Source organism: Myotis daubentonii, chromosome 1 (genome assembly GCF_963259705.1).
Source record: "Myotis daubentonii chromosome 1, mMyoDau2.1, whole genome shotgun sequence".
NCBI classification, from domain to species: domain Eukaryota; kingdom Metazoa; phylum Chordata; class Mammalia; order Chiroptera; family Vespertilionidae; genus Myotis; species Myotis daubentonii.
In genome coordinates this window covers 184,078,458-184,655,173 of record NC_081840.1, presented here as the reverse complement: position 1 = coordinate 184,655,173, position 576,716 = coordinate 184,078,458, and the positions used below count along the sequence as shown (strand labels likewise).

At 43.1% G+C, this 576,716-nt stretch overlaps 7 protein-coding genes, 1 long non-coding RNA gene and 3 pseudogenes across 34 annotated transcripts in view; 6 read left to right on the top strand and 5 right to left on the bottom strand.

Annotated features, from left to right (window-relative positions):
* Window positions 1–1,158, top strand: part of ART3 (ADP-ribosyltransferase 3 (inactive)) — a 121,690-nt gene extending 120,532 nt beyond the window's left edge. For all 11 annotated transcript variants that reach the window (XM_059668212.1, XM_059668211.1, XM_059668190.1 and 8 more), the window contains one exon: window positions 768–1,158. In XM_059668212.1, coding sequence (XP_059524195.1) covers window positions 768–904 — 137 coding nt within the window. In that variant the 3' untranslated portion in view covers window positions 905–1,158. The remainder of the gene's footprint in view (window positions 1–767) is intronic.
* Window positions 1,159–3,060: 1,902 nt separating this feature from the next.
* Window positions 3,061–25,197, bottom strand: NUP54 (nucleoporin 54). 3 transcript variants are annotated; one of them, XM_059668145.1, is made up of 13 exons: window positions 25,045–25,173; window positions 24,243–24,404; window positions 21,203–21,286; window positions 20,970–21,116; window positions 16,089–16,315; window positions 14,567–14,754; window positions 13,415–13,611; window positions 12,700–12,754; window positions 11,754–11,847; window positions 9,208–9,315; window positions 7,400–7,519; window positions 6,359–6,469; window positions 3,061–3,890 (listed from the first exon to the last, which is right to left on the bottom strand). In XM_059668145.1, the coding sequence occupies exons 1-13, from the start codon at window positions 25,109–25,111 to the stop codon at window positions 3,762–3,764; spliced, it is 1,689 nt and encodes a 562-aa protein (XP_059524128.1). In that variant the 5' UTR covers window positions 25,112–25,173; the 3' UTR covers window positions 3,061–3,761. The 3 variants fall into 3 exon arrangements, with proteins under 3 accessions (XP_059524128.1, XP_059524111.1, XP_059524119.1); XM_059668128.1 differs by lacking the exon at window positions 24,243–24,404 and having other exon boundaries at window positions 25,045–25,197; XM_059668136.1 differs by lacking the exon at window positions 24,243–24,404 and having other exon boundaries at window positions 16,089–16,309; window positions 25,045–25,197.
* A 2,341-nt stretch (window positions 25,198–27,538) lies between these two features.
* Window positions 27,539–91,603, bottom strand: SCARB2 (scavenger receptor class B member 2). The gene is made up of 12 exons (XM_059668102.1): window positions 91,282–91,603; window positions 70,149–70,306; window positions 55,569–55,716; window positions 54,142–54,330; window positions 47,877–47,968; window positions 44,659–44,778; window positions 40,565–40,734; window positions 37,639–37,757; window positions 35,581–35,654; window positions 34,171–34,222; window positions 31,866–32,024; window positions 27,539–30,207 (listed from the first exon to the last, which is right to left on the bottom strand). The coding sequence occupies exons 1-12, from the start codon at window positions 91,396–91,398 to the stop codon at window positions 30,169–30,171; spliced, it is 1,437 nt and encodes a 478-aa protein (XP_059524085.1). The 5' UTR covers window positions 91,399–91,603; the 3' UTR covers window positions 27,539–30,168.
* A 37,259-nt stretch (window positions 91,604–128,862) lies between these two features.
* FAM47E (family with sequence similarity 47 member E) lies at window positions 128,863–153,827 on the top strand. Of its 2 annotated transcripts, none has more exons than XM_059668093.1 (8): window positions 128,863–129,022; window positions 131,072–131,441; window positions 134,323–134,462; window positions 136,613–136,763; window positions 138,921–139,106; window positions 145,040–145,189; window positions 151,269–151,343; window positions 153,608–153,827. In XM_059668093.1, exons 1-8 carry the CDS (start codon window positions 128,955–128,957, stop codon window positions 153,665–153,667), a joined length of 1,200 nt encoding a protein of 399 aa, XP_059524076.1. In that variant the 5' UTR covers window positions 128,863–128,954; the 3' UTR covers window positions 153,668–153,827. The 2 variants fall into 2 exon arrangements, with proteins under 2 accessions (XP_059524076.1, XP_059524069.1); XM_059668086.1 differs by having other exon boundaries at window positions 151,266–151,343.
* A 14,547-nt stretch (window positions 153,828–168,374) lies between these two features.
* Window positions 168,375–173,284, top strand: STBD1 (starch binding domain 1). Its single transcript, XM_059668073.1, has 2 exons — window positions 168,375–168,733; window positions 170,938–173,284. The coding sequence occupies exons 1-2, from the start codon at window positions 168,526–168,528 to the stop codon at window positions 171,777–171,779; spliced, it is 1,050 nt and encodes a 349-aa protein (XP_059524056.1). The 5' UTR covers window positions 168,375–168,525; the 3' UTR covers window positions 171,780–173,284.
* A 3,958-nt stretch (window positions 173,285–177,242) lies between these two features.
* Window positions 177,243–255,483, bottom strand: CCDC158 (coiled-coil domain containing 158). Of its 5 annotated transcripts, XM_059668025.1 has the most exons (25): window positions 255,354–255,483; window positions 248,575–248,617; window positions 241,725–241,864; window positions 238,274–238,491; window positions 236,654–236,763; window positions 236,213–236,540; window positions 235,782–235,858; window positions 234,147–234,257; window positions 231,037–231,151; window positions 224,583–224,702; window positions 222,936–223,133; window positions 221,284–221,766; window positions 218,505–218,694; window positions 216,079–216,231; window positions 213,891–214,003; window positions 211,302–211,460; window positions 205,710–205,802; window positions 204,535–204,654; window positions 197,624–197,784; window positions 193,924–193,983; window positions 192,785–192,844; window positions 183,878–183,945; window positions 181,372–181,530; window positions 179,789–179,896; window positions 177,244–177,656 (listed from the first exon to the last, which is right to left on the bottom strand). In XM_059668025.1, the coding sequence occupies exons 3-25, from the start codon at window positions 241,789–241,791 to the stop codon at window positions 177,580–177,582; spliced, it is 3,348 nt and encodes a 1,115-aa protein (XP_059524008.1). In that variant the 5' UTR covers window positions 241,792–241,864; window positions 248,575–248,617; window positions 255,354–255,483; the 3' UTR covers window positions 177,244–177,579. The 5 variants fall into 5 exon arrangements, with proteins under 5 accessions (XP_059524028.1, XP_059524039.1, XP_059524008.1 ...); XM_059668045.1 differs by lacking the exon at window positions 179,789–179,896 and having other exon boundaries at window positions 177,243–177,656; XM_059668056.1 differs by lacking the exon at window positions 238,274–238,491 and having other exon boundaries at window positions 177,243–177,656.
* On the bottom strand, window positions 215,343–215,441 carry LOC132224314 (U6 spliceosomal RNA; annotated as a pseudogene).
* Window positions 255,484–272,458: 16,975 nt separating the features above from the next.
* Window positions 272,459–555,989, top strand: SHROOM3 (shroom family member 3). Of its 10 annotated transcripts, none has more exons than XM_059667934.1 (11): window positions 272,459–272,641; window positions 360,654–360,808; window positions 492,829–492,960; window positions 512,262–512,393; window positions 517,290–520,392; window positions 526,879–526,952; window positions 532,223–533,116; window positions 534,314–534,820; window positions 538,474–538,624; window positions 550,017–550,289; window positions 554,966–555,989. In XM_059667934.1, the coding sequence occupies exons 1-11, from the start codon at window positions 272,474–272,476 to the stop codon at window positions 555,332–555,334; spliced, it is 5,958 nt and encodes a 1,985-aa protein (XP_059523917.1). In that variant the 5' UTR covers window positions 272,459–272,473; the 3' UTR covers window positions 555,335–555,989. The 10 variants fall into 10 exon arrangements, with proteins under 10 accessions (XP_059523917.1, XP_059523906.1, XP_059523961.1 ...); XM_059667923.1 differs by having other exon boundaries at window positions 534,311–534,820; XM_059667978.1 differs by lacking the exons at window positions 272,459–272,641; window positions 360,654–360,808 and adding exons at window positions 390,235–390,474; window positions 468,592–468,716 and having other exon boundaries at window positions 534,311–534,820.
* Window positions 280,793–281,260, top strand: LOC132243155 (small ribosomal subunit protein uS8-like; annotated as a pseudogene).
* Window positions 345,122–345,242, bottom strand: LOC132224690 (small nucleolar RNA SNORA3/SNORA45 family; annotated as a pseudogene).
* LOC132217572 (uncharacterized) lies at window positions 423,886–432,348 on the top strand. Its single transcript, XR_009448911.1, has 2 exons — window positions 423,886–427,447; window positions 432,115–432,348. It is a non-coding gene; the product is annotated as an uncharacterized LOC132217572 (long non-coding RNA).
* Window positions 555,990–576,716: the final 20,727 nt, after the last annotated feature.

The following is a 576,716-nucleotide window of genomic DNA, read 5'->3' as shown; positions in this document are numbered from 1 at the left end:
CCCATCTGTGTACATATAACTGCATATCTGTAATTATGGCAATTGACAAAATGAGTTGAAAGCTTTTATAAAATTTACTGTTTCTTGCCTCACTTACAAAACCTGAGTGGTGATTCCATTTGGATACTTCTAGTCAATCCTCACTTGTACAGTCTAAGCCAAAACACAGCCAGAAGTCAGGTATCTGAGCTAAGGGTAGTATCAAACAGATCCTGAGATGGGTGGACTCCACTGTTCCTCTCCACTAGAGTAGATGAACGGGAAGCAGTTTTCTCCAAAGCAGAAAACTGTACTGGTATGTATGAGGGGGACATTTTTAATTTTTTAATGAGCTTGCAGGGCTTAGTATTTTAAAATGCAACTTTATTCAATTTTATATTGGTAGCTGTCAGTATATGCGTATATACTTTACTTGAAATAGAAAAGACACAAAATTAACCTAACCTTACCTATGTATGCAAAAAAATGAAAATAGAAAATTGCTAATTCTAGAGAACTTGAATAAAAATTATCTTGTCTATATAAATATATTTATTATGGTATTATTCTATATGTACAACTGTAAACCTACTTTTGCCCCACCCTTTATATGAAAATATAGCCTGAAATCTGTAACGAGTGATATTTTTTTGAAAATTGTTCCTGGTTGGAAGTATTTCAACTTAGTTTCTAACTCAACTTGAATGTCTGTTTACATATTCAGGATTTATGAAATAGGTGGATGAACTTGATGGCACGTGTCAATGACTATGTGTTCTCGTTAACAGCTCCAGCTCCAGCTCCAGCTCCAGTTCCAGGTCCCAAAACCCATCCCTCTGCATCCTCTGGCAAAATGCTCCTTCCATCGTTTGGGGCATTCATCATTTTAATCAGTGCTTCTATATATCTCTTTGTTAGTCTTTAGTCAGCTATATTCTTTATTATGTTAAGTACACTACAGGGATCCCACAGGAAATGATCAAAAGGAATGTTATATTTTTCACTTGTTGGCCAAAGTCAGTTGATAAAATGAGAACTGTATATGTTATTCACTTTTCAAATTCAGAAAGTTTGTCCAGTTATGTTGTAGAATCATTTTCACTTATTTGTATATTAATCTATTGCAAAAACCTTATTTCTGGTTGAATTCAATAAAAGACTTAAGATTATTAGATATAATTTCAGAATTGCCAATACTAAAATATCCAATGTTAGTGGTTAACATGAATTTAATCCATTAATAAGAATTTTTTCGGGGGCGTGGGGTGGATTTTTCCTTATTTTCAATTATAGTTTATATTCAATATTCTGTATATTCGTTTCAGGTGTACAGCATAGTGGTTAGACAATAGTATACTTTAAAAAGTGGTCCCCTCCATATTCAAGTATCCACCTGGCCCCTTACATAAAATCAGATGGTATGCCTTTCTCGGACTTATTTCACTTAGCATAATGCACTGTAGGTCATCATGCTGTTGCAAAACTGAATTTTAAAGATGTTCTACTCATCCTTGAAGGATTAGACTTTTGACTTCAAATAGTATGATCCCTCAAAATATGAACTTTATATTTCTGTAAACACAAGCTTACCAAGTATTTCACATACATAGTGCCTAATTTGAATCTCATTAAAACAGGAAGGTAGACAGTACTTCTTATGTATGCTAAATAAGCAAAGGAAAATGAGGTTGTACAGTACACTACCATTTTCCTCAGGGTATTGTGGTGGTTTACTAGAGCCTGATTTAGGCCAGGGGCTTAGGTAACTGACAGTTACTTACATGTTGCCAATGTTTCAAAAAGGATTTCAAAGATACAAAAGAAAAAAACACTACATAAAATTTAAACTGTCAGGGGTTCAATGTGCTTTAATCCCACCATGTAACTCTCTTCCTGTTCAGAATTTTTTGGTCTACCCACAAGAACCATTAGCCAGTTGCAGACTGAACACAGAACTTCAAGCAGAGGCCAAAGTGGGCCTTGTCTCCTCCTACTCTCCTAAATCTAGAACTTGGTTATGTACAGATCAAGTCATATCTAACCAGCTACATGAACAAGGACCACAGGTCAGCCTTACACATGCATGTAACCAGTAAGTCAATTGCCTTTGAGTGTGTGTGTGTGTGTGTGTCTGTCTGTCTGTCTGTAAAAGGCAGGCTCTAGGCCCCATCTAGGGGTACTGATCTTGCAAAATTAGGAACCCAACTATCAGAACACGAAAAAAATGAAAGACTAGAGAAGTGAGCTTGGTGTGTGTGAGTAGTGATTTGTTCTTCATGGAATGTGGCTCAGTGAGGAACAAGTCTCATCAGATCAACAACTCTTCCTACAGTACGAGGGTGTGCAAAGGGACAGATACCTTCTAATGAGGAAGTGGCTACGTGGACGAGAAGGATGGAAGTACCTATCTTCTGGTCCAAGGAGAAAAAAATTTATTTCCTAACATTGCTGGATTGTAACAAGTTAGGAAAGTGTGATGAAAGAGGGTGGTATAGAGTGTAACAAGTTTGCATGCCATAATCTTGGCAAAGTGGCTGCAGACTACTAGTGACTAACTTGGAAATAAAACAATCAGTTTTAAAGTTCTCAGTCTCCTATACAATTGTTACCCTAATCTGCAGCTGGACTGAAATTCCTATAATGGGATTTCAGAGGATGGCTTCTTGGTATACATTCCTCACTATCCCTGTAACAAACACAATGGCAAGATTCATACCAAAGGATCACACAGAAATGAAAGTTAAAGTATTTCCAAGAGGGGGCCAACATGATGCAGCCAGGTATGCAATTTGTAATAAAAAAAAATTGTTTAAAGTTAGTTACCTGGTTATGAAAGATTCACTGTTTCACATTATGATGTTTAATTCAGATTTTCTAGGATTTTTAGATACTAATATGTTAGGTAATTCTGTATCCTAAATGATATCTGAAGTTTTTTTGCCAAGTCAAATAAGCAGCAGTGATATATTTTTCTTAGGAGGGAAAAATCAGACTTTAAAACAAGCAAAGACTAAAATTCTTGAATTGTGATAGACATGAATGGTCATTCTCCCAGAGCTAAATAAAGCACCAAACAGAATAATAGAAAAGTAATTACAATCAAGAATTTATTTGTTTTCATCATTTTTAGAAATAAAAATGTTTAAAGAAACAAAAGTTGCAAAAATGATAAAATGTAATTTTGTTATATCCTAATTGCGTAGGTGTTCTGTAAATTTCAAATAAGCAAAATAATATAAAAATATATTTTCAAATCTTTATAGAATGAAATGAAAACCACATTAATCATTAAATACTCTTGGATTTTCTTTACTCCTTCTACAGATGAATTCACAAATATAAAAACTGATGTACATTTATTTTCTGAAGTACTAATCTCCAACAGCCAGGTAGTCATACATTTTATGTGCAAAGTAGATATTGCATATTTACTTGCTATGGAAAGTAGAGTACAGGCTGGATGGAGAATAATCATTAAACACTGATTATTTTTAAGAAAATGCTGTTGTAAAAATGTACAATCGTACGTTTTTGGTAATTATGTACTTCTTAAAGTAAGTAACAGCTTTTAGATATAAATCTTCCGAAGGCTGTCTTTGAAGAGCTGTGAAGTGACTTATTTCAAATCTGAAGAATAATAATTTGTCAGTAACCTTCTCAAAAACCAAGCCAGCAGAGAATTTTCTTTCCTTTTCCTCCATGTGGTCAGTTTCATTCTTAGGGAAGGCCTGATGTAGCAAGAAGATATAGTTCATGAACCTTTAACACAAGTTTGTGATCTGTCAACTAAATACACCACCTCTGATGTGGATGGTTTCATTCAATCCATGTTCTACTAACTTTATATCTTCTAGATCATCTTTTATGATGCTAATCAAGTGGCTAAGGCCTTCTTGTTGTTGTTTCAAATGCTAGAAGAAATTAAGGAAAATATTAATACATTACTTTATTCAACTGCAAGCTACTCACAGGAAAAAGGATGATTTTACTAGCAATACAGCACTCTGTAGATGCTCTAAATATAGTGGGCATGCACATTTATCTTCTGCTAATATTTTTTATATGACCTACAATAAAATACATACTGTAAACAATAAAGTCAAACATGTAATGAACAATATCTTCAACAGAAACATTACAGAAGCAGATTTTTTTGATTCTTTTTATCAACCTTTGATAAACATGTATTAAAACAATGCAAGGTACTCAAATATAGATGACTAATAAAGTAATCATTCTGAAAATTGACAATTTTCACATTTTTTTAGTACAAAGTATATAGTGATGATAATGGTGATAACTACAATTGCTAACGTTTTTAAGAGTCTTTCCTAAGTGGTTAAGGCAATTTGAAGAGTTTCATAAGTATTAAGTCATTTAAAATCTTTCTGAGCATTTTTTCGGGTACAATTATTACTCTTCTCTACAAATAAAGAAAATGAGGTGCAGGGAAGTAACCTGCTCAAGGTCATAAAGTAGTGATGAATCATAATTCAATCCCAAAACAATATACTGCTTTCATCATTTTAGGTAGGTGGTTGTATTATTCCCCGTTTTATTGCATACATAAACTCTTTAATATAGTTCTTTATTCGAATATGCTGGAAATCTTTCAGTTAATTTTATTGCAAATATTTACAATGGAATAACTAAAATGTATGCACACTGTCCAGGAACCTAGGAATCAAACTAGTTTTTAATTGCATAAAATGGAAATATCCAACCAATGGACATAAGACATTGGGGGGTAGGGGAGGCCAGGGGATTGTCAAGGGCGGGGGGGGGGGGGGGGAAGGACACATATGTAATACCCTTTGTAATACTTTAAGCAATAAAACAATAAAAAAAAAAAGGAAATATCCATTCTAAAGCACATAATAAAATCAGAATTGTTGATGACATTTAAAAACATCTAAAATCCTCTGGGCCATGCTAACAGTCTTACATAGTGTTTCACAAAGTTTACCGCCTGAATACATTTTCTTTAGACAGTCAATGGTTGGACAGTTTTCATTAAGTCAATCTGTATTTATACTGAAAATAAGCTAGAACAGTACTTTTCAACTTGTTCATACAATGTATGCCTGAGGTAAACGGAGGTCCTGGCCACCCCAACCTTCACTGAGGATCCTTGAGGGCTGAGGGGATCAATAACTCTACACATTTATATTTTCTATGTGGCATACAGTTGGGAAGGTATGATACAGAGCAGTTATTTCTTAAACTTTAATGTACATACAAATACATTGAATGTATTAAGTAGTTCTGGCGTTAAGGACTGATTCTGTATTTTTAATAACCTCCCAGGTGCTGCTGCTGCCAACACACTGAGTAGCAGGGTCTAGGGAACTTTGGTGCCTCTATTACCTCTTGTTCATTTTTTGGGGGGTTGGGGAAGTGAATGATTTACTTAATTTTTATTATGGTAAAATATACATAACAAAAATATGCCCGTTTTAACCATTTTTAAGTAACAATTCAGTAGCATTCACATTATGAAACAATCACTACCATCTACCTCTAGAACTTTTTCTGGAATTCTGTACCTATTAATAAACACTAATTCCCCATTTCCCCTCTCTAAGCCCCTGTCAACCAACATTCTACTCTAATGAATTGGATGGAGTACTCTAGGTACTTCACTGAAGTAGAATCATAAAATATTTGTCCTTTTAAACTGGCTTATTTCACTTGGCATAATATCTTCAAGGTTGATCTATCTGTAGTGTCCTTTTTTAAAGGTTGAATATTCCACTGTATGTATATACCACATTTTAACTATTCATCCATCTATGGACACTTGGGCTGCTTTCACATTTTGGCTGCTGTGACTAATGCTACTATGAACATGAGTATACATATATTGGAGTTTCTGGTTTCAATTCTTTAAGGTTTACACCCAAAAGTAGAATTGCTGGATCATATGGTAATTCCATGTTTAAATTTTTAAGGAACTGTTTTTTTACAGTGGTTGTATCATTTTACATTGCCACCAGCAATGCACAAGTTTTCCACTTACTTTACATCCTTATCAACACTAATTTCTGTGTTGTTTTTATTTTGTTTTTTAATAATAGCCACCTCAATGGATATGAAGTAGTGACTGATCACCTTTTTAAAAAGTACACACTAGCCCTGGTTGGTGTGGCTCAGTTGTTTGGAGCATCGTCCCATGAACTGCACAGGAAGGTCTCAGGTTTGATTCCCAGTCAGGGCACATACCTAGGTTGCAGGTTTAATCCTGTCAGGCGCATACAGAAGACAACCACAACCAATCAATGTTCTCTCTCACACTCTCCCTTACCCTCTTTCTAAAACCAATAAGCATATCCTTAGGTGAGGATTAAAAAAGAAAAGTGCACACTAATGTGACACTTACCTGCTTGATTTCTCGTAACAGATCTGCATCTATGTAATATCTTTCCTCAGATTTGACTGCTCCAAAATGATTCTGCATCCTGATTTGGGACATCAGTTCATTTAGTCGGCCCTAAAAATAAGACAAGTCAAATTAAACTGCTAACAACAGCAGCTGCTTTTAAAAGAGAATGTTTCCTTTTAAAAGGATGGTTACTAATCTATTAAAGGTGACTAATTTTCCTCTGTACACTATTTGAAATGTTAGCACAAGCCAAAAACACCATGATTAAGAGTCTACTCTAGAAAGAAAATTTTGATTAAAGAGATCAAATACTTTTAAAAAAACAAGTATACAAAAGTCCTATTTTTGAAGACCAATAGTATTTTTCTGTAGATCCACCTAAAACAAATTCTACCTTTATTAATAGTGGCCCGGTTCCCGAAATTTGTGCACATTAAAAGGGAATTAGAGGAAATATTTTAATATTGCTATTTGCCCTTTCTTTATAATAGAAGTGTCAGAGATGAAAGAAAATTAGTAAAATATATATGAAAATCTCCCTCCTGTCAGAGTCTGGGGTGTGCTGCGGGACCCAGAGTCAAGTCCCCACCCACCCGCATGCACCTCGAAATCACATCAGACCCAGACCCAGCCAGCCCCACCCCCGTCGAGCCCCGCAGGGCGGGGGGGCGCAGCCTCAGGACCCCCAGCGCCAGGGGAGGGGGTGCGGCCTCAGGTCCCCCAGCCCTGGCATGAGGCATGACGACCATTTGCATATTAGCTCTTTATAGGGTAATAAAAGCATAATATGCTCATTAGACTGGACAGCCAAATGACCTTCCAACCTTCCAATGGATGAAGCCTTGGCAGCAGGGGCCAAGGCAGAGGCGGTTAGGGGCGATCAGGCAGGCGAGTGGTTAGGAGCCAGGGATCCTGGATTGCGAGAGGGGACCCGGATTGGGAGAGGGTGCAGGCCGGGCTGATGGAATCCCCCCATTCCCGCCCACCCCATGCACAAATTTCGTGCATCGGGACTCTAGTAGTTGTATAAGTGCTTACCTTAAACTGAGTAGGTGCATTTAGTTCACACTGAATTGTATCTAGCTGAACTCGCAACTGCTCTTCATCAGCTTGGATGGCATATCCACTCTTCCTCTGAATTTCCTGTTTGATTAGGACCTATACAAAGAAAACCCACTAATACCAATAGAATCATCTCTTTTCAGTTATGCAAGTAATTTTATTACAATCAGTTGTTGGAAGAAATCAGCCAAATAATATATTAACAATATAGTGTAAATCTTAGTTCAAGATTTGAATCATGTTTGTCCATATACATTAGTCAAGTTACATTAGTACACTGTTTTCAATGGCCATAATTTTTCATGCATTAACCAATAATTAAATTCCCCTATTGAGGAGCATATATTTTGTTTCTAGATTTGACACTGTTAACAATGCTATAATAAACACTTATGTATGTATATATCTTTATTTACTGATATAGACCCCAAGAATGTGTAGGATTTAAATATGTATTTTCAGCCCTGGCTGGTTTGGCAGTGGATAGGGGGGGGAGGGGGTGGGGGTCCCCAGGTTCAATTCCAGTCAAGGGCACATGCCTGGGTTGCAGGCTCGATCCCCAGTGGGGAGCATGCAGGAGGCAGCTGATCAAAGATTCTCCCTTATCATTGATGTTTCTCTCTCTCTCTCTCTCTCCCTTCCTCTCTGAAATCAGTAAAAATATATTTAGAAATAAATAAAAGTTTATGTTTTCTGTCTAAAAGAAGCTGCTACATTGCTTTCTCAAAAGATCCTACGAATTTAAATTCACAAGGCACATGAGAGTATGCTTTTCCCCACATTCCTGTCAGCTATTGGTTGTAATGATTAAATTTTTCCCAACCTGATGAGTTTAAAGGGAACTCACATCTTTTCTTTAATCATTTCCACATTATGAAGTGCTTTTTCACATATTTTGCCTATATTTCAATTGTTTTTTTTCTTCTTGTCAATTTATATGATCTCTTTGTATAATATGGATATTTATACTATAGCTAAAATCTATACTATTTCCAAATTCAAGTTTGTTTTTTTCTGAAATCACTAAATTATTGACAAATAGCTTCTTTCTGGTATCTTTTGCTATACAAAATTTTCTAATTCTTATGTAGCAAATTTTGTTTTATAGTTTCTGGCTTTCTGGCCAAAAGTCTCTAATCCCTAGCTTCATAAATTTCTTAAGAGTTAAGTCTTTAATCTACCTTATTTTTGTGTATGGTGTGATACAGTGGTCTAATTTTAATTTTTTCCAGATGGATAGCCAGTTATTCCATTATTTAAGTTAAATATACCTACTAAATTAAAACCCCACTGTCATACTTTCTATTTGTAAACATTAATTCAGATTTTATATTTTCCTCATGAATTTATTCCTAAGTATTTTATAGTTTTTTCATCAGTGAAAAGAATATTTTCCTGTTTCCATTAATAGTATTTATCTTATATATATCCATCTTTCCACATTCCGTAATTTATTCTATAATTTATTTGACTCCTGCATGCACCCATACCAGGGATCTTGGTGTGTATGGGACAATGCTCCAACCAACCAAGCCACACTAGCTAGGGCAAGATGATTTCTTTCTTTACTGCTTCCCCTGAACCTCTCAGTAAGATGTGAATTTTAGACTATTTTTAACTTTCTTCACCCAATCTTGTGATGCCACTCCTCCAACTGACAGGTTTTGCTACTTTTAGTTTCAGACTATTATTATTACCTTTTTTCTATTGCAAAAAAATTCATGTTTAGCACTTCTGTTACATATATAGTCTTATAAATGTTGAAAAAATATCCAGATTACTACCTGTAAGGTTCTATGGGAAAGGTCCATGAGTTTCCTCTTGTATTGTGCAATTTTGGCCATAGTTGTAGTTTGATTCTTCTGTAATTCACCAATATCTTCAGATATAATCTGTATTTTTTAAAAATTTAAGGTAAATCAAGTATATATATCACAACTATTTATCAGGTTCACCTATATACAAAGTGTAATTTCTGAGATTCATCTCTCAAAATATAAACTCCTTCTTTTAAATTTTTCTTTATATTTCTAACCCTTTGTACATCTAAAATTTGTTTTTTACCCTCACCCGAGAATATGTTTATTGATTTTAGAGAGAGAGGGAAGGAGGGGGAAAGAGAGAGAGAAAGATAGAGAAACATAGACTGGTTGCCTCCCAACAGAGGACTGAATCCACAACCTAGGTCATAGCTCATGCATTACTTGTGCTTGTGGTGATGCTGGTGTAAACAAACCTATTGTGCTGCCAGTAACATAAAAGTTTCGCTTATGTACAGTACATGATACTTGATAATAAACAACTATGCTACTGGTTTATGAATTTACCACATTATACTTTTTATCACTATTTACAGTATTCTCTTTCTACTTATAAAAGTTTGCTGTAAAACAATATGCTATTCCAGGAAAGACCACATGTTAGATGGCAAAATAAGTCTCAGTAAATTTAAGAAGATTAAAATCCTATCAGGTTTCTTCAACTCCAATGGTAGAACAAAAAAGAGAAAAAAGATAAAACAATTGTAGCTGGGAACTTCAACTCTCCTCTCATTGCAGAAATACTTAAACGGCAAAACCAACAAGATTATATAAGAACTGAACTATCTACTAACTGGATTTCACTCATGATAACAGAAAACTACACCCAAGAACACCAGAATACGATTTGTTAAAAACGATAACAAATTTAAAAGAACTTAAGTCATACAAAGTTATCTGACCATATCAAGAATCAGACTAGAAATCAACAAGAGAATAACAGGAAAATCTCCAAACACTTGGAAATGAAAACACTTCTAAATAATCCAGGCTTGGATAAAGAATATGTGGTACATATATACAATAGAATACTATTTAGCCATAAGAAAATATGAAATACTGCCATTTGAGACACTGTGGATAGACCTTGAGAATATTGTGCTAAGTGAAATAAGTCAGTCAGAAAAAGCTAAGAACCATATGATTTCACTCATATGTGGGATATAAAAGTGAAACTCATAGACACAGACAATAGTATGGTGGTTACCAGAGGGAAGGTGATGGCGTGGAGAGGGGGAGTAAAGAGAGCCAAATATCTGGTGATGAAGGTGATTTGACTTTGGTAGTGGGCACAATGCAGTATACAGATCATGTATCATAGAAATGTACACCTGAAACTCATATATATGATCCTATTAACCAATGTCACCCAAAAAAATGTAATAAAAAGTTTAATTTAAAAAATAATAAATAATCCATTAGTAAAAAAAAAAAATCCAATAAATAGAACCCTCAAGGGAAATTAGAGATTATTCTGACTGGGTCAAATATGAAAATAGGACATTATCAAAATTTGTGGGCCTTAGGTAAAAAAGTGCTTAGAAGGAAATTAATAGCACTAAATGCTCATATTAGAAAAGATAAAGGTCTCAAATAAATAACTTAAGCTGCTACCTTAAGAAACTAGAAAAAGAGAAAAAATAAATCCAAAGCAAGCAGAATAAAGAAAATGGTTAAGAGTAGAAATTAATGAAATCATAAACAAAACCAGAAAAAAGTCAATGAAAAATCAATAAAATCAAGGTAATGAAAAGTCCAGAAATCATGCCACGTGCAAAACTATGCTGAATTTTCATCCAGAGAAGCTAATACTAGAAAGGATGAATGATTATGATGTTCAAATATGTGTAGAGCTGTCACAGGAAGCACAGTAAGTACCTACAAAGCAATGCCAGAGAAAATGGGTGTAAATCATAACAAGGCAGATACTGGATCAATGTAAAAAGAGAATTTGTATCAATTAGAGCTGGCTGACAGTAAAATGGGTTGCTTCATAAAACAGCAGGTTTTCATTACTCAAACAGAATCTGAATGAACAGCTCATCAAAAATTCCATTTAGAGAATTTGAAGGCGACCTTTAGGTATTTGATTACAAAAGTCAACTTTATAAAACAAAATATTATGTAGATTTAAGCATTCAGTAACTTAAATTTGCTTCATTAACCAACAATTATAAAATACTGATAACATCATCATAATTATAACCTTCATTTTTATAAGGCCCCATAAATGTTTATAATAGAGCAAATTATATGCATTTTTTGGCTGGAATTGAAAATGAAAGTCTAATTTGCTAGGCCAACAATTTTAAATTCATCGTTGAAATATACCAAATCAGATTGGCATGATTTTGGAGACTATAATAAAGAAAGTTGTATAACACTATAATTGCTAATTTGCAGTATACATGATATTGTTCCCTATAAGATAAAATTAGTTAATAACTAACACACATGGTGAAAAGAAATTTCTATGATCCCAAGACCAGAGAATGAAGGTAAATGCTTACATCTAATCTGGTCTGATGCTGCTTAGTCATCTGATCTTGAACCTTCAGTCTTCGAAGAAGTTCTTTGAAACCCACCATTGGTACAGGAATTAACCTAAAGAAATCAAGTGGTCAATTTTCAAACCTTAAGTCTACTATTACAAAATTCAAAAAGGGTTTTCATAATAACACCCATATAATTTCACATTAAATTTCTAGAGTTTAAAGGCAGATCTACAACTATGAAATCAATAATGTCACACCACAGAAACTTAATTCAATCTCCCTATTTTACAAATGAGGAAATATAGTTCAGGAAAAAGTTACATTATTAAATACAAACATTACTAGGGTAATGGTACTCAGATTTCAATGTTTTCACCACAAAATGCTGCCTTACCATAGTCAACACTCTTTAAAAAGCAAGAGAAATTGCCCTGGCTGGGTAGCTCAGTTGATTAGAGCTACCTATACGCCAAGGTTGCGGGTTCGATCTCCAGTTAGAACACATATAAGAATCAACCAATGGCCCTGGCCAGTTTGGCTCAGTGGATAGAGTGTTGGCCTGCGGACTGAAGGGTCCCGGGTTCAATTCTGGTCAAGGGCACATGCCTGGGTTGCGGGCTCGATCCCCAGTAGGGGTCGTGCAGGAGGCAGCCGATCAATGATTCTCTCTCATCATTGATGTTTCTATCTCTCTCTCCCTCTTCCTTCCTCTCTGAAATCAATAAAAATATATTTAAAAAAAAAATCAACCAATGAATGCATAAATAAGTGGAACAAATTGATGTTTCTCTCTGTCTCCCTTCCTCTTTCTCTAAAATCAATCAGTAAAACATTTTTAGAAAAGCAATAGAAATAAAAGTAAGCTCACCTAAAATATAAGGATTATAATTACAATAGTTTGCATTTGTTTGCTTCCCTAGTAGCAAATATTAGTTCTTATATGAAAACAAGATACACTTACTTTTCAGAATCAGGGTTATCCACCTTGGCTTGTTCCCAGATAATAGGATCAACACCTACCACAAAGAAAAAACATTTTTTCTAAAAGAACTGTTTTCCATTTTTCTGGTATTTTTTTCTAAAAGAACTATTTTCCATTTTTCTGGTATTTGTATGAAAGGCATTCCCAATGTAAAACACAAAACCCATAAACTGTAATGAGAAATGACTGTTAAATATGACCACTACAAAAATAAAAATTTTGTAAGATAAAGCTAAACAAAAGGTATAAATGGACAGGAAACACCTACAAACTATAAGATAATATATTACAGAGCTCTTATAAATCACAAAGGAAGACAAAAAAATCTAATAGAAAATGGGGAAAGAACATGAAAGGACCTTTTACGATAAGAACACATTCAGGTTTTACTTGACGACTCAGTTAAAACAAGAGATAAACTATAAAAAAATAAAATAGTAAATTATCTTTGGGTAGATGGATTATAGACGATTTTTCTTTAGTTCGCTATTTCTAACAAACATATTAGCTATATAATAAAAATAAAAAACTAGGCAAATGAAATAAAAAATTCCAATCTATGTGAATAAGTAGCCATGTGATAAGCTGACAATGGCTTCATTAACATTAATAATCAACCAACACCTCCCAAAACAGAGGAAGCATATATCTCGAAGTCTTTCATTTCCTCAACTCTATGAGTATAGAAACATACCAGCAGGGGGGTTCTGTAAAAGCTGTTTGACCTGTGCAGGAGAAAGTTCTGTTCTAGTCATAGAGAGGGTTACACCAAGTTGCTGCAGCTGTGTTTTTATGTTGGTTTGTTCAAAATGGGCATATAGTGTTGTAGCTGGGACTCTTCTTGAAGTACCATTTGGAGAACGCTCAATAACATAAATGACAACTTCTGTCCTAGGAAAAAAAACAACCAAGTTATAAAATATGGAACATATAACTCACAGCCACAAATATCAATGCAGCATGTGATTTTTAAAAGGGCACTAGTCTAATTAAGGAATGACTATTTTAGAAGGGAATTAAACTATTTTTTTCTTAAATCTTTAAAAAAGATTATTGATTTTAAAGAGAGTGAGGGAGGGAGTAGGGGGATAGGAGAAAGAGAAACGTCATTTGTTGTTCCACTTATTCATGTACTCAGTGGCTGCTTCTTATGTGCCCTGACCGGAGACTGAACGCACAGCCTTGGCATATCGGGATGACGCTCTAACCAACTGAGCTAAGGCCAGGGCTTAAATCTTGAAAATAAGATACTCTTACTTAATGTTCTGTTCACTTATAAATTAACTTAAGTGATAAAGTTAAAATGAGACAGGCAAATAAGACATTTGTCAAAGGTTTGCTTAGCTGCAAAGTTCTATTATTTTTTTTCTAGATTTGAGAAGTACTTTGGAGATTCTGTTGAAGCTTATAGATTGTTTTACTGCAAGTAAGACCAGGAAGCAAAATCTGATTTCAGTTATATTCTAAAGTAATGTTTTGCCACTAAGTATGAAAATTATCAGACAAGGGAAGTTAATCAATCATATTTATCCATAAATGAACATGAACAGTAATCAGTCAAAACTTTCCATTAACATCTTTGTGGCCCTTGATATGCACAGTCAAGATTAATGTTTACTCCTGTTTCTAAGTGAAAAATATAAAAAAATTATTAGCATCCAGTAAGTTACAAAATCCAAGATTAAGAAAAAAGCTTTTAAATGTTTTTGTATAAATACTGAAAAATCACTATCTGAGAAATAACATTCCGCTCTGAGATTTAACTGGGGTTTTAGCAACAAAATCACTTGATCACTCCCTGGACCAAGGCATGCAGATATAAAGAGAATACCTATTGTATACTTACTGATCATCTGGCAATGTTTTAATACCCTCTACATTTACTGTAAGGGTCTGGTTTCCTCCCAAAACTTTATGCAATGATTCTACCAATTGCTGTTGTTGGCTTCGAATATCTGTTTCTTTTTTGTTGAAAACTAAAACGACAAGCCCATCTTCATCTTTATTATTGGGCATACAACTATAACCTACTGCCTGTGGAATGACAAAATAAACAATATCAGAAATATGTACAAATCTTAAATCCAGTATTTAATATTAATAGCTTCATATCTGCTAAAATGGGGAAACAGTTTAATGTCTGGTAGTGAAGGAAATGATTCTTACCTCCTTGTGCCCTAGGACGTTACACATTTTAAAGAAATTATTTTAACCCAGAATAACAAACTTGTAGAATGAAATTAAAAATTCCTTTTCAAAAGAGTAACTAAGTAGCTTTTGCCTCTGAAAAACGTTGATATCATTGTTGTTGGGTGCTTCTACACAGTTGATACAACTCTGAATGTCATAAAAATGACTGCAAAAGTCATGGACCAAAATGTAAGTCATTTTACTATATATTAGAAGCACAGAATCTTAGGTTTTAGATATGATAAACTCTATCTTTCTAAAGAATTACTCTTTTAGATAGAAGCCTTTTCTTGTTTGTCACAAATTATAATGCAAGTTTTTGAAAAATTTAAATTCACTCTAGTTCATTATGTATTCTACCATATGTATGTTATTTATCAACTTAAAAAAAAAGAAAAAGTCAAATTGTTATATTCAATCTATGTATATCTACTGCATAAACCTTAGTCATTAAAAAAGGTATTAAAATTTCAACATACTAAAAGAAACTACTTCCTTTTTGTTGTCCAAGGGTCTGATTCTAAGCTTTGTAGCTCTAAACACTAGGCTTATGTACACATTGATTGGGTTTAAGAGATTGATATACGCCAACAAAACTCAAAAGAGGCTAAAGTAAACTGGATTGTAATTTATTAATTTGTTATAAAAAATACACTACAAATTGACCTATATACTCTAACTGGCTGATGAACAGAATCTGAGAAGTCAAATTCATATGAGCATGTTGCTTGATAGGCAAGGAATCAACAATGAAAATGGACTACATTGTTTTAATGGCCTTGACATCGAGCAATTAATAGTGACAATAGGATACTCTTGTATGGTTAGGGTATACTTTCCAGGACAAATGTTAGATAAATACCTCTAAATTCTACTTTTACATCTCCCTTTAACAGATGCCAAGCAGATCATTCCCTTTTTGTTAACATTTTTTTCCTCGGTTATAAATTACATTCTAGTCACACCTTTCAATCATATTCTGGGCACCTTCAAACACACATGTATGAAATCACCTCTATCTTATAATTTTTACATTTTTAAAACAAAAATATAATTGTACCATGTTCAAGGACTACTGAAAAAAACAAGCAACTGTTTCCTTGGTATTATTTTAACCCAAATATCATAATCTGTCTTATACACACCCTTGAAGTGAAGATCAAAAGCATTATTAATACCTTAAATCGGCAAAAGGGATTTTCTTGTGTGAATTCCACTGGTGGTATGTTATTGTTGAAATAACCTTTTCCGGTTCCCCAAAAGGCCTGCAGTTGATTCCATTTTGCCAAAATAGCATCTCTCTCATCTCCTAACAGCGTTGGAGCAGAAAGAGCACTTGCAGTATTTATCAGTTGGTTGGACTGGGCAGGAGCCTGTGTAGGCTGACCAAAGAGACCACCTAATGCTAAAAATATATCCCAAAATTAGTATTAAAAAAAAAAAAATTAAGAGCCTAAGTATGGTAGGCAGCATAGTGACCCCTATACACAAAGATGTCCATATCCTAATCCCCATAATTTGTAAATATGTTACCTTACACAGCAAATGGGCTTTGAAGATGTGATTATGAGATTAAGCTGGGATTATCCTGTATTACCAGAAGGAACTCAACATAAATCATAAAGGGAAGAGGGAAGTCAGCATCAAAGTAAAATCTGAATATAAAGGAGCTATAAGCCACGAAATCCAGAGAGACTCTAGAGCAGCCGTGGGCAAACTACGGCCTACGGGCCGGATCCGGCCCGTTTGAAATGAATAAAACTAAAAAAAAAAAAGAAAAAGACCGTACCCTTTTATGTAATGACGTTTACTTTGAATTTATATTAGTTCACACAAACACTCCATCCATGCTTTTGTTCCGGCCCTCCGGTCCAGTTTAAGAACCCATTGTGGCCCTCGAGTCAAAAAGTTTGCCCACCCCTGCTCTAGAAGCTGGACAAGGCAAAGGACTTGATTCTCTCCTAGAATCTCCAGAAGTAACACAGCCCTGCTGACAAACCCAGTGAAACTCATTTCTGAATTTCTAATTCACAGAACTATAAGATAATAAATTTTTGGGGTTTTTTTTTTAAGCCACTAAATTTGTGACACTTTTGTTATGGCAACAATAAAAAATTAATATAGCCAGGCTGGCAGTTACATAGCTCAGTGGTTGAGCATCTACCTATGAACCAGGAGATTACAGTTTGATTCCTGGTCAGGGTACATGCCCAAGTTGCAGGCTTGATCCCCAGTAGGGGGCATGTAGGAAGCAGCCAATCGATGATGTTTCTCTCTCATCGATGTTTCTATTTCTCTATCCCTCTTTCTTCCTCTCTGAAATTAATAAAAAATTATTTTTTAAAAAAGAAAAGATAATAGCTTAATCAATAAAGGAAAAATATATATTGAAAAAAAGAAAAGAAACTAATATACTAGCACAATCCTTATAATGTTAAACTTGTTCAATTAACTCTATTACTAGCACACAAACTTGGATCCATATTAGACCCACACCAAAAAAATAAAAAAGGACATAGATATGGAAAAGTTAATTTTGTGAAGTTGCAAAATTATCTTTTAAACAACCTTTATTGTTGTTATATTTGTATAATAAATACAAATTGGAAGATTAAAAAAATAAGCAATAAGAATCATTATATCAATGTTTATCAATAACAGCTTAATAAACACTTTTCCTTCTCTTGTTAACAAGAAAAATATAGTGAAAAGAACAAATGGACTAACCATCAATATTGTAGGATTAAAGCTTTAGCTGGCTGTGTAGCTTTGGGAGTTACTTAACCTCTATGTGCTACAACTTTCCAATAGTAAGAAGGGCAAAGATGTTAGATCAGATCAGTATTTTCAAAGTGCAAAATAAATAAGTACCCCTGGTATGATATAGCTGTCAAGCAACAGCTGAGTTACTAAATGGACTCATTCCTATAAGAAAACGTCTCATCCGGGCCCATTTGGCTCAGTGGATAGAGTGTTGGCCTGAGGACCGAAGGGTCCTGGGTTCGATTCCAGTTAAGGGCACATACCTTGGTTGTAAGCTCCTCCCTAGCCCGGGCCCTTGTCAGGGCACATGCAGGAGGCAACCAATCAATGTTTCTCTCACATCGATATTTCTCTGTCTTTCCCTCTCTCTTCCACTCTCACTGAAGATCAATGGAAAAATATCCATGGGGGAGGGTTAAAAAAAAGTCTCTTTAGGCACTCTCCCTTCCCCCACAGGCACTTATTTCCTAAACTCCAAGGGACCCCACAAGACTTGCAACCAGGGGTGCAATGGGCAGTGGCAACTCATCCCAGGCTAACCCCATGAACCTGTCTCCAAGGCCCCCTTTTCTCTAACTTCCCTGTAAGCCAAAGCAGCCCAGCCTAGGTTCTCCTATTGCTTCTTCTATGCCCTCCCTATTTCACTGTCCTAAGTGTGTTTTTGCTGTTGTCAATAAATTCTTGCTTGCTTTTCTACCAAAATAAATAAATATCTTTTAATTATTTGGTTATATTTTCTAGAAAAGTTTGGTTGGTGCCAGTATGCCTTTAATGTTTCATGACTTGCTTATCTCACTTTTTAAAAAATGTTTTTATTGATTTTAGTGGAAAAGGAAGTGAGAAACAGAAACATCAATGAGAAACATCTATCAGTTGCCTCCACACACCCCGTACTAGGGATTGAGCCTGAAACCCGGGCATGTGCCCTGACCAGGGATCGGTGACCTATTGGTGCATGGGGTGATGTTCAACCAACTGAGCCACATGACTGAGCTTATCTCACTTTTTAACAAAGGGTTGAAGATGTCTAAGGCTCAGAGCTTAAGGCACAAAGATGTCTGGCTAGAATTTAACACTATTATATTTTCTTTGTACTTAAATTTTGATTATCTCTTCTTTATAGCAAACAACACTGGTTTTCCTTTTATAGCAAGAAATACAGAGGATGGACAAAAGAATATGTTAAATTATACTACAGGAATGCAATCAGTAAAGTCCTGACTGAAAAACTCCATAGGACAAATTAGCTGATTTCTTTAATTAATTGAAAAATAAAAAAGAGAGCTAAAAGAGGAACTTACAGAGATTTAAGACAAATAAAGCAATATTGTTTACACTTGAGTGACAAAACTATAAAAGGAAGTGAACATAGTAAACGACAGGTCTATTAAGTTCCTTTCATGGGGAAATGATTAGGAGGGGAATGTGGAGGGCTTCTGAACAGACGGGCCAGGTCCATCTTCTGACATGGGCAGTGGTTACCAAAGTGTTCACTGTATATATAATTCCTTAAGCTGTACTTCTGTGCAGTTTCCTATGTTTTTGTTATTTATTTTTAGCAACAAAAAATTAAAACGAATGATACTAAACCCAGAAAACTTACATCCTAATCATGTCAATCAGACTTCTCCCAAGTTATCATTTCTATATATATAAAAGCCAAAGCAACCATCCGATTGGTAGCTATGATGCACAATGACCACCAGGGGGCAGATGCTCCAACTGGTAGTTGTGATGTGCACTGACCGCCACGAGCTGCGGTGACTTGGCAGCTGCAGTTCTTGGGTGATGCACCTGGAACCAGAGAGAAGGGAGCCCAATTCCGGGGTGTGTCACTTGAGAACTGCCCTCTCACAATCCAGGACCCCTTGGGGGATGTTGGAGAGCCGGTTTCGGCCCAATTCCCACAGGCCAGGCCAAGGGACCCCACTGATGCACAAATCTGTGCACTGGGCCTCTAGTTATATATAAACATGAGAAGTAGCTTTTGGAATCCTGTGCCATATTTATAATGTTTTTAAAAGTTAACCACTAATGTGTTTTGAACAGTGCATTCAATAATGTTAGCTATCTAATCTAATAAAAGACAAACATGCAAATTAACTATACCTTCGCCTTAAGCCACGCCCCACCAACCAATCAGAGCGACTATATGCAAATTAACCCAACCAAGATGGCGGCCAGCAGCCACGGAGCTGGAGCAAGCAGGAGGCTTGGTTGCCCCAATGATGGAGGAGGCCAAGCTTCCCGCTTGCCGTGTCGGGCTCTAAGCTCCACTCAAAGCAACAAAGTTTCAATTATAGAAGGTAAATAAACCCCAGATACCTGCTTTCAGCCAGCTGTGGCCACGGAGCTGGAGAGAGCAGGAAGCTTCCCTCCCGCCCGCCCTGGCTGGCTCTGAGCTCCTCTCAAGGCTACAAAATTTCAATTATAGAAGGTAAATAAATCCCAGAATAAAAACAAAAGAAAGAAAAAAAGGAGAGGCTGGGAGCTTCCGTCGTTGGGGGCCTTGGCCAGCCTGAAAACAGCCCTCAGCCTCTCACCCAAACTGGCCAGGCACCCCAGTGGACCCCCCACCCTAAAGGGGGTGTGACCAGCCTGGAAATAGCCATCAGCCCCTCACCCAGGCTGGCCAGGCACCCCAGTGGGGTCCCCCACTCTGAAGGGGGTGTGACCAGCCTGCAAACAGCCATCAGCCCCTCACCCAGGCTGTCCAGGCACCCCAGCGGGACCCCCACCCTGATCCAGGACACCCTTCAGGGCAAACCAGTCAGTCCCCAACCGCGCACCAGGCCTCTATCCTATATAATAAAAGGGTAATATGCAAATTGTCCCTAACAGCAGAACGACTGGGAATGTCTGGTCACTACGACACACACTGACCACCAGGGGGCAGATGCTCAATGCAGGAGCTGTCCCCTGCTGGTCAGTGCCCTCCCACAGGGGAGCCAGGCTGATGGCTGCCAGTAGAGCGGTGGTGGTAGGAGCCTCTCCCACCTCCTCAGCAGCGCAAAGGACGTCCGACTGCAACTTAGGCCTGCTCCCCGCTGGGAAGTGAACATCCCCTGAGGGCTCCCGGCTGCCAGAGGGATGTCTGACTGCCAGCTTAGGCCCAGTTCCCTAGGGAGCGGGTCTAAACCAGCTGGTGGTCATCTCCCAAGGGGTCCCAGACTGCGAGAGGGCACAGGCCAGGCTGAGGGACCCCCCCCCCCCCCGAGTGCACAAATTTTTGTGCACCAGGCCTCTAGTATTGTTATAATTTTATATTGGAAGTAAGATGAAAACCTCATACTTACTAGTTTGTTGTTGTTGCTGCTGCTGTGTATTAAATCCTCCAAATCCCAATCCAGTTCCCAAACCAGTACCCAAACCAGTACTAGTTCCAGTTGTGCCAAAACCAGTACCAAATCCAAAACCTTTGTTCTGAGTACCACCGAAGAGTCCTTTTAAATAAAAATTGAAATTGCATAAGTTAAAAAAATCTGAGCTCTAGCTCACTTCTACAAGTGACTTAAGATTGTCCGCTTACCAGTAGTGCCTGTGTTAGTTGGAGCAGAAAAGGTGAACGCAGAACCTGCTGTTGTAGATGTTGTCCCAAATCCTCCGAACCCACCTAATTACAAGGGGATAAATAAAATAGAAAGAAAGACTCTTTTGTATACATAAGAGGTAATTTCTTTTTCAAATTATTTTATAAGTAATTGCTATGCATAAAGACAAAATATATTGATCTAATTTTCCTTTCTCTACTTTCAACTTCATTTTTAAAAAAACTATTCTACTAATCAAGAAATCAGTATGTTGCAAGAAATAAGCCACAGAAGTATTTAAACTAGAATACCTCAATGCAATATATACCTTTCAACTAAAGGGATGATTAACAGTTATAGCTGAGAAAACATGTTAAGCCATTATGTTTAACAAATACTAAAATGACTATATATGTACTTTTAGAGTAGGGAATGCAAATTCAAACGCCTAGAAGATTTAGGCTGATAACATTAATGCGTGGTGGAACTATTCAATGTGAACAGTTTTAAAAAATAGCAGCAGTTTCTAAATTCCAGCAGACTATTGCTGCAGGAGAATGGTAGTTTAGCAGTGTTATATATTCCCATTTCCCCCCCCAAATAAACAGAAGATCTAGATTTTCTATGTGAAATTCATAGAATTTTAAACCCTAATTTTTGCAACTAATTCAAATGTTTTTTAAAATAGTGTGCAAACAGATCATAATGGCAGAGTGTGTTGATAGCTTTCAACCTTGGCTTGGTCAATTAATTTATAGTCTACTTTAGCTTATATTTCTACTTAGTCTCCACTGAGACTAAGCAACTTTTCAAACAAAACATACCAATACATTGACCTCTATACAACAAAAATGTGTTTCTCTGAGGAAGAAGTGAGAGAGGAAAAAAAACAAGTGGAAGGCAGTGGCAGGGAAAGTGAACAGAGCTATCACAGGCCTCTGTGATAGCTATCAGAGTTTGGCAAATCTGACAGATATGCAAATTACACTTGGGTAAGTGTAGAGACAAATCAATCTTAACTATAGCTAACTTGACATATGAATGGAATGGGATACTAGCCAATCTAAAATTGTTTTATGTATTTTCTTTATTGTCGGTTTTTACCTGATACTAATATTGTGCCAAAAAGACTTTTAAGATAGTCATCAATATTGTATCAATATTGTAACATAGAAAATAATAAGAAAAAAACCCCAACCCTTTGATATTCACCATATAATTCTGATATGGAAAATTACTCAAGAGTAGACTGCATGTCCCCCTGGCCGGTTTGGCTCAGTTGGTTGAGTGTTGTACCATGCACCAAAAGGCTGCTGTTTCGATTCCCGGTCAGGGCACATGCCTGGGTTGTGGGCTGGATCCCCGGGGGGGGGGGGGGGGGGGGGCGTGTAGGAGGCAGCCAATTTATGTTTTGCTCTCACATAGATGATTCTCTCCCTCTCCCTTCCTCTCTCTCTCAACAAAAATCAAATAACAAAAGAATAGACTCTATGTTGCATGCAGGCACAACCACTCTATTTACTTGTATGCTAGGGCAATACTGCAAAACTGGAAACAATCTTTTTTCTTACTTCTCCCTTCCATAGAAAAACTAAGATATACTCTGAATTGACTACATGATAAAAATATTAGTCAGGTCTTATCATACCAAAAATGTTTATTATTAACATCAATCTGCAAAGATACAAAATTAAAAAGTAGACAAAAATTTTTATCAGCCCTTTGGTAAAGGCAAAGTTAATGAATAATGTATATAAAAGTAGTTAAAACACAATTATATTATCACAACTCAAAACTTAACAATGATAACTTCAAAGGAACACAAAATCAAGCACATAACAAAAAAAGATGTATTTATTGTTGGTGAATTACAACTGGGTGGTTTTGTCCGGAAACACAAATTTGAAAAAAAAATGGTTGTTTTACCCAGTGCCAATTTTAAGCAAACACAGAAAAAATAAACATACCAAATGACAGTAATATGTGATCTTTAAATATATCTTTATGATAATAGATCATTTTATTTTTGGAATTTTCAAGTATTCTTCAAAACGTTTTCAAATCAAATACCAAAGTGATACTCACATTGACAAGTTACTGCACAAAATACCAGAACTTCCCAAATAGTTTTAGAGAACTAAAAAGTTTCAGGAAATAAAGTTTACCAGATGCATATAATTGGCATGGGCATAAGTGGCATAATGTAAGAAAATATGGACAACAGATTCATATACGAGCAGCTGAGGAACAAGACTTTTCTATAGGGTCATTGTAAGTATACATAAACCTACTTTAAATTTATACACATACACACACATTATAGTTTGTGCTTTGCAAATTTTTCAATGAACTTTAATAAACAATCCATCTAGATAATAAAATCTTCATAATTACCATTTTGAATGCAAAGATGTCTAGCCTATCTTTTAGAACTCAATGCTAACAATAAATTAAACTGCCTCTCTGATCATTTCTTACAATTTTCTAGGAAAAAACTGAAGATTCCTTCTATAATTACACATCTTACAGAAACGTTTATTAATATGCTAAGGTGAACAAAGAAATGCATTATTATGATACAGGTTAAAAAACAAAACAGGTTACTGCTGTTCGTATAAGACAATGCCCTCTTGGGAAACACAAGGACAATAAAATGAAATTCCAATGAAAGATGCAGGAAAAATGAAAAAAAGTGACTGCAGGAGTCCAAGAATCCCAGGAAAATGGGCCTGACTGCTGAGCTTATACTTTGGAAGGAATATGTAATAATTCGGAAGATATACTCTACTCAAAAATAATTAATTCCAAACTACTTGGAAATTATATTCTGTCCAATTGAATACAAATTTAACAAAGGAACATTATAACTTGCAAGACTTCCCAAAACTAACTCTTGATACAAATGTTACTGATTGGACATCAGGAGATAAATGTCCTTTCCTCAGACAAGTTACTGTTCTTTCCCAGACTCCAGGAATCACAACACATTCTTGGACTCCAGCTCCCAGCATTCGTTACACACACGACCCGAGTATCTACCTGCACTTGCCAGACTGTTACCAAAACTGAACGGAGTCGCCGAGGTAGTAGGAACACCGAAATTCCCAATATTAAAGTTCACTGCAGGGTTAGCAGCTAATCCGAAACCCCCAAAATTAAACCCACTGGCGGTGGAGTTGGCAGTCTCAAGCCCACCAAATCCTGATAGGCGTGTAGGCAAAGAAACACAAATTTAAAAGGGGAGAGGGGAAGAAACACAAGAAAAGAAAGCAAGATAGGATTAGAAGCGTCAGTAGGAAGTTTCCCAGAAGTGAACAAAAGACAAACCTTGACTTTGCTCCACATAAATTAAGAAAGCGGAGGGGGAGACAGGAGAGGGGAGCAAAGGGGCTGGGGCGAAGGCTCCCTCCCCCCGGGGCTGGGACCAAAGGAGCCGCAGGGCAGCGCCGGAGCCCCCGCCTAAGCTCTCCGGGCCGGCAGCCGGGGCCCAGCGAGGGCTCCCGCCGGGACGCGAAGCTGGGGGAGGAGGGAGGGCGGTTCTCCGGCGGGGAAAGAGGGGAGCCGCCTCCGGTCTGTCCAACTCCCCGGCGGCAGGAAGCGAACCCTAGCTAGGAGCGCAGGGTCCGGCGGGACCCACGCTCAGCGTGCCAGCGCCGGGGTGGGTCTCCGTCCTCCCGCGGCCTCCTCCGGAGCCTGCTCGGCCAGCTCCGCGCCGCCCGCCCTTCGCCGAAGCCCTAAAGTCTCCGCCCCGACAGGAAACCCCGGGATCCCCGAGCCGGAGAGACTCGGACCGAAGCGGACGCGAGACCTCCCCAGGAGAAGGTCCGGGGGAATGACTCACCCGTGGGAGCTGCGGTGGCTGCAGCGCTGCCCGAGGTGCCCGAGGGAGCCCCAAAGTTGAAGGCCATGTCGCGGGAGCAAGGGACCTAGAAGCAACTCCCGCGACACTCGGTGCACCCCGCTTTTTGGTCCGGCGGGGAAACTTCCTCCGGCTCACGGAGTTCCGCCCCTTTTCGGCCCTAGCCTATGGGCCGGAACTCAGAGAGGCGTGGGGGGTGGACCCTGGAGAGGGGGGGGGGGGACGCCCCGCCCGGGTAGCTTCCGGGGGCTTCGTGACTTCCGGTGGCGTGAGCGTCACAAGCAGGGTGAGCTGCCGCCAATCCGTCAGAGGCGCGCCGCCTGGGAGCCCTTGCAGACTGCCGAGGGAGGTCTCCAGCGAAGATGTGCAGAGAGGGGTGTGTATGGAAGACAGGGCAGGAGAGAGCCGAATCCTCCTCCATAGCGGAGCCAATGGGTAAAGCGGAAACTGGAAACGCAGGACGCTGTGTGTCCTGCAGAGTCCTGGGAGTGGGTATTTTTAAAAGTGGGGGGCTAAAGGGGTGCCTCTGAAAACGATGTCTCTCTAGCTTTTTTAATGTAACAACCCTTGTAGAATGACTTGATTCTTAAATCTGTGCGCTTGTATAACTTTAATAAAAATGAAAATAGCAAAAAGCCATGGTAGCTATCAAAATTGCAAATGTCCTTGGACCTCCAAACGTTATCTTGTAAACGGTTTGGCAAGATTACGGAATACGAGGTTACTCGTGACGGCATTGTTTATAAAACCAAATTATTGGAAACAAGCAGTTGGCTTAAATAGTTAAATTTATACAAAGGAATACTCTTCAGATGTGAAACTGGAACTGAAAGTACAGGAAAGACAATTTAGAGCGTTGCATTGGTATGCTGCAATTTGGGGGGGGGCTAGAATACATAATACACATACTGGTATAAAATATTCCTGGGAAGGTATATTTTTAAAAATGAGTATCTGGTGGCTTTTGGAAAGATGCATTGAGTGGCTAGGAGATGGGTGGAGGGAGTCTTTCCATTATAAATCCCTTCTGTGTCTTTGAAAATGTAAATGGATGACCTATGCAAAATATTAAATGATGCTTCTAGTGGCAATTGCAGGAGTCCCAGTGAGAGCTCTGCTGTGTTAGGGTGGGGACAGTAGTGTGCTGGGCCACATATCTGGCGCTTCGGCCAGATGGGTCATGCTGTGCTGTCTGTTCCTAAAACACACAGATAGGAAGGTACTGACATCAGGCCAGGCCTTGAGATATGGTCTCATGGCCCCATCCCAGCACGCAGGCCTTCTTTCCCAGAAGGCTCGGAAGTCTCGTTCCAAATTTTGGAGACAAAGGACTGGAAAAAGTATAAATAAAGAGAGTTTCCTCCATACTGGGGGGCCCAGAATTTGAAAGACACATTTTTCTCTGGGCCTCCACAGAATTTGATAATAAAATGTAACTCTTGCAATCAGCACTGCAGTTCGGCCTCTGCTCCGGCAGGGTGCTGTAACTGTAGTCGCTGGCCATGGAAATCGGGGCTGCAGTTCAGCCCTCTGCTTCGGCAGGGTGCTGTAACTGCAGTCAGCTGGCCAGCTTAAGAAAGGCTCTTAAATTTAAATTCTGAGTCGGTGGTCTATCTCACTGAGTGAACCCATAACATAGGAGCAGAGACCGAGAAGCATGTGAAGCGCTTAATGGATGGGATGCGGAGGGAAGGGGGCGGAGAAATGTAGCTGGAGTCCCTGGTTCCTGGCGTGTACAGCTGGGTGAATTGAGATGCCATTCCCCAGCAATGGGAATTGGGGGAGAAGACAAGGGAAAACGAGTTCCTTTCTTTACTTGGTGGACTTGAAGACAAGCTGGATGAGGATATCCATCAGGTGGTTTGGAAATGCGAGGCGGAAGGTTAACAGAGCAAGTCAATGGGATTGTCAGGGAGGGAGTATAGAGAAGAGACAGACTGCAGAAGTGGCAGGAGATAGAAGAACCAGAGCAGAATCTGAAATTACCTGGAAGCAGGCCTGAGTCAGGTGTGAGTGCAGGGAGACTACTTGGAAGGAAGCAGCAGTGAGGGGGCCAGGAGTGTGAGGCGAGGAATGCAGAGGTGGTCACAGGAAGCAGTCCCCGCCGTGGGCAGTCATATTGGGGAACCTTGTAGAATGAGCCTGAGCACTGTCCCTCCGAGGACTGGGACAGTGATCAGCTCACTCCTGCCCCCTTTGCTTGAGCGTGTCCCTGGGAGTATGAATTCCCCATGCTCCTGAGGGCCTGGGCCTAACCCTAACAACCCTAACCCTAACAACACCCTAACCCTAACCCCAGCCCCAGCCCCCCAACCCCAACCCCAACCCACTGTCCACCACAGTTAAGATGAAATCAGAGGTGGCCCAAGGGGTGGGACTCAGGCCTGCGTCGGACAAGAGGGCAAAGAGTGTCTTTCAAACAGAATTCCATACACAACTGTATGTCTGATGACATAACGTACAATTTCCAGTGCAATTTCATATAAATGGTTTTTTATTAGTGAAATACTTCATTGCATTAAGGGTAGAAATAAACATGTCAAGAATCACATGAAATGAACCAACCATACAAGCTACACGAAGAGCATTCAGGTCAGCCACAAGCAGTTAACTCCAGTAATAACACCCAGGGGGCCAAGGATGAAGGTCACCTTTTGCAGAACTCACATCTTGAGCAATGTAAATAAAAAGTTAGCCTCCCTTACGTAAAAGCCCCGATAGGGGTTAGTGGTATGGTACTTGCTCCACTTGACCATTCGTGATCTCTCTAGAAGTGAGGAAATAAAGCCTGGAGCGGGGAGGGGGGACCTGGAGCTAAAAGTGGCCACGCCTACTTCCCCCGCCCTGTGTTCAACTCCCAGTTTTCCTTGTGAGAAGTGAGGTAACCTCTCTCGGTTTTGCTTCTCCCTAAGCTGAGTATCATAATACAGGACGCCGGGGTTCTGTGACTGACAATCACAAAGACTTTGGAGGTCTTTCCAGGAAAATGGCTCCAAGAGAGTGAGCGTGAGGAATAATTTGTTATTTTCATCTAAAACCAAGTAGGGAGTACATTCATGCTTCGTAACCAATCTGTAATCTTGACTGCAGTTTATGGGTTTGCCACAGACTTCTCAGAAGGCAAATATCAAATGTGATGTTAAGCCAAGTAACTTAAGAATCATATAGGAATAATATGGTTTTGGTCTTCCTGTCTGTGGATTCAGTCTAAAGGTAGATATCATTAACTGTTAACATTCACACTAAAAATTTCCTCCTCACAGATGATCATATCCTGATAATAGGATGAACTAATGAGTAAACACTGACTTATCAGGTTTATTAGTGTGGAAAAGAATAAGATATGTCAGTTATCTAGTTAAATATTGATAAACTTAAAAAAATCTAGATGTTTGGCATTATTGAAGATAAAACATTTTCAAATTAGTTTTCCACGTTTTGTTGATTTGGGGCAACTATAGGTTCTATCTTACTTTAATAGAGATGTTAAGATTTTAACAAATTGCCCCTTCGTATTACATGTTGCTTTAGTGTACAGAGGGAGAGTTGGGGCAAGTAAGCTAAAGCGATTTATTACCCTATACAGGGATCAGAGGCTGTATTTGTGAAATCCATGGCTTTTTTTTTCTTCATTTGCTTACACTGAAATCCAGTTTTAAACAACTCCTGTAGAATTATTCAGTTGTTAAGAAATTCTATGTGCACTTTGCCAGATAACTGTGTAGATTTCTCAATCAAAAATGAATATTAAACTTTGAGAATTAAAAAAAATTGCCCTTAAATAAGCTTGAATTCTGTAACATAGGATGGTTCCCAGTCCTCTGATTTAGGTCACACCGGAAACCAAAAGGTCTTCTCAAGAGAGGTGACTTCGCTCTGGTCCCAACAGACCTTTATAAGTACTTTCTGTGCAATATGTTAAAATAGTGTCATTCTGTCAGCAAGATGATTGTCACAGGAAGTGCAGGGCACATTTTTCTCTCCAGTAAGTGACAGTGAGCCACAAAACAAAAGGAACCGAAACTGAGGAAAGAAGAACAACTTATAAAAACAATTTCAAAGTAACCAAAAACACTGTCCCAAAAGAAACATCTCTTCGGTGTAGTCAGACTTCCTGAAATTTATGTGCCACTTAGGCTGTAGATGCATGGACTTCCTATACTCATAAACAATTTTACAAATAATCAACAGTACTGTAATTGATACAGTGTTTCATTTGGCAAGGGTGATGGGGTGTCAGTTATTGATTACATTCTCCCAGGAGCACCTTTCCACATCAAGACCATTTTAACTAAAATAACAAGCTATCCACAAATCTCAGAACTAGCATTTAGTTCTACTCTATATGGAATATCTGCACTGTCCTCACCAACATTATCTCTGCATTCTTTTAGTTCACAAAAGCACAAGTAAAAACTCCTCAGGTATTTATCACTATGGACTCATTAGGTGCCTCACTCCACCCAGCCCCTTCCTCACTAGGTTCTTACCAGGTATGAAAGTAGAAGACCAAATTATTTTCTTGGAGGAATGATGAATTGACAACACAGAATGCAATATATAACTTTTTTTAAAAGAGGAAATTGGGTGCATTTGAATGATGTACTCAACAAGGCTACCATTTTACCCTGGGCTCCGAACTCTTATTCTGGTTTTGGGATGACATAAATGGAGGAATACAACAAGAAAATGGTATTTATGTATTTGGAGTACAAAGTTTAGTGAATGAAGCATACTGAATAAGGTTAGACCAAGTAGCATTAACAAGTGATGCAGACATTATAACCACAACAGTGGTCACAAAATTCTGGAGCTACCAGCACCCAACAACAATAAAATTACTATACAAGAGTTTATTAAATACTTGCTAGACACATGAAAAACAAAACCCTTTGTCAGGGACCACGGATCTGAGAGAGCCCAGTGGCTAAATCAGCCTGTTCTTTGAGCTCCAGCCAAATGCTCTCATCACTTGCCAGTTCTGGTCCCCTTCTTTCTCTCAACAGGCAAGGAGCCTGTGAGGACGCGATGGTTTCCATGTCTGATCCACGTCTGATCCACATCAGGACAGCTCACCACGGTTCCTTCGCGAAGCTCAGGCCAGGGTTAGGTTCGTATGAGGGGTGCTCTTTCATCTGCAGTTCCCTGCGATGCAGAAAGGAGAGGACAGCAAAGTTAGGCCTCCAGGTCAAAAACATATTTCCATGTGAAAAGTAGGGGGCGGGGGGGAAGGGGAGACGGAAGAGGAAAGACTGATTGGAAGGCTGTAGGTCATGGGTCGTCCCCCTCACCTCTCTCTTCTCTCAGCCTGATTTTTCTTTAACATTCAAGCCTAACCCTCTTGAGGAGGCCTGTCCTGACCACCCCACCCCAGATCCCAGAGCAGTCAGTCCCGTTCCCTGTACTGATTCGGACTGTAACCCTCATCACACTCAATTGAATTTGCCCCCTTCCTGATTGGAAATCTTCCAGAGAAGAAAGTCTCGCTCAGTCATTGCTTGCTTGTTGAATAGGTGGAGATGGTTAATTGTAGGAGCAGTGATAACATCTACATGGGCTTTCATCTGTGCTTATGGAAAGGTCAGGCTGGAAGTGAGATCCACAGGTAGAAATGGCAAAATATGGGGATATGAAGTACAGCATAGGGAATATAGGCCACCATATTGTGATAACTATGGTGCCAGTGGGTACTGGAAAGGGAGGGGCACTTTTTAAAGTGTATGATTGTGTAACCACTATCCTATACACCTGAAGCTCATACAAAATAATATTGAATGCAAACTATAACTGAAAAATAGAATTTTAAAAAACCGGAAGAAAAAAAAAAAGAAATGGCTTCACACCTAATTCAATGTAACATGATGGGCATGGGTTAAGAAACATAATGGAAGGACGTGGAAGGTGGGGAAATCTGTGTTAATATTATTCAGGTGGTTTCAGCCTATCATTTCCTGCTTCACGTGGGGCTCAGACAATTAGCTGAGGTGGCTAGGGGGGGAAATAAACAGCCTTTATGGCTAAACGGGAAGCTGCTGAGAATCTGAGAAAGGCTCGCTGAAGGTATTTAGACCCTGGGTTGGCCTGCTGGTCACTGGGAGGCCCACCCAGCTGTGTGTATCGCATCCATCTGGGTTGCTCCCGTCCCTCCAGGAAAGGAACTACAACCCCTGTGCTAATCGTTTATGAGGCAATGATGACTCAGAGGTGGTCTTTGATGATATCACAGATTCTTCCCAAGCAGGTCCTGGTTGCCTTGCCCTGCGACGTTTGAGCTGTTTTTCTTTGATCCTGTAGCTAATGTTTACTAAGCTCTTACTAAACACTAGCACTGGGCCAAGTGCTTTACGTTTGAATCACCGAATCCTCACGAAAAACTCCTAAAGGAGGCTCGCGTATTCTCTCATCTTATAGATGAAGAAACTGAGGCACAGTTTCTAGGCCCGAGGGACACACAGCGCCTAAGTGGCAGCACTAGGATTTGAACCTAGGCAGTCTGACCGCAAATGCCAGGTACTTAGCTGTGATATAGTATCTAGTCTTCCTTTTCTTTCAGGCTACTTTCAAACACGTAAAGCTGACTCCCAGGGCTTCCATTCCCTCCACAGGCGCCCCAAACACCGGACAGTCCCATTCCATCTCTCCTCCTTGCTTCTTATTTTGTCCAGCAGTAATATAAGCATGAAATCGCTGTGCCCGGCATAAAGGCTCAGCATCCACCCTAATGAGCCAGCTGGCAGCCCTTCAGGGAAGCCCAGCTGAATTTTAAAGTTATCCAGTGAGAAGTTCCTCCAGCCTCTGCTCACCTCGTCCATGAATCCCTGTCCTCGGCAGGCCAGCCAGGTGAAGATCAAACCAAAGAACACGCCCAGCGCCATGACAATGTAGGGTATGTTGCTGATGACCGAAGTAGTGTTAATCACAGACTTCAGGCGGCTTGCATTCTCTTTATCAATGACAACACTCTAGGAACAAGAAAACAGTACTGCCTCGGTTACCAAACATCCAAGGTATAACTTTTTTTTGCTGTCTTTCTTCCAAATCATTAAATGCAATTTGGGTACGTTCTCCTGTTAGCAAACCAGAGATCCTGAAAATCCATTTATAAATTAGTATAACCAGAGGGGACATTTATTCATTAACTCCTTCCTTCCTTCCTTCCTTCCTTCCTTCCTTCCTTCCTTCCTTCCTTCCTTCCTTCCTTCCTTCCTTCCTTCCTCCCTTTTTCTTTTTCTCTTTTCTTTCTTTAAAGAGCACATATTAGTTTTACAAAATGTAAACCACTCAGTTATTTTTTACAAAGTTGTTATCAGAAAACATTTTACAACACATTGGCAAAGAAAATGAAGCAAATTAAAGACAATATATCAATCTGACTCAGGTTTTGTGAAAAGTTATTTTACTTTTTTTCCCCTTTTCTTGCTTTAATCTGTGTTACGAAATTTTCTGGAAAGAACAAGTATTTTTAAGGAAAAGAAAAAAATAATAAACACTTTAAAAAATGCTGCTATTTACAACAAAAGCCAGTCAATTGAGATTTATTAAGGGGGAAACCCACAATTTCCCCTCTTGAAACCAGGTTGAAGAGAGAAGGGAAACTGAGGAGGCAGAACTATAGTCAATGTGATGTGTGATTCAGAAAACTATTATCATTGTGTCTTAAATGGGTGTTTTCTGAGCTTTCATAATATGCTTTTATTAACAAAACTTCAATTTACACCTAACGTTTAGGATAATATTTCATTTATTTATTATTTATTTATTTATAGAGAGGGAGAGAGAAAAATAGATTTGTTGTTCTACTCATTTATGCATTCATTGGTTGCTTCTCGTATGTGGCCTGACCCGGGAAGAAATCAAAACCTTGGCCTATTGGGATTCTGGTCTAACCCACTGAGCTACCCAGCCAGGGCCCAGTGGTAATATTTCTGTGGGTATACTGCAAAAGAAGTATTTTTCAGGGAAACTCCTTTCGTTTGAACTAAGACAGGATCTGTTTCTTACATATTTGTTTACCAGAACGTAGAAGAAACTCTATACTATGATGAAGGCTGAGGCAACCATGTGTCACTGAAATTTAAGGGGCATATATCACATTTGTTTAACCATTTCTTATTTGATTTGATTTTTTGGTTAATCTTCACTGGAAAGTATTTTCCCATTGATTTTTTCAGAGAGAGTGGAAAGGAGGGAGGGGTGGGGACAGGGAGAGAGAGAGAGAGGAAGAAAGAGAGAGAGAGAAATGTGAGAGGGATTGGTGTGAGAGAGACACATCGACTGGTTGCCCACCGCACACTCCTGACCAGGGCCAGGGATCAAACCTGCAACCCAGGTACCTGACAGGGGTGCTCCAGCTGACACGCTAACCACTGGAGGCACCACCAGAGCAATGGAACCATTTCTTTAACCACCTCACACACAATTTTTATTAATGTTGCCAATCATTTTAATTGTTCCCTCTTCCCTCCTCCTCAGCTAATGCACAGTAAGCTGACGACATTTTACAAACTGGCGGGGTTTCAAAGGAGGAGACACACAGAAGGGTTCAGTGGAACATGTTTCAACAGTGGCTGACATTGCTTCAGGGACCTTTGCCTTTTGTTTCTTGCACAGCCAGCTTCCCAGGAGGAAGTTTTACCCAAACAACGTGCTCAAGAAGGGAAACTTCTTTCCATTCATTTTAAATCTCAGACATCAAGTGCATTCGTGTGAACACAGAAAGAAATTTCCAGAGGACAAACAGGTTTTTAAAAATCACCTTTCCCTGCCGAGACCGGTTTGGCTCAGTGGATAGAGCGTCGGCTTGCGGACTGAAGGGTCCCAGGTTCGATTCCGGTCAGGGGCATGTACCTGGGTTGCGGGCACATCCCCAGTAGGGAGTGTGCAGGAGGCAGCTGATCGATGTTTCTCTCTCATCTATGTTTCTAGCTCTCTATCTCTCTCCCTTCCTCTCTGTAAAAAATCAATAAAATATATATTTTTAAAAAAATCACCTTTCCCCTCCACCCCTCACATCCAGCATGACACACAGCTACAACAGTAGACTTCGACATGGAAGGTTCCCCAGCTTCCACAGGTAAAGCCAGCCCGAGGCCCTCTCCCAGGACTCACCTCATTGACATACATCACTGGGAAAACCATGGTTCGGATGTTGCCCGTTTCACTGCAGGGACAGAAGATGAGATCTTTTATAGACAATCTGATGGTGAGGGCACACTGGTCTGGAGAGACACGCGTACGGGCAGATGCCAGCACACTCATTTCATTAAATTACTCAGAATTTAAAGAGACTTGTTAGTCATCTTTGAGAACACATATTGTTCAGAAGTTAGATTCCAGCCTATCAGTGTAGCAATTCCAAGTGTTGCACATTCATGTACACTGTTTTTATCAAAACACAAGATGCTGAAAGCAAATTCCTCAAAATGATTACAATTCTCCCAAGAGTCAGGGGGGCGGCTACGGCCGGCAGAACAGCGCTGCCAGTCCTCAGAATGTTTTGTGACTAGGCTGCCAGGTATCATCGTCACAAGAGCCCAGGAAAATCACTTACTGCGCATTTACCAGCTCCGCACCAGTGTTTTCAGCGACATTTTGTCATTTACTTCTCACAGTAGCCCATGTGCCAGGTTTAAGAGAGTAAATTATGGCTCAGAGTAATTTGTCCAGGACCACCAGAGCAAATGGTAGAGCCAGGATGGTAATTCTACTTTGAATCTAAAGCACCAGACCTTAGCTACTAAACTATACTGCCTCAGAAGTACACACGGGTGACAAATGCATTCATGCAACCCATATTTGCTTCCTAGAAATATCCGTGATTGTGGGCTTAAATCTAGTAAATTTGATGGGGGAACCAACCAAGTTTTATCGACAGAAAGAATAGGATAAATACATGATATTATGCATAGTTTTGTATCCTCTTTCTTCCATTCAACATTAAATCATAAGCATTTTCTCATATCAAAAAAATTCCCACTGAAAAGTTGGAGCAGGAAACTGTACTTAGGGATCCTAATTAAGTAGTGGTTTTTAGTTGGGAGGAAAGGCTGGACACAAGAGGCCATTTTAACTATCCGAGTGGAGCTTGTGGCTGGCCCTGGGCGGGAGCGGTGGGGAAGGAAGGAAGGAGGCAACCAGAGTCAAAGCGAGGGGAATGCTTAGTGGAGTGGCAGGAGCTAATTCTGTAGCCTTACTAGCTGTGTGAGTTCTAGCAAGTTATTTAACTTCTCTGTGCCTTGTTTTCCTCATCTATGAAATGGGAATAATATAAGGTTATTGTGAGAAATAAATGAGTTCATATATGTAAAGTACTTAGAACAATGCTTGATTTATGGAAAGCACTGTATATGCATTAGGTTAAATAAGTAAATTACAAAACCAAGACTGGCCATCCCTCATCCCTGAGGGGTAAGGGTGAGTGGACTTAGAAGGGGGCTGTCTCCCACCCAGCATCAACCCCACCAGAAAGTCACTGCAGGGAAACGACCCTTTGCTTCTGTATAAAAAAGCAAAATTTACCTAAAGCCATCTATTTTTTTGACATAAACGTTGATTTGGAACCTCTTGGCTGCTCTTAGGATAAATCCAGTCAGCTGCAAACCACAGAAGTAGAAAGAAAACATGATTAAAACCACAAACACAATTGTTTCCAATAGCGCACCATTTCTGTGCGGCTCTGATAAACGAGGTGCCCACTGCCGTGTTTGATAGGCACAGTGGGACACAGGGAACCCTGACCCCAGAACAAAATGAGAGATGTGGATTATTTTTAGGTGCCTGGTAGACCAGTGTTTCTCAACTTTAGTATGCGCCTGAGTTCTTGTTAAAATGAAGGTTCTGACTCAGTAGGTCTGGGGTGGGGCCTAAGATTGGGCATTTCTAACAAGCGCCCAGGATGCTGCCTCTTTGAACAGCAAAGCCCTCGAGGACCCTGGCAGAAGGGAGACCTAACAGACACCCTGTCTGAAGGATGGTTGTCGCTGCCAGAGAACGGCGCCCAGGTGTGGTCGGGCCACCCAGGCAGAGCAGCCGCTGCCGTCATCTAAGGTTATGGGACTGTGCCTCGGCCTTCGTAACAAGCACCTGCTAACAGTCTGGCTGAGGAAAAGGAACCTACTGATGGCTAAGAGAGAAAAGGGAGAAAACCACACCCGATCTTAATCACAAAAATAAGAACACTGACTTCTCAGATACACATGAACTGAGTGTAGCAAAGCGTGAAGTCCCCCTGAATTGCTGTGCTAAGAGAATGTTTTGCTTTTCTCTTATTGTGCCATGTGTTCAAAAGCCCAAGAATGAAGACATGTGGCCTTTAATTCAGTTCCTACAGTGAGAGGCTGTTGTTACTGTATACCAGGGGTGGGGAACCTTTTTTCTGCTAAGGGCCATTTGGATATTTATAACATCACATAAAATTATCAACTTAAACATTAGCCTGCTATATTTGGTCAAACATTTAATTAACTCACCCCTAATGCCTTGGCAGGGCCAGACCAAGTGATTTTGTGGGTCTTATACGGCCCATGGGATGGACATCCCCCATTCCTGCTGTAGACAGTCAGGGAGCTCCAGGGAGTCTCCCCCAGACGACACAGGGGGGGAGGTTCTCACACTGAACACGCCACAAGCTAGAAAGATGCATGAACAGGGCCCATCTCGCCAAAAACTAGAAAGATAATTGGGTGGGAAAAAAGCCCTCCCCCCCCTTCCCTATAAGAACCACAGGCTTGAGCTGGAAGGAGAGATGGTCTTTGAGACAGGAGTCCACCATTCTCCCAGGTCATGGCACTTGAATAAATCTCTTTCCTTTCGCATCAGCACCTGTCTCACAAGTTTGGCTTTCATTACAGCAGGCAGCCCAAACTGCGTTTTTGGTGACACTGTCACACTGTGAAATGATACTCATATCCTTTTATGGTTTTCTTTTTTCTCTTCTATGAATATAGGATTAAAGTGTATGCATACTTGATGCCTTTTAAATGAATAGTATATAATAAACTCTTAAAGGAAGAGGTTTGCCAAAAGTGACTGAAGCTAATATATACACAAGGTGTCCCCCCAAAATGTACACACATTCTAACAGCTGATAGCTCAGTCAATGCTTCTTTTTCAGATTTAACCCACTGGAATTAATCATTACCTGTATACATTTTGGGGGGACACCCTGTATTTAAATTTTAACCAAAACATTTTTGGCAGTAAACAGGAATGTCTTCAATCTTGCTGATCTGTGCCCCCATGGGAGAAATGTATGTATGCTGAGGTCCAAGACTGGTGACAGAAGATTGACCAGGTTACCTGGGTCCAATCTCACTTGTTTTCAGTGATGGAATGTTCACTGTTGCTGTTTTGTTAAAGCAGGTTTGCTGGTGTTTCTGTACATTAGGTCGACAGAGTTCAGCCTTCCAAATGGAAGAATGGGAGGCTATACATTACATTGCACTGAGCTGAGTTTTCTCCGTTTGCTTGTATATGAAAGGGAGACAGTAGACTTAAGAGAGCCAAGGACAAAACCATGACCACTGAATAGACAAAATGAAACATATGGTCTTTTACCAGAAAGAGCTGTTTACTCACAGGATTAATGTCCACAAACGTCTCATGATGGTCCTTATTTGGATGCATGCCATCTATGGCAGACACAAAACTCTGATCTGCTTGGTAGAAGTGTGGGAAGGATAAAATAATAGGGGCACCTGCGTTTTAAGGAAAACAGAAATGAATGATGTGGTTCTGAAAAGGCTACGATAAATATAAAGTTTCCGACCACAAACCTGGTTCCTAAGGAGGAAAAGGCTACACATAAGTAAACTTGGGTTGGAGAGGGCAGGCTAAAATTCCATTGTACACCTCCTCATGCAGGGTTTATACTCCATTTTCTGACATTTCAATATTTTATTCCACAATACGTACTGAAGTCCAAGCTAAATTATTCTTTAACAAACATTCAACCTATAAAAGTAAATGCTTTATACACATTATTTTAATTAATGTTCCCAGCAGCCCTATGAAGTTAGAAATATTCATTTTGCATTTGAGGACAGTGTGGTTCAGAGAAGAGACAAAATTTAGCCAGGGACATCCAGCTATCAGGTGACAGAGGTAGAATTCTAATTGAATAATGGATGCTTTATTTTAGCTCAAAGCACTTCAAACCCCGTTTCAACTACAATTCTCTACCAGTAAATGACTTTTTTTTTTTGCTTGTTTTTCTGTTTTTACTTTATCTAAGATAGGCTTTGTTCTCCAGCATATGTTGGTGCAGAATGTTTTGAGACTGTGCTTGGTTCTGACATCTGCCCAGCCTCAGACTAGATCAAGGTCTGCCCACATGAAGACTCTGATTGTGTCTTTTTGGTTGTGTGTGTGTGTGTGTGTGTGTGTTTTGCCTTTCCTATTCATTTTAAAAAAGAAGTAGGGAAACAATTATTAAAGAAAACCTATTCTAGATTTTCCTATTGAGGAGGAGAGAGGGACCCTATAATTACTTCTAGTAAATATGTTTTTGAAGAAATTAGCTTATTGGCTAGTAATTTCATTCTGTTTACACATCCACCAGTCCCATAGCTCAGCATACACATCATCTGTCACACACACACAAGTGTTTTGCTCTTTACTACTGGTTTCACAAAGCCATCATTTCCTTCTTTGTGGCCTACAGTCACCTTTAAAATATATTTTTAAAACTCTATTGAGGGTTTACTAAGGGCCGGACACTGTTCTCTGTGTTTTACCTCTATTATCTCTAACCTTCACACAAGCTTAAGGAAGTTATAATCATCCCCTTTTATATGAATGAAGAAATTGGTGTCTAGAGCCCTTCTCAACCAACTGGACCAATTTGCAAGAAAGCAGGATAGGACGCAACCCCACATCTCCCTGACTCCAGAACACTCACTCATCCCACCATCCAAATTGTTACTTGAGGATTCAAAACACTAGAGGGCAATCCTGGAGAGGTAACATTCTGTCCACATTTGCTAATTAATACACAAGAGGCAAGAGGGAAAAAATTGACTGTTGCAAAGTAGAATATTCCTGTTTATTCAGCTATCAACTTCTTGAGGTAGCAGAACATTAACAAAACAAAAATACATCCAAACTTATGCCTGGAGCCAGAGGCACATGGGCTGAGTGGACGGGGCACTATTCAGCCAGTGAGACAGTAGGACAGGTCAGAGCAGAAACTCGTTCCCATTCATCTTTAGTCTTATCTCCAGATGAGGGGAGCCGCGATCCCTGGCACTGTGCTTCCCGAACACGCAGGCATCACCTTCACAAGGATCACCAGCAGCTCATGTTAAAATACAGATTCTGGGGCCCTGGACAGATATGATTAATGGTTCTCCAGATAACCCTGGTGCAAGGCCAGGGTTGGGAAGCGCTGCCCTCTCAGACAAGGATAGGGAGGATACTGCTGACCTCAGGCTTATCCCAAAAGGAGATTTTCAAACTACCTGGACAGGAGGACAGAAGTTATCATGGTCCTTTATCCAGGAGAAACGGACAACTTTATTCTGGAGAAAGGGGTTACCACATTTCTCAAGAGAAACTGTAAAGAGGAACTGTTGCCTAAGAAGAATCACAGTATGAATATCAGACCCTCGTTCCAACAAGGACTGGCTGGGAGACATGATTTGATAAAAATCAAGTTCCCTCTCTGATCCCTGGTTTCCACATTTATAAAAAGAGGCCACTGGCTCTCTCTCTAGCAGAGGTATTGTAAGTAATTATGCAGCATATGATTGCTAAAGGTAGTCCTCAAGATGAAGACAATGACTGTGTCAGTTGCACCACTGATAATTCTGCCTCATTAATGGAAAGGAGCAGAGTAGCTCAGACATTGAGAAAAACGGAGAAATTTGCTTTGAAGTCATTGAAACTCTTTACCAACATCGGTACTTTTTCATTACTGAGCTCTCCACTCCCTCCTTTGGCATTGTTTTGAATGTGATATCAGGTCATGCTTCTCATGTATTAACTATATGTAAGTACTATATGTAAGTACATAAAGTACGTAAAGCAGTGACTGGGGCTAGTCAGTGCTAGTGACTGGGCCTAGTCCAGTGGTCGGCAAACTGTGGCTCGCGAGCCACATGTGGCTCTTTGGCCCCTTGAGTGTGGCTCTTCCACAAAATACCACGTGCAGGCGCGCATGTACAGTGCGACTGAAACTTCATGGCCCATCACAGAAGTCGGTATTTTGTGGAAGAATCACACTCAAGGAGCCAAAGAGCCGCATGTGGCTCGTGAGCCACAGTTTGCAGACCACTGGCCTAGTCAGTGCTAGTAGACATGAGCTATTATTAAGACTTCTAAACTGCTGCCAATAAAAACCATTGCAGGAAAGCCAATCATTTTATCTTTTTTTCCATTCTATAGCCAGGCTATGAAACGCTGTTCTCGCAAGGTCAGAATCGTCCTTATTGTGGGGCTGACAACGCTCTTGGTGGAAGAACACCAATCCTCCATCCCAGACGCTCGGAATCATGTCACCTCTTACCGTTCTTGCAGATGCTGACATTCAGAACTCCTGAGCCCAGGCAGTTTCCTGCGGGTATACAGAAGCCGGCATTGTCGGAGGTATTGGCTAATGCTTCGTAAGGCACCGTAAACCGAAAGGCGGGCAGTCCCTGTACACTCTCATAGTCACTAAAAGTTATATGCACTGACCTGTTAGGGAGGAAGACCAAAAAGTCAGTGTGGGCTGCAGGCAGCACAATCTGGCCTGAATCAATACGTTAGCGACAGTTCTCAGGGACAACACAGCTAAGGCTTAGAGGGTAAGCGAAAGGGGAAGATGCAAAACGAAGATGGAAAGGAGTTCCACCCACTCAACGTGTAATAAAGGAGGAGATGAACTGTAGAGAACGATGTTTAAGAGGTAGCAACTGTGGGAATATCCAAACAAGGCCATGAAAAAAAATCCGTGTTAGAAAATTAAGAAGATGACATTTAGGCCCTGGCCGGTGTGGCTCAGTTGGTTGAGTGTCATCCTGTGCACGGAAAGGTTGCTGGTTCAATTCCCAGTTAAGGCACATGCCCAGGTTGAGGGTTCAATCTCCAGTCAGGGTGTATGTGGGAAACAAGTGATGGATGTTTCTCTCTCATATCAATGTTTCTCTTTCTCTCTCCCCCTCTCCTTTCCCCCCTCTCTCTCTAAAATTAATAAAAACATTTTTTTAGAGATGACATTTAGAATGGAAATGAGTGGTCTAGACCAGCAGGGGCACATGCCAGTGTGGGGGAAGCAGAAGCAAAGAACAGGAAGCAAGGGTGAGAGAAGCAAAGCCAAAGCCTGGCCTGGACAAGTGCCCCATGAGACAGATACCTGACTAGAATACATGCTTTTATATGCATTTCACCCAAATGAAAATAGTTTCACATTTTGCCCATCATCGATTTCAATGGAGGTCAACACATTTCTGCCTTCAGTTGTGAATGGAGTTTCAGTGGTGCCCTGAAATACTAACCACCCTCATGTTTGCATAGCACCTGAGTACAGGTATAACCCCGAATTTCAGAAGTTAGCTTTATGCAACTTTACTTCTACCAAAGGCCTACATTAGTACTTGTTTTTGCTAACCAAAAGAAATCTGAAGAGGATTTTTGCTTTTATGGGAAAAGGTGAAAAGCGAAAATAGCATCTGTTTTGCCTGGCCAGCGTGACTCAGTGGTTGAATGTCAACCCATGAGCCAGTCAGGGCACATGCCGCCACCGCCCCCCCCCCACCACCACCACCACCTTGTGGCTCCCCCAGTAGGGGGCGTGGAGGAGGCAGCTGATCAATGATTCTCTCTCATCATCGATGTTTCTTTCTATCTCTCTCTCCCTCTCCCTTCCTCTCTGACATCAATAAAAATATATTTTTTAAAAAAGAAGATTGGATTTGTCTTGCAGCAAGGCATTCATTATAGAGGCAGCAAGTACTGGAAGCAATGAGAGTGACCCCACCAAGCTCCTCCCCCAGGAGTCACCCAGCACCTCAGCACCCAGCCCCATAGCTCTGAACTGCATCCATGAGCATCTGTGCTTTACCTCGATTTCATGTTGTGCATCTGTTAGCAAGATGTGTCCTAAGGTATCAGAAAAGACTAAGAGAGCTCATAAAGGTGTTAGGCTTAGTATAAAACTGGACATAATTAAGCATATTTGGAATTTATTGGTGGCTTATGTTTTGTCTTGGAATGCTCAAAATATTTTTCATATAAATTAATGATAAGTGCTTTGCTTTATGACAAATCAGCTTACAAAAGGTTTCATAGGAATATTCTACTGTTGATAGTGGGGGAGAAACCTGTAACAGACAAAGCACTTTGTCTTAATCTATCCTTTAGCCCTTCGTTTGAGAGGAAGTGCTCTCTGGGCCTCACTTTTTCATCTTTGAACCAGAGATGAGATACACCTCTGGCAGGGTTATGAATAACATGGAAATTGCCTTCCACTCACATCCCCCCCCCCAATAGTATTTTTAAAAATGAAATATTTTAGGCAAACAGAATTGAGAAAATGCTATAATAAATACCTTTTATAACAAATATTACTCAGATAAATAAAAAATATATTATGGGTAAAACTGCAGCTCTCTGTATAACACTCCTGATTCTAGTCCTTCTCTGTGTCCCCAGAAGAAACCACTATCCTGAATCTAGGGTTTACTCTTCCCATGAGATCTTTATGCTTTTCCATATGGACATATTCAAAAACAGTATGTGGCACTGTTGGCTGTTTTAAAGTATTATATACAGAATGCCATGTTCTCTTTCTGTAATTTGCTTCTTCATTCAACATTATATTTTTAAGATTTTTTACATTAATGTAGATAGCTCTGATTTGTATATGTTAAATCCTATATGGTATCCCATCATACCATATAGCATTTAAAATATACTAGAATTTATTTATATTTTCACTTTTATAAGCACTTAGATTGCTTCAATTTTTCACCACTACAATGTTGCAATGAATTTTCTGTCTATTTCTCTTTGTGTGTGTGTGTGTGTGTGCGCGCGTGTGTGTATATATATATATATATATATATATATATATATATATATATATTCAAGCTGGGGAATCTATGTAGGACAGAAGTGCAGAATTAGGGACTTAACATGTCTTTGGCTTTACTAAACACTGCCAAATGGTTCTTCAAAGTGGTTTTTCCAGATAAGAATGTTTCCTCTGTGTGCCAAATCTTTTTAAAAGAAGCCTCCTACTGCCCTTCTAGGTTCCCTTGTTTCATTCATTGCACACCAATGCGTTTTCAATTCCTTTGGTGCTTCCACAAATATTTATTAAATGGAGCAGCCAGCTGGAAAGGGTCTAAACCAGTGATTTTTCAACCGGTGTGCTGAAAGAATTTATAAAACATGTAATACCTGACTATTTAGTCAGGGGCACTGACCTCTTTTCCCTTAGATTGTCAAATAAAAAAAATGACAACATCCAACACCACAGTAGCCATCTGGTTTGAAAGAATCAAAATTATACCTTTTCTTTTTTTGGTCAGATGGACAAAAAAAATATATTTTGTGTGTGTCATAGAATTTTAGTAAGTAGTTTATGTGTGTCATGAGATGAAAAGGGTTGGAAAATTGCTGGTCGAAACCATGGCACAGATAGTGGGGTGGAGAGGTGAGGGTGAATGCAAGAGCTATTTCTGAGGAGGAACAGATAGCATTTGGTGACCAACTAAATGCAAGAGAGGAGGGATATTTACAGTGTCCCCAGTGTCTCTGGCAGGGCTGACTGGGTAGGTGGTGCAATTCTGTGAGCTATGAAACACTCAAAGAACAGCAATTCTTGAGAATATTGAATCAACCGTGTCAAGCGTGACCAGGTCATTTGATTTAGAGGAGTTTCATAAAAAGCCTTGAAAGAGTGAGTGGGGGAGGAACTGGAGGCTGTAGTTCAAGGGTGATGGGTGATGGGTGATGGGAAAAGCACAGTGGGAGATGGGGATCAGGGTGTGGAGCAGGGTGCCCCTCTTCCCACAAAGACATAATCATGTTCATTTGTCGATAAGGAGCTGGCGGTAGAGAGGGAGAGATTACAGGGCGAGTGAGAATAGATATGATCAATGGCAAGGTTATAGCTAAGCAAATACCTATAAACTAAATTATGGAGAACCAGTACGATTTATTTATCTTTTATGTAGAGATTATCTGTTGACTGGAAAAAGATCAGGTCAAATTTCATGCTTGAATATCATATTAACTAATAGCTAACACTTACTTTTATTTACTGGGTGACAAGCCCTGGGCTAAGTATTTTACTAACAGCAATTCATTTGTCCTCATAACAACTCTCAAGGTAGGCAACTATTTGTAGCCTCATTTACAAATGAGGAAAGTGAGGCAGAGTCATTCAGTAACTTTCCCAAGGCCACACAGCTGTAAGTGGAAGAGCTGGTATTTGAATCAATGCAGTCAGGCTCTGAGGCCCATGCTGCAAACCACTGCTCCGCACTGTCTCTCAATATGCCATCATCATTTATCAGGGACTAACCATGAATATCCATGCCTCATAAGTATAGCTACATAGATTCCTCACACTTTGGGTGGTCTTGCAGTCAAAGGTATTTTTAAAGTTCTTACCTGCAAAAATCAGATGGAAAGACATAAAGGACTTCGTCTTTCGTTATTAGTGGGTGAAAAGTATCACCGTCTGTTCCATTAATCATATTGCATTTGTCTGTTGTCCACCAGCCAAGTGACCTGTAATTAATAAGCACAAGAAAGAGACAAGAGGATCAAATTTGATTTTAGTGGGTTTTTTTTTTTTTCTTTTCAAATGATCAGGACTTCTTGAGACTCAACTAGGAGGAGCAGGCTATCCACAGAATCTCATTCACATGTGACACAAGGGTGAGATTGGTTAGGGACTGAATCAAGATGGGGAAAATAGGCTCCTGACCCTCAGGTCAATTTTGATAGAGGCAAAAGCCAAAAATCCCCTTTTCTTTACTGAAAAAGGGTATTCTACATGGAAGTTTAGAAATTGCCATTTACTTAAAACAATGATCTAATTTAGCATTATTAATAGCCTGACAGACAAGCTCTGGACAGATATGTTCATCTCTTAATATTCATGACAAAGCATTAACTCTGTCTTCCCTCGGAACAGGTCTCTGTCCCAAATTAACGGGGAACTTCTCTTGGGTGTCAAGAGATAATTAATTAATTGGAAGATAGTTCTAAGGAATTTATACAAATACTAGTGGCCTGGTGCACGGATTCATGCACATTGAAAGGAAATTAATTAGAAGAAAGATTCATGCGGTAGTTCCGTTATTGCAAAAAATTACATGTCAAAATAGTATATATAATATAGTATTATAAAATTAAAACACATGTGCGATTGGTGCCAGCAAAAGCTTTATATGTATCGCGCATGCGCAAGTCAACATTTATTTTTAAATTGCCAGTGTGTGTCATATGTACCGGCCGGTTGGTCGGTTGGTTGGTTGAAGTACGGATGTATGTACGATTGGTCACTTAGCCTTTTATATATATAGATAAGCTCAGAAATGTTAAAAATGAGAGGATTAAGATAGAGAGAATAGATGGAGAAGCTCCAATAAATGTTTGTTTTTTTTCTTTTGGGGGGAGGGAGAAAATAGAGCAAATTACAGAGAAGCAGTAAGTGAAGAGATAATTTCTGAAAGTTTTTCAAAATTTAAGGAAGATACGAGGCCTTGGATTGAAAGTATGTCCTAAGGGCCAAACAGGATGAATACAAATAAATTTAGATCTGGATATGTTGTAGTAAAAGTGCAAAAGACCAAGGAGAGACATCAAAAGTCAATGGAGTAATATCTTCATAATTTTGAACTGTCGACCTAGAATTCTATACCTAACTAGTCATTTAAAACTGAGAGTGAAATTTAGACATTTTAAAATATGTGAAGTCTAAGAAAGTTTACCACCCACAGATCCTTTCGTAAAGAACTACTGATGCAGGGTTTCTCAACCTCTTAACCCTATTGATGTTTTGAGCCTGTACATTGTAGGATGTTTAGCAACATCCCAGGTTTCTACCAGTAGATGCCAGTAGCACCTCCCAGTTATGACAACCAAACATGTGTCCAGACATGACCAAATGTCCCCGGAGGGGGCAAAACTGCCTCTGGTTGGGCACCACTGTATGAATGGATACTCTTCAGCAAGAAAACTAAACCCGGAGGAAGATTTGAGAAGGAAAAAAAAAAGTGAGGCAAATAAAAGATGTTGGCAATTAATAAAAAATGAACTTTTTCATTATATTTGCCTCTTTAAGAAGGTAAAATAAGTCATAGACAAGAATAATAAAGTGTGTGTGTGTGTGTGTGTGTGTGTGTGTGTGTTTAAGAAATGAGTAAAGTTATTGTCTTATTTGGAAGGAGAAAAAAGACAATACATAGCTTTAGATTTTGTTAGAAAAATATTGTTATCTGAATCATAAAAATCTAAGGATAGAATAGTCATAAACAAGAAAAAATAAGTCCAAATATACTAAATAAAATAGCATTATACCATATATGTATCCATAATTATAACACATTATAAAAGGATTAAACTATTTTAAGACTGAAAAAAATACAGAATGGGTTTAAAACAAAAACCAGCTACATCCTGTTTACTAGCAAATTTCCCTTCCAGCCCAGTTCCCCTCAGTAAGTCACTGTTGCCAGTTTCTTATATATTCTTTCAGGGGTCTTGTATATTTGTGTGTGTGTGTGTGTGTGTGTGTGTGTGTGTGTGTGTGTGTGTGTATGCGCGCATGCTTACAAATATGTTTATGTACGTGATTTTTTAAATTTAAATTAACTTTTATTTAAAAACAGTTTGATATTTACAGAAAAGTTATGAAGATACTACCGAGAGTTTTCCTATATTCCACACCAGTATTTTTGCCTGTATTTCTGGGAAGCTTAGAAATAAATTTAAAGTTCAAGAACAGCAACCCTCTTACCTCAGTCCCTGAAGAATTGCCTTGTTTTCTTTCAAAGGTTTCTAATTTCTCTAACTTTAAACAATTATCTTGTTTTATAGGTAGCTTTAGCTCCTTTTTGGAAGTAATTTATGTTATAAATATTAAAATAAACATAATTTTGAAATACTATCATCCTGAACTCAAATGTATTCCATCTTTAAAAAAAATAACATAGCCCCGGTCGGATGGCTCAGTTGGTGGAGCATTGTCCCGTATACGAAAAGGTGGTGGGTTTGATTCCTGGTCAGGGCACATACCTAGGTTGTGGATTCCCTCCCCATTCAGGGCGGGTACAGGAGGCAACCTATTGATGTGTTTCTCTCCCATGGATCTCTCTCTCTCTCTCTCTCTCTCTCTCTCTTTCTCTCTCTCTCTCTCTCTCTCTCTTGCTTTCTCTCTCCCCCTCCCTCCTTCCTTCCCCCTCCCTTCCTCCCCATTCTTCTCTCTCTAAAACCAATAAATATATCCTCAGGTGAGGATTTTAAAAATTAATAAAAATTAAAAAAATAACACAAACAATCCACAATCATTAAATTAAATTAAAAAGAGAATGTCTTCCATTCCCCACAAAACAAGTAGTGGTTTGAAAAGTATCAGTGCTGCAGCTACACATGACTCCCAAGTGGAAGAGTGAACTTCAACCATCAACATTCAATTTGTCAAGTGCATTATCCCAATCTTGATTTTTAAAATAATAATTGTAAGTATATTTTACATACTTATAGGTTTTTCATCCCCCAAATGACAGTGTTAAAATATTTTTTTTGAAATAATATGGAAGTGGACATTCAGTTTAAATAAAAATTGAAAAATAATTACACTGATGAATCATTAGACTTACGTTTTTCCATTCCATTCCACAATCTTTGAAAAGTTAAGGTAATTGTCTTCTCCAGTTAGAAAAACATAGTCTCCATCATTAGTCCCATTTTTCTGAAAATAAGTGAATATGATCATTTAAAGTAACGTGATGGTTAACTTTGTGTTAACTTGGATGGGCTATGGTGCCCAGCTGTTTGGTTAAACACTAGTCTAGATGAACGGTTACAGGTTCAATTCCCCGTCAAGGGCATGTACCTCTCCCTTCCACTCTCTCTAAAAATCAGTGGGAAAATATCCTTAGGTGAGGATTAATAAATCTCTTTAAATATAGATATAGAAATAGATATGTATCTCCCTTTGATTCTCTTTCTCTGGAGAACCCTGACTGATACAGTAACTAACAAATTTAATCTTCATGAAACTGCCCTAGTTGAGCCTAAACTGCTACATGAGACTGAACCAGAACTAGAGAATAGAGTGAGGAACTACTGAACACAGAATTACTATACGACCCCCCAAATCCCACTCCTGTGTATATATCCAAGGTACATATTCAAAGTTCATAAAAAACTTGTATACAAATGTTCATAGCAGCATAATTCACAATAGCCAAAAAGTAAAAATAAGCCAAATATCCATTAACTGCTGAATGGATAAACAAAGTGTGGTATAGCCATACAATAGAATATTACTTGGCCATAAAAATGAATGAAGTGCTGATACAGGTTACAACATGGATGGACCTTGTAAACTTTATCTACACTAATAAAAGACAAACATGCAAATTGACCATACCTTTGCTATGCCTTAAGCCAAGCCCACCAGCCAATCAGAGCGACTATATGCAAATTAACCCAACCAAGATGGCGGCCAGCAGCCACGGAGCTGGAGTGAGCAGGAGGCTTGGTTGCCCAGTGATGGAGGAAGGCAAGCTTCCCGCCTGCTGCAGCCGGCTCTGAGCTCCACTCAAGGCAACAAAGTTTCAATTATAGAAGATAAATAAACCCCAGATACCTGCTTTCAGCCTGCCGTGGCCACGGAGCTGGAGCAAGCAGGAAGCTTGGGTTGCCCCTGGCGATGGAGGAAGCCAAGCTTCCTGCCCGTCCTGGCCAGCTCTGAGCTCCACTCAAGGCTACAACGTTTCAATTATAGAAGGTAAATAAATCCCAGAATAAAAAAAAAAAGGAGAGGCTGGGAGCTTCCGTCACCGGGGGGCTTGGCCAGCCTGAAAACGGCCCTCAGCCCCTCACCCAGGCTGGCCAGGTACCCCAGTGGGGACCCCCCACCCTAAAGGGGGTGTGACCAGCCTACAAACAGCCATCATCCCCTCACCCAGGCTGGCCAGGCACCCCAGTGGGGATCCCCACCCTGAAGGGGGTGTGACCAGCCTGCAAACAGCCATCAGCCCCTCACCCAGGCTGGCCAGGCACCCCAGCGGGACCCTCACCCTGATCCGGGACACCCTTCAGGGTAAACCAGCGGCCCCCACCCGTGCACCAGGCCTCTATCCTATATAATAAAAGGGTAATGTGCAAATTGACCCTAACAGCAGAACGACTGGGAATGACTGGTCACTATGACACACACTGACCACCAGGGGGCAGATGCTCAATGCAGGAGCTGCCCCCTGGTGGTCAGTGCGCTCCCACAGGGGGAGCTCTGCCCAGCCACAAGCCAGGCTGATGGCTGCCAGTACAGCGGTGGTGGCAGGAGCCTCTCCCGCCTCCTCAGCAGCACTAAGGATGTCCGACTGCAGCTTAGGCCTGCTCCCTGCTGGTAAGTGGACATCCCCCGAGGGCTGCCGGGCTGCCAGAGGGATGTCTGACTGCCAGCTTGGGCCCGATCCCCCAGGGAGCGGGCCTAAGCCAGCAGGTGGACATCCTCAGAGGGGTCTCAGACTGCAAGAGGGCATAGGCCAGGCTGAGGGACCCCCCCCCCGAGTGCACAAATTTTTGTGCACCGGGCCTCTAGTACTAAATAAAAGAAGCCAGAGCAAAGATCCTATATTGTATGACTCCATTTATATGAATGTCCAACCTGCATATGAATGTCTAACTGCCAGATATGGTTCCAACTCAGAAGTGGTGCCCCTTGGCCTCCGTTTGTATAGTGCACACGAATGTCAAGATTTTAATTTTTTTTTTTGCCTAATAAAGCCACACTGCAGTCCCAAATCCCCTTCCTCTCTGGCTCTGAGGAGGCTCCCACATGGAGAACCTACTCTCCTCCCCTCCCCTCCAGCCCCCTCTTCCCTCTCTATTCTCCTCACCTCTCCACTCCTCTGTGGCCCAGGCCAGCCTGCCCTTCACTCAGGACCTGGCGATCCAGCACCTCACAGGGGTAGGAGGCAGGCTGGGCAGGGAGGGGGCTTATGTTTTGTTTCAAAAACAAACCCCACAAAACTTTATTTTTCTTTACAAAACCAAAAAGAGAAACAAGAAACGATGCCAACCATTGAACTTCTAAAAAAAAAAAAAAAAATCTACGGATTCATAGCCAAATCCAGAAAGACAGAAAGTGGTTGCTAGGGGCTAGTAGGAGGGGAAGTGGAAGTGACTGCTAATGGGAATGTGGTTTTTGTGGAGAGGATGATAAAATGTTCTAGAATTAGAAAGTGGTGATGATGGCAAAATCTTGTGAATATACTAATAACCACTAAATTGTACACTTTAAATGGTAGAAGTATTCTAGGCGCTTGAGCTGGATCAGTGAACAAAACACAGAAGTCGCTGCCCTCATGGTGCACATCTCCTAAAATTATTATTATGATTGTTTTGTTCTTTTAAATTTTTACTATTAAATGCTCATTATGTGGCAGGCACTTTATTGTATACCAAGAATAATAAAATAACCAGACTATTCTATTTCCATTGCCCTAAGCTATGTTTCAAGTTTTGTCGTAGATATATTTTTAGGGTCTTAACACAGATGGTTTTGGGGTTAATAAATTGAGGCCTAGTACTCGTGTCCTGCTTTCTTTTTAAAATGGGGTTTTGTTCTGATTATAAACATAATAGAATATTCTGGTTATAAAAGTAATAATTCTTATTAGAAAATACAGAATGATGTATAAAAATATACCAATTATTCATCATCCTCTCAACTTTAAATAAAAATTGAATAATAGTTCCTATTATTTGTCAATAGGAACTGCAATTAGTATTTGGTCTGTTTTCAGTCTTTTTTCTACACAAGATATGTTTATAGAACTAAGATATATTTATATGTAATATATGTAATATGTACATTTATATTTACACAATTTTATACATATCTAAAATTGTACATATATATGCATATTTTTACTTAAGCATAAAACTTATTTCCCATGTTATCAAAATTCTTTTTAGATATAATTTAATGACTCCATGACATTTTGTGAAAATAATTTACTTAACCACTCTCCTAGTATTGGATATTTAGTTTGAGGTTTTTTGCTACTATAAATAATGTTGTATGGATATATTTATGCCTAACAAAATTTTCCGTACTTTAGTTTTCTAAACAGACCGCTAAAAGTGAAATTACTAGATAAAAGAACGGGAACATTTTTAAGCCTTTTGATACATATTATCAAGTTGCTCAAGGTCACCCAGCTGGAAAGTGGTGGAAGTAGCAGCATAAATCAGTTTAGTTCCCCAAATGGCTTTTGTTAAACTTTGCTAACACCCCCCCCCCCCACCACCACGGTTTCTTGCTTCTTTCTGCATTTCTGTATTCACTGAGGTTGAACTCTTTTTTCCTATCCTTCAGCTATATACTTTAGAAAGCGTGCACATCCTTTGTGAATTCTCTTTTCATGTTTTTTGTTTTGTTTTGTTTTGCCTACTTGGAGTCTTTTTTGTCACTTAACTGTATTTTGCCAACTACGTTAATATATCAACATGGTCCATATACATCCGGGCCATGTCATGTTCCATATATGAAATTTTACGTGACTTTAAGAAATGAGGCAGGACTCTTCTTTAAGAGCAGCGGTGTGAACATTATAACTTGGTTGAAAATTCCAACACCCCATGTACAAAAAATGCTGAACTACCAATTTAAAAAATGCATGTATGTTGGGTCTTGAACTCCTCCACCTAATTCAGATGTAGCTAAGTGGTTAAGTGTTCAAATGTTTCAGAGTAACTCACCTAGGGTTCTCCCCAGCTGTTATCTGCCCAAGAATCACACAGTGAATGTGATGCTTCCCTGTCTCTCATTAGGACTTTTATCTGAGGACAAGCAAGGACAACTAGGTTTTGTGTTACTGTGGTAGGGGTGTGATTTGGATGTAAGGAACACATGACTGCAGGAGGTTGAGAAATGGTCTGAGGATATCACTACAGCATTCATACCACCAGCATGCCATAGCAACATCCATCCTCCCAGTGGAATTGGCTAGGCTGCCTGACTTCTCAAAGATACTTTCCAGCAACTAGAATTTTGTGCATCAGAGAGTACACACTCAGTGGGAGGTGCCTGAACTCTCTTATATCAAGAAGAACAGAGGTACCCTAAAATCAGCAGGTACAGAGATGCTGATTGGCCTTGCAATAAGCAAACAAGAGTATCTGATAGTTAAGCATTTCCCTGTTTCTCAGGAGCTCTGTGAATTCACCTTATCCTATTCATTTTCACACCCCGCCCCCTTCCCAGACCTCCCCCCACTAATTGTTTGTTGTTTCCGCATTAAAGTCTTTGAAGGAAAAGTGTTTGATGGTGTTAACTAAGGGTGAGCAGGTGAACAGACATACAGGCCTAGGGCAGTGATGGCGAACCTTTTGAGCTCGGCGTGTCAGCATTTTGAAAAACCCTAACTTAACTCTGGTGCCGTGTCACATATAGAAAATTTTGATATTTGCAACCATAGTAAAACAAAGACTTATATTTTTGATATTTATTTTATATATTTAAATGCCATTTAACAAAGAAAAATCAACCAAAAAAATGAGTTTGCGTGTCACCTCTGACACGTGTGTCATAGGTTCGCCATCACTGGCCTAGGGTATCAGAGGCAAATGTTGGCAGAAACCCTGGGATTGAGGAAAGCTTGAGGCCAGGACTGGGCGGATGCAGAACTTCACAGGCTATCCAGGTCACTGAATGAACTTTTGTGCTTTTGGCTAAAGAGTCAGTATTTGGCCAGAGCAGATGAAAAACTGTCTTTTTTTTCTTCTTTTCTTTTTCTTTTTTTCCCCAACAACACTACAGAGAGTTTATTTGGCTCCAGAACAAAAACATATACCAGTCATTCATATTAATTCAGGGTCATTTTTTTGAGCCAGTCATGAAGGGGAAAAAGACTAATGGTTCCTGCCATGGCTGGTGTGTAACGGTGGTTAGAGTGTTGGCCCACTCACCGAATGGTCGCAGGTTCGATTCCTGGTCAAGAGCACGTACCTGGGTTGCAGTTCATTCCCAGCCCTCCCCCTCAACCCCAGTCGGGGTGCATGCGGGAGGCAACCAGTCGATGTGTCTCGCATCGATGTTTCTTTCTCTCTCTCCCCTTCCTGCCTCTCTTCCTCTCTCTCTGAAAAAGCAATGGAAAAAATATCCTAAGGTGAGGATTAACAAATAAATAAATGATTCCTGAAGTATGTATTGCAATGAACTCATAGTTTGAAAAGCACTTTTATGGACTTCTTACTAAGCCATTTCAAACCAACCTTTGAAGTGTGGGTGCGGCTAGTCTCAAGTTAGGAATGATGAAACTGAGGCTCAGAAAAGTCCCATACCTATTAAACGAAGAGGTCAAAATGCAAATCTAGGCCCTCTGATTCTAAGTTGTTTTTGTGTGTGTGTGTTTTTCTGAATGTGGGAAATCCACGGAATCTGGGTGATGGTAGAGGGCTTGTAGAGGCCCAAACCATCAAAATGAGACTTGGCATTGAACACTGAATTGTATGATGGGTTGAAAGATTGCACCTGATTGATGGCTCAGCCGCACTATGTACGGGGTGTCCCAAAAAATGCATACACACTTTGAATAATTATTAATTCCAATGGGTTAAATCTAAAAAGAAAGAAATATTGGAATTAATAATTATTCAAAGTGTGCATACATTTGGGGGAGACACCCTATATTTTCATAGTTACACTCATTCACAGTCAGCACTCCTCCCCGCCCCTCCCCACCCCCACCCTGACTAAAACACGTTCTTATTTTTTACATACTGTACAAGACATCTAGAATTCCGGGCAATTTTGGTCTCCTAGGAGAAACTCAGAGTGAGGATGAAATCTGGCTTGGGGTACCCCCTCAGCTGAACAAAGAGGCTCAGAAAAAAAATTCCACTTACCCCATAGTACAAGCCAAAATAGGGAGGGACTTCAGGTTTGAAAGGGTGGATGAGGGACATGAGCTCATCTTTGTAGCCCCAGAGCAACTCGTGGACCGTGTGCGTCACAAAGAACGTCTGCTGGTAGGCCTTTATCAGGGCGTGGATGATCCTCTGGATGATGCCTTCCTGCGCCCATTCCATGGCAGTCTGAGAAGCACAGGCAAATTCAGAGAACAGCATACCCACCCACTCCCTTACTGAGCCTTCAGCAAAGGGAGCTGGAAACTTAAAGGCTGGAATTAAATAGCTGGAAAACTAGCCAATGGACTCCTCTCTGGCTCTGTGTACAAGAATAAAACTCCTCAGTTACTACCCTTTCTCAGGGTTAACATTTCTAACTGTGATCTCAACATCCCCATGGCCACCCTGTTATCCCCACTCAGCGGGAGGAAAGGGAAAAGCTCTTGTAAGTACATTGGCATCTTTGGCCACTAGGTGGCGCCATCTTCCTCCTGCTCGGGCACAGCGGCTTCGGCCCTCATTATAAACTCCACTAGGGGCAGGGCAGGGCCAGATCTGGGATGCAGTTTTCTAGGCCCTGGGTCCACCATGAGTGGTCACCTAGAAGTTAGTGTGGGAGCCTCAGAGGGGGTTAGTGGTGAACAGGAACGTTTCCTGGGTGTCAACTGTATTGTTATGAGATGGAATTGCCATTATAATCAGAGCCCATTGAAAACACTCCAGGCTGTAATCAACAGCCCAGTCCCTATTATTTGGAATGGGGAAAAACAGCCAATAGGTATTTTGAGAACTTAAAAATCCTACGCAGAAATCTAAATTAAGAAGTGGTATGCAAATTCTATGGCTAGAGTTTCTGAACCAAAACAAGGGGCAAATAAATATTTTGAAAATTATTAGCTACTCGCCCGGCAGGTATGGCTCAGTGGTTGAGTATCAACCTGTGAACCAAGAGGTCACAGTTTGATTCCAGGTCAGGGCACATGCCCCGGTTGCAGGCTCAATCCCCAGTAGGGGGCGTGCAGGAGGCAGCCAATCAATGATTCTCTCTCACTGATGTTTCTATCTCTTTCTCTCCCTTCCTCTCTCTGAAATCAATAAATACATTTAAAAAAATTATTAGCTACTTTAAAAAAACCCTAGAGACATAATTATATAAGTGCTGATCCTGAACACACAGCAAGAAATTGTGAAAAGAAATCCTAAAATTTGCCTTCCGTCACTATTTGAAAAGACCTTGTTTGAAAGACCTCAGAAAACTGTCTAAGATAAACTTTAAAGAAGGGCAAGGGAAACATATTTTTCTTTTTATATATGTATATATTTTTTAACATAACTTAGCTCCTAACATAAAGCCTTAATAGCCTAAGTTAGCTTTTACCTTTCTTCTAAAATCCATACTAATGGTACTTAAAATGCTAACTTACCACTGCAGGAATATTAAGTGTCCTAATTAAGTCACTTTTAGCGTCTCCAACAGATAGGTTTTGTACAAAAACATAGGCCTTGTTGCTAACAGCAGATATGGTTGTTCCATTTTCGCCAAATTGAATATCTGCTTTGTTTCTGATTTCCCTAAAAGAAAGAAATAGATTTTGTTTGAAAACAGTCACAACTTTAAAACATAGCATGTCCCCCTTCTTTCAGTATCAAAGCTATTTCCAGTATAACCATTACAGAGAGAGACTGCATGCCAGTACTGACACTGTGAAAACTGGAGATGAAAGCTCCAGTTTTATGAAGTGAGGAAGTGAGGCCCAGGATCGAGTCTTCTCAAAAATCTGTCATTCCCATTCTTTTCCTCCACAAACTGGAAAGCACAATGGTCAGGGTCACCTTGACGAGGGCATCAAAGCCAATGAACTCTGAGTTATGGTTTGTTCCCAAAATATATTGACGAGGAATACATACAGAATCTGATAGAGGCCGTCCTGTTAAAACACTTGTGCAATTTGCACTTAAGGGGTAGCTAAGTGGGATTTTGATTGCTAGACATTCACTGCCCCCCCCCCTTTTTTTTCTGGCCAGACCCTGATTTTCTTTCCTCTCCTGCACTGGGCGGCGGTGTGGGACCCGAGCTCAACCAATTCTTTTCCCTTTGGCCTCTGACTCCTGAGCCCAGAACCTCCAGATGGAAAACACGGTCTTAATGCCGGCTTCCTCCAGGGGGCGCACAGGAGCGAAGGTCCTTGTGCCCCAGAGATTCGGGTCTTTAAAGCCGCCCTGGACCCTGCCTTTCTTCCCAGCCACAGCGGGGAAACTGTAACCCACTTTACAGAGCCTTCAAATAAGTTCTCCTTTTAGTTGAATTGGCCAGAATCAGTTTCTCTCGCTTGCAACCAAAGCCCCCTCCCAGAGAAAGCATAACCCAGTCTTTCTGTAGATGAGAAAGATTGGGATAAAGTCACTAGCCCAGGATTAACCAGGAGGTGGCAGAACAAGGCTGAGAATCCTGGTCCCCTGACTTCACATCCCAGGTTTCCTTGACTCTACAGAGAAGTTAATGTAAAGGGACTGGTCAGCAGCTGGGGGCGAAGCGGAAATTCCAAAGGCAAATCGCTGCCTCTGCCAAGGCAGGTGCCTGCAGAGGGGATTCCTCTCCACTCCTTCCCATCCCATCCCAGAGCCTCCCTGCAGCCCAGGGGAAGAGGGAAGGACTTCTCAACCACTTAGAACCAGGGCCCAGGGCCCCACACCGGCCTGGCTGACCACTGAGAAACTAGAAGTAGAAAAAATAGCCCCAGGATGAACACCAGTTTGCACACAAAGAAAGCCAGGCCAGGGAGCAAAGAGCTGGGATTCAACATCCGGCCAAAACCCCAGGGATCAACTCTGCCGAGTTTTCTAACTAATGACGAAAACTGATGACCTTGCTAAAGCCTTTATTTTTTTTCCACTGAGCCCTGGGTCATGAACCTAATGGCCTGAGCAATTCCAACCCGAGAGCCTGCATCATTTGTTCATTTATGTGCACTGACTCTGGGGGGACTTTGAAAGGTTTTCTTTACAGCTCACCCTGTAAGAACCTGATGTTTTAAAGGGAACCTGAGCGTGGGGGCTCCAGTCACTGTTAAGCCTTGCTGTCATTCACTGGGTTTCTCAGTACATTTTAAAAAGTCAAAGCCATGGATTCCCAAACCACAAAAATATTGAATTCACTTGGCAGGCACCCAGGGAACATGACAGGTCACTCACAACTAACCACAGGACTTCCCCTCAACCTCCAGCCACCTAAGGCATGCCTGACTCTCGGCTTCTGCAGAGGGGTCTAACCGAAGGAGACGGTGCCCGGCCGTCAGAGGTGGCCCCTGCTCGGCCGAGGCCGAGGAAGCCAAGGAGAGAGGTGGCGAGGGGCCTCCCTCTCAGAACAACAGGTAGTCATGTAGTCCAAGGAGCACCGTCCGAGGAAACCCAAGCACTCCGTCACAGCGGCCCCCTCGGGAGGCCACAGTGCCGGCAAGTCTGGGTACCCAGCTGGTCAGCCAGAGTCCGCCAGAGCAGGGCGGCCTCCTAGGGAACAGAGGACTGAGAGCAAGAAGTGAACAATCACTGCTTGGCAGTGTCTGCCAAGACCAAAGAAGCTTCTAGAAATAGAAACAAAAGCATTTTTGGGGTTTTTTTAAGGCAAAGCAAATCTTTGGCCTAGACCAGGGGTCCTCAAACTGCGGCCCGCGGGCCACATGCAAATACAAATATTGTATTTGTTCCCGTTTTGTTTTTTTACTTCAAAATAAGATGTGCAGTGTGCACAGGAATTTGTTCATAGTTTTTTTTTAAACTATAGTCCGGCCCTCCAACGGTCTGAGGGACAGTGAGCTGGCCCCCTGTTCAAAAAGTTTGAGGACCCCTGGCCTAGACAATTAATTAAGAAGCCATATTTCGAAGTGCCTGGTATGGTTCCTGGTACTTAGCAGATGCCAATAAATCCTGGTGTTGAAGGCCCAGGACACCCCAGGCTCAGATGACAGCTTAATATTTGTTATTCACCCTGGTGGCCCCAGTCACTAAGAAAAGGTTGGGTTACACTCCATCAGGCAGGAAAAGACCTGGGTGATGTTAGAGATATTTCATTTTAAATCATTTTTTAAAATTTAACTTTTTTAAATAAAAAAATTATTTTTAAAACTCCTGAATGTTTCAGTAAGGTCTCATCAGCACAGAAGGAAAACCATAGCCTGAGTAATCATTTTAATTAGTTGGAAAGTTAACGTCTAACTATGCAATACATTGGAGATTTTGGATAAGTTAGGTATATACAATCCTATATAATAAAAACCTAATATGCTAAGTGTCCGGTCGACTAGTCGGCCATTCAACCAATCACAGCATAATATGCTAATGATATGCTAAGGCTGCCCAACTGCTCAGTATGATGTGCACTGACAACCAGGGGGTAGATGCTCTGACTGGTAAGTTAGCTTGCTACTGGGGTCCGGCCGATCGGGACTGAGGGAGATGGGCCGGACATGCCCTGGAGCCCTCCCACGGTCCCTCCCAAGCCCCAATCATGCACCGGTGGGTCCCTTGGCCTGGCCTGTGCCCTCTCACAATCCTGGACCCCTCGAGGGATGTTGGAGAGCCAGTTTCAGCCAGATCCTGCAGGCCAGGCCGAAGGACCCCACTGGTGCACGAATTCGTGCACTGGGCCTCTAGTACTATCATATTATCTTCCATCACTGTAGTTCTTCATTCACCCAGTGCTCTCTGCTGAGAATCACTCAGAAGTGACTGGCAACAGTGAGCAAAGTGTGGGTTAAGATCTGACTGCCAGGCTCCGCATTCCATTCTGGCTTCACCTGTTACCAGCTCTGTGACTAAGGAGAAGTTACTCATTGCTTCCATGCCTCGGTTTCCTGGGGCAATAACGTACCTTCCTTGTAGGCTTGTGGAGGGTGGAGGGGCCTCCTTGTAGGCAAGTGGAGATGAGAATGTACCTTCCTTATAGGACTGTGGTGAGAATTAAAATCGCATAAGCTTGTCATCCACTTAGAACATTACCTGGCATGTACTAAGAGCTTAGGAAACAAGTAGCTAGTAACATTATGTGTGAGGGCTTGCACTAAGCTCTGGAGATGGAGAGATGTTAAGACCTGGTTCCTGTCCTCAAAGAACCTGGTGCAGCAGCACAGAGACTTCCACTTAATCAGCTACCTCACACCTGGAGCAGCTACCTCACACCTGGAGTAGCTACCTCACACCTGGAACGTCTACCTCACACCTGGAGCAGCTACCTCACACCTGGAGCAGCTATCTCACACCTGGAACGTCTACCTCACACCTGGAGCAGCTACCTCACACCTGGAGCAGCTATCTCACACCTGGAACATCTACCTCACACCTGGAGTAGCTACCTCACACCTGGAATGTCTACCTCACACCTGGAGTAGCTACCTCACACCTGGAACGTCTACCTCACACCTGGAGCAGCTACCTCACACCTGGAGCAGCTACCTCACACCTGGAGCAGCTATCTCACACCTGGAGCAGCTACCTCACACCTGGAGAAGCTACCTCACACCTGGAGCAGCTACCTCACACCTGAAGCAGCTACCTCATACCTGGAACATCTACCTCACACCTGGAGCAGCTACCTCACACCTGGAGCAGCTATCTCACACCTGGAACGTCTACCTCACACCTGGAGAAGCTACCTCACACCTGAAGCAGCTACCTCACACCTGGAACAGCTACCTCACACCTGGAACGTCTACCTCACACCTGGAGTAGCTACCTCACACCTGGAACGTCTACCTCACACCTGGAGAAGCTACCTCACACCTGAAGCAGCTACCTCACACCTGGAACAACTACCTCACACCTGGAACGTCTACCTCACACCTGGAGTAGCTACCTCACACCTGGAGCAGCTATCTCACACCTGGAACGTCTACCTCACACCTGGAGCAGCTACCTCACACCTGGAACAGCTACCTCACACCTGGAACGTCTACCTCACACCTGGAACGTCTACCTCACACCTGGAGAAGCTACCTCACACCTGGAACGTCTACCTCACACCTGGAACGTCTACCTCACACCTGGAGTAGCTACCTCACACCTGAAGCAGCTACCTCACACCTGGAACAGCTACCTCACACCTGGAACGTCTACCTCACACCTGGAGTAGCTACCTCACACCTGGAACGTCTACCTCACACCTGGAGTAGCTACCTCACACCTGGAACGTCTACCTCACACCTGGAGTAGCTACCTCACACCTGGAACGTCTACCTCACACCTGGAGTAGCTACCTCACACCTGGAACGTCTACCTCACACCTGGAGTAGCTACCTCACACCTGGAACGTCTACCTCACACCTGGAGCAGCTACCTCACACCTGGAGTAGCTACCTCACACCTGGAACGTCTACCTCACACCTGAACCGTGTTCCACAGCTGCCCTCCAAGTGCCGGCGGGACACCCAGAGGAGAGAGGAGGGGCCACTGGGATGGGAGTCCTGAGGAAGGTGCTGTGCAGGGACATGGTGGGGCTGGTTCTGGAAGGAACAGGCTCCCCCCCCCCCCCGGTTGGGAGGCTGGAGGGGCTTCCCGGCAGGCAGCACAGCAGAGAGCACAGGCTCCGCTGGGCAGTGGAGGGTGAGGAAACTGGTCCTGGGGGAGGATGAGTAGCCTGCAGCGCGGGGCACAGCTGAGCTGACCGGAGAGTGGATGGAGAAGTGAAGTCACAGGGTGGATGCATGACCAGGACGCAAGGGCAGAGGCGGGAGGCAGGCCTCAGGGAGGGCGCTGAGCAGCACAGGGTTTAACTTCCCATTACCACTGCCTGGGCCACTACGTGAGGGGCTGAACACCGAGAGCTCAGAGCTGGGTGCTGAGAAAAAGCGCAGGTGGGGCGGGGAGGGTGTGCCCACATTTGTTGGGTGTGGGCAAGAAGCATCTTCACTCCTGAAGCCGGAAACGGTCCTCCGTCCTCATGGCGGTACCTGGACCCCCTGGCCAGCGCCCGCAACTCACTCAGGACAATCAGTGCATTTGGAACTCACAAGTACCTGGCCCTCACCTTTGGTGCCGGGCAAGGTGGGGGGAGTCTTTTACTACTTTTCTTACTTTTGAGCAGTTCAAAGAGTTTTTTAGAAACTTATCTAAAGACACTGTTTCTGTTTTGAAAAAGAAGTGGTATCAGAGAAGAGTGAGCCAGATTTAGAAAATATTTTAATAGTGGAAACAATAACGATAGAATTTCTAAATTTTCTATCATCTCTTTGATATTAAAAAAATTGATTCGGCTTGGCTCTGAGATGAGTAAAGGATCGAAGGGCGAACGTTCAGAATTTGGAAGATTGAACAAAGTTCCTACCTTTGCTAAATTGCAAGGAGACAATTAAATCCTTAAGAAATTAAATGCAAAAAAAAATAGATCTACAAGAAAATAGACTTGAACAGCAAACCTTTGAAGGGAATAGGACTCTTTAAGCTCAGAAATGATAGAAAAGTTCATACAGGAATGGATTTCACTATATGTAAATTTTAAACATAAAACAGGCAAAGGATAGAAAAACAGTTGCCACAACTGTAATGAAGGGTTAACATTGTTGCATATAAAGGTTTACAGACTGGCACAGACAAACCAGAATCCAAAAGGGCACATGGGCAAAGGACAAGAACTCAGAGTGGAAACACAATCAGTTGGCAAACATGAGGAGAACATTCAATCCATGTGATAATCAAAGAATGAAATGAGAACTGGTACGTGTCCAAAAAGGGAACGGTTAAATAAAGTGTTTTAACACTATTCCTGCTACCTCTTGAATATTATCATTATAAAAATATCTACACTAATAAAAGAGAAAAATGGTAATTGGCGTACGACGCTACCCTTTTCATTGGCTAATCAGGGCTATATGCAAATTAACTGCCAACTAAGATTGGCAGTTAACTGCCAACAAGATGGCGGCTAATTTGCATATGTAGGCACAATGCAGGGAGGCGAAAGGGAAAGCAGGAAGAAGTTCCTGCCACTGACAGTGATCGGAAACCCAGGGGGGAGCTAAGAGCTGGGGGGCAGGGCAAAGGCGGCCCTGGGGCCGCCTTTGCCCTGCCCCCCAGCCATGATCGGAGAATCAGGTGCCTTTTCTGCCCTGGCCAGTGATAGCAGGAAGTAGGGGTGGAGCCAGCGATGGGAGCTGGGCACGGTCAAAGCTGGCAGTCCCAGGAGCTAGGGGTCCCTTGCCCGGGCCTAAAGCGGAGCCCACAATCGCGGGGCCACTGCAGCTGTGGGTCCCCGCTGCCCGGGCCGGACACCTAGGCCAGAGGCGTTAGGCCTGGGCAGGGGCGGAGCCTGTAACCGCGGGGAGCTGGGGGTCCCCTGCCTAGGCCTGACACCTCTGCCGGAGGCCTCAGGCCTGGTCAAGGGGCTGATCCGGTGATTGGTGACCGGAGGGTGATGAGGGTCAACTCCTCTGGCCGAGGCATCAGGCCTGGGCAGGGGGCTGAGCCGGGGATTGGGGGGATATGATGGTCCTTTGCCCAGGCCTGAAGCCTGGGTCAGAGGCGTCAGGCTTGGGCGGGGGGTGGAGCAAGCGATCAGAGGGAGATGGGGGTCCCCTGCCCAGGCATGATTCCTGGGCCAGAGGCCTCAGGCCTGGGTGGGGGCCAGAGCCAGTGATCGGGGGGAGATGGGGGTCCCCTGTCCAAGCCTGACACCTCTGACAGAGGCGTCAGGCCTGGGCAAGGGGCCGATCAGGCGATCAGAGGGTGATGGGGGTCCACGCCTCTGGCCGAGGCATCAGGCCTGGGCAAGGGACAGAGCCAGCAATCGGAGGGGGCTGGGGGCAGAACCAGTGATGGGGGAAATGAGGGTCCCCTGCCCAGGCCTGACGCCTCTGTCAGAGGCGTCAGGCCTGGGCAAGGGGCCGATCCTGCGATTGGAGGGTGATGGGGGTCAACGCCTGAGGGCTCCCAGTATGTGAGAGGGGGCAGGCTGGGCTGAGGGACACTCCCCCCACCACACACACCCAGTGCATGAATTTCGTGTACCGGGCCCCTAGTCCTATATAATAAAAGGCTAATATGCAAATAGACCGAACAGCGGAACAACCAAACAACCGAACAATCGGTCACTATGACGTGCACTGACCACCAGGGGGCATGTGCAGAACATGGCGGGCATTGGCCGCGGCAGTATGGTGGAGCAGGTGAGCGGGGGCACCAGACCAAGCCGGGGCACTGGTCACTGTCATCGGGGCGAGCCTCTGATGGTTACTGAAAATTCTTTGCTCCCCTGCACCACGGTCCCACCTGGCACTAGCACCCGCTGCCAACGCCAGAGCTGCCGTTCGCACCCGCTGCCAATGCCTGGCACTGGTCCCAATCACTTGGCACCATCAGCAGATGCAAGTGGCTGCCAGCCCTGATCACCACCTCCCCCTGCTTCTGAGGAGGGTGATCAGGGCAGCAGCCGCTGCTCAAACCCACTGACGGCACCGGCCCCACTTGCACCCGCTGCTGGTGCCAGCCCAATCGCTCTGTGGTGTCAGGGGGCACGAGTGGGGCCAGAGCCATCAGCATGTGGGAACAGCAGTGGCGGGAGTGAGGCTGCTGGCAGACAGGGGACAGGGGTCCGCGGTGGGAGGGGCTGGGCAGGGTCACAGAGGATGGGCCACCACTGTGCCTACCGCAGCCCCGTGGCCCATGGTTCCTTTCCAGGTGCACGAATTCGTGCACTGGGCTCCTAGTATTAGTATAAAACCAAGACATACATGGGAAGATACCTAAGATGTAATATTAAGGGAACAGAATATACATGTTATGTACATGTGCATGTATAATATATGTAAAGATAGTGTGAAGACCATATAAAAATAAAATCCATGGAGAAATGGCTAAGAAGAGATCCACTCAAATATTAGCATTGGTTATCTTGGTGTCCATGAAACTGGGGATAGTAGTAGTAGATTTTAACTGCATTTTCAAGTTTCTTTAAAAGATAATGCTATATATGATATTGTATATCTTGATTATTTCATAATCCAGTATTACTTAATGCTCAATGAATAATAATAAAACACTAGGAGATATTTATCCCTCACATCTTTTTTCTTACTGTCAAAGCAGTAATAGGAGCCTATAAGAGAAATGAACAATCCCAACAACAAAACTCAGAAACTGAAAAAGCGGAGATGTTTAATGGGATATTCTGAATTTAGCAAATATGTCTTAGAAATAGGAAAGTAGCTGAAAGAGCCCTTAGATAAGTTGATTTTTTAAAATTATTGAAATGTTCAATAATAGGAAAAGAAACCTGACAAAATAGAAAATAAATCTCAAAAAGGATGCAGAAGTCTTGTAATATCTTAAGTTGGATACACATGTTTTAGCAAATATGTCACTAAGCAACAGGAACATGAGACAAATTAGCTTCGTGTCAACAAGCTTATTCCAGGGCTACTCAATGCAGCTTTCACTAGACCCAGCAATTCCACCTTTGGGTATTTATCTGAAAAAAACAAAAACACTAACTGGAAAAGACAGGTGTACCCTTATGTTCACTGCAGCATCCTACATAATAAAAGAGTAATATGCAAATCGACCAAACGGCGGAATGACTGGTCGCTATGACATGCACTGACCACCAGGGGGCAGATGCTCAATGCAGGAGCTACCCCCTGGTGGTCAGTACGCTTCTACAGGGGGAGCGCCACTCAGCCCGAAGCTGGGTTCATGGCTGGCGAATGCAGTGACAGTACTAAGCTGTCGGTCAGACATCCCCCAAGGGCTCCTGGACTGTGAGAGGGCACAAGCTGGGCCAAGGAGACCCCCCACCCCCAGTGCTCGAATTTCGTACACTGGGCCTCTAGTTACTTACTATAGCCAAGATTTGGAAGCAACCTTATTGTCCCTTGGTAAATGAATGGATAAAGTAGTGATACATGCCCTAGCTGGTTTGGCTCAGTAGATGGAGTGTTGGCCTGCGGACTGAAGGGTCCCAGGTTCGATTCCAGTCAAGGGCATATGCGGGCTCAATCCCCTGTGAGGGATGTGCAGGAGGCAGCTGATCAGTGATTCTCTCTCATCATTGATGTTGCCATCCCTCTCCCTTCCTCTCTGAAATCAATAAAAATATTTTTAAAAAAAGAAGTAGTGATATATATATATATATATATATATATATATATATATATATATATATACAATGGAATACTAGTTAGCCATAAAAAGAATGAAATCTTTTCCATTTGTGACAACATGGACGGACCTAGGGGGTATTAAGCTAAGTGAAATATGTCAAACAGAAAAAGACAAATACTGTATGATTTCACTTGTATGTGGGATCGGAAAAAACAAAACAAGTAAACAAACAGAAACAGACTTATAGAAACAGAGAACAAATTGATGGCTGTCAGAGGAGTGGGAGTGGGGGACAGGTAAAAAAGTTGACGTGGAAGAAGAGGTACAAAATTCCAGCTATAAGATAAATAAGGCACAGAATGTAATGTACATCATATAGGGAATATAGTCAATAATACTCTCATGACTTTGCACGGTGATAGGTGGTAACTAGACTTAGTGTGATGAAAAGATCATAAGGTATATAAATGTCAAATCACTATGTTGTACACCTGAAACTAATTAACATTGTATGCCAACTATACTTTCATTAAAAATTTTTTTAAAAAAAACCTTTACTATACACTGCATTACTTAAATCAGATCGACTGGTTTTTATCTACATGTGGAAGTCCCACCATCTTTTTGCAAAACATTAATATTCTGAACTCATCCATATGTAAAACATGCCACTGTACACTGTGTGTCAAATTAATCATTCCCCCCACAGCCTGCGTGGCTCCCCCTCTCTCAGAAACCGCATCCCCTCCCCCCCTCCCCCCGGGCCCACCCACTACCCCAGTGGTCGGCAAATTCATTAGTCAACAGAGCCAAATATCAACAGTACAATGATTGAAATTTCTTTTGAGAGCCAAATTTTTTAAGCTTAAACTATATAGGTAGGTACATTGTTATTAACTTACTTAGGGTACTCCTAAATTGGCCTTTGCTAAAAACGTCCTCAATCTGATTGAGGTACGTTCGCTGAGGCCCACCCCTTCCAACTCTCCCACCCACACTCGTCTTGTATACTTGTCTATCTCCTTTCCGAAAACCGACTTCTGCGCATGGGCCACGAAGTTTCAATCGCACTGTACGTGCGTGCGCCGCACATGGTATTTTGTGGAAGAGCCACACTCAAGGGGCCAAAGAGCCCCCATGTGGCTCGCGAGCCACGGTTTGCTGACCACTGCACTACCCAGTTAGGGGTCAGCGCGCCTTGCCCTTCTTTGTGCCCCAGGACTCTTTGCACACAACGGACCAGGGGTCCTCAAACTACGGCCCGAGGGCCACATGCAAATACAAATATTGTATTTGTTCTCGTTTTGTTTATTCACTTCAAAATAAGATATGTGCAGTGTGCATAGGAATTTGTTCATAGTTTTTTTTTTAAACTATAGTCCAGCCCTCTAACGGTCTGAGGGACAGTGAACTGGCCCCTTGTTTAAAAAGTTTGAGGACCCCTGCAATGGACAGTGTCAGCTGACTCAGCTGGGAGGGACACCATGGAACTATTAAACACTGGGGCAGGAGCCACTGGAATACTCTGTATGTGATCTAGCTGAACAATAGCACAATTCGATCATGGGTGAGAAAAATCACACCCACTAGATCAGGGGTGGGGAATGTCTGGCCCCATGGGCTGGATAAGGCCCCTGAAATCATTTGGTCATTTGGCCTGGTCCTGCCAAGGCATTAGGGGTGAGCTAATTAGACCTTTGACCAAATATTGCAGGCTAATCTTTAGGTTGATAATCTTGTTTGGGCCTGGAATGGCCCTTGGCAGAAACAAGGTTCCACACCCCTGCACTAGATGAGTGTAAAAGGCCTGCCAGGGGGGCTGTAAGTCTCCCTAAAAAGCCACACTTTTCTACAAATCCCAGGTCTCACAACCCACTCAACACCTGTAGGAACACTGTAGTTTGTACTGAACATGTGAGCGTCCATTCCCAAAGAAAAGGGGTCATTTTCAGGACCCTTTTATTTTATTTATTTATTTTTTTAAAATATATTTTATTGATTTTTTACAGAGAGGAAGGGAGAGAGATAGAGAGTTAGAAACATCAATCAGCTGCCTCCTGCACATCTCCTACTGGGGATGTGCCCACAACCCAGGTACATGCCCTTGACCGGAATCGAACCTGGGACCTTTCAGTCCGCAAGCCGACGCTCTATCCACTGAGCCAAACCGGTTTCGGCATTCAGGACCCTTTTAAACCTACCCTTTCCTGAACCTACCCTTGGTGCCTGGGCTCCCCTGGTGCAGTCCTGTGGTTCCAGATGAGCTGTCTGTGTGCTATGGATTGAAACAATTTCTCCTCTTGTATTTCCTATGATTTAAACCATGGAGGAGGGCGTTTCATTCAGTATTCCACCAATGTTCACTACACTCGATGTTCAGTTAAAGGACTTGGTTCCTGCCCCTCACGGAGCTTCCAGTATATTGGGAAGAAAGACAGACAGACAAACCTTGGTTAAAATGCACCTAGTCTGTGTCTAAGACGCACACCAGGGAGAGTGCATCCAAAGGCAGGGCAAGTGGCAGGGGGAAGCCGCGTCGGCGTGGAGAGGTGCAGTGATGAGTTCATCCCTGACAGAGAGAACAGAGTGCACACTGGCCGGGAGCATGGGCCTTACAGTACGTGGAGCCTGGCTAGAACTCGGTGTCCAATATGGTGGCCACAAGCCACACGTGGCTGCTGCACACCTGAATGTGGCTAGTTCAAAATTAGGTGGGATTTCAAAGACTTACCAGGAAAAAAAGCATGTACTGTGTAGTAATAATTCTGACTATTGATTACATGTTGAAATGATACTATGTTGGGTGGTATTGGGATAAATAAAATATTAAAATTAATTTCTCCTACCTCTTTTTACTTTTATAAGTGTGGCTACTAGAAGATGTTAAACGATATACTTGGCTCATGTTACATTTCTGTTGGGTAGCTCTGGTTAGAGCAAAAAATTCTAGGTTGAAAGTGCCGAAAATAAATTAAAATTAAATAATCAAAATCAAATCAAGGTGCTAAATATACAGAAGGAGCCAGATGCTCAGGCCAGGACATGGCACAGGAAGAGTCACTAGGACCCAGGGAAAGGAAGAGAAGGGGAGGGGAGGAGTGGGGAGGGGAGGGGAGGGGAGAGGAGGGGAGGGGAGGGGAGGGGAGGGGAGAGACCAGGGCGGGAGAAACACCAGAGGCATAAAAAACACATTAAAAAATGCTTTTTAAAATAAAGATCTGTGCCCTGGCTGGGTGCTCAGTTGGTTGGAGCATCCTCCAGTGCACCAAAAGGTTGCGGGTTTGATTCTGGTCAGGGCACATACCTAGGTTGCAGGTTTGATCCCCGGCCGGGTTGCATTTTGGAGGTAATAGACCCATGTCTCTCTCTCTCTCTCTCTCTCTCTCTCTTAAAAATCAATAAAAACATATCCTCAGGTGAGGATTTAAAAAAAGAAATAAATTAAAGACCTATTTTTTAAAAATTGTTTTATATAACAACAGAGCTCATCTTTACAATTCTGTACATTGACGTACACAGACCAAGACAATAATAGCAAACTCCGATTATGGGCTGGCACTAGCCTAAGCATTTTGTAAATACTGACTCATTACCCCATGGAACCCTAACAACCCTGTGGTGGAGGTCCTAGCTTTATCTCCACTTTATAGATAAGGAAACCCAGGCACAGAGAACTAGTAAGTGGCAGAGGCCGGATCCAAAGCAGGCAATTCAGAGATTTTCATCTGTGAATTCCGGCACTTGAGAATCCAACTGACTCATTCAGACTAAGTGAATCAGTCACAAACATTTATTGTGCAATCGATTACGACAGAATTGTGAGGAATTTTTACCATTTTGCAGAAGAAGAAAGATCTTGCCATCTACTTCCCTCTACTATTTTGTTTTAAAACTTGTTAAGGAGGAACTTATAGGAAAGATTACTGTGGGGTGGGGGAGGGAGGGGAAGGGCTGCTGTCTTGTAGGAGGAGGAATACTGCAGTAGGAAAAATGCTCTGACCATAAGGCCCCCGAGTGCCTCCCTCTACTAACTTTTGGAAAACAAAACAAAACAATGAAAGCCTGGCCCGTGTGGTTCAGTGGTTGAGTGTAGATCCATGAACCAGGAGATCACAGTTTGATTCCCGGTCAGGGCCCATGCCCGGGTTGTGAGCTCAAACCCAGTGTGGGACGTGCAGGAGGCAGCCGATCAATGATTCTCTCTCATCACTGATGTTTCTCTCTCTCTCTCTCTCTCTCTCTCTCTCTCTCTCTCTCTCTCTCTCTCTCTCTCTCTCTCTCTCTTCCTTCCTCGCTGAAATCAATAAAAAATATATTAAAACAAACAAACAAAAAAACCACGTTAAAGCAATTCTCCTAATCCCCAGAGACTCTAACCCACACTGCCACTGTTGTCTCCCGGACCCAGGAGGGTGGGGAAAGGGGCGAGTGGGAGACTAGTAGGCTTTTCTGCAGAACCACGCATTTTAGGAACTGGTCCACGAGCGGGGAGGGAAAAGGGGGAGGCTCCAGGGGTGACCAAAGACAATCACATGGTGACCTTAAAGGGTGGGGGGTGAGGAGCAGCACTGCAGGGCTCAATAGCCTCCTGCTGCCACCCCAGGAAGAAGCAGCTGCATTTAAACATAACAGGCTGGGACGGCTCCAGGCCACAAAGCCGGCTCACCCAGGTGGGGGCTCACACAGGTGGGGGCTCACTCAGATGGGGGCTCACTCAGATGGGGGCTCACTCAGATGGGGGCTCACACAGGTGGGGGCTCACTCAGATGGGGGCTCACACAGGTGGGGGCTCACACATGTGGAGTCAAAGCCCGCGCTCCCGCGCAGCACCCAGAGGTCACTGGGGGGAAAGCCGAGGACTCGGCCATGGTGGGGGTGCTCCGTGTTGCCAGTACAGCAGGGAGGCGGCCGGGACTCACCTGTAGGTGTACGGCCCCACTTCTTCCAACCGCGGGATCTCCCCTCTGAGGATCTCCTCTGGATTGGTGACGTTGAAGAAATAGAACTGGATGTACACAGGCACAGGGGGCTGCTTCCAGGAGTCGAAGGCCGCGGACCCATTCCTCAGCACAATATTCTAGGAGAGAAACCCAAAAGGAGATTGACAGCGTGCAAGGCCGCTGGCTGTGAACGCAGAGGCAGAGCGAGGGACCCTCCGGCGCTGACCTCCTGACTTGCTTGTTTTTCTCACAGGCATTCAACGGCAGTCCCTGGAGAGCAGGATCATGCCTTACGCCCATAGGAGGCTCAGAGCCCTGTGAAAGCATAAAAGGTCTTCAAAAATATTGGTGGGAAAGGTTGCTGGAGCCCTGGCTCATGGATGTGTTACGAAGGCCATAATTTTATTTTCAACAACCACAACAGTTTATTATAATTGAATTCGTCATAAAAGATATTTACGAGATAACCAATTTTACACATTGGAAATGGGATCAAAAAGTAGGAATTACAACACAGACAATGTTGGAGACCGGGTGTAAGCTGACACGGTCCTTGCACCTGAAGGGGCTAGCAAGGCTGGGACCCTTACCCACACAGTTTTCCCAGACTTGTTTGGATGGCGGTTATCAGTAGAATGAGGAGCAACCTTTGTAGAATGAGAACAGCCTTTCATGGCTTACCAAGAAGTCTGTAACTATTTACTGAGATTTGCTGTACCGAGAATTTGTCCTTCTGCTCTGTCTCTCCCTTAGAGATTAAGAGGAACAAAGAATACATTCCTCTTGACAGACCTCCTATTCAGTGTTTTGTGTATAAAAGGCATTGCGTGGTTAATAAACTTACTGCAGTTCCTCAATTGACCTGCAGTCCTCCCGATCCCGCTCTCCTGTCTTTCTTTTCTCAATTCCCACCTCCCTACCTCAGCCCGGCTCAACCTGTCAGGCTGGCCCTGACAAGACAACAATATGAGATGGGCATAAAACAAAACTGAAGTGGACAGAAAAGCAATTTCTCTCTTTAATTAATTAACACCAGCTTTGACTCTGCTAAAGAAAGTGCCCAAAAGGTCCTATTGGCTGGGTTACAAAGATTCCCCTTTTCCTGCAGCTGCGGGGGAAGGCAGGCCGTTCTGAGAAGGCCCGTGTACTCCCAGTCTCCCCACGAAAGACAAGAACAGGGAGGCGGACCCAGGAAGGCTAACTGTGGTCCTTCCATTTGAGGGAGAACCACACACATCCCGACATCACCACCAGGGATTTAAAAAATATTTTTATTGATTTTATAGAGAGAAGAAGGGAGAGGGAGAGAGAGATAGAAACACTGGTGAGAGAGAAACATCGGCTGCCTCCTGCACACCCCCTACTGGGGATTGAGCCCACACTACGGCCAAGGGCCCTGACCAGAAATCAAACAGGTGACCTCTTGGGTTGACACTCAACCACTGAGCCACACAGGGTGGGCACCACCAGGGTCTTTCAATCCCCAACAAACCCAGAGCACAGAGATGCTGACCCTGTTTTAAAGATGAGGGAGCTGAGCTCTTGAGGTGAAGCGCTGGGGTATTTTTTGTCTACAATCCTTCCTTCGTTTTCCACTCTTACCATGTGTTATAAGCTGAATTGTATCCCCCCCCCCCCCAAAAAAAAAAAAAATTCGTATACTGAAGTTCTAACCTCAGAATGAGACTGTATTTGGAAGTAGAGTTTTTAAAGAGAAAGGTACGGTTAAATGAGGTCAGGACTATAATCCACTATGACCAATGTCCCATTAGAATGAGAGGATATTAGAACAAATAAACACAAAGGAAGATGACAGCTGTCTACAAGCCAAAGACAGAGAGGCCCCAGAAGAAACCAGCCTCACTGACACCTTGACCTTAGCCGACGAGCGCCCAGAATTATGGCACCACCAACGCCTGCTGCCCAAGCCCCCAGTCTGTGGTATTTTTATGGCCGCCCTAGCAAACCCAAACTTTTCACCATGGCCTCTTCCCCCCGGAGCGGAGTATACTTTTCACTTACTGACTTCAGGCCTGGCCAAGTGGCTTGATCTGACCAATAGGACGAGGGTGAAATGGCAATGCCTCCATTTTAAGCTAAGGCCTTAAGAGACGTGTCAAGAAGAGCCTGCCCCAGGTAGCAGTGCACCCTCTAGCCAAGGCCCTAAAAGGGTGATGTGTGCACCAGACAGGAAGCCCCAACTCCAGCCTAGTTCAGCGGAGCCAGCCAGGCTCCCATGGCAGCCATCCTGCACACCAGAGTACGGAATAAATGTCTCTGCTACAAGCCACGCAGGGTGGGGGCTGTTCTCCACACTGCACCAGAAGCCTGACCAATGCCACACCCGAGGGGAACAGGCAGAAGCCTAAGACCTAGGAGTCCTAACGGTCCTCAACGTGTTAATGCAGAAAAACTACCTTTTTGCAGTAAAAATTACTGACATACACAAGAGAGGCAATAGCATAGACTGCAAGTAAACAAACCAAAATGTGAACAGTGATCAACTCTGTGTGATCAACTCTAGGTCATTGCTATTTTCTCCTTGATTTGACTTTGTATTTTCCAAACGTTTATACTGAACAAAATAATTAACATTGAGGAAAAGTTTAAAAAGAAAATCAAAAAAGGAAAATAGGATCTACCAATACAGACGATGCGAGGCCCCGAGTGAAAATAGTAGCTTCCAAGGGAAGCTTCCCTGATGCCACCTGTCACTCGTCCGCAGTGAGGACTTGAGCGACAGTAAACAAAGGGACTGGCTTTCAAAGCGTGTAAGAAACCACAGGCTAAAATGTGCTGTGACAGCACAATACAGGATATCACATGTTAGCCGACCAGGCCTGCGATTTAATGGAAACAAGGCTGCAAGGAATAATAATAATATGGCTTTATTATTAAATAGAAAATATCCCAAGCATCTCGGCAGGGAAAAAACAAAGGGGCTCTGGGATCAATGAATGTAGAAAACCTAAGCTTGTCAAAGCAAAGCTGGGCATCTGCAGGGCTGGGAGGGGTGCTGGCCCGTCAGAGAGCTGGGGATGGCTGGTGTTTGGCATCAGTTCAGAACGTCTGCTCATCAGATTTCTATCCAAACAGCACATTATTAAAATATTCTTGGCCTTTGCTCTCAGAACTGATTTCCTGATTTGAGCTCAGATGGATGAGACAGAAAACTTTCAAGACAAACTGTGAAACCCCTCCCCTCCAACCTGGGAAGCCAGCACGGACTCTCCTGGGAGAGACCCTCCCTGTCCAGCGCTGTCCCCGCAACTCCTTGATCTCTCCCTGCCCCAGTCACCCAGGAGCCTAATCAGTCATTTTAGGCAGTTTTTAAAAAGAGCTTCATGGCCTCTCATTTTATTTCCTAAACAAGAGGAGGAGTGAGGGAGCGAGTCAGGTGGAGAGTGAGGGACTAGGACTGGGGAAGCCCTCAGGCTGCGGGGAGGCCATTCAGAGGCCCTGGGAGGAAGAGCTGGGTCGGAACGCAGTGCTGCTCTTCCTCACTCTCCCACCTTACCTCATGGCATTTTAATAAAATGGGTATAAACATTTCACACACTTTAGTTATACAAGTTACATGGTAGACTTTCTCCACCATAAAGGATACATGTAGGACCTAGAAACAGCTCCTTAACATGCATTTAACCTTCCTAAAACAAATATGTTAACTATGAGAAAGATAACATGTGAATAATAATTTGTCTCCTAGAGGAGTTTGAAGACCCATAGATATTTTAAAAGTTGTCTGATTTCATTAAAATAAGGACCTCTATTTCTTGTCCATAAATGTTCAGAAAAGGATAGGGCAAATTTTTTTCCTCCTTCATGAATCCCTTCAACTGGATGGATCCTTTCGACCCTGTACAAAATATCTACACTAATAAAAGAGAAACATGGTAATTGGCGTATGACCGCTACCCTTCCCATTGGCTAATCAGGGCAATATGCAAATTAACTGTCAGCCAAGATGGCAGCCGGCAGCCAGGCAGCTTGAAACTAACATGAGGCTTGCTTGCTTCAGTGACGGAGGACTCCAACGTTCCCCGCCGGCCGCTGCAGGCCTCTGAGCCTGCAGTTTCAAACATTGTAACAAATACAGATGCCCAAAAACCAGCTTTCAGCCGGCTGGGATCTCAGAGCTGGAGTTGATACAGAGTTTCGAGAACCGAAACAAACCAGATACCTGCTTTCAGGAGCGGAGGCCTAAGAGCTGGAGCCTCAGAGCTAAAGCTGGCCCAGAATAAAAAGAAAAAAAGGAGCAGTTGGGAGCTTCAGTCCCAGCCTGAAAACAGCCCTCAGCCCCTCACCCAGACTGGCCAGGCACCCCAGTGGGGACCCCCACCCTGAAGGGTGTGTGACCAGCTGCAAACAGCCCTCAGCCCCTCACCCAGGCTGGCCAGGCACCCCAGTGGGGACCCCCAACCTGATCCAGGACACCCTTCAGGGCAAACCAGCCAGCCCCACCCATGCAACAGGCCTCTATTCATTATAGTAAAAGGGTAATATGCCTCCCAGCACTGGGATCAGCGGAGCCACGAGGCCTCCCGGCACTGGGATCAGCGTGACAGGGGGCAGCGCCCAAACCCCCGGATCGCCCTGCGGCTCTGTTTGTGACAGGGGGTGGGGCCACAACCTCCCTATCCGCCCTGCTCTGTTCCTGACAGGGGAAGGCGCCCCAACCCCCTGATCGGCCCTGTTCTGTGGGTGATAGAGGGTGGTGCCCAACCCCCCCCCCAAGGGCCCGGCTCTGTGTGTGACGGGTAGAGCCATAACCTCCCCATTGGCCCTGCCCTGAGTATGACAGTGGCGGCGCCCCAACCCCCTGATCTGCCCTGCTCTGTGTGTGACAGGGGCCGGTGTGCCAACTCCCCTATCGGCCCTACTCTGTGAGTGACAGGAGGGAGCTCCCCAACCCCCTGATGGGCCCTGCTCTGTGCATGACAGGGGGAGCTCCCCAACCCCCTGATGGGCCCTTCTCTGTGTGTGAAGGGGGGGAGCTCCCCAACCCCCTGATTGGCCTTGCTCTGTGCGTGACAGGGGGTGGCGCCACAACCTCCCCATCGACTCTGCCTTGAGTGTGACAGGGGGCGGTGCCCCAACTCCCCAATCGGCCCTACCCTGAGCGTGACTGGGGGTGGCATCGCAACCTCCCAATCCACCCTGCTCTGTGCATGACAGGGGGCGGCGCCCCAACTCCCCAATTGGCCCTGCTCTGAGCCCAACCAGGGGCTGCACCTAGGGATTGGGCCTGCCCTCTGCCACCCGGGAGCAGGCCTAAGCCAGCAGGGCGTTATCTCCCGAGGGGTCCCAGACTGCGAGAGTGCACAGACCGGGCTGAGGGACCCCCCTACCGCCCCCCCTCCCCCGAGTGCACAAATTTTTGTGCACCGGGCCTCTAGTATATATATATATATATATATATATATATATATATATATATATGAATTTCTTAAGAAAAAAAGGGGTCAAACAGCCCTGGCCAGGTGGCTTGGTTGGAGGGTCGTCCCTATACCAAAAGATTGGGGGTTCGATTCCCATTCAGAGCACATACCTAGGTTGCGGTTCGATCCCCACTTGCATTGGACACAGGAGGCAACTCATCAATGTTTCTCGCTCTCTATTCCCCTCTCTCTAAAAATCAATAAGAACATATCCTTGGGTGAGCATTAAAAAAAAGTGGTCAAACAAAAAAAATCTAAAAATATAAGTTAATAGTAATCAACATGAAGCAGGTGATATTAGCAATCAAAAGTGAAAAGGAATGTATAGGTACTCAGTATGGTTATATATTAGGTTAACTGTTGGCTTCTCAAAACAGAAGGTAATGACCTACAAATAGAGAGCTGTGTTTTTTTTTCTTTGATCCTCCCCACAGTGTCTGAACAATGCAGTTCCTGAAGAAATATCTGTTTAATGAACAGAATATAGCACTTGAACACTAATGCACCAGCTTCCATCAACTTTGCTTAGAAGATGCTGGGAGAGAACTTGATATGAGACATTAGGAGAAGAGCAGCAGAAAACCAGATGGTCAAAGTCAAAGCCACAGGGCCAGGCCTTGTAACAGCAGCTGGACAGCTACACACCCAAGGAGCCTTTAAAGTGCCCGGAGGGAGTGGCTGTTTGCTGACCATCCTCGTCACACTCAGGTAAGAAGAAAGCAATAGCTTCATTAGAAGCCCTGAAACATGCAGATCTAACACCTGTCTGTGCATCTTATCAGTAATCCAGCACTCTCAAGGGCTGAGTGCAGCCCGTTCCTTTTGTGGGTGGAAAGAAGAATCTGTGTCTCTCTGTGAACCCTTTTACTGTGTAAAGCTGTTTAAAGCAGTGCTCTACCCACGGTTTTCTTGCCAAGTACAGAACTATGCATGTACATCATGAAAACACAGTGTATGTGCGAGGCATTGTAGGGGATACCCAGCAACATCAATGTGGTTTCTGTGTTCCAGGAGCTTACCCTCTATTTACGGGAAGGTTGATACACACATGCAAGATCATCAACATAAAGCAGCACGTGATAAATGGCCAAGGAGTGTATGGTCTCGGCAGTGTTCACACAATGGATTCTATGAACCGAGATGAAAAATGGTGGTGCTTAAAGTGAGCCAGGAAGAATGAACAAACATTTGGCAAAGTAGAAGGAGGTCACAGGGGTGGGTGCCTGATGGACAACCAAGGTTGATTCAACTGTCCTGTCTGGTTGGACAGAGTGAGCCCTTCCTCCCTGCCTGCTCCATGTTCATCTGTCTTTGCTGGAGCCCTCTGCTGAACCAGAAAGACAGTGGCTGTGAAGAATGAGACAATAAAAGACAGAGAGATGGGACAGTATTCGGTGAGAGTTTTCTAGGGAGTAGGGAGATTCATTTAGAGAAGGTGGCTGAGGTCACAGGAGTCTAGATTTTGTCTGATATACAATGGGGGGCCATGGAAGGTTTTTGAGCTGCAGAATATTATCAAGAGCCAGGCTCTGTGCTATCACTTTATCTCATTTAATCCCCCTAATGTTCTACAAGGTGAAAATCATCTCCCCAGTTTTACCTTTCAGACCAAATCTCAAAAAGTTTAGGAGAATGCCTGAAGTTTGCTAGTAGGGGTAGAGCCAGCCTCCCTCCCCAGGACTCGCTGCAAACCTGTGCTCCTGGTAAAGGTGAATGTCACCGAGCCACACGCTCCTGGAGAAGAGCAGTGGCTCAGAAGGCCCTCTGTGTTCGAAATACCCCTCCTCATAGCGTTAGATAAGTTTCACAGCTGTCCCCTTTCTTATCTAAGACAAGGCCAGACACCTCTAGACTCCCATTCTTTTTTAAAATTCATTTTTTATTGATTTCAGAGAGGGAGAGAGAGAGAAACATCAATGATGAGAGAGAATCATTGACCGGCTGCCTCTTGCACATGCCCCCCTGGGGACCGAGCCCACAACCCGGGCACGTGCCCTGACTGGAAATGGAACCATGACCTCCTGGTTCATAGGTGGATGCTCAACCATTGAGCCATGCCGGCCAGGCCAGACTCCTATTCTTTGCTTCATAATTGGCCAGCGGAACTGCTTGTTCCCACCCATCAATGGGAACAAAATATCTGTCAATGCACAGCATGGTGACTAGTTAAGAATGACGTACTGTATACTTGAAAGTTGCTCAGAGAATGTCACAACACAACACTCAATGCTCTGTGAGGTGATGGAGGTGTTGATTAGCTTGACTGTGATAATCATTTCACAATGTATATGCGTATCAAACTTCATGGTGTACATCTTAAACATACACAATTTTTATTTGTCAACCATACTTCAATAAAGCTGGGGCGGGGGGGGGGGTGCGGGGGGAGGGAGGAGTGCTCGTTAGCCAAACTTTGGTTAAGTTTCCCTCCTTCCCAGGCCTGTTTACTCCTCCCTGTAAAAGAAAAGCCCTTGAGGCTCCTGCAGATCCTACCGCCAGAGGATCTCCCTGTTGTAACCTCCCCTTCCTACCGCAATGTCCTTTCTCCTTTGCAGTAATCCTTTCCAACAGTCTCTCCTTGCCCAAGTCAGATTTGTTTTCATTGGACACCCCTATCTACTGTGCAACTTGAACTGACACAGCAAGAGGTGATTCAGAAGGTTACTGCGGCACAGTGGACCAGAGGGCTTGACTAGAATCATTGTACGGGTGAAGAGAGGTCTCAGCTCTTTATCTCTGGCCACTGGCAGAGGGCTCCGCAGACGGGGACTGTGATTTCGATGACTGCCATCTTCAGGTTGGGGATGAGAGGGGTCTAGGGCAGTGATGGCGAACCTATGACACGCGTGTAAGAGGTGACACGCGAACTCATTTTTTTGGTTGATTTTTCTTTGTTAAATGGCATTTAAATATATAAAATAAATATCAAAAATATACATCTTTGTTTTACTATGGTTGCAAATATCAAAAAATTTCTATATGTGACACGGCACCAGAGTTAAGTTAGGGTTTTTCAAAATGCTGACACGCCGAGCTCAAAAGGTTTGCCATCACTGGTCTAGGGCTTGGTTTGAACTAAAAAAGGAATCTTGTCACTCTCATTAGTTTGCTCAAATGTAGACAACCCAGCAAATGTTAAACAATAAAAGAGAAAAACAAACAGTCTTTAGTCATGATCCTCTCTTTCAGCCCTATATATAATTCAGGAAACAACAAGGATTTAGCATAAAATTAGAAATAACCAAAATGTTGAACAGGAAAAGAATGACTTAGCAAATCATGATAATTCACAGGTTGGAGTAGAAAGCAACCATTAAAATTATAAACACTACAAAGAAATAAGAAACATGCTTATGATCTATGTTAAATGGGTAAAGCAGGCAATGTAAAATATGTGTAGGTGTGGCCAAGATTGGCAGATAAAATACAAATATGAGCCTGGTCAGCGTGGCTGGGTTGAGCATTCGACCTATGAACCAGGAGGTCACAGTTGGATTCCGGTTCAAGGCACATGCTGGGATTGTGGGCTCAATCTCCAGTAGAGGGTGTGCAGAAGGTAGCCAATCAATGATTCTCTCTCATCATTGATGTTTCTGTCTCTCTCTCCTTTCCTCTCTGAAATCACTAAAAAAATATTTAAATATTTAAAAAAATATTTAAAACACAGGCATGAAAACAGGGGGGTGAAATGTAGATAATTTAAGAAGTTCAGTCTTTTAGTTACCCTTAAATCTCTAAACTTCCATACTAACTCTCTAATAGCACTTAGCTCCATGGACTAGGATTATGAGAAGTCTTCCATTCTATTAAGTTTCTCCAATATAGTTTGAAATAACTTCTATAAGCAGTAAAAAAAAATAATTCTCCCATTATAACTTTTCTTCTTTTAAAGTGAAAATCTAGGACAGAAACTCCAATTCCAGAAAATGTTATTAATAGCCCCTAAGGGAAAGGAGGAGTGGATACAAAGAGAACCAACTTCTAGGCTTTCCCTCTGTTCCTGCAAAACAAAGGCGAGGCTCACGCCTCCGCAGCTGTGGTCAGCTCTCCCACAAAAGCTGCCAGAGTCCCCACCCCCAACAGAGCGCTTCACAGTATTTCTTTTCTCATTATTGTCAGGAGGATGGATTTTGCATTCTGGATTCCTGGCTAGCTTTTCCTGACAAGCATCACAGTGTGTGGAGAACTCTAGAGTGAGAAAGGACTCACCATCTCGTTTATTAGTGAAATAAAATCACCTCAGAATTATAAACCCTGGAAGAGCCAGTAAGGGAGTGAATGGACAGTTAACTTCCCCGAGTTACCTTGCCTGGTTTGTCTCCAGCTCTTAGGCAGCCATAAGTCCAAAGACAAATGGAAGAGTTTCCTGGAAGAAGGAGGGCAAAATTCTTTCCAGAAGGGAAGGTAAAACTGGCTGGGCTTTTTGTTGGTTTTTTGTTTTCCATTGATTTCCAGGGAGAGTGGAAAAGAGGGCAGGTAGAGAGAGAGGGAGAGAGGGAAGAGAGAGGGAGAGAGAAACATCAGTGTGAAAGAGGCACATCAATTGGTGGCAGGAGACTGAACCTGCAACCCAGGTAGCTGCCCTTGACCTAAATCAAACTCTCGGCTTTTCAGTGTGCAGGCCAACCCTCTAACCACTGAGCATGCCGGCCAGGGCGAAACTGGCTGTTTTTACAACAGTCTGACTTGAACCTGTTCCTCCAAGTTGATTCAGGAAGTTTGGGGATAGAAACAAACCTGAAGCAGACTTGAGTCCTTAACTTAAAAAAAGCAACTGAAAAACTAACAAAAACTGAACCTTGGCAGTCTGCCAGAGTCACACTGATAGCAGATGTCCTTACAAGCCAGGCTGGCCCCCGCTGTCTGTCTCCACCCCCATCCCAGTCCTCCCCCTGGCCACTCTAGATGAGTCAACGCCCACACACGTCTCACACCACCTTCCAGACATTAGTCAAGGAACCCTCTGTAAATCTTACAGGAGACCATGGTGTGTGTGTGTGTGTGTGAGAGAGAAATGAAAGAACAGAGGGAAGCTCATACGTACATGCAGCTGCCAACATTTCTAAAACAGTTGCTTCTTTATTTTTCTCTTTCACCTGTGGTTTAGCTCAGAGAAGGACAAGTGTCATTCCGACCGAAGCCACCCACTGCTTACTGCGAGTCTCCAGGAGTCAGGTGCTGGCTAGAGCTTCATAACGCCCTAAGCTCGGAGCCTGCAAGGCCCCACTTTGCAGACAAGGAGACAGTGGCACTGGTGTTCCCAAGCTCACAGAGCCGGTAAGTCATGCGGACTCTGACCAAGTCCAGGTCTGTGGGTTTGCCAAGCTCATGCTGGGCCTCTCCAGCAGCTGCGAACCCGCTGAACCCTCAGAGTAGAGCTGCCAGACGTAGCTAATAAAGATACGGAGGCCCAAGTTTCTCCCGAACACGGCGTTGGCGATGTCAAAAATGCTTCCACTCTTAGGAGACATGCTGAGGGGTTTGGGGGCAGAGTGTTATAATGTCTGCATTTGCATTCAAACAATTCAAAGAAAAAGTCTACATCAGAATGAGAAAGTAAATATGGCGGATGTTAACAACTGATAAATTGGAGTGAATCAAAACATCGCGTGAGACAGTCACTTAAAATAGTATTCACTGTTTATCTGAAATCCAAATTTAATGGGCATCGCGTATTTTATCTGGCACCCCTACCCCAGAGAGACCGTGAATGGGAGTCGGCCCCTCGATCCAGAGGAAAAGAAACTAGGGCAGCTGTGAGGTCATGGTGAGCTCCCTGCTGGAACCGACATGAGGAAGTGACAAAGGATGACTGAACTCTGGAGTTACCAGGTGGCTGCTCTGCTCAGACAGCACCTCAAACTCCTGCCGTGAGATAGACCAGAAAAGGGCTGCATTTGGACCCTAAACTTCTCATTTCCGCCCCCAGATCCTGAAGGCTTCCAATTATATCCTCCCAGGGGCTTGCTCTGCAAAGGAAGGATTCAGAAACTAGCAAGTAGTAACCTAACCTCAAGCCCGGGAAGGACGGAAGTCATTCATTCGTCAGGGTATAAGGAGCCAGTTCCCTGGTCCACAGGAGCCCTTTGCCCAGTCAGAACAGAAAGCCGTGGCTTGAAAACAACAGATCCTCCTCACTGAGGATTCCGCTGCAGTGGGACAGCCACCAGACAAACCCTGGCATCAGCTGAGTTTCTAGCTGTGCTGAATTAAAAATCAACGTACGGTCCTAAATCAGGTCTACAGCGTGATGTTAAATATTGCTTGTTCATATTAGCCAAGCAGAACAAGATGAACTTTCCCAGGCATGATACTGTGGGCACCAGCACCAAAAGAAATATTGAAAAGAGCATCCAGTTATGTGGTGAATCTGCAGTGTCAACCAAAACAATCATTTGGACTGAAAAACTTCTTTTTTAGTGAATTAGCCAATATGTATATATTGAGTGCTTTCTATATGCCCAGCAGGCATAGGCCGTGTTCTTAAGAGGAAATTTAGCTAAGGACACAAAACGGACATGCGTGTAACATGTCCAGCTGTGTGCCAGGCCCAGTAACTCAGCCCAAAGGCTTATGCCTGAAGTTATTCAGATCATTTCAATTGTGTGGATCCACTATAAAATCCCCATCCGGCCATCTCACAGGCTGCCCAAAGTCAATGGGATAAAAATATGGACTCATGATTTTCTCCCCTAATCAATACTGGTTTTTATCTCCTTCTCTTCTCCATTTCTATTCATGTGCCCACTGCATCATCAGCTTGTACTGTGGCAATACTGTGGGTAGTCTCCTAACAGGTCTCCTCTCCAGGCTTGTCCTTTTCAAATCCATTATCTACCTCAGCCTCTAGAGAGTTCTACCAAAAGTGCCCTTCTGGCCCTGCCTGGGGGCTCAGTGGTTGAGCTTGACCCAGGAACCAAGAGGTCACTGGTTCAACTCCCAGTCAGGGCACATGCCTGGATTGCAGGCTCAATCCCTAGTGGAGGGGGCATGCAGGAGGCAGCCAATCAGTGATGTTTCTCTCTTATCAATGTTCCTGTCTCTCTATCTCTCACCTTCCCTCTCTCTTTCTCTCTCTGTCAAATAAAAAAGTGCCCATGTGAGCAGACACTCCCCAGTGCTCACAGGATAAAGTCCGAGGTCCCTGACCTGCCTGCCATACTAAGCCCAGCCATGATGTGAGGCAGCCTGTCACCTGTCATCCTCTGCCATTTCCTAACAGGCACTTGATATACTAGCAACATTCAACCAACCACTGTTCCCTGGATTACCTGCTTCTGCCAAAAGCTGACATGGTGTGAGTCACAAGACACACTTCATCCAGGTTAACCTGGTAGAGCTCGTTTGGGAAGGCAACTCTAGGAGGGTTGCTGAACCAGCTGTCCTGGCAGATGATAAAAATAAGCACTCGGGGACTTGCATTAGGCTTTGGAGAATATAAACAACACTTTTAAGGAAACATTCAGGACTCAAGAGTGCTGCTGATTGTTCTTTCAGTTCAACAGAGTGCTACTGAATAATTAAACACAACTTCAGTGCCCATGTTGCCATCCACAGGATCTAAATTCACCCAGAGAGAATGCAGACTGACTTTGAGAACCTGGCCTCATAGCATGCGGATGATTCTCCCTGGGCTCCAGGTTAATAAAACTCACCCGATACCAAAACACCGGTTGGTTTGCTTTGTTGTTGTTTTAAATTTCTTCCTAAAATTAAGCAAACCCATTCTAGACTCTCATAGTACTATACTTGCACTACTTACCTTTTTAAATTCTGTTGAAATAAAGAAAATTAACTGCTATTAATGTTTTACCCTTATTCTCTGATCTTATTTTAACTCAGAAGCAAATGCATTGGCATTTTATTTTGTGTGTCACTGTTGTTGAACTCGTTTTGCTTTCATTGGAACTGTAATAATTTCAGCTAATGTGCTCTGACAGTTGAGGTTCAAATGTCAGCTCATATGTAAGCTGCTACTCTGTCTATAAATTCCATACAGGACGATATGATGAAACAGCTATCCGGAATGAACTCCTGCTATAAAACACCTATTTGGATACTTTTAAAAAGCTTCCAGGTGTTTACAAATGTGAAACCACGGTTGAGAATTGCTGGCCCAAAGGGAGAAAAAGCAGCCACCAGATGGACCCTTAATCATGAGGATCAGGTGAAAATTGGGAAAGTGTGTGTGTGTGTGTGTGTGTGTGTGTGTGTGTGTAGTGGTTGAAGAGTGGAAGAGAAAGGAATTTTTAAGATGTGAATAAATAAGAAGTGCGGCTATGAAAACAATGCCTGAGTTCCATGTGCAACTCTTGGAGCCAGTCTTGTTTCACAACCTGTTTGGCTGTGATTGTATCTCTCAAAGATGAAATAAATGATGTTTTCATTGCTTATTTATCTATGTCTCCTCTTTCTTCCATTACTCTGTTTTAAAATATATGTTTATTGATTTCAGAGAGGAAGAGAGCGAGAGAGAGAGCTAGAAACACCAATGATGAGAGAGAATCATTGATTGGCTGCCTCCTGGGGATCGAGCCCACAACCCGAGCATGTGCCCTTGACCAGAATTGAACCTGGAACCCTTCAGTCCCCAGGCCAATGCTCTATCCACTGAGCCAAACCAGCTGGGGCTTCCATTACTCTTGATTATTAGAAGTACAATGTTTAAAGCAAATATCCTTAAAATGGGACTTGCCAAAATGAGTACATTAGTCTCACAATGGCATTCTGCCCCCCCCCCCCCTCTCTCTCTCTCTCTCTCTCTCTGCTCAGATGCTGGAGGGGCCAAGCGGGCAAGGTAAATGAGCGAAGTGGGCATAAGCTTGTACATTTGTTGCATGTGAAATCATAGCAATAGTATTCACTTCTACATAGAAATATGCCCTTGCTCATTTTTGTTAAACACCAGACCCTCTCAGGTTATCTTTCATTTTCCTTTTTTTGGTAAAGAGCGTCAGATACAAGCAAATATGCCTCTGCTACTAGCTTTGATTAAAAGGGACCCTTTATTAGTATATCATGTATATACATAGTATATAGCTTTATGATATAGGCCATAAATGACTAGTCACTTGGCCAACATCCTGTGTTTTCATTAATGATCTGATCATCCCACCTGCTGATTCCTCCCTGGGAACGAGTGAATGTCTGGCAGAACAGATGGCCTTGTTGCCAGGCTTGACAGAATGAAATCCTGCACTTTATTAAACAAGAAAGCAAAAACAGTTTCCACAGGCAAGACACGCCCCCCCCCAATCTTCCCTTTTAATGTAAACTTGCAGGATAATAGTAACTAGTAGTAGTAATGTACTCAACTAGAATTGCTATCTCTTTTATATGTCAATCATACAGCAAAGCTGAAATTATAAATGAAGAGTAGGAATAGAAGCACCCCATTTTTGTAATGTGTTACTATATGTGCATAAATAAAAAGGTGAATGCCAATAATATGTTAACAGTAGTTATCTCTGCTTTATTAATTTTTGTTGTATCTGACTTTTTATAATGACATGCCTTTCTTTTCTTACCAGCAAAATAAACCAAAATAAAGAATAAAATACAAAGGTGCGAAAAAGGAATTGCCACCTTAAGGACTGAAGACACAGGCTAACACAGTCACCAACCAAACCATTCACGGGCTCATGCTTAGCTCTGTATCCCGGGTGGCGGTCCTAAGGAGCCTGATTCAGCAGGGTGGTGGAGTCTGTATTTTTTAAATTTCCGTAAGTGATTTGGATGCAGTTCTTAGAGTCTAGGAACTACACTGAGAAATACTGGCTTACTCCCCTGTCTTAATCATTAATAATGAATGCACTCATGGTCACCATGAATTAGTACGATGTTGAAAGAACCATACTGTGATTTTGATATCACAAGATCACATTTCTAATGCTAGGGAGGAGTTGCACACTTGTGCTTTGAAGTTAAAGAATCTTGCAAGGATATTGCCTGTTTATAAATCTATGGCTTCTGCTAAGCCAATCACATCGCTCTGTGACAAATTTGGGAAAGAGCCAGGCCAGTGTTGCTCAGTGTTGAGCGTCGACCCAGGAACCAAGAGGTCACCGGATTGATTCCCCATCAAGGCACATGCCTGGGTTGTGGGCTCGATCCCCAGTAGGAGGCATGCGGGAGGCAGCTGATCAATGATGTTTCTCTCTCATCGATGTTTCTATCTTTCTATCCCTGTCTCTCTAAAAATCAATAAAAACATTTTTTAAAAATTGAGGGAAGAGAAACTAAGAAATGAAGCATGTTCATGTGGGCTTAGCAGCTGGAAGGTCACAAGGGCTGAGGCTGAGGAAGCCCCAGATGAGCAAACAGCCTGGGCCCAACTAGTAAACAGAGGAAGCGGGCTGGTGGAAAGCAGTGGCAGGAGAGGGGGACAGTGTGCCTGGGTCTGCTGACTTTCCAGTTTCTACTGTCCTCAAGGAAGCCTTACTGTGCTGTGGTTCTCACACTTAGATGTCTATGAGCTTCCTCTTGCAGCTTTAGAAGAAGAAATCCCATCTTTCCTGAGCTAGCTGGAGTGGGCCTCAGCTCCTTAGAGACCACACTCCTCTTTAAGGCCAAGAAGTGCAGGACAGTGTGGTGTGTGAGGACAGACTTTATTGTCCAAACCAGGAATCAGTTTAAAAATATATTTTTGATTTCAGAGAAGAATGGAGAGGGAGAGAGAAATAGAAACATCAATGATGAGAATCATTGATGGTCTGCCTCCTGCATGCCCCCCACTGGGGATCAAGCCCACTGTGACCAGGGCATGTACTCCCCGCCGCCCCCCCCGCCCCCCCCCCCCCCCCCGCCACCTCACCCCCCAATCCAACCTGAATTGGATACATTGATTTCTTGGCTGCCAGACAGCTAAAGGGCATCTTAATCTACGTGTTATTGCCTCCTACTGGCCAAATACCTGAGCAGCCGTAGGCTAATTCTCCCCATTCTGACAATGGACTCTGTAGGAAACCCTGACTCTTTGAAATGTATATCTCTGCCTCACCTCAGGACAAGTTGTGTTAATAAAAAGCATGGGGTCCTGGGACAAGGAGACCTGAGACCTTAGACCTTAGACCTTAGACCTTAAGACCTTTGATCTTAGAACTTAAGACCTTTGATCTTAGAACTTAGCTCCTTCAGCTAGGCTCCTCTCACCCCCTAATGCCTTTCAAAATTATGCTTCGTCTCAGGACTCTTATTTAATCTACACACAGCCTTCTCCAGATTCCTGAACCCTTCTAGATGCTGGAACAAGAACCCCGGCACTTGACCTCCTGGTTCATAGGAAAACACTCAACCTCTGAGCCACACTAGCAGGCCAAACCAGGAATCTTTTGTAAGGAAAGAGGTGCTGGTAATCACGCCAGGACAACAGGTGTAAATAAACCAGGACTGTCGCTGGCAGTGAGGTGTGTGGTCATCCTCGGGAAGGGGAATGTGAATTAGGAGACCCAGCTTGCACACCTAACCCTACCCCTTCCTTTCCATGTGGCCTTCCACAAGTCATTTATCTATGTTTCTAGTGTCATATAAACGTAAAGGCAACTGGGTGCCTACTATCATCCATTTAAAAATGAACACAGTTTCTTTGACTATAACATAACGGATTAAGTGATATCTAAAGGTTTTTTCTTATTCTAAGATTCTAAGTCTGTGTAACTTTGTGAAAAGGCCACTTGGGGGATGAGGTAGATATGCGAGAGCCCTTTAGGATTATATTTAGTTGACTGTCTTTACATAAACAACAACGAAGCTATTTTACTAATTTGACTTTTAAAAAGAAGACCTGTACGTATTCACCAATCGATGTTATTTGGTTAAATCAGCGGTTGGCAAACTGCGGCTCGGCAAACCGCGGCTCACGAGCCACATGCAGCTCTTTGGCCCCTTGAGTGTGGCTCTTCCACAAAATACCGGCTCTTCCACAAAATACCGACTTCTGCACATGGGCCACGAAGTTTCAATCGAACTGTACGTGCGCGCCCGCACATGGTATTTTGTGGAAGAGCCACATTCAAGGGGCCAAAGAGCCACATGTGGCTCACGAGCTGCAGTTTGCCATCAGCAGAAGCTCCACAGTTGCTATGGTTCCCAAGAGGCCAGCTGTGACTCACTTGCCCAGAGACTCAGGTTTGGGCAAAGGGTAAGTGCATTTGTCCTGCTCATCTTATCCCCGAGACCTAATGCTGTCTTCCTTCCTTGGCCTGTAGGAAGCAAAACGTGAACCATCTCTTTGCCTCTCATTGGTTCCCTTGCCAGACCATCTCCTATTGGCCAGCCCTGACTTTGGCTGGCTCTGCACCCTCATTTCTAGGAAATGTTTAAATGGTCAGCCGGTCCAAGGCCAAATTTAATATTCTGAGCTGCAATCAAGCAAAGGTCACATGCCCATCTCATAGAATCTCAGAGTTTTGGAGCAAGAAGGAACCTTATCTACTATATAAGCTTCAGTTTCTAGATGAGAAAAAAAATAACCAGAAACAATAATAGTTGTTAATATTTAGGCACTGTGGAAGGGACTATGCTAGATGCTTTCTATCAATTACTTTATTTCCTTCTTACAACAACCCTAAGGGAGCTATTCTTATTACCCCCAATGTTCAAAATGAGGAAACAGAGGTTTTGAGGGGTTGATCATTTGCACTTGGCTTGTTCAATTTAATCCAAGTGTTTGTTAGTGACAGAAAAAGGAATTTTAACCATGTTCTGCTGATTCTCGGGACACTGTTCTTTCAACTAAAACAATCAATAAGGAGGCAACAGGCATTCATTATGCACCTACCCTATACCAGGTACTGTGTTGGGTGCCAGGACAATCAGTGGGGTTAGCAAATGAAATGAAATGTTACATAACGCCCTGCCCTTCTAGGCTCTACAGAGGAAAAGAGATTGCCAGGTGTGTGCAAAACTGTCTCCGGCGGGGGTAAAAACGCTTGATAGAGGCCTGCTTAATGCTCAGAATATCCCCCAGGAAGCGAGAGTGGGCAGACAAGGAGGAAAGCCTCAGTCTGCCTCTTTTGCAAATGAGAGAAGTGAAGCAGAAACAGCTAGAGGGTTTGCCCAATACAGGCCAATGAGGTCAACTAGTTTTGGTTCCTTCCATTCCATGCACTGCCAAAGTGAAAATCCCATTCAGTAGTCTCTGGTCACCAAAGGACTGGAGGAAAATGATCACGTAAGGCAAATTCTTCTGATAGGAATGATGTTACTCAGCTTCTCACAATTAGTCAAACAAACCTACTTATTAGAACTTCATCCCTTCCATCTCTTCTCTTTTGATGTAGACAAGCCAAGGCATGGAGAGTTTTCAAATGAAACCACTAAGAGCTGGGACTGTCAGGGTGGATTTTATTACAACTACATTAAAGCCAAGTTATGAATGAACTGTTCTATAACAATACTATTGGAAATAATGACGCGGCCATAACGGAGCACCTGTGCTGTGCCAGAAACTCTGCCGGGTGCTCTGCACAGATGGCCTCACTCGGCCTAACAGCAAACACAGAGGCCGGTCCACGGTCCGTGGGTAGCTTATCAATGTGAGGAGGCCCTTCCTAAGGAAAAGCTAACATCTTTTGCTTTTCCAAGTAACGACACTGAAGATCAGGGAAGTTAAGTAACTTGCCCAAAGACAAAAAACTTGTAAGTGGCAAGGCTAGGATTTGAACACAGGTGTCTGACTTGAAATCTCAGGTATTTTTTCTTTGCATTATGCGGCTGCTAACAAAAGAAAAAGCTGTTATCAGGCACAAAGCACTAACTATAGCCCATGAAAATTATACTAATGCTCCTTAAGAATTATTATAACCTTTCTATTTAGGCAGATCATTATTAGCCCCATTTATAGATGCTGACACCAAGAATCAAGAAAGGTTAAGCACCGACCTAGCAGAAGATCGTCAGCTAGAACACTGGCTTCATGCCCAGGATGTTGACCTGCAGACTCCTTACCCTTTCCCACTATCCCATGCTACCACCCTACAGGTGATCCAGGAGAGCAGAAAGGTATTAATGGGAATATGAAACCTCTGGTTGACTTAGAATATCTCCATATCTGACCCCCTGAACCAGCCTGTCGTTTGGTTTCACACAGCACATTGTGCAGTGTTCCTTAATGGAGCTGGGCAATCCCACTTGCCCTGTGCTATAATTTATTAGTTGGATCAGAGCCCAATCCCCATGGAGAAAAACCATGCAAAAAACCAATCACCAAATAGCAATGCAAACTCAAGCCCGAGCCAAGATGCCTTACAGCGACCCCTGGCCCTATGAAGTATAGACCCACAGAGCATCTGAGGGCTGGTGATACCTGAGGCACTGGGGAGGTCACTGGTCTCACAGGGTCTCCTGAAACAGCCACACAAGAAAATTCATATATTGAGTATAATTGGATTGCTTAACTCTAGTCACCCAAGCAAGAGTGTACATCCTTACACAATCTGGCCATGGGTTTTCAGGTGGACAGGAGTGAAGAACATTCCATTCAGTTTTTCCCTGGAACTTGGGTGCTCAGGAAAACAATGGTCTTTAAGCTCAGACCATGGGCTTCCTCCCCCCCTTGGCAATGTGAACCTAGAAAAAATTAAATTATGCGTTCCTTTACTGCCAGATTTTAAGTAATCGATGGCTTTTGGAATCCACGATTAAAGGATTTGCCACCTACAATGAGACAACTTTACTAAGAGGGAGTAAGTGCAGTGATCAAACTAAACGATGCCTGGCATGTTTATCCAGCCAGCAGCAAGTGCCAACCAGTGGGGGAAATTAAGCACGCAGTTATGGGTGCTAACAAGAAAGGCCACTCCAACGATTTTTTTGTGTGTTTTTTTTTAAGGAAAAAGTGATCGCGGTAACTCTCTCTTGTTCCTCTTTCCACATAGATTGGTGGGTGTGGGTGGAAGGGCAGAAGAAATGACCGCTGGAGAGGTCAAATGTTGGAGAAGTCTTCTGAAATGACTCTCTCCAGTCCACTCATCTAGGGGAAGAGACAGATTCAGGGTCTTTGAAGAATCAATAAATGCATCTCTGCCTGCAGCTTACGGCTGTTCGAGAAGAGCAAGAATCAATGATGAGACAAAGCAACACAGACTGTCGGTACAAGACACCGCGCTGCTAAGCAGGTGGGTAGTACAGACTTGGATGGACTGAAATGTCACCCAGCCCAGAGGCCTGGCCTGGCTACCAGCTGCCCTGCCCGGCCCAAGGAGGCAAGAACACAATGGCTACACACCCGCTTCTCACCCGCAGCCCCACACCACTTCAAAGGCCACCGCAGGCAGCCAACAAACTTGCCTCTTTTGTGGTGACTTTCATTTAGTTTAGTTTTGTTTTTTTTTCATCAAGTGGGAGGGAAATGAGTTTGGGCTCAACAGAGATCAGGGTGAAGGGAGGGCAGGGCGGGGGATGCAAAGGATAGAATATAAGTGAAAGCTTTTTTGAACGTCTAGATCCACAGTCTTACTTATTGTTATAAAGGGAACACAGTCATTTCCATGCCTCTCCATCCTTCTTTAAGCCCTACCTCCCAACCCTGGGAAGACAGGGAAGAAAGGAGGGCTGTGATCGGAGGGTTTGCAGAGGCGCAGCTCTTCCCTGCACAAGGCTCAGCAGTCGGGGGTCGGCTGGAAGCGGCCCCCCGCCCTCCGCCCGGCGCGGACACACGCAGCCCCCCTCACCTTCTCGATCGCCTGGTCCACGGCCTTCTGGAAGACCCGGGCCACGAGCAGCGTGACGCTGGTCACCAGCAGGAGGAGGGACAGCGTCCCCACCGCGTAGAAGCAGCACCTGCCCATTCTGCGCGCGGCTCACGGGCCGGGCGGCGCACGCCCGCGACCCGCCGGAAGGAGGGGAGACCGGGCACCCTCGGATGCCGGCGGCCCGGGAAGGAATGAGCCGCTTCGGTTTCGATTTCCCTCCCTGGGGCAGCCTCGGCGCCGCCCGGCGCTGCTCCGGAGCCGGAGAGGGAGCTCGCAGGCCGTGGCTCAGCAGCCGGCTCGCCGCACACTCGGCAGAGCACTGCCAGCAGCTGCGCGGGCGGCGGGCGGGCGGCGGGCGGGGCGGAGGCTGAGCCCACAGTCATGTGCCCCGCGGCGGCGGCCGCGATTCGGCCCGCGCTTGTCCCGGGCGGCCCCCCAGCGCCTGCGGCTCCCTGACCCCTCCAGGCCCCGCCGCGCCCCCTCCGCTCGCTGCAGGCCCCGCGGTGTCCTCCAAACGTCGCCTGTCCTGCCCTCGCTGGCTTGGCTCAATGGATAGAGCGTGGGTCTGCAGACTGAAGGGTCTCAGGTTTGATTCTGGCCAAGGGCACATGCCTGGGTTGCGGGCTCGATCCCCAGTAGGGGGCGTGATTCTCTCTCATCATTGATGTTTCTCTCTTTCTCTCTTCCTCTCTAAAATCAATAATATATATATATTTTTAAGAAGTCCTCCTGGGCTCATTCACACACCCACTCTGCGCATAGGTACTGCAGGCCCACCAAGTGCCAAGCACTGGGCATTCAGGATGGATACAACCTTGCCCCTGCTCTCGGCAAGCTCACAGGGTGGCGGGGACACTGTTACACATTGTGGCGCAGTGTAACCGTGCTTTTACAGGTGAGTGCTGAGGCCTGTGCAACAAGCACGTTCTGTCCCGTGACCTGGGGCCCCACAGTTGAACTGGGTTTGGGGATGTGTCAGGGTTGTCACCTGAGGGGTGTGTGCAAAGGAAGGAAGAGGCACTCCAATGAGAAGGAAAAGATGTGCTAAGACATTGAGGGTGAAAGAGCAAGATTGTAGGAGGAAAGAAAGAAGGTCCTTTTGATGATAGGCCCAGGGGAGCAGCAGGTGGCGTGGGAGGTGTTGAGAAGCCTCGGGGTCAGACTTTGAAGGGCTCTTTGTGTCCCTTAGAAGAGTTGGGACTTTATCTCTCAGCCGTGGGAGTCAGCAGGAAGTTTCAAGCAGGTGGCCCTGACGTTGACATCAGCTTTGCTCACCATTATCTCCCAGGCACCTGGGCTAAAGTCTGCACACTGCAGGGACTCAATAAATATTAGTGGAATGAATGTCAACTATATGCCAGGCCTTGGCTAGGTGCTTACATACACCCACATATTTAATATCCACAGCAGCCCTGTGAACTTGTAGCTGTTTGTCCCCATCCCTCAAAAGCAGTGCCAGCCAGGAGCACTGTGCAAGGGACTTAGGAGGGAAATGGACAGAGAGCCGGACCTGGGATGCAGATGTGATCCTTGTGAAGGAGAGAGGCAAGAAAGGAAGGCTGGCTGGAGGGAAGCATCTTGTACGGCAGTGCAACTCTAAGAAAGTTCAGCAAGGCCCTGGAGGGCCCATGCGCCAAACTGGCCTATCTCAGGAGCCCAGCACTTTCCAGGCCTCTAGTACTTAGTCGTGGGCTAGGAGCAGTCCTAGGAAACTGGCCTGGGCACCAAGCGATGAATACCAGAGGACAGATTTCAGAGCTCAGCATCTGGGCAGTTATGCTCTGCACTGGAAAATCTGAGCAGTGCATTTCCTTGGCCACCATAGTAGTAGCATTCCCATTTTACACACCAGGAAACCACAGCTCCACCAGATAAGTAGTAGCCTGACAAGCCCAACCAGTTGCTGAGTGGTGGATCCTGCCTGGACCAGAATGCAGGCCTAGTGGCCTCGGAAACCCTCCCGTCATCTCCCATGGGCATTGCTGCCTCCCAGCTGCCATCAAGGAGAGTCTGGGGACAGGAAATTCAGCTGGGGGACTCTGCTAAGGACTCGGTGAGATGCTGTGATGCATTAAAAATGGTGGCAAATCCCTAACCGGTTTGGCTCAGTGGATAGAGCATTGGCCCAGGTTCGATTCCGGTCAAGGGCATGTACCTTGGTTACGGGAACATCCCCAGTAGAGGGTGTGCAGGAGGCAGCTGATGGATGTTTCTCTCTCATCGATGTTTCTAACTCTCTATCCCTCTCCCTTCCTCTCTGTAAAATAATCAATAAAATATATTTTTTAAAAAATAAAATAGATCTTAAAAAAAAAAAAGCCCTGGCTGGTTTGGCTCACTAGATAGAGCGTCAGCCTGCGGACTGAAGGGTCCCAGGTTCGATTCCGGTCAAGGGCATGTACCTTGGTTGCGGACACATCCCCAGTAGGGGGTGTGCAGGAGGCAGCTGATTGATGCTTCTCTCTCATTGATGTTTCTAACTCTCTATCCCTCTCCCTTCGTCTCTGTAAAAAATCAATAGAATACGTTTTTTTAAAAAATAGTGGCAAGTTCTTGGACACTCCTGTGGAGAGGTGAGATCTGTAGCTTCTTCCTTTGAATTTGTGCTGGATTTAGTGATTTGTTAAATCAATCGAATATGGTTGAAATCACCATATCCTGGCACTTCTGAAGCTGGGTGACAAATGTCTTGCAGCTTTTAGCCTGGGCCTCTGGAACTCGTTGCTCTTGGAGCTCTGAGCCACTACGAAGTCAGGTACCCTGGGACTTCCGTGCTGGAGAGGACCCGGGAGAGACCGCAGAGAGATGCCTCTAGCCAGCAGGAGGAGAGATGCCTGGTTGGCCCTCCAGTGACCCAGCCATTTGAGTCATGGGCCATAGACACATGGAGCAGAGCGATCCCTCCTTGCCCTGCCCGAAACGAGTAGTGTGTTACTCAGTTTTAGGTAATTGGAACAGATTTTGAGGGGAGGGCTGAGCCTGGGATGTTGGCAGGGACAGTGGCTGCCCACTCCCAGCTCTGCCCAGCTGAGCAGCAGCCCCAGACAACCAGACCTGGGTGGGGTCTGGAATGACGCCAGTCTTCCAAGTGTCGTGGCCACAGTGTCTGGGTAGTTCCCCGACCTCACATATCCACAAGCGGCAGCCCTTCCTGACCCCTGACCCTGCCCCATCTCTGCTGTAGGTCCCAGCTGTCTAGCTAAGCTCTGCCCTGTGCCCCAGTGTGCCTAACCGGCCATGCTCGCCCACTCATCCTCACTCATCCCCTTCCTAGGTGTCTTCTGCAGTCTCTGTGTGTCCTCTCTCCTTCATTAACGAGAAGAAAGATGATTTGGTAACCTGCCGGCCTGCGTATGCAGCACCTAGCAGTTCAGGCTCCAGTTGAACCCCCTATCCCAACTAAGACCAGGTTTTCTGTTTGCTGGCTCCACTCTTGGGAGCAAACTCCACCATTACCCACCTGCACCAGCCCCGGACCACCAATCCCTGTTCAGTTTTCCTTCTCATTGTTCATTGAGGTCCCTTTTGGCCTCTTGTCTGGTCCACGAGGGAGTAACAGACCTTGGGATGGAGGGAGAGACTCAGATTTACTAAACTCATCTCTGCGTGGGGAGAGTTTCCAACCCAGTGGCCCTCCGTTTACCTGCGCCTGAGGTTCCCTCACTTGGGCAACACCACTCTGTCGTCCCCACTGTCAGGCAGCTGGTACGCTGCTTCCCCTTTAAAACTCTGGTTCAAACGACAAAAACCTCTTTCTTGGTTCCTCTTAGCACAGCTGACCAGACTAGCATTTTAAAAACGTATTAAACAATAAGAGAGAACAGGAAGGACCTAATTACAGAAAATCCAAACAACTTAATACACAACAACCTTATGTCCCCAAAATAGCCGTCTGTGTGATCCCACAGTAACTTCTGCCTCATTGTGAGGAGCAGGCCTGGCTGTCTTCTTGTCCATCTTCTCCCCAACCCCAGAGCAGCTACTGACAGGGACTTTACCCAGAGCCCCCAAATTCTCAGACAAACTTCCCAAAGCCCCTCCTCATTTCTGATCCACAGGACACGGCACTTGAAGTCGCGCGTGTGTGTGTGTGTGTGTGTGTGTGTGTGTGACTATGAAGTCGTGTGTGTGTGACTATGAAGTTGTGTGTGACTATGAAGTCGTGTGTGTGTGTGTGTGTGTGTGTGACTATGAAGTCGTGTGTGTGTGACTATGAAGTTGTGTGTGACTATTAAGTCGTGTCTTTGTGTGTGTCTGTGTGTGTCTGTGTGTGTCTGTGTGTGTGTGTGTGTGTGCGCGCGCGTGCGTGTGCATGCTGGCACGCCACAGGATCAGCTCACCCTGCAGGTGACACTCCACCTCTCCATACAGGGCGTGGCTGCTGCATGGCAGGCACAGACTAATGACTCTGCAGGGCGGGCTGTGTGGGAGGAGATTAGTGCTTCTACTAGGTAGATGGGGAGGCTAACACCCTGGCAGGGGGCAATCAGGAGCTTTGCCTATGGCAAGCATGTCAAACTCAAAGGCTAACACGGGCCAAATAACCAAGATTTAAGTTTATGTGGGCCGCAAAAAAAAAAAACAAAACAAAACAAAAGCTTTAATTTCATAGAAACGTAGGTTTATTTAGAAAAGTATAGTTAAAAAAAAAAAAAGAAAAGAACAAGAGCCATGATAAAATCAATGTTTTCTTCCTGACACTTGGCATCTCTTCTCTTCTCTTTCCTACTTCAGGGGAAATCTTGTTCGCAGTGATTACTTTCAAAACTGACCCAAGGTGAATGTCAGTAGTTCTGGATCTGACAGGAGACTTATTTCCTTCTATAATTGTAAACAACTGCTCACACCGATAAGTACTTCCAAACATGGAAATAATTTCACATGCGAATTTTCGAGTATTTTCAAACCTGGCAGGTAAATATTTGTAAAATTCAGGCACGCCAGCTTCACTGAATTTTGCCTTCAAATCTGAATCACACTGGATCTCAATTACCCCCATTTGCATTTGATTAGGTACTAATTCTATGTTGATTGAAAAAGTCGAAGAAAACTTGCCTTCCAAAAATTTTAAATCTGCAAACCTTGTTTTAAATTCAGTTCTAAGGCTTAAAACTTTTTCTGCATATTTTTGATACAATGCAGTTTCACCCAAACTTGATTTGTTCATGTTGCATGTCAGAAAGTACATTAAATCTTCATTTTCAACTGCTTTTCCCAAAGAACTAGCTTACATTTGAATGCGTTGACTTGGTCACACATGTTTGTAATAATCTGATGCTTTTTTTTTGCAGTTTTAAGTTTAAATCGTAGAAGTGTTTTGTTATATCAACCATGAAGGATAAATCTTGCAACCATATTGTGTCAAAAAACAGGCTTGTGTCTTGAATTTTAGTTGTCAAGAACTGACATATTTCTTCTTTCAAGTCCCAGAATTGTTTAAGAACCTTGGAGCCGGACAGCCAACGCACCTCGGTAAAGTAGGACAAGCTGGAATATTCGCTGTCTAGTTCACTTAAGCAGAGAACTGTTGCCAATTCCTTTTGCACACACCAAACAAGTCAGTCCAAGACTAATGACGTGGCAATCAGCTGCTAAAATATTCGCTGCTAGTGTTAGTGGAGAGAAGTGGTGCGCCTGCACGTAAGGCACATAAGGGAAATGAATGCAACATGATTATAGTAATCAGTCATTAGCAAACGTTGTAGTTCGTTATTAATAATTATGTATAACAGGATATTGTAAAAATTAAGTTAGGACATTTTTATTAAAATGTTTCTTACATGCCGTTATATTGACTGGGCAGCAAAAATATTCGTTGTGGGATGCATGCGGCCCGCGGGCCATGAGTTTGACATGCTTGGCCTATGGCTTCGCTATACCTACAATCAGAAGGACCAGACTGTGAAGGGTACAAGTGCCCTTAGGCATGAATGCCTGTTAGTGCCTGTTACCAATTACACAATCATACAGGACTCGGACGGAGAGAGAGGCCTTCCTTCACAGACTCTAAGACAGCGGGGAGCAAGAGGGTTTTTTGGGCCCCACCCTACATGTAGAATATTGATATTATACTTAAAGGAGGGTCATCATATAGTCATTGTGCACTTTTATGTTAAAAGTGTTCATGTGTTCAACGTAAACACCACAATTTTTACAACCCTGTGTGGGAGGCAGTCTCCAGATATGACCGCCAGCAACCCCTCCGATCTCTGCAGGCTCCGGCTGTGCCTCCAGTCAGAGGTGTTCATCCTCCTCCCCTCAGGTCTGGACTGGCCCTGTGCCCTGCTCCAACCAAGAGAGTGTGATGGAACTGATGGAGTGGCCAGTTCCAGGGCAAGGCCTTAAGGGGCCTGGCAGCTTTTCCCTTTACCTTCTTGGGATCCCGCCATGTAGAAGCTCAGATTGCACCACTGGTTAGAGGGTAACTGGAGGATGTCACAGCCCATCTAACTCCCAGATGAATATGCTCATATGCTCATGGCACAGAGATGAGAAGCCCTCCCTACTGAGCCCCGCCCAACTGAAGAACTGGGAGCAAATGAATGAATGTGTATTAATGACTAAGTTTTGGAGTGGCTTGTTACACCAGGATAGAGAACCGAAACACCGTGTTTTGTTATTTATTAATTATTTTAATATTCCAGGGGCCTAAAAATGAATGGAAGTGGCCTAGGCCTTTCTTACTTTGTGATCGGCCAGACTCTAAGAGGATTCTAAATATCCTGGCTTTCATACTATTGTTTGTAGGTGATCTATAAAAGGTACCATCACACCCGAGTGACTTGATATTTGTTATTTCTAAATGTTTGTGGAGCATTCCTAACCCTGAGCAATGCAGGATCCATAAGAAAAACGTTCTGTCTTCTCCCTTCTGACCTTACCAGTCACCCCAAACTTCTTGCGTTTACAGAACTTCTTTATGACACAAGTTACAGTTCTCTGGACTAGAGCTTCTTTCTCATGTACATGATACCATACTCACAGCGTGCCAGGGCAGAGGGAGGCTGTGACGTTGTCCGTGACCCTGTCTGCTGCCTCCTCCAACCAGGAAACCCTATGGCTTCCCCGTTATTATCTCTGTACCCCAAGCTAGGGGGATATATGATCCGTGTGTTTGGTTTTGGTTTTATTTTGTTGGGGTTGTAGGAAAATGAGAACCCTCTCTTCAAATTCTTCTCTCTTTTTGTTCCTCTGAAGATGCAGAGCTTTTAAAACACAAGTAGGAAGAAATAACCTATTCTTCTTCTTCTCCCTTCCCTGAAGCCATGAGCATAGTCTCTTCTAACTGACAGAATAGGGGGAGGGGAGAGGGGAGACAGAGGAGCAAGGAGGAGAGAAGAAATAGTGGGCGCTGTGGTTAGTGTGTCAACAATATCATCTGCGGCCTGTGCATGTGCCAAACCCTGCTGGACGCTGGACTCACATGACTTCATTTAACCTTTGCAGCGCCCTCTGGAGTAGAAGCTCTACCTCTGTTTTAAGGATGAGGAAACTGAGCCACAGAGGTTGACAAAGTAATCCAAAGTCGCATGGCCAGTGAGAAGCAAAGCTAGCCCTGGCCTGTTTGGCTCAGTGGATAGAGCATCGGCCTGCGGACTGTAAGGACCCAGGTTCGATTCTGGTCAAGGGCACATGCCCAGGCTCAATCCCCAGTAGGGGGAGAGCAGGAGGCAGCCAATCAATGATTTTCTCTCATCATTGATGCTTCTCTCTCTCTCTCTCCCTCCCCCTTCCTCTCTGAAATCAATAAAAATATTAAAATAAAAAAGGAGAAGGAGGAGGAGGGGGAGGAGGAGGAGGAGGAGGAGGAGGGAAGCTAGGACTGAAAGGAACCCAAGCCCATTAGACACTTAGCCAGGTTCAGGCTCTCAACCACCTCTTCGGGCTTCTGGCCTTGTGCTTTCTGAGAGCAAAAGGGAAAAGGAGTGAACATTGAAGGAAAAGCTGTGCGGGACCAACATTCTTGGTGACATGGGCGACCAAGAAGGGCAGTGGGACTGGCATTAGTTGTTTGAGAGAAGGGATACTTCTGGTCTTAATGTTGGACTAGAATGGTGAGCCAGGGATAAGATAAGCTGCAGGTGCCCCTCCATCTCAAGGTGCTAAAAGTGTAATTCCCAATGCATGCTCTGATATGAACAGTATTCTCGTCTGTTCTCACTTGAGGTAGTTTGATGGTACTTTCTAGAAGCAAATGAAGCTTGAGTAGTGTGTTTATTATTTTTTTAAAGAATAGTTTATTGCTATTTTTAGAGAGAGAAAGAGAGAGAGAGAGAGAGAGAGAGAGAGAGACATCGATGTGAGAGCACAACATCAATTGGCTGCCTCCTGCATGCCCCTAGCAAGGACTGAGCCTGCATCCCAGGCATAGGCCCTGACCTGGAATCAAACCAGCAACCTCCTGGTGCGCAGAATGATGTCCAACCAACGGAGCCACAGAGCCCAGGGCTTGAGTCGAGTGTGTAGATAGCCATTTAGCTCAGTGTGGCAACGACAGTGTATTATGAAATACCAGGGCAGTCTGATTCCTGCAGATCGTGATTCCTGCACATTATGAAATCAGGGCTAAATAAACAACATAAGAGCTTACAGTTACTCGTTAATGATTTTGCCTGGGTAGAGTTTGCTTTAAATGAGAAGGCCAAGTTTACTCGGTATCTATCTCTGGTGGGGAGCAAAGGGCAAGGAATGATGAAGAAGAGAGCTGCCTGAGGGTCAGGAGAATCCTTGTCAGCCCTGAGTGAAGAGCAGATGGCTGGGAATGAGGCAAGGGTTAGGGCTGGGGGTGAAGGCGTGGACTGTGGAAAGGGTGAAGATCAGATCTGCACCTCACCTCTGACTTAGTGCCCACAGGACTCTTGGCCCCGAATCACCCTGACCTCCTGCCCTGAACCTCTTTGAAAGGATTATCCTGAAGTGGATCCAACTTCAAAGAAGATTGGTATTCAGTTAATCTTACAACTGTTGGGTTAGACATTCCCAGTTCTCTGGTAAACAACAAACACTGTCTCTTTTCAGCCTTAATGAAGAATGCTTCAGAATATTTATGACAAGTGATTGCTTCCATTGCAATGCAATCTAGCTTGAGCAGCATTTGTAATTAAACCAGAAGAGACAAAGATAGCAATCACGGCTTTCAAAAAGTTACACATAGACTTACCCTGCCTTCCAGAAATCCCACTCCCAGGTATAGACCCCAAATGACTGAAAAGAGATATTTAAACAAATATTTGTACTCAAACGTTCACAACAATATTATTCACAATAGCCAGAGATGGAAACAACCCAAATGTCTATCAGCCCGTGAACAACAACAACAAAAATATGGTGTATACATACAATAAAACAGTATTCAGCCATAGAAAGGAATGAAGTACTGATACGTGCTACAACTTGGATGGAACTTGGAAATAGTATGCTAAGTGAAAGAAGACAGACACAAACGGTCCCGTATTGTAAGATGTCCAGAATAAGTAAATCCTTGGAGACATAAAACTAATTGGTGGTTGTCAGGAACAGACAGCCCTAGCTGGTTTGGCTCAGTGGATGGAGCATTGGCCTGTGGACCAAAGGGTCCTGGGTTTGATTCTGGTCAAGGGCACAACCAATCAATGTCTTTGTTTTTCCCTCTCTCTTCCACGCTCCCTAAAAATCAATGGAAAAACATTCTCGGGTAAGATTAACGACAATAAAAAAGGATATAATCTTTTGAAAATTTCAATAGCCATCTGGTGAGAATGAATCAAAATTATACCTATTGGCCAAAAAAAAGTGTATGTGTGCCGTGAGATGCACAGGTTGAAAATCACTACTCTAGTCTCTTGCTACCAAAGTGTGATGCCAGGACAGGCAGCATCAGAACCACCTGGAAGAGCTTGTTAGAAACAGAAGCTCAGGCCCACCCTGGACCAGAGGAACCCACATTTGCAGAACTTCCCATGACCCATGCGCATCCTAACATGTGGGAAACACAGCAAGCGAGATCATAATCCTTCCAGGCTGGGTCATGACCTTGGTTCCTAATCCTCCTCCAATGGACCTCAGAACTGGTATTTGTCCTTTCCACTCCCACCCTCAGCCCACATACACCTGCACTTAACAGTGTCTCTGGCCTACCCCCCACTCCCAGCGTCTCTCTGGACTACCGGTGAGCAGTGTGTCCTGGAACATTCAGGCTTGACCTTGGAATAACTGGCATTAACTCAGTCATGCCCTGTCTTCCCAGATTCTGATGGTGTTGAGGCAATGCAATTAAATATAAAATCTCCTGCCAACCCAGGAAACCTCTCCGCAAAAGAGAAAGGAAACAGTTTTATTATTGAATATGCATTAAACCAGCATCACAGGCAGTCTGCTAAAGAGATGGCAAAGAGAAAAAAGTCTCACCCTTTTAAATATCCAGGCAGATACAGCCTATTCCATACACGCTCTCAAAATGAATAATAATGGGTTCTCAAGTGAGAGGGCGTGACAGCACCATTTATCACACATAGTTCATCCTATATTTGCTCGGTAATTGGGTGGCCATCCATTTCAGCAATTATCCAACAGAAAAAGAAAACTTTCTGTATCTTTAGGACAAGAGAGAGATATTTTTACAACTTGGAGCCAGACACCTGCTCCTACCCTCCCACAGAAAGCGAGGTATAGGCATGTTATCTTTCTTGATGATTACATATAAAGAGATGGCTCCAAGTCCTTGAGAAAGACATTCCGGGATTGTAAAGATGGCCAGGGACTTATTTAGCTCTGAAAGAGATTTACATACATTTCAAAGGGACAGAGAGAGCATTTACAATTACAAGTTTTCTAAAGGAAAGCCGAAGAGGGGGAGTCTCTTTCTGTTACTAAACCAGGGAAATTCTTTTTTCTTTTCTCCATTTGCATTTACCCTTATGATGAACACCCACCTGCCCCCAGTACCCAGTGAAGCTGTACCCACCCTTCCCAGAGGCTAATTTGACTAAATAGTTTTAGAGGCAGGAGCGGAGTTCAAGGGAAGGAGTGGCAAGTGGGTTTGGAGGAAGCAGACGGGCCAGTCTGGGCAGGGCGGAGAGGAGAGAAGCAGCCAGGCCCCGGATACCTGAGATGTGCCTGCCCGCTGTCTGCCATCTGTCCATCTCAACTGTTTCTGATCAGTAATTGCCTCTTAAGTAGGCAGAGCTTCTGATAGAAATAACTCATTGGTAATTTAAATAAGACTTCAAAGCACGACAACAATGATCAGGACTGTATAAACGCTAAGAGAAGGAAGCTAAAGGCCTTGCTAAGAAATGGCATGTGTCTGTAAATGGGCCATGGTTTTTGTAACACAGGAGAAACAACAACAGAAACCTAGATAATTACTGTTGATGACGCAAGTACTCCAGTGAATGACCTTACCAATATTTGTTCCCCTCTTCTAGAGATTTCTCGAATTCATTTTCACTAAGAAGTTGTTTTTTTAAACGGCCCCAAGGGACACTGTAAAAATAATTTGCTGTGTTTACCACCTACTGCAACATGAGAAGAAAAAGAAAGTTTTCCTCAGGATCCTGAGAAATGAATGAATGAACGTAAACTCTTGGATACTAAGGGTGCCAGATATGGGGGTACTATTACTCATACAAATGAGAGGGAGATCTGTCCTGTGTGTCCTCAAGATGTGCTTTGTGGAAATTGAAAGTGAGTGTCCTTTATTGTGCTACATGGGCGCCTTACTCTTGACACTGGATACAAATGGAGAAGCCAAGGCACAGAAAGATTCAACCATGAGATTATTTCTGCAGCGTCTGGAGGAGTTCCTGGGACACAGTAGGTTCTTAATATTTGTTGAAAGTTGAATATCAAACCATTGGCTGAGATAGGAGGAATTTAGGGATTCTAGTTCAGGAGGGATGAGACGTTTTGGTCATCCCTGTACTAGGTATTACTGTTCTTGAGCGCTCCATATGTGGCTGTCCTCATCCAGTGTGCATTCAAGAGCGCTTCGGGGTGGAATACACCTAGAAGCGAGCTCTACTTCTGTGTGAGCTCTACGAGAGCAAGACATGGGTTTTGCTTATTTCTGTGCCCTAGGAAGCAGTACAGTGGGACGCAGAAAATTCAAATGCTGGTTGGATTTGGCTAAAGCTGTCTATTGAGAGCCTTTGTATTTGCTGAAGTTTTGAAAGAGAGAGGGAGGGAGGGAGAGAAAGATTGATTGATTGATTGATGATTGATTGATTTGGGGAAAGGAGTTGTGTTTTTAAACCTCAAATCTGTTTTGGCTCCCTCCTGTAGCAACAGCCATCAGCTTTAACAGTCTTATTTTCCCCTGAAGTGACCTTACCTCACATCTGTTCAGGTATCTGCCTTCTCTCCCTGTTGGTAAAAATGTCTGAAATTGTGGGGAAGCACGGGACTTGGTTGGAATGTCTGTAAGGAGGATTCTTCAAAAGGTTGGGGGCCTCTGAGGGGACCTTGTCCACCTACCTTGACTTTTCCAAACAAGTCTGATCCCCTGGGTATTTTGCTAGAATCTCTAGGTTTAGTCTTTGAGACCTGACCTTGTAGAATCTACAATGTAGAAGCATGTGCTTTCTCAAGGATACTTACCTTGCTGGTTGTATTTAGAGGTTAATTTTAGTTCAAGCTGTTGTTACAATAAAAAGCTAAGGAGGCAGGCAATCAGGGCTATTTGCTCCTAAAGCAAACTAGCCCCTTAGCTTCTCTTTTACAGAAACGTGTGTCAGAGTAATCATTCATCTGTCGCTCAGGACCTGCCGGTCAGCCCCAGCATGAAATGATGAGAAGAGACTGGATGAAATGCATATGGACCATTCTACCAAAATGGGCATTACCTGACAACCGAAATCCAAATTGGATTTCATTTTCTAAAGGATGTGACTTTGTCCTCAGTGAGTAAGTTTATAGTGTGAAGACAAAACACATCAGACCATTAATAGGATGATTTTACTCAGGTTATTGCATCAGAAAAATGCTCATTAGGAAGGAATGAACATCTCAAAACAAAAATGAGGATCTAGGGTTTCGTAGAGGCAGGTATGCAAGAGTCATGAGGAAGAGCAAAGACACGCCTTATCTCTGATAGGCAGGTGGTCCTTTGTGGCTTAGCTGGAACACAAAAAGGTGGGAAGATTGCTCAACTGCTTTCTGGGAGCACAGGGCTCATATAAAAAGTTCAACACTGTCAGTGGACTCAAGTCTCTTTGTGTTTGAATCCTGCTTCCATCACTTAGTAGCTGTGTGACCTTAAGCAAATTACTAAACCTCTCTGTATCTTCATTTCTTCATCTATCAAATGAAAATAATAATGGTACTTACCGCATGGAGATGTTGTAAGGATTAAATGAGATGAAGCATATAAAGTGCCTGGCATTATATATGTGTTCACTGAATGTTACTTAGATTTGTAAATATTCTGAATAGAAATTGGGTTTACAAGGAGGGACAAAACTTGCTGGGGCTCTCATATAAAACTTTACAAAATCCAAGGAGCCTCATTCAGATAAGACAAATTGTTTTTATGCCTCCCTAAGATGTTGACACAAAGAAATGCTGAATACATACAAATGGAATAACTTAGAAACTTTCTTTTAAAATGCTAAGTGATAAAGTCACTTAAACAATATGTGAATCCTTTTCTTGTGTATATGTGTAAATAGTTTTCATTTATATACAATGGTCCAATGGAATTTGTTTAAATAAATAGTTTAAGATGATGACCCTTTATTATTTCATTTTGGGGAATGTTAGTCTTTAAAATTATATTTTGGCTAATGTAAATAATAATATTAAATTAGATACATTTTATTTTAGGAAAATAGTTTTAAAAATATGTTTTCAAGCTATCTATCCTCGATAAAGTATAGGGGAGCACTGAGGGGAGGCCTCTATTGTATGCCAGGGACAGTGGTAGGCACTCCCCGTGTTTTCCTTTTTTTACAGTAATCCTGTGACAGAAGTATTATTAACTCAATTTTACATTTGAAAAAAAACTAGGTGAGTCTCAGATTAAATAATTTGCCTGAGATCATGAAGCCAGTTACCAGCAGACATGGATTCCCACTTAAGGGCGCAGCTGTTGAGGGGGAAAGTGGTCTTCATGTTCATAATGCCACCCATTACATGTCCTGCTGTTTCACCAAGCTGGTTTGAAAATCACAGATGCACAGATCACTGAAATTCATCAAATGATTCGATTTAGAATCCCCATTTCAGATACCCTCTAAATTATAGTCCTAATACTTCCTGGGGGCTTAACTACATGCTAGGCACTGTTGTAAGCACTTCACTTAATCCTCCCCAAATCCAATGAGGTAAGTGCTATTATTCTTCTCATATTTACAGATGAGGACACAGAGACATAGATAGGTTGGGTGATTCCCTGAGGTGGTACAACTAGTAAATTTTAGAGCAAATCCAGGCACCTGGTGCCAATGCTCTTAGCACTCTTATACTAGCTCTGACACCAAAACAGAGTGGAATAATCAGTTTGAAATTTGTACATCTATGAAGTGGTTTAGAGAGATTAAAGAACATTTGAATTAATTGTCCCAAACCAATAGAAACCTGTCAGGTTGGCTATTCAAGTTCAAGTCACCCTATAGTTATCACATGAATTTTATTTTTTAAAATATATTTTTATTGATTTCAGAGAGTAAGGGAGAGGGAGAGATAGAAACATCAATGATGAAAGAGAATCATTGATCAGCTGCCTCCTGCACGCCCCCCACTAGAGAGTAAGCCCCTAACCAGGAATCAAACCGTGACCTCCTGGCTCATAGGTCAATGCTCAGCCACTGAGCCACGCCCAACCAGGCATTCCATGAATTTTAAAGGAAAATAATGAAAACGGCCAGACATTAAATGATTCACCCCAGTATGTGCACAATTACCCAGGTTTCTTTGTTTCGGTAGTAATTGGGATGTCTTACTTCAGTTTAATTACACTGGTGAGAATTCAAGTCCTTTCTCAGACACTCCAAATGCTCCTTGTTTCTAATTTCTTAGTGCATATATTGACCATAATCTGAACTCCACTTGAGAAAGCAGCTTAGCCTTTGAGGCCATAGTTGACCTTTGAAATCATGAAGCAGTTGTAAGACTACAAATCATAATCTCAGCTCATATCTGAGTGCAACTGACAAGAAAATCAGAGGACCCAGAATCCTCTTCAACTAGGAGCATGTAAAATTGCCACAGAACTTTGAAACACCTCTGCTTTATCCAGTACCTGTCACTAGCTCTGACTCCTTGCTTCACCATCTGTCCTGTGCTTGTGTTATCACCTGTGGAGCAGGTATCTATACTAATAAAAGGGCAATATGCTAATTAGACTGGACGTCTTTGGGACATCCTTCTGGATGTCCTTCCGGACAAAGCCACAGTGTCAGAGGCTGAGGCAGAGGTAGTTAGGGGTGATCAGGCCGGCAGGGGAGAGTGGTTAGGGGCGATCAGGCAAGCAGGCAGACAGGTGAGTGGTTAGGAGCCAGTGGTCCTAGATTGCAAGAGGGATGTACCGGATTGGAGAGGGTGCAGGCCCAGCTGAGGCCCCCCACCCCCCGGTGCATGAATTTTGTGCACTGAGCCTCTAGTTGTTTCACAATCTACAGTGTGTCTCAGTGTCACGTAGTAACTCTTTTTTCTGGCAACTTTATTTTTTTTCAACTTCAGATACAGCATATGGGTTAACCTTATTTTTTAATTCATGGCACTCCATTATCAATTGGGTATGCAAGGCCCTTGCTTATTCATTTATGCAAAAATCTCATTCTGTTTCTTTCTTCACCCAGCACCTCACCTTAAAAAGTCTAACCATGTTTTTGAGTATATATTTAGACTGTTGCTTCTAACTAATGCCCAGTTTTCCATCCATTTTTACCCATGTTCACCACAGAAATGGACATGCACATTGCCTTCAACTCACCAATTCTACTAATAATGCTGCCACAAATATCTAAATACATATTTTCTTATGGGTGAGAATTCCTCTGGATTCCTGTACCAGGCAGTGGAAATGCTGGGTCATAAATAACATATGAATCAGTCAGGGTCCTACTGGAAAAACGAAAGCCACTCTGTGTAAAACCAAGGGACTTTAATGCAGGGAGTAGGTTACAGAGCTGATGGAAAGAAGAGGATCTGAGGTAACAGAGATTAGCAATAGCAGGAAAGCTCTACCACATTGAAACTGCAGGAATTACTTGTAACAGGAGCCCGAGTCTCCTGTTACACACAGCCCCTTGAATTATAGCCTCTCCACTTAATAAGGCTGGGAAGTCACTTCCAGTCTCTATAGCTCAGCAGTTTCAATGAAACAGACCTGGAAACAGTCTGTGGGATAAGGTTGTTATGGGGATGCAGCATGGAGTTGATCTAAAGCTATGCTCTCCAATCGAAATATAACGCAAGTCACAAATGTGAGCCATATGTGTAATTTTAAATTTTCTAGTAGTTATATTTTAAAAAAGAAAAAGAAGTAAAAAGAAACAGATGAAATTAATTTTAACCCCTAGAGTGCTGGGAGCGCTATCGTGCTCCTCCTGCAGTGTCACTATTAGATGCTAGTAGTTCACTCTTTATGTGGAAAAAAAAAAATTTTAAAACCTTAACTCAAAATGCCTTGGCAATTTTATTTTTTTATTTTTATTTTTTTCTCAGTTTACTTTCCTTTTTTTTTTTATTTATTTTTTTATTGCTTAAAGTATTACAAAGGGTATTACATATGTATCCATTTTATCCCCCCGCCCTAGACAGTCCCCTAGCCTCCCCTATCACCCAGTGTCTTATGTCCATTGGTTATGCTTATATGCATGCATACAAGTCCTTTAGTTGATCTCTTACCCCCCTACCTCCTGCCCCCCAACCCTCCCCGGCCTTCCCGCTGCAGTTTGACAATCTGTTTGAGGCAGCTCTGCCTCTGTATCTATTATTGTTCAAAAGTTTAGAATGGTCTCTATTGTCCATGAATGAGTGAGATCATGTGGTATTTTTCCTTTATTGACTGGCTTATTTCACTTAGCATAATGCTCTCCAGTTCCATCCATGACGTTGCAAATGGTAAGAGTTCCTTCCTTTTTACAGCAGCATAGTATTCCATCGTGTAGATGTACCACAGTTTTCTAATCCATTCATCTACTGATGGGCACTTAGGCTGTTTCCAGATCTTAGCTATGGTGAATTGTGCTGCTATGAACATAGGGGTGCATATATCCTTTCTGATTGGTGTTTCTGGTTTCTTGGGATATATTCCTAGAAGTGGGATCACAGGGTCAAATGGGAGTTCCATTTTCAGTTTTTTAAGGAAACTCCATACTGTCTTCCATAGTGGCTGCACCAGTCTGCATTCCCACCAGCAGTGCACAAGTGTTCCTTTTTCTCCACATCCTCTCCAGCACTTGTCGTTTGTTGATTTGTTGATGATAGCCAGTCTGACAGGTGTGAGATGGTACCTCATTGCTGTTTTGATTTGCATCTCTCGGATGATTAGTGACTTTGAGCATGTTTTCATATGTCTCTTGGCTTTCTGAATGTCCTCTTTTGAAAGGTGTCTATTTAGGTCCTTTGCCCATTTTTTGATTGGATTGTTTATCTTCCTTTTGTTAAGTTGTATGAGTTCCCTATAAATTTTGGAGATTAGGCCCTTATCAGATATGTCATTGGCAAATATGTTTTCCCACACAGTGGGTTTTCTCGTTGTTTTGTTGATGGTTTCTTTTGCTGTGCAGAAGCTTTTTATTTTGATGTAGTCCCATTTGTTCATTTTCTCTTTAGTTTCAAGTGCCCTAGGAGCTGTATCAGTGAAGAAATTGCTTCGGCATATGTCTGAGATTTTCTTGCCTTTGGATTCTTCTAGAATTTTTATGGTTTCCTGTCGTACATTTAAGTCCTTAATCCATTTTGAGTTTATTTTTGTGTATGGTGTAAGTTGGTGGTCTAGTTTCATTTTCTTGCATATATCTGTCCAATTTTCCCAACACCATTTATTGAAGAGACTATCTTGGCTCCATTGTATGTTCTTGCCTCCTTTGTCAAATATTAATTGAGCATATTGGTTCGGGCCGATTTCTGGGCTCTCTATTCTATTCCATTGATCTATATGCCTATTCTTGTGCCAGTACCAGGCAGTTTTGAGAACAGTGGCTTTGTAATACAACTTGATATCTGGTATTGAGATCCCACCTACTTTGTTCTTTTTCAGGATTGCTGCAGCTATTCGGGGTCTTTTTTTATTCCAGATGAATTTTTGGAAAGTTCGTTCTAGATCTCTGAAGTATGCTGTTGGTACTTTAATGGGAAGTGCGTTGAATTTATAGATTGCTTTGGGTAGTATGGACATTTTAATGATGTTGATTCTACCAATCCATGAACACGGTATGTTCTTCCATCTGTTTATGTCTTCCTCTATGTCTTTTTTCAACGTCCTGTAGTTTTCTGAGTAGAGGTCTTTTACCTCTTTAGTTAAGTTTATTCCTAGGTAGCTTAGTTTTTTCGGTGCAATGGTAAACGGGATTGTTTTTATAATCTCTCTTTCTGAAAGTTCACTATTGGTGTATAGAAATGCCTCAGATTTCTTGGGGTTAATTTTGTATCCTGCTACATTGCCAAATTCATGTATTAAGTCTAGTAGCTTTTTGATGGAATCTCTAGGGTTTTGTATGTATAATATCATGTCGTCTGCAAATAAGGACAGTTTTACTTCCTCTTTTCCAATTTGGATGCCTTTTATTTCTTCTTCTTGCCGAATTGCAATGGCTAACACTTCCAGTACTATGTTGAACAGGAGTGGTGAGAGGGGGCATCCCTGTCTTGTTCCTGTTCTTAGGGGAAATGGTGTTAGTTTTTGTCCGTTGAGTATGATGTTGGCTGTGGGCCTGTCATATATGGCTTTTATTATGTTGAGGTATGATCCTTCTACTCCCACCTTGCTGAGAGTTTTTATCAAAAATGGGTGTTGAATTTTGTCAAATGCTTTTTCTGCATCAATTGATATGACCATGTGGTTTTTTTCTTTCAATTTGTTTATGTGATGTATCACGTTTATTGATTTGCGGATATTGTACCATCCTTGCATCCCTGGGATAAATCCTACTTGGTCATGGTGTATGATCTTTCTGATGTACTGCTGGATCCGATTTGCTAAGATTTTGTTGAGGATTTTGGCATCTATGTTCATGAGGGATATTGGCCTGTAATTCTCTTTCATTGTGTTGTCTTTACCTGGTTTTGGTATTAGGGTGATGCTGGCTTCATAGAATGAGCTTGGAAGTGTTCCTTCCTCTTGAATTTTTTGTAGTAGTCTGAGGAGGATAGGTTTTAGTTCTTCCTTGAATGTTTGGTAAAACTCCCCTGTGAAGCCGTCTGGTCCTGGGCTTTTGTTTGATGGAAGCTTTTTGATGACTGCTTCAATTTCTTCCATAGTTATTGGCCTGTTGAGATTTTTAGATTCTTCCTGATTGAGTTTTGGAATGCTGTATTTTTCTAGGAATTTGTCCATTTCCTCCAGGTTGTCTAGTTTGTTGGAGTAGAGCTGTCCATAGTATTTTTTAACAATCATTTGTATTTCTGTGGGGTCTGTTGTTATTTCGCCTCTATCGTTTCTGATTTTATTTATTTGGGTCCTCTCTCTCTGCTTCTTGGTGAGTCTGGCTAGAGGTTTATCAATCTTGTTTATCCTTTCAAAGAACCAGCTCTTGGTTTCATTGATTTTCTGTATTGTTTTTTTTGGTCTCTATGTCATTTATTTCTGCTCTAATCTTTATTATCTCCTTCCTTCTGCTCACTCTGGGGTTTTCTTGTTGCTCTCTTTCTAATTCTTTGAGTTGTAGAGTTAGATGATTTACTACCATTTTTTCTTGTTTTTTGAGATAGGCCTGTAGAGCTATAAACTTCCCTCTCAGGACTGCTTTCAATGTGTCCCATAGGTTTTGGATTGTTGTGTTTTCATTGTCATTAGTTTCCAGGATGTTTTTAATTTCTTCTTTGATCTCATTGGTAACCCAATCAATATTTAATAGCATGCTATTCAGCTTCCAGGTGTTTGAGTATTTTGGGTTGTTTTTATTGTAGTTTATTTCTAATATTATGCCATCGTGGTCTGCGAAGACGCTTTTTATGATTTCAATCTTCTTGAATTTGGGGATACTTTGCTTGTGACCCAATATGTGGTCTATTTTTGAATATGTCCCATGAGCACCTGAGAAGAACGTATATTCCCTGGCTTTGGGGTGAAGTGTTCTGAAGATGTCTATTAAGTCCATCTGATCTAGTGAGTCATTTAGGATTGCTGTATCTTTGCTGATTGTTTGTCTATAGGACTTATCCAGTTCTGTCAATGGTGTATTAAAGTCCCCTACTATGATTGTATTGTTGTCGATGTCTCCTTTGATATTTTCCAGGAGTTTTTTTATGAATTTGGGTGCTCCTACATTGGGTGCATATATGTTTACCAGGGTTATATCTTCTTGTTGTATTGATCCCTTTAGTATTATGAAGTGGCCTTCCTTATCTCTTGTTAAGGCCTTCACTTTGAGGTCTATTTTGTCCGATATAAGTATTGCTACCCCAGCTTTCTTTTCCTTTCCATTTGCCTGAAAGATATTTTTCCATCCTTTCACTTTCAGTCTGTGTGAGTCCCTTCTCATGAGGTGGGTTTCTTGTAGACAGCAGATGTATGGGTCATGTTTTTTTATCCATTCAGCCACTCGATGTCTTTTGGTTGGAGCATTTAGTCCGTTTACGTTTAAAGTTATTATTGAAAGGTACTTGTTTGTAGCCATTTCTTTTTGTGTGTGGCTGTTTTCTTTCTGAGCTTTTTATTTCTTATTTTTATACCAGTCCCTTTAGCATTCCTTGCATTGCTGGCTTGGTGGTGACAAACTCCCTTAGTCTTTTTTTGTCTGTGAAGCTTCTTATTTCCCCTTCAAGTTTGAATGATAGCCTTGCTGGATAGAGTATTCTTGGATTCAGTCCTTTGCTTTGCATCACTTTGTAAATTTCAGTCCATTCTTTTCTGGCCTGATGTGTTTCTGTTGAGAAGTCATTTGACAATCTAATGGGAGATCCCTTGTATGTAACTTTCCGTCTCTCTCTTGCAGCCTGTAAGATTCTCTCTTTGTCCTGAACATTTGCCATGGTGATTATGATGTGTCTTGGTGTGGGTCTTTTCGGGTTCACCTTGTTTGGGACTCTCTGGGCTTGTGTGACTTTTTTCTTCCCCACCTCAGGAAAGTTTTCTGATATTATTTCTTCGAGTAGGTTTTCTAATCCTTGTTCATCTTTCTGTTGTTCTGGTACTCCTATTATTCGTATGTTGTTTCGTTTCATGTTGTCCCAAAGCTCCCTTAGGCTCTCCTCCTGTCTTTTAATTTTTTTCTCCAATTGCAGTACATTTTGGGTGTGTTTTGCTTCCTTGTCTTCTAATTCACTAATTCGGTCCTCCGCTTCTCCTAGTCTACTGTTGATACTTTCAATGGAGTTTTTCATTGCAGCTATATCACTCTTCATTTCTTCTTGGGACTTACTTAGGTTGTTGATTTTTTCATCTGTTTCTTCTAGCTTCTTCCATATGTTATCGATTTTTTCATCTGTTTCTTCTAGCTTCTTCCATATGTTATCTATTTTTTCATCTGTTTCTTCTTGCTTCTTGCAGAGGTTGTCGATTTTTTCCTCCATCCGGTTTATGCACTCTAGGATCCTTATTCTGAATTCTTTATCTGTCATGTTGCATGCCTCTGTATTACTTAGCTGCTTTTCTGGAGAGTCCTCCTTCTCTTTCCTTTGGGGGTTTCTTTGTCTACCCATGTTTGATCTCACTGACATATCTAGATGTTGAGTTGTTCAGTGGTTGCTCCCTTGGTGGCAGTGACTCCTTGGTCTGTGGTTGTTCTTCGGGCGGTTGCGGTAGCAGCTGCTCTTCAATTGTCAGCAGCTCCTCTGGTGGGTGCTGTTCACAGCTGTGGTGGCTCTTCCGGCTGGTGGGGCGAGGTTTCACGTACAGCTGCTGTTCCTCAGCAGAGGATGAGGTGCTCAGGAGGTTGCTGTTGCTTGGATCTGCTGCGTTGATTTAAAGGCACAAAATACAACACAACAAGGCACCACGTACCAGGCACTATACACAAATATATTCACGATATTAATAACCCCAATTAAAGGTGACCACCTGAATTAAGAGAATTAGGGGATAAGGAAGAAGGAAGAGAAAAAGATAAAAGAGAAAAAGGAAAAGAAAAGTAGGGACCAAAAAAAGGGAGTGCAAAAATGAAATTGGGAAAAAGGAAGGGGGAAAATAAAAGCGAGAAAAGAAAAGAAAAAAGAAAAAAAAAAAGAGCGAAAAGAGAGAATGAAGTGGAAGAGGGAAGAGACTTTTTATATGAGGAGAATACTCCTATAGAACAGCCATTAATCCCAACAAATTCCAGCAACAGCTCCCTGGATATGAGTGCAAACTAGAAACAACCAATAATATAACGATGAAAATAGAATGGTGAACACCAATCCCAAAATAAAATAAAGAAAAAATAAAATGGCACTTTAAAAAAATGGTAAAATGGTAGCAGTAATAATACTGGTTAAAAATAAGAAGGTAGTAATTAAAAGGGTAAAATCAGGTGATGGAAAAAGAAGAAAAGAAAGAAAAAAAAAGAAAAAAAAAAGAATGAAAAAAAAATTGGTTTCTTAGTTAAAAAGTGAAAAAAGAAAAAAAATTGCAGTAGTGAAGGTCCTTCGTTTCTTCTATTCTTCAGTGTGGCTTGCCTTAGACCTTCCAGGTATTCAGGAGAGTGTTGAGTTTCCCTGCGATATACTGTTCCTCTGTGTTGTAAACCACAGTCCTTATTTTAAAGCATGCCACATTTATTTCCCAGACTGCCTTATTTTGTGTTTAGCAAAGAGTCAGTTTGTGGGTCAGCCTCTGGGTGGCAGTGTTCTGGGGTTGGCCTCTGAGGCAATAGGGCCTCTCTGTCCAGTGGAAGTTCACTGCCCAGAGCTGACTGCGTAATAGTTAGTTACCGGCGCTATGTTGTTGCTGGGATTGAAAATCCCCCTATAGGCCAGACCCTGTTAACTCCCAGGGACTGATCAGGTTATCTTAATCCTTGATCTCGTACAGGGTGGAATCTGGGTGTGGCTGTGCTTCTTGCCTGGGGGCTGGGGGGAGGAGACTCCCTCTCAGGAGCGGGTGGCTGCCCCAGTCCCGGGCTCTGGGGTGTCTCAGCACTCAATTCACTACCACCTCTCCCGGCTCCCCCTCTTTCCCCAGTCTCTCCCCAGGTTCCACTCCCCAGCACACTCTCCCTCTCTTCAGCACAGGTGAGTGTCTGTATCCGAAATGTCCCATGAACAGGATTCAGTGAAAACAAACAAACAAATGCCGGCCGCGGAAACGGGGAAGGCTTGGTTTCTGTAAGCTTCTTCTCTTACCGGGACTGCATGGTCAGGTCAGCTCTTCAGGCTGCCCCCTTTAGGCTCAGTCCTCCGTGATCACAGAACCCAGCTCTCAATTTCCCTGGCAGCACCAGGAATCCCGCGGTTCTCCTTTCCCCCCGTCAGGGGCTGTGCCTGTCCCAAGGGACTCGGCTGTCTGCCATGCGGTCTCCCTCCGACCCTCTGGGCTCAGAGGTCTGGCAAACTTTCCTGCCCAAATCCCTGGTTTTTTTTTACCTTACCAGGGGAGTTCTGCTCTTCCCGGCTGTAAACCCTCTCACCAGCTGAGCAATTTCGCCTATTCGGTGTGAGTGTTACTAGCTTCAGCTGCTTGCTCCATTTGCTCCGGGACACGACCTGGGACACGTCTGCCTATATCGCCGCCATCTTGGTTCTCCGCTTGTTAACTCTGGTTGAAAGTTTTTTCTGCCTTGGCAATTTTAGCATAGTTCCTAGGATATTGGTTGGCACTCAAAGCGTTAATCATATATATATGATTTAACCCAACATATCAAAATATTATGATTTTAACATGTAACTGGCATATAATATTAGTGAGAAATTTTACATATTTTTAATACTAAGTCTGAAATTTAAGCACATCTCAATGATGGAAGCTGGAACCTATGGGAGCTGCCTGGTGGGAACTGGAAGAGAAGAAAGAAATAGACATCTCCTTGGAGAGAGAGGAAGAGAGAAATACCCTGCCTTCACCCCCAGTTTCCGGTCAGTGCCTCTGCTAGCAGAACCCACCCCCAAATGCAGCCCACAGGTGCCAGGGCTTTCCTTTGGGTTATTTGGCAATTTTTCCAATTTGTTAAATTGGATTGTTGCTCATTAATTTTCAAACCTTTTATTTTTACAACTTTAAAAAATTGTGGCAAATACACACAACATAAATTTTCCATGTTAAGCATTTTAAGTATATAATTCAGTGGCTTTAATACATTTATAATGTTGTGTGATCATTACCACTATCTGTTTCCAAAAATTTTCATCATTCCTAAGGTAAACTCTGTATTCATTATGCAGTATTTCCCTATTCCTTCTCCCCCCAGTCCCTAGTCACTTCTAACTTACTTTCTGTCTCAATCAATTTGCCTAATCTAGATATTTCATATAAGTGGAGTCATATAATATTTGTTCTTTTGCATTTGGCTTATGTCACTTAATGTAATGCTTTCTTTTTTTTTTTGTTTGTTTGGTTTTTTTTCTTTGTTTGTTTGTTTGTTTTTTTGTTTTTTGTTTTTTTATTATTAGTTAAGGTATTACAAATGTGTCCTCATCCCCCCCATTAACCCCCAACCTCCCCCCACACACACAAACTCATGCTCCCATCCCCCCGTTGTCCATGTCCATTGGTTTGGCTTATATACATGTATACAAGTCCTTCGGTTGATCTCTTCCCCTTACCCCCGCCCTCCCCTACTTTCCTTCTGGGGATTGATAGCCTGATCGCTGTTTCTCAGTCTTTGGGTCTGTCCCTTTTCATCAGTCTATGTTGTTCTCTATAATCCACAAATGAGTGAGATCATGTGGTATTTATCTTTCTCTGACTGGCTTATTTCACTTAGCATAATGCTCTCCAGTTCCATCCATGCTGTTGCAAAAGGCAAGAGTTCCTTTTTTTTTTACCGCAGCATAGTATTCCATTGTGTATATGTACCACAGTTTTCTAATCCACTCATCTGCTGATGGGCACCTAGGCTGTTTCCAAATCTTAGCTATGGTGAATTGTGCTGCTATGAACATAGGGGTGCATATATCCTTTCTAATTGGCGTTTCTGGTTTCTTGGGATATATTCCTAGTAGTGGGATCACTGGGTCAAATGGGAGTTCCATTTTTAGTCTTCTGAGGTAGCTCCATACTGTTCTCCACAGTGGCTGCACCAGTCTGCATTCCCACCAGCAGTGCAAAAGGGTTCCTTTTTCTCCACATCCTCTCCAACACTTGTTGTTTGTTGATTTGTTGATGATAGCCATTCTGACAGGTGTGAGATGATAACGCATTGTCGTTTTGATTTGCATCTCTCGTATAATTAGTGACTTTGAGCAGGTTTTCATATGTCTTTCGGCCTTCTGTATGTCCTCTTTTGAAAAGTGTCTATCTAGTTCCATTGCCCATTTTTTTATTGGATTGTTTATCTTCCTTTTGTTAAGTTTCATGAGATCCCTGTAAATGTTGGAAATTAAACCTTATCGGTGGTATCATTGGTAAATATGTTCTCCCATGTAGTGGGTCTTCTTGTTGTTTTTTTGATGGTTTCCTTTGCTGTGCAAAAGCTTTTTATTTTGATGTAGTCCCATTTGTTTATTTTCTCTTTAGTTTCCATTGCCCTAGGAGCATTATCAGAGAAGAAATTTCTTCGGCATATGTTTGCGATTTCGCTGCCTGTGGATTCCTCTAGTATTTTTATGGTTTCCCGTCTTACGTTTAAGTCTTTTATCCATTTTGAGTTTATTTTTGTGTATGGTGTGAGTTGGTGATCTAGTTTCATCCTTTTGCATGTATCTGTCCAATTTTCCCAACACCATTTATTGAAAAGACTGTCTTGACTCCATTGTATGCTCTTGCCTCCTTTGTCGAATATTAATTGGGCATAGTGGTTTGGGTCGATTTCTGGGGTCTCTATTCTATTCCATTGATCTATATGTCTGTTCTTGTGCCAGTACCAAGCTGTTTTAAGAACAGTGGCTTTGTAATACAGTTTGATATCTGGTATTGAGATCCCACCTACTTTGTTCTTTCTCAGGATTGCTGCAGCTATTCGGGGTCTTTTTTTATTCCAGATGAATTTTTGGAAAGTTCGTTCTAGATTTGTGAAATATGCCGTTGGTAATTTAATGGGGATTGCATTGAATCTATAAATTGCTTTGGGTAGTATGGACATTTTGATGATGTTGATTCTACCAATCCATGAACACGGTATATTCTTCCATCTGTTTATGTCTTCCTCTATCTCTTTTTTCAGTGTCCTGTAGTTTTCAGCTTATAAGTCTTTTACCTCCTTAGTTAAGTTTATTCCTAGGTATTTTAATTTTTTTGGTGCAATGGTAAATGGGATTGCTTCTGTAGTTTCACTTTTTGTAAGTTCACTATTGGTGTAAAGAAATGCCATGGATTTCTTAGGATTAATTTTGTATCCTGCTACATTGCCAAATTCATTTATTAAGTCTAATAATTTTTTGATGGAGTCTTTAGGGTTCTGTATGTACAGTATCATATCATCTGCAAATAAGGACAGTTTTACTTCTTCTTTTCCAATCTGGATGCCTTTTATTTCTTCTTCGTGTCTGATCGCAATGGCTAGTACTTCCAGTACTATGTTGAACAGGAGTGGTGAGAGGGGGCATCCCTGTCTTGTTCCTGTTTTTAGGGGGAATGGTTTTAGTTTTTGCCCATTGATTATGATGTTGGCTGTGGGTTTGTCATATATGGCTTTTATTATGTTGAGGTATGATCCCTCAATTCCTATCTTGCTGAGAGTTTTTATCAAGAAAGGGTGTTGGATTTTGTCAAATGCTTTTTCCGCATCAATTGATATGACTATGTGGTTTTTTTCTCTCAATTTGTTTATGTGATGTATCACGTTTACTGATTTGCGGATATTGTACCATCCTTGCATCCCTGGGATAAATCCTACTTGGTCATGGTGTATGATCTTTTTGATGTGCTGCTGGATCCGATTTGCTAGGATTTTGTTGAGGATTTTGGCATCTATGTTCATGAGGGATATTGGCCTATAATTCTCTTTCATTGTATTGTCTTTATCTGGTTTTGGGATTAGGGTGATGTTGGCTTCATAGAATGAGCTGGGAAGTGCTCCTTCCTCTTGGATCTTTTGACATAATCTGAGGAGGATAGGTTTTAGGTCTTCCTTGAATGTTTGGTAAAACTCCCCTGTGAAGCCGTCTGGTCCTGGGCTTTTGTTTGATGGAAGCTTTTTGATTACTGCTTCGATTTCCTCCATACTTATTGGCCTATTGAGATTTTTAGATTCTTCCTGGTTAAGTTTTGGAAGGTTGTATTTATCTAGGAATATGTCCATTTCCTCCAGGTTGTCTAGTGTGTTGGAGTAGAGTTGTTCATAGTATTTTCTAACAATCCTTTGTATTTCTATGGGGTCTGTTGTTATTTCTCCTCTTTCATTTCTGATTTTGTTTATTTGGGTCCTCTCTCTTTGTTTCTTGGTGAGCCTGGCTAGAGGTGTATCAATCTTGTTTATCCTTTCAAAGAACCAGCTCTTGGTTTTGTTGATCTTTTGTATTGTTTTTTTGGTCTCTATGTCGTTTATCTCTGCTCTGATCTTTGTTATTTCCTTCCTCTGCTTACAGTGGGCTTTTTTTGTTGCTCTCTTTCTAATTCTTCGAGTTGTAGAGTTAGGTCATTTATTCTCATTGTTTCTTGTTTCTTGCAGTAGGCTTGTAGAGCTATGAACTTCCCTCTCAAGACTGCTTTTGCTGTGTCCCATAGGTTTTGGATTGTTGTGTTTTCATTGTCATTTGTTGCCATGATGTTTTTTATTTCTTCTTTGATCTCACTGGTGACCCAGTCGTTGTTTAATAGCATGCTATTTAGTCTCCATGTGTTTGATTTTTTTGGATTGTTTTTGTTGTAGTTGATTTCCAGTTTTATGCCTTTGTGGTCTGAGAAGATACTTGATATGATTTCAATTTTCTTGAATTTGAAGAGACTTTGTCTGTGACCCAATATATGGTCTATCTTTGAAGATGAAAAATGTGCACCTGAGGAGAATGTATATTCTGTGGCTTTGGGGTGAAATGTTCTGAAGATGTCAATTAATTCCATCTGATCTAGTGAGTCATTTAGGATTGATGTTTCTTTGCTGAGTTTCTGTTTAGAGGATTTGTCCAGTGGAGATAATGGGGTGTTAAGGTCCCCTACTATGATTGTATTGCTGTCAATCTCTCCCTTGATCTTCTCCAGAAGATTTCTTACGTATTTGGGTGCTCCTATATTGGGTGCATATATATTTACCAGAGTTATTTCTTCTTGTTGGACTGCTCCCTTTAGTATTATGAAGTGGCCTTCTTGATCTCTTTTTATGTCCTTCACTTTGAGATCTAATTTGTCAGATATAAGTATTGCTACCCCGGCTTTTTTTTCACTTCCATTGGCCTGAAAAACCTTTTTCCATCCCTTCACCATCAGTCTGTGTGCGTCTTTTTTTCTGAGGTGGGTTTCCTGTAGACAGCAGATATATGGGTCATGTTTTCTTATCCACTCATTTACCCTATGCCTTTTGACTGGGGAATTTAATCCATTTACATTTAAAGTTATTATTGATAGAAACTTGTTAGTCGCTATTTTTGTTCTTTACCACTGCGTTCCTTCTTTGTTTCCTGTTTTTTTCTATTTACAGCAGACCCTTTAGCATTTCTTGCATTGCTGGTTTGGTTGTAATAAACTCCCGTAGACCATTTTTGTCTGAGAAGCTCCTGATTTGACCCTCAATTTTGATTGATAGCCTCACTGGGCATAGTATTCTTGGATTCAGACCCTTCCTTTGCATGACTTCGTATATTTCATTCCATTCCCTTCTTGCCTGATGTGTTTCTGTTGAGAAATCGGTCGCTAGTCTGATGGGGGATCCTTTGTAGGTAACTTTCTGTCTCTCTCTGGCTGCTTTTAAGATTCTTGCTTTGTCGTTGGTGTTTGCCAATTTAATTATTATGTGCCTTGGTGTCGGTCTTTTCGGGTTAATTTTGTTTGGGACTCTGTGAGCTTCTTGGATTTTTGTGAGTTTTTTCCTCCCTATATCAGGGAAATTTTCTGTTACTATTTTTTCAAACAGGTTTTCTAGTCCTTGCTCAGTTTCCTCTCCTTCTGGCACCGCTATTATTCGGATGTTGTTTCGTTTAGCATTGTCCCAGAGTTCTCTTAGGCTCTCTTCCTGCTTTTTAATTTTTTTTTCTAGAAGCTGTTCTGTTTGGGTATTTTTTTCTACCTTGTCTTCTAGCTCGCTGATGCGGTCCTCTGCTTCTTCTAGTCTACTGTTGATGCTTTCTATTGAGTTCTTTATGGCAGTGATGTCGTTTTTCATTTCTTCTTGGTTTCTCTTCATTTCCTCTTGGTTCTTCTTCATTTCCTCTTGGTTCCTACACATATTGGTGAATTGGTCTTCCATTCTTTTCATCCACCTTATGGCCATTACTCTGAATTCTTTCTCTGACAGGTTGCTTGCCTCCATTGCCTCGATTTCGTTTACTTCCTTTTCTGATGATACCTGTTTTTCTTTCATATTTGGGTTGGTTCTTTGTTTCACCATGATTTCTCTTCTCAAGGTGTTTGGTTATGTAGTTCTCTCTCTGCTGCGCTGATTCAAAGGCACAAAATACAACACAACAAGGCACAACGTACAAGGCACCGAACTAAATGCATTCACGATATTAATAACCCCAAATAAAGGTGACCACCCGAGGGAAGAGAATTAGGGGATAAAGAAGAAAAAAGAGAAAAAGATTAAAGAGAAAAATAAAAAACAAAAAGGAGTGCCGAAATGAGATTGGGAAAAGGGAGAGAGAAAGAAAAAAAAAAAGACAAAACAACAACAACAACAACAAAATTAAGAGAATGAAATAGAGGTGGGGAAGAGGCTATTTGTATGGGGAGAGCGAGGGATTGGAAATTAGATATATAAGTAGGGTGAAATTTAGACAGTGGGTAGAAAGAAGGAATAGGGAAAATCCAAAGCAGGAATAGGGCAAGAGAAACAGGACAACAAAAGGGGAAAAGTGAGGAAGAGAGTTTTGGCTTAAGGGTAAATGTGAGATAGAGAGAAATGATGCTAAAGGAACGATGGAAATAGAGTGTAGAACACTAATCCCAAAATAAAATAAAGAAAAATAATAAAAAATAATAATAAAAAATAAAATGATACTTGAAAAAATGGTAAAAGGATAGCAATAATACTGGTTAAAAAAATGTAGTAATTGAAAAGGTAAAATCAGGTGATGAAAAAAATAAAAAATAAAAATAAAATAAAATAGGTTCTTGATGAAATGGTGAAAAAAGAATTTTAAAAAAATATATAAAAATATTCGGAAGTGAAGGTGCTTCAGATCTTCCACTTTTCTTTTTGGCACGCCTCAGTCCTGCCAGGCATTCAGGGGAGTGTTGAACTTCCCTGCGATACACTGTCCCTCCGTGCAGTAAACCACAGACCTGATTTTAAGGCAGGTTGTATTTGTTTACCAGACTGCCTTTATTTGTGATCGCAAAAGAGACAGTTCGTGGCTCTGCCTCTGGGTGGCAGTGTGTCTGGATTGACCTCCGAGGCTATTAGTCCTTTCTATCAGTAGGGTTTTGTTTTGTGTTTTTTTTTTCCTCTATGGTATTCGGAACTGATTCAGGAAAGACCACTGCCCAGAGCTGGTTCCTTGCCACTGCCCGCTGTTTCCCAGGCTCCCCAAAAAGAACTTTCCCCTACAGGCTTTGCGAATGACCCCAACTGGGGAATCCCATGCACTGGGTTTAATAATCAAATGCACGGATCAAAGGGGAACTGTAACAAGAGCCTGATAGTTGTGTGAATTCGCAAGCCTCTACCTTCCAGGTCTGCGCACAGTCTCCGCACGCAGTCTCTGCGCGCCCACTCGCCCCTGGCACCAAGCAGCCAGCAGATTGGCAAAGTCCAAGGCTGCTCCTTTACATCCAGTCCAGCTATGGGCTCATTTTTCGCGTTCCCTTCTGCCAGCAGCCCTGTGGGGCCCCTTCCCCACTCGCGGGTCACGCTGGTCCCAATGGCTGCGGACTCTGTGGGGCGCAGATTCTGCCCCGCGCGCGCGAGCTCGGTCCTCCCTCCAACCCGAACTGCAAACTGCACCTTTAGGGGATGTCCAACCTTTCCGTGAGAAGAAGCAGTGCTCGTCTGAGTTCACGCAGTCACGCTGCTTGAGATCCCTTGTTTCCAGGTTAGTAGCTGGTCTCTGGATGCCGGCAACAACCACCCAAGATGGCGCAGTCTCCGCCGCTCAGCTGGCACACCACGAGAGGCTTCAGCCGCAGTCTCCAACCGACCTTTTTTTTTTCCTGGGGGTTCTCGGTCTTTCCTAGCTGCAGACAGTCTCTCAGCTGAAAATCCTCTGCCTATTCGGGCTGAATGTTACCCGTTTCAGCTGCTCACCCTTATCTGCTCCAGGACAAGGCACAGGACACGTCTGCTTATACCTCCGCCATTTTGGATCCTATCTTAATGTAATGCTTTCAAAGTCATTCATGTTGTAGCATGTATCAGAATTTCATTCCTTTTATAGCTGCGCGATATTCCCTTACATACACTTATATTTTTTGCTTATCCATTTATCTGTTGATGGACACTTGGGTTGTTACCACTTTTGGTTATTATAAATAATGCTGATATTGATATTATGAACAAATATCTGAGTCTCTGTTTTTAATTATTTTGGTATATACCTAGGAGTGGAGTTGCTGGGTCATATGTTAAGTCTATGTTTAGCTTTTTGAGGGCTGACAAACTGTTTTTCACAGCAGCTCTACCATTTTACATTTCCACCAGCAATGCACAAAGGTTCCAGTTTCTCCAAATCACCACCAATCCTTGTTGTTTTGTTTATTTATTATAGCCGTCCTAGTTGGTGTGAAGTAGTATCTCACTGTGATTCTGATTTGCATGTCCCTAGTGACAAATTTTGTTGAGCATCTTTTTTCTTTTTATCTTTAATTTCTTTATTGGTTAAGGTATTACAAGTGTGTCCTCATCCCCCCAATTAACCCCCAACCCCCCCTGCCCCCTTCACTCATGCTCTCATCCCCCTGTTGTCCGTGTCCATTGGTTTGGCTTATATGCATGCATACAAGTCCTTTGGTTGATCTCTTCCCCTTCCCCCCACCCTCCCCTACTTTCCCTCTGGGGAATGATAGTCTGATTGCTGTTTCTCTGTCTTTGGATCTGTCCCTGTTCATCAGTTTATGTTGTTCTCTATATTCCACAAATGAGTGAGATCATGTGGTATTTATCTTTCTCTGAATGGCTTATTTCACTTAGCATAATGCTCTCCAGTTCCATCCATGCTGTTGCAAATGGCAAGAGTTCCTTCTTTTTTACCACAGCGTAGTATTCCATTGTATAGATGTACCACAGTTTTCTAATCCATTCATCTGCTGATGGGCACTTAGGCTGTTTCCAAATCTTAGCTATGGTGAATTGTGCTGCTATGAACATAGGGGTGCATATATTCTTTCTAATGGGTGTTTCTGGTTTCTTGGGATATATTCCTAGAAGTGGGATCATTGGGTCAAATGGGAGTTCCATTTTCCGTTTTTTGAGGAAACTCCATACTGTTCTCCACAGTGGCTGCACCAGTCTGCATTCCCACCAGCAGTGCAGAAGTGTTCCTTTTTCTTTTAATGTGCTCACCAGCCATTTGAATATCTCCTTTGGAGAAATGTTTATTCAAGTCTTTAGCCTATTTTTTAACTGGGTTGTTTCCGTATATCTGATATGCTGACTAGTTGAGTTAGTATATCACTTTGGGTAGTATTGTCATCTTAATATTAAGTCTTCTAATCCATGAACATGGGATGTCTTACCATTTATTTAGATCTTAACCTTTCTTCTTTTTTAGTTTAATAAGTTAAGGTCATTTCACTCTAAGTATCATTTTAGCTGCATCCTACAATTTTTCATATTTTTACATTTATTTTTAAATTTCCATTTTGATATCTTCCTCACCTATAAATCATTTGTGTTTTATTTTATTTTCAAATAAATGCTTTTATGTATACTATTGATATTTTACTTAATTACATTGTGATCAGTGTGTGTGAGTTAAATGATACCAGTTGAGATATGTTGCAACTTGCTTTATGAACTTGCAAATATAGTTTTCTACATGTTCTTAGAAAGAATTTGTTTTCTGTAATTGTTGGATGCAAAGTTCTACATATATCCATTAGGACCAAGCTTTGAATCCTTGGTCCTCACTAATTTTTTTTTGGTCCTTTTGATATATTACTGAGAGTTGTATTAAAGTCTTCCTATTAGAATGTATTAATCAATTTTTCTATATCAGTATATCAATTTTCTTTTTATATTTTAACCCATGTTATTAGATACATATAAGTTTACAATTGTATATCTCTGTCTAGTGTGTATACATGTGAGTGTGAATCAAACTTCTTACCATTATGCATAATAATCTTTATATATCTCTAATGATCTTTTTTCCCTTAAATTCTATTCTGTCTGATATTAATATAACTATATTAGGTTTCTTTTGGTTAATATCTGTCTGATACATTTTCCTTTATACTTCTCTAATCAATATATTTATCCTCCTCTCATTTAAATAAAAAATCCAGTATTTCAGAAAAAATATTTTTATTAATCTCCACTAATTAGACATTATTATTAATTTATACAATCCACTTTTTAAAAGAATACTTATATATTTTCTTTTTTCAACATTCTATTGTATTTTATAATAGTCATTTTCTCTCTTTTACCTGAAGTACAACCTTTAAGATTTCCTCTAGTTTTGGTCTGTTGATGATAAAATTCTGCCATGTTTTTGTTTGTCTGAAAGTGTTTTTGAGCCCTGTTACTGAAAGACTAGAGGCTCAGCGCATGGATTCGTGCACTAATGGGGTCCCTCAGCCTGGCCTGTGGGGATTGGACCGGAATTGGCTCTCCAACATCCCCTAAAGGGTCCTGGATTGTGAGAAGGTGTAGGCCAGGCTGAGGAACCCCACCGGTGCATGATGGGGACTGGAAGGGATCACGGGAGGGCTCCAGGGCGTGTCTGGCCCATCCTGCCCAGTCCCGATTGGCCAGACCCCAGCAGCAAGCTAACCTACCGGTCGGAGCACATCAGTGCACATCAGAGTGACTGGTTGAACAGTTGAATGAACGGTGGGACACTTAGCATATTAGGCTTTTATTATATAGAATAGTTATGCTAAATATACAATTCTAAATTGATAGCTAATTTTCCCTCAAAGCTGGATTATTTTACTGTCTTAGGCTTCTATCATTGCTTTAGAAGTTAGCTTTAGTCTACTTACTTGTTCCTTTGTAAATAATCTATCTTTTCTATTTGGCTACTTTTAATGTCAGCTTTTTGCCTTTTGTATTCATGGTGAAATGCTATATGAGATTTTATTCTTTTTTATCTTATCTGAGGTCAGTTGTTCTTCCTGAAACTGAGGATTTGTATCTTTAATCAAGTCTGGAAAATTCTCAGCCATTATATTTTTAAATATTGCCTCTTTCCCATTCTCTCTACCATCTTTTTATGGAAATCTGATTAGAAGTATATTAGACTTTCTTACTCTTCCCTCCATATCTTTCATATTTTCTATTTCTTTACCTATTTTGCTGTACTCCAGGCATTTATTCAGAGCTATCTGTGATTACTAATTTTCTCTTGAGCTGATCAAATCTATTGTAAACCAGTCCACAGAGTTTTTAATTGCAACGATATTTTTCATTTCTATATATTCTATGTAATTCTTTTTCAAATATATCTTTCAAAATAGCTTCTTACACTTTGCTCATATTTTCAACTCCCTCTATTATTTCCTAAACATATTAAGCATGCTTACTTTATGTATATAAACATATATGCTTATACATAACTAATCACATGTATTTATATTCTACATCTGAACATTCCGATACATAAAGTGTCTACAATCTGATTTTGTCTTTTATTGTTTCTACTGACTCTTAATCATTGTGTCTTGTTTCCTCATAGATTTTGTTATCTTTCTTGGCAAGTTCATGCCCATTTTGAATCCATCAGTAGAAATTCTGTGAGAACTGGGCTGAGGGTAAGATTGTCTAGGCTCAATATAGTCCTGCAGGGAGGATTTTTGTCTGGATGCCAAGGGTTCTACCAAGGCAGGAGCACTTTATAATGTCTCAGTTTAACCTCCTGTTGCTTTTGTTGTTCAAATGCTTCTTTTTCTGGAAAGTACTGATAACTAAGTATTGCTGAGTATGTTTTGTAATGCTACAGAGACTAATTAATCCTTGCGTGAGAAAGATGCAGTAATAGTTCTGGGCAATCCTGTTACAGGTATTTAAGTAATCTTATTTGGAAATGAAATGGTCACACTACCTGGCAATAATGCTAGAAAAATACCTGGAACATCAACATCCTCACTGTTAAATAACATCTACTCATTAGATTATATGCAACACATTTTACCTTTGTGTTGAGACAGAGAGAGAGAGAGAATATGAAAGATTTCCTGGGTAATGACTATAATTAAGGTATGGAATGTGGCGAAATAAAAATGTTAGCTGTCTCCTACTAGATGTGGAGACAAAATTACTACACAGAGCAAATATCCTGTGAGAAGCAAAAGTCATGAAAATAGGTGTGCTCTTCTTAATTCATGCGACAAACACTAGAAACTAAGTACCAAGGTGACAAGAACCAAGTCTGTTAATGCTCCATTGCCTAGCATCCCCAGTGCCTAGCATGGTCATAACAGACAATAGTTGTTGAGTGAGTACCTACTGTGTGCCAGGCACAGTACTAGGAGCAAGATGGACATGATCCTTACCCTCAGTCTTTTGGAGAAATCCTACTTCCTCAAAGTAATGACGCTTGAATTTGCAATCAATCAAACTGTATCAAAGATATTATCAAACAATAAAAACAAGTCATCGGCTCCTTATAATGATTACATTTGTAACTTTTTCCATTAACTGACTCCTACAACTCTATAAAGTAGACAAGGGCAAATACACCTATCCTCAGCCCACCGCTGAGATTATAATAGTCCTCAGCAGTTTTTGAGGGATTCTGTATTGCCAGCACTGTTTTAAGTGCTTTACATTTATTATCTCATTGAATCCCCCAATAACTATTATTTCTCCCACTTTCACAGTAAGAAATCAATGAAGCTTATAAACGTTTAAGTAACCGTGCCCAGGAGTACATCATTATTAAGTGGCAGAGCGAGGGTTCACCTAAGGCAGCGGGACTCCAGGCCTCTCCATTGTGTGCAGAGAAGGCAGCTAAACACACACAGGTGAAGCTGCTGGAACTAATACCACTCAGGACACCTTTCATACTATCCAGATCAGTGGTTCTCAACCTTGATTGCACATTAGAATCACCTGGGGATCTTTTTAAAATCCTGATTTCTGGGCCTCATCCTCCGGAAATTCTGTTTCTTTGTTATGGGGTGGGGCCACAACATCAGTAACAAAGAAACAGAATTTCCGGAAGATGAGGCCCAGAAATCAGGATTTTAAAAAGATTCCCAGGTGATTCTAATGTGCAGCCAAGGTTGAGAACCACTGATCCAGATAGTCGATGGCTTCCCAAAGGTGGAACTAATTTATTGCCAAATAGTCTGAAAATCAGAAGACATCTTTAAATGACTACAAAAATTATTCTCCCATAACAGACACGATTTCACCATTAAATTTTAACGACTGCAATAATTTTGAGACAGGAGAATGCTTTGCTGCTATTTTCTCTGGAAGCAATGCTTGATGTTTAAATCAGAAACACCCCAGAAGTAGCAAGAGAAATGAGCAAAACCAAAGGATACTCGTGCAACCCATATGTACATGGGCATCTGCCTACCAGGGCCAACTGATAGGGTAACTCACTGCTGGAAGTGGGTCAAGGCCAAAGAATCAGGTAACACTCGGGCTGGAATGGAGTCGGGAAATCGGCAGGTGACGAAGCCGTGCGCAGCCCACCATGGCAGAGGCTGCGCGCCCAGGCAGTTCCAAGGCCTCTGGAAAGCATTTCAGGCTAAAAGGCCTTCTCACCATGAGACATGGGTCTATTTCTTTCCCTCTCTGTCCGGTTTCTCTTGCTCTCTCTCCAGCTGCCTTCTTTTCTTTCCTTCAAGAAACATTTTTTGAAAAGGTAGTGAGCAAAATAGACCTGGCCCAGCTACAGGGAAGATGAAAACGCCTTCCCAACAGGTTAAAACATAATGAAATCAAGGACCTGGTCCTCTCCCTTCCCTCGACGCGGTCCCCCACACTCGGGCCTCGGAGACCCCAGGGTGCGAGGGGAGGGGGAGTGGGGGTGAGGGTGAGGGTGGGGGTGGAGCGTGCAGGGCCCTGATTCGGGAGAAGCGGCTTCGAGGGGAGGGGGAGGGGCGCCCGGGCAGCTCGCGCTTCTGGAATCCGAACCCGGCGTAGCTATTGTGCGGTCTCCTAGCGACCCCAGAACCAGACGACTCTAACGCCAAGGGCTCAGCGGTCACCGCGAAGCAGAGCGCGACGATGGCTGACCGCAGGCGACTGTTCAGGCCTACTCCGCTGACCAGGGTCGGCATGAATGGCAGGCCCTGGTAAGCGCGTGGGGGCGCCTGGAATCCGCTCTTGCCGGGGCTGGGCCGGGGCCAGGGCCGGGGCTGGGGTGGGGGGTGGCGGAGGGCCACTCGGAGCTGGGCTGCAGGCCGGCCTGCCTCTCCTCTTCAAGGTTCCCAGCACATAAATGATTATAATATAAAATAATCAGCGCTCGACGCTGTTTATCGCAAAGGACACTTTTTTCCCTATTAGCCTTCAACCCCCAGGGAATGCAGATTAAAATACCAATCCCAGATGGGAACCTGATGGCCACAGAGTCCTTTGTGGAGCCTGGTTTAGTGCAGGCGCACCCTTCTCCGAGGCAGCCACCTGGACTCCGCGCCCCGCGGGAGCTCGGCTGCGCCTGGAGCCGTGCGCCACCCGGGGGCGAGCTGCGCCTGGGTTTGGGGACAGCCTCGGGTCCTAGGGCGGTCCGCTGCCATTCTGAGGGCGTGGTGTCTTAGCCACCGGGCAGAAGCCAGGGCTTTTTTCCTTTGCTGATTCCTTGAGCTTATGAGAATGGAATTCTGCGCTTTTGGGGGCTGGGCGACGTGGGTAAAGATCCCCAAATCTAGAATCGGAAAGGCTGGAGTCCAGGGCCAGTGCCCCTCTGGCTTGCAAGGTGGCCTTAGGCGAGCTCCTTGCTCCTTCTGGGCTCAGTTTTGACTGTAAAACAGGGACAATCAGCCCTAACCGGTTTGGCTCAGTGGATAGAGCATCGGCCTGCAGGCAGAAGGGTCCGATTCTGGTCAAGGGCATGTGCCTTGGTTGCGGGCACATCCCCGGTAGGGGGCGTGCAGGAGGCAGCTGATGGATGTTTCTCATGAATGTTTCTAACTATCCCTCTCCCTTCCTCTCTGTAAAAAAATCAATAAAATATATTTAAAAAATAGAACAGACAATCAGCACAATCAGTTGTATAGGATTGTTGTGAGGAGTAACTGACAGAATACAGGTGAAGCAGTTACTGACTGATTGGAGGTATGCACTGGACACGTGGTAGCAATTATAAGCTCGTTGGGAATTCCCTTTATCACCCATTTTCAAACTTTTTCCCTTCTTTTTTATTGACAAACCTTTTGCGTTAAAGTAATGATAGACTCACAAGAAGTTGCAAAAACAGTGCAGAGGTCCCAGGTACCATTCCCCCAGCTGCTTCTAGTGGTTCCTTCTTACATAACTATAATACAGTGGCAAAGGGGGAAATCTACATTGACACAATGTATTAATTAGACTATAAACCTTACTCAGATTTTACCAGTTTTTACTTGCATTCCTGTGCGTATAGTTCTGTAAAATGTTGTCATATGTACACATCAAGATACACAACTGTTTTCTCATCTCAAGGAATTAGTGCAGTGGTTCTCAACCTTCCTAATGCCGCGACCCTTTAATACAATTCCTCATGTTGTGGTGACCCCCAACCATAAAATTATTTTCGTTGCTACTTCATAACTGTAATTTTGCTACTGTTATGAATCATAATGTAAATATCTGATATGTAGGATGTATTTTCATGGTTACAAATTGAACATAATTAAAGCATAGTGATTAATCACAAAAACAATATGTAATCATACATGTGTTTTCCGATGGTCTTAGATGACCCCTGTGAAAGGGTTGTTTGACCCCCAAAGGGGTCGCGACCCACAGGTTGAGAACCACTGAATTAGTGGTTGCAAAAGGGTTGGGGTGGGGAAAGGAATGATGATTTAAAGGGGTAGCGCAACTAAAGGGGCTCCCTTGGCAACCATTAATTTGTTCTCCATATCTCTGATATTGTTCTTTTCAGGATGTTGATACCTAAGATAATATAGGTTAAACGAAATGCCAAGGTCATTCAGCTAGTTAGTGGCAAGTTGTCACTGGGATCCAGGTTTATATATATAAAAAGAGAGTGGGATACGGGGATTACATAGAATAAGGAAAACAGGAGAGGGACCGTACACAGACCAGTGACAACGGGCCATGAACTTAGGAGTGTGATTAACTCAGCCTTCTCCCACCCGGTCCTTGTGGTTCCATATACCGAGCATGTTCTCTTTCAGGTGTAAAGAGAATTTGCCTTCCCAGTTTTCCACGAAGGATGAGAACAGGCAGTTACGTCCCACCTTCATGAACACCCAACGGTGGATATTTGTGAAAAAGGGACTGGATGACTTCAGGAACGGCTGCCCTTCTTGTGAGAATATGATCACTCGGGGTCTTCCAGAGCATCCTGCCCCCCAGAGGTATAGCAGAGGTCCCCGACCTCCCCCGACAAAGAGGCCGTGCTACCTGCCCACGGGCGCAGCCCTGTGTTCCAGGCTCTCGGCAGCCCAGCAGGCCCGGAAGGCATTCCTGGAGGAAATCGAAGCCCAGCTGACCCGGCATCCCCTGGCTCGCTACCCCGACCTGGAGGAAAGCTTGCCTCTGGAGGTGATCGCCTGTCCCCGGGTGTGGGAGGGCCTTCACGAGGTGGGGAGGTGGGGGGGGGGGCGGGGGGGGGAACGCTAGAAAGAATTCTCCTTAGAAAGCTGGGGCGTTCCCCCTGGGGTATGACAGCTTATAAGGAGGAGAGGACGAGGAGTGTCTCCCAGGGTGAGAGTTTTCATGGGGCTTGGAGCAGCCTCCCTTCAGCAGCACTTCCCTTTGCTTCCAGCGAGGCTGCACAACTTATCACAGTCCAGCAGCTGGGACCATGAGACTTCTTTTCCCTGGAAGGTTCTACCAGTCTACTTTGCCTGGGACTTTTCTGGGGAGGAATGTGATGGGGGTGGTGGGATCGTTCAGTCTTACTCCTGTCACTTAAACCTGGTCTTGGGAGGTGTCCGTAAGTATTTACTAACTGATAGGTATAAGGCATATGAGAACCAGAAAGGTCACAGGGAAAATTCACCAAATTGTCAGTCTAGGGGTGGGCGGCAGCTCCATAATCCTCAGCATGTGTCTCTAGTTTTTTGTGTTTTTTTCTTAAAATCTTCATTGGTTTTCATTAGATGTCGCAGATTGGCATCTTAATGTAGAAAGTCCTAAACTACCACATTAGCATTTTTTAAAGTGTATCTTTATTGTTGAAAATATTACAGTTGTCCCCTCCAACCTGGCCGCCTACTGCTCTGCTCTCACCGGTGCAGCCACTCCGGCCCCTGCCTGCTCTGTCTGTGAACATTACAAACATTTCCAATTCAGATCTCTGTTCCTGTGTCTGGGACACTTGCCTCGCATGTCTGCCTAGCTCAGTGGTCGGCAAACTCATTAGTCAAATATCAATAGTACAACGACTGAAATTTCTTTTGAGAGCCAAATTTTTTAAACTTAAACTATATAGGTCGGTACATTGTTATTAACTTAATTAGGGTACTCCTAAGCTGGCCTTTGCTAAAAACGTCCTCAATCTGAGGGGTCAACTTCAGCAAACGTACCCCCACTTCTTCTAACTCCACTTCTTCAAAATAGGCTCACCCAGGCTGAAAACCGGCTTCTGTGCATGGGCCACGAAGTTTCAATCGCACTGCACGTGTGCACCCTCACGTGGTATTTTGTGGAAGAGCCACACTCAAGGGGCCAAAGAGCCGCATGTGGCTCGTGAGCTGCGGTTTGCCGACCACTGGCCTAGCTCACTCCCTCACTTCTTTCAGATCTTTGCTGGAATGCCTCCTACTTAGACTGTATAAAATAACATTTCCCTTCCACCCTCATGCTCTAGTCCTTACCACGACCTATTATTCAACACTAGAGGCCCAGTGCACGAATTTGTGCACCAGTGGGGTCCCTCGGCCTCAGCCTGGGATTGGGCAAAAACTGGCTCTCCGACATCCCTGAGGGGTCCCTGATTTCAAGAGGGCTCAGGCCAGGCCAAGGGACCCCACCGGTGCACAATTGAGGCCAGGGAGGGACACGGGAGGTTGGCCAGCCGGGGAGGGACTTCAGGAGGGCTCCAGGGCGTGTCTGGCCCATCTTGCTCAGTCCCTATCGGCCGGACCCCAGCAGCAAGCTAACCTACCAGTTGACTGGCCCCTGGTGGTCAGTGCATGTCATAGTGAGCTGTTGAGTGGCCTTAGCATATCATTAGCATATTACGCTTTGGTTGAATGGCTGACCAGACAACCGGACACTTAGCATATTAGGCTTTTATTATATAGGATAGCACTTGTCTCCACTGGGCTCCTCACTAGAATAAAAGCTCTGCAGGGCAATGACTTTGTGTCTTCTACTGTGTACTACCAATACTTGACAAATGGTAGACACTAAGTAAATGTCTGTGCATAGTGAATGAATAAATGAATGAATGATCCATGGCAGAGAAGTCTATAGAAAGGACACCTGGAATTTCTAACCAATTATTTTCCACCCAAGGCTTTCCTGCACTGCCTCCTGCAAGCCAGAGCTTCTGAGTCCTGGCAAACAGACTGTTTTCATATACCCTCAGATGGCTCATGGGATTGTGCCCTTATTTCCATGTTTGACCTGCCAACTAGGTGTGTTGGCTTTTTTTTTTTTTTTTTTGAGGCCAGATCTCTTTTTATGGTGCTGTGATGACCATCAGCAGCTCTAGATTTAAATTCTATCCAGAAAAAATAGAGCATTTATTTTTGCACAGGCTCAGCAAAATTCCATATCTTAATTCCTGTGGGTCCAACTTGGGTTATGTGCCCGTTAAAACCAGTGTGGGTTGGTCCAGATGGGATTGGCCTGCCTGTGAAGTGAGAATGGGGTCAGGCCAGTTCAGACCATTCGATCTGAGAGTGGAAAGAGAGATGGATCTCCAAAGAAAAATCGAGATACTGTCATTCGTAGGAGGAAGAATGGATGCTGGACAGTCAAAAACCACAGACATTCTTTAGAAATACTCAGAGGGGCAGATGGGGACCTGGGCAGACCATTCCACCTAGAGGGGATGGAATTTTGGTCTATGGACTGCCTACCTAATGTCTAGGGCCATGGTCGGCAAACTGCGGCTCGTGAGCCACATGCGGCTCTTTGGCCCTTTGAGTGTGGCTCTTCCTAAGCCTTAGGAGTGCCATAATTAAGTTAATAACAATGTACCTACCTAAATAGTTTAAGTTTAAAAAATTTGGCTCTCAAAAGAAATTTCAATTGTCGTACTGTTGATATTTGGCTCTGTTGACTAATGAGTTTGCTGACCACTGGTCTAGGGGATGGAGGTTCACCTAGCACCCAGCACAGGATCTGCACCGAAACCAGGGAGTGCTTTGACTGATTAGAAAGGAAAAGCAAAGGGCCGTTCTGTTTTAGAATCAAGGGGCCCCGTTCTCAGCACATTTTTCTTTCCACCAAAACTGTTTTCTGTGTGTAGCTCTTAAAAAGGGTGCTGCAAGTGCTGGATCCTGACAAGAAACTGGAGGACGCGTGGGCTCATTGTGAGGGTGTTGAGAAAAAAACCAAGGGACCCACAAAACTGCTTGAAAAACGTTCCACCCGAGCCTCCCTGGGGCTGTAAGTATTGTTCTAAACCCCTCGCGTATTCCTGTCACCTGATGAAGCATTCTAGGAGTGTCCTTCTCAAAGCCCCTCATTTTTAGAATAATTTAGAGAAGCAAAAGTAACTAAGTTGCCAAGAATGAGGGAAAGGAACCTTGAGTCCTGTTCTAAACAGTGGTTTTTTAATTAATGGATGTTAATTAGCCAGCAATGAAGCAAACATCAGCGTGTCCACATGACTCGGTAAGAGCTGCTGGAGAAGAGATACACTGCAGACAGCCTGATTAATTGGCCCAAAATGGCTCATTGAGTTATTTATGGCAGAAGCCCTTTTAGTCACATGATTGGGACCAATAGTTAATTGGATAGCCACCCCCCACCCCCAAAAAAAGTTAATATGGGAAATTGTAAAAGATGACACTTAAGTACTTAAAGCACCTTATTTTACCCTAGAAGAGTGGTTCTCAACCTTCCTAATGCCGCGACCCTTTAATATAGTTTCTCATGTTGTGGTGACCTGCAACCATAAAATTATTTTCGTTGCTACTTCATAACTGTAATTTTGCTGCTGTTATGAATCGTAATGTAAATATCTGATATGCAGGATGTATTTAGGCGACCCTGTGAAAGGGTCGTTGGACCCCCAAAGGGGTCACGACCCACAGGTTGAGAACCGTTGCCCTAGAACATAACTGCATTCACATTCTATCATTTAGTATGAAGCCTTTTTTTTGAGTCTACTGCTTGGATTTCCAAGTCATCTCTTTTTTTGCATAAATCGCAGCAGTAATGACACCTTCATTGAATCTTTCTAAAGCCCTGAGCTTAATTTCCACAGAAACAACTCTTGTTATATTTAATTAAAAATGTAAATGCAATGAAATATGTATACTTGACATAAGTAGATGTGTGATATGCATTTGACTTTTGAAATTAACTGGTGTCACTTGCAGGCACTGAAGAGCATAGGTGTCCTAGGGAGAAACCCATCAACGGCACCCAGACCACTGACAGGGCCCAGAACCATGGTCGGGGTGTTCGGAAGGGACATGTAGAGCTTTGCTAGTTGCACAAGTTACCTACCTGGAGCGAGAGAAAATGCACTGTATTAAATTATACATGTTTGTGAGGGTGAAACACAAGGTGACCGGAACTCTACTGTTCTGGCCCAGTGTACCCCCTGGTAAATTTGGGGAGAACAACTGAGGATACTTATCTCAGCTCTGCCCTTTCACTGGGAAGCAAGCTCTCCTCTGTTTCTTCCTTCTTGAGGGAATCCCCCTGCTCAGGACAGGATTGGACAGTCTGCCCATTTCTGGGTTTCAGTGGGCAAGTCCTCTTGGACCTAAACCCATGTCTTCCAATGGGGCTGCTGTCAGTAATAATTTGTATTATTTTTCAAGTTGCTCAGATCCTTGGTGGGGAAGAGGGAGCAGCGTTATGTGAAGGGATCCCCTTGGAGACTCCAACTGTGGGTCAGTGTAGCCCTGGGAGCATCTTTAAATTCTTGGCCCTCAGTGAGCCATTAGCTAGTTGTTATGGTCTGTAAATTTATCTCAGTTCTTAAAAAGAAGCCATTGACGAGGGTATAATCAAGGATGAAGAGTGGCTGATTATGATCAGATTTATATTTTGAAATGACTATTTTGGCTTCAATTTAGAGACTAGGTTAGAGATTAAGGGTTGGGGATCCTAAGAGAAGATTCAGAGACACCAGTGAGGAGCCTTTTGAAGCAGCCCAGAGAAGACAGAACTAAAATCCGTCAGACTTATTAATAGGGTAGGTTTTAGGGATGAGGAACAGAAGGGTCAAGGATGTCTCCTACTTGTCAAGATTGTCTGAGGCCGTGGCAGACTCCAAGCATAGCAATTCACGCTTTTACCTGACACATGTCTTAATACTGGTACTCATAATCTTAAAAACCACCTTATAATGGTAAAATGCTATATAAGCTTTAATTGTTATAACTAATCATGTCATTCTCTTTATGTTATTGATAATAGGAATGGAATCTTTGAAAAATTTAAATAGTGTGAGCTTGCAAGAAACTGTTGGAAATACTTGTTTTATGATCTGCTTTCCCCCATGATACCTTTTGAAATCCATTTGGATTCATGGTGGCTCATATTGTAGTGATCATATTTGATGATCCCATTGTCTTTAGTCCCAAGAAGACTCCTCTGTCGAAGAAGCCACGCCAATCGCTTTCTGAAGAGAAGCCCAGTGCAAAGGATTCGCTCCACAAAGATGGTCCTAATCCTTATGAAAATGTCCGCAAATCAGTGAGAGACTTCTGTGACTGGGCTGCTTCGATTGTACGTTAGTAGTAATACTTACAACTTTTAAAGTCACATTCAAACTTACTTTTATTAAAAAACAGTGTTTGGCTATCATCTAAGTCATGCAAAGTCATAAAGGAATCTTTATGACTCTCCCACCACTTATAATAGAAGTGTTTTCTATAGGTGACAAGCTTGATTTTCAGTCCCTTATGACCAAGGTCTCATCTTTACCTCAGTTATGCTCCCTAGGGCCCCATCACATCACCTGTGGTGTTTTCTCCATAGCATTAGCTTATACTTTCCTTCCATGCGTTATTGTTTACCTCACTGACTCTGCTTGCTATATTTCTGCTTCATCATTACTTCACCCTGGTTTTGATGCTACTCCTCCCTTTATGTTCCTGACTCTATTTCATGGCTCCTCTCTATGAATGTCACCCCAACATCAGCTTCAGTTGCTAATGGCCTCATTCTCTCTGTGCTCCCCAATTCATATTTTCTAAAGTGGGATTGTGTTGAGTCTGTAGAGGAGGAAAATATAACTTTCCTTTTAGTCTTCTAAGTTCTCTCTGGGGCTCCTATAACAAAGTTCAGATTAACAAGAGAAAAATAAGCAGAAGTTAATTAACACGTATACATCATATATACATGGGAAATACCCAAGGAAAAATGAGTAACTCTCCCAGGTGGCTTAGAATTCAGGCTTAAATACTATCTTCAGCACAAGACGAAAGAAAGAAGTGTGTGGGGAGCCAGTTATAAGGAGATGACCAGGAAAAGTAGGTAAACTAGAGTGAGGTTTGCTGTGCAGACTTAAGTATGTGCCTTCTCCATTGATAAGCGTTTCTTATGATTTAGAGTCTTCCTTCTCTTCCTGGTACAGAGAGTGAGACACCCTTACAACTGGAGATTTCCCTATAAATGTAAATTTCTCTTACAAAAGGGTAACTTCTATCCTGTTCCAGAACTTTTCCTGTTTTGTCTGCTGAGTCTCAAGACCATCAACTCAAAATAGTTCTTATGCCAGAGGCATATTTTGGAATGGTATATTCTGCTGCCCTTCAAATCTAAGCTATTTTTTAGCCACATCATAGGTCAAGGGTCAGCCTACCGATTAGCTACTCTTTATGTACCCATCTCCACTCCCACTGGCTGTGGCCCGGGGAAGGCAGCAGAAGGGGTTGTTCTGTGCACAAAATATGGGTGACTAAAACCACCTTCTTCAGCGGGGGCCCTGATGGGGCAGCTTCCCTTATAAGGGTCTGAGAGCAGAACACACACTTTTCTAGATATGTCTGGAGAATACCTCTAGGGTTGTCACTGCTCTAAAGGATTGGAGAAATTTCTTTGGTCAAACAGACTGACTTTTCCCCCAGGCCCATTCATTCCCTCAGGGACTCACTGCTTCTTGCAGGTCCTAAATTCTCTCTTAAGGCAAAGTCCTCCAGGCCCCTTGAACAAGATGGTTTGAACTGTGCTGGCCCATTTATATGCAGATTTAAAAAAAATAAATGCCCATACTGTTTTCTAGCCATGGTTGGGAGTCCAGGTGTGGAGGGCTGACTCACACCATTTTATAGAAGGGACTTGAGCATTGCAGGGGGTGGGATAGGCTGGGGAGTTGTGGGGTGTGTGAGGGGTGTGGTGGGAAGGTCCTAGAGCAGTGATGGCGAACCTTTTGAGTTCAGCGTGTCAGCATTTTGAAAAACCCTAACTTAACTCTGGTGCCATGTCACATATAGAAATTTTTTATATTTGCAACCATAGTAAAACAAAGACTTATATTTTTGATATTTATTTTATCTATTTAAATGCCATTTAACAAAGAAAAATCAACCAAAAAAATGAGTTCGCGTGTCACCTCTGACACGCATGTCATAGGTTCGCCATCACTGTCTTAGAACCAACCCTTCTCCCCTCCCTGCAAATATCAAGGGTAGTTAGGTTTTGGGGAGTCAGGAGCTACATAGGATTTTCAGTTGTGCTGGAGGTCAGCCCCCCTAAGCCCCCTCCCCTGTTGTTCAAGGGCCAACTATGCTTCTTGTCTTCACTGAATGCTGAGTGAGCATTTTCTCCTTCTCCAAACTACCTCTTCTCCAGCCATGGTCAAATGCCTCCCTTAGATTAAAGAAGAAAGCAAGGAGCATTTCACCATCCGTCCTTGACTTGTGCAATGTGATATTCTTCCAGGGAAGCTCGAGGATTGATGAAGAGTACATCATGAAGCAATTTGACATTAACTATGAGAGGGGAGTCAGCCATAATACGCTCCGCCCGATGAAGCTCAGCGAGATTCCTGGGGAACTAAAGAAGGGAGACGGGCTCAGGAAACAGCAGGAAGCAGAATTTTTCCAGGAACTAGAGCCAGAACCTAAGGTAATTACAACAGGGGAGAAGACTGAAGATCAAATTTAAAGTTTTACTAAAATCTTAAATTCTGGTACTATAAGGGGCACCAGTCTTTTTCAGTAGAATTCTTGAATATTTTTAATGTTTAATAAATATTTATTAAGTGAGTGAATATTTAATACATATAACAAAGTCAGTTATACAATCAAGGCATGTCAATTGGCTTTATTGTTCATATCTGAAGAGTCATTAGTATTCTATGTGTTTTCTAGGTTGAGATAATCTCTTCATGTGTTTTATATGTTGAAATCCAGTCAGCGGAAATATATATGAATGTTTATTATTGCAACAGTAAAATGCTGCAGTTAATGACCATGAACACTGTTCATTTTATGTCCAAAGAATTCTTGAGTTTTTAGGGGAGTCTAACTGACTACACACCATCATTCCTGATCGCATGCTTGCCTGATCATTAATAACTTGCTCAGTTTCCCAATACCAACTTCCTGTGAAGGTAGAACAAGGTAATAGAGAGGGGAAATAACACACTACGTTCCAAAGGGAAGTATTGTGGGCCCCTAAGTGCTTTTCCACTTTTTTACACAATGTGTTAGTGCAAATATACACACAAGTCAAATGTGCCAATCCAACAAAGACTTGAGTGCCTAAATGGGAGTTGGGGTGGGGAGATAGTTCCTTTCTCTAAAAGTGAAAAACTATATATTATCTTTAGCTACTCTCTGTATTTTACACATCATTTTTTATACTATATTTCCAACATTTTGGGCATATTAACCTTGTCCTTTACAATTTAACACAATCGACTGACCTATTTTTACATACATGATGTTTTCTCTCCCTAACTCTATTGCATAAGGTTTATGAAAACTACGCATTCCATCACTGATATCAACTCTTTAAATTTTTCCATTTTCCTCTCATCTTTCTAAAGGGTAAAATGCAAACTTTGGCTGGAAAAATTATGTCCATCACACCTGCGGCCTGAACCCCTGCTTATCCTGAATGAAATTGCTCAATTCCTTGTACTTCTAAATAATTGCACAAACTCTTCTTTATAAACCACTGTGGTTATTGCCAAAATTGAACTTCTGACTGGCAGATGGAAGGTCACTGTGCAAAAGTTCAAACTCTATTTCCACATGGTCCTTCTGCTGGTGGTGAATTCTTTCAGCTTTCGTTTGTCTGAAAACAGCCTTAGTCTGCCTAGGTTTTTCAAGATCTTTTTGTTGTTATATTATTCTCGGTTCCCAGTATTTGGTTTGCTGGTTTGTTTTCAGAACTTTAAAGATGTCACGTCACTGTCTTCTTGGTTGAGTTGTTTCCAATGAGAAATCATCTGTCACCCTTACCTTTGTTTTTCTGGATATGTTTTATTCCTTGGCTGCTTTTAACATTTTCTCTTTGTTACTGTTTTTGAGTAATGTGATCATTACATACCTTGGTGTATATTTCTTGTAGTTGGGGTTTGCTGAGTCTCTTTGATCCATGGGTTTATAGTTTTCATCAATTTTGGAAAAAGTTTTACTGTTATTTCTTAAAAAACAGTTGTTGGTCTCTCAACCCAACTCCCAGTGAGGGATCCATCTTATATAAAAACTGCAGTTTGAAATTTTAACCCTGCTATTTCTGGCTTCTGAAAATGCTTGCTGGCTTAAATAATAAGGAAAATGAGACTATTCCCATTTCAGAGAGACCATTAAACCTTCTCCAGACAAAGTTATCAGTGCTGGTGTCAGGACAAGCTTTTGGTTGAGGTCTCAAAGCCCCAGCACATAGGGTCCTTTAAGAACTTGCAAAGGGAACCGGAAAAACCCCATATTTGGGAGACAACGAAGGTAAAATGGTATAAATACAGGAAACTTCCTGTATTATTTCGCCCAGAATTTGAGAGACATTTTCCTCTGGGCCCGTACATAATAATGATAAATGTAACTCCATCTCTCTAAGCATTGCTTGGTTCTTCTCTGGTTTTCTGTAACACCAGGACTGTAATTACATGTTGTTAGACTGCATAAAGTTGTCTCATAGCTCATTGCTGCTCTGTTCAATTTTTTATTATCTTTTCTGTTTCTATTGTTATATTTTTTAATTATCTAATGTATTTCCCTCCTGCTATGTCTAACCTGCTGTTAATCCTAGCCAATGTATTTTTCATCTCATTCATTATAATTGTTATCTTAAGAAGTTCACCTTGGGTTTAAAAAATATATATATATATCTTCTGGCCTAGCCAGTGTGGCTCAGTAGTTGAGTGTTGACCTATGAACCAAGAGGTCACAGTTCAATTCTCGGTAAGGGCACATGAGGCAGCCAATCAATGATTCTCTCTCATCATTGATGTTTTCCTCTCTCTCTCCCTCTTCCTCTCCCTTCCTCCCTGAAATCAATAAAAATATATTTAAAAAAAATAAAAAAAATATGTGTCTTCTGTGTCTCTACCTAATCTTTTGAGCTTACAGAATTATAATTCTTTTAATGTCCTTGTCTGCTAATTCTAACATATCTATTGGTTCTGTGTGAGTTGCTATTAAAGATGTCGCTTCACTGTCTTCTTGGTTGAGTTGTTTCCAATGAGAAATCTTCTGTCATCCTTATATTTGTTTTTTCTGCATATGTTTTACTCCTTGGTTTATTTCCCCATTGTGGATTATGTTTTCTTGCCTCTCCTCATGCCTGGTGATATTTGAGTAGATGAATTTTATTTTTTTGGGTGCTGGGCATTTTTTGTGTTCTTATAAACTTGAGTTTTGTCTTAGGGCAGCAGTTCTCAACCTGTGGGTCGCGACCCCTTTGGGGTTCGAACGACCCTTTCACAGGGGTCGCCTAAGACCATCAGAAAACACATATATAATTACATATTGTTTTTGTGATTAATCGCCATGCTTTAATTATGTTCAATTTGTAACAATGAAATTGGGGGTCACCACAACATGAGGAACTTTATGAAAGGGTCGTGGCATTAGGAAGGTAGAGAACCACTGTCTTAGGGTATAGTTAAAGCTATTTGGAAAGTTTGATCCTTTGGGTCTTGCTTTTAAGATCTGTTGTGAAGGACCAAAGTAATGTTCAGTCTATGGCTGATTCCCTACTGCTGAGGCAGGACCCAGTATATTCTACCCAGTGTCCTGTGAGTCCTTAGGTTCTCAGGAGGGAGTGGGCACTGTCCCTGCCCCATGCGTGCTGGGCACTGTTCCCTCTAACCCTTTGGTTGCTTTCTTCCCGGGCCTCTGGTAATTTCCTCTCACACACACTCTGTGCAAACCTCTGGAATTCCCTTTCTTTGCAGTCTGGACTGCAAACTTTATCTGCCTTCATCTTCCTGGATTTTCAGTGCTGTCTCCTCAACTCGAAGTCCACTGGGCTCCTCCTGGGCTCTCCCTGCACTGTGGCCTGCAAACTATCCAGGCAGTGAGCCGTGTCAATTGTGGGGTTTATCTTGTTGGTTTCCTGCCTCTCAGGGATCATGGTGTTTTATTATTTGATGTCCAGTGTCGTAAACACATTTTTAAAAAAATACTGTGTTGGTTGTATGTGTGTGTGTTTGTTTTTTTTGTTTATTTGTTGCAGGTGGGAAGGTAAATCTGTTTACCCTGTTCCAGATGGAAGTCCCCATGTGTATTTTTTTTTTACCCCATGTTCTCTCAGGCATGCAGTACTCTTTTCTTTGGTGTTCTTTAAAACTCTGAGCTTTCCCACTACCTTACCTCTGCTCACAATATTCTCTCTGCCTGAACTACCCTCTTCCAATGTCTACATGCTTGTATCTCTCTTTAGGCACAGTTTACATGACAATTTGTTCCATGGGTTTTCTCCTGGTCCTTTGATTGACATTAATTTATTCTTACTGCTAATCTCTCACAGCCATCTGTGCCTCTTATGTGCCTCTATGAATGAATTACCCTAGTATATTCATTCACCCATTTGTTTATACATTCATTCAAAAAATAATTCTTAGCATCTACTACTATGTGCCAAAAAGTGCTCAGAGCAAATGAAGGACTATCTCCTGCACTTAAGGAGCTTAGAGTCCAGTAGGATCAACAGGTAAATGATTAACTACAGTTAAATGATGTCATGGTTTGTACAGGATAGAAGAAGTAATCAATTTCACCAAGCACAGTTAAGGCGTCATAGAAGATACTATGCTTGTGCTGAGTCTTGAAAGAACACCAGTCACCCAAGAATATAACATAGTGTAGATTCAATAATTCTTCCTTTCCTTTTCTCTCTCTTTCCATCCCTCCTTCCTTTAATTCAGTGGATCTCAACCAAGGTGACTTTGCCCCCCAATCCCGGGGTATTTGGCAATGTCTGGAGATGATGTTTTTGGTTATACCAATTTGGGGGGTGCTACAAAGAATTATCCAGCTCAAAATGTCAATAATGGCCAAGTTAAGGAATCGGACTTTACTTCAACAATTACTTATTGAGCACCTATTGTGTCCTAAGTATTGTTCTAGATGCCAGGGGGATGTAGCACAGAATAGTCCCAGAGGCTTGCAGTTTAGAGGGTGAAAGGAGAGATAAACAATCAGAAAAATATATAGCATTTCAAATGGTGATAAGTGCTATTGAGAAAAATGAGGCAGGGAAAGAAGACAGGACTATTGTGAGGTGCTTATAATTTTTAAACTGGGTAGTCAGGAAGTATACTACTGAGAAGATCACATGAAATAGGTAAGGGAGTAAGTCGTGTGGGTGTGTTGAGTAAAAAGCATTATGGCAGAAGGAATAGTGCGTGCAAAGGCCCTGAGGCGAAAGCATGAAGGGAGTGCTCTAGAAACAGCCAGGTGGTCAGTATGCTTGGAACGGAGGGATCACAATGCTAATGTAGATCTGAGGAGAGGGATTTCCCTCCCTCTGTCCTGTTCCATTCTCTCTGCTTTAGACAGGTGCACCTGGCTGGACCCTTGATGCCCGACACATTCCACCTCATAGTTTAAATGTGAGTGAGAAGAGCGAAGGGCTGGATCTTTGTGTTTCTTGCATCTTTGTCGCTCCCAAGCATTAGACCCCGCCGCCCCTTTGTGATGAGACAATATGTGGTTATTGTATCCATTGTATCCATAGTATCCAGCCTGAACCAACAGATGCACTACTGAGAAATGGGAGAAAGAAAGGAATGGCATCTAGTTGTTTTCCTCTTTCTTCTTTTTTAAAAAAATATGTTTTTATTTATTTTGAAGAGAGAAGAAGGGAGAAGGAGAGGGAGAGAGAGACATTGATGTGAGAGAGAAACATTGATCACTTGCCTCCTGTGTGCACCCAACTGGGGATCCAACCTGAAACCTGGGCATGTGCCTGACCGGGAATCAGGACAATGCTCAACCAACTGAGCCACAATGGCCAGGGCCCTCCTTTTTCTTCTAACTAAAGAGGCAAGAGATGGGTGTTGGATAGCATTTTTACAAGGCTGAGCACAGTGTTGGGCTAGTAACTTATCATTTTGGTTGACTGAAGGTTGTTTAAGGTCATTACCTTTTGGTGAAATATGTGATTTTTACATGATTTCTAGCTGCTTTATATAATTCTCTCCTTTGATCTTCCCAACAACCCTATGTGTGGGTACTGCTATCTTAGTTTACAGATGAAGAATTTAAGTAACTTGCCCATCGACTTTAATATCTGCTAAGTGGAGGAATTTGGATTTGAAACCAGATCTCTCTAAATCCAAAGACCATGTCTAACCACCACATTATTTTCTCAATCTCAAACTCTTCATGTTACCTTTGTAAATCAAAGGTAACTGAAGCTTCATAAAATACTTTGGCAAGGATAAATCATAAATTCAAAATAAATTCAAAATTGCTTTCATAAGCTAAATTTTTATAAAAATGACACCCCCCCCCAAAAAAAAAACCCCACAAAAACACCAAAACAACAACAACAACAAAAAACCCAACAACGAATGGAACCAGGAATTATGTTATTTTCCATAGAATACTTCTAAACCAAAGCACGTGAAGATGCGGTATGGATCCTGGTATCTGCACCCAAAACTGTGGAAAAGACAAAGAGCAGATGAACCTTTGATTGACCCCAAGGCCTTACACAAAGGCGAGAATTTAAGAGAGGAGCAGAAGAAACAGGTATGTGTGTATGCTGTGGATCATCTGAACCAAACATTATCAGTGCAACTGCACCCTCATATTGCAGGTAGAGTCTCTGATTAATGCAGGGGCTTCTGAAAGTCTCATAGCTTACATAGGGAATCCAGCAATGAGAATGCCAAATTATTAGATAGGGAATGTCTAATAAGCAAGACTGGAAATTTCCTGGCTTCATGGTGGACAGATATATCGCCAAAGATGGGGCAACTACTCACTGTACTTCTACCAGCTTGGTCCAGGGTTCATGGATACTTTGGCTGTCCACAGGGTGTTGTGACCAGGTAGGACCACCTCAGTACTCAGAATGGATATAATGTCATGGGTTCTCTTTGAGTAACACAATGTGAGGCCTATTTTTTAAAAAATTTTTAATCTGTAGTGAATGAATATTAAAGAATTTCAAAATTGCAATCAGGAAACTTCTTTTATGCAATTCAGCAGAGTTGCAGGAGCTGAGAGGAGAAGGACAAAGGCTGATATCACAAACAAAAAAATGTGCTCTAATTCTACTACAAATAAACTCTGCCTGCTGATCTCTTGTGTACAGGTATCTAATGGAAAGAAGATCCTCATTGCAGTCCTGAAAACTTGGAGATGATGACACAACACTTGTGCAGGACTCCAATGAGAATATGTGTGAAACACTTCCCTTTTTCAATAGACCCCAAACTTCTCCCAGATCTCAATGTGAAAACACTTTGAAAAAGTAAAATGCTATACAAATTTGGCTACTCATTCATTCATAAATCACTCATCAGCTGCCTCCTTTAGATTGGAGGAGGATGGTCATTTTAATATTTTCTAGTACTGGCCATGAAATTCTTATTTTGAGATGTGAGATAATAATGTAAATAATATACAGCACTATTTCTTTTTTTTTTAAATATATTTTTATTGATTTTTTACAGAGAGGAAGGGAGAGAGATAGAGAGCTAGAAACATCGATGAGAAAGAAACATCGAGCAGCTGCCTCCTGCACATCTCCTACTGGGGATGTGCCCGCAACCCAGGTACATGCCCTTGACCGGAATCAAACCTGGGACCTTTCAGTCCGCAGGCCGACGCTCTATCCACTGAGCCAAACCGGTTTTGGCATACAGCACTATTTCTTGATGTATGTTTTTGGAACTGCCTATCTAAATTTATGTGAATTTAATACATAACATAAAACTATTTCATTTGCATTTTTAAAATAGAACAAACCATTCTCAAATATTTTAAAGGAAAGAATAGTTACAAAATTTTTTGTTTAAAGTATCTAGAAGTTCTCTTTTTAAAAATATATTCTTAAAGACTAAATGTTAAAAACAAATAATTTTCCAAAAATATTTTATTTTGACAGCAAAATCTAATAAAAGAAGTAATATATAAATTTTGGAAATATGGCTGATAGGACTATTACAGTAAAAGATGGTTTATCAGACAGTTTAGACACAAAAATGATTTAAAGCAACAGAGTCATTCTATAATGATTTTTATAAGTCACAATTTTGTAAAACCTGAAGATTGATTTACCTGTGTACCTGTGAATTGGGGGGCTACTTGGCTATGGCACCCCAATTCACAAGACACAGATGCAGGGTTGTGCTAGTAAGGGACACTCACTATGGTGACATTGCTGTCTTTCTGGTAACATGAGTCTTGACTGCTACTGATTAAGTTTGTTTGGAAGGTGAAATGGTCTTAAAGAACTGAATTACAATGATATAATCTTACATATCCCATTTTTAAATTCAGATAAATGAAAGGAAAAACCAAATGAATGCATGAATACTCCAAAGATACTGGGACTGGATCAAGTCTTTTTTGATAACCATGCCTTTTGGAGTTAAGATCTAAAAATTGTGAATATATTGTTGAATAAGAAAAACACTTCTGTTTCTTCCTCTACCACTCTCAACTCTAGTCACCAAATGTGTTAAGTTCCCCCCCTCCCACACACAGACCAAGAAATTCTCTGATTCTCTGAACATCAGCTGGGTGTCCTACAATTTAATGTAATATTGACATTATCTATCTGGAGATAAAGTCAGATCTCACAAGTTAAGGGCTCAGTCCCATGAGACTGCCCTCATTTCAGATGTGCTTCTGACCAACTGGCTAAATACATCACAGGTTCCCACAGCCCCCTCCTCAGATTCAATCATCTGCTAGAGCAGCTCACAGAACTCAGGAAAACAGTTTATGTATCAGATTACCATCTCTCTCTATAAAAGGCTATCTACATATAGTTCCCTTTTACTTTGGTCCCATTAAGGCCAACCCCAAGGCAGGTGCATCAGCAGGGAGACAACACATCTGACAGCAGAAACCAAATTGGCAGAATAAAAAGAGAAAATGCCAAATCCTATCTCTTGGCTCCTGTCTGAGGAAAAGCATCTTAGCTCTTTCTTCCAGGGGCCTGAGTCCTGGTGTTTTGATTTTGTCAGGGTGCTGAAGCCTTCCCATGAACAACTGAGCCCCTCAGCAGGTCTTGTGAATGTAACCTACACACCTGAGGTATTTTATAAAGAGTCAAATGATTCTAATTAGTCAAAGTGTCTCCTCAGAAGTTCAACCAGGAGAATGGGAGTTCGATCGCTTGCTATGATGTGCACTGACCACCAGGGGGAGGTGAAGAACATGGCAGGCGACCAGCAGCTGTGGCGGGGTGCAGAGGTGGCAAGGGGGAAGGAGGCAGGGAGGCAGGGAACCATGTGGTGGCAGCGAGGGGAGAGGAGGCAGGGAGGTGGGGGAGAACTGCGCAGTGGTGGTGTGCGGTCAGGGACGCAGGGAACCTGATTGGTCCTGATCGCTGGCCAGGCCTAGGGACCCTACCCGTGCACGAATTTTGTGCACCAGGTCTCTAGTCTACACTAATAAAAAACAAAGATGCTAATTGACCATACCTTCACTACACCCCAAGCCACGCCAACCAGCCAATCAGAGCGACTATATGCAAATTAACCCAACCAAGATGGCGGCCGGCAGCCACGGAGCTGGAGCAAGCAGGAGGCCTGGTTGCTGGGGCAATGGAGGAAGCCAAGCTTCTCGCCTGCCCTGAGCCGGCTGTGGCCTCCGCTCATGGAAACAAAGTTTCAATTATAGAAGATAAATAAATCCCAGATACCTTCTTCCAGCCAGTCTCCACTGGGAGCTTGGGTGGCTGGGGGCCATGGCCAGCGTGAAAACAGCCATCAGCCCCTCACCCAGGATGGCCAAACCCTCATGGGGTGAGGGTCCCGCTGGGGGGGTTGGCCAGCCTGCAAACTGCCATCAGCCCCTCACCCAGATTGGCCGGGCACCCCAGGGGGGACCCCCACCCTAAAGGGGCTGTGGCCAGCCTGAAAACAGCCATCAGCCCCTCACCCAGGATGGCCAGGCACCCCAGGGGGTACCCCCACCCTGAAGGGGGTGTGGCCAGCCTGAAAACAGCCATCAGCCCCTCACCCAGGATGACCAGGCACTCCTATATAATAAAAGGGTAATATGCAAATTGACCCTAACAGCAGAACAACTGGGAATGACTGGTCACTATGACACACACTGACCACCAGGGGGCAGATGCTCAATGCAGGAGCTGCCCCCTGGTGGTCAGTGAGCTCCCACAGGGGAAGCTCTGCTCAGCCACAAGCCAGGCTGCCAGCTGCCAGTACAGCAGTGGTGGGAGCCTCTCCCACCTCCTCAGCAGCTCTAAGGATGTCTGACTGCAGCTTAGGCCTGCTCCCCGCTGGCAAGTGGACATCCCCCAAGGGCTCCCAGGCTGCCAGAGGGATGTCTGACTGCCAGCTTAGGCCCAATTCCCCTGGGAGCGGGCCTAAGCCAGCAGGTGGTCATCCCCCAAGGGGTCCCAGACTGCGAGACAGCACAGGCCGGGCTGAGCCCCCCCCCCCACGAGTGCACAAATTTTTGTGCACCGGGCCTCTAGTCCTATATAATAAAAGGCTAATATGCAAATTGTCCCCTCGGGAGTTCTACCAACCGGAGTTCGATTGCTCACTATGACATGTGCTGACCACCAAGGGGCAGCGTGGAATGAAGGAAGGCCCTGGTCAGCCCTGATCGCTGGCCAGGCCTAGCGACCCTATCAGTGCACAAATTTCATGCACTGGGCCTCTAGAGAGAGAGAGAGAGAGAGAGAGAGAGAGAGAGAGAGAGTGTGTGTGTGTGTGTGTGTGTATGCATAGCCCATGAACACAGACAATAGTGTGGTGAAAACCTGGGTGAGGCATGAACTAGGTAGAGGGGGGCAAGGGAGGGGGAAAGGGGGACCTGTAATAATGTCAACAAATGTAAAAATATTCTAAAAATGTAAAAATACTAAAATGCTGCCTCATAAAAAAACAAAGCAAAAATACTGACTTCTGAAGTCACAATAATAGTTACGTAGTTCCTTCCATATTGATTTGTACTGTTATTAAAGATTAACTTTGTGAAATAATTCACAAACCCAATTTTCAAAATATTATAGTTTATAGCAAAATTTTATTCTCCAAATTAATCGAGATAATATTTTCATAATTTACATACCAAAATAATTTAGCCGTATATTTGCAATGTCACACTTTACTTACATAAAAGCCTTTCATTGGGTAAACTGCATGTTACGTATATTTACACTTCCATCAGTTTTCTTGGATACGTTCAAACCCATTTTTCCTTCAGAACCTAGTCTAAAGAAAGCCTCCCCAGAAAGCTACAAGGACAGGGGGTAGAGGGGAAGCACATAGCTTCATCCACAGGCATGCAGGACAGGAACAGTGAGGGCGGCTGATAAAGGCAAAGGGAAGGCAAAGAGACATACCTTAGCCTTCGGGAGAAATAGAGTAGGCCTTTTCCTCCTACCTCTCTAGTTTTATTATAAAAGGGCACACTTAGGAGCAGCCACATGGAAGAGATACATAGGACAAGGGATGTAGGAAGGGGTGGGCATGGAGCTTCTATGCCCTCTCTAGGTGTGCCACACTCCCAGAACCTCCACATGGTTACCAACCTGGAAGCTCTCTCAACCTCATCCTTCTGGGGTTTTATTGGGGTTTCATTACACAGGCATGATTGATGGTTGGCCATTGGGAGGTGGAGCTGAACGTGTCAACCCTCTCTTCACATGGCTGGTTCTTCTGGCAACCAGCCCCCTTCATGGGACTACCGATGGGCTCACCAAAAGCCACCTCAGGAATATAAACTCCCCTGTATTGAAAGGGGTTTGTTATGAATAACAAACCTTTCACCTTTCACCTTTCACCTTTCACCTTTCACCTTGGGAAATCCAAGGGATTTGGGGGGCTTTCTGCCAGTTATAGGAAGAAAAGCAAATATATATTTAAATTAAATTTATTGGGATGATATTAGTTAATAAAATTTTATAAGTTTCAAAATATAATTCTATAATACATAATCTTTTATTGCATTGTGTTTACTACCCAGACTCAAGTCTCCTTCCATCACCATATATTTGACCCCTGTTGTCTGTTCTATGAATTTTTGTTTGTTTTCTCATGTTTATTCACTTGTTGTTTTCAGTTTTATATTCCACATATGAGTGAAATCATATGGTTCATGACTTTTTCTTTCTGGCTTATTTCATTTAGCATGATATACTGAAGATATATCCATGTTGTCCCAAGTGGCAGTATTTCATCTTTTCTTATGGCTGAGTAGTATCCCATTGTATATGTACCACATCTTCCTTAGCCAATCATTTATTGGTTGTTTCCATGTCTTGGCCACTGTGAATAATGCTGCATTGAACATAGGGCTACATATATCTTTGTGAATAATGTCAACCATAGTATCACAATTGTTATTCTTAAGTTGGTTAGATTCCAGACATTTTAGGTCAATAATTGTCTAATTGCTAAAATGTATGAGTTATCCTTAATATAAGGGTTAGAAAAGGGGTAGGGAAAGGAGAGAAAGTTGTACATCTTTTGAAAGCCTTTGTATTCTTTAACTTGTGAATGTAACCTACACACCTGAGGTATTTTATAAAGAGTCAGATGCTTCTAATTAGGACAAGTATGAAATCAAGCTTCTGACTGCTGGTTGTTAATTTAAAATGTGAACTTTCTTTTAGGAGGAGGAGTTTGCAAAACTTCATGGACCAGCTGCCTTTAAGGATTTCATTCTAAGGAAGGGCTACAGGATGCCAAGTGTGAGTAAAGGGTCATTTCGGAAAGACCTGCTGAGGGGCTCCGTTGTTCATGGGAAGGCTTCAGCACCCTGACAGAATCAAAACACCAGGACTCAGGCCCCTGGAACAAAGAGCTAAGATGCTCTTCCTCAGACAGGAGCCAAGAGATAGGATTTGGCATTTTCTCTTTTTATTCTGCCAGTTTGGTTTCTGCTGTCAGATGTGTTGTCTCCCTGCTGATGCACCTGCCTTGGAGTTGGCCTTAATGGGACCAAGTAAAAGGGAACTACTTGCAGGGATGTGCCATGCAAACTCTGACTGCTACTAAAACACTCTGAATTCTCTAGGAAGCATTTAAGTTTCCTTTGCTTCTTTGCTTCCCTATCTAAGGACAAAGAGCTGTGGCTTGTATCAGGACAAAATGGGGTTGGCATTGACAATATCCTCATTGTCGGCCTCACGGGGAAACAGACCAGAGCAAAAGTTCACTTCCTGGGGCCCACCAAGGTCTTCTGTCTCTTCCCCATTTTCTCTTTTGCCTGTCTAGTTTCCCTCCCTTCACTTGCAGAGCTGGCCCAGCTGCCTCCCACATGGAGCAGCCCCCCTTGGAAGACTCCGTAACGTAACGGGTGGGGTGGGAGGTTGGACCATTTAGCAGGAAGTCTGCACCAGCCCGGCCAGAGGCAGAGCTAGCAATAAGTCACGTGTTTGCCAGCGTCCTCTGTGTGCACAGCCCACAGAGGCTTCGAGGCCATGTAGCCTGGATGGTCGAAGTTCCTGGAAATGGGATACAGAATTTCTTTTTTCCCAAGAGTTAACAATAGCTTATACTTACTGACAAATAAATATATTTACCAGGCTCAGATACAGACTGATTTCAAAGTTAAATCAGGCAAGGTGAGGGGAGGTCTAGAAGATGAGGTAGGGATGGGGCTGAAAGACTCTGTTACATAGCTAGGGTGAAATTTCTCCTCTAGCTTTCAGCATCAATGATATATATTTAATATACTTATATACATTTATGCACTTATAATAACCTATCTAGTCTGTATATAAGGTCACAATAGTATATATATATGATATATAAAATATGCTTATATAGTTACATAATTATATGATTATATATTTAGATAATATATGTAAGTATACTTAAGCATAAGTATAATTATGTGATATATAAATCTCTCTCTCTCTCTCTCTTTCTCTCTCTCTCTCTATATATATATATATTCCTCTTGCCATGACTATGTATCTATGTAGATGTATATTTACATATATATATATATATATATATATTCTATAATCTTTATTTGCTCTTGATGTTGTAATGATTCATAGTTCTATTTTAACATTCTTAGTGGCAAAACATTTTTTTTTTCCATTCTGATTTGTCCCCTGTTGGTTTCATCCATTCTGTATATGAACATTTAGCTAAATTTTGGGCAAAAGGAAGCATGCCTGACACTCTGGCTATCCTCTTTTAGCTGCAGTAACTAAAGAGAGATGACGTTCCTGGCTACATCTGAGTCCTCTGAGAACACCTGTCACTCAAGCCTTTTCTTCTTACATGCTATATTCTCTACTTTACCAATAAGATTTTGACTAAAAGAGAGAAGGGAATCTATTGAAGTTTATATATATATATATACACATACATATAAATATATACACAGACACACACACATATACACACACACAAACTGTCATTACTTATTTAAACTTAGGTATGAAAATTCATTCTCTTTTAACTCCTATAATGTCTATGTACACTGTGTATAACATACAGATTCACATATGTTATATGAGCATACATACTTACTAGTATATACACATTCCAGTATCTGCTGCTGGGTTATCTGTTCTGTGCATTACCCAAGCTTCATTAAGTCTGCTACACAGATAAGAGCCAGGCCTTTAATAGCATGGATGAGCAGCACAAGGCTATGCTGAGCTGGGGTGGGCTGGGCTGGGCTGGGCTGGGCTGGCTTGGGTACCAAAGAAATGTAAATTAGATCTAAGTATTTCTGATGTTGTGCAGCTACTTTCCAAAGCCCACCATTTATCATTGTCTAATTATCACCATGAGATTTTGAGTGCTATGAGGATATATGTTATAGAGTGTGAAATTGTAAATTTGGGTATATGGTTGTGGTTTTTGGCAGGACTGTACAATTTTTATTTGCCAATCTAAATTTTTCTCATTCTTTTCTTCTTCTTCTTCTTCTTCTTCTTCTTCTTCTTCTTCTTCTTCTTCTTCTTCTTCTTCTTCTTCTTTTTTTTTTTAGTTCCTGGAGAATATAAATACCAAGAAGGAATGTGATTATAAAAAGACTCCTAGAAAATAACATAGAAGAGCTTAGGAAGATGATTAGACAGATTTTATTTACTATACAGTATTTGGCTATTTTTCTCTCTCACTGAATAGATGCAAAATTTATGATGAGTGTCCCACCATGGATGTACAACTTTGACTTAAAGGTATCCATACATTTTATACCTAATGCTTATGAACATTTCACAGTGGCCTTCTGCTTTCGTTAATCAATATTTTATATATTTTTGCCAAATGTGAGATCAATAGTCATATATAGTCTTCTTACATATTTGTAGCATTGTAAATTTAACATAGTTATATCAATTATTTGTAAAACATAAATAAAATTATATATAAAAGTAAAATTGTTCTATTGCTTTTTCCTAGAGTATGGTATTATTTTCCTTGGTTTTGAGTGAATATTTGCTTTATTCTTTCTTTACAATATAATTTTCTTTCATTCTGAATTAAGCTTACTGAGGTTTTCCTCCTTTTTAAAGCATGGTCTTGATAATAAATGTGTACCTATAACATAAGGCCATAAATCATAAAGTTTAATGGAAACTCAAGATGACATATATTTTAAAACAATTCTTTAGAAGTATTTTTTATTAAAAATGTTAATGCTCTGGCCAAGCCAGTGTGGCTCAGTGGTTGAGCATTGGCCTATGTACCAGGAAGTAAGGGTTCAATTCCTGGTCAGGGCACATGCCAGTGTTGCAGACTTGATCCCCAGTGGGGGGCATGCAGAAGGCAGCTGATCCATGATTCTCTGTCATCATTGATGTTTCTATCTCTCTCCCTCTCCTTTTCTCGCTGAAATTAATAAAAATATATTTTTAAAAAATGTTAACGCTCTGGGGCAGATGGATGAAAGAAGGTGAAGAGAATAGCCAAAGAACTTATATGAATAGCCCCACGAACACAGACAACAATGTCATCTGGGCCAGAGGAGGGGGGAAGGGTCTGGGTGGATGGGGAGCAAAGGGGGGGAAATAGGGGACATTTGTAATAATGTCAACAATAAAAATAAAATATAATAAAAATGTTAATGCGCATGTTAAGAATATTAGAAAATATAGACTAACAAAAAGAATGTAGAAAATACTTAATTCCTATGGAGTCAACAATAACCAATCTTCATTAATCCTATGTAATAAAAGCCCAGCAACCGAAAGGCAGAATGACCAGAACGACCACTTGACCAGTCGCTATTCTGCACACTGACCACCAGGGGGCAGGCGCTCAACACAGGAGCTGCCCCCTGGAGGTCAGTTCGCTCCCACAGAGGGAGCAGCGGCTCAGAGGGCGGGTCCACAGCAGCTCAGCCGACCAGGATGAGCAGTGCTCCCACAGCAGGCCAATCCCCACCAGTGCACAAATCCTGTGCACCAGGCCTCTCTAGTTGGAATATATCCTCCTAGGACAGTGGTTCTCAACCTTCCTAATGCCACGACCCTTTAATACAGCTCCTCATGTTGTGGTGACCCCCAACCATAAAATTATTTTTGTTGCTACTTCATAACTGTAATTTTGCTACTGTTATGAATCATAATGTAAATATCTGATAGGCAGGATGTATTTTCATTGTTACAAATTGAACATAATTAAAACATAGTGATTAATCACAAAAATAATATGTAATTATATATGTGTTTTCCAATGGTCTTAGGCAACCCCTGTGAAAGGGTCGTTCAACCCTCAAAGGGGTCATGACCCACAAGTTGAGAACTACTGTTCTAGGACTTTCTCTATGAAACTCACTCTGGATAATTTGATCAAAAAGGAATTTAGTAAAATGATATTGTGTGTCTGAGTTTTATCAGTTACTGCATCTGTCTTCAAATACAAAGTCTCTGGGTGATGACCTCTCATCTCACTGGTCTGTCATGAGCCCATCTCAGTAATCTGTATGCTGGACTGACAGCTAGTTCTATAAGTCTTTACTCTCTGTGAGGCCAGACATGAGGGTGATAGAGTACATGACAGAAGCAGTGAACCCCATAGTGTAAGCTCATTGCTGTAAAATTAGTTTCTTAGCAAGAACCAATGTTGGGTGAAATATGTATGGTGGTGAATAAGCATTCAGAAGTCTGTGAAGATTGGTGTGTGCAGAAGTTTGTTCAACAAGAGAGCAAATCCAGGTCCAGAATAAGTTTCTATTACAGTAAGGCCACCTTTCCCAGACTCCTTTGATGTTTCAACTCATCACACATGCTCCTCTGTTTGGTAACCACAGAAGCCACAAGGGAGAGCTGCTGCTCCTGCAGGCCCGGAGGAGGAGGCATCCAGCTCTACCAGGCAAGCTGGGGCAGGATTTTGGCCTTCAGCACCAGGATTCTGACATTTAAGTGCTGAGCAGAAGATGGTATATTGGCAGTGATGGTCTGGAGAGAATCCATTTCTTTCCCTGGCTCTGTTGCATTCAAGCCTAATTCATACCAGGAACTCAAATTTGGTTTTAATTGATGGACAACTAAATATTCAGCAGAAACAGTAGCCAGGTCAGCCTTGGTGAGGGGAAATCCAAGTTGCTGAAGCCACATGCAGCCTACATCTCTGCCTCCATGCCCACTGGGCACCGTCAGAATGCCTAGAGGAAGAAGCCAGGCTGAGATAGAGGACAGGCCAACCTTTGCACCTGCTTAGTGAGTGCTGAGTGCTTCCTCTACAGGGGAGGCCTTTTCCTGGTTATTCACAAAGAACCAAATAACCTCATACTCTGGATCCATTCTGAGAGATCCCCTGCATACCTCTTCCCCCTAATATGCTTGTCACCAGCTCTACCTTCTTGATCTTTCCAAGTCTCTGGTTGTTGAGCTAAACCAATAGGCTACTGACATATACATCTCAGACTGTTTCTCCTTTTCAGACAAAGTGGTCAACAGGGTGAAGTACTTACCATTTTGTCTACTGCAAAATTTCCCTTCTCAGTTGTTCTTCAGGGCCACCCTTGAGTTGGGCTACAGCGTAGTGGCAGACCACTTGTGCTGTTGCCATCATATGTGCCGGTCGCCTGTTTAGTCACCTGGACTTGGAGGACGTCCCCGGGTCAGATATGCAGGCTGGAGAAGAATGGAAGGGTGGTAGGAGAGAGCACACCATGCCATTTGCTGTGTCTTCAGATTCTGATCAAGCCCAGTCCGACATAGAAAACTTCCACTTGATCATGAGAAGCTGTATAATTTGGTAATTAGACTTTGGAGCCAAAGGGCCTGGGTTCAAATCAAGCTCTGTTACTTAGGAGCTATATGATCATGGAACAAATTGCTTACCCTCTGTGTCAGTTTTCTAAAGTAGGGATGATAGTAATAACAGCACTATCACCAATAACTGGGGAGGATTAAAGGAAACGTTACAAGTAAAGTGCTTAGACAAGAGCCTGGCACATTGTGTGTGCACACTAAATGGTAGCTGATTCTGTGACTTGGCGGATCAGGCGACCCCAGGTTATGATGAGCACCATTTGCTTGGTTACCTAATGTCTCATGACAAACTGCTGTATTTACTAGTACCAAGCCACACATCCAGATTCGTTTCTCAAAAGGAAAACAGTTCTGTGCCACAGAGCTCTTGGCTCTGCTGCAAACCCCTGGGGGACCGTGCTCTGACTTGCTTTCTGAGGGTGCCAAAGCTGCCTGTGTGCCACAGGGGCGTCAAGCCCACTGGATTCGTGGATCAGAGGGCCTGGCTTTCTGGACTAGCTAAAAGCTTTCTCTTGCTGCAGGCTGCCCTCAAAGCTGGCAACCTCTCAAGTTACCAACGAAAAGAGCTGAAACAGCACATCTAAATCTGGCCTCCAAAATCCAGAGAAGTGCAAGTAGAGCACCATTACACATTAGTTCCAACATCCAGATATAAGAGATGCAAATAACCTCAAGGGTAGATAATGGAAAGTTGTTAAGACATTGCGGACGGATCATGAGCATTCTTGCTTCATATTACACTGTTTTACAAAGTATCATACTTTAAAAAGATATTAGCTTGTAAGAACATGTAATAACTTCAAAACGCAATGGGTATTTCATTTTAAAGAGTGCCTTTAACATTTACATAAAACGTTTTTTGTACTCGTTCAATAGAAACTTACCTGGCCACTGGGTAAAGCTAGCAATAAAACTACTGGTCCGCAATGTGTAATAATGGGCACTGGTGAATTTTTGAGTTTTTAATTACCTTTGGTCTTAATATAATTTATTTAACTTTAAGGATATTTAATAATGACTGTGTTTACCAACCAACTTAACTAAATTCCTTAAAATTTAAGTTGGCTTTTGTGAGGTGATAGAAGCTGTCTCTAGCACATTACTGCTGCTAGGATTCAGGCAATGAGGGATGTAAGCGGGGAAGAATGAAGAGAACTGGTTTCCCCAACCTCCTGCCAAGTTATTTCCACAAATTGTAGTCTTCACTCAAGGGAAAAGCCTCATATCACAGGGGAATAGGGAGAATGTCTCTGACAAGGAAGCCTGCATTAGGTTGAATCTGCCGTGAAGCAAATGGCAAAATGGGATTAGGTGTTCAAGGGGTTTACTGGGGGATGGAGCGGGAGAAGGTAAGGAGCCTTTAGGTCATGGTGCATGTGTGATCCCTGCGCAAGGAGAGAGGGTGCAGGATGGAGAATGATGGGGCAGGCCAGCTGGTTAGGGGGGTGAAGGGATAACTTTGGGTAGGGGGGTTGTGGAAGACCTCTTTGAGGAAAATTCGGACCTACTTTCTTTTTAGTAACAGTTTGCACCTGGTGGGAAGCAGGAGTCTTTTGTTCTTTGCTATAATCATTTGAATCATTCCCACTTGGTGGAAGAGTTGGTGTGTGTGGCACAGCCTGCCATGCCTAGACTCCAAAAAGCAGAGAGAGTCCGGTCCCCTACTGGCTCTTCCCTTTGTGTGCTCTAGACCCACTGCCCTGCTCTGGAGGCCTGATACCACCCTCCAGATCTGAGTTAACCGTGCTCCTAGTGTCCTTGCTACTGAAAGTGAAGTCCACAGACCAGCAGTATTGACTGGAAGCTTATTGGAAAGCAAAAATCCAGGCCTCACCCCCAAATGACTGAGTAGAAACCTGTACCTAGCAACATCTCCAATGCTTCCTCTGCCCATTTAAGTTTGAGAAGCCCTGGTTCAGAGCTATTATCTTTACTGATCTGAGTAAACCCTTCTGGTTATTTATTCACTAGTGGCCCGGTGCACAAAATTCATGCACATTAAAAGGGAATTAGAGGGAATATTTTAATATTGCTATTTGCCCTCTCTCTATAATAGAAATGTCAGAGATGAAAGGAAATGAGTAAAATGCATATGAAAATAATATATGAATTTATTAATAAATAAATAATAATAAAATGATAAACAACAAAGACATGATATAAAAACAAAAAATGATATGAAAACAATAAGACATGATATAAAAATAACATTGATGCAAACAATGACTGATAAAGTGATTAAACTTATTCTAATATCTCCCTGCATACCACATTAAGAGTGAAAACACTTTTAGAGTGCTTGACTAATTTCCCTTGTGATGAAGTATTTACAACTTCAACTTGAACGTTATACGCTCTTCAGCTCGAGAGAAAGCAACATATAACTGACCATGTCCAAAACGGGTTCAGGTAGGAATATGCCTACTCTATCTAGAGTTTGTCCTTGTGATCTATTAATAGTCATCGCAAATGCTGGCATCACAGGAAACTGTCTTCGAATCAATTTAAATGGGAGGCCAGTGTCAGACGGGGACAAATCAATTCTTGGAATCAGAACAAACTCTCCTTCCACAGATCCTGTTAATATTTCAGCTTCGATAATGTTAGGTCGTAATCTTTTGATAATAAATCTAGTACCATTACAAAGACCTCATTTACTGTTAAGATTTCTTAATAGCATGATGATTGCACCCACTTTCAATTTTAATTTATGACACAGTATTCCCAAAGGAGTAATACTATTAAGAAATTTGATGGGAAAATTTTCCTTTTCAGCACCATCTGTTGAGTCAACGAAATCATCACTCAAATATGTGTGAAAATCTCCATTGAGTATATCCAAAATTTCTTTATTTAATTTTTGAACGTGCTCATTTTTGGGGCAAAGTGCACGTTTAGGTATATTTTTAATATTATCTATAGATATACTATTTCCAAAGGTAGCTTCAATAATAGATCCATTACAAATCATTTCATGGGGGATTTCAATAATATCCATTCCTAAATGAAAACTGCTATCAAGTTTGCCATCTCCAAGTTTTACTAACCATCCACTATAAGCAGAATCCTCTGATCTCATATTTGTTGTAAGAGACAACTTTCTGAAACAGCCCCAAACACTACAGTACTTTAAACTCATTTGCACTATGGCTGACCACATAGCATGTGGCACAATACTGAGACATTTTCAAAAATCCCCTCCGAGAAGGTGAACTTTCTCAGCAAATGCAACATTCAAATTCATAATTTCTCTTAGTAATCTGTCTATGGCGTTTATAGCATGACTGGATGCCATGGTACATTCATCAATAATAAGTTGGGCCTTTTTAATCGTTTTAGCAACTTCACTTTTTATATCGAGTCTAGAAATTGAAGTTTCCTTTATTGGAATTGATAATTTATATTGGGAATGAAAGGTTCTTCCACCAAGAAGTAAATTTGGAGCAATTCCAGTAGATGCTGTTGGTAAAACAGTACCACCACGACCTCTAATATAATGTAGTAAAACTTTATACAGATATGTTTTTCCACTACCACCTGCACCACCCAAGAAAAAGCATTTGGGGTGTACAGTTTGATCTTCGATGGCTGAAGTTATAGTCTGAAAGGCTGCCAACTGTTCATCATTCAGAGAATTTATCAAAACCTGTGCCTGTTGCCCCCTCCCCCCTGTGGGCACTGCCATCTTGTGTTACGGGATCCCGCCTCTGCTGTGGGTGCCGCCATCTTGTGTTACGGGATCCCCGCCTCTGCTGTGGGGGCTGCCATCTTGTTACGGCATGACGGTCTATATTCCCTCTTTATTAGATAGGATTCTCCCTTTATTCCAATGCCCAGTCCTATCCTGCCAGGGTGTTATCCAGCATCTAGAAGAGTTCAGGAATGTGGAGAAGGGCTGCAAGTAAATTAATAAAGAGACTAGACATGAAATATAAGTCTGGAAGGCATTTTGGTGAGCCAGAGGAGACCTAGCTTCAGTAACCAAGTTCCCTAAATCTCTGGACCCCTAGCTTTTTATTAACACAAACTAGAAGCCCAGTGCACAAAAATTTGTGCACTCAGGGGGGTCCCTCTGCCCGGCCTGTCAGGTTGGGGGAACTGCCCTTGGCTGTCAAGCAGCAGGCAATAATATATGCAAATCTTTAGGTTTGAGGAAATGCTTTCAGCTATTCCAGCAGGTCATAAATGCACTATCCTTTTGCCCACTGAAGACACTTTTTAATCTACTTAATAATTTGCCTTAAATATGTGTGCATGTATCTTTGGAACTTAAGTGGGATTATGTTAAGTGTATATACTTTTCCCATCTACATAAATATTAGAAATCTTATTGTTTCTTACCTTTTAGTCACCATTATGTATTTCAGATTTAATTACATTACTATAGACCTAGTTCATTGTTCTAACTACTACATAGTATTTCATAGGCATCTACCATGTTTACTTAGCTATTTCACCCGATGGGCAGCTAGGTGGCCTGAACTAATGGTTGCTCCAGACAGCATCATGTTTCCCCCTTAGAGTCTTGTGAAAAATTTCCTCTGGGCCATACATGTTCAGGGATGTAATTGCTGATCTTGGGGTATAGATATACCTAATTTCACAAAGTTATTCCAGATTGTTCTACAGATTGTTTGTAGCGGTTTATTCTCCTACCAGCAGCATGCATCTTCTTTCTAATATTTGCCTTTCTGATTAATGTAAAATGGTGGAATATCACTGTTTTAATTTGCATTTATCTGACTCCCAGTGAATTAGAGCATTTATGCATCGTTTTGCTAACTACTCACTTATTTAACTAAAAATTACTGGGGCTTTTATGTTCCAGGCATCATTCTAGGCACCAGGGAAAAGCATCTCCTGTCTACTTATACTAGAGCTCATGTCTTTTTTTGGTCAGTTTATAATAGTTAATTGTATATCTACATATTAATCCCTTGTCAGTTTTAATAACACTAAAACCATCCCCCCATGTGGATCTACCTGCTAACTTTGTCTGTGGCATCTTTCATTGACCAGACAGCCTTACTTTGATGAAACCACGACGTCGTTTGACCTCCTATGTTATGCAGTGTCACAGTGATTGTCTCCTGGAATTTTCCCTATTAGCTTTGTAGTTTGCCATTTATATTTAGGACTTTATTCTATCTGGAGTCCGCTATTTGATGTGGTACAAAGTAGTAATCTGTTTTCTCTGTAAAATGAGCAAGTTCTCCCTGCACAGGGCTTGCTTTCCTCTGTAGGTTGCATTGTTTAGCATAAGGGGTCTCAGCCTTGAGTCTATTCTGGAACTGAGATGAGTCAGAGGTTTGCAAACAGTTGCAGCGAGAAAATGTCTCTGAAATCTGAGCGGGGGTAGCTCCATGTGACTTTGCAGAAAGGTTTCACTTGAGGTTAATGTGACGAGGAGTAACAGGAGCCAGAGGCCTGACAGCAGTGGGCAGGTGCTGCTGGTGGTGAGCGCCTTTCCCTAATGAGGCCAGGGCGCCAGAACTCGTGGAGAGAGTAATTACAATCAAGAGCAAGGCTGAAATTCATCATAAATCTTGGAACACTACCAGAGGAGTTCTCTGCTGCCACATATTCAAATTTGCACACTCACTTCCAAAATTTATGCTTTGAAATTTGGTTTAATCATTAGGATTCAGTATAACTAGAGTTTCAAGCATGGATCTTGGGAAGTGAGAATACTGAGTTTCAAATCCCAGCTCTGTCAGTAATCAGCTGTATGCTCTTGGGCAGATTACATGAGATAATTACATGAGATATTACATGAGATAATCCCCATACAACACTTAGCACAGTGCCAGTATATATTAGGTATTCAATGAACACAGAAAATTAAAAGGCCTGTTAGATAAGAGCCTTTGTATTCCAGGGCATACAAATAATAAATTCTGGCTCTCAAGAAATTTATAATCTAACTAGAGGCTCAGTGCATGAATTTGTGCACAGGTGGGGTTCCTCGGTCTGGCCAGCAATCAGGCCGTCTCCCCCAGTCCTGATAGGCCAGACCCCAGCAGCAAGCTAAACTACCAGTTGGAGCGTCTGCCCCCTGGCAGTCAGTGTACATCATAGCAACTGGTCAAGCTGTCAAGTCGGACACAGCATATTAGGCTTAGATAGATAGATAGATAGATAGATAGATAGATAGATAGATAGATAGATAGGTAGATATAGATATATAGAGATATGGAAATGAGATGAACTATGAAAATAATAATAGTGTAAGAGAAAATCTAATATTTTGCTCTAAGAGAGTTATAATATGCAGTCAGAGTTCAAAGAACGTGACATAGCAATTTGAGGTTTGGGGGCTGTGGGATAGGATTGGAGGCTGGGGAAAGTTTCATGGAAGAAAGTGGCTTTTAGGAAATGTCTAGACTAATGAGTGAAGGCTCCAGCAGAGAGTCCCACTTTGGCTGAGGGCAGATAAATGGTGGGAGAAAGGCCTGGAGGGGTCGCTGGGGCTGTGTCACAGGCACCATGAAGGTAAATATGGGGTTGAATTGAACCTGGCAGGCAGAGGAGATGCCCTGCTGGAGCCTGTCCTCTAGGAGGATCACGTCAGGAGTGGTTGGAGAGTAGATCACAGCGCAGGGGAGGTTTGTGCGGAGATAAAGGAGGAAGCCATTGCATTGTCTGGAGAGAGTTAGAGTTAGGGACCTTCATGGGGGCAAGGGCACTGGGAATGAAAGAGAAGGGACTCAGGGAGGGAGAGGTCTCCCAAAGGGCACCTCTTCTCCCAGTTGGCTGTTGCCTACCTCCTCTGCTTTCCTTAAAACTCAATCCTAATTCCTTTCTCATCTCCTCTCCTCTTTCATCTGAGGCAACCCTTCCACTGGTGTGCTGATCCATCGCTTCCTCTCCTTCATGGACTTCCCAGAAAGTGTTTCCTCTCTTCTCGCATCTTCACGCTCTGTCTCCACAGACTCTTTCCTGCCTACACACATGCCCAGATCGCTCTCCCTCTGAAAGAACTTCCCTTGCGCTTTGTTCTATACATTTTTAAAATATATATATTTTATTGATTTTTTTACAGAGAGGAAGGGAGAGGGATAGAGAGTTAGAAACATCGATGAGAGAGAAACATCCATCAGCTGCCTCCTGCACACCCCCTACTGGGGATGTGCCCGCAAGGTGCATGCCCTTGACTGGAATCGAACCTTTGTTCTATTCTTAAGCAACACTTCAACTTCTCTCCTACCTTTTGCTTCCAGACTTCTCAAGGAAGGAACTAACTCAAAGATGGACTTCACAGCCTTCCCCACATTTACACCTCAGCATTCTGAAATTGAATTCCCACCCCTACAAACACTGCAGTTACCAATGACCTCTTCTTTGGCAAGTCCAAATCTCTCAGTGTTCTATCCATTTAAATGCTGCTGAGTGACACGCCAATTCCCCACTTCCCACCACCTTCTGTACCTGACTCTGGAAACAAGTGTTCCAATTCTCTCTTTTCCCTAACTCTTCCTTCCCACCCTCTTTAATGACTGTGGACCTGCAAACAGAGCTGCTTTTCATTGTTGTGTCCTCGTCACTCTACTACACCAGGAGTGAGCAATCTTTTCTTGCATGAGGTTAAAGAGGAAGAATACATAAATATATAGCTTAAAAATTCATCCATATCTTTATTTATTTATAATATATTTAATAGAATAATAATCAGAAAAGTCTATCATTGAATCCCTAATTAATTTAAAACATGAAACCTTGACAAACATCTACACTGTATTAAAAATGCATATAGAGCCTATAGAAAGAAGATGACAATAATGCTCCAGATGGGGAATACATGGAACTTTTAATGCATTCACTCAATCTGCCCCTTTGAGGCATCACTCCGGGAATGTTCTAAGTGCTGGGAATTCAGCAAAGGACAATAAACGCTGCTTTCATGTAGTTTACATCCTAAAGAGAAGAAAGATAAATTATACAGAACAAATCCACGGATTAAACAGTGTACCGGAAGTGATGCCTTAAATCAGTAATTCTCGACCTGTGGGTCGTAACCCCTTTGGGGGTCGAACGACCCTTTCACAGGGGTCGCCTAAGACCATCGGAAAACACATATATAATTACATATTGTTTTTGTGATTAATCACTATGCTTTAATTATGTTCAATTTGTAACAATGAAATTGGGGTCACCACAACATGAGGAACTGTATTAAAGGTTTGCGCCATTAGGAAGGTTAAGAACCACTGCCCTAAATGCTAAGGAGTAGTGGGCTGTAATTAAAATTGGATTATCAGGAAAGGGCTCACAGAGCAGATGGCACCTGTGCAAAGGATGTGAGGGAGAGAGGGTAGACATCTGGATGGATATTTGCAGGAGGGATGACTCTGGTCCAGGAAACCAGTGTCGCTGGAGGAGGGACAGGCGAATATGAGCTTAGAGAGGTCTCAGGGGACAGATCCTATAGATCTAGAGGTTTTTGCCATGAGGTGTAGAGCAATTGGAGGGTCTTGGGCAGAGAAGCATATGATGAGAGTTGTTTTAACAGGATATCCTCATTCTGGCTGAGGCTTTGGAAGTAGCCAGTAGCAGCAGGGGCTCAAGGGTAGAAGCAGGGAGAGCAATGAGAAATGGTGGCAATAATCCAGGTGAGAGATGATGGTGGCAGACCAGCCTGGCATTTGCTATGGAGAGGAGAGGAATTCTGAATATATTTAGAGGAAAAAGTGGCTACTTCAATAGAGAATAAAAGGAGAGTTAAGGATGACCCTTGATGTTTTTTCAGCAATGGGAAGGGATGTGGTTACCATTTCCTGAGATGGGAAGACAGGGCAAGTAGCAGGTTTGGGCAGGAAGATCAGGAGTTCAGATTTGAGTGAATTGCATTTGAGTTGTCTGTTATCATCCAGGAGGGAATGCCCAGTTGGTGGTCTCCTTCCCACCTTCCCCTACCTCCCCACTCCCTTATCATTTCAGAGGCTGTAACCTATATGAAGGTATGCACCAGCCCTCCAGTAACTCCACTGGCTGAGCCTTGCATTCCATTACTGATTGCTATGTGATCATGTATGGAGCCTATTTGAGCCATTTGCTTTACCAGATGAAGCCATTTTAGTAATTATTCCAAGGCCGCTATTGGCCAGCTGTGGTATTTAGCAGTTGGTTGTGAGAGTGTGTAGTTCAAAGGAAAGTCTCACCTTGCAGATACAAATGTGGGCATCACCAGCTTGAAGCTGGTGTGTGAAACCATCAGATCAGTAGAAGAGTGAACTTAGAAAGTGTTAAAGAAAAAAAACTTACAAGCCCCAAATGGCATCACTCTTGCTAAAAGCCCACAATAAACCTAGATTTAAATCCTGATCTTACTGCAGTTTCAACTTCTCCCAGAAACATAATCTTTTTTTTTTTATCCTCACCTGAGGATATTTTTTTCCATTGATTTTTAGAGAAAGATAGAAACATGGATATGAGAGAAACACATCGATTGGTTGCCTCCTGCACTTGGGCCCCAACCAGGCCCCTGGCTGGGGAGGAGCCTGCAACCGAGCTAATGCCCTTGACCGAATGGGGGACCCTTCAGTCCGTTCTGTCCACTGAGCCAAACCGGCTAGGACCAAAAATAATCTTCACCACCCCTGTGGAATTTTCTGGTCAAGCAGTGAGTAATCTGTCACATGGGCCTGCTTTATCCCCCATGGAAAGGAGAGGCAATTTACATAATAAAAACTCTTTCCCCCAAAAGATGTCCCAGCCGCCAAATAATCCTCCCTTTCTTTCCATAATAGCTCCCTTGCCCCACTCTCCTACCTATGAGACACTCATTTTGTACAACGCCTCCCAGTGCCCTTCTAGTTGATAGGTGGGATGCTGCCCCCCTCATACATCACTCAATAAAGCTGTTTAGATCTTCAAATTTACTAGATTGAATTTTGATTTTTAACAAAACAATGTGTATGATTCTTAGCTCACAGGGTGGTATTGTTTGTGAGGATCAAATCGAATGCATACATTAGCAATCAACAAATGTTGTGCCCAGATTTCAAGATTCCCAAGGGCCCACCAGGGAGCCAGCGAGTCCAATGCAAAAGCAAAGAGTCCTTCATTTCGAACTAGTTCGGCTCCCCGACCACACTCACCGATGCAATGGTAAGCCCAGTGGCAGAGAGAGAAAACTCTGTGTGGAGAGAGGTTTTATAGGGGGTTGGGGTAGGGGAGGAGAAAGGACTGTGGGCCCTGCCGATTGGCCAGGCGCAAGTCGGTGTCATGTTACACAGGATGTGGTCATATCTATGGCGCACGTCCCTTGATTGTCGTTGGTTAGTTTAAAGAAGTCCTGGGTGTGGCTAGCAGAGGCTTGGCTTCGGGGAAGAAGCCTTGCTGAGCACATGGCCAAGGTAAGATGGAGGGCATAGCCCTTACCCTGGGGCAAGATGGAGGGCGTGGCCCTTACCCTGGGGCAAGGTGGAGGGCGCAGTCCTCGCCCTTTCACAAAGGCTTCTATTTTTATTAATGAGCCCACTTGTGGGAGCTTGTCCCTGGGCAACAACCAGTCCATACCTCATTTTGCTTCAACCACATGTGAATGGTCCACCTCCCGCGTGGTTCAGGGTTTGGGCTCTGGAAGAGGGGTCGCATGCAAATGAAAGAGACAAGAAATAATAATTTGGAAATTGGGGGGCCAGGTGAGAGCCCATCCCAAGAGGGAGGACTCCACTTGTGCTCAGGTCTTGCCACCCTTTTATTCAGTTTGGGATCCACCTATATCCTTTAGGCAGGCAAGTTCCAGTAAGAGGCAGACTATCTTATCAGTAAGGATTTACATGACTATCTGGTGGGGAATTTGCTTCAGCTACCACTGTCTGGATTAATCAGTGGGTGCATAGCCCTGACCTTTGCCAGGGCTTCAAGCGTCACCAGCATTCCTGGCTCCTTGTCCACACCTCTCTGCTAGAGAAGACAATAGGCGGGTTCCCACACCACACGCCTGGAAAGGAGGTCCAGGAAGCAGCAACGGCTGGAAGTGGTTGAGATGACTGGCATTTATAGAGGGATGGCTCTCAGTCCAATCCTTTGAGGCTGAGGCTTGGGGAGGCTAAGCGCCCCAACTGGTGGTCGAATAGAGCTTCCACCATGTCTCCGGGTTTCCCACCCCACCCGCGCGCTGAGCTTCCTTTCCATCCGGAGCCCCGGTCCTGCGCGTCACCGCACCCCGGCCTCTCCGGTGTCTACGTTCCGGGAAGCTCCCGCCTCCAGCTGGCCGCGCTGCTGCGAGTGTCCACGCGGAGCGGGCTCCGAGGCGCCGGGCGCCAGCCGAGGCAGGGCTGGCCTAGCGGGCAGTGGCGTGAGAAGGGCAGGCGGTGGACATGGACCGGCTTTGAGCGCGGCGGCTATGCACACGTGGGTTCTTTACGCGTGTGAAACACACGTGGAACGGGGGAACTCAGAGCACTGGACCCGGCGACTGCAGACGCCGGAAAGGAAAGCGCTCGAGCGGCCCGGCCACAGGGTGGGGCTGCAGCCCCGGGGCGGGGCGGGGCGGGGCGGGGCGGGGCGGGGCGGGGCTGGGAAAGTTGAGTTTCAGGCGCGGAGGGCTGGGCTCCGCGCGGAGTGCGGCCAACCGGGACCGTAAAAGGCTGGAGCGCGCGGGTAGGTGTGGCTTTGCGTTCGTGACCGGAGCCCGGGTCCCTGTCGCCGTCGTGTCCCGAGCTGCGGCCTCTCAGCCATGGGCGCCGTCTGGTCCGCCCTGCTGGTCGGAGGGGGTCTGGCCGGAGCGCTGTTCGTCTGGCTGCTGCGGGACAAGGGAAAGAAGGGGGACGCGGAGCGGGAGAAGGACGCCGCTCTGGGAAAGGCTGCGTCGGCCGGAGGCGATCAGCGTGGCGGCAGCGGACTGAGCCCGGGACCTTCCAGGCGGGAGCCGATCACCAAACCAGGTGCTGTCCCTTCCTCTCCGCGTCTCCAGGGATCTGGCAAGGGCCCTGAAATTCGCCGAGGGAGGAACATGCCCACCTGGAGCATTCATTTCCAGGGACGAACTTTCCCACCCGGGCTAGGACCCTCCCCGCGCCCAGTAGTTCCCAGGCTGGTGCGCACGCACCGCACAGGTTTCTCGCCTTCTCCCGAAGCCCTAGGGATGCCCTGGCGGTTCCTCCTAGGACGGCCGCCCCGCCTCGCCTCTGTCCCCAGGGACCGACCCTGAGGACCTGCCCTTGTCCCTCTCGTGGGCCTGGGCTCTGCCCGGCGGCTGCAGTGGCGGCGCCCCTCCCGGACTAAGGAAGGGAGTGCGGAGGTTTTGGGGGGACCCATGCAACCCTCTTCAACCTCTGATGGAGCAGGGACATGTTCTCAGTCTCAATCCCGTAGACTCAGGTCCTCCCACCCTCACGCCGCCGTGGAAGAGCTGGGCTTGGGAACACCCGGGGAGGGGGGGGGGGCACCTCCCGCTATCTGGGTGCTTCTGTCTGGAAAGCAAAGTTTAGGTTGGACTCTGGCCACAAAGGCTCTGCGGGCCCTCCCCCACGCTCACCACAACAGCGCAGGGCTGCCTAACCCCTGGGGGAAAGGACTTAAACAGGATACTGAATAGGGGACCCGACTCCGATGAGTAGAATGGCCACGTAGGGTTAAATCTCCACATTTTGGAGAGGGCATGCCAGGCGAAGTAGGAGCACTGGCAGAGACCTTACTTTCCAGTGTCTCTTGGGCAAGTCGCCATTGCCTCTCCAGCCTGCCAGTGATAACATCTGTGAACTTGAAGGTCTGCCCCTGTGCCTTTCCTGCCGTTGGTTTGGGGTGAGCAGAGAGCTCATTTTCTTTTATCTGATCCTGTTTCAGGTTGAAAGATTCGGGGGATTCGGAGTAATATTTGTTTCTGTCTTACTTCCAATCCTACCATTAAAGAGAAAATTAAAGACTACTTTCCCTCACATCCTTCCATATCCCTCAAAAAAACCCCATCTGTGCCCTGGCCAGTGTGGTTCAGTTGGTTTGGTTTTGTCCAGTGCACCGAAAGGTTGCTGGTTCAATTCTCATTCAGGGCACATGTCTGGGTTGCAGGCTCCATCCCCATTGGGGTCATGCAGGAGGCAGCTGGTTGATGCTCCACTCTCACATTGATGTTTCTCTCCCTCTCCCTTCTTCTCTCTCTAAAAATCTATTTTTAAAAATTTTAAAACAGCCCTTGCTGGGTTGGCTCAGTGGATAGAGTGTTGGCCTGCAGACTGAAGGGTCCCGGTTTCGATTCCAGTCAAGGGCACAAGTCAGGGTTGCAGGCTCAATCCCGATCCCCAGTTGGGGGTGTGCAGGAGGCAGCTAATCAATGATTCTCTCTCATCATTGATGTTTCTATCTTTCTCTCCCTCTCCCTTCCTCTCTGAAATTAATAAAAATATATTAAAAAATAAAAATAAATCTTAAAACAAAATAACAACAAAAAAACCCATCTGGATGATTGTATGACTGGAGATTTTGATCTTGTAGGGAACAATTTAGACTATCAAGGAGGTGACCAAGAAGGAAACTGAGTCTTTAAGAGAGCTTGGATTGTGTACTTTTAAGAACATTTTTAAAGCATACAGTGTGAGGGGGTGTTGAAGAGCTTCCTGATGCACATGGGGTTGGCAAGGAGAGAACAGCCCTCTTCTACCACCCTCCCCCCAGCTCCTGCCCATGAGGCACCGCTGTCCTGTGTGTTCTCCCACCGGCAGCTGCCAGCATCTGTGAGCGCTGATCCCTGGGAGCACGAGTGCACTCTGTGGGTTGTAGGGTAGCCATCCAGCCCTTCGCTCCACAGGCTGCACATCTTCTGATAACAGGAGCCAAACGACCTGACGTGGGTGCATGCCAGTGTGGCCTGGAATGCGGAAGTTGAGGACTGTACTCTTCTGCCTGTATACTTGCCACTTCCTCGGCACTCCTGGATATGCCTTTTATTGTTGGGCACACATGCATGTTCTTAGCACACAGACCATATTGGGTCAGTATCTGAGCTAGGTGATGAGGTACGTGATTTTAGTAGGGATAGATTTTGTGAACTGCAGATAGATGAGTGGTAAAATCTTCAATGACTAAACCTATTTCCTCAGCCCCAGCTTCATTTCCTCTCATGAGAACTGACGGTTACATTCTGTCTTTATAGAGCATCTTCAAGAAAGCAATGGGTGTTTGGTTTCAGAGACCAAAGGCCCTGGCAGCGTGCAGGAAGCAGCGTGGAGACTGCAGAGTCCTCCTGGAGAACACGGTGACCATGACAATTCAAGACAGCATGCTCCTTTTGGATGGTTTCCGGATGCACAATCTGTAGCTACATCTGCGATCGCAGGCCACGTAGAAGCTTCAGGCAGCGAAAGTCATGAATCTCTTATGGGAGAATGGGGATTCCAAAAAGGACAAGAGGTGCCTGCTAACGCAGCTCCATGTTTGGCAGAGACACTGCCTTCTAGCATCCTGCTCGTGGACAGAGGTGAAGACGACGTGAGCCTTGCCCAGCTGGACAGACAGGACTCGGAGGACTGGGAGATGGTGTCCAGGCACTCGTCTTGGGGGGATATTGGCTTGGGTGGCAGTCTTGAGGCTCCGACGTTAAGCCCGAACCAGGGAGCGGACTATGGCAGAAACAGTCTTGTGGAAGCAAGTGGTCAGGAAATGGATGTTAAGACAAAAAGGATAGTGATGACTTCAGAGTCTCAGCAAGTTAGTGTCAGGTTCCAGGTCCATTATATCACCAGCACTAGGGTGCAGTTCGTTGCCGTCACTGGAGACCATGAGAGGCTTGGGAGGTGGACCACTTACCTCCCCCTCCAGTACAGCTCGGGGGGGCTCTGGTCTCGTTCTGTCTCCCTGCCAGCAGATACAGTGGTCGAGTGGAAGTTTGTGGTGGTAGAGAAGGGGCAAATTACTCGCTGGGAAGAATGCAGCAATAGGCTGCTGCAAGTTGGCCGCGGGGATACGTTGGTTCACAAGTGCTGGGGGATTCACTGATGCGGTTTGCAGGGGGTTGAAGAAACCGTTGCAGAATATGGAAGGGGCTCAGGTTGTGGAGCACACTCAATAATCGGAAATAAAGGAGGTTTAACTCTAAGTTTAGCCGAGTTGTTTCAGATTTGCTAGTGGCTTTTGTTTAATGTGCAGAAATATGTACGTGGATAATGCTTCCAGTGAGTGTGGGCTTTTTCTGTGGCCGTGGTGAATGGATTATGCTGACCCATCAATACTATAGGGCTTGGTCCTCTAGGGGAGTGATGTGGCTAAGCTTGGTCAGGGAGCACAAAAGCTAACCAGCTGCACAGGGTTCAAGCTTGAGCCTTTGGGTAATCCTTAAAGCAGGGGAGTGAAACAAGTTGATGTCCTTGTGTGCAGCTGGAGAAACGTGCTTTTAACTACATGTACTATACGCTTTATGTTTAAAAATAGTTGCCACCATATGGAACTGTGAGCAGAAAACATCTGGTCAACTAGATGTGATTAGGAAGGTTATGAGATTTCCCAATGTTTTTGGCTTGATTTTACCTGCCTGGTATGATTTGAAGGTAGCAAGTATGTCTTTGTCGTGTGATCGAAGGCTAGTGTAGAAACAAGGGCCTAATCAGAGTCCATCATCAAAAGCAGGCCAGGAGGAAAGGGAACAGAAATGGGGTTGAGGTGAGGGCTAGCCAGGTGGCCTGAATGCTAGCTCTTAGAGCACTGGGAGGTACAGGTAGACACACCTGACTGCAGGGAGGGACACACCCACCTGTTGGGGTCCAACCCCAGCAGGTCCAGGAGTTTCCAAAGGTGTGGACAGAGTCGGCAAAGGAGGAATGACATGGAAACAGCGTTCAGTTGATCATCATAGCTAGGTTCTCCCTTTATTGTCCTATTACATCTGTATTTATACCAGTTGATTTTAATCCTATCCATTCTATTCCAAAGGTTAGGGCGTTTCTTATCTCCATTCCAAGGTTACTCTATTGTTCTATTAAGCTACAAGGAAGTAACTGAAAGAGATTATCCTAAGTAAAGATTATGTAGCTTAAGCGTGATTGTTCATAGTTAAAGTGATTACTCGCCTGGCACTTAGTTAAGGGGTTTTATTCCCTTCCTAACTCCAGGGAAAAATCCCCACCTGGGGAAACAACCTTTCTCAGAGAGGTGACCTTGGTTAAAACATATAGCGCTAAGAAGGGGAGCAAACATATTAAGAACAGTATGCCATATACGCCAGGTCCCTTGAAACATATGCTGTGCAGATGTTTCTTCCCTGCAGTGACTGTGTCAAGCAGCAAGGGTGGATCGGCTTCCGGCAAATTCCCCCATTTTTATTTTTTAAATGACAGCGCGTGTATATCAGTGGCCACCTCTCGGATTCGGTTGTTTAAGCCTCAGAAGACTTGTTTGTGACTTTGCCAACAGGTCAGTCCGAGGCTTAACCCTATATCAGCTCCCCACACCCATCCTTTACTCCTGGGCTGTTGTGGAACCATCTGTGCCCATGGCAACCGGGGGGGGGGGGGCGGGAGGGGGGCGACGGGGACTGTCCCACAGCAATGGTTTCACCCACTCCCCTCTCCTTTCATATCAGTGGCTGTCTTGGGTAATCAAATGCAGCAGGCCAATGAGAGAGAAGTGTGTCTTTGCTCTGAGAAGAAATAAGCATTCAAACTTTGCTATTATAACCAAAATAATAAAACCAGAGTTTTAATATATTTATTAAATGTCTGGATTATTTGTCTAAATCTTGGTACCATAATAGCTTTGATATAAAATAAAATACTAATATTTTCCTTCATTCATAACAGAAAAAGCAAAAATCAGGAGGCAGAGAAGTCTGTTTTTCTCCTCCCTTTGGGGACACAGTTTTAGAATATTTCCTGTAAAACTGTACCTTTAGAGGGATAGTATACATGCCTGTACTTGAAAATGAACTCTTACACGTTAAAACAACTTTAAATAAGTGTTAACACCTTTTGGTGAAACATTATTAATTTTGGTTACAGATGATCTTTGCAGAAAAAAGCTTAAATCCAACTGAAAATAGTGTCAGAGATTGCTTAAAAGAGCTATGTCCGATTTTTTGGCTTATAGCATTATTATGTTAAGTTGCTGTGTACTTCATAATGAATTCAGCATTCTACCAGTGAGGCATTTTCTGTTACTGCCCAGAATGCCTAAGCATTTCTATTTGGTAAAATTAAAGGTAAAACAATTTATAATAAAAATCTTTAGAGTTCTCTTATTAGCCATTTTATCATTACCTGATGAAATAAAAGTTAATCTTTCAGTAAATCCAATTGCTTTAAGAGATACTTACAATACTACTCATTTTTTAAAATTTTATTAAAAATTGATTGCTTAGAGTACTAACGCTGTCATTTAGAGGAGAAACATGAAGAGTGTGTATGTGTGGGAGGGTCCGTACGCCCTACTAGTTTATTACCTGTACTGGAGAGGCTGGCACCTGCTGCCGCACAGGCACCATCCCTGTGAGAAGGCTGTGGCAACAAGTTTATTTCTTACTCACGAAGCAGTGGGCACTGGGTTTTCCTGGCAGGAGGGCAGCTCTTGTAGAGACTGTCACCTACTGTCCCCTGGGGCCTCCCTGTCCTCAGTGGCCAGCCCACAGAAGGGGAAATGAAATGAAACCATGAAGGCTTACTAGGACTTTTGGCAAGAGTGATGCATACTGCTCTGTCCACAAGCAAGGTGCCTATGGTGGAGGGCAGGGGGCTGGGAGACAGCCTCCAGCTGGGCAGCTGTTTCTCAGTGAGGTCTGTGCCAGGCAAGGAGTGGGTGCCAACTGTTTGGGACAGCCAGCCTCCTGCCACATGGTCCATACTGTCTTTGGCACAATTGGAACATTTTTGTGTATGTTCTACTTGTCTCATTTTGTTTATTATAATATGGTATAATAAATATATTTAGTCTTTGTCCCAGGTTCCTGGCACTGAGCTCATTAAACCCTTGGGATTTCTTAAGACCAGGGAGTGTCTTTTGTTATTCACAGTGAGGCCCTGAGAGCACACCTGAGTTTATGCTAATGAGGCGATTTATGGGGGAGCCCTTATAGATCCCTGGGGTGAAGCTGGTCACCAGAAAGCAGTAGTGATTAGAGGTTGGGAACTTTCAGCCCCACCCACCAATCTCTGGGTCGGGGTGGAGGACGGGAGAATGAGCTCTAAAAACCCTTGAATAAGTAAAGTGCCCAATAAAGATGATTTGGTCAACCATGGAACTGGATTATAATGGAACTGAAAAATACCTGTCGCCTAGTGAGGTGGTGGCCATCCTCACATCATAGCATAACTCACGTACTTGCGGTGATGCTGGTGTGAACAAACCCACCACGCTGCCAATCGTATCAAAGTACAGCACGTACAATTATGCACAGTCATAATACTTGATAACAATAATAGACGACTATGTTGCTGGCTTATGTATTTACTACACTATACTTGCTATCATCACTGTAGAACGTACTCTTTCTACTTATAAAAAAAAGTTCACTGAAAAACAGTATGCTCTGTTACTCTGGCAGCAGCCTCATCTCGTGTTTACTAAATCTCTTGATTGTGTCATTTTCTCTTGTGCTTGATTTACTCTCATGTTGTTTTGTAATTTTAGTGTAGTCTAAGTGTACAGGGTTTATAAAGTCTACAATGGGGGACAGTAGTCCTAGGACTTCACATTCACTCCCCACTCACCGACTCACCTAGAGCAACTTCCAGTCCTGCAAATTCCATCTAATTTATGATAAGTGCTCTATACAGGTGACCACTTTTTATCTTTATATCATAGTTTTCATATTTCCACTATACCTTTTCTATTTTTAGATACACAAGTACTTACCATCCTATACTAATAAAGACAAACATGCAAATTGACCATACTTTTGCTATGCCTTAAGCCATGCCCACCAGCCAATCAGAGCAACTATATGCAAATTAACCCAACCAAGATGGCGGCTGGCAGCCACAGAGCTGGAGCAAGCAGGAGGCTTGGTTGCCCCAATGATGGAGGAAGCCAAGCTTCCCCGCCTGCCGTGGCCCGGCTCTGAGCTCCACTGAAAGCAACAAAGTTTCAATTATAGAAGGTAAATAAACCCCAGATACCTGCTTTCAGCCAGCTGTGACCACGGAGCTGGAGCGAGCAGGAGTGGGTTGCCCCTGGTGATGGAGGAAGCCAAGCTTTTCGCAGGCCTCCGCTAAAGGCAACAAAGTTTCAATTATAGAAGGTAAATAAATCCCAGAATAAAAAAAAGAGAGAGGCTGGGAGCTTATGTCGCCAGGGTGCTTGGCCAGCCTGAAAACGGCCCTTAGCCCCTCACCCAGACTGGCCAGGCACCCCAGTGGGGACCCCCCCCACCCTAAAGGGGGTGTGGCCAGCCTGAAAACAGCCATCAGCCCCTCACCCAGGCTGGCCAAACCTCCATGGGGTGAGGATCTGCACTGGGGTGGACATCCTTCGAGGGGTCCCACACTGCAAGAGGGCATAGGCTGGGCTGAGGGACACCCCCCCTGCTGAGTGCACAAATTTTTGTGCACCGGGCCTCTAGTTGTGTTATAATTGCCTAAAGTATTCAGTACAGTAGCGTACTGTACAGGCTTGTAGCAATAGGTATACCATATAATAGGAGTGTAGTGGGCTATATCTTCTTACGCATGTGTATGATGTTCGCCCAATGATGAAATCACCAAACAACACATTTCTCAGAATGTATCTCTACTGTTAAGCAGCTCATGACCATCAGGAGATTTAATGAGCTTTTGGGTGAACACACTGAAGTGCTGGCAGGGGGCACACCCTGAGAGGGTGTGGACGCTTCATGCACAGGTGCACCCCTTGCCCTATGCATCTCTGGCACTTGGCTGGTCCTGAATTGTTTCCTTTATGATAAACCAGTAACAGTAACTAAAGCACTTTCCTAAGTTCTGTGACCCATTCTAGCAAATTACTGAAACTCGGGAGGAGGTTGTGGGAACCCCCACTTTATAACCTGTCAGTCAAAGAGTACGGTGGTCTGTGCCTCTCTATTGCCACGTGCACTGGGAGGCAGCCTTGTGCGACCGCGCCCTTAAGTCTGTAGAAGCTGACCTTAACTCCAGATAGTGCCAGAACTGAGCTGACTCGGAGGACGTCAGTCGGTGTCCACAGAGAATTGGTTATTGGTGTTAGGAAACACTCCACATACAAAACCCCTAATTTGTTAAAATCTAATTAAGGCAGACTGAATCCATTCAACCCGTAGAAGTTACCTACTGACTGAAGAATAACACGTGTCTTCTTTCTTTATAGTTATGCAAAAGAGAAACTTTTCCGGAAGTTTTGATCAGGGGCCCAATATTTTGTTGTCTGATCACAGCCACTGATAATGATAGAACAAACAGTTCAGGGTCACAGCAGGAATCCCTGTCATGTGTCAGAGTCTGCCCTGTTCCGGGCATTATACCACATCTTACACTTCCATGTAAATATTGTTTTTTAAGTTGGGGAAAAATACAACAACACTATTGCTTCAGCACCAGTAAAAAAAAAAAAAAAGAGGAAAAAAAGGTATAATAATTCTAAGACACTAGCACAAAGTAATACATTTTAAGTTATGAATACTTTCACAACTAGTGAGTACTGCTTCAAGTTTTACTGGGAGAGCATTCAAGGATAGTTTATTTCAAAATAGAGTGTACAAGACAGGGTATCTTTAATTAAAATTTCACATAAAAAGAAAAAAGTTTGCAGGGCACTATTTATAAGTAACACCACAATTAATTGGGCATCATATCTCTGTAAAGAATAGGCAAGCAATGTGTCACTTTAGTAACATTTTTTCCTGGTCTTTCACTTTCTGTATTCTCTTTTCTTGATTTCTTATCATTGAAGACATTGCTGAAAATGTTGATAAGACAAAGTTAGAATAACAACATTTACTGAGGCTTTAATTCTATTATGTGCTTTTTAAAAGGTCAGCTTGCTACTGTAGAATACATGCATTCTGAGCTCAAGAACTTGAAAATGCAAAGTAGTATATTTTTGAAAAGATATGTTATGGAACAGAGCTAAGGATAAATCTCTACTAGTTTAGTTATTTTAATGAGCATAATTATTATGATAGAAGGAATGCATACTATTGTTAATAATCTGAACACCTCAGAAGTGTACAGAGATGCAAGTCAGTCTGTGTCTCTGCTCCCTTCACCTGTTGAGCCCACTCCCTTGAGGTCATCGCTGTAAACAGTCTGGTGAATATCTTCATGCGCACCTGTGTACACACACACACACACACACACACATACACACACACACTCACACACTCACACACACACACACACACACACACACACTCACACACACACTCTCACACACACACACACACACACACACTCACACACACACACACAACACACACACGAGTTTCTTCTTTACATAAACGGAAATGTAGTATAACTTGTTCTGTAGCTTGCTTTATTCACTTAACAAAATGTTAACATCTTCCCAGTTCAGCTCACAGTTTGTTACGACTGCACAGTATTCCATTATATGGATGTACCAATATGGTAATAAACACATTTTTAAAAGTTGCTTTCTTAGTTTTGTTTTTAAACAATGTTACAGGAAATACTTTTGTAAACAACCCTTAGTGCATTTGTAGAATTACTTCTTATAGAAAAAAATTGTTAGAAATGGAATTTCTGGCCCAAGGCATATGTATGTGCACTTTAAATTTTGACAAATGCTCCCCAAATTCTCTAAAACATATTTGTTTCATAATTTCCAAGAGACATCCCATTCAGACAATGTATCCAATATAAAGGTCTTTATATATTTTTAAACAAATGCAACAAGTCTCTCATTTGAACAATTAAATGGTGGCATTACTCAAATAAACCCAGTAATATAAACCAAAGCGTGATAAAAATGGAGCCAAGGAGATACTGCACCTTCTTTGAAAAGCTCACAATAACTTAAAATCAAACATTTTCTGATATTTTTCTCCACAGGGTCTGGTGTCATTATAAGGGATCTAGAGCCTTTTTAAATAATAATTTGGTAAAACATGGATTTCGGAGTTAGAAATTACGGAGATCAAGTCCCAGCTCTACTACTCATGTGACTTGGGCTTTATTGACTGTGATCTCACTTGTAGTTTCAAGTGACGTAACATTAGTGCCCAACGTCCCAGTTGTGAGGTTCACATGGAGAAAACATCAGTAAAGCTCTGGGAACAGGGCTTGCCACAGAGCTGGAAAATGCTCAATAAATGCTGATAGCAATGATGATTATTAACAAAGTTAAATTTATTTTATAAGGATTTGTTCTTAGAAAAATATCCTTCATGTGCATTTTACTTCTCTAGAGCTGGGAGATAGAATAACATGTATACTTCAAAATGAACTTCCCTCTGAAAAGAGGCTCCAGGACTCATGAATTTATGTCAGAAAAGCATAGAGCGAGATAGCCCTCCCAAGCCCATGGAACATATCCAAATCCTCCCCTATGCTCAGGAACATCCACTTAGCACTTATGCCTAAGCGCTGCCTGTGATTTGCAGAGTACAGTAACGTCTCATCCAAACAGCTTTAGGGTATTTATCAGTGGTTTGGTTTTTTTATGTGGCCTAGTCTCTTTTTCTTTCTTTAAGGTGGAAGAGTTATTAGTGAAGCAGTGAGAGAGAGAGGGCTGCTCCACAGACACAGCAGCCTGTGGCAGAGTCGCGTACACTCCATGCTAACCAAAGCCCTGTGTAGGCTGTGTACCGCTATTTTGTTTTCTGGCTACTGACCGCAGTCATGCCCTAGCTATTGCCACACAAATGCTTATCTACAGTAGAGCAGGAGTACAGTGACCTGCCTAAGGTCACACAGTTAATCCAGGGGTTGGTCAGGGCTCAGACCCTTATATGTTGCTTAAGACTGCTTACTCAGGATGCTTTACAGCGGGCCAATAGATAGGAGGCGTCACCTGAAGGGGAGGGGAGTATTCTTTTGAGCAAGGAAGATCTCGCCAAATGTGCACTGTACCTTGGTTCTTCAACTGTAAATCTTCCACCAGAGTTTGCAAGCTTTCCAGTCTGTTCTGAAGCTTCCTGCATGTTTTTCCTGTGGTTTCTATTGGCTGAGACTGTGAAGCTATTAGAAAATTGCTTAGATGTGATATTAAAAATCTATTTAATATATATTTTAGAAATCTTCCAATTACAGGTTAAACAACCGTTCCTTTCAAATAATGAAAACCTTAACCTATGAAAACCTATTTTAAAATAAAGAAGTGTCTTATCTAAATACTGCAATGCTAACTTATTTTATTTTGTTTTAAACCAAGCTGATTTACTCTTATTTAACTACACAGCATTAAATGGGAGGAGTGAGAGAAATACTTTTTGTTTAATGATATATTCTGCATTGTAAATGACAGCTTCTCATAACAAACCTTAGAGTTCCATGAACTTAGGGTTTGGAAGAGCAAGATTTACTACTGACACTGGCGACATTCCTGCAGGTGTGTGAGGCCAAGTGCGCATTTTAGCTGCTGTCACCTGAATGGGGGAGGGCACACGGCGGAAGAGGGCAGCCTGATGCTCACCTGGCTGCGGGGAGCCGAGAATAATGTGGCAGGAGTAACGGAGGAGGGGCTAGGGCAGCGATGCGAACCCATGACACGCGAGTCAGAGGTGACACGCGAACTCATTTTTTGGGTTGATTTTTCTTTTTTAAATGGCATTTAAATAGATAAAATAAATATCAAAAATATAAGTCTTTGGTTTACTATGGTTGCAAATATCAAAAAATTTCCATATGTGACACGGCACCAGAGTTAAGATAGGGTTTTTCAAAATGCTGACACGCCGAGCTCAAAAGGTTCGCTGTCACTGGGCTAGGTACACGCAAGCTATTCTCTAACAAGGATGCTAAGTTTTGTCAATCTCTAAAAAATACTCAATCGGCAATCTCAAGATTGTAATTTCAGTCTTAGTCTCTGATGCGACAATTTGCCTAGTTTACCCCTTGCCAGTGGGAATGATACCCGAGAGCCTGGGTCCTCTGACTCACTGTCACACAGGATGAAAAACACTTCAGGTTCAAGTCAACATTTATTTATTTAACATCCACTTATTATCAGACACTTATTCTAAATCAAACATTTTCCTATCTGTCTTAGCACACACACAAAAAGAACTTAGAATAAAAAATGAGAACATTCTGGTAAGTTTGCATGATAGACACTCGCATTTACAAAGGCACGGACAGAAGAGGGCTGGGATTTCAATAAGAGAAGTCACAACATTGTAAATGTAAATAAGAGAAGTCACAACATTGAAAAGAAGACTCAAAATCTTATTACAAATAGAAAAAAAATCATTATTTGTGACAGAGAAAGAAAGAGACAATATTTACGTATGTCTATGTATATTTACTAAGGGGTGTGTGCATGTGTGTATACTCAATAGCTATTATTTAAATCAGACCCACTTAAGTTGCACAGCTAGCAGAACTTGCATATAAGAACACCAAATAAAATCTTATTCTGATTATAAAAAGGAACTTTCCGTTTACCAGAGCAGGGAAATCAATTAATCTCGTCGGTGATATCAGGTGATTCTTACCTTTAACAGAGTCAGCTGAATGGATAGTTTTGGCGGACCTGTATGGAGATGTGGAACATATGGAACCTTCAGCCGAACTAGTTAGGAGGGAGTGAACCGGAGACTTCTTAGGAGAAGAATGGAATGACCGAGTAGCTGAATTTTTCACAGATGGATTGACTAAAATTTTGCAAGAACAAAAGAAAAAGCACAGATTTAATTAAAAATATTATGCCACACTTCTCAACAAGTCAAAATTTCATGAAAAATGTTTCCAATGATGGGGGGAGGGAGAAAGGATGTCCTATACCCAGGGCTTGAGGTAGAACCCACAGGTCTGGACAATGGAGGCACAGACCAGCATGATTCATACAGCATGACTGCACAAACCAAACAGGTTCTTCTATATAAAGAAAACCATATCTCAACATATCGATAAAACCTGCTAAAAAGCAAACAAACAAAGACAAAAACAATCTTAAAGCTGCCAGAAGGGCAAAAAAGACAAATTACATTTAAATGAGCAACAATTAAATTTAGAGTTCACCTCTTCATAGAAACAATGGAATATTTTCAAAGTGAAGGAAAAATGTCAACCCTAGAATTCTATACTCAGCAAAAGATATTCTTCAAAAATGAGCATAAAGACAAGTTCAGAAAAACAGAAACTGAGAAAATATGTTCCCAGAAGACTTACATTAAACGGAACATTAAAGGCATAAGTGAAATAATATCAGATAGAAGATAAAGTGTAACTATGTGGGTTTATTTAAATGAATATTAACCGTACAAAACATGAAACTTATCCATTGTGGTATTTACATTTATAATGAAAATATGTGATAATAATTGAATATAAGTTGGAAGAACAGTGAATGGAGTTAACGTATTCTAAAGTACTCAAAATGTATAAGAAAAGGTAAAAGCACTCATTTATATTAATCTAATAAGGCAAGGATATATCTTGTATTCTCTTGCATAAAACAATAATAAAAACATATAAGTGAAGTAAACATAAAGAAATTGCTAAATTTCAAATGCTTTTTTTCAAATATTAGTTCCTAAAAGATTTATCACAAGTTAAAGATTATTTATAAATTGAGTTTGTATTTATTAAAGAATATTTTATTTTGATTTTATATATACTTCTCTATAAAAGAAAATACAAAAACTTATCTTTTCTCGTATCTCGTTCACCTCACATCTCAATTTTGCCTATTTACATTATCACTGTCCAGATTTACAGCTATACTTTTGTTGAATAACCATCATTTTCAGTTTAATTTTTCCCATTTATCTTGTCTTTCATAGAAATACCGATTATGTGTCTATTTGCCCATTTGCCCTTGCCTTCTAAATCTAACATGTTTTCTATAATTATTTTTTATCTTTCTTAGTGTTAAATATTCCTTTTGTGTAAATTTTCTCTAGGGGGTCTATCACGTTTGTGAGTATGATTTCAGTCATATATATATATTTAATAATGCTTTCCTTTGTACCATTTTTTTTCTTTTCCTTTTTTCTTTTTATTGTTTTTTAATCCTCACCCAAGGATATTTTTTCCAATGAATTTTAGAGTGAAAGGGGAGGAGGAAGTGGGGGGGGGGGGAGAGAGAGAGAGAGAGAGAGAGAGAGAGAGAGAGAGAAAGAAAGAAACATCAACGTGAGAAAGACACATTGCTTCCTGCATTCGCCCTAATGGGGCCTGGGATCGCATCTGCAACCGAGTTGCATGCCCTTGACCAGAAATCAAGCCTGCGACCCTTCGTTCTGTGGACCGATGCTCTAACCACTTAGCAAACTGGACAGGGCTTCTTTTCCATTTTTAGTCTGTTATGCCATTTTGCTTTTCAACAGATTCTGTTATCTTTCAGTCTCTTCCCCGATCTTCTTATATTTACTGGTATAAAGAACATTTTGTCTATAAGTCTTTGGAAATTATATGGAGAACCATCTGTCCCAATTCTTCTCCTTTTCCTTTCATCAATGCTGTAAGTATTAATTCAGCACCTGCTATGCTCCAGGGAGGTTCTAAGTGCCTGGGAGATAGATCAGGCAACCGACCTCTTAGAGACATCTGCCCTTGTGCAGCTTTTGTCTAGCAGGAATGACACACAATGAACAACATAGATAGATTAGTCCGTTATATAGCATATTAAAATATGTGCAAGCTAATAAAAGAAAAAATAAGGGGCTCTAGGAGTATGGGAGGGTAACATTTTTAAATAAGATTGTGAGAGTCTCACTGGGAAAGTGACATTTGAGCAAAGGCTCCAAAGTTGGTGAGGGGTTAGCAATGTGGAGGAACAGTGGTGGAAAGGCCCTGACCAGAAACTGGCTGGGATGTTCGAGAAAAATTCAAGGATGGATGAAGCAGATTTGGAAAAGGGGGAGAGTAGGAATGAGACCAGAGACTTCACAGGGATGTACAGGCTACTGTAACAGTGTTAGTCTGTATCCTCGTGGAAACAGGGAGCCACTGTAGGGTGTTAGGCAGCCCGTTCCAGTGCTTTCATCGGAAACTCACCTGTAGAGGGGAATGTGAAGCAGCTCGAGGGATCTTCCAGCTCTCCTGCATGCAATGCGACTGGCTCTCTGGAAGCATAAGAATGGCCATGCAAACACTCCATTTCAAAAACAGTGCTAATCTTGGTGGACAGAAGCAAGCTAATGCAGGCAAAAGTGAGGGCTTAACTATGAACTCAAGGTGGCAGTCCCTACCCTAACCTGCCAAAGCCCTAGGAAACCCTGTGAGGGGGACCCAAAGTTGCACTCTATGCATTCAGTGCCCAGGAACATTTTGCAAAATGAAAATGTAATAGTATATAATCCTAGCTAGAAAATCCACTTTTGTCTAATAGGAGCTATAAAATCCAAATCTTTCTCTCATGGATTCTAAGACTTATTTAAAAAAGAAAAAAAGAAAAAGAAAAAATCTCTCTCAGCAATAGTAGTATCACTTTACAAAAGTATCAGATTTATTTAAATCAGTAAGTTGAAAAATCCACAGAGCTCTGTGGGTTGGGTATCCGTAGGAGAATATTATGGCAGCAGTTCTGAAGGTGGTTCCCTTGCAGGGTTTGTGAGGTCAATAAGTCTTTGGAAATTTTCACTATAATACCAAGACATTTGCTTTTTAACTCTCAATCTCTTACAAGTGTACAGTGAGTTTCACAGAGGCTCCATGACATCTGACATCATAGCCAAGTAAATGCAGATGCAAACAGGAGAATCCAGCTATCTTTTTAAAGCCATGCATTAAATTATGAAACAACACCTTCTCAATGATTGTTTGTTTGAAAATATAGTTATAATAAAATAAATTATTATGGCAACATGCAATACACTTTGTTATTTTTAAACTAAAGGCCCAGTGCCTAAAATCTGTGCACTGGGGGTGGTGGCGGGGGGAGCTCCCTCAGGCTGGCCTTCGCCCTCTCGCATTCCGGGACCCCTTGCTCCTTACCACCCACCTGCTCGCTCCTTACCGCTCAGCTTGCTGTTCCTTAGTGCTGCCATGGAGGTGGGAGAGGCTCCTGCCACCGCCGCTGTGCTCACCAGCTGTGAGCTGAGCTTCTGGCTGAGCGGCACTCCCCCTGTGGGAGCGCATTGACCACGAGGGGGCAGCTCCTGCATTGAGCATCTGCCCCCTGGTGATCAGTGTGCATCATAGTGACCAGTCATTCTGGTTGTTCTGGTCGTTCTGCTGTAATGGTTGCTTAGGCTTTTATTATATAGATACAGTGGGGCCTTGACTTACGAGTGTCCAGACTAATGCGTTTTTTTGAGATACGAGCTGTCTCTCAGCTGATTTTTTGCTTTGCGTTGCAAGCTCAAAAAAATTCGGGTTAGGAGCCAGCTTCAGATACCCCACCGCTAGTTGGCGCAGCGAACATCACAGTGATTTGACATATGAGTAATTTGAGTTATGAGCTCCGTCACGGAATGAATTAAACTTGTAAGTCAAAGCCCCACTGTAGATGGAACTACCTAACAGTCAATGTGCCCCCCTGAGGGGTCCTGGATTGTGAGAGGACACAGGCCAGGCTGAGGGACCCTATTGGTGCATGATTGGGGCCAGGGAGGGACACAGGGGTTGGCCAGCTAGTGAGGGACCGCGGGAGGGCTCCAAGGCATGTCCGGCCCGTCTTGCTCAGTCCTGATCAGCTGAATCAGTCCTGATTGACTGGTAGCAGCAAGCTAACCTATCAGTCGGAGCGTCTGCTCCCTGGTGGTCAGTGCACATCATAGTGAGCGATTGAGCGGCCTTAGCATATAATTAGCACATTACACTTTGATTGGTTGAATGGACGACTGGATGACCGGACACTTAGCATATTAGGCTTTTATTATATAGGATAAATAAATATCAGTATCTTAACACATTGCAGACAGATCATGAGAATTCTCCACTTCATATTACACAGTGTTTACAAAGTGTCATACTTTAAAAAGATATTAGCTTGTAGTGGGATCACTGGGTCAAATGGGACTTCCATTTTTAACTTTTTGAGGAAACTCCATACTGTCTTTCATAGTGGCTGCACCAGTCTGCATTCCCACCAGCAATGCACAAGTGTTCCTTTTTCTCCACATCCTCTCCAGCACTTGTCGTTTGTTGATTTGTTGATGATAGCCATTCTGACAGGTGTGAGATGGTACCTCATTGTTGTTTTGATTTGCATTTCTCGGATGATTAGTGACTTTGAGCATGTTTTCATATGTCTCTTGGCTTTCTGAATGTCCTCTTTTGAAAAGTGTCTATTTAAAAAGTGTCTATTTAGGTCCTTTGCCCATTTTTTGATTGGATTGTTTATCTTCCTTTAGTTAAGTTGTATGAGTTCCCTATAAATGTTGGAGATTAAACGCTTATCGGTGATAACATTGGCAAATATGTTCTCCCATGCAGTGGAATTTCTTGTTGTTTTGTTGATGGTTTCTTTGACCCAGTGATCCCACTTCTAGGAATATATACCAAGAAAACAGAAACTCCAATCAGAAAGGATATATGCACCCCTATGTTCATAGCAGCACAATTTACCATAGCTAAGATCTGGAAACAGCCTAAGTGACCATCAGAAGATGAATGGATTAGAAAACTGTGGTACATCTACACAATGGAATACTATGCTGCTGTAAAAAAGAAGGAATTCTTACCATTTGCAACAGCATGGATGGAACTGGAGAGCATTATGCCAAGTGAAATAAGCCAGTCAATGAAAGAAAAATACCACATGATCTCACTCATTTATGGATAATTAAGATGATTATAAACTGATGAACAAAAATAGATACAGAGGCAGAGCAACATCGAACAGACTGTCAAACTACAGTGGGAAGGCCAGGGAGGATTGGGGGTCGGGGTGGGTAAGAGATCAACTGAAGGACTTGTATGCATGCATGTAAGCATAACCAATGGACACAAGACACTGGGGGGTATGAGAGGCTAGGGGAAGATCAAGGGGAGAAAAAAAAAAGGAGACATATATAATACTCTGTAATACTTTAAGTAATAAAACAATTTAAAAAAGATATTAGCTTGTAAGAACATGTAATAAATAACTTCAAAATGCAATGGGGATTTAATTTTAAAGCATGCCTTTAACATTACGTAAAACGTGTTTTGTACTCATTCAATAGAAACTTATCTGACCACTGGGTAAAGCAAGCAATAACACTACTGGCCTGCAATGTGTTAACATTTAAAAATGCTTAAATTAAAACTTACTTTCCAATACTTAAAATGGCAATAGTAGAAATAGCCCAGATAAACAAAAGCTCTTTGGAATCCTCAATGATATTAGTGAGTGCAAAGGGGTTCTGAGATCAATAAGTTTGAGAATATCTATGTTAGGAAATAAGCCCTGGAAAGGGAGGCCATGGCTACATTGTGTGTGTCTTAATGACCAGGTTAAAGAGTTGCTCAATGCAGTAGGCAGTGGGGAACCTTTGAAGTTTGGGGCTGGGCAACAGATATAGTCTGGGGTGTGCTTTAGGCAGACGGATTTGAAATTGATGCATAGAAGTGACTGGAACATGCAAGAGAGCAGAGACTGAAAAACATCCACACTAAACACTGAAGAGGCCACCACAATAGTCCATAAAGAAAGGCCGAAGGCCTAGGCTGAACAATGGCTGCCAAACATAGCTGTATCCGAATGCCAAGAACCTACTGATGTTACCTTATATGGCACAGAGGTTTTGCAGATGTGGTCACATTCAAGATTTCGAGATGGGGAGACTATCTGGATTATCTGGATTATCTGGATGGGCCCTGAATGCCATCATAATTTTTTTCTGAGTAGGAGGCAGGGGGAGATTTTATATAGAAAGAAGATGATAGGACAGTCTCAGCAGAAAGAGATTGAGGATGCTATGCTGTGAGCTGTGAGGATGGATGAAGGAGCCACAGGTCAGAAAAGGAAGCTCTAGAAGCTGGAAAAAAGGTCAGGAAATGAATTAACCTGGGAGCTTCTGGAGGCTCATGGCCCTGGCAACATCTTGACCTCAGTTCAATAGAACTGATTTAAGACTTCAGGCCTCCAGATAAATTTGTATTGTTTTAAGCTACTAGTTTTGTTACAGCAGCCATGGGAAATTAATACAGTTCGAGGGGATATTGCAAGAAGAAAATGGATGTGAGAGCTGTTTTAGAGTCAAAATTATTAAGATTTGGTGACTAGACAAATGAGACAAGAGAGAAAGAAGAATCAATGATAATGTTAAGATTGAAGCACAGGTGCCCTGAGAAAGCAATTGTGCCAACAGAAGTGTGAGCTGGAGGGGAATGATGTTGTGGAATGGCCATCTTTATTTGTTCACTAGAGGCCCAGTGCACAAATTTATGCACACGTGGGGTCCCTCAGCCTGGTCTGTGGGATTGGGCCGAAATAGGCTCTCTGACATCCCCCAAGGGGTCCCAGATTGTGAGCGGGTGCAGGCGAGGCCGAGGGACCCCACTGGTGCACTATCGGGGCTGGAAAGGGACATGTGAGGTTGGCCAGTCAGGGAGAGACTGTGGGAGGGCTCCAGAGCATGTCTGGCACATCTCGCTCAGTCCCAATAGGCCGGACACCAGCAGCAAGCTAACCTACCAGTTGGAGCATCTACCTCCTGTTGGTCAGTGCACATCATAGCTACTGGTCGACTGGTCAACTGTCTGCCCCCTAGTGGTCAGAGCATGTCACAGTGACTGGTTGACTGGTCGATTCTCTGCCCCCTGGTGCATGTCATAGCAAGCAGTTGAGCAACCTTAGCATATCATTAGCATATTACGCTTTGATTGGTTGAATAGAGACCAGTCAACCAGACACTTAGCATATTGGACTTTTATTATATAGGACTAGAGGCCCAGTGCACAAAAATTTGTGCACTCGGGGGGGGGGGGGAGGTCCCTCAGCCTGGCCTGTGCCCTCTCGCAGTCTGGGACCCCTCGTGGGATGACCACCTGCTGGCTTAGGCCCGCTCCCTGGGGAATTGGGCATAAGCTGGCAGTCAGACATCCCTCTGGAAGCCCGAGAGCCCTTGGGGGATGTCAACTTGCCAGCGGGGAGCAGGCCTAAGCTGCAGTCGGGCATCCTTAGCGCTGTTGAGGAGGCGGGAGAGGCTCCCACCACCACTGCTGTACTGGCAGCCATCAGCCTGGCTTGTGGCTGAGCAGAGCTCCCACATGTGGGAGCGCACTGACCACCAAGGGGCAGCTCCTGCATTGAGTGTCTGCCCCCTGGTGGTCAGTGTGTGTCATAGCGACCAGTCATTCCCAGTCGTTCTGCTGTTAGGGTCAATTTGCATATTACCCTTTTATTATATAGGATAGAGGCCTGGTACATGGGTGGGGGTCGGCTGGTTTGCCCTGAAGGGTGTCCTAGATCAGGGTGCAGGTCCCGCTGGGGTGCCTGGCCAGCCTGGGTGAGGGGCTGATGGCTGTTTGCAGGCCAGTCAAGCGCCCCCCAGTGGGGACCCTCACCCCATGGAGGTTTAGCCAGCCTGGGTGAGGGGCTGATGGCTGTTTTCAGGCTGGCCACACCCCCTTTAGGGTGGGGGGTCCTCACTGGGGTCCCTGGCCAGTCTGGGTGAGGGGCTGAAGGCCATTTTCAGGCTGGCCAAGCCCCCTGGTGACGGAAGCTCCCAGCCTCTCCTTTTTTTCTTTTATTTTTTATTCTGAGATTTATTTACCTTCTATAATTAAAACTTAGTAGCCCTGAGTGGAGCTCAGAGCTAGCCAGGGAGGGCGGGAAGCTTGGCTTCCTCCATTGCCAGGGGCAACCCAAGCCTCCTGCTCACTCCACCTCCGTGGCCACGGCCAGCTGAAAGCAGGTATGTGGGGTTTCTTTATCTTCTATAATTGAAACTTTGTTGCCTTGAGTGGAGGCTACAGCTGGCCACGGCAGGCGGGAAGCTTGGCTTCCTCCGTCACTGGAGCAACCAAGCCTCCTGCTCGCTCCAGCTCGGTGGCTGCTGGCCGCCATCTTGGTTGGGTTAATTTGCATATAGTCACTCTGATTGGCTGGTGGGCATGGCTTAAGGTATAGCAAAGGTATGGTCAATTTGCATGTTTGTCTTTTATTAGATTAGATTATAGTCTTTGGGTCATTGTTTCATTTACTGAAACATCCATATGGAAATGTGAAAAAAAGGAGCTAGATATTATGAAGCCTATATTAGAAACCTTCTTTAGGACATTATGTTGCTTATCTATATATATAAAAGCCTAAGAGACCGGTCGACCAAACAACCGGTTGACGGGTCGCTATGACAGGCACTGACCACTAGGGGGCAGATGCTCAATGCAGGAGCTGCCCCCTTTTGGTCAGTGCACTCTCACAGCCAACCTTTTATGGTGGGCCAACCTCCAGCAGCACCCCCATCCCCTAGGCAGGCCAGCACTGATAGGCCCCGATCAACCCTGATCACTGGCCAGACCGAGGAACCCTACCTGTGCACGAATTTGTGCACAAGGCCTCTAGTTAAATTAACTTCTGAGAGATGTTGCTTTTAGTCAGATTAATTCAAGCACAAATACCAGAGTTACTTGTTCCTTTTTAATTCTGCTCTGGGTATGTGGAATATATTGATTTAGTTTATATGGCTACAGAAGTTTCTGGATTAAGAAACATTACTATAAGATCTTGATTAAAGAAAAGGTGCTGCACCTACAGTGAAATACTGAGGTAAACAGCAATCGTGATATTCTTTCTCACTTATTTGTGAGTTTAAAACATGGCCAATTTGCCAAAACTGGTTTGGCTCAGCAGATAGAGCATTGGTGTGCGGACTGGAGGGTCCCGGGTTCAATTCCGGTCAAGGGCATGTACCTTGGTTGTGGGCATATCCCCAGTGAGAGATGTGCAGGAGGCAGCTGATCGATGTTTCTCTCTCATCGATGTTTCTAACTCTCTATCTCTCTCCCTTCCTCTCTGTAAAAAATCAATAAAATATATTTTTTAAAAAACATAACAAAAAAAAAAACCATGGCCAATTTGCCATAGCATGGAGCATTATAATGCAGTTTTAATTTTCTAGTTATGCATCATACTTTTCAGAGCTTCTGTTAAATACTTAAAAATCACTTCTTCCCATTTGAACACAGGAAGGGACTAGAGCAGTGATGGCGAACCTTTTGAGCTCGGCGTGTCAGCATTTTGAAAAACCCTAACTTAACTCTGGTGCCGTGCCACATATAGAAATTTTTTGATATTTGCAACCATAGTAAAACAAAGACTTATATTTTTGATATTTATTTTATATATTTAAATTCTATTTAACAAAGAAAAATCAACCAAAAAAATGAGTTCGCGTGTCACCTCTGACACGCGTGTCATAGGTTCGCCATCACTGGACGAGGGCCTGCTTTTCTCCACCATTCTCTCTCCTTTACAAACACATCACTGCTGCAGGAAGCAGATTGTTCTAGTCTTGGAAAAACTACAGCAGAGCTTTGCTTAGCTCAGGGAAGCAGCCCTCTGTGCCTATGCCCAGGATTAGGCTCTTTCCCTGGCAGCTCAGTCCAGGTTCCTGGAGTTTAGGCGCCTGCTAGACCTGAGTTCAAATGTGACTCTACTATTTACAAGCTGTATGATCTTGGCAAGTTGCTTAAACAATCTGAGTCTTTATTACTAACCTATACATGGAGATAATAATGCCTATGTCATAGGTTAGGTAGACTTAATGTAGTAAGTCTGAAATAGCCTCAAAACATAAAAATATGCAATAGATAGCTGCAGATATTATTAATAGGAACAATATAGTGTTACACACCAGGTGAGAAGTAAAATCAAATCTCATTTCCTTTAGGTTAACAGGAAGATATACTTAGAAAGATTCAAGTTCATTGTATATTGATCAAGTGTGGGGAAGCACGGGACTTGGTTGGAATGTCTGTAAGGAGGATTCTCTGAAAGGTCGGGGACCTGGGGGGCGGTGGGGGAGCTTGCCAAAGGCGGCAGCCCCTACCTTGACTTTTCCAAACAAGTCCGATCCCCCAGGTATTTTACTAGAATCTTTATGTTTAGACTTTTAAATGTCATTGCTTAGCCATAACCGGTTTGGCTCAGTGGATAGAGCATTGGCCTGCGGACTGAAAGGTCCTGGGTTTGATTCCGGCCAGGGGCATGTACCTTGGTTGCGGGCACATCCCCAGTAGGGAGTGTGCAGGAGGCAGCTGATTGATGTTTCTTTCTCATCGATGTTTCTAACTCTCTATCCCTCTCCCTTCCTCTCTGTAAAAAAAAAATCAATAAAATATATTTTAAAAATAAAATAAAATGTCCTTGCTTAAAGGACGCATGTGTTTTCTCAAGAATGCTTACCCTGCTGATAGTAACTAATAATTAATTTTAGTTCAAACTGTTGTTACAATAAAAGCCAAAGGAGACAGGCGAACAGGACTACTGGGTGGCGATAGCCAAGTAGTCCCTTAGCCTCTCTTTCACAAAAACATGTGTCAGAGTAATCATTCATCCGTCGTTCAGGGTCTGCCAGTCAGCCCCGGCAATCAAGTAGCAGGGACAGTAAGAAAATATTTATAATATGTCTTAATGTACTCACTAAACAAATATTCACTGAATGGCCACTATGTGGCAGGTGCTTGGTACTGAAGACACGGCAATGAATGAGCCTCTGTTCAACTGGAAATTAAACAGTAGGATTCATTCTCATATTCTTATAATATAAAAGGGCTTTGATATCTCTATTATTTATAGTTGGTAAAAATAGAAAAGAAAAAGTGAGCTTTTTCCCAGGCAGTCGGTCAATAAACAGACCTTAGATTGTAAGCAACTTGAGGACAGGCCCCTATCTGTCTTGCTCACTGTCAGTCTCAGGACCTAGCACAGAGTGTGGCACATCACAGGCCATTAGTGATCTCCTGAGTTAATGAATGAACAGGAGTAGAGAGGATATTCTGAAAGTCAGGGCTGGTAAGATCATCTCTTACCTGCTGAAAGTCTCACTTGATTTGCTGCCTTCGGTGGAGTCCCTTAATGAGTTGCTGCTTCTGTTGGAAGGGGGATGGGGAAATTAAAGACTATACAATGTTATTTTAACTTAGCGATAAAACAAAATTGTTCCTCTGAACATTGCTGTTAGACAAGCACAGACTCAAAAGGATGATATTGGGGCACTGGCTTTTCTGGGTGGAGGAAGCAGTATGGAGAAAAAGTTGGAGACAAAAAGAAATGGGAATCAGGAATAGTCTGTCTAGATTAAGCAGGCTGGTGACAGGGAGATGCTTAAATGTCAGCCTGAGGGATCATGTACTTAGTGCAGCAGAAAGTGAGGAATTGCGGAAAAACTGCAAGCAATGGCCCGTGTCTAAAATGAATAACAAATTAATATTAGCTTTTTTTTCTCTTATGGCTAAAGTCATTTCTCAGAAGTTGTCTTTAATTAGGGGTCATGGATTTCATTTCCTTATGCTCTTTTTATGATTCTACTTAAAAATTCAGCTATTCAATTATTGATGAAAACAGGATTGTTTTCAGTGAGATTCTTATAATCCTATAGAGCAGTGGTTCTCAACCTTCCTAATGCCGCGACCCTTTTATACAGTTCCTCATGTTGTGGTGACCCCCAACTTCATTGTTACAAATTGAACATAATTAAAGCATAGTGATTAGTCACAAAAACAATATGTAATTCTATATGTGTTTTCTGATGGTCTTAGGCGACCCATGAAAGGGTCGTTAGACCCCCAGAGGGGTCGCGACCGACAGGTTGAGAACCGCTGCTCTAGTGAGATTGTTATCATTTACTTCCAGACTGCCTTCCTCTCAAAAGTGATGTAAGCCATTGTAAATATGAGGCACACAATTTCTGCTACATGGTAAACAGTAGCAAAAATTAAAATAAGCAAAAGCATGCCTATTAAATGATCTCTAGAATGTAAATTACTGTAGTACATTTAATTGAAATCCTTTTTTAGTTTCAGTTAAACAATGTAACAGCTTTCTTTCGATGAGCTCAAAATGCCCATCAATTCCCATGTAAACGATCAAAACAGAATTCCCAAATTACCTAGTCACATATAAAATTCTTAGACAATTATCTAAATTCAGAATCTCAGATTCTTCTTACCTATGGCACATCTCTAATCTCAGGCTTGATTCAGTAATGCAATCTCTTACTCTACCATCTCTGTATAGATAAATATAACTCTCAGTTAATTACACAAAGAACAATTTCCGGATTCCATGTATTTTTAGAATAAACATTGCTCATATGTATTTAATTCTTCTTTAAGGCACAACAGTAGATTTTAGGCTTCCAAACAAAATTTGCAAAGTTCATCAACTCAAAAATGCTTTTTCGTCCCATGGACTCTTAAAGGTTTCAGACAGAGTTTATGCTTTGGTGAAAAGGTCATTTGTAGGATTATAGCAAACGAACATAAATTCTCTAACGGCAAGGACCAAATATATTCATATTCAATACACTAAAATATAGTCAAGCCCACAATGGCTGAAGTGATGAAAATCCCACCAGGGAGGTCATGGCAACCTTGTGGAATGATTAGTGCTGGGCACCAGGGGCTCTAACTTTTACTTCTGGCTTTGCCTCTTTGCTTCCTAGGAGGAAGCAACTCAGTCTGTTCCTAAATTTATTCATTTGTTAAATGAGCTTAATAATCTGCCCTGGCTTAGAAGGTATATGGAAGAGTTATGACAAAAATAACAGTGCTCTGCACATGTAAGTATTCTTTGATGGAGTGGCCAATAGAATGTTTTTAATGTGTGATTCAGAGTATACGATGTTATCTTAGGTAACTATCTGTTACTACTAACATTTTACTATTACTATTAATAATATTAATAGCCTGGCCAGTGTTGCACAGTGGCTGAGTGTCAATTTAGGAACCAGGAGGTCACAGTTTGATTCCAGTCAAGGGCACATGCCCACGTTGAGGGTTTGATCCTCAGTGAGGGGCATGCAGGAGGCAATCGATCAATGATCTCTCTTATCACTGATGTTTCTATCTCTCTCCTTCTACCTTCCTCTCTGAAATCAATAATTAAAATGATAATAATAATATCTGTAGTAAAAATTAGGAAAATCCAACTAATATTTTGCTACTTCTGGTTAATATATACTAATTGAACATATTAAGAAACTGGAGATTGTTTATATATAAATATTATTTCAGAAAGTATTACTTTTAGATATTTATCATATAACCAGAAAATGAATATTACAATAATGTTGTACTAACAGCTCACATAAAATTAGTATTATAATACTAAAAATATAGTACGTACTATATTAAAATGCTTTAAGTTAATCTAATAACAATACCCAGTAAAATTTTAAAGCACTGTCTGAAAATAATATGAAAATCTCATTATTTCTGTAGGTACGTATAAGAAAGGGCTCATAAACTGGTTGAATCCTTTTTGGATCTAAATTGTTATTAATTTGATATAACTCATTGGTATGAATACCTAGAGAACCAAAGCCTTTCCTATTGGATTATATCTGGAGAGGTATATAGTTCCCAAGGTTCTAGTTTTCGCTTCACCTATGTGGCTGTAGGCAATTGAACCTTTTGAAATGTGTGTTTTTTTCATTTGTAAAATAAATACTGCCTTGTGTTGTCTCAAACAGTTGTAATAAATAAGATTATGGATGTGAAATCTGTTGGGAACTACAAATTTACATAGAAATGCAACTTTGGGTAATGCCTCACCCTGATTACTTTTTGAATAGAGTAACTATATTATTTTCTCTCTATGTCAAGTTATTTTACTTTTGCTTAACCCTTTCACTTTCATATTGCTGTCCTTAGTAATGTCAAATTGAAAATTATTTAAATCTCAACCTCCTAGAGCAGTGATTTTCAGCCCTTTTCATCTGATGGCACACATAAACTTATTACTAAAATTCTGCAGCACACCAAAAAATATATTAAAACTAGAGACCCGATGCATGAAGATTCATGCAAGAAAAGCCTTCCTTCCCCTGGCTGCTGGCACTACCTTCACTCCGGCTAGAGCCACCTTTCCACCTTCGCACGCTGCCCAGAGGCCCGGAGTGGCCGGGGCTGGGCAGAATGCCTGCATCATCGCCATGGCAATGATGTGAGCGTCCCAGCCCGGCCACTGCCATCTTTGTCGCATCAATTTGCATATTCCCTCCTTATTGGCCGGGGGCACCACCATGTTTTGTTGTGAAGTGATGGTCAATTTGCATATTCCATCTTTATTAGTTACTAGGGGCCCGGTGCACGAAATTCGTGCACTGGGTGTGTGTGTGGGGGGGGGAGTGTCCCTCAGCCCAGCCTGCCCCCTCTCACATACTGGGAGTCCTCAGGCGTTGACCCCCATCACCCTCCAATCGCAGGATTGGCTCCTTGCCCAGGCCTGACGCCTCTGGCCTAGGCGTACGGCTCGGGCAGCGGGGACCCACAGCTGCAGCGGCCCCGCGATCGTGGGCTTCGCTTTAGGCCCAGGCAAGGGACCCCCAGCTCCTGGGACTGCCAGCTTCGACCGTGCCCAGCTTGCATTGCTGGCTCCACCCCTACTTCCTGCTATCACTGGCCAGGGCGGAAAAGGAACCTGATTCTCTGATCATGGCTGGGGGGCAGGGCAAAGGTGGCCCCAGGGCCGCCTTTGCCCTGCCCCCCAGCTCTTAGCTTCCCCCTGGGTTTCCGATCACTGTCAGGGGCAGGGGGCTTCTTCCTGCTTTCCCTTTCGCCTCCCTGCATTGTGCCTACATATGCAAATTAACCGCCATCTTGTTGGCAGTTAACTGCCAATCTTAGTTGGCAGTTAATTTGCATATAGCCCTGATTAGCCAATGAAAAGGGTAGCTCGTACGCCAATTACCATTTTTCTCTTTTATTAGTGTTGACTAGAGGCCCAGTGCATGAAAATTCATGCACTGGAGGGGGGTCCCTCAGCCCGACCTGCCCCATTTCACAGTCTAGGAGCCCTCAGGGGTGGGAGGCGACCTGGCGATCCAGGGAAGACGATGCCCCATCACACCTCTGCTGCTGTTACTGTCGGCAGTGCAAGCCTCAGCCAGCTCTGGTTACCTGAGCCTCAGGTTGCCCTAGGCGGCTGGGCAGCAGCCATCCAAGGCTTGCCTGTATTTGGGGCCAGCCATGGGCACCTGGGGGGCTGAGGGGACTGGGGGATTCCAGAGGCAGGCATGTGGCAAGGCCTGCTGCCCTGTGCAGGGCTGAAGGGACTGGACGTCGCCTGCTTGCTTGTGCCTAGGGCCAGCCCTGGGAGGCTGGGCAGCTGACAGCTGAGGCTTGCCTGCACCTTGGGCTGGCCTTGGGCACCTGGGGGGCTGAGGGGACTGGGGGACTCCAGAGGCAGGCATGTGGCAAGGCCTGCTGCCCTGTGCAGGGCTGAGGGGACTGGATGTCGCCATCTTGTGGCTGTGGGCACCACCATCTTTGAGGGCGTGGCAGTCAATTAGCATATTCCCTCCTTATTGGCTGTGGGCACTTCCATCTTTGCGACAGTGTGAGGGTCAGTTAGCATATTCCCTCTTTATTAGATAGGAGGATTTTTACCAATCTGACAAAAAATAGGTATAATTTTGATTCATTCACACCGGATGGCTATTGCTGTGCTGGCTGTTGTCATTTTTCTATTTGACAATCTAAGGAAAAAGAGGTCAGTGCCCCTGACTAAGTAGTCTGATTGCACATTTTAAAAATTCTTGCAGCACACTGGTTGAAAATCACTGTCCTAGAGAGTAGTACACAGACAACTTGATGGCAAACCACTGGGTGAGGAGCTTCCCCACCCTGAAGGACACTCGGTCTTACACAGCCCCAAACGTGACTCCCAGGGACGGTGCTCTCCCATCGTCCTCGGCCTTGCCCACAGGCGCAGAGGGCTCCTCGTTGATCACACTTCTCAGCTCCTGCAGAAGCTGTTTCAGGTCCCTTGTGGGGTCCTCCTTCAGGGCGTTAGGTTTCACAGAGTGCTGCAATAAAGCAATGTACAGAACAAATACACTTTGTGGGGGGTGGTTTCAGATGTGTATGCTGTTATTTCTTATTATAAAATTAATTTAACTGATAAATAGAAATTATGAAGAGGAAAACAAAAATCATCAGTAATCTTGCTAGTCAGGGATAATCAATGATCAACATAGTGCCATACCTAACTTATAAATGTGTGTATACTTATTTATACGTACATGCACACATATTTACGAATTAGAATATACACATAGGAGCCAATTATACACATCTACTTTTAAACCTTTTTTATTTCTTAAAATATATTTTTATTGATTTCAGAGAGGAGAAAGAGAGTGAGATAGAAACATCAATGATTAGAATCATTGACTGGCTGCCTCCTGCACGCCTCCTCCTGGGGAACAAGCCTGAAACCCTGGGCATGTGCCCTTGACTGGAATTGAACCAGTGACCCTTCAGTCTATAGGCTGATGCTCTATCCACTGAGCCAAACCAACTAGGTCAAAACCTTCTTTGTTTTTTAATTTAAACAGTGTAGTATGAACATCAGACAATGTCATTAAATATTAACAACTACAGTCAGGCAAAATAATTTCAATACTGTTTTTAGGAAGTTTTTAAAATTTATTTTAGAGAGGGAGGAAAAGGAGAGAGAGAGAGAGAGAGAGAGAGAGAGAGAGAGAGAGAGAGAGAGAGAGAGAGAGAGAAAGAAAAAGGATGAAAGAGAGAGAAAGGGAGAAAGGGAGAGATTGGATTGATTGCCTCCTGTATGCTCCCTGATAGGGATCAAACCTGAAACCTAGGTATGTACCCTGATCAAAATATGAATCTGCAAACTTTTGGTGTATGGGACGATGCTCCAAACCAATCAAGCCATCCAGCTAGGGTGATAGGAACTCTTTATTTATTGGAAATATTTTTCTAGTTTGTGATTCCTTTTAAATTTTGCTTATTGTGGTTTTGTGATTTAAGCTTTATTTAGTCAAAATTATGAATCTCCCCTTTTAATGTTTGTATATCTTGCAATTCTTTTATCGATTCATTTTTAATACTTTACTACTTAATCTATATGGGACATATTTTGATTTCTAATATAAACAAAATATATTTTTTAAAGTTAGAAAATGAACAGTTCTAAAACATTCTTTAAATATGACTCCAGTCAGGCTGGTAAAGAAATAACTAAGCATAAGCTCTTCCTGAAGCTACTGGAGACCATCCAAGACTCCTGCTCCCTCCCACCCCCGTCCTCTGACCTTTAGAATACACATTGAGGCTATTTCTAGAGGACATACATTTTCAGGCTAAAACTTCTACAAGCTCTAGGTTTCAAAGTAAGAATATAAGCTTATACTGTTGTTGTTAAACTTAAGTTTATTTTGTGTTTTGATTCGTTTTCTGTTACATTGTATGTTAGACTTTGTTCCAAAATAATGCCTAAAATTAGATCTTTAATACACCTTCATCTCCTCCAAATACTGTTCTCTCTAATGGCCGTGAGTCATTACAAGCAAGTTTATGAGTTACGACGTGAAATAAGAAACGTCTAGGGAGATTGTACGCTTCTCAACTGGTCCCATCTCCATTCTCCAAAGATAGAAGATAAATGTAAAAGCTAAAAATAAAAGCTTGATCTCATTCAGTTTGAATTAGATTATTCTATTTTGAGAATGGCTGACCCAAATCCTTCTCTTATGCTAGTATTCCTGCTAGAAGACTGTAATAAAAATGAAATATAAATATATTTTTCAAATGCATATATATTATTTATACTGTATATTAGGAATGAGCGAGTAGGAAACAAAGTTATAAAGTATTACTAAAAATCTTGCCTACATCATGGGTACTTCAGTGACAAAGATCAAGCCCACATAGTACAAATTATAGTGTATGTGTATAGAATCTGATACAGAAATAAAATTATACTATCCTGGAAATAGTCTCTTTTTATATGCTAAAATAGCTTATCTAAATCAACACTAATAAAAGAGAAAAATGGTAATTGGCGTATGAGCTACCCTTTTCATTGGCTAATCAGGGCTATATGCAAATTAACTGCCAACTAAGATTGGCAGTTAACTGCCAACAAGATGGCGGCTAATTTGCATATGTAGGCACAATGCAGGGAGGCGAAAGGGAAAGCAGGAAGAAGCCCCCTGCCACTGACAGTGATCGGAAACCCAGGGGGGAGCTAAGAGCTGGGGGGCAGGGCAAAGGTGGCCCTGGGGCCGCCTTTGCCCTGCCCCCCAGCCATGATCAGAGAATCAGGTTCCTTTTCCGCCCTGGCCAGTGATAGCAGGAAGTAGGGGTGGAGCCAGCGATGGGAGCTGGGCACGGTCGAAGCTGGCAGTCCCAGGAGCTAGGGGTCCCTTGCCTGGGTCTAAAGCGGAGCCCACGATCACGGGGCCGCTGCAGCTGCGGGTCCCCGCTGCCCGGGCCGGATGCCTCAGCCAGAGGCGTCAGGCCTGGGCAAGGGGCCGATCCTGCGATTGGAGGGTGATGGGGGTCAACGCCTGAGGGCTCCCAGTATGTGAGAGGGGGCAGGCTGGGCTGAGGGACACTCCCCCCCACACACACCCAGTGCAAGAATTTCGTGCACCGGGCCCCTAGTATTAATATAAAATGCTTTGATGTCAACCTACCAATTACATGTGCATTTGTATGTACATACATACTCTATGACACATACAAACATATGCAGGTGTTTGAGGTTAGACCAAATCACATAATATAAATTTTCTGGTTCTCCCATTTTCTCACCTATAGCACAAGGGGAGTAAATTGGATAATTTTAGAAGCCTTTGAGGCTCTAAAATGGCATAATCTTCATTCACAAAAACCTAATGAAATGTAGTATTTTAGACACACTATCTATATCATCATTTATTTAAATTATTTTTTTAATAAACAGCATTCGGTGGGGTAGTATAGAGAAGCAGAAGTTAAGAAGACAGGCTCTAGGCTCAGGCTGTTTTGGTTAAATCTTGGCACAACTGTTTTTTGGTGTGTGAACTCTGTAAGTCACTTAGCTTCTTCAAGAGCCAAGTTTCTTCATCTGTAAAATAGGTAGAATAATCAGCACTTACTCCTGTGGGTAGTTCTGAGGAATAAATTAGATAATCTACAGAAAGTACTTGGCAGTGGCTGGTGTTCAGTCAATCTCAACTACTATTAGAATCATGGAACAAGAAGGCTAAAAGGACATGAGATAAATGAAGGGACAATGCAGGGCAATGCAAACAGTAAGATTCTACTTCTGAAGATAAACTTGGCATTTATTTCTGTTCTATCTAAAGCCCCACTAAAATGACACTAAAGGGATTAAAAAGGATAAAGAGGAAAAGGGGAGGTAATATTAGATGAGTAATGATAACAAAAGTTGGGGGATGGAAAGCACGTGGATCATTTCATAACTGATTTAGCAGAACAAGTAAAGCTAAAATTTAAAGTACCAGCACAGAAATGCCAACAAGAAGCAACCTGCTCTGCATGGAAGTATTCTAGAAAGGCTCAGAAAGTGGAGGTCTTGTGTTCCTGAAGACCAAGGTAAGAAAGAGTAGCAAAATAGGAGGATTGGGTAAAAGTCTATGGGAGAAACTGTTAGAATCCCAAATGTGCTACCCATATAATTATATAATTACTCATTCCTTTCCCCTAAGTGAATTCAGAGGCTTAATCTCTGGGTGAGGTTGACCAAAGGACTTTAAGCTTCAAAGGGATATCTGGCTTAGCAGGAACAAGGCTGCAAACTGAAAATATGAGCATTAAGTGAGGTTGCATAGTAGACAGATAGCCCATACTCCCTGCCCCGCTCACCTCTCAGAATGCTGGCAGATGGACTGGGGAACTGACAGGACCAAGAAAAAACAACACACGTATAGATAATTTGTGGGCCCCTCAATAAAAAAGTAATACCTAACCATCTACTAGTTGACAAATCCTGTCAACTTTCAAAGAGCTACTTTAATAAGCTTTTAGGTCCTCAATCTTAAATATGAAAGGACAACCAATGATCTCCAAACAGTGAAGAAAAGTCTCTAACATGAAAGACAGACATCAAAACAAACAGAAAAAAAATGAATTTGAAGAAACATGAATAATTCAGGTGACAGAGAAATTACTGAAAAACTGAAGTTAATATTCTTTTTTTTAAAATATATTTTATTGATATTTTACAGAGAGGACGGGAGAGGGATAGAGAGTTAGAAACATCGATGAGAGGGAAACATTGATCAGCTGCCTCCTACACACCTCCTACTGGGGATGTGCCCGCAACCAAGGTACATGCCCTTGACCAGAATCGAACCCGGGACCCTTCAGTCTGCAGGCCGACGCTCTATGTATTGAGCCAAACCGGTTAGGGCTGAAGTTAATATTCTTAAACAGAAAGGAGAAAATATCATAAAACTATATAAAGAGAAGATTTAAAGAACAAAAAGGGCTCCTGGAAATTAAAAGAATATATAAAATCAGAAAAAAATTTCAATAGTTGTTTGGAAAATAGAGTTGAAGAAATTTCCCAAAAGGTGAGAATAAAAGATGAGGAGATGGAAAATGGAGTCAAAATTAAAGAAGATTGTAGAATCAATCTAAGAGTTCTAATAGGTGACTAACAGAAACTCCAGAAAGAAATAACTGAGAAAATGATCAGAGAAATGATACAAGAGGATATCTGAGAGCAAAAAAACCCCAAGAATCTGCTAAGTACCCAACACAATGAAGAGAAAAAGGACCCTTTCTCCACTATAAACAATTGGAAATGAATCCCAGGGATAAAGGCTCTGGAATAAAAATGGCACAACAGCAACAAAATTTTGACCATCAAATATAAGTGAAAAATAAAGGTGTTTCTCAGACATACAAAGTTTTAATACATAGAGAATGAAATAACCCTTTCAGAGGAAGCCACTGCATTGTATGCTCAAATGAAAACAAAGATATAAATAAACCAAGAAGGTAATTAAACCTAAAAAGGGGGGGGACACCAGACAAAAAAAAGGTATTCCCTGGATTTTGGTGGAAGGAAATCCAAAAAGCCCACCATACAGCAAGCGTAGAAAGCAGCCGATCCAGATGTGAACACCATATGTATTGGATACCTATTATGTGCCAGATATTGTTCTAGGTACTTGAAACAGACACATCAAGGAGCAAAACAAAGAATGTATGTTACTTTTATTTTGTAAAATTATATACTATATTTCTTAAGAGAAGGACTTAATTGTATATAGAATGCTTGACAGTCCATTTAGAACATATAGTTTGTTTTTGCTGTTAGAACTATTATTTAAAAGTTTAATAATAGATATAGGACTGGTACTTTTTCAATGATAGATGAGATTCTTTACAATCAAGTAGAGTCTATATATTAAATGGCTAGGCAAAATCTATGATATTGGTTTTAGGATAATGAAAAGTCATGGAACTTCAGAGCTATTCTTTCTAGATCACCTAGATCTTCTAATCCAGACTCCTCATTAGACATGAAAAGAGCAAGGCACAACATATTTAACCTGATTTCCAAGATCCCAATGACTCCTGGTCAAATATACTTTGTTGTTTTTTGATTTGGGTGTTGTTGGTTTTTTTTGGAGAGAGGGATTTAAATACATTTTTTATCAGTATAACATGTACATAGTTTTAAAGGTAAAATGATTTTATAAGAATCACCTAAAACAAAAAGCAGCAGTCTCCTTCCCTTCCTTTGCCCATCTCCAAGTTTAGTCTTCAGAGTGAAGAACATGCTTAACCTCTAATATTAATATTAGTATTATTATTTTAGCTCTGGCCAGTGTGGCTCAGTTGGTTGGGTATAGTCCCATGCACCAAAAGGTTGCTAGTTTGATCCCCGTAGATAGCCAATCGATGTTTCTCTTTCACAGCAATATTCCTCTCTCTCCCTCTCTCTCTAAGAAAAATAAAATAAATAAATAATAAATTATTATTCAATTGTTTGATAGACTATTCTATTATTTGCTGTGTGATTGCTTGTTTTTCAGTACACACATCTTAAGTGTGTAAGAAGAGTCCACTTCAACTTTTAGTCATTTCACAGAATATATGCTCATTTAAATGGCCCAGGTAGAATAACTGGTAAGTCATTGGTGATCCTGTTGCTATACATACAATAAGACTGTTAATTAATGTAATTAATGAAATTGATTGTGTACTTATGGAATAAGTCTCATTTTGTTAGAGGTGGAGCTGAATACAGGTTGCAGGGAACTAGTGACTCCATAAATATATTTTTTAAGAAGAAATATTCCTAAATTTTACATTGCACATATTTTCCCCCTGAGCTTTACAAGTACAAAAGGTTATACTAAACTATCCAAAGTTCTTAATATTTTATGATTATAAGTCCACATGTAGTTTATGAATCGCTTTCATCTTGGTAGAGTATTAAATATGCCAGTAATTTGCCTTTGGCATTTGAAGTGATGCTCATTTTAGCTATCTCAAAATTGGCTTTGTAATCTGGAAATCCCTGTGATTGAACATAAGGCTATTAAATAACTTACTTTAACAATTATTGTTAAAATAAATCCCACTGACTACTTCATATTTATTCTTCCCAGAGAAAGCATTAAATAGTGAAGAAAACATTTTCATTCATCTGGTCTACATAAATCTAAAATCTAGTAATTAAAAATACCATAACTATAGATGTAGTTTTACATGAAATTCTTCTCAATTTAAAATTCTCTATATATTATGTCATTTGCATCATGGATTGTAGGACTAGTCCTTACATGAGATAGGAAGCTGGCCGTAGACTGGGTAGACGGCATATTAGAGTGAGGACGGGCAGAGGACTTCAGAAGACGTGGTTTCACAGAAGGATTTGAGGTGTATCCAGGGCCCTGAAGTTCCTGGGAAACAACATCAATGTGAACAAAATAATTGTCAACTACAATTTGAACTGTGAAGTCAAATGTATTTTTTTCAAACATAATTTCAGTCTTACATGTTGAACTTCTACAAAGTTATAAACCAAAGTGCTACATTAAGCAAGATGATTCTGGGTATCTAAGTTACTTACCCTTTGAAGACTAAGCATGTGCTTAGGGAAATGCCTTCACATTTCTGATTGATAAAAGCTTTCCAGATATGAAGACACACCTAGCATGTTATGCCACTATATTGGTTCCCAAATTTTGCCAAAGACTCCACACTAGTGTTGGTATAATATTGAGAAAGATCCTCTACTGCGGGAGTGTTCTAGCTGTGAAAGTATCCACTCCTGAGACTTTAAAGTATGTCTACAACTTGAAAATATACTTAGAAAATAGACAGATATGTCAGTGGAAAATGTACTGTTTTTAAAGAGCAACGTCCTAGGCATGATAATTACATCATTGTTGCTATTCTCCAAACAGGCCAAACACACTTGCACTCTGGGCCTTTGCACTTGCTTGACTCTTCTGTATGCAAACTCTCCCTCAGGTATCGCCATGGCAGCCACTTTTATGTTTCCCCATTTATTATGAGCTTAACATCAAGCATGATGCGTCAATCTGTTACTATATATGAAAAAGGGAGGTATAGCATGTAACAAGGTTTGTACAGGTTTTGTAATTGCCAGTATCAGATAATGTTGAAAGTGCACATAAATGTTAACATTAATCCCACTAAATATTCATGTTTGTTTTCCCCAGAGAAAACATCAAATAGTGAAGAAAACATTTTCATTCATCTGGTCTACATAAATCTAAAATCTAATAATTAAAAATGTCATAACTAGCTATATATTTTAAATGAAATTTTTCTCAATTTAAAATTCTCTGCATATTATGTCATTTACATCCTGGATTGTAGGACCAGTCCTATAATGTATCTAAGGTAATAAAAAAAATATAAGTATATCAAACAAAGGCATTATTTTGCTTACCCTACTATTTATGATGGAAAAAAAAAAAGTCCTTACTTTTACATCCAGAGTGTGTTGAAGTTTCAGGCGCACAGATTCTTGTTCCTGACGTTGTATTATATCTTGACATTCTGCAAACTGCAAAGATGCCTACAATCAAGCAACCACATAAAGTTTATCCTCCATGAAATTTTATGTTATCCGATATAATAAAAGACTAATATGCTAAGTGTCTGACCATTCATTCGACCATTCGACCAGTTGCTATGATGCACACTGACCACCAGGGGGCAGACATTCTGATTGGGACTGGGTGAGATGGGCTGGACCTGCCCTGGAGACCTCCCGTGACCCCTCCCCAGCCTCTACAATATTTCTTCTAATTAATTTCCTTCCAATGTGCATGAATCTGTGCACCGGGCCTCTAGTTAACCTATAAATGCAGAGCTGCCATCTCTTTAAGGAAACATCCCCACTCTTAGCACACTGTATTTTATCTTTTTATCTGTTTTATCCAGTAACAGAGAACTGGAGGCCATGTCTTTCTCCTCTGTATCCCCAGCACTTACATAGCATTTAGTATGTGGAGGACACTCCAAAAAATGAATGCACTAAGAATAAAATGAGAAAATGACTTTAGCAATGTGAAAAAAATTCACATAAAATAACCACAACTGAAATTCATTGAATCAATAGATCATGTTTTTTTGTGTGTGTTTGTTTTAAATATATTTTATTGATTTTTACAGAGAGGAAGGGAGAAAGATAGAGAGTTAGAAACATCAATCAGCCACCTCCTGCACATCTCCTACTGGGGATGTGCCCGCAACCCAGGTACATGCCCTTGACCGGAATCGAACCTGGGACCTTTCAGTCCGCTCTATCCACTGAGCCAAACTGGTTTCGGCAATAAATCATGTTTTTAAGATCAAAGTTGGCATAGATGAAAAGATCACATATCATTTTATCTAACCATAAAGGCACTGATTTATTAAGAATCAAGGACTAGTTTGGGTAAATTTTTAGCCTTCCAGTATTCTCAAATGACAGGAAAATTATTAATAGTGTCATAGATCCTTTTCCTTTAAGTTGAGTTTTCTACTTCCATCATTTGGAACCCACAAAGTGCCAGATATTAGCATTACTTTCTCATATTATTGACATTATATTAACAGACTGTTTTCTACCTAGTGTTCAAGTCATTCTTTGGTGGTTAGATTGGAGACATTTTATTTATTCAGTTCACTAAGGACACTAGGAGTATCTTACATCTTATACCTTACTTCTGTGATTGTGCTAGCCTAGAAAAAGATAATTTTGTAAAAAGTACACATTATAACTGTATTCTTTTTTCCTGGAATGTAAAGCTCTTTTTAATTAAAGTATAGTTGACATACAATATTATATTAGTTTCAGGTGTACAACATAGTGAGATTTTACATGTATACACCTTACCAAGTGATCACCACAAAAAGTCCACTATCATCTGTCACTGTACAAAGTTATTGTAATATTATTGACTGTATTCCCTATGCTGTAATTTCCATTCCTGTGACTTATTTATGTTAAAACTATAGTTTGTACCTCTTAATCCCCTTCAGATTTTTGCCCATACCCCCACCACCCAAAACTCGAGCAACTATCAGTTTTTCTGTATTTATGAGTCTGTTTATTTTGTTTGTTCATTGGTTTAGTTTTTTTATTCCACACAAAAGTGAAATGACACAGTATTTGTCTTTCTCTGGCATATTTCACTTAGCATAATACCCACTAGATCTATCCGTGCTGTCACAAATGGCAAAATTTCATTATTTTTCATGGCTGAGTAATGTATCCACTTCTTTATCCATTGATGAACACCTAGGTTGCTTCCATACCTTGGCTATTGTAAGTAATGTTGCAGTGACTATAGAGTTGCATATATATTTTGAATTAGTGTTTTGCGTTTCTTAGGATATATTCTCCAAAGTAGGGTCACTGGATCAAAAGGTAGTTCAATTTTTCATTTTTTGAGGAATTTTCCACAGTGGTTGAACCAGTCTGCATTCCCACCAGCAGTGCACTAAATTTCTTTTCTCTCCACGTCCTTGCCAGCACTTGTTGTTTGTTGATTTACTAATGACAGCCATTCTGCGTTGTTTTAATTTGCCTCTCTGATGATCAGTGATGTTAAGCATGTTTTCATATGTCTACTGGCTGTCAGTATGTCCTCTTTGGAGAAGTGTCTATTCAGGTCCTTGGCTCCTTTTTAAATTGTATTGTCTTCCTGGTGTTGAGCTGTGTAGGTTCTTTATAAATATGTTGGAAATTAACCCCTTACCTTATGTATCATTGGCAAATATCTTCTGCCATTGGATGGTTCCTTTTTCATTTTATTGATGGTTTCTTTTGCTGTACAAAAGCTTTTAATCTTGATCTCTCCTTCAATTCTGAATGATAACCTTACTGGGTAGAGTGTTCCTGGCTGTTAAGTTTTCTCCTTTCATCATGTTGACTATATTGTGCCACTCCCTTCTGGCCTGCAACATTTCTGTTGAAAAGTCAGCTAACAGTCTTATGAATATTCCCTTGTATGTAACTAGTTGTTTTTCTCTCTTGCTGCTTTTAAGATTCTTTAACTTTTTTTTTTAAATATATTTTATTGGTTTTATCAGAGAGGAAGGGAGAGGGACAGAGAGAAACATCGATGAGAGAGAAACATTGATCAGCTATTTCCTGCAAAGCCCCTACTGGGGATGTGCCCACAACCAAGGCCCATGCCCTTCACTGGAATCGAACCTGGGACCTTTCGGTCTGCAGGCTGATGCTCTATCCACTGAGCCAAACCAGTTAGGGCTATCTTTAACTTTTAACAATTTAATTATAATGTGTCTTGCTATGGGTCTCTTTGAGTTAATCTTCTTTGGAACTATCTGTGCTTCTTGGATTTGGATGTCCATTTTCTTCACCAGATTAGGGACATTTTCAGTCATTTCTTTAAATAGGTTTTTCTTCTTCTTCTTCTCAGACCCCCATGATTTGAATGTTAGTATGCTTGATGTTGTCCCAAAGGCTCCTTATGCTATCCTTGCCGGGAGCCGGTCCATCCTTGCTGTTTCAAGGGACCTGGCATATATGGCATACTGTTCTTAATATGTTTGCTCACCTTCTTGGCACTATGTGTTTTAACCAAAGTCACCTCTCTGAGAAAGGTTGTTTCCCCAGGTAGGGATTTCCCCCTGAAGTTAGGGAGGGAATAAAACCCCTTAACTAAGTGCCAGGCGGGTAATTAATCACTTTAACTACGAACAATCATGCTTAAGCTACATAATCTTTACTCCCTGGAATGGAGATAAGAAACGCCCTAATCTTTGGAATAGAGATTGATAGGATTGGAATCAACTGGTATAAATACAGATGTAACAAGACAACAGGACACAGAACCTAGACACAGAACCTACACAGAACCTAGAGACAGAAGAACTTTGCTGGAGAGAACATGGCAAAAGATCCTGGACAGAAACTGGAGACAGAACCTAGAGACAGAACCTAGCGAGAGAACATGGCAAAAGATCCTGGACAGAAACTGGCCATAGAACCTAGAGACAGAACCTAGCAAGAGAACCTGGCTGAAGAACCTAGAGACAGAACCTGGCTACAGAACCTGGATAGAACATGGCAAGAGAACCTGACTAGAACCTGGTGACTGAACCTGGCTGGAGAACCTGGACAGAAGCTGGCTGGAGAACCTAGCAAGAGAACATGGACACAGAACCTGGCTGGAGATCCTAACCAGAACTTCACTGGAGATCCTGACCAGAACTTCGCTGGAGATCCTGACCAGAACTTCACTGGAGATCCTGACCAGAACTTGGCTAGAGATCCTGGCTAGGCTGCTGATCAACTGAATGCTGTCTCCATGTCATTCCTTCTTCGCCGACTCCGTCCACACCTTTGGGGACCCCTGGACCTGCTGGGGTGGGACCCCAGCATATCCTCATTGTTTTTAATTATTTTCTCTTTTTGATTTTCCAATAGGGTCATTTCCACTATTCTGTCTTCCTGATTGCTGCTCCATTCTTCTGCATCATCTATCTGCTGCTGATTCCCTCCAGTGTATATTTCATTTGTTATAGTCTTCAGTTCTAATAGGTCCTTTTTATAATTTTGATATCATTGTTGAAGTTCTCAATGAATTTATCCACTTGTCTGCAGAGTTTGATGAACATCTTTGTGATGATTACTTTGGATTCTTTATATAGTAGACAGCATACCTCACTTAGATCTTTTTCTGGGGTTTTGGTCTTTTTTTTTTTTTTTTAGAACATATTCTTTTTTCTCCTCATTTTGCCTGTTTGTTTCTATGTACTAGGTGGCTCAGCTAAACCTCATGGTCTTAAAAAAAGTGGCCTTATTTAAAAGGTGTCCAGTGGGGCTCAGTGGTGGAATCCTCCTTGTCATCAGAGCCAGTTGTTCCAGAGGTGTTCCCTGGGTGGACTAGTGTGGCCTCCTATTGTGGTTGGGCCACAACTTCTATGGACACACTGATAGGCAAGGCTGGTCCTGGGCCCACTGGCTCTGAGACCTGGCCACAATTGTTGCAGGCTCACTTATGTATGGGCAGCCTTTGGTGTGGTTGGCCGCGAGACCCAACCATACTGTTGCAGACACACTGACTGAGGCCGCCCACTTTGGAGGGGTGCTAGCCTGGGTGGGTCCTCAGGGAAATGACAGGGAGGGGTGAACAGTGTTAGTAAGGTTAATGGAGAGAGGCAGAAATGACGCCTGCCAGTGTCAGACCAGGTAGGCTAAAGAAAGGGAGGGAAAATGGCACTTGCCAGTACCTCTGACTCAGGAGATCCAACAGATCCCTGTCCCTTCAGCACACACCCTCAAATTAGTCAATGTACCACCTTCATGTATGACCTAGGTGCTTTTCAAACTGTTACCTCTGTGCCGGGACTCAGAAAGAGCACAACCTGGGTTTCTTGTCTCTCCCAGATGTAAGCCCTGACAGTTTTCAAAGCCAGATGTTATAGGAACTCCTCTTTCTGGGGCAGGTCTCCCAGGCTACTCAGACACCCTCACTCTTTGGGGATGACCTCTGCAGTTGTAATATCCCTCCTACTTGTAAGTCACTGTATGGGGAGTGGGGGTTAGGGCAGGTCCTGACTAGACTTAGTCTCTACCCCTCCTCCCCAATTCAATGTGGCTTTCTCTTTATATCCTTAATTGTAGAAAATCTGTTCTGCTAGTCTTCAGGTTGTTCTCAGAGATAGCTGTGCCATACGCAGTTGTAGTTTTGGTGTCAGTGAGAGGAGGGGAGCTCAGGATCTGCCTATTCCTACCATGCTGAATTCGAAGCCAGGTGCCTTGCTCTTGAATGCCAATTTAACTTGTCTGTGAAATGTTGTTCCTTGTGGCTGATGTACTGCCCCCACAACAAATGTGTCTCTGGATGGAGAGGCTGAGTCACTCTATAACTGTATTCTTAAACCTCAGAAGAGTCTTCTCTATAGGATGTTCTTTTTTTTTCCTTTCAGTTTGCTAGGTGATTGAGCTAGAATACAGATTTGGTTCCTATCAGCATGGAGTGGTCATTCAGAATAATTCTACTTAGTTAATAGCTACTTAGTCGATAATGACTTTATGTATTTAGTTAATAACTACCTTATCAAGAGCAACTTCCATATTTGCAACCTTTTCTTTTAAACGATGTTCCTGAGACCTCAGGACTTCTAGTTCTCCAGCCATCTTATTTTTCTCTGTTGCAACAGTAGTCAATTCCTGGCTTAATTTATTCTTTTCTTCTTTTAGAAAATGCTTTTCCTACAATTAAGAGCAGAAAAATATCAGCAATAATATATTGATGTAGATGCTGAGATGTGATGAAAATATAAAACTAGAAACAACTGACAATGAAAACACAATAATCCAAAATCTATGGGACACAGTCCTGAGAGGAAAGTTCATAGCTCTAAGGGCCTACCCCAACAGATAAGAAAAAAAAATGGCAATAAATTATCTACCTGACAACTTAAAGAATTAGAAAGAGAGCAACAAGAAAAGCCCAGAGTAAGCAGAAGGAAGGAAATAATAGGGATCAGAGCAGAAATAAACATCATAGAGGCCAAAAAACCAACAACAAAAACCCCCAAAAGATCAATAAAACCAAGAGCTGGTTCTTTGAAAGGATAAACAAGATTGATGAACCTCTAGCCAGGCTCACCAAGAAACAAAGAGAGAGGACTCAAATAAACACAATCAGAAATGAAAGCGGTGAAGTAACAACCGACCCCACAGACATACAAAGGATTGTAAAAAAAAATACTACAACTAACTCTACTCCAACAAACTGGACAACCTAGACCCGTGGTCGGCGAACTGCGGCTCTTTGGCCCCTTGAGTGTGGCTCTTCCTAAGCCTTAGGAGTACCCTAATTAAGTTAATAACAATGTACTTACCTATATAGTTTAAGTTTAAAAAATTTGGCTCTCAAAAGAAATTTCAATCGTCGTACTGTTGATATTTGGCTCTGTTGACTAATGAGTTTGCCGACCACTGACCTAGACGAAATACACACATTCCTAGAAAAATACAATCTTCCAAAACTCAATCAGGAAGAATAAAAAAAAACCTGAATAGGCAAATAACTACTGATAAAATTGAAGCAGTAATAAAAAAAACTTTCACCAAACAAAAGACCTGGTCCCCATGGCTTCACAGGGGAATTCTACCACACATTCAAAGAAGAACTAAAACCGACCCTCCTCAGACTATTTCAAAAAATTCAAGAGGAAGGCACATTTCCAAGCTCTTTCTATGAAGCCAGCATCACCCTAATACCAAACCAGTTAAGACACTGCAAAGAAAGAATTACAGCCAATATCCCTGATGAACATAGATGCTAAAATGCTCAACAAAATCCTAGCAAATGGGATCCAGCATTACATTAGAATGATCATACACCATGACCAAGTGGGATTTATTCTGGGGATGCAAGGCTGGTACAATATCTGCAAATCAATAAATGTGATACATCACATAAACTGAGAGACAAAAATCGCATAATCATATCAATCGAGCCTCATTCTGAAAAAGTATTTCAACAGCTCATTTTAGGTAGGGGGGAAACAATTACTTGAGTTGCACTCATTATTTTCTACTTATGCTCTTGATATTCTCACCTCCATTACAGTCAGTTCTAACTCTTCTGTTAAAAATGCAAATTTGTGCCTTGACTGGTTTTGCTCAGTGGACAGAGTGCTGGCCTGTGGAGTGAGGGGTCCTGGGTTTGATTCCGGTCAAGGGCAGGTACCTTGGTTGTGGGCACATCCCCAGTAGGGAGTGTGCAGGAGGCAGCTTATCGATGTTTCTCTCTCATCGATGTTTCTAACTCTCTATCCCTCTCCCTTCTTCTCTGTAAAAAATCAATAAAATATATTTAAATTTTTTTTAAAAAAATGCAAATTTGTTCCAAAGTATGGTATTATCAGGGAACATTTGAGCATAGCACAAATTTCACATTTACTTATGCGAAGTTTCATTTATGAGAAATATTAGATCAATACAGAAAACTGCACCCAGCTAAACAAATCTGCATAGGGATATACAAAAAGCATACAGCACTGTTCAAACAACTATCTGTTAGCTACCTCAGTTTACTTTGTGTTTTGAGCCACATACAAGCACATCTGGTATTACAGAAAAGCTACCTTCTACCCCTTCATAGTAACTCACAAGCTGCTACCCTCTAATGCACACTTCCACAAGGAAACTTCTGGTATTTTTTAAGGAAAGGGGCCATGGCTGCTGTAGTATTTATGTATTACTATTGAATAGGTGTAATACTGTGCTACTGTTCTCATTAGGTTCCTGTTTTTGTGTGTCACTGATTAAATTTGTCAGTGTGGTGCTTCTCACCCCATTGCTTCCATAAGCACTGTGGTTTTTATCACACGGTTTGTATAGCACAGTAATTTTAGGAACACATGCCGCATTACAACAAAATGGTGCTTTGTTTATAGTCATTCCTGTCTCTACCAGGAATGTCCTTTGCCCATTTCCTGCACTTAACTATCTCCTTTGAGATCTGGCTCAAATGTTCCTTCAGGAACCTTTCCCTCATTTTCTCAGTCAGAAGTAACCTCTTTCCTCTTCTCCACTGTACTTTTTAATCTCTGCTCTGTCTTACTCTGTTTTCTAGTACATGAATGAGAGGACGTGTTGGCTTCCCCCACTCCCAGGGCAGAGACTTACCTTATTTGCATTTGTCATTGCCTCTTCCAAAAATTGTATCTTGCTCTGAAGGGCATCTATCTGACCTCTTTTAGCCGTGATTTGCTTTTGCATCCCCATGGCCACTTTCATAGCTGGGAAAAAAGAAAGAAAACTGTCTTAAGTTTGTAAATTCTGAGAGGCTGCTATAATGAGAAGGCTAAGCATTATGGGAAGGTGACAAGTAAGATCTGCCAGGGCACCTGGGCAGTTTCACAACATTGAGATGTAACAATTCTCAGCAATTACTCGAAGGTTTTAAACCATATGTATATATTTACATATATACTAGTAGCCCTGCACACGAATCCATGCGCCAGTAGCTCTCTGCGGGGTCTGGCCCTCTGCGCCCGCTGTCCAGAGGCCCATCCACGGCCGGGCGTGAAACGCTTGCCTCATCACCAGGGTGACAATGCAAGCCTTCCCCCCAACCCGGCCACTCCGTGCCCACTGCCCAGAGGCCCTCCATGGCCAGGTAGAATGCTTGCCTCATCGCCACGGTGATGAAGCAAGCATTCCGCCAGAACGCTCACACTGCCTGCTCTCAGCAGCCACCCCCTCAGGACTGGGGGACTCCGGCGGGGCTGAGAGGACTGGGTGCCGCCATCTTTGTGACATAGTGATGGTTATTTGCATATTGCCCTTTTATTAGATAGGATTATATAATATATAATATTTTGTGATTTCCTTGTTACTGGTATTAATTTCATTGACCATTATAATTTGCCATATCTCCAATGATGGTAAATAATACTGACCAAATTCATACTTACACATACAGGAAATACATACATAAAATATATAGTTATATAATAAATAATATATATAATATTTTTACTAAAATAATTTTTCTAGGAACTCATATTTCAAATACCACATAAGACATCTACTGTTAGTGATCTTTAAAACATTCCAGTGCTATCACAAACCATTCATTTTCATTCCCATGGTTATTGTTATGTGCTTGGAATTCATTATTCTTTCAATAGTTAACTTGGCAGCATAAGCATATATGTGATAATTTAGTAGCCTGGTGACAGAATGAGAATGTTTTGTACAGGTAATAGGCACTGAATACTTAGAATATGCCAGGCCACTGAAAATGTATATAAAGCTCCTCCTTGCTTAGAAATTCAAACATAGGCTCCCTATAGTCAACTGAGGAAAGAGGTTTGAAAATGCCACTGCTTTGAGTCAGGTCCAGTTATAGCTTAGAGGTTGAAAAGAAAAAGGAAAAAGTATCATTCATTAAAAAAAAGCATGCTTAACGAATATAGTTCCTATCAAAACTTGAGGAGATGCCTGAGGGCCCCGAGGCAGGGACTCTATCTTGGGGGAGGGGACAGACCCCGATGGGCCTCCTGAGTGACCTCTCCAAACCCCACCATTTCTTGATGTGAACCAGCAAAGAAAGAGCCGAGCCTCTGAGAACCACTAAGTATGGAACAATTAAAAAATGTGCATGCCGTCTTTGTGCCGGCGCCATGTTAATCTTCTCTGTGTCGTTCCAGTATGTGCTGCTGAAACAAGCACAAATATAAATCATCTGCCATCAAAAAATACTGAGAAATGGAGAATGTAGATTTTACTTAGATAAATATTTATTTTATAGTCAGCTAATACAGCCATACCAAAAATATGAATAATATGAAACAGTAAACTTCTCTAATTAATATGGGCAGCAAGGTAAAAAGAGAACAGGTCGAAGTGGTGAGAAGGGAACCCTTATCCTAGCAGTTCAGTTCCAGGGCTCCTTCCCAGGAATTGACAATTAGCCACAGATATATAGTTTATAGATAATGAATACATGAAAAATAAGGAGTTGAATGAAAATTATCAGTAACTTGTATTCATATCAACACAGTCTTAAAAATAATTAATTGGCATTTATAAGCATGGAAGTCTGTTAGAAATTATTGAAATAACTACAGGGAAATATTCAAATACATAAGCACATGGAAATTCCCCTCTTCCCCCCAAAAAAACAAACAAACAAACAAACAAAAAACGAGTAAAACTACTGTTCTATAGCACCCATTAGTGATACCTGTTGCTATCTCTCTCACATCACATGGCATGTGAAGAGATGGCAGGCAATGTATCCAGGTTTGTGTTTTTAATAAATCTAGATCAGTGAAATTAAAAACAAAAAAAATCTAATAAAGCATACCATGACCATCAGATCCTTCCATTGATTTCAATGTATTTCTTGTTTGTTCTAGTTCAGACTGTGCAGATTTTAATTGCATTTTCAGCTTATTTGTAGTAGTTTCCATTTCTTCACTTTTGTTTCGAAAATTCCTTTTTAAGACTTCGTAGTCCTCTGTAGAACATGATAGTCAATAATAGTTACTTTTTTTCTATCCCCTTGTTAGGAAGTATATTTTATTTGTAAGTAATGATTACATAATTTTAGAGCTGTAAGAGACTTCATTAAGTCATATTGTGATTTGTTACAGACATTAGGTGTATGTACACACACTTCCAGGTACCTGACTCCTTTTAAAATCTGCTTTGGTGGATCCTCCTCCTCTACCCACTTATTACTCACTGCTTATCTCCCACCTGGGTAATTGACTCAAATCTGTTTCACCTTATACCTTTTTTGGGGGGTTATCATACTCACTACAATAGATTTAACCATCATCTATAGGTAGATAGATCTCCATGACACAATAAGTAACCTGAAATTATCATGTGTCTTATCTGATTTTTTATCTCCAGTAACTATCAAAATACCTGGCATGCATTCATCATTCAAATACAAAAATATACACACACTCAACTACCTATTTATATTTATACATTTATATATACTAGAGGACCAGTGCACAAAAATCTTGCACTCGGGGTGGGGGGGATGTGTCCCTCAACCCGGACTGCACCCTCTCGCAGTCTGGGAGGCCTCCGAGGATGTCCAACTGACAGCTTAGGCCCATTCGCCATGGGGAGCGGGCCTAAGCCATCAGTCAGACATCCTTAGCGCTGCCGTGGAGGTGGGAGAGGATCCCGCCACTGCTGCTGCACTGGCCAGCCATGAGCCTGGCTTCTGGCTGAGCAGCACTCCCCCTGTGGGAGCACACTGATCACCAGGGGGTAGCTCCTGCGTTGAACATCTGCCTCCTGGTGGTCAGTGCATGTCATAGTGACTGGTCATTCCACTGTTTGGCCTATTTGCATATTAGCCTTTTATTATATAGGATATTTATATATGATCAATAGATTTACATATATAGGAAACAGACAGAACCAAGACCTCTTTGGTCAGATCTCTGTCTACCAGACATTTCCATGTGGATGCCCTGGCCCTTGTCTCCTACTCACTGCATCTCACCCTCCTGCCCTCAAAACTTGCCCTTCCTTCCTGTTTCCCTCTCTCAGTTGTTGGTATCATTGTTTTCCCAATAATTCAAACTTAAAACCTGAAACCCATACACAACCCCTCCAATCACTAATTACTGTTGATTTCAATCTCCCAAAATATTCTGAATTTCTCCTTCTCCTCTCATTCTTACTACCATTGCCTTAGGTCAAGTTCTCACCATATTTTCCCAGGAACTCTGGGAACTCGAAAAATCCTCTTTACTGGCTGGCCCCTGTCCCTTTAGTCTTGCCTTTCTGTATATACTGCTGACACTCTTCTTCTAAAATGTAAATTTGATGACAACAGTCTCTTGCTTAGTACCCTTTGCTGGCTCCACATTGTCTGCCTCTGCCTATCTATTCTGCCTCATTTCTTAGTCCTCATTCCTTCAGGCTTTTACTCCAACAAATACTTCTGAGGTCACATTATATTATTTCATGCCTTCATGGCTTTGCTCATAATGTTCTCTCTGCCTGGATTGCCTGTCCACCTCTTTTTCACCTGCCAATTTCCTTCTCCCCCTTCAAACCTACACAGATGACACCTCCTGAAGGAGGCTGATTTTCTGCCCTCTCCTGCATCTGCACTCAGCACACACCCACTGTGCCCCAGCCACTGTACTGAAACCCATTCCATATAGTCCGGCTACCAACTATCTGGGAGCCTCACTGTTGTGTGTATAGGGCCTCTCTCAGTATCTGGCTTAGTAAATGCTCAGGAACCATCGACTCTGTGTGTGTATGTGTGGTGTGTTTGTGGTGTGTCTGTGATGTGTTTGTGTGTGGGGTGTGTGTGAAGCAATTGATGTCTCTACCACACTAATTGTGAACAAGGAGCGCTTCATTTTTAAATTTAAAGCCTTGGATTTTTCCTTTCATAAAATGTGCATAAGTTGCATATTGCTTCATCATTAAACCTCTAATCAAGGTATTTGACTCAAAGAACTCAAGGTTTCCATTTCCTTCACTCTTCTCTTGGAAACTCGGCAAAGAATTTCATGAACTCTGAGGGCTGACTAAAAACAGTTAATAAGTGCAAGATATGAAAGCTCTTGAAGGAGAAGTATCAGATTTCAGGCAATGAAATACCTCCACTGGGGCCCCATAATTAATCCACATTTGTCATGTGGATGAGGAACTATTCTTTTGCAATAGTTCTAGTATCTACGTTGGACTTCACCAATAGAGCTATTTTTTTTTTTTTTTAGCAGAATTTGAACTGAAGTGACATACCTGTAAGGCTGTTCAAGTCATTCCTACAAGTCTTCACCTCGTTTAATAACTGATCTCTCTCCTGTTTGATGTCTTTCACTGCACGGAGCCGCTCAGAGCCTGCATTCACAAGCTTCACCTTCTCCAGCTCCAGGTCACTCACTCTGGCCTCCAGCTCTCGTATCTTTGAATCTTTTTTATCTTTTAAAATCTAAATATAGTGATAAATACAATGGGTAGAGTAAGAAATTAAAATTATGTGGATATATAGTTATAAAATGTTGTCTTAATACCCTATCTATATAAATGGCTTTTCACTATTTCCCAGGATATTAAATTTGTGTTTTATTATAAAGTATCAACAGAGTAAGTGGGGGAAAAAAGCAATATTTTACCTTTCTTTTAGCCTTAGAGTCAATTCAGCATATAGTTGTGCCACTAGCCACATGTGACTACTGTGTACTTGAAATGTACCTAATCTAATTAGAGATGTGTTGTAAGTATAAAATATTCCAGATTTCAAAGGCTTTAAATTTTAAAAAATGTAAAATATTTTAATTTGCTATATTGATTGCAATATAAAAAAATCAACATATTGTGGATATATTAAGTAAAATATGTTATTAATTTCACCTGTTTCTTTTTGCATGTCTACTAGAAACTTTAAAATCATGTATGTGGTTCACATTACGTTTCAAGTTCTCATCACAGAGGCAGCCTAGATGCTTCTAAACAAATGCCATTTTAAAATAAAATTATTTTTGTCAAAAGACTTTCTACTGTTTGTGTATATTTCTCCAAATATCGATATAGGTATAGATATGGACGTGTGGGTATATTTTTTTCTGTGATTATACTTAATTTTTTTAAAACTTACTCTTTTGGTCATCAGATTATCCCTTCAAATTAAGGCCTATTGGCCTTAAATATAATCAGGCATACCTCATTTTATTGCACTTTACTTTACTGTGCTTCATAGATTTTGTGTTTTTTACAAATTGAAGACAAGATACACCAGCAATAAGATTACAACCTGCTTCATTGTGATACTTCACTGTGGTAGTCTGAAACCAAACCCATACTATCCTGAGGGACTCCTGTGATATTCACTCTTATACTGCACAGGACCAAATCCCAAGGTAGTGCTGCTCACAGGCAAGTTACCTAATGTCTCCCTGTCTCAGTTTCCTCATCTGTAAAATTGGATAATAATGTGCCTGCCTCATAAGGTTTTTGTAAAGATTAAATTGATTTATTTTTTAAAATGTAAGACTCAATAGAATTCTTTCATTTGTTTGTACTATTAACAATGCTAGAAATTCATCTCTTTTCTTTAATAAGAAGGTGGAATAATAATCTTTTTTCCTCTAATATGTTCTGTAAACCTATTCTAAAGTTTTCATTATAAGGGTTAGCCATTAAGATGCCTTTAAAAGTCTCTTTCATGGTGATTTTGGCCTTTTAAAAAAGTTCTTATGATATAATTAAGTAAAAGCTTAACACAAGAAAATTCTAATTTTTTAATGCAATAAACTTGTATATCTCCATAAGATAGATAATAATCTATAGTTGGCCTTATTTTTAGAATGAGGAAACTCTGGCATCTAAAGTTTATGTGAGATTTGTGATTGGGGGGACTGGGCAAAGGTGGGGTCCAACGGTACAAACTTCCAGTTACAGGATAAATAAGTCCTGGGGCTGTAATGTACAGCATGGTGACCACAGTTAGCACTGCTGTGTGGTGTATTTGAAAATTGCTAAGATGGTGGATCCTAAAAGTCTCAGCACAAGGAGGAAAACATTGTTTTCTTTCCTTTTTGGTATCTATGAGATGATAAATGTTAATTAAATTCACTGTTGCAATCATTGCACAATAAATGTAAGTCAAGTCATTATGCTGTATCCCTTAAACTTACACAGTACTGCAGGTCAATTACATCTCAATAATGCTAAAAGGAAAAAGCATTAATTGTATGTGATTTGTCTCCTAATAGTTACCAAGGCAGAGATACAGATGACACAAAACTTAGAAAATCAAATTTTTAAAAAAGTCACTCAATAATTTAAAATTTTGATAACTATTTACTGGGTGAAAGGCACAAAGACATGGGGCAGGTGTATAAAGATGAATAAGATGTGTACCTGCTTGAAGAAGTCTGAGTCTTATAGGCAAGAGGAGACACTACTATTTAAGCACACACACAGTGCAGTATAGAATGTGACCCAGGTTATAATGGGTACAAGTAAAGTGATATAAGATTTAGACAGAGAATGGAATAGGCGAAGGGAACTAATATTTCCTAAACATCATCTACAGGTCAGGAACTTAGCTAAGTGTTTGATATAAAATTTCTGATTTAAGCTGCAAGTAACCCAGTAAGGTTATTGGGTTTTTGTTGCTTTGGTTTTGTTTTGTTTTACAGATTCAGTAAACAGTCCAGTGTTTTACAGTTACTTAGTGGTGGGAGATGTGGTTCACCTTTAGGTCTGCCTGTAGAGGGAGAAAAAAACATTAAACTGTGAGATCAGAAAAAGCTTCATGAAGAAGTTGTGCATTTTTGGATTTTTTCTCTTTTGTATGGGTAGATCTGAACCATTGTTGGTCCACTCGTTTGGAATCTAATGAAAGTATGGATCCTTTCTCACAAAAAACACACAGATGCACATAGACACAAATACTTTCAAACAAGTTCAGTGTCTACACATAGTCTCTACAAAACCCCTTTTCAGTAAATTAGGTCAGACTTATTCATGGGGAAAAGATATTTCAGAAGCTACACCACAAAAAGACTCTACAGACCCTGAATTCCTGTAGTTCCAGCCTCCTATCATTAATCTCCTTCTCGAGCTGAGCTTTTTCTACTTGCATGGCCCCGGCAGTTCGCCCATGCTGGCCCACCAGCTGCGTCATGTTTTCGATCTGCTGCCGCAGAATCTCGATGACCTTGTCCTTTTCGGCCATCTGGAGCCTGAGGGCGTCGCACTCGGCCTGCACGTTTCGGAGGTGATCCCCTTCGTTCTTCAGGTGCTGCAGCTCCTGCAGCTTCAGGTCGACCCGGGAGCGCAGCTTGGTGATCTCCGCGTTGGTGGCCTCGATGGCTCTCTCTTTTTCCTGGAGGGAAGCGGTCAAGTCCGACACGGTCCTCTCGGAGCTCTCCAGGGTCATTTTCTTGGCTGTCAACTCTTCTACGACTTTGCGGAGCATCTCTTTGGTGGATTCAAGCTGAGCGGTCAAGGAGGACACTTTTTCTAGGCTTTCATTCTTCCCTTGAATTGCTGCCATCTGATCGTTAAAGAAAAAAGAAGTTCATGGATTTGGGCCGATAGGTAGCGGTAACCTCAAAGATATAACAAGTTAGCTTAAGCACATGCAATCACTCATCGGATAATAATTACTTAGACCAACTCAAATCATTTTGCTCTCAGAACTCCTATAGAACATAGGCCGACATGTATTAATTAGACCAAGGTGGAGAGGCCTTCATTAAATATTAATGTTCCTCCAAAAGGGTTGTCTAGTGTGGGGATCTTAGGAAGATTCCCTCTGAGGATGTTTTCCGTACCAATTTAAATTAAGATAACACTGGCAACAGGGGGAAGTGTGGTAGGGTTGTAGATAACTGCCTTTTCTATTTCCCATCAATCTGCTCTTTAATTCTACCCCTTAGGGAAAAGTGAATAAAGGCTTTTATCCAGCATATTTTCACATTCTCTGGTCCTTGTTAGGAAAAGAGTAAGATTCTAAATTCTAATCGCTTCTTTCATCTTTCTTCTTTCCCAGATTGGGCCAGCCAGACAATAGGAAAGTGGCTTTGCCTGGGTCTAAGCCAAGGCTGGTCCCTTTGGTTTGCTTTCACATTTGGGAAGGTTACTCTTCTGTGTGTGTGTGTGTGTGTGTGTGTGTGTGTGTGTGTGTGTGTGTGGTGCTTTTTATGTCTCTGTGACAGCAAGTGGCAATGGAACCATGTCCTTCCAGTGCTGAGGGCCACACTCTTAACGAGTGCACCATATCTCCCTCCCGGTGCACTGACCTGGAGTGCACCATCCTGTGCACTCAATCCGCTTGGAGAAAAGTAAAAACAAAACCAAAGGTTTCCCCTAGAAACCTTCCACTCGGCTGTTCCTAAGCTCGCCCTATGGTTTGATGCTTCTCTGAAATAAGCAGTATTAGGGTACCAAATTCTAGGTGAAAAAGGCAACTGGGTGGGAGTTTCATTACTCAACAATGGACACAAATGGGAAAAAGCTTAACATTTTAAATTTAATAAGTGGTCAAAAATATTGAAATCACAGGTGTTTAAAGCTTGTTCATAGAAGCCACAGCTCTACTTTAGAACTATTTTAGGCCCATACTTGTGTGTTTTTGTTAAAGCTTTACCAATGAGACATAAAATACATCACCCCCTCACCCCCAAGAGACCATTGGGAGAAGCTGTCCCGCGTCCTGCTGACCTGCCGTTCCATCTGGCCCTGACACTCGCTCTTCATGGCCTTGAGGAGGGCTTCCAGGCGCTGCACCTCCATGTTCCTGTCGTCCAGCTCCCGCCGCAGGTGGTCAATGGTGATGCTGTTGCCGGTGTCCCGGTCCCACAGGCGCTTGTTCTGCTCCTTCTCCAGACTCAGCTCCTTCTCTCGCTTATGGAGGTCGGCCTACAAGAAGTGAGGTGTGTTTCCCCCTTAGCAGCAAGTAATAAAAATAAAACGCTATGTTCCATATGTCATCTTTGGAGTTTCTATGTGATTTGGGAATACTTTGATTTTGGAATTAGGTTTCTTTTTAATATCTTGATTATGGACATTTCCTAGAAAAATAAGTTGATATTTTGCTTACTTGTAATTTTTAGCATTACAAGTAAATCTCAATGGACTGGACCCCAAATAATATGTAATGAAAAGGAAAACACAGTAGATTTTTAAAGTTATCTGTTTTTAAGTTTTGAATTTTCTAACAAAGGTATTATGTTTCACATCGAGTGTGTTCCTGTAATAAAGAAATGCTCAAAAGGTTGAGGGAATAACAATAGTAATTCGGGTTACTGATTCTGAAATGCAGACTAGTGTCCGTACTAGGATTGGAATAGCAGTTGGGCTGTGAATAGAATTACCTCCCTCTTCAGTTACTAAAAAAAATACATTCTATAGAGAGTATCTACTGTTAGCAAAAACTCAACTGAAAAGGAGAAACAAAGACTCGTAGATCTTAAAGGACTTATCACCCAAAGAGAAAGATAAGAGACACAAATAACTGGACGTGGTTTTTCATTAGAGACACAGCTAAGGACTAGCAGAGAGAAATCACTAAGGAGGTCAAAATGCTTCGAGAAGGCATGTGAGTTGGACCTTGGGGACAGTATGGAGATGCAGAGATTAGGAAGAAGGGACCGGAAAGGGGCATGTGCTTGGAACACTGGGTGTATATAGAGAAAGGATTGGAAACAGGCAATAGGAGGGAAAGAAGAGAAAGATTATCCCCCGGTCTGGAGCTTTGTGCACACAGTTGCCAGCTCTGCCTTTGGCGATACTCAAGTCTGTGTCAGCCTAAGAAGAATGGTGCTACCCGCGGAGAGCACTGCTCCCTAGAATGGGGTTAGCAAGTAAGAGAGAAACATAGTCCACTGTCCCGTGGATCACACAAAGGGTTACCAAACATTTGCTTCTCCAAATTTCTCAGCCTAAGAACCTCTAACAGAGGCTGATTTACAATGATCAGAATTCCCTTTTCATTCTTTAAAAAATATTTAACCTAAATTTCCATTCAAATTTTCTATATACATAATTTGTGTTTTAAATGTTATTTTGCTTTGAAATGAATACGTAACACTACTTCAATTTAGCAGAATGTAGTATCTAGTTGAAAACTATGGTTCTTTGAAGATCAGCTTCACCTAACATTTAAGCCATGACAGTTCTACTTAAGAAAGGAAGAAAAAGGTAAAATATAGAATATTATATTTTATATGCAAAACTTGAGTAACTTTATATGTATGCACAAATATTTTGTGAAAATTGTAATTTTATAAATGAAACTAGTTTTGTGAATTATTTTGGTGAAAAACTTCCCAGAATTAATGTCGGTCATATTCTAGAGCATAATCTCACCAACAGCTTTTGAAGTTGATCGTCCAAATTCCCCGACTCCTGACTGAACTGGTCGCGCTCCGTCCGCGCTTCAGTTAGCTCTGAGTTGGCCAGGACCAGCTGCTTCTCCAGCTCTTCTATCTGAGAGGGAAGCACAAATCAAGCACTCCGACGATGGCAGTGGGCAACATGAAACAAACAGAGCCTTTGGAAAGCGAATATTATTTAGGGGGCAAAAATAAAACTTTATTGTGATATGGTTTGCAAAGTTTTCTAAACTTAAGATCTATGTAGAATTTGGACAAATAAAATTAGCCAAATGAAACATTCAAAATTTAGCTTCTGTGACTAGGCGTTCTATCATTTGCTATTTAAGGAAGCTTGATGTGGCATAAATACATCAAGCCTACATAAATGAAATGTATTATATTTAGAAGAACTATTTTGTTGCAGAATATCAGTGTGTCAGTAATAAAAGGCTTTGAATGTAAAATAATGAATGGCAACAAGTTTTTAGTTACTGTCATTATTATATAGTCACTCTATTATGAAAGGGTGACTTTATATATTACATATATTAATACATTTGTATACATATTACATATTCCCATCCTAATTTTCTTTATAAAATGAGATAAACACCAATTTTAAAGGGTTTTTATAGGTGTATTTTTTCCACACAGATAGGGCAGCTGTTTGATCTGTGGACCATGCATTTCTATGACCTGCTGGAAGGCCCATCACTGTTAACAGCCTGTAGCTAAGAGGTTAAGATCTCAGAGGATGGAGACTCAGCTTAGATTTTAGTTGAGCCACAGAAATTAATAATTTAGATACTGAGATATTAAATTGATAAGAACATATTGCTACTTAGTGTTATGTAATGTTAGCTGATCTTTAATGTGATACTACAATACTATTTCATCATCTACTTTCCAGCGATAAGACATCTTTCATGTCTGCACTAATACTATATATTTCTTCTTACTTCTAAGGCATCTATTCAACAGGCTTCCTAAACTTCTATGTCAAGAATAGAACTTGTTGCCGAAACCGGTTTGGCTCAGTGGATAGAGCGTCAGCCTGCGGACTGAAAGGTCCCAGGTTCGATTCCGGTCAAGGGCATGTACCTGGGTTGCAGGCACATCCCCAGTAGGAGATGTGCAGGAGGCAGCTGATCGATGTTTCTCTCATCATCGATGTTTCTAACTCTCTATCTCTCTCCCTTCCTCTCTGTAAAAAAATCAATAAAATATATTTAAAAAAAAAAAGAATAGAACTTGTTGATGTGTTTGGATGGTGCACTGTGATTAAACCTTCTTAGAGAACATATGAGCAAGACTAACTTTTTCTTGATGACTATTTTTACCTAGACTAGGTTCATTTAAGATCTTCATTTATTAATTCTACACACATTTATTAATCATATTATACACACATAATGTAACTATGTCATTGATAAATGAGTATGCATACATAGAAGTTATATATCTTTATCTACACACACACATATATATCATATATATGACTTAAGAAAGTACTAATATAGAATTATCAAACAGTTTCACATTTACCTACAGAGCAGTATCACAGCCTACAGGAATAGGAATGTAAATGTTAGTTAATATTTACATTGGATATATTTTAAAATTTTGTTTTAACTTTGGTTGTATGTTATATATAAAAAGTATTTCACAAGAATTAGGTATATATAAAATATTAGGCTATGGATAGAAACGTGTTCATAGAGTCTAATAATCCTATAAAGTACTTTCACCTTTGTGCTCCTAGGGGGCATATATAGAAAAATGCCCCACAACTCAACCTCTGTAGCACAAATAGCCTCCTAAGGAAAATGAATGAATAATACCAGTTTATATAATCTCCTCAATTCTATTATTATTAGGAAAGACTAAGTTAGCACACGAAATACTTAGGGGAAAAAACACCAACTTCTACTTTGGATCAACAGATGTGATCAGAGAGTCAATGTGATCAGGCTAAGAGTCAAACATCTTAAGTTCTGATCCAGGCTCTGTCACATAACCTCTTTGAGTCTCAATATTTTTCATCTATAATTGAAAAAAGATATTCTTGATGATCTTTCAAATTCTTTTCAATTCTGCTTCTAAATACTTTTTCACATGAGAAGAACAGTATTGATAAAGCTAAAATTCTATATTTCCCATCTATCTTTGGGACCAAAATACAATCAAAGAAACCATATTTTGAGCTATAAATTTAATAAGTACACTTTTGACTTGAAAACTTACTCATATGACTAAAAACATTTTCCACTCATAGCTAGCCTGGCACAAAACTCTTTCTATCATTGAGCACAGTATTTGTATATGTGCTTTAAAAGCTTAAATTAAAACTTGTTATTTTATGTCTGTTTTCATTTTTAAAAAAATATTTGGATGACCATCTGATAACATCAAGCTTGGTGATAAAATGTATGAGACCAAAACTAAAAGAGCCAAGTCTTATCTTTCCGTCTAAGGTTAAGTATCAGAAGTTCCTCCAGACCCCTGCAGGAACATTTGTTTGGTAGTTGTCAGTACTGACTCAGCTGCTATAGCTCTGCTTTTACCTTTCACTTTTAGAATAAAAATATTTATATTAATCAATCAATCAATCAAAAAGATGAATGGAGAGTGAAAGGGAAAACCATTGATGTAGCAGCTGAGCTGATACAAACAGCTGTAAAAAAAACAACAACACTATAAAGAAAGCCTTTTAAAATGTCCATAATAAATACTGACATCTGAGATGTATTAAAAGTTTTTTTTTCTTCTTCTTTTCTTTTTAAATAGCAGCACTGGTTTTCCCTTTCACCATCTATTAATCTCTTAGTTTTTGATCACTGGCCAAATAAGTATTGGGATCTCATTCTAATCATTCAGTGATTTTAGAGATATTACCAATCATATTGAATTGGATCCTTTTGTCTTCTGTGCTCAAAACACAGACGCAGAATAATAAGGGGTGCTGCGGGTCAGCACGAGGTGCATTGGCAGAACTGTGCAAAGGGGTTTGCACAGAATCTTCCTGCACAGCATACAGCTCCAGCCAGTGCTACTAAATCTTCACTTTTTGAATATGAAATTCAGCCCCAAATGCTTCCAAAGTAGGAAAAATCAGCTTATCATCAAGATTATGAGATATTTTTGATGTAAAAAAGCGAAAGTTAAGAGTAAAGCCAAATCTACAGAGCCAATAGTGACAGCTTCTACTGGTCCAAATTCGTAAAGGGGAATTCTGGAGGCTCTCCTAAAATGGAAAGAGAAGAATAGAAAAAAGCATTACAGTAAAACACTTCTGTAAGCTACAAAAGCTATGTCTAAAATTTTCTTCAAAACACAACTTCTATTTTTATCAATATGAAAATACTTTTGTTAATCTGAAGAGAAACAAGGTCCTCCTAAACAAAGTTTCTCATAATTTATGCATTCTAGTTGGAAAAGTTTTTTTCAGACCTGTCATGTCATAAATTTTTTAAAATGATAAATATTTTTTATCTGAAGGAATATGGCCTCAGGAAAAAATGCTAATACTGCTTCTCATAAAATATCTTGATATATAATATCTACACACATGTATAAATTTCTTTTTTAACAAGTCTCACTTTTAATCACAACTTTTATTTATTATTTTCTTTGATGCTTTTTTTAATTGTTATTTGGACAGTATATACTAAAATGTGCACTGAAGCAGTGAAAAATAAAATAGATTTTAAAGTTTTAACAGGCTTTAGTATGTAAAGTCAAGGTACACAAAAATAAACAGAAGAATCTGTGTTTTTTAGATTCTATATTCAATTCATTATAACAAAAACAGTTTATAACAACGACATTTTTCATGACCCCAAAATGCAATCCTATTGTTAAGTTGTTTGATCTTCTTAGCTCAGCTATACCATGCACTAATGCCTTTCAGGCCAGAATATGTTCAAATCTCTGTGAACATGGCAGGATAACCATCTCTCAGTGCTCCCTGTCTAAAGGGAGTTACTATTAAGAAACTCTAGTTACCCATCAATTAGGTGCCAACTAAATTAGATTCAAAATGCTGCATGATAAATCTCAGTGGTCTGGGTTAAATTAATTAATCAGATATGCCCCCTTATTTCTATTAACGTTGACTGTTTAAGATTGTCAAAATTCCTGTTTACATTAGAACAAAATAAAACAATAATTCTAATATGTTTGTGTCTATATGACCTCAAAACATTCATACAAAAAGTTCATGCCGCCATTTATCTGGATGTTTATGCTTGCTTTTACAATGCCAAAGAGATGTTTATAAAAACTCAGAAACCATTTTTGCATTATTTAGATATATATTTAGTATTTGCTAAAATTTTCCACCATGCCCGCTTTGGAATTGAGAAGCATGATGTTATGTATCAGTCTATATGCATATTAGCTTATGAAGGGATAATTTCTCCAAGAGACATTACAATGGAAAGCTACAGCAATTTCAAATCATACAAGAGAAAAAATGAGTTTTATTTAATACTTCATGACCTTTCAAAGGGTTTCATTTGTCAATAAACAATGAATATTTAATCTTTTCAAAATGAGTTGAGTAGTGATCAGTAACAGCTATTGTACTGGACTATAACACAACAAGGATCCTATTTCCTCCCTAGCTGTCATACTGTCAGTGCTCAGTTCTGCCAATGTGCCGCCCTCCTCCAGATCCGAGTAGTAAAGCACCCTCCACCCCATGCTGTCCTGAAATCAGGAACCTGCAGGGTGAGATCAAGACCTTTTGTGTAGGCTTGGCCTGCCCAGAGGGGTAGATATTCCCACTATCAATCTTCAGGAGGAAGCTCAGCCTGAGAAAAGAGACTAGAACACACGCAGGCCTGAGAGGGGCAGGAAAAAACAAATGCTTCTCCCTGGGCTTTTGTTTCTTGGGTTTGACACATAAGCAGTCTCAGGTCCCTTAAGGCTGCTCCTAGGTGTCAGGGTGTAAGTGACCTTGGCACAGGATTTAGGTTAAGAGTGAAGCCAAGAGATTTGCAGTGCAGTGTTAGTCACACCGGAACCACCAGTGAATTAGGAAATCAGTGTAGGAGCATCAGACAGCACCTGAAGAGGACAGAAAAGAACCAGCAGCATATGTAACAGGGTAAATACTGTTTTGTGAAATTTGCTTCAGTTGAGTGTACTGGATCAGAAAGTCAACTATGTTTCTTACTGTGGATAGTGATCACAATGTTTCAAAGCATTGCTGTAGAGGATCCAAATCTCATAACTGACATTATACAGTTTCATATTGCTCTTTATTGTGTAGACTTTAGTAAAGTCATGTCTAAATTTTCCATTCTTATTTTAGCTGTGCCACTGGAAATTAAGATCAAGATCTTGTATTACATGCTTGAATCAGAGAAACTAGGAGAAACAGCCCCCTCCTGTGGCCAGCGCAGGGGTGACAGTGGTAATTAAAAGGGGTGTTCAAAAGAAGGCAAATGGTGGAATAATCAGTGCTACAATACTAAATTGCCTCTTCCCATAAGAAGATTTTTTTCTTGAACTGTTATGCTGGAGAATTGGATACTTTTATAAAGGAAATCTGGCATTTTCCTTATACTGTTTATTTTCTCAATAAACTAGGGTGTGAGAAATTGCTAACAGTGATGGTTATAAGTCTAGGTTCTCTTATAGGTAGGATGACTACATATGGAATGTATCTTCCAAACTGGGACACTTTGGAGACAAAGGTGGAATTCACAACCCAGGACACTGGGATAGCAGGTGTAAATTGGGACTGTCCCAGGCAAACGGGCATGTACTTGGAAGAAAGAACACGTGCTTCTCTGAATGGCAGCTCTTTGATGTTTTGTAGAGTCTCTCCTGCATTATAAAGGCTTGAAACTAATAAAAACCTAAGATCTAGAAAATGGTTGATAATGCTAATGAACACTTCTCTTTAGCTATGAAATGTGAGAGAAAACAACAATATAAAACATCGATGAAAAAAGAAAAGAAAAAAAGGAAGAAAAATCAATAAATAAGTAAAACATTAGTGAATATCTGATTTTAAGAGGAATTGTATAAAAAGGGGTGAAGAATTAACTTCCTAGTTATTTTTATTTAGACTAATCTTAAAGTTAATTCAGTTTTCTAACTGCAGAGTGATAAGTAGGAGTTAAAGTAAGAGAGGAGGTAGCCCCTAAAGTACCGAGTGGTAGGAGGAGAGCAGCTGGTACTGAACCAGCATATGCCAAAGCTAAGCCTTGTAAAAGCAAATAAAAGGGCCTTAGTCTTTAGAAAACTGAGTATGCAAAAACATTTTTCTAAGAATGAATTAATGTGAGCAAATAATTGAAATAAAACTTAGTTGGCATCCATCTTATAAAGTGTTTTTAACTTGAAATGATTACTTTGATTTCTCATTTTAAAATAAACTATAAACACTATATAATCGATTCCTCTAGAAGCAGAGAAGCAAAATCTAAACTTACCTTGTCTTCATACATCCTTTTGGCTTCTCTTAATTCAGAACGGAGCTGAGACACAGTAGATTCCAGTTCACTGAGTTGACGCATATACATTGCGTTTTGGTTTCTTGCTTGTTCTCTAAGAAGGGTTTAAAGGGGGAATAAAATCAAAGAGCAAACTAAGAATAAGTGTGATACCTAAGCACACTCTAGATTTTAGATACTTCCACTAGCTATTCTATATGGCATTATTAAGCTGATCATCTTTGTCTTCCAAAATTGCTTCTTTAAAGCTCAAAAATGCATTGATAGAGGGAGGGCCAAGATGGTGATAAATGCAGTACTCGCAACCTCCCACAACCACATCAAAATTTCAGCTAAACCACAGAACAACCAGCCTTCAGAACCACTTGAAATCTGGCTGAATGGAAGCCCTACAACTAGAGAATTAATGAAGCCACATTGAGATTGATAAGAGGGATGGAGGCATAGAACAGGCTGTTTTGAAACCCACATGTGGCATTTTTTTAATTGGGAGGGGATATCTTGGCTACAGAGGCCCCCCATAAGGAACAGTGGGTCCCAGCCCCATTGAAGCAAGTCCTGCTCCATAGGGGCATCTCTTGCACAGCAATTCTTCCATGTAATTAAGTTGGCCCACACAGCTCATTGGCTTGGGGATTAATCCCTCCTAGTGATGCCAACAACAATCAAGATCTCAACTACAACAAAACAGTACACACAGCCCACACAGGGGTACTCCTAGACTGCCCAGCTCAGGTGACAGGAGGCTGAGCCACTGGGTTCTATAAGACACCTAAAACACAAGGCAACTCTACCAATTCCAGGAGAAATAGCAGCTATACATTATACATAGAAGCAAAAACAGCAAAGCAGCCAAAATACAGAGACCAAGAACTCATGTTATAAATGAAAGAAAAGAAATCTCCAGAAGAAGAACTAAATGAAATGGAAGCAAGCAAACTATCAGATACAGCGTTCAAAACAATGGTTATAAGGATGCTCAAGAAACTTAATGAGAACTTCAAGGAACTTAGTGAGAACTTCAACAACATAAAAAAGAACCAGTCAGAAATGAAGCATATGCTAACTTAAATGAAGAATAATTTTCAGGGAATCAACAATAGAGTAGAGGATGCCAAGAATCAAATCAGCATTTGGAATATGAGGAAGGAAAAAACACCCAATCAGAACAGCAAAAATAAAAAAGAACCCAAAAATATGAAGAAAGTGTAAGGAGATTCTGGGACAACTTCAAATGTACCAATAATCACATCATGGGGGTGCCAGAAGGAGAAGAGAGGGACAAGAAATTGCAAACCTATTTGAAAAAATAATGACAGGAAACTTCCCCTATCTGGTGAAAGAAATAGACATACAAGTCCAGGAAGCACAGAGAGTCCCAAACAAGATGAACCTAAAGAGGCCCACACGAAGACACATCATAAATAAAACGCCAAAGGTTAAAGACAAAGAGAGAATCTTAAAATCAACAAGAAAAAAGCAGTTAGTTACTTATAAGGGAGTGCCCATACAATTGCCAGTTGATTTCTCAACAGAAACTTTGCAGGCAAGAAGGGGGTGGCAAGAAATATTCAAAGTGATGAAAAGCAAGGACCTATAACCAAGATTACTCTACCCAGCAAAGTTATCATTTAGAATTGAAAGTCAGATAAAGAGCTTCACAGACAAGAAAAAGCTAAAGGAGTTCATCACCACCAAACCATAATTACATGAAATGTTAAAGGGTCTTCTTTAAGAAGGAGAAAGAGAAAGAGGAGGAGGAGGAGGAGAAGGGGGAGGAGGAGGAGGAAGAGAAGAAGAAGAAGAAGGAGGAGGAGGAGGAGGAGGAGGAATAAAAAATATGAACAATAAAATGGCAGTAAATACCTATCTATCAGCAATTGGATCTAAAAATCAAAATAAATGAACAAGAAATCTAATGGAAAACAACAACAACTAATGAATCAAATAGAACCAGAGGCATGGAAATATGGAACAGACTGATGAATCTCAGAGGGAAGGGGAAAGAGAGGGGAGCAGGAAGAGATTAACTGAAGAACTTATATGCATATATGCATTACCTATGGACACAGACAATAAATAGGGTGGTGAAGGCCTGGGGTGGGGTGGCATCCAGGTGAAGGGGGGCAAAAGGGAGGGGAAAGGGGGGACATCTGTAAAACTCTCAATAAATAGTTTAAAAATAAAAATTAAGAAAAAAAGCTCAAAAATGTTAACTATTAAAGCTATGTGATGTGTAGATGGGAGTTCATGAAACTATTCTCTCTTTACTTTTGTGTATAATTGAAAATGTCCATATAAAAGGTTTCAACACATAAGCTCAAATTATATGCATATACTTTTTATTTATATATATTTATACACACATAATGTGTTTGTTTTATACTGTCAGTTAAAACATGAACAATATTTAAAACATCCAATCCCAAAAGGTCCAAATATTTAAAATAATACTCCTGATATGGTCATATAACATTACCTATATGTTAAGTATCTTTTCTATTCATTTAAATGTTAGAAAAGTTTTACTTTCTTGTGAAATCAATTATTAAGTGTTAGGTTTAATGTAAGGTTTAATCTGAGATGTGAGATTTAATCTGACTAAAGCCAATAAATTGACCAAGACAAGCAGGGTAAGAGCGAAATACCGCGTTTATTGGAAGCTCTCGGGTGAGGTCCCACGGTCTGGAGGTGCAGGCCGGGGGAGTCACACTCGCCTATGCCTGGCAGAGATTTTTATGCTGGTGTTGGACCAATCAGGTTTATCTGAGGTAGCTTGTGGCGGGTGATTGATGAGCGGGAAGTTGGTGCAGCTGTACCCTGGCCATCTTGAGAAGTCTCCGGTGGTTATTTATTGGCCATCAGCACAACAGGATGCTCTGGTGAGTCCCAGGATGGCAGCTATTGTCCAACAGGATGTGGCTCGGCAGTTCTGGGTTGTTTTGTCCAATTCAGCTGGTGGGATCAGGAAAGACCCTATTTTCCCAGCCCCAGACCTTACATCAAGCAATTTTAAAAAGAGCTCAAAGCAGAAAATAAACTTAAAATGAAGATTATGACTCAATTTCAAACCACTAGAACACACATACTGAATGATTTCCAGTTGACTTTGGATACTATTGGCTTGGCTTCGAGCACTGCTAGCTTTCTCAGTGAGTCCTGTTATTTCTATTTCATGTTCACTTATTAACTGCTCAATCCTGTAAAAAAAAAAAAAAAAAAGTGGTGACTGCTATTTGATACAGAAGATTATGCGTGTAAATTATGCAAAAAATTAATAATTTTCAATACTCTCAAATTTTGTTTTGGCTTTGAATATGCTGCTCTTTTTACTACAAGTGTCTAAGTTAGGTATAGAGTCCTTTATCTAAATCCTTTGGGGACCAGCTAGGTTTTGAAATTCAGAATTTTAAAAAATTTTACAAAGGTAATAAATTATAAGGGCTGTATATTATATGATATCCCCAGAGAGATCTGGGGAAGTGTCCTATAGGCCAAACATATTACTAATGCAACAACAGGCTTTAAAATATTCACTAAATCATAAAGACGATAAAAAGCTTTACATTTGCTCAGGTCAGATTTGCCAACAAATGAGGGACAAAGGTTTTCTCTTTGACCAAACTTTAGTCAGGCTCCTCTGGGCCTGCTTCGCAACTAGGCCCTCCCGCCTCCCTCCACCCCCTTAATATGCCTGGGCTTAGTAAGAATCTTGCTAAGTTAGTTTAGTGAGAATCCCCTCACCCTTGGTGTATCCTCTTGGCAATTTTCACCTGATGACCCTCTCACCCTGCTTCTTGCTATGAATCCTGGCTTGTCCTTGTCCTAGCAGTTGAGCCTGATCTCTCTTTAATGCAAACTCCTATGCCAGGGTTCTTGTTCCAGCATTAAGAAGGGTTCAGGAAATCTGGAGAAGGCTGTGCATAGATTAAATAGAAGTCCAGAGACGAAATATAATTTTGAAAGGCATTTGGGGGTCAGAGGAGCCTAGTTTAAAGGAAACTAAGATCTCCTTGTCTCAGGACCCCATGCTTTTTATTAACACAAATTGTCCTGAGGCGAGGCAGAGATATACACTTCAAAGGGTCAGGGTTTTGTATACAGAGGCATTGTCAGAATGGGGGAATTAGCCTACAGATGTTCAGGTGTTTGGCCAGTAGGAGGCAAAAACATGTAGATTAAGATGTCCTGAGCTGTCTGGCAGCAAACAAACAATTCAATGGATCCTATTCAGGTTTGGGGAAATGCCATCAGCCATTCCCAGATTCAGCCCTCCTGTCATGCTGGAACTGGCTTCCCACACTCCTATTTCAATAGTTTTGAATAAAATCTTCCCTACTGTTTTGTGTTGTGTGTTTTTTTTAAAATATATTTTTATTGATTTCAGAGAGGAAGGGAGAGGGAGAGAGAATCATTGATTGGCTGCCTCCTGCAGGACCCACACTGGGGATTGAGCCTGCAACCTGGGCATATGCCCTGGCCAGGAATTGAACCATGACCTCCTGGTTCATAGGTTGACGCTCAACCACTGAGCCACGTTGGCTGAGCCTTCCCTACTGTTTTAAGAAGTGTCCGAATAATTTTTTTCTTTAACAATTCACCACAAACCTATGAAAAACAAATTTCTGTGTTTCAGAGCTTTTTAGATTTTGCAATTACTGATGAGGGACTGGAGACCTGTGGTACAGTTTCCCTGTGATTTTCTAGCTCAGTCAGGCACTTACCTATCTTGATGTTGTTGAAGAAGCAGCTCTATTTTGTTCTGTGATTCAGATTTCAGTGCTTCAAGCTGATCCTCTACCTAATAATAAAAAAAGATGTGGATTTAGAAACCAGTAAAACTAAAGTTTGGAAAATTTAGAGATTTTCCAACTGATGGAATGCTTTAATAAGATGCAAATAGAAGTAATACTTAAATTGGATACATTCTGTCACTGTATTTTATTAGATCTTTTACTTTGGCTATACTCTCATGAAGCTTTACAGGTCAATCAAGCTAGTTCCCTTTATTATAAGAGATCATTGTGGAAGCAACTCCATTATTTTAGAGTATAAAAATGAGAACTTACTTTTAAGAATTTAAAAAATTACATGCCTAATACTATTGTCTTAATAAATTTTAATATAAAATTGAAGTAGTGTTCTCACCACTTACTGGAAATATCCTCCCTTTAAGATAAGAAATCTCTGTGTCTAATTCTCTTAGGATTTTACTAATAGCTGAGCCCATGTTGCGGAAGTGGATAGTAGACAGGCTGTCGTGTTCATATATTTTCTTGCCTGAGGCTTGTTCAAAGTCAACTAGGATTGATCGGATTTCATGAAGCACTCCCTCATGACTAAGCATCATCTTTCTTAGCTGATCTATCTGTGTGTTGCTATCATTCAGCATGTCCTCCTTAAGGCTTCTAGCAGCTTCAAGTTCATGAACTGTATTTTGAAGCTGATTTTTTAAATCCTCCTGGGACTGATTCTCCCTTCGTCTATGAAATAAATAAAAGAGAAAAAATAATATTGATGAAATTCATAATCACACAAGTGGTAATACAGTACAAAGAGTAAAGCTCTAAGATAATTGCAGGTAACAGATCCCAACCTGATGTCCACCATGGCATCTCTCTCCATTTGCATCTCTTGAAGTTTTGTTTGTAAATCAATGACTGACTGCCTTAAGTAAAACTTCTGTTTCTCATGCAATTCATTGCTCTGAAAAAATAAGATGCCGTGCAAATTAGTCTTTTCTTTTTAAATTAAATTTATTGGGGTATCATCTATAATAATAAAAGCATAATATGGTAATTAGACTGGACAGTCGAATGACCTTCCAGACCAGCCATGGGCAAACTACAGCCCATTTGAAATGAATAAAACTATTGAAATAAAAGATCGTACCCTTTTATGTAATGATGTTTACTTTGAATTTATATTAGTTCACACAAACACTCCATCCATGCTTTTGTTCCAGCCCTCAGGTCCAGTTTAAGAACCCATTGTGGCCCTCGAGTCAAAAAGTTTGCCCACCCTTGTTCCAGACAATCTTCCAGATGAAGCCGGGGCTGTGAGGGCCGAGGCAAGCCACCGCGGCTGTGAGGGCCGAGCCCCTTGCACGAATTTCATGCATCGGGCCTCTAGTTGGTTAATAAAATTATATAGGTTTTATAGTACATCATGTGTTTATTGTCAAATTAGTCTTCATCAGAGGAACATATATATCCTTACAGCCAGTAATTTCCAAATTCTATATATTATTGATTTTTAACTTTATTTTTATTATTGACATTATTACAGACGCACCCATTTCACACACACACACACACACACACACACACACACACACGCACATACACCCAGACCCCCTCCCCCCTGACATGTGTCAGTCTGTTCTATATATCCATTCCTCTGTTTCTACTTTATCTGTCAGTTTACTTTGTTCATTAGATTCCACATATAAGTGAGATAATATAGTATTTGTCTTTATCTGACTGGCTTATTTCACTTAGTACAATACTCTCCAGATCCATCCATGCTGTCCCCAAGGGTAAAATTTCCTTCTTTTTTTTACAGCCATGTAGTATTCCATTGTGTAAATATGACACAACTTTTCTTTTTAATCATCACCGAGGATATGTTTTTATTGATTTTAGAGAGAGGGGAAGGGAGGGAAGGAGGGAGAGAGGGAGAAGGGGGGAGAGAAAGAGAAAGAGAGAGAGAGAGAGAGAGAGAGAGAGAGAGAGAGAGAACAAGAAAGAGAGAGAGATAAATGTGAGAGAGAAACATCAATTGGTTGCCTCTCATATGCACCCTGACTGGGGATCAAACCAGCAACCGAGGTATGTGCCCTGACCAGAAATCAAACCCACAGAGCCACCCAGCTAGGGCTATACCACAGCTTTTGTATCCACTCATCTACTGATGGGTACTTGGACTATTTCCAGATCTTGGCTATTGTAAACAATGCTGTTATGAACATAAGGGTGCATATATTCTTTCAAATTAGTGTTTCAAATCTTAGGATATATTCCCAGAAGTTAGTATGTAGACTTTTCATCAGTCCAACTTTTAATACTGAAATAGAAGGCATAGACCTAATTAGCAAGTTTAACCAATAAATCCATTACGTTTTTCTTCTAGAAAGTTTAGGTTCTATTCCAAGGCATTGTGCCTCACTATCTTCCCAAACCGGCATCAGGTACTGAAAGAAAAGATTGCAACTCACTTCATTTAGTCTTTTCTGCAAATCTTTGACTTGATGTGAATATTCCTCCAAAACACGTTCGATGTGTTCTTTTCCAGGGTAAGGGATGACTTTCCTGTGAGAATCAGGTTCTACTTCATATTTAGGGAAAAAGGGGATTTGTGTCACAATCCCAGGTGCTGATGCATTTTCAATTATTGTACCACGTATAGGTGACATAAAAAATGGACTTGAAGAACCTAAATATTAAAGAATTAACTGATTAACTTATTACTAACATCATTTTGTGGCAATCATTCATTATCTTAGATGATTCCCTTACTGTACTTTGAAGGAGCTCCAGGTCTCCTGAGGCAAATAGACAAGTGAAAGTACCTCTGAGAGAGGAGCACATGGTAAAAAGGAGGAGCAGATTAGGAAGAAGGAGGGAGTTTTACCTGGTAGTGATCAAGTGATGCTTGAGCTGAGTGAGCCTTGTCTGGAGGACGAGAAGAGGAAGGGCATGGCAGATAGTGGGAGCACCGTAATTATTGGCAAGGAGGCTTAAGACAGCATGGCATATTCTGGGTGAAAGGAAAGCAGTGGCCAGGTATGAAAATGAAAATGTAGGACAGATAATGAAGGGCCTTGTGGGGTCATGCCAGGGAATTTGGATTCATCTTGAAAGCTCTGAGGAATCATTAAATCATTTGAAAGTAGGGGGTCAATATAAGTAGGTCTGTGTTTTGAAAAAGTTCTCTGGCTTTGGTGTGAAGAATGCATCAATGGGGATAAAACTGAAGGTAGAGAATCCACATAGAAAAAGGCTTTTAATGATTCAGGCAAGAAATAGCAAGGGTGTGCCCTAAAGCAGAGGCAGTGGTGACAGAAACAAAAGCATGGATTTGAGAAATACACGTGAAGTAAAAGAGAGGAAAATGTCAAGTATTTCTCTTGGGTTTGGGCTTCAGCAACATCCAATGAGGATGTTTGGTTTGCAAATACTGAACATAGACCTGAAGTTTAGGAGTGAATCTTTGCTTCAGAGATTGGGATTTGGGAATTATCAGCATATGAATTCTAGCAAATCCTTGGCGTCAATGGGATCATCTAGGGATAGTATATAGAGTGAAAAGGGAAGAGGATCAAGAAGAGTCCTCTGAGGAAATACCAATACTTAAAGAAAAAAACCAAAAGAGTGAAACCCAGGAAGATTCACAGAAGACCCATAAAGGTTTGAGAGAATTATATTCAAGACACACTGCTGGCTTGCACTAAGAGACAGAGATAGTGTGAGAGATAGTAAGAGGCCATTCCATAAGCAGGCTGAGAAAAGCACTCAGCTGAAAATATATGCTACCTTTCATGTAAAAGAAAAGACTCAAAGTCAGACTCAAGAGAAACATGCAAATTAACCATCCCTCTGCTATGCTCAAGCCACACCCACACTGCCATGCCCACCAGCCAATCAGGAGCAAGTATGCAAATTAACCAAACTAAGATGGCGGCGGCCACAGAGCTGGAGCAAGCAGGAGGTTTAGGTTGCCTCCGGCGATGGAGGAAGCCAAGCTTCCTGCATGCCCTGGCAAACCTGGACTCCGCTCAAGGCTACAAAGTTTCAATTATAGAAGATAAATAAATCCCAGAAAAAAAGAAAAAAAGGAGAGGCTTGGAGCTTTGGCCGCCAGGGGTGTGTGGCCAGCCTAAAAATGGCCCTCAGCCCCTCACCCAGGCTGGCCAGGCACCCCAGAAGGGACCCCCACCCTGAAGGGGGTGTGGCCAGCCTGAAAACAGCCCTCAGCCCCTCACCCAGGCTGGCCAGGCACCCCAGTGGGGACCCCCACCATGATCTGGGACACTCTTCAGGGCAAACCAGCTGGCCCCACCCATGCACCAGGCCTCTATGCTATATAATAAAAGGGTAATATGCAAATTGACCCTAACAGCAGAAAGACTGGGAATGACTGGTCACTATGACACACACTGACCACCAGGGGGCAGATGCTCAATGCAGGAGCTGCCCCCTGGTGGTCAGTGCACTCCCACAGGGAGAGCTCTGCTCAGCTACAAGCCAGGCTGACGGCTGCCAGCACAGAGGTGGTGGCGGGAGCCTCTCCCACCTCCTCAGCAGCACTAAGGATATCTGATTGCAGCTTAGGCCTGCTCCCCGCTGGCAAGTGGACATCCCCCAAGGGCTCCCGGGTTGCCAGAGGGATGTTTGACTGCCAGCTTAGACCCAATCCCCCAGGGAGTGGGCCTAAGCCAGCAGGTGGACATCCCCCAAGGGGTCCCAGACTGTGAGAGGGCACAGGCTGGGCTGAGGGCCCCCCCCCGCGAGTGCACAAATTTTTGTGCACCAGGCCTCTAGTATACATATAAAAGCCTAAGCAACCAACCGTTCGAACATGCAACCAGTAGCTATGATGCACACTGACCACCAGGGGGCAGATGCTCAACGCACAGGCATAGGAACATGGAAGAGACTGATGAATCTCAGAGGGAAGGGAGGAGAGGGTAGGGAGGGAAGAGATTAACCAAAGATCTTATATGCATACTAGAGGCCCGGTGCACAGATTTGTGCACCAGTGGGTTCCCTCAGCCTGGCCTGCACCCTTTTGCAATCCCCGAGGATATCGGACTTACCCACGCAGGCCAGGCCAAGGGACCCCACTGGTGCACAAATCCATGCACTAGGCCTCTAGTATTAAATAAGACAAAGTGCACTTAAAGTTAAAAGGCACATTCTACAATATATTACTTCTATCACTAGCCAGTTTGCTCAGTGGATAGAACATCAGCCTGAGAACTGAAGGTGCCCAGGTTTGATTCTGGTCAAGGGCACATGCCCGGGGTTGTGGACTTGATCCCCAGTAGTGTGTGTGCAGGAGGCAGCCAATCAATGATTCTCTCTCATCATTGATGTTTCTATCTCTCTCTCCCTCTCCCTTCCTCTCTGGAATCAATAAAAATATATTTTAAAAAATATATTACTTCTAATTGTCTGATATAACACCCACTTAGATAAAACATAAATTGTGTTATATGAACAGAAATTAAAGAATTTCTGAAAAATAATACCAACGAAAATACTACACATCAGAATCTGAGATACAGTTCTGTGAATAGAAGGAGCAAGACTTAGTACCTGACTGGCTGTGAGGGTTGGTAAGAGAAAAGAAGTCAAAATGATACAGAATTCTAGCTTAGAGTTGATGAAGGAAGAGAGGTGTTTAGGGAAACATGGAATGTGTTCAAGTACCTCAACATGGAAACAATTTCTAAGCCAAAAATGTAATGTTAACATATGCTAAAAAAAACCAAAAACCCAGATATGCTATTTTTAAAAGAGTAAACAATTTCTCAAAAAGTAGACTTATAAACATTCATGGCCAAGGTCTGTACCGAATAGTTAAGCATACTAAAAGCAGTAGCTTGAATGAATACTAAACTGCTTAACTCTATTTTTTCCCATTGTTTTATAAAGAACATATACCTCCATTGGATGCGATGCCACTACTTGATAAATCTTCATTATGTGATTCACAAGGTTTTTTTTCCATATTAAATATTGCTGCCTCTTCTTAGAGATCTTGAAATATGAATGCTTCCCTGTTAGGTTCTTTTAGTTCTTATCTATAAAAGACAGGGATTCAATATTTTTTTGATAAGGTATAATGTGAAAATATTTATTGAAGAGGAATTGACTTTGTTCATATTTGAAATTTAGTAATAATTTTTCACCAGGAAAATATTTATACAAAAAATTATATTATATAAAATTAAAAAATGAATAGAATCTTATTATAAAAAGTGTTGATTTGGATGGCCAACAGGATTACTAAAGAAAACCTAAAAAAAAAAAAAAATCACCCTAACACTTTAGTTAATTAAAACTCTAGTTGGGAGCAGAGGTATTCTCTTTTCTTAAGTCTCTTTCATAAAGTTACATTGTCAAATGATGGAAGAAAATATCTCCTTAGTAAAAAAAGTCACAAATTAGTAAAAAAAAAAAAAATCACAAACCAGAAAATTAGAAATCATTACTAGAAACTGAAAAACTTCTTTGATATCAAATAGTGCTCATAATTTTAGATTAGGCCAAGAGGGGACGTCTGAGTTTGGACAACAATGGTGGTGGTCTGATTCCAAAGCTCCCCCTAATTTTCTGAAAACAACCATAAAATCAACAAAGGGAACAAATAAATAAAACCACATGGACTCCTTCCATATCTCTAGAAGACAGGGAATACCACAACCTTCAAATTATCTGTAAGCAGAGGAAAATTTTTCCCCAAAATTTCTCCCACAGTCTGCCTACCAGCACTGTAAGCCTGTGGGTATGGAGATGGGAGAGGAGATGCTCAAAAGGAGCAGAGGGGAGCAGAGGGATGAGAAGAAGCACAGACTAAAGGAAGTGAATAATAAAAAAAGCTGAGACACTAAGCAAAAGTTGGAACTTGAGGTCCATGGCCCTAGCTATGCCTCAAGGGCTTGGAAGTGTGCAGAGACCAGAAATAGCAGCCGCTGAGAAGCAGTGTTTCAGGGGGAGAATCAGGTATGGAGAGAAGAGGTGATCTCCACTGGAGACATGGTAGAAAGGGAAAGGAGGAAATGAGGGGGAAATTCCATCACAAACAAAAAGAAAGCAAGATACTCCAACTCTCCTTCTACCCCTCCCATTCCACCATCACCACCCATAAATGAAACTGCCTGGAAGAGGGCACTCTCAAACTAGGAATCCTGTTCACAAAATGAACAGACAGAAGCAGACCCCCTCCATACAAAACTACTACAAAATGTATGAAAATGCTAATAAAATCTTTTCTGCTGATTAAAAGTTGTCCTCACTTCCCCACCCACTTGCTGCCCCACCAACAAACATGAATTCAAAGAAAACTAACACAACAATCCAAACTGAAGTAAATATTCTCAAGCAAGCATTTAGGAATATGAAAAATTACCCTTGAATCAGAAATGTAAAACTTAACAAGAGAAATGAATAACAAATAAAACTAGCAAACAAACATAAATTAAACGAGAGCTGGTTGAAGTCATGAAACAAAGAAGAAAAAGACAAAATTATATCAGAAATGAAGACCAAATAACAAAGTACACAAGAGAGGACAGATTGTAATAAAAAGTTAATAAAGGCATGAAGAAAATCAGAAAAACAACCAAGAGATTGAGAACTACGACAAATAAATACAACGGGTGAAAGAAGAAGTGAATGAAATGAAAGATAAACAAAGGAGAGTGAGCGTAACTGGTGTCCCTGAAGAAGAAAATAAAAACCATGACACAGAACTACTATTTAAAACTATAATCCAACAAAGTTTCCTAGAAATAAAGGAAGACCTGAATTTACACATTTTTCTAGGGAAAATCAACCTAGAATGATCAACTCTGAAACATATCCTAGTAAAATAATAAGATTTTAAAGACAATGAAAAAATCCTCAGGGCCTTCAGGCAAAAAAGATGAACTACTTTACAAAGGCAAGAGGATGACAATAGCATCAGATTATTCAAAAACAACATACAAAGAAAGGCAACTATAAAGCAGCATTTTATAGAAGTATAAGGATATTATATGCAGCCAAGATCTCCTTCGAAAGACTCGAAGCCATAGAAAAATGGTTTTGACTGTACACTGACACATGTGCCCTTCTGAGGAATCTGCTGGAGAGGGTGAAGCTTCATCCAACCAAAAGACAACTGGCAAGTGTGGCAGAGTCTTAACTCCTGGTGAAAATCTTTTGGTTTTTCTGTAGGTTTTTAATTTTTCAAAATAAAATTTGGAATAAAGGTAAAGACAAGCATTAAAAAAAAAAGATGACTGGGAAAACTTTATAAAACAATTTGTGGTGAACATTTAAATAGTCAACTGTAGAATTGAGACTAAACATGGCTGGGGTAGTGACATTGAAAAATAATAATATACACAGCCCAGCTGGCGTGGTGCAGTGGTTGAGTGTTGACCTATGAACCAGGTCACAGTTCAATTCCCGGTCAGGGCATATGCCCGGGTTGTGGGCTCCATCCCCAGTATGGGGCGTGCAGGAAGCAGCCGTTCAATGACTCTCTCTTATCATTGATGTTTCTATCTCTCTCTCCCTCTCCATTCTTCTCTGAAATAAATAAAAATACATTTTAAAAAAGAATAATATACACATATACGTGTGACAAAGGAGAACAGATGTAACTACAAATGGAAAGAGAGGAAAGGGGGGAAAGTAGACCATTGGTTGTCAAAAGATACCATTTAAAACTGACAAATTAAATAAGGAAAAAAGGAGTTTATAAGTGCACTATAAAAAATATTACTGCAAAGGTAATCACTAGAATAAAAAAACATCTCAAGTGGCAAAAGAATTTTAAAAAGAAAAAATAAGAAACACCAAATAAATACTGCAAATGTAATATAATACAGTAATTACAAAATAATGTAATAATAATATGACAAATTTTATTTATTTTTAATTTATTGCTTTTAGAGAGAGATAATATGAAAGAATTTAGGCCAAATATAACAGTCATGTCAATAAACATGAAGAAACTTAACTTGCCAATTCAAATAAAAGGATTTTCAAATAGACACTTTAAAAAATTCAACTCCATGTTGTACACAAAAGGATATTTAAAAGGCACTGACACAAAGATTTGCCAGGTAAATGAAAACAATAAGAAAGCATGGATTAAAATCCTGATTCCAGACCAAGAGGTCTTCAACCCGAAGAACAGTACATAAGACAAAGGGCACTTCAAGCTAAAAGGCACATTCTATAATAAATATGTTATTTGTAATTTTCTGATATAACACAACTACTTAGATAAAACATAAATTGTGTGATAGATAAGATCAGAAATTAAAGAATTTCTGAAAAATAATGCCAATGAAAACCTACACATCAGAATCTAAGATACATTAAAGTAATGAAAAGAGGAAAGTTTCTAGCCTTAAACTTCCATTTCAAAAATGAAAATAAGTGATTTAAATTTCTAACACAAAAAGGTAGATTAAAAGTAAAAAAAAAAAAAAAAAAAAAAACCCATGCTAGGAAACAATAAAGATAAAAGCAGAAATTAATGAGGTAGAAAACAGAAAAATAAATAAAAGGAATGAATCAGAATCCTGATTCTTAAAAAAAAAAAAGAAAACAAAATATATAGAGACATAAACCATCAAAGTGATGCAGAAAGGAACATCACATATAACATACTGCTTATCATTTTTACATTAATTCATAATTGTAAGCATACTGTTAAAAGATTTTTTTGAAACCTGTGAGCTGAAAGGAATTTATTGAACAGAATTCCTTTTTATTTTATTCACAGTTCCTCCCTTTTGATTACTGAGATGCAATCTGTCAAAACTACAATTAGATAAATTCTACCTTAATATGTTTCATACTATCAATTTTAGCAAATAAGTAGTATGTATGAAGACATTCCATCAAGAATTATAGTAATGTTAGTCAAGATTGCTAGGCAACTTAAATGTTCTAAATAGAAGAGATTATTATTTGGGGGAAAAACCCTCATTTAAACAAGTTTTATTATGAATGTATAGTGTATACTTTTACTTACTCACTAAAATGATGCATTTGGGGATTCTTCAGGATGGTGAAAAACACTAAGATAATTCAAATTACTGAGTAATGTTATTATCACAAATTACAGATTGATCAAAAGCATGAAGGAATGAGCAGGGCAGGCAGAATCACATATCCAGTATTGGGCAAGCATGCCCTAATCCACTCTACTTAATACTAAAGTTTTTGGTATCAAGCATGAAACAGAACCTATGAGCAAGATAAGCATAACTGGAACTAGTAGTTGGAAAAGAGAGAAAAGAAGAAAGGAGAAGGTTTGACTTTAGAATATCCTGATATGAAACCACACTTATTTACTTTGGCATAAGATGATGAATGAAATCAACTCATTAATTCAGTATCCACTCATAGGCAGCAGGCCATTGAAGAGTAGCAGACCTTCAGAGGGAAATATTTTTCTTGAAAAATTAATAGTTGAAAGAAGAAAGCTTATGCCCTGACCGGTTTGGCTCAGTGGATAGAGCGTCGGCCTGCAGACTGAGGGGTCCCAGGTTTGATTCCGGTCAGGGGCATGTACCTTGGTTGGGGGCACATCCCCAGCGGAGGGTGTGCAGGAGGCAGCTGATCGATGTTTCTAACTCTCTATCCCTCTCCTTTCCTCTCTGTAAAAAATCAATAAAATATATTTTTTTTAAAAAAGAAGAAAGCTTATATTTAGTTAAACAATAATTATAAAGCAACATTTATTTGTAAAGAAAATCCTTAGTACTTCTACTCGTCAATGCCACTCGTTATTTTATGAACTTTACAATAGGAAATCTGTCTTTTAAAAATACTTGAATTTGGATTTTCACTATTTTAGATTGACCATATCCTCAGTTTGGCTAAATCATTCAGCATTCCTCTACTGTCATTACACTTTAAGAACTAAAACATTATACCTAATTTCAGGCATAAATCTTATTAAATTATTAAGGATTTCCGGGTAAAAGGAAGTTGTTAGCCTCAATAAATCATAAATTGTTAAAACGCTATACTTGTTGTAATGGGGATCATAACATGAATTTACATGTATTTGATTTAAATCTCTGAGTAAAGTACAAAGATGAAATCTTGGTCTCTTCTGGTAACGCCCAAAATTAATTATGAACAATTCTGCCTGATTTAAAATTGTGACCAGATTCCCAGTGAAAGGAGTCTTATATTTCTGACAAGTAATAGAGAGGTAAAGATTCTACCTTGGTTATTCTATTGGAATGTTACAGAAAGACCTTAGAAACCACAGACCACAACAAGAGGACTTTTGGAGGAAAACGGTATATAGACTTTTGTTTTTGTTATACAGTCGAGTTAAAGCGCTTTAAAGTATCTCCTGGGTTCTTACCCCTTCTCCTGGCTTCCAAAAGACCAAGGTGGCTGTGTGGCTATCCTTTCCCTGATGTGAACAATCCTCAGCTTGATTTCTTATGACTACTCAAGGTGGACCTCTCCCATGACCGTGATAGAATGTGACTGTCTCTATAGTAAGTTGATTTAGAATCTATGCTCTATTTTGATTGGGTACAGGTTACTTATAATGTATGTTATGTTAATCAACTAGTGACTCAAGCCCATAGAATGCCAAAACCATTCTACCTTCCACAGAAACCTTCTCCTGGCTTCCAAAAAAAACAAGGTGGCTGTGTGGCTATCCCCTATTGGGATTTTATAACATTGATCCATAATCTCATAGAACCAGTCTGCAGGTGTATTTTCCTTAGGAAATGCTAAAGTTTCCCAAGATTGATCCCAATACAACGTATTTCATAAATGCAAGAACATTAATGAACATCACTTCACTGCTTGAGTTAATGTTAATTGCTTATTCATTTCACATTGATTTTAGTGTCTGCTTTCTCAGTCGCATTCTTTCTCTCTAGATGTTGTCATTGACTGTTAGGGTTCAAATCCTAGCTCTGTGATCCACTAGCTGTGTGACCCTGAAAATAATATTTAACCTCCATAAGACTATAAGATGGAGATAAAGAGTGTATAACTGAAAAGAATAAGAGTTAACTGAGATGACCCATGAGCAGCCTTAATATGGTCCTTACTTCAATCAATAAGTATATAGTACCACATAATAGGACAATAAAACATGAATAACAATAGTATACTAACTCATTTCCATAATAAATGGCTATATCTTTCTATTTATCTATAAAGAAGATATGTTTCATATAGTTCTACTAATAGAAAAGAAAGTGGATTTAGAATGCATTGAGTAAATACAGGAACTATTATAATGCAATATAGATTTAAGCTATTTAAGATCATACTTCATCAGTACACAATACCATCTTGGAGGGAGGCAGAACAGAAGAATACAGAACTCCAAATCAGGAAACTTAATTTTGTCATTGGTTACTTGTGAGAGCATGGGCAAATCTTTTCATATCTCTGAGCCTCAATTTTCACCATTACTAAATAAGATTAAAGTTTTGTTTTTCAAACTTTTTAAGGCAGTAGAAGTCTTTATTTAAATTTTTAGAATTCCAAATACACACTCTCCTCTATGCCCCAAGACACCATAATGGAATACAAAAGATATCTCTGTAATATCTTTTAACTCCACTGAGCAGAGTTTGAAAACCACAGATATAGCCCTTGTGGCATTATCTTAGATATTCCAGCCTAGGCATTCATCAAATTCAAGGCTTCAGTTTCTAAAACAGATTAGGGATAGATATAATAAAGTATATCAGTTGTATATGTTCACAATTCTTAAATATAAAAATAAAACAAGAGATACCTTAATATCTGGATATTCTTATTTTCACTTATCCTATTAATACCTGAAAAAACAAAATATTTTAAAATATGCTTATTAATATATAATATTTCATCAGCTGAAATTTATTATTTTCAAAAATTTCAATTCACAAGTTCATTTTCATCACTTAAGATCTTGACAACACCCAAAACACATATTTACAACAACAGCAATAAAACCTTTAAATGTTTTTCCTTTGGGCTTATTTTGTTTATAAAAGTATATTTTTATGGCACTTATCTAGGCTATGTTTACACAACAGAACATGTTCAATTATATGCTCCCTGTTGGTGCAATCTAATTTTGTTGGTACAGATCTTATTGGCATTATTAAGATAACACAAGTAAACCTATAGGCACATGATCCCCTTTTTCATATGTATATTCCCAGACCTGATCTTTCTCCAGGTGCAGTCCAAACTGACTTAACCACCTGAATGTCTTCTGACCTGCTTTCATTTTTTGGAGATGTTTTGACCAGGCAACAGATCTTGTGCTTGGTTAGAAAAGTTACTAGGTAGAGAAACTTCTGTGAGTGGGTTAGAAATAGGTCTATAAAGTTTAAGAAGTGGAGCTGAGATGATAAACAACTAGGATTTTTGGGATATCTCAATGGAATCTAAGTGAACAGTTGCCACATTGAAAAAATGAGGGACAATATTCTATGTGCATAATTAGGACTAATGGTTAGAAGTAAAGGGAGGTAAATTCTAGGTCAGGACAGAGATGGATATTCTAAACCACTGATGGTGAACCTTTTGAGCTCGGCGTGTCAGCATTTTGAAAAACCCTAACTTAACTTTGGTGCGTGTCACATATAGAAATTTTTTGATATTTGCAACCATAGTAAAACAAAGATGTATATTTTTGATATTTATTTTATCTATTTAAATGCCATTTAACAAAGAAAAATCAACCAAAAAAATGAGTTCGCGTGTCACCTCTGACACGTGTGTCATAGGTTCGCCATCACTGTTAAACACTAGAACGCCTTGAATATATACGTGGTGGGCTCCTTTGTGAGGCGTTCGAGCTGAGGGTAGATGAGCATCTGCTGGGATGACAACTGTCACTGCTGTCCTCTCTAGGGCAAAGTGTTAGACTGGAAGATCTCTAAAATCTTCTCCAACCGGACATTCTATAATTTATTATGGAAAACATTTAGCAAAAAGATGACCAAAAAATATGATGACGTCTCACAGGTGAGTTCAGTCAACAACAAAGCCAGATAGAGACAATTCTACTGCTTCCATCAAGTTTCATGCTATTTGTTTAAAAAATAACTGGCTTTAGAAAAATGTTAATGAATATATGTTCCTTTAATACCTCTGCATATATGTTTACAGTCATCTTAAATTCATCTTATACCATATCTGGTCTCTTCACATTCCCATCTAACCTGCTTTCTAGGCTGTTCTCAGATGATAACACCATAAAACTAACTTCCCAAGTTACACATTTCAGAGTCTTTTTTTTAAAAATATTTTTATTGATTTCAAGAGGAAGGGAGAGGGAGAGAGAGATTGAAACATCGATGGTGAGAGAGAATCATTGATTGGCTGCTTCTTGAACACCTCTTAGTGGGGATTGAACCCAAGCATGTGCCCTTGACCAGAATCAAACCTGGGACCCTTCAATCTGTGGGCCGACGCTCTATCCACTGAGCCAAACCAGCTAGGGCTCTTTCTCTATTCTTCATCTACTCAAACTCCAAATCGAATTAGTAGCCATACTCTGTTGAGTCTATCTCTGTAATATCTTTTAACTCAGCAAAGAAGACTTAAGTGTGCTCATAAGTCATAAGGAACAAACCCTGGAATATGCTATTTAGTTCATTTTAGTCCTTTTATATTCTTTCATGATTTAGTAAACTCTTGCCAGACCTTATAAAATACCTCAAAATGGTCTTTTTAGCTTCACTTTCTCACAGTCTTTAAGAGTTCTCTTTAAAATCAGCGCCATTTTGTCCTATCTTGCTCAAAGATGAAGGTTTGAACTAAGATTAGCACTCAAAACCCTTTATGATCAGGCCTAACAACTTCCCAGCTTCATCTCCATTCCGACATACCCTGTGCCCCAATCAAGTTCTACTTGCTGTGTTCTGAGCATGTACTGCTCTTTTAAGACTCCGCTACAGTCTTTCTTTTGTTCCAACTTTCCTTCCTAGCAAAATCCTCCACAGTTTAGTTTTTAGGGATTTGAAAAATGAGGTTTAATAAGATTACTAATGGCAATATACATTGATGTAGTCTTTAAAATAAATATCTATAATAATAAAAGCATAATATGCTAATTAGACCGGATGTCCTTCCGGACATCCTTCCTTCTGGACAATGCTGCAGTGGCCAGGGGCCGCGGCAGAGGTGGCAGAGGCCCCGGCCGTGGCGGTGACAGGTATGGGGCAGGGGCTGAGGCAGAGGTGGCCGCCGCAGTGGAGGCCAAGGCCCTTTCATGAATTTCATGCATCGGGCCTCTAGTTCTAATAATAAGAGAATGAAAACTATCCAATGTCTCTGAAAAACATAATTTAATGTAGAGGAGGACATTTAATATTTGGAGGATGTGCTCCCCTTACTCTTCCCACATCAAACGCAGTAAACTTCAATTAAATCATTCATATACAAGCCGGCTGGCACATAGTCAGCATTCAATAATTATTAATTACTGTTGTTGGCATTTTGATGCTTTACAATGCTTTACTGTACTGCTATGATTAAAGCTTCTAGGAGTACTAGAGATAGAGCTGTGTAAGATCAAGAACCAGTTTCTACCCTCATGAATCTTACAGTTTAATGGCGAGAGATACTAAAGAAACAAATCAAAATATAATTTTGGAGAATGGTTGAGAGCAATGATGAGAATAACACAATATACAGAGAGATGAAGTTGAAACTACTTAAGGAAGGTCAGGGAAGGACTTTATGAAGAGGTGACATTTGAGCTGAATGACTAAACACAGTCAGCCCTACAGAGGATTGGGGAAGATCCTAAGAGGAAATACCAGATGCAAAGGCTCTGGGAGAAAAAGGGCTCAGTGTTCACTGACTGATGAGGAAGGAGGCTAGTGAGGTTGCATGTAGTCAAGGGAGGATGAGAGCCCTACTTATGGATAGCCAAGTGTGTACCACACCCAAAGCAATGCTGTGCTTATCACTTCCCTCCCAAAATTATCCCGAGAAGTTGCTGGGGAGATTGGTAGAGGGTAGAGCTCACAGGGGCTTAAAAAAGCCATACTAAGGATTTCGTGGTTTATTCTAATTGTGAGGGAAAGCCATTGGAGGGTTTTAATCAGGGGCATATCATCCTCTAGCAGCTGGGTGGGCAATATACTGAGAAGAGGCCAGTAATAAGGCCATTGGTGTAGCCCAGCAGAAGGACTAAAACTTAACTCTGAAGTAGGCCAGTGATCCAAAGTGGATTGGAACTGGGGGTGGGAATAGGGACTGACTCTAAAATGGGCATAAGGGGCTTTTTTGGACGATGGAAATGTTTTAAACTGAATTGTGGTAATGATTGCAAAACTCTGTAAATTTACTAAAATGTATTGGCTGTTATACTTAAAACTAAAGGTCTGGTGCATGAAATTCATACATGGGGGGCGGGGGGGAGAAGGGCCCTCAGCCCAGCCTGTACCCTATCCAATCTGGGACCCCTCGGGGGATGTCCGATTGCTGGTAGTTGGACATCCCTCTCACAATCCGGGACCGCTGGCTTCTAACTGCTCACCAGCCTGCCTGATTGCCCCTAACTGCCCCCCGCTGCCAGCCTGATCACCCCTAACCACCTCTGCCTGCTGGCCTGATCATCCCTAACTGCTCCCCCTGCCGGCCTGGTCACCCCCAACTGCCCCACCCTCCGCTGGCCTAGTCACTTCTAACTGCCCCCCCTCTGGCCTGGTCACCCCTTACTGCCACCCCTGCTGGCCTGGTCATCCCCAACTGCTCCCCTCTGCCAGCCTGGTCACCCCTAACTGACCCCACCCCCGGCCGCCTGGTCGCCCCACGCAGCCTGCTGTTCAGTCCTTTGGTTGTCCCTCACTAACCTCCCTGCCGGCCTGGTTGCCCCAGGTAGCCTGCTGGTCATTACTGTTACTGTGATGGTATCCTGAACAATTTGCATATTCCTCTGTTATTAGTATAGATTGGTGAATTTTATGGTATATAAATTATACCTCAAAAAAAGCAGTTCAAAAAGGAATTGAATTGGCTACTCTTTGTGATGTTTTATGGGGCAAGAGCACGGGTGAAAATTAGCAGCCTGTGTCCCAGAAATCAATCAATTAGACCTAAACACTGATTTTTTGTATGCACTCTGATAACTCCAAAGTGTCTTCATTTCAAGACGACTAGAGGTTGCTTTTAGCCAGATGTTGACACCCCCTCACATGGTAGCACCTTGGCTTTGCCTCTTTTCCCCAGCCTGGACTCAATCCCCAGGTGTCTGCAACTCTTGGTATGAAGGCTTCCAATAATGTCTCAGCTAAGGACCAAGCCTAAGTTACTCTGTACCTTTATTCTCTAAACCAGAGCAAATACAGTGATTACACACACACACACACACACACACACACACACACACACACACATATATATATATATATATATATAAATAGAAATACATTTGAAAGTTTAAAAGTTTACTTTAAGTGCCAGACTACCTCTTTCCTAAGCACCTAATTTATTTTCTCCTTACCCAATTCCTTGTTCAAATTTTTTCCTTCCGATTTACAGGGCTTAAGAAAATCCTTAGTGTTCTCCATGATCAAACCTGTCACTGCCCCTGCTGGAGGGCTTTAAAATATTCATCAATTCCGGCTTGATTCTGTGTGACTTAGAGGCATGACCGTATGTGTTTGGTCATGCTGTAATTGCTGTGACCAACTGCCACAAGCGTGGTGGCTTAAAACAATAGCGGTTTATCCTCTTCCAGTTCTGAAGGCCAGATGTCCAACACCAGCCTCACCCGGCTGAAGTCAAGGTGCTGGCAGGGCTCTAGGAAATCCACGTCTTTCCTCCTCCAGCTTCTGCTGGCTGCTGGCACTGCTCGACTTGTGGCCTCATCATTCTAATCTCTGCCTCTGTGGCCACTGTGTTCTCCTCTCCTGTCTATCACAGCTCCCTCTGCCCCTCCCTTAGAAGAAGTCTTGTGCTTGCATTTTGAGCCCAGCCAGGTAACCCAGGGTAATCTCCAGATGTCAAGATCTTTGGCTTAATCATATATGCAAAGACTTCCTTTCCTCATAACATTACAGTTTCCTGAGTTTAGGGCCTGATGTTTTTGGCCCTTATTCAGCCTACGACATCATATAATTTAGGGCCATCTAGTTTGGGAACAGGTAGTTTATAAGCAGTCCTATTTAATAAATTGTGGAGTTTTAAAGTGAGTGACCCAATCATATAGGACAGTGATGGCGAACCTATGACACGCGTGTCAGAGGTGACACACGAACTCATTTTTTTGGTTGATTTTTCTTTGTTAAATGGCATTTAAATAGATAAAATAAAGATCAAATATATGTCTTTGTTTTACTATGGTTGCAAATATCAAAAAATTTCTATATGTGACACGCACCAGAGTTAAGTTAGGGTTTTTCAAATGCTGACACGCCGAGCTCAAAAGGTTCACCATCACTGATATAGGACGTCATTGAGTCTTCTATGTAAAATAGTAAAGGCTTTGCACATACAAAATAAATTGTTGATTTCTGCCCTCATTTTATTTTGGGAGTATAATAATATCCCTATGGCATAAAAACCATTTTATCTACAACACAGACAATTGTATAAGATTAAAAACAGATGGCAGCAACATTATGACAGGATCCGTAGTTTCCCTCCCCAAATCTATGGTACAGAGCTGGGAGGACCAGACCTCTCCCACCACTCTCCGCCCCACCCCCACCCCACCCACAACTTTACAGGCAGAGAAACAGTCCTGCCTAACTGGTCTCTGGGACACGTGGAAGGTGCAGGCCCTTTCCTGACGCGGATGCTGAGACAGAAAGTAAGAAGTGGTTGTGGGTCAAAAACCACTGAGAAATAGCCCCCCTTATTCTCCTCTACTCCCCCCCCACCACCACCTTCAGGTACGCCAACAAGACCTGGCACAGCCTGGGAGAGGACTGGGAACAGAGTTCTGTTAAAAGTGATGCATTCATGTAAGCATGACCAATGGATACAGACACGGGGGGGAGGGGGGCATGAGTGGGGGGATGGGGGGACAATGGGGGCATAAGGACACATTTGTAATACCTTAATCAATAAAGGAAATATATATATATGTATATATGTGTGTATATATATATGATGGACTCATTTGACAACTCACTTCTGATGGATGCTGACAACAGGGCACAGCCAGACTCTCAGTGTCACTTACAGGGGGCGCCCCAGGGCCCTTGCACAGCACTAGCTACAATCCCATGTGGGATGAGGGGTGGTGACTCCCAGGCTAGACATTCCTCTGGATCTCCATGTCCTCCCCACCCGCCGGGGCTGGGTAGGAACAGGAAGGGGCAGCAATGTTGTGCCTGGATCCGCGGTTTCCTTCTCTCTCCCCCCCAAATCGAATACTTTGCACAGGGCCGGGTGGTCCCAGAGTTACAGCCACTGCCCCCAGAGGTCCTGCGACCCCCGGAAACAACATTCCGGTAAATGCACAGACACCAAGGTCTGGAGGTCCAGAAAGGAAGACGCGCTGCTCCGGGTCGCCCGGAGGCCCCGCCCCTCACCCGGTCCCGGCCGAGGCGGCCTCTGTACCTGCAACCAACACCTCATCCTAAGAGACCGGCGCATCCGCGCGGGGGCGCGGCGGGCGCGGCGGCCGCACCTGCGTCCACCGGGCGGCGGCGGCGGCGGCGGCGGCTCCTCCTCGGCGGCGGGAGCGCTGGGCTCTGCCCCGCCCGCCCGCCTCCCCGGCGCCCCGCCCACCCCCGCGCGGGCGGCCGTTGGGCACCCAGAAGAGACGTGGGGAGGCGGGAGGGGGCCGGGAGACGGGAGACGCTCCGCCCTCCAGACGCCGTCGCCAGGGCAACCGAGCGCCACTCCCGCCCCACCTCCCCCCGGAGCGCTGTGCCTACACCCAGCCCGGCCTCCAATTCCGGCAGCTCTGCCCAGAAACGCCCCAGGATTCGGGCCTCCTCTTGGGCTCTGTGCCCCTCAAGGCCTCGCACTTCTGCTACAGCCTCCTAGCCTCCCCGTCCTACTCGTGCTCGCCACCCGCACGCCCCAGGCCGTTCTCGAAGTTGTTCCCCAAATGATCGTCCCAGATTCTTCCCAACCAGCACCGATCCCTGTCGCTCTGCTCCCCAAGGGTCAAGCCCAACCTTGGCGCTGCCCGTCAGGCCTTCGCCTCGCCTCGCCTCTGACCCTTCCTCCACCCTCTCCTTAAATCCCCCTTTGAGCGGTTCCAGTTTACAGAATTCACGTTCTGCAGCTCTGCCTTTGGTTATGCTGACCCTACGTCCGGGATGTGTCTCAGGGTTCAAATGTGCTCTTCTCAGGGAAGCTGGCCCTCTTGCCTCGGAGAGTGGTTTCCTCTGCTGGGCTTCAGCTGCTCCCCAACTCCTCTAGAATGGAAGGAATCCAGGATGACTGGGTGTGATAGACACAGCCTGCGGCGTTAACACCATTAGCAGTCACATTATATAGACACCTACAGCGAATAACTTTTTATGTATTAAAATATTTTAGTTACCTAAAAGGTGACTTTCATTGGTGTCTCATGTTTGTAGTTGTACCAGTACTGGGCCCTAGGAACTAAGAAACTTCCCTTTTCTTTTTGAAGTCTTTAATTAAAATATGGTGTTACTTAGAACAGTATAAAATTATATAAAGCCACATATATGTATGCAAGTTAGGTAGCCTAATTTTATTATAAAACTAGAGGCCAGGTGCACAAAAATTTGTGCACTGGGGGGGGGGTCCCTCAGCCTGGCCTGAGCCCTCTCGCAGTCTGGGACCCCTCGGGAGATAACGACCGGCTGGCTTAGGCCCACTCCCGGGTGGCAGAGGCCAGGCCCAATCCCTAGGTGCAGCCCCTGGTCGGGCTCAGAGCAGGGCCGATTGGGGAATTGGGGCGCCGCCCCCTGTCATGCACAGAGCAGGGCGGATCGGGAGGTTGCGATGCCACCCCTAGTCACGCTCAGGGTAGGGCCGATTGGGGGGTTGGGGCACCACCCCCTGTCACACTCAAGGCAGAGTCCATGGGGAGGTTGTGGCGCCACCCCCTGTCACACACAGAGCAGGGCCGATCAGGGGGTTGGGGAGCTCCCCCCTGTCACTCACAGAGTAGGGCCATAGGGGAGTTGGCACACCGCCCCCTGTCACACACAGAGCAAGGCGGATCAGGGGGTTGGGGTGCCACCCTCTATCACCCACAGAGCAGGGCCGATCAGGGGGTTGGGGCGCCTTCCCCTGTCACGAACAGAGCAGGCCGGATAGGGTGGTTGTGGCCCCACCCCCTGTCACACACAGAGCCGCAGGGCGATCAGAGGGTTTGGGCACTGCCCCCTGTCACACTGATCCTGGTGCCGGGAGGCCTCGTGGCTCTGCTGATCCCAGTGCTGGGAGGCATATTACCCTTTTACTATATAGAATAGAGGCCTGGTGCATGAGTGGGGGCTGGCTGGTTTGCCCTGAAGGGTGTCCTGGATCAGGGTGGGGGTCCCCACTGGGGTGCCTGGCCAGTCTGGGTGAGGAGGTGAGGGCTGTTTTCAGGCTGGGACTGAAGCTCCCAACTGCTCCTTTTTTTCTTTTTTTTCTTCTTTTTTATTCTGGGCCAGCTTTAGCTTTAAGGCTTGGCTCCAGCTCGTAGGCCTCCGCTGCTGAAAGTAGGTTTCTGGCCTTTGCTTACAATGTTGCAATCCTGCTGGCTGCAGGTTTCTGGGGTTTTGTTTACCTTATATATTCGTTACAATGTTTTTTAAACTGCAGGCTCAGAGGCCTGCAGCAGCAGGTGGGGAACACTGGAGTCCTCCATCACTGAAGCAAGCAAGCCTCATGTTAGTTTCAAGCTGCCTGGCTGCCGGCCGCCATCTTGGCTGACAGTTAATTTGCATATTGCCCTGATTAGCCAATGGGAAGGGTCGCGGTCGTACGCCAATTATCATGTTTCTCTTTTATTAGATTAGATTACTAGAGGCCCGGTGCACAAAATTTGTGCACTGGGGGGGGGGGGCGTCCCTCAGCCCAGCCTGTGCCCTCTCGCAGTCTGGGACCCCTCGGGAGATAACGACCGGCTGGCTTAGGCCTGCTCCCGGGTGGCAGAGGGCAGGCCCAATCCCTAGATGCAGCCCCTGGTCGGGCACAGAGCAGGGCTGATTGGGGAGTTAGGGAGCCACACCCTGTCATGCACAGAGCAGGGCAGATCAGGAGGTTGCGATGCCACTCTCAGTCAAGCTCAGGATAGGGCCAATTGGGGGGTTGGGGCACCAACCCCTGTCACACTCAAGGCAACGTCGATGGGGAGGTTGCGGCACCACTCCTCCCCCCCCCACCGTCACAGAGCAGGGCCCATCAGGAGGGTTGGGGCTCCATACCCTGTCACACACAGAGCAGGGTCTATCAGCGGGTTGGGGAGCTCCCCCCTGTCATGCACAGAGCAGGGTCAATCAGGGGGTTGGGGAGCTCCCCCCTGTCACACACAGAGCAGGGCCCATCAGGGAGTTGAGGAGCTCTCCCCTGTCACTCATAGAGTAGGGCCGATAGGGGAGTTGGGGCACCGCCCCCTGTCACACACAGAGCAGGGCGGATCAGGGGGTTGGAGCGCCTCACCCTGTCATGCTCAGGGCAGGGCTGATGGGGAGGTTATGGCTCTACCCCATCACACACAGAGCAGGGCCCGTGGGGGGCGGTTGGGGCGCCGCCCTCTATCACCCACAGAGCAGGGCCGATCAGGGGTTTGGGGCGCCACCACTGTCACACTCAGGGCAGGGCTGATGGGGAGGTTATGGCTCTACCCCGTCACACACAGAGCAGGGCCGAACAGGGGGTTGGGGCGCTGCACCCTGTCACACACAAATCCGCAGGGCAATCAGGGGGTTGGGGCGCCTTCCCCTGTCACGAACAGAGCAGGCCAGATAGGGAGGTTTTGGCCCCGCCCCCTGTCACACACAGAGCCGCAGGGTGATCAGGGGGTTTGGGCGCTGCCGCCTGTCACGCTGATCCCGGTGCCGGGAGGCCTTGAGGCTCCGCTGATCCCGGTGCTTGGAGGCATATTACCCTTTTACTATATAGGATAGAGGCCTGGTGCACGGGTGGGGGCTGGCTGGTTTGCCCTGAAGGGTGTCTTGGATCAGGGTGAGGGTCCCCACTGGGGTTCCTGGCCAGCCTGGATGAGGGGATTATGGCTGTTTGCAGCTGGTCACACACCCTTCAGGGTGGGGGTCCCCACTGGGGTGCCTGGCCAGTCTGGGTAAGGGGCTGAGGGCTGTTTTCAGGCTGTGGGTGACTGAAGCTCCCAACCGCTCCTTTTTTTCTTTTTTTCTTTTTTTTTTAATTCTGGGCCAGCTTTAGCTCTGAGGCTTGGCTCCAGCTCTTAGGCCTCTGCTGCTGAAAGCAGGTATCTGGTTTGTTTGGGTTCTATAATCGAAACACTGTTTCAACTCCAGCGCTGAGATCCCGGCTGGCTGAAAGCAGGTTTCTGGGGGGTTTTTTAGCTTCTATATTTGTAACAATGTTTCAAACTGCAAGCTCAGAGGCCGGCAGCAGCCGGCGGGGAACGTTGGAGTCCTCTGTCACTGAAGCAAGCAAGCCTCATGTTTGCTTCAAGCTGCCTGGCTGCCGGCCGCCATCTTGGCTGGCAGTTAATTTGCATATCACCCTGATTAGCCAATGGGAAGTGTAGCGGACGTACGGCTAATTACCATGTTTCTCTTTTATTAGATAGGATTTGCATTTTGAGTATCGTGTCATTATATTTCATGGTAGTTTTTTTTTATATTGAATTGAAAAGAGTGTCTTAGCTTTTAAAATAAAGAATTTAGAAATAAAAGAAGGGGTCCAGAGTTCCCTTACCATTCATTTAGTCATTTCACAAATATCCATAGAGCATTTGTCACATGCCAGCTGTAGGTGTTGAAAATATAGGCGTGAACCAAATAGAGTTGGCATTCTTGTGGAGGAAGATGAGCAATGCACAAAGAGATAAGTTCAAATATGTAAGATGGGGATAAGTATTAGGGAGAGTGAGGAGGTTAGGGAGTGCGGGGTGCTGTTTCACAGTGTGGTCTGTGGTAAAGTGACACTGAGCAGAGACCTGCAGGTCTGGGTAGGGGGTTGGGGGGGGGGGGTAGCCATGAGGATATTGTGGGGTAGAGCTTCCTAAGCCTGTGGGAACCTCTTGGCCAGTGAGGCAGAGCAGTAGACCAACAAGAGGAGGTTGAGGGCCCAAGTCACAAGAGCTCTTTAGTAAGAGTCCATGTCTGGATCCAGGGTTGTTCTTTGTCTCCCTTCATTGGGTTCCTACTCTGGACCAGGCCCTATGCTAGGCACTGGGGGAGATAGGAAGAAGCTCATTTCTACCCTCAAGGAACCAGTGTCCTTTCCAGTGTTGTCAATCCAAATGGCTGACCTTATGAGGATGCAGTTAAGAACAGTCAATTGAGCTCTAGCTGGTTTGGCTCATGGGATAGAGGGTCAGCCTGCGGATGATGGGTCCCAAGTTTGATTCTGGTCAAGGGCACATGCCTGGGTTGTAGGCTTGGTCCTCAGTGGGGGGCATGCAGAAGGCAGCCAATCAATGATCCTCTCTCATCTTCGATGTCTCTCTCCCTCTTCTTCTCTGAAATGTATATATATCTACACTAATAAAAGAGAAAAATGGTAATTGGCGTACGACGCTACCCTTTTCATTGGCTAATCAGGGCTATATGCAAATTAACTGCCAACTCATATTGGCAGTTAACTGCCAACAAGATGGCAGTTAATTTGCATATGTAGGCACAATGCAGGGAGGCGAAAGGGAAAGCAGGAAGAAGCCCCCTGCCACTGACAGTGATCGGAAACCCACGGGGGAGCTAAGAGCTGGGGGGCAGGGCAAAGGCGGCCCTGGGGCCGCCTTTGCCCTGTCCACCAGCCATGACCGGAGAATCAGGCGCCTTTGCCGCCCTGGCCAGTGATAGCAGGAAGTAGGGGTGGAGCCAGCAATGGGAGCTGGGCACGGTCGAAGCTGGCAGTCCCAGGAGCTAGGGGTCCCTTGCCTGGGCCTAAAGCGAAGCCCACAATCGCGGGGCTGCTGCAGCTGCGGGTCCCCGCTGCCCGGGCCAGACACCTAGGCCAGAGGCGTTAGGCCTGGGCAGGGGCGGAGCCTGCAACCGCGGGGAGCTGGGGGTCCCCTGCCCAGGCCTGACACCTCTGCCGGAGGCCTCAGGCCTGGTCAAGGGGCCGACCCGGTGATTGGTGATCGGAGGGTGATGAAGGTCAACTCCTCTGGCTGAGGCATCAGGCCTGGGTGGGGGGCTGGGGGTCCCCTGCCCAGGCCTGATGCCTGGGCCAGAGGCATCAGGCCTGGGTGGGGGGCGGAGCCGGGGATTGGGGGGATATGATGGTCCCCTTGCCCAGGCCTGAAGCCTAGGTCAGAGGCGTCAGGCTTGGGCGGGGGGTGGAGCAAGCGATCAGAGGGAGATGGGGGTCCCCTGCCCAGGCATGATTCCTGGGCCAGAGGCCTCAGGCCTGGGCGGGGGCCAGAGCCAGTGATCAGGGGGAGATGGGGGTCCCCGGTCCAAGCCCAACACCTCTGGCGGAGGTGTCAGGCCTGGGCAAGGGGCCAATCAGGCGATCGGAGGGTGATGGGGGTCTAGGCCTCTGGCCGAGGCATCAGGCCTGGGCAAGGGGCAGAGCCAGCAATCGGAGGGGTCTGGGGGTTCCCTGCCCAGGCCTGATGCCTGGTCCAGAGGCGTCAGGCCTGGGCTGGGGGCAGAACCAGTGATGGGGGGAAATGAGGGTCCCCTGCCCAGGCCTGACGCCTCTGTCAGAGGCATCAGGCCTGGGCAAGGGGCCGATCCTGCAATTGGAGGGTGATGGGGGTCAACGCCTGAGGGCTCCCAGTATGTGAGAGCGGGCAGGCTGGGCTGAGGGACACTCTCCCCCCCCCCCACCCAGTGCACGAATTTCGTGCACCGGGCCCCTAGTATATATATCACCTTTAAAAAAAAAAAGAAGTCAGAAATAAGGAACCCAGGTCTGGTCTGAGCTTTGGCACTATTTATATGACTTTGGGTATTAGCATTTTCATTTGTAAAATGGTAGATGTAGAAATTATCTCATGCAAACAAACAAAACTATGATTCTATAAAATCCCAAAATAGAATTTAATCTTAGTACGAAAACATTTGTTAAATCCCTTCAGACAGACATCATATACAAGGTATATGTGTATATATATGTATATATATATAGTTACTTAGACTTTAATTCATGATTTGCTTAGTTTTTTAAAAATGTGTTTTACCTGATACAATCAGGTAAATGTTTTGTAAATGAATGGTAGTTAGAAAAAAAGTTTTAATTTAAAATATATAGTAGATTATGTAAAAAAATTAAACATTGTGTTTTCTTTATGACTTTGACATTAAAGGTCTTTTGCTATATGCCTTCAAAACTGCCCAGTCAACGTGGCTCAGTGGTTAAGTGTCGGCCTATGAACCAGGAGGTCATGGTTTGATTCCTGGTCAGGGCACATGCCCGGGTTGCGGACTCAATCCCCAGTGTGGGGCATGCAGGAGGCAGCTGATCAATGATTCTCTCTCATTATTGATGTTTCTATCCCTCTCCCAACCTCTCAGAAATCAATAAAAAGTTTATTTAAAAATAAATAAAATGAAGATTTTTGAAATGAAACCAGAGTTACAGAGTAGCCTGGGTTTTGGTATAGATATTTTACCTTTCTGTTTTTTTAAAAAATATGTTTTTATTGATTTTAGAGACTGAGGAAGGGAGAGGGATAGAGAGATAGAAATATAGATCAGCTACCTCCTGCAGACCACCTACTGGGGACAGAGCGGGCATGTGTCCTGGCAGGGATGAACCTGTGACCTCTTGGCTCATAGATCCACACTCAACCATTGAGCCACACTAGTCAGGCTCCTTTCTGATGATAAGGATTAAATTTTTCTATTTTAAGTCTTATTTGACAGTTATATTTTCCCAATGCCTGGTACAACATGGACCCATCAAAGTAACTCAATATATATTGTAGAGGAAATAAGTGACCAGTCATCTCCAATAATTTTTGCAAGTAGGTAGGGTAGAAAATATTAAAGACCATATAGTTTATGCTCAGACATTCTTCTCTCCACCCAGGACACATGAAGAGAAATATATTTAATAAGAGAGTTTGAATTCATTTAACAAATATTTACTAATCACCAATTATATGCCAGGAACATCAGTGAACAAAACAAACCAAACCCTGCCTTCATAGACCTTACATTCCATTTGGGGGAGACAGATCATAAATAATCACTGTGACTTAATAACATATTAGAAGGTGATAAGTGCTGTGGAGGCAAATGAAGCAGAGAAGAAGAGGGAGTGTGGGTTGTATGGAAATTTAAACAGAGCAGGCAGGACCCACCTGCTTTCCAGGGACACTTGTGATTAGCAGTCTAGGAGCATTTCCTGGCAGGGTAGGCTAAGAAAATGAGCAGTTTCTAATTTGCGGTTACTCTTGAAACTAGTTTTAAAAGAAGATTTTCATCAACCATCTGAAATGCAGGAGTGCTGCTTCTCTTTAGAGTTGATCGAGGTTTTTAAATCAACTTTACTAATGTACACTTCACTTACAATACAATTCATTCATTTTAAGTGTACAGATTGATGACTTTTGAGGAATGTATACACCCAGTAACCAGTGCTCCAATCAAGCTGTAGAGCATTTGTTCTGGCCAGTGTGGCTCAGTTGGTCACCCCATGCAACAAGAGGTTGCTGATTCCTGGTGGGGCACATGCCCGAGTTACAGGCTCCATCCCCAGTAGGGAGCATGCAAGAGGCAGCCGATAGTTGGATGGTTCTTTCTTCGTGTTTCTCTCTCCCTCTCCCTCCCTTCATCTCTCTCTCAAATCAATAAAAACATATTATATTTTTTAGAAAAGAGAGACGTAGAGCATTTCTATCTACCTAGAAAGTTTCTTCGCCTCCCTTTTCAATCTCTCTCTTAATATTGGTATGCATTGTGTCTTTAACAATATAAGTTTTTAAGTTTGTTTGTTTTGAGGATAAACACTTTACAGAAGAATGAAAAGGGACAGAAAAAGGAGATAGAAGCTAAATAGCTAATAAAATAAGGTCAGATAGCCCTTTCTCTGTTTCTGCTATTGAAGCCATCAGCATTGTCACTAGCATCTTTGAAGCCAACTCTGTTTTCTCCAAAGGACAGAAAATGCATGCCCATCATCATAACCATCTACTGTTTAAGGTTAATACTGTGGCTTCTGATTAGCTACATTTTTATTAAGATCTTTTACTTCTCATCTAGGAAATAAAATAAGTTTATAGATATACTAGAGGCCCGGTGCACAGACTCATGCACTGGTGGGGTCCCTCAGCATAGCCTGTGGGGATCTGCTGAAACCGGCAGTCCAACACCGCCTGCCGCTCCTGCACCTGCCACCATTGCCACTTGGTAGGCTTGCTGATGCTCTGCTGCGGTCTCCAGGCTGGCACCCATTCATCAGCTCAGCGGCGCTCCCGCTGTGGGAGCGAACTGACCACAAGGGGCAGCTCCTGCATTGAGCATCTGCTCCCCGGTGGTCAGTGCACATCATAGCAATGGTCGACCGGTCATTCAGTCATTGGGTTGCTTAGGAAATCTATATATAGATAGATTTCTACCAGCTTTCTGTTAAATTAATAATTCCTATAACAGTCATAACTTCCAGGTATTTAATATTTAGTACATGCTATCAGGTATTTTTATTTGTTTTTTTAATGCATCTTCCAGTTTTGTGACATCTACCCTCAAATATACTCAGCATGGTGAAGTGATGAATAATGAACTGATTAACTATAGTGTCAGATTTTAACTGTGTCTTTACTTTTATGAGCATTTTAAACCTTTTATATTGTGGTAAAATATACATTATATATAATTTACCACGTTGACATTTTTTAAGTGCACAGTTCAGTAGCATTAAGTGTATTTACATTGTTTTACAACCATCACCATCATCCATCTCCAGAATATTTTCATCTTTCCATCTGAAACTCTGTACCCTTTGAACATTAATTCCCTAATCCCCTTTCCCCAACCCCTGACAACCACTATTCTACTTTCTGTTTCTATGAATGTGATTACTCTAAGTATCTCATATAAGGGATCATTTATCCTTCTGTGACTAGCTTATTTCACTTGGCATAATGTCCTCAAGGTTCATCCATGTTGTAGCATGTGTCAGAATTGCCATTATTTTTAAGGCAGATTATCATGCTGTTGTATATGTAGACCTCATTTTGTTTACCCATTAATCCATCAATGGAGTCCTTGACTTTAAAAAAACAAATAACTTTATTGAGATACTAGAGGCCCGGTACACAAAAATTTGTGCACTCAGGGGAAGGGGGGGTCCCTCAGCCCGGCCTGTGCCCTCTCGCAGTCTGGGACCCCTCGGGAGATAACGCCCTGCTGGCTTAGGCCCGCTCCCAGGTGGCAGAGGGCAGGCCCAATCCCTAGGTGCAGCCCCTGGTCGGGCTCAGAGCAGGGCCGATTGGGGAGTTGGGGCGCCGCCCCCTGTCATGCACAGAGCAGGGTGGATTGGGAGGTTGCGATGCCACCCTCAGTCACGCTCAGGGTAGGGCCGATTGGGGGTTTGGGGCACCGCCCCCTGTCACACTCAAGGCAGGGTCGATGGGGAGGTTGCAGTGCCACCCTCTGTCACGCACAGAGCAGGGCCAATCGGGGGGTTGGGGCGCTGCCCGGTCACGCACAGAGCAGGGCCCATCAGGGGGTTGAGGAGCTCCCCCCTGTCACTCAGAGAGTAGGGCCGATAGGGGAGTTGGGGCACCGTCCCCTGTCACACACAGAGCAGGGCCCATCAGGGGGTTGGGGCACCGCCCTCTATCACCCACAGAGCAGGGCCTATCAGGGGGTTGGGGCGCCGCCACTCTCACACTCAGGGCAGGGCCGATGGGGAGGTTATGGCTCTACCCCGTCACACACAGAGCAGGGCCCGTGGGGGGGGGAGGTTGGGGAGCTCCCCCCTATCAGGCACAGAGCAGGGCTGATCAGGGGGTTGGGGCGCCTTCCCCTGTCACAAACAGAGCAGGCCGGATAGGGAGGTTGTGGCCCCACCCCCTGTCACACACAGAGCCGCAGGGCGATCAGGGGGTTTGGGCACTTCCCCCTGTCACGCTTATCTCGGTGCCGGGAGGCCTCATGGCTCTGCTGATCCTGGTGCTGGGAGGCATATTACCCTTTTACTATATAGAATAGAGGACTGGTGCATGGGTGGGGCTGGCTGGTTTGCCCTGAAGGGTGTCCTGGATCAGGGTGGGGGTCCCCACTGGGGTTCCTGGCCAGCCTGGGTGAGGGGATGATGGCTTTTTGCAGCTGGTCACACACCCTTCAGGGTGGGGGTCCCCACTGGGGTGCCTGGCCAGTCTGGGTGAGGGGCTGAGGGCTGTTTTCAGGCTGTGGGTGACTGAAGCTCCAACTTCTCCTTTTTTCCTTTTTTTTCTTTTTATTCTGGGCCAGCTTTAGCTTGAGGCTTGGCTCCAGCTCTTAGGCCTCCGCAGCTGAAAGTAGGTTTCTGGCCTTTGCATGCAATGTTGCGAATCTGCTGGCTGAAGTCTGGCGGTATTTGTTACAGAGTTTCTTAAACTGCGGGCTCAGAGGCCTGCAGCCGCAGGTGGGGAACGTTGGTTTCCTCCGTCACTGAGGCAAGCAAGCCTCATGTTAGTTTCAAGCTGCCTGGCTGCCGGCCGCCATCTTGGCTGACAGTTAATTTGCATGTCTCGCTGATTAGCCAATGAAAAGGGTAGCGGTCGTACGCCAATTACCATGTTTCTCTTTTATTAGTGTAGATCATTTTCATTCAATAAACGGCATCATTTAAAGTGTACCATTTGAGGCCTGGCCAGTGTGGCTCAGTTGGTTGAAGCATCATCCCAGAGGCAACAGATCAATGTTTTCCCCTCACATCGATGTTTCTCTCTCTCTCTCTCTTTCTTTCTCTCTCCCTCTCTTTCTCTCTCTCCCCTTCCTCTCTCTAAAACCAATAAAAAAAATAAAGTGTACCATATGATGAGTTTTGACAGATATATATACACATCTGAAACTACTGTCTCAAGACACACAACATTTTGATCATTCCTAAAAGATTTAAATTGACTGTGCTTTGATGGTTTTGGGGTGGCCCTTATGGTAGTTGGTGAAGCGAATGCTGTAAATTGCACACCCAACATCCATTTCACCTTCCTGCTTTCTCACAGAATCCTGGTGTTGTTTGAGGATTCAACACAGCATTCTACAGAACATTGCATAAGGGGGACAGTTTAGCTGGTGGGTCCTGATTATTTTAAACTAATCTGTGTACTTTCATCCTTCTTCCAAATGACTGTTTTCAGGGGTGCTTCTTGCCATTTAGACTTGAGGGAAGGACTGCTGGGAGTTTTCCTCAATCTTAAGAAGGAGACACATAAAGAGATTATTCTTTTTGCATTTGAGAAGTTGCCTAGAGAGATTGTGCAAACTTTAAAATAAGGTAGATTTTTGTCTACTTAGGATGGTTCTGAGACTTTTTTCTATGAAAACTAAATAACCTTTCAAACCTTGTGGGAAGCCACCTATTGTCTTCATTAGCAGAGAGGTGTGGACAAGGAACTGGGAAGGCTGGTGACCCTTGAAGGCCTGGCAAAGGTCAGGGGTGTGCACCCACTGTTAGTCCAGACAATGGTAGCTGAAGCAACTTCCCCATTTACTATTATGTAAATCCTTGCTGATGGGCTAGTCTGCCTGTTACTGGAAATTGGCTGCCTAAAGGCTATGCTATGGGTGTATCCCAAACCAATAAAAGGTTGGTGAGGCCTGAGCACCAGGGGAAGTCCTTCCCCTTGAGTTGGACTTGCCCGCCTGGTCCCCCAATATTTCCAAATTATTGTTTCTTGTCTTGTCCCTTTCATTTGTGTGCGGCCCCTCTTCCAGATCCTGAACCCTGAACCACGCGGGACGTGGGGGAAACTTTACACAAAACCTACAATTTAATAATTTATTGTCTACAATTACTTTAATGATTGTATAGTCAGAAGATCCACTAGATGTCACTATAATGTTTTTCAGACGTAATCTAGCGACACTTTCAATCTTTGAAATATTACATTCAGAGGCATTAAAAAAAATCCAGGAAGTTAAAAATCATATTTAAAGTGATAGCAAAGACAAAGAGAAGAATGTTAGGGCTTACTATAAAAAAATGCAAATCAAAAAGTGAGAATTTTGAATAGAACACATTAACTTTTCCTTAAGTGATGTTAGCAAATAGAATGATTCATAATTTCTAAGATGCCAAAACAATGATTAGGCAAATGACATTTAAAAGAGTGGTACTGGCATGCCAGACAATGGGAGAGTCAATCTGATTGAAATATTTTTCTGCCCTGGAGCCATATTCACAGTTAACGGAGCAACATGAACTCAATTGCCAACAGTAGAAATGTTTCATATAGAGACAAAAAGTAGAGTTGTGATCTGTTTTCATGAAAGAATGAATTTGATTAAGAAAGTGGCAGTAAATCTAAGTTAGAGGCAAAAGGAAGCAGGGAAGCAGTAGAAAGAAAAGATTCAAAACTGTATCACCAAGTCAGCACTAGCTTCCCTAAACTTTCTCTTAAACCAGGAAAAACCATGAAGAGTTTCATTGTATATTACTCAGAACTCTTTCAGTTGCAAGTAGCAGAAACCCAAGGCCAACTGTGTAAGGAAAAAATAAACAGGTATGTATAGGCTCACAAAACTGATTAAGAGTGAAGTCTCTGTTATGCCCAGATTTCAAGATCCCCAAAAGCCCACCAGGGAGCCAGCTGAGTCCGATGCAAAAGCAAAGAGTCTTTATTCGAGCTAGCTCAGCTCCCCTACCACACTCACTGACGCAACGGCAAGCCAAGTGGTAGAGAGAGCCAGCCCTGTGGGGAGAGGGGTTTTATAGTAAGGGGAGGAGAGAGGACTGTGGGCCCTGCCGATTGGCCAGGCGCAAGTCGGTGTCTTGTTACACAGGATGTGGTCATATCTATGGCACGCACGTCCCTTGATTGTCATTGGTTAGTTTAAAGAAGTCCTGGGTGTGGCTAGCAGAGGCTTGGCTTCCAGGAAGAAGCCTTGCCGAGCACATGGCTGCCCAAAAATGGAGGATTCACGGCAAGATGGAGGGCGTAGCCCTCGCCCTTTCCGTCGCCTCAGGTATGGCCGCATCTAGTTAAGGCAGCAATTCTCAAAGAATGGTCTGGGGATCTTGGGGAGTCCCCAGACCCTTCTGGGTCTCCATGTTCAAGACCTTTTTCATAATAATAAGACCTACTTTGATTTTTTTGTCACTTGTTCTCTAACAAGTGTATCGAGGAGTTGTCTGGGAGCTATGCCATATGATTATCAAACAGATAGAATGTGGAAGTAGATAGTAGGACCCAGCTGTCTTCTATTCAACTGGCCATAAGGAGATTTGTAAAAATGTAAAACAATGCCATGCTTCTCATTAATTTTTGTTGTTTGAGAAAATATAATGATTTTTCATTAAAATACGTTAATTTTAATATACTAAAATGGATTTATTATTTTTAAATGAATTAAAAATAAATATTTTAAATGTTCTTTTCTGTTTAAATTGTCTAATACAGTAAATGTAGATAACATTTCTATGGAGCCCTCAATGATTTTTAAGAGTGTAAAGGAGTCCTGAAACCAAAAATTTTGAGAATTGATGGTTTAAGTAAGGTACAGTGCACCCAGGACTCAAATGGTATTACCAGAACACTGTCTCCATATCTTGGATTGATTTCTTAGGGAGTTGGCTTCCTTCTTGGGTTTGTAGTGACCTACCTACCAGCTTGGCAGTAGGAGAGAATGAGCCTTTTTGTTAGCTCCAGTAGAATTTCTAGTTATTACATTGGCCAAGCTTGAGTCACATGTCCATCCTCATACTAATAATTTGAGCCAAGGTTGACACCTGGAGCCAGAGGTGGGGTCAGCCCACCAGCACCACAGTATAGGTGAAGTGGTTCTTCAGCCCTAGCTGGTTTGGCTCAGTGGGTAGTGCTTTGGCCTGCGGACTGAAGGGTCCCAGGTTTGATTCTGGTCAAGAGCATATGCTTGGATTGCCGGCTCAATCCCCAGTAAAGGATGGGGTGGGGGGAGCAGGGTGCAGGAGGCTGCCTATCAGTGATTCTCTCTCATCATTGATGTTCTCTCTCTCTCTCCCTTTCCCTCTGAAATCAATACAAATATATTTTTAAAAAATAATAAAAGAAGTGGTTCTCCAGAGAGATACTGACTAGACAAAGAAAACAAGTCCTTCTGGGTGGAGATTTTAGGGACAGCCTCAGGGGAAGACCTCAATAGAATATTCATCAATTTCCAGGTGTGTCCTTTCAGGGTTGTGGTCTCCACTGATTGGTCGGTGCCTGGGATGGAGCTCATTAGTCAATGCAGCCGGTCCTGAGGGGAGCTCTGGCCTGGCTCAGCTGGTTTTGCTGCTTTTCTGGGCCTGGAGCAAAACACAACTGAGGCCTAGATGTATTTGATTCCGGTCAGAACCTTCTTGTCCTGGGGCTTAATGCTGAAGGGCTGTTCTCCAGCTCCCTTGTTTGTTCCTTCTCTCAGGGGGTCTAACCCACAGGACTAGCAGCTTGCCAGGGGAGGAAAGACCTGGGGAGGATCCGAACCACATGACCAGATATGCAAGGTCAGGGGTCTAAGCTGCATGACCATCAGGATGATGGGGAGGAAAGGTTACCCTGGGGGTGAGGTCCTTGCTTTCCCAGTTTTGCCTCTTGCTAGGCACCCGGGGCTTTCTACCCTGGTGACCTGTACCCGGCCCATCGTCCTTGCTCTGCTCATGTCTGTCTAACTGCCTACCACATTTCCACAGAAATACTGTTATTACTCATAAATTTTACTTTTCTGTGTTTCTTTCAACCCCTCAGATAAAGTTACCACTGAAAATCAAATAACACTTGTCATGTGTTTTACATTAAATTTGTCTAGATTTTTTTAAAAATTTGTCTAGATTTATTATTGCATATTATGTCTGCTTCTGTATTATATTACCTTTTCATTAATTATGAATACAAACACCAAAATTAAATTGGCATCAAACCTACACTAATTTTTAACCTGTTTCCAACACAATTTACATTTACCACATACTTTTAAACAGAAAATGTTTTAGCAAACATATTCTTTGGAAACAATTCTAATTTGTTTCAGTAACTTAATAGCTGAGGCTTCTGTGTATAAGATATAGTTATCTTGGACTGTTCACAAATTTTTAATAAAAAGTAGTAATGTTAAATTTTATGTAACATTGTTACAAAATCCCACCCATCACCTGAAATCAGGGCACGATTCAGCCTTGAGTGCCTACTACTTGCCGGGCATTTATTTTCATTTGAAGAATGAATAACAGTCTTGGAGCAGATAATTAAAGTAGCGAAGAAACCTGCCTCCTGTTTGTATTGAGTCAAACAAGCAGACACTTGATTGGAGAATCTTATTGCAAGATGAGAGGCTGCTCATGCTCATGTATTACACTTGGTATTTTCTTCTCACGAAAAACATCAAGGCCTTGGGCTACCACCGTGGCACTTACTGCTTAGGGCGCTGCTTCCTGAACTGGGCTGCACAGCAGAACTGCACAGCGTTTAAAAAATGTCAAGGCCTGTGTCTCACCCCCAGGGGTTCTGGTTTAATTGGTCCAACTGCTTCCCACTCCGAGGCAATTCGCCATCTGCATGGTATTTTATCAGCGGTGAGGCTGTTTGGATTGGTCAGGTCTTTGTGCTGAACTGAATTCTGCACAGCACAGCTCACTGTGCAGAAAGGTGGCGGTGCCTCTCTTTGCCTTAATCCGTTTCCCTCTCACTTCCTCACTCTCCTCGTACTTGAGGAGGCTGGCGGCGGCCTCAGCAGCAGCAGCCCTGGCTGGTCATCACCGCAGAGACCAAAGAAGGGACCGGGCTGCCCCCTGAATATTTTCTCCACCGAGGATTAAGGTCCCGCTTTTCCCACTGTGCTCTACATCCTGCGAAAACTTTTTCCCCTTTTTGCAAGAAATAAACTCGGAACCTATTGCTGAAGCACATAAGCAAAAAGTTTTACCACAGCTTCTCTGTCTCTTGGGGACAAGTTTGAAAATTCTGAAGCGAGCTGAAGCATAGTAAGTGCTTTCTTTCTTTTAAAGCTACTTCTGGGGAGAGGGGAGGCTATTGTGATGGTAAATTTCACTGCGCGAGGAAGAAAGGGGTGATAATCAATCAAAAATGAAGTATTCGTTGGAGGTTTCGCAATTTTCTTACTATATTGTAAGACTATTTTAATTTCCTCTGTAACCATATACAGAAAATGTTTCATTGTGTATATGCATGAAATAAAAGCAGTCTTGAGAGAGACACTGAACGAAGTTTTGTCCAATGGAGCGAAGAGATATATACACCACTCTGGGGCTGCATTGAGATCCCAGAATTCCAGGAGGAGACTGACTTTACAGAATGTTGGAGTGAAAAATCCTCCTGGGTCAGCATCTTGGAGTTAAGCTTGGGAGAAGATTTTACATCTGAAAGAACTCATTTCTTAAAATTCCTCTTTGGCCAGCACGTCTCGTGAAGGTGGGATCATGGGCTATCAGAGAAGCATCGCTCTCTTGAATCTGCTTCAGGCGTTTACAATTTAACTCGCATGATGAGAACCACAGAGAACTTCGAGGAGACTTGTGCCTCACTAAGCCCTACCACGACCCCCACGGGAAGGCACATTTATCTGGAAGCATTCTTGCAGGGAGGAGCTCCCTGGGGTTTTACTTTGAAAGGTGGCCTGGAGCACGGAGAACCATTAATCATCTCTAAGGTATGTTTCCTTTGCCAATATTGCCTTTATTCACATTGCTTTTTCAACTTTTGTCAAAATGTAAAAAAAAAGAAAAGTTGAGCATTGCCTGACTATTGCTGAATGTGCTGTGTCATACCTTGCTGATTGTATCTGGACATATTTTGCATAACTTGGTGTTTGAGAGAAAAATGTGTCTAGCTCATTGATTCTGTGAAAGCCTGGAGAAAAATGTGCTGGTTGGATGGATAATCTCTTTTTGTGAATGAAACAGTATAAAACCAGCTACCACATGATCTTTTCAGTTGTAAATCAGATTAAAGATGAACATAGTTAAGGTGATGGCATAGTATATGTTTTTGTATGTGTGCTTCTATTTAACATATGGCTAGAAAAATATCTCTTCTTTTTCCTTTCAATTGAAAAATATCTAACATTCCAAAAATATTTTAGAATTTTTTTGTAATTCTGGATAATTGAGTATGTAAATATTATTGCTTTTCAGCACACTCAGAGAGGAGAATTAAATTAGCTTTCAATATAATTCAAGGGCAAAACACCAATTTTCCTCTTCTGTTTATGTATTTAAACTGATTTTTAAACTTTAGTCATCCTGTAACATGCCTCAATTCTTTGTTTATCTCTGGTGTGGATAGGTATAGCCAGTGAATGAATCTATTTTATACAATAGACTTAGTATTTCTGCTTTTTTCTTAAACTACAGTGATTAAGAGAGATTACAGAGATTTCTTTTAAAATTTCAGAATATTAGTCATCTAAAACAGCAGAATATAAGTGCTTTTCATGCAATGCATTATTCAAGAAACATTTGTAATTGGGGAAAAGTTTTCGTGAAAACTGAAATGACTCTTACTGTACTTAGATGAGCCAGTGGAAACTGATTTCTAGCAGGCAGCCAAGAGTGTGACCACTGTGAGCTGTGTGACTTTCCCTTGTCATGCCTAAGAAACAAAAGATGTGTTTGTGTATGTATATCAGGAAGCCTTCCTGCTATAAGTAACCGAAGTCCTGATTTATAGTAGCCTAAATAAATTGGGTTTGTTTTTCTCATATTACAACAAGTGTGGAGGTAGGCTGTCTAGGCAAGAAGCAGCAGTTCAACAATGTCAACATGATCTCTCTGCCCTGCCATTCTTGATGATGTTGCTTTTGTCTTCATGGTTGCGTGATGGATGCTACCTCTGGCATTGCGTCTTCATTCAGGGCAGGGTTTTGGCTTTTTTGTGTGTGTGGAAAGGGACACCCTTCCATCAGACTTCTGCTTACATCTCATTGACCAGAACTGTGCCACATACCTATCCTCAGATTACTTACTGGCCAAGGGGAATGAGATGCCCATGACTGGTTTAAACCAGTCAGGATTTCTTTTCTGGATTCTGTAGTAGGAACTTACCCTTCCTGATGTCAAGGAATCTCTGCCCACTATTTGTAACTGGCTGTGATCAATTAGTTGTAAGACTCCACTGCACTCGGACCAACCTCTGCCCACTATTTGAACAAATTGAGGTTTTGTTTTCAAGCAGAAGGAGGGAATGAGTGCTGGGTAGACAACAGAGAATGCTTGCCACAAATATAAATGTCATCTCTGCATTTAAAAACTCTGGTGGTACACTCAATTTACCTGGCCTTTAAGGATAAGATATTATGTATCTGTATACCAGAATACAGTTTGCTCTCAGATCTAATTCTACCACTATTGAGCCATTCCTCTAAGACTCCATTTTTATCTGCAGAATGGAGATATACTCTTATTTTCCTTATCAGAATGTGTGGGAATTAAATGAGACCATGCATTTAGAGCAGTTAGCGTAGGGGCTGGTACACAGAAGGAAAGGAACTCAAAAAATTCTTAGCAAAGATTGTGATTATTGCTTTTCATTGTTCTGGGAGACATTTGAATTAGTATACAGACTTGGCTGCTGTGCAGAGATCCAAAATAACAATAGCTTAAACAATATAGGCTTTTATGTCTTTCTCACATAACACTCTGAACATAAGCCAAACTGAAAGATGGCTGCATGGCGTCAGGGACCCAAGTCCCTTCTACCCCTTGGGGTGATGTCCCATCTGCCTGGTCCAAGATGACTTGCCACAACATCTGCTTTCCAGTCAGTAATAAGTGGAAACGGGGGAAAAGAAGGCAATCTCCTTCCTTTCACGGGCATAATCTGTTCTGTCCAACATGGTAGCCACCAGCCACATGTGGCTATTTCCACTTCAATTCAAGCTAACTAAAACGAGATACAATTTAAAATTCTGTTCCTAACATGCACTGGTCAGATTTCAAATGCCATATTGCTTCAAAGCTCTTGAATATCTCTCCCCATCCTGTTTGTCCGGCAAACTCATATTCATCCACTCTCTGATTCTTCCTCCCTCTGAAGTTTTCCTGACTTCCTCCTGCCGAGATAGGCAGTCTCTCTTCTACGCTCCCATAGCCTGCAGGTTCTGCACTGAGTCATAGAGATACATTTTTATCTACGTTGCTTGTCTTCTCAGAAGCTTGTGAACCTCTTTGGGGCAGGGACTGTTTTTGTTTGTTTTGTTTTCATCTCCACCACATCTAACTCGGAGCCTGGGTACACAGCTGTTAGTTGAGTAAATGAAAGGGCTGTGTCTTCTTCCTGTGCATTTCCAGGATCCAGCAGAGTGGTTGGCACGGAGTAGGTGCTTGATTACTTCTGTAAGCAAAGACAAACCAGAGCAGTGGCAGTGAGTAGGGAGGTGGTCCCGTGAGATGAGGCAGATTTCCAGTGATGGAGCGTGTATTAGTTCCCTGTGGCTGCTATAAAAATTACCACAAACTTAGTGGCTGAAAACAACACAGACTTGTGATCATAGAGCTCTAACATGTCTTTGTGGGGAGATGGCATTATTTTGCCAACCAACATGGCGTGTGAAACTGATGGAAGTCTGCATAATTAAGACAGTGATGAGACTAAAGTGAAATTTAGTGCCTGATCATGTATATCCCAGATCTTCCTTCTAGGACAGTGAAAAAATGGACATTACCTCATACACTACTAACCAAATGTTTGCTATTCTCCCAATCTAGGGTGACCCCCATTGTAAGAGAAGGGAAGGGACAGTACACATTGAGTCATACATATGAAAGGCACATATACAAAGCAGTTATAAACTGCCAGGTATGGGTGACAATATAATGAATGAAGTATCATTTTTCTGTTGGTACAAATGAGGCAGGAGAATGAATAGGGAAAAGGGAACTATGAAAGGGTGGCAATAAAAGAAATCATTTTCAAATTCCTTTCTTTGGGATTTAAAGTCCTTAAAAAAGGAAAGGTGGGGGTGAGGAAAGAGCCTGTGTAATCTTCGAGCTTCAAAAAGAAAGGGTAACTTAAAAAAAAAATAGCGTTTGTATGTGGAAGCTCAAGTAATTTGATATTTCAGGAAGTTGGCAGCCTGATTTCATTATGACTCACTCTGCATTGTGGCTGAAAAAAAGCGGTTTCACCTGCAGTGGGCATGCACCTGCCCCCATGGTTTATAACTCAAGTAAGAGTATGACAACAATAAACAACTACTGCTGGCATGTACTGAGGGCTTACTATGTGCCAATCTCTACTCCAAGAGACCCACATGTGTTAACTCCTTTAATTTCTACAACTCCGTGAAGAAGGTAATATTAGTATGCTAATTTTGTACATGAGACAGAATTCGAGTGGTTCTCTGAAGCTCTCACAAGTGGTGAGTGATGGAGCTAAAATTTGAATCTAGGCATTCGGTTCCCCAGAGTCTGTGCACTTAACACATTATGCCATTTAGTCATTATTGCCTATCAATAGGAATATTTGGCTTTGACTAGACTCTAGAGTAGCGGTTCTCAACCTGTGGGTCGCGACCTCTTTGGGGGTCGAACAACCCTTTCACAGGGGTCGCCTAAGACCATCAGAAAACACATATATAATTACATATTGTTTTTGTGATTAATCACTATGCTTTAATTATGTTCAATTTGTAACAATGAAAATACATCCTGCATATCAGAAATTTACATTACGATTCATAGCAGTAGTAAAATTACAGTTATGAAGTAGCAACGAAAATAATTTTATGGTTGGGGGGTCACCACAACATGAGGAACTGTATTAAAGAGTCGCGGCATTAGGAAGGTTGAGAACCACTGCTCTAGAGCTATTATCTGGGTAAAATATGGGATTATGGGTAGGAAGAGATCAACCAATGAACTTATATGCATACTAGAGGCCCGGTGCATGAATTCATGCGTGGGTGGAGTCCCTCAGCCTGGCTGGTGATCAGGGCCCATCAGGGGCGCTGGCCGGCTGGGGGGGAGGGACCGCGGGAGGTTGGCCCCAGCAGCAAGCTAACCAACGGCCGGTTCCATGAGCAATTGGGCTCCCTTCTCCCTCCTGTCTGGGTCCAGGGTGCAGATGAACCAGATTCGAGGCTGTCAGGGCCCCAGCAGCAAGATCTGGGTCAGTGCACGTCATAGCTACTGGCCAGTCATCTGGTCATTCCAGTCGTTCTGGTCATTCGGTCATAACGGTCACTTGGGCTTTTATATATGTAGACTAGATGCCCCTTGCATGACATTTGTGCACTGGGGGAGGAGGGGTCCCTCAGCCCAGCCTGTGCTCTTTTGCAGTCCGGATGCCCTTGGGGAATGTCTGACTGCCGGCTTAGTAAGCCTAAGCCGGCAGTTGGACATCTTAGCACTGCCTCGCCACCACCACTATGCTCTCCAGCCGTCAGCCTAACTTCTGGCTGAGTGGCACACCCCCTGTGGGAGCACACTGACCACCAGGGGGCAGCTCCTACATTGAGCGTCTGCCCCTTGGTGGTCAGTGTGTATCATAGCAACCAGTTGTTCCACCATTTGGTCAATTTGCATATTACCCTTTTATTATATAGGATATGCATAACCCGTGGACACAAACAATGGGATGGTGAGGGCCTGGCAGGGGGAGGGGTGGTGGTAGTGGGCCGGAAGAGGTCAATGGGGATAAAGGGGACATATGTAATACTTTCAAAAACAAAGATAAAAAAATAAAATAATATGGGATTATGTTTTTGTTGTATATGTTTTAAAATTTATTACAGGAAAACAAACACTTAGTTCTATAAGGTCCCATAAAATAGGAATGACTACTGCTCAAGCAACCCCTTTAAGTAGTTCAAGGCCCACAAAAAGGAGGGGCACTTAACATCTTTTAGTACCTTCATGGTGTCCTCACCTGGAGAGGCACCTTCTGTGCACTTCACAGAACTTCCACATGTACTTCGTTTGCTTCTATGATCTAAGATTCCTGAGGAAGAAGACTAAAATGTGTATCCCAGCTAAAGAGGAGTCAGAGTGGGCCAGCTCAGCCTTTGGGAAGAAGGAGGCCCATTTCAGTTACCTGGGGGGAATCCTAAGCAAACCCTCCCAGGGTCTGGATGCTGCCAGGTCTTGTTTGCAGTGGCCTCTCTGGAGGACTGGTAACTGGAACCAGTAGGCCTGGAGGCAGTTAGACTGTCCTACAACCACAGAAGAACTGTCACCGGCAGAGAGACCCTTAAAACAGTCAAACACAGATCCCCTGGAAGAGGTTTTGCATTAATGGGGAGGTTCTGAAGGGCCCTGTTGTTGAAATGATTGCATTTGTCATAAAGAATTGGTTATGTCAGGGGGCTGGGTTGGGAGACAGAGCATCTCAGAAGTACCTGTTGTAACAGGAGCCTTGGTGCTGCACACCTGGACCCTGGGTCCTGTATTCGTAGCCCCTGCTGTATGTAATTCATAGAAAAAAGTATACACATTTTCTCTTGTTTGTGTTTAAAACAATTTCTAGTCTTCAGATTTAGGGCTAGGCCTTTGCCCCAGTCACTTACATTATAGACACTTAGAGCCCGTACTCCTGATTCCTATCCCCTGGGAAGTATCTTTGCTCTGTCTAGACTGTCTTCTGTGCCATCTCCTATATAAATCCTATTGATTCCATCTTTCACATCATCATCCCACTTTCTAAGAAATGTCTTCCTCCACCTATAACTCCAGCCTCCTCTTCCTATCAATACAAATCTAGGTCTTATCTACCAAGCCTGGGCTCACTAACCCTATTCCATCTCCATCTTTCCATGCTTTCTCTAAAGGGGTGGGGCAGGGGGAGAGGTAATGTGCGTGTCTGCTATATGTGAAGTCAGGCACCTTCAAACATATGTCCCCTGGCTTCCTGTTGGCTGATACTACTCAGATTTTAAAATGAATTCTTTCACTGGGTTCTTCTAGCCTTAGTGATATGGTCTAACCCTGAGTCCTCTTCATAATTCCTCCTCTGGAGAGAATCATCCAAAACATCCCAATCAATCTGCCATTTTAGAATGAAATGAATTGCTTTATTGCCCTGTGAGAAGCCTTGGAAATATAACAGGTCCATAGGTTAGGAAATTACTCATTTGGAACATACTTAAATTGTCTGGGTGACACATGGAGATTTCCTGAATTTTCTTATTCACCAGTCCAGTTCAGCACTTTACAGCCTTATAGCTCCTTAGTTCCAGCACAGCAGCAACAATCCATACAATCCCTCTTGGCCCATTTCTTCTGCACTAAAGCAGTGCTTATTTTACCAGCTCTTTAGCCACGATCCTTGAGTTCAATGTGAAATTGGTTTTAGGCAGTTCCCCAGACCTTGAGCTGATTCACCTGAGGTCATCTTTTCCAAGTGCCAAGCTAGATCAGCTTATTATTGCCCTTTCACAATAGTCAGTCCCTTCGGAGATTCTCTCCTTACCTTGCTTTTCCTATAACATCCTCTGTCCTTCATACCCAAGTAGCCTCCTGTCGTTATTGTCCTTAAACTAATTTTTTTGTTCTTTAATTGTTTCATCCTTCTCTGTTGTGCATTTGCGTTAGTTCCTCCTTCCGCTTATTGCCTCAGCACCTTTATTCAGGCCCTCTTTTAATACGGGTAATTGTTTGCATTTGGAATCCTGCCAGTATCAAATGAGTATTTCTCTAGCTGTATATTCTGCTAAGCTCTCCTAGCAAAATACTTCTTATTTCACACACGAAAAATCCTCAATAAATGTTAAATGCCTTATGGAATTTTTATCATTTATTTATCTATTTGTTTGTTTGCTTGTTTTGTGTGTGTGTGTTTGTGTGTGTGTGTTGTTTGTTTGTTTGTTTTTGCCTTAGAGCTATAAAGAATCTCACCCTTAGACTGTCAGGGCCTGCCCCATTCTAGATTAATGTTTGATACTTAAGATATCTTAACTTCAAAAGGAAACAATGATTTACAAAAGACATTTTAGTCTGACACTTTTAGTATATGCTAGGAGATGTCAAATATGGTGAGAAATAAATAAACAAGTAAAAGAATCTCAGCAATCATCTAATCCCGCTTCCTCATTACACAAAGAGAAAACTGAGACCCAGTAAAGTTAATTTATTTGCCAAGATGGTTTCTGCCTTAGCAAGCAAATTGTGTGTGGGTGTAAAGCTCAGCTATGAGGGCATAATTGCTTTCTAGTTGTACCATTCATAGTTTTGTATGAATGCTAGCTCCCCAATTAGGCTGTTAACCTCTAGAACAGCGGTTCTCAACCTATGGGTCACGACCCCTTTGGGGGTCGAACCGCCTAAGACCAACAGAAAACACATATTTGTAATTAGAAATAAATATTTCACAATATATAATCACATATTGTTTTTGTGATTAATCACTATGCTTTAATTATGTTCAATTTGTAACAATGAAAATACATCCTGCATATCAGATATTTACATTATGATTCATAACAGTAGCAAAATTACAGTTATGAAGTAGCAACGAAAATAATTTTATGGTTGGGGGTCACCACAACATGAGGAACTGTATTAAAGGGTCGCGGCATTAGGAAGGTTGAGAACCACTGCTCTAGAAGTTAAGGACCTTTCCTTTCTCCTCTCTTCCTCCCTTTCTTTCTTCTTTCTTTTCTGTTACCCACAGTGCTAAAACTCTGCATAGCAATGATGAAAATAAAAATGTGTTAATGAATAAAGAAGAAGAGAAATGAATATTATAAGGGATCTTCTTTAAAATCTCTGTGAGAAAGATGTTGAAGGTAGTGTGCAAACACAGTACTGGTAAAACCTGTTTTAAAAAATAAGGCAAGCTCTTTCCTCCATCCTTCCGGGCTGCCATAATGGTGTGTATGGACGCCCTGGCTGTTGCTCTCAAGAGTATCAACAATGCCGAAAAGAGAGGCAAACACCAGATTCTTATTAGCCGTGCTCCAAAGTCATCATCTGATTTCTAACTGTGATGATAAAGCGTGGCTACACTAGCGAATTTGAAATAATTGATGATCACAGAGCTGGAAACATTGTTGTGAACCTCACAGGTAGGTTAAAGAAGGGTGGAGTAACCAGCCCCAGATTTGATGTGCAACTCAAAGATCTAGAAGAATGGCAGAACAACCTGTTTCCGTCCCATCAGTTCGGTTTCACTGTATTGGAAAACTCGGCAGGCGTCACGGATTGATGCAAGAAGAAAACACACAGGAAGGAGACACACAGGAGGGAAGAATCCTGAGATTCTTTTTCTAGGGATGTCATACATACATACATACATGCAAATAAAGTGCCACAAGGAACAACAACAACAAAAATAAGGCAACTAGGTTGAGCTTGACTTTCAATATAATGATGTCTTGCACACATTTAATGTTTGGTAAATGTCTGTTGAATTAGATTGGCGGGAAAGGGAGTTCATGTTTTAATTTAACCTTTAGAAGTTACCCTTTAAACTCTGCTTAAAGTATTAGGTATTTTAGACACCAACTAAGCTTATGATTCTATCAATGCTGTTGGAAATAGCTTTTGTTCAAGTAACATGATGAGGTTGCGTGCCAAATGGATCCTAGCATCAATGAGAATTCTGCTTTCTCTTAAAGCTAATATTTATTTCCAAGGCATTGCCTCTTATGTAGGGAACACAATTTAAGAAATATTTGTTTCCTTTTAGTGAAACCACAATGTGATTGGAGACACATAATGAGAGACTTTCTATCAATCTTTGAAAAAAACAAAACCCCAAAAGACTTTCTGGATCTGAACTAATTCACAGACAGATTCTTCCACATCTCTCCCTTTGATGTACTTCCAAGTAGCAAACATCTTGATCCAAAGAGCTGTGGAGTCGGTATTCTCCTGCATGGTCCATCCCAGGAGTCCATCCATCTCTCACCCATCCCAGGCCCTTCAATGAAACAAATCGAGGCAGACTCTCCGCTAAATCTGAGCGCTGTTTCTCCCCCTCTTCTAATGACTTTCCCACACAAGAGAACTTGTGTATCTCGATCTGTAGAATGGAAGTAACAAATCTTTGCTGCCTTCACAGAAGGCTTTTCTAACTTGGCAGACCGATGTGTAGAACACTCTGTTCTGGGCATCTGAGCCTGAATTTGGTCTTACGTCAACTGCATTTTTTCATTCCTCAGACATTCATGCATCTAGTCATTATGTCCTTTTCCGTCTCAAACTGCATTTTATCTTAGAGATTTATGAGATTTGTCTAAGTCTTGTTTTTCAATGTTCTTTGCTATTTTTCTGTTGCTTTAGGGTTGTAATTCCTATGTTATCTTTTTTCTTTTCATTTTAGAAAAGCCTGTCCAGTGTAGCCAAATACACTATCCCAGACTCTATAGGGCTTGGAATGATAATAGACATGTTTCATGTCAACGCAGTCTTTATGGGCTATGTGAACATGGGCAAGTAATTTAGTTTTCCTGGCCCTCAGTTTCCTCATCTTTAAAAATGAAACATTATCACCTAAAGAAGTTGCTATAAGTATTCAATGGATTAAATTACACAATAGTGCTTTGAAATGATAAAAAACAATCCAGAGTTATAATATGATGATATGAACTGGTAGGAGAAGAGTAGGTACCAAACAGAAGTTAGCAACTCACATAACAAAGCTAATACTTGGCTGATTTTCTGTATCATGGTCAACAGTTGTTACCTCACACTGAAACACTGAACAGATAATTCCCTGCCCTCATGGAGCTTACAGAAGAAAGATGCTGGCAACAAATACATATGTACATGATAATTTCTTTCTTTTTATTTTTTTTGTACATGATAATTTCAAGGTTGGTAAGTATTATTAAGAAAAAAAAAACCCAGCCCTGGCTGATGGGGCTCAGTTAGTTGAGCATCGTCCCATGCACCAAAAAGGTCACTGGCTCGATTCTGGTCAGAGCACATGCCTGGGTTGTGGGCTTGATCCCCAATACAGGGTGTGCAGAAGGTAGCCGATCGATGTTTCTCTCTCACATTGACGTTTCTCTCTCTCTCTCTCTCTCTCTCTCTCTCTCTCTCTCTCTCTCTCTCTCTCCATCTCCTCCTCTCTCTGAAATCAATAAAAACATATTTTTAAATTTTTTTTTTAAGAAAAACACTCCAAAGTGATGGGTTCTAGAGTGGTAGTGTCTGTAGGGTGGAGGTATGGGGAGCAGGGTTAACTTTCAATGGGGTTATTAAAGAAGAGATTTCTGATAAGCTGACATCTGAACTAAGACCTAATGGATGAGAAATAAGAAATCAGACATATGAAGAGATTTGTAAGTTGGGGTGAGGCAGGAAAGTCTTGGAATGTTTCAGAAACAAGAAGAAAGTCAGTGTTATTGCAGTATAGTAAGTGTCTCAGTCTGTTCAGACTGCTATAACAGAATACCACAGACTGGGTGGCTTATAAACAACAGACAGTTATTTCTTATAGCTCTGGGGGCTGGGAAATCCAAGATCAAGGCACAGGCAGATTCAATATCTGGTGAGGCCTGGCTTCCTGGTCCACAGATGGTATCTTCTCCTTGTGCCCAAACATGGCAGAAGGGGCAAGGGAGCTTTCTGGAGTCTCTTTTATAAGGTCATGAGTCTCATTCATGAGGGCTTCACCCTCATGACCTCATCACCTCCCGAACTCCCCACTTCCAAATATCACATTGGGAGAATAGGTTTCAACATATAAATGTTGGGGGAACACATTTTCAGCATATAGCAATAAGCAAGGTAGAGAGTGTTATAATATGAAAATGGAAAGTTTGTCATGGTTAAAGCACATGGGACCTTGTCGATAGTAGAAAGGACCTTGAATTGGATTTAAATGTAGGGTGTGAGGGTATATCACACCATGAGTCTTTCTCTACTTAGAGTGGATAACCAATTGCATGTATTTAAACTCTGGGAGATTTTTGTTTTGGGGTGTTCGGGGGAGGTTAATTGCTGGCTCCTAAAGCCACCTTCTCTTCTCTCTCTCATATGTCCCTAAGCACTAACTGGGTCTATAACACAACAGGGCCTTCCAAAAGTCAACTGTCAAAAGTCATTGTGATTTATGGAATGATGTGTAAATAAACAGTAAATATTTTTTTTAATTAATTGGGAGAGGTTCTCCTGCTCTGCTCCAAAATTATTAATCTCTTGGACCTTATTTTTTATTCCGAGTCAACATGATTTCCTGGGTTTGCTTTTGTCATCATATGACTAACTCTACTGAGGTCCTGCTCTGTAACAGGCATGCTATGTCAGATAAGCTTCATAAACCTCTTGAACTATAGGTTCTATTTCATTTGCATTTTATGGATGAAAAAACTGGAAATTTGCTTAAGGTCATAAAAGTGGGTAGGAGCTGATCTAAAACCTTTTGAATCTGAAGCCTGAAAAATGATTTTTAAAGTAAATATTGCATTGTCATTTTATAGTTCCAAAGAGTCCTCCCATCTCCTTTGTCCCATGTCATGATAAAGTATGGAAGAAGTGGGATGTGTGAACTGTGTGGAAAAATAGGCAGCTCACCCTGCTTGGTGTGGCTCAGTTGGCTGGAGCATCTTCCCGTGCACTGAAGGTCACAGGTTTGATTCCCAGTCAAGGGTTTGATCCCTGGTTGGGGGGTGTATGGGAGTCAACTGATTGATGTCTCTCTCTCATCAATGCTTCTCTCTTTCTTTCTCTCCATCTCTCTCCCCCTCTTCCTTTCTCCCTCTATAAAAAAAATTTTTTTTTTTTGAAGATAGCTTGTGCCATGAAATGAGCAGTGTGCCAGAGACAACAACCTTAGGAATTAAATTGGACTCCCTGCTTCTTCCCAGGCCCTGCTTCCTGAAGCCTTTTACTTCTGCAAGGTTCTGACCTCGGTCTCAAGTCTTCTCTCTGATTGTTGTTTGTCAACTAGGATCTGGTTGTGTTTTCATCTTCATACACAGTCATTATCTTTGCCTTTGTTTTTCTATCATGTTCTTATCTCCTCAACTGACTTAAACTCTCCCCTCCCCGCAAGCCTAAACCCTTTGGCTTACCTTTTGACTTGGATACATTCCATTGCATAGTGAAGTCATGATAAAACCTTAACCCTCAAATCAGGCCTGTTACCAAGGAGAAACACTAATTCACTAAATGAACATTAAACAGTTTAATGCTAACAGGGGCTGGATCTAGTTAATACAGGAAATCAGACTTGGGCTTTGAACAGCTAGAGCACTGCTTTTCTGGGGTATCACAAGTCCATGCCCCCAACTTGGTGAAGAGACCTGGTGATAAGATCAGCACCACAACAGTTGCACTTTCATGGAGGAGAGTCCATTGTACCAAATTTTGTGTCATTTTGTTTGTCCCTTTCTAGCTCTCACTTAGTTCATAATATAGTGCATCTGTTCTGCTCTTCCACCTTGTCTACTGTTCCATGACACTCATTAGGACTCATCTTCCCTGAAAGGTATACTTCCCGGCTCTCCTAATAGTACAGTCACTTGGCGTGATCCTGGGACTTCCACACAGTCGTTACCCTCAAAGCCACCGCTGCTTGGAAACATCCCTCACCCATACTTGGCTCCTGGACAACTGGTTCAGACAGATCCTAGAATTCTAAAGACCTCAACATTTAAAAATAACTATTACAAAGCAAATAAAAAATAACTGTGACATGAATTTGGAATCAAAACACCTGCAGTTTAAGTGACATAGACCTTCGGATTAGTCAGACAAAGTGCTTAGCACTTTGGGCGTTAAGGTATATCCTGAGCCACATATTTGCTAGAAGGTAGGAAGAAATATTAGACTTATATTTTTAAAAAATATGTTTTAATTTATTTCAGAGAGGAAGGAAGAGGGAGAGAGAGACAGAAACATCCATGATGAGAGAGAATCATGGATTGGCTGCCTCTTGCATGGATTGGCTGCCCACTGGGGATTGAGCCCACAACTCGGGCATGTGCCCTTGACCGGAATCGAACCTGGGACCTTTCAGTCCACAGGCCGATGCTCTATTCACTGAGCCAAACTGGCTAGGGCAAAATATTAGACTTCTAAAACTAATTGCCTGACTTTTTTCCTTTGAAAAGTTAAAATCTTTAATGGAGGAAGGCGTATGTGTACAATTTAAGCTTTTGTCATCTTGTGTGTAGTCCTCTGAGAAGGCCACATTTTTTAGGCCTTGTTTCATGGGAGCTGGGAAATGAGCTGCTGGAACTCAGACCCAGGATCTGGCTGGCTTCCAGAAATACATTCGCATGTTGGGTGTTAAGATACATTAACAGAATAGGAGAGTGAGTAAACTTTTGGAAGTATGAAGGCAGAAAATTCCTGACATTTTCCTTGATTATTTTGTTTTTCATATTCTCAATTTTGAGTAATTACTAAAGAGCAGCAGGTAAAAAACAACGCAGTCATTGACCTAGGTGTAAGCAGCAGGAAGCTTAAAAGAATTAGTCTTGTTCTTCAGGATTGCGTCCATAGTTGCATAGTGGCGCTCCTGGCTCAATGTTTACACCTTGACTTGAGTTCCAGCTGCACCATCTGCATTTCTTTCCTTAAGGACTTTATTTTGCCTCCTTTTTCTACCCAGTTATTGACTCTGGGAGGAACGCTCAACCCATGACTGAGTGGAGTTGGTGGATAAACAGCCCACGCTCTCGTCCCTTGGGTGGGAAAACTCTGAGGTGCGTGTTTCCCACTACCTCCTAGAGTTGCCCTGGCAGAATTAAGCTGCACTTGCCCACGTTGTAGCTGACTTAATAATGCATCTGTATGAACTGTCTTCCTTTCGCAGCCTCCTTTGCCTACGTCCCTCTTAGTTTTCTTTACTTCCCAGCTAAACTACTTGCCTTTGAATTCTTATCTCTGGGTCTGCTTCTGGGGAAAGCCAAACCAAGGTAACTCCCATTTAGGGAATGCTCACTAACTAGGTGAAAGCCAGAACCTGAAGTCTAATGTAGCTCTGTTTCCAAAGTGTCTGGTCTTTCCACTCTACTGTGGAATTCAAGCAGACGGAATCCCATAGCAGCTTAGACCTAACATTTTCTTAGGTGCTAAGAAAAGGAGAAATTCACTCCTAGATGTGAAGTTTTGCAAGTCTCTCATCTACTCTCTCACAAATGAGCTTGCCTTTCTCTTTTTTTCCAATGAATGGGTTGATGAGTCACACTCTTTCTGTCTCAATCAAGCAGCAAGAGCTCCTGCCCCCCCCCCCCCCCCCCGCCTCGTCCCTGAGAGGAGGAGCCAGTCTCTCTTTTGCTCCAGTGATTCTATTATTCTATAGGCTCCATAGGTTAGTGGTTAAGAAAAATGTGGCCCCCTGGGCAGAATAGAGACAATTACATCTGATTCTTTTGGGGGCTCTCTGAGCATAGTTTCTTTCCTAGAGTTTTATGTATGTTGCTTTTTCGCTTTCTCAATTCATGCTCTAAATACAGCACACAAGAAGAAAGTAAACCATGTACTGTTTTTTAGTCCAGAAAATTTGACAGTATGGCCTGGCAGGGGTATGAAGTTTGGCACCTCAGCAAGCCATAAACTATAACATAATTTCCACCCCATCCCAACTTCAACACAGCAGAATAACTTTTCAACACTGAATGTGGTTTCTGTGTAACTTGTATCGCTGCCAAATTCAATACAAGAAGCTTCTTTTCTTTTGGAGCCGTCTCCCCACAATGTGAATATTCTTTGACTCACCATGTTGTCCTTTTCCAATTTCCTTGTTTTTTTTGTTTTTTTTTTTTGCTTGAGTTCACGAAAGACTGACAAACGGTGGCCTCATGTGACAGCCATTAGTCTGCCTTAAACCTCAACTTGATCTTGAATGGATAGAATAATGAGTAGATTTTATGTAATTTAATTGATGTTGTCAGCTATATGAATTTGTTAGTTCAAGAGAAACAAAGCTTCCAGTCCTTCCTTTTCTAAATTCCTACTTGATTATAATAACGTAAAAGGCAATGTTCCCGCTTTCCATTGAAGCAGTTTTATAGCAGTCTGAACGCCGAATAATGGAGCAATAAGCATTTTATTCTATTTAAAAAGAAAAGGCAAGGAAGATAAGTATTTGCTTCTTTGGATTAGTGGGAATTAACAAGCATTTTTAAAATTGTGCTTGTGTGTGTGAGCACAGGGAGGGACTTTTCATCACGGGGGAGGTCTTGGCAAATCAGTGTTCATTTCAACCTCAGAGCATTGATTGTTGAACACATTTATGCCCACTCTAGCTCCAGGGTGCCTGTGGCATAGACTGTAGATTCAGAAAACAGTACAGAACAAAATCATCTCCAATTTCCCATCTCTCAAGCAGGGGAAATGGTGCATTCTTTTCAGTCAGAACTCCCTGATTTGTCCTGTTTATGCTGTCATTTCATGGAGATTAAAAGTAAACCTTTCCATATATTGTTGGTGAGAATGTGGAATGTAAAGTGGTGCAGCCACTTTGGAAAAACAGGTGGCAGTTTCTTAAAATGTTAAACATGGTTACCACATCACCCAGCAATTATAATTCTAAGTACTAGAGGCCCGGTGCACGAATTCGTGCATGGGTGAAGTCCCTCGGCGTGGCCTGTGGGGATTGGCCGAAACCGGCAGTCTAATGCCGCCTGCTGCTTCCGCTCATCCCGGCCCCACTGTGCCTGCTGCGACCTCGCGTCCAGTCAGTACTGATTGGGAGAGGCTCTCACCACCACAGCGCACTCGCCAGCCATGACCCTGCATCTGGTGCCTATCCTGAGGGGCGTGGGGAGGGCAGGATGTGATTGGCAGGCAGTGGGATGTCCTTGATGGCCCAGGACAGAATCCGTACCGTGGAGTTTGTGCCAGTTGTTGGGAGCCACCTGGTGGCTGCTTTTATATCGTTTCTTCCTTGCAGAGTGTCTAGGGCGGGGAAGCAGCCACGGTGCCCAAGGATGACTTCCAGGAGGCCAGTGGTGCTGTTGGGATCATGCCAGCAGCACTGGTCCGTTGATGCCTGGCCCGTTCTCTGGAGATTAGACCTGCAGGGCTATTGAGGGAGTGAGTGGCTGACGCTGGGCTGGTGGGCCACCAGGACAGGTCAGTCACCTGAGCAACACTCCCACTGTGGGAGTGCACTGACCACAGGGGGCAGCTCGTGCGTTGAGCATCTGCCCCCTGGTGATCAGTGCACATCACAGCGACCAGTCAACCGGTCATTAGGTCACTTAGGCTTTTATAAATATGGACTAGTGGCCCGGTGCACAAAATTCGTGCAGGGGGGTGGTGTCCCTCAGCCCAGCCTGCATCCTCTCCAATCTGGGACCCCTTGGGGGATGTCTGACTGCCAGTTTGGGATCGGGCCTAAACCAGCAGTCGGACATCACTCTTGCAATCTGAGACTGCTGGCTCCTAACTGCTCACCTGCCTGCCTGATCACCCCTAACCACTCTTCCTGCTGGCCTGTTCACTCCCAACTGCCCTCCCCTCCTGGCCTGATCGCTCCTAACTGCCCTCTCCTCCTGTCCTGATCGCTCCTAACTGCCTCTGCCTCGGTCCCGCCACCATGGCTTTGTCCGGAAGGTCTCCCGGTCTAATTAGCATATTACCCTTTTATTAGTATAGATATGCCCAGCAGAAAAGAAAACATATATCTACTCAAACTGAAATTCTGCACCCATTAAACAACTCCTCATTCCTCTGTCCACAATCCTTAGCAACCTCTACCCCCCAATTCTACGTACTGTCTTTATAAATTTGACTACTCTAGGTACTTCACATTAGTGAAATCATACAATATTTGTCCTGTGACTGGCTTATTTCACATAGATAATGTCCTCAAAGTTGTAGCATGTCAGAATTTCCTTCCTTTTTAAGGCTGAATAATGTTCCATTGTATTTTGTTTATTCATGAACATGTGGGATTTCCACCTTTTGCCTAGTGTGAATAATGCTGCTAATAACATATGTGTACAAATATTATTCAAGTATCTTCTGTTTTGATCTGCTTTGACTGCCATAACAAAATACTGGGTGGCTGAAAAAACAGAAATTTATTCTCACAGTTCTTGAAAACTAGAAGTGCAAGCTCAATTTTCTGGCTGATTTGGGTTCTGGTTCTAGAAAGCTCTGTTCCTAGCTTGAAGATAGGGATGCAGTAAGATGAGATTTGGGGCTGGAGGGGAGGAGGGGTTGCTCTCTGCTGTCTCTTCTTATAAGGACACTAATTCAGACTGGTTCCCCACCCTATGACCTCATTTAACCTTAATTATTTCTTTACTCCAAATAAAACCATGCATATAAATTTGGGGAGGAATCAAACGTTCAGTCCATTATACTGTCTTCCAGTTTGTTTTTTTTTGATATATATCTAGAAGAAGAGTTGCTGGGTCGTATGGTAATTTTATGTTTAATTTTTGAGGCACTGCCATACTGTTTTCCACAGTGACTGCACCATTTTAAGTTCCCACCAGTAATACACAAAGGGTTCCAATTTCTCCACATCCTTGCCGAGACTTATTGCTCTTCCATCTCCTCCCTCTCTTCCTCCTCCACCACCTCCTCCTCCCTCTCCTATTTTTCCTCCTCCTCCTCCTCCTCTTCCTCCTCCTCCTCCTCCTCCTCCTCCTCCTCCTCCTCCTCCTTCTTTTAAAATAACAGCCCTTCTAAGTGGTGTAAAGTGGTATTTCATTGTGGCTTAGATTTCATGTCCCTAATGATTACTGATGTTGAGTTTCTTTTCATGTGCTTATCGGCCATCTGTATATCTTCTTTGGAGAAATGTCATTTTTAAATTGGATTGTTTGTGTGTTTTTGTGTGGCAGTTCTTTATATATTCTGGATATTAATCCCTGATCAGATACATGATTTGCAAATATTTTTTTTTCCATTCTGTAGGTTGCCTTTTCACTCTATTGACAGTGTCCTTAAATGCACAAAGTTTTTAATGTTGATAAAGCACACTATTTTTTCTTTGCTTCCTATGCTTGGTGTCATATCCAAAAAATTATTACTAAAGTTAACATAATAAAGCTTTCCTTTGTATCTTCTTATAGAAGTTTTATAGTTTTAGCTTTTACATTTAGGTCTTTCATCCATTTTGAGTTAATTTTTGTATATGGTGTACAGTAAGATTCTTTTGTATGTGATATTCAGTTTTCTCAACACTATGTATAGGGGTTGGCAAAAGTTGGTTTACAGTTGTGAGTATGCAAAACAGTTTATTTTTGTATTATTATATATGAATTATTGCATTATTCATTATTATTAACCTACTTTTTCCCACTTCTGTATTGAAAAGACTGTCTTTTCAATATTGAATGGCTTGGGCACCCTTCTAGAAATTCATTTGACCATAAGTGTGAGGCATTATTTCTGTGCTCTCTATTCGATCCCATTGGTCTATATATTTGTCTGTATACCAGTGCAACACTTTCTTGATAAGATAGCTTTGTAATAAGTTTTCAAATCAAGAAGTGTGAGACGTATAATTTTACTCTTCTTTTAAAAAAATTTTGGGACCCCTTGAGATTCTGTATGAATTTTAGGATGGAGTTTTCTATTTCTGCAATAAATGTCATTGGGGTTTTGATAGGAATTGCACTGAGTATGTAGATTGCTTTGGGTAGTATTGACATCTTAATGATATTAAGTCTTCTAACCCAGGAACATGGGATGTCTTTCCATTTATTTGTATCTTCATCTTTCAGCAATGTTTTGTAGTTTTCAGTGCACGTGTCTTTCACTTCCTTGGTTAAGTTTGTTCTTAATTATTTTTTCTTTTTGATGTTTTTGCAAATGGAATTGTTTTCTTAAATGCCTTTCAGACCACTCATGGCTTGTGTATAGAAACACAGCTGCTTTTTTGTATGCTGATTTTGTATCCTGCAATTTTGATGAATCCACTTATTAGTTCTTATAGTTTTGGGGGGCATAGGATCTTGGAATTTTCTGCATATAAGATCAAAATCATCTGCAAACAGATAATTTTACTTCTTCCCTTTCAGTTTGGAAGCCTTTTATTTCTTTTTCTTGCCTATTTCTCTGGCTAGAACTTTCAGTACTCTGTTAAACAGAAGTGTTAGATGCAGCTCACCTCTAACAATTGTGTTAAGCTCAAGAGTAGGAATCTATTAACAGGTCAACAGCAGGAAAGGAGGGGAGGTGGGGTGGGGATTGGAAGGGGCCTTAGAGGAGCTGCGGTTCATTCAAAATTGGCTTTTCTTTTTTTCTCTTATTCCTGCAACTCCTATAGAATCCAGGAAGAATAGGGATGTTTTTTTCCTATACAGCTGATTATAATAACAGGCCAAGATCTCTTTGAACATAACCAATATAGAAAAAAAAAAAAAGCATCCGTGGCCATCAAACTGGGTAAAATAGTAACATAATCCCTGGTTTGTAGTTTGAATCCTATTAATTATAATTGTGTAGACTTGTACAGTGAGAATGCTTTGGGAGTTGTTAAAGGCAGATTTTTCAAAGACGACATTCCTCATTAGACCTTCCCCATTAAGGCATGCTTGAATGATGCTACACAGCCGAATAGTTGAAATTTTTTTCCACTCTCGTCATAGTCTGAAGACAAAGGATTCTTCCGCCTGCCAAAGTTCCCCGGAGCCTAGGTTGAGCGGCTGTGACAGCACTTCAGCAGGGAGCTTTTTATTCAGGCTTTGGTTTGCCATCAGGCCTCATTCACTAAACAGGATCGAGTGGGAGCAGTATATGGAGAAAAAAAATCAATGGAGGCAAAATCTGACACAGCCAGATATGGTGCCATGGACCCACGTTTACCTTTCATTGATGCTGAGTCATGACGCAGTCTAGGCTACGGCCCAGAAAATTGTAAGGTCCTTGTTCTAAATGCATTGCATATTCTTGGTGCTTGGGCTGAAGCAATGCCACATGCACAGTTGAGCAAATGCTAGCATAGTATTGCAGCTTACTTGACTTCTTCTATGAGAAGCAGTGAGAGTGGTGTAAGAGAACTGGGCGCTCTGCGGTTGATAGCAAAGGATCTTCTGATGGTCTCACAGTCTTGCTTGTCGTCAATCTCTCCTAGCTTCTATTTCCTCATCCCCAAAGTATGGGTAATGTACTTGTTCCTTCTAACTCACAAGGTTCTTATGAGAATCACATAGGGTTGATTCATGTTTGTTATACTACCAAGGCATACTTCTTATTCATTATCATTAGAATTTTTATATTTGAATTTAGATGTTGTATGTATATGATTCTTCTGGATTATGTGTGTATGGACCTCAGCCCTTACCAAGAGACAACTTTTTAATATTATCCAAGAAAAGTGTTGAGAGCTATATAAAAGTGACTTTAACTTAGGTATAAGAATTAAAAGGTTCCCTCCATTGGCCTTCAATTGGACAAAAATAGCATATTTGTGACTAGACATAGCCACAGGCATCTTTTTCTTTTATGTAAAATTTGACATAGCATAGTGGTTAAGAGCACCAGATATATGGCCAGAATTTTTGGGCTCAAACTTGCTAACAGTATGCCTTAGACAATTTATTTAACCACTCTGTCCCTCTATTTCCCCATTTATAAATCTGGATAAAAAGTGGTAATCTTATATAATAAAAGGCTAATATGCAAATTGACCTAATGGAGGAACAACTGGTCGCTATGACATGCACTGACCACCAGGGGGCAGACGCTCAATGCAGGAGCTGCCCCTTGGTGATCAGGGCGCTCCCACAGGGGGAACACTGCTCAGCCAGAAGCAAGGCTCATGGCTGGTGAGCCCAGCGGTGGTGGCAGGAGCCTCTCCTGCCTCTGCAGCAACACTAAGGCCTAAGCTGTCACTCAGACATCCCCCGAGGGCTCCCAGATGCAGGCCAGGCTGAGGGACCTCCCCCACCCCCCAAGTGCATGAATTTTGTGCATTGGGCCTCTAGTTGCTTCATAAGATCATTGTGAGGTTTTAAAGGATTAACAGAAGCAAAGCTCTTAGAACACTGGTTAACCTAGTGTTATTAGTATTATCTAGTTAATTGGAAGAGAGTTCAGGGAAAAGAAGGAGAAAGAAGGGATCAAATAAATAATCCCTTCTCCCCAAACAAAACAAAATTGGAAAGAGTTGTCAAGAGAGGAAAAGATAATGGGGAAGGTAGGGATCCAGGTAGAGACACAGGTGCACAAACACATCAAAATAGGTGGACAAAGACACTTTCACCCCTGTGACCTTTATGTCTCTTACAACTGAAGGTTCTAAAAGCTGTATTTCATCTTCGTATCATAGACTATGTGCTGGCTTGCTAGGGCTGCCGTAACAAACTTCCATGGGATATTTTGCTGGGCGGCTTGAACAGCTGGAATTTTCCTTAGAGTTCTGGAGGCTAGACTTCTAAGATCACGGTGTCGGCAGGTTTTGTTTCTCCTGAGGCCTCTCCCCTTGGTTTGCAGGTGGCATCTTCTCATGGTGTTCTCCCATGGTCTTCCTTCTGTGTGCACACAGCCCTGATGTTTCTGTGTGTTCATATGTCCTTTTACAAGACACCAGTCTGTTTGGATTAGGACCCACTCTGACGACCTCATTTTAACTCAATAACCTCCTTAAGGCTGCTATTTCCAAGTAAGTCATACTCTGAGGTACTGTGGGCTTCAGCATAAGAATTGGTGGGGGGATACAATTCAGCCCATAACAGGCTCTCTGCTCCATAGACAATGAGAAATTAACCAAAGGAACAGAATTTACTCCAGTCTGATATAAAGGAGTCAAAGGCAATTGTGAGTCCAGTAGTAAAAGTTGCTTGAATGTCTCATGTGGTACTTATGTCACCCATATAAAAGATAATCAATCTGACTTTTATGGAGAAACTCAGACTTTCACGGAAAAGTAATAGACATTTAGCAATAAGTTTTGGCTTGGTTTAGACACGTGGCCCATAATTTTTGGTTGGAAAGTAGGATTTGAAGTTGGGTCAGATGGGAAAATAGAATCTCTGCTAGTTGTTTTGGCAGAGGAAATTTAATATAGGAGATAAGCATAAATATATTTACTATGACCTGCTCATGAGGAGCAATTTAGCATGATATCATCAACAAGGTAGATATATGTGATGTTCTATGGGATGTTAAGATGATCAAGATCTCTGGAGACTAGCCAATGACAGAAAGCAGAAGAGTTGGCTTAGTCTTGAGGTAAAAGAGTGAAGGTGTACTGTTGTCTCTATTGGTAGAAAGCAAAAGGCTTGTGATCCCTTAGAATTGTTTGAAGGGGAATAATTAGATCAATAGCTGTGAACCAGAGGTGAGATACCTGTGTTCATTTGCTCAAATAAAGTCATTTTATCTGGAACAGCAGCTTCAACTGGCAATGCCTAGTTACATCTACAATAATCCATAATCATTATCCAAGATGAATACATCTTCTTCACAGACCAAACAGGTAAGTTAAATGGGAGTGTTAGGAATTGCCACACCTGTGTCTTTTTAGTCTTTGGTGGTTCTATAAATCTTAGTATGTCTTAGTTTACTGTCTGAGTGGGGTGGAGGGAGCTCCAAGAGCTTCCACTTGGCCTCCTACAGTATTAATAGGGAAGGTCACATTTCAGTGTGGAGATTAGACCAGTTTCCAAGCATCATCAACCATATACTCAAGAACTAAGAAGTAACCACAGGTGAGCCCTGTAAGGTAGATTGAGCCAAACCTCATTTATCACCTCAGCACCATAAGTCTTCTCTTTGACTATGATCTCCAGTGGTGTTTTGGGTTCCCAGGAATTAGCATACATTCAGGACCAGTATCTAGAGAATTTCAAAGATCTATAGCAGTGGTTCTCAACCGTGGCTGCACATTAGAATCACCTGGGAATCTTTTTAAAATCCTGATTTCTGGGCCTCATCCTCCAGAAATTCTGTTTCTTTGTTATGGGGTGGGACCACAAAATTAATAACAAAGAAACAGAATTTCTGGAGGATGAAGCCCAGAAATCAGGATTTTTAAAAAGATTCCCAGGTGATTCTAATGTGCAGCCAAGGTTGAGAGCCACTGATCTATAGGCTCTTTAACTTCCCTCAATAAAAAGGTCAAGATTTCAGTTGAATCTTATTAGCAGAGTTGGTCCCCATCACTTGTTTATTCAGGCTACTATATGTGTATATACTAGCTGATGCCTGACACCTGCTGTGATAGGCAGTCTTTGCTCTGGGACTCTCCATCAGCCTGGCCAAGTCTTTCTCAGAATTGCACTGCAGGCTGAAGCTCTGCCTATTTAGGCTACTTTCCTTCTCTCCCTCCTTTCACCAGAGTCAGACCTGCACTGTGGTCAGAAGGCTCTCTCCTCCTATTCCTAACCTGTCACCCCTTTATCTCCCACAAGCGTTTCCCCCAGTACATGTCTTGCACCTCCAGTTCCACTTTGGTGTTTGTTTTTTGGAGAACCTGAACTGACTCAGAAACCAACTAATTGTGCAGAAAAAAGCCCAGAGTCCATTGAATATTAGATTGTTGACAAATATAAAATTGCTGGACCTTGGAAGCATAGTTTTATATTTCCCTGCTAACTTAAAGTTTTTTTGGAACATTAATTAAATGTGCCACACATAAAAGACCTGTATGGAGTTGCTTTCTTTCCCCCAGAAACACACCTATGCTCTGGGGCAGCGGTTCTCAACCTGTGGGTCGCGACCCCTTTGGCGGTCGAATGACCCTTTCACAGGGGTCACCTGAGACCATCCTGCATATCAGATATTTACATGACGATTCATAACAGTAGCAACATTACAGTTATGAAGTAGCAACGAAAATAATTTTATGGTTGGGTCACAACATGAGGAACTGTATTTAAAGGGCCAGAAGGTTGAGAACCACTGCTCTAGTGGGAAATTGTCACTTAGGGAAATAAAATTTCAAAGTGGATCCAGGGAAGAGATTAAATTCTGGGGATTGGGAACAGAAACTGGGCTCTCTTTATCTTCCTCTTTATTTTGCTTCCTGTTTTATATCATAGTGTTAACAGGAGAGCTAACATGCCAGAAATGAAAAATGTGGGGTTCATGTGGTGCTCTCACCAGGCTCCTTGAAGAACATTTTTCCCTTCTTTCAAGGATCAGCTAAAATTGAATTTGGCATTGTTTGCCCTTTGTCGCCTAGGCATTCGGGCCAGACTCTCGTCTGACCTAAGTGAGGCGATGATGGACAGGTCTGTAGAGGGCATTGCCACAGCCTAATCAGATAAACCAACGCCAAAATTGTTTTTCTCTTCTCCCACGGTGTCTGCGCCTTCATGCTCTTCCTCCTTTATGTTCTCTTCTACTGTGCCTTGTGAATTTTTAAGACAGTGCAATTTATTGTTGTTAGTGAGATAGAGAGTTTGACTTCAGGAATGGTAGTATGAATCAAACGTCTTCTGCCTTGTGGACAGACTTCCTCAGGAACTGAGAGCAGTGTATGTCAGCCCTGGCCACTGAGGCACAGACGCTCTATAATATCTTTTGCCTAATGCAGAAGAAGGGGCCCTGCTGTTTCCTGGATGCTTTGGGCATTCGGTCAATAATAACAATGCATTTAATCATGGGAGAGTCTAAAACATTCACCTTGTAAGAGTAACAAAAAGTCCAGAATCAGCAGAAGCCTTGCAAAAAAATAAACTAAACAAGACTAAGAACAGAAACCAAGTACTAAGGGCAATAAAATAATCTTTTTTGTGTGTTTAATTTTACATTTTAGTAATCATAACAGACAAGGAAGGAATATGCCTGGGTTTGGGGCTGAGGATGCAATGACAATTTAGGCTTAAGAGAAAGTAAAATAATGCTAAAATAGTATTTTCCTTCTCTGCTAAGAGAGTAATAAAAGGAAATTGTTGCTTGTGTGCTTTGTGCCAACCCTTGTGCTGGGTGGTCAATATATATATTATCTTAGTCCTCCCCAGAATCCAGGAAGAGAAGCATGTCACCTCCATTTTACTAATGAGTAAACTGAGGCTTAGAGACGTTAAATTACCCCAAGCTCACATGGCCTGTTCATGGTCTCTCTGGCTTTGAAACCCAGACCTGTCTGACTTTAAATTATGGATGAAAGATAATGATCATGGAAGTATAAAGGACAGAGAAAATACTGGTCAAAGGGATGAACACTCAGGGAAGCTAAGTAATGAGTTCTAATGTAGAGCAAGCAAAGGCCAAGGTGCTTGGTGATCGTTGCCATGTACTTTGTGAATCCTAACCAGGGTCTCAGAGACCTTCCAAATGAAGATGCTGAAACTGCATTGATGACCTTCAAGGATCTAAGTGAGGAGAAAGGGGAAGGAAGTACAGGAAGACTCAAAATGAAGATATGTCATCCCAACTTTCATAAACCTAGTCATAGTTTGAGTAATTTGGACTAGCTTTGAGACATGCCAAACCCTCATTGTCACTGGCTTGAGGAAGTTACAACCAGAACTTAGAAAAATGACTTGGTTGTAAGGCTGACTCCAAAGAGTGCACCCTACTTTCCAAACCTAATTTTAAAAATGGAAATGAGGAATTTGGGTTTGATTTGAGCTGACTCCATTTTTCTAAGAAGGTGGGACGAGGGGAAATACAGACAACAGAAGATACTTGAATTAGCATCAAAGAGCACAGGAGACTCCTTTAGGAGCTTAGATGACAAGATTCAGCCCCCTCGAAAAGTGCACTCTGAACTACAAGGCAGAGGAATAAGGCTCCATCAAAAAGGCCGGGATTGGTTTTTACCTCTCCTATTGCAAGATTTGACATGAGTGGGGTGAAACATTCTACATACAGGATACATTCCTATACATTTCTAGTGGAAATGTAAATGGATACAACATCCACAGAGAGCATTTTGGCATCTACATTCTCTTTAAGCCAGCAATACTACTTCTAGGATTTGAACTGATAGAAATACTTATGCACACAGTGATATATGTACAAAGACAGTTGCTGTAGCATTATTGGGAAAAGCAAGCAAATAGAATTTCTTGTCTCTTGACTAAGATTTTTTTTTTGCGCAGTTTTTATAATTCCCTTTTAGGGCTTTTAGTAGCTATTACTTTGCTATTATTTTTTGTAATAAACTTGGGTTCATTAAAAAACTACTAGATTAATTAGTAATTATTATGATAAGCCAAAAACAAATACACACACACACACACACACACACAGACACACTGAGTGGCCAGATTATTATGACCACCTGACGTTTGTAGGCAAATTAGCTATAATTTCGCGCTGAAGTTGCTAGAGGGCCAGACCATTATAAATAGGGAAGCAGGTTGTTTACCATGACAGTAGAAGTGATTTTTTTCTGAAGATATGGGTAAACAACGAGATTTAACAGCCTTTGAATGTGGGGTATATATACACATTTACCCATGTCTTACACAATCACCAGATCTCAATCCAATTGAGCATTTGTGGGACGAAGTTAAAAGAGCCATCAGGCAGCTGGTTCCACACCATCAAATCTCACAGAACTGGACAGTGCTATTCATCAGGCATGGTGTCAGATTCCTCGCATCACCTTTCAACATCTCGTGGAGTCAATGCCAAGAATAATCGTCGCAGCATTGAAGGCAAAAGGTGGCCCAATGAAGTACTGATGGTGTGGTCATAATAATCTGGCCTCTCAGTGTGTGTGTGTGTGTGTGTGTGTGTGTGTGTGTGTGTGTGTGTATGGAGGTCTATATATCTGTGTGTGTATGAAATTCACACATTATATTAACCAAGATTATGTTGTTAAAGCTGTTTCTAATTTAAGGTGGTACAGTGTTTTGCTATGTTGATTCATTGTAGGAATATAGCCATAACAAGCATTTCAATATTTAATAAAATAAATTTTGTTTGTGACTATAGGTCATGGTCCACTTTTCCCAGAACTTACAATGTCAGCCACTATAGAATAAAGTGGGCATTGGAAGGTGGAGAGAGAGTAAAAGGCTGCTGATTGGAGGGTATATAGTAAGCTTTTAGAGGCAAGACACCCAATCATCTCCTTTCGCTCTTTTTAAATTTCCAATAATCTCCTTTCCCTCTTTTCTCTAACCTCTTAACTTAGTACTCCAGATAGGTGAGAGGATTAGGGTCAGGAAAGAGTCCAATAGGTCGGAGAATGAGGCTAGGTTTAATTTGAAGAGACTGGACAATAGACAGTTGAAGATACGGTGCTTTTTAGGAAGGAAGATTGAGATTTAATATGAAAAATGTGAAGAATGGGTCAGTTAAGTTCTATCTGGTAAAATTCTGAAAAGATCTCAAAAGCTTCATGACACACAGATTTAAAAACATTTTCAAAAATGAAAATTATAGCCAACTCTTAATTAAGACTTAATATGTGCCTACACATAGTGGCCTCTATGCATTGACTCTTCTTTCACTTTGCACAACACATCTATGAGGTGGGTCCTATTATAAACCCCATTTGCATTTGGGGAAAGAGACTTAATGACTAAGTGATTTGATCCAAGACTCAGAGCTACTCGCAGCGCCACGTCTCTCTGTTTATCTCAGGGGTTTCTGTGAGAATCAAGTGAGTTTTTGTGCGTAAAAGTACGTTGAAAACCACAAAACATTAGATACTTGAAAGCCAGTTCTCAAAAGATAGAAAATGTTATTCCCTCTATTCTATGGAACCATCCTTTTAATACAGAACTTGGAAAACAAGTTACTGTTGGAGGTAAAATAAAATTAATCATGGAGGATCAATTTTGGATAGCAAAGTAAGTATTAAGAAAAACAGAAGGATAAAAAGAAAATATGGCATACAATCTAGATAAGTAGTAACAAAAAAATGGCCTCTTTTGATGGAGTGAGAGATTTTCACAGAATTGAAAGCTGTGATTGCATTGCCACTCTGTATAGAAAGTCTCTGGAACAGGACTGACCTGGCCATGAAAGGGTAATTGCATGGCCTAAGAGATTGTTCCCACCTTCAGCTGCTAATGAAGCTCTTGGAAAATGCATCCCCACTTGACGAATGAGGCTGAAAATGCCAAGGAGCCTTTGGCCAAGGCTGTGTTCTCTAGGCTCAGACTGAATCCATTATTTTGTTAGAGTACTGCCACCAAGCCAACCATGGGCAATTTAGCATGCCACATTTCAAGCAGAGTTTAATTCGTCTGATACATTCATTTTTGTGTGCCACAAATGAGACAAATACCCTATGATCAGATGATGGCCTGTCAGGAATGCCACAAACACAAAGTACTGGCATTAATGGAGAGTTCTTCAGTCAAGTCTTGGTTAGACTCTCATTTAAAGCTGGTCTAAAAATTTGCCAATGATCTCAAGTTCCCACCTTTGCTGTGTCTGTGCCTTCTTAGAAGAGGTAGAAGGTGTGTGTGTGTGTGTGTGTGTGTGTGTGTGTGTGTGTGTGTGTGTGTGTGTGTGTGATACCCAACTCCACTTTTGTTATGAATCATTCCTTATTTTCATAACAACAACAAAAACAAACAGTAAATGTCTTGACCAAGGAAATCACCTCTGAGTGACGCCAAATCTGATATGGATACCTCTTTATAGAATCAGACAGTTCTGGGGTTACCTGAAGATAGTTGTCTCTTATATGTACTAGTTCCTTCTTTTTTTTATGGCCATACACTTTCCCTTATGTAGCAAAGCATCCCAAAAGCAGGGATGGTTGGAATGTTACCCAAAGTGGGAGAGGCCTTACTCAGTCCTAACACCCACAGAGCCCACTATCCCAGTCAGAAAGTGTCACATGAATGCATCAAAAATGGGTCCAGCATCCAACTGTAAGAGAATGCGTTATAATAAATACCACTTACTGAATACCTCCAGTTTCAAGGCTCTGTACATCTGAAAGAACATCTGTGAGAGACACACAGGATCCAGTGAGCATCTTTTTTCCTAACAGATTTCAGGCCAGCTCTCAGGTACTTTGGGCATCAGAATTACCTGGGAAGAGTTAAAGGTTGTATTATGCAGGCTCTGGAGTCAGGTGCCTGGTTTTGCATCTTGTCTCTGCTGTGTGTTAATTGGGTGGCCTGGGGCACATTACTTATCCTTGGTAAGCCTTAGTGCTTGTGTTGGTAAAAATAAAAGGGGGGAGGGTGTGGAGAGGATGAAAAGAGAAATAATCATAGATAACTCATTAAAGATGTTGTGAAGATTGACTCATGTAATACTTGGCACAGTTTCAGGCAATGGTAAGCATATAATAAATATGAGCTTTTCATTATATACTAGGGGCCCAGTGCATGAATTCATGCACCTTGAAAGGAACTGTGGGCCGCAAGGCTGTGGTGGGCACAAGGGCGGGTCTTGGCCCATCCTCTGCGCCCCCACCCAGTACCTCCTGCCACAGCCTCTGGTCCCCTGTCTGCCAGCAGCCCTGCTCCCGCCACCGCTCCTATGCTCTGACAGCCCTGGCCCAGCTCGCATCCACAGCCAGTGCTGGAGCCTCCACTCGCACCTGCTGCTGGCGCCTGGTGCCAATCGCTTGGCACCATCAATGGGTGCGAGTGGCAGCTGCTGCCCTGATTGTCCCTCAGGAGCAGGGAGAGGTAGAGAAGCCCTCAGGGGCAATCAGGGCTGGCAGCTGCCACTCGCAACTGCTGATGGTGCCAAGTGACCAGGGCTGGTGCTGGGCACCAGCAGCGGGTTGCAAGCGGCAGCTTCGGCTCCAGCAGTGGAGTGAGTGGTGGCTCTGGCACCAGCAGCGGGTGTGAACCAGGCCAGCGCCGGCAGCAGGTGCAAGTGCCAGGTGGGACCGTGGTACACGGGAGCAAATAATTTTCAGTAACCACCAGAGGCTTGCCCCAATGACAGAGACAGGCACCTCACCTTGGTCTGGTGGCCCCACTCACCTGCTCCATCATCCCACTGTGGCCAAAACCCACCATGTTCCACATGAGCCCCCTGGTGGTCAGCGCACATCATAGCAACCAGTTTTTCGGTTCCGCTGTTCAGTCTATTTGCATATTAGCCTTTTATTATATAGGTTATATTTTTCCCACTTAGAATGAGCCATTACGTAAGGTGGATTGAGGCAAAACAAACAAACAAAAAACAGATTGAGAACACAGCTTTGTGCAATAATTTATACCTCTTCACTAATTGAAAATTTACAGGAGATGCTATTATTAGATAGTAAAATTAACTGATTTTCCATTCTTTGTTAATTCATTCAGTATTTGCTATCAAGTACTGTAATAAATGCTATTTGAACACAAAGATGGATCTAATTTGGGCTTCGCCTCAAGAACCACAATCTTATATAGATGAGAGGGTGTTTTAATTGGGAAGCAGTGGTGGCATTGAAGGGAGCCTTGATTGGCAATACTCTATTTCTTAACCTGGCTGATGGTTTAATAATAATAAATTAAGTTATGCACTTATGTTCTGTATACTTTTTGGTATATGTATTTATTTATTTAAAAATGTCTTTAAGAATGGTGTGTGAATTATATCTCAAAAAAATATGAGATATTCATTACCTGGATTGTGAATGGTTACGTAGGGCACCCAAAGCACATGAAACCAAAAGAAGAAACTAAATAAATTGGCTTTATTAAAATTAAAAACTTTTGCTTCAAAGGACAACACCAAGAAAGTGAAAAAGACAACCTATAGAATGGGATAAATATTTGGAAATCACATATCTGATAAGGATCTGGTATCTAGAATATATAAAGAACTATTACATTAGTCAATTATACCTCAATAAAGATGAAAGCAATTAGACAAGAACTATTAAAACCCAACAATAAAAAGAGATATATAACCCCATTAAAAATGAGCAAAAGATTTGAATAGACATTTCTCCTAAAAAGATATGTGACCAATAAGCACATAAAGATATGCTCAACATCATTAGTCTTTAGGGAAATGCCAACCAAAACCACAATTAGGTACCATACCCACCGAGATGCCTATAATGAAAAAGACAGATACCAGCAAGGCAAGGATATGAAAAAATCGGTGGGATGTATATAGCCACTTTGGGAAACAATTGGTGGTTCCTCAATAAGTTAAACATAGAGTTACATGATCCAAAAATTTCACTCCTGAATGTACACCCAAGAGAAATGAAAATGTATGTCCACACAAAATCTTGTACATGAATATTTATACCAGCATTATTCAGAATAATAAAAAGTACAGAAAAAATCCAAATGCCCATGAATGGATGGATAAATAAAACATGATATTTCCATATAGTTGATTATTAGTCAATCATATAACAGAATGGAGCACATGGAATTAGATAGTGGTAATGGTTGTAAAACTCAGTGAATATATTAAAAACACTGACTTGTATACTCTAATAAGGTGAGTATCATGCTATTTTAATTACATCTTTTAAAAAATTTTTAAATATTTTTCATTGGTTTCAGAGTGAATTACATCTTAATAAAATATAAGGTATGGGGCAGTTTCATGATTTTAATGTTGTACTCGCCTAAATGATAGCGTGTATGAAGAAATAATAGGAAACAAATTTGAGCATATAAATTGGGATCTATACTAATAAAAGGATAATATGCTAATTAGACCAGATAGACTGGACATCTTCCGGACGTCCTTCCAGACAAAGCCGTGGTGGCTGTGAGGGCAGGCAGCCACAGAAGCTGCGAGGACCGAAAGGGCAGGCAGTGGCGGCAGCAGCAGCATGGTGATGGGGCGGCATCTTCCCCTGACTGGCCCAGTTGCCTCCTGCAGATGGAGGCCAGACATCGTCTGAGGACTCCCGGACTGTGAGCGGGGGCAGGCTGGGCTGACGGACCCCTCTTCAGTGCACAGATTTTCGTGCATTGGGCTTCTAATCAAATTATAAAGGGCTCCCATTGCTGGGAACTTGGCAGTGGAGAACAATTTAAGGTTATTGGGAAAGTCAGTGATAGTGTTTCAGGAAATTTGGTCCAGCATCACTTTCATCATCATCTCTAACAGCTTTCATAGGCTTTGCACTAGACAGTATTTTGTATCTTAAAATTTAGTTTTGTGTTAGGGAATATATGTGATTTCAGAAAATCTCTCCCAAAAGACTTGAGCATAGAAGCCTGGTAAATTGTGTTATATAAACCTTCATAATGGCATAAAACATTATGGATATATATATATATATATATATATATATATATATATATATATATATATATATCTTTTATAGGAAAGAAGTAATAGATAGAAGATGAAAGCAAGATTTTATTAATTTATTTTTTTCTTTAATTTCTTTATTAGTTAAGGCATTACAAATGTGTCCTCATCCCCCTGAAAGCAAGATTTTTATCATATTCACTAATACACATCCTTGATTTGGAAAATAGGAAAGGGAAAATATATTACTGTATCAGTCCAAGTCTCAATAGGACACATCTATATATACAAAAGTCTAACCAACCGGCCGACCAGCCAACCGGCCAGTAGCTATGATGCTCACTGACCATCAGGGGGCAGACGCTCAACACAGGAGCTGCCGAGCGACAGCAACTTTGCAAAGTGCCCTCTCGCACTCCGGGACCCCTCAGGGAATGTCGGACTGCCGGTTTCGGCCAGATCCCCACAGGCCAGGCCGAGGGACCCCACCGGTGCACGAATGCACCGGACCTCTAGTATTATAATAATTGGATGAGAGTTTTTAAGAACTGTGAGGAATCAGAGTTTGCCTTACTAGCAAGCTAACAAGTTGTCCTGCCACAGTTTCATAGATGCTGGTAGAAGACAGAAGACTCTTGGGTCAGAGGCAGAGGACTTCTTTAGTCTGTATTTTACCATAATCCATTTCTACTTTAGTAAAAGAGTTAACCATTTACAGGATTTTCAGGAATATGATCAAAATAGTATTTGGAAGCTCTAATAAATATAAAATAAAATATTAATACAGAAGCTGTATGAAATCTGTTTCCCACATTGATTTTTTAGTATATGCTACCGGACATTTGACAAGCTTATAAAGTAGATATTGGTTTTGGGGATTGAAAACTATAAGCTAAAATAGAATGTCCAGGAATTCAAGACAAATTACTTGAACTTACACAGAGCACTTAACTTTCTCAATGCAGTTCTTCAGAAGGACAGGTTCAGTAAAATGTGTTTACTGCAAACTCATTGTTTACACCAGCCTTCTTTATCTAATATTCCATGGTGGGGAAACAATTTACAGTGAATGAGAAAACGTTTAGCAGTGAATTCTCCTAATGTTTTCTACAATATCTCCTGGGATCCATGTGGTTTAGTCAACACAAAACAATACTGTTCTAAAGAAATCCCCTTGTTCTAGAAATCACAGGAAGCCATCTGATCTGTATGACAGTTGTATTTTATTTCATGTAACCCTGATGTATTTCTACAAGTCGGGCAGTATGCTGAGTACTAGTATATGGAGGAAATGAGACTTTGGTGGGGGCTCCAGGATTTGAATCTGGAGATAGCAAGTTTTTCAAGTAATTTATAAACTCTTTGTTTTGAAGGGATCAGTTACCAATTAGGTTAGAGAAGCTTGTGTGTTTCATACACAAGGAGAGATGATCTTTCTACGTTCCCTGGGCTCCCAAAGCCATTTGCTACAACTATCTGACCTCCACCCAAGAGTGTAGGTCTGGCCTAGGATCTGTTTTCTATAGTTTCCTAAATGCTGATCCATTCATTATTAAAGAGACTTGGCCTCTAGCATCAGATTACCGCATTTCTTGTAAACCAGCTTAGTGGCAACAAAATCCAATTCATCTCTAGACATTGGGTTTTTTAGCGGAGTGCTTCTATTTTTGTTTCTTGGTTAAAGAAGAGCTGCAAATAAATCCATGGGCCTATTTGGTTATCACCATGACTTTTAAAAGATCTGACCATATAACCTTTTGTCCTATCTTAGATATTTGCTGTGTTTGTGTGTGGGGGGGGTGGTTTTTTTTGTTTGTTTGTTTGTTTTTTTGTCTACTGAAATGTCTTTCTTGTTCTTAAGCAGAAATAGCAGAAGATTAAGAATTAGGATATGTCATCTCTCCTTTCTTTTCTTAATCCCCCATGTATAACCTAGTGCAGTAAGATAATGCTTCTGAGAATGTGCTATGGGTTTTTACAACGTGTGTGACTGCTGGTGAGCTGAGACAGGCTCAGCTACAATATCTATGAGTTTGGAGAAACAAGTAAGGATTAAAGATAGAAGAGAATATTCATAACATATATATTCACTAGTTTATAGGGATGAAATAAGACAGAAAGGCTGGAGCAACATTTCTTAAACTAAGTAAGATTTGGTTTACTTTGATGTATGGCAAGGGGAAAGGTTCAGCCTCCTTCCGCCCACCTCCCTGAGGGAAACACACCATGGCTCTTGCTGCGAGACTTCATAACTTGTCCTTTTTCTGTTTTTGCCTGAATTGTCTAGAGGCTCAAAACCAGGGGTGGGCAAACTTTTTGACTCGAGGGCCACAATGGGTTCTTAAACTGGACCGGAGGGCCGGAACAAAAGCATGGATGGAGTGTTTGTGTGAACTAATATAAATTCAAAGTAAACATCATTACATAAAAGGTACGGTCTTTTTTTTTTTTTTAGTTTTATTCATTTCAAACGGGCCGTAGTTTGCCCACGGCTGCTCAAAACCATTCTTAATGCTCAGTTACAGTGACGATATTAATTTTAAAAAATTTAAAATCATTGTCATAATTTTTCCTTCTACTTTATTATAAATGTGCATATATAGTTTGTATGATGGTTACATATGTGAGTGTATATAGTGTAAATCTATATGTTTATTTCTTCTAAAGTCATCTATAATTGTTTTTGGAAAGACGTGAGATATAAATACGTGGTAAAGATCACATGAGGTGTGCTGGATAGTTCCTTTTCTGTGCATAACCTTTAATTAGCATTTTCTTTAATTTCAAGGGAACAGTAAAGCTCATTATGAAAGGAATACAGAAAGATGACAAAAGGCAAATAAAAAAAATAGGTCTTGAGAGGGCTGATTATGGTTCAGCAGGACATCCTTTGAACTTCCTTTTTAATTCCAGGGATTTTACTCAGCTTGCAAAAATGTGCTTGAGATGTAGTGACTCCGAGACCCACCATCTGTTAGCAGAAAGTAAGAGGGCTGTGATTACAATCTAAGTTTCAGAGCCTGGGTGGTGGGCCTGACATTTGAGAAACCAAACAAGGCCAGCCTTTTTGTCTCTCTCTCCCCTCCCCCTCCCCCACTTCCTTCTCTAGGACCCAAGTTCTCATGCTGCCAGCCAGACCTGTCAAACTGAGAAAGCACTGAAGCCTTCTACCCACTCTTCTCTACTCTGCCGACCAAAATATAACCTTCCTGTGTGTGTTCCTCCAGATCTGTTAGGAGGTGGAACCCAATGTGATTAAAAAAAAAAAAGTTCACAGTAAATATTAAATAATAGAACTAATTTCCTTCTCAGACCACGTAGGAACCCCACTGTAGTCAGCTTTCCATATCCTTTCAATGGCCTGTGTGTTCTCTGGATTTGGCTGTTGACATGTCAAATTAGCAATCAACCATCTCTTGCTCTCCCTGCCTTATGTCCTCACCTTCCTGCCTCACAGATACCAGCCACCTGCAAGGAGCCTGGACTCCTGCCTTTTCTTTTTCTTTCCATGTTAAAACAAGGATTAAAACTCTATTTGGCTAGAGTTGGTAAGAAGGATTGGAGAGTAGTAGACAAACTCCTAATTGAGTTTTTCCCCCCTAATATAAATAGAAAAATTGCCTGGCTGGTGTGGCTTGGTGGTTGAATGTTAACCTATGAGCCAGGAGAGGCCACGATTTGATTCCTGGTCAGGGCACATGCCCAGGTTGTAGGCTCGATCCCCAGTAGGGGGAGTGCAGGAGGCAGCTGATCAATGATTCTCTCTCATCATTAATATTTCTATCCCTCTCTCCCTCTCCCTTTCTCTCTCTGCTTTGATTTAAAAACAAAACAGAATAAAACAAAAAACACACACCTAAAAAAATAGCCTTCTTTAAAAAAATAGAAAAATTGACATAACGTTTATGAGAGAAGAGTTATATGTTTAGTTGTTTGGAACATTTTGTTTCAGAAATAAATATCCAGAGATAGAGCCACTTATGGTGTTTTCAAGAGCTTATCTTCCTGCTATAAATGGGTAAGGTATGTTTGCTCACCTCAGTACAGAGGCTTTGATGCTTAGCATAAAAGAGGAACTAGTATTTGAGACATCCTGGACTGGGGGGAGTGGAGTTAGCTTTGGTTAGGTAATCCCTTTAGATCAGACCATAAAAGTCTGTAGTATCTTTACAGAATGTTGGCGTGGCTGTGACCCACGTTTTGCCCTGCTGTTCCTGAAAAGGCTTTGTCATCACCTTTTGTCCTTTCCCAAGTCATTTAAAAATAGAGGAAGAGAGAATAATGTGATCAGGAGCTCCAGGAGCATTTATTGCTTAAGTACCGTAGTAATCAAAATAGGGATGTTTCATTATTCTTTGTCTTATATGTCTGAACTGTATCATCATAATTAAACGTTTGTTTAAAAACACTAAATAGAACAAATGGCCCTAGGGAATAAGTCCTACTTAGTCATAAGATTCACTTGCATAGATACTAATATGGTCTCAATTTGGTCATTTCCATTTTTTTTTTTCTGCTTTCCTACCCTTTACACAACACATATGAGATTTTTCAGGTCTGACTAGTTGCTTCCCACCCTCTCTGACATAAAGAAGAAAATGTATGTATTGTCACTTACTTAGAGGTCAGCAGCTTCCCTCTCTGCTGGTTGGGATGGAAGTGAACACAAACAAGTTTGATCAATAAACATAAGTGTATTGCTACCTCTATTTACTCCAGAAGCACAGAAAGTTGTATATTTAATTGGCAGCTCAAAAAAGCCAGAGCAGCCCGGCCAGCATGGCTCAGTGGTTGAACGTCGACCTATGAACCAGGATGTCATGGTTTGATTCTCCGTCAGGGCATATACCCAGGTTGCACCCAGGTTGTGGGCTCTATCCCCAGTGTGGGGTATGCAGGAGGCAGCCAATCAATGATTCTCTCTCATCATTGATGTTTCTATCTCTCCCTCCCTCTCCCTTCCTCTCTAAAATCAATAAAAAAAATATATATTTTTAAAAGTTAAGCACCAAAAAGCCAGTGGGTGGCAATTAGCATATTTTGAAAATGATCTATAATAATAAAAGTGTAATATGCTAATTAGACTGGATGTCCTTCTGGACGAAGCTGCGACAGCAGGACCTAAGGCAGAGGCAGCCACTGCGGAGGCAGGGGCTGAGCCCCTTGCACGAATTTTGTGCATCAGGCCTCTAGTATTATATGCAGAAAGCACTGGCCAGGTGGCTCAGTTGGTTGGAGTGTCATCCCCTATACCAGTGGTTGGCAAACTGCGGCCCCTTGAGTGTGGCTCTTCCACAAAATACCACGTGCGGGCGCGCACGTACAGTGCGATTGAAACTTCGTGGCCACACTCAAGGGGCCAAAGAGCCGCATGTGGCTCGCAAGCCGCAGTTTGCCGACCACTGCCCTATACCAAAAAGGTTGTGGGTTAGATTCCTAATCAGGGCACATACCTAGGTTTTGGGTTCAATCCCAGTCGGGGTGAGTAGAGGAGGCAACCGATCCATGTTTCTCATTTTGATGATTCTCTCTCTCTTTCTCCCCCCTCCCTCTCTCTCAAAAAATGCAATAAAAGAGCATATCCTCGGGTGAAGATTTTAAAAAATTATGCAGAAAAAGATGATTTGCCTATAAATAAGGTTGCAATTTATAACCACATGATGGATGGGAACCTCTTTCCTAAATATCTGAATGAGTTGGGGTCAAGGCAGTGGGGCTGATAATGAAACTTTGTCCTGTAGACCCTCAGGAGTGCTGGCTGTGCCTACTGGGCATAAACCAAATAGCCTGGCTGACCAACCGCTGTTCGTATCCCAACCCATTGGTACGTATTTAATAATTCTTGCTAAAAACAAAAACAAAAAACTGGTTCTTCAGTGGTGGTGGGAGGGAGAATGCCCGGAAAAAAGGCCACATGCTAATGTCTTCATGGTAGCCAAGACCACCTCTATGGCCATGAGATCTTGCTCTGCACAACTCCTGGAAACACCATTCACATAGATTCCAAATGAATGACACAGCCTGTAGTTGTGCAATGTCTCAGCTCTAGTGGTAATCATTTATTTGCTGATTTGGAAATGTTTCCAGAAGTATCCCTTGTGAAGGACAAAGGTCTACTGTGTATCTTATATACTTCACTATTAACCGTCTCATTTGTACTGAGTAACTACTGAATAAATATCTACTCAGTAAAGAAATGAGAGGAAAGCAACTTTGAAAAAACAGTTTTATTGAAATATAATTCACCCTTAAAGTGTACAATTCAATGGTTGTTAGTGTATGTATGGAGTAGGGCATCTATCACTGCAATCAATTTTAAAACATTTTATCACTCTCCCCCCAAAACCTCATACCTACTATCAGTCACTCCTGATCCCTCCTTTCCCCAGCTCCTGGCCGCCACTAATCTACATCCTGGCCCTATAGATTTGCCTACTTTGACATTTCATGTAAATGGAATCAGACACTGTGTGGCCTTTTCTGATTTTCATTTTTCCATTCTCATCCATGATTTAGCACGGATCAATACTTCATTTCTTTTTATTGCCAAATTATATTCCATTATATGGATATGCCACATTTTATGTATCCATTCATCCATTAGGGCAGTGGTTCTCAACCTTCCTAATGCTGCGACCCTTTAATACAGGTCCTCATGTTGTGGTGACCCCTAACCATAAAATTATTTTCGTTGCTACTTCATAACTGTAATTTTGCTACTGTTATGAATCGTAATATAAATATCTGATATGCAGGATATATTTAGACGACCCCTGTGAAAGGATCATTTGACCCCCAAAGGGGTCACTGCCCACAGGTTGAGAACCGCTGCATTAGGGGATATCTGAGTTATTTCCACTTTTTGGCCATCATGAATAATGTTGTTATGATCATTCATATACATGTTGTTTATGTGAACATATATTTTCAGTTCTCTTGGTTGTACACATTAAAGTAGAATTGCTGGGTTGAAAGGCCATTTTTAATTTAGAAATCTCTCCATTAGTAACTCTTATATTAAAGGTCATCTTACTGATGGTGTGTGTCTGGCTAGGCTGGTAATTCTTGGTCCTGCACCAACCTTCCAGCCCCCACTCCCAACCATGTTGTGAACCAGTAGGTGAACCACAGAAAATTGAATTGTACTAAATGTTTACTCTCTTCTAATGAGGTCATACTTATGTTGAATTCACTCTGATTTATTATTTTGCTACTGAACTTGGAACACAGATGGTATTCCTAAGAACTGGAACTATAGAGTGGGAACGGAGGTTCGCTGTTTCCATTAGTCAACTCTCAAAGGATGGATAGAGCCAACTTCAGATTATTCTAAGGCCTTTGCTCTTTTAGTTCTTTGCCATCCTTCTTTCTTTTGGCCCCTTTGTTTTCCATTAGTGCCACTTGGTGAGCTAAGAGACCTGAAACACAGATAAGTCAGCCAGAGTATTTGTACCTCAAGAGGTGTAAAGAACTTTTCATATGTGTGTCATCATGGTTTTTCTGTACTTTATAAATTGTGTTTATCCTGAAACTATGAAGAAGTTGCAGTTTGCTTCTTTGAACCTATTCTTAGGTTCTATATTGTGTTATTAGAGGTATTATTAAGGGAGGTAAAAAGAACTTACAGTATTGGAGGCAAATTGTTTAAGTGTATAAATTACAATAATTTATTTTTAAAAAGGAGGCCACTGAGTGAGAATAAGGACCACCAGAAAGATTTTTTAAAATTGACCATATTTTTATCATAAGAGTAACTTTCTGTATAAGTACTCTGGCTATGATTTTGCACAGTGAACATTACTTTAGACTTGAGATCCCAGGATTAATGGATTTGTCAAAAGTCTGATTTTTAATGAGCCAAAGCCATTTGAATTGTGCAGACATTAGCAATTTTCTTAGTGGCATGTATATTTGAGTAGGAGGTTATAAAGAGTAGGCAGTGAGAGGCATGCTGTTTGACTTTTAAGGAGAACATTGTTTCATTGGAGAGGATAAAATATGGACTCCCCTTTAAGCAGAGCAATTTTCATTTCTATTGTCCAGGTTTCTCAAGCCCCTGATAAAGCAGTAGCCCTACCGTAGCCAGCATTCCCCATTTGTCCTTCTTGGACTCCTTTTCCACAGAATGAAGTTGGTTGATTCATAGTCTGGCCCTGGGCTTTGAATAGAGAGCTCAGGGAGAATGTTTAGGATGTGTTCCAGCAAGCCAGCAAGACTGTTGACAGGTGGCCAAGCCAAGGGAAAAAGTATTAGTAGTAACAACAGCTTACACTTACATAGCTCTTAATCATATGTCAGGCAGTGCCATAAGCATGCTACATGTATCCATTTGTGTGATTCTCATGGCAGTCCTATGAGGTCAACCAATTGTTATCCTTAATTTAACTGAGAGACCTCAGGCACAAATAAGAGACTTGCAAAAGGTCACACAGCCATGATTTGAACCCAGGTGGTCTAGCTCCAGCATCAGTATGCCTAACGGCCATGTTTCTGCACAGAACTCCCAGGCCCGCCTCTGGCCACTGGAGGAAGGAGGGAGGGCAGGGCTCAGCTCCCTGCCAGCACTTTCCCAGAATGGACTGGTGAGCTGAGGCATCGTCTTAGCCCTTCACTGCTTGGATACTCTCAGAGGGCAAAGGAAGCATTTGTTACGAGGAATTCTTTTGTGGCTAGAGGGTATCAACAGGGAACAGGTCTTGCTTATCTTTCTGATATATCTTTTATTGCTATTTTTTAAGCAGAGAATGAGTGCTCTATCATACAGCTAGAGGCCCGGTGCACGTCGGTAGAGTCCCTTGGCCTGGCCTGCACCCTCTCGCAATCTGGGACCCCTCAGGAGATGTCAGAGAGCCAGTTTCAGTGCGATCCCCACAGGCCAGGCCGAAGGACCCCACCGGTGCACAAATGTGTGCACCAGGCCTCTAGTATGCATATAAGCTCTTTGGTTAATCTCTTTCTGCCCTCCCCCCTCCCCACTTCTTTCTGAGAGTCATCAATCTGTTCCATGTTTCCATGCCTGTGCATTGAGCGTCTGCCCCCGGATGGTCAGTGTGTCTCATAGCTAACAGTCAAATGATCGAACGGTCACTTAGGCTTTTATATACATAGATATTGACTTTTATTATAGTTGGTTTGTGCCAACTGGCTAAGAGTCAAATTAAGAGGAATCAAAATTTGAAGATGAGAAAGCTAAGTCCCAAGACCATAGCAAAGTGAGAAGAATGTAGTTTGTGCGTCCATTTAATCCCTGGTGTGACCTTTAATCTCCAGCACTTAACATTTACAGAAACCATCTAACTGAAACACAAGGAAACAAAGAGCCACATGGCTTTTCATTTCTGCTTTTTGAAGTTGCGCAGATGTCAGATGGAGATAAATAAATACTGCTATCAGCTTCTGGAAGCAGAATGTGCTTCAAAGAGTGAGTCAAGACGTGAGCCAGGGTTCGTGGCCTCAGAGCAAGTGAAGGTCTCCCTGAGGACAATGGGGTTTTAGAATGGTGGAGAACGCTTCTTGGAAGAGTGAGCATGGCCCAAAATGTGGCTCCCCTCAGGTAGAGAAAGACAAAGAGTCCGTTTATAAAATGGATTTTGGGTGGTGGATAAAAGGTAAACTCAGCCAATGGAATAGTAGAAATTTATTTCACCAACTGAAATGAGCTCATTGAGGGCAGGCGCCATGCATATATTACACACCCGTACATCCTAACACATAGTGGTGTGCCTGCTACTTAATAACAAGAATAACGGAAAAAATAATAATTACCGTTTATTGACACCAGGTGTGCTATGTATCATTATCCCCTCTGTGCCGCGCTGGCACGGCCAAGGGTGAACCTGAGTGGGGGTGATGAAAGGCTTAGAAAAGACAGACAAGAGAATGAAAGCCGGGTCTCGGTGGGACGCTGCTTCTCTGAGAGACAGAGCCAACGCCCACAAGCCGTGTCTTTATTTTATAGCAGATGCCACGAGGCAAAGTAAGGGCGTGATCAAGATGTTTACAACATTCTCGTGGGTTTCAATCCTACTCAACTACACGCACCTGAACTCTATCACTCAGTCAGGTAGGACCACGTGTTCCGAACATAGGTTCAAGCTTACAACTATAGCTGTTGGCTCTAATTGTGCTGGGAGGGCCCTGCCCTCCAAGCTGGGACTTGCACGTGGCCACGAGAGGACTGTTTCCGGGGTCCAGACCCAGCAGGTCCAGGGGTCCCCAAAGGTGTGGATGGAGTCGGCGAAGAAGGAATGACACGGAGGCAGCGTTCAGTTGATCAGCAGCTTAGCCAGGATCTCCAGCCAAGTTCTGATCTCGATCTCCAGAGAGGTTCTGCTCAGGATCTCCAGAGAGGTTCTGTCCAGGTTCTCCAGCCAGGTTCAGTCACCAGGTTCTAGTCAGGCTCTCCTGCCAATCTCCGCAGTCAGGTTCAGTCCAGGATCCCCTGCCATGCTCTCTCGCCAGGCTTTGCCTCCAAGCTCCGAGGCCAGTCCCTGTCCAGGATCCTCCGGCATGCTCTCGCCAGCGAAGTTCTTCTGTCTCTAGAGAACGTTCTGTGTAGGTTCTGTGCCTAGGCTCTGTCTCTCTTGGTCCTGTCTTCCAAGCCCCTGTGTTCTCAGTTCTGTCTGTTGTTGTCTTGTTGCATCTGTATTTATACCAGTTGATTCTAATCCTGTCAATTTCTATTACAAAGGTTAGGGCGTTTCTTATCTCCATTCCAGGGAGTAAAGATTATGTAGCTTAAGCATGATTGTTTGTAGTGATTAACTACCCGCCTGCCACTTAGTTAAGGAGTTTCATCCCCTCCCTGACTTCAGGGAAAAATTCCTACCTGGGGAAACAACCTTTCTCGGAGAGGTGACCTTGGTTAAAACACAGCGCCAAGAAGGTGAGCAAACATATTAAGAACTGTATGCCATATATGCCAGGTCCCTTGAAACAGCAAGCATGGACCGGCTCCCGGCAGACTGTGCCCTCTCATCAGCCCAAGGCTTGAACCTGTTCAAAACACTGTAGCCGTGCCCCACACCCCTCCATTTCATAAATGAATAAACTGAGCCTTGGAGAGTTAAGTCAATAGCTAAATATCACACAAGTCATTTAACTACTTAGTCTGCTTTCTTACCCACAGCAGCCTGTTGTGGCTGACCTTACGAATTAGGCTGAGTTTTTTTGTGTGTGTGTGTGTTTTTAAATATATCTTTATTGATTTCAGAGAGGAAGGGAGAGGGAGAGAGAGATAGAAACATCGATGCTGAGAGAAAATCATTGATTGGCTGCCTCCTGCACACCCCCTACCAGGGATCGAGCCCACAACCTGGGCATATACCCTTGGCCGGAATCGAACCTGGGACCCTTCAGTCTGCAGGCGATGCTCTATCCACTGAGCCAAACTGGCTAGGGCTAGGCTAAGCATTTTGAAATATCTTCTTGGAAAGTTTTCTGAATTGCAAACTTGGAAAAGTGGTATGTGGGATGAGGGCAGAGTGGTTTGGTGGCTTTTGCAGCGTAGTGTGGCTGTGGCGTGGTAAGGGTCTGAATCAATATTCTAGGTAGAACCAAAAGGAGAGGAGAGAGCCACGACTCCCTGAGGAGCGGTGAATGATTTTGAGATGTGAGTACCAACTGATTATGGGAATTGGGGAAAGGAAGGCGTCTGAGAGGAATCCGAGGTGTCCAGAGAAGGGACAGAAGGATTTCTGGCACCATGAGTAGAAATAGGGGATCAGGAGAAAGAGCCAGTTTCGAAAAGCTTCTCGGCATGTGGCGATGGCAGGGTGCTGATGGACAGTGGGAAGCGTGGCAGCCCTTTCCTTTCGTCTCACTACAGAGGAGCTGAAAATTCTGGATTCTCACTTTCCTAGATTCCTTTGCATGTGTCTCCCTTGTGTCTCTGGTGATGAGACACAGTGGATACCTGCTGGGGTTTTTTAGGAAAGATTTTCCTCTCTGATAATAAAAATTCTAGTAAGAAAAATTCTTTCAGCTTTGGTTTTCAAATGCAGGTTTCTCATACAGGGAGCTGCTGCAGCCATCTTATAGTCTTGGGGCATCGGCCAAGAAACAGGTGGGAAGCTGACTTAGAGCCCTGCCATGGGGGGGCTCCCGAAACCACACTGGGACGATCCCGCTCTTGACATGTCGTGAAAAAACAAACCAAAAACAAACAAACAAAAAACCCCACAAACTCCCATTGTTCAAGCTATTTTTAGAGGGATAGTTTGTTATTTATAGCGAGAGCATCCAAATTGTTGTCGACTTTATGTATGTCCCAGGCCATCTTGAGATCCAAGCTTGGCTATATTTTCTCTTTTAGACATAATTTCCGGAAAATCGCCATAAGGGGAGGGATCGTCAGAATTGTCCAGCGAAGCCTCCAAAATAGCAGGAGTTCTTACAAAAGGAGAATGCCATGTGGATGCCATTTCTAGAGAACGAGGGCTCTAGCAAAAGCCTCTAGCGGTCGAACAGCCTGACGGAGGTCTTAGGCCCAGTTTGCTGGTAGGTGAGAGTCCCTGGGAGTTTGCAAGGCTGCATTTTCCTCTTTCAGAACTGCTGCTCTTTTCATTTGCTCCTCCCACCCCCCTTGCATTTGCTGGAGTCTGCTGGCAGGGAGGCATGGTTAGCCCAGTGATGGATGTGCACTAACAAGAATTAGCCTGCTTTGTGGAGCTTTGGAATTGCAGCAAGCATGCATTCTGGCATTCTGATGGTCTGAATGACTGATTGATTGAGAAGCAATTGATCGCAGAATTTCCAAATGAGATGCAAAAGGTACAAGTTAGATTTCACAAAAGCCAACACTATTTTTCACTCTTTCAATTCTTCATTTTATACTTTTAAAGTTTACAGAATTAATTTAGAATTTAGTACTCACTTCACCATCTGGCTCCTGAAATTTTATCTATTATACATAAAATTTAAATTTACTTATTGGTTTTGGGGATGAGGAGGGAGAGGGGGTGGGGGAGGGGGAGGAGGGGAGAGGGACGTGAAGGGGAGGGGAGGGAAAAACATTGATTCCTATGCACCCTGACCAGGGATAAACCTGCAACTCGGGTATGTGTCCTGACTGGGAATCTAACGAGCAACCTTTAGGTCAGCGGTTCTCAACCTGTGGGTCGCGACCCCTTTCGTGGTCGAACGACCCTTTCACAGGGGTCGCCTAAGACCATCCTGCATATCAGATATTTACATGACGATTCATAACAGTAGCAACATTACAGTTATGAAGTAGCAACGAAAATAATTTTATGGTTGGGTCACAACATGAGAAACTGTATTTAAGGGGCCAGAAGGTTGAGAGCCACTGCTCTAGGTGCACGGGAGGACATCCAACCAACTGAGCCACTCCCCAGCTGGGCAGATTCCCGAGTTCTACATGAAGGGTAGGGCTGGGTGTGAGGTTGCTCTACACTCTTCTCTGAGAGAATGTACCTGAAGGCAAGTGAGAATCTTGCTTGAGGTACAATCTCAACAAAATCTGGTTCTGATGGTGGGATTCTGGGTGGAGATGCCAGGTAAAATATAGGACCCCTAACTAAAATTCAATTTCAGGTAAATAAGAATTTTATTTTTTATTATAAGTATGTCTGAAATATTGCATGGGGTGTGCTTATATTAAAAAACGATTCATTATCTATTTGAAATTCAAATTTAACTGGGACTTTTGTATTTGCTAAATCTGGCAATCCTACTTTTGAGGGAGTAATTGATCATAGTGGCATCAGCCTAAGTTGCTTGAGAGAGGGTAAAGGAAGAGCTGCTGGAGGGTCTGTGGGTTTGATAGATCTGCTGTCCCAGCTGGGGGCTGAGTGGGTTCAGCCAAGGGTGAGGGGGTGAAAAAGCTGAGGTCTAGATCAAAACTGGGTGAGAAGAGAGCCCTCACCTCTTATTCTTCACTTCCCCTTAGCATCTCTTCTACCCCCTTTTCCTTTTCACCCCTAATTGGCTTGAACAGAACATGAAAATATTAATTGTTTATTATAGGCTGTAGTTATGACATCTTTTTTATGGCCCTTGTTCTGAATTTTTAAATAAGTGGGTTGGCCCCTGTTTATTTTTCTCACTCTTTATGCTCACTGCCCCCTCCCAAATTAAATTGATTTCTGCTGGTGTGTGCCCTAGATTGATTTCTCCCCCCCCCCCCCCCCCCCGCACCTCCCACCTCTGGATTAGCTATTTCCCAATAGAAAAATGATTGCCACATTTCTCAAACCCCTATATAAATTTCTAGCCCTTTTGGAATTTTATTTATGATCATCATTCAGTTATTTGTACATTCTTTACCCACATAGCATGCCTTTAAGAAGTAAAAAGCAGGAGACCTTACAGCAGAGAGGGGGACAAAATTGCACGTGGGCTTTCGCCTGGAATGTTGGTTGGCTGCCTGTAGCACTTCAGAGGCAGAATCAATATTGTGTACTACTAGGCCTGCTCCAGTTTGTCAAACAATATCACTTAACACCTCTGGGTTGGGCAACCGAGCTTTCCCATTAAGTAAGAGGACTGCCGAGCTGGAGGAATGGAGGAGACCTCTCCCAGACGGTAAGCATTTCAGGGCACAAGACCCTTATGTTAAAAGTAGCAAGAGAATGACTGGGGGAAAAGAACATGCTGATACTGACACACACGTGATACCAGACACGGCTGAGGTAGGTCTCTGATGGTAAGGGGATGTTCTTCCCCCACCCCCACCCCCCAAATGTTGGCAACTCGAGAGCAGCCACAGACGGGTTTTAGTTATTATCTGGAGGTTGAGTATTGGGTGGAGCTGTCTGGTGCCCTCTCTATGGTGCTCTCAGTGGTCCTTGGGCTGTAGACTTTGGTGCCCAACGTGCCAGGTATAGAATTTGGCAAATGGAGATCATAGGTCAAGGCCAGTTCTAAAGGTGCTCTTTTTTAAAAAAAAAATTCTTACCTACTTGACTTGAAATTACTGCTAATAAGCCACTAATGAGCCCAAAACATTCATTCAGAAGCTTTCTTTTATGTGGCAGGCACCAGGGATACTGAGAAGAATGAATGGCCTCCATCATCTCGGAGCTTCTAAAATAAATTGGGCTGATGATTAGACTACAGTGTAATGAGCGCTGAGGTAATAGTTCACACTAGATTAGGAGGGTGCTGGGAGCACAATACCGAGGAGCTCAGCAACGAGAGGAAGACTGTAGATGCAGTGAGGTTGTGGGCTTGAAAGTTGGGAGAGCTGCTGTTGGTGCCATGCTCAAGTCCTCTTGACTGGACTGCTGGCCCCAACCCTGACTGCTGTGCGTATTGATCCGAAGGCCCCCGGCTGCACTCTCCCATGGACAGTGCCCTCCGCTGAAAGGTTAATGACTGGTTGATAAGAGAGTCCAAAAATATGGCCTCCTTGCTTCAAAGTGGACAACTCTGTGGTGCTTCTCATGATTCAGCGATCCTGTGGGATCGGACTGGAAATCAACTTGAGCTGGAAGCACATGTTAACTTCTATGCCTTCCTGCCTCCCTCACTTCCTTACCGGTTTCCCCTGAGAACATCTCTCAGTAAACCCCTTCTACATGCATCCCTGTCTGGCTCTACTTCTAAGAAACCCCATCTGATGGTAGAGGAGCAGGAAGTTGATGTGGTTCTGATGCTGTGGGTTCTTGCTTCTCTGAGGTAGAAGACAGTAGACAAGGTGGTTGAAAAGATTGATGTGGGGAGCGTGTGGCCAACGTGAGGAATAGGAGCCGTGATGATTGTCAACTTAGGTGAGAGAGAGACCATATTTTTGTGGCACAAATCTCTACTGTGGTATCATTTTCTTCAGCACTCTGCAGCCTGGATGTAAAAACAGAAGTAGATGGCACAAGGTTATAGTGCTGACAGATGGAGCCGTAGGAAGACAAGGGACCAAGCGTGATAAGAAAGGACTTGAAGGTAGGAAGGAACAAGTAGTTTGGGAGATAATGGAGGTGTCAATGGGCCAAAGACCTTGTTAAGATCGAAGAATATGTGTGATTAGCACAATACAGAACACTTGGCTAGAAGGGTATGTTCAGAGTTTGGAGTGTAAGAATTTAAGATTTGAGGGTGAGAGCATTTCTGCTTAATGACAGAAGGTCTAGGTCAGTGGTCGGCAAACTGCGGCTCACGAGCCACATGTGGCTCTTTGGCCCCTTGAGTGTGGCTCTTCCACAAAATACCAACTTCTGCGCATGGGCCACGAAGTTTCAATCGCACTGTACGTGCGCGCCCGCATGTGGTATTTTGTGGAAGCCGCGGTTTGCCGACCACTGGTCGGCTATGCCATGGCACTGGTGTCCGAATCAAGTGAAGGGGAAGTCTCTGAGTCAAAGCACTGCAACGTTAGGGCCATCCTCATGGGCGTTGTCAGCACTGAGGAGTGGTGGTGACCTGAGAACTCCCATGCAGCTCTTACCTGCCCCAAACACCCGATGCCATCACTTCTGAGACTTTGTGCAGTTGTGTCCCTAAAGGCATTGGGCACAAATGATTGGAGGCACATAATTTCCTAGTGAGACCCCTTTTCTTGGTTGAACTATTTCTTAACAACTTAAATAATGTCCATCTTTCAGTTTTCATGGTGTCACCTAGTTCTCTTGGACTAGTTGACCTTCCTGTTAAATCTCTCAGTCAGGAGAACTCCACTCTTATTTAATCTCCCCCCCCCCCTCTCTCTCCTCTCTCTCTCTTTTCTATGTATTTCCACTTGCTATTTTTATTTGATATGGGGAGCGTGTGCAATTTACTTGCTGTTTACCTACTTTACTTGAGCTAGACTGAGGCTCAGGTAGATAGACAGCTCAAGGAAGATAGATAGATGGATAGATAGATAGATAGATAGATAGATAGATAGATAGATAGATAGATAGATAATAGAGAAGCAGAGGATAAGGGAGAGATCTTCCTCTTTTAGGCAGTATATAAGGACTGGTTTACTTTTTCTTCCTTTGTGAATTATATAGAGTTCATAAGTTGCATGGTTGAATTTATGTTATCTTAATTCCACCCCTTAATCATCAAATATATTCTAGTTTAACAAAATAGTAAGTGGATTTCAGCTTATCTCCCAAAGGCAGTGGGAATGCTATGGAGATTTGGGGCTGGGACAGTGAATGAGAGGCGTGTTTGCTGAATAATGAGAGTAGCTAACAAAACTGAACTTTGCCCTTTTGGTATGGGAATACTCAATAATGCCTGGATCTTTTCTTTTGTGTTCTGGTTTTATGCAAACACAAATTACACTCTTGTTGACTTCACTGTAACCTATGAAACTGAAGAAGGGGAAACTTGAGTCCCATGGAAGGCAGTTTCACCAAACCTGCCTCTTGCATTTGTGTGGTAGAAACTGAGAACACCTGCATTTTCTAACCGATTTTATGAAGGAAGTGTCCCCAGCAATAATAAGCACATGCTGTAAACAGAAAAAGCTACTTTTTAAAAATCATACATTCCAGAACTGGAAGCAATCTAAGAAAGCATCCAATCCTCCCCTCGTTGTACAAACGAAGAAAGGAGATGAAGCCCAGAAGTACCTGTTCACACGGGACGCCAGTGGGCACTGACTGTGGGAATTCCATGGCACCATAGAAGCAGCGTAAGCTTTGTGGAGGTCTGAGTGGGAATCAGAGCTCTGCCACTTACTAGCTACAAATTGCATTTTCTCTTTGAGGTTTACTTCCCTCCTGTATCCCTCGCTTGCAGGCTGGGCGTGAGGCTTGCACAGCACAGTGGGTCAAGTCCTTGCGCGAAGTGGATGCTCCTTAACTAGTCATCTTGATCGGCTCCCTTTTGCTGCCAGTGATGACACAGAAAAACCATCTCAACAAATGCTCAGTACAACGACAGGACTTTTAAATGTCAGCCAATGGTGAACTTGTTTCAAGCCATACTCAGTTCACTAAAATTCCAATGTAATTCAGGGTCGGTAAAGAAACATTTGTAGATGAAGTATAGGATACATAAGGTATGGTTCCTGCTTTTAAGGAATGAGAATAGACCTGTGGGCTGTATTTCAGTGAGGACGGTAGTCAGTGCCACTAGCGAGGGGTAAACGCAGGTCTCCGGGTGAATGGAAGAGGCTCCTGGATGAGGGCCTCAGGGAAGTCTTCGAGGAGAAAGGCACAGTTGAGAGGCTTCTTGGGAGGTTCTAGAAAAGAGATTAGGGACCATTCCTGTCTTAAGCATAGGCACAATAGAGGATATATTTTGATTTAATAAACTTCTCTATTTAACTGAGAATAGACTGTGTAAAGGGAAATGCTTAAAATAATAATCGTAGTTTCCACTTATGGAATACTTGTTACGTGCTAAATACTTCTGTATTCATCCTTCATACAACTCTATGGGGTAGATTATTATCATCTCCCTTGTACAGATGAGGAAACCGAGGCATAGAGAAGTGAAATGTGTTGCCGAAAGGCCCACAGCTGGTATGTGGTAGAGCCAAACGTGGACCCAGGTCATCTGACTGCAGAGTCCATGCTCCGGGTTTGATATTAGTGCGCTCCATTTTCTCCTTTGCTGCTCCAGACCCATGTTCTGCCCTTCCCACAGCTCTGGGCCCCAGGAGGTTGAGCTGGATGGATTCTATCAACAGGCTCCCTTGCCCTCTGGTTCCCAGTGAAATAACAGGAGACAGTTGGAGAATGGGCCTCAGGTTGCCTGGGTTGCATTCCTTTAAAGAAGGCCATAGCTCCTATAGCAGTGATGGCGAACCTATGACACGCGTGTCAGAGGTGACACGCGAACTCATTTTTTTGGTTGATTTTTCTTTGTTAAATGGCATTTAAATATATAAAATAAATATCAAAAATATAAGTCTTTGTTTTACTATGGTTGCAAATATCAAAAAATTTCTATATGTGGCACGGCACCAGAGTTAAGTTAGGGTTTTTCAAAATGCTGACACACGGAGCTCAAAAGGGTTGCCATCACTGTCCTATAGGCTGGCCTCTCCTGCAGCAGCCGGCCTCACTGTGTTTCAGAACCATTCCGTCTTCAGCCACTGCTGACCCCAGGTGCTTTCCTATCTCTTACTGGTTCCTTTAACTCTGTCTCCATCTTTGTGAAGAGTGGAATTTGGGGTCATAGGATAATCATATGTTCAGCTTTAATAGATACCGCCAAGCAGTTTTTCAAAGTGGTTATACCCATTTATATTCCCAGGAGCAGTGGGTGAGAGTTCCCGTTGCACCCTCGTCAACTCTTGGTATTCCCTGCCCTTTTCATTTTAGCCATTCCAGTGGGTATATAGTGGTATCTCATTGTGGTTTTAATTTGGCATTTCTCTGATAAATATGGAAGCAGGACACCTTTTCATGTGTTTATTAGTCCTATGGCCGTCTTCCCTGGTGAAGTACCCAAGTCTTTTGTCCATCTTAAAATCAGGTCTCCTGTCTTTTTCTTACTGATTTGTGAAAATTATTTATATATTATGGGTACAAGTCTTTTGTCAAAGATATGCATTGTAAATATCTCCTCTCACCCTGAGGCTTGCTTTTTAATTTTCTTAGCACTATCTTTAATAAACAGATGTTCTTAATTTTAATACATTCCAATTGATAAATTTTCATTCTTTATGCTTACTACTTTTTATAGTTTTTTAAAGATATGTTTGCTACTCTAATATCATAGGATGTTTCCCCATGCTTTCTTCTAAATGCTTTATGGTTTTATTTTCATAGTTTGTGTGTGTGACGTGAAATTAGAATCCTGATACTTTTTTCTCATATGACCCTCTTGTGGATCCAGAACCTTTTCCCTTAATTCACTGCAATGTTACCCTTTTTTGTAAATTAAGTGTCTGTATATGTGTGGTTTTATTTTTGGACTCTGTTTTATTCCAGTGGTCAGCTTCCTTGTGCCAATATTGCACAATCTTGATGATTATAACTTTTTAGTGAGTCTTGACATCTGGAAGTGGACGTCTTCCAATGTTGTTCTTTTTCAAGATTCCTCAGCTCTTCTTGGTCCTTCGCATTTTCATATGTATTTTAGAATCCCTTTGTCAACACACAAAAAATATGCTTAGACTTTGATTAAGAGTGTGATGAATCTATGCATTCATTCATGAAAGAAAGTAACTTCTTAATAGTATTGAGTCTTTCAATCCATGAACATGATAGATCTCTCCTTTTATTTAGGACTTATTTAATTTTGCCCAGTAATATTTTGTAGTAATCAGTGTAGAGGTCACATACATATTTTGTTAGATTTATTCCTAGGTATTTAATTTGCTATAGTAAATGGTATTGGTTTCTTAATTTGTTTTTTTATTTGTTTGTTACTAATATATAGACATATAACTGATTTTTGTATATTGACTCTATCTAGTAATGTTGTAAATTCTACAGAGTATAATACTTATAGAAGTCTTTTTGTAGATATCCTTTACTAGTTTAAGGAAGTACTTTGCTATTCCTACTTTCCTAAGAATTTAAAACCAAGAGGATGCTGACTTTTATCAAACTGTATGCCTCTGTTTTTTCTGGCCCTACCTGGCTCAGTGGGTAGATCATCAGCCTGCTGACTGAAGGGTCCCAGGTTCGATTCCCAGTCAGGGCACATGCCCAGGTTGTGGGCTCAATCCCCAGTGGGGGGCATGCAGGAGGCAGCCGATCAATGATTCTCTCTCATCATTGATGTTTCTCTCTCTCTCTTTCCCTCTCCTTTCCTCTCTGAAATCAATAAAAATATATTTAAAAAAATGTTTTTTCTGCATCTCTTAAGGTGTCCACTCCCATTTTGACTCAGCTCAAGAACCCGATACTAAAGCCCTTTTCCTGGGCTTGGCTCGACCCCCACTTTCACAAAACTCCATGAACAGAAACTGGACAAAGACTTGAGCCAGGGAAGTGGCAGTAAATATGGAAAGGGCAGAATAAATGGGAAAGATCTTGGTGATCTGTAATATAAAATATGTTGTACAGTCAACAGTGGGTTTAAATGAGATAGAACCAGACCTCTCAATTTTTACAACTTCTGCCTTCTTTTAATAAATATAAAAACTGTACATCCAGCCAGTGTTGCAGAGTGGTTGAGCATGGACCTATGAATCAGGAGGTCAGGGTTTGATTCCCGGTCAGGGCGCATGCCGGGGTTGTAGGCTTGATCCCCAGTGTGGGTGTACAGGAGGCAGCCGATTAATGCTTCTTTCTCTCACCCTTCCTCTCTGAAATCAATAAAAATATATTTAATATATATTTAAAACTGTATGCCTCTGTTTAATATTTGTATTATAGAAACAATAAGCAATTTCAAAATATAAAATTTAATAGTGATTCAGTTGTTTTTTCAAATTTCACACCCAGTGTTTCCCTATACCCAGAGTCTAATACAGTGATGGCGAACCTTTTGAGCTCGGTGTGTCAGCATTTTGAAAAACCCTAACTTAACTCTGGTGCCGTGTCACATATAGAAATTTTTTGATATTTGCAACCATAGTAAAACAAAGACTTATATTTTTGATATTTATTTTATCTATTTAAATGCCATTTAACAAAGAAAAATCAACCAAAAAAATGAGTTCGCGTGTCACCTCTGACACGCGTGTCATAGGTTCGCCATCACTGGCCTAGTACATGCTGCCTAGAAGAACCTCTTCCCCATCCCTCTCTCCCCATTGCAAATCAGTGACCTGGCATCCATGAAACACCCCTGCATGGGGGAGGGGCCAGCCATCTGGCTCTGCAGTCTAGCCTCATGCCCTGCGTGTCTCCGGATGGTTGGTGTAAGAAGTGTATGAAGACTCTCAGCAATGGGACTTCATTATTGAAAGGTACAGAGCTGGACAGTTCTGACCCAAGTTGCAGATGGACCCTGTAGAATACACCAGTGGTCGGCAAACTGCGGCCCCTTGAGTGTGGTTCTTCCACAAAATACCACGTGCGGGCGCACACGTACAGTGCGATTGAAACTTCGTGGCTACACTCAAGGGGCCAAAGAGCCGCATGTGGCTTGCGAGCCGCAGTTTGCCGACCACTGGAATACACACTTATGGGTTTCTAATTTTACTAATATTTAAGCAGTTTGATACTACACATTTCAATCTTTGAACATTAGACTTGAATTTAAATGAGCCCGAATGCCCTCTTGTGGCCATGAGAGAATGTGCAAAGAGTTATAACTAGTTTTCATTCTAATGACTACTTTGCGTACCTGGGTCCCTTTGATTTAAGGTGAACCTGATAGTAGAAAAAACTCAAGTCACAAGCCAGGCAGAGCGCGGTCACTTACTGAGCCCTGTAAACTTCAGATTCCTTATCTGATAAATGGCAATAATAATAGTACCCACCATAATAAGGCGCTTGAAAATATTAGAGGTTTAAAAAAGTTTTCTTCTGTTCCTAGTTTCCTAGGATTTTGTTTGAAGGTATAAATGGATGTTGAATTTTATCAAAGGCTCTATCTGGACCTTTTAGGATGTCCACTTCTGCTTTGACTCTGGGACCTAATACCACAGGTCTTTCCCAGGTCTTGGCTTTACCCCACTCTGGATACATATAATATTTAGGCCTGCACATAGTAGGTTCTTAATAAATGGCATCTGTAAACATTACCAATCATCTTAACAGTGAGTCCAGAGGGCAGGGAAAGGGAAGAAGACAGTATCCTAAAATAACCTGGCTACAGATACTGGGACCTTCTCCTCTCCTCATCCCAGTCTACCTCATTCCTGATTCCTGAGGCAACCAGCCAACTCTTAACTATGTCTTTTTATATTGGCAACCATGTTTTTAATAACATGCCTGTATGGCTTTTTCTTAATTTTTTTTTCAGATGTAGGTACTATTTATTAACTCTATTTTGGAAGATGAAAATTTAGTTCTATTGTAGTATTCCTGCTATACTCCCTCCCCACCACCACTCTTTCCCATTTATGATCCCATTTAGGTAAAATATACTAGTAATTTCACTATATGTTTATATATTTTTCTTATTATTGCTTACTTGGCCCTGTTGCACTTGATCCAAATGCACACTCTGTGAGTATAATTTTCCAAAGAAGTGGTGTGGCCCAGGAGAGGGATGGAGTGAGGTTCTTGGGTCCAGTCTGGGTTTGGTTTCCTTCTCTGTGAACTGAAGGGAGTTGGAGTAGAGAATTTCTAACACCTCTTCTAGCTCTAAAATGCTGGTTTCTCATGAATTTGGTCTATGAACTTAGACTTTCTTCTCTTAACCACAAGGGGGCAGCATAAGACAAGACTCTTGGCTGCCATTTGCTACAATCCTTAGGAAAAACTGATATTCCTCAATTTACACCATGTTATAACATAAAGGAAGCAAATAGCTCAAGAGCACTGCCTGCTCTTAGTGGCTTCTGTTAGGCCATGGTTGAATGTCCCTAGAATGGTTCTTATATCACTACTAGAGGCCGGGTGCATGAAATTCATGCAGGGGGCGGCGGGGGGGGGAGTGTCCCTCAGCCCGGCTTGCACCCTCTCACAATCCGGGACCCCTCTGATAGGGTCCCTTGGTCTGGCCGGCGATCAGGGCCTATCAGGGCTTTCCTTCCCCCAGCTGCCGGCAACTGGCCCCACCCCGCCACTGCAACTGCTTGCCATCTGTGCGGTGCTGCCCCCCCTCCCTTGCCACAGGTCGCCTCCCTCTACCGGCAACAGGTGTGGGGTGCAATCGCTTGGTTGGCCTGGGCCTCCCCCTGCGGGGCGATCGCTGGCCAGTCCTGCACACCCACTACAGCATTGCTGGCCGGTGGCCTGAGCCTCCCTCTGTGGGGCAATTGCAGAGCCCCCCCTCCCCCCGACTGATCACCCCACCGGCTGGGACCTCCCTCTGTGGGGCAATTGTGGGGCATGGCAGGGCTCCCTGACCGATCGCATTGCACCTGCCTTGCCTGGCACCAGTGCGTGTCACAGTGTGGTCGTCCGGAAGGTCGTCTGGATGATCGCTCTGCTGTTCGGTCGTTTGATCGATTTGCATATTACACTTTTATTATTATAGACTAGAGGCCTGGTGCACGAAATTCATGCTGGGGGTGGGGGAGTGTCTCTCTGCCCGGCCTGCACCCTCTCACAATCCAGGACCACTGGCTCCTAACCGCTCACCTGCCTGCCTGCCTGATTGCCCCTAACCACTCTGCATGCCTGTCTCATCACCCCTAATCACTCTGCCTGCCTGCCTGATCGCCCCTAACCACTCTGCATGTCTGTCTCATCACCCCTAACCACTCTGTCTGCCTGCCTCATTGCCCCTAACCCCTCTGTCTGCCTGCCTGGTCACCCCTAACCACTCACCTGCTTGCCTGATCGCCCCAAACCATTCGCCTGCCTGATCACCCTTAACTGCTCACCTGCCTGCCTGATCGCCTCTAACTGCTTGCCTGCCTGCCTGATTGCCCCTAACCCCTCTGTCTGCCTGCCTGGTCGCCCGTAACCACTCACCTGCCTGATCACCCCTAACCACTCGCCTGCCTGCCTGATTGCCCTTAACTGCCTTGGCCTCAGCCCCTGCCGCAGCCATGGCTTCATCCAGAAGGAGGTCTGAAAGGTCGTTAGGCTGTCTGGTTTAATTAGCATATTATGCTTTTATTATTATAGATAATCAGGAGTTTCCAGCTCTTCCAATATTTCCACAGAAAGTATAGAGTCACCCCACTGCTCAGTATCCATGTCCCTACCTCACCCTTCCTCAAGGCCTTTTCCACCCCAGCTACTGCTTCTCAAAGAAATATCTGCCAAATTCTCACCTGTGATAAGCTAGGAGCTGCATAGTAGGTGGCAGCTGTGTGCTTTATGTGGTGACAACAACGACTTCTTTATTGCAGGATCTGGGAGGGTTTGAGGTGTGGCTGGTAGTTGTCATCCAGGGAAATGAGTTTCAAATAAAACACCCTTGTGTTGCTGTTCTATTCAAATGTCTCCCAGGTACAAACAGTGGTAGGAGAGGCAGAGCTGTGGGTTGGGACACTGTGATCCTTGGTTGGATGATGGCCCCTGGCCAGGAGGGCTGGGAGTGGGTGGGGAGGAGGTGGAGGCAAACCAGGAAGTGAGATGGGCAGCCCTATTGCAGAAAGAGTAAGAGGCCAGTTTTCAAAACCTACAGAAGGTGCTGCTTTTGAGATTCCTAAGAGCAGAGGCCAGGGGCCTAAGGCCACAGGGAGTGTGCGTGAGGCCAAAATAGAAACATCACCTTTCTCCAGGGACTTTGAGGACTCCAAGAATGAAGTTGGCATAAGCAGGTGGAAATAGATTGGAAGGGCTGAAAAGATAGGGTCAGGGGTCCAGTTAACGGGTTCATGTAGACTGGACAGAACTTGACACATACATACCAGGAAGAAGTGGTTTAATGGTTTAAACGTAGGCCCTAGGACTGGAGCAACTCTTATGATCCCCATTTCCCGAGATGCACGTCCCTGATGCTGTAGACCAGGGGTCGTCAAACTTTTTAAACAGGGGGCCAGTTCACTGTCCCTCAGACCGTTGGAGGGCCGGACTATAGTTTAAAAAAAAAACTATGAACAAATTCCTATGCACACTGCACATATCTTATTTTGAAGTAAAAAAACAAAACGGGAACAAATACAATACTTGTATTTGCATGTGGCCCGCGGGCCGTAGTTTGAGGACCCTGCTATAGAGGATGGTTGGCTGTGAACTTACACAGATTTGCTGGATGCTCCTGACGTGACTGGGGAGGGCACCTCCAGAGGAGAGGAGAGCAGGTGGCAAACAAGTTTTGGCTTTCAGAGAAAATCCCCTTCCTCTTTCCTTTTCTTCCTGCTAAATGATCAGAACAGAATAATCAAGGAAAGCAGCAGCAGGAAATGGGTACATTTGGAATATGGGCCATTTTCTCAAAATTCCCTCGCTTTCCACCCTCTTGTGCCTGCTCTAGAGGTTATACCCCTTGCAGGGTGCTTGGGATTGAGGGACAAAGAGGGAAAGTGCTTACCCTTTTAATTTGGTGGCCTCTTTGGAAGCCACTACCCAAATTGCCCCCAAAATGAGTCAGGGAGGGGCAGGGAAGGCTAGCCTAGCTTGCCCCTTAGGAGCTTGGGCTAGGGGGAGCATTGCAATGAACAGGGAATCACACGACGCCATGTGGCTGCCCAGGAGGGAGACTTAGCAGAGAATTCCACAAGGGCCTACCAGGACCTGAACTGTTTGTTACTAACTGGGAGAGCTTTGTGGAAGTCCAAAGGTGGAAAATGGTTACTATTTTGCTCAAATATAGGAAGCGTGGGTTGGATCATAATTGACTTCCTTGGGAATTTCATAAGAGTGTCCCAGGTGGTTGGGCACACCCACATCTGTGTTAACAATTCCTATAAAATGCTTGGGTGCTTGACCACATGCCACCCACCTCGGGCCAGCCTGGTGCTGTTGCCTTAGGTCAGTGGTTCTCAACCTTCCTGATGCCGCGACCCTTTAATACAGCTCTTCATGTTGTGGTGACCCCCAACCATAAAATTATTTTCGTTGCTACTTCATAACTGTAATGTTGCTACTGTTATGAATTGTAATGTAAATACCTGATATGCAGGATGGTCTTAGGCGACCCCTGTGAAAGGGTCGTTCGACCCCCAAAGGGGTCGCAACCCACAGGTTGAGAACCGCTGCCTTAGGTGATACTGGGCTCCCAGCGCCTACATGGAGAGCTGACGCAGGCTGACCCCGTGTCAGACTCATCCTGAATTTCCCTTGACTTCCCAAACTGCTCGCCCCAAACAGCTCGCCTGCCTGCCTGCTGGCCTGATTGCCCCTGAGTAATACGCTAATTAGACTGGTCAGCTGAACGACCTTCCAGACGTCCTTCCTGACAAAGCCCCCGCAGCAGGTGCTGAGGCAGAGGCGGTTAGGGGCGATCAGGCAGGCAGGCAAGCAGTTAGGGGCCATGAGGCAGGCAGGCAGGTTCCTGTGTCTAATGTTGGGCCTTTTCTGATTCCATAGTACTGTTTGCATGTATATGTTAGCTTCTGAAAGAGAGAAAAAGCTGTTCAAAGCTGCCTGTGGGAGAAGGGGAAACAATACTTGTATCTCACTGATCACGTTTACAGGTAGCTTTAAGGGGGAAGGAAACCTGGGTCATTGCTGATGGAAAACCTTTACGTGGAAGTGACTTCATTGTCATTAGGAACCACCCACAGAGACTATCTTTGTTGTTAGCTGGTAGGCACTAAGGAAATGCTGAGGATAGGGGGGCAGTTTGGAGGACTTGGAACTTTGCTTTTTTTATCTGGGTCAGACATTGATCTTTAAAAAAATGATACACTACTGTTTAGTCATTAACTTATTTGAAATGTTTTACTGCTACAGTTCCTGGAGTAGGGGTACTGAGGACCAATGACCCACATTAAAAATTCGGGAAAGGCTAATGGGAAGCAAGAGACAACTTAATTAACTTTTCAAAAAATTTCTAAATGCCAGTCGCTGGTTAAATATGTAAGTGAAACATATGAACTATAGTGACAGTTGCATCCACTTTGGAAAACAGTTTGGAAGTTCCTCAGAAAGTAAAACATAGCGTTACCATACAACCAGGAATTCTATTCATAGACATAAACCCACGGGAAATGAAGACATACATCCACACAGATGTTTGTATGAACGATCACAGCATTGTTAACAATGTTTAAAAAGCGGGAAACCCAGCTATCTATTAACTGGTGATGGATAAACTAAATGTGGTATATCCATACAATGAAATATGATTGAGCCACGAAAAGGAATGATACATGCTACAACATAGAGAAATCTTGCAAACATTATTCTAAATGGAAAAAAATAAATCAGACACAAAAGGCCACATATTGTATGACTCCATTTATATGAACTGTCCAGAATAGGCAAATTCATAGAGGATGGAAAGTATTGTGGATTAGTGGTGGCCAGGGACTGGTATAGGGGAAGATGGAAGGGTGACTGCTAATGGAGATGGGGGTCTCCTTTGGGGTGATGAAAATGTTCTGAAATGAGACAGTGGTGATGGTTGTACAACAGTGTAAACATACTAAAAACCACTGGATTGTACAATTAAAAAGGATAATTTTATGGTATGTGAATTATATTACAATAAAATATGAAGCATGAAACTATATTCAAGAAATATCTTAAACATTTAAAAGTGAAGTATGGGGAAGGAAATTCTAGAGTGTAAAGAATTTGAGAGAACCAAGATGGCGGCATAGGTTGGCGCCGGAGTTTGCTGCTTTGAACAGCTGCTTCAAGGGTGGAACTGAAGGACGGAGGGGACACCACCCAGAACCGCAGGAGCGCTGGCTGAGTGGAAGTCCTACAACTAGGAGGAAAGAGAAATGCATACGGACACTCAGAGGAGGTGCAGTGCTGAAGTCAAATTCTGAGGTGCGGAGTGCGCAGAGCGGGCTGGCAGCGGAGGGCGCGGTTGTTGTTTTCAATCGGGAGGGAGTCGCAGACTCTGAGCTCCAGATACAGGCGAGTCTTTAGGGACCCAGACTCAAACGGGAGAAGGGACTGTCTGGCTTCAGTCAGAGCGAGTGCAGCTTTCTCTCCCAGCTTTGCAGCGGGTGCTGGGACTCAGAGAGGCAGAGCCCCTGGGGACAGGACTGAGAGCCGCCATAACTGCTCTCTCCGGCCCACCCTGTTGATCCTGTGCAACCCGCCGTACCCAAGCCCTGCACAGAGGCATTTGCTGGATAGCCTCAGGCAAAGGCTAAATTAGCACCTCCCTAGAGGACAGAAGTTCTCTCACTGCTGACACAGCTGATTCTCATAGCCACTTGGCCTGGAGGTCAAACCCTCCCTGGGATTAGCTACAACAATCAAGGTTTAACTATAAGACTGCAAACAAAGACCACTAGGGGGTGCACCAAGGAAGCATAACAAAATGCGGAGACAAAGAAACAGGACAAAATTGTCAAAGGAAGATATAGAGTTCAGAACCACACTTTTAAGGTCTCTCAAGAACTGTTTAGAAGCCGCCGATAAACTTAATGAGATCTACAAGAAAACTAATGAGACCCTCGATGCTATATTGGGGAACCAACTAGAAATTAAGCATACACGGACTGAAATAACGAATATTATACAGACTCCCGACAGCAGACTAGAGGAGCGCAAGAATCAAGTCAATGATTTGAAATGCGAGGAAGCAAAAAACACCCAACGGGAAAAGCAAAATGAAAAAAGAATCCAAAAATGCGAGGATAGTGTAAGGAGCCTCTCGGACAGCTTCAAGCGTAACAACATCAGAATTATAGGGGTGCCAGAAGATGAGAGAGAGCAAGATATTGAAAACCTATTTGAAGAAATAATGACAGAAAACTTCCCCCACCTGGTGAAAGAAATGGACTTACAGGCCCAAGAAGCGCGGAGAACCCCAAACAAAAGGAATCCAAAGAGGACCACACCAAGACACATCATAATTAAAATGCCAAGAGCAAAAGACAAAGAGAGAATCTTAAAAGCAGCAAGAGAAAGAAACCGAGTTACCTACAAGGGAATACCCATACGACTGTCAGCTGATTTCTCAACAGAAACTTTGCAGGCTAGAAGGGAATGGCAAGAAATATTCAAAGTGATGAATACCAAGAACCTACAACCAAGATTACTTTATCCAGCAAAGCTATCATTCAGAATTGAAGGTCAGATAAAGAGCTTCACAGATAAGGAAAAGCTAAAGGAGTTCATCACCACCAAACCAGGATTATATGAAATGCTGAAAGGTATCCTTTAAGAAGAGGAAGAGGAAGAAAAAGGTAAAGATACAAATTATGAACAACAAATATGCATTTATCAACAAGTGAATCTAAGAATCAAGTGAATAAATAATCTGATGAACAGAATGAACTGGTGATTATAATAGAATCAGGGACATAGTAAGGGAATGGACTGACTATTCTTGGGGGGGAAAGGGGTGTGGGAGATGCGGAAAGAGACTGGACAAAAATCGTGCACCTATGGATGAGGACAGTGGGTGGGGAGTGAGGGCGGATGGTGGGGCGGGACCTGGGAGGAGGGGAGTTATGGGGGGGAAAAAAGAGGAACAAATGTAATAATCTGAACAATAAAGATTTAATAAAAAAAAATAAAAAAATAAAAGTGAAGTATGGGGAAAGAGAAAAAGATAATGGGGAAAGACAGAACAGAAAACACTTGGCACCAGAAAGAAAATAAGAACAAATGAAGAAAAAGGGAGACAGATCCCATGATTTTTGATACAATAGAAAATTTCTTTCATTGTTCTCTGAGGGTCCATTGGGCTGTAGTCTTCAGATTGTTATGACCTATTGATTATAACCTTTTGAATTTCTAATTCACAAATTGACCATTTTTCCAAGTCTTCTGATTGCTCTTTGCCCTTAAACTCCTCAATTGCTTGGGTTTTATTCCAATGAAATTAATGAACTGAGGATATGACATTTGTCTCGGTGTGCAATATCAGCCAGTGACCAGAGTTGGATATCACATCTAAAAACATGTAAACTCGTGCTGAGACGTCTCTGGATAAAGGATCTCCATTGCCACATTTAATTCCACTACTTATGGTCATATTGAGATGCCCAATAGTTGGCCTTTTGATAGACTTATCAGTCTCCCCCAAATGTTAAAGTTTTATGAGGTGAATAATTCAAGGTCTTGGATATAAATTGGTCTTCACTTATTCTTAAATACCAGGTGGGTAGAAAGCTCAGCTTACTGATGTGAGACCTGGTATGAAATTTGATCATATGTAAGTCACTTCTCATAATTAGAAATGTTACTTCATAATGAAAGAAAGACCATGAGAGAGGTTGGGAAAAGGTTGGTGGAAATTAGGGAAACAAACAGTAGACTAGGAGGGGGTGTGGGTTATGATGTGACTTAGAAGTCACCACAGAGTCTATACTCTTCTTTAACCTCTATGGTCAATCAATCACCAAGGCTGCTGCTTTCATCTCCTATTACTCAGGTTTATTTTATTTTCTTCACCTTTTCTCTCACTTAGTCTCTTTTCAACTCTAGCCCAGTCAATTCTAATAGCTTTGTAACCAATTTTCTACTTTCTATCTTGCCCCCACCCCCTAAAATTAATCCTTCACATTATGAAAGTGATATTTCTTTTTTAAAAAAAATATATTTTATTGATTTTACAGAGAGGAAGGGAGAGAGATAGAGAGTTAGAAACATCGATGAGAGAGAAACATCGATCAGCTGCCTCCTGCACACCTCCTATTGGGGATGTGCCCGCAACTGAGGTACATGCCTTTGACCAGAATTGAACCTGGGACCTTTCAGTCTGCAGGCCGACGCTCTATCCACTGAGCCCAACCGGTTACAGCATGAAAATGATATTTCTAAAGACCAAATCCTACCATGTTCCTGCCCCATTAGTTATCTGTGTTGAGAGCAGATGACGCTTTAAGCAGAGATGCTTATGGTGTAAGGACTGGGGTTCCCTTGCAAGGCCATCAGACTCTGCATTACCTGAGCCCAACCTGGAAACCTGGAGATACCCCTGGGGAAAAGGAGTATGATTTTTAAAAAAAGGAAACCAAAACTATCAGCTAATAGATATTTTGCAATAAGCACATCACATATATATGTATGTTCCCAATATATGTTCCCAGTGCCAGTCCTGGGGGAAAGTCTAGTCCAAGGGTCCTCAAACTACGGACCGCGGGCCACATGCAAATACAAATATTGTATTTGTTCCCGTTTTGTTTTTTTACTTCAAAATAAGATATGTGCAGTGTGCATAGGAATTTGTTCATAGTTTTTTTTTTAAACTATAGTTCGGCCCTCCAATGGTCTGAGGGACAGTGAACTGGCCCCCTGTTTAAAAAGTTTGAGGACCCCTGGTCTAGTCAATAGCGCACTTGAGTTCGGTCTCCAGTTCTGGTTCCCTAAGTTTCTGGTCCTGGGTTCTTTTTTTCTTCTTCTTCTTTTTTTAATCAGCTTAACAATGTTAATCAGCTTAACAATAACCCACAACCGTCGGACCAACTACTTTTTTTTAAAAATATATTTTTATTGATTTCAAAGAGGAAGGGAGAGGGAGAAAGAGTAACATTAATGATGAGAGAGAATCATTGGTTGACTGCCTCCTATATCAACCCACAACTCAGGCATATGCCCTAACTAGGAATGAAAGTGTCGCCTCCTGTTTCATAGGTCAATGCTCAACCACTGGTCCTGGGTTCTTTAATGAATTACAGCTGCTACCTCTAGGTCCAGTCCCAGTCCCATGAACACAAGAGAAAGCTGTGAAAAAAAATTGTATAGGTAGCTTGAGAATCTCCTCTGAGCTAGTCAACACAGGGAGTTTTGTTTCCAGCCAAACTATCATCATGCTGACTATTCAATGATGGATTTTTTTTTTTTTATGTTCTCACTTGAGAAAATCCTTTTCTATCCTGTGAAATGTCTGTTAATTTCATTATCATCAAAACTCTTCCAATAGGTTCCTTGGTGCTGCACTACAGGCTTGTTGGCTTTCTTACCCACAATCTTACAAATGGTTTAAATACTTAGTGCCCAAAGGACCATTCCAAGGGGAGCAATAAGGTTTCTTCTAAGTGACAACTGCCTGGTCTGTTCTGTTGTAAAAGGAATCTGAACTTTGACACATGGAAAATGCCTGCCATGGGCACAGGTGGGAGAGAGTCTGTGTATTTGTCCATCCTGGACCACACCTTTTGTTGTCCAGGAACTGACGAGTCACCCCAGTGTACTCAAAGTGGGCACTGAATGAGTGTAGGCAAATTACTGGACTATTACAGACAGGATGTCCAGAGAGGCCCACTCCCTTCCCTCCCATCCCCAGCATCACAGCTACATCCCACGTACACAACAGGCCTAACTCTGCAGGCCCGGTGGACTGCTCTCAGCTCTGCTAGTGCAAGCTCTGCCTGGGTAACTTCTCATTAGTCTAGCTAACTTGTCATTTTTTTTCAGATGATGTGCTAGGTAGAGAGATAAGATTTAGGATTCTTGTCCATGCAAATGATATTTAAGGAATTCCTCTTGTTTGAGTTGCTGATTTACCAGAGAATTCTTAGGATTTTTTTTGGCGGGGGGAGGGTTCCATAGGTTTCAGTTAGTGGCTGGGGTTATCTTGGCAATTTCTTAAACATTATGGGATCTGTTCTGCTAAATCCCAGATCCGTGAGGGCCTATGTATGCTAATGGAGAGAGGAAAAGACCAGGTGTCTGCAGAGGAGGGCCTGGCCAAGAAGTTGTCACCAGATGACCTTGGCGGACCACTCATTGAACCATGGTCTCCTAGGTGCACCAGCTGTAAAAAGACCTGGGTTGAATGATCTACTAGCTGCCTCGCCGGGACATTGCGGCTACAACAGAACAATGGTGCGGGAGTGGGACAGGAACTCCTTTTCCTTCAAAGTAAATGCTATAAATCGTTTATGGTCATTTTCCTTAATCCAGTTAATTTTTTAAAATCCAGAAGGACAGCTTTTAAAATGAGAGATTTATTTAAGTTATAAGGAAATGTCTACGCAGATACTTTTCAGAAATTACAAGATGATTATTTTGATTTTGTATGTGTTTTATATATCTTCCTAGTGAAAAGTAAGAACTAGATTCTTTTTTTAAAAATATATTTTATTGATTTTTTACAGAGAGGAAGGGAGAGGGATAGAGAGTTAGAAACATCGTTCAGCCGCCTCCTGCACACCTCCTACTGGGGATGTGCCTGCAACCAAGGTACATGCCCTTGGCCAGAATCGAACCTGGGACCTTTCAGTCCGCAGACCGAAGCTCTATCCGCTGAGCCAAACCGGTTAGGGCAAGAACTAGATTCTTAAGAATAATATCAAGTACCAAATTATCAATTTCGGATAAATAGGTAAAAAAACAAAACAAACAAACAAAAACAACAAAAAAAACAATGAACCTCTTAGAGGTATTTTGAGGAGGCTCAAACCTCAAGTCAGGGACTACATGTATTCATTTGTAGTCCCCTCCATCTCACATCAGCATCTGGCACCTACAGGCGCTCAAGAAATGTTCATGACTTAGAAAGACAGAGATAAAGGCAGAGTGAGTTCTCATTAAGGCACAGGGTTTTATTTCAAAGCCTCCCTCCCTCGCCCTAGTCAGTTTGGCTCCATGGATAGAGCGTTGGCCTGCTGACCAAAGAGTCCTGGGTTCCTCATGATGAAAGTGATGGTGACACTAGTAAGAATAATCAATATTTATTGATTACATAGTACTAGTATGTGTTTTTAAGCAAATTATATATATATATATATATATACACATATATATAAATTCATACCAACCCATTTTATAGGAAACTGAGGCACAGAGAGGTTAAGTAATGTGCCCAAAGTTCTACATAGCCTAACTTGGAACCAGGTGGTTTGGCTCCTAAGACTTCCCTCTTAACACCATTCCTAGATGACACCCCTCTGATGAGCTCCAGGTTGTCCCCTCTCTGTTAGAGTGACATCCAGAAGTGGACCCAGTGCTACAGGTGCAGTCTGTGGACTGCATTTTTCTACTAAGTAAATTTCTGTTCCCTTCCCTGGCTGTCGGCTGCAGGTTCTGCACTGCACTGCCCCCTGGTGGTCAGCACACGTCATAGCGAGCGATCGAACTTCTGGTCTCCCAGTTAAACTCCCGAGGGGACACTTTGCATATTAGCCTTTTACATATATAGATTAGCTAACTCTGAAAACTGGCCTAAATCGCTGGAGCCTAAATTCAATATCGTGGAAGAAAGGAATGCCATTCACGTCAGTAAGACAGAATTTGCTTGATTTTTGAGTGTTACATACAGCTATCCTGATAGCTATGTTCCAAAGCTTCTAAGCTCACAGCTGAATTCTGGGTAAGCCAGTAGCACTCTGTTTGCACAATAGATTCCACATTTTAGTGCAGAACATTAATATCGTAGAAGGGAGGGCACAGTCACTGTGCCCAGTGATGTCCACAATTAATAAGAAGTTGCAACGCCAATCAGAAAGGATATATGCACCCCTATGTTCATAGCAGCACAATTCACCATAGCTAAGATTTGGAAACAGCCTAAGTGCCCATCAGCAGATGAATGGATTAGAAAACTGTGGTACATATACACAATGGAATACTATGCTGCGGTAAAAAAAAAAAAAAAGGAACTCTTGCCTTTTGCAACAGAATGGATGGAACTGGAGAGCATTATGCTAAGTGAAATAAGCCAGTCAGAGAAAGATAAATACCACATGATCTCACTCATTTGTGGATTATAGAGAACAACATAGACTGCTGAAAAGGGACAGACCCAAAGACTGAGAAACAGCAATCAGGCTATCAATCCCCAGAAGGAAAGTAGGGGAGGGCGGGGGTAAGGGGAAGAGATCAACCGAAGGACTTGTATACATGTATATAAGCCAAACCAATGGACATGGACAACAGGGGGATGGGAGCATGAGTTTGTGTGTGTGGGGGGGAGGTTGGGGGTTAATGGGGGGGATGAGGACACATTTGTAATACCTTAACTAAAAAAAAAAAAAAAAAGTATTCAGTTAGAAGAACTGTATTCCCAAACAGAAAATTTAATCTACACAAAGAAATGAAGAATGCCAAAAATTAGAAAATTAGGTTAAATGTAAAGGAATATATTTTTGTTTGGAATCACTTGTAAAGATGAGTGTCTTAGTGAAATATTAGCACTACATTTTAGAATTTGTAACATATTTCGAAATAAATGTATGACATAAATAGAAAAAAAATAAGAAGTTGCACATATTGCCAAATTTTCAAATGTTTTAGTTTTAGTTCTTCATAAGCTCTCATTCATTCAATGAACAATTAAGGGTTCACAGGCCTATTGATAAGTATCGGGAACAGTAAGACACAATCCTCCATCTTAACCATGTGATCAAACTTACCATTATCAATGTGTATTGATAATCAAATCAAATGTTATAATGTGCCTCCTGATATGATGCACTAAGGAGCACATAATGTCACCCTTGTAGTTCCGTGCCAAACTAGTTTTACAGGAATTTAATCACGAGGAATCAGTTAGACAAATCCAAATTTAGCGGCAATATACAAAACTGGCCTGGACTCTAAAAATGTCAAGGTTAATAAAAGAATGGAGAAGAAGATTAGAAAAACATGATAATTAAATACAATGAATGCACCATGATGGGATCCTGGATTTTTTTTTTTAAGCTATAAATGTCATTGTTTGGATCAGTGGGAAGTTTGACTATCTACTCTATATTATATTGTCATATATTATATCACATGTCATGTCATATAGACTTTAAATTATATTTAATGTTACATTTTTGGAGTATGATCATGATATTATAATTACATAAGAAAATATCTTTATTTCTGGGAGATACATACTAAAAAATTAAGAAATAAATGTCATGATGCCTAAGATTTACTTTCAAATGCTTCAGTAAAAATTTTTTTACCTATACGGTGTCCCCCAAAAATGTATACACACACTTTGAATAATTATAAAGGCAGTGTTTATTAAAATACATTTCATTTTCAAAATTGAGCTACCAGCTGTTAAAGTGTGCATACATTTTTTGGGTTACACTGTATATTGATAGATATGTTAATATCTATTCTGTATGTGTGTGTGTGTGTGTGTGATTATTTTATTAGTTTCCTAGAGTGCTGTAGCAAACTACCACAAACTGGGTGGCTTAAAACAATAAAAATGTATTTTCTTACCATTTTGGATGCAGGAAGTGTGAGAGCAGGGTAGTGGCGGGGAAGCCTCAGGGAAGGATCCCTCCTGTCTCTTCCAGCTTCTGGTGGTGGCCAGCAAGCCTCTGCATCCCTTAATTTGCAGCCACACTGCTCCAATCTTTTCCTCTGTCTTCACACGATGGTCTTCCCTCTGTGTCTTTATCCCTCTTCCTATAAGGACGCCAGTTATTGGATTAGGGCCCATCCTAATCGAGCACGGCCTCATCTTGATTATCTCCGCAAAGACCCTATTTCCAATAAGTTCATATTCACAGGTACTGGGTAGACGTCAATTCCCGGGACACTATTCAGCCGGTGCAGTATCTAAGGCTTTTACAGAGGGACGGAGGGAGGGGGAGGGGAGAGAAGAGTTCATAATGTGGCAAAATGTTGACAAAGGGTGAATTTGGGTGGAAAGTGTGTGTTTATTTTACCATGCTTTCAAGTTTTCTAAAGGTTTGAAATATTTCCAAGTAAAATAAAATTTTGGGGGAAAAATGCTCCGTAAAAAAGGGGGTGCGGGCCATTGTCCTTGCCCATAAGGCTGTCTCCATGTCATGAAGGACACAGTGGAGGGACATGCATCATGGAGGTCTCAGAGCACAGGGGTCAGGAACAGAGACAACAGTGCTGACTCCGGTGGGCAGGTTAGGGAGGGTTTGGAGAAGGGACGTGCAGCTGAGCAGAGGTTTGAAGGACAGTTAGGAACCAGCTGCGGGTCTGAGAGTGCACCTGGGGAGCTGCCAGCTGGCCGGAATGGTTGGGGCAAAGGGCATGCGTGTCAAAATGGTGGGAGTGGAACCTGGAGAGAGGCAGGAACCATGTCATCGAGATCGCTGCATCGAGAGAATTGGCTTTGGCCATGAAGGCCAGGCCAGGAGCCAAGGTACAGCCTGAGCGAATTTTGCTTTGGGGACTAGAAATATAGAGAAGCTTGGGGACAGTCAGTTGGGAGACTGGCGGGACGAGCCAGATAAGAAAGAAGGGGCCTCAGAGGAGGGGAGGAGGGTGTGTGAGAACTGCGGAGGAGCCCAAACGGAAGGGCTTGGATGGGCAGGTGTGGAAGAGGGGAGGACAGGGTGGGGTGGGTGCCTGGGGGGTTGGTGCAGCCTGCCCTGCAGGAATGCAGGAGGAAGAGCAGAGAGCAGACGGGGCTGCAGACGATGGCTGCGGGAGGGGGAGAGAGGCTGTGCTCAGTTTGGAAGTGCCGAACCTGAAGGGCCAGGTGAGGGCCTCAGTGAGATGTCTGGGGCCCAGGAAGGAGACCTGATTTGGTGATTCTTACATATGTTGGTATTGAGTGAAATCATCGAATTTTAGATTTCCCAGTTAGAGTGTAGCGAGAAGAATGTAGTTACAAGTAGAAGGCTGGGTATAAAATCCTGAAAAGCAGAGCAAAGGAGAAGGCCCAGCAAAGGAGGCCAGGGAGAATTGGACAAACAGGGCAGGAGCCTGAAAATCCGACATCTTAAGGACAGGGTGCGAAGGCCTCCGGGAGAGGTTATACGTTACATCAGGGGTGGGGAATCATTTTTCTGCCAAGGGCTGTTTGGATATTTATAACATCATTTGCAGGCCATAAAACATTATCAACTTAAAATTAGCCTGCTATATTTGGTCCAATGTTTAATTAACTCACCCCTAATACCTTGGCAGGGCCAGACCAAATGATTTCAAGGGCCGCATATGGCTCTCAGGCCAGACGTTCCCCACCCCTGCACCATGCAGCACAATGCCTTCCCTGGCACACTCGGAGTCCCTGGCAGGTTATTTTTAACTGGAACCTTGTAAAGTCAATGTTTGTACTTTGACGATTGTCCTGTCTGATGGCTTGTTCTACATGCTGACCTGGAGTTACTGTACGAGCCGGGGAGTGGTATGTGAGAGAAACCGGGTGAGTGACATATAATAATCCTACAGCCTTCCAGCCTTGCTCTCTGACAGATAAAACAATCCATGCGCATTGTGTTCCACCGCTTGCATCACCTGAGTTGTCAGTGGAATTTATGGAATGGATTGTTCTCTTGGAGTCACCCAATAGCCCTGAACAATGGGACCACACATTCTTAGTTTTATATAAGAGCTAGTAAGGAATGTTTCATCCACCTGATCAGAAGCAGGGAGCCCTTGCGGATGCCTGCCTGCCTGCGTTCTCTCTCTTTCTCCTTCTCCTCCTCCTTGTCCTCTTCTTCTCTCTTTAAGGAAGAAAAAAACAGGGAGGGGGAGGGGAGGAGGAAAAGAAAAGTAATGTAGATCCTTTGTGCAGAAGTCTCCAGATTCACAGTGGTTCTCAGCCTTCTGGCCCTTTAAATACAGTTCCTCATGTTGTGACCCAACCATAAAATTATTTTCGTTGCTACTTCATAACTGTAATGTTGCTACTGTTATGAATCATAATGTAAATATCTGATATGCAGGATGGTCTTAGGCGACACCTGTGAAAGGGTCGTTCGACCACGAAAGGGGTCTCGACCCACAGGTTGAGAGCCGCTGCTCCAGAAGCATGGCATCACAGGCTGGGGGGAAGATAAGTATGAACTGTGGGACATAAGGATACTCTGGGTTTTCGCTTCACGGAATACATTTTTATTTCTTTGAGTAATCTTCTAGGGAAAAGGTACTAAAGTACGAGGTAACTGCTGGGGGGCCTACCTTGCTCGTACAGTGAGCTTTAGGGCTGAGAACGTCCCCTTCTTCAACCGAAACATTTCAGGGTGATTTGGTTGCATGTGACACAGTGGAAGAGGCTGATGAACTCAGCACTGGGACGTTCAGAGGCAGTGGTCTCAGCGTCCATTTGGTTTGGTAACTTGAAAGATGTCTCTACTCTACCATGTCAGTTTCAAGCTAAGGCTCCAGGGTTCAGTGTTCATCTCCAGAGCGAGGCCTGTCCTCAGTGCTGGCTGGCCCATGACCCACCCCTCTGGTCCCGGAAAGGTCACGTGCCAGATTGGCCGGGGCTTGATTTTCCTGAGCCATCCCTGCGGCAGCAGAGGTGGGCTCACCTGGAGATGCAGGCTCATGTGCGCCGCGAAGGAAGGGTGGAGTAGGCACTGGGGCGCCAACCACAGTGCCCACTGCTAAGTGACTTCAGGTTCCTGCTTTGAGGATGAAAACCCCTTTAAGAGGGCGTCAAGCCTCTCCTTCTGAAATTTGAGATGAAATTGAAGTAGTAACAGTGAATTTACACTAAAATGTGTTGAAGGATTTGGCTTTCACCATGACAATCTGCTCGGGGAGCTTTTCCTTCCCCAGAGCTGTGCTGTAGCCCCTAGAGCAGCGGTTCTCAACCTGTGGGTCGCAACCCCTCTGGGGGTCGAACGACCCTTTCACAGGGGTCGCCTAAGACCATCGGAAAACACATATATAATTACATATTGCTTTTGTGATTAATCACTATGCTTTAATTATGTTCAATTTGTAACAGTGAAATTGGGGTCACCACAACATGAGGAACTGTATTAAAGGGTCACGGCATTAGGGAGGTTGAGAACCACTGCCCTAGAGGGACAGAGAAAAGGGCTTATGCTATACCACCGCATGTCCCAACTCCCCGGTGGGAATGAGGGAAGATGGCTGCCAACCCTCTCCATCTAGGAGCCAGCTAGGACATGTTCCTGATCTGGGCACTACTGATCACCCTCGCTGGTGAATCAAGACCAGCGGGTTCTCTCTGAAGACTCTAGCGCACAGGACAAGAGCTGTGTCAGGATGCGACTGCAGTCTCGGGAGCCCAGTCCCTCTTGAGTAAGTTCTTAGCCAGTTTAAGATTCTTCTCCTCCTCCCACTCTTTTTTTTTTTTTTTTTTTAATAACCAGAGGAAGATTTTGTCTTCAGGTATAGTGACATAGAACATGAGATCTTTAACCCTCACACCCATACAAGCTTCAGATAAGCAGAGCATGGAGCAGAGAGGACCAGATTAACAAATGACACTCATATGGAAAGCCCTTCTCACCTTCTGCATCTGCATTCTGCAGTCAGGGATGGTCACATGGGAAGCTGGCCACTGACTCGCTGGTCTTTAGAGGAATATCCTCCTAACCAACCTCTCAGTAGACTCAGGTGCATAGAAAGGAGAAACTGCCAAGGAATATACTTGCTTTTCCAAATTGCCCTGGGATACCCTGAGTGACCCTGAGTGACTTCCAGTTTTCTAGTACCATTTTCAATTTGTGGTTGGAAGTCCGAGGATGCCTTGTTCTTTGCCATTTTATGTAAGGGACTTGGGCATCTGTGGATTTGGGTATCCGCGGGGGGTCCTGGATCCAGTCTCCTGTGGACACTGAGAGAAGACTGCAGTTACGTTTTGGAGGAGTCGTAAGTTGTACTGTGTGGAAGTGGTGACCCTAATCCCCATGTTGTTCAAAGGTCAACTGTCTAATAATGGTTGTGCTGTTTGCTTGGTTTTGCCATGACTCCAACACCCTCCTACTCAGAACATGCATAGAGTAGAATCTTTTTACAATGTAGCCAATGAGATGGCAGGATTTCCATTAAAACATTAGTCAAAAGGTGGCCTTAAGCTCTGAACACCCAGTGAAGTGTGGGTTTGGCCTATGTCCCAACACCAGCCTCATGGAGAGACTCAGTTATATTCACTCTTCAAATAAAGACAGATATAATTCATCCCGTGGAGAAGTTTGTGAGAATTTCACAACACCATGCAAATAATTTGCACACTACAGTAAAAAGTAGTGGCTAAGGACACAGTTTTTGTAAATCACAGTTTGGGGTTAAAATCTCAGTTCAGTCACTCTCTTAACCCCAGCAAGATACTTAACCCTGTCCATACTCGAGCTTTCCCTCCAGGGTGCTGTGAATGGTGTACACACACGTGTGCCGAGAGATCGGTCCTCTCAGTCCTCAAGGAGGTGCTATGATGGGAAAAAGATTTGAAAGATCATCATAATCTGAGCTTCTGCATCTCTCAGCTATAACTGTGTTTTCCTCCTGGGGCTGGTTTAGGGATTAAACGCAGATCTCTCCATACAGCACTTAATAAGCAATAACCCAGTGGCAGTGTGCTCTGTCCGTACAGCCCTGGGCAGCCATCCCATTTCACCAGCACTTGGAAAATGTCTAGAAGATAATTACCTCCCACTCCTTTGCAAAGAAAATCCTGAAAGCCCTGAGCAAGGCCAACAAACAAACAGTGCCTTTCCAGGGAGGCCAGTGATGCTGGCCATTGGAGCCAACCCAGGTTCCCTCTGCCAGCTTGTTCGGTGGGGGCTGCCTTCTTTTACAGTCAGTAGCTGAAAAGTGTGGACACTTCCATCTCCCGTCCCACGGGGAAAAAATAATGCCCTCCAACTCGAGAGCTGCTGCAGGCCATTTCCAATACACAGAAAGAGTCAGGGCCAAGATGTATTTTTCCTCAGAAAGCAGGTCTTGATGAGCTATCTTTTTGTTTCATTTTACTTATGGACACCTTGTCATCATTTACTTCACTATAAGCCTCTCATTCTGAAATTTGAGATAAAATTGAAATAGTAACAGTGAATTTACTCTAAAATGTGTTGAGGGAGTGAATTTTTTCTATGGCATAAATGTCAAGTGAGCTAAAAGGTAATTTTATTTCCCTATAATTGAATTAAATTAATTCATGACCCCCAATTTCTAGTTGGTAATAGAAAACTCAATCTTTCAAATTCAAGATAAATTCAATTACTTCTGGTTTAAAACCCAGCCTTTCCTCCATGTAACTTTACTGTAGGGACATATATATTAGGGTCAGAGAGGTGGCAATAGTGTCTATAAAAAGCAGAATCATAGTTAAATCATAAATTGAAATGGACACTTACAATACCTACGGGAGGCTTAGTGATTTCCCAGAGAAACCCAAAGGCAGGTGTCACTGGAGTCGGAAGCCACTGTTCTCATCACGCTAAAGCCTGTTTCCAGGTTGTTCCCATTAGTCTCTCAGGGGGTAGATGAGTGTGGGCAGAAGACAGAGGTGAAGAGTCTCTGGGCATCATCTTCGAGAACACTGTTGTGGAAAAGCCAAGAATGAGCTCACAACTGGTGCAGAATGTTTACAAGCAATGCACCCTGCAAAGGTTTTGTATTTAAAAAACAGTGATAAACATAAAGCCACCACCCTCTCTTCTTGACCCCATCAGTTGATTGAGTGTGAAAAATAACCACATATTACATTCACTTAATTTTTAAAGAACCTTTATTGTTGAAAGTATTACAGATGTCCCCTAGCCACTTAATATTTTTTAAGAAGAGTTCACACACAATCTGGGAGGCTGTCAACTAAGTGGAAATTAAGGGAGTCTTGCTTCAGCCAAGTTTTATTTTTGTAACTGCAGAACAAAGTCCTATGTCTGGGGTAGTGTCTTAGAGCACAGATGGGAATCTGGAGACTGGGTTTACATGCCTTCTTTGCAGCTATTTAGCTCTATGACCCTAGGTAGAACAAATAACTTCTTGTATAATTTTCCACCTGCAAAATTATCTATATACTAGAGGCCCAGGGCACAGGTTTGTGTACTGGTGGGGTCCCTCAGCTTGGCCTGCACCCTCTTGCAATCTGGGACCCCTCAGGGGACGTCAGACTGCCGATTTCGGCCCAATCTCTGCAGGCCAGGCCAAGGGACCCCACCAGTGCATGAATGCGTGCACCAGGCCTCTAGTTACTTATAAAGTATCCATGAGTGAAATTCAGAGACCCAGAGGTCCAATAAATGAGATTATGCATAGAAAGATGTGCCCCAATGTGTGGTTGCAACAGGTGCACTGGAAGGTGGCCTCTGGTGTGTGTGTGTGTAGAGCACAGAGTCCCAGGACTTCAGAGCGAGGTGGAGCCTCAGAGGTTATTCTATCTCCTTTATTTGTCTTTGCTTGTCTCGACTGTGATCCATTGTGATTGATTTTACAGATTAAACTCTCATAAAACAATCTTATTTCCTGAATTTCCAGGCTATTGGGGTGGGTGTTACCCGCATTGGAGCTCCCAAGTTCAACCATATGTGATTACTGTGGTCACTTACAACAAGGCAGAGAAATTGTTTGTTTAGTTTGTTTAGTTTCCTGTTGATGGAGAATTCCTTGACATCCAGGGCCTCTTCCTTTTTGAGCTCTGTATCCCCAGGACCTAGCACAATGTCTGATGCAAAGCAGAGGCTCAAAAAGTGTTTATTGTTGTCATTGTCAATTGAGACATAAAAAATGTTGTGACCCAATCCGATTAACTTAGACTTATTTGGAGAATAGTAAGTTAGCAGACGAGTGGTATCCTCATGGAGCCTAGACCTTGATGGGACACCAAAGGACAGCACTTGTCACTGTTGTCTGGTACTGCGGGGGGGGGGGGGTGTCAGCATCATTAGTCTGCAATTTCTCATAGTGGTCACAAGAGGAGCACAATCTCTGATGGGTGCTGCTTGTTGTCCTGGGTCTTCATGGCCTGGAGGCCAGTTCTGGCTTCTCAAGGAGGCTACCCCTGTAGGCTAACCTTCTCAGTCTCCCTAGTCAACTGGCTTCTGGTGGGGTTGGCCAATGTGAGATGGATGGAGGGTGGGAGGAAGACAAAGCCAAGGTATTTCTCTTACTTATTCATCTCAGAGACTGTCTCTGACAGTGGTTGTGTCTTCCCCACAACACCAGATCCTGCCTGCCATGGCCACACCAGACAGACCTCTGGGTGTGGGAGTGTCAGTGGCTTTTTGCCGTGGCTTGGGAGTTCATCCACTACCTACATGACTAATTCCCTGTGTTACATTTCCTCTGTTTTCAATACTTAGAGCAATTTCTGTCTAATATAATGTTCAGACACTGTTCAGGCTCTGGAAACTGTGTGAATCAGATCCTGTCTCTAATATTTATTAGCTATATGACTGGAAACAAGTGGGGTTTTATTTGTTTGTGAGTTTGTTCTTGTAACCTCATTCTGTCTCAATGTCCTTATTGGTCAGATGTGAATAATAACAGTAGCTACATCATAGTGTTATGTGAAGATTAAATGACTTAATAGATATAAAGCATTTAATACAGTGCCTAGCTCATGACAAGCCCTACAAACTATTAGCTATTATCATGATAATTGTTGCTTGAGTAGTGAGGGAGGTATAGGTTATACTTTACACCAGGGGTGGGGAACCAGTGCTTACTCTGGTCTGAACACAACGGCATTTCCTGTTTCTAATTCATGTTCGACACTTAAATATGTTACCTTGCATTGCTAGTTATCTTACTTCGTTATAGGCCTTGCAATTCCAACTAGATGGCAAGGGGTGAAAAACAAATGTTCTTGTATCTTCTGAGCCCAGCACAGAGCAGGTGCTCAGTACATTGGTTTATTTATAAACCAGTGAAATGAACATTTCCATTGGATGTTGCTAGCCACTGGTAAATGTGTTGCCTATGGACTTTGTGCTTAAACTGAGCCTCAATTCCAATTCCTCCCCATCTATACTAATAAAAGGGTAATATGCTAATTAGGCTGGGAGACCTTCCAGACGTTCTTCTGGACAAAGCCATGGTGCTGGGGCTGAGGTAGAGCTGGTTAGAGGCCAAGAGGGCAGGGCAGTTGTGGGTGATCAGGCCAGGATGGGACAGAAGTTGTGGGTGATCAGGCTGATGGGGAGCGGGGCCGTTGGGGGTAAGCAGACCAGCAGGGGGGCCAGTTGGGAGCGAGCAGGCCATCAGTGGGGGTCAGTTGGAGGTGATCAGGACAGAGGGGGGGCAATTTGGAGTGAGCAGGCCAGTGGGGAGGGGAGGTGGGGGAGAGCAGGCCAGCAGGGGGAAAGTTGGGGGCGAGCAGGCTGGCAGGCAGAGTGGTTAGGGGAAGAGTGGAGAGGGTGCAGGCCGGGCTGAGGGACACCACCACCACCACCACCACCACCACTCCCTGCATGAATTTCATGCACTGGGCCACTAGTATTTTATATTGGACTTTGGGCCAAGTTTTCTCACATTCCTCGTTTGTAAAATATGCATAATACTAATTGACCTCCCAGGATTGTTATTCAGATTATGTTGGTTAACTTTAGACTACTTAGCAACTGGGAAACATTCCTGACTGGAAGTTATAGTTATAAGGGAGGCCATGAATAGGACTTAGGGGGCTGTACAATAATATCCTGACCACCATTCCATTTCCAAACTTCAACTATAGGAAGTAGAAACCAGACTTGGTAGGATATTTTAAAATAGCTATTTTATTGAGCTGATTTAATATTTATATAAGGCCAACTTTCAATAGAAACCAACCTCTCACTGCTGGTTCAGGGTCATTTAATGAATAACCCATCACCATAAAATAAGTGGGGAAAGGTTGGCCGGGAGGCAGGCTGCAAACAATTCCATATGAGTCACTCGGTTATCGCTTCCCCCCCACATCCATCTCCCTCCTTACAGCACAGAGTTTTTGACTGATTGAAGTTAGTTGGGGCAAGGATTCCAGACAGGGAAAAGCAAATACATAAGTCAGAGGTCAGGGGAGAAGAATAAACCAGAGCTGGGGCAGCAATGCCAAGCTGATAATGGAAAGATAATGGATGTGGGGGTGGGTTTCAGCAGCACCAAAAAGGGGAGCCAGACACCCCGTGCGTTCTCAGGCATCTGCTCCAGGCCCAGGGGCACAACTTGTTTTAAAAGGTCTATGGCGCATGGGTTTCTAAATATTTGGGCCACCCATCAGGGAGTTTGGGGAAATGGTATTGCTGAGTAAAGCAATTAATAACTTGTTTTTCTTTCATTTATTTCACTGGCAGGACCTTCTGTTTATGTCTCCTTAGTAGCAACTTAGGAGTAAATTTGCTGACAAGCATCTGTGTGCAGTGGGCCACTTGGTGGAATTTTTATCATGCAAAAATGATCCCAGATGATTAGTTGAAAAATTGCCAGGAATCTCTGGAACCTCATTAAACCTCCGTTGAACACACAGAAGTTTCCTTTTAGGGTAGAGTTAGGGTAGAGTCAGGGTGAATAACATAAAAATAAGCTGAATTGATTACTTTTATAAATATTTAAATTTTGTAATAAGCATCCATTCCTAGCTTGCTCTCAACTAACTAGGAAGCTAGAAATCAGTGATGCTATGGGTCAAGGATAGATTTTTGAGCTTACATTTTTTTTATTGGACACATAGCTCCACTGTTTACTAGAGATTTATTAGTGATCATGGCTTAATCTTTCCATGTCTGGATTATCTCATTTGTAAAATGTATACATAACCATCCTACAGGATGTACCAAATAATAAGGCAACTAGACCCTGGCCTTCAGAGAGCTTCAAGGTTTATATATAGTTTTTCTTTTCTCTTCTCTCTTTTATTCCAACCTCCCCAATCCTGCCCCAGCAATTTTTTGAATTGAAACAGCCTTTGCTAAACATGGATACCTGTGGGTAGAGAGGTATCCCAAACAACGACAAAACCACTAAAAGTGAAGGCCATGCTGATGTGCACTTGGACAGTTCAGGGAGTCTCAGAGAGGCCAGGGGCTGAAGCAGAGTGACCCCGGGGAGAGGGACAGAAGAAAAGATCAAGGGGACTCAAAGGGGCGACTGTGAGATTGTGTAGGGTCTTGAAGGTCATTAAGAGGACTTGAGCTTTTACTCTAAGTAGGTTGGGAAGCCATTTGATCGTTCTAAGCTGAGGAGTGATGTGTTTGACTTAGTTTTAGTTTTAAAAGGCTGCTGTGCTGAAATACATTATGGGATGTGTAGTAAAATCATCATATTATACACCTTAAATGGACATATGTTACACGTCAATATCTCAATAAAGCTGGAAAAAGAAGGAAAGAAGGAAAGAAAATACAATGTGGGGTAGGGGTGTGGAGTGAGCAGAAGCGGCACATGGGCAGAAGTGGGGACACCAGTTAGGATCCCACGAGAAAATCCAGGCAGGAGATGGTGGCAGGTCAGAACAGGTCAGTGGCAGTGTAGGTGGTGAGAGGTAAGCAGATCATGAACATATTTTGAAGGTAACAATTTAGGCTTTGCTGATGGATTCAATCCAGTGAAGGCTAATATATATGGTTTTGAAGGAGAGGGGTGACTAAAATATTCTAATGGTAATTATGGTAACAGTTATACAACTCTGTGAACTCATTAAAATCATTGAATTGTACACTTTAAAACGATGAGTTCTATGGCATGTGAATTATCCTATATAATAAATAGTAATATGAAAATTGACTGTCACGCCCTCACATAAGATGGCCACCCCCAAGTCGTCACAAGACGGCCGCCAGAAGATGGCCAGCAGGGGAGGGCAGTTGGGGGCGATTGGGCTGGCAGGGGAGTGGTTAGCGGGTGATCAGGCTGACAGGTAGAAGCGGTTAGGGGCAATCAGGCAGGTGAGCAGTTGGGAGCCAGCGGTCCCGGATTGTGAGAGGGATGTCTGACTGCCAGTTTAGGCCCGGCCCAATCCCACAGGGGGTCTCAGATTGGAAAGGGTGCAGGCTGGGCTGAGGGACACTGCCCCCCCCCCCAGTGCACGAATTTTGTGCACTGGGCCTCTAGTATCTCCAAAAAGCTGTTACTAGAGAAAACCAAAAAATAAGATGGTGGTCAGAGAGTGGGGTGCTTGAAATTGGGTGCATGGAAGCTTTGCACTTTGGTAATGTCAAGAGCTAGGGTCCGACCATGGAAGCAAGTCCCTGCGATGGCTTGTAGGAGGGAGTCAAGGGAAACAGAAGCCCGAAAACTGGAGGATTATCTGCAAGGTTATGGGCATCAAGTGTGCTGGCAAGAATAATGCTGGGGTCTGACCTGAGCTGGGGGTAAAAGTCTTCAGGGAATGAGGAGTGACCTGAGAGTTCGCAGATGACTACAGCAAGGAAGCGCATTGCAGGTGGGAGTCTGTTAGCAGAGCTGGGGTGGGTTACAGAGATTGTTCTGGAATGTGGGTGTTTGTGAAGGACTTCAAATGTCCTTAAGAATGAGGGGCCTACTGTATTTTCTCTTCATGCATTTATTCACTCACGTAACACATGTTTATTCTTTCTCTGGCACCATTATCTACTCACTGGGCCATCTTTGAGGATGCAGCCAAGTGTGGTAGAGCTGCGACTTGGGATGGCTGCAGTGTCCCAGCAGCCTCCTGGGGATCTCCTTTCAATGAGTTTCCCCACTAGTAGAGCACTAAACTGGTTCACATGTAACCTTTCCATGGTCACGCTCATCCTTTTGGCCATCTCTGTGGTTTAGGTTAAACTAACACGGTGAATGATTTTATTTTTGTCAAGGGATGCTTTATAGTTGGGTGGCAGGATGTGTGATGTGCTTTGGCTTTGGACAGATTTGGATTTGGATTTTGGTTCTGTTCTTTATAATTTTATGACTTCAAGCAACGTAATCTTCTGAGTCTATTTTGTGATAGACAAAATACCTGCCTCATTAGTGTGGGAGAGAATTAAATGACATTATGAGTGTCCAGATTTTAAGAGCTAGTAGGCACACCAGACATGCTCTTTTCTCTTTCCCTCTATTTTTTCTCCCTTTGCTTTTATGCTGAGACTGCTTCTACTGTTTCATTTCTAGCTTTCAGCAGCTCCATGTCTGGCTTCTAATCAGAAGCCTTCCTCTTGGGATGGTTAAAATTATCAAGCGGACTTCCAGATTGTCATAGAATCACTCTATAGAGTACTATATTATGCTTCTCCAAGTGTTTCATAAAATTTCTCTAATCTTAATCTATGAAATAACCTGTAAGGTATATAAAAGAGGTATTAGTATTCCTCATTTATGGAAGAGAATATAAGGTACTGAGCGTAACTAACATTTACTGAGTAGTTACTAAATGGCATTTTTCTAAACACTTTGCAGGCATTAACTTAATCCTCACAATAATCCTATGTAGGGGGTTATTATCCTTATCTCACAGAAAGGGAAACAGGCACAGAGAGGTCAAATAACTTATCGAAGGTCACTTATCTTCTAAGCGTGGGGGCAGGATTTGAATCCAGACAATTTCATTCCCAAGCTTAACCACCATATGGCTCTGATAGAATGAAAATAAACAAATCATTGTTCAGAACCCTTGAGTGCAGAAATCCTTTTGCAGGTTACTGCTCAGGTAAATTTGTGGCCTCCAGAATGTCATGCATTGAAATGTTGGTAGTTCACAGTGAACTAATAGAACACAATTGTTATCTTGTACAGGAGGGGAGCCTGTGTGAGTTTTCTTACCCAGTTTCTTTCTAGCTCAGCCTCCACTGAGGTTCTTTTGCATAGACACCAAAGGGAGTCCCTCTAGACATTAGCAATGAGAATAGCCACCCTTGTCATATTATAGTTCTGCTTGTTGGGAGCCAAAACTTTTCCAGTATCACAAACCTAAACCATAGAAAAAACTTTGGGAAACAAATACAATTGAGCCTTGAACAATGTGGGCATTAGGGATGCTGACCCCCATGCAGTAGAAAATCCACATATAACTTTTAACTCCCCCAAAACATAAATTGTCCTTCAGTACTCACGAGCAATTGGTTCAGGACCCCCGTGCATACCAAAATCCACGGATTTGCAAGTCCTCTATATAAAACTAGAGGCCCAGTGCATGACATTCATGCACTCAGTGGTGGTGGGGGTGGGATGGGGTCCCTCAGCCTGACCTGCACCCTTTAGCAGTGTGGGCCTAAGCTGTAGTCGGACATACTTAGAGCTGCCACAGAGGTGGGAGAGGCTCCCACCACCACCGCTGCGCATGTCAGCCATCAGCCCAGCTTGTGGCTGAGCGGCGCTCCCCCTGTGGGAGATCACTGACTACCAGGGGGCAGCTCCTGCATTGAGCATCTGCCTCCTAGTGGTCAGTGCACGTCATAGCAACCGATCGTTCCATTGCTCGATCAATTTGCATATTACCCTTTTATTATATAGGATGGTGTATATTGACGCATTCTGTAGGTCCTTTGCATTCCTGTACTCCCAATTGCACATCAAAAACAGCACAGGTGCCTGGGCCATTGTGGCTCAGTGGTTGAGCATCAACCCATGCACCAGGAGGTCACTGGTTGGATTCCAGGTTAGGGCACATGCCCGGATTATGAGCTTGATCCCCAGTAGGGGATCAGGAGGCAGCTGATCCATGTTTGTCTCTCACCCATGTTTCTCTCTCTCTCCCTTTCCTTTTCTCTTCCTGAAAGAAATAAAAAACATATTTTTAAGAAAACAGCACAGGTATTTATTTTCTAACTAAGCATGTTTCCTTTTTGCTTTTGCCACCAAGAAGCTGAGATCCAAACTGCTCTCCACTCCACTCTTACAATCTGTAAACAATTATCCTAGAAAAAAAAAAATCAGCCTAATGAAATCCACTTTAAAACAAGGACCAAAATATGATTTTAGATTACACATCATTGAGAAACAAAACAAACGACTATGAAAACAAGTTTATTCAACCTTAATTTTATTTAAAAAAAATGTAAGTGGCAATTGCAATCATGTGCTAACCCTCAGAATGAAGAATTACATGGACTTTTTATCTTAATTTTCTCACATAATTTTAAGATGGCTTACTGTTTTATCCTTTGTATGCAAGTCAGCTACACAATTGATTTGCATTTTATTTTATATCCTGCCTCTTTTGAAAGATAGGTAAGTTAACTATGCAGTTGATTTGCATGGTATTTGCTTTTTGTTTTGGTTATTTGCAACCCCACATCCGGGATTCTGACAAAAACTTTGATGCAATAACAGGAGACAGGGCTGGTACCAAACTGCAAGGGCTGCTTGAGTGAGGCCTTATGTAAAGCTGGTCTCCTCACTCGTGAGTATTTTTGAATTATGAAGATTATGAAACCTCCCTTGTAACTGTGGAGACCTGGATAATAAAAATCCCCGTGTATGGAATACATTTCTTGCCATTAATCTTATCCTGGGTTTTTATTTTATTACTTTCCCCTTTTTGTTCAGATTCCCTCAACTATTTATTTTTTATATTTACCAGGAGCTGCCTTAAATCTTTTGTAAAATACAGATATGAATATGGACTACTCAACTTTTTAATCATCCCATACTTGTTCTTCTGTTTTGTTTTTTAAAGATTTTTTAAATTGATTTTTTAGAGAGGGAGAGAGAGAGAAATGTCAATGTGAGAGTGAAACATCGATTGGCTGCATCTTGCACACGCTGCACCAGGGAGCCTGCGAGCCCGGCATGTGCCCTGCCTGGGAACGGGACCGGCAACCTTTTGGTGCATGGGACAACGTTCACCCAACTGAGCCACACCAGCCAGGGCCCAAACTTGTTGTTTTTTGTGAATCAATCATCTTGGGGGAACCAGGGGCTGTGAACTTTCCTTCCAGCAGTGAGGAAGGTCGAGTGGCTGCTGTGACCTCAGTGAAGCTTAACCTTTACCCGACGATTGAGATCCGGTCCTCCCTCCCCATTAGCAGTAAATCTGTGGGCATGTCTTGGTTTTCTGGGGCTTCAGTTCATCTGGAGGGTCCGTAGGGTTGCTGGGTAACTTCCTGCCCTGAGACCACTCTCTGAAATAAAAGCTTCCCTCCAAAGGAAAGACTGTCTCCTATTTCACATATAAATCAAGTTAACTCTTGTTTTGACCTCATCTCTTGCCAGCAAATGTCTTCCCCTTGGCCTCTGTAGTAGCTAACAACGTGTATTCTTGTGATGTAAAGTCAGAAAAGTATTGAACTTATTCCAGGAAACTGCAAAACCCCACAATCCATGAAACACACCTCCATGGAGTCCGCTACGTGTCAGGAAACTTCTGTGCACTCGTTCACTTGATCCTCATCCAACGCTGTGTGGTTAGCCTTCTTGTTCCCCGAGTTAGGCTAAAGAAATGGGTGTTCACGGGGTAGGCGTATTTTGCCCAGGATCCCCCAGCATTGGCATGAGAGTCACACCCATGCTGGTCTGACTCCTGCGCTCCCAGTTTTCACACACACACTGCTTCCACTTCTGTTCTTGTGCCTGCCACCCACGTTATGAATCTTGGAAATAAACTGTCTCCTATTTAGAAAATAATAAAGGAAACGGGTTATATCATCTTTAATAGGAACTGTTGTATATGTATTCCAATTTAAAATAAAACTAAGGCATTTTCCCTGCTGGTTATTTTAAGTGTGAGACACACGTTTCCGTCCCTGGCACATCTCATCATTCTGCACAGAAACAATGGGGCCCATGTTTTATAGAGGAGAGACTCATTCGGGGCCCTCAGATCAAAAGGGTCAGAATCGGGATGATCAGAACACTCCTAAGCCAGTGTTCTTTCATCTACTGCAACACAGTCATTTCTGACCCCAAAAAGACATTTTCAACAGCACAACGCCAGTGAGGTGAGAGGCAGATGGGGAGAGTGGGCCATTACATGTGTACCTCATATCGCTCTGAGCAACCCATGACAATGTTTCTGTTTTGTTTGAAGTCCAGCAGTTAGTTCTGGGTTCCAAAAATGCTTATTAACTTCACAGGATCTGAGAGCAAGATATACTTCCTGGGAGGAACTTTTATTTATTCTACTCTATTGTGTTGTCCCCACTTTACATACAGTTTAAAACAAGAATTTCTAGGCTGTGAGTAATGATAACCCCCAGTGAATAAAAAGCAACACTTACAAGCTTTGTTTGAGAGATTCTTAATATATTCCTTTATCTACTTATCTTTTTATCTTTCTGTATTTTTCTTATTGCTTTAATACAGTTTTTGCACTGTGGGAGAACACATTTCTCCTCAGATCACCAACTGCACAAACAGCACACAAACTGCACATTGGTTGCATTGACTGTGAGGTATTGAATTACTCCTCCTTCCCCACACTCCTCCCTGTCATCATCCAGGAATGAAAGGAGCCAGGAAAGCGGGGGGGGGGGGGGGGGGGGGCGGGGGGGGGGTCATTCACGAGTTTAGACGTTAGAGTGCAGGTGAAATTCAGTTGTGGTGGCCTTCTGCAGGGCGAGTCACGTTGTAATCAGAGCTCGGGATAGGATTGCGCAGAAATGGAAGTCATTGCATGTTCAGTTTTATGTTGCAAGGCCAACCCCTGACTTGATGGCAGTGTGGGCCCACTCTTCTTCTCATGTGTAAGCTGTGAATTCTGTTGAACTGGGGCAATATAATACCTTCAGAATTCGTAGTATCTCTGAAAGAGAAGTCAGAACACAAAAATATTGGCTGTCAGGTTTCTGGGGCGCTCGGAGGATTAGGCAGACACGTGAAGAAGTGGTAACTTGGTGACAGAGTTCCATGGGAGTCTCTGAGGCAGCAGGCTTGAATTCCAGGCTGGGCTCTGTTGCTTTACTGATTTTGCAACCTTGAGCAAGTCCTGGGCCTCCTCTGAGCTTGGTGTTCGTGCTTATATAAGAAGATTATAGCATCTTTGAGACTTTTAAGATAATGCAAAAAAGTTATGGGAGCACAGAGGGCACTCAACAACTGGTAGCAAGCACGGTGAGAAGGTTAGGGAGAAAGAAAATAAAATCCCGAGGGAACAGCATGTACGAGGACTGAGACGGGAGTGCGTCCGGAATACCCACATGCAGGGAGGACTTTGGTTTCTACTCTGAGTGTGATGAGTAGGGTCATGCAGAGGGGTGTGACCTGATCTCCTTGAGGTTGGAACAGGTCACTATGTTGCTGCCAACGATATGCTTGTGATCATGGTAATGCTGCAGCTGATGACGTAAGATGGGAACAGGGCTGGGGAGGAAGCGGGTGAAGGTATTTCAGTTTGGAGGGCACAAACCCTGGAGAAGCAGAACATAGGCCCAGCCCCAAAATGGTAGCCTCACTCTTTTTCCTCTAGATTGGATTAGAAGAATTAAAAGAGAGGACAAGGAGCCAGGCCTGGCCTCCTGCCTCTCCAACACCACACCCAGCTGCTGACATGGACACACACACACACACACACACACACACACACACACGCACACCTTTGTGCCTCTACTTACTTCGAATGTATCTCTATCATAGCATATCGACCAGTACTGTTTTTATTTCTTTTAAATAAACTTCTCCAGATTGGTTGCAGGCACTATAGTAGGTGCTGAATTTACAACGATATAAAAGACTAAATGATTCAAATGTCAACCCCTCACCCGGTCATCAAAGCAAAATCAATTTAATCTTATGGGTATGGATACATTCAGGATTTGAGAAGGGAAAAGCATGCTAATTTTCCAGGTGTATATTCATCTAGTTTGAGGGCTTAGGGATTTCCCACCCAGTTGTACCTGGTGTATTATCTGAAGTCATTTAAACTGTTGACAATCACATTCTTGGAATAAGTAAATTCTACACAGGTGAAATTGGACAAACAATACCAGTGACCTCTTTAGCTGCTGAAGAATTGGTCCAAAGGTTTAAAATAATAACCTTCATTTTTCACTGAGTCTGTTGACAGACAGTATCAGCAGGGCTTGGAGTTAGAAGTATAATCCTCTTTGATGAATAGTTCCAGAAAAACGATTGTTAAACCTTTTGTAAATATCGCTAAAGTCATAATAATGATTTTCAGATAGATTGTGTGAATCATTGACATCAACTAAAAATTTATGCATTTAGTTAGTCTTGGTATATTGAAGTTGATTTTGTTACCAGCGCATCAGCAAAAGCACCTCGACATCTCAATTTATCATTGGTGATAATAAATAGAGACAACAAGGATTAAGGTAATTCCCAGCCTTGCTTTTGCCAATAGCTTCAACTTTCTTGGCAAGCAAGTTTAGTATCCGAGTGGTCAGCAAAGAATTATCCACTGACACTGATGCTATCAACTAGAAAGGCAGTGACAGGGCCAGCAAGGGAGGAGGAGGGGAACGCGGAATCCTAAATGTCCACAAACTGGCACAGCAGCCTTTAACCTGGTGAATTAGGATTATAGACCCAAAAATAAGGTAAGAAGAACTCAACTTCTAAGGAATGAAAGAGTTGCTTTGAGTGGACTTTGGGGTTTGAAGATGTAAAGGGCTGAGGGCCGTCAGCACCCTGGGATAGTGGCTTCTGGATGGAAACCAAGATCATTCATTCCTTCAGCTAATGTTCCTGAGCGTGCACTGTGGGCAGGCAGGGTGGAGGATGTGGGAACAGGAGGCCAGGCCCTGCTTGCTCAAAGCTTACCCTGCGAGTGGGTTCTGGTCTCAGCGCGTCCTTGGGGCTCTGCAGAACCCAGGCCATGCCCAGGGCAGCTAAGTCGTGGTTTGTTCCTCTCTCTGAGCAGATTGAAGAAGGGGGCAAAGCGGATTTGGTGAGCTCCAAACTGCAGGCCGGGGACGAGGTGGTGCACATCAATGAGGTCGTGCTGAGCAGCTCCAGAAGGGAGGCCGTTTCCCTGGTGAAAGGATCCTACAAGACCCTCCGGCTGGTGGTCCGCAGGTAAGTGGGCTGGTGCTCACTGTGCTTCCTACACAGCCCCCAGCCTGCCCCATGGCTGGTCGCTGGCTCTTTAAACCTCATCTTGGGGATCATTATGCCTCTGCCCCATTTTTCCTTGCCCATTTTGTGGCACGTGCGAAGGAAGTTGGGTGAAGACATTAAAACACTGGCCGCTTCAGCAGGTATCGGCTTGGCAGAGTTCTTCCTCACTGTACTTCCAAATTTCTGGGCTTGATGAAAAGTGACCCTGATCCCGGGTGTGGTGGGAGCTAGATGAAGCATTGTCTCATTGTGGGACCAGAGAAAGCAGTTGGCTTGGAGCGTTAGGTGACATTCCACTCGCTCACCTACACCACAGTGGTCACCAAAACAAGCAAATTCCTTCTTTTGTTTGCTTTGTTTTTCTGGTTGTGATAGTGGTGGTTCCTTTGTTGGAAAAGGTTCGGGTTGTGATTGGTTTTAATGCCTGAAAGTAAGAAGTTTCCTGCTCCCAGAACACCAGTTCCCTCTTGGTGGAGAGAATTAGTTAAAGAAAGGGGAAGAGCTCTAATTTTTTTAAGTCACTATCACTAACCAAGTACTTCTCGAGGTGTTTGACATATGTTAGCTCATTTCACCTGCACAAGAACCCAGTGAGACAGCTTTCACTGTCCCTATTTTATAGGTAGGAGGTAACTAGGTTACTGAAGGTACCAGAGCAGATTGATAGGTGGAAGAGATGAAAAGTGTCTAGATGTCCTGGTTTCACTTTATCTGCATTTCCTTGACCTGCTAAGCCCTAGGCCTACACATTTTACTTTTTTAAAAATATATTTTTTTTATTGATTTCAGAGAGGAAGGAAGAGGAAGGGAGAGAGAGAGAGAGAGAGAGAGAGAGAGAGAGAGAGAGAGAGAGAGAGAGAGAGAGAGAAACATCAATGATGAGAGAGAATCATTGATCGGCTGCCTTCTGAATGCCCCCTACTGGGGATGGAGCCCACAACCCAGGCAAGTGCCCTGAACTCCTGATTCATAGGTCGATGTTCAACCACTGAGCCGTACCGGCCAGGCACATTTTACTTTTAAAAAAGTATTTCTTCATTAATCAGATTTTGGCTGCCTTACTTGCCAACTAAATATTATAACATCTGAGAATGTTCAAGTTGCCTGGAAATTTAGGAGTCATTAAATCAAGCCACACTATTTTTTTTTAAATATATTTTATTGATTTTTTAGAGAGAGGAAGAGAGAGAGAGTTAGAAACATCGATGAGAAAGAAACATCAATCAGCTGCCTCCTGCACATCTCCTACTGGGGATGTGCCCGCAACCCAGGTACATGCCCTTGACCGGAATCGAACCTGGGACCTTTCAGTCCGCAGGCCGACGCTCTATCCACTGAGCCAAACCGGTTTCGGCAAGCCACACTATTTTTAAGGATGAAAAGTTAGCTGATCTTCTCATCACGCCACAGATAGTCTCTTATAGGATCCTTCACTCCTGCATCCATTCATTCCTCAGACTTGACTGAGTGAGCCCTCACATAGGAGAGCGGCAGCTCCTCCTAGCCACAAAAACACAGCCGTGGGTGTGGTCCTACCACATCCCCAGATCCAAGTGACTGTCCATGTGCTGGGCTGCCTGTTTTCTCTTCAGAGCCATCTAACTGGTTGTTTCTCTGGTGGCCAGTGATACAGAGTGGCTCAGAGGATGGGTGCCAGAGTCGGATCAGTCTGGGGTCAGGTTCCAGGGCTGTCCTTCTCATTGGGCAAATTCCTTAACCTCACTGGAGATTCAGTTTTCTCATCTTTAACATGGTAACAACAGATGTTCCTTTGGCCAACTCCAGGCCCATTCCTTGTGGCTCAAGATTCAAGTAAAGCAAGCAGTCATCCCAGACATGATGGCTGAGTTCAAACAGATGGGCAGGAAGGCTCAGAACACTGGCCCATTCCATGAGTCCAGATGCCGGGAGCCGGTCCATCCTTGCTGTTTCAAGGGACCTGGCATATATGGCATAGGGTTCTTAATATGTTTGCTCACCTTCTTGGCGCTGTGTTTTAACCAAGGTCACCTCTCCGAGAAAGGTTGAATCCCCAGGTAGGGATTTTCCCCTGAAGTTAGGGAGGGAATAAAACCCCTCAACTAAGTGCCAGGCGGGTAATTAATCCCTTTAACTACGAACAATCATGCTTAAACTACATAATCTTTTCTCCCTGGAATGGAGATAAGAAACGCCCTAACCTTTGTAATAGAGATTGATAGGATTGAATCAACTGGTATAAATACAGTTGTAATAAGACAGAAACACTCAGAACTTAGAACACAGAACTCATGAGACAGAATTCAGAAGACAGAACCTACACGGAGCCTGGAGACAGAAGAACTTCGCTGGAGAGAACATGGCAATAGACCCTGGACTGAACCTGACTATAGAACATGGCAAGAGAACCTGACTAGAACCTGGTGACTGAACCTGGCTGGAGATCTGGAGCAGAACCTCTCTGGAGATCGAGACCAGAACTTGGCTGGAGATCCTGGCTAGGCTGCTGATCAACTGAACGCTGTCTCCGTGTCATTCCTTCTTCGCCGACTCTGTCTACGCCTTTGGGAACCCCTGGACCTGCTGGGGTTGGACCCCGGCATCCAGAGAGCGTCGAGGGTTTTGCACTCACTTTGACATTGGAACCCAAAGCCCAACTTTAGAACACTGACGTTTACCTGTTGAGGACTGGCAGAGGAGTCCACACTCCCGATGTGTTTGGACAGGACTCTGGTGATGGATTAACCTCTGAAGAGGGCCACCCTGTTTCCTGCTGTGAAAAGGGAGTCACGCTGCCTCTGGTTATGCCTTCTAGTGGGTGGTGACATGAGAGCTGTGTTACCTCTTTTCACAGAACAGGAGACAGCCCCGGCCTTGTCATTTACAAATTGTGTGACCTTGAGCCTCCCTTGCCTCAATTTCTTAATTTATAAAATGGAAATAATTTCTTCCTCAACAGGGCATTATGAGATTTAATGAATAAAGTATAAGTACATAATAGACGTTCAATATTTAATCATTATTAGTTGTTCAAGATCCCCTATCCCTTCCCTCGGTGAATTTACCACCATTAAGGGGCTGGTCCCAGCCTAACAGATACAGAACTGGACATGATAGGGCCCAGGAGCTCATGGAATTTAGGAATGTTCACTCACATTGACCAAACTCACAGGAAATTGAAAGATATATACCAGAATGTCAATGCATTAACTCATTTTGAACAAGTATCAGTATACTTTATCTGCACAGGAAAGCTCGCTAGGAAGTCGGACCATAAATTCATGGTGATCTCAGACTCAGCGCCCATGTGCTGGCATCTGCTCTGCCAGCCAGATGGCTTAGCTCCCCATTAGGGATGTGTCTGCCAGGCTCCCCAGCTGCTCACACTGGCGAGTCAGGGCCCCTCTGGACTGCAGGGATCATGCTGCCAAGGGCTCCTCTCCAGTCTCATTTCTTCTCTGCTTGTCCCCTCCAAATCCCCTTTCTGACTGACACATTCTTTCTTTAGATATGCTAATATGATCGATAAGGTTACTGAAGAGTCCTTGCACTCTCTGCTTCTGGGGTGGGAAACATTTTGTCTCTAAGATGCCTTTTGAATATGTCTTATCTCATCCATTATGTATTGATTTTTATAGTTGAATGCTCCGAGTTTAGGAAAGGAGGCTGGCCTCACTTCTCACACTTTTTTAGAGACACGGATTATGGACGGGCCTTGCTAGGCATGGATGGACATTCCTCCCGACCTCTCAGAGAACTGGGGGAAACCCTTTGCCCTGGGCTAGCCTGGCACTGTGTTTAGTAGAGCTGTCCCTGTCCTGAGAAGTCTTACCTTTCTACCTTGGCTCATGTCATGGCCTGAGATTTTCATTTGCTTCCAGTTACTCATGACAGGGTGACTTGTGATGTTTCACTGATTAGTTTTCCTTCTTGTCCGAGTTGATCTCTCTACTTTAAAGGAAAGATTGAGGGGGCTTCTTGGAAACATAATTGGGGGTTCAGTTTCCTAGAGAAATCTTTTTTGTGATGGAAATGACACATCAGCAGCTCCGTCTGTACCTGCTACTTTTTCTCTTACCATTAGTTTGGGGCCAGCTTCCACAGCCGTCATAAAAATGCCAGGAATGCGGGGCAGAGCAGTGGTGTTTATATAAGTTTTGAGGGTGTTTTACCCGGTGACCAAAAACAATCAAAAGTAGAAACACCTTCTTAAAAGGCTACAATGACAAGAGAAATGCAAAGTCTCAAGTGAGTTGTGGGTCAAAGACCTTAAAGACCTGCTGACCCATAAAGAAGGCAGTTTAGTGCTCTGGGTGGGAGGAGGGAGTATGGGTGATGTAGATGCTGCAAGAACAATGTGTCTGCCGCTGCTGGGTACACAAAGAGGGAAGATCTGTAGCTAGTGGCAGATAAATGGAGAAGAAATGAGAAAATAAGAAGTGGGCCGAAGAAAAACCTTCCTAAAGGAAAACAAACACCTGCCAGTTGAAGGAAAATCGAAGAAGGAAAACCTTCATGGAATGCAAGGACAGTACAAAGGGTGGAAATTAGGAAAGCAGACATGCACACAAATAGGAGCCAACAAGCCAAACCCTCCCTGAAATCAACAGAGGCTTCACTTGGCAGATATGTGCAAAATACATGTCTTAGAAACAGGGAACATTTAAAATGCAAACTAAACAAAGCAAAGGGTCTCCCAGCTTAAGTTAACATCCCTGGAGGTGATACAAGGTGTTTATAGTACAGGCAGCACTCACTGCTGTTCGCTGATAACTCAAATTTTAAATTTAAAAATTAGGAGGCTACAGTTTCCCTTCAGAACAGGCTGTTGGGGTTAATTGCTGGGTATTCATCGAAACTCAGGTTTTTAACCAGAGTTGGAACTCAGATTTCTGTCTTGAATTGAATAATCAGAATGGCATTGTAACCAATGGATCTATAATCCCAATACTGATAGCCTGCAATCCCCCTTTTTCTTGGCAAAGCCAAACCTCTCAACCTTCCGTATCAAGGTGCTATTTTTGCCAAATACTATCCTACTCCTGAGTTGTTTGTTTGTTTGTCAGTGGTTTGTTGGTTTATGTGGCAAAGAAAAGTTTGGGGGTATATTTCATGGTAGTTGTTTTGCACTTGTTTTGGAAGGCTCATGGAAGCCACGTGAATGTCAGATTCATTCTTTCTGGGAGAGAGGGCCCAGGAGATGGCGATGCAGGATGTAAACTCTGATGGCATTAGGCAGTAGCTCTGTGACCCTGAGTCTTTTAATATCTCTAATTCTTACCTCATAGGAGCATGAGGATTAAATGAGAAATATGTGCATACAGTATAATAGCTGGTGATTTAAGCATGAACTGTCCTGGAAATAAAATGGGTATTTGTTAAGCAGATGACCTCCGATGGAGGGTCCCTGTCAATGGGATGACTGTGGCAGAGAAATGGTTTTTCTGTGTGTAGGAAGCAGCGTGCCTGATTCAGAACTGTGAGCAGAGGGTTGGGGGAAAATGAAGTCCTTTTTCAAAATGGAATCTTAGTCCTTTTTCAAAATGGAATCTTACTCCTCTGTGGCTTAGTCCTCTATGGATACCTTCCCACCATCTCCGCAAATTTGATATCGCTTTTCTTATTCCCATTCATTTATACTATGAGTTTATGTGTTGAAAGGGGACATTTATTTATTTATTTATTTATTTATTATTTTTACTGAATATGAGTGTGTGTGTGTGTGTGTGTGTGTGTGTGTGTGTGTGTGTGTGTAGTAGAAATGGATTGTGTTTTACTGAGGATAAAAGGGACTGGAGAGAAGTGGAGCTGAATTAGTAAAAGACAATAAGCATCTGCCTAAAATCTGTGTGCTCCCAGGCTGTGTGACCTGCTCTGTGTAGGGGGACCAGAGTGAGAATCTAGGTCTTGTCACTTTCAACCTACAGCTCTGCCTGGAGGTAAAAAACGAGAGAACTGTATCCAACCATGTGTACTAGTGACTTGCCGAAGTCACGGTGCTAGTACCAGCATGAGGCTCTTGGTTTCTGAGGACATAGGTCTTGGGGCCTCTTGGCACCTCAAGCAGTGAACTTTCCACTCCCCTGCCTTCTCCTCTAGAAATACGTGTGATGCTTAAAAAACAAATAGACAAAAGGCAAAAACAAAACAAAATAAAAACCCCCCAATACATTGACTTGTAATTCATCTAGGAAAACATGGTTAACAAAGAGGTGATTCCCGCTGACCATGAACTTCCTGCCGGAGTTCAGAGGCACTGCTTTGTGCACCGGCCTGTCTCAAGTTCTCCATCAACCTCTGGAAATAAAACTATCTGTTGCTTTACAGCTGCTTCCTCCCGCCTAACAAAAATGGTGATGAAATTAAGTTCACCACAGCCCTCGGGCCCACACTCCCCCGGAAAGACCATCCCACATTTCTAAGGGTTAGCAGAATATCCCTTTTATAAATGGGTGCGATGACGTTATTGGAACGGAATGGGATGGGTGGCTCGCACACTTGCTACCTCTGTGTCAGATTTCTGTGACTTTTTGCGTCTACACTGAGTTGTGAGACTGTAACTCATCCAGGACTTGCAAGTCAGTGATCTTGAAAAAAGTATCTGGTAATGAGTAGAATGCTTTTTAAGGCCCCCTTAAAGAATACAAAATTAACTCAACTACTAGTTAAAAAAAAAAAAAGGATTGTGGAAATCACTCCCTTTTCCAACTCATGGTTACAGTTTAATAATAGAAAAGAATTTCTTGGAATATTAATCTACCCCCTCCCCACATCCTTCCTGCTATTTTGTCACCTCGCCTCCTCCGGCCCTAGCTGCCTGACTCTTTTCCCTAAAAAAGCATCTACAGTCTTAAAGCAACTGATTAACCACATGATGTCTCCTCTTAATGAGTTTAAAACAGTTTAAATAATTCATTAAGAGCTTTAAAAAGTAAATCGAACAGAACTCCCCAGTTTTACAGCAACAAAGTTTGACGTGGGGTGGAGGGGGCCTTAAAATTCTCTGGAACATAAAAAGCAACTGTTTTTCCTGATAAATTGACAACCTCTAAGCCAGATCGTGCCAGTTCTCAGATGTGCATGTGGAAGAGAAATCCATATTATTTGGATTCCAACCTCACTCTCTTGTGTTCTGACCGTGATGTCATGGGCACAAGTCAATCTCTCTGAGACTAAGTTTCTTCTTAAAATGAAGAACAGTAATAATATCTTCCCTGCTGAGTTGCTATAAGGATGAAAGAAGGTAATGTATATGAAAATGGTTCATTGTAATGAAAGATAAAATCGTCAGTCCAAATTTACCTGATTGCATTCTCCTAAGATTGTTCTAGTTAAGGCACTGATCTGACTGGTTTGTGAAAATGAGAACATACTGGTTGTAAAGTTTCTGATTATAACTTTTTTGCTAGGAGGAAATATAGTTTTAAAAGACAGACAGTACCACCTGGCCAGTGTGGCTCATTTGGTTGAGTGTTGTCCCATGCACCAAAAAGGTCACCAGTTTGATTCCCAGTCAGGGCACATGCTCGGGTTGTGGGTTTGATCCCTGGCCGGGATGCATGCTCAGAGGCAACTGATCGATGTTTCTTTCTCTCTCTCTTTCTCCCTCTCCCTTTCTCTCTAAGATCAATAATAAACATAAAAACAGTACCAACTAGGCCCAAGTTCAGAATGGGGATTTTTTTAAAAAGATCAAGTTCTTTGGACATCTTAAGTAGAAAGCTCTCATTCTGAAACAAATCAGAGATCATTGGTGCGAAGCTGAGTGACAGAAAAGGACCCTCGGGCGGCAGAAAGGGGCTCTCTAGGCAGCTATCTTTCATTTTCTAGGCCATCTTTGTCCCATTAAATTAAAGGATTATATTCTTTAGGCAGCACAACATGCGGCCTTTGGGAAAAGTATGATGTCAAAAGATAACTCTCAAGTGGGCAGGCAGTAGGAGCTGGGGACAAAGAGGAAAGGAGCAATCACAATTTACAAATAGGCAATTGTAAAACTGTTCTTTTCTTTAAAAAAAAAATTTGCTGACTTCAGAAAGGAAGGGAGCGGGAGAGAGAGATAGAAACATCAATGATGAGAGAGAACCACTGACCAGCTGCCTCCCCCACACTGGAGACCAAGCCGCAACCCAGGCATGTGCCCTTGACCGGAATCAAACATGGGACCCTTCAGTCCACAGGCCAATGCTCTTTCCTCTGAGCCAAACCAGCTAGGGCTAAAACTGTTATTGAAACCCTAGGCACTCACCTCTGTAAAACACACATGGCCTCCTTCACCTCCCCTGGACCCAGGAACCCAATGAGAAAGATTCTTTCCTATGTATTTCCAAGAGTTGCCTGTGTCAAAATATTAAAAAGGGCCCCATGCTGTCCTCTGTGGCCTAGTCCTCTATGGATGGGCAGGCAGGGGGTGGGTCACCCTGGCGCCTTCTGAGGAGAGCTGGGAGCTCTAGCGGCTGTCAATGGCGGCAGTAGATTCTGCTGGGAGCCTCCCGTGTCTTGCATGGTACCTCCCACCTCCATGTGCCCCCCAGCACTTGGGATGACCGTCTCCTCCCCTCTGGTTCCCACCATTACTTCGTGTGTCCTTTTGTTCTTCTGCTCTTTGCATTTCTTAATTTGAGCAAAGGACCAGCAAATACCTGGGACATGAATGCAGATCCCAAACTGAAGTACAGTTTGCATTGCATCTTAGGACCCAGGATCAGGCTTCCCCAGAGGGGAAACCGGTATAACTGAGAACTGTGGTAACTTAGCCTTTGAACATTTTTTTCCACTTGAGCAAGTGGTTGAGAGGAGGGGAAGGAGGCAGCTGCGGTGGCCTCCTACCCCCAGAAACTTTTCCAAGGGGCCTGGCATCATGGGAATTTGCTCAGTATGCTTTGAGGAGGTATTTCAATCCTGCTGGGACCATACCAGAGCAGTTTTTGGCTTCCCTGGAGTCCTGGGTTTGAATGTCACTGTCTAGAAGTATAGTATTTGATTTCCTAACCAGTTGTTCCTTCCCATGGAAAATTCATCTGACACATTATTGGGTTTCCTGAGAGGTATGCAATAAGACTCCCTTACTGTAATGAGAAAAGGGACTTTTTTTTTTTTTTTTTTTTTGCTGGAGCATATAATGATAACTGCTATTTTCACTCACTGGGTTACATATGCTCACTGGCTGTGCACTGAACTCTAGCCACATACAAAGGAATGCTGTACTGTTCCCCAGCGAAGGGGGTTGATGATAAACGGCCTGGTTTCATTCCTGGGATAACATGGTTTTACAGCAGAAGAAGGTATTCCAAGCAGGACTCACCACTCCATGCCCAACCGTGAAAGAATGGCACTCAGGTATCTGTCTGAGCCTCAGGAGCTGAAGTCTGAGCTCTGAGATCACACAAGAGTTATGGTGGAATCCTCCCCCTTCGCCCCCATTCTAAATGTGAGGCATCAGCTAAAACGAACAGGTTTGCATGATTCTGGTTTCGAATATGAACCAAATATCTGTCATCCTGCATCCTTGAATCAAAATGGTTTAAAGCTGCCCCCTTTTGAACTCGGCTGCATGTTGGAATTACATTGGGGGTTAATAAAAGCACACGAACAGGTGCCCCCAGAGTCCTAATTCAGTTCCAGCCCCCCAAATTCCAGTTTAGTTGGTATAAAAGTGTAGCCTGGCATTGGAAAGTTTCAAAAGCTGCCCAGGGGATTCTAATGTGCAGTAAAATTTGAGAACCACGGGTTAAAGCTGTAAGTTGAAGTGATAAAGAGAAACAGTGAGTAGGTAGAGAGACTATGAGGTAGAAGGAAGGCACACAGAGTGGAAGGCGATTTAAGGAAAGTAGTAGGAGAAACAAGAAAGCCAACAGAGAGGGAAGGAGTACAACAAAGCCTTGTTCTAGTGGGGGACCAAGTGCCCAAGCAAAGACCCCCGCTGCTGAGTTTCAGGGCTGTCTGGGACCCAGAGAGGGCTGCCCGCGAAGGGCGAGGCTGGCCCCTGCCCTTGCATTTCTGTGAGTTGTGTTTCTCATTACTGCTGTATGGAGGTGTAATCTTTTTAAGCTCATTAAGTGATGTTACTACTGGGAAATGGGAATGGCAGGGGAGGGGTTGTCGGTGGGCAGCGCGGAGGCCTGTGACCTGAGCGTTACCAGGGAGTTCATTTTTACCAGCAGGTTTTGGGGCTGCCAGCCATTGGAGGGGCTAAAACCATACCCATCTTACTGCAGTTAGTTGCCACGTTCACCTCACATGTCATTTCCAGAGGGTGCCCCTTTGAAACATACCATGAAAGAAAGATGGCTCAATGCCATTGAACTAGTTCAATCTGACGGGACATAACATGAAGACAATGTCAAGAGGTACTAGCGTGGAATAAGCATGTGAGCATCTATTTAGCTTATGAAATATTCATGTACTTTGCAATTTTTCCACTCCCCCTTATTCTGCTGTCATTCCCCAATTTAAAAAATCTTTTTAAAATGTTTTTATTGACTTAGAGAAAGAGGAAGGGAAAGGGAGAGATAAATGGAAACATTGGTGAGAGAGAAACATCTATAGGCTGCCTCCTGTACACCCCATACTACTGAGGATCAAGCCCACAACCCAGGCATGTGCCCTGACCGGGAATTGAACCGGCAACCTCTTGGTGCATGAGTGGACACTCAACCACTGAGCCACACTGGCCAGGCATCAGTCCCCAATTTTAAAATGCACATATTGGAGAGCCTTAGCACAAGTGGAGTGAGGGGTAGAGAAATGGTGCCCAGAATCCTTCATGGGAAATCAGAGCTCTGAATGTTCTGTTCTGGATGATTCCACTGTTTTACTTTCCTTTTGGATTATATGTTCTTATGTCTTAATTATGACTGCCCCAAGATCACAGGTGTCTTAATAAGGTGCTGGGGACGAGGCTTGAAGTATGGGGTTGGGAGCATTAAGAACCCTCCACAGGTACCTAGTCTTCAAAAGACGGAGAAACCCCTGGGTCCTTCTGACTTCAGATCACCCCCATGGTGTTTTCCCCTTTGACTGTTGCTAATTAAAGTGCCGACCTCAAATATGCCTTCATTACCACCTGCCTCCTCATGGATCTTTTGTTTCTGGTACCCTAGCAAGTGGCAGTTTGCAAGAGCCTAGTTAGTCCTTGGGAAAATTACACCTGCAAGGCCAGCTCTTTGTGGCTTCGCCTCTGCCACTCAAATGTTTGCTCAACTGTCTCTCTGGTCTGAGGCTCATGTCCCTGTCTCTCCACCAGCTGCGGGACTGCTTTGTACAGTTTATCAGCATGTTTGAAAAATGCAATTTTTCCACTCCCCCCTTATTCTGCTGTCAAACTCCCGGCTGACGCCGTCTTTGTTTAGTGGGTGGGAGGCGTCAAGTTATCCTCAGGATGGTTGCTTGGCGAGTGTGTTTACTGTTTGTGCAGAAAGGTGGCTGGGTTGTTTTTCGTGAAGATTGTGATTCTTTCTGCGGAGGTTTGGAAAGGATTCTTTGGAATGTTTCTTTACAGGTGTCGCTTAGGAATCAGCCATTGTCACCTGCTGATTGTAAATAAGCAGGACCCACAAGCCCTAGGCACCACATTGTCGGGGAGTGAGATATTTTCATAACCTTTTGTCCTTCACCCTTATCTATAACTTGAGCAAACGCCGAAAGAGGATGACTGTTTTTTCGCTTGTGGTTGCACGTTACTTATTTAATTACATTTTTTTTTTATTAATTATACCCTTTTGGCTTGCTCCCTCACTTCCTTTGGGCATTTGCTCAAATGTCAGCCTTCCCTGCACAGTCCGTTAAAAATTGCAGCCCCTTCCTGTCATATACCCAGCATGCCTTGATTTTTATTTTTCACCTGGGAGACATATACTCACAAAGTTATTCACTGTCTCCTCATTAGAATATAAACACCTACATTTTGTTCAGAGTGGTGTCCCCAGTGCCTGGAATGGAATGAGCACCTAATATGCGCTCAACGAATGCTTGTGAAATGAAAACAAAAATATACCCTCTAGCCGCAGTGTGGCCTGGTGGTTAGGAGCATCGGTTCCAAGCCAGGTTGCCTGACTTTGAATCCCAGCTTTATCATGTACTACTCCAGCACCTTAACCGCTGTAATATTTCATCATCCGGAAAGTGGGTACAATAGCAACATCTCCCTCATCACTGGTGTAGCAAGTTGCTGTAGAAATCTTGGCTGTTAAGAATTACATCATTAGACAGAGTTAGTCCCTTTTCCTGCATTAAATTTCATTGGAGCGGGCAGGCTGGGCTCATCCTCACTGCCCTCCCTGTTCCCTTTGGTCAGGGTCTCATCACTAAGCTGACCACACCTTTCACCTGTATCCTTCAGCCTAGAAAAATCGTGCAAGCCTCCCTGGGACAAGGGCCTTTGCAGTCACCTTGTCACATGGAGGCGTCCAATAGCATCCCCGCCCCTCCAGCACAGTGCTGTGCAGTGGTGAGGGGCACTGGCTTCGAATCCCACAGAACTTAGTTTGCAGCCCTGACCCTCACTGTGAGGTCTGGGCCAGCTGACTTCACCTCTCATTTTTTCTTTTCTTTTCTTTTCTTTTCTTTTCTTTTCTTTTCTTTTCTTTTCTTTTCTTTTCTTTTCTTTTCTTTTCTTTCCTTTTCTTTTTTTCTCTTCTTTTCTTTTCTTTTCTTTTCTTTTCTTTTCTCTTTCCTTTCCTTTCCTTTCCTTTCCTTTCCTTTCCTTTTCTTTTCTTTTCTTCTATTTTTAAATCTGGGAAGTGAGGACAGTCATCTCTACTTTGTATGAAGGTTGTAACAATAAAGACAATGGGTGTAAAGAAAATAACCTCAGCCTGGGTTTGGTGCACTTTCATCCAATCAGAGAATAGTTGCTGAGCGGCTGCTGGGACCAGTGCTCAGCAGATCCTAAGTGGAGGCATGTCCATCCTTTGCTAAGAGAAGGGGATTCTTGCCTCCTTCCAGCCCGTTTTCCTGCAGCAGAGCCTAAGCTCTGTGAGTGAGAGAGCAAGAGTCTAGGTTAGTGGTCGGAAAACTCATTAGTCAACAGAGCCAAACATCAACAGTACAACGATGGAAATTTCTTTTGAGAGCCACATTTTTTAAACTTAAACTATATAGGTAGGTACATTGTTATTAACTTAATTAGAGTACTCCTAAGGCTTAGGAAGAGCCACACTCAAGGGGCCAAAGAGCCGCTCGCGAGCCGCAGTTTGCCGACCACGGGTCTAGGTGGATGGGGCTTGTTTCCTGCCAGTGAAAGTCACACCCAAACTGGACAGAGATCAAATTTGTCAGGGGGAGGGGAGAGGAAGGTGATGCTAATGACTGTACCTGTAAAAGAACTTTTGTATGGGGTGGGGGGTCAGAGGTCATGGGCAAAGCCTCTCTACTGACCCCCAGAGGGGTCACTCTGGAGAAGTTGCTGCCTGCTTTGTAAAAGTTAAGGCGCCCAGAGGTTGAAGGACTTAGCCTTAGGTCACAGGACTAGAAACGGAATTAGGAAGAGGAGCCAGGTTTTCATGGCAGGTCAATAAGTCCGGGCAGCCAGGACCACTCCCCTTTGCTTTAAGCTGTGCCTTTCTCGTTGATGGCAGGAACAGGTTATTTGGTGTATATGTGTTTTATTTGATTCTCCTTTCTAATTCTTCAACATCTTTCATGTTTTCCTATAACAGTTTTTCCTCAAAGTGTGAACTTTAGACAGCTTGTATCAAAATCAGCGGTGGTGCCTGCTTTAGGTGCAAGTCTCTATACTCTTTGCTAAATCTAAACTGGACTGTCTAGTCACGCAGTGGTTCTCAACCTGTGGTGGTCGAATGACCCTTTCACAGGGGTCACCTAAGACCATCCTGCCTATCAGATATTTACATTACAATTCATAACAGTAGCAACATTACAGTTATGAAGTAGTCATGAAAATAATTTTATGGTTGGGTCACAACATGAGGAACTATATTTAAAGGTCCAGAAGGTTGAGAACCACTGGGTGGAAGCCTGCTTTTTAACAAACTTGCCAAGTGATTCTACCTCCCACTGAGGCAGCACTCAATGTTCCAGCTTCCTCTGGCTGGGGGAGGTCCTTCCCACACATCTCACCTGGTCGCCTTGCCCCACAGAAGACCCACAAGCATGGATCCACGTCAGCCTGAGCAGCTCCATGGTTATTCCTCGAAATGAAAGGGTAGCTAGCTGTGTGCCTCTTGGCCATGATGCAGAAGTAAAATTCAGAATTCAGATTTTCAACTTCACATCAAGATCAGGAATGGTTCCTATCTTCTCTGAACTCCTTCACAAACGTGTTGGAACACAACCCAAATGCACAGAAATGTTCAAAAATAGCAATAGTATGAGGCCGGCCTACTTTCCAAGGGCATAGCAGCTTGCGGCAGTTTCTAAAAATAGGCCTTTCTGATACAGGTCACTAAGCAGGCACGGCCTCCCGTGTCACTCTGTTTACAGTTTCCCATCTGACACCTTCAGAGCAGCAGTGCTGCCTGGAGGAGGCTGGGGACCCACGTCGGTCTGGGGGGCTTCCTGGGAAAGTGCAGCCTGGGTTGCAGCCCAAGAAGGGGGACGTTCAGCAGCATCCTGACCAAGACCCGCCGTGTTTGGATGAAGGGCCCTTTCCACCTTTGTGTCATGATTCCTTGTCCGCGTTCCATCACTGTCTCAAAGTCAGGGGCAGAGGTCAAAAACTCCAAGTCCCGCCACGAGATACTAATGAACAGAAAAATAAGCTCATGTTCAGGAATGTACGACCCACGCTGTTTTGTTTGTTTAGGCTATCTTGCATTCTTTCCCCTTTGCAAACGCGTGAGTTGACAAGGCATCCTATCGTGGCAAATGTCATTTTGACACCTTCCCTTAAGATGTACAGGAAAGGCTCCCTTCTCTGATATTTTTGGACTAGCCCTATAACAGTGAGAGTTCTTGTCTTCCTGTGTAGTAATTCATGGATATATACCACTTTCCTGGCCCCTAAATGCAGATGACGTGGGTGGTATGAGAATTAAAATTTCTTGGGATTAAAATTCTGAAATTAAGCAAATGGGATAAAAGAATGGGGACACTTGGAATTGAATACAAATGAGGTGATTAAACTGGACCATCAGGCTTTCACATCCATAAGATTCATAGTCAGTTCCGAAGAACTGGCTTATTTTGGATCAAATGTAGAATATTATATCTAGGAATCCATTTTTAAAAAATTTTTTTTATTGATTTTTAGAAAGAGGGGAAAGGGAAGGAGAGAAAGAAACATTGATGTAAGAGAGATACATCGATCGACTGCCTCATACATACCCCCTACCAGGATTGAGTCTACAACCTGGGTATGTGCCCTGACCGGGAATCGAACCAGCAACCTTTCAGTGCACCCACAATGCCCAACCAACTGAGCCACACCAGCCAGGCCTAGGAATCAATTGTGATTTATGAGTTAGCTTGTCAACATTGATAAATAATCCGAGTAAGCGCTCACCTTTGTTAGCTTTGAGTGTTCTTTGCATTTCTTTCTCTCATTTAATTCTCACAACAACCCCATAAAATAGGCATGATTATTACTCTATTTCAAAGAAGAGGAAACAGACTTTCAATAAGGCAACCTGGCCAAGGGGACAGACACCTCTAAGAAGTGTGGATTTGAACTCCTATCTAACTGACACGCTTTGAGGAGCGGGTTTTCTGTGATTGCTCAAACCCCTGAACCAGCGTGGGCCCTTCAGCCTCTGGGCGACCACAGTTTGGGTTCTGCCAATGCTTTTATTTATTTTGCTTTCAAAACAGTACACACTGGTGCCTTTTGTTTCCCCAGCAGTGTTGATTCAAATTCCCTTAAATGAATTAACCTTCCCCTCTTGTCTAACTCATTTGATGGGAGCAAGTCCACCTGCCAGTAAAAATAGTAACAGGAGAAACAACACAGCAAGAAGAGAGAAGCCACAGAGGGTTGTATGGTTATTAGAATGTGAGTACAGGTGCATCATTTTTCTGCTCTCCCCCAAAACAAAACAAAACAAAACAAAAAGAACCCCAAAGCTTGATTCTAATCAATCACAGTGTGTTCTATAATTTTTAATTAGTTGATATACCTGATTAGTATGGAAATGTGGGAACATTCATTGTTTTTGTAAGAGGACTTTGGAGATTTTTATCGCTTCTCTTCCAAATATTAAATGTTTGATAATGGTGCTAAGTTTAAGTGCTAGACCTGTGGGTACTAGCTCATAGCCCTGGAAGACTCTGTCCATTACAGGAGGGGCTGGGCTGGAGTCTGATCCAACTTCTGAAGGAGATGAGATATGTCTTTGTGTTCTGTTCTTGCCAGCACCTAATGAAGGCCCCAGGCTTTATCCCATTAGTACCCACTGCTCTCTGCACACGCCACCCATTCTGTCTCAACTCTAACCTCTTCTAGGAATTGTTCCTCTACACCTGTCTCTTTTCTGGTTCCTCATTCAAACTTGCCTTTCGGTTTCTTGCTCCCTTTGAACCTTGTTGAGCTCTAAAGACATAGCTAAAAATAGCTGAAAGTCTTTGAGGACCATACAATCTTGCATTGATATAAAATGGCAGCAATAAAGCTATTATTCATATTTTTTAAAGCAATTTGAAGGTTAGCAGGATCTTAACATAAAGGAATGTCTTCCCAATGGTGTTACCCCTGTGACAAATTGGTTGGAGCTATCTGTGGACAAATAAATAAGTGGGTCTTGTCATTAAAAGCCTTCAAGTCAGAAGATGACCTCAACCTCTTAAGGCTGACCTTGGCTGCTCCCTGTACAGTCAGCGGGGAGTCTGAGTGGCCAGTGATGATGGGCCCTGAGGTGGGGTTGGAGAATCTATAAGATGTCCTGAAAGAAAAGTGAACATGCTCATTTCACACTTTTGGAAATCATCTTACAGGTGAATGTTGGTCATTCAAATGTGACTGTCCAGGCCTTGAATATAGTGAAAAGAAACTGACGGATATGTTTCAGGTACGGAGGCTTTTATCCCAGCCTAGTTTTCCTGTGCCACCCGCCTGTTTCTGAGAGATTAACACAAGCTTGAAGCCCCGTATGCACAAATTGGAGTTTAGCTTTGTCAATTGCTCTCCATTGGCACAACAATGAGACTGTATTGTGGTTGAGATTTGTGGGCTGAAGTAGGCAGTGTGCTGAAGGGACACTCTGGTAACCTATCACCCCATGTAAATGTGCACAGAAGGTCATGTGCAGGGTTGCCAGATTTAGCAAATCAAAATACAAGATGCCCAGTTTATATTTGGATTTCAGATAAACAACAACTAATTTTTAGTAAATGCCCCTGATTTTATCTAACAATTCTAGTCACATAACAATTTATATGTACAGAAGAAAAAAAGTGAATTCTTTATTCTGCCTAAATGTAATCTGGTCTTCCCCATAAACCCATACTTGCTGGTCAGCAAGGAAACAGACTTTAGTCATAGCCAAGTTAAAAGCTAGCCTGGCCTCATTGTTGAATAGTACCTGGAGGTGACGCTTAGTCTTTCTAACATAAAATGCTCCCTTCTCACATGTAAACTTTCATCTCAACTGCCCAGCTGCTTTGCCAAAAGAGTGTCTGGGGTTTGGGGCAGGGCTGAGTGCAGGTCTTAGGGCACAGTGTCCCCTGGTCTCTAGGCTCTGCCTGTGGTCTTCCCTGTCACCTCTGACCTCCACCACTGAATTCTGCAGCTGTCAAATTCACAGTCACCTCTGGCCTGGGTGATGCCCTGGGGCAGTGGTCCGCAAACTCATTAGTCAACAGAGCCAAATATCAACAGTACTTCTTCAAAATAGACTCGCCCAGGCCGAAAACCGACTTCAGCGCATGGACCACGAAGTTTCAATCACACTGTACGCACCCGCACGTGGTATTTTGTGGAAGAGCCACACTCAAGGGGTGAAAGAGCTGCATATGGCTTGCAAGCCACAGTTTGCCAACCACTGTCCTGGGGGATCCCTGGCAACCTCCCACCGGCAGACACACACATTAGATTCAGATGCCTTAGTGTCTGCTAAGTTCTCCACCCCAGTAACTCCTGGCCCAGTATTCACCTCAGGATCATCTCACCCCATCATAGCTGCCTCATCCCAAGTCTACTGGCTGGCATCTGTTATCTGTCTGAATTGATCTGGGCCCGGTCCTCCCCAGTGTGAGATTCTTCGCAGCGGTTCTCAACCTTCCCAATGCCGTGACCCTTTAATACAGTTCCTCATGTCGTGGTGACCCCCAACCATAATATTATTTTTGTTGCTACTTCATAACTGTAATTTTGCTACTGTTATGAATCGTAATGTAAATATCTGATATGCAGGATGTATTTTCATTGTTGGCGACCCACAGGTTGAAAATTGCTGTTAGAGTCTCAATGGAGCAAACAGAGCCAAGATTCCCCAACGCCCTGGACATTCCCTCACTTACCTCGCTCATGCATTCTTCTACCTGAAGCCAGAGAGATGAAATCAGAACTTGCCATCATCTTTCCCTCATTTCCACAATACTCTGGAATGGGAAGGGCTGGACTTTCTCGCCATTTTCTTACTTTGCTCTATGCTTCTGTTCTGTAACTGCAAGCCTCCTATCGTAGGTGGGAGGGGCATCTTCTTTGCACTACGGGGAAATGTGGTGATTGGAATCCTAGAGGCTTAACACTGGATATGTTGCATTGGTTCTCAAAAGTGTGGTCACTGACCAGAAATGTGTATGAAATGCAAATTCCCAGGCCCTCCTCTAGAACTACTGAATCAGAAATGGGTTTGGGACTAGCAATCAGTGGTTTACCAAGCTTTCCAGGTGATTCTGATGTACCCTTAAGAACCCCAGCTTTAAAGATTTCAGCAAATTCTTTTATTTCCTCTTATAGGTTCCAAGCCTAAAGCCTTATTAAATAGACCAAATACTGCCCAATCAATCTAGTTGATTAATATTGCTAGATCAACTTGAAACATGTTTTGGTTTAAAAAAAAGAAAAAAAAGAATGTGCAGCCTTAAAAAAAGGAAGGAAATTTTGACACATGGTCCAACATGAGTGAACATTGAGGATGTTATGCTAAGTGAAATAAGCCAGTCTCAAAAAACAAACACTGCATAGATCCACAAGTGTGACGTACCTAAAGTAGTCAATTTCATCGATACGGAAAGTAGAATGATGGTTGCCGAAGCCTGGGGGAACCGATGACTGGGGAGTTATTGTTTTAAGGGTACAGAGTTTCAGTTTTGTAAGATGAGAGGAGTTCTGGAGATGGGTGGTGGTGATGTTTGCACCACAATGTGAATGTACTTAATGTTACTGAACTGCACAATTGAAAATGGTTAAGGTGCTACATTTTGTTATGTGTATTTTACCACAATTAAAAAAATTAATTAAAAATAAAAGAAGGAATTTGGTAGCTAAGCAAAGATTAAAGTTCTGAGTTAAAAATGGCTTAAGTTCTTAAGCAACAGGTATTGATTCGAGGAAAGGTCACATGGCTAACTCGCCTGTTTATCTGTGGAACATAATCCTGGATGTTAGAGTTCAGGTCTAAACTTTGAAACAGGTGCTTCTAGTAAGTTTGGGTACTTCACTAGATCGTGGTTGAGTTTCTGAGCTACCTGAAGTGTAAAAAGAAGATACAAATAGATCTGGCTCTAGAACTCCAATAGGATAGTTGGTCTTAGTGTGACTATTGAGATAAAAGGTATTATGGAGTTTGTGCATATCTCAGACTAAAAGGCCTTCAGCATAAATGAATTGCTAGTGGCCTGTATCCTTCTATATAAAACGTATTGGCAAGCCATCAGCTTTCCCCCATCTGCTGAAAGAATGAGCCACCAGGGAGGGTCTGGCAGTGTACTCTGTCCATTGGCTTGAATAGGAGGTCGCCTAGTGCCTTTACTGCTCTACTCTGCCAATCATTGGGTATATAAGCCCATCCTCCCCAGAGGCAGCAATGAGGCGAAGGTGTTGGCAGATGTTACTGGCAGCTTTATACCCCCTCTACCTCCCAATAATAAGCATTGATTGCTCACCCAATAAAATAATATTCTTAATATGAACAGTTCACTTGTTCTCAATTTTTTAAAGAATGAATAAAACATCTCTAGAAAACCCCTCCGGTCCAAGTGAAAACAGTGAATTTACTATGCAGAACACAGCTTCAAGACAAGCTCCTGCAGCTCCTTCACAATCCACTTGCCACCAGGAAGCCCTCTTACAGGAAATTCTGTCCCACTGTTCTAATCCCATTTCCAGGCTGCACGAATTTCCTGGGAGAGAGGAAATGGTTTTTTTTATTATACGCCATTTTGCAGAATATTTAGTTCTGTAATCAGCATGGAAAATGTTGAGGACTACATGTTTGAAATGCTGATCTTTCTGGCAAAGCCATATGTTGTCAAGTGGCTATAGAAGCATTTTTTTTTTCTTTTTTGCTGTTTTTCTTTTTTTCAATTTTAGTTGACATACAATATTATATTAGTTTCAGGTGTATAGTATAGTGACTAGACATTTATATAACTTATGAAGTGATCACCCAGATAAATCTAATACCCATCGGACACCATACCTAGTTATTATAATACTAGTATTAATAACTATATTCCCTACGCTGTACTGTACATCCCCAAAGAAGGACCTTTGAACACCCAAATCTGCCTCCTGCCTCAAAACTCTATTTGTACAAGACAATGTTCTCATAAGCCCAAGAGAAAAGATAGCGAGGTATTTATTTTAATTTTGTTCATTAAGTTGTTTTAAAAATAAAAGTACGTAGCCCAGCCAGTGTTGCTCAGTGGTTGGGCATCTACCCATGAACCAGAAGGTCATGAAGGTTGAGAACCGCTGCGAAGAATCTCACATTGGGGAGGACCAGGCCCAGATCAATTCAGACAGATAACAGATGCCAGCCAGTAGACTTGGGATGAGGCAGCTATGATGGGGTGAGATGATCCTGAGGTGAACACTGGGCCAGGGGTTACTGGGGTGGAGAACTTAGCAGACACTAAGGCGTCTGAATCTAATGTGTGTGTCCCCAGTGGGGACCCCCCCCCCGAAGGGGGTGTGACCAGCTGCAAATAGCCATCATCCCCTCATCCAGGCTGGCCAGGCACCCAAGCGGGACCCCCACCCTGATCCGGGACACCCTTCAGGGCAAACCAGCCGGCCCCCACCCGTGCACCAGGCGTCTATCCTATATAGTAAAAGGGTAATATGCAAACTGACCCTAACAGCAGAAGGACTGGGAATGACTGGTCACTATGACACACACTGACCACCAGGGGGCAGACGCTCAATGCAGGAGCTGCCCTCTGGTGGTCAAGGCGCTTGCACATGGGAGGAGCTCTGCTTAGCCACAAGCCAGGCTGATGGCTGCCAGTACAGCGGTGGTGGTGGGAGCCTCTCCTGCCTCCTCAGCAGCGCTAAGGATGTCCGACTGCAGTTTAGGTCTGCTCCCGCTGTCAAGTGGACATCCCCTGAGGGCTGCCGGGCTGCCAGAGGGATGTCTGATTGCCATCTTAGGCCCAATCCCCCGGGGAGCGGGCCTAAGCCAGCATGTGGTCATCCCCCGAGGGGTCCCAGACTGCGAGAGGGCACAGGCCTGGCTGAGGGACTCCCCCTCCTCCCCGCCGAGTGCACAAATTTTTGTGCACCGGGCCTCTAGTATAGGTAATAATATTGTAATCATTATGCATGGTGCCAGGTGGGTACTAGACTTATCGGGGATCACTTTGTAAATTATATAAATGTATCATCACTATGCTATACACCTAAAACTAATATAAAATAATATTTAATGTCAACTGTAATTGAAAAAAAATTCAAAGAAAAAAATCCACTAATAAATCTAGACAATTCTATTTTTAAAAAGCCACGTCAGTGAATTTAATCAAGTTCTTTGATTGGCAGCATTTGAAAACTACATCTTACAGAAGTATTTGACCTGCAGACATTTGTTTGATCTAGAAATATTTGGCCTGTAAACATTTGTTTAATCCACATTAAAAATGTGGAAGTTTTACATAAGAATCTGGCTTTCTGGCTTCTGGAAAAATCAGACGATCTGGCAACGCTGGCTTGGAGCGGCGTGTACCACGTCAGGTGACGCGTTCCCTCTTCAGTTTGCTTTGGGGCCCCACTGCTCCCTATGATCTTACACCTGCCACTTTTTTCATCTCCAGCCAATTGCCCAGACCGAGTCTTTTCCAACAGAAGGTTGGTTGACAGTTTCTAATACTAAACCAGGGCTGGGAGTCAGTGTGTCTTCTCTTTGATCTCTCCAGTGCCCACCCTGGCAAGCCCTCATGAACTGTTTGCTGAATGAATGGAAAACCCCACATAATGTGCTGACTGCCTGCTTGTGACATCTCTTGCCACACTTCTTTGAGAGGCACGTGGGGTTGCTACCCTGCTGTGATTCGAACTGCCTTTTCGTACTAGGGTACAAGGTAGAGTTAGGAAACCGAAAGGAAGAATGTGCTTTACACTGTCCATTTGAATTATGATTTGAAGCAGGTTTTATCATACCAAATTATCATCAGGCTAATTGCTTGACAGCCGCTCTCGTTACTGCTGGCTGGCGCCATTCGGCTGATCTACTCTGCTGCTATCCGGCAGGGGTGGCGTGGCGTTGTCTCCCTAGGGAGAAATCTGCTAGCCGGAAAAATCCCCCAACTCCTAAACGTTGAGCATGCCATGCACATCCCATTTCTAAGCCACTCCAAATCTAACAGATACAGTAGTGTTTAAGAGTATACTTAGAAATCAGGTGGTCGGGGTTCAAGTCCTAGTACTGCCACTTGCTTGTTTTGTGAGCCTGGCCAAGTTTTTAATCCATCTGTGTCTGAGATTCTTTAGCACTAAAGTGGGTAGAAGGGCAGTAGCTCCCTAGCAGGGGTTGGAAGAGTTAAAACAAAATATATAAAGTATTCAATATCCTGCCTGATATGTAGTAAATACCCTACTAAGTTCATATATAAGTATGTAAATGTAATTGACATTTACTATTACCTTTACACCACATTCATTTTTTTTTTATATTAGCTGTGTGATTTTCCTAGAGATTGAAATGAGTCATTAATAGCTAAGTGGTTAGAGCAGGGGTGGGCAAACTTTTTGACTCGAGGGCCACAATGGGTTCTTAAACTGGACCGGAGGGCCGGAACAAAAGCATGGATGGAGTGTTTGTGTGAACTAATATAAATTCAAAGTAAACATCATTACATAAAAGGGTACGGTCTTTTTTTTCAATGGTTATATTCATTTCAAACGGGCCGATCCAGCCCGCGGGCTGTAGTTTGCCCACGGCTGGGTTGGAGCATCAGCTTGTGCACCAAGGGGGCTCTAGTTCAATTCTGGTTAAGGGCAATGTACTTGGATTGTGGGTTCATTCCCCTTGGGGGGTGCAAGTGGGAGACAACCAGTAGATGTGTCTCTTACACACATTGATGTTTCTCTCTCTTCCTCCTTCTCCCTCCCTCCCTTCCACTCTCTCTGAAAAGCAATGAAAAGTATCCTCAGGTGAGGATTAACCTAAATAAACAAACAAATAAATAATGATGCTGTAATGTGTGTTCCTCAGTGTTCTTTCTCCAGTGTTCTTTTCACCCCTGTGAACCCACATCTATACCTGTTATTCTTAGCACTCAATAGTAGGTTGGGTTCCCCATCAGGGGTGTTGGGACTGAGTTCAATGCCTTTATTTGTTACCTTCCGGCCTCTAACATTCTTATGAAGAAATACCATGGTCCCCCCCCAAACCCCGCCAAATTAGAGACTGTGAAGAGAGAGAAAAGAACAGGGTGATATGATTACTTTGGGCCTGTTAGTCTCAGACAAAACAATAATAGAAGCATAATTTATATATTTTTTCCATTAATTTTTAGAGAGAATAGGAGGGAGAGGGAAGAGGGGAGAGAGAAATAGTCTGGCATGGGGCGGGGAGAGAAACATTGATGTGAGAGAGACACATCAATTGTTTGCCTCCTGCACATACCCGTACCAGGACCAGGGATCAAACCTGCAACCCAAGTACATGCCCTTGACCAGGAATCAAACTCTCAACCTTCTGGTACACAGACCAACACTCTAACCACTGAGCCATGCTGGCCAGGGCTAGAAGCATAATTTAAATTGAAAGTGTGGCTTTCATCAGTAGCACCAGCAATAAAAAAAAAAATCATGCCTTCTGATTTCGGTATCATAAGTAGTTTATGTCCCATGACTATTACACAGGAGAGGTATAGTAATACTTTAACTGACATCTTTTATGATGCTAAGAGGCCTACAGGCATTATCTCATCAGTCTTGATGTCAGCATGTGGTCAGATTGGGATAAAAATGTTCACCTGAGTACAAAGTGAACTGCTGTGTGTCCACTTAGCATGTCCTCAAGGGTCTGACTCCTTTGGAAACACTTGGAGTTCTCCAACAAATACAATTTCCCATGAAATTAATCAAAAAGGGACTTGAAAAGAGAAACTTAAATTCAGTTTCTCTCTAGGTTCACTACCCAGTTCTGTGGGGGTTTTTCCCCAGCATGGAACTTCTATGTGAAAATTTGCAGAGTTGGGCTAAACTAATTCTTTTTTAAAAAAACAATTTAAAAAAATATTTATTTCAGAGAGGGAGGAAGGGAAGAGAAAGAGAAACATCGATGTGAGCAAGATACATCCATCAATTGCCTCCTGTACGTGCCCTGACTGGGGTTGAACCACAACCTGGGTGTGTGTCCTGACTGGGAATTGAACCCATCACCTTCCAGTGCATGGCTCAGCACCCAACTGAGCCACAGCAGCCAGGTCTAAACTAATTATGACCCCCACAAAAATGGATTGACCTTTTTGCTTTACATGTCATTGTCACCTTGTTCACTGCCACTGTCCTCACCCATGCGATCTATTTTACTATTTACATCATCTTTTCCTCCCAAAGACACAGCGTGATTTCTACAAGTGAGATGTGCAGGGTACCAGCTCTACCTGAGTGGTTTATAAACATGACTTTGTAAGGCTTAATTTACTTTTTGAGAATCTAATATATGCCGATTGTTACTCAGCCATGCTTAAAACAAACACATCTGTCCTCATGAGGTGATGTTCTTCTGAGCAGAGGAATGAACAATAAACACGATACATATGTAAATTATACAGTATGTTAGAAGGTAGCGAGCAATCTATGACAAGAAAGCAGTCCACAGGCTGTTTTTATCTCCTCCACTCATAAAATTCTATTTCTCCTGGGAGGATGGAGGACCAACTTTTAATTTTTAAAAATATTCTCCGTGAAAGTACTTTGAGCTTCTAGAGCAGAGCATACAAATACAAGGGCTGGCAAATACGTGTTGTGGAGGCCTTCCATTCTACCTTACCTCGTGGAGGGGTCCACCCTGAGCTGCTGGAGAACGTGTGCTATGCACAGGCACAGACCCAAGGAAATGGAAAATCCCCTCCCTGTGTTTGTGAGGCTTTCTCTCCACTGACACTCCCATCTCTAGTCACCAACAAGCACCCTACAAGGACCTGTGCAGATCATACGGGAACATACCCATGGAGATATGTGCCCTGAAATCAAGGCCATCTGTCTTGGTCTGCAGTTTGTCAACAGAGTAACATAAGCCTCTCCTGCCTGTGGGTTGTTTTTTGTTTTGTTTTTTAGATAAAAACATAATGTTTTAAATTTCATTTTTATTGTTTTGGGGTTGTTGTTTTTTTATATATTTTTTTTTATTGATTTCAGGGAGGAAAGGAGAGGTAGAGAGAGATAGAAACATCAATGATGAGAATCATTGATTGGATGCCTCTTGCACGCCCCCTACTGGGGATCAAGACCACAACCCGGGCATGTGCCCTGACCAGAATCAAACCCAGTACCCTTCAGTCCATAGGCCGACGCTCTATCCACTGAGCCAAACCAGCTAGGGCTGGGTTTGTTTTTTAAAAGGTAATCAGAAGAAAATCAAATGTGCCTAAATAGATCAGCTACTAGCTTTTAGAAAAAAGGAAAAATAAAAGCCCCATATTTCTCCAAAAACTCATCTAGTATGTTCTTTTATTTCTCTTTACCACAGAGATTAGTACTGGGGAGAAACTTAGTGATGTTTTGGATTAGGCTCAGACAATAAGTGACCTGCTCAAGGTCACTAAGCAGGTCAGTGGCAGAACCAGAAGTTGAAAGCCAAGCCCTCATGTCCTGGTCCAGTGCACTGTGGGTTCCACAACACTGCTTCCAGATGAGATCATCAGTGCTTTTTGAGCATGGATTGTGTAACCCTCTACAGCTGATTGCCAAGGGAGCTAGGTAGGCAGGTAATAAAGGAGAAGTCTAAGATGTTTGTGCAAGCGTTCCAGATTCTCATAAAAATCTGAAGTAGAGCAAGCAGGAAATAGAAGGTGGGGCTGAGGGCAGGTTGATGGGGGTGGGAGGCAGCTTAGCAGGAGGAGGGGTAGCTGGTGGGCACTGCAGTGTGAAGGACTTCCGATGTATCAAAGTCACATGCACTGACATGAATGAAGGGCATCATTTCCAGACTTGAGGATTCCAGACCCCACTATCCTTCCATCCATGAGTGGTTGCCAAGCCACCGAAGGGTAAGGGGACACACACTGTGCTGTCTCACTTCAGATCCTCAGATCCTGGGGAAGGTGGGAGAGGATCATCCAGCCCACACCACAGCTATTAGGGAACACCGGAGCTCTCCCTGCGGGCCAGGCACTGGGCTAAGTGCTTAACTTCCATCAACACATTCGCCCTCACAGCAGATCAGTTCTATCATCAGTCCCACTTCAGGAGAAGAGAAAATTGAGGCTTGGAGAAGTTTAGTAATTGGCCCAGGGTTACAGAGCTAGTGAATGCCAACGTCAGAATTCAGATTCTCCTTGACAGAGAGTGGTGGTTTGGAGTGTGGACTCTGGAGTCAGATTGCCAGGGTGTGGACGCCCTTGCCCTGCAGCTTGCTGGCTGTGAAGTGTTCAACGCCTTTCTTAACCTCCTCAAGCCTCCCTTTCCTCTTCCATAAAGTTGTAACATAATTATAGCCTTTACCGTATAGATTTGTGGTGATGATTAGAGAAGGTAACGTAGTCACTACTGACACATAGTTAATTACCAGTTGTGTGGACGTTAACTATAGGTTGAATCACATGGACTTGCTATTATAGTAGACCAAGAGTCATCAAATATAGACAATTTCATGTGGTTCAATCTAATACTACATAGGTGTCCATTCTTTGTAAATATAACAACGGTTCCCTTAGTCATCTCATCATTTGTGAAAAGAGAGGTGACTTAATTGCTTCACTATAATTTTTTCCCCTTTACTGGCCTGCTTGCTTTAGCTTCTCTAAAGAATCACAGAGATATCCTCTCTTCTAATGTTACCTAGCACCCATGAGGACAGTTCCCAGAGCCACCAATTGGCTGAGGCTGTTGTCACAGGGATCTTGATGGAGAGTAGATTGGAAGTGAGCGGAGACTGGACAGAGATGGACTATGAGGAAATTTCTGGTGAAATGAAGAGGGTGTGGGCTTGGCTCCTTTAAACCAGCATGCATGTTCTGCTCTTTGAGGGAATGGCATTCCCATACTAGGCAGCTAATCATGATAAACACATGTCCAGCATCACCAGTGGCCATTCTGGACTGTGGAGATCAGCTCCTTGTCTGCGGCTGGAGGTTAAATTTGACACAGTCAAAATTCATGTCATAGTCGGGCTGCTCTTGAACTCTGGCTCGGTGGGAGTAGCCTCTGATGAAAGAACATGCAACTCAGCTGTTTCGGGAGAAGTGGTAAGGGGGTGGTGGGGGGGGATAAGAATTTTGCCCTCCTAAAAGGAAGAGAAAACTGAGATTTAGAGAAGTTTAGTAATGGGCCCAGAATTACAAGGCTGGTGAATGCCAGCGTCAGAATTCAGATTCTCTATATAGTGGTGGTTCCGAGTGTGGGCTCTGGAGTCGGGTTGCCAGGGTGCGGACCCCCTAGCATTCTTTTGAAAGAATGCATCTATGGTGCAAGATCTAGTAGGAGGCATCTCTTCTGAAAGATGATTCTCTGCCCACCCCCCGGACCACTGTTCCCTTCTCACACTTGCCTCAATCCTATTTCTTTAGAGTTCACATTATAGGAATATAAATAGCTCTGGAATTCAAGTAACGTCCCGGAGACTCCGCCTTCCTAGTGAATACAAGGAGCAGTCTTTAAATAAAAGTCATTTCAAAATTAAGATGAAATGTAATGCCAGCTTTAAGGACACTTTAGACTTTCTTGGTGTCTAGAATAGAAATTACTACTGTATTTAGAATATATTGCCTCCTGTGGTTTCAGAGTTCTTTTCCCTAGTCTTTCCTCATCTAAAAGATAATCTGTACGACTTTCAAAGATTCTTTAGCAAGGAGGTTTATAAATGATCTGTGGGTCCTATGATTTGTTTCTCCCACCATGGCAGCTGTAAAGTAATGAAAATGTGTTTACAGCCCTGTGAGCTCGGACACACTCGGGGTCCCGTTTTCTTTCCCTGTGCACGGTCCCTTTCCTCTCTCTTGGTGCCTGTGCTTACTGTTAAGCTCACCCCTATATATTTGGGACAAATCCCAAGACTTGAATGGAGCACTGCTAACCCACGCCGCTGCAAAGGGCTGCAGTTTCAGGGCTCAGACAATAGAGTTAAGGGAAACTCCTATAACTGGTGGCAGTTTAGGAAACCTGTTAGGATCCCATCCACAGATGTGAGCTGCCAGGCACTCCACTGCGGTGAGTTTTATGAAATGCAGCCTTGTTGGTGGTGGTGTTTTGTTGTTGTTGTTTGTTGTTTACAAGTAGTATCTTTATAAACGTTTGTGTCTGAGGTGGTTTTTGCCATGTTGGGTTTTATTGTTGGAAACACTGAGTGTAGAAAGAATTTTCTTTTTCTTTGATCCTCCCTCTCTTTCTCCTAGTTTCTGTTGGACACTATTGCTTGCAAAAACCATAGCTAATTAAAAATTGAACTTCAGCTGCAAAGAAGTCAGTGGAGACTGGCCGGGGGCAGGAGGGGGAGGGGGAGGAGGAGGGGGAGACGGGCGGAGGGCGGGCACTCCACAGTGAAAGCTACCAAGGCGGGTCGTTCTTTCTTACCTTCACTTATTTGTCAGCACAGATCACAGTGCACCCTGTTGTTTAGGAGTCAAAGAACCTAGAGCGACGCTCTTTGGAGAGGGGCAGGGCATGGCTTACCCGTTACCACAGGCTCTCCTTGCAACAGCCTGACAAACAGCTCTCCACCGCGTGGGACAGGAGCGCGCCGCCCAGGCTGCCAGCGCCACAGCAGAAACCGGTTCTCAGGTTCTGGCCGCGTGTACTTCCCCTTCCATCAGGGGCTGCTGTCAGGCGTGCCGGCCGCGATTGGCTGGGAGGAGGGCAGTAATCCGAACTGCCTTTTGTACTTGGCTAATCAGGGCAGCCGTTGGATTGCAGGTTGGGAGCTGAGGTGCCCGGTGGTGTCAGACACCTGTGTCTTCTTAGCTCTCCGCTTCCTGCCGCTGGCTCCTGTGGATTCGTTCCGGGCTGGAGCTGTGCCTCGATGCCACCTCTCCCAAGCCACTGAGCCCCCCTCGGTGGGCCAGCTTGGCCCAGTGTCACCCTGCACAGAGATGTCCAACAGACCTCTGAAGACAGTGGACATGCTAGCTTAGGCTTCCTTAAGGTAAGTCCCTTTTAAACCAGATTATTTCTCGACATTATATTCCACATGTATCTTGACAGAAAGGCCGGTATTGAGAAGGTAAACTAAAGAGAGGAGGGGAAGTGTCCTTTAGGCTGCTGTGATGAAATCACAAAGCTATTCGCTGTCAGATGTGCTTGCAAAATGATACCAAGGCATAATCAGTGAAGATGTGAATGTGGACGAGGGTACCGGACAGATGACTGTAACCCTTGCAGGCAATTGACACCTCATTGTGTACTCCTTCCTATTTGGCCAGGAGCTCAAGTGAAGATAGAATAAAGTAACTTTTAATTAGGGCCAGCAAATACACTATGGGCTGGTTTGTATAATAGAACGTTAGGCTGAACATTCCAGCTCCTTCCAATCATGCCACCCCAGGGTTTCTAGTCTCGTGCTAAGTACCACTTATTTTTAAAACTATCTTTAACTTTTTCTCTTGTAATATGAAAGCAGTTTTCCTTTTTAAGGTTTGTTCAACATTGGGGAAGTAGTTCAACATCGGGGAATTAGTAAATTAGCAGGGGGTTTGATTGTCTTGCTTCATTCCACTCATCCTTATGTTCAAGAGAGAGTCAGATTCTAAATGCTAGCACCCAAATTGGAGCAACAAATCCTTAGGAATATTAAGCCATGATTCTGATTGAACTTAAGCTCTGCTCTGATTTCATTTTCCTTGTAAGTTGATTGACAAATACATCAAGGACCCTCCTGTCTTCCCCCTGGGATTGCTGTCAGCATAGTTTTCACTCTAGGATTTCGTAATCCAAGGTTGGTATGAAGACTAGTGGTTTGGGACTAGTGCTTGACAGTCCTGCCTGTTTTGTCCTGAGAGGGAGGAAGTAATTTGCCTTTTGATTTTTTTAAAAATGGAAACTTGCTGTAAGTGAATAAAGATCTATTTGTAAATCCAAAGAGGTTCTGAGACTACTTTCCCCATCTTATTAATTCCGAAGCTATAAACACCTTCATGAAACAAGGGTGTTCTCTAATTCTGAATGACCTGTTCAAGTAGCAAACAGTAATAGAGACCAAATAGCGGTGGCGAAAAGAGGTGATAAGCATTCAGGAACCATTCACTTGAAATCTATGTTAATCATCCTGAAATATGTGTTTTTCTTCCAATGTTCATAGCCAGTTGGAAATTTCCATCTTTCTCCTCTAACTCATCTTTGTAAAAACATTTTTCTATAACAAGATCAACATGTCAGTAATGCTAAAAATGGCTGCTTTGATGAATAAAAGCATCAGAAATGACATTCCCCATGGGGTGAAATGGGATCATCACACAGGCCTACAGCAATCATTTTTAATATAAAGTGCGTTCAAATAGGACAGATGGTTGGTGATAAATCAAAAATTAGATTGGTTAGTAGGTAGATACTAAGTAAATTTATAAATATTTAGAGAGTTGAAGGAGAAATGGACATTGGAAAGCTAAATAAATGTATGTTTAGCATTGACTTAAATTTCAAAATTCTACCTTCGCTTATGAATTACACCTAGAAAGTGTATAAGTCAAAGATGATTTCCTGGATTAAGGATAAGTCATTTTCGTGTGGGGAAGGATAAATACCACCTCAGCCCTAATCGCTATCTCAAAAAAAGCCAAAATACACTATTCACAAAAAAACATCTCTGTGTCCTGAAGAGGTACAGAAAGGAAGAGAGAGCTAGTTGAAAAACTTCTATAGCTAGTTAAAAAGAAAATAAAATCACAAAAAAACACCCACATTTTAAATTGAGTATAGAAAGCCCTTGTGCATATCTGCCGAAGTACCAGGGACCCCCAACTATGTAATTTAACACAAGTGTTAACTAAAATACAGTATTTCATCCCAAGAACAGTATCATTAGAGAGTTAGAGTGGGGCAAGGGATTAATTATCTTAAATTCATTTTTCCCCGGTGACAGTTTTTGAAAGTCTCCTGTCTGGAGCTGTGGAATGTCTGCGGGGCTCTCAGCTGCTGTGGGGTGAGGGTCCCTCACAATAGCGCACACTGGGCCTCCCCCTCCCAGACACACACTGTGTCCCATTGGCTCTGTCTGAAAGGGTCAGTTATGCAAATAGAAGCTGCATACGTCAGCCCTCCCTCCCAGCAACTCCCTCTCTAGGCTTCCCTTCCTCAAACACAGCCCGAGGATCTCAGCTTTTCTTTGACTTTTCAGAGCTGGGCAGCCTGCGAGCTAAAGGCTGAATGAACAGCTGGGCAAAACCTCCCTTTGCTCCATGTGCAAAGGACAAGCTAGCTGGGTCCCTTAGCCCTAGACACATGGGCAAAGAAACAGTTTCCTCATCTCCACTTCTCTATAGATGGCTTCATTAAAATGTCAATGTTACATATATGCATAACCCATGGACACAGACAATAGGGTGCTGAAGGCCTGGGGGGAAAGGGACAAATGTAATAGTTTCAACAATAGAGAATGTTTTTTTAAAAATGTCACTGGTTAATACAAAAAAAGCGGCACTCTTTGTTAGGCCAAACCTCTCAAAGGCTTTTTTTTTTTTAAACGAAAAACTTCCAGCAATTCCAGTGTTCACATCTCAGGACAAACAGATGACTTTGAAAGGCAGGAACCTAAGCAGTCTGCACTCATTTAGCCTCTGAGTTGGACAGATTAGATAAAAAATGAGCATCAGCTGATGGCCGTGGTGCGGTGTTGTGGCATATCATCTGATATCACTGGGAGAAAAGCTCTTAGGGATCTTCGTGAACTGAAACCAGCAGGATCGCTCTGACGTCCTGTCAAGTGATCAAGTGAGCCCTGGCGTCAGACACTTAAGTAGGACTTTGCTTGTACACTCCAGGCCCAGTTTAAAGCCACAACCTGGAGGTGGAATTTAAATGAGCCCCACCCTGAGAAGCTATGGCTGTTTAGAATTACTTGTTTTTTTCCAAGTACCAAAGCTGCTTGGTGGCCGGGTAAAGCTACCAGTAGACCCTCCTCACCAAAAACAGTGGTCAGCATCCCGGACCAGCCCTCCAGGGGCGGTGGGCCCAGCAATCAAAGCCGGCGGTGCGGGTCTCCAAGTTCCTTTCTTCTCTCTTCCCTGGGAGCAGTGAAGGCCCTCCCTGATCCGATATTTATACAGTAATTTCCCAGTCGTTTATGAATCATGGCTCATTCATTCCTTTCTCTGATACGTGGAGGTGAAGTCTTTGGCCCAGTTTGGAAGACAGAGAAAGGCGATGAAATGGAATGATTTGTCCAGCAGCACCAAGACGTTAGCGAGAAAGTAGACACTCGACTGCCATGCAGTTCCCTTTCTCTTTATGTCTTTTTCTCAAAAGGAAAATCCGGAATCCTTCGAACCTCTCCCTCAGCAACTCTGTCTGGGCACTAAGAATGCTACTGTACAAAAATGTGCTGCTCCCTTCGCGGTCGCTCCGTGACTGGGAGGGGCTCAGAGGCCTGCAAACCATGGAATGAGTTAGGTGTGGAGTGTGGTGTGCTTTTATGAGTGTATGTGCATATGTGTGTACTTGTGCACATGTACGTGTGCCTGCATACACATGTGTGCCCAGCAGCTCTCCTGAACAGCTCAAAACCCCAGGGATGTGGGGTAAAAGTTTGTCTGAAGCCTAAACTGAGACGGACAGCGACCTCTCTGCTATGGACTTTTCCTCGAGAGACCCGATCATTCATTTATAACAAATTTCAGCTTGGCCGCTTGACAAGGGAGGCCGGCCGGCCCCGGAGCTGCGGGTGAGCTAGTCAGAAGGCGGCAGGCCCGACTTGCCCCCGAAGGTATTTCAGGAATGTTAATGGTATGCCTGAGTGGAGGGCTTCAGAGCCCAGAGCTGGGGCTGAGCACTGTTCTGTGGCCATCTGTTGAGGCCCAGGAAGTCTCATAGCAACAGCTTCTCAAGAATGGTGCTTTTTAAAAATTTTAATTAAAAATAACTAACAACAACAACAAAAAAAACCCACAAAAACTGCTCCAGTGCCCAAGAAGAATCAGGACAGCATTCGGATTCTTTCTGCAGAGTGATGAGCCTTTAAGGAAGAAAAGCCCCCATATCTTTCAGTCCCATTCTTTAAAAGAGCAATTTGTACTTGGTTTTGAGGTCTTAATTTCCCCTCCCCAGGGGTAGATTTTTTTTTTTTTTTGAAAGTGAAAGCAAGTTTCTAAACCTGTGGAGAAATAATTGACAAAAAAATATGATTAAGAAAAAAGCGGTCAGGGTTTTGAGATTTCCTGGTATTTGTTGCTCTTAACAATGCTGTCAGCCAGCTGCATAATGTGAGCTTTAAGCCCAGCTGTTTAGTGAGATGAACTGCAGACAAAGGCACTGATTTCACTGTGGTGATGTATGTGCTCCAAAGTGAATCACTTGGATCTATGCAATGGTTGACCTTAGAAAAAGAGGAAAGGGAAGGGATATTGGTAGTTGTAAATGTTTTAAGTTAGACATGAGCAAAAATTGCCTCAGTTCCTCAGGATATGAGCCCCTGTAAAATCATGGACGCCTGAAGCCTGGCTGGCAGCTGTGTGTACAGGGGCAGGCCCGCTAGCCCAACAAAATACGTATATTCTGTTCCGAATCCTACCCCTCACTGGGCTATTTTAGGAAGGTGCACAACCTCTGAGAGAGTAGTTCCTCATCTGCAAATTGGATTCCTGCATTGTTAGGAAGGTTAAAGATAATCGCATAAAAGGAACTCTGGGAAATGCCCTTTGAATCTGAATGACATCTATAAAGGAGTATTATATGCTGTCATTCTTGCCATTGTCCAACCCTGGGAAAATATTTTCATGAGAACTTTTATATTCTCTTCATTTTTTCACTTGACATTTTTTTGTTTCCCTCAAATCTTATCAAATAAAATTTCCCAGTAGAGTCACAAAATAATCCAAGTGATTTTGCATACACATATATACTTATTTAATATAGTACACATGTGGACTAATTCTTTATACTCTTGATTATTAGTGCGTATTTATACTCATGAAGTATGATTCAAATTTAATGTATTGCCCCTGATGGTCAAGGGTGATGCCACTACCCCTCTGGAAAAGGATATGTACCCCAAGTTTGATTTCTGGAATGTGGGTTCCTAGATTTTTTCTATAAAAAACGTGACCACTTACCCTCTCTGTACCTATTGCTTCATGTACAAAATTTAACCAACAAATATTTATGGAGTGCCTATCATGTGCTAGCTGTGTTTCTAGGTCATGAACAAAAGTAGACTAAAATCTTTGCATACGTTCTGGTCAAGGGAGACAGATAACAAGACCCCAACTAGGTCAATCATGTTGAAGGTTAGAAAATGATAACTGCTATGGAAAAAAACAAAGCAGAGAAGTATGTAATATAGAGGCACAGGGGGCATTGACATTTTCTAAAGGGTGGCTGGAGCAGGCCGCACTAAGAAGGTGCTATTTGAAGGGGGCGAGAGACTGAGCCTTGAGGTGAGTTGGGGAAGAGCTCTCCAAGCAGAGAGACCAGCAAGTGCAAAGGCCCTGGGGGAAAAGTGTAGATGACACTGTCTGGTGAGGAAGAACCAAGAGGCCGTGTAGGAGGGGCAAAGGTCAGAGCCTCTGGGCCAGTGGAAGACATTTGGCTTTTACTCTGAATGGCCACTATGAGAACTTACTTCTCAGAGCTGTTGAAAGTTTAAATAAAGTAACTTGTGAAAAACCTTTAGCCCAGTGACTACCACATAGAAAATCTCCCATAATTATTAGCTCTTATCCATTTGTTTAGCACCGCTACCTAGGATTTAATGGTGGAATGATGTGATCACACAGAAGAGTTTTGTTCTGATCAAAGCTGATTCCTCTTATAAGAATTAAACTCCCAGTCTTGGCTTCTGAAGTATTCAATTGTATCACCTAGGAAGGTCCCCCATTCTATATCTTCGCACATAGAGAGGGAAAATTTTAGTTTTAAAAAACTGGCCTTGTTGAAACTAAACCATTGTTTCTATTGTGAAAGTACTAAGTCCATACTCTCTAGGGACAGGTGTATTTTGATATATTTGGTTTAAATTTCAGCTACAAAAGTTCTGTTGAATTCCATGGAACTCACATGATATCTCAATGCACTCATGTTTGAGTTTTGATGTTGATACCCTTCTCTAAGCCATGGGAGTCCAGGTGGGGAGGAGCCTATTGCAGATGAAACAAAATAAGGAATCAATATCTTTTCCTTCTCTCCGGAGCCCAGAAGCAAGATTGGTTTCCCAGGGCACTTCAAGGACCTCCTGTCACAGTGATCTTCCTGAACACCCTTCTGAGTGTCTAGATCAGCCGTGGGCAAACTACGGCCCGCGGGCCGGATCCGGCCTGTTTGAAATGAATAAAACTAAAAAAAAAAAAAAAGACCGTACCCTTTTATGTAATGATGTTTACTTTGAATTTATATTAGTTCACACAAACACTCCATCGATGCTTTTGTTCCGGCCCTCCAGTCCAGTTTAAGAACCCATTGTGGCCCTCGAGTCAAAAAGTTTGCCCACCCCTGGTCTAGATTCTATTGATCTCCTGCTTTCAACTTGAAGGGTTTGGGTCATAACTCATGTCAAGTAATGACTAGCTCAGAAACTAGAAGAGAGGGAATCTTTTTCTCCATGCATTTGAAGACTATCATTTAGAATTTGGGTTATCCTTGCTCCAGAACCAGTGAAAGTGGCTTGGGAACAAAAAAAAAAAACAAAAAAGGAAGTACCCTATGATCGCTAGAGATGATCCATAAAGGAAAAGGTTCTCTAAAAACATACATGCTCATAGATAGAGGCAAAGAAGCATCGAACAGACTGTCAAACTACAGCAGGAAGGTAGGAGAGGGTTGGGGCGGGGGTGGGGGGCTGGGGGGTGGGTAAGAGATCAACCAAAGGACTTGTATGCATGCTTATAAGCACAACCAACAGACCAAAGACACTGGGGGGTAGGGGATGGAGGGGAGAAGATGTGGGGAGGGCAAATGCGGGGCGGGGGGGTAGGGGAGGTCGGAGGAAGGTCAATGGGGGAAAAAAGGAGACATATGTACTACTATTTGTAATATCTTAAACAAAATAAAATTTAAAAAGATAAAGTAATTACCCATTTAAAAAATAAAAATAAATAAAAACATACATCCTCATCAATGGAAATGTTCCATTAGAGCAGTGGTTCTCAACCTTCTGGCCCTTTAAATACAGTTCCTCATGTTGTGACCCAACCATAAAATTATTTTCGTTGCTGCTTCATAACTGTAATGTTGCTACTGTCATGAATCATAATGTAAATATTTGACATGCAGGATGGTCTTAGGCGACCCCTGTAAAAGGGTCGTTCAACCTCCAAAGGGGTCGCGACCCACAGGTTGAGAACCACTGCATTAGAGGCTGGGTAACCAATGGTCAGAGAGGTTATCAATCATTTTGATTAACTTAACAGCTTAACTTTGAAGATTTCCTCCAAATTTGTGGCTGTGCTTTCTTCCAATATCTGCTTATTGAAAACTAAATTCTGGCCTTCCCGGTGTAGCTCAGTGGTTGAGCGTCAACCCATGATCCAGGAGGTCATGATTAGATTCCTGATCAGGTCACCTGCCTGGGTTTTGGGCTCAATCTCCAGTAGGGGGTGTGCAGGAGGCAGCCGATCGATGATTCTAATTATTGATGTTTCTACCTTTCTCTCCATCTCCCTTTCTCTGTCTGAAATCAATAAAACCATATTTTAAAAAAAGAAAACTAAATTATTCAGGAAAAGTCACCTTAAATTCTGTGTCATCGATGTTTCGTATGGGGTTTCTGAGAACAAGAAAAAGCATTGTGATTGTGGAGGCTTTGTGATTTGGAGCCAGAGGAGTCATCCTCCTGCAGTGTTGCCCCTGGCCCTGGAGCCTGGGGCCCGGGTCCTCAACCAGCACCAACAGTGCTGTGCTCCCGTTTGCAGATTCCAAAGTTCACATGCTGCCATATCGTCACGGCTTGCTGCAAAATTGTTTAGTTATGATCCGTGGGTAGAGTAGACTATAACTCACTTTACTCTTTGAACAAACACTTGTATTGTACTTACTATGTTCTACATGGTTTATAAAATGCTCTCGTAACAACCCTATGACAAAGCTACACTTTTAATCCCCATTTAACAGGTTAAACAGTTGAGATACCAGTTCAGTAACTAATCCGAGGTTACATAGTCACAGCTGGGATTTAAACCTAGGCAGTTGGCCAGCAGGGTCTGCACTCTTAACTCCTGCGCTGGATGTGACCAAAAAATGCTTTGTCTTGTCCCATGCAGCTTTTCATTTGTTTAGCACTCCTGTTGATTTAGAGAAAAAAGTGATCTGGTATATCGTTACACTTTATTGCCCTCTGTGAGGGCAGGGAATATAACCTGCTGATACCCAGGGCCTAGCATAGCACCTGGGGCATGGCAGATACTCAAATATTTATTGAATGAGTGAGGGAGCGAGGGTGTGGCAAGAATAAACAGTAAGGCCATAGAAATACCTTTCTGGTATCACAGAGCCACAGAGACATATGTGATTGCAGGGTGTCACTTAATGCAAAAACTTTGAAAAGTTATAAAACAGATAAAATTAGAGGTGAGAATGTAAAGGGGCAATTATTTAAACCAGTGTGAACAATTTCATCTCTTTCAGCTGCTTATTGATATATATATTTTTAGATATATTTTATTGATTTTTTACATGGAGGAAGGGAGAGGGATAGAGAGTTAGAAACATCGATGAGAGAGACGCATTGACCAGCTGCCTCCTGCACACCCCCTACTGGGGGATGTGCCCGCAACCAAGGTACATGCCCTTGATTGGAATCGAACCTTGGACCCTTCAGTCCTCAGGCCGACGCTCTATCCACTGATCCCAACCGGTTAGGGTTGCTTATTGATATTTTAATTAATAAGTCACATCATACCTGAAATGTGCCCCAAAAGACCCCAAACTAACACCTGCCAATGTGACAACTGGGAAAGGAGCAAACCAGGGACCCATGAATTCCACTAAATCAAGGTTTTAATGTGGGGTTTGGACTCAGTACATTTCACAAATGGACATGAGACTCACAGATCTGTTATGGGGCGGGGCGGGATGAGGTGTGGGGGAGGAGAGAAAGAAAGCCTGGGTCTGAGGGAACATCTGGGTGCAGTGAACATAAACAAACGCAGACCAGCTCAAATAGAAAGAGGGTTCTTTGAAAAGATGTGAGGGAAGCTGTGGAATCCAACTATGGGAAAACAGAAACACTTCGAAGTGTCACCCAGTGATTAAGTCAGGAGTCAGAAGCCTGAATGTGAGTTCCCACTGTGGCATTGCTGAGTTTGTGACCTTGGATAAATGTTTCCAGACCTTGTGTATCCATCTGAAAAGGAGGGAATAATTCAAGTGTCTGCCTTGTGGGGTTATTGTGTAGATTAAATGAGGTAATACACTGAAGCACTTGAAACACTGCCAGACACATAGTAGGAGGTCAATAACCATTCGCTTTTATTATGATTTAACAAGTAGACAGCTATTCACTTTTTCATTGGACTACATAGTTCCTCATTTTAGTTGACTTTGAACATCAGTTCCATTCCTTTCTCTGCAGACTGGCTTTCCAGAAAACATGGTTCTAGGGTTCATGGAATGGCATAGTGATGTCAGGGCTCTAGGTTTTTCCATTCTATCATCCTTAGCACGATGATTTTCTTTCTTTCTTTCTTTTAAATATATTTTTATTTATTTCAGAGAGGAAGGGAGAGAGAGAGACAGAGAGAGAAACATTAATGATGAGAGAGAATCATCCATCAGCTGCTTCCTGCATGCCCCTACTGGGGATCGAGCTTGCAACCCGGGCATACGCTTGACCAGAATCAAACCCGGGACCCATCAGTCCGCAGGCCGACACTCTATCCACTGAGCCAGACCAGCTAGGCCGCATGATGATTTTCATTCCCAGATTTTCCCGTCATGATTCCAAGATGGCTGGGCAGCTCCAGTCCTCACCTCCTCACACAATTTTGCCAAAGGCAGGAAAGAGTCCAGGTTTTTGTGTTTGATCAGGAATGAATAGCACTTTTCCAAACACCCTCCTGCAAACTTTCCTTTGAGTCAGATCTCATTAGATAAGGTTGGGTCCTATACTCATGCCTGGACTAGTAACTGGCAGGGGAATCAGAGTACCGTGATTGATGCAAATCAAGAATGATTTATCTTTTGGAGCTATGGAAGAATCCACAGGAATCCACCTTCCAGAGCACATAGTCATCTGGTACTGTAATAGGATCAGAATTATGTTTGTGAGGAAGAAGGGGAAAGTGACCATTGAGTAAACAATCATAAGGGCCTGTCTTAGATGAGCATGTGTCCCAGCCACTCAGAGTCTTCCCCTGTGATTTTATGTACAGAATAAGAGAAGGCAGAGCTAGTTTTCTTTTGAAATGGCCGATATGAGAGGATGTAAACCTAAAGTTCTCTGTTCTGTGGCTATTTTCTGTGTTGCTTTTCCTCCACCCACACACTGAAGGAGAATCTTATTTGCTCCAGGAAAAAAAATGAGGGTGGGGAGAGAGAGAGAGAGGCAGAAAGAGACCTAGAGGCCAAGACAGACAGACAACCCCCGAAGCGATGGTGCCTGATAGGGTGAGGGATCACCTGACACTATTTTTCAATCCCTGAGGCCATCTCCACTCTTGGCCTTTCTAAGAAATTCCCACTTTTGCTGAAATTCCTTTGTGGACTCAATGTCACTCTATTATTTGCAATAACAACAACAAAATCCTGTCTGATGCATTTTCCCTACACTTCTGGGTTTCTATGCCTCCACATCTGCGTATGTGTGGCCCTGGCTCTCCATCTTCGGCTTTACTCCGTGTGGTCTCACAGCTCTGGAGCTTTCTTCCCTGGTTAACTCAGCCTCCGGGCCCCAGTTCCAAGCTCCACAGGCAACAACCTGAAAGGCTCTGCTTGTAGCCAAGGAAGAGCCGGTCCAGCCTCACCCTTTCAGCAGGGGCTTGGTGGGGCCATCTTCTCCTACAATAATTGTGAGCAGGGAGACGATAACATCTATGTCTGATTAAAACTGTGTGATATCTGCCCACTCCTTCCTAAAACGACTGTGCACCCAATTGAAAAGTACATTTTTCATAAGTAAAATGGCTCCATTTCAGGTATACAGTGCCTTTGACGGGGAATTAAATTCTGGCAGCTTTATTCCCTTTGGTCTGACTTACATAGAAGAGAATTCTGGATTTGTATCAGGGAATTAGTGAGGGACTTAAGGAGGGAATAACTAGAAGAGCTGAGTGAAGCCATAAATGAAATCAATGTGGGCATCAGGGGCAGGTCAATTGGGAGAACCAATTAGGACTAATGAGGAAAATACCATGGAAGGCAGAGCCCGTGATTCTGTAAAATGAATAACTCTTTATTTTTATTTATTTTTTCTTTTTAAAAAAATTGATTTTAGAATGAGGAAGGGGGAGGGAGAGAGAGAGAGAGAGAGAAACATCGATGTGAGAGAGAAACATCAATCGGTTGCCTCCCACAAGCAACACAATTGGGAATTGAACCCACAACCTGGGCATGTACCCTGACTGGGAATTGAACCAGTGACTTTTCAGTGCATGGGACAGTGCTCAACCAATTGAGCCATACTGGCCAGACCAACTCTTCATTTGTTTCATATCTATTTTTACTTTTGTATTAGGAAAATGTCCAAACATTCATGAAAGTAGAGAGTACCAGGAATTCCCACAGACTCACCACCCAGCTAGATGGCACTTGTGGAGTAGAACAAGTCTGGGAGGAGGAGAGGATGAAAGCAGGGAGCAGGATCCAGCGAAGGACAACATGTGAGCATGCTCATGAGTTTGGACAGGACCTGAAGGTAGTGGAGAGCTAATGAAGAATTTACAAGCCAGAGCAGTGACAGAATCAGATCTGTGTCTGAGAAAGACCACCCTGGCCACATTTTGGAAGGTGGTTTTAAAGATGGCAAGTCTGGAGGAAAAGAAACTAGTGAGAAAGGAGTGGTCCAGGTGAGAAATAACAAGAGCCTGCAGAAGTTGTGGATTTGATATGCGGAAGGTAGACTGGATGATAGCCTGGCTCTTGGGGTGAGGGAGAGGGAAAGGGTGCCGATTAGGATGGCTCCCAGGTTTTTAACGTCAGCAGCTCAGTGGAAGGTTATAGCTTCCCAGCAAAGACTGATAAACTCAAGAACTTTGACATGGTGTGGTAAGATGTTAACTATTGAATAACAAAACAAAACAAAAAATTCCTTATATAAGCATAGTGGTTAAAGATTAAAAGGAAGGCTTCAATAGTAGCCTTTGAGACAGGAACAACACCCTGATCTTTAGCTGCTCCCCTTCAGAGAATGACCAATTGATATTAAGGGAAACTGTTACTACCCCTTTCAAGTACAGCAAAACCTCCTGCAGTGGATAATCAGTCTTTTCAAGATAAGACACAGTAATGCCCAGCTGTGGGCAGCTAGCTTGTCAGCCTCATTCTTTCTTTCAAGAGTAAAATGATATAAAGCTAGAGTATCCCAAACCCTTTTCCCATTCTTTTGGAGAAAGCAGTTTCTTGTCTGTTTTGTTGCTGATGGTGGACATGCCAGCAGCATTCCTTCTGTCTCCCTGTGCTTGTCATGATGGTCTAGCAGCTCAGGCTGTGGAGTTGAATGGTTCTGGGTTTGAATCCCAAGGTCATCACCTTCTAGCACTTTGGGCAAGATACTTAGCTCTGTGGCCCTCATCTGTGAAATGTGGGGAATATGACCTACCTCACAGAGCTGCTGTGAGGGATAGAGAAAGTGAAGTGCTTGGCAGAGGGCCTGGTCTCAAGCGGTGGTGGTGGAAGTGGCCATTGTGGTTGCTGCTGTTCTTGCTATTAATGCTGATTTTCAGACATTAAGAAAGGATACCGTTTGTTTTGCACACTTTCATTATGCCTTGGGCCTGCATCTATTAGATGGTGCCTCCATATCATGTTGACTTCTGTATGGATTGGCCCCAGGAGAAGGAGGTGCATGCCCCTGTGAGTCAGAGGGCAGGTTGCACACACCTGGCTCCTCCCTGATGTGCCTGGAGATATTGGGCTGATAAAGTTTGGGATAGAGAAGCACCCCATTCGACCATAGACACCCCTGGGAAGAAGGCAGAGGTCTATGGTACGCTTGGTTTGCACATGACCAAGATGTTTCCCTAGGATATAATGGGCCACTGAAGCGACGCTTGGTTTACATTGAATAATTCAACATAGAATATGTATGGTTAAATTCCAGCGTGAGGCTTCAGCGGCCAGTTACACCCAAAGAAAATGTACTTAACTTTCTTATCAAGAAGTGGTCTTGATAAGACACTGGGTGACTGTAACTTTGGTCACAGCTCTGGAATGTCCCTGACGGTCCTGCCAGTTTCATTGCCCAGAGGTGTAATATTTTTATAAATGCCCTCCTTTTATGCTTTCACAAATTAAAAATGTTTGTATGTTATATTGTAACCAAAAGCAAACAACTGGTATGCCTCTATCTCACCTGTGAAAAGGGGAATGGTGAGAATTCAGAAGCTAATATTGTTCAAGTGCCTGGAATAAGAAATACATTTCAAGCATAAAGTATTATTGTCCTTGATGGTTGTTAAATCCTCATGACTCAATATGAGAATCAGTCAGAGACTAGGAAAAGTGGAAGTGTGTTTTTTATACTACTCTGAAATCTGTTATGCCTTTCAGAAAGAAATTTTTTAAAAAAATATTTCAAAATATTTAAAATTAGTCATTCATACTTTTTTGCCATAAAGAAGAAAGAAGACTGAAAACTTCCATCAGTAGTTCTCAACCAAGGTGACTTTGCTCCCCGGGAGACATTTAATGGTGTCTGGAGAACACTTTTGGTTGTCACAACAGGGGGTGGGATGGGGCTGGGCCACTGGCATCTGGTGGATAAAGGTCAGGGGTGCTGCTAAACATCCTGCAATGCACAGAAGAACCAGCCACAAGGAATTTTCTGGCCCAAGTGGTGTCAAGGTTGAGAAACCTGAGTTAAATAATGGCTGTTGAGAGCCACAGGTGGTTACTATCCAACCCTGGACTGTCTTTTAGCAAGAAATTCACCTTCCCATTGGTTTCTGAGGATTGAAATTATTTTCCTCAGCCCATATAGGAAAAAACGTGCTGGTATGCATTCTTATAGGTTTAGTCTGAGCTGTCTTCTTTCTACATAGCTCTCAAAGTATCAGACATTTCTGTCCAAAAAATCATCAGGCCACTTGCTTGGGAGATTGTGGGTGGGGAAACACAACAACCAGATTGACTCAAGTGTTCACCTTTCAACTGGTTGGTTTAGCACTCTGTGGACTCACAGCTGTTTGTGGTGACAAAGGGAGGAGCAGGAGAGAGAGGTCGGGTGAGGAATGCCTTCACATTTCATCGCTCTCCAGGGAAAGGGAAAGTTGACTTTGCAAATACTTGCCAAGCCATCCAGGGGCAATCACAGAACCCTCCTTTTGTTCTTTCTTCTCTGTTTTCCTTGAGTCTCTTTATTTTGCAAACTATTATTTGGGTACTTTCCAATGCAACTTCTGTGATAAGTACTGCTCATGATGCAAAAAGCTCAAAAGATTTTAAGAATAAGCTAAAAGAAGATCACAAAGTCCTATAGGTAATCATGTTATCTCAAAAAGAAACAGTTAAACTAAGGGCTTCTCCTTCAGATTGTATGTATTTATATCTGACAAGGTATAAAATGAATCTTCGTTTTGTTGTGCATTGAATTGTGTGTTTATTAAAAACTATATAATCCTATCTAATAAAAAGGGAATATGCTAATTGACCCTCGTGCCATTGCAAAGATGGCAGTGCCCACAGCCAATAAGGAGGGAATATGCTTAATTGACTGTCCCACCCTCAAAGATGGTGGCGCCCACAGCCACAAGATGGCTGGCATGGGAGGTTCAGTTGTGGGCAATCAGGCCAGCAGGGGAGGGCAGTTAGGGGCGACCAGGCCAGCAGGGGAGGGCAGTTAGGGGCAACCAGGCTGGCAGGGGAGGGTAGTTAGGGGTGACCGGGCTGGAAGGGGAGGGCAGTTGGGGGCAATCAGGCTGTCAGGCAGAGGGGTTAGGGGGGATCAGGCAGGCAGGCAGGTGAGTAGTTAGGAGCCAGCAGTCCCAGATTGCAAGTCAGACATCTCCCGAGGGGTCCCAGATTGGAGAGGGTGCAGGCCGGACTAAGTGACACCCCCCCTCCCCCGAATTTCATGCACTGGGCCTCTAGTTACATGATAAATGACTACTGCAGCCATATGTCAGTTTTCTTGATTTTGTTCTATGTAGAAAGCTTTTGTTTTATCTTTGGAAGACTACCCAGATCTGGAACTTACTTGTGGAGTAATATTGGTATATAGTAGACAAAACTAACTTTAGTTACAATAAATAAGCATAATCAGTGATAGGAAATGGTTCTTCAGTTGAATCTCTCCTGGTCAGCCTATAAGAAAATAAATGTTCATTCTGATAAATGCCAGTCCATTGTCAGCTACTTCAGTGGAACTTACTGTGCTAATCTGACAGACTAGGAGGTGACACTCTGGAGCCAGATTGCCTGGGTTCCGACCATGGCTCTCACAGACTCTCTGCAACTATGGAACTCTGGACAGATCACTTCTCGGTTTCCTTACCTTCAAAATGAGAATAAACTATTCTCCTCAGAAGGCAGTAGTAAGGATTACATGAGCTAATGCATGTGCTCAATGTGCATTAGTTATTTCATTGTCGTCATTATCATTGTTGCATTCTGTTTTATTATTTTGTATTGGTACTAAGTGGGAGACTGGTGGATGGGGCCACTGCAGCTTGCCCAAATTCGCTAGGTGCAAATGCTTCTAATCCTGATCATCTCATGTTTCTTGAGACAGTTATCTTTTTGTTGCTGTTGTTGTTAATTATCACCTGAGGATATTTTTCCATTGATTTTTAGAGAGAGTGGGAGGGAGGGGGAGAGACAGATAGAGAAAAACATCAGTGTGAGAGAGACACATCAATTGGTTGACTCCTGCATGCGCCCCAACCAGAACTGGGAATCGAGCCTGAAACCAAGATACATGCACTTGACTGGAATCGAACCCGGGTCCCTTTAATCCTTGGGCTGACACTGAATCCACTAAGCCAAACTCAGGCTAGGGTGAGACAGCTATCTTTTTTAAAGCATATACTTTGGAATGAACAGGACAGAGATTTATTGATTTATACCCAAATCCTCCGGCTTTTTATGCAGCATGGCTACATGAAATGCTGGGATCAGCGCTTTGGGTTCCCAAGCCTCAACTGCATACTAGTCTTAAGGCAACAGGAACCGTCTATTAGAATTTGAGCTTCTGGTTGCCCTGGAAGAGGATGCTTTCAACTCTTTGAACCTGTACTCCTGGGGAGTGTTGGTGACTGTGCCCTGAAGAGTGGTGATGTCAAGTATATTCTGGCTGTATTTGTGCAAAGTGGATGACATGTTATATTTATTATCCTGAAACAGGATAGGATTGAAATGCTGTGCACAAATAGGTGGAGATGATTTTATAGCTTTAGATTTTTCAGTTTATTTTCTAGAAACATACCTCACTTGCTCTCCTAAGTAAAGACACATGATTGCTTTTGAGCTTAACTACATCATTTAGGTATGTACCTCCTACTTAGCGCACTATCTAAGTTGCCTGTGTGTTATTCCAGTAAACAAACGTGCTTGATCAAAACTGTCTCCTGAAAGTCTGAATTTTCTGTTAAAATGAGAACTGTGCATCTATTAGAAATCAATGTTTTTCCAGGATCAGTGTTAATAATTGATAGACAGCATCTGAAAACTTGAAATCCGAGCCACCTAAAGCAGTATTGGGGAGGAAGAACAAGGATGTAGAAATACTAAAATTGTGTGTTTTATAAGACAAATGTGATATCACATTCAAAAGAAGAGTTCTAGGAATTATGTTCTATTTATTCTAGATTGAATTTCAAATAAACAACTGAATATATTCGGTTAGAGTCAAATAATTATCTGAATATATAAAGCTAAGGATTTACTCATCTCTAAAACCAAAAATGTGAACTAGTTGATGACTAAGGTACATTTTTTCTGGAACACATGCCAAAACTAATCTAATGCGACTTTTGCATTGAATTCCTCAAGAGGCAAAGTGGATGCACATTTAATTCGGCGCTGAACAAAGCCTCACTAGTAAACATTAAGCTGGTTTGGATTAAATGCCCTCTTCTACACTCAGACATGGGCTGTAAAAGTCACGTCCCCATGGTGATAAGAGCTTCAGTGTGAGGGTACGTGCGGAAAGATTGCCTGCCGTGGGGAGATGGGTTGCCCTATTTCATGCTGACTGCAATAGTGTGGGCACAGCAGTGGAGATGATGACCTGATGGCAGCATTGGAGTGAACTTTAATTAAATACGAGAGTGGAGAGATCCAGAGCTGAGATTTACCCAGGAAATGATAATGTCCCCATGACATTCAGCCCAGAGAGAGGTTTTAAAACACCACTTGATTGTATGTTAGTGAGAGAGAGTTAGTTCTCATTGTAGAAATCCTAAGAAAAGTTGGAAAGATAATGAACACCATAAATTAGACTTGAATTTGACTAGGATTGTAGCCTCAAATTCTATGTCCCTTTAGCTGTTCTGTATCCCTTTAAACTATAAGTATGCTGTGAGGGAGAAATTGCAATAATGCTATTTAAGATAAACAAAAGGAAGACATAATAAAGAAATAGTAAGATTGCTCTGGCTGGGTGACTCAGTTGGTTGAAGCATCGTCCCGTACATCAGAAGGTTGCAGGTTGGTTTGATTCCCAGTCAGGGCACATATCTACGTTACAGGCTCAATCCCTGGTTGGAGTGAGTATGGCAGGCAACCAATAGATGTTTCTCTCTCACATCAGTGTTTCTTTCTCTCTCTCCCCCCTCTCTTCCTCTCTTTCTAAAAATCAATAAAGATATCCTCACAGGAGAATTTTTTAAAAAAAGAATAATAAATGGTAAAACAGAACTACCCAAGTGTTCAAGAGAACTGTGCAACTCAGCCAGTGGGAGCAGGGGGAACCTAATGGGATTGCTGAAGAAGGGAAATATGAATAAAATAAGAAAAAAAATGTAGGCTTTTAAAATAAACTTATGATCAAAAATAGACCCAGAGTCAAGAACCATGAATAGACTATTGAATCTCAGAGGGAAGACAAGGGAGGGTGGGTAGGAGAGATCAACCAATGAACTTATATGCATATATGCATAACCTGTGGACACAGATAATGGGGTGGTGGGGTCCTGGGGGAGGGGGAGGATGGGAGTGGGTTGAAAGAGGTTACGGGGAGAGGGACGGTTGTGGGGGGGGCAGGACCTATGTAATACTTTCAACATGAAGATTTTTTTTTTAAATGTAGGCTTTTAAATAGATGGAAAATTTCTTGTTTTCACAAATGTATCTTTATAGATATCTGATGGAAATTCTAATAGCTACTGTTAAATTTCTTTCTAATATTAAAATTTTAGATACAGAATTATTCTTTTTCATTTCAGATTTACCAACATTTGTTAAAGGCAATAAAACCACGTATTTTAAACAAGCAAATTTGTTTAGCACCATGCTTGCTACTGACTTTGCTGCTTACCAGTGTGGTACAAGATAACTGCTCTGAAAGCTCAGCCTTCTCTCTGTAAAATGGGGGTGAAAATCTCTGCCTGCAGAATTACCCAGATTATTAATTATATTCATATGCATTAAATTACATACACAGTATTGTACTGGGGAGCTGGCAGGATTCCAATAAATGCTGTAGGGCATGCAGGTAGTGATCTTGGTATGTTAAACTATACCCAGACTCTGACACAGTTTGCATATATTTTACCCAGTCAGTTTACCGAACATCATTTTCAAAATTCGCAAAAATGGTGGGAAACTGTCAAGTGTATGTATGTGTGATATTGATATTTACGTGCGCATGGGTATGAAACATTTAAGAGTTACTGTCTGCTAATAAATATAAAACATCTTGGGAGGGAAAAGGTGCCACTCAGATATAAATGATTACTTGTCAGTTCCCCCAGTCTTGTTGACTATAGAACATCAGTTGCAACATCTCATCATAATCTTATCCATTTCTGTTTTATGAAATTAAAACTTGATTCAAGGTATGATTTGTGGTCTTTCTGGGTCTAGGAGATAAACAGGCCCAACTGGAAATAGACAAAGCCAGGCATCTTAAGCAAGAGTGTAGAGACCTATGCACTCCCACTCCCTGAGGAATTTATGATGGGTAAGTTGTTCTCTAATGAGCACTGAAAGAGAGCGTTGCATCTTCTCTTAATTAGTTTGACAGATATTCATTTAAATTTGAAAAGATTCCCAGGCTTGAGATAGCCAAGGAAGGTTCTGAATTCCTTTTGCGTCTTAATTCTGTTGTTGTGGTGGTGCCCTGGGGAATGTCAACATCTGAAGATGAATAAAGCCCACGCGTTCATCCAGGGACCTCCACATTTTCTGTGCACAAGTGGCTGTGAGCCACCAAGCTTTGGCTTTGCAGCTGCGAAGTCCAGCACAAAGCACCAGGCTTGGTTTCTGTGAGGAGAGGATTTTCTCTCGGGCCTGACAAGGGATAGCTGGGCTGTCCTTAAATAGCCAGCTTTACATCAGAATAAGTCACTGGTTTGGGCATGACGACGTGAGGTACACACTGAGGCTGATAAATTCATTAAACTGCGAATTGTTTTTATCTTCAGTACTTAAAACCATCATGGACATTAGGTTAGTGCCAGCCTTTGGTTATCCATGGAAATGAGTAAACAGGAGGCCTCTATCTATCTATCTATCTATCGACCTACCTATCTACCTACTTACCTATGGCCATATATACCTTCTTAACCACTAGTAACACTAACCTTTATTAGGGTTATTAACAGTGGTGATGACTGTCCACCTTATTATACTCTGTCTCTAGGTGTTCACTGCACAGGGTCCACACAGGGGCTGGAACCCACCCACCCTGAAGGACCTGGCCAGGCACTGCAGTGCTGGCTACATGGGTCCTGAGAGAGCCTTGTCCCATGCACACAATGAAAGGCCTCTATGGGCCAGCTGAGGTCCTGACTGAATGTGGCTAATGGGGAAATGTCTAAACACAGACAGCCTTGGGAGGAAGGCACAACACTTGCCTAAGCTAAAGGCTACACATCTTGCTCTTGATTGAGTTCATTCATCGGGCTGGTCTGGTCTAGCTGTTCTCGGTGGAGTGTCCCACCCCTGCTTCACCACCACCACCACTTACCCCATTGACCTAGAGCAGATTCGTTTTCTGTATCCCCTCATCTTTTTCTCCTTTAATTTTTTCCATCACCATTTATCCCCCCTTACCCTCCCACCTCCTCCCACCCCGCTCCTTCCCGCAATCACCACACCGTTGTCCACTTCCATGAGCTCTTCCTCTTTCTTTCCTTTTTGCTCAATCACTCCAACACCCACCCCCACCAAAGCTGCCTGCCGGCTCTCTATCTATGAGTCTGTCTCTGTTTTGCTTGTTAGTTCAGTTTGGTCATTAAATTCTACATATGAGTGAAATCATATGGTACTTATATGTCTCTGGATAACGTTAGAATGTATCATCCAAGGAAAGAGTCCAGAATTTTAGTCCCGATTTAAAGAAAAAGAGACAGAGCTTACAAGGCACCACCTGTTCTCTCAAGTTCATTGACTTGGTCATTAGTGAATATTCTCTGTGGACCTTATTTGACTCAGTGTAGCAGAGATGGTGTAACCAGGTCAGAACGGCTGGGTGAGAGTCCCTGCTTTCCCACTTAATAGTAGAATAAACTCATGCAAGATTTACAAATCATATATCTGATAAGGGGTTCATATCCAGAATATATAGAACTCAACAACAACAAAACAACCTGATTTTTTAAAGGGCAAATGACTTGAATAAACATTTCTCCAAAGATGATATACAAATGTCCAATGAGCACATGAAAAGATGCTCAACTAATAATTAGGGAATGCAAATCAGAACCACAATATGATACCATCTCACACCCGCTGGATGGCTACTCTATAAAAGAAAGACAGAAAATAGGTCTTGGAGAAGTGGAGGAATCATAACCCTTATGCACTGTTGGTGGGAATGTAAAATGATACAGCTGCTGTAGAAAACAGTGCAGTAGTTCCTCAGAAAAAAGTAAACACAAGATTACCACATGATCTTTGTACACCCATGTTCATAGCAGCATTATTTGTTTTTTGTTTTTGTTTTGTTTTTTTAAAATATATTTTTATTGATTTTTTTACAGAGAGGAAGGGAGAGGAATAGAGAGGTAGAAGCATTGATGAGAGAGAAACATCGATGAGAGAGAAACACCGATCAGCTGCCTCCTGCACACTCCCTACTGGGGATGTGCCCGCAACCAAGGTACATGCCATTGACCAGAATCGAACTTGGGACCCTTCAGTCCACAGGCCGACACTCTGTCTACTGAGCCAAACTGGCTAGGGCAGTGGTCAGCAAACTGCGGCTCGCGAGCCACATGCGGCTCTTTGGCCCCTTGAGTGTGGCTCTTCCACAAAATACCATGTGCGGGCGCATACATACAGTGCGATCTAAACTTCGTGGCCCATGTGCAGAAGTCGGTATTTTGTGGAAGAGCCACACTCAAGGGGCCAAAGAGCCGCATGTGGCTCACGAGCCGCAGTTTGCCGACCACTGGGCTAGGGCCATTTCAGCATTATTTGTAATAGCCAAGGTATGGAAACAACCTACTGTTTTTCAACAGATGATGAATAAAGAAAATGAGATGATTGATAGATAGATAGATAGATAGATAGATAGATAGATAGATAGATAGATAGATGATATTAGCAGGGTGAGGCAAAGGTAGGTTTACAGTTGTGAGTACATGAAACACAGTTTATTCTTGTGTAATTTATTAATTATTGTATTATTTTCCATATGAACAACTGTAAAACAATTTTGCCCCACCTTGTATATATGATGGAATATTATTCAACCTTAAAAAGAAAGGAATTCTGATACATCTTATAAAATGGATGAACCTTGAGGGCATTGTACTAAGTGAAATGAGCCAGTCACAAAAAGACAAATACTGTATTGCTTCCATTTATATGAGGTAACTAGAATAGTATAACTTATAGGGACAGAAAGTGGGTAGGTGGTTGCAAGAAGCTGGGGGAGGGGAAAATGCAGAGTTGTTTAATGGTATAGAGTTTTAGTTTTGCAAGATGGAAATAATTCTGGAGCCCTAGCCGGTGTCGCTCAGTTGGTTGGGCATCATCCTGTGCACTGAAAGGTTGCTGGTTCAATTCCTGGTCAGGGCACATGCCCGGGTTGGTGGCTCCATCCTGGTAGGGGCATGCAGGAGGCAGCCAATTGATGTTTCAGTCTCATCTCTCTCTCCCCACCCCTTTCCCTTCCTCTCTCTCTAAAAGTCAATTTAAAAATCTGAAAAAAGAAAAAGAATTCTGGCAATTGATTGACAACAACGTAAATGAACTTAACACACTGAACTGTAGTGTTAACATGGTTAAAAATGGCAAATCTTATGTGTATTTTACCACAATTTTTTTTAAATTTAAGGGTGAAGACCAGCAATTTGAGTTTTAATAAGCCCTCGAGGTAGTTCTGATGCTTGCTGAAGTTTGAGAACCACTGACATCGAGCAAGCATTTAATAAGTGGTGGCTGTTATAATAATAATAATTATCATTATTATGTATGCATCAGTAAGCTATAAATGATGTTCAGTATAGTTTGGTTTAACGTACACTTCCTGGTACTCTAATTTTTGAAAATTAGTGAGTTGTATTTGGAAAATTCTACTAAGTGAATTGGGACATACAGTTAACAAGACCACCCCTCTTTCCTAGCCATTTACACTTAGGAAAGCTCATCCATGCTTCTAATTCCCGGGAAGCTGAAGGGAGAAGGGCGGTCGCTTCATTTCTGGAGTACAGAGTACACACTCAGCCTCCTGAAGCCAAGCAATCACTTTCCTGGACCCTCAGGACCTCTTAGTTCCCACAGAACATTTCTAGAACCTGTCACTGAACATTGTTGCCCTCAGGATCACAGTCCTACTTTTTGTTTCTTAAATATATGAAAAGCCAAATTATATTGTAAACTTCCTTTCCATCTGAATCAGAATAGATGTGGAGAGCACGGTTAGCGGAAAATCTCTGTGCCCATCTACGCCTTCCAAGCACTCACCCGGAGTAGGTCTGTCCTACACCCGCATCAGCCTAGATTCCGGCTGACACTAACAGAAGGCCCAGCATCAACTTACTTTTCCAGTATTAGCCTTGAGTTTAGAGTCTCAAACTTCCAGGCAGCTCTTGCCACCTGGTCCCCATTTTGCTTTATTTTTATTTATCTTTTGGAGGGCAAAGGGCGAAGGGCTTTGAAGAATTCCCCAGGCGAGCAAGACGAAGCATTTTCTGCAAGGAAACTTGATGGTGCGTTGTTTTCCTTCACAAAGGACAATGAGGATATAATCTCACCGCTACCCTTGACCTTCATCTGTCAAACCAAAGCAAACAAGCCAGTGCCCGTCTTTCTTTATTATAAAAGTAGGACAGAAAATACCCGCCATGTGGTGGTTGTCTAGCCAGAGAAAACCAGCTTTATTTCAGAGAATGTTGACTCGTTTGCTTTCACTGAGTGACGTGCCATTGAGATGCGAGTGAAGTCAAGCATTTGTGGAAGAGTTTTGTTTCGCTAGACCACAGGTGTTCCTGTGGCTTTCTGAAAAGGTGACAGTAGGTTCTGAGGGGTTTTTCTGTTTTGATGATGAGGAAATTAAAGCACCAAAAAAAGAGGAGAGTGGTTAGCATTATACATATTAACGTGAAATTTGGAGAGTGAGTCTCCTGTTTTGAAGAAATAACTGCACCCCTTGTTTTATGCCATCGACTTTTACATATTTTTCAAATAACCACGTGTCTTGATAAACTCCTGAAGTGATTCTTGTTTATATATGTATTTTTTCCAATGAGATGCCCCACACCCCCACAGAACTGTCCCTAGCTTTTCCATCTTTCGTCTGTAATCTGGCATTTTATATTTAAAACTAGTGGCCCGGTGCATGAAATTCATGCACATTTAAAAGGAATTAATTAGAGGAAATATTTTAATATTGCTATTTGCCCTTTCTCTATAATAGAAGTGTCAGAGTTGAAAGAGAATTACTAAAATGTATATGAAAATCTCCCTCCCGTCAGAGTCTGGGGCATGCCATGGGACCCAGAGTCAAGTCCCCACCCACCGCACATGCCTCAAAATCGCACAAGACCCAGACCCGGCCAACCCCATCCCCGTCAAGCCCCACAGGGCAGGGGGGCACAGCCTCAGGTCCCCAGGCCCAGCGCCAGGTGGGGGGCGCAGCCTCAGGTCCCTCGTCAAGCCCCCCTGGGGTGGAGGGCACAGCCTCAGGTCCCGCAGCATGGTGCCAGGGCAAGGGGCGCAGCCTCGGGTCCCCCCAGCCCGGGTGCAAGGGCGCGACAGCCATTTGCATATTAGCTCTTTAATATAGGATGCTGTTGGCACCCCTGCAGAAGGATCCTGGTGTTATTCGTCTCTAAGCCAATCTCAAAGTCATTCCCACTTTATTGATTGAGAGATCCAGAGCTGGTTGGGGGGAGCGGGCAGGGACTCTGTGTGCAACTTCTCACTAATGGGCCAGCTCTCTCCAGACCCAGCTAAGGCAGGGCGAGGATTCTGAGGACTGGTGATGCGAGGTTTAGCCACTTCGGCCTGTCCTCCACTGTGGGTGGGGACAGGAGAGGGAGTTGCTTGAGGAGTTTAAAGGTACGTTTTCTCCCATTAAAAAAAAAAATTGTAGTAGCCCTGATCGGGTGGCTCATTTGGTTGGAGCATTATCCCATGCACCAAAAGGTTGCAGGATCGATTCCCAGCCGGGGCATATACAGGAGGCAACCGATCAATGTTTCTCTATCACATTGATGTTTCTCTCGCTCTTTCTCTCCCTTCCTCTCTCTAAAATCAATAAAAATATATCCTTGCATGGGGATTTTTAAAAATATGGTAAAGTATACTAACATAGGCTGAATATGTGTTTCCTTCCCCCTAAATTCATATATTGAAACCTAATCACCAATGTGATGGTGTTTGGAGGTGGGGGGCCCTTTGTGAGGTGATTAAATCATGGGGTTGAAGCCCTCGTGATGGGATTAGTGCCTTCATCAAAGAGCCCTCAGAGCCCTCCCTCACCCCTTCTGACCTGTGAGGACACAGCAAACAGGCAGCCATTGGCGAACCAGGAAGCAGGCTCTCCCCAGACACTGGATCTGCTTGTGCCTTGATCATAGACTTCCAGCCTCCAGAACTGCGAGAACTAAATGTCTGTTGTTTACAAACCATCCACTTGATGGTATCCTATATAATAAAAGGCTAATATGCAAATCAACCAAACAGTGGAACAACCAGTCACTATGACAGACACTGATCACCAGGAGGATGACGCTCAATGCAGGAGCTGCCCCCTGGTGGTCAGTGCGCTCTGACAGGGGGAGTGCCACTCAGCCAGAAGCCCTGAGCTGGGCTCATGGCTGGCAAGCGCAGAGCTAAGGATGTCTGACTGCTGGCTTAGGCTCACTCCCCTGAGGACATCTCCCAAGGGCTCCTGGACTGTGAGAGGGCACAGGCCCAGGCTGAGAGACCCCAGCCATGTGCACATTGGGGGCGACCAGGCTGGCAGGGGAGAGCCGTTAGGGGTGACCAGGCAGGCAGGCAGAGGCGATTAGGGGCAATCAGGCAGGCAGGGGAGCAGTTAGGGGCATTAAGCAGACAGGCAGGTGAGTGGTTTGGAGTCAGTGTCTCCTGGATTGCGAGGGGGATGTCCAACTGCGGGATTGGGCCTAAACCAGCAGTCGGATATCCCCCTAGAGGTCCCAGATTGGAGAGGGAGGGTGCAGGCTGGGCTGAGGGACCCCCCCCCCCCCCGCATAAATTTCATGCACCGGGCCTCTAGTTTTGTTATAGCAAAAGCAGACTAACACATATACGGAACATAAAGTTGACTAGTTTTCATTAGTTTTAAGTGTACAATTTAGTGGCATTAAGTACATTCACATTGTTGTGCAACCACCACCACCACTCTTCATCTCCAGACCTTCAGGTAATTTTTTTAAAGCCACTTCTTGCCTCAGCTCCAAATTCCAGTGAACTCTGTGCTCGCTTTCTCTCCAAGTGCATGTTCCTGTCCTGATGATTTAACATAGAGAGTGGGAAGGTTTTTTGGGGTTTTTTTTAACACTACATGATGAATGGGTTTCAGTGGAATTCAAACGATCTTGTTTTGGTTATTTCTTATCAGGAATGCTGAATTTTTTTTCTAAGAGTAATGGCAGAGGCGAAGGGGCAAAAGGGAGATACCTCTTTTGGGAATCAATTCAGCAAAAGAGAGGAAATGGTTAGGTGACATTAAATCATTTCTGGAAATATGTTCTGGGTGCTAAAGGGGCGTGTGGTACCCTCAAAGAACTAAGATACCCAGTTTTTATGTAGTAAACCTTCTGGCTGTACTTTAGGGCAATGTCCTTAGTGTTTTTATATTTGCTCTCCATCGATAAGAAGTCCTTGAGGTCACGGTGTCCTTGGGTTCCCATTAAGCTGGGCAACGGGAAGTTTTTTAATATTTACTTAGTGTGCACAGCATACCAGGAACTTTGCAACAGATCCACGGAGCCTGGCCTCGAGCTGAGCCTGACTTGGGAAGACTTCCCTGTAGGCTCATCTTTTGCTGATTCCAACATCTGGAGTTTCTGCAGGGGGTGGGGGGTGGGGAGGTGGGGGGCCTGAAAGAGTTATAACCTCCTTCACCCAGTGTCTGCATTATCGGCCATGGAGGTGTGTTTGTACAATACAGGCTGAATCAGTCAGACTTCAAATAAGATGCACTCTGCTTCTTGGAATATTCTTGTAACAACTTAATTGCATTTTGCTCAAAGAAACTTGCTCAGACACATTTTGTAAAAATCCAAACATCTTGTCCACCTCTGCTCACCCCACCCCCACCTCTCTTTGTTCTAAACCCCACTTGTTTTTATTCCTCTACTCTAAACCCTCTCTGGGGAAATTCTGCATTTTGTTTTGGAGGTATTTTTTCTTCCTGATATGGCAATGCCCATTAATATGACATCAGAAAATAGCAGCAACATTTTCATCTCTGTGCAGCTTCTGACACATCTTCTGTCTCCTAAGGCAGGATTTTCTAGTTAAATCTCTGGCTAATTAAGACAATAATATTAGATGTAGAGATAGTTTGTTTAGCCAAACAAGAAAAAATGAATGGAAGCAGTGCTCATGATATAGGAATACTTAAAGCTTTAGGAGACAAATCGAAATGATGTGTTAGCTGTGAGTTTTACTTTCCTGTGTAATTGCTCATGAATCCCAGGGGACAACTTGTGACATGCTAAGTAGCCTCTAGGGGTTATGGCCAGGCATAGAAGTGTTTGAGCAGAGCGTTAGGGGCTTTCAGATTTTATGCTAGTTGCTATTATTATTAAATTTTCTGTACTGAAAAAAAATTTAACAAAAAAGCAACACCCATTTCAGGCAAGATTTAGTCACATGTCACAAATACTATGAAAAGTACAAAGTTATAAATTTAGGTTCTTAAAACAACACTGTTGAATACCGGCTGAGAGCCTAATCCATGTACTACCATCACTCATTCCAGCATCTTGTGATGTAGGCCAGTAGTAAATCAGTGGGCTTCTAAGTTAAAGAGAAAACGTAACAGGGAGAAGGAAGAATTCCCAGCATATGGAGTCAGAGGGGGTGTAATAGGATAGGTAGTCCAACATTCTCCCCAACTCCCACTTTCTTAGCCCCCACCCCACCACCGTGTCCAATGCAGGAAACTCCTCCATAACATCTAGGACAGAGGTGCTTCTAACTTCTCCTTGCATAGTTTCAGGGTCAAGGAGCTCAGTACCTGACAAGTCAGCTCATTCCTTATTTGCATAGCTCCAATTGTTAGAAATTGTTGTGAGTTCTCAACTTTCTACCTTACATAACCACTGACAATATTCCTTGCCAAGGCAAGCTGTTATTTTATTCTGTCAACTTTTATAAACACATGTACAGCTCACATAAAGCATTTACTGTAGACTATTAGAATTTTAACAGAGCTGTGATATAGCAAGGAGTCATGTAGCAACATTGCATGAGAAATGTCTTACCAAGTTCATTAATATATCTTCCCTTTGCTTTGACTAAATGCCCTCAAGTGGTCCTGGGAACATACTACAGGTGGGCAGGTTGGCATGTAAGTTAGAAAAATCAAATAGGACTTTGATGGAAGCCACCTATTCAAACCTGAACTTCATCTTCAACTTCCATTTGGCTCCTCTTGTTGATGGCAAGGAAGAGAAGGGCCATCCTTAGGTTAAAGTAAGGGCATATCTAAGGGCTGGGGGAGTAGTTGGTCGCTCATTCACATGGGTCACTGGTCATGCTGTGTCCTCCTCTCTACTGAGGAAATGGGATCAAAGATAGCATGATACCACCTTTGCTCAGCCACCCACTAAATCATATAATCATGGAGCTGGAAGACCAATCCTCGTATTTTACAGACAGGAACACAGATTTAATAGTCTTTGACAGAATATCTACCAGGCTTGTAAACTTCAATGGCTGTCAGAGCAAGGAAGAAACCCAAATGAATAAAGTGGTCAAGGTACAAAAGGTAAATTGTCCTTTTCCCAAGAGCACGATGGGGAGTGGTGAGGATTAGGGGAAACTGGTGGATTCATGCTCCATCGAAAGAGGGCAGCTGATTCTCAACTCGAATGGGTTATTATTATGAAGGAAGGCAGACCCAGTGTTGCCAGAAATCTAGATTTTTATGTGAGTGATCCTAAATGATGAAGTGTTCAAATTGAAAGCTCTGTGTGGACTAACACCAGTGCAGGCCAACCAAAACAAGCCTGTGAGCCAAATTCTCTTTGCAGATGCTGGTCTAGGGTTTGGGAAGCTCATGGGTGAGTTGTGTCCTGAGTAAGGGCATTAAGGAGTGGGGCTGTGAGTGGATCCAGATGGTTTTCTGCAGTTGGCCTTTACCCATCCCCCCTTCTCCGGAAAAGATTGAGTTAAGCTCCGTGTCACCCCCAGAGAAATGCCTGTTTGTCCTCTGAGACCAATTGACCTCAGCAGGGTGCAAAGGAGGAAGCTAGCTGAGAATTGCGGCTTGAGGGAATGAACATGCAATAAGGAGAAAAAGAGCAAGAACACAAGAGACCACAGGAAGGTCAAGCACATTTGAAGACATGTCTAAACTTTTGGCATTAAAAATCACATTCCCCCCTCCAACGCCCGCCCCCCCCCCCCCCACCACCAAAAGTACCTTTACTTAGAGCATTTTGTACCACCTTCAACCAAAAGCGTAGTTAATGAATTTGCAATCAGTGCTCTTGTTTTCTGGGACACAGTGACTGATTGGTTCCCTGTAATTTCAACTGACATGTGCTCTTCAGGGGACCAGATGGGAAAAGTGCCTGATGGGAATCTGGGTAAGTTCAGTCCTGATTGGGAATGAATGATTGATGCCAACTGACGCTGAAATGCAGCATGTTTCCATTTAAGAGGACTTGCTAGAGGAATGTAGCTTTCCTGCCTCTCCTCATTTATCACGGTGTTTACAAATCCTGTCTGGAGTTGAAAGTAAATTATCATCCTGTTGCTCATGGTTGTTTAACAGCTAAGAGTGTTAAAGGTGATGGAGCGTGAGCCCATTGATGGAGTCATGTGAAGGGAAAGGGGCCACAGGGAGGTGCCCCTGGCATGTACGATACTAAACCTAGGAAAGGTGGCAGGTTCTGAAAGGGGGAAGCACTTCTTCCAGCGATTGTTCCAGTTGAGTGGTGTTGCTACATAAAATGCAGAATTAACTGGGATTTGGGGTTTTGGTCAGGTGATAGGATTAAAGAACAGTCTGGTTGCTCCATAAAAATATGAGTAATGCCTGAAGTGAGGAAGATAAGGCCTTCACCTCATGGAACCTCGTGTGAATCTAATTCTGAAGGTTCGTGGTCATCACATCCGGGCATATTTATCTCACAGGAGACTCGGAGTTGTGTCTCCCATTCAGTACATCAAAGATCAAGAAGTGAAAGCAGGATTAGACTCTAGACCAATGGGGGGAAGCGAAAGGGAGTGAGACATTAGGTGTGACATTAGGAAGAGCTTTCTAATTAGAGTTGTTTGAAAATAGAAGAGGCTTTGAGTCAGGGTTAAACAATGGCTTGGTGGTGATATTTTAAAAGAGATTCAGGCACTCTATAGGGCTGAGGTAAGATCTCGTCTCTCTCTCTCCTTATCTAACCTTGAGATTCTATGATTCTAATAATCTGGCATGGAATCCTGAAAGGTTCAACCTTCCTGCATTTTCTGTTTCCTGGATATTAAATCATGTTTTAAAAACAGTAATCTGGCTTCTTTGCCTACCAGTGGGGTTTTCCTAATGCAGAAATTAACATATAACAGATAGTGAAGTTAAGTAGGTAATATAGGCAATATGAAATGTGAGGAAATCTCAGAAGTCAAAGTCAAGTGACTTTCTATTTAAAAATCATGTTACTGCATAGGGGAAAGCTGAATAGGTCTGATTTGTATTTTATCTAAATAAATACAACTAGCCCTGGCCAGTAGGGCTCAGTTGCTTGGGCTCGTCCAGTGCACCAAGAGGTCACCGGTTCGATTCCCAGTCACAGCACATGCCTGGGCTCAATCCCCAGTAGGAGGTGTGCAGGTGGCAGGTGACATTTTTCTCTCTCGTTGATGTTTCTTTGTCTCTCTCTCCCTCTCTCTCTAAAATCAATAAAACATGTTAATTAAAAAATACATAAATAAAAATGAAATAAATAAACTAGTGATGGAGAGCACCGATGCTGGTGCCAGATTGTCTGTGTTCACATCCTAGTTCTGTCTTAGACTAGACCTTGAGCAAATCATTCAACCTTTCTGTTCCTCAGTTTCCTCATCTGTGAAATGGGATTGATGATAGTATCTACCTCCTACAATTTGTGGAAAGAATAAGAGGGTGGAGGGCATAGAAAACATTCAGAACTGAGCATGGCACAGAGTATGCGATCAGTCATGCTGCTGCCCTGCTGATGTTATTGCTTAGAGCAGAACGATAGGCTGTGCTTCAGAGCTGACCTGATGGGCCCAATTTCACTTTTTTTAAAAAAATATATATTTTATTGTTTTTTTTACAGAGAGGAAGGGAGAGGGATAGCGAGTTAGAAACATCGATGAGAGAGAAACATCGATTCAGCTGCCTCTTGCACGCCCCCTATTGGGGATGTGCCTGCAACCCAGGTACATGCCCTTGACCGAATCGAACCTGGGACCCTTGAGTCCACAGGCCGACGCTCTATCCGCTGAGCCAAACAAGCTAGGGCCCAATTTCACTTTTCTCCCTTCAAGAATCTATTTAGATTAAAGAATAGCCCATGTTGATGTTCGAATGGGGTATAAATACTTTAACTGAATGTTTTCCTCTCTATGCTGGTGACATTATAGACTCTGTCAGAATAATTATATTCTTAAAAATTTTTTTAAATCCTCACCAGAGGATATGTTTTTATTTATTTTTAGAGAGAGAAGAGGGGAGAGACAGAGAGAGGAAGAGAGAAAAGAAACATCAATCAGTTGCCTCCTGAACATATCCCAATAGAGGATTGAACCCGCACCCTAGGTATGTGCCCTGACTGGGCATCAAACCTGTAACCCTTATACACAGGATGACGCTCCAAACAGCTGAGTCACACTGGCCAGGGCATAATGATAACTTTTGATAGAAGGATTAAAGGAAGTTTTTGTTCTCTAAGGAAATTTGCCTTTGACCATAGTTAGGTATTTTTCAAGCTTCAACCTGTACTAATAAGTTTGGCTACTTTACTACATTGCAGAGATGTAATTTAACCTTTTAAGGGCCTTGTTTTGTAAATCATCAAATAATTTAGTTCTCTAAGATGTAGTCTCAGCCTCATGGTATACTTATAAAAATATTCTATTTTTTTAAACCAAGAAATCAATACATAGAAACCTAATTTAAATAATCTAAATTTAAGATACCTAAATTTTTAGCACTAAAATATGAACTGTTAGAATGACAATTTGAAAACTAATAAACACATACATACTTACATGTAAATTGTATTTTTAATATAACATATATATATTTTTTATATTTTATTATGCTATCCTCAAATTTTCATCACATTAGTATAATTTGAGCTGAATTTAGGAACAGATCTTGGAAAGCATGGAAAGTTGAAATGTCATGAACATAAATGTTACATACACAGTTACTAAAGTAAAGAAGGTTTATGCAATAGACATTCATTCCTCATATCTTTTTTTATTCTCTGCATTGTGCAGGGCTACCCTGCTTATCAATAACACAGATATGAGGATTTAATTCTTTAAAATCTGCCCAGCCAGTGTTGCTCAGTGGTTGAGTGTCGACCTATGAACCAGGAGGTCAGGGTTCCATTCCTGGTCAGGGCACATGTCTGGGTTGTGGGCTTGATCCCCAGTGGGGGGCATGCAGGAGGCAGCCAACCCATGATTCTCTCTCATCATTGATGTTTCTATCTCACACACTCTCTCCCCATCCTCTTTGAAATCAATAAAAATATGTAAAAAAGAAATAAAAAATAATTTTTTAAAATTTTTATTTGAGAATCATTTTAAAATTAGAGAGAAGTTGTAAGAATAAGAATAGTGCATAGAACACTCATGTATCCTTTACCCAGATGCCTTTTTATCCCACTTTCCTTGTCATATGTGCTCTCTGTCTATAATATTTTTTGAACTGCTTGAGGGTAAGTTACAGCATGGTTCTTTTACTTCTAAACACTTCAGTGTGTATTTCCTTAGAATTGGGATATTCTGTTTCATAACTGTAGTACAATGATCAGCTCTATAACTTGAGCATAGATACAAAACTTTACTGTCTGTACTTCAGTTTTATTAACTGACATAATAATGTCCTTTATAGCATATTTCTTCCTTCCAGTACAGGACCCAGTCATGGGCTAGGTATTGAAATTAGTTATGTCTTTTTAGCCTCTTTTAATCTGGAACATGTGTACTATATTTCTTTGTCTTTCATGAAATTGTCACTTTTGAAGACTATAATTTCCCCCCTCCAGTAAAATACTGAGGACACTTCATTTGACCTCTGACCTTCCTGTGCTTGAGAGAAGGGTGATTTGCTCTGAGAGCTGTCAGGCTGAGCCCTGCAGTCACATGGTGAATCCCTGTGTCACGGTGCTGGGACCTGGGAGAGGAGTCTCTACGGGGACCGATCCGGTCTGTGGGGAGCAGCCTGCCTTTAAAGAGCTTTAATGAAGCCATTGACCACATATCCTCACATCTTAGTGAAACTTGGAAACATACAAGCATCCGCCTATTTTTAAAATTTCCAAAATGCCAAATAATCCCATGGTCTCTTGTTCATTTATTTTCACAGAGTGCAAGAGTGGGTGGTGATGTGTATGGAGAGAGAAGTTCAGTGCAAACGCGGGATTCATACTGTTGAATGGCAGTGGGAAGGTAGCTAATAGGTTTATTGTCGGGAAAGACATGGAATATAAAGGAAAGACAATGTAGATCTGAATTAGGTGAGTGATATGATACTAGGAATAAAAGACAGGATGGCTGGGCCCAGCCGGCTTGAAGAAACTGTAGGATTTGATCACTGTTTTGAGGGATGTTTGAAGCCCAATGATTTGTGGAATTGTGAGGTCAGCAGTAGAAATAGGTTCAGGAGGGTGATGGGGGACTTTTTGTTTGGAGAAAGTTGATGATTTTGGTCTCAAACCGGTCCTAGGCTCTGCTGGTGAAGGTGTCCAACAGTCACTGGAAATGCAGGCACAGCCGGGGAAGGTATCTGAAGCAACGTTATCTATTTGGGAATTATCTACGTAGAGGTGACTGTTAAAGATGAGAATGCTGAGATCCCCGAGGAAGAGAGCTGAAGCAGCAAAGAGAGGAGGGTCTTGCATTTGATAATCAGATGAAGGAAAAACACAGCAAAAGTGACTAATGGAGGAATAACAACACCCTGTCAAGAGGAACTGTTGTAAAGGGAGGTCGTGGTCAGCAATGCCAACTTTGAAGAGGGGTGGGGTTGGACCCTGAGAAGATGCAGCCAGATTTGACAATTGAGGGGGAGCGGATTGGACAACCATGAACTCCAAAGCCTGACTGAGGGGGTTACTAAATGTAAGTGGAGGAGGAGGAAGAGGCCAAGGGCAGAGGGGTCCCTGGAGATGTCCTGCTGTAGAGGCAGCGAGAAGATGGGGGTGCAGGGTCACCACACTGAGGGGCCCACAACTGTCTTCCTGCATAATTCTCGGTCTTTCATCCTAGCGTGGAGGCATTTCCCTACTCTCCCATGAATCTTTCTTCCTTTTTTTAACCCTCACCGAATTATATTTTTAGATTTTTAGAGAGAATAGAAGAGAGAGGAAAAGACAGAGAGAAATATCAATATGAGAGAAATACATGATTGGTTGCCTCCTGCATGTGCCCCGTGCAGGGCCTGGGCCATGAAGGAGCCTGCAACTGAGGTACGTGCCCTTGACCGGAACGGAACCTGGGATCCTTCAGTATGCTGGCCGATGCTCTATCCACTGAGCCTAACCGGCTAGGGCTCTAATGAATCTTTTAAGTCATCCAACAGTCACTTCTATCCCAGCAGCAGATGAAAGGACAGAGGGCACTTTTCCCTGGGTCAGACCTCTGGCCTCGTAGCTGAGGTTCTGCCAGGAGCAGCACCTTATCTGCCCCATTATGTGATCTGAAGGGACGAGGGTGACTCACGTGAAAATCCCCAAGCATTCAGCCCTCACGGGGGAATGCAAACTCACAAAGCAGCACCTTGGCATGGAGAGCAGAAAAGTGAAGCTGACTTCAGTTACATTTTTGTGGTTTTCTCCTTTGCGTTTCTGTTGTCATCTCCAAGAGCATCTGAGTGCCAAGTGTTTTTCCTAAAGCCTCCTGTCAATCAAGGGCAGAGTCTCAGCCCAGCTGGGAGCCTCGCACGTCGCCAACACCGTCTCCAGGAAGTCATGCAGCACAGCGCCACGCAGGGGACCTGACTGTTAGAGGCAAAGTGACTGGAGGGCGTTAGACCGACCTCCCAAAGGCTCCCTTCAGACCAGTTGAACTGGCTCCCACCAAATACAGCCAAACACAGACGGTCCGAAGAGGCATTTCTAAAAATCATTTTGTACACTTACGCATCCCCAAGCCGCCCCCTTCGCATTAAAGCAAACTTCAGACATGGAGCTTCAGGGGTTATGATTTATTTATACAACTGTCTGAATGAAGCTCTACTTTCCACCCTCCACTCTTCCCTTTTCCTTCTCCCTTAGGAGGGAAGCGGGTTTCAATATAGTGCGGTGTTTTGTTTGTCTGATAGAATTTGGATTTCTCTACTTTAAAAAAAAATGTTTTTACTGATTTTTCAGAGAGAGAGGAAGGGAGAGAGAGATAGAAACATCAGTCTACAACTCAGGCATGTGCCCTGACCGGGAACCGAACCAGTGACCTCTTGGTACATGGAATGATGCTCAACCAACTGAGCCACACTGGCCATGCTCTTCACATTTTTTAATATCCTATTTCGTTTGGGGCAATGGAATGAGTAGACTGATAAGTTTTCATAGGGGCATGCCTGCATTTAATGTCAAATTTTATTGGTTTTGCTTTTTCTCCCCTAGACGTTTCTTCTTTGGGGATTTGTGGTTCAGAGGGTGGCTCCTTCAGAATGAACTCGTCTAACACGATGCCAGTCTGAAGAACTACAGTGGCTGTGCTCACTCCTCCTCAGGCTTCCTGGCGTCCGTTCTCACGTGAATGTCAGTAAAATGGCAGCTCTCAGCCAGGGAGCATTCTTGGTTCCTGAGACAGGGAACGAAGCCAGGCACTTGTACATTTGTTTTCAAATGAACTGGTTCTTATGCTGTAAATATTTAACTATTCATCGTAGTATTCCTACCAAAGTTTCCACTAGGTTTCCAGCTAGTTCCATTTCTCAGGGGCAGGAAGGACCGACCTCTAGCTTTCCAGAACTTTCTCTAAACAAATATAGACCGTCTTCCGGGGAGTTTGGTTTGAGAAAGAACAAATCCTGGGTGAATAATGGGATCTGGAAGGCGTATTTTCCCTTTGATTGAGGCAAGGAGGCCATGGGGAACTAAGTTGGCCAGCAAAGACTAATGGATGGAATGGTGACTCTTATTGTGGTCCTGAATATTTTATCATTCCTTATGCCTTCTTTGCTAAAATTGTGGGAGGTGATGGCTAAACGCAAAGGGGTTTTTTTGTTTTGTTTTGTTCTCAGTTTATGGTTTTGAGCATCAGAGGAGGGCCGTTAGCTATTAAAGCTACTGAAGCGGGCAGGTGATCTTATCTTGGTGATGACAATCACTGCAGTCAGCTTTTCTCTAACCCCTGAGGTGTCTGGGTTCCTGAACCTTCATTTCTCAGTGGCATTTGCTCTCAGGAAGAAAGTCCAGGAATGCATTAGGCAGATTTAGATTTATAGCTCACCTCTGTTTACTCTTGGGGTGATATATTGGTTGATTTTAGGGGAAATATTTTTATAAGACTTATTTTATGCTTTTGATTTCTTTTATGACTCTTCTTTTAAGGGTGAGCTACTTTGCCATACTGAAATCAATTGTGATTGTTTTTCCTTTCTTCTGTCATTTCCTCCCTTCCTCTCTCCCTCCCTCCCTTTCTTCCTTCATTCCTTCTTTCCTTTCTTCCTAAACATGTATCTCCTGTTGTCCCATCTGTGGACAGCAAGGCAAGAAGTCCACCCAGTCTGAATGTGTAACCTTATCACTCAGAACACGACCTCTCAGAATGTCTGATGGCACTCGGACCACAAATGCCTGTTAAGGACAGAAACCGTAAGCATGAGTCAAATTGTAAACTCCCTTGCAGAGCCAAGTCTGCCCGTCAATTAGCAGTTTATAAAACTCGACTCCTGGCTGGAGAGCTCATTGCCAGGGGCCCAAGGAAAGCACTGGGCTCCACGCCTGCATTTACTCTGTGGCCCGAACCATGACCTGGGCCTTTTCAAGGCGTTCGCAAGAGCATTCTGTCTTTTCTTTATCCAATTTAGAAAATATTTCTTTTAGGACAGATGATATTTTAAAAATTATTATTCGGCTCAATATTTTAAAGTGAAGTTCCCCCCGCCTCCCATGTCCAACTCCTAATTAATTGGCTCAATAAGGTGTCTTGTATCTCACTCGCTGATTTATGACACAACAGGACAAACACGATGCAAAACGACTTTCTTTCGAGATTCATTATTATGCTTCAAAATCTTTTTCTGCCTCCTTCCTGTTTAGCTTCAGCTTTGCAGGAAACACCAAAGAATGTTTCAGTAGTGTGAGCTGCGAGTGTGGAGCTGAGAGAACACTGTAGGAATGTGAAATAAGGGGCCGTAGGGGAGGAAAGGGCAAATAAATGTCCTGCTCACTCCCATGGCCATAACCGAGAAGCCGGTGCTTTCTTCCTGAGGCGCTCCGTGGAGAGAGTTTAGTCCAAGTCTAAACTCCTGTTGAGTTTTATTTTTAATCCTAGCATGTTAGTACTTGTAATTTCATGTACATGGATTTTAACTTTAGGTTATTTCCGTTTTTCTAACCAAATATTTACAAAATATCTGTTCGTGTTGGAGAGACATGGACATTCTAAAAGAGTCACTGGGTATTTTTAACACATAAATACAATTACCGTAAAACCTTCCCATTTCCTCTTTACTTCTCATTAAAATGCCGGAGTGCAGAAGGACCCCAGGCACGGTCTGCACTCAGACCTCGCAGCGCTGCGCTCCACCTCCCTGTGATCACTGTTTTGCGCTTGCTGAGAGCGGTTTTCTTCTGGATGCGGCGCCTGCCCTTGGTCTTGTGGCTTTGACACTGAAGCGCTGTTGTCTGCAAAAGACAGTATATTAGAGCTCCCGGGTTCGCTCCGCTGCCTGCTTCGCTGCTGCAACTTCATTCTTGGGAAGTTTCTGAGTTTCCCGGGAGATGAAGCATGGGCAGCGCTTGCTCCAGCCTGAGCGGTTGCTGAAGGCCTGGAGTCCTGTTTTGTTATTCGGGTTTCCAAGCGTGGGTGTGGGGCATGAGAATCCCCAGCCAGGGCAGTTACCACTACAGGTCAAAAATGGGTGCCATTCCCCCCTCCTCTATCACATTTTGTGTTGTTGTTTGCAAAGCATGGTTATTATGATGTTTTTAACGTTTGGCCCTGCTTGCAAAAGCCAAGCTGAAATTGGAATGAAGTGTTTGAAATGAATTAGTTTGTTAAGAGCTCATCTGAATTAATATGGAGGATGTCTTTTGCATATTTCAGAGCTGCCTCAAATCCTTTTTGGATTTAATGATAATATTGAACATTGGAAAGATTGCGTGTGTTAAAGCCAAATGAGACTTGACAAATTTGCAAACATTTTTGAGGTAGTGTATAATGGATTTTAATGTGTGTTTTTTCCTAAGGTAAAAGGAATAACAGCATCTGGTTTATATTTTTTACCTTTATGACCCATCATCCATCCTTAACCTATGTGCAGTGATTATTATTGGAAGTGAAAAGGCCCCTTTGTGCAAAGCTGTGGTTTTATTTCTCAAAATAAGATACAACCCAACACTTATATCTTTCAGGGACTTCTGGCTGACTTAGTTCAATCCTGTAAGAAGCCTAAGTGTCAGGTCTTACACTTATGTACGTTATGCCAATGACATGCCCGCTGTGTAGAGATTCTTTCTGGTGTTGTGTTCTCTATTGTTTTTTATGGTTTGTTTTCATATTCTCCTCTATTGCTTGTATGCTGTTCATGGTGATAGAGGCGACACAAATTTGGGGGAAATGCCTGTTTTAAACTCTCTGAAAGTCAGCTGCAATCAGCAGTTTTTCATAAGATTATCCACAAAGCCCGTGCGTATCAAAGGGTTAAGGGCATATACATGCCCAGTCTTACTACTGCTTTTCACGAACAAAGGTGATTCAGAAGATGGGTGTTGACTCCAACCTATGAAGCTGTAAATACTAGAACCAAGGAAATTACCATCATCTGACACTGACAGCCTCCCCTTTGATGGGAATCTCCTTTCAAACGAGTCCACTTCCTTTCTCTGTATTGGGTTACCAGACACATCATTTGGAATTAGAAATCTTCTTTATAACACTTGGACAGACTGACAAGTCTGTGTGAAGAGGCATTGGAAGGATAGATGTGAGTTCCCTACAGAAATGTAGAAATGGCTTTTAAAAGTTTTAGAAGATTAGATATAAAAAAAATGAAGGAGTTAAAGTTAGTGTTAGGCAAGAAGTCCAGGAAAGGAGACTAGATCTTACATTAGAATATTATTTGGCAACTTCTTTCATTATTAGCAATTTAATTGATTGTGGATCATTGGGTTTTCCCCTATTTTGGAAATCCATGGTTCAATGGAGAAAATAGTCTTAAAACCAAAGAAAGCAATCATTGTCTTTATGTGCCATTTTGGTTCAATGAGCAGGTTACATCTCATGAGATTCTGGATCATAGGATGGAATCAACCCAAAGGGAATTTGGACAATGCTCAGTGGATCTTAGACCAGCATGTCTAGGGAGTGGGTGCAGTGGATACACAGACATTGGGATATTTCTAACCCATAATGATACTCATTCTTCATTCAACAAGTATTTATTGAGTATCTATGCTGAACACAAAACATACCAAACCCCTGCCTTTGTTGAGGTTATATTCAGAACAGGGGTACAGGCCATAAATATTAAACATAACATATAACTACATTATAAAGAAGATTAGTGCATGGGGAGAAAATGAAGCAGGGAATCTGAAATTCTGGGTTAGGAAGGAGGGGGACAGGCTGTAATTTTAATAGGGAAGTCAGGATAGGACTCAGTGCAGAAGCGACATTTGAAGGAGGTGAGGGTGGCAGCCATGCAGACACTGAACAAGGGAAATTTTCTGTGCAAAGGCCCTATGGCAGGCGTGTGCTCAGCGTGTTTGAGAAATAGCAAGGGGGCCACTGTGGCTGGAGCAGAGTGAGCAGGGGAGAACAGTAGCAGAGCAGGGCAAAGCAATGACAGGTGGGTGGAGAGGAGTAGATCTTGTGAGGACTTGCAGACCGTCATAAGGAATTGAGCTTTTACTCTGAGAGAAATGAGGAACCATTACAGGGTTTGGGGCAGAGGATTGATGTGATTTGACTAATGTTTTAAAAGAATCACTCTGGTGCCCTGGCTGGGAGGCTCAGTTAGTGACACCAAAATGGTTGCAGGTTCAATTCCTGGTTAGGGCACATACCTAAGTTGTAAATTAGATTTCCTTTCAGGGCACAAACAGGAGGCAACCAATTAATGTTTCTCTCCCTTTCTCTTCCTTCTTCTCCCTGTATTATCAATAAAAACATATCCTCGGGTGAGGATTTAAAGAAAAGAATCACTCTGGCTGTGAAAAGGCTGGAGGTGGGAGGTGAGGGCGCAAGCAGCAGTTTGAGTCAGAAGGCTATGGCAGTGGTCCAGGAGAGAGAGGGCGATAATTGGACTTGGATAATAACAGAGAAGACGGTGAGATGCTGGTGGATTCTGGATCTGTTTTGCAGGTTGAAACAACAGTATCTGTGGGAAGATTAAATGTAAAATGAGAGAAAGAAAGGACTCCGGTTTTAGGCATCAGCACCAGGTGGATAGAATTGCCGTCTGCTGAGACAGAAATGACAAGGTGAACAGACTTTGGAGAGAGAATTTAAATATATTAAAGTGGATATGTCTAGTGACATCATGTGAAGATGTTGGTTAGGCAGTTGGGTATATGAATCTGGTGTTCAGGATCGGGAACTGGGCTGAGGATAGAAATTTTGCAGTCTTTAGTACTTAAACCATGAAATATCCCAGGGGAAGTTATTAATCTCTGGAAGTTAGAAGCTGCAACTTGTGACATAGGACTCATCCCAACCCTCTGACCCTGCCTTCTATTGTCTTTTGACGATAGTAGGACAGCACCAATCATAACCAGTCCACCAATTAGTTTAATTGTTTTGTACTTACTGGATACAAAATATTTCCACACCATGCACAGTTAGAGCTAGAGGTCATCTACTAAAGATTTCTCACTTTATAGATAAACAAGGGAGGTTGGGGGAAGTTAAATGATTTTTCCAAAACTAGAGTAAATTTAGGAGTAGATTTAGATTATAGCAAAGCCAGGAGTAAGCCTAGCTCAGCACTCTCCTTTGCCCCACCTAGAGCACTTACTAGTACAGTTTCATTCGATGGAATACGGAAGGTGATAACAAAGAGGCAAGGTCAAAGATCATTTCTGCCACCAACTGTTTCTTTCAGAGTAAAAATCCAGGTAGTGTTAATTTTGGCAGCACTTGCCTCCCTTACTATAAAAGCCAGAGTGAGGTTCAACTGACCTGCTCTCAAAGGGAGTGTCCGAAAACACTTTCTGAGTTGTTCAGGCGAGGTTTTGAATACATCAGGACATGAGTTTTGGATTATAGAAAACTGGGGTACAGACAGAAAAATTTATTTCATCCCTTTTCATTTTAGACTTTGAAACTAGAGGAGGAAGGAGAAGAAAGAGAATGTGGGCAACTCTTCCATCAGCTTTTGATGATTCTTGATGATAAGTTGGAGAAGACTGGAAAGGGCTAAAAGAACATAGAATGGAACATAATTTTAATTTGTCAGTGATTGCAGTCTGATATATATACTTCACCTCAATTTGCCCCTGGGTTTCACCATTTCTTATTTCTTAGCTATTGGTAAATTCTTTGGATTGGCTATTGAGTTCCAATGCATCATTTTGTATAATTTGCAAACTGCTATTACACTTAGAGGTAATCTGTTCATTCAACAGATATTTATGGAGTACCCCTATATGTCAGGCATAGAAAATGCAGTGGTGAATATGATAGATGAAGTATTTGTTTTCATAGAACTTACATCCTCATAGGGGCACATAGACTTTAAATAAGTAAATAAATAAGTACAGAAGATAATTCCAGGTAGTAATAAGTACTATTAAGAAAACAGGACAGGGTCATGGGATAGAGATAGATTGGGTAGGAAGTTCAAGTGACTTTTTGAATGAAAACCTAAATAATAAGAAGCCTGCCACTTAGAGGTGTGGGGCATTCCAGGCAGAGGGGACACCCAAGAGCAAGGGCCTTGAGGTGGGAAAAATTGGGGGATGGTATGGAAGTGACAGGAAGCCAGCATGGCTGAAGCATAGTGAACAAGGTAGGCTGGGGCCACATCCTGTAGGGCCTCCTAGGCCCTAGTAAGGAATTGAATTGTAGCCTTAAGTGTAGCATGAGGCTGTTGGGGGATTTTAAGCAAGGGAACAATATTATCGAATTTATGTCTTTGGAATAGCACTGAGATTCCTTTTTGAGGAATAGAATGTGTAAGGCCAAGAGTAGAAGCAGGGAAACCAGGTAGGAAACTATTATACTAATCCAAGGAGATGATGGTAGGTTGTTCCAGGTAGCATGGAGATGACTGAAGTGATGAGATTTGAGACAGGTTTATGAGATAACATCAACTGACTTGCTGATGGCTTGAATAGAATAATGAAGGGGAAGACCAATGAAGGTGACTGCTGGGTTTTGAGCTGTAGAGTTGGGCTGATAGTGAGGTCATCGGTTAAGATGGGGAACACTGGAGAACAGCAAGTTTGGAGAGCTGGGATGGGTGTGGGGGGTGCTAGGAAATAGCAGAAGCAAGAGCTCTATTTCAAACAAGTTGTGTTTGATATACCAATCAGATATCTGGGTGGGTAGTTGTATATAAGAATTTGGAATCCAAGGGAGAGATCAGAGCTAGAGAAAGTTGAGAGTCGTCAACACATAAATAGTATTTAAGGTCACAGGACCTGATTCACTCAGCAGAGAGAGTGTAGATAGAAAAAGATGTGAAGATCAAGCTGGGCGCACATCGACTTTGAGAGGAGGTAGATCCAGCAAAGGCAACTGAGAAAAACTGTCAGTGAGTTGGAAGAGAGAGGGGCAAGCCCCAGCAGGGTGTGTAGTGGAAGTCAAGAAAAGAAAATGCTTCTTGGAGGAGAGAATAGTCAGGTGCAATCAATGCTGCTGCTGAGGGATCCCAAGAGATGGTCACACACCATTGGCCTTAGCAAGATAGAGAATGACAGTGACTTTGACAAGAGCCGTTGCAAAGGAATGATGGGGGTGAAAGCTGGACCTCGGTGGCTTGAAGAGCTATCTGGTGATAAAATGGAGACAAGTGCAGACAGTTTATTCCCAGGTGTGGTTTCTGTCACCATTTTAGCTAGAGATTTAGAAATAAGGTAGGACTATAACTAGTATTGCTAGAAAGACTCCTAATCCCAGGTTATAGAATGGTGGATTAAAACTAATACACATTTCTAGGAAATTTTATCTACTGTCTACTTAGGGGCATTAAACTTCTGTGGAGTCCCACTGATGGTTATACATGCTGCTCCCCATCATCTTTGGCACCAGCTTCTTGGACCATTTCCTGCAGCAATACTCAAGGAGAACAAAAGGCAAAACTAGCAAAAACCAGCATTTGTGGGAACATCAGTGTGCTGGTTAGAGGCGATTGCTCTTGAATCCTTACCTCAGGTGATAGAGGCTATCCTAATCCCTTTTTCTATAAGGTCACATGGCCTTCTCTACAATCCAGGTAATTTATAATTAAAATCTTGCAACACAGTGTACACTTGAGATGGGAAATGCTTGTATTTCAGCAAATTTTTAAATGTTATTTCTCTTTTCCTTCTCACCAAATACCAAAAACCATGCTTACATGGCAGTTTGGGATTGAAATTTAGACAGCCTTCGCGCTCCAGGCTCCTGCCATTTAACCAATCGCCTTTATCTTGAGGCACATAGCAAGGAGAATCCAGAAAGGAGAAGTAGGTGATAGCGATAAAACCAGTGTTGGTACAAAATTGCATAATCAAGCTAGGAATGAAAAACTTATCCTGAGAACCGTGTCTTAATTTTTTAAAATCTATATACCAGTAGCCCTGCACGTAGACAGTGCTAGTCCTATGCATCACTCAGCGTTCTCCCTCCAACACCCATTTCACCCTGTTGATAAACTGCCCCTCAAAATCAAATCCGATGCCATGCATATACATTTTCCTATTGGGAAGCTCTTTGGTATTTTTCTCCCTGGCCGGTTGCTTTTATTATCTTTACCTTTTGTGACAGCACGGATGGACCTGGAGAGTATTATGCTAAGTGAAATAAGCCAGTCAGAGAAAGACAAACACCATATGATTTCACTTATATGTGGAATCTAATGAACAAAATAAACTAGCAAAATAGAAACAGACTCATAGATACAGAGAACAGACTGACAGCTGTCGGAGGGGAGAGGGGTTGGGGAGCAGAGAGAAAAAGGTGAAGGGATTAAGAAAAAAACAACAACAACAGACACAGACAACAGTATGGTGATTGCTAAAGGGAAAGGGGGGGGGGAGAGGTAGAGGAGGGCAAAGGAGGGACAAATGGGGACAGAAAGACAATTTGGGTGGTGAGCACATGATGCAGTGTGCAGATGATGTGTTATACAATTGTAACTAGAAACCTGTATGGTTTTATTAACCAATGTCACCCCAATAAATTCAATTTAAAAATAAAGAAGGAGGGGGGAAAATCCTGACTCTTAATTTTTGGGTGTGGTCTAAGTGAAAATAAGGGCATTTCCTAACGAGTGATAAGCCCGTAGGCGGAATCCTTATCCTATAAGTTAGAAAAGCCTCGCAGTCATTGGTGCCCAGGAAGTGCCCTAGACTGCAATTGTTTTTGTTGTTCTGATCTGAAAATGACAACATAGAACACAGCCAAGGGCACGCACCATTTTATTATGGGTGATGCAGCTTTAATTGGTATGTAAGAGGGCATGCCTGTGGAATTAGTCCTTGGAATAGTGGCCAATCAGATCACTTTCAACATTTCTCAATGTTTAGTTTCATCTTATAATTAAGTAACAACGATCATTTCCTGACAGCTAATAACTGGCTAGAGGAGTTAGAAGCCTCATTAGGTTGATAATTTATCAAATTTTAAGCTCTTCATCTGCAAAGTTGCAAAAAGAGGAGCCATCCTCAAACTCCAAAATGATTAAAGACAATCTCCAACCATATTTTGTATGTGTGAGTGTTAAGTTATTTTTTAAAGGCTGACATTTTTATTTTCCAAGTTTTTAAAAAGTAAACTGTGTATTATATAATCAGGACAGGTGTTCATGTGACTTTTATAGAAGTGTATTGAACTATGTTGACACATATACATGCAAACGCTAGAACAAAAAATAGAATGGACAGGCCATGATTCCTTTAATACTCTTGTTATGACAATTCCACACCCTTTCCTGAGAACAGCTTCACTAGCATTCTTATAGTCACTTCACAAACACTGAGCACCGACTATGTGCGAGGCACTATTCTGAATGTTGAGGATGCAGCAGGGAGAGGGGGTTGTTGTGGGAGAGACCAAAACCTCTGTCCCTACTGAGCTGATATTCTAATAATAATTCCTGTCTTCATGATTACCTGTCAGGAGGCCTGAAAGACTACAGATTAAATGTCTTCAAAGTTATCTAGGTAAAGGTAGAAGAGCGTCTTCACTGGACCATCTCGGCCAACCTACCTCCGACTGTGTATCTTCACAGCAATATGGTCATTGTGTAGTCACCCCAGCTTTTGCTGACTCAAGGACCACTCACTAACTAATCACCCGTATTTCTGAGATTACAACCTTCCCTTTAAGAAGGAAAAGTACTCTCTCTTCTCCAGGGGGACCTGCTGCTTCCCTCTTCTGTGTGGGACCTGACATGAGCTGGTCACAAAGGAAATGGTGGCATCTAATTCCTTGATGAAACCATTTCTACAGCTTGATGCAGGGACAGTCAGGCCTGGAATCCTGGAACTCTAACACAAGACTTCCATCCTGCCTAGACCAGGTATAAAAGACCTCTGGAGAAATGGAACAATCTTTCTAAAGTACCTACCCACCCTTAGACTGTCATCAGAGTTATTGCTGGCCATCCTTCAACAATCTTTCCCCTCCGTATACTCCTGATTTTTTTTTTTGATTTTTTTTTTGGAGCAGAGTAAACTTAAGTGCTCAAAGGAATGATGGCTCCTCCATCACAGGAGCAACTGAAGACATGGGGTCCTCTGGATCTTCAGGTTGTCAAAAATGCAAAGTAGAACCTCAGGGAGGCTTCTGGCATTTGGTTTGAACTATCAGATCAATCCTGAGTCTCAACATCAGTGAGACTCAGCCCACCAATGTCCTGTGTAGAATCTGTGGGCATTGGCCCTGATGCCTGGCATGAAAGTTCTTCTGGTATCCCAACCTATTCTGTTGGTTATACACTCTGCACAACTAAGAATTGGGACTACCCACTTCTCATGCTGCTAAATCCATTTCTTCAAGATGATGTCTTGGAACTCTTCTTGCCCTGAGTATATTTCATAAGTGAGCCGACTGTGTAATTGATGTCCCCTTTATTTTATTAGAAGCTTGTTTTCTTCTGTAGACATTCTGAAACTTCAAGATGCTCTTCATTACTTTGTTCTAAGTGCCATGTGATAAATATTTGAAGGAACATCCAGCTATCTTAAAATAACTTGACAGTCTTCACAGTACAAAAACATAAACACATGCCTACCCATTTAAAATGTACCCCAACCATTAAGAACCCAAGGGGAACAAGTTGGTAATTATTTAATGGACATCCTGTGTAGCTACTTTCATATAAAATATAGGTAGGGACTCAGAGCAGGCTTTTTCTTCATCCCTGAAGTCACTACTAATTTTAAGTCAGTTTTCCCAATGTGCCTAGCAATCTTATTTGCCTATAATTTCTCAAGAGTAATAGTCTTTTAATTCATTCCTGGATGGGAGAAAAGATAGTTCTATAATATACACTTTTATTTAACGAGGAGTTTTCAAAAAAGGGAAAACATCACAGTGCTGAGTTGGCATACTATGTCATGGAAAGATAGGCCTGGAGGGGTTGAACCAAAATACTTGCAGAATCAATACGCAAAGCCTGTCTGTTTTGCATTGGTTTTTGTATGTTTGATGAAAAGAATAAAGATTGAGGACTTGGCCTCACCCTGGTGATGTAATCGGGAATGGAACCTTGGTAGCAAAAACTGAGGGCAACAGAAGAACCATTATATATAGAAGGAAGGGCTTCTTTTTCTTGTGTGAAATTCAGTGTTTCCTTTCTCCTCTAAGCCTCTATGGATGGGATATTATTTTGAGGAGAAGGATATACTCAGGTGTATAGAAGCTTTAGAAGCTGATGGCAGCCTCACAGTCACTGGCTCCTCTGGGCAATGAGAGTCTTGCTGAAGGAGAAACAAACTAGGAAAGAAAGTTCTATCCTGAATGACAAATCTATGTGTTCGAAGAATGAGCCCAAGATGTAGAAGTTGTGGGATTGTCCTCAGTGAGAGGAAAGACAAAAATCTTTTCAATTGCTTGCTTTGGGGAAACACCCTCATCACTAGGTCTAGGATCATGAGTCAAAACGAAGGACTGGAGCCTGGCTGAGTCCAGGTGTGTTGGGCCTTGAAAGGGAGTATGCCAGGTTCTGGGTTGGCACCTCGTCTATAATGCCTTTCCCCTCCCAGGTCTCCAGGTCAGGTCTGGCAGGATTTAATGACTGAATCTCTGCAATGAATGGCATCCGGATAGCTCAGGGAAACTAGGCAGCACCACCGAACCCACACTGGGATTAGAATGTGGGTGGAGTGACTGGGAGCTGGACATCTAAGAGGCTGTCATCTTGCAGAGGTCAAAGAAAGCTTTTGCCAAGCCTGTTAGGTGAGTCAACAGGAGACTGAAAGCACTACTTTTGTCCATTCTAATTTTTTTTTAATAGCACTGAATATACCGAAACTTCAGAAATGAATTGTCTGATATGACATGTGTATATTTACTCCTAAAAAGAGATGGTAGATGTTTGGTTGATTGGTTGTTAGTGTTTTCCACACATGAGTTGCCTTTATATTCTGGGAATAAATGTTGAATTAAACAAATAAATAATGTACTTCACCAAAATCTTCTTTCAAAGGACCTAGTTAAAGGTAAATTACCTAGCATGCAATGGGACAAGGTCAAGTGGATTCAACACTTTAAATAGCATGAGTCATCCATGAAGACCCTCCTTTCTCATTTTCTTCCGAGTCTTCATCTGCAAAGCTTTAAAATTACCTTCAGGAATAAGGCCACATAGCTGATTTTTTAAAAAATAGCAAATTAAAAAGGACAAATGAAGTGATCCCTTCTATCTGTGCTTCCCCTGCAGTCTGACCCTAGGGAATCAGTTCTCCATGGATCAGATCATGAAAGGTGGTGTGTCGCCCTAGCTGGTTTTGCTCAGTGGATAGAGCATCCGCCTGCACACTAAAGGGTCCTGGATTCAGTTCTGGTCAAGAGCATGTACCACGTCTGCAGGCTCGATCCCCAGCGGGTGAGGAGGCAACCAATTGATGTGTCTCTCTTACATTGATGTTCCTCTCTCTTTGTCCCTCCCCCTCCCTTCCACTCTCACTAAAAATCAATGGAAAAAATATCCTTGGGTGAGGATGAACAATAACAACAACAACAACAACACACACACACACACACACACACACACACACACACACACACACACAGAAAAGGGGTGTATTTACTACTCTGAAGACTCTAAAGCTTTTGCCAGCCCTTAAAGTGATCTAACCTCATAGGGAGAAGGGTATTAGGTTATAAATGACACAGACCAACTCAGAACTCCCATGGACCTATAAACCTTCTCTGTAGAAACTGGAGTGATCTTGGGGAAGGGAGAGGGAAGAGAGAGAATTATCATCCCACACACGTATTTGTAAGGCAATACCTTTGAAGTAGCCAAAATCCAGATCTTTGAGGGGGTCTCAGAAACTACCATAACTTGGGTCCCAAATTATGGCAACCCTAAGAAGGCAGCCGGCTCTAGCTATAGGAAGACACTTTTTAAATCAAATATATTGGGGTAACATTGGTTAATAACATATAAATTAGAATTCAATATTATAATACTAAATTTGTATATTTTATTATGTGTTTACCACCCAAAGTCTAAACTTCCATCACCATATCCATGACCCCTCTTGGTCCTCCAACCACCCCTTCTCCATTCTGTTGTCTGTTTTTGTTTGTTTTGTTAGTTACTTTTTGTTTTATAGCCCACGAGTGAAATCACATGGTTGTTGTCCTTTACTGTCCGACTTATTTCACTTAGCATAATACTCTCAAGAGCAATCCAGGTTGTTGTAAATGGAAAAATTTTATCTTTTTAAGGCTAAGTAGTATTCCATTGTGTGCAGACATCACAACATTTTCTCCAACCATCCATCAAAGGACACTTACGTTGTTTCCCTGTGTAAGCTACTACAAATAATGCTTAGTGAACATTGAGGTACATATATTTTTACAAATAAGTGTTTTCAAATTTTTCAGGTAGATAGCGAGAAGAGGGATTGCTGGGTCATATGGTAGCTCTAGTCTTAATTTTCTGAGGACCATCCATACTGTTTTCCTTAGTGACTGCACCAATTCACATTCACACCAACTCCAACACCTGTCACTGTTCTCTGAGTACCCAACAAATCTCTGTGTGACTAACTCCATGGTCCCTACGCTTGAGGGATGTATGTTTTTCTGAGGAGCCCCTGGTATCACAAGGCGCCCCCCCCAAAATGAATGCTTCTCTGAGGAGTGCTTGGGGGCTCCTATTTGTTTTCTGCCTCTTGGCCTTTTCGCCATGTCCAGCTCCCTTCCCTTTCATGCCTACAGCAGAGCCTATTACTGCAAATTGGTGATGAGGCAAGGTGGCTGGGAGGTGCCCCTGCATAGGGGAGTTCTGTTGTTTTTATAATCAGTGCCAGCCCTGAGTGGATGGTGAGTAAGAGCCTCTTCCACTTCCCTCTGGGCTGTCCTCCTCTCTCACACCAGTCTTGCTGCTGGCCTGGCTTGGAGATGGTGCTAAGCAAGAGCGGCTGCCTGGCTCTGATTCTCCCCAGGCTTGGGACTCAAAGCTGGAGAAGGCAACAAAGTCTGTAAGTGGGGGCGGCGTTGGCCTGTGCTTCCCACTAGCCGGTATTCCTGCAGGAGGGCTTCTGGGGAGAAGTGGCAGATGTGCGGGCAGTAACGTGGTGTTCATTACTTTTACTGCCTCCATTAGGTAGGTTGAAAGTGCTTGTTGAGTGCATCTTCTGGCAACCTCGAGGCTGATTCTGAGGTTAGACAGCATTTTCTCTAAGAGAATCTTATTTCTGGCAAGTTTCTTTGTTTTTAAATATACACAATATCTGTTTGCTCATTCTTATGTTTGAAAATTACAACGTAAATTCAATTACAGTTATCCATACTTTACTGGGCATTGGTTTGCCATTTTCTATTCTGCTTATGAGAGTAGGGTTTGGTTTGGGTTTTAGCTGCCGTTTTGTGTACGTTACTAACATATTTGTCAGCTTAAAGATTATTACAAACAGATATAAAGGGGAATTTTCTTATAGAGAAACCTCCACAAAGAATTTGTTTTGTACACTCAGTAGGGGAAAAGAGCAATTCATTGGTGTGTGTGTATGGGGGAGGGAGGACGGGTGGAGGGAATGTTCTCTTTTGCCGGAGGGGGGGGCGGGGGGGAAGGGTTACAGGAGAGGGTAGCTATAATCTGCAAAGTTTCTGCATCCTTAAGCATAAAGATTGGTTTCTCCTTTTATAACATGATTTCTCTTCAAACTTGTAGTTTAATTGACTCCAGCTTTGAGTGACACTTTAAAAATGCTCTCCTGCTTCAGAAGGGCTTCTCCAAACCAGGTGTTCTTCTTGCTCACCTGCGGGCCGTGTTTGATTAGCAGCCAGCTACAACCGGGTGTTCTTACTTGTGCCAAATCCAGTCTATATATGGGAGTCTGTGTCTGAGAAGACGAGTCATGCTCATTGTTCAGTCCTCTTCCTTGGAAGTCATGTGCCAAAATCACAGAAGCAGAAAAGCCAGAAACAGTATGAGGCTTGGTATTGATGGGCCATAAAATCAGAGTTTCACCTCATCATATTGCTTTGTTCTTGGATACATCATCCTTTCCAGCTATGAGCTCACCAACCCTTGCTGTATCTCTGGGCCAGTTGGCATCATTGCCATTCTACAGATGGAGAATGGGAGATGCAGTCAGGAAGGCCAGATTGCCCCCAAACCAGGTGATCTAGCTCAAACTGGGAGCCAGCTCCCTTGACTTCCCTCCAACCCCTTGCTGTCTAACAATGCAGCTTAGAAGAAAGAGCTAGAGGCTAAGTGGAAACCGCCAGTGTTGCCTGAAAGCAATCTGTATTTGAATCGTTATGCATCCAGGAGAGACCAAACACTGGGTCGGACAGTGGACACATAAATGTAGACTGGCAGAAGACAGAAGCGGAAAAGGTTGAAAATGAGAAAATTGGGATCTAAGTCCAAAAATAGGAACTATGCTGTAATATTCTTTTTATGCCTCTGTAAACTATGGGCTGAAATATGCTAGATTATATCTGTCATATGGAAAGTGCAGGGTGTCCTCCAGTAGGGAATAATCATCCAGGTAAAGCTAGTGCACAAACTTGAATCATTAATGCAGCAAATATTTATTATCTCCCAGGAGCCAGGTCCTGTAATATTCATCTTTGAAGCCTTCCTGCCTATCACAGGGTGGGTAAAGAAGGTGGCTGAATGGATGGGTGGAACGGTGGATACACGTTGTCCACGAAATTTCATGTGAAGGGAGTCCCTGTCTTCTCTCTGCTCTTCCTCCCTTGGGAAAGTTCCTATAATCCTAGACCACTCCTGCCTCACCTCACCTCTCCCAAACCACCCACTCACAGGAAGGAGACTTTCCTTAATGAAGGCAAGTAAACACAGGCCTGGGTGCCCATAGGGAGGAAGCCTTGATGTACTTTTACCCAGATTGAATCTGGGGATACCACGTCAGGAAGGAGGTCACACCCAAACCGACTCAGGAGAGGAACATTTGCATGCGGTCAGCGTCGCTGCAGCAAGCCCAGCACGGGTGTGTGATCTGTGTGATCTCCGGGGCAGGCAGGCAAAGCACGTTTGCCTCTGTGGCCTCCAGAGCTCCACTACCCTCCATCCACTGTCTCTTGAGCTTGCCTCCTAGGATCCCAGCTTCACATCAGACATATGCAGCCAGAATCTAGGAAAGGCACACCAGGCACCATTATTTATTGAATGCCCTCAATGCATTGGCCTCGAACCAAATGCAGAATTAGATTACTGTACCTGACCAGTTGGTTCACATTTTAAACAAATAACCAGGCAGATAGAGGCCAACTAAGTAGAAGAAATATACACCAGGGAGAGACTGGTGCTAGAGAGGGGAAACCAGTCAGAGCCTGTTATTTTAGGAGCTTAAGTAGGACAGGATCTTAAAATATTTCAGCTCCAGCTCCATGTTTTTGGTCAGCCAGAGGAAAGTCAGCCTTGGTTAAGTGAGGGAAAGGGAAGCCACACATTTCATGCCCTTAATGTTGATTTGTTTCTTTGTGGTTGTTTCTGTCTTTGGGCCACTGCTGGGCCTTGTATATACCTCTGACAAAGCATGTAGCCAGCCATGGCCAAGCAATTATTTGTTTACTTTCTGTTTCTTCTAATAGAACATGAGCTCAATGAGGGCACGGACTTTGTCTCTTCATCTCCAAAACCTGCTCAATAAATGCTTGTTGAATTTACATAGGATACCAGCCTCGGTGATTATAATTGAGTCTCAAATGAGAGCTTGGATGAGGATGTTGGATACATCTAGGAATTCAAAATAAAGTGACTGTGGATTTGAGTAGTCAGGCGGCTTTACTCACTGGGATCTTGAGATGATGGTATTAGAGAGAGGAGTGGGCAATCACCTGAGACAAAGACTCATAATTGGAGGGAAGGGGGAGGTGCTCAGAATTAGGAACAGTGAGCGGACCAGTGTGGCTGAAGCAGAGGACTCAAGTCTGAAATGCTGTGTCACATCTAAGAAAGGCAGGATGAGGCCAGTGTGTGAAAGGACAAATGAAAATGTTTGTAATTTAAACTTTGATGATGGGAAACCACTGAAGCCATTTAAGACAAGATGTAAGTGATAAAAGAAAAGCTCAAAAGAGCTGAATCCCACAAGCGCAGGCAAGATAGGTTGGAGCACAAGGTACCAGAAGCAAGGAGCCTGTGTGTAAAGGTATAGCAACAATCTGCGAGTTAAGTGATAAAAATTCTGGTCTTAGGAAGGTGGTAGTGGGAATGAATGTCAGGATTCTGGGGTTTTATGATAAATGTATCATTTGTATCCATAGTTTTCTCTAAGTGAAGATTAAAATAATGATGGCTAAACTTTTTATTTAGTGCTTAGTCACTATTCTAAGAGTGTTACAAAAAGTATCATAGTTCATCTTCGTTGCACCCCTTTGAAGTACTAATAGTAGGTCCCTTTGAAAGATAAATTAACTGAGGCACAGAGAGATTAAGAAACTTGCCCAAGGTCATACTGTTAGTAAGACATGGAGCCAGGAATCAAACCTGGATGTAATGCTGCACAGCTCAAAGTCTTAGCCACAAACACCCACATCACCAGGTTCATGGGAGGATTTATGGTGTGATGAAAGAGACTCTAAAATGTGATATGTGTTATCATTCCCAAAAGAGAACAGGGAAACATTTCCTGTTCAGCTTATCTATCATCGTTATGAACTAGAGGCCCGGTGCACGAGATTCATGCACTGGGGATGGGGGAGAGGGGGAAGGTCCCTCAGCCCGGCCTGCCCCCTCTCACAGTCTGGGACCCCTCAGGGGATGTCTGCCTGCCAGCTTAGGCCTGAGGGGGGATCGGGCCTAAGCAGGCAGGCAGACATCCCTCTCACAGTCCGGGCTCTTGAAGTCTGGGACCCCTTGTTTCTTACTGCCTGCCTGCAGCAGAGGCGGGAGAAACTCCTGCCACTGCCACTGCACTCACCAGCCATGAGCCCATTTTCTGGCTGAGTGGCACTCCCCCTGTGAGAGCGCACTGACCACCAGGGGGCAGCTCCTGTGTTGAGTGTTTGCCCCCTGGTGGTCAGTGCACATCATAGCAACCAGTCATTTCGCCGTTCGGTCAGTTTACATATTATGCTTTTATTATATAGGATACCCTACTCCAGTTTAAGGTGACCACTATACAGTAAAATTTAAAATCGATAAAGGGATAATATGCTATTTCTTTTAAACATTGATTTTCTTAATTTAAAAATTAATAATATTCATTTTATAATAATTTAAATATTACAGAAATAACAGCTATAGCCCTGACTGAGTACTTCAGTTGGTTAGAGTGTGGTCCTGATGCACTAAGGTTGCCAATTCCATCCCTAGTCAGGACACATACAAGAATCAGCCAATGAATGTATAACTAAATGGAATGACAGATCTCGATCTCTCTCTCTCTCTCTCTAATCAATTAAAAAAATATATAACAAATATATAGTGACTACCCATGCAATCTTAATTGCCCCCAAATCATTATCCATTGTTGGGTGGAAATTTTCTAACTCTTTTATGCATGCTGACATATTATCATAATTTATATTAACAATCCTTTTTCCCTAAGGTGATCATACTGTTTCATGACATGCTTTTTCACTGAGTATATTTTGGATACCTTTCCCTATCGGGACATACAGTTTTATTTCCTTTAAAGGCTGTATGGGATTCACTTTCACTTTCAGCATGACCCAGTCTGGATTCATGTTCTTTTCCAATCGGCAGAGCAACAGGTTTGACGTGACCTAGATTCTTACCTCAATGCCACTTTTGTTCCTTTTGTGTCTTGGACAGGACTCAAGGAGACACAAGCTCAAGTGGGATTCAGTTTTCTGTTTCTGTCAAAATAATAGAAGCCAGCATTTATCTGGTACTCACTATGAGCCAGCAACTATTCCTAGCCCCTTTATAGTTGAGAGATTGAGGCCTAGAGGGGTTAAATAACTTACTTGTTCAAATTCATACTGTTAGAAATTAGAAAGTCAGCACTTGAACCCTGGCTCTTTGACTCCAGAGCCTGTATATTTAGCACCGTACTATCTTTACCTCTTTTACCTAAACTGAATAATGTGGAGTGCTCTCCACGGCACCATGTTGAGGGCCACTGCAGAATACATGTTAGTCAATTAAGATGAGCTCTGCTGCTTCTCTTTACGTCACACTTCACAGATACCAGCCACCAAAAAAGCAGGACTTGTCTGAAGAAGCACCTTCCCTTCTGCTGTCTCTCTCCACGCCCTCCCCCAGGTCACTAGTTAGCCTAGAGTTTGACCCACCACCTCTCAACTGCCCCAGAGGATGCCTGCTAGGACTCAAACTTCATTTAGAATCTCTACTGCTGAAGGAGGCCATGGAGGGAGCATGGCCAAAAGTTCCGTGGGCGAAGTGGAGTTCTCCACATTCCAGGTGGGCAATACGATGGCTGCGAAGGGCTGTGTCTCTCCACTCAGGACAACCCACACAGAAATTTCCGAAGAGCCTATTTAAGTACATGAGTATAGATAAACAACCTAGTGGAGCATCCTTTAAAGACTTTGGCTTTTGTCTAAGTGAACTGGACTTGTTTTACATACAGTCTCTTCTAATGGAATAAAGTAACCCTTTTCTTAGCTTTGTGTTGGGAAAACCTATACCAAAGCATACAAGATAATCTTCTAGTCCTAGACCCTTCTAATCATTAATATTTGAATTATTTGTTTGTACCTAATTTTGTTGCTTCAAATCATTTCTCTCCAAGGTAGGCGTTTTCATAAAACTTCAAGGTAAGGAGAGAAATGAAAATTTTAGTTCTTGTCCTACATGTGCTCACACAGTCCCCTAAAATGGTCAACCAGCCCCATCAAGGAAAGTGAACTCCCTGATTCAAAAGCAGACTATTTTATGTCCTGAACTTTTTAAAATTATGGTAATGTTCTTCTTTCTATTAACTCTGTCATCTGCTTTCTCATAACTTCATCCTTTCATCTTCCTTGGACCAAACAGACAACACTGAATGATTTTCCCACTTCACTACCTTCTAACTTTCTGAGGACAGCGGGCATTGCTTGCCACACCTCTCCTTTCCGGATTAGTCTGTAACCCCTTCACCTGTTATTCCCATGTCTTAATCTAGAGTCCTGGGCTGTTAAGGTCCTTCTCCCTTGATTCTGTTCTAAATTGTCCATATCACTCTCAGAGGGGTGACATCTAACACAGAACACACCCAGTGCTTCAGGAAAGACTGAATGAGGGCAATCACTTACCTTTCTCTTGATGGTCTACTTCTATCAGATGTGCTAAACTTAGGATTTCACCCAGTTCTTCAAAAGAACGGGAAATGAACGGAGTTGATTCTGGAAAGTGTGTAAAGAAATAATATCGTCAAGCAATGCTGTAGGAAAAAGAAAACTATGGGCCTAGATTTTTCATTTAGTGTATTGTAGCATCTTTGGGAGATGCCATTTTTAATAATAATATTTACCCATGGTCTGTCTATGAGACAGAAATTGTGTGACAATAACAGTGCTTGACTTTTCACAAGTTCTAAGTGATAACTCCTGAGCTACCAGATATTGCGGTTTCTTTAAAATGTCTTAAAAATAAACCATGAGATATTGTAGAATATTTTCTTACGAGTGATTCTTTGAAGTGGATAATTAGCCCGGAAAGAGTACATGTGTGTGGTTTGTTTGGGGGTTTTTTGGTTTTTTTAGCAGCCTCCCTAGCCTCCCTCCTCCTTACTGCTGACTAGATGGAGTCACATTTCTGTGAATTCTTGTAGATTGTCTTGAAAGGTTTACTACTTCCCTCTTCCACTGAAGCAGTGAAGTACCCACTCCAGATCCAGATTAGTTTGTGTAACACTAGAAGAAAGTAAATTAATAAATAGAACAGGTTTCCCTCAAAAAAATTTCTTTGATTAAAAACTGTATCCATGTAGTGGAAGCTTTATATACACTTTAGACTTCTCTGGAGAAATTACTGCTAGAATAGGCAAAGCAATGTGTGATAGGGAGTATGTGAAGGTGGGAGACTACTTTAGAGTCCCTTGTGTCATTTCCTAAAAAAGCACGTGATTGCGAACCTGTATAGGGGAATAGCACCAAAAATTACGACATACAAAGAAACTACTGTCAAAAATAACACTGCCCCTCAACCATTAACTAAATTAAAAAAGGAGGACAAAAATCTTAAAGATGAATTTTAAATAAAGGCCAACTAATTATAGCAGAGAATGTGCTGGATAAGAGTGAGTACATGTAATTATATAGTAATTATGTTGAAAATATAATCACATGCCACCTAAACATTTGCTGTGGGATGAATCCATCCCCTTCTGATCCCAAAGACGTACACGGACTTTGTAAGACATGTGAGATGGTTTCCTCGTCTTAGCAGGGTGACCTCTTCCAGGCCAATTAACAGGTGCTGCTTTGAGGGTATTGGAACCCATGCTCAAAGGGATAAAAGGAAATTGAAACTTCTATTAAAAGGAGCTAATGATGCCTGGAGCAGTTGGGATTAAAAAAGAACAAAGTCATTTTTAAAAAGATCCCCAAATCAAAGCGCTGCTTCTCTCATCAAACACTAAGAGAAAGCAAAATGATTTTTAATGAAAAATCAGGCAATGGAATCAGCCTTTTCCTAGAACCTGGGACTTCACTCAAAACCAGTGAGAAGTCTGGAGCAAAGTCCTTTGAACTTTTTTGGGAAAATGTGTTACAGAAATTTGAGATTATGTCATAAAAGATAAGCTAGCTTTTCTCCCAAATTAGATAAAAACAATCCAGAAAGATACTGAAATCGTGTATATCTAGGACTGATTTATAATTAATTTCTCATTTGCTATAAAATTGTCCCTGAGTTAAAATCTAGCATTTTAAAAATTTGAGATACAGTTGACATATAGTATTGTACTAGTTTTAGGTGTACAAGAGTGACTTGATATATGTTTATGTCATGAAATGATAACCATAATAAGTTTAGTTAACATCCATCACCATACATACTCTTAAAATTTTTTATTGTGAATAGTTTTTTTAAGATGTACTCTTTAAACAACTTTCAAATATACTACACAGTGTTGTTAATTATAGTCACTATGCTGTGCATTACATCCCAGGATTTAGTTATCTTACAACTTTGGAAATTTGTACATTTTATCACCTTCACCCTCTTCCCCCACCATTCCTTCCCACCCTCAGTCTCTGGCAACCACCAATCTGTTATCTGAATCTATGAGCTCGATTTGGGATTTTTTTTTTAGATTCCAAATATAAGTAGGAACATGCAATATTTGTCTTTGTCTGGCTTTTTTTTTTCATTAGCATAATGTCCTCAGGTCCATCCATGTGTTCACAATGGCAGGATTGCCTTCTTTTTATGGCCAACTAGTATTCCAGTGTGTGTGTGTGTGTGTGTGTGTGTGTGTGTGTGTGTGTGTGATCTTCCTTACCCATTCATCTGTTGATAGACACAGGTTATTTCCATGTCTTGGCTATTGTAAATAATGCTGCAATGGACATGGGGGTGCAGATGTCTTTTCAAGATAATGATTTCATTTCCTTTGAATAAATACCCAGAGGTGGAATTGTTGGATCATGTTGTAGTTCTATTTTTAATTTTTTGAGGAACCTCCATACTGTTTTCCATAGTGACTGTGCCAATTTACAACCCCACTAACAGTGCACAACAGTTCCCTTTTCTTCACATCCTTGCCAACACTTGTTATTTCTTGTCTTTCTTATAACAGCCATTCTAACAGATGTGAGGTGATAGTCCAGTATTTCATTTGCATTTCCCTGATGATTGTGATATTGAGCACTTTTTCATGTACCTCTTGGTCATTTGTATATCTTCTTTGCTTATCCATGGAAAATAATGCTTATCCAGGTCCTCTGTCAATTTTTAAATCAGATTGCTCATTTTTGTCCCCCTCCCCCCATATTGAGTTATATGAGTTCTTTATATATTTTGCATGTGGCTGCCCAATTTTCTCATCAACATTTATTGAAGAGACTATCCTTTTCTCATGGTATATTTTTGACTCCTTTGTCATAAATTAATTGATCATTATATGTATGAGTTTATTTCTGGGCTCTTTACTCTGTTCCATTGATCTATGTGTCAGTTTTTATGCTAATGCTACACTGTTTTGATTACTATAGCTTTATAATATAGTTTGAAATCTGGAAGTGGATGCCTTAAGCTTTTTTCTTTTCAAGATTGTTTTGGCTATTCGGGGTCTTTTGTGTTCCATACAAATTTTAGAATTGTTTGTTCTAATTCTATAAAGAATCACACTGGAATTTTTATAGATATCACATTGATTCTGTAGATCAAGCATGTCAAACTCGCAGCCTGCGGGCCACATGCGGGCAACAACAATTTTTGTGGCCCAGCCAATATAACGGTATGTAAGAAACGTTTTAATAAAATTTTGTAAATTAATTTTTCCAATATCCTGTTATACATAATTATTAATAACAAACTACAGTGTTCGCTAATGACTGATTACTATAATCGTGTTGCATTCATTTCCCTTATGCGCCTTACACGCAGGCGTACCATTTCTCTCCACTAATACCAGCAGCGAATATTTTAGCAGCCCATTGCCGCTCATTAGTCTTGGATTGACTTGTTTGGTGTGCGCAACAGGAAATATTTCGCTTTCAGAGAACAAGAAAAATAGGTTTATTTGCGTTACACTTACTAATTTGTGCAGTTATTCAGTGTCTGGTAAGTTAATGTTCAAGAAAAATATTAATTTTTATTACAATGTTCTATTATTTTATATTAACAACTAGGGGCCTGGTGCACGAAATTCGTGCACTGGGTGGGGCGGGGGTGTCCCTCAGCCCAGCCTGCCCCCTCTCACATACTGGGAGCCCTCAGGCGTTGACCCCCATCACCCTCCAATCGCAGTATCGGCCCCTTGCCCAGGCCTGACGCCTCTGGCCTAGGCGTCCAGCCCGAGCAGTGGGAACCTACAGTGGCAGCGGGGGGCGCCGCGATCGCGCGGGCTCCGCCCCTGCTCCTGCAGGATGCCTCTGACTGATGCGTCGGCCTGGGCAGTGGGGACCCACAGCTGCAGCGGCCCCGCGATCGTGGGCTCCGCTTTAGGCCCAGGCAAGGGGCCCCTAACTCCTGGGACTGCCAGCTTCGACCGTGCCCAGCTCCCATCGCTGGCTCCACCTCTACTTCCTGCTGTCACTGGCCAGGGCGGAAAAGGCACCTGATTCTCCGATCATGGCTGGGGGGCAGGGCCTTTGCCCTGCCCCCCAGCTCTTAGCTCCCCGCTGGGTTTCCGATCACTGTCAGTGGCAGGGGGCTTCTTCCTGCTTTCCCTTTCGCCTCCCTGCATTGTGCCTACATATGCAAATTAACCGCCATCTTGTTGGCAGTTAATTTGCATATAGCCCTGATTAGCCAATGAAAAGGGTATCGCTGTACGCCAATTAACATTTTTCTCTTTTATTAGTGTAGAATACTCATTCATTTCAGCCCTTTGTATTCAGCATGTCTCAAATGAAATAAACCTACATTTCTATGAAAATTGAAGCTTTTGTTTTTTTGCAGCCCACATAAACTTAAACCTTGTTTATTTGGCCTGTGTTAGCCTTTGAGTTTGACATGCTTGCTGTAGATTGCTTTGGATAGTGTGGACATTTTAACAATATTAATCCTTCCAATCCATGAGCACACAACATCCGTCCATTTGTTGGTGTTGCCCAGTATCTTTCATCAATGTCTTCCAGTTTTCAGTGCCCGGGTCTTTCACCCCCTTGGTTAAATTTATTCTTAGGTATTTTATTCTTTTGTAAGTGGAACTGTTTTCTTAGTTTCTAAAATGTAGCATTTTGATGATGTGTGATGCACACAGTGAGTATTGTTAGGTGATTGCTGTGATGTTAATTATTATAACCTTGTTAGGTTGCTTACTCCTTAATACAGTTTATAATCACCATTTGTATTAGCTCAGTCTACCTTAACATTAGGCCACAGACTGGGTGGCTTAAGCAACAGAAATTTATTTTTCCACAGTTCTGGAGGCTGGAAAGTCCAAGATCAAGGCTCCAGCAGGGTTCAATTTCTGGTGAGAACTCACTTCCTGGCTTACAGTGGCTGTCTTCTCATTATGACCTCACATGGCTTTTTGTGGGTGCATGTAAAAGTGTGCAGAGAGAGACAGAACATGAGCTTAAATGTCCCTTTCTTAAAAGGGACACAAAGTGGTTTAAATCAGGGTCCCACCCTTATGACCTTGTTTAATTTTAATTAATTCTGTAGAGGCCTCCATCTCCAACTATAGCCACACTGGGAGTAAGGGCTGCAACATATACATTTGGGGGAACATAAACATTCAGTCTATAACACCACCCAATAATAAGGTAGAAGTTAGGGAACTCCTGGGCTTAGAAAGGGATGAGGTTTCCCGCTGCGCCTGCACACCAATGGGCATTGCCTCTGCCATAGAGAATAGTTGAGTCGGTGGCTGACAAGCCATCAGGAAACCTAAGAGCAGGCTAAGGCTGCATTTTTCTTTCTGTTTAAATTGTAATTGAACTAATTGCCCAAGCCAAGAAGCACTACACCCTTGGCACAACTAGCAGCAGCCTCCTCATTACAAATTTGCTTGAACTCTTTTAAAATGTGTTTAATGGCAGTGTAGCCAATGGGAAATTCCCCGTCATAAACCACCACTTTTGAACATTGGTTATCTATCAAGCAAATCAGGGCACTGGCAAAGGAAGTTTCACTGTCCAATTTCACTCCCTCTGAACTTCAATCTCACTGTGGTTTCAATGGTGGCTAAAAACATTATTTTAGAATAATGAAGAGGTTTGCCATAATAAGCAGGCTGTTCCTACTTATATTAGGACTCAAAGCTACCTCAAAGGGCTTAGGATGCCTCAGCTTGGATATCCTAGGATGAGTTACATAGTCTACGATGAATTAAGTGTTAAATTTACAAAAAGAAAGTATATAGCCACTTCCGTGCCCATGTGTATTAAGCAGAGGCAAATGTATACCCAGTACTGGCAGTCAGCTTTAGTAGTTTAATAATTCAAGCTAGGTAAAGAGAAAGGGGAGTTGCTAAGACAAGAAAGATGGCTCTTCTCAAAAGCAAAAGACATCTGGACTGATAAAAGGGCAACTGAAAGAGGAGCTGAAGATAACCAGGAGAAACTGATCATAAATTTGCCTCAGAGTTCAGACAGGGGGTCATATAGCTGAATTATAGGCAAGGGTCACTGTGGTAAATTCAGAGCTTGTGTCCTGGTTTTGATATCTCTAGGCAGGCTGCTTCACCATGCACCCCATGTCCAAACACTAGGTGGCTGAATATGCATAGAAGGAAATAATTGCCCAATATGAACATGTTATGCATAGTCGATGGGACTTTGAGGCCCCCGAGAAGTAGGTCAGCCAGTGTGTCATGTCAAAGGCAAATGCCTCAGCTGTGTGATGTCAAATGGCTAATTAAAAACTCACCTGGCAGCTTAAAAGTTTTAATCTTTATATTTTCTTATGATTCCAGGAAGGCCTGGCCTCCCTGGAATGAGTTCATGCAGGATAAGAAATACATTTGAATATATATATAGTCCCAAAATTCACGCAAGAAGTAATTTTGATAGAAAACACAGGTTTATAATTAAAAATTGTAAATTTTTTATTGATTCATAAAGTATACAGTATAGGGTTAGGTATGGAATAGCATATCGGGTAAATGGCCTCCATGGCTTTGCTGGCACATGCGCACTCTTTTGTTATTGCCTGAGCAGCCGCATTTTCGAAGAAGACTGGTCCGAGGATGCCTCCAGCCCAAAATCTACACCAAACAGTGACACGATGTGGCTGCATTTGTTTCTCAACAATCACTCGTGGACTTTCTGAACCCCAAATGCGACAATTTTGTCGGTTAACCAAGCCATCAAGATGAAAATGAGCCTCATCGAAATTCAGCCGCATTTGTGCAAAACGGTCATGGAAAATTTCAACAAAAGAGTGCGTATGTGCTAGCAAAGCCGAGGAGGCCATTTACCCAATATGCTATTCCATACATAACCCTATACTGTATACTTTATGAATCAATAAAAAATTTACAATTTTTTATCATAAACCTGTGTTTTCTATCAAATTACTTCTTGCGTGAATTTTGGGACACCGTGTGTGTGTGTGTGTGTGTGTGTGTGTGTGTGTGTGTGTGTGTGTGTATTTCAACACCATAGCTGATGAACTAATATAGGTTTGCCCATATTGTCCAGTTATTCTAGTTGGTTGTTCAGGGATACAGGCCTAGAGCAGTTATATCATGTGTTTGTGTTAAGAGAGAAGTGGGAAGAGAGGGCCGTGCATCATGAATAGGACTTTGCTTTATTTAAAATACAACTATAGGCCCTGGCCAGGTGGCTCAGTTGGTTGGAGCATCATCCAATACACCAAAAGGTTGTGAGTTTGATCCCCGGTCAGGGAGTGTATGGGAGGCAACCAATCAATGTTTCTCTCTCACATCAAAGTTTCTCTCTCTCACTCTCTCTCTCTCTCTCCCCCTTTCTCTCTCTCTAAAAAAATCAATAAAACATGTCCTCAGGTGACAATTTTTTTAAATTTAAAAATACAACTATAAAAGTAGAACTGAAGTCCCTTAGATCTGATGCTATAAAATGAGTTAATATCATGCAGAAATGCTCAGTAAATTTCAACAGTATACTGTACAATTACATGGTTTATATCAAGCATGGTGATCATTTCTGCCACTACTGCCACTAAGCTGCCAGAGTTCGGAATCCTGTATTGAATCTTCCATGCACCAGTCTCTGTTCAAGATCAGGATTTTTCTATCTTGGTTCTTATTACTGTTTTGGGCTGAGTAAGTCTTTGTTGTGGGGGGCTGTCCTGGGCACTGGAGGATGCTTAGCAGCATCCCTGGCCTCTACCCACTAGATACCAGAGACACGCTTCCTCCGCACCCAATTGTGACAACCCAAATGTCTCCAGACATTGTGAAATGTCTCTGGGAGCAAAACTGCCCGGGGCTGAGAACCACCATTCTAGACACATGCCATTTTGGAGATGGGGTGTGGTGTATGCAAAGAGCATCAGCTGGGGAGTCACATTGCTGTCTTCATTCCTTCACTCTCTCTATTTACCAGGTGCTTGCTGTGGGCCAGGCACTGTGCCAGGTGATGGGATATACGGATGAATAAGATAAGGTTTTTGCCTCAAGGAGAAGAGTCCAGTAAGGGAGAAGCACTTATTGGGAAATATATTACCAGTCAATGTGGTAAATGCAGCAGAACAGCTGTGCCCAGGAGCTAGGAGCACATGATAATGGTCAAGAATAGAGAGCGCCTGACCCTATTTGGAAGTGGAAGATGGAAGCATGAAGGAAGGCTTTGGTGACTTGCCTAGTCTGACCTGAGTCTTAAAAGATAAGTAAGCAGAGGTGAGAACACTGGGCAGAGGCATAATTCAGTGTTACATGGGCAACAGGGAAGCACAAGACTCAGAGGTGAAAACAAGCAAAGAATGTGTTGGGTGTTGGGCAGGAAATGGTAAAAGTCTGGAGAGGTAGACAGATGACCTTGTTTGCTGTTCTAAGGGCTGGTACTTTATGCTAGGAGGTGGGAAGCCATTAAAGGGTTGTAAGTGAGGGAGCTACATGTTTTTGTTTAAACTGATTGCTTTGGTTAGTGATAGAGAATGGATTTAAGGGACATAAGCGTGAAAGCAGGGAGACCCACGTAGGAGACCCACTTAGGAAGGCCTGAATTAGGACAACGGAAAGAGGAGAGAGATTTGAGAAATATTTCAGAGATAAAATGTCATGACCTGGTGACTCTTGGGTATGGGAGACGAAGAAGAGAGAGCATTCCAGGATGACTGCCTGTGGCACTTGTTATAAGGTGCCACTCTGGTGTCTAGCATATAGGAAAATCTCAGTGAGGGCAACCATTGTATTATACCATCATATCAACTACTTTATCCCATTTTGCAAATGAGAAATTTGAAGCTCAGAGGGGAAAAAATGGTTAGTTCAAGGTCACAGTGAATAGAGAGGCCAAGATTTGAGCTCTATTTGACTGTCTTAACTTCCACCCTATGCAACTGCCTGGCTTTGGCTAAGCGTGGATTCAACTTGTGAAAATGAGTTCATTCAAAGGAGTGGATTTGGTTACCACTGGCTTTTCATGCTTGGTAGGTGCTCAGTATTTACTGAATGGAGGAATGATTGATTTGAATGAAAATTACACCAATATTTACATATCATTTTCATACATTCCAAATTGTTGAGGGGGAAAGAAGCAGCTTACAACTAGTATTACCTGCAAATATCACCCACCTGAGCTGCAATGTTAGTCTCTTTTCAGGTTCAAGGCACCTGCAACTGAAGTCTTAAGGCCCCACAGTCCATTGTTCTGCTTCTTTGTTTAAATGTTCAGTTTGTCTCTTCAGACACAGTGCCCAGGACATAAGTATAACAAATACTTGATAAATGATTCAGCAATTTTTATTTTTTTGAGCATCATCATTAAGTTCTGGGCCAATAAAAGGACCTCCAGTCCTATTGTCATTTCTATCTGAAAATATTAAACATGACCAAGACCAAGAATGACTATTGGGCAGGAAAAGGGGATGATAGTCACTGGGCTAAAGGTTGAATCTCATGGGTGTCATTAAAATAAACACAAAGAAATTCCGGTTACTTCTCTCTTGGATTGCTCCCTTAACCTTTCCTTCTCCAAATCTAGACTTCAAAGCTCCTAGAAAAAAACAAGATACAAAGTGTAGGATTAGTTGGCAAATTTATTTATATTTTAAGGAAGTGTCCCAAAAGGCCAGTTAAGCCTCTCTCACAACAGTGACAGTTCCCATCGTCAGAAAACGCAAGAATGATTATAGCCTGTGACCTGTGGCGGCTCTGGAGGCCCAGAGGGATGGCCAGGGGATGCCACTGTGTTTGTCTCTCAGTATCACCTTCTTTCACTGCTGGGGGGAGAGCTCTGGGCCTGTTAGAAGAGTCACAGCACTGCAGTTGCCAGCAGCTGCGCCTCTCTGTTACCTGTGTATGTGAGGATTTGTACCAGAACTGAAAAGGGAGAGACTTTCACAATTTTGTGCTCATGAAATTATAAGATAGCAACTCAGAGCAGGGCCCCCTGCAAGGGCCAGTTCTCTCCCTGCTAAATCAGGATTCCTTGGTTTGGGGTCAGGGCCTCAGAGTGAGGGATCATGGGGCGTCCCTCACTCCTTATTCCTGTTGCCCCCACTTGGGTCCTGACAGCAAGGCAGCCCGTGGAGGTATTTCTTGTACGTTTGTGGTACCAGAGCTGCCTCACCATTCCCAGAGCAGAGCTTGCTTTTCTCACAAGCAAGGCCTGTACTATGCTTCTCTTTAGAATCTACTATGGGCAATAGGTTATTAATATTATAGTTCATACTCAGTTCAATTTCAAAGAAACAGATTATTTCTTTAAAAAAAAAAAAAAAACATACACACACTTGCCCTAGCTGGTTTGGCTCAGTGGATAGAATGTCAGCCTGTGGACCAAAGGGTCCCGGGTTCGATTCTGGTCTGGGGCACGTACCTTGGTTACAGGCTCCTCCCAGGCCCGGGCACTGGTCGGGGCTTGTGCAGGAGGCAACCAATCAATGTATTTCTCTCACATCAATGTTTCTCTCTGTCTTTCCCTCTCTCTTCCACTCTCCCTAAAAATCAATGGAAAAATATCCTAAGGTGAAGATTAACAGAAAAGGAACACATAAAAAAACCCACACTTTTCTTTAGGCTATGGCCTGGTAACTCAGTTGGTTAGAGTGTCATCCCAATACACCAAGGTTGTGGGTTCGATCCCAGTCAGGGCACATGCAAGAAACAGCCAATGAATGCATAAATAAGTGGAACAACAGATCTAGTTCCTCTCCCTCTCTTTCTCTCTCCCTCTCTCCCTCTCTCTCCTTTAAGTTTAAACTACAGGTAACCATAATATTTCTCCTCTTTATGTCTAAGTACTGGAGATTCCTCCAGATAAATCACCCTTGATCTATATTCCCTTTGCCTGCCATATTTTATTCCATCTTCAGATCTCACTGTAGAGATTACTTCTGACCTCTCCCTTCGTTGCATAGCACCCAGCAAGAGCTCTCTTCACTCTGAATTGTACCAGAAATGTCAGACCTTAGCGTTTCTTTGGGCAAGATGGCACCATGTTCATTGTAGTGTCTCCGGTGAGGGTCACACAGTGAGCAGTCAAAGAGTGCTTGCACCGAATCGGCCGGAGCGCATTGGAAAGTGCAGGGGCTTTGCAGGCCAGTGGACATGGACTTGCATCCATGCTGTCACTCACCGGCTGTGTAACTGGAAACATCTCAGTGTTGCCAAGCCCCAGTTTCCCCATACGAAAGATGGAAATAATAACATCTTAAAGAGCTGTGGAAAGTCTGACAGTTTCTGGCACATAGTGGGTGCTTAATAAATATATTTATCCCTTTGATCTTTATATTAGGTCGAGGGTTAGAAGTTCCTTCCAAAATATTTTTGCTGAATGGCAGGGATATAGCTCAGGATAAAGCATTTGACTGCAAAATGTTTATATTTGGCCACTGAATGGGCGAGAGGTCTCACTCTGAGTAGCAGCCTGTGTATTTTTTTTTGTCATCTTTTCCCCTAATAAGTGACATGACGCACACATTAATTTGTAGCTACCCACTCTGTTCAAAGCTGTTTGCCTTCATTTGAATGATTTGCCTTAACCTAACCTGAATGTGCCTGCTCATTACTAGCTCTGACAATTAAAAATGGGCTGTTAATTACCATCCCACTTAAAACTGTTGCCTTTTGGTTCCAGGTATGCTCAGCCCTGTTCAAGAAGCCAAACAGTGAGTGTGCTACTGTTCAAAGTCCCCTAGGGGTTGGGATTCTCTTTCTGTGGCGCAACAGTGACATCCATTGGCCTGTTGTGCTCACTAGGAAACCTGCTTCTCAGCTCTGTGACTGTGGGGTTTCCTGATACAGAAACTCAAAGACAACAAACTGTCTTGGTCTCAACAAATAAGTCAACGCGAGGGGTGAGCTGGCTTTGACTTATTGGGAGGGGACCCTGCAGACGGGGCCGCTTTCAGGACCCTCCCAAGGACACACATCCTCTGATCAGTGCCAGCCGGGTCTTCCCTTGTGGTCAGTCCTGGAACTGGTCCTCTCTTTGTGCGTTCAGTAAATTACAGGGCTGCGGGGAAACCATCAGTTTTGGATTTAGATATGCTATTGAGTGCATACATCCGGGCAAATCACTTCCTCTCTGAACCTTTTCCAGGAAGGGAGGCTGCTGACCATACCTGTTTTGCAGTTACAAGAGCTTTTCCATACCGTTTATAATAAATTTCCACAATCCCACGACAATTGTGAAAATCGGGAAAGCATGAATTACCTCTGCCCAGCTTCCTCCAGACCGTGAGGATGGGACGCTGAGCACCAAATTACAGGTGTTCACACCTGAAGCCTTGGTGACTTTTGCTCAGTGCCTGGGGTGGAATTAACCAGGCCACTGCTCTGGGGAAGAGGTGAGAACTCTCGAGAGAGGTTCTAGAGATAGAAAATCAAAGGAGAGGTTATGGGGCTGGATATGAGATTGAGCATCCACTGTTCTGACTTGTTTCACCACAGGTTAGTTCTGCCTATTCCAGACCTTCCTATAAATGCAATAACACAGTATGTACTCTTTTGTGTTGGTATTTTTTACTCAGCATGTTTTGAACTTCATCCCTGTTGTTGCATATATTAGTAGTTCATTGCTTATCCATTCTCAAGTTGATAGACATTTGGGCTGTATCCAGTTTGGGGCTATTATGAATAAAGCTACTATGAATATTAGTGTACAAGACTTTCTATAAACATATGTTTTTATTTCTCTCGGTATAGACCTAGGAGTGAACTGCCAGATCATAGGGTAGATAGACGTACATTTGACTTATAAGAAAGTTTCATACCATTTTCCAAAGTGGTTGTATCATTTTACAGTCCAGTCCCAGTTGCTTCACAACATTCTCAACATTTGGAGTTGACAGTTGAATTAGTTTTCTATGTCTGTGTTACAAATGGCCACAGGCAGCATCTTTTTTTTTTTAAATATATTTTATTAATTTGTTACAGAGAGGAAGGGAAAGAGATAGAGAGTTAGAAACATCGATGAGAGAGAAACATCAATCAGCTGCCTCCTGCACACCCCCTACTGGGGATGTGCCCGCAACCCAGGCACATGCCCTTGACCGGAATCAACCTGGGACCTCTCAGTCTGCAGGCCGACGCTCTATCCACTGAGCCAAACCGGTCACGGCCACAGGCAGCATCTTAAAGCAGCGCTGGTGTGTTAGCTCACAGTTCTCCAGGTCAGAAGTCCCACATCATTCAGTTGAGTTCTCTGCTCAAGGTCTCCCGAGGCTGACATGAATGCTGGATGGGCTGGGTCCATACGTGGAGGCTCTGGGAAGACTCCACTTCCAAGTTGATTCAGGTAATTGGTTGAATTTCATTTCTGCGGTTTCCTTACTGGCTGTCACTGGGGCACCTGTCTGCCCCTAGAGCATCGATGGCGAACCTACGACACGCGTGTCAGAGGTGACACGTGAACTCATTTTTTTGGTTGATTTTTCTTTGTTAAATGGCATTTCAATATATAAAATAAATATCAAACATGTAAGTCTTTGTTTTACTATGGTTGCAAAGATCAAAAAATTTCTATATGTGACACGGCACCAGAGTTAAGTTCGGGTTTTTCAAAATGCTGACACGCCGAGCTCAAAAGGTTCACCATCACTGACCTAGAGGCAGCCTGCATTCCATCTCATGTGGCCCCCTCCATCGTCAGCCCTGTAAAACGCACTAAATTCCTCTGGTGCTTTGACTCTCTCTGACTTTCTCTTCTATCAGCCAGATAGAAGGCACACGTACATATATTCTCCAGTAGAGAATAAAAGAGTTGTAGATCTGACTTTCAAGAAACTGCTGTAAAGCCGCCTTATTTTTCAAGATGAACTTCAGAGAAGGTGGGTGTGCAGTCACACGACTTGCCAAGTCAGGACTAGAACCCAGGTCTCCCTGTGGCTTTACACCAGAGGCAAGAACCAGCAGCAAACAAGCCCGATCTCTCCTGAAGCTGTATTTTATGTGGCCCACAGAATGGTGCTGTTTTTTATTTGAATTACTGTCCAGCATTTAAAAACTGGAAATTTTCACATTAAAACCCAGATGCCCAGCTTTTTCCTGAGAAGTTGGGAGCTCAGGCAAGTGCACCTGCTTTCCACAAGCCCTTTAGACAGGGCATGAGGACTCCAGGTGCCCCAATCCCCTGGCTCACTTCAACCATTTACCTTCTTGATTTCCATAGGAATTTGAGACATGGCACCTGCCTTACCCCAGCTGCCATTTGAGACACTTTTTCTGACTGTTCAAACACTTTCTTATCAGGGCTATACATACCAAATATGTTTGGCCCTTGTTTCCTAGCAATTGGCGATAATGCGACAGATTTTCAAAATAGGGAGCTACTTCCTGGAATTAATGCTGGCCATTTAAAAGAGCGTTTTCTCTGTAGGCCCATAGTCAGCTACCATGTGGGTGCCCAGCATTCATGTAATTTCAAAAAGGACTCTTTTTCTAATGGGCTCGCTTACTAACCAGAAACTTCTGACTTTAGATAAATAGAACATTTGGTATTTGTGAAGTCAAAGGGTTTATTAGGAAAGCTACCTTCTCATCTAAAGAATTTATGTCATGAACTCGATTATGGCTCCCTTTCTCTTCCCCTCCCCCCGACCCCCCAATAAGCCCCTCATAGGTTAAAGTCTTAACCTCAAGTACCTCAGAATGTGATTGTATTTGGAGAAGATGTGATTAAGTTCCAATGAGACCTTTAGGGTGGGCCCTAGTTCAATATCAGTAGTGTCCTTATAAAAAGAAAAATATTGGACATACAAAGAGGCACTAGGGATGCCCACAGAGGATAGGCCACATGAGGACACAGTAAAAAGATGACCATCTGCAAGCTAAGGAGAGAGGCCTCAGGAGAAACCAAAGCTGGTGACATCTTGATCTTGAACTTCCAGCTTCCAGAATTTTGAGACAAGTAATTTCTGTTGTTCAAGTCACCCAGTTTGTGGGATTTGGTTATGGCAGCCCTAGCTAACTAATACAGCTTCTTTAAGTTGTATTTCTTTGGAGGAACCTCTGTATAGCCTTAAGAAATGTATGCAGTAAGTTGTTGATTAATAATTCTTCTTGAGTCTCTGCAGCTAGAATCCCGAGTTGACTGACAGCTATGATTCTCAAACTTAGCTGCACATCAGAGTCTTTAACGATAACAGTGCCGGGCATCATTCCCAATAGTCTGATTCAGTTTGGGGGGGATTGGTCCTGAGCCTCTGGTTTTCAAAGCTTTCCAGGAGGTTCAGCCTGGAGGGAGAATCCTTGACTTGGAGGGAAGGATCTCCCCTCAAAGAGGGGTCAAGGCTTATGCGGCTCTCAGCTGGGATGCCAGTGCCATCCAGAAACAGGGGGGCAGCGCTGTTGCCTAGATAGCAGGACCTCGAGCGCCTGGAGCAGAAATGAGCCTCTGCCCTTTGGCCTCATATTAGTGGAACCACCTCAAGTCTGCAAGTGAGGCGCTTACTTGTGCCGTGTGGCCTGGCTGGGATCCATGGGGTTTGTTTTTTTATTGATCTCCTATCTTTCTGCCATTGATAGCCTGTGTTTAATTTCTTGTCCCACCTTCCATACCAGTTGAGGGTGGGGCATCTGGGAGGGCATTCCAGGAAGCTGTGGCATTCCCTCAGCACCCTGGGCCCAGAGCTTGGAGCCGACAGAAGAGATGGCCATTCTGAGGAGGGAGGGTCTGTGAAGGCCCAGATGGCTCCCTTCCCCAGCAGTTGTGAGGGCCGGGGCCTTGCCAGGGGTGCTGGACTCTTCTGTGGACTTGGCTGGTTTTTGCCACATCTTTTATGATTGAAATGGTGTTTCCTGATGTTTACGACTATTGAAGCTTTCTGACTTTATTATCTTAATCCCTGGCAATTCTTATCAGTCTCTCATGAGCCTGGGAGAGTGAAAACATTACCCTGTTCTGGTATTTTCCATGAGTTGCCTGCTCTGTTCCTATGTGGAGAGCAGTGATGTGTTTGAGAGAGAGAGAGATGCAAGTTAACAGAGGGGACAGTGCTTGCCCCTGCCTTTCAACCTCTCTCTTCTGTTTGCTGGTGTCTATCTAATCTTCCTCTCCACCATCAGGTGAGACATCCTGACCCCGTTTCATAACTTCGCCCTGATAAGCGCTGCCCGGGCAATTCCACGGTGTCAGCGCACAGCTGCCTGCCCTGACATACGACAGAAAGCTTCCAGGGCATTAGGAAGTCCCACCGACCACTTTCATCACAAAGCCAAACAGAACAGGGCCACTTTCAGGACCCTACAGATCACCAGGAAAAGAACTAATGTTATAGGAGACTTTGGGGCTTAAGTGTTGATGGATATAAGGTGGTATTGCTAAAACAGAAAAGAAAGAGCAATTTGCTGCATTGTATGTCTAGAGTTTAAGAAAAATCCAGTGATACCCAGTGTCTCTTAAAGCTGGTTTGGCTCAATGGATAGAGCGTCGGCCTGCGGACTGAAGGGTCCTGGGTTCGATTCTGGCCAGGGGCACATGCCTGGGTTGCGGGCTTGATCACCAGTAGGGGGCATGCAGGAGGCAGCCGATCAGTGATTCTCTCTCATCATTGATGTTTCTATTTCTCTATCCCTCTCTTCCTCTCTAAAATCAATAAAAATATTTTTTTAAAAAAAAGCTGGAGAACGTTCTGGCCTCACTCAGTACAAATGGCAAAGTGATCCTTTTAGAGCACAAACCTGATCCTGTCCCTCTGCCTAAAATCTTCCAATACCTTCCCATTGCCTTTGGATAAGCTTCAAATTCCCAACCAGGACCTGACCAGACCTGCATGTGTCCATGCTGTGTCCGCCCCCTTAGCCACTTCCTCCTTTGCACTCTCAGTCATGCTAGTTTCTTCTCCTTCCTGGGTCTTGCTGGGCTCCCTTTCCTCCATTCTTTTTCCCCCAGCCAACTCCCATTCAATCTCTAGACTTCAGTTTAGAGCCCTCCCATAATTTGTCAGTTCTGGTTTAGGATAGCTTACTCCAGCCTTTCAGACAGATTCCATCATATCGAGCCCAAGGCATAGTAGTTGCTCAATAATACATGCATGCTGGATGAATAAACACCCAAAAAGAAACATCTAGAGGGAGACAGGTTTAGTTGGCATTGAGTTATTATTTACTAGCGGCCCGGTGCACGAATTTCATGCATGGGTAGGGTCCCTGGACCTGGCTGGCGATCAGGGCCGATCGGGCCTTCTGGCTGCCAGCCGGGGCCTCCCTTCCCCTGCTGCTGGCTGCTGGCTGGGCCTTCCTTCATTCCGCGCTACCACCTGGTGGTCAGCGCATGTCATAGCAAGCAATTGACCCCCTGGGCTCCCAGTCAAACTCCTGTGGGGACAATTTGCATATTAGGCTTTTATATGTATAGATGTGATGCCATGGCCTCCATTCTTAAGAGAAAGAGTGTTTTTCAGAGAGCTGATCTGAGAAATAGGAGCTCTATGCACTGCTTCCCTTAAGGATACAGTGAAAAAGTCAAGGTGTTTTATTCTTCTTTTAAAAATAAGCAGAGCAAGATTCTCTGGTCTAATTGCATACATGGGACTAATATTAATGAAGTGATATTCATACAAAGCTGAGCTCATTTGGCTAAAACAAACTAAGGTAATATATATTCAGAGAGAAATAAAACAGGGGAAAAAATCTATCCCTATTGTTGGCATTTAAGATTATTGTTTCAGCAGTCATATGTCTTAGATGTTTTGATCAGATTCTTCTGACTGTAAATTATCCTGTTTTTTCAAGTTAGGGACAAAGGAAAGAAAATGCCCTGTTTACCTCCCTCCCCTGCCTGTATTATGAGCTCAGTAAGCACAAACTGTGTGGGAAGTTTCCTGCTTTAAAATTTATTTACTCTCCAAAGAAAAGCTACTTTTATTTCATTATTTTTTTAAGCACACATGGGCTTTAATTTGGTGAGAAAATATCCTTGCCATTAAGAGGATTCTGCCTCATTGCCTCCAATAAAAAAGCCTTCCCCTTAAATTTGCAGAACTCAAGGAAGCATAAATTAAAACAACATTTGTTGTTTGTCCCTTTGATCAACAAACACCCATCTCCAAAAGAAAACACTCTAAACCAGGCCACACTGAAAAACAGTCCCTTCCCTAAAATCAACGCAGCCATACAAACAGCTTAGCCTCCCGCCTGGAGAAGGAAGAAAAAAATGGGATGGGGTTGGGGACAGGAAGAAGAATTGGGAAGGGAATTGGATTGGGATTCTTAAGTTCCTTATTTTGCCTGTTGGCACAACTGTCCTCACCTGTTAGCTCTCCGGCTATCAGACTTTTGATTTGGAATCAAGTAGTAAGGACTTTCTAGAGCCTGTTGTTTGGACTTCAAAGCATCTTTTGCCATTATCCACTAGGCGTGCAATTTTTAAAATATTCTGTTGGCCAGTGGTTCAGAAAGAGCGGAAGACTCACGCTTTTCCTCTCTACTTCTGCAAACTCTTACATCTTTTTCCTTTTCCCCCTTTTGGCCACATAAAGAGAAAAGATGCTTACATGTAACTGTAAGGCAGCTTGCTAAGAGAAAAAAAGGGAGGAGAGGGGATGAAATAACAGCCGAAGGAATAGTAATGTATTTTCCTCTTCAGAAGGTATTTGGCCATTCTCGCTCTCTCTCTCTCTCTCTCTCTCTCTTTTCTTATTTGTTTTTTAATGTTTTAAGTTTTTCACGTTTTTAATTGTGGTTAAAAAAAAAAGCACATAACATAAAATGTACCATCTTGACCTTTATAAAGTGACAGTTCGGTAGTGTTAAGTATGTTCACATTATTGTGTAAGAATTCTGCAGACTTTTTCTTCTTGTAGGACTGAAACTGTATGCCCACCGAACAGCTTCCCAGCCCCCACTTTACTGTTGTTTTTAAATTAAAATTGAAAAGATGAACTCTTCTGATTCTGTAGAATGTCCTCATTATCTCATATGGTAGGAAGTCAAAAACGTTGTGTTTTTTATGTAACATAAAAGATACCTGTTTTCCAAGATCACTGTTCTCCAGGTTACTTATCTTCCGCTCTCTCCTGCGCACTCTAAGATAAGTGACAGAGGAAACAAATCCTGTCCTTGAACCTCTAGCAGCCTGGCCTCTCCGACTCTCCCCTAACATGGGGATCAAAGGAGAGTTCCCCTCTGACCACAGAGAGCTATCCTCCTTTCCCGTCAAACTTCCAGAAGCCATTACCTCCTACCCACCCAGCCACCCCATTCCCCCCACTCCCGCCGCCACGGCTGTGACACGCTGGTCTCTGGTCTCACGTTTCACACCAGCTGCCAGGGTCCCCACTTGGGTTGGCTCCAGTTTTCTGAAGCCTGGCAGTTCGTTAATAAGAAAACCAGGGATGTAAATCACGGGCCCAGACAGTTTCCTGTGGGGGAGCTTTTAAGTTCCCATCAGATCTTTTCATTCCAGTGCGTGAAGGGGAGACCAACGCTCCCTTCAGACACACATGTGAGCATAGACCAGAGCTGAACAAGGCTGGGTACAGGCCGAGAGTGGGAGGGAAGCTCAGAGTAAAGATGCTTCGCACAGGCTTTCATCCTTTTGCCCAAAACACAGTCATTTAATGAAGAGTGGGGATCTCATGCTAGCTTTACAAGAAAAATAGCAGAGTTCTTAGTCTGGCAGTTCCAATACTGATTGAGGAAGGGTTCTGGCTTGATAATTAGTAACACGCGATTACCACTGATATTTCTAAAAACAGGTTTTAAAGCGTTTTTTGTTTTGTGAACTCAGCAGTTCCAAAGCGCTGGTGGGACATTTATTAGAGATCTATTCTCTACCATGACTGCACTCGACACTGTAGGTTCCCAGATGAGTACTAAAGATGTGCTCCCTGCACTCTGGGATCTTACCATCCACGTATCAAAAACCTGGAGTATGTTACAGCAAAGAAGGCTGAGGGCTGATACAGGCTGAGGATCAAAGTCAAGGGACCCTAAAGTTCTGTAAGGGGTAGAATAAAGGAAATGAAGCACTCAGCAGAGTGCTTGAGGCACAGCATTCGATAAATGAAGTTGTCGTTAATAACATCACCCAGACATTCACCCAGGAGTAGCTCCATAGGGAATACAGGGCATTCCAATAACAGAACAAACAATACTTTAAAGCCATATACAATAAGCACCAAAATTTAGTTCATAAATTTGGGGGGAGAAATAGCTAAAGCGTTAGGGGGAAAGTCTTGAAAGATTGGGACTTACATAAACAAAGAGAGACAAGAACCACCTGGACTCAAACAATGAGATGATGGTCAAAGAGCATTAACCGAGTCAGTACTGACATGTGCTCTGCACATGGGCATCAGAGGTAATCGGGGCGTGGTCCCTGTTCATGAAACACTTTTAGTCTAGGAGGGGAGGTTTCTATTTGAATGGCACCAGTAGCTCTATTTAAGGTAAAATGGATAAGGGCTATAGTGGATGATTGAATAATGTATTTTTAAGAATTCAGAGGAGAGAGAAATTGCTTTAGGTTAAGGATCAGAGAAGTTTCCTTGAGAATGGAAAACATTTTATAGGCACTAGGAAAGGAATACATTTTCCAGGTCCGAGGAGAAGGGCTAGAATTTCCTTAGTAGAGATTGGGGTTGAGGAAGGAATCGCAACCCAGACAAAGGAACATGTGAGTAAAGTGCCTAGGAGGGAAACCAGGGCATGCTTGTAAATGGTAATTATTGGACTCACTAAAGGTAGCTAGAGAAATTCTCTCCTTATAGCTGAGGTAAGACGGATGGAATCAGGTAAAGTTAAGGGCCCTTCATTGGGGAAAAGGCACAGTTTTTAAGAGTAAATAAATCCCAGCTGGCACGGCTCCATGGTTGAGTGTTGACCTATGAACCTGGAGGTCATGGTTCGATTCCCCGTCGGGGCACATGCCTGTGTTGCAGGCTGAATCCCCTGTGTGGTGTGTGGGAGGTGGCCAATCAATGATTCTTATCTTTGATGTTTCCATCTGTCTCCCCCTCTCCCTTCCTCTCTGAAATCAATAAAATATACTAACATGAAATTTCCATTTACAGAGGGAAAAGATCATTCTGGGGACATCTGGGACTTTGCTCATCTCCCTTAGAGTGATGAGGCAAAGTGGGGCTTTTGTTTGTTTGTTTGTTTGTTTGTTTGTTTGTTTGTTTGTTTGAAATATATTGTATTGGTTTTTTACAGAGAGGAAGGGAGAGGGATAGAGAGTTAGAAACATCGATGAGAGAGAAACATCGATCAGCTGCCTCCTGCACGCCCCCTACTGGGGATGTGCCTGCAACCAAGGTACATGCCTTTGACTGGAATCGAACCCAGGACCCTTCAGTCCGCAGGCCAACGCTCTATCCATTGAGCCAAACCAGTTAGGGCGCAAAGTGGGTTTTTAAGTAGCTTTCTCTGAATGGCAATGAAGTAAGTCTTTGCCTACAGAGAGGATGTGTCCAGTTTCCTTCCCCCTCCAGGAGACAACAAAAACGAGTCTTCTTACTAACGTCGTGTAACCTGCAGTGTTATCTTGGTCAGCCAGGGTGACATATGAACAAGGCATGGGCTTTGGAGTCGGGCAGACCTTTTAATTCTTCATTCTGCCCCTTCTGTACTGTTGGGGCTTAGTAAGTTACTTAAAATCCGAGTTTCGTTTTCTCTCCAAATAAAATGGGACTGCTCAGAGGTACCTTGAAGTGTTATTGTAAAAATCAGAAATAAGGTATGTAAAGCCCCAGACGTGGTATAGGACAAACACGGGGCACAAAATAAATGGCGGCTGTTATTCCTGATAGGCTGTGGCTCAGCTCTTCCTGGTCTACCACCAGACACGACAGCCTGAAGCCTGCAGACTCTGCCCAGGGCCCTGCTATCTTCTTGCCTCTGGCTAATACAAGCATACTTTGGACATCTCCCAAAGGTACTGGCTACAAGAACTTTAAAAATAAATTTTCTCTACCATCTTATCTGGTTCCTAGGTAAGAGCACTAAAGTATGCGGAATAACACTGACATCCGGCTTAGAGTAGGACAGTTTCCTAAACACCGACTGGGAGAAAGCTGTGCTTAAAAGCAAATAAGCTGAAAAAAGTAAAGAAATGTATCAGTGCTTGAATCTACATGTTAAGAGTATAAAATATAACTGTGTAACTTCAGGCAAATCAAAGAGATCCTAAAAAAAAATAACTATTGTCATGATACTTGGTGGCCAGAATCTTTTTTAAAAGCAAATTGTTTGTGGTTTTGAAAGGATAAGGGGAGAGGAATTGGCTTCTTTAAGTCAATAAAGTGAGACTGCCAAGAAGTAAACAGGAGCTACCTTTAATTTCCCTGCTATTCTTCTGAGAGCCAGAGAAGCTAATACTTAAGACCAATGAAGCTTCCAAGTAGCTAGTGGAAAATTTATTTTCAAAGTTAGGTTTACAAATGAAGGTAAGGTGTGTGGTTTTTAAGCCCAAAGCTCCAAATAGGACTTAACTCTTTTTGAAAAAATATGTAGACATTAAATATCCTATTGTCTAAGCTTCAGTAGCAGTTAATCATCAAAGTAACTCATTTATATTTCAAAAATACCCATTAGTTTTACCCTGGCAACTTGTTTTTATTTCTTGAAGTGATGCCTCTGTAACACCTTGGGCTGTTCTTAAAGCAGTGTGGGACAATGTTAATGCCACGTAAATATTTTAAATATTTATATGGAGTCAAGACTTCATATAACAGCGTCTTAGGAAGAAACCTAGCCAAGAGAATAGGTGTCTTGATGTTGTGGGTACAATGAATAAGATGTCCTTTGTGAAAGGCCGGAAATGCCGATACGATGCAAAGACCAGAAGTGCCAAATCAATGAGCTTTAGCAAAAGAAGTAATTTTGGTTTTGTTGATGCTGTGTCTTGTTATGGAGAAATTATCGGTGTCTTTGATGAGTTATCTTGGTAAGGGAAGCAGGTCTTTACAACAAGTAGGTCATAGCTTTGTAAGCAGTGGAATAACATGGTACTTGTGTAGTCATTAAGACAGATTTCTACAGGTAAATCATTTGTTCAATTTGTATGTCCATTTATAACCATCCATTTCCAGATCTGCTCTCTCCAGATGTGGCACATGGGATTAGATTCACACACCTCAGGCTGATTTTAAAACCCTCCTGGCATACAGGTGTGTCCATGCCAGGTCTGCTCTCCCCGGACTCCTCTCTTTTAATCTCTTCTCTCCAGCACTGTTTCAATAGCTCTTCTCTCTTCCCACCCAATCCTCACGCAGGCTTTCAGGAAAGCAATTTTTGTTAAAATACAAGTTGCAGATCAATGACAGGAATTGCACTGAATTTCATCTCTATTCCTCACACCTCCCCCAAATTCTTATTTATCTTCATCTGTATCTTCAGTTATATATGAATATTCTTCTAGAAAGAAGAAAAAGGGGTTCTGCTTCCATCAGAACGTATTGGACTATGTCCTAAAAAATATTTCAATTCTCAATTCTTACACTTCTTGGACACCATTAATTAAAATACTTCCATTAATAGAAAGTAATGGGCACACTTGTGCTCAGGCACAGGTTGGGTTGGGAATGCTGGCTGGCTCACCCTGTCTGCCCTTGCCCACACCGTCTCCCCACGTTCCCAGCGCACATTCTCCCCCATGACAAGGACATACCGGAATTTGAGTACACTCCAGTTGAACTCATGCTGTTAAGGACCTGTCACTTGTAGAGTTTTACCTTTCAGGATTCTGGCTGTCAGCACTCATTGTCACCCAGATCACATGTCTTTTTCCAAGAGTCAAATGACCTTCACATACCAAGTGCACTTCACCTTCATCCAGAAGGTTGCTGCCACTAATGAGAGGTGGCAGCTGTTAGGAGTTCACACCAGCCCTGTTCTGAGCTTCAGGGTTAAAAAAGGAAAACCACTCTCTCCAGCACGAACAGCTACAATCACTTTTAAACAGGTGAGGTGGGTGTAGTGGTTTGAACTGAAGCTTGACCTGAGCCTTTTACAAGTGAATTTACAAAGTGGATTTTCTTACCTGAAATTCTGCTCAGTGACCAAGATTTAAATGAATACATGAGTTGAAGAATTTACTATAATTTTCTGACATAATCATCATTCTCTCCCATACAGAGTTAACAGTGATTTTAAGTGCAGTCTAATTAATAAGAGCTAAAATTCAATAAGCACTTATTTTGTAACAGGCATCATTCTAAGTGCTTCATATAAAGTATTACATCTGAAACACAGGTCAATTTTTAGTCATTTTACGGTTGAGTAAGCTGATGGAGAAGGTTCTTGACCGGCCCAAGGTCACATGGTAGTTTCTGTGACCAGGATCTAAGCATTATGCTCCCAGAGACCGCACTCTTACTGATTTTTTTCAGAGAGGAAGGGAGAGAGATAGAGAGCTAGAAACATTGATGAGAGAGAAACATCGATCAGCTGCCTCCTGCACACCCCCTACTGGGGATGTGCCCGCAACCAAGGTACATGCCCTTGACCGGAATCGAACCTGGGACCTTTCAGTCTGCAGGCCGACGCTATATCCACTGAGCCAAACCGGTTACGGCAAGAGACTGCACTCTTAACAGGAGTGGGATTCCACATTAGGCATGTGGTCAACATCAAGCCATCTTCACATGCCCTCAGTGTGACTTCCTGAAGGCACAGATCTGATCATGGCACTGGCGTAAACTTTTCATGATTTCTCACCACCTACAAGATAAAGCCTACATCCCAAAGGTGGTCCAAGAGGCTTCCTACCTTCACCTGCCTCCATCTACTTCGTTTGCCACCTGCCCAGGCACTGGCCATGGTACTTGCAGCTCCACAATTGGCCTGGGAATTTTTATGCTTCAGGGCCTTCAAACTTTCGGCCCGACCTTCCCAACCCCCCTCCTCTTAACCCCAGTAAGCTCATGTTCATCCTTCAAGACTTCTCCCAAACATCTTCTCTACACCCTTCCTGGACATAAATATTTTCTCTTCTGTTTGCTACCAGTACATAGAACAAAAATGAAATTAAAATAGCTACCATGTGCTGTTTGGTGGGCACAAATCTTGAGCCACAAACACAATTATGAAAGAAATGTAACTGTTTCTTTTTAAAAAATCGACAGTTTATGTGTTAAGACCTCATTCAGCCAGGAGACAGAAACTTACTACCAGCCAACTCAGCATCTCCCCCAGCTCCTGGGGTTGCAGCTGAGCTGAGAAGTTTAGGCAGAGTCTAGGGTGTGTGTGTGTGTGTGTGTGTGTGTGTGTGTGTGTGTGTGGTAGGCAGGCTGGGGGAAGTTGCACCATTGGTCTCCATGTCGCCATGGAGACACCATGCTGGTGTTTAGTCACCATCCGAGCTGGGATAGTTGTGTCTGCAGCGTCTCAGTCTGTGGGGCACCTGTGACCGCATGGCTTTACCAGATACATCCTGCCTCTCCGGGACCCTCTGGGTTGGGAGGATTGGTGGCGAGTGGGAGGCTCTCCTGCCTCGGTGCACGGCACAGACATTTCTTTGACTCCTACTGTATGCTGGGTTCCCAGCAACTCTGGGACTGAGCCAGCTCTCTGGACCCTTGCATGGTGTCAGTGCTCACAGACTTTCTGCTTTCAAATCCCTAAGCCTATCTGGAGCTCCCATCTGGCCCCATGTAGGACTCAGAACGGCTCCAGCTTCTAAAGCCCCTTCTCTTCCCTCCTCTGCCTCTCCTTGTCCTTCATTAGCCCTGGAAAACTGTTACGTCTGTTGGGGAGAAAAACTAGCTCTAATTGAGTTTTCTTCCAGATCTTAAGTCTTATGCCTGGATTCCTTTGTTATATGAGTTCTGCTGAGTCATCCCTTCCTTGGTCAATGAATGTTACAGATTAGGAGGAAAAACAGGAGTATGAGGAAATTCAACGGAAGGAATAAGAACAGTTAATATCTGACTATTACTCCTGCCCTCCAGACACACACACACAATGAATAGCTCATATAATCTCTGTAAAAATCTATGGGAGGTATAATTATTCTTATTTTACAAAGGAAAAACTGAGGCATAGTGAGATCAGTTAAATTGCACACAGGCAGCAAGCTCTTGACCACCAACCACACTCTACTTTCCTTATCACATGGTATTGCAATCACTTCTTTAGATGTCTGAGATTTTGAGTTAAATCTTGCACTCCTTGAAGTTGGGGCGAGGTCCCACTCCATCTTGATAGCCCTAAAGCCTGGCACTTAGCAGGTGCCCAGTAGATGGTGTTTGAATTGAAATGGGTCAAGGTGAGTTAAAGAAAGAGAAGGAGGAGGGGTAAAAAGGGCCAATGGGAACGTTTCCTTATCTTAACTTATTTTGGAACTTCCTGAATAATATCCTGTCAACGAAAATATACGTGGAATTGAAAGTTTAGTGGTATTAGCTAAATCATGTCCAGAATTGAACTCTCTTTACATTATAGTGTCAGATTATTCTAACCATAGACATTAATTCCTGTGTCCAGAAAAAAAAAAAAGGGTGTAACGTCATTGGTGACACAGCAATAACAAGTGGGGCTCCCCTGCAAACAGGGGCAGTGACCAGACCGGCCGACAGTTGTTATCAGCCAATGCAGCCCCCCTGATTTTTTTTTAGTTTAAATGCATTTGAATTTTAGACAGCCTACATGACATGTTTCTTCTTAAAAACAATGCCTCCGCTCCAGATAAATCACAGTCCAAATAAATGAGGAGCTCAGGATAACATCCGTCCCATTTGTCCTGTCCTGGTGTGGGGATGAAAAACAGCAGCCAGTTATGATGACAGGTGATAGGTCAAATTGCCAAATTTGTTAACATTTTTCCATTTCTGAACCATCCTTAAAGAGAATCACATGTGGGGTCACACCATCCTCACGGGGGTCCGGCAGAGCAACCGTGCCATCTGGACTCATGTTGTCTCCAATAAAGAAGTGGTCGGTTTTGAAATTGGCAAAGATGTGATCGATCTGTTCTGCAGCCCCTGTCATACAAGGCTTTACTTTTTCTGGTCTCTGTTCTTCAAGTTTCCCTTTGAATGATTTCATGTCGTCTTTGATGTGTTCCTGCAGGCTTCTTTTGTGAAGCTGGTTTCCATGACTGATGAGGTCCTGGTCGATGCCCTACGACTTTTTATTTACCTTCTAGACATTGTCATCCAAGATGGCGTTTTATAAATCAGATAACTTCTGGAATTTTACACCCTTCTATTACATTTTTGTCTGAAAGCTTTTTTATTCCACATTACAGAAATCCCTCTGATAACAAATATCATTGACCCCCACAGCACTGAACATGTCCTTGTCTCCTGTGCCTCCGTGAGGACAAAAGCTTGCTGACTGCCTTCACCCTCTGAAGCTATCCCTTGGAGTTTTCTTCTGCTAGTTTTGTTGTTGTTTTCTTCTTCCTGTTTGCTTCTGTTAGTCCAATAAAGTTTTGACACAGGCTGCTAAATCTGGCCCACAAGGCCATCTGCACTGCAATTGAGAGCTGTACTAACATGTACAGTGGCCCAAAGAGTGAGTGAACTTTCACGAACCTAGTCCTGCCCCCTTTTCCTTGGGTTCTGACCTCTGTAAGAGTCCAAGTAGATTTCTGGATAACAGCCAGGTTGCCTAACGGCCTTTCACCCGCGAACTTAATCCTGAGGCCACAAAGAACAATAGAAAACATAGAGGTGCTCTTGTCCATATGAGCCAGTTGCCAGAAACAGCAAATGCTTTTCATAAGGAGAGAGGGTGAGGAAGGCGTTAGCTCAGAGGACCAGGGGCTCGCTGGGCCATTTATGGGAAAGGACCGTGATGGAGGATAAAAGATGATTGAAAAGACTAAATGCATCAGGTCCTCAAATAAAGTCATTTTGTTATATCTTTAATGAGATGCTATAGGAACTGAATTCTTGTTTATATCCATAAGCCTACAGTCAAATTGGTTTTGTTAAATGTTGTTTTGCTTAAAGTCACAAAACCTGTTGATGATGTTAAGTAAAGACTTACCCTGAAAAAAAATGAAAGAAATTATAGTGTTTTCCCCTTTATGTTACAATCACCACTTCATGAAATAAATTATTTCTCAGGTTTGGCATGATCTTAAATCTTTTCTTACTTTAAATTTCTGTTTTAACATTTTATTTACCAGTATGGTTGTTCACTTATTTTTTACATTTTGCTGTGAGTTGTTCAAAAAGTCAAAGTACTTATTGAAGTGAATATTACATTAGAAGTTATGTAATGTTCACATTAAAACCAAATACCCACTTAAAAAAGAAAGCACACTATATGTTCTTGCCCCTAGCTCACGGAGAGAGATGTTAGCATAACTTTGTATTGCTGTGGAGATTTCTTCATTTCCATTCTCACCTTTGATCCCACAAGACAGGCTGTTTTCCTTTCATCTACAAAAACCTGATGATGCTTCTAAGCTACAGATCCAAGTAAAAAGTAATTTCCAGAGTCTGTGGTACAATGGCAGCCCAATGATGGGTTTCACTGGTATAATACAGGCTGTGTGTGAGCTTAGATTTCAACCCAACGTGTGTTTTCAATCATCAATTTGAAGTGATGCTTCACACAGGAATAGGGGGATCTGGTCCACCCTTAGGAGAGTTCACCTGACCCTGAGCGCTGAGAAAACAAGATGCAGCAGCAGCAGGACCGAGGTCTTACGTCTCTGCTTCCAGAGCTCTGCCTGGTCCTCGGTGAAGACTTACTCCCTCCACAGTGTGAGAGAGAGAGAGCGCACAGTGCTTTCTAAACTGTAAGGGCTGACGGCTTCTTTACAGTTTCAGTTTTGCACATCACCTGCCTTCCCCCAACACTGGGTTCCCACTAGGACAGTCAACATTAGCCTCCCTGCTTCCCATGCCTAACAACCATGTGTGCAGGAACCCCACTGACTGTGTCACAGGTGTGTGTATGGGTTTGTATGTGCTTGCGATACCGTTGAAAATAAAATACAATTTTAAGGGGGATAATACTGTACGGGGTGGGGTAGAGCCTGCCCATGAAAATATCAGTAAAGAGGTTTATTTAGTGGTTGCACAGCCAAGTAAAGACAAGTGGGATCAACTGTAGGGGAACTGAGTTTTCTTATTCCTACCTAATTAGGCATTCTCTTTTTTGTGTGTCTATATGGATATTTATTGCCTTAAATATGGAACCTGAGATTTTTAACAACAGAGATTCTACAGGATTAAGAAGAAATAGCCGAAACCGGTTTGGCTCAATGGATGGAGCGTCGGCCTGCGGACTGAAGGGTCCCAGGTTCGATTCCGGTCAGGGGCATGTGCCTGGGTTGCGGGCACATCCCCAGTGGGAGATGTGCAGGAGGCAGCTGATCGATGTTTCTCTCTCATCGATGTTTCTAACTCTCTATCTCTCTCCCTTCCTCTCTGTAAAAAATCAATAAAATATATTTTTTTTAAAAAAAGAAGAAATAAAGCCACTTTCAAATCTTCTAGTCATTTTAATTTCTGCAGCTGACATATGAAAGCCATTAAGACAGGTACTCTCTGAGGGGGAAAAAAAAATTCTTACCTCCATTGAAAGAGGCTGGAAGAGCCTTTGAAGAAAGATGAAATGAAAATAGCCCCCCACCTTCCTTAAGAATAACTGGGCACCCTGATCAGAAATGCAAAACAGATATAACTGTGTCTAAGACCCCAAAGTTTCCAAAACTGAATCCAGTATCTCCCCAAGGATCACCGTCGCGACCACTGAACCAATCACCTGTCTCTCGTCTAGCGATGATGCTCAAGGAAACCAAAGGGCTGGAAGAAAGGTTTCAACAATTTCACCCGGTCAGCGGCGACCCCGGTCTCTCCCGGTGACTCCCACTGGAAAGAGGACATAAGGAGAAAAGGGATGGCTATTTTCCTTGTAATGTGAGCTTTTTTTTTTTTTAAGCTGTGAACTTTTTACCTTGCTTCATTCATGCTTCATTTGATCAATTGCTAACTGTAGAGCCCCCGAAAAGCGAGCGCGGGCTTCTTAAAGTTGGTGTTTTGCTTTTTTGGATTCCTCCCCATTGCGGAAGCGGCGGGGGAAGAGTTAGGCACCTTTGTGACTGCGACCCGGTAAGGAAGGGACTGGCCGTGTGTGCGTCGGGACGGGGAGGACCCGCGGGGAGCCGGCCGCCTCCCGCCCGGACTCGGTTTTCAAACCGCGGGGAGCCCTCCCTGCCATTGGCATGCAAATGCCGGCCGGAGCGCGGGCCAATCGCCGAGGCTGCCTGTGGGATTACCTGGTGGCGAGCGCCGAGCGCGCGGCCCCGCCGGTGCGCCCCCGCGGCGGGGAGGCGTGGCCGTCGGCGCCCGCACCCCCCGGGTCTCCGGAGCCCGGATTCAGGCCGCCGAGCTGCGCGCCCCGCGCCCGCCGTAGCCGCAGCCGCTGGAGCCCGGCGCGGAGGCTCTGGGCGCGGCCGAGCCCCCCATTGTTGAGCGCCGCCGAGCCCCGCCGGCCATGCCCCGCGCCGCCTCCACCGCGCGCCGGCGAGGTTTGAACTTGGCGTCGGCCTGGAGTCCCGCGAGCGGCGGTGGTGAGTGCGGGGCGGGGTCCGCTCCCCGGGGCCGGCGGCGGGCGCGGCCGGCCGGGGCACATTGCTGCCTTGGAGGGAGGGAGGGTGTCCCGCCGCCTGCTTTCTAAAAGGGTTTCTATTTCGGTCCCGGCGGCGACTTGGAGACCGGGTCTGGGAGGATGGGTGGCCGGCTCGGCGCGGGGCAGGTGGCGCGCTCCGCTCCGAGGGTCTCCGGACGCTCTGGGCCTTGGGTTTTTACTAGGGAGGCAGAAACTGCTGCGCCAAGAAGAACGTAATTGCCGATTATTGACAGCAAGAACACTTTTCAGAAGAAATGACCTGTGAAATGTTTTAATTTTGATAAATGGCTGCCCACGACGGCTCCCACTGAGTTCAGAACGACCTAACTTTCTTCATTGTACTGGATTCGTTTCTGTAGGAAAGGCCCCAAATGTGCTGGGAAGGGCGTGCCTGCCCCTTCCCCTCCCCCCTCCCCTTCCCCCCTCACTTGTTGCAGATCTTAAAGCAGATTTTTTAAAGGTGTTTTTCATGGTCATGTAGGGACACTTAAATCATGGAAATGAAATTATACCGGACACGTGCCTGGCTGGAGGATGAGAGCTTATGAAATTTCAGTCCATGGAGCATCCTGTGGGGGCGGGGGCGCGTGGGGTGTGTCTGTCCCTTTCTCTCGTGTACTTTAGCATTACCGGTTTGTTGTTTGCGTTCAGATCGTAGTGCGGTGGTGGTGCACTTTTGGACTGGCAGCCAATGGTTGCCCTCATGCATGAAATCTCCATGGAGAGATGGCAGTGAGATACCAGGTGCAACAGGAAATATTTTTCTATTTCTGTTGTTAAGATGGACAGGCTAGTTAAGTGATCATTTTCAATCAAAAGCATGATGGTCAGACCAATGGCTAAATCTTCCCCCAAATCATTTCACAAGAAGTCGTTTTGCATTTTAATTAATTCTGATGGCAATTTTTGTCTTTTACGATATCTTTTTTCCCCCGGATGGTGAAAGGTAGACTATACAGAAATGAGAAAGAAGCAAAGTCATCCTTAACAATAACATTTATGTTCTGTTTGCTAAGGCCTCGTTTTACACAGAAGCCCAGGCATTTGAAAACTTTGAGCTAGGGACATTTTTTTTTTTTAAATTGCGAACAAACCTGGCCAGGCAGTAAATCTAGTCATTGCCAAGGAAGTAAATTTGTACTTTAAAAAAATGTTATAACCAACAATAACTTATTCACATGGAACAGAATTTATTGTGGCAGTTCCTCTTGAACCAACTCCCCACATCTGTTCCTGACAAATGGTTTCTGTTTGCGTAGCTTGTTTTGTAAATACGTCTCTCTACCATGAAAGGCAAAGTGCCCAAGCAAATACATCCTTCTTCCCAGTGCTTGGAGCTAGGCTCATAGAGTTAATATTTTTATTGGTTTCTACATCAGAACTTCCTCACCGTGTGCTTGATAAAACCCTGGAGAAGGTTACCAAGGGATGTTGTAGAGAATTCTCTTCCCTGGAGATTTTGAGAGTAGAATAAACATCCATCTGTCTAGGATGGCTTCAGTGCAGTTCTGCCTGGATAAAGGAAGACTAGGGCCCCTATCAGGATCCAGATGGAGGAATCCTAAACTTATTTCAGTCCTCCATAACCTGGGACCAAAGAAAACAATTGCCCCATAGCATCTGAGTCCAGTATGAGGCAATGTCCTGTTTTGATTTATGTAAAAACAAATATTCCTTTTATTTTTTTGGTAAGATAGGGTTAAAATTACCCTTAGGACTTGTCCAACCTTTTCTGTTGATGAATAAAATATCAGTAATGATTCCGTTACCTTCTAAGAAGTTATAGGTTAAATACAGTGTAAGTTCTGTGATTTAAAGTAAATGAATGAATTGATTCATGGGGATTAAAAGTTCTGCCTCAATTGGGCAGGAAGGGGTGTAGCATGATAAACCTCTGAGCTAAGGATGTTGTATCCCTGAGACCTTTCTCTACTTTTGACATTAACATTTTACTTTCTCCTCAAAATGTATTCTTGACTTTTCATTTTCAATGTAGAAGCCATGTGGCACTTTTACCAAAACCAAGTGTCTCTGTAACTTCTGTGGGAGGCTGTTCCTTCCCCGGGCTCCAGCAGTGCTGCTGTGTTGCTGGCTTCATTCAGAAGGTCAGCGTTTCATGGCTTGCTGCTTCCTCTGCCCTCCTGTTCGCCAGAAGGATCCTGTAATTCTAACCACTGTGTGACCTCAATTGCAGTGACACCTTCCTCCCTTTCCATAGTGTCACTTGATCGGGCGCAGCCACCCCTCTTTCTTCCTGCAGGATCACTGGGGGGGTTCACTCTCTAGGAAAGGTTCTGTCGAAAAGAAAGTGGGAAGCCACGCGCCTCCTGGCTGGACGGTTTGTCACCCTGCTTGAATGCGTGAGGAGTGCCTCCACTTCACCCCCTCCAGCTTGTCATGTGTTTCCGTGCATGCCAAGCATATTTCCTTTTGCTATAGTAACGCCTAAAGAAGGGACAGGAATACAGTATGAACAAAATGGTCATTTCATTTGTTCAGCAAACATGTACTGTGTAGGGGGCAGCCCAGGAACTGGAAATGGGACCTTTGCCCTCAGGGAACTTGTTATAGAAGAGGGGAAATCAAACATGTTAATAAGCTAGGGCAGTGGTCGGCAAACTCATTAGTCAACTGAGCCAAATATCAACAGTACAACGATTGAAATTTCTTTTGAGAGCCAAATTTTTTTAAACTTAAACTGTATAGGTAGGTACGTTGTTAGTAACTTAATTAGGGTACGCCTAAGGCTTAGGAAGAGCCACACTCGAGGGGCCAAAGAGCCGCATGTGGCTACCACGGACTAGGGCATTTCTGAGGGAGTAGAGTACAGAGTTAAGAACTTAGGTTTGTGGTAAGTTAAACAGACACCAACCCCATGACCCACCATTTCCACACCTAGATGTTTACCCAAGATAGAGGAAAACAAATGTGCACAAAATGACTTATAAAGAATGTTCATAACAGCCTTATAATTGTCAACAACTGGGAACCTCCCAAGGTTCATCAACAGGAAAATGGATAAACTGTGGTACATCCATACAATGAAATGCTTACTCAGTAATCAAAAGGCATGAACACCTGGATGAATCCCAGAACCATTGTGTTAAACTGAAAGAATCTAGAGACAGAAGCAATTCTATTTCTGAAGTACTAGAATGGGCAGAACTAATCTATGACTGCAGATGGTGCTTGCCTCTGGGGGAGGGAGGATTGACTGGACAGCAGTAAGAAGAGATTTTCTGGAGCTGTGGAAATGTGCTATGTCTTTTTTTTAGTTATGGTTATATAAATACCCACAATGATCAAAAGCCATTGAAACAAACACTTAAGACCTATGCATTTTATTGTATGCAAAGCGTAGATACAATTAGAACAGCTTGGGTCCTAGAGATAGACAAGGGTACACATCCCATCTCTGTCTCTAGGTGAATATTAACCTTGGGCAAGTTGTTAAATGCCTCTGAGCCTGAAGCCATTGGACAGCAATAAAACATCGTCATAGGGTTATTGTGAGGATTAAGTTAGATAATGAAAGTGTTCAGCTTAGTCAGAACTCAATAAATGTCAGCTAATCATGCACTGTGATAAATATAATATGTGGTTTCGGTGTTGATGATAAAATGTACTTTTTGTGAAAGCCATCTTATTTAATATTACCAAGGACTTTGAAACATATTAATCAACTAGAGTCCCTCAGTCTGGCCTGCAATTGGGGCCTATGGCGGGGGGGGGGGGGGGGGTGCAGCTGGCAGGGGGAAGGGACTGCAGAAGGTTGGCTGGCCAGTTTGCCGGGGGGGCTGGCCAGCTGCGGGGAGGGACCGCAGGAGGTTGGCTGGTGGGGGGGAGGAGGGGGAAGGGGCCACGGGAGGTTGGCTGTGGGAGCACACTGGCAGCTCCTGCATTGAGTGTCTGCCCCCTGGTGGTCAGTGCGCATCATAGCAACTGGTCGACCAGTCATTCCAGCTGTTGCGGTCGTAACCGTTGGTTAGGCTTTTAGATAGATAGATAGATAGATAGATAGATAGATAGATAGATGATAGATAGATAGATAGATAGATAGATAGATAGATAGATAGATAGATAGATGATAGCCTGAGCATTATGTGTATCTTCTTTTATAATGGGTCCTTTTTTTGAGGTTGTAGGGAATTTAAATTTATAGTTCTTGCCTACCTGGTCAAAATACCACTGGGGCTTTGCTTTGACAGCACAAGTAAATCCCAAAGAGAAGAAATACCCACCCGGCAAACATTTACTGTGTAGGAGGCAGCCCAGGAAATAGGGAATTTTTGACGACTGATTTAAGGATACTAGTTGAAGCTGAACTAGGCTCACATCATCCTCTGGGAACCTAGGTGAAAGGGTTACATATTATATTTTCTTCCAAAGGTGGAAAACAACTCTTGATCTCTGCATCAAACCAATATTGTGCTTTATAAAAAAAATTATAATTTTGTTTTTATAATTATACAACTTGAATTTTCAGCAAAATACTTTGGACAGAGTGATAAATAAAATACAGGAGTTTACTTAATCTATTAAGCTTCAATTTTTTTTCAAATATTTTATTGATTTCAAGAGGAAGGGAAAGGGAGAGAGATATAGAAAGATCAGTGATGAGAAAGAATCATTGATCAGCTGCCTCTTACTCGCCCCACACTGGGGATCAAGCCAGCAACCCGGGCATGTGCCCTAATTGAGAATCGAACCATGACCTCCTGATTCATAGGTCGACGCTCAACCACTGAGCCAGACCAGCTGGTCGAGCTTCAGTTATTATTTAGTTCAATAGAGTGTTTGCCAAAGATGTTTCCCATACTTTGCCAGCTCCAGCAGAGGCATTTTGTTGTTGGGTTGGTTTAATTCATTCAGTAAACATGAACCATTTTCTGAGAACATTTTAATGGCCTCTGGAATTCAGCGATGAATAGGAAGATATTTTACACCAGGGGTCCTCAAACTACGGCCCGCAGGCCACATGCAAATACAAATATTGTATTTGTTCCCGTTTTGTTTTTTTACTTCAAAATAAGATATGTGCAGTGTGCATAGGAATTTGTTCATAGTTTTTTTTTTAAACTATAGTCCGGCTCTCCAACGGTCTGAGAGACAGTGAACTGGCCCCCTGTTTAAAAAGTTTGAGGACCCCTGTTTTACACTCAAGGATTCATAGACGCCCTGCCCTGACTTAGTATAAATGTGTATCCATTTCTCTTGAAATATTTGTCAGGGCAGAGGGTTGTCTCCCCCCAGCCCCCACCCCCGTCTTTTTTTTTTTTTTAACATATTTTATTGATTTTTTTACAGAGAGGAAGGGAGAGGGATAGAGTTAGAAACATCGATGAGAGAGAAACATCCATCAGCTGCCTCCTGCACACTCCCTACTGGGGATGTGCCCGCAACCAAGGTACATGCCCTTGACCAAAATCGAACCTGGGACCCTTGAGTCCGCAGGCTGACACTCTATCTACTGAGCCAAACCGTTTAGGGCCCTTCTTTTTTTTTTTTTTTAAGCCTCTTGCTTGTTGTGGAAGTTTAAAATCCTGGTTCTTTTTCATTGACACTATTTTCGTAAACATCAGAGTCTTTTGCTAATGTGTTCTCTTGGTATTCATTACTAAAGATAACAGCAGCAACAACAAAATGACCTTATGTACATAGGCAATTTAGTGTCATGGAAAGGTCTTGGACTGTGGAGCCAGGATGACTTAGGTTAGCATCTGAGTTCCACCACCTACGGGCAATTTAGGTTAAGTTCTTAAATTCCTTAAATCCGAGTTTCCTCATCTGCAAAACGGTGATAAAAATATCTTCACAGAGGTATTAATACTTATCAGATGAAGGCTGTTATAAGGATTAAGTGACAAAATACATGTAAAGATAACTAGCTTAACACCTGGTGGGTGTTAACTTCCAATGTGTATTGAGTATTTGCTAAGAGGGGCGAACTGTCTGAAACTTGTATCTTCCTCACCCTCCCATGAGGTAGGCACTATTACTATCTGCTTTTAAAGGTGAGGAAACCAACACAGCTGAGGTTAGGCATGGAGGTGCCAGGATTGGAACCTAACAAGACCTTGCCTCTCACCAGAGGAGGTTCATAATAGATGTCAGTTAGTTTTTTCTTTTAGGTAAAATTATTTTTTATTTAATAACTGCAAGGAGAAAGGAACATTGACAAGTGCCCTCCCTCCTTTTTGGGCTGCCTGCAAGTGAACACTGGTGGTGGAGGAATTGATGACTCCTGAGTGTGTTCTTAAATGGTTATGGGTCTACTTAGTACCTTATTGCTTTGGGGGTGGGTGGACGCATGTTTGCAGGAGAGGTGCTAATGAACTTGTCACATTCTTCCCCCAACCCTCAAAATTCCGCCTGTCACTGACTCTCTGACATTCTCCTTCCCCCCCTACCCCAGAGACTCTAATTAAGAAGTTAGTTGGTGAACAAAAATGTGCAGAACCGGATGGCCTCTTAGGTTGGCCTAGACTTTGTGAAGCCCATTTAGGGACTGACATAGATGCCATATTATCTTGGTTTCCACAAGGACGCCAAGGGGAGGAATGTGTCCCCGAACCCTGGCATAGTCCGAGGCAAAGTAAACTGTTGACCCAGGATATTCCCTATTTCCACTGGCATTTCCTCAACTCCCAGATTCTGGTGAAACCCGAGCTAGAAAACTTTAAGTAAAAATATAAATCCCAGTCCCAGCCGGTTTGGCTTAGTGGATAGGGCATCGGCCCTCGGACTGAAAGGTCCTGGGTTCTATTCCATTCAGGGCCGCATGCCTCGGTTGCGAGTCAATCGATGTGTCTCTCTCACATCGATGTTTCTCCCTCTGTGTCTCTCCCCCCCTCTCAAAATCAACGGAAAGAATATCCTCGGGTGAGGATTAACAAAATAAATAAATAAAAATGAAAAGTAAGTCCTAGGTGGTAGGTGGAGAACTCTATCGATGTGATGAAGATTTAAGAAGTCACCTTGGCCGTTTATTAAAGTAATGTGTAGATCCTGGGGGGGGGGGGGGGATGTGGTTAAATATACAGACATGATTTCCTGTTTAGATCTGAGCCCTTTCACGGGGTCCCACTAAGAGGCTCTGTACCGCATTCTGGACACCCCAGCCTCTCCTTGCAGTGCGGCTAGACAGCCCGTCTCAGGATCCCTTCCTCAGCCCCAAGGGGTGCAGGTCTGTTTACAGACCCACCAGAGAAGCCCCCAGCATGCAAGGGGGTGCTGTCGGAGGCGATGGACTGAACGACGCTAGAGGGAAAGGGGGGACCCCCTTTGGTCTTGCAGCTCTGCATTTGAAGGAATGTGACTGTGTGTATTTGAAGTTCTGTCCATCCAAGTGACCCCCATCATCTCAGGGCAAAATTACTGGCAGACAGAATTCTTTTAGGGCCCTGCTGGCTGAAGGAGGAAGAAGAAAGCTGGAGGAAGAACCTAGGAAGGTCTTAGTTCTGTGGTTGTCTCTGACCTTTCGAAGCTGCTTCACCGTGTGCAGGCTCCACTTGTCTCGTATTCGGACTCAAAATCAATGTGCATGGCTAAAGTTAGAATTGCAGGATTGTCACTTGAAGTCCCTCTCTGCCTCCCTGTCGCCTCCAGCCTCTTTCCTCAACTTTAAGCTCTTTGTGATGGTTCCCATGGTTACCTCTTCACCACTAGCAGCTGGAATGCCATAGTGAGAAGAGACCGCCTCCCCTACTGAGCCAGGGCTGGCTGGGCCGAAGGCCACTGATCTGCAGCTGGATCTGCAGCTGGATGCGTGACTTGGGGTCACAGCCCACTACCCTCACTGTGTCATGGTTCTGTGCCTTTCCCATGCTTGGTGTGGTGGGGTTGCAGTGGGAGGGGGGACAAGAGGTGATGTACAGCTCACAGAGTATTTCCTGCCTAGGCTGGCCTGGCCTGGCTTGGCCGCCCCAGGACCTGCCAAACTCCTGCCTGATGCCCGTCCCTTCTGTGTTAGTGCCTAGTGCAGGGGGAAGGGCCTGCTCTGCCCTGTCAGATAAAACCTCTCTACCTGCCTTCCCTGGCCATTTGCTCTCAATACCACCTGTTTGTGAGTTATTGAACATTAACAAGGCCAGGCTCCAGTCTGGAGGGAAATTGGTATCAAAGGGAGGAGGCCCTGAGAACTGGGGGATTGCATGGGGACTTGAGGCTCAAGATGAGCACACAACTAGCCAAGAGTTTGTCTTGAAGCTGTCTCCTGAGATACTGCTAGACGAGGCTTAAATTCCTTCTCATGTGCAGTCCAGTTGGCCCCAGAGTTAACACAGGAATTCTAACTACAGGTGGAAATTAAGCAGCCCGGGTAAGAAGTAGTTAGAAACCACCACAAATCATCACTCCTGGGGAAGACTACTGAACAAATTGTTATGCTCTTCCTGGGACAAGGTGACTAACTCTGTTTTTTAAAGATTGTCCAGCCCTCCAATATCTCACTAAGCCCTTAGGTGATGTGATGTTCACCATTTGGAGGTTGGGTCCTGGCTTTACCACTTTCTTTGTGATCTTGAGCAACTTATTTAAATTCCCTGTGCCTTGGTTTCCATTTCTGTGAGAGGGAGACAATACTTCATAGGGTTGTTATGAGGATTAAAATTGTTAGGTAAAAATACTTTGTAAATTGTAAAGCTCAACACAGATGCCAAATTTATAATAATTTTAAATGATGTTTTGTGAGTGCCATGCTAAAGACACAGAATTTGTCAGTCCCACTTTCGTATTATATATGTCAGTGGGTCCAGAATTCCTCTGGAGAGGATAAGGTAGTGTTGGGATGAGTAAGGACCTACAGGATTTAAAACAAAAACAAAAACCCCACAGAACTCTAGACTGTGTTACACTAATCCTATAGTAACAAAAGGAAAGGGAAAATGATGGAGATATGTAAAAATTCAGTCCATGGAACCATAATTACAAGCACCTTGAAAAGGTATATTGTAAACCTCAAACAATTACATTTTCACAAATGGGCTGCATTTTGGGACCTTGCCCTCCATGTAAACTGTGCTCCCAAAGAATATAAAGCAACAGCTGGGGGAAAGCTTGGGAGACGGCAAGATTCCTGCTTTGGGTGATAGCAAAGGTTGGAAACTTTTAGGTATGAGATTTGGGGGCATTTAAATAGCATGGAATGTCTATTATCTACCCTAAAAAGCAGAACGAATCTTGCATATTGTGGACATAAATGCAGCTGGCACGAGCTTTTCTTAAAAAAAAATGCATGTGAGCTTCTTTCTAAGACCCAGTAATCCTCTTGGGCAAAGTGAGGATTAAGGCCTCCCTCACAACAAGGGGGTGAGTTCAATTTTGCTAAGATTCCTTAGCTGATGCCAAATTTAGCTAGGGACCTACTTTCTCAATGAATGACAGTCTCCATTTACATCGTCAATGCCCACCCCTCTTCTCTAGGCAGTCTAGGATAGGAGCAACTTATTTGCAAGTAGAAATGCAGGAGAGAAATGCTGGCTCCCACAGACCCATTGTGCCCCCAGGGGACATGGTAGTTTCCCTTTTTAAGAAATAAAAGGGCCCATCATTACACCACCATCCTGACACACCCGTTAGGTGACTTCCCTATTGGTCTCTTGCAGGTTGGCCACTTTGATTGAATGATAATAGCTCCTGAACTATTGACCAATTGACCAGTCGCTCTGAGGTGCATTGACCACCTCTCGGTCCCTCCCCCAAGCCCGCAGGCTCCAATAGCTGGATGGCCAACGGGGAACCACGGGGAACCGGGGTGGGTGGGACTGGTGAGTGGGTGGAATGGCCAACCTCTTGGACCCTCCCCCCAGCCCACAGGCTCTGATAGATCACCAGATGGCAAATGGGGAACTGGGGTGGGCGGAAGGTGGCCCTGATCGCAGGATAGGCCTAGGGACCCTACCCATGCACGATTTTGTGTGCTAGGCCTCTAGTATTACAATAAAGTAAGCCAGAGAAAAAAATGTAATTAAGAAAATCATAGGAAAGAGAAAATGCATTTATTGAAAAACTCTGCACATAAGTACAATTCAAACCCGTATTGTGCAAGGGTCAACTGTATTGTACAGTGCTTAGGGTCCCAGGGTTTGCCATCAGCCAGATCTGGATGCCAATTCTTGTTCCACTAGAGTTTGAGCAGTTTCCTCTGCTTCTGAGTCTCAGTTTCCTCAGTTGTAAATCAGGGATAGCATAAAGGTACCTACCTTAGAGATTGGTTGTGAAGATTACAATAAACTGTGGAGGTAGTAGTTAGCACCTGGCCTGGCTCAAAACTCTCCATAAGCTGATTGCAACTTCCGGGACCGCTGCTCTGATGCCTGCTCTCTGTGAGGCACATGAGAGGAGGGAGATTAACATACATACAACGTAAGAAAGTAGATGGAAAGGAGAGGGAGGCGTGCTGAGTACACGCCTCTTGTCTTATGTGCTCTATCTCCCTAGCGGTTATAATTTGTAATTATATATTTGTACCGTTATTTTGCCTGTGCTCCCCATAAATTTGTAATGTTACAGAGGGAGGGATTGTGTCTATTTTGCCACGGTTACAAACCCAATGCCTAATCTATTGTGTGGTCCATGGCTGACCGTTAATGCTTGTTGATTGAGTGAATGGATGGTTGAGCTGGGTATAGAAGTCGGCTCTGAGCATGAAACATGTACTGTGTCATTTTCAGCAGTGTGACCAGTGTTAAGAATTTCTGAGTCAAGAGCAGGAAAGCAGTCTGGGTAGCAGGGGTAAGGGCGGGGAGTGGGGGTGGTCGAAAACTGGCCTTATCATTTCTCTCAATCTACAGTTACAAGAGACGTGCCATCTAAATCTCAATAACTCCACGTTCTTTGGAAGAAGCTTTTCCTTTAAAGAAGCTTTTGGTATTAAATGTTTGCCACCTGTGTCAATGGATTTCCAGGATTGTAGAATCCAGGGGCAGTATGATACAAGAGACAGTGTGGAAGCCAGAGTTAGGGACCCTGGCTTCCCATGCCAGCTATGTAACTGATACGTCCGGACCTCGAGCAAGTAACTGCCCCCATCTGAGGCTGTCTGCATCTGCTAAATGGGAACAAATAACACCTGCTCTGCTTGCCCTTCAGGATTATTATGAGGGCCAAATGCAATAATATGCAAAAGGTGCTTTCAAGCTGTGATGTACGATATTAAAATGAGGAATTGTAATGGTTCACTGGGAACGCGAGGCGAGAGCAGAAAGGCAGAGGCTAAATTTTCTCAGGGAGCTTTCGTCTCCCTCTGCTAATACCGATTTCTGAGAAATCCTGCTTCCTGTCCAAGGAGTGAAGAAGCTCCCAGAGTAAAATCAGTGTTTGCAGAAACTACCTAAGTAAATCCTGCCACAGCGTGAAGTCTTCCCACTGCTCAAATGGGCTCCTAGGATACGTACATCCACTTCCATTTCCCGACCAAGACTTTCCTCTAAAAATATGGAGAAAGTAGACTCTCAGACTCACCTAGTTAGGGGGAAAAATAAGGCTAATTTACTTTTTCTGACAGTTAAAATGATAAATGTTCATTGTAAACAATTTGTAAGATACAGAAAAAGAGAAGAAAAATATCACCCATAATCTTAGGACCCGGTAGATAACATTTTTGGTATATTTGCTGGTCTTCTGTTTTCATGCATATCGTTTTGTTCCATTTGAGGAGCAAAGGAAGATGTGGAAGAAATGACAGGCATGCATGGCTTGGCATGTGGCTGGTGGCTAAGAAGAGAAGTATTCAGATCCTAGTTCTTCTCCTCAGAGGCATTTAATGAGGAGTGCAGTGAAGCGGATGTGGCATCTGGCCATACTTTTTCTACTTTTATTTCATTTCACTTTTTTTATCTGTAAAATGAGGACCATCACTGTCTCAGATGATAAGAATATTACCTGAATAACTTTTAGAAGCACAATATCTGGTACATACCATGTGCCTAATAAGTGTAAGTTTCTTTTGTATTGGTAAGAAGTTATCATTTATTGTGAGGCACTGTTCTAAGTGCTTTGCATATATCGATTCATTTAAGCCTCACAACTACCCTTTGATGCAGGTGCCATTGTCCTGTTTTATGGAGAAGGAAACTGAGGTTAAGCACCCTGCCCCAGGTCAAACACCTACTAGGTGGTAGAGCCTGAACAGGAGCCTGAGCAGCGGCTCCAGATCCATGTTGCTCACACACATCATACCGCCTGCCCCAAATCAGAGTGGATGTACAGTCAGGCCCTCAGCGTTTTACAGAATACCAAACCCTTCCAGTGGGGGAGTTATTATCAGTTTAACTATAAGGCCTTGCATGAGGGCCCTTGGGCGAGGTGATACAGGCTTCAGTAGGTGGGAGGGTTGAAGCCTAAAGTGAATCTGAACAGATCAAATATGTATTAGGTTAAAAGTTTGGCTTTTTCCCCTACCCACCCCTTTCCAGCCTTTGTGCAAGGCTGACATAGAAATCATTGGCTAAGATCTGCCGATAGTTAAGCTTACGGTTTCAGGAAAAAAATCAGAAATATGCTGAATGCCAGTGGAATAAGTCATACATGCGGATTCATTTGAGTGCTTTCAGGGGAAATCAAGTGATAAAAAGCAGCAGCAAGAGAAACGGGAGGTACAAATGGGCGCGGATCTGAGACACAGATGTACACCTACGCATGGCTGAAGGGTTAAGGATGACCCTCCTGTAATAACCAAGCTGCCAGACCAGAGTGGGTGAGCCAAAGACAGAGAGGTTTTGTTATGCCTGTGATGGAAAGCACCAGATAGGATACAGGCCTGAGGGGATACAGAACAAGCTTCCTCGATGGTCAATAATGAATTAAAAAGAAAAAAAAGGAGAGTAATGAAGGGACAGTGGCCCAGAGGTTAAGTCTGAATATGTAGGTCCCAAAAGGTCAGTCACAGGAACAAGGGGATTTTAAAGACAGAGCAATTTGTTGAGAATGTGAAACTTTTGATAAATGCTCAGCCACCAGAAAATGAAGAACAGCTGTGTTAGCCTTAGAACAGAAACCTATACCCACCAGTATCAATTCTTAAAAACTTCTTGCAGACACTCAAGAAGCCGGGAATATAGACGTTCTACACTTTAGGAGACGGAGGGGACAGGTGCGGGGAGCTTATGGCGATGACACTAGAGGCAGGATAGGGAGATGACAGCAAGTCCGGCTTCATGCATGATGGACATGGAGTAGGATACAAAGAAAAAAGACACACGGGAAACCAAGAACATGGCTTTAAATAGGGCAAATTATGATCATGAGTACACAGATACACCCAGCATAAATCCAAAGGAATTTCTCCAAAAGGCTACCCCTGGCCTGCACCCGGAGAAAACGATGTCCAAACCACAACCATGAACACAACTGTGGATGACCCCAGAGAGAGTGATGCCTTTCAGAAATCTGGAAGTAGCCCCATAAAGTGGAAGTTTGTTTCTGTATTTTTCTACTTTGAAGCTGTTTCATTCATTCTACAATGTTGTTTTGGTTGTTGGGTTGTGGGGTTTTGTTGTTGTTGTTGTTGTTGTTGTTGTTGTTTGATAGGTTTTGTTTATTTCGGTTTTGTTGTGGGGTTTTTTTGTGGGGGTTTTTTGGTGTCTTTAACCATTTGTACGCCATAAGCATCTGTAGACACAAGCGGCAGACCTTTTTTAATTAAATTCAAAATATCGGGGTAGTTAACTGGTTCAGTAAAAACACTGTAGCTTTGAGTATCTTTTAAGTAAAAATAAGCTCATTTGGTAACATGTTTAATTAATGGCTCCATCATCACCCTTCTCTACCTATTCTGTCCAAATCTGGGTTAGTGATCCCAAGGCCTTCAGAATTTGTGACATAATGTGAAATTACTAAACTGGGAAGAAGAAGAAGGTTGTCGGTAATTTTCATAATGAGTATGATTCCATGTGTGGTTTGGCCAGGATATATACCACCTCTCAGTGTCTCCGTTTGTTCACCTGGAAAATAGGGCTAAAATATTAAACTAGGGCTAAAATATTAGTTCTTCTAGAAAAGTTATGAGAATAACTCTTGACATAGGGGAAAGTACACATAGCTTTAAAAAGAAAGGCTTGACTAACCTGCCCCAGTCACGTGGTACCCTTGTAGCACCATATTCTGATGAGATCAAAGCGCGGCAGCCTTGGCTGATCCCAGTCTGTCCTGAGGCAGGTAGCACAGGAACCTCAGGTGGGTAGAACAAAATGTGATTTTGGAGACAGGCCTAGTTCCATATACAGATACAATAACTGGCAAGGGGAGAGAAGGGCCAAGTGAGGATCCCAATTTGGGGGTCATTGGGACGAAAGGCTTCCCACCACTGATTCCAGGACTGTTTTCCACCTAGATTGACTATGAAATCTCAAAGCCAGAAATCCTAAATTTGGTGGGAGAAGTGATGTGCAGAAGGGGGGGATGGTGCTTAGGTATAATTAAGGTAAAGATGAACTTGAGCCTAGAAACGGAAACTCTTCGCTGACTCCCTGGTCATCTCTCTCCAAATCTTGAAATGACAAGAAATCAGTACGGTTCAGTGATCCCACCCCCTCAGCCAAGGCCTGTGCAGAGGAGAAACAGCATGTGCTCGCACCATCTCAGATGCCTGCTTCCATGATCTGTGAGGGGCAGACCAGTCAGCTCTCAGAGGCTTAGACCTTCGGAGACAGACACTGAAAGCGCACCGCCGGTACCCAGCCAAGTGGAATGTGGCAAACCCGCTTCAGAGCCGGTGTTGGTGCTGGGGCCATCGGATCAGGGGAGGCCTTAGGGGTGTGGTCGGGGCATTTGGAAATTCCACAGCCAAGACTCTCCTAAGGAGAAATATGCCCGTTCCCATGGCACAATGCGTTGGCCACATGGGGCTTAACATTTTTCTCTGACTCCCTGGGAGTAAGGAGGAACAAGTTACGGGGATGGTGTTAGGGAACCGGGGTTGGGGGCCAGATTTAAAATGGACACACACGAGGCTTGCCTGCAGGGCAGTGGAATCCAAACAATCTGAAATAGCTGGGGCTCAGAAGCTGGCATGTGCTGTGAGCTGCCACCCGCTGAACAGAGCAGGGCTGCTCCACATGCAGATGTTCTCCTGAGAGGTGAGGCAGCGGGGCGTGGTCACAGGAAACCACCTGTCTGACCCTTGGCTTCAGTGAGTTCACTTGCCAATGGATGCTGAATTATAGGGGCGTTCACCTTCATAATAGCTAGTGTATCTTCCGCCCCCCTTGGTTGGAAAATCTGTTATTCTGAGATTGGCAATGCATGTCGGTGCTTCACAGAAACATAGAAGTGGATTTGCCTGCTTTTGGGCAGAGAACTTCAGTGGCTGCAGGCTTATAACTTTGCTCTTAGCTGTGTTGTTTTGCTCTAACTCCAGGGTTGATTTTCACGCATGCTTCTTGTTAGATTCATTTGTGCCCTTGCTCACGAACACCATCACGCTCAACTTCCTGTTTCCTATTTTTTTTTGCCAGAGATGCATGTGCAGCACCCGGTCCTGCAGATACTGGCACCTCTGACTCCTTCAGCCCAGAGCACCTCACCTCTGACCCCCAGCACAGGAAAGCGGCATGGTCAGGAGGAGCTAAGCTTCGGCTGAAGCACAGGTAGGAGGCGCAGAGGTCTGTACCAAGTCGTTCAGAAAAGGGACTGGAAGAGGGAATTGGGGGCAAGGCTGGTGAAAATATAGGCTTGTGAGAGTGGCAAGGAGAGGCTGAACAAAACGGCCAGAAGCTCACAGTTCAGAGGATAATATCTTTTTAAAAAAATATATTTGATTGATTTTTTACAGAGAGGAAGGGAGAGGGATAGAGAGTTAGAAACATCAATCAGCTGCCTCCTGCACTCCCCCTATTGGGGATGTGCCTGCAACCAAGGTACATGCCCTTGACCGGAATCGAACCTGGGACCCTTCAGTCAGCAGGCCAACGCTCTATCCACTGAGCCAAACCAGTTAGGGCGAGGATAATATCTTAATGGCAGTCTCCAAATTAGGTTCTGGAGAGCCCAAAAGTTCCTGGGACATAACCCAGGGTTCCTCAAATCATATGATTCAAAAACTTTAAAAATATATATCCACCATTGTTTTTAAAACTATAATGAAAATCACTTAACCCTTTTCGGTCCAACGTGGAGGCTGACTCAACAGACCAGGCGCCAGGAGCTGAGGTCTAGTGAGACAGATAACTTCAACATTCAATCCCGTCAATTAATTTGGACCAGACTGTTTGAATTCCAAAAATAAAATTGGACCGCAAAGGGTTAAAGTAATATACCAACATCTTATACTTTGGAAATGACACAGTGTGTCAAATTGTGCAGCAAGATTAATTCATCTTTGAGCTGATATTCATGTAAAACTCTTCTTATCTCTAATAGAAGAATGTCCTGAGATTACTAAGTTAGCCTAATAAAAATTTGCAGCGACTTATCTATGCTTCTACGTGCTAGGTGGTGTGCTAGGCCGTGGCACATGACATCAAATACTCATACCAGTCCGGTGAGGTTTGCACTAGGACTCTACTAGGAGGTGGTGGGTTCAAATTCAGACCGTTTGGCCAAGCTCATAGCCACTATACTTTATGGCCCCAACAGCCTGCATAACAGAACCTATTTCATAGGACAACCATGGCAATTCAACGAGTTAAGGTATTCAGAGCACTTAGCACAGAGCCCACTCATAGGAAATGGGAACTAAATGTAAGGTAAAATAAATAACAGATGGTAGTGTGATATGGTTATCTTACTGTGTAACTGCAGGTGCCTTATTAAGCTCTCACAGTTTGCAGCCTGCAAAATGAGTTTAATAACTAATCATAGCGTTGCTGAAAGGATTGAAAGTGCTAATACACATGAGGCACTCTGACGGTGCCCAGCACGTCATCGCACTCAACTGATGTTACTATTGATGTCAAGAACCCTGATTTCAGTTGGAGATTCTATCACGTGGACACATGAATTTGCATTATAAACATGTAAACGTTGTGTTTGATCCTCGTGTTTCCTTAGTCTCCTCTAATCTATGATTTCCTCAGTCTTTCCTTGCCTTTTATGACCTTGACACATTTGAAGAATGTGCCACTTATTTTGTAGAATGTCTTCTCTTTGGATTTGTCTGATATTGTCCCATGATTAGACTAAGGTAATGCATTTTTGGCAAGAATACCTCAGAAATGATATGTCCTCCTTCGTGTGTCCTAGTAGAGATTATCTAGTGTCAATATATTTTATTACTGGTGGTGTTAACCTTGATTACTTGGGTAAGGTCTCTCCATTCTAGTTATTTGTCTCTTTGTAATTAATCTTTGGAGACATAACTTTGAGGCTATGCAAATATCCTGCTTCTCCTCAAACTTTTCTCCCACTGATTTGAGTATCCATCTGTGGAATTGTCTGCAGCCATTCTTACTGGAATGCTCTAAAGATAATTCTATATTTCCATCTATACTTACTCATTGGAATTCTTCTGTAAGGAAGCGCTGTCACTTTCCCCCACTTACTTACTTATTCAGCTGTTTATATCAGTGAGGATTCCTTCACATATCGGTCATTTTGTGGGTTATAATCCCGTACTGCTGTTACTTTATTGTTCCAGATTTGGTCATTGGGAGCTCTTTCAACCTGGCTGTGGTCTAAATCCTGGTTTGAAATATGGAAAGGGGTAAGGTGCTGCTGTCTTATTCACATACAGAGAGCAGACATGATGGGCTTGTCATCTAAGGGTCTTAAAACGTTGGGGTATGAGGTTAGAAGTGGGCATTGAGCAGGTGTGACAAGTCATGGAAGCCTGTACACTGATCTTGGAATTAAAAAGTGCTTGGGTCACCCCATGAGCCAATTCCAAGTCCAGTGGGCTATAGGTATCTATAGCTCCCTTTTCATGGGGGGCGGCAGCCAGGAAGTATTTCTCACTTATTTATAAGAAAAGAGCAAAAGGAGCAACCTGCCTTTCCAGGTGTATACAGGGGCCAGTCAGACAACCAAGTTTAAGACAGAGAATCTTAGGCCCTGGCTGGGTAGCTCAGTTGGTTAGAGCATTGGCCCAATACGCCAAGGTTGTGGGTTCAATCCCCAGTCAGGCACATACAAGAAACAACCAATGCTTCATAAATAAGTGGAACAACAAATTGATGTCTCTCTCTCTCTCTCTCTCTCTCTCTCTCTCTCTCTCTCTCTCTCATCTCAAAGCAATGACATTTTTTTAAAGTTATTTAAGAGAGAAAGAGAGGATCTTAGTGGCCCAGGGCTTACTAATCTCATAGATCCAATCCCATCCTTCTATAACTTCTCTCATAACTAATTGAGTAGGAATCCGGTGATCTAATTTACCTTAGCAGAAACTTCTCCTTAAACAGACGCGTCAGGCCTTAGGCTAGGATAGTTTGCTGAGTTGGTAAAGGAGACAAAATGTTCTAGCTTAAAACTCAAGATTTTCCAAGCCAGTGCTTTCCTCCACGAACTTCTCATCCCTCCTTCACCTTCCACCCCCAGTCACCGCCATCATTCTAATAATGGCCTCACCTAACTATTGAGCATTTACCCATATGTGGTGATGTGCTTTGTACTCCATCAAGTAAATCAAGACGAATGGACGATAGAAACTCAGGGCTTGACTCCTAATTCACTCCCAGTGAGCAGCAAGGTTAGTTCAGCCGGCACCTTGCACTTCCCTTGGCAATGAGCCTGCCTCCCTGATGATACTGACTTCGTGTTCTCAGGACTCGAGGCTAGGAGGCCTTGGTGGGCGTTGGTATGGAACCCCTGCCTTAGTAGCCTCCCAAACTGTGGGAAGCTTAAAGCAATTAACTCCCTTTTGCAGACAGTGGCATTTTTGCATGTGGAGGAGGGTGTGGGTTTAGCAGAGAAGATCATTCAAGGAAACTTCCTGATTTTAGTTTGATGAATTTCTATCAGCAGATGATGTTCCTTGCTTCCCTCCTCTTCCTGCCCGCAAAATAGAATTCTGGCATTTTTAAGCTGCATGCGAAGATGCTGGTTCTTCTCAGGAAAAATTACTCAGCTGTGCCCTACTCAGCTGCTCCCCATTTGTCTTTCCTCTTCTAGAGCAGGAACTGAACTTTAATTGGCCAGTTTACAGAGGTGACTGGGCATGCGATCCCTCCCACTTGCACTAAGCTTGGCGAGTTCAGGCTGTCTGGGAGGAGCAGAGAGAGCAGGAACGGGGTACAGTGGCTTTCTGCCCACCCTGAATATGACACTCAGGTGGCCAGAGGGTTGCTATCTGGGATGTTTCTGTTTGCCACAAGGTAAGGCCTCTCTTAGGTTAGAATAAGAGTTAGTTCTTTCATTGCAGGATTCTCAATGGACAAGCCTATCACAGGTGTCTGTCTGATGTTGTGCTATATCTGTTTATAAAGAAAAATAGCCAACCTTATGTTAAGTGTAAGCCCATTTCTCTAAATTGTCATGAAAATTATTATTTGAGTACCTCATGTAAGCCAGTGTACTATTAATATTTCTGGAGGGGGGTGGATTTTCAACCATTCTCTCTCCCACATATACTGTCGCTGTATTTTTTTATGATGTGTCTAGTTAGAGTGGCTTTTATGTATTTATTTCTATTGATTGATTTTAGAGACAGAGAAGAAGGGGGAGAGCGAGAAATATCAATTTGTTACTCCACTTACTTATGAATTTATTGGTTGATTCTTCCAATGTCATGACCAGGGATCAAACCCACAACCTTGGTGTAGCATGATGACGTTCTAACCAACTGAGCTACCCGGCCAGGGCTAGACTGCCTTTTAATCTCCTTCAAATTAGCAGTTGCTTTGTATTGTGTACTCCACGGATTTACTTCCCCATTTCCCCGGGGGATTTCAGAGCGTTTCTGTTTCTCACTGGGAAAGGCTACTTATCTATGTAGTAGTAGTCAAGTTCTCTATTCTCCTTGCCAACATTTACATAAAGAAATGAAACCCGTGAATATATTCTCAGTTTTAAAGAAAAGGTACAGTCTTCTCAGGCACCTTCGAGTTTACATGAAAAGGAGTGTTGATTGCGGATGCCAGTCTTAGATTCTTTAACTCCATTCTAATTAAAGGTTTAAATTCTTGATTATCTTTTCCTTTATTCACAAAGTTCAGCTTTTATCCTTATCATCTTAATTCAAAATTTTTGTTCAGAGTTATGCTTAAAGCCAATGCCTCTAAGGATGCCTTTTATTTAAGGAACAGGTGGCTACAACATGGTAGTAATGTTCTAGATCTCAAGGTGATATGAATATTTATTTTATTATTATGGGCACTCATTTTATTATTATTATACCTTGTAAAGGGTAAAAAAGAAAATATATGAACTCCTTATATTATAAAACTCATATATAGAGAGAGGGGTCACAGGGCTGGTTATTAAGTTTTATTTGGCATTCTTTCATTTGAAAATAACAGAGAGCATTCTTCTGAATTTTATTATTTTCTCCCCAGCAGTGTCAGGTTATGAGTGAGTGTTGGTGGAGTTAAACTTCTTGTTGTAAGATTTAACATGGACGTATTGGTAGGTAAGGAGTTGGAGCAAGTATTCTTAAAGCTTTCAGCTTCTCTGCCTTACAAACCTTCACTGTTCTTTTATTCAGGTTCCAATATTACTTGAAAGCTTTATTTTTAATGAATAGTTCTTTTCCAGTATGATTTTTAAGTATAGCTTCTTCTTTAGACCATTGTTTCAGAGTTTTGTCTAAAATTAATGCTTTCTGTTCTTTTCTCTGTTGTTGCCTTTAATTTTTTATTTGCGGCCTCTTCCTCTAAATGAGAAAGAAAAACAATCAAATGCATCCAATTTACTCTGAAAGAGAATTGAGTTTCTTTAGTGTTGGAGGTTTAGGGGCATTTATTTGTTTTGTTTAATTGAGTAGTGTTTGGGAGGAAAAATCACTACATAAATGTTAGCCTTCTGCCTCACACGAAAACCCTTTTGTTTTGTCAATGAAATAAAAATGAATTAGCTTGATTTTGAAATATCTTGGTTGGTGTTTGGACTTCTTCAAACCCTAAAAGCACAGAATTCTGTGGGCTTGTACATTAAGATGTGTTTGCAGCCAGCGTAGGGTTCCCTCAGCCCCACAGCCCACTAAGTGGAAGGGAAGAGCCGTGCACACCTTTTGCAGTGCCCTGCTGAGCCACGCCCCATTTGTCCAACAGGGATCCTCTGGGGGGACCCAGAAAATCTTTACCTTTAAAAAACGGCAGTGAATCAGGGGCACACACAATATTTCTAGTTTCTCTGCAACTCTCTGACTGATCCCTTTCTGAGATCCAGGAGATTTATGGGTCTCTGCATGTGTCTGTGTGGGAAAGGTAATAAGCCAACAGGGAAGTGATTTCTCCTGTCCAAGCTCTCTCCCGACATATTCGATGGCACAGAGAAGTAGTAGAGAAAATATTCTAAAATCATAATATCTGATACCTGAAGAAATCAGCAGAAGCCAGTCCCCTCTTTCCTCCAACGTATAAAATGCCTGGCTCCAATCTGAGAGTTGAGAACGCAAAGTTATTTATTGATGGCGTTGACGCTATTCATTTACACTGTGCTATTCTGTCGTAATGGAGTTTGAAAGTCAGTGAAAGACAAAGACAAATGCTGTTATAGATCAAAGGCATTACAGTGTGGGTATTAACTTCTGCCATGACTTACATGCAAACGCTGACGTGTGGGAAGGAGAGCTGACTGTCCCTGTGTGTTGCAGAGTTGAGGGGAGGAGGGTTGAAAGGGGAATATTGAGAAAAAGAACGTTTCAACATCATCACCCCCTGGTGATGAAGTAAGACACGCACCCCCATTGCTGGTCCTTCTCTTTCACAGTAATAGTTTGGTGTGGTTATCAATGAAGTTTAATCTTTAAATAATATTTCAGAACGGAGGATGGTAAGGACATAAATAGTGAAAGAATGTTGGGACAGGTATGGAGGAATGGGGTAAAGTATCTTAATAGAAAAGGTGTGGGGTTGGTTTTTTTGTTTTAGCTTTTATGCTGATTTTAGATGTTAGAGTCTTATGCTGGTAGCAGACTTCACTCTTCCTTGTGAGTCCATTGTCAAAGCCACAAGTCCCCAGGGCACATTATTGGGATGTGACATTTAAAAAGAACTCTCCAGAAAGAACTGTGTGTTGCTATGGGATTATATTACCTAATGCATACTTCTCTACCCACTGAGCCGCTTTTTAAAAGATATATTTGTATTTCAGAGAGGAAGGGAGAGGGAGAGATAGAAACATCAATGATGAGAGAGAATCATTGACTGGCTGCCTCTTGCACGCCCCACACTGGGGATCGAGCCCACAACCCAGGCATGTGCCCTTGACCAGAATCAAACCTGGGACCCTTCAGTCCACAGGCCAATGCTCTATCTACTGAGCCAAAATGGCTAGGGCGGAGCCACTTTTTAAAGACACAGATATATTATTGAGGTCATTATAAAAGCCTTGAAAGAGTTTGCTTGTTAGATTTTTCTGTGAATCCAAAAATCTGCAGTATAGCCTCAGAAGCCATAGAAACTAAGGTGAGGGGTGCTGTAAAGGGCAAAAGGATTTCTCAAAACAATGTCTTTGCCAACTATGTGTTAAGGGACAGTTACAACTGTTGGGGGAGGGGGAGGGGAGGTGATAGGCTTTTTCAACTCTTTAAAAATTCTTTAGAGCTTTTCTGTTTCCCCTGAACCTGTAGAAAACATATCTCAGATTTTTCTATGGGATGGCTTTTATTCCAGAGTTCCTTCTGGATCTGCAATGAAACAATGTTATGAGTGCAGCTCAGTGTAATTTGACTTGCGCATAGTTTTCAATTGCTGTATATTATCATCATCATCAGTATTTAGGGCCTATCATTTTCCTCTAAACAGGAAATGCCAAAAAGTTATTGTTGTTCAAATAGGAATCAGCTATTCTTCTATACTAACAAAGATGTAATTATAATCTTACCCAAATTACCTGTAAAGTGACATTTAATTGTTGATATTGAGTTTGTTTCCTATTTAAAGTGTGAAAGGGGCCATCTATATATATATAAAAGCCTAATATGCAAATTTTCCCCACTGGAGTTCAACCATGAGACCGATCACTCACTGTGACATGTGCTGACCACCAGGGGGCGGCATGGAATGAAGGAAGGCCCCAGCTGGCAGCTGGCAGCCAGGGAAGAGAAGCCCTGGCTAGCAGCCAGAAGGCCCCGATTGGCCCTGATCACTGGCCAGGCCTAGAGACCCTACCTGTGCATGAATTTTGTGCACCGAGCCTCCAGTTTACAAATAATTATCAAAATTGCAAGTTCATTTTACTTCGAGCCAGCAATTCCACTTCTAGGAGTTTCTGCAGATATGTTAGCATAAATAGAAGACAGTGTACGGACATGGTTATTCATTGAAGCATTATTTGCAATAGCAAAACACTAGACATCAGAAAGCATCTACAAAAAGGGTCTGGTTAAATGAACATGATAGATGCACACAGTAGATAGGATACCATGAGGCAGCTAAATGGAAAAAAAGATGTGAAGAAGCTTTGTAAGTACTGAGATAGAATGTTCAACAGTATGTATTGTTAAGTTCTTAAAAAGCAAGGGTGTTACACCACATTTAGTTCCTTTTGTGAAAGGGGTAAAATAAGATTATATGTTCATATTTGATTGAATTTGCATCAGAAAGCATTGGAGAAGATAGATAGGAAATTAGCCACAGTGGTTACGTGTAGGGGACAGGAGAAATTCGGGGAGGAGCTAGGAAATGCTCAGTGGCTTTTAAGTTTGTGAATTAAATCAATCAAAAAAATACCAGAAGTAAATATGGGGAAAATATTAAGATTTGATCAATTTTGGTGATCAGCACAAAGATGTTCTTTATATTAACCTGAATACATTTATATGTTTGTGAAATATTTGATAATTTTAAAAATGGATAAGGAAAAATAGGGGGGAAATAGTAGCAACACTCAAAAAGATCCTTAAGTAACAGAATTTACAGGATATATTGTATTTTCTTGTTTTCTTTGTTTGAGAGAAGGGGTTAAACTAGAACCTTGTCAGGGTGGACTTTGCTTTCTATTATATCACTAGAGGCCCGGTGCATGACATTCGTGCACTGGGGGGGGGGTCCCTCAGCCAGACCTGCACCCTCTCCAGTCTGGGAGCCCTCAGGGGAGCCCTCTCCAATCCGGGAGTTTCTGTCCGTCTTTGCAATCATATGAGTGAATTGTCTGAGACCCCCAACCCAGTTTGGTTTGTTGCTCACAAAATAATAGAGGCTTTTTTTTTTCTTTGCTTCATTGGTAGAGATTTCCTGGAAGTTTTAGGATATTTTCCCTTTAATTTTTCGTAGACACTCTGATTTTACTTATGTCTCTCACCTTTGCTTTCCCTCTATCCCCCACCGCAACAGTAACTTGCTCCAGGCTCACTTTGCTCTAGTGCAGTGGTTCTCAACCTTCCTAATGCAGCGACCCTTTAATACAGTTCCTCATGTTGTGGTGACCCCCAACCATAAAATTATTTTCATTGCTACTTCATAACTGTAATTTTGCTACTGTTATGAATTGTAATGTAAATATCTGATATGCAGGATGTATTTAGGCAACCCCTGTGAAAGGGTCGTTCAACCCCCAAAGGGGTTGTGACCCACAGGTTGAGAACCGCTGCTCTAGTGTCTAGGAGAGCTGTTTGCCACCAGAACTATATTCCCAGCATTCCCGGTGCTCCCAGTGCTCTGGGCTTCCGCTTCCGGTCTTGGGGCTGCCATCAGAACTATTCCCAGAATTCCTGGTGCTCCCCATGCTGCTGGGAGTGACCAAGGGAGCCACATCCCCCCAAGCCACCAGCTCTCCCACTCTGCTCTACGCCCGGCACCTGTGTATGCAAATTAATCTGCCATCTCTGTCAGGTTAATTTGCATACTCGCTCCTGATTGGCTGGTGAGTGTAGCAGAGGGATGGTCAGTTTACATATTTCTCTTTTATTATATAGGACTAGAGGCCCAGTGCACAAAAATTTGTGCACTCGAGGGGGGAGTCCCTCAGCCCAGCCTGTGCCCTTTCGCAGTCTGGGACCCCTCAGGGGATGACCAACTGCTGGCTTAGGCCCGCTCCCTGGGGGGATTGGGCCTAAGCTGGCAATCAGACATCCCTCTGGTAGCCCAGGAGCCCTCAGGTGATGTCCACTTGCCAGTGGGGAGCAGGCCTAATCTGCAGTCTAACATCCTTAGTGCTGCTGAGGATGTGGGAGAGGCTCCCACCACTACTGCTGTACTGGCAGCCGTCAGCCTGGCTTGTGGCTGAGCAGAGCTCCCCCTGTGGGAGCGCACTGACCACCAGGGGACAGCTCCTGCATTGAGCATCTGCCCCCTGGTGGTCAGTGTGTGTCATAGTGACCAGTCATTCCCAGTCGTTCTGCTGTTAGGGTCAGTTTGCATATTACCCTTTTATTATATAGGATAGAGGCCTGGTGCATGAGTGGGGGCTGGCTGGTTTGCCCTGAAGGGTGTACCGGATCAGGGTGGGGGTCCTGCTGGGGTGCCTGGCCAGCCTGGGTGAGGGGCTGATGGGTGTTTGCAGGCTGGTCACACCCCCTTCAGGGTGGGGGTCCCCACTGGGGTGCCTGGCCTGTCTGGGTGCTGAGGGCCGTTTTCAGGCTGGCCAAGACGCCGCCCCCCAATTAACAGAAGCTCCCAGCCTCTCCTTTCTTTTTTTTTTTTTTGATTCTGGGATTTATTTACCTTCTATAATTGAAACTTTGTAGCCTTGAGAGGAGCTCAGAGCCGGCCAGGGCGGGCGGGAGGGAAGCTTGGCTTCCTCCATCGCTAGGGTCACCTAAGCCTCCTGCTCGCTCCAGCTCCGTGGCCACGCCAGCTGAAAGCAAGTATCTGGGGTTTATTTACCTTCTATAATTGAAACTTTGTTGCTTTGAGTGGAGCTCAGAGTTGGCGCGGCAGGCAGGAAGCTTGGCTTCCTCTATCATTGAGACAGCCAAGCCTCCTGCTTGCTCCAGTTCCGTGGCTGCCGGTCGCTATCTTGGTTGGGTTAATTTGCATACAGTCGCTCTGATTGGCTGGTGGGTGTGGCTTAAGGCATAGTGAACATATGGTCAATTTGCATGTTTGTCTTTTATTAGTGTAGATTGTGCACAAAACCAATGATGGCTGGGCAATCAGGTGTCAGGTGTGGGTTAGTACATGCATTAGGAAATACTTCATTTTTGGTAGTACTGATAGTTGAGTACATTTTGTATCCTTAGAAATTTGACTCATGCCCAACTGATAACTGGCATGGTTCAATAATAGTGCTCTCAGAAGAGCCCAAACTCTCAGGCAAAGCAGCTTATCAAATAACAACATCAAAAAAAAAATTAACTCCAGCTCTTAGTTTTTTATTTTCCAATTCATGGTTGTCACTGTCTCCATTTATCCAGAGCATACTAACCCTTCAAGGTCATTGAATCCCACGCTCCTACCAAGCCTTTTGGCTAACTGCAGACCCTGTTCTTGATCACCAGCAGCACCAGCTTTTTAGCATTTGTATCCTAAATGCCTCCATCACCTCCATGGCCCAAGATGATCTGATGACTTGTCCCACCATCTGCTCTTCACTCACAAGGCTTTGGCCACGCTGTCCTGCTTCTTGCAAACCCCAAATTCATTCCCGTCTGAAGGCTTTAGCATTCATTGTGCCTTCTGTGTTAAATTATCTGCCCATAGCTCTTTGCATGGTTGACCATTTCTTATCATTTACATCTTGGGCTCAAATGCAATCTCTCAAAGAGGCTGTCCCTAACCCAAAGCAGTACTCTTAATTACAACCCCACATTACCCAGTTTTATTTCCTTCAGAGCCCTTGTAACTGCATTAAAATACCCTGTTTATTTGCTTACTTGCTTATTGCCCATCTTCCTACTCTGCCCACCCCACCTCCTTATAATACCCATTGCTTAAAAGGTACGAGCACAGACTTTGGGAACCGGTGTCTGCATTTAAGTATCAGCTCTGGTTCCCACTATTCTTGTGACTGGACAAGTTGCTTAATCTCCTATTTACCAAATTTTCTCATTAGTAGTCCTATATCATATAAAGATCAAGTGCCTAGCATGGTGCTTAATACTTAGTAGGCACTCAAATATTTTTGAATGAGTAATACTCTGATTCTGTTTAGTATTTGTGTGTGTGTGTGTGTGTGTGTCTAAGACTCCCCAACAAAACTATGGACTCCTTGATCATCTGTGACCTCCTGGAGCTTCAGTAATAATTCATCAAGTAGAAGGCACATAGTGGGTGATCAGTGAATACTGCTTGAAATACCCAAACTGTTTTATTGTAGATTTCTCAGAAATATGCTTTGCATCCCTGAATCTGTCTATATTAGGACAAAAATCACTGAAGAAGGACATTGTGTCACTTGCTAGTTCCAGTTCCACCAGCCGACCCATCCCACGCAGTAAAGCTTCCTTGTCTGTGGCTGGGAATGCAACAAAAGGGCTTTGTTTGAATTGCGCCCACACACAAAACTTAGGTTGCTCAAATTAAAAATTAAATTGTCTTCTGACTCATGATGTCACGCACTTTTAAAAAGTATTTCCTTATCTTCATACAGATCAAAGTGATCCCAAAATGTAAAAAGCATGCTGTGCTCTTCAGGAATGCTTATTAAATTATTTGCATCATTGAAAAAGTCTGTAAACAGCTGTTTGAACTTTTTGGGTATCTCAAGATACATGAAGTATATTTTTAAAATGAGAGGCTATTTGAAAAGTACTTTGCTTTTTAATACATATTACATGTACTAGTACATGGTCTCCCTACCAGAATATAAATTCCTTAAGTTACAAAAGGAAATATAGTGAAAAATAAGTTTTCTTCCCCAGAGGCAGTAATTGTTTCTAATTTCTCAAGTATTCTTACAGAAATATTCTTTTTTAAAAGTTGATTTTAGAGAGAGAGAGGAAGGGATAGAGAAGGAGGGAGGGAGGGAGAGAAGCATCGATATATTCCACTTATTTATGCATTCATTGGTTGATTCTTGAATATGCCCTGACCAGGAATTGAACCCTCAACCTTGGCATATCAGGATGATGTTCTAACCAACTGAACTACCGGCCAGAGCCCAGAAATATTCTTTACATTAATAAACATATAGGTGATTATGTATGTTTTCCCCACATACTTTGGGGTACTGAACACAAGTTCTGTACCTCATTGTTGTCATTTAACCATACATTTTAGAGATATTTCCATATCAATATATAGAGAGCTATCCCACTTTTTTAATAGTCACATAAATATCCCATATATGGATGTACCACACTGAGTTAACTGTCTGCAACTGATGAACATTTAGGTTGTTTTGCATTTGATAGACGTGTTATTAAAAACACTTTTTTGTTTTGTTTTGTTAGGTTGTGCCAAACTGCTCTTTATTCAGTACCCATTTATACTCCCCCTAGCAAGGCAGGAGAGTTGGGCTATATTTAGATCATCTTTTTCTTTTTTTTTTTCTTTTTTTTTTTTAAATATATTTTATTGATTTTTTACAGAGAGGAAGGGATAGAGATAGAGAGTCAGAAACATCGATGAGAGAGAAACATCGATCAGCCGCCTCCTGCACATCCCCCACTGGGGATGCGCCCGCAACCCAGGTACATGCCCTTGACCGGAATCGAACCTGGGACCCCTCAGTCCGCAGGCCGACGCTCTATCCACTGAGCCAAACCGGTTTCGGCAAGATCATCTTTTTCATTGTTTCTTTCATTTCATCACTTAACTGTACATTTGGAAGAGTCTTATAAAACAAAGATTTATCTCTGAAGCCTTTTCTCAACATATGTTCTGTGGCCAAAAGAAAGGGTGTTGTTGTTTTTTGTGTTGTTGCGGAAGGGGGGGGTTAGGACTTTTTTTATTTGTTTCAAAATCACTGTTCTTAATGTATTAAACCTGTGATGAAACCTGATACACCCCACCCCATCCCACCCCAAGGCAAACAGTTACCAACTTCCTAAATTGGTTTCCTGTCTTGGCATTGCACGTCTTGGGCACTTGTTTTATCTTTAGTAGGAACTATTTCTTTATGATTTATTATTTTCTATAGGAACTGCTTCATTTGTCCTCCCTACCAGAATGTAAGCTCCTTAAGGGCAGAAGCCGTATCTTAGTCGTTATTCTTTTAAATATCTCTAATCAGTTTCATCTCTTCTAGTCCTCATTTACTTTGTCCCTCGAGCTCTAACCCACCATAGCATCCGCCTCACTTTCCTCTCTTCTCAGCTTCATCACGGAATAGAGGGCATTGGATGTGAAGTCCCTTCCAGCGTCCTCCCTTCCGTGCTGTGAGCATCAATGTCTTACCTGCCCCTTGCTTCTCATCTCAGTGGGACTGGCTTCAGTCCCACAGAAGGTTATACCCTCTACCTCCCGTGTGTGCCAGCCCCTTCCTCCCTCCTTCCTCGTGAGCCCCAAGGAGTGTCATCCTCCCTTTGTCCTGTACCTTCAGCTGCGCGTGTGTTCACTCTGTCTCATAACCTTGCTCATACTTCTCACTGTTTACAACCAAACATCTAGGACAAAACCTTTTCACTCCCGGCCCCGTAGTCTTCTGGTCACCACCGTCTTTCCTTCAGAGCCAAGTGTGTGTTTTTGAATGGCTTTGCTGTCTCCATCTTCTCTCTCATTCACTGCTTAGCCCGCCTCAGGCTCTGCCCATCTTTCCAATGCAAAGGCTCACTAGTTGTCACATCCAGTGGACCTGCATGTACCTCATCGGACTCTCCTCTCGTAGCAGCTGGAGGTGTTGACAATTCCTCCTCCTCGTTCTCCCCGCTAGGAGTCTGTGAAACTCCCTGAACTCTTCTAGTTTACCTCCTACTTCTCTGGCTATTCCTTTTGGGGATTTTTCCCCATTCCCCTTCCCCTAAATTGTCATAGTTCTCAGAGACCCATCCTTAAACTACTTCCTTTGTCTCCCTGTGCATTCTCCCCAAGCAGCATATCTTTTCTCAAAGACCTTTTGTTTTGTGACTCCTAAATTTCTATATGCAGCTCGGACTTCAGTCCTCAAGACCCTACTGCGTACTGTGCACCTCCGCTGACGACCGCGAAGGCACCTGACATTCGCATGCCCCAGAGTGAGCTGGTCAATATCCCCGCTCTATCTTCCTCCTCCTTCTCTCTACGCCCTTCCCTCCCCCCATCTAATAGCTCTTTATCTAGGTTAATAATACTATCATTCTAGAAGCATAAAGGCCATCCTTCCTCCTTGACTATACTCTGTTCTACACCACCTACATCCATGTGGTCACTAGGCTGGGTGGGCATTTTGCCTCCTCAGTGGCTTTGAGATCTGTTACCTTTTCAAGTTCATTGCCACTGCCTTGGTGCCCAGCCCTCATTATCTCACCCTCGCCAATATAATAGCTGCCTATCGTGTCTCTCTCAAGTTTATCCTCCTTGTAATTGGCAATATCTTACTGGAACTCAAATTGGAACATGCCCTCCCTGGCCAGTGTTATCACTGACTTCCATTTCCAGGGGATACTGTCCAAACCCTCTAAAGTAGGGGTGGGAATGTCCGGCCCTTGGGCCGTATAAGGCCCTCAAAATCATTTGGCCTGGCCCTGCCAAGGCACTAGGGGTGAGTTAATTAAATGTTTGACCAAACACAGCAGGCTAATTTTTCAGTTGATAACTTCATACGGCCCTCGAATGATGTTACAAATATCCAATGGCCCTTGGCAGAAAATAGGTTCCTCACCCCTGCTCTAAGGCATGTTAAGGTCTGCCCCCTCCTACACCTCTGCTGCTTGCTCTTCCCTTAATCATCATCGCTTCTTCTGCATGTACTGTGTGCCTGCCCATTTCTATGCATTTGTCCTGCCATTTCTTCTATCTGGATGCCCTTCCCTACCCGCCCCCCCCCCCGCCCCCTTCCACTGGAGAAATCTTGTGATTTAGTTCAAGGTGAGGCTTCTTGACCTAACCCCACAGTGTTAGTACCACCCCCTCTGTGTTCACTGAGCATCTTGCTCAGGTCTCTCTTACAGAACCAATCACAGTGTGTTCCAGTGGTTCACTTGGTTATTGCTTCTATTATCCTGTGAATTGTTTGGGTCTGATGGTACTTTATTATTCCTTGTATCTTCAGTGCCGGTATAGTGGCTGACATACAGAAAGTCTACATGTCATATAGATGTCCCCTGAGTGAATGGAAAGGAAACTGAGGTAACATCTGGGTAGCTTACATGTAAAAGAAAACCTTGCTATTGTCTTCAAAGCCCAAAGAAATTTTCTTCACTTGGCCTAGAACAGTGATGGCGAACCTTTTGAGCTCAGCGTGTCAGCTTTTTGAAAAACCCTAACTTAACTCTGGTGCCATGTCACATATAGAAATTTTTTGATATTTGCAACCATAGTAAAACAAAGACTTATATTTTTGATATTTATCTTATATATTTAAATGCCATTTAACAAAGAAAAATCACCAAAAAAATGAGTTCGCGTGTCACCTCTGACACGCGTGTCATAGGTTCGCCATCACTGGCCTAGAACTAGGTGAAACTGCTCCATTCGCCTTCCTTGTGCTGTGCGCAGTCTTTCCTTACACTTCAGACTGATTCAGGACTTTCAGCAAAGGGCCTGATCCTCCTGAAGGAGGAGTAACACCTGATAACAAAGTCTGGGCACCTCTGTGCTTCTCTCCTTTGAGATTTCAGACCAGAGGGCTTCTAGGGAACTGCTGGAGCTCAGCAAACGTTACCCTTCGTCTCCACGACGGAAAAGGGATCTTCGTTCTATAGCACTTGTGGAATGTGTCAGGGCCTGTCCCTTTCCCTCGGGAGGGAAGAGCTGCTCGGCCCGTCTGTTAGCTGTGCGTGGAGATACCATTGGGGGATGATGCTGAAGAGCCCCGTCAGTGTCATCACGCTCAGGTGCGAGGCTGGTTCACTCTTCACCTGCATCTGTCCGTCAGCTCCTCAAGGCCAGTTCCTAGTCGTAGGCCTAGCCGCCTGCCTCAGAGAGGGTCCTGCTGAACACGGGGCGGGAAGGTGGCAGTGTGTCCCTTCTCCTATGTGTTTTGGACCCTTTGGACCCACATGAAATGTCACCAGATGCCTCATGAAAAAGAGACATTATTTTTTCATTAAGTCCTGGGTTTTTCCCTGTGTAAATAACTAGTCACATTAATTGAGCGTTTGAAGTCATTCATAAATGGGTTTGAACCCTGATTCTGAGACTTGGGTCCTGTGATCTGGGCCAGAGAGGCTTGGAGCACCAAGAGGAATTTCAAACACTGGATGGAACTGGATAAAGCTGGAATCTAAGTCAGTGTGGAGCTGGGGTTCCAGGGAGGTGGCCAGCTTTGAGAAACTGGTTGAAGAACCTAGTTTCTGAGGAGCAGGCATCTAAGGGCTCACAGCAAGAATGCCACACTGCTAAGACACGGAGCCATTAACCAGAGCTCCCTGAGTCTCCCCCAGAGAACAGGACTAATTCAACTTTGGGGCAGTGCTGCACCTGAGGTCTGGGTTACCTGGGACCTGTTATGAGGATTACAGTTATGGGGGCAGGAGACAGAAAAAATTGTAATATATATATTGGCGTTCATTGTTGGTCTCTTGGTTTTGCACCCTATTTCTTCTCTTTAGCTCAGCTATGCCACTACTTCCTTCAGTTCTTTCCTGGTTTCCAGGTGAGCAGGGTCTGTTCCCTCTTGGCCTGCGATCACCTCCCTGACGAGATGTCACAGCCACTGCCCGACAGCTCCCTGCCTCACAAGCATGGCCAGGGTCCTTCAGGCTGTGAGCACAGTGAGCCTTAGACCAGCCTCTGCCATCGTTACACATAGTTATTCATGATCTTACCGGGGGCTCAGAGCTGGCTGATTCACCTCCATCAATAGTCCCTGCCCATTCCCCTCTCTTCTCTTCACCCAGCTTCTTTCTCCCCTTTCATTCCTACATTGTAGATCTCTCTGATTGACTTCTCTCCAACTGACTTGTCACCCTAGCTGCTCTAGTCTTCATCAGCTCAATCATAATGAATGACTGAGGATAATTATTCTCAACATTTATTGAGCTCTTACTATAGGTCAAGTATATTATTTCATTTTTAATCTCACAAAAACCCCCACTATAAATAGATTGTTATAATCTGACTTTTACTGATGAGGAAACTCAGAGTGGTTAAGAGTTTAGGCTCCTTCAATCCAATAAATATTTAGTGACTGCTGAAAATCTCATGTGTCTATATCCCTTGTGTCACACAAAGTAAGTTTCCTATCACCATAACCTTTCTTCAGAGAGTTGAAATATATGTAGTTTTTTGAAATCATTATCTCTCTTGGCAAGTCCTTCAGTGTCTTTCTTACGCATCTTAGATGTTACTTCTGATTAAAATGGGGTTAACCCAGCCTCTTTGATTAATGTCTTCAATTTTTAGAAGACCAAAGGCTTCTGGTGGAGAAGTGACTTACACAGGGTCATGTGGCAGGCTAATAAATTCAGGGTGAGCACCTACGTCTCCTAACACTGGGCTGGTGTTATTCTGATGTACTTAGCACGTGAAGTTTTACTAGCACCAGGGGAATGATTTCTCGTTTATATTACAGAAGTCAATTTATTTTTTCATAGAAGAGTAATATGTGGACATACAGCTTTACCTGCAACATATCAGAGTGGATTCCTGGATCTGCTAAGTGTTTCTAAACTGTAGAAAAATTCCCCTACAGTCTTACATGTCAGAACTTTTCAGCATGAAATAAATGCCTGATCACTCACCTCACTTTTCTGCCAAAAATAAAGCACAGCCACTCTCTGGACTCTGACCTTCTATAGAAGTGTAATCCTCCTTCCAGATCCATTCTTCAGTGAGGGACACCCACTTTTTCCCATTGGCTTCGTCCAATCTTGGTGTTATAAGGGCAGGATGTTTAGAAGTTGAAGTCATTGACTTTCAAAATGAGAAGCTATGTTGGAGAGTGTCTTGTTGTTTATACTGTTTATGTAACTTGGAGCAGTGTTGCCACCAAGGTAGCCTCTGGTTTTATGTAGTTCTTACTAAGAAATTAACATAATAGCATTTAGCCAGCCTCAGGCTATATGACAGGACTTCAGAGTCCCCAGGAAGCGTGATCTTTGGGAGCTGGGAAAGAATTATTCCTCCTGTCCTTATATATTGATAAGCCGAGGCCACGAAAGACCAAAGCAGCTTTGTGTGCTTTACACCTGGTCACCACCACTCTGAGATTGACTTTTTTAGATTTCACATATAAGAGATATCATACAGTATTTCTCTTTCTCTGGTTTATTTCATTTCGCATAATGCCCTCCAGGGCCATTCAATTTGTTGCAAATGGCAGGATTTTCTTCTTTCTCATGGCTGGATAGTAATCCATTGAATATATATAGTACCACTTTTTTTTTTTTAATCCATTCATTTGTTGATGGGCACTTAGGTTGTTTCCATGCCTTGGTTATCATGAATAATGCTGCAATGAACGTGGGGGTACAGCTATCTCTATGTGTTCCTGATTTCAATTTCCTTGGATATATACCCAGAAGTGGGTTGCTAGGTAGTTCTAACTTTAATTATCTGAAGAGCCTCCATACTGTTCTCCCAAGTGCTGTTCTAATTTGCATTCTTACCAACAGTGCACTAGGGTTTACGTGGGAATTCTTCATACTAAGTTTACTACATTTTTATATTAGTTTGAAATTTTGTCAAAATGAAAATTAAAATATTAAAAAGCAGAGAATAACAATGGTAAGATATATAAGCAGTAAAATCTATTTTCTGCTATTTATTTGATTTTTTTTAAACCTCTGAGGAAAAGGAGACCATTTTTTTTCCAAAAGCATAAATCACATTGGTGAAGAGACTCGGCTGAGAATGCCGCTGATATTGGGGGTCCCTTTCCTCTGTCTCCCCAGGCGCAGCGAACCTGCAGGCCGACCACACTCTTGGCATTCAACAAAAATTGAGGAGAACCAACCCAATGCCAGCATGATGCAAATATCTCAGGGCACGATTGGCACTCCTTGGCCCCAAAGCTACCATTCCAGGTAAGTGGCCAAAGCTGAGACCCAGGGGTTTCTTTCCTTCAAATGTCCTGTTCCCCGAAAGAACATTTTTTTCCTGCTTTGAGAACACTTTCTTCCATTTATCCTGAGTATTAAATCCGTCTCCCCAATACCTTCCTCATCCTCTTAAAATTCCTAACCTGTGTACCACTCATCTTGATCTCCTTGGCCAGGGTGGTGTGAAGCAAGGACAGCATTATTTTGAGCTCTGGCTAGCTATTTGAGAGATTTATTGGGTCTGTTGATTCTCAGACATTTCTCAGTTACACTAGAAATACTGACATACTTCTTCCCTCACTTAATGTCCTTTCTGCTAAGTTAGGATTCCCCTGCATTTTTACAGACTTGGAACCCACACAGGCTGGAATTCATCTTCTGATCCCAGGAAGCCAGGCTCTGGTGATTGAACACTTTTTGGAAGGGTTGGATAAGGGTAATAGTAGGGAGATTGGAGGGTCAAGAGAATATGGTTCCTACATAGACATGAGATGCAAGTTCTGATGTGGGGGAGTGGAGGACGGCTTCTGGAATGATTATTTAACTAATGATGCTGGCTATGCATTTGGCAAGGACAGGACTCAGAATCCTTAGCACTCATGTCTGGGCAAATGAAGAACCAAATCTTAGACCTAGTACTGGTGGACATGGCTCCCAGCATATTAGGGAAGACTTCAGGCCGTAGGAAGAGGTAATTTCCTGGTTACCCTCCTTGTTTCCAACACCCACTTGCCGGAGTCTCTCCCGATAACCCTGATGGGATTCATTCTCTTCATCTGAGCCATCTGTGCTCAGAGAACAGAGCCCCACCCCCCCACAATGGTTTTGCTTGTTGGGCATGCAGGGTTGAAGGCCTTCAGAAGGTTAGATGTTTGGGGCTAACAGTGTGGAGGAGGGACAGCATGATGCTAAGTCAGATATAGGCTTAAATCTCAACTTCGCCTACTGCATGAGCCTGAGCAAGTTGTGTAACCTCTTTGATCTTGGTTTCCTCATCTATAAAATGAAATTTATACTGTATCTCTCAATGGACCATAGTGAAGATTAAACAAAATAACATGTAAAGCATTTAGTGTAGTTCCTGATGACAATTAGTTATAATAATTAGGCTGAAGACTTATCCAAGGCACAGTGAAACCTGGGGATGAACTTCAAAGTTAATGGCATAACCCAGCACGCACTTATAAAATGCAAGTGTGTATTGACCGATTGCCCTAAACAGTGGGCTCTTTGGAGCCTCCTAACCCCTAACTTTAAGAGGCCCCTGAATCTGAAATCACACTGCAACCTAAAAAACATGCCGGCCCAAAGGCAGAGATAAGACTACTGCAACCGGTGCTTGGAACAGCTGCTTACAGTGACTATGGAGCTCCAGGCGGCCTCGGGAGAATGGTGGAGCTGGCATCAGAAGTGCAATACTCTGAAGGCTGCGCTTCTCCATCTGTTTCCTCCTCCCCGTCCCACCCTCCGGAGGGGTTTAGGCAGCTGGATCTGCCCTTAGTGTATCTACCACCCTGCTTCCCCTGACATGTGACTGTCAGCCCAGAAGCACTGTGTGGGGTACAAAGGGAGAAAGGAAAGCTCAGATTACCACCTTGTGACGGACGTGTGGATTCTCTGCTACCCCAGCACAGATCATCCATGATTCGTGTCATTCCATGTCTCGGGCTTGCTGCTCTGGCAGAGGCTTCATCCCAACACTGAGTTCTGCTCAGAGGGTCTGACAGTGGCCGCTGTCCTGGCGGAGCGCTCCAGGTGCCTTTCTGAGGAGCACAGTGGCATCTAGTGGTCTCGTGTGCTGAATCAATCTGTCGGCGTCCCTCTGGCAGCCTTCCTTTAGTTCCAGAAACCCAATCTCAGTCCTAAGTGTATGCATCTGTTTCTCATTAAGAAGCAGGAGCATGAAGGAGCTCAAGGAAGGGGGAGAAGCAGGCGTGAGGAGAGAAGGAGGGAGAAATACAAAGAGACTGAAGACTTAACTGTCTGCAAACTGGCTTGGATTTCACTGAAATTGTATTTCTGCTGCTCTCTGTCAGACTTCTGTCACTGTCTTTTTGCTGTCCTACAGAAATCTCACACAATGGTCCCAAACTATTAAAATACATTAGAAGAGACCTTGAAAAGTCCAGCCCAGCTGGCGCGGCTCACTTGGTTGAGCATGTCCCATACAGGAGGTCACCGGTTCGATTCCTGATCAGGGCACATGCCCGGGTTGCAAGCTCCATCCCCAGTAAGGGGTGTAAAGAAGGCAGCCAATTGATGTTTCTCTCTGATCAATGTTTCTTATCTCTTCCTCTCCCTGAAATCAATAAAAACATTTTAAACAAGTCTCTTAGTCCAATCCCCTCACAAGTGGATAAAATAAGAGTATCAAAATACTCCAGTATCCATTGATTTGTTCATTCAAGCATACATACTGAGTACTCACTCTGTTTCAGCTGAATGAGACATAAAAAGCCCCCCAACCTATACCACTTATTGGTTTCCCAAGATGTGTTCCATGGAATAATAACCCATTACATGCCCTTTGGAAAAAGTTTCTAGGGTCAAACAAGTTCAGATAACACTGCTTAGTGTATTTTCCTTTCAGAACATTCCATGAACAATAGTTTATTGAAGACTCAGAAGCCTTGCAGTAAATAAAATTAACTTATTTAGCCCAGTATTTTCAAAACATATTTATTTGATAGCTAAGGAATTAATCTTCGGTAAACACACTTTAGATCTTTTCATACACTTGTTTTGTGCTTTTTGCTATGTTTTAAGTACTTAGAAAATACTTTTTTAGCACACAAAATAGAGAGTGCAACATGTCAAGTATGATAAGTGCTATGAAGAAAATAAAGCAGAGCTACAGGGAGTAAGGAGAGAAGATGTGTTCTTTAGATAGTGAGTTCCAGATGTTCTCTGATGCAGAGACAAATAAAGGAAGGAGTGAGCCAGGTAAGGAGTGTTTTATGTGGTCGGGACAGTGAGTACAAAGGCCGTTGAGCCCTGAGATGGGCTATATTTCACGGATTTGAGTTAGTAAGGAAGTCATCATGCTGAAGTGCCGTGAGCAAGAAGGAAAGCAATAGAAAATGAGGTAGCCAGACCACAGTAAGAACTCTGACACATTCATCTTGAGGGGGTAAGGCTCTCTGTGTAGGACTGAAGACCTTCACTCCAGGTTCTTCTTACCCACTATTCAGAGTGCCACCTTGGCCCGGCTGGAGTGGCTCAGTGGTTCAGCGTGATCCCATGAACCTGAAGGTCCCCAGTTTGATTCCCGGTCAGGACACAAGCTCAGGTGGCAGGTTTGATCCCAAGTAGGGTGCCTGCAGGAGGCAACTGGTCAATGTTTTCCTCTCTCTCTAAAAACATAAAAACATTTTTTTTTTAAAGAAAAGTTACATTCTTAAGGTTAGTCGTTAAAAATATAGTTTTCTTTTCCTTGAATTTCAGCACCAGTTTTGACTCAGAATATGGTCCTTTTAGATTAGGGGTGGGCAAACTTTTTGACTCGAGGGCCACAATGGGTTCTTAAACTGGACGGGAGGGCCGGAACAAAAGCATGGATGGAGTGTTTGTGTGAACTAATATAAATTCAAAGTAAACATCATTACATAAAAGGGTACGGTCTTTTTTTTTTAGTTTTATTCATTTCAAACGGGCCGGATCCGGCCCGCGGGCCGTAGTTTGCCCACGGCTGTTCTAGACTCTTGCCATATACTCTGGAGACAGTCCAGCCATTATGCATCATTACATATTCAATCAACCAAGACACCATATTTACTTACATGAGACCTAGAAATATAATAATAGCTCCATGAACTTTAATAGTGCGTAAGTGCCTATTCATGTAAAAGTGGAACCTCTTAAGCAAGAGCTCCTAGTGATTTTCCCTTCTTTAGAGAATCGTGAGTCACAGACATTTGAACCATGGAGACTGCTGTTTGATTTTTGAACCACTTACTCCTTCCTGTATGCCCTCCCGCCCCCAACATGCTGGGTAAAGTATATGCTAAGTTTATAATTAACGCTAATTATAAGGAATTTTGTTTTGAGGCAGCTTTCTAGGGTGTGCAGTGCCAGGATTGAGAGTCATCTCCCCTTCCCCAGTGAGGCTCTGAAAACCACCTGGAGGAGGAGCTCACAAAGGAGGTCTTACCTCCTGCGCGTATGAGAGGCTGAGCTCGGGCTTTGGGAGGTCGCCCATAGGTGATGGGCTTCATGATTAAGCTTCCCTCTCCTTCCGTGTCCCATCCGCTTTTTCTGACTCTAATTTCTCTCATTCAGCTGTGTGTTTAGCTTTCTCATCACAAACAAATAGTCTCCGGTACAATTGAGATTCCAGGAAGGTTGCCAGGGTGGAAGGCCTTCAATGCCATAAAAAGGAAAGATACTAACTAAAAACGTATACATGTATGCACAGTCTCCCTCACCCATTCACTTGCCTGGTCTCTAAGCATTTCCCCTTCTTCCCACAAATAGCCCCAAGAGACACAAAATTTCAGTGTCACTCACTCTTCCTCCTCTTCCTCTCCTCTTTCCTCCCCACCTCTCTCATTTCTTGGCACACACCGTCATTTCCAGCACATGGCAAGTCACGTGAGTGTGCCGCCTATGCCCGAAGGCTACATGGCTTCTTCCGTGCTCCCCGTTCCTCCCCTTGCAAGCCTGGGTGATTGATTAGAAGCACACACGGGTTACAGTGTTGGGCAATTACTCCTAGTAGCGGCGCACACGCAGGCAGAGGGAGGCCAAATATGGCTCTTTCCACCCACCCTTCCAAAAACCAAACATCGTGCGCCAGAGTACATTTATAAGCTGCGTCCTGTGCCTGAACCCTAAGCGGTAACAGCTCAGTGGTGCTGACTGCTTTGTCTTCCTTCCTTCCAGCTCCTCGACCAGTGACCTCTCCCACTATGACCATGCTTATCTGAGGCGGAGCCCTGACCAGTGCAGCTCCCAGGGGAGCATGGAGAGCCTGGAGCCCAGTGGGGGATACCCCGCCTGCCACCTTCTTTCCCCTGCCAAGTCCACCAGCAGCATCGACCAGCTCGGCCACCTCCATAGCAAGAGAGACTCGGCTTACAGCTCCTTCTCCACCAGCTCTAGCATCCTAGAGTACCCGCCCCCTGGCGTCCCGGGCCGGGAGTGGTCGGGCTCCATGGACACTTCTGCTCAAGGCGGCCTCCTGGACGGGATGAGGCAGGCAGACATTCGCTATGTCAAGACAGTCTATGACCCCCAGAGGGGCGTCTCGGCCGAGTACGAGGTGAACTCGTCAGCCCTGCTTCTTCCCGGGAGGGAGGCCCAAGCCTCAACAGACAGTCAGGGCTATGACAAAGGGCATCACGTTCCTCGGGGCCGGAGAGGGCCGCCCCCCTCCTGGAGCCAGCAGGGCCCCAGTTCCTTGGAGACCGCCATTGACAACCTGCCTCCGAAAGTGGGCGCACCGCTGCCCCCCGCTCGGAGAGACAGTTACGCAGCCTTTCGGCACAGAGAGCGGCCCAGCTCTTGGTCTAGCCTTGACCAGAAACGGTTCTGCCGGCCTCAGGCAAACTCTGCGGGCGCCCTGAAATCTCCCTTCGTGGAGGAACAGCTGCATACTGTGCTGGAGAAGAGTCCAGAGAGCAGCCCCCCGGTGAAGTCCAAGCATCAGTGTCCCCAGAAGGCCCAGCCTGGCCAACCTCTGCTGCCGACTGGCATCTACCCGGTACCATCCCTGGAGCCGCACTTCGCCCAGGTGCCTCAGCCCTCCGCGAGTAGTAACGGCACGCTCTACCCTGCCCTGGCCAAGGAGAGTGGCTATACGACTCCTCCGGGAGCCGGTGACAAGACAGCTACCCTTGATGAGAATGGAAACCAGAATGGATCTAGCAGGCCTGCGTTTGCCTTCTGTCAACCCCGAGAGCATGAATCTCTGTCCCTAGTAGAGAGAACACCTGAAACTCCGGTCAGATGTGCCCCCCTCAAAGTGCATTTCCCTTCGGTGCCTGAAAATGTGAAGGACACCTCCCCGAAGAAGCGCCTCGCACCTCTCCAGGGCAGCAGCCCACATCCCAGCGGGAGAAAGAGCCCCCACAGCAGCAAACCAGCTCCCACCTGCCACCGCATCCAGCCCCCTCAGGCTCAGGCCTGGCAGGTGGGCGACGGCAAGAGACCCTCCAGGCCCACCGAGCTGTGGGAGGGTGGTTCCCAAGACCACAATGCCAACCTACAGCAGGGGCTGGAGCGAGAAGGCCCAAGCCAGAGCCCGTCTAGCAACTTTGGCAAGACCAAGTCGGCCTTCTCCTCTCTTCAGAACATTCCCGAGAGTCTAAGAAGGCAGAGCAGCCAGGAGGTAGGAGGCAGCCCCAAGGCAGAGGGCCCTGGACGGAAAGTGGCTCCCGATCACAGGAGCCATCCGGACAGGCCGGTTCCCTGCCCAGGGCCTGAGGGCAAAGCCAGTGCAGTGACCTCTTTCCCCCTTTCGGACGCAAGGCTGGAGGAGCCGCCCTCCCCGCCACACCCGCAGACGTCCAGCCTGGGCCGGAGGCGGCTCAGCTCCAGCAGCACCTCGGCCCTGCCCGGAAGCTTCCAGCACGGGCAGCCCCACTGCTCGGTGCTGGAGAAGGTCTCCAAGATCGAGCAGCGCGAGCAGGGGCGCCAGCGGCCCCCGAGTGTGGGCAGCTCCGTGAATGGCTGCACCTACCGGCCCAGCAGGATGGCCCCGACTTCCAGGAACGACTTCCAGGAGACAAACGCCAATATCCGCCTTTCCGAGCCCACGGAACCCCTAGGCAACGGGGAGCACCCCTTCAAAAACGGGGACCCGAAGCTGGAAGAAGTCTCCTGGCAGCCATGTAGTCAGCAGGTGAAGAGGGGCGCCGAGGGCAGCCGGGGCGCCCCGCTCCGAGGCAGCGAGCCCCCGAGGCGGGACAGCCAGCTGCTCCGCAGCCAGAGCACCTTCCAGCTCTTCGGCGAGGCCGAGGAGGAGGCCCGGTGGCGGGACCCCAGGCCGGGCACCCCCGAGTCTCCGGTGCTGGACGCCCCTTTCAGCCGCGCCTACAGGAACAGCATCAAGGACGCACAGACGCGCGTGCTGGGGGCCACCTCCTTCCGCCGCCGGGACCTGGAGCCCGGGACGGCGGGGGCTTCCCGGGCCTGGCGCCCGCGACCAGCCTCGGCCCACGTGGGGCTGCGGAGTCCGGAGGCCCCGGTATCCGCCTCCCCACACACCCCACGGGAGCGGCACAGCGTGACCCCCGCCACGGGCGACCGGCCGGCGCCCCCTGTGGCCCGGAGAGGGCCCCGCCGGCGCCTGGACCCCGAGCAGAAGAAGCGCTCCTACTCGGAGCCCGAGAAGATGAACGAGGTGGGGGTCTCGGAGGAGGCCGAGCCCGCACCCCTGGGCCCGCAGAGGGCGGCGCTGCGTTTCCCGGAGAGCACGGTGGCCAACCGGCGCCGCATCTTCGAGCGGGACGGCAAGGCCTGCTCCACGCTCAGCCTGTCGGGGCCGGAGCTGAAGCAGTTCCAGCAGAGCGCCCTGGCCGACTACGTGCAGCGCAAGACGGGCAAGCGGCCCGGCCCCGCCGCGGGCGGCGGCCTCCCGGAGCCGGGGCTGCAGGAGCGCGCGCCCGGCACCTACCTGCCGCCCGGCCTCACCGCGGCCGCCAGCCTCTGTTCCCTGCGGGAGCCCGGCCTGCAGCCCCGCAGGGAGGCCGCGCTCCTGCTGGAGCCCCCGCGTGGCGCCCGAGATCGCAGCAGCTCCTTCGCGGGCGGCCGCCTCCTGGGAGAAAGGCGGCGCGGGGACCCAGCCCAGAGGGAGCTGCTGGGTGGAGCTAACGGCAACCAGAAGATGGACAGGACCCCTGGGGAGCCCTCCTCGTGGGGGGCCGCGGCCGGGAGGGCCGGGAAGTCCATGTCCGCCGAGGACCTGCTGGAGCGCTCGGATTTCCTGGCGGCCCCTGTCCACGTGAGGTCACGGTCCTCTCCCACCACCCACCAGAAGCTCCAGGTAGGTGCCGCCAGCAGACCCCGGGCACGTGCTTTGGGCCCTGGAAGCTGCATTGCTTCTCCTCTACCCCGTCCTTCCCCCTTCAATGCTCCTTTTACATGCAGAAGAGTAGCCTTTCTTTTCAAGAGATCATTTCTTTCTCCGTGCCCCATCAGCCTTACAGAGACAAGTAAATGTGGATATTCATGTCGTTGTATAGATTTCTTAAATAGATACATAAATCTTACATGGATATCTTTATATGTTTGCGTGTGTATATGTGTATGTGTGTGTGTGTATATATAGAATACATATTATATGTAAGTACTTCATTTTAGGAGGTCACTCACCTCTCTGCAAGAATGTGTGGTTAGGAAAAGTTAGGGATTATCTTTTTTGTCTTTTTTTAATTCAAGGAATAGAGGCTGTCTCGGGTTTTAAATATTTTAGCTTTGCACCCTCTATGTTTCTGTTGGACTTCTGCATTTGCAAAATAGAATTATTGACTTTAGAAGGTTATTGAGTGCCAGGCCCTCAGATGAGTCTGCTTTACATTTATCTCATTAATCCTCACAATAATCCTGTGCAGTAGTATATTATCCATATCAAACCCCTGCTTCTCTGACTCACATCTGAGCTCTCTCTGTGTACTATCCTGGTGAGAAAGGAGAATGAATCCCAGACATTTCAATTCTCAGATAAAAGGATTTTCTAATAAAGGCTCTAAACTATGCAAAGATTGTGAAGTGCTTTCCAGGGGAAATTTCAGGCAGAGCTATAAATAGACCTGAGCACTCTGACTCCCAGGCGTCTATGAATTTCCCTAATTCTTAGCCCCTCCTCAAGCTCCACATTCCACTGCCTATCAATGGCCTCTCTCATGGCTCCCTTTCTACCTAAGGAGATAGGAATTCACATATATGTTAGCACAGGGGAGACCATCCCTCCATTCCCCCTCTCAAATCCTGTTTTTCCTGGCAGAAAAGTCAAGGATTGGGGGTTGTGTGTGGGAGGCAGTATTTGGAGGAAACAACTTCAGACAAAGAAAGATTCAGTCATTACTGCCTGAGAAGTATGTTTACAGCACTGCTTGTGAAACGCACGTACACACAGCCTTCTGAGCAAAAATACTGTGCCCTCCCAGGTATTTCCTGTTCAGGAATATTCAGAAATACTTTCTCTCCAGTATAAGCTAAAGCACACACAAATCTATAGAGGCAATCCTCCATAACAGTGGTTCTCAACCTTCCTAATGCTGCGGCCCTTCAATACAGTTCTTTATGTTGTAGTGACCCCTAATTTCATTGTTACAAATTGAACATTGAACATAATTAAAGCATAGTGACTAATCACAAAAACAATATGTAATTATATATGTGTTTTCTGATGGTCTTAGGCGACCCCTGTGAAGGGTTGTTCGACCCCCAAAGGGGTCGCGACCCACAGGTTGAGAACCGCTGCTCTGTAAGACTTCGCTAGCCATTTTCCTCCCCTTCAGAATGAACTAAGCTAATTTCCACTCCTCATCCTACCACTAAAACACTTTTTAAAATTTATTTATTTTTATTGATATGAGAGAAACTTTGGTTTGTTGTTCCACTTATTTATGCATTCATTAGTTGTTTCTTGTTAGGTGCACTGACTGGGGATCAAACCTGCCACCTTGGCTATTGGGACAATGCTCTAACCCAGTGGTCAGCAAACTCATTAGTCAACAGAGCCAAATATCAACAGTACAACGATTGAAATTTCTTTTGAGAGCCAAATTTTTTAAACTTAAACTATATAGGTAGGTACCTTGTTATTAACTTAATTAGGGTACTCCTAAGGCTTAGGAAGAGCCACACTCAAGGGGCCAAAGAGCCGCATGTGGCTCGTGAGCCGCAGTTTGCCAACCACTGCTCTAACCAACTGAGCTATCCAGCCAGGGCACTAACGCACTTTTAAATCCTTATATGTAACATGCAGTTGCAGCTAGTTTGATGGGCTTCAGTCATTCAGTGCATAGCTACAGAACAAACATTTTCTTCATTTTGCTCCACATGTTTTAAAGAAAACAGAATGTTCAGGCAAAAACTGGATCCTCTTCTGGTTTGTTTTGTTTTGGTTTTTTAGCCACCACTAGATGTCATCATCCTCTCTTGGAGAAGCAGTTAGATACGAATGTTATTTTGCCTTCCCTCCACATATATTTCTCAAACCTGGTAAAGTGGGAAATAAAGCTAAAACATAGGTGCTATAGATTCCTCCAAACCCAGTTACATACTTTATATTATTTGAAAGGCTTTCTAGAAAGACAACTAAATACAGAACATTATTTAGGCACCCTGTTCAATAGAGTACCATATTTAGATAGTATTTAATTTGGGGACTATGACATCAGAGGAGGAAAGTGTTTCAAAATTAAATATTTTATCTGTGCTGTTTTGCTCCTACAAATTCTGCAAATAGGTTACCATCCCCCCGATTGTAATTGTGCCAAGACTGTTCTTGAGGTTCCTTCTTCCATCAGCCAGATCTTGCCTGCCCTGGGACCTGGTCATGGCGGTATCTGATCCATTTTCTTCATACCTTATTTGTAGAGCTAGTTAAAAACAAAGCAGAAGTAGTCTCACCACATAATGATTGTGGTTATTTCAAAACGTTACATTCTTTTATTTTAAAAAAAACCCAGGAACTTTATCATTAAGAATTGGTGAGGGCGTTAAGAATTTTTCTGATCCCAGCTTAGAGAACTCCATGAAATTAAGTGACCCAGAGCAAGCATGTCAAACTCCCGGCCGGCAGGCCACATGCCTCATTTAAATAACAACATGCTTGCTGTAGAGACCATCCGAGTTAAACCCAAAATATGGAGTCTCTTCTGGTGCTGGCTCAGTCTTCGGCATCCTGAACAAATGTTACTTGTTCTGTCCAGCCAGCCAGATGCTAATAGAGCAGGATTTTACAAGCTTTGGACAAGGATTCAAGCTCCTTTTCAAAAATTTATAAGGACAGTTTCTGCCTCCAAAATAAGGTCAACATGGAAATAAATTCCTCTGCTTAGGAAATTGATTATTCGTTGGCCTGAAATAATGACTGCAGAAGGCTGCCACCTCCTGGAACCAGAGACCTACTCATACTCAGCAGGCTTGGCCTCTTCTCAGCCAGCTGTGGTCCACTCTGAACACGCAGCCTCCCATTACCTCTCCTTTCATTCCTGGTCATTCCAAAGGTGTACTTGCTGAACAAGTGGATATTAGTGATGGAACTGACGGGCACAACAAATTCTTGCCTATTTCCTACTTTTTAGAGACTTTGTAAAACAACCTTTCTTAAGTAGCTGGGCCCTGCAGAAAAATATTCAAACATTTCAGCCTCTGAGACAGAAATTTATACCTCTTCACAGCATAGATCTAAAATGCAGAAGAGGCTATAAAAATAAACCTGCGAAGAAGTAAGATTCCTAGTGAGGAATTTTTTTTTCCAGATGCTGAGTTAGAGGCTGCTCTGGTTCTCACTGTATTTTCAGAGACCTTTGTTTCTGATATGTAACACATTCACCATGTGATGGCGTGCCAGACATTTCATTGCGGAGGAAATGGCTCGATGCATGGATTCTGGAGAGTGCAGCTTGTAAATCATGGTTAGCACCTCTCAACAAGCGCCATTCCAGCTTGTGGATAAATAACAGAATCAACTTTCCACAAAATGTAAAATTACAAATAGCTACTAATAACCAGATGTGCACTATGTGCCAGTCATTGTACTACGTGTTCTTGTAAGTATGAAATGAATTCTGACATCTATGCAAAGAGGTAGATAGAGTTGCTATCCCTATATTACAGAAGGGCACTGAGGCACAGAAAGGGTAAGAAATTTGCCCAAGGTAGTGGGAGCAAGGTTTTGACCCCATACTCTCTTCAAGTCATTATAGCATGCTGCCTCCTTAAATAAAAAAAGGTTGGGGAGCAGCGAGGGAGGTGAGAATTAAACATCTTATATATAAAACTTCAGCTAATAAATCTATTTCATTTTAAAGTGTATTCATTACTGTTATTTACCTTTTTAATACCACTTTAAGATTTTTTAAATGGATTTCTAATTCATTTTAGCAGATGCTGGACACTGATATTCCAAAGTAGATGAATATTGTTGATTTCATATTTCATTGGTCACAGAGAAATTAGGATTTCTAACTCAACCCAAAGCAAGAGTGAGGATTTGCATTCAACAGGCTTTAGGTCTATAGTTTTAAGTATGCTGTGCCTAATGAAGAATAAAAAACCAGTTAAGTCAGTCATCAGAAATCAGGAATAATTAAAAAACACACATAAGTATTTCTTCCATAGTCCCTGCTTTTCTCTAAATTCCCCTATATGTACTGTACATTTCTTACCGGTTTGTAGCAAATCAAGTCTTCTTTAACAGTGAACATATGCCTAATCAAAACAAGTAAATACAACAGAAATTTATCCTCCTCTGGCTTTTACTGGATTGGGAAGGCATTTTCCTTCTGTCCAAATGGTTTTGTTTTTTTATTCCCCACCCAAGGACATTTGTTGTTGTTGTTGTTTTAATATATATATATTTATTTCAGAGGGGAAGGGAAAAGAAGAGAGATAGAAACATCAGTGATGAGAATCATTGATAGCCTGCTTCCGGCATGCCCTCCACTGGGGGTCCAGCCTGCAACCTGGGCATGTGCCTTGACCAGGAATTGAACCATGACCTCCTGGTTCATAGGTAGACGCTCAACCACTGAGCCACGCCAGTTGGGCCGAGGATATGTTTTTATTGCTCTCTAGAGAGAGGAAGAGAGAGAGACAGACAGACAGATGGGTTGCCCCTCCTCCATGCACCCAACCAGGGATCAACCAGGAACCTTTTTGGTGTGCATGACGATGCTCCAACCAAGTTTTGTTGACAGGAGATTTAGAGAGTTCTCTCAACAGCCTATTCCTGAGTCTAACTTCTTTTATTTTACCCACACTAACATAAATATCAACTTAAGTTCATACTGTAATTCAAAGGAAATGGCAGAATGGGAAACTATATTTAAAAGTTATACTGGGTTAGGAGCTTACAGAGGACCTAGAGGCTTCCCCAATTAATTATTGGCAAAGCTTCACATTCATGTCAGCAGAGAAGGTGCAGCAGGGAAGGACTTTAAAAGGGCCACAAGGTTTCCTGGAGAGCAGGAATTCCCATTCCCTAAAGTGGTCATTGAGCAAATCAGAGACGTGGAATTCCTTTCTCTCGAAGCACTGATGTCTGGTTGCACCCACCTCAGCTGCCACTCAGCTTGCTAAAATTACCAAGAAAGGCCCTGTGTTTCGAAGCGATCATGGTTTGAATCCTGGCTCCTCTACCTACTTAACTGTGTGGGTGGGTAAACTACTTAACCTTTCTGAGATGCAATTACCTCTCCTCTCCCCATTGTTCTAGATTAAATTACAGAATAAATGTCATGTACCTAACTCAACTCTAGGCTCCTAATTTGAGGACTGTAAGGAATTGAGCAGTGTCCGGCACAAAGTAAATGCCCAATAAGTGTTAGCTGCAGTTACCAATAATCTTCGAGTGTTGGTTTCTTCTTTGTGCCTACTGCCTTTGGCTCTTTTATTGCTCATTAGTACCTGCACCACTGCCTGGGGGTGGGGAGGGGGGGAGAAAATTGGGGTAGAAAGCAATGAGCTCTGTGGAAAGCATTAAGCTCCTTGGACAGATTAAGTGATGAAATAATTGCTGAAATTAAATGTAGAGGCAATGTATGGATTTCATTTCTTGTTTTCTACCTAGTAGCATAAATAATTGAGAGCTAAATGTTTTATCATCAATGGCAACATTGTCTTCATCAGGGACTTATTCACCTGGGCAAAACTTTATCAAAAACTGACCTAGGATCCTTTCAGGAAACCAATAATACCCATATTAAAAACAAAAAGAAACAAGTAATGACTACCTGAAAAGGCCCAAAGACATTGATATTACATGTGGGTAAAACATTTTAAACCCAGAGAGAACATATTTCAGCTTGATTACACGTCAGATTCATATCTTCTGGAATTATAAGTCAGAACGTCGAAGGTTTTTGCTAAATGTCATGCACTATCCTGGCATCTCCCGTTATTTCCTATTGCTGTTTCAGAAAGTTGGCCCTTTGAATTAATTTTTGTCATTTCAAGGATAGCAGTTGTTTTGAACCCTAGAGATAATTATCAGCCTTCTCTTGCTTAGAAAGTGCCCGTGTGAGGAGAAGCACTTGGTGAGACAGACTGAGGTTGAAATCCTAGCTCTGCCACTGAGACCTTGGGGAAGTTAACCTCTTTGGGCCCGCTTCCTCATCGGCGCGGTGGGATTCACAGTCCTTCCCGGGGCTTTGAGGAGAAACGGCGGTATGGGAGAGTGCCACCATGGTGCCTGACAACAGATAGCAGGCCTCCAGTGACTATTCTTGCTCCTTCCTGCCTCCACCCCCTCAAGTAAATTTGTTGGTAATAATGCTGTGCCTTTCTTGTGTTTCAGGATGTGCTTTTGGGAGAAAACAATGGCTCTGGTCTTGTGAAGGATCCATGTTACTTGGCTGGCCCTGGACCCAGGTATGTGTGATGCCCTCTGCCTTATGAATGCTGCTAGAGTTCAACGTTTCTATGCCTCTGAATAAGAAATTGAAATGTGATATTGCGATGTTTCATTGTGTCCTGTGCTGCCTTCTCCATTTGTCTAGGCTGTGGGGAACTTTTTTATTTGTAGATAACTTTCTCTAAAAATAACACTTGTTCAAAGTAGATTCTGAATGTGTGCTGGTAAGGCAACGTTTGGCTTCTAATAAGCTTCGCATCAGAGTAGTTCGTGGATATGCTCTTCTCATGCTCACCTGTGCTTTCACACATGGGGCCTCTCTCATGTGGCTGATCTTTACCAGTTCCGTGTGCATAGGGCCGGCCTGGTGACTAAAGTGCTCAGAGAGGATCGAGCATTTCACAAATGGCTTCACGTAAGGAGGCAAACTCACAGGAAGCACCTGAAGTAAAAAATAATGCTCCTAAATCATAATGTTTCAGCACTAAAGGATCCTATATAATAAAAGCCTAATATGCTAATTGTTCCCTTGACTGGGAGTTCGACCAGGGGGTGAGGCCGGCCAGCCAACCACCTGCGGCCCCTCCCCCCAGCTGGTCCCGTCGGGGGAAGAGAGGCCCCAGCCAGCAGCTGAGAGCCACTAGGGACCGTACCTGTGCACAAATTTCATGCACTGGGCCTCTAGTATAATATAACAGAAAAAGTCATTTTAAAAATTTATCATCAGCCCTAGCTGGTTTGGCTCAGTGGATAAAGTGTTGGCCTGTGGACTGAAGGGTCGTGGGTTCGATTCCAGTCAAGGGCACATGCCTGGGTTGCAGGCTCGATTCCCACTTAGGGATGAGTGGGAGGCAGCCGATTGATGGTTCTCTCTCATCATTGATGTTTCTATTTCTATCCCTCTTGCTTCATCTCTGAAATCAATAAACAAATTAAAAATTAAATTTAAAAAATGTTTATCATCAAAATCATTTTTCCCAGGTAGAAAAATATAATGGGCAGTTATTTAGAATTTGAATTTTTTAACTAGTCACATGGAGCTAAATAAGTAGAAAATTCTAAAGAGAGTTTCCCCTGAACCATATGCCTGTGTATATTAGTTTTAGTGCGGCATCATAGAGCTAGCTACTATAATCTACTTACTAATGATGGTGCATTTAAACCCTCCCTACTACCTGCCATGTTTTTCAAGCCAGTACCCTAATTTTTATTATAATTCATGCAGTCATTGTTTCCCTCTTTTTCTTTATTCACCTTCTCAATAAGTCACCCTAAAACTGTCACTTAGGAGCAGCCAACGTGGTCAGGAAGTGATGTTAAGTTCCCACCTCCACTGCCAAGAGCAGCCTTCCACAGTTCTGTGCTCTTGCTCCTGTGGCTGGGCCTAAAGTGAATAAGTATTCCAGGTGAGGCCGAGGACTTTGGTTAGTTTGGGTGCATTAATTAAATCCTAGAGACAAAGGAAAACTCAGTGAACTAGAGCACTGCCAAAAGAGAACTGGTCTGAAGTCAAAGGTGAGACTAAACTCAACCATTAAAAAATCAAATAGCTGCCCTACCTGGTTTAGCTCAGGGTGGATAGAGCGTCAGCCTGCGGACTGAAGGGTCCCAAGTTCGTTTCCAGTGAAGGGCACATGCCCGGGTTGTGGGCTCAATCCCCAGTGGGCTCTCTCATCATTGATGTTTCTTTCTCTCTCTCTCCCTCATTCTTCCTCTCTGAAATCAATAAAAATATTTTAAAAAGTAAAAAATCAAATAGCTCATTCATAAACAAGGCTTGAATAGCCTGGCCTGTGTGGCTCAGTGTTTGAGCTTTGACCCATGAACCAGGAGGTCATGGTTCGATTCCTGGTCAGGGCACATGCACAGGTTGCAGGCTTGATCCCCAGTGTGGGGCGTGCAGAAGGCAGCTGGTCAGTGATTCTCCTTCATCGTTGATATTTCTATCTCTCTCTTCCTCTCCCTTGCTCACTCTGAAATGAATAAAAAACATATTTTGAAAAAAAAATAAAAAGGGCTGGAATAGACATTTCACCAAAGACGATAGTCAGGTGGCAAACAAGCATGTAAAAAGATTAGAGGCTTGGTGCACAAAGTTTTTGCACGGGGGTGTGTGTCCCTCAGCCCAGCCTGCACCCTCTTCAATCAGGGCACCCCTCGAAGGATGTCCAACTGCAGTCGGACATCCCTCTCACAATCTAGGACTGCTGGCTCCCAACCGCTCGCCTATCTGCCTGCCTGATTGCCCCTAACTGCTTCTGCCTGCCAGCCTGATCACCCCCTAACCACTTCCCTGCCAGCCTGATTGACACCTAACTGCTCCCCTGCAGGCCTGGTCCCCCCCTCACTGCCCTCCCCTGCAGTCCTGATTGCCCCCAAGTGCCCTCCCTTTCAGGCCTGGCCCTTCCCAATTGCCCTCTCCTGCTGGCCTGATTGCCCACAACTGCCCTCCCTTGCAGGCCATCTTGTGTGTTGGAGTGAAGGTCAATTTGCATATTACTTCTTTATTATATAGGCTATTCTACATCACTAATTATTAGAGAAATACAAATCAAAACCCCATTGAGATACCATCTCACACCCATCAGGAGTATTAAGATAACTATTATTGGGGGGGGAAAAGTGTTGGTGAGGATGTGGAGAAATTGGAACTGCAAAATGCTGCAACTGCTATGAAAAACAATATGAAGACTCCTCAAAAAAATTAAAAATAGATCTACCATATGATCCAGCAATCCAACTTCTTAGTATTTATCCAAAAGAGTTGAAAGCAGTGTTTTGAAGAGATATTTTCATACCTATGATTACAGCAGCATTATTCACAATAGCAAACAGTCCAAATGTCCATCAGTAGAAGAACAGCTAAACTAAATGTGGTCTGTTCATACAACGGAATATTATTCAGTTTTAAAAAGGAAGGAAATGCTATGACATGGATGAACGTTGAGGATACCATGCTAAATGAAATAAGCCCGTCACAAAAAGACATGCTCGATGATTCTACTTACATGCGGTATCGAAAGGAGTCAAATTTATAGAAACAGAAAGTAGAAAGGTGGTTGAGGGGGCTGGCGGAGTGGGAAAGAGGAGCTGTTGCATATAAGGTACTGAGTTTCAGATCTGCAAGATGAGGTTCTGGAGATCTGTTTTGCAATGACGTGAATGGTTCAAGTAGTAAAATTTACGTTACGTGTTTTTCACCACATAAAAAGAATGCTATGAAGGAGGGGGAAAATGAGACTAATTGTTCTCAAACTCCGTTCTTGAATATTAGGATTCCTAGATACAGATCAACAGGTGCTTGCCTTGCATACTCTATTATCAAAGAGACTCAAATGAAACCTTTCTTATCCTATCTTTTGTTCTTGAAAAAATACAAAACAGTCACCAAGAAGAGGCATTATCAACCAAATTAAGCAAGCATTTAACTCAAATAATACCTTCAAAGATTAAACAAACTAAAAACATTATATCCGGGTTTCCTGGGCTGGATCTAAAAGGATAGGGGCTATCCTCTTTTATTGTATGTTTTAGTGGTGTCTTCCCTGAAAAGCCTCCAGATACAGAGGAAAGAAGATGAAAGTACCCGAATTAGTCATAGAGCATCAGATTCCAGTGGACGCCATGTCCTATTGGAGGATGCTAAGTTTAAAAATAGTTCATATTGTACAGTTTAAAGAGCAGTTGGGTAGAAGAGACATTGTTCATCAGACATTTACTAACAAGATACTGTGTGCCAAGGATGCCAACATGAATGAGACAGGCAGTACAGGGCACGCCTAGCGAGCCTCCTGCCTCTGGGCTTCTCGTATACCCATTTGAGTACCCAGCAAGTACCGAGCAGCTGATCCTAGATCAGGGGTGGGCAAACTTTTTGACTCGAGGGCCACAATGGGTTCTTAAACTGGACCGGAGGGCCGGAACACAAGCATGGATGGAGTGTTTGTGTGAACTAATATAAATTCAAAGTAAACATCATTACATAAAAGGGTACGGTCTCTTTTTTTTTTTTTAGTTTTATTCATTTCAAACGGGCCGGATTTGGCCCGGGGGCCGTAGTTTGCCCACGGCTGTCCTAGATAGTGAGAGCGTCCTGGTAAAAACAAACAAATAAAACCACTTCTAAATGAAAAGGATCTGTGATGGAAAAGAAGAGGTTGCTTCTGAGAAAGAGAGAGAGGGAGGGAGGGAGGAAGGGAGGGAGGGGGAGAGAGAGAGAGAGAGAGAGAGAGAGAGAGAGAGAGAGAGAGAGAGAGAGAGAGGGGGAGATGGGCCCCTCATTCAACTATCTGCATTTATAAAAAAGAAATATCAGGGCACAAGAGGGGCTAATTTGGTCTTTGCGGTCTTTTCCTTCAGTATGCTGCATTCCTTCTGCCACAAGCACTCAGACAATTTCGTGGCAGGCCTGTGCCGGCCTCTGACTTAGGGCTGAGCCGTGCTTCCTCAGGACTCGGGTCTGCACCATGAAAAGGCCCATCTGCTCTCCAGATTCACTGGCATGCTAGTCAGGAACTTACGTGATGGTTTGCTGGAGATACCTTTTCTCCTCACATCATGGCCGGCAGCGGGCAATGCTGCACACTGCTGTTTTGTTTTTTTCTCTTTTTTGTCCTGTAGAACACAATAACAAAGCTATTGGAAGGCGCTGGGGTTTCCTTGGAGCCTGGCTACAGGTTATTTGTTTAAATCACCATGCACCCTGTCTGTCCAATTTGTCAGTCTTTCTCCCAAGGTAACTGCTTATTAGCTCCTTAGGTGAGAACCCCTCCCCTTCCTTTTACATTCCATTTTAAGAAATGAAAACACTAAGAGACTAAGAGACATTTGTAAATAAAACCTTCAAATTCAGCAGCCCCCGCAGATGCTTTCCGAACAGACCTCCCCCACGGGAAGGCAGTGGGAGAGAATGAGGCAGCATTCTCGTCCCCCGAGGCCGGGGCTGGCTCCAGAGTAGGCCTCAAAGCAACTGAAGAGATGTACCCACTTGTTTCTTTCCTTTTATAACCTGAAACCTGTCCTCAAAGCCACCTTTTGTGGGTGGTGAGGGTGGGGGGTGGGGGCAGTGAGAGAAGGCGAATTCAAGCAAATGCCATGCGACATTTCCCTGTAGGAGGTCATGCCTGTCTGGCATTATATTTAAACTCAGTTCTTTGCATGAGCAGCTGGTGGGGGAGGGAGAGAGCATGCAGCGTTCCTGTCAGTGCTTTCCCCGTCTGTGCGGTGAACCTGGGCTCAGTGTTTGCTCCTTCAGAGCCGTCATGCTTGTGCTTGTGTCCTGTTCCAGGTCACTCGGTTGTCCAGAAAGAGGCGAAGAAGAGATGCTAGTGCTCCAACACCAGCCCAGCCCTCGATGGGGTGGTTCAGGCTGCAAAGCCGTTGGCGCCTCCATTCCCAGCGACTGTCCCAGACAGCTGGACCATCAGGGGCAGGCCAGCAGGATGCCCTGCCCCAGGCCACTACCCGCAGGGCTGCAAGGGCATCTCACAGACACCAGGGCAGGACCACTGACCCCACTCAGCTCCGCTCTGCCTTCCCCTGCCCCCTCCAGCTACTGTCCACAGGCTGCCGGTGATCAGCCGACTGGGAGGGACGGTCAGGCGGGCCAGCAGCCTCTTCCGCCCTACACCCCAGCAGTGACTCCCAGAAGCAACGGCCACAGCCTGGCCCAGCCTCCCCGTCCTAGAGGCCATGAGCCCCACAGCCCGGAGCGCGGGGCAGAAGAGGGGAAGAGGAAGCAGCCTCCCCCACCCCGTGTGAAGTGGGCCCACACCGTCCGAGAGAACAGCCTCCCCGAGGAATCTTGCTCGCCCGAGGCAGCGAGCCTGAAGCACTACAAAAAGCAGCAGAACCTCCCAAGTTCAAGCAGCACTTCCGACCCAGACACGCCTCCTGGGGTCCCGAGCACTCCGGGGAGGATCTCCCTCCGAATATCGGAGTCCGTCCTGCAGGCCTCCCCACTGCCTCGGGAGGACTACGAGGACGAAGTGTTTGTGAAGGACTTGCACCCCAATGCCACTTCCCGCCCCACATTCGAAGCTCTCCCCCTTCCCCCACCCCCACCCCCACCACCGAGCCAGGAAATCCTGGTGAATAGCTGGGAAGACTTTCCTCCCCCTCCTCCCCAAGCTCTGTGTGAGGCGCAGCTGGACAGCGAGGATGGCATGGAGCTCCCTGCGAGGTGAGTGGGCAGACTGGGTAGGGCAGGCCCTTAGCTAAGGAGGAGAGGGTTTCCCTCACTAGTAAGAGGTTTTCACACTCCAGGCTTCCTAGACCCTCCTGCTTTTGGCCACAGGAGAGCCCTGGTGTGGAGGGTTTTTGTAGAAGCTCAGCCCCTGAAGCTGGCAGGTTGATTCTCTTGTTTACCTTGGGGGGTGGTTATACGAGCAGTCATTGGGCAGCAAGGAGTGAGAGCAGTGAAAACGAAAGCCCTCACCCAGGAGGCATAGTTCGCTTCTATGGGTCGACATCAGTAGCATCCCTCCTTCCTGCCCACGTTCTGAGTCAGTTAAGGAATGAGAGGTAAGAGGAAGGCATACAGCAGACAAAAATATCACTTGCATTACTGAGAGAGCTGATACGGAGAAATGGCTTCCATCCTGACACTGAGCCCCCAGATTAAATAGGTTTATCTGCCTATTCACAGGCCGTGCCAGCCATCCACACATACACATGTGTGTCTATTTTATATATAGGGTGTCCAAATAAATGTATATACACATTTTGAATGATTATAAAGGCAGTATTTATTAAAATACATTTCATTTTCAAAAGTGAGCTGTCAGCTGTTAAAGTATGTATACATTTTGGGGGGACACCCTGAATAGATGGAGGGAGAGTAAGAGAGAACGCAGGAGCACGCCCAGAGGCAGCCTTGCTCTTAAACAGAAGAGCTGGACTATGAATGGTCCGGCTATGGTTAGCATCTCTTTCCAAAGACACTAGGAAGGAATCGAGTGTAGGGCTGAAGGTCAGTACCGCTTAGGAAAACCTGCTCTTAGAAGCCAGAAGAATGAGGAAGAAGCATTTCCCACACACACTCCTTAGGACAAGTGATCTTTCACAACACGGAATAAAACACCCAGCCACCACATTGCCTGCTATCACTCTCCATACCAGAGTGATTTACCACTTCCCTCTGTCCACCTGGGCCCTTCCGAAAGTTCTGGAATATGAATTCCTACTCGATTCATCCCCCTTAAAAAGTCACACGACCTCCCCATGAGCAATCAGTTGAAGGCCCTTAGGATGCTCGGAAATGTGACCGCCTCGCCCCACTCCCACCAGCCCAGCGGTGACAGCTCTTCCACCCTCATCCTCACCTTCCTATTGACTGTTTCTCACCACCTCTCTCGCTTTTCCTTTTAATATCCAGTAGCTCCAGCAAACCTGCCAACAGGACAGTTGCCAAGGAAGGGCCCGTGCCTGGGGCAGCCCAGCCGGTTGGCCATCAGATACCAGCTTCCAGACCCCAAACTTCCGTCAGAGGTTCCGAGGACCACGGGCCCAGCCCGCCCCCCACCGCGGGGGCCCGGCCCCAGCATGCTGGGCCCCTCGGCTGGCAGCCAGGCCCAGGAAAGCAGCCTCCCGCTCTGACCCAAGGCCTCGTCCACGACCCCCTCAGTGGGACTCGTGGTTTAGAAGACAATGCCAGTCCCGGTCCTCAGAAGACGTCAGAAGACATCAGAACGGAGGTGCTGGCCAAGGAAATTGTCCACCAAGACAAATCTCTGGCAGACATTTTGGACCCCGACTCCAGGCTGAAGACCACCATGGACCTGATGGAGGGTTTGTTTCCTCGCGATGGTAACTTGCTGCAGGAAAACGGCGTCAAGAGGAAGGCCATGCAGAGAGCCGTCAGCTTCCCAGGACACGAAGGCAAGAGGTAGGTCCCTGGTAATGTCCCCAAGCAGACTTATAAGTGAACTCCACCCACGGGTGATAAAGCTGGGGCTACTTACCTGATCTTGTCCTGCTTCCAACAATCCTGACCCAAGAGTGACATTCCTGTCAGCTTTCGGGGAATGGCTCTGAGGTGTAGGAGGTGGGACAGACTGGCCTTGAGTTACCAGGCACTTGTCCAACAATAAAAAATAATCCTATATAATAAAAGGCTAATATGAAAATTGTCCCCTAGACTGGGAGTTCAACCAGGAGTTCGACCAGGGGGCGGGGCCGGTGGGCCAACTGCCTGAGGTTCCTCCCCCCAGCCTGCCCCGCCCCAAATCGGCCCCCTCCCCCCTATCAGGGGCAGGGCTGAATGGCCAACCTCCCATGTCCCCTCCCCCCAAGCCAGCCCAATCAGGTGGGCCTGCCAGACCCCACCTGTGCATGAATTCGTGCACTGGGCCTCTAGTACCAATAGTAATAGTCTTAATACTTATTGTTCATGTTCTTTGTCAAATGCATTCATTTCTTTATATAAACATCATCTTGTTTAATCTTCACAAGAACCTTCTGAGATAGCTACCAGTTTGATCTCCATTTTACAAGTGAGGACATTGAAGCCCTCCCATTCTCCATCACTCACCTTTACAGAGAGCCCCACAGAGGGCAGTGCTGAGGGGGATAGAAGTGGTGAACATGGTAGAGCACCCCCCTTGCAAGGCAGAACTGAATGGGTCTTTGTAAAAAGGATGAGAGTCTAGAGACATTGATTTATATACCACACTGACATTGACCTTTGAAGAGTTAGGGTGAATGCTCATGTTCTAAGAATCAAGGACGGTCTGACTGGAACACACCTGTGGTTTTGTTCAGCCTCTGAGCCTCTGCCCCTGAAGCTCCCTGAGCCACACATGTTACAGCCCCATAACCTGTGCCAGTGCCCAGCCCCAGGGGGCAAAGGGACCGTGAACAGTCTTTGTTTCATTCTTTTGATTTTTCCTGGGTTATTGAACATCTTCTTGCATGTTTGATTTCCTTAAAGTACTGCTATGGGAAAGATTTAGAGTAGTTTTTATTTTCTTTTTAGTTTCCAATGAAAACTGAGTTGACAGATTGGAACTCCACAGTTAGTTCTTCCAGACTAAATAAACAGAGAGCATTTCATCTAAAGTTGGATGTGCATTTTAGAAATTTCCAAGTGACCTCACTAAATTACAAGAATGCCATATTTTGTTGGGAGGGGGGAGAAAGAAAGAGTTATATAGTACTTACGAGCTCTTTGATATCAGAGGCTTTCCTAATACAAGGCCTGAACACTAGTCACCTTGCTCATCCCTTCTTCTTCAGATTTGGCAGAAACAAATTGAGGTGAAGTTGACTTACCTAGGGTCATGTATTTGGCAAACATTTACTGAGCACCTACAGTATGCAAGACAATGCACTGGGTATCAGGAGGGACCCAAAGATGAGTGTTTGTGGGTGTGCCAGTTAGCTCCCCATGAATGGTTGTGGTAGGTCAAAACGAGGGGCTTCTAGTCACTTCATTCTGTCCTCTGACCACTTGCTGCAGATAGATCAGTGTGATGTATAAGTACATCCTTAGCATTCCTAGCATTATTATTGAGAACCTATGTTCTCAGTCAGTTTAGAAGTGAAATGGCCCTGTAGCTGTTGCAGGAGGAATTTCAAAGGATGGCATGTGCCATCTTCTGGTGGGAATGAGCATTGCTCTGTTGTGGGTGAGGCTGCAAATATCTACTGTGAGGTTTAGTTATCAAATAAATGCATGAGAAGCCCATTTTAATGTAATGACTATATCTGGGCAGCAAGGGAGACATATCAAAAAACCTTTTTCCTATTTTTTCAATTAACTGGATTAGATGTAATTATACTGCTTAGAGCAGTGGTTCTCAACCTTCTGGCCCTTTAAATACAGTTCCTCATCTTGTGACCCAACCATAAAATTATTTTCGTTGCTACTTCATAACTGTAATGTTGCTACTGTTATGAATCGTAATATAAATATCTGATATGGCCGGAACCGGTTTGGCTCAGTGGATAGAGCGTCGGCCTGCGGACTGAAAGGTCCCAGGTTCGATTCCGGTCAGGGGCATGTACCTGGGTTGTGGGCACATCCCTAGTAGGAGATGTGCAGGAGGCAGCTGATCAATGTTTCTCTCTCATCGATGTTTCTAACTCTCTATCTCTCTCCCTTCCTCTCTGTAAAAAATCAATAAAATATATTAAAAAAAATATATCTGATATGCAGGATGATCTTAGGCGACCCTTGTGAAAGGGTTGTTCGACTGCCAAAGGGGTCGCGACCCACAGGTTGAGAACCACTGGCTTAGAAGAATAGTCCCATCAAGCAGGAAACTAGTAAAAAAGACTTTTATGGGTTTTTTTATTCCACAGTAAAATGATGGTCTAGATGTTATGTAATGTCATAGGATTGAACAGTTGAAATACCTCTTTGAGAGAGAACAACCTACTTCCATAGAGTCATTTATTCAGTGGGAAGTCTGAAAGGCAGCTTAATCTATACTAATAAAAGGGTAATATGCTAATTAGACCGGGTCAACCAGACATCTTCCAGATGTCTGACTTCTTTCTGGACAAAGCCACGATGGTGGGGGCAGAGGCAGTTAGGGGCGATCAGGTCAGCAGGGGAGCAAGCAGTTAGGGGCGATCAGGCTGGCAGGGGAGGGTAGTTTGGGGCCATCAGGCAGGCAGGCAGGCAGGGGAGCAGTTAGGGAGCGATCAGGCAGGCCAAGGTGGTTAGGGGTAATCAGGCAGGTGAGCAGTTAGGAGCCAGCAGTTTCAGATTGTGAGAGGGATGTCCGACTACTGGTTTAGGCAGGGATCAGGCCTAAACCGGCAGTCGGACATCCCCCGAGGGGTCCCAGTTTGGAGAGGGTGCAGGCCGGGCTGAAGGACCCTCTCTTCCCACCCCCAACCGCACGAATTTCGTTCACTGGGCCTCTAGTTATAGTAAAACAGAGAACACTAGGTATCAGGTTTCTCAACTCCTCATTTGTTCCCCAGCCTTGAAAACCCCTGCTGTGAAATCAGTGAGTAGATTTCACACCTTATATTCATTGACCAGCAAGCTCCACATTTCTGGGGCTTGTATAGGATGTCAGGCTTAGGGAGAAGGAATATTGACAAATGTCCAAATAACAATTATAGTATGCATCAGAAGGATAGTGGGAACCCTGGAAGAGTAGGAAGTAACTTAAAATCTGAGATATGCGCAATAGCCTTAAAATACTTTCACAGCGATTGAGTCCTGGCTCCCCACTGTCTTTTGTGAAATGGGGAGTCAATATCCTTCTTATATTTATCACAAAAGAAAAACCATGCAGAGAGGTAAATGACTTGCCCAGAGTCATCTGGCAAGTCCGCAGGCCTGACCCCCACTCCTCCCTTCCCAGTACTGCCTTTGGTGGTTTTCATCCCAAGTTTGCCTGGATTCAGGAGCTCTACCCATGGTTATCACTCATTAGTAAGTATCCACTAGTTAGTTCATCCTAATTTCTAGGAAGTAATGGAACAGGATTTTTTTACACATTTCTGAATGGAGAGACCTAATGAAATGAAGCTTCTGGTATGTGCTGTGTATGGCCCTACTTTTTGTTCTTTATGACGCAGGAATGAAGAGAAGGAAGCAGTGGGCATGTTGGTCAACTGCCCTGCCTACTACAGCGTGTCGGCTCCCAAGGCTGAGCTTCTGAACAAAATCAAACATATGCCAGAAGAGATGAGTGAGGAAGAGGAGCAGGTGGATGTCAATGAAAAGAAGGTAAAGAATTTGGACCTGTGTTTTGTTTTCCCCAGAAAGCTAGTCAGGGTCCCAGCAGGGTTACTCAGTAATGCCCCTTAGGGCAAAAGGGAAAGGGGCCTGTCACATCACCCGTCCTGTCACATCACCAGTCAGCCCAAACCATCGTTGGCCTCCGGACTTGCATGGCACTTTGAGCAATTTCCTCTCAGCCCCCCTGCCATTTTCACTTTTATAAATGACAAAAGTGAAGGTTAGTGGCTATTAGTTATTTCCTAAAGGTCTCATAGCTGGGACTAGACCCCAGGTCCCCTGCCTCCTAGTCCAGCACAGAGACCACAACATTGTTCTCGAGACCCGTGGAATTTTCACTCATGATTCATGCGCAAAAGGAAAACTAGAAAATCTAGAAATTTTAAGGAGAGACTGGATCATCAAAAGACACTTTGGAAAAGGGAATGTTAATCTTTAAATTCCCCAGCTCTCTTTGCCATACCCCAGTGAAGAATAACTTGAAAGCACAGCATTGGAATTTAGCATTTGATACTCTTACAGAAATGTTCATTGCTAAGCGTTTTTAAAATGACCATGCTGCTGCTGTCTTCCCCGAGCCACGGAGATCTAAGCTCGCCTGTGCCTACAGGGGAGAAGTTCCTGCCGCTCCACTTTCCCTGCAGCCCAGAGGGCTGCCCGGCCCTGTGCTTACAGCCCGCGGCTCAGGCCTGCGTGCTGAAAGGACTCTTTGTTAAGGCTTGCCTCTTGCTGAGTCTGGAATGTAAATGGTTCAGTGGTACCAATTCTAGGAGAAACTCTCTCATGGGATTCCATTCACTTATTTTAGAATATGTGTCCTAAGCCCTCTTGTTTATGTATTGGAAGGAGACCGCAGGATACAGACCCTGGGAGCAGGAAGTTATGGGGCAGGAAGTCTTAGGGGTTTAGAAGCACCTCCTTCAGTGGTTTTCTCCCTCCTGCTCCAGCTCAGGGGGCTCACAGCGCCAGGGCTGACTTGCTGATGCAGCCACTGTGGTAACACAGTCTCTCCCTGCCCACGGTTTTCCCTTTTAAACATCTGCTTCATAGCACACCTCATATCCCTATCTCAGCGCTGCTGAGCGCCCCCATTGCATGGGTCCTCTGAGCGCGGGAACACACCTAGCTCTGTTCTATGTTCATCCCAGAGAGGGAGCTACATAAACCCTGTTACAGGTATCAAGCTGCCATGACATCTTTCAATAATGGAACATTTTACTTTTCCTATTTTTTTCATGTAGATATACCCTGCTCTACGACAGCAGTGTGGCATAGTATTCATTGCTTTGCCCTCCACATCTCAGTTTTATTTTTAACCTCTTTGTCATCACTTTATTATCACCCTCTCATTCTGAGGATTATGTGGCACAAAGTATTTTTGGACTGAGTATGTGAAGGAAGAGAGGATTATTCCTCATGGGAAATAACATTAGATTCCATTTATTGAGTACTTCCTATATTCTAGGTGTGAGGGGGGTTTTTTGTTGTTATTTTTTTGGTGTGTGTTTTTTTAACATACCGCTGTATTTATTTTCACAAAACTGGATCGTCACATTTTCTACTGAAGTAATCGGAATGAGTCAGACAAGAGGAGATGGGGGCATTCAAGACAAAGGAAGTGGGGTGGGAAAAGACCTAGAGGTGTGGAAACACATAAGGAGGGTGTGTCTTGAAGAAAGGAACTTCTGGTAGCTTGGTATTTTGGAATATAAACAAAGTGACTAGCCCACCTGGTGAGGCTCAGTGGATGAGCATCATTCTATGAACCAGTGGGGTCATGGTTCAGTTCTCAGGGCACATGCCCAGGGTTTGGGCTGAATCATCAGTAGGGGGTGTGCAGGAAGCAGCTGATCAATGATTCTCTCTCATCATCGATGTTTCTATCTCTCCCTCTCCCTCACTCTCCGAAATCAATAAAAACATTAAAAAAAAGTGACTAAATTAGAAATGGCCAAATTTAGAAAATAAAGGAGGGCCACATACAGCAGGAGGTGAGGCTGGGAGGGTCCGCTGGAGCCACCTCATGATCACCAGGGGCTTTGGTGCGAAATGCTGAAGGGCTCGATTTCTGCCTTCAGCAATGGAGAAACCTTTGAGAGTTTTTTGTTTGTTTTGATGAACTACAAGTTTATGAATGTGTAATGAAATTTTTGTGAGTGGTACTTACATTTGCATATCTGACTTGTAAAGAGAAAATATGTGAACGTGACATGAAGTTGAAGGCATCTATTAAAACGCTCAGCATACAGTTGAAAGTGCAGTTCTCCTGATGTACAAGCTTTCTAACAATGATTTTCAAAAATGACACATGGTCAGTATTCACTCCCAAGACTGTTCTGAGGCAGAGGGTAGCCTTTCACCAACTTTTGCAAAGTAGAAATTTGTTGCCCAATATTCCAAAGTTATTAATACCCTAAGGTGCATCTCTAGGCATGAAACTCACCAAAAATCAGTGGAAACTAGAGTCCTGATTTATTAATGTTTGTTAAATTGAAATTGGCATTTTAAATTAATTCCATTTTAATATATTTTCTATTTATATATCCAGCCTAGATGATGAATTATAATATTCCAAGTAAATATAAGTGTTACTTAAAATATGAAACACTTTCATTGTCTGAACTTCTGACATACATAAATACTAAAGACAGTTTGATACCAACTCCTTAGCTAAACCCTGCCATATCTATTGGCAAAAATCTGCTTGAGCAGAGCCCATGATTCTCGATTCTGAGGGCAAAAGGCTTTGGCTTAGAGACTTAGTGGAAAATTTTTAAAGGCAAAAAGAATCTGTTGTTCCCTGGAATTGGCTTTCCCCAAGAGATCATTAGTGACCCAGATGGTTCTCAGCTGCCCTTTCCGTTCCTCCTCCTTCAGTCTTGAAGTCCCAACCTTCCCTCTGCTTTGTCTTCCTTTCAGCCTGAAAAACTTGCCCTCGCATTTCTTTAGAATAGGTCTGCTGGTGACACATTCTTTCAGTTTTTCTTCATCTAAGAATTCCGCTGTCGCTCCTGAAGGGTATTTTCACAGGGATTCTGGGCTGCCTGTTCCTTTTCTTTAGCATTTTAGAATTGTTGCTGCACTTTCTTGTTTCCACGATCTCTGGTGAGAAATGCCGTCATGTAAATACTCGTTCCTCTCATACGCAATGTGTTGTGTTTCTCTGGCTACTTTAAAATTTTTCTTCTTTATTTTTGATTTTCAGTAGTTTGATTATGATGTGGGTGGGCCTGATTTTTTTTGGTTTATCCTGTTTGGGTTTGCTGAGCTTCTTGATTACATAAATGTATGTCTTTCACCAAATGTAGGACGTTTGCAGCCATTATGTCTTCAAATATGTTTTGTGCACTGATCTTCCTCTTCTCTTTTTGGGACTCCGGTGACATGACACAAATGTTAGACCTTCTGATATAGTCCCACAAGTCCCTGAAGCTCCGGGTTTGTTGTTGTTGTTGTTCAATCTGTTTTTTTGTCACTTCTTCTGGTTGGATAATTTCTGTTAGCCTATCTTCAAATTCACTGACTTGCCTTCTCCATTCTGCGAGTGATTTCTTTTTTTAATTTCAAATATAGTTTTTAATACTAAAATTTCTATTCAGTTAGCAAAGAAACAGACACGACAAGAAACTGAGAACTTCTACCTTTTCATTTCACAGTGCTTGCTTTTATCATGGAGCATCGTTATAAAAAGTATTTTAAAGGCTTTGGTAATAATCCCAACATTGGGGTTATTCTTGGTGTTAGTGCCTGTTGATTATCTCCCCCTGAATTGTTCACATTTCATCGGTTCTTTTTATCTTGGGTGATTTTGTATTGTATTCTGCACATTTTGAGTATTATGCTGTGGGACTCTGGGTTCTGTTAAAATCTCCTGGAAAATGTTGACTACAAGTTGTAGCCCCGCTCTGGGTGATGGTTCAGAGACTTGGCTGTGTCCCACACTGGAACCGTTCAGGGCTTAGCCTGGGACTTGGGCAGTTATTTCTATCGCCTTCCATTCTCAAAGTCTTTGCAGTGCCTCTGTGGGTCTGTCCCACACACGTGCAGCTTGAGGGTGAGCCTAGGACTTAGGTCAGTTCTGCACAGAATAGGGGATCTTTTCCAGCTCTCTACTGTTCAGTGCCCCACCCCCCACCCCCACCCCACTCTCTGGCTCCCAGCAGCCCATTTTCCTGGGCATCTGGCCAGAAAGACACATTCTCATGGTTAGATAGAAAGATAAGTTCTAGCAACAAGTATAGCAACCTGAGCGCTGTACCATTCTGCACTGCTGGGACCGCCCTCAACAAAAGAGGAGAAAAGGTAGTGAGGATTCCCTCGTGCTCTTTGGACCACGGATCCTTTTCCCAGTTGCTCTGACAGAGAGGAGGGTTTTCTCTTGGAGTTTAAATGCAGGAGCCTCCCCTCACAGTGCATGCAGCTGTTTACGTGGAGTCACCTGTGGTGGGGGCAGGGCGAGGGAAAAAAGAGAGAAGGGATTTCGAAACAGGAAATCCCCCCCTCTTGAGCTCACAACAGCCTGTTTCTCGTCCTCTGGTTTTAAAGGCAGGGCTTTTCCTGGAGTTTTTGCCACCACACTGTCTGTGTAGTTCTGCCTGGGGGCTATTCTCAGGTCAGAGCTCGCACATAAACTCACCTCCATTATGGATATACTTCAAGGCTGGCTGCCCTCCGGGAAACTGCCATAGTTCACTTCACTGAGCCCTCTTCCCAGCCTAGGACGTTGCTGCAGTAAGCAGGGAGAGAGGCCTCGGGGTTATGCCATCTTGGCCAGCATCGCAAGTCACCGCCTCGCCCCCCCCCCCCTCATCCCCCCTCCCCAGGTTTATCAGCAGGGAGATCTGCATTGCAGCAGCTGTGTGAGGAGGAAGAGAGGGCGGTAGGGAGGGTGACGGCACAGGTCTAAGGGCAACACAGTAGAAGCAGTGAGAAACGGATGGATTTAAGGGAAAAAAAGTAAAATAGAACCGGTACCAGATTAGATGTGAAGCATGGAAGAGAGGCGAGGGCCGAGGATGACTCCCACGTTCCTGGCCGAGGTTGAGTGTCACAACTGAAACAGGAAAAGCAGGAAGGTCATTTAGGGAGGGAGGAGAAGGAGCTTAGTTGAATTTAAAGAAATACTGTTTCTTGTGTATCAGAGATTCCCGATACCGAGAGACCATGCTAAGTAGATGGGACAGCTTTCTGGCACCAGCCTTCCCGAAGGAAATGGTGAGGAGCCGCTCTTGAAGGAGGACCTCTGTATGGCAGTCGGGTGCCCCGGGCCTTTCTGCTCCGATGGTCACACCACAGGAGAGAGGCTTGATTCCACTGCTGTCACTGGACATAAACGGCCCTGACGTCTCTGGGTGAACTTCAGCTAAGAAAACAGCCCGGGGCTGCTGCCTGGCTCCTCCCTAGGGTTTCCTAGCAGGCCCTGAATTCGCTGCCCCTGAGCCCCGCCCCGTGGCTAGGAGTCCTGAATTACTCATTTGAGAAGAAGACAGTTAATCAGCAGAGGCCAACTGTGTCTACATGACATATTGGCAACACTGTCAGCACAAGTTCTCGGAACAGAAGGTGAAGCTGGGGGGTGGGGTGGGAGACCTTGAGTATGCCCTTAGAGCAGCAGGGGGAACCTTTTTTCTGCAAAGGGCCACTTGGATATTTATTACACCACTAGAGGCCCAGCGCACGAAGATTCGTGCAAGAATAGGCCTTCCTTCCCCTGGCTGCGGGCACCACCTTCACTCCGGCCTGGAGCCGCCTTCCACCTCTTGCCTTGTCACGTCAGTTTGCATATTCCCTCCTTATTGGCTGTGGGTGCTGCCATCTTTATAGCGAAGTGATGTTTAATTTGCATGTTACTCTTTTATTAGATAGGATTTCCCGTAAAAAATTAGCAACTTAAAAATTAGCCTGCTATATTTGGTCAAACATTTAATTAACTCAGCCCTAAGGCCTTGCCAGGGCCAGACCAAATGATTTCATGGGTCCTATCGTGGCCTGGATGCCCCCCACCCCTGCCCTAGAGGCATCTCCCTAAAATGAGTAGCGTGTGCTCTTCAAAGTGTTGCCTAATGTTAATGATAGCACACTCACACTCACACAGATAGCCAGCGTTTATTTGATGGGAGCTTCATAATATTCCTATCGGCTATTTTAATGCAGTGATTAAAAGCCTGAATGCTGAGCCAGAGGGCCTGGGTCTAAGCCTGGCTCTGGCACTTTATAGCCACATGAGCTTGGGCAAGTTAAATAAGTAAAACCTGGAAAATAACAGTATCTATCCCATCCGGTGGTTGAGGGTGGCAATGGACTAGTAAAACACTTAAGCAGTGCCTGGCACAGAGGAGTTCAGTGCAGAAACATGATTTGTTACTAGTTTTAGACAGGTCTTATCATCCCCCTGCTGTGGTGAGATGAGCAGGCTCAGACCCAGGAGGTCAGTCGACGCTTGATGGTGAGTTTTCTGTCACAGCCGGTCTCCTGACTCCTGGTCCGTGTTTTCCCTGGAGCAGGAAGGAGATGGGACAGGGCCCAGGAGGGTTGCTGTGCGCAGATGGTGAAGAGGAAGGGAGGGCCTGCTAAACTATGTTTAGAGAAAGAACCCTTATAAATAGCACCTCACACAGGTCGAGGTAAGTTTTTCCCAGATGAGAAGTGGATAAATGCCAGTGATTTTGCAAATCGGTAGCTCCCAAGAGACTAGTATGTTGTTGTTGTGTGTTTTTTTAAGAAAAACAAACAAACAAACAAAACACCCAAAAATACCTTTTCTCTCCAGTGAATTCTGCAGGAAGTTGGTAGGTTTTTTTGGAAGAGATCTATCTGCTGGCAAAGAAATGGCTATTTAGTATAGCCAGCTTTCCCTTGCTGCCTTCACTTACTCAAATCCCTTTTAACTGCATTTTAAAATCCAAATGTCCATATTTTAAGGGCGTGGTAAAATTAAAAAATTCAAATACCATTCAAATATATGCAACATTTGGGCCACAAGTGACTGAGTCAACTGCTTAGTATACTTGTATAGCATATATGGCCGAGCTGTTGCTATATCATATTACGTCCCAGCAAACAGCTTTCAGAAATCACAGTGCCACAAAACGTGTATTGGTCCTCCCCAAAGAATCCTTCATGGACCACTCCTACGCCTTTTCATCTCGTTCTGCTCTTACTCATACCATGAAGTCTGGAGTTCACAGCTCTGAGGGCGTACAGCTCGGCCCAGCATTGATGCCTTTGAAAACCAAAGCAGTGAATGAGACTGCTAAGCCTGATCGCAGATGGCTGATCAGCTGTGTCAGTTTCTTTGGCCCGTCCTTGCCCACTGAGCTCTGCTTACTCGGTGGCTACCCCTTCAGCACGAGAATATTTCAAGGACAGTATAGCCTGACTTAGATCTAAAGAGCCTGAAAAAGGTGGGGAGCCAAGTTCAGGAGAAACGCAGAGGAAGAGTTCTTGCTTGTCTTCACCACTCACCCCTACATGTGAGGACAGACTTATTCTTACTGGTTTCTGCTTATTTGCAAATTAAAAAATTAGCACACTGTCCCTTAAAATACCAGCGACAGAGCCATAATGAGAATTTTTTAATGATATGAATTAAATTATTAATAAAAGTGCTTTGAGTTGCTTCACACAATATTAATTTCAGAGGAAGTAATATAAGGAAAAACCAGAGGCTGTTATCTTTTCTTTCCACTGTTTAGTTTGTTAAAAGCCCTTTTTGAGACTATACTTCTCAAGATGAGGTTGAAATGGATTGCAAAACAGTTGAATAAGCAGGAGGCCTTTCCTTTGGTGGAGTGAGAGAAACATTGCTGCTCAGTTAACTACCTCTTGGGACTTGGGTATAACCTGGTTTTCTCTTGAAAAGTATATCCAGTGGCATTCAGAGTGACAAGCCTAGGAAATGCAAGCTAAGAGGCTAAAGAATCCTGGCCTGACTTCATGTCCATGTCAGGGTCTCAGTCATCTGCCTGGAAAGCCGGAATGAGGACATTTGACTCAACCTAACCCTGACCGGCGGGACTGTGGGGAGTGGTGGTAGCAGGCAGTGCTTACTTCCCCACTGCTTTCCATCCGTGTCCTTGCTGTTCTCATCACAGCACCTGACTTCACAGAGCAGGAGCGCAGCATCCTGCTGGGAGGTTTGCTGGAGGTACCTAGCAGGTTGTCTTGCAGGCAAATACCATAGCTACCAGCCAGAATTGTTTTTTGGAAAACAATGAGTTTTCTAGGAGACTATAAGGAAAGTTAAGCAATTAACACTAAGCAATATTCTCTCCCACCTGCATTTTTCTGGGCTGAGACTCTTTAGTTGAATAATGTAATATCCATATCTATATATGTAAAAGCCTAAGTGACTGTCCGACTGGTAGCTGTGACACGCAGTGACCACCAGGGTGGCAAACGCTCAATGCAGGAGCTGCCAAGCTGCAGTGACTTGGCAGTAGTGGTTCTCGGGTGATGCACCCAGAACCAGAGAAGAGGGAGCCCAATTCTGGGATTCGTCACCCGAGAACTTCCCTCTCGCAATCCAGGACCCCTCAGGGGATGTCAGAGAGCCAGCTTCAGCCAGGTTTCAGCTCAATCCCTGTAGGCCAGGCCGAGGGACCCCACTGGTACACGAATCCATGCACTGGGCCTCTAGTATACACGTAGTTTTCCATCACTAAAATTGTCTTTTGCATTGACTTTGTCTTAACGAAATAGCTTGAGGAATTCTGAGATTATAACCCATGATGAGAGGGTACAGCAGGTAGGAATGTTTTTTAATCGTTACCCGAGGATATGTTTACTGATTGGAGAGAGAGAGGACAGGGGAGAGAGAGAGAGAAACATAGATCAGTTGCTTCCCATATGCTCCCCAACCAGGAATTAAACCTGCAAGCTTTTTGGTGTACAGGATGATGCTCCAACCAATTGAGACCCCTGGTCAGGGCCAGATGATATTTAATTACCCTTCAGCCCCGGGAAAAGGCATGTTGAGAAGACAATAGGATGTCACCCAGAACTTGGACATTTCAAGAACATTATGAACCTGACTTAGGATTGAAGTATATCTCGTGGTCCAACTCCAAGATGGGCAGATTGTGTAGAAATAAATATTCCCCTTTATCATTGTGATTATTGTATCCTCTGATGCTGAGGTTGAAGAAGTAATACAAAAAGTCATCCATACCCTTTAATTCTGCTGGTCAAAACTATTTCTATTCTATTTTTTCCCTTCCTTTTTTTAAAAATATGTTTTTATTGATTTCAGAGAGGAAGGGAGGAGAGAGATAGAAACATCAATGATGAGAGGGAATCATTGATCAGTTGCCTCCTGCATACCCCACACTGGGGATTGAGCTCACAACCTGGGCATGTGCCCTGACCAGGAATCGAACCATGACCTGCTGGTTCATAGGTTGACACTCAACCACTGAGCCATGCCAGTCAGGCTTTTAAAATGAAGATTTACTCTGACTATTTTGTACCAAGTTTCCAACTGAAGCTACACCACACACACACACACACACACACACACACACACACACACACACACTTGAGCTGGAACCTTTTTAATGACAAAGAAATAGGTTTTAATCCCAAAAGATTATGTCCTTTTTCCATCTGGCTACCTCAGGCTAAGAGAAAAGTAAAAGAATCAAAAGCCATGGAGTTTCTTGCCTCAAAGAAATAGTAGACGCTTCATATAAATGAAGTCAAGCTTGAAACCACTAAGACATTTACTTTATCCCTTCAATCAAATATATTGGCTATTTGTGTAACTCTGTTTTATGTATGTAGCAATTAAGGTGGCAAATTACATGGCTCTAATAAATGGAGACAGTGAGGGGTGCAATGGAAAGGACAAGGAACTGAATTCTGGTAACGGTCTCGTGTGCATATCCTATATAATAAAAGACTAATATGCAAATAAACCAGACTGTGTGATAGCCGAACAACCACATAACCAGTCACTATGATGTGTGCTGACCACCGGGGGCACTCACAGAACAGGCAGGCATGGGCAGCAGGGGGCAGAGCATGGGACATGGCAGGCATCAGCCGCGGTGGGATGGTGGAGCAGGTGAGCAGAGTGCCAGACCAAGGCGGGGCACTGGTCACTGTCATTGGGGCAAGCCTCTGGTGATTACTGAAAATTCTTTGCTCCCATGTGCTGCAGTCCCACCTGGCACTTGCACCCACTGCCAACACCGGAGCCACCACTCACAACCACTGCCCGCGCCCAGTGCCAGCCCTGATAACTCAGCACCATCAGCAGGTGTGAGTGGCGGCTGCCGGCCCCGATCACCCCTCCGGGCTTCTCCACCCTGCTCCTGAGGGGCAATTGGGGCCAGCAGTCACCTCTCGCACCTGCTACCGGCTTGTACCCACTGCTGGCACCGGCCCCACTCACACCTGCAGCTGGAGCTGCTGCGAGCGGCAGCTGCTGGCCCCAATCACCCCTGAGGGCTTCTCCACCTCCCCCTGCTCCTGAGGGGCAATCAGGGCAGCCCCAATTGCTCTGCGCCATCAGCGGGTGTGAGTGGGACTGGCACTGTCAGCATGTGGGAGTGGTGGTGGCGGGAGCAAGGCTTTCAGCAGACGGAACTGGGTCCACGGCGGGAGGGGCCGGGCAGGGACGCGGAGGATGGGCCAAGACCCGCCCCTGTCCCACCACAGACTCGCGGCCCACAGTTCCTTTCAGGGAGCATGAGTTTGTGAACTGGGCTCCTAGTTTATCAGATTGCCCACGAGAGCCCCTAAAGTCAGGCTGATTGCGTTCAAAGCTGCCCCACCTACTGGTACATGTGTCAGACCTCACTTCACCTCACTGAGTCTTAGTTTCCTCACCTATTGTATGTGGATAAAATAGTGTTTACTACAAAATTGTTGGGAAGAATAAATGAGATAATCTGTGTACAGTGTCTCATATAGTGTCTAGCATGTAGTCATTGCTCTATAAATGGTATCTGTGGTTAATATTCAACTCAACTCTGTGATCTTGGGCAAGTCCCGTAATTCTTTGACTCTTGGCTTCACTATTTGTAAAACAAGAATATTTACCCTACCTGCTTCTGGATGGTATTGTTGTGAGGATCAAATGAGATTATGTCTTTTAAAAAACTTTTAAAAGTAAGTATTTAATAAACCAGTTGGGAAGTCAGAGCTGTACAGAGCATAACACTGTTGGAAAACATTAAGAGGCAATGTGTGTGTTGGCCTGTTAGGATTCATAGGCTCTAAGAAGACAGCTGTGGATATTCAGGGAAAGGAAGGAGTCTTGTGCCCTCATGTTGGGGGGCAGGCCATATAGAATGGGGACCTTCAGGTGAGTGAGCCTTGAAGAAAAGACGGGATGTGGTTGGCTAACCTTTGCCGTGGGTCTCCTCTGTGGTTCCAGGCCGAGCTGATTGGAAGCCTCACCCACAAGCTTGAGACTCTGCAGGAAGCCAAGGGGAGCCTGCTAATGGACATCAAGCTCAATAACGCCTTGGGAGAAGAGGTGGAGGCTTTGATCAGTGAGCTCTGCAAGCCCAACGAGTTTGACAAGTACAAGATGTTCATCGGGGACCTGGACAAGGTGGTCAGCCTGCTGCTCTCCCTCTCGGGGCGCCTGGCCCGCGTGGAGAACGCCCTCAGCGGTCTTGGTGAAGATGCCAGTAAAGAGGAAAGGGTAGGTGGCCTAGCAATTCCATTCAACACGTTTTCCCTCTGAGCCCATGTACACAGAGAAGCACAGTAAGACACGGTCCCTTCTCTCAAGAAGGTGACAGTCTACTTGGGGCAGGGAGGAAGCCCGAAGTATAGATAACCAGGAAACGGAGAAGGCACGTTCCCTGCCAAGATGTAAAGCTGATCCTGCAGGCTCAGGGAACACTTAGGAGGGTGAAAACACAGGTGCCAGGGTTTCCTTCCTTCCTTTCTAATGGGGGTTGACCTTGGAAAAAGAGAGAGGGACAACAGAACTTTGAGGGATGAGGAGAGGGCGTAGGAACATGAGCTTACGCCCCAGGGAATCTGCAGTTCAGCTGGAGGCTGCAAGCCCTCGGGGAGGATGCACCAAGTGTCTCCACAGGTGATGACAGTGGTGCTGATCCTGGATCAACTTCTAGTGCTTCCTCGGTGAGGCACTGTGGGCTGACACTCTCTATGTGCAGTCTCATGGAGTGAGTGACAGAGCCAGGACAGGAGGAGTCCTGCTGCAGACCCCAGGTTTTATTCACCTCATTGAACTTATTCCATTGCCACAGAGCATTCTTCATCTACTCATCTGTGCAACACATGATTGCTGGGTGTCTAGTATGTGCCACTGACTGCTCTGGGCACTTGGGATATACCTTAGAACAAAACAGACAGATCCCTGCTCTCAGGGAACTAACTTACCAAGGGAAGTCAGACAATAAATGTAGCTATAATGTGTATACACGCACAAGCAAAGTGGTAAATGCTCCAGCCATCAGGATGCTCCCTTGCTCTCTGGCTCCTCCTATCTACAGCTCTCTCTGTCTTTTAATGCTATCAGGGATTTCCTAATTATTTCTCCTAGTGAGTGTGTGTATATGTGTGTACTTTTTTTTTTATTAAAAGGAACGATGTCTTTTTTCCAAGAGATTAGAAAAAGCCCAGATGGTAAGCATTTGGGACTGTGACTGCGTATCCAGAAACTTTCTGCAGCTCCACTCCAGTGGGTGCCCTCCTCCTGGAAGTGTGCTGAGCCTGAGCTGCCTCAGCTGGGAACTGTCTAATAGTGTCTGCCTCAGAAGGCTTTCCTTTCCTCCTTCCTCCCACTCAGCAAACAGCGAACGAGACCCTGTACTGTGTCAGGTGCTGTGTGTGCTAGGCACGAACACTGGCGACAACACAGGCCCCGCCCTGCAGGAACTCGCCAGGAGTGAGGAAAACGAGTATGGAAGCAGCAGATGGATCCAGTATGCTGCAGCACAGCAATCAGGGCAGAGCCCAGAAACACTTCTCAGCGGGTGGGGTGAGGCGGGGAAAGACTTCACGCAAGTGATGCTTACCAGTCTAGATACCGTGGTCTGCAAACCGCGGCTCTTTGGCCCCTTCAGTGTGGCACTTCCACAAAATACCACATGCAGGCGCACACGTACAGTGCGATTGAAACTTCGTGGCCCCTGCGCAGAAGTCGGTATTTTGTGGAAGAGCCACACTCAAGGGGCCAAAGAGCCGCATGTGGCTCATGAGCCACAGTTTGCCGACCACTGGGAAGAATTTCGTATTTGTAAGCAGAGTAAGAATGGAAAGGCTTCATGATTTAGAAGGAATATCATAGACCAAGTAAAGAAAGACCATGGCATCTTCAAAAACTGTTTTACATATGGTTGTTATGTCTAGAACATAAAGTGATAACTTGGTTCATTTTTTAAAATAGTGAATTACTGAAAATAGAAAAGCATGTAGTCAGAGATCGGACAGGAAGTAGATCCCCAATTTTTATTTGATAGCTCTATTTAAAGGGGCATTCAGAACACCAAAGAAATCAAACAATTCAATTTTAAAAATGAGCAAAGGACCTGAATAGACATTTCTCCAAAGAGGACATACAGATGGCCAATAGACATATGAAAAGATGCTCAACCTCACTAATAATCAGAGAAATGCAAATCAAAACTACAATGAGATATAATGTCACACCTGTCAGACGGCTATCATCAATATGGCGAGGATGTGTAGAAAAGGGAAACTTTGTACATTTTTGTGGGATTGTAAATTGATGCAGCCACTACGGAAAGTAATACGTAGGTTCCTTAAAAAAATTAAAAGTAGAACTACATATGACCCAGCCATTCCACTTCTGTGTGTTTATCCAAAGAAATCCAAAACAATTCAAAAGATATATGCACCTCTATCTTCATTGCAGTATTATTTACACAATCGCCAAGATAGAGAAACAACCTAAGAGTCCATCAAAAGACAGCTGAATAAAGTAGATGTGGTACATATATACAATAGATGTTACTGTAGTCTAACATACAATAGCCATTAGAAAGAATACAATCTTGCCATCTGTGACAACATGGATGGACCTAGAGGGTATTATGCCAAGTGAAATAAGAGAAAGACAAATACCTCATGATTTTACTTAATATGTGGAATCTAATAAAATAAATAACAAAAAAGAGGTATCATTGAAGGCATGGGAAGGAGTAATGGCAACCAAGAAGAAAGAATGAAGCTCCCTGGCCCCTAGAGTCAGCATCAGAGGGGAAGCCATTACTACCTCTAGATCTGGAGGAGCAACAGGAAGGGGGTCCTCATCAGAGCTATAGCTGTGGCTGTCCTACAGCACTGAGGCCTTGGGGGAAAGAATGCAACCACCACCACCTGGCAGAAGGCAAGGGAGCCCAGGTGATGCAGCCACGGAGCAGCGCTGAGGAGTGTGGGTCTGGAGGGGTAAGCAGTATCCAGTGCAGAAAATAGTTACACAGACCTTATGTGTCATGCTGTAGGCTCTGGACTCTTTAACCTATTGGCCAAGAAGAGCTATAAACTAATTTTATGACTTAATCAGCCTGGGAGGGGTGAGAATGATGCTTACAGCTGGGAGACTTATTGTAATAGTCTAGCAAGAAGGCTCCAGGCCATTAATTTGGGCAGTTGTAATGGGGTTAGAGAATGAGTTTGAATTAGCAGGTTGTTACAAGAGAGGGCGGGTAGAACAGAAAGTAGTTTCCTGTTTGACAAGTTGGGTGGGTGCTGCAGATATCTGAGATAGGAATACTGGAGCAGATCTCAGGGGGAGAGAAGTTGTTCTACAGTCGAACACTTAATGCAACACTTAATGCACACATACACTCTCAAATACAAGTAAGTGCTTGCTCATCAGCAAAATACTACATCAATATTAGTTTTTGTAATGATCAGTCTTTGTTAAGAAACCATAAAAATACCAATAGGAATGAGAAAAGGAGTAATACGTGTTTCACTAAGTGCCAAATTCAGGATAATAGTTGCCAAAGAGGGGAGGGAAGGAAAGATGGGACTGGGATAAGTATGTGTAAGGCTTCAACTGAACCTAACTTTTTAATCGGAAGCAAATATGAAAAGTGTTCAAGGTGAGATTTGGCACTGTTAATGATGGGTACACAAGTATTACATCATTCTCTATGAATTTCTGGTGTTTAAAATATTTCCTTTTTTTTAAGGTGAGGAGAGGTTTTCACTTTTTAACTTATATCTCTACAGTATTTTGAAAGGTGCCTTCATTCAAAATCAGGGAGGAGGGTTTTAGGTGTGTTTTTCTGATTAGGTGCAAGAAGCCTGTGAAAATGGAGATATTTTAAGACAAATCTATAATTTTGTACTTTTCCCCCTAGACATTATTATGTTAAGATAGGCTAGTTTGAGGAAAATTAGGACAAAGACACACAAGCCTTTCATCACCCTACATAAGCTAATTTCTATTGAGGTATATATTTAAATAATCTGTTTCTTAATTTTCATTTTAATGTTTCTCAATCACTTTGGCCTGAAAAGTCTGAATGGTTAATTATAAAATTTTTAAAAATGTTAATGACGTTCATTGTATGTCAGCATGATGAGTAAAAATCAACACACACACACACACACATTAAAACGTTTCATAACGTACATTATCCCTAAAGATAGCATGTTACCTTACCATTCAGTTTGTATAAGAAACTCTCAGATTACCACAGACTTCTAGGCCCCACCCCGCAGTAGGTGAAATAGGGCCTGAAATCTACATTTGTAACAGATTCCCAGGTTAGCTGCTGCTGGTCCACACTTGGAAAACCACTATCAATAGAAATGTTTGATGTTTGGCCTTTTCAATTTGTTTATTGTTGTAAACTACACATAAAATTAGCCAACTTAGCCATTTTTAAAGTACCCAATTCAGTAATATTTAATACATTCATATTGTTGTGCATCCATTTCCAGAACTCTGTCATCTTGCAAAACAAACTCTGCTCGTTAAACCGTAATTCCCCATTTCCGCACCTCCTAGTCCCTGGCAGCCATCATCCTACTTTTTGTCTCCACGATTTTGACTCTCCTAAGAACCTCATGTAAGTGAGATTATTGACTGTGCTTTTCAGTACACAAGCCTAAAGTCAAGTCTTTACCCCAGTCAGTTTAAGGTCATCTCCCTCAAAGCTGCCACATGGTTTCACAAGTCAGAGAACCAGGGGTACCCCATCGAAGGGTAATGAGCTGATTGTCAAAAACATAATCTCCTTAATTCAGAGTGATCATTGGAAGAGAAGCTGCACATTGCAGTCCTGTGGAAGGTAGTCTTTGTGGGCAGTCGGGCTCTGCCCTGCCGTCCCCTCGCCCTTAGCCCATCTGCTCGTTTTGCCCCGGCAGAGCTCTCTCAACGAGAAGAGGAAGGTCCTGGCAGGGCAGCACGAGGACGCCCGGGAGCTCAAGGAGAACCTGGACCGAAGGGAGCGCGTGGTGCTGGGCATCCTGGGCAATTACCTGTCGCAGGAACAACTCCAGGATTACCAGCATTTTGTGAAAATGAAGTCCACACTCCTCATTGAGCAGCGAAAGCTGGACGACAAGATCAAACTGGGCCAGGAGCAGGTCAAGTGCCTGCTGGAGAGTCTCCCCGTGGATTTCGTCCCCAAGGCGGGCACCCTGGCGCTGCCCGCAGACCTCACGAGTGAAATGACTCCTGTGGGGGGATGTATTCCCAGTGGTGTTTCCCCAACGGTAACATCTCCACTCTAACCTCTTCTAAAACGCCCAACCGAAAGATCACCCTTTCTTTCAACACTATTTAATCTGAAAAATGTTGCAGTACAGACCACTGTTTAAACTCTATGGGTTTGGGGGGGTTTTCTGGATAAAAGGAAAAGATTCTATCCAAGAAAAAGCCTGTATTTTCCTTCTCACCCTTCATGATTGATCTGAGAGCTTGAATGCTGCTGGGAACTTAGCCCTTTCTGTTGTTACTTTGCAATAGAAAGAAAATTAATGAAACTGTGAGAACTGATTGGAGGGTGTTTGATTATTTAGTTTCCGACAGGCTTAGGCAGCAGGGATCAGTGTGTGTCGCCCTCAGGAATGTACCCACCGTGACCTGCCTTTGTGTGGGCCATGCATCCTGACGACAGGTACAAGGACTCATTAGTGAAGGGTCTGCAACATAAAGCCTTAAAGAAAAACACACACAGCAGAAAATTGTAAAGCCTTGAACATTGTTATTTATATTTTTAAAAATGAAAAGGATCATTATGTCTGTTTGCTAACCACTTATTTGATTCTGTTTTGTGGTGGACGTAGACAATTATGTTGTTGGAGCTTTGTATTTTGTGAAAACCTTAATGAAATGAAGAATTCCAAAGACAGTCCCATGGAGTGTGGAGACTTGTTTTTTCTTAAACTCTTGACTTGTCTGCTTTATTTTTACAAATAGGAGGGGACCTCCTGTGCTTGTGTTAAACCGAGTCCTGGGGAACCCAGGTCCCACTGCTGCCCGTCCTCACCACTCTACTCCTGCCACAGGAGCACACACCTCCAGGAAGGCAGCTTCCAGCAATAAGGTTACCGCATCACTTCCTAGGGCTGCCTGTCATCACTGGTGGGGAGATAAAACCGTATCTTACTAACGAGGCCAGCAACTCACCAGCCTGTATGACAAGAGGAAGGTCAGCTACCAAGACAATTCAAAACAATTCATGCAGTCATGCACAGGATTTGGGCTCACCATAGCCTGTGTAGTGAGATAGATTATCAGGTTGTTTTAATGATGCTGTTTTTTAAAGTTTGGGGTTTTATTTCATGTCAAACCTACCAACCACCATTAACAATTCCCTCAGCATCTGAAGATTTATTTTGCACTTAGATGCTTCAGTAACTTTAGAGGATGAGGATACTCAAGAGCCCAGTGGTAAGTCTATTAAAACTGGAACCATGGGAGGAGGCCAGGGCCAGAGGCCTGGCTGTGTTGACAGCCGCTGTAGATGGCAACAGATTAACACTGCAGGTGATGCATCCTAGGCTGTGCTTTAGTGTTTTGTTTCCGTATGTGCCTGAACTGTGGCTGGCGGCTCCCTCTGCTCATTTGGGCTGCAAGTACTCTGGCAGCCAGTCCTAGAGAATCAGAGTCAGTCCTAGAGAATCAGAGAGTAAAATTTTCCTTAGTATATTTAATCACTGGATGAAATTTACCTTCTGGTTTAAAATTTCTAAACTGTGGTTTTGGTCCCCAATACGGATGTCTTTTGATGAGCTTAGAGCCAGTGGGCCACCCAATGGAGCCGTCGACCCCAGCTGTTGCTCTGCTTTTTGGAGGTTATACACTGACTCGTCCAGTAAGACAGCACCTTGGTTTCCCAGGAACGTTTCAAAAGCCTCTCGTACACCCGCAGGGCCCGTTTCCCAGAGCATCGTTGGGACCAGTGACAGCATCCAACAGCCACTCCGCATGGTCATTTTGAAGTAGAGAAAACAGTCCGATGTTTCATCAGACTTAGGCCAACACAGGAGCCTGAAATCACCGCACTTGGTAACTGGCTGTGAATTGCTGTTACTGAGTGGCTCCTTGCGCTAGGCAGGCCAGGCTAAAGCCAGCCAGTCAATGTCTTCCGCTGTTCTTAGTGTAATTGCTTGTAGGGACCTAGGGCTCCTAATTCCCAACACTCCTTAAAATTATTCCTCTTAAGGATTTGACTGGGAACATTTTGCAATCAGTCTTTTTCAGTCACTTTGCTAATGTATACGTATCAAACTTAGTGACCCCGTGGTAGAGGAGCAGGTGATGCTGAAAGCCTGCGACCCTCCTGGGATAGCCTCTCTTCTTTCCCTCCACTGAAATTTGTTCAGTTGTTACACAAAGTGAGTGAGGGACCAAGCACAACTCTGAAGTCTAATTCTTCAGTGGGTGTGGTATTTATTGTAACAGGACTTGACCTCTGGGCTCTGATGAGAAGAAACCACTAACTTAATTTTCACTGCTAACCTCTAAATGCCTTCAGCTAGAAAATAAGCCTATTCTTTCTCCCTTTCCTATTTGTATTCTTTCCCCATTATTTTTTTAAAATCATCCACAGTGGAAGCCATCCTTTTTCCTCCCAACAATATCCTCTCAACCGAGATGATGAGCGGAGCAACCATGAGCAGGTTATCAGTCAAGATTTCAGGACACACATGACATCAAGCATGTGTGTCCACAGTCAATAACTTGCCCTGTGAATGTGGTCATTTCAGACATACCACGTCCCATCAGAAGTCAGGTGGGGGGGGAGGGGGGGATGGCCTTGCAATAATCCAAATGCTGAGACCAAAATCTGTGAAGTCCCAAGAAAGGACAATGTCCTGCAACAAAACTGGGAGGCCTCCCACCTGGGCCACTTGGGAAGTTCCTGGGCACCTTGCTGCATGTTGGATGACTTGGCCTTTTCTCGGCTGCTTTGTTCCTTATGGCTACTTAACCCCAAAGAATGCAGAGAGGACCCAAAGTGTGAGTGTCTGAGTTCCAAGAGATGCTGTCAAAACCAAACACGTTTTCCTTTGTCCCAGGGGAACATTTTAGGTTTCATTTTGCACAACTGGTTTTCAAACTTGAAGATGAGCAAGTTTGGGTCAACCAACCCCTAAGAATCAGTGCCTTTCTGTCGACTTGAGGAGTGAGGGGCTGGGGGCTTAAACGGGGAGAAATCAGCCTGGGACATCCCACTGTCCCTAGTAGTCCACTGTCAATATCTGATCTAAAATCACTTCTGATTTTAAAAGTGAGGTCACATTTGTTCCCAATACAAGCTCTACCTTTAAGTTTGAATTTTATACAAACATCTTTTACTAAGATGTTGGGGGGGGCAGGTTGTGGGTTCCCTAAATGCCTAGGAAAATATTCGCTTTTTATTCTTATGTGGTTCCAAATTTATTTCTCTTTAGTTTAATTTTCCATAATATTGTTGATTTTATTCTGTTAGGTTGGAATTTTGGTTTTTTTCATTGTTAGAACAGCATGAGTTTTATTCACCTTACAATGGGAAAGAAAAACTAAAAACTTCAGCCAGAAATAACCCCTCCATCTCCAGGAATGCATAAAGAGATCAGGACGGCCCTAACCAGTTTGGCTCGGTGGATAGAGCATCTGCCTGCGGACTGAAGGGTCCCAGGTTCGATTCCGGTCAAGGGTATGTACCTCGGTTGTGGGCACATCCCCAGGAGGGGGTGTGCAGGAGGCAGCTGATCGATGTTTCTCTCTCATCATTGATGTTTCTAACTATCCCTCTCCCTTCCTCTCTGAAATCAATAAAGATATATTAAAAAAAGAGAGAGATCAGGAGGATGTGAAGGGGCCACTCTGTATAGAAACAGTTTATTGGAGACAAGGTGCTGCTGCCTTCCTTTTATGGAAGTTCTTTCAGACACTGCATCATGGTTTCTCAAAGTCCAGTACAAGCAAGATATTCTGTATCAGAATCACAATGCATGTTAACAATGCCAGTTGCTGGGACACAACCAAGTAGGCTGGGAATCTGTGTCTTAACATTTGAGAGCCACTGACACCAATCGTTTGTACAGTTTCTATTGTTATGATCACAATAAGACTAACATGAATTTATGTGCTAATCCAGAATTCAAAGCCCTGTCAAGTTTACTCTCATTAACTACATTATTATGAGTTATTATTGTTCCCACTACTTTCATATAATCCCCAAGACTGTGGTATGGGTTATTTCCACTTTTGTAAACTTAGACAAGCTAAATGTTAATTCAAGCTCAACTGCACTAATTACTTTTCCTCAAAAGGAATGAATACATGTCAGTAATTTGAAGTGCTGATACTTTCTGAATTCATGATGCTTGCACTCATCTGAAATCATGGCCGACTTTTCAGTGGGGACCCTACTCAGATGTTTGGTGCTTCCTCACAAGTCTCATGCTACAGGTGAGTTAGCATTTCTCGTGGCATGGATTTGACAGCCTACCTGATGAAACAAAAGGGTGTTAATGTCCTTTGAGAAGTGAAAGGAGCTGTCGTCCAATTTCAAAACCCTACCATCAAAATTAGACAAGGAAAAAGTTGTGAGTGAAGAAACTGGCTCGTGTATTCCTACTTCATTCTATAAATTCCTCTCTAATCTACACAGGGAAAACAGCTGCACTTCTTGCTAAAACATCAATTTTGCCATTGCCTTACACAGTGGGTTGAACAGGAGACATTTAATGGGAAGAATGATTAGGTTCTGGTAAAGGAGTGCTAGGGAGTATAAGGCATTTGACATGACACCCTGCATCCCAAGGAGAATGCCTAAGGAAAGACTTGGACAGGGGCCTCTGCCACGGCTGAGTTTAGACCTTCCCAAGGACTCAGCCCACTGACAACGGACGTTCCTTGATTTGCCCAGGCCAGCGCTGGTCTCAGTCCCTGGGCAAGCAGAAAGCAACGCCCCAGAATGCAAACGGTGCATTCAGCAACCAACGCGGGGATCTGCACAGGTAGTGGGGGCCTGCAGAAGGTGACCGCTCAGTGGAAACCCTTGGAGTTGCAGGTAATCTTTGCTTAGCGAACAGGTGTTGGCAGCTGCCTTTGGGGCACTTGGAATCCATCAGGGTGTGGGTTTCTAGTCTGCAGGACTGAGAGGAGGTTGTCTCCTACCGGGGAAACCTGTGCTCGGGGCAGAACTCCCTCAGACTCCCACAACCACACCATTCCTGCACCAGGCAGCAGCCAAAACATAGATAGTCCTTCCTTCCCTCTTGCCCCTCTAGCGCCCTCTACTGAGAAAGCTTCGCATGCTCACTACAAAGGAGAAATAGTGAAGGGCAAACGTGGGGCTAAGAGGCACTAATTGATAAATGACACAGATTTATGCTACTAGATTATTACCCTAGCATTATCTTCTGGTATCATAAAGATTTTGTAGTTGCTGATTCTATAAGAACAAGTTCTCAGACAATAAGGAAAAAATAGTGTCTATCAAACATACAACTTACTTATGAAACAGGAATTTTGAGAGCAAAAAAGACAGGCTTTAGGAAATTAAGGGGACCATAGAGGAAGCACAGGGCTGCATCGCAACAGAGGTATATTTCCATAGAATACGGAAGCTGAAAAGATGCAACAGGTGCATTTCCATAGAGTGAGGGCCCTGGGAACAGCAAAAGGTCTATATTTACAAAATAAAGGGAAGGAAGCCTTTCATCCAGAAGGAGAAGAAGAAAGCCCAAAGGGAATAAGAAAACAATAAGGAAGGAGGGCGGAGAACCTCACCTGTCCCGTGTCCCCTGTGAGGTTGGACCTTTGAGCCCAGGAGTTACTATGGTAACCAGTCCAAGGGAATGGTGACCAATCAGAGGGAATATCAAGGCACCAAGATCTGCAGCCTTTATAAGCCGTAGGGAAAAGGAACTCCGTGGGACCTTTTCCCCCTCCCCACATGGGAGTCCGTTCTGTGGGACTCTTTCCCCTCCCCATGTGGGAGTCTGTACTTATTCTTCAATAAATCTCCACCTTTGCTATACCACCCTCTGTCTGTGGATTCACTTACAGCTCTTGAAAGTGTCAGGAAGAAAGCAGTTTCTTAAGTGTGCTTCATACGCTCACATTCCTCAAAATACCTAAAGCAATAGACTGAGACTGAGGCCCATGTAAGAGCGTGTGTAAGTTCTCTATCTCCCATCTCTCTGCCCAGCTCTGCCTCTGCCTCTCTGCCTCTTGCTGTGTCTCCACGTGTACTAGTATACTATCTGTCTCCTTGTGTGTGCTTTTCTCTTTCTCAAACTTTACATCTGTCGTCTTCCTGTTCTTCCATTACCCAGATGATTCCAAATATACTCTTTGTATTATTCAGGGAGTGGGGAGTCTTACAAAGGATAAAATGGGAATAAATGAACTAGAAGGAAAGATCTGTGAGTAAAATCTAGATTATATGTGTGTTTTTAATTTGGGGGAAAATTAAAGATGTTACCTCATTTAAGCTACACAAGGGAGATATCTAAAGGAAGATTTGGCACTGTTTAAATATGCATAGGAGTACATGAGAGCTATGCAGTTCCCCTCTTTAACCAGAACAGAATATAGGAATTGACTTTGTTTATGGGGATAGGAATTGAGCTGATAAGAAGACATAAATAACCCAGCGAAGGCTCACATACATTGGAATAAGAACTTAAAAATATGGATCTTCCTTCCTGGTAATTAAAAGAGAAAAAAGAGAGAATACAAACCCACCTGGTATGAAATGGCTTGGAAGCAGGTTAGTGAAAAGGCAGAAGGTAGACAGCCCTTCCAGTGATGAGGAAAATAAGACATTTGGGGAGAGGGGGGGCAGGAGACCAGCAGCCTGACTCTGTACCTAGTTAATTAGTATCCCTAATGCACATTCCTGTTAGCCTATAGTCTAGTCACTTCCCCTTCCTTAATTATCTGGTCTTCCAAGACCTGTTTACGGAAATACTCACAATACACAACCCCCAGAGGGGGTTATCAGCGCTGGTGCCAGACCCCCATCCCAACACATGGGGCTTTTTGCAAAGCCTGTGAAAGGTCTGGACGTCTGATCCTTATTTGGGAGACAAAGAAACCAAAGGGTATAAAGAAAAAGCTTCCTCCATATTGGTTTGCTCAGAATTTGGAAACAGGCTCCCCTGAGTCACGGTACTAGTACATCCGGAAATAAATGGGTGTTTCCTGTATCTCCGGGTACCCCTGTGTATATTTCGGTCACCTGGTAAATTCTATTAACACCAGGACTAGGGTTCTGTGAAAGTAGAGAAGCAGAAAATGAACTTTAGCTTGCGCTTATAAATAGACACTTTCCTAGCTTACTCAAAAGGTTTAATAATAAGTTTAATAATAAACTTGGTTTAATGATGCATCACTGGATATGTTTCATGTCATTATTTAAAACTTTAATCTAACTTAACACTCTGAATAAACATATATTTTCACATTGAGAATGCAAGTACTTTTCTTCCTCCACTTTTTTCCTTTCTTTAAAAAAAAAATTGTATTCCCTGACCTTTTCTACAAATCTCCCTGAAGACTTGTTCTTGAACAATAAATTTTGAAGATGGTAGAACAGGGTTTAAGAACACATTGTATGGCCTTCTTGCAAATGTCAATTGAAAGCTAAGGAATAATGTGCTTAGGAATAAGGAACGAAGGACATCATTTCAAGATGCAGTTAAATGGTAGCTTCCACAGGTCAATGAGAGAGAGGTGTCTTTGGATGGGACAGCAGGAAATGTGCATGTTTACCACTTGGGTACTTAAATAAGTGCACTGGCCTGGCTAACAGAAGGTACATGATATGCCTGCTAACAAAAGTAGAACCACAGTTCTTAGATCCAATGGATTGGAAATCAGTGGGAGGTAACTGAAAAAAGGCATCTATCCATAATGCATAAGTACAAATATGAGTGACACACAAATACAAATCAGCAATGAAAAAACAACCCAATTTTTTTAAAATGTAGGAATTGAAACCATAAAGCTCCTAGAAGAAAACATAGGTAGCAGAATCTCAGACATTTCATTTAGTAATATTCTTTATATCTCATCAGGCAAGGGAAACATCAGAAAAATAAACAAATGGGACTACATTGGAATGAAAAACAATCCACTGAATGAAAGAACATATTCACCAATGATAAATCTGACAAAGGGTTAATATTCAATATTTATAAAGAATGCATATGACTCAACACCAGAAAAACACAAACAATACAATTAAAATATAAGCAAAGGACCTGAATAGACACTTCTCCAAACAGGACATACAGATGGCCAATAGACATAGGAAAAGAGGCTCGATGTCACAAATTATCAGAGAAATGCAAATTAAAACCACAGTGACATATCACCTCACACCTGTCACAATGGCTATCCTATATAATAAACAGTTAACATGCTAATTAGACCAAACAGCAGAAGGACCATCTGGACGACCATCTGGATGACCTTCTGGACGAAGCCAGGGCTGCGAGGGCGGGCCGAGGCTGCGAGGGGCTGTGAGGGCAGAGTCCCGTGCATGAATTTCGTGCATCCGGCCTCTAGTCATCCATAAAACAAGTGTTGGTGAGGATGTGGGGAAAAGGGAACCCTCGTGCATTGTTAGTGGGAATGCAGATTGGGGCAGCCGCTGTGGAAAACACTATGGAGGTTTCTCAAAAAATTAAAATGTCCCTAACTGGTTTGGCTCAGCAGATAGAGCGTCAGCCTGCGGACTGAAGGGTCCCAGGTTCAATTCCGGTCAGGGGCATGTACCTTGGTTGCGGGCACATCCCCAGTATGGAGTGTGCAGGAGGCAGCTGATTGATGTTTCTCTCTCATCGATGTTTCTGACTCTCTATCCCTCTCCCTTCCTCTCTGTAAAATATCAATAAAATATATTAAAATGCATAAGCACTTTCCGATGTTATAAAAAAAATTAAAAATGGAACTGCCTTATGAACCAGCAGTTCCACTTCTGGATATATATCTAAAGAAACCCAAAACACTAATTTGAAAGAATATATGCACCCCTATATTCATTGTAGCACTATTTACAATAGCCCATCAATAGAAAAGTAGATTAAAAAAAGCTGTGGTACATATATACAATGGAATATTATTTGGCCATAAAAAAATAGTACAATCTTACCATTTGCAACAGCCTGGATGGGCCTTGAGGGCATTACAGTAAGTGAAATAAGTCAGTTAGAGAAAGATATAAACATATGATTTCACTTACTAGTATATGTGGACTCTAAAGAACAATATAAAGGAACAAACAAAGTAAAAACAGACTCATAGACACAGAGAACAGATTGATGGTTGCCAGAGGGGAAAGGGGTTGGGCAACTGGGTGAAAAAGATGATGGGATTGAGAAGTACATATTGGTAGTTACAAAACAGTCATGGGGATGTAAAGTACAGCATTGGGAATACAGTCAATAATATTGTAATAACTACCTATGGTGCCAGGTGGGTACTGGATATATCAGGGAGAATACTTTGTAAAGTATGTGATTGACCACTATGCTGTATACTTAAAACTAATACAAAATAAAATTGAATGTAAACTGCAATTGAAAAATTTTTTAAAAAACAGTTTGAAAAGATATCTTACCTAATAATAGACAAACATGTAAATTAACTGTCCCTCCACTATGCTCACCAGCCAATTGGGAGAGTATGCAACCTGGCGGTTAATTTGCATACGTAGGCGCAAAGTGGCGGAGCAAAGACTGAAGGTGGCTCCAGCCAGAGTGAAGGCCTGGGTCCTGGGTGCCGGAGGAAAACCAGTGCTGGCAGCCATGGGAAGGAAGGCCTATTGCATGAATCTCTTCATGCAACGGGCCTCTAATATATATATTATCGCTTTAAATGCTTACATTAGAAAAGAATGCTCTAAATTCAATACCTAAGTTTCCACTTTAAAAATGCTAAATAAAGAACAACATATATCAAAAGTAAGTAGAAGTAAGAAAGGCAAAAGTAGAAATTTATAATATGGAAAACAGATAAATAATTGAGGACATTAACAAAAGCAATAAAACTAATAAATCCCTAGCTAACCTAACAGAGAAAAAAAAGTGAGAATACAAATTACCTATGACAGAAAGGACTTTATAGATCCTATAAACATTAAAAGAACAATAAAAATATTCTATACAACCTTATGTCAAAATAATTAAACAACACAGATTAAATAGACACTTCCTAGAAAAATACAACTCACACAAACATCCATAATTAACATCATACTTAATAGTGAAATATTGAATGTTCCCTCCTATAACTGGGATCAGGACAAGGATAGCTATTGTAACCACCCTATTTTATATTGTGTCAGGGGTCCTAGCCTTTGTCACAGGCAAAAAGAAACAAATAAAAGGCAAAGGTTTGCAAAGGAAGAAGTAAAACTATCACAATTTGTATATGACAAAATTGTATTTTTAAAAATCCTAAGTAATCTATAAAAAAAATGTTAGAAATTACAAGTGAATTTAACAGGGTTTCAGTACACATGGTAAATATGGAAAATAATTGTATTCTTGTATACTAGTAGCAAATAATTGAAAATTGAGCTGGAAGTGGTATATAAATAAGGCTTAAATAATGCAAAGCATAGTGATTCTAGACTATATATAGAAGGCTAAGCGACCAGCTGACCAGCCGATAGGTATGACATGCACTGACCACCAGGGGGCAGACACCCAACACAGGACCTGCCTAGCAACAACAACTTTGCAGAGTGCCCTCTTGCCCTTAGGGGATGTTGGACTGCCTGTTTCGGCCAGATCCCCGCAGGCCAGGCTGAGGGACCCCACCTGCCGGAGGGACCCCACTCACTCCACAGACGCCCTTTGAGCCATGGCGCTGCCCCACGTGTGTGTGTTCAGCCAGGGAGGGACTGCTGGAGGTTGGCTCCAGGGCGTGTCTAGCCCATCTCACCCAGTCCCAACCTGCTGGCCACCTTCTAATTAATTTCCTTTCAATGTGCACGAATCTGTGCACTGGGCCTCTAGTATCATATTGTAAACATCAAACTTACTAAGGGACTAGATCAGGGGTGGGCAAACTTTTTGACTCGAGGGCCACAATGGGTTCTTAAACTGGACCGGAGGGCCAGAACAAAAGCATGGATGGAGTGTTTGTGTGAACTAATACATGTTAACACTGCTGCTGGTGAAGGAGCGGAGGGGAGAGCAAGAGAACCCTCCACTCTTTTGGCTCTGCGGGCCGGACAGAACAGCCGAATGGGCCGGATCCGGCCCGCAGGCCATAGTTTGCCCATGGCTGGACTAGATCTTAATTATTCCCATCACAAAAAAAGAAATGATGATATTATAAGGTCATAGAGGTGTTAGCTGATACTACCACGGCAATCATACTGCAATACATAAATGTATCAAATCAACATGTTGTACGCCTTAAACTTAATCAATTAAAAAATTTAACTAGAAATTTACTTTGTAATTGTAATTGTGTAAAAAATAAAAAATTTAGAAATAAATTTAGCCAAAGACATGCAAGACTTCTAGACTTATAACTACAAAACGTTGTTTAAAAGAAGTTGAGGAAGTTTAAATAAACTTCTCGCCAAATGATGTCAATTCTCCCCAAATAATCACAGATCCAATGTTATCCAATCATAATTCCAGGAGACTTTTTTTTTAATTGACAGATTGTTCTAAAATTTGTATTGGAAATTCAAAGAACCTAGGATTCCTAAAGCATTTTGGAAAATAATAACAAATTTGGAGTACTTGCATTACCTGACTTCAAGATTTACTATAAAACTAGAGTAATCAGGAAAGTGTGGTCCTGGCTTAAGGATCAACAAATAGACTATGGAACAGAATAGAGCCCAGAAGTAGGCTGACATATATGGTCATTTGAAGGGAGGCAAAAAAAGGTAACAAAACAACTAAATAGGGGGAAAGGGCCTATAATGCTGTAATAACTAGGTGTCCATATGGGAAAAAATATAAATCCATCTTTCTTTACCATACACAAAGGTTAATTTAAACTGATTATGGCTTTAAACATAAAAACTAAAATCATAAAGTTTTTACAGGAAAACTAAGAGATTATCTTTGTGACGTGGGAATAAGCAAAGTTTTGTGAAACTGGTCAAAAAAAGCAATAAACATAAATGTAACTACATCAAAATTTAAAACTTCTGTTCATCACAAGCTATCGTTAAGATAATGAACACGAAAGCCACAGATTGGAAGAAAATATTCACAAACCATATATCTCACAAAGGAGTGGTACCCAGAATATCTAAAGAACTTCTACGACGTAAGAAAAAGACAAACAACCAATGGCAAAAACTTGAGCAAATACTGCGCGAAAGAAGATATACAAATGGCCAACCAGCATATGAACACTGTACACCATCATTAATCATCGGAAAAATGCAAATTTAAAAGACCACAAGTTATCACCACACCCCCACCAGAATGGCTACAATTAGAAAGACTAACAATTCCTAATACCGGTAAGTTTGTGGAGCAACCAGACCTCTAATCCACTGTAGATGGAAGTACGTAGTACAATCACTTTTGGAAAAATACCTGGCAGTTTCTTATAAAGTGTACATATACGTGCCCTTAAGACTCAGCAATTCCAATCCTAGGAATCTATCCATGAGACATGAAAACAGACACCCACAAAAAGACTTGTATGAAGAACATTCATAGCACCTTTATTCATTATACCCCCAACTGCAACACTGCAGGTATCCACTTCCACCAACAGAACAACGTGGCATATTCAGACAAGGGAGTGCGCCTCAGTAATAGAGGCATGAACTACTGGTACTAGCAACAACATGAGTGGATCTCAAAAACACCATGCTGTGCGATGGAAGCCTTCACAAAGAATGCATACTGTGTGATGCTATTTGCAAATCAAACCTACACTGGAAAAATATTAAAACTATGATTGTTTCTGGGGCAAATGAGGACAGCATTGAGTGGGAAGAAGTGTGCGGGAACTTTCTGAGGTGACAGTAATGTTCTCTGTCTGGATAAGGGTTTGGTCACATCCGAGTGTGCATTTGTGACAAGTCAATGACTATACACTTAAGATGTGTGCATTTTACTAAATGTAAATTTTACACCAAAAGAAAGAAAACTATAAACACCCGGCTATCTCTGGTTTATGATATGCCTGCCTAAGCATTGGGGAGAAGGAAAGTATTTGAAATGCCTCAAAAATTAGGTTGCTTAACAACTAGAGAAACACATGAAGGGACAGGTTGTGATAAAGTAAGTCAAAGAAAATGTTAATGGTGAAATCTGGGTGGTGAATATACAGGGATCATTATAAAATTCTTCCAACTTTGCTGTATGTTTGGGAAACCTTTATAATGTAACTAGTAGCCCTGCACACAAATCCATGTGCCAGTAGCTCACTGCTGTCCTCATGTAGCTCTCTGCCTGCTGCCCCGCCCTCCTGTAGCTCCCCCCCCCTCCATTGGCTTGCTGCCCTGTCCCCTCCTGTAGCTCTCCACCGCCCACTTGTATCTTGCTGCCCCACAGTCCTGCAATCCGGGTCGTTATGTAATGACCATTTGCATATTACATCATTATTATATAGGATTTTGAGGAAAACTCAGTGCATATACTTTTTAAATTTGTGTATTTTATTGTGTTTAAATTTTACACAAAATGAAAATAAACAAATATTGAACTCTGGTTAATAACAAGCATACTGAAAAATGTAGGATGTGTATAATTTTCTTTGAAATGTGTCAAAAATTAAAATGGATTGATGGATAGACAGGTATAGATAGAATAAATATATTAGTGATAAAACAGGAATAGTAAAAGGTTAGTGGTATAATGTATGTCACAGGTTTATGTGTTTTTGCTGTAAAATTACTTTTGTTGTATGTTTTAAATATTAAAAGTAAATTGTTGGGGGTAAAAAAATCAGTGAGGACAAAGATCCTCTATTACTACAAAGAAAAAATGGATATTGGTGGCAATTCATAGCCTGCCTCAGTGGATAATGTTTACTTGCCGACTGAGGTGGTCCATTCTTTCCCTTTCCACTTTCCCTGTGAGTGAAATTTCATTCTTAGAAAGTAATTCCTTTAACATAAACTTTGATCCTTATTGTGATTCAAATAGCTTGATCATTCATTATGGATCACTCCCTTGCCTCCTTTTCCAAGAGCCCCAGTTATGAGTGTTATTCTATTTACTCCCCAAGCGATCATACTCATTCCATGATACTCACTACCAACATGCACCTGGCTCCCAAACCCAGCACTAACCTGTCTTAAAGCTCTACTCACACACAGATGGCTGATTTGAACATAGGTCCTGGGAACTATACCACTGCCACCTCAAGCTAGTATTTTCAAAACCAAAACTATCTTTCCTCCTAAATCTAGTTCACTTCCTGTCTCTCTTTCTGTTCTTATTGATACCATTCTTCCTAGGACACCAATTTAATTTTTTCACTCATTCATTCATTTATTCAACAAATACTTAAGTTTGACTTTGAAATGCTTCTGCTAGAAAGTGTTGAACAAAACAGATAGGATCCCTGTTCTTATGAAGTTTATTAAAGGTTTATTAGTCATTTCTTCTCTCCTTTTCCCTTTCCTCCAGGTTTAATGAATAGATGAGTAATACTCATTTCATCCTGATTGCTTCCAGGCCCACTCCCCTCCCCCAGCATCACCCTGAACTGTGCCAGGGTTCCAGGGCCTGGGGCAAAGGGTAGGGGTGAGAGGCACCATCAATTAACTGTCACTAGGTTACCACTGGGACATACATAGCCATCACTCCTATTTGCACGGTCCCTTTAGGCCCAGAGGCTTGATGCTCCTGTGCCCTGCTTAGGGCATTCAAGTCTCTGAGGCAGCCTCTGCTCCCAGTTTACCTGGTTTATTCTTATTGCCCCAGTATAATGGTCAATAGTGGCCCCTTTCACTATCCAATGTGTCCTGATTTGGTCAATAAATTAGGAGAGGGTGGTTACCCTCTCCTAAACCACACACAGTCATTTCTAATATACATGTATTCCTCGCTTTGTTGTAGCGTTTTCACAGAAGGCAAGACCCTCCACCAGCAGAATATTATGATTCACTTTACTGAGATCCTGGCTCCATTATAGGTCTGGAACCTTGAAGTATGGTAGCAATCATCTCAGGTAGAAACTGTAGTTTAACTTTAACCCTGCTGTTTGGCTTCTGTACTTATTTGCTTGCTAATATAATAGAAAAGTTATTTTGATTTTCTGAATTATATAAATCATCCCATTCGATTGAATACCCTATTGATTGTAACGTGAATACCCCATTGGTTGTGGTCATACTGGTTTTAGAAAGCACATTCTTCTGTACCTGAGGACCAGGACAACACAATTACTCTAAATTGCCTCCAGATAATGTGTTTCCGTTGACTCAGTGGTCCCAAGACCTGAGGGCTCTAGATAATGTGTTTCTGTCAACTCAGTGGTCTGAAGACCCAAAACTATAATTAATCCTTGTAGATAATTAATTGGCTCAATTTCGCTTCTGTAACTGCTTTTTGCAAACCAGGTTCCTCATTCCAAACCCAAAGATGTAATCGATACCTTTGTGATCTTTGCCTATATAAATCTGGTGTTGCGGCCATCTTATCACTACAAGATTTGAGAGAGCGAAATGCCCCCTCGTAGTGCCGGATTTGCAATAAATGTGACTCCTTAATTCGGCTTCTTGAGGCGTCCTTGTGTGATTCGCGGGGTACATTACGACAACTGCAATATCTCTGAGGAGTGCCTGTACTTCTCCACACGAAGCAGAGCCCTGTTTCCTGCGGGTTAGCAATCAGCACGTGTCCTCTGCTCTGCTAAGAGGGGTCGTTTTTCCCAGGGTAGCTCCTTTTCCCAAGAGTTTGGACTTCTGGGCATAAAAGCCAAAAAGTGTTGCAGCCTCCTAGTTTCCCCAGTCAGCCTTAGAGATGGGGGAAGGAAAAGAAGAGAAAAAGATGGAAAAGACCTAACTTATGATCTCAAAATAGCACGCCAGATTGTGAACCCAGTAATTTGTATATGTGCACTATCTCTTCTAATGACTAAAAATGCTTTAAGGACAAAGATTTGTCTTATATTTTACCCATACTCCCTCCTTCGCTTTTTCACATAGGAATCAAGGCCTTGAAATGTGGAGAGCGGCTACAGTGTTTGGACAGGTTCAAGCCTCGGACTAATGAGAGGGCACAGTCTATCATGGCCACGTGCAAGTCCCAGCTTGGAGGGCAGAGCCCTTCCAGCACAATTATAGCCAAAAACTATAGTTGTGAGCTTGAACCTATGGTTTGAACACGTGGCCCCACGTGCCTGAGTGATGTGGGCTTAATAGAGTTCAGGTGCATGTAACTGAGTAGGATCGAAACCCACGAGAATGTTGTAAGCATCTTGACTCCGCCCTTACTTTGCCTCGTGCAATCTGGCTATAAAATAAAGACACGGCTTGTAGTCCGAGGCGCTGTCTCTGCATCCGGGAGCAGCGTCATACTCAGACCCAGCTTTCATTCTCTTGTCTGTCTTTTCTAAATCCTTCACCACCCCCTCTCAGGGTCACTGAACCTGGCTGAGCTGGCGCGGCACATAAGGCACCCTGAAGCTGAGTATGCCATGGCCGTGCCAGCCCGCCACATTGAAAGTTTAAAATTTACAACAAAAATAGAAGAATTTTTCAGTGAAAACATATACTCACCACCTAGACTCTACTACTAACCTTTCACTATTCTTGTTTTAATCACTAATCTATCTATCCTACTTATCTACCTATCCTGAAGGGTAGGCCTGTTGAAGATATGTCATTAGTCATTTGCACCTGAGTGTGAATGAGTTACAGGGTTGTTTTTTCCAAGTACCAATCTCCAGGGGTGGGCAAACTTTTTGACTGGAGGGCCACAATGGGTTCTTAAACTAGACCGGAGGGCTAGAACAAAAGCATGGATGGAGTGTTTGTGTGAACTAATATAAATTCAAAGTAAACATCATTACATAAAAGGGTACGGTCTTTTTTTTTTTTTTTTTTTAGTTTTATTCATTTCAAACGGGCCGGGCGGCTGATCTAGACAGAGAGGAAGAAAGCAGTTAGGTATCTGCGAGACTAGGAAGATCTAGGTGGGAAAACTAGACAGCTCAGGGTGGCAAAAATAAACTTCACTTCGTTCAGCTTTGTCCAAATCAATAGCCCCACCCCTTCACTTTCCCATGGAATACGTTTCTATATAAAGATACCAGAATTTACTTTCCCCCTTTTTGTTCACACACACTCTGCACCATAAATGACAGTGCCTGTGCCACTGGCCCCAGAATCCAGTCAGGCAAAGGGTCCAACTCCTGTTGAACTGCCGTGAATATAAAACATGAGCAAGCCTTCCAGGTGACTACTCTCACTGCCTTCAGAGCACAGCCCACCCCCACCCCAAAGCCCTGGGGCTCCTAGTCTTTCTTCAAGTCCTCAATCAACTGCTCCCCAATCTCTGAAAGCTCTAGACCAATGGGTCTCAACCCTCCTAATGCTGTGGCCCTTTAATACAGTTCCTCATGGTTGGTGGTGACCCTCAACCATAAAATTATTTTCGTTGCTACTTCATAACTGTAATTTTGCTACTGTTATGAATCATAATGTCAATATCTGATATGCAGGATGTATTTTCATTGTTGGCGACCCACAGGTTGAGAACCGCTGCTCTAGACTTTCCCTAATAATTCAACTTCTCATTTCAAAAATCTCTCATCTGTTTACAGAATTGATTAAAAACATAGGGTTTGTAGCCAGACAACTATATTCAGACCGAGTCACTGTCACCTTGCACAAGCTATGTGACTGTCCCATCCTCAGTTTCACCATTTGTACTGGTAAAATGGGGCACATACACACATATGCACACTTCATACATATGGCATACATACATATACATATATGTATACACATGATATACATGTCACAAGCAAGCGGCCAATGGGTGCTGCTCTTATTACACCTGTCCCCCATGAGTTGTTCTGATGGGAGTGATGAGCAGTGAGCAAACAGCAGTGGGCCCCTGCCCTCCAGGTACTTACAGCCTCCCCGCCCCTGCCCCCACAGTCCCCCTCATTATAATGAACTTGAATAATTGTAACCACATTGACTTAAGTCCCTGCGCTCTGCCTGCCCTTTGTGACTACGCCTGGAATGTCTGCATCGGCTCCGCCACTCCGTGTGGTCATTCTCTCCCCAGAACCCATCTCCCCACAGGCCTGCAGGCCCCTGGCACAGAGACCAGCTGTGATCCCTTACCTTGGCGTTGCTGCCCAGCCCTGGTGACTGTCCTCATGGGCCACAGGAGGGAGCTCTGTGCTGGCTGGAGCTGCCAAGTGAAGGGATCATCTGTCCGAGGTGCCGCGTGGGAGCGACCCACTCCTTCCCCTCCCCTCTCTCCTCTCCCGCACGTGCCCCTCCACCGCCAGCAGCCAGCGGTGGGTTCCCGCCTTCACCCTCTCCCCTCTCCTCTCTACTTTCCCTCGGGAATCCAAAAAGATGAAAAAGCCGCGAATCAAGGTCTCAAACCTTGTTTTTCTCTGACTTGCCTTGATTTCCTCCCCTCGCTACCTTTACACCAAGTCCAGGCCCACGTGGTCACGCTGCTCACTCCCCGCGGCCCCAGCTGGGCTCCCCCACCAGCGTTGCAACTCCCCAGGGCGTGGGAATCACCCAAAGTGGGAACACTCGTGCTTAGTTACGTCTCCTTTCAACGTCTGCCCAGAGGCACTTTTTGGAGCAGGAGTAGCAGAGGGAGGAAACCCGGGCACCTGCCTGGGCGCTGGGGGGGGGGGGGGGGGACTGTTAACATAAGAAACATTCAAACCTGTGAAGGCTTTCTGTGAGCTTCCTGAGCCCCACTGTCACAGTTGTCGGGAAGCAGAATCTCAACGGATTGAGATAACGCTCCCTGGAATGGCGGCTTTGCACCTTGTTTTAAATATTACAATCCAAAGAGGAGCCTAAGTGGGTTACATGAAATCCATCGGTGATTGATTAGGGAGGCGGGAGAAAACAGAGCGTGGGGGTGCGGGAGACTCTGGGGTTGGCTAAAAAGTAAAATGATAGACACATACGTCTTTGACTTAGGTGGGTGCAGGATAGTTAAAAGTCAACAATTAACTCCATAACAATCAGGGGATTTGTGGTCTCCACAGGAGGGGGCTAGAGAAAGGAAAATTACTTTGACATTCCAACGATATGTTATCGTAGATGCAAAAAGACAATAGGCTCAGTTAAGGTCAACATTGGCCTTTGTCAGGGAAGATACCATCAACTGCCACGTAAACTGCGTTTTAATTTTAGAAGTCCTAATTTCAGATCAGCCTTTGCGGTCACTCTAGGTCTGAGTTGGCAAGGCCGCCACACCGGCCTTCCCTGAACCAGGCAGGCTAGGCCCTGTCGTCCGACGGACAGAGCATTGCTGTGGCCAAGGGCGAAAAGGACGCACGGCGTTCTGGTCCGCTCCCCACCTGCCTGGCACGGACCCCACAGTTCCACTGACAGTGCAGGAGGTGCTGTGAAACCAGACCAAGGAAAGCAACACCTTCCTGAAGACCCAGGGTGCCTCCGAGCTAGATCCTCTCATCTTCCCCTGGGCTTCTTCCCGAGGGAGACCACCCCATGGGGAGAACTTCCTGCAGTTCATCAAGGACGACGCTACGTGTTCGATTGGTAACAGTGCACGCAAGTCTTCTCAGAGGTGAGAGCCCTGGGCCACTTCATTTCCAAGCTCTGAACTTGGTTTTAAAAGGAAGGCATGGCCCTGGCCAGTTTGGCTCAGTGGATAGAGCCTCGGCCTGCGGACTCAAGGGTCGCAGGTTTGATTCTGGTCAAGGGCATGTACCTTGGTTGCGGGCACATACCAGTGGAAAGTGAGCAGGAGGCAGCTGATAGATGTGTCTCTTTCATCGATGTTGCTGGTTTTCTATCCCTCTCCCTTCCTCTCTGTAAAAAATCAATAAAATATAGTAAAAAATAAAAATAAAATAAAAGGAAGGCATGCCAAACATTACAAACACTGTAACTGGGGTGTAAAGATCCTCTGTCAATCGGTGCTCTTGACAAGAATGCACTAATATGACTGTGCAAATGCTCATCTGGGGATAATGCCAAAGTCACACTGAAACGGAATTTTTGGACTGGAACCCGGATTCTTTGTCCACTGGAGTCGAAGAATGAATCCACGGACAGGGGGTGGTATAGCAAAAGTGGAAATTTATTAAAGAACAAGTACAGATTCCCACGTAGGGAGGGGGGAGAGTCCCACAGAACCGACTCCCATGTGGGGAGGGCGAAAGGGTCCCACTGAGTTCCTTTTCCCTACGGCTTATAAAGGCTGCAGATCTTGGTGCCTTGATATTCCCTCTGATTGGTCACCATTCCCTTGGACTGGTTACCATAGTAACTCCTGGGCTCAAAGGTCCAACCTCACATGGTTCTCCCCCTTCTCCTTCCTTATTGTTTTCCTAGTCCCTTTGGGCTTTTTTCTTCTGGATGAAGGGCTTCCTTCTCTTTATTTTGTAAATATAGACCTTTTGCTGTTCCCAGCTCCCTCATTCTATGGAAATATACCTTCTGCTGCTCTGCAGCCCTGTGTTTCTTCCATGGTCCCCTTAATTTCTAAAATTTCCTAAAACCTGTCTTTTTCACCCCCAAAAATTCCTGTTTCAACCCTTGAGGCCTTTGATGAATTTGAGTCTAGAACCAAATGGTCTTTCTGCTCCTTCCCCATCCCTGAGATCAGCTCGGAGTCCACAAGTGCATGGGAATGGCAAGGGAGTAGCCTGGAAATGGGGGGGCGGAGAGGAAGCTGGGAGTCCAGCTTGTACCAGAGGTAGTGAAGTGTAAAGAGAAGTCTATTTGAGAGCCAAGTTCATGTTGGGTCCCTGTTTGGATACTTCACCTTCTTCATGCCTCACTGCCCATCTGCAAGCTGAAGAATGTTGAAAGAGCCTGAAGGAGAGGAAACATAAAAGCAGATGTAAAGAAAATGCCATGGGCGGGAAGCAGGAATGCATGACTAAATGTGCCCTAAAAATGTCTCCCCTCCCTCCCTGGCCCTGGCCCCCTTGCCTCCTCTCCTGAGTTGGAATCAAAATGGTTTAACAGGCAGTTGGCAAAGAACATTATTCATCCCAAACAAGGAGCTTAGTTTTTTTTCTTTGGGATTTATTAAAATCTTGGGATTCCATGCCTCATCCACATTTCCATGTGGCTTCTCTTTATGCATTAAACATAAAAAATGAGCCCTGACCTGTTTGGCTCAGTGGATAGAGCGTCAGCCTGTGGACTGAAGGGTCCCAGGTTCAATTCCGGTCAAAGGCATGTACCTTGGCTGCGGGCACATCCCCGGTGGGGGGGTGTGCAGGAGGCAGCTGATCCATGTTTCTCTCTCATCGATGTTTCTAACTCTCTATTCCCTCTCCCTTCCTCTCTGTAAAAAACAACAACAAAACCATAAAAAATGATGCAGCTTGTTACATAAACTACAAAAGCCTAAGGTGTGTATTCATCACAAAGAGCCCTGCACAGCTTAAAAATCAAATCATTAGGCAGTGCAAGTCAAAAAATTGTTTTGAATGTTAATCATATCTGTAACAAAATCACTTTCTTTTTAGATT

What these genes read in the sequence shown, in the direction of transcription:
- CCDC158 (XM_059668025.1), bottom strand. Translation starts at nt 241,791, where the DNA reads ATGGAAAAAAAACCTTGTGAATCACATAATGAAGATTTATCAAGTAGT. An exon ending in GATGCCATGGTGGACATCAG is followed by an intron (nt 236,541 to 236,653) that starts GTTGGGATCTGT and finishes TTTATTTCATAG; the next exon opens with ACGAAGGGAGAATCAGTCCC. An exon ending in GGAGTCACGTTTGGGGCTGT is followed by an intron (nt 193,984 to 197,623) that starts GTAAGACCGAGT and finishes TTATCTATACAG; the next exon opens with AGATGGTAGAGTAAGAGATT.
- SCARB2 (XM_059668102.1), bottom strand. Translation starts at nt 91,398, where the DNA reads ATGGGCAGGTGCTGCTTCTACGCGGTGGGGACGCTGTCCCTCCTCCTG. An exon ending in ATTTTGGCTTGTACTATGGG is followed by an intron (nt 47,969 to 54,141) that starts GTAAGTGGAATT and finishes ACTTATTTTCAG; the next exon opens with AAAAATGGGACTAATGATGG. An exon ending in GTGGAATGGAATGGAAAAAC is followed by an intron (nt 44,779 to 47,876) that starts GTAAGTCTAATG and finishes TATTAATTACAG; the next exon opens with GTCACTTGGCTGGTGGACAA.
- SHROOM3 (XM_059667923.1), top strand. Translation starts at nt 272,474, where the DNA reads ATGATGAGAACCACAGAGAACTTCGAGGAGACTTGTGCCTCACTAAGC. An exon ending in CCCCAAAGCTACCATTCCAG is followed by an intron (nt 512,394 to 517,289) that starts GTAAGTGGCCAA and finishes CCTTCCTTCCAG; the next exon opens with CTCCTCGACCAGTGACCTCT. An exon ending in CCACCCACCAGAAGCTCCAG is followed by an intron (nt 520,393 to 526,878) that starts GTAGGTGCCGCC and finishes CTTGTGTTTCAG; the next exon opens with GATGTGCTTTTGGGAGAAAA.
- NUP54 (XM_059668145.1), bottom strand. Translation starts at nt 25,111, where the DNA reads ATGGCCTTCAACTTTGGGGCTCCCTCGGGCACCTCGGGCAGCGCTGCA. An exon ending in TAACAGTCTGGCAAGTGCAG is followed by an intron (nt 21,287 to 24,242) that starts GTAGATACTCGG and finishes CCTTGTAATTAG; the next exon opens with GTGGGTTCGGAGGATTTGGG. An exon ending in ATCCCTTTTGCCGATTTAAG is followed by an intron (nt 14,755 to 16,088) that starts GTATTAATAATG and finishes GTCATTCCACAG; the next exon opens with GCAGTAGGTTATAGTTGTAT.
- FAM47E (XM_059668086.1), top strand. Translation starts at nt 128,955, where the DNA reads ATGGCTGACCGCAGGCGACTGTTCAGGCCTACTCCGCTGACCAGGGTC. An exon ending in GGCATGAATGGCAGGCCCTG is followed by an intron (nt 129,023 to 131,071) that starts GTAAGCGCGTGG and finishes GTTCTCTTTCAG; the next exon opens with GTGTAAAGAGAATTTGCCTT. An exon ending in GAGAGGAGCAGAAGAAACAG is followed by an intron (nt 145,190 to 151,265) that starts GTATGTGTGTAT and finishes ACTTTCTTTTAG; the next exon opens with GAGGAGGAGTTTGCAAAACT.
- STBD1 (XM_059668073.1), top strand. Translation starts at nt 168,526, where the DNA reads ATGGGCGCCGTCTGGTCCGCCCTGCTGGTCGGAGGGGGTCTGGCCGGA. An exon ending in GGAGCCGATCACCAAACCAG is followed by an intron (nt 168,734 to 170,937) that starts GTGCTGTCCCTT and finishes CTGTCTTTATAG; the next exon opens with AGCATCTTCAAGAAAGCAAT.